This window comes from Cervus canadensis, chromosome 33 (genome assembly GCF_019320065.1).
Source record: "Cervus canadensis isolate Bull #8, Minnesota chromosome 33, ASM1932006v1, whole genome shotgun sequence".
NCBI classification, from domain to species: Eukaryota; Metazoa; Chordata; class Mammalia; order Artiodactyla; family Cervidae; genus Cervus; species Cervus canadensis.
The window spans coordinates 26453423-26904966 of NC_057418.1; the positions used below are offsets into that span (position 1 = coordinate 26453423).

At 42.5% G+C, this 451544-nt stretch overlaps 5 protein-coding genes and 2 non-coding genes across 14 annotated transcripts; 4 read left to right on the plus strand and 3 right to left on the minus strand.

Moving 5' to 3' along the window:
- Positions 1-3803: 3803 nt before the first annotated feature.
- On the plus strand, positions 3804-241252 carry TIAM2 (TIAM Rac1 associated GEF 2). 7 transcript variants are annotated; one of them, XM_043457336.1, is made up of 29 exons: positions 3804-4002; positions 77885-78031; positions 95259-95352; positions 124047-124157; positions 125511-126656; positions 132870-133305; positions 136443-136615; positions 137614-137838; positions 151169-151354; positions 152386-152532; positions 159900-159971; positions 169489-169650; positions 171053-171157; positions 171346-171424; positions 174997-175089; positions 175655-175918; positions 196228-196331; positions 224443-224622; positions 227148-227216; positions 228109-228234; positions 229324-229432; positions 232786-232965; positions 234873-234991; positions 235931-236039; positions 236640-236698; positions 237266-237371; positions 238289-238376; positions 238744-238898; positions 240139-241252. In XM_043457336.1, the coding sequence occupies exons 5-29, from the start codon at positions 125517-125519 to the stop codon at positions 240732-240734; spliced, it is 5082 nt and encodes a 1693-aa protein (XP_043313271.1). In that variant the 5' UTR covers positions 3804-4002; positions 77885-78031; positions 95259-95352; positions 124047-124157; positions 125511-125516; the 3' UTR covers positions 240735-241252. The 7 variants fall into 7 exon arrangements, with proteins under 7 accessions (XP_043313271.1, XP_043313269.1, XP_043313274.1 ...); XM_043457334.1 differs by lacking the exon at positions 77885-78031; XM_043457335.1 differs by lacking the exons at positions 3804-4002; positions 77885-78031 and adding an exon at positions 4219-4547.
- Positions 40820-40893, plus strand: TRNAC-GCA. Its single transcript has one exon. It is a non-coding gene; the product is annotated as a tRNA-Cys (tRNA).
- TFB1M (transcription factor B1, mitochondrial) lies at positions 239816-304187 on the minus strand. Its single transcript, XM_043457345.1, has 7 exons — positions 303993-304187; positions 300569-300720; positions 284110-284218; positions 282711-282862; positions 274282-274401; positions 246273-246400; positions 239816-241600 (listed from the first exon to the last, which is right to left on the minus strand). The coding sequence occupies exons 1-7, from the start codon at positions 304123-304125 to the stop codon at positions 241390-241392; spliced, it is 1005 nt and encodes a 334-aa protein (XP_043313280.1). The 5' UTR covers positions 304126-304187; the 3' UTR covers positions 239816-241389.
- Positions 255500-262126, plus strand: CLDN20 (claudin 20). Of its 2 annotated transcripts, none has more exons than XM_043457346.1 (2): positions 255500-255927; positions 259795-262126. In XM_043457346.1, exon 2 carries the CDS (start codon positions 259891-259893, stop codon positions 260548-260550), a length of 660 nt encoding a protein of 219 aa, XP_043313281.1. In that variant the 5' UTR covers positions 255500-255927; positions 259795-259890; the 3' UTR covers positions 260551-262126. The 2 variants fall into 2 exon arrangements, with proteins under 2 accessions (XP_043313281.1, XP_043313282.1); XM_043457347.1 differs by lacking the exon at positions 255500-255927 and adding an exon at positions 255938-256475.
- A 59774-nt stretch (positions 304188-363961) lies between the features above and the next one.
- TRNAY-AUA lies at positions 363962-364033 on the plus strand. The gene has a single exon. It is a non-coding gene; the product is annotated as a tRNA-Tyr (tRNA).
- A 2934-nt stretch (positions 364034-366967) lies between these two features.
- NOX3 (NADPH oxidase 3) lies at positions 366968-434556 on the minus strand. The gene is made up of 13 exons (XM_043457235.1): positions 434472-434556; positions 433745-433840; positions 433518-433628; positions 432421-432505; positions 423226-423371; positions 420586-420767; positions 415170-415293; positions 409613-409705; positions 407016-407269; positions 397528-397690; positions 383587-383733; positions 378574-378698; positions 366968-367125 (listed from the first exon to the last, which is right to left on the minus strand). Exons 1-13 carry the CDS (start codon positions 434517-434519, stop codon positions 366999-367001), a joined length of 1701 nt encoding a protein of 566 aa, XP_043313170.1. The 5' UTR covers positions 434520-434556; the 3' UTR covers positions 366968-366998.
- Positions 399917-402571, minus strand: LOC122434077 (glutamine synthetase-like). The gene has a single exon (XM_043457236.1). The coding sequence runs from the start codon at positions 402439-402441 to the stop codon at positions 401320-401322; it is 1122 nt and encodes a 373-aa protein (XP_043313171.1). The 5' UTR covers positions 402442-402571; the 3' UTR covers positions 399917-401319.
- Positions 434557-451544: the final 16988 nt, after the last annotated feature.

Consider the following 451544-nt stretch of genomic DNA (forward strand, 5'->3'; position numbering starts at 1 on the left):
GTTTGAATATATCTTTGGGAGTAGGTAGATTTGCTTTAATTGGGCCTTTGGTATTTCTAAAGAGAAGTGATCTTGCTTCTTATCGAAGATGATAACTTCCCGATGGTCTCCCAGGCCACTGGCTCTTTCCCCTCAGCTTTCTTTGCTGATTTGACTCCATCTGACCAGAGTCCTGTCTCTGCCTAGTCTTTCCCAGCGGAATCTCAGACAGGCCGTGGGTTAGACCTTATTTCTCCCGGCCAGTTATTTCTCTGTCTTGGTCTCCAGGTCCAAACTGTTCTGAACAGTTCTCCGCATGCCCTTCTCAAATAGAGCCTCTAGTTTATTCTCCACCCCCCCCCCACCCCCGCCCCATCCTCTACCCTCAAGCTACAACTGGTGCTTAAAACCTTCAGAAGGTTCTCATTGTTCTAAGGATAAAATCCAAAATTCTTAACGTGCCTACAAGAGCATGCCTGACTGGCTCTTCTGTGGCCTCCTCTCTGGCTGTTCTGTCCTTACTCCCTTCCTTTCTGACGGGCCCAGCTCTGTCGCACCTCAGAGCTTCAAATTAACCGCTCCCTTCACCTGGATCAATGGCGCTAACTCAGTCGTCCCTTAGAGCTGGATTAACTCATTATTATATGCTCTGCATCTTTAGCAGAGACACAAAAAGAACTGTTTGTAGAATGATTTATTTACTATGCACCTCCCTCACATTGTAACGATGACATTGATTATATACCCACGACCTGCTACAGGGCCAGGTGTTGAGTCCAGTCTCCATAAATGGATTAAAAGTCTCCACAAATGGATTAATAACTGAGCAAGTTTTAGTCCTGGAGGGTGAAATTTCTCTCCCTAACGATGTGAATGCTCACCTTTACTACAGACAGAGCGTCATCTCTGCAGATTGATTATTTTTTTACTGAATGGAGTGGGACCAAGATTGAGGCCTCTGTCACTAGGCCCTGATAGCATTGCAGCCTGGATTCTGCTGGGGGTCCTGTTGGGGAGCTTGGGCTCAGGAGAGAGATGTTCCGGATGGTTCCGCAACTTGGGGATCATTAGTTGGTTTCAGCTCTTTTATTTTCCCCTCCTGCAATTCCCTTTCTGTTGCCCCAAGATGCCTGTTCAATTTTGTTGATCCTCTCAACGTGGTCACAGCTGTGGTTTGAGAAGCTGGGCGAGGAAGCTGGCCTCTGCCTTGGAAAGCCATAGGAGAAAATGTGGAGACAACTTGCAGCGGAGGGAGTGGGAGTCAGGAACAGGCAGGCGGGGGGAAGGAAGGGTAGTAGGGTGAGATTCGGAGAGATAATCAACAGTGGTCACCTGGAACGTGCAGGCGTATTTGGGGAGGGGAAACCGGAGAATGCCTGGACTTTGCTGAGGTTACATAGTATGCCAGTCACGGACTCATGGCCTGTCAGCTCCAAATTCACCCTTTTTGCCTTCTTTGTAAAAAGGCGTCTGGGCCTTTTGCGTGATTTTCTCTGCCGGCTGGTTTGTGGTTTGGCCTTGTCAGTGCAGGGCGTTGGGGGTACCTTGTGGGAGGGCACAGCTTTGCTGCGGCTGCTGTGACCTTTCTCGACCAGTTCCTGCGCTGTTTGTTCAATACTGGGCTTCTGCAGTGCCAGGGGCATCCGGTGACCACCGGCTCCTTCTGGCGCCTCTTCTGGGTAGTTTTTGCAGGGAAGTGCTTTTCCATAAGACACTTCCTTTTGAACAGCTTCCCCACACCCAAGGGGGTCAATATTCAGGAAGTTTTAGGGGGTGGATTTCCAGCAAGTTCCACTGGCATGAGACCACAGTGATTCCCCTGCACTTTGGTGAGCCAGAGCCACCTTCTCCCCAACAGGGTCTGGTCTCAGGCTGGGATACGGGAAGGCTCTATCACAGCCCTATGGGTTGTGGCTGCTTAAAAAGAAAATATTTATATCTGCTGTCCCTATTCTCTTCTGAGTTCTCTTTACTTCTAACTAGTCAACACTTCATTGCTCCAAATCCTGTCATATAGTTAATTATTTGCTTTTCCTATTATTTACTTGCCTGCACGGAACCTTTAGTTGTGGCATGTGAATGCTTCGTTGTGGCATGTGGGGGATCCCCTGACGGGGGATCGAACCTGGGCCCCCTGCATTGAGAAGAGAGTCTTAGCCGCTGGACCACATGGAAGTCCCAATAATTCTTTATATTAAACTTTTACTGCTTCATTACCGTGTGGTTTCTCTTTCCTGATTAGACCCAGACTGGAACACATAGGTTGGGGCTCAGACTCTGATTATCCTGAGAAGGTGTCCCTTGAAGGGGGGCTGGGAGGGAGTTGGAGACATTTGGGTTACATGTACTTTCCCAAGTCTGCAATAGTCAGAAAAAAATTTTTGGGGGGGAAAAAGTATGAAAAAACATGACCCAGGAAGTCAGGGGGAAAAGCATGTAAAGATCCCAGGGTGGCAGGTCTGTGCTAAGGTGATGCTTGAGTTGGGAACTGGAGAGTGAGTGGGGTGGGAGACGTTTCCCCAGGCAGAGTCACGTGGAGACAGGACCAGGGAAGGTCTATGCAGGGAAGAGGGATGAGTGTGGGCGGAGCCTGTGGCAGCCGAAGATGGAGAGCCAGGTGTGTCTGAGCACAGCAAATCTTGGGACTTCATTTAAAAGTTGTAGCTGTGTGTGAGAAGGTTGCTTCCACGTGTCTTTTAGCCTGGCGCCAGCTGGGGGAAGCTTCCTTGAAGATCTCGGACCCTCTCCAGCTTTCTGGAGTTTAACTGAGGAAGGGCCCCGGCTGGTGTGTCCTGAAATTCATGTCTGGGTTTGCGCCCAAGGTCACACTTCTTGTCTGCCTGCTCCCAGCTAACCACGGGTGGAGACACGGGTGCTAAGGCAGGTGGGTGCCAAGGAGAACTGGGCCTCCTGGGATGGGTCACTTTAGACTTAGGACTCTCCCACTATCTTCCTGAGGCTGCCAGGAGGTCAGGACGGTTGCTTCTGTCTCCCTAACTGGGGTCAGACTTGCAGGACGCCTGCCTCTCTGGGATCCCTTCACATTTCATTCCACGACCATCTCCCCTAAGAAAATCCTTCCATATCTACTCCTGCCTTGGCGCCTGCTTTTTGAAGGACCCACACTAGCACACGGACTATATCTCCCTGCTTCCTTCTCTCACCGGGAGAGCCTTCGTAAAGGCAGAGACACCGATCACGGTAACACAGCCTTCACTCCTGGTTCTCCCGAGCGTCCTGCCCCGTCTCCATCACCCGGGCCCTCTGGATTCCTCAGGTTTCTCTAATAAACTCTACAGCGTTCACCCGGAAGGTCCGAATTCTCCTGAACCCCCGTCTCCTCCCTCTCGCTCTTCTGGGAAGGTTAGGGGACTAGCAGTCCCTCCTGTCTGCACGGGGCTTCAGATACCGCCTGCTTCTGCCCTCAGTGGTACCCAAGTCAACATCTTCTCTCTCTCCGCTCTTTGGGGAAGGAACTGGATCTTAGCGCTTCGCATCCTCGATGGCAGGCAGGGCGCAGAAGAGTTCACACGAAGGCGCTTACTCGAAGCTCGCGGAGTTCTCGCCGTTGGGTAGTTGGGGACGTCCTAGAAGGAAAGGGCAGTAGGCGATCGCGGGGTACGGGGTGGGAACGGGTGAGGGAGGGTCGGGGGGCTGGCTCGGTGGGCGCGGCTGCGGATGCGCGCCGGCCTGGGGCGGAGGTGGGGGCTTTTGGTGGTGGGGGGAGTGGAAGGATGGGGGATGGCGAGGGGTGGGCTGGGCTGGGCTGGGCTGGGCGGCGGGGCGGGGAGGAGGCGGGCCCAGCGGCCCGAGAGGAAGGTGCGGCTCCTCTCTCCACCAAAGGCGCTGCGCGCGGGGCGAGGGGCAGCCGCAGCCGCCGGAGGCTGAGCGCCCGCGCGTGGACGAAGTGACCCCGGGAACTTCTCCAACTCGGCGGGCGCCGCCCTGCGCGCACCCGGGACCCCGGGGGACCGGCCGTGTCGCCGATCGGGGGCCCGGGCGAGTGTTGGGCTCTCCACCCAGGTAAGGGGGGCGATGGAGGGTGTGGGGTGGGGGCGAGTTCAGACCACCTCGGCCCGGGGCTCGGGGAGGGCGGCCCACCTCCTCGGCTTTGTTCCCCGCGCCTTCCTCCGCCTGCCCCGGGCGGGGAGCCCAGGGTGGCGGCTGCGGTCGCCCAGCCGGCGGTGCCCGGAGCATCGGGAGCGGCGCCCTGGCGCGCCCGGGACCCCGCGCACGCTGGCGGCGCCGAGGAAACGCTTTCCCGAGCCCCGCGGTAGGGGCCTCGGGGGTGCGGCGGCCCAACGCCGGGAAGGTCCTGGGAGCGCGGCCCCCCGCGCCCGTGGGTCGGATCGCCCAACTCAGGGTCCCCCGAGCGCCGGGGCCGCCGGGCGGAAGAGCTGGAGTCCCGCCGCCGCGCCCCCGCCCGGCTCGGCTCCGAGGGGCCCAGGTGCCAAGTTTCTGGGAAAATCGACACGTCGTGTCGCAAACGGATCATATTTACCAAAAACAGTTTGGAAAGAAAAGAGGCCATTCTTCCAACAATTGACTGCCGGGCCGCCGCCGCAAAGGTGAGGGGGTTACGATTGCACCGGGGTCGTTTCTCTTTAAGACTCGGTGAAACTTAATATGTTGCGCTTCCCTGTGCCTCTTAACTTTTTAAAATAGCAAAATGGGGTAACTTTACTTAACTGGGGGGAGGGGAGTCGGCTTGGTCCTGGAGATCATTCCCTTCGCGTTGCCTCTGCGGGGCCCCCGGGAGAGGCCGCTTCGTGACAGTTGTAATCTACGCGGCCTTGGGTCGCGATAAGACCTTAACTCACCACGTGGCCATGGTTTTGGGGTTCTCTTCTCATGCTTATTTATCTCGTTCTACCTCCCCTTCCTCAAAGGCCGCTGACAAAATTATTTTAACCGACAGCACCTGGCTATCTCCAATGGCTCTCAGATAGATTTAAGCTGGAGGGTGGCTAATAAGTCTTTAAGTCTTCCTAGTCTTACAGGTGCAGACCATATGCTATAAATATTTCAGCCCTAGGCTCTAAATAAAGTTTCAATTTCTGGTCTTAGCATTTGAGCATAACCAATAGATCTTGTGTACTTACACACTTACAAAACATTGGTGTTCTTTGAGATTTTTTATGTTCTAAAAATGTAGTTTTAAGATTGGTGCAGTTTGAAAAGCAAACTTCTTTTCCATTGACTTTTACCTGTTTATAGGATGAAACCTCTTGCTTTGGAATCAGAGTCCCTAATTACCTTGTGATTGGTAAATGTTAAAACCAGGGCAACGTATAATTGAAGAGTTTATTATTTACAGTGGCAAAAGGAACCCCTAATGGTGTCAGAATCAAATTTCAGCACCTTAATTTGCCTATGTATAAAATGCTTCATCATCTGGCCCCTGCCTGCCTTTCCAGCTTCCTGTCTTGTCTCCCACAAGTTTCTCTCTACCCCCTTACACGCACGCACACACACACACACACATGCACGCACATCTCTCCCTCCCTCTCCCCTTACACCCACACACAGACTCATCAGACGCCTTCCAAGTTGTCATTTCCAGACCACTGTCTGGAATGAATGAACATTCTGTTTCTACTGTTCTTACTCCATTCATCCATCTGTTGATTACCCACACGTCCGTCATGTGTCAGTCACATCCCTTCTCAGGCAGGCTCTCCTCCTCATTATTGCTCGGTGGTTAAGCTCTTTCTTTTCTAGTAGTCATTATCTCTACTAGAACAGTTTGTTTTCGTAACACCTCTGGCCATGCATGTGTGCACGCATGTTAGCTGCTCCGTGGTGTCCGACTCTTTGCGGCCTCATTAACTGTAGCCTCCTAGGCTCTCCTCTGTCCGTGGAATTCTCCAGGCAAGAATACTGGAGTGGGTTGCCATTTCCTACTCTAGGGGATCTTCCTGACCCAGGGATCGAATCCAGGTCTCTTGCATTGCAGGCAGATTCTTTACCGTCTGAGCCAACAGGGAAGCCACCTTGTAAAATTGGGTGAACAGTTCACAATTTTACAGTGAGATGACCTCACTGTACAAGGTCATCCTGCCCAATGGGCAAGTGGAGGCTGAAATCCAATTTGTGCTCCACTTCCCAAGCCCCTGGTGCCCGCCTCTCCACTGGAAGGAGCCACTTTCTCTAATTTACCTGAAAGTCCAGTGTGGGCTAGTTGCGGCCCTGCTTCACCCTCTTCCCCCCCGCTAGACTCAGCACTCACCGTGGAGACTGACCGGCCAGAAGCTCAGTTAAGGCTCCTTAAATGAAGGAAAAGAAAGCATCATCTCTACAGACATCTAGGAAGCGGGAGTCTGGGGGCAGATTTCTCATATAAGGCAGGATATAGGAATGGGCTTTGGTTTGCTCTTATGTCTGACTGTTCAAGTGTTTCTTAAATGTCTTCTCCTTGATTACAGGGGAGAATCTGGGGGAATGAATTCACAGGTGGGCATCAAAGATGTGTGCCAAAACATGGTGGGCCTCCTCAGCTGGGTGCCTTTCAAGGTACTAAGGTTTATCCATCTAATCATGAGTGCTGAGAGAGAGCGTACAGGACTCTTAAAAGTAAGGCTATAAAGAGCTTTGCTCACACGAACATGTGTTACTACATCGGATAAAGTGCCATGTTGTACATATGCACTAAAGTCATCTTAAAGTAACATATCACAGAATTGAAAGATGGAAGAAAAAAGGCTTTGAATCAGATTTATTTAGACTCTCCAAATGAGATCAGCATTTAGGATTGCAATTTACACATGAAAAAATGCAGTTTTTATGTGGGGCAATTAGCAAACTCGGTTGTAAGATTCTTAAAAATGCTCCAAATTTGTATGTTGTTAAAAACTTCTAACCATTTGTGGGCAATCTGGAGATGTTTTTCAAGTTAAAGTCAATATGTGGATCATCTCACCAACATTTATAAAATTGTATAAAATCATATACCATTACATATCAAAAGAACTTGATAATCATATAGAATCCTGGAATCTCTAGAATTCATCGCGTAAAACTTTACAGATGATATGGACCAATTTCCCCATTTTATAGGTAAGGGAAGTTAGTACTAGGAACCTGTCCCAGGTCACACAGCTCAGCTAGGGGCACAGCCAAGACAGGAGCTCAGATTTTCTGGCTCTTAGTTCATTACTTGATTAATTCAAGTGCTCTTTGTATTTGAGCTTCTATATCTGCCAGTATTGACTTCAGTTGGGAAATCTTAAAGGCATAGACTAATTATAATATCTCAGGGAAAGGGAGGATTCCCATCCCCAAACACAATGTCTTGTTGAAGTAGGCAGGTGATAAATGTTTGCTGGATGATGAATGGACGAGCTAGTTGAAAGCTTACTTATTTAAAGTAATTATTTGATATAGCACAGACCAAAGTCCTTTGGAGTCCATTATAGTGGAATGTGGCCCACGTGTTTGTATTTCTTAAATTCAATAACAGTGTTGGGTAAACTTGGAGGAGATGGGTAGGAATTGCTTTCTATTAAAGAAGCCAGAATGACCCAAGAGGCATCAGTAGAAAAACTAAGGGTTTGAAATCAGTAGGTCTGTCTGCAAACTAGCCTTCTTTCTGGTAATCTTGAACATCACCAACCTCAGTTTCTTTCTGGAACCTCCTGAGTCTCAGGGTTGGTAGAAGTGGCAGGTGAGCTCACACATATGAAAGCAGTTTGCAGACTTTAGAACACTGAGGAGTAAGAAGAGTTAGAATCTATGGCAGGAAGCACTTCCCAGGCACTGTGCTGAGCTCCTCTGTACATCACCCAGTTTATTTCTCCGAGTAGAACAGCAAGACTCTTGTGGAATGATGAGGAAACCGAAGCCTAAACAGCTCTCCTACTACCCTTCCACATGGGATAAGTATCTGGTGACCTCCGAATCCTTCCCAGATGGCGCTGGTGGTAAAGAACCAGCCTGTCCATGCGGGAGCCATAAGAGGCGTGAGTTCGATCCCTGGGTTGGGAAGATCCCCTGGAGGAGGGCATGGCAACCCCGCCCAGTATTCTTGTCCAGAACTCCATGGAAAGAGGAGCCTGGTGGGCTACAGTCAATGGGGTTGCAAAGAGCCGAAAAGAGCTGAGAGACTTAGCACTCATGCACACAGTAATAGTTACTTTGAGTTTAGGATTTCCTGGTGGCTCAGACAGTCAAGAATCTGCCTGCAATGCAGGAGATCTGGGTTCAACCCCTGGGTCAGGAAGGTCCCCTGGAGAAGGGAATGGTGACCCACCCCAGTATTCTTGCCTGGAAAATTCCCTGGACAGAGGAGCCTGGTAGGCTAGAGTTTGTGGGGGTTGCAAAGAGTTGGACATGACTGAGCAGCTCACACAAGCACAACATGTGTTGAGTATTTTTAGTCTCTGAAGGTCAGTAAGAGAACTGCACGTAGAAAAGAAAGGCAAATGATGTAAAAGCAAGTGTGATGAGTGGGTTTAAGAAAACCGGACTGGCAGAAAAATGATCAGTCATAATTGGGCTTATGGTCACAGGCAGTGTGAATAAGGTGGTGGAAACACACAAGGGGACCGAATCCTGAGATGTGAAGGGGGTGGGATGGACTTGGCAGATAAGTGTTCAGGGGGCAGTGGATTCAGCCAAGAATGATCACAGACCTCAAATCACAACCTCAGCAATGCAGGAGGAGAAGGTTGGGGGTCTGTGGGGGCCCGTCACCCAGGTCCACACAGAAAGTCACACCGCTGAGATTCGAGCCTGTCTGTCTGACTGTGTGTTCCTTCCTCTCACCCGCCCTCTCACAACTGTTTCTCGTGCCTGTAATTGTAAGGGAATCGAGGGTTTTTAATAAAAAACAGTGTAGAATCTGAAAGCTTTTATGAGTTCAGAATTTGAAGAGAGAACAAAAAGTGCCCTATCTGAAGTCCTCCCAACAGACTGAGGCCAGTAGACGCAGGCTGGTGCCCGAGAAGGTTCCTTGCCAGGAGCGTCTAATGTATTTCCTATCTTGGACTTGGTCTGGTCTGGGATCCAGCCCACTCCTCTCTGGGCGTTCTGTCCAGCTGGAAGTGGGTCTGCTTTGTTTCCAGTTAGGAGGTTTGCAGATTGAGGAACAGAAACTGGGCTGCAACTTTGATTGTGTAGTCAGTGGTGTTTGGGTTATGTTTCTCTTAAATCCACCGGTTACATTTCTGAGTGTCTCTTGGACATGGCTCTTCAAGAGTTCCCATTACTAAGTGATTCCTTTGTGTTGGGAGTAGGGTGGAAAACTAGAATTTTGGATTTTGGCGTCAATAGTTTGGGAAATGGCATAGTAAATAAGCTTGGAAAGCTTCTCAAACTGGTAAAAGTTAAGGATTTCCAAAATCCTTTAGAGGGTCTTTATAGCGATGAATTTTTGTGCAACGTTTTGTTTTTAAATTCAAAGTAGCTTTTTGTCTTGTGAAGAGTGTTCTCTGTGTTAGGATTTTCATCTACAAGGAAGGCGACAGCAGCACTTTCTTCATAGAAGATTATTTGGAGAATTGAGAAATTAATAAAATAATTAACATAGGGTGCTTAGAACCCTGCCTGCCAGGATGAGAGTTCGGGAAGCATTAGTTCTTCCTTCCCTGTGGATGGGATCGGCTTTATCAAAATGTAAAACATGGATAGTGAGCATGGAGCTGTGAATTTGGCTGCAAAGTGGAGGCCACAGTCCACCCGTTTTCCATTGGTTTTCCTCTCTCTGTCCTTCCCTCTGATGGCTCTTTCCCATCTGGCCAACTCTTCCTCCTCATTCCCTGAGACTCAGCAAAGCCTTTTCTCCGAGCGTGATGTCCTGTCTTGTGCTTCCAGACAACTTGTCTGTCTGTGGTCTGTATCAGCTGTGGCGTTCATCATGGGCTGTTTAGTTGTGGGTAACTTCTCCATCACATGGGGAGGGCTTACTTTCTTTTTGTACCTCTTCCAGGGCCAACGTGGTTCCTTAAAGGCCGTTCTTAAATGGTGGTTGATAGAATGCATGAAGTGTCCATTAAAATTTCTTTCATATTTCTTCATGTTTGAGATTGTTCCATGATTATGAAGTTGAGTGATCCTTTGCCAAATATCTGACTCTTTAAGTGGACTTTATCAATAATAAAGTGCTAAAAAAATAGTAGTTTTCTCCATCTTAAGTGTGGAATAGTAGCAACATCATTATACTGTGTATTAATCTAGACTCTGGTCTGGAATACACTTTTCACTCATTTGGCAACTTGGTTAAACATCGGAGGCCCTTAGATTCTTCAAGGAGAAAATAAAATTGTTCTCTAATGATTGCCAGTGTCTTCTAGCAGCTGAGGTGTCAAATTCCTCTCATGAACTTTTCTCTTCAGGAGGAAGTGCTAGGATGATGGTTGATAGAATAATAGTCATATTTACTCTTACCACTGTGGATAGCCATGAGACTGATTTAAAATGGATTTTACTATGCTTTCAGAAGAGAGCATTTATGCATATGAACAGAAACCAAGGAGGACCATATCTGGAATACACTGAAATGAATTAAGTTATCAAATGTGTTAGTGGCATTTGAACTTGTGGAATCAGTACCTACCACATGAAGGCATGAAGCCTTGATGAATGTTAGCCAAACCGGAAACTGAAATATTTACTCATTAAATGGGTCCATTTTGAACTTTCCCTCTGGAAGATCCTAATTGTTCTATGGGACTATAGTCATCGGTTGTAATGCTCCCTTCATAACTGTCTGTTGAACTTCTCGTTGGGGAGTGCACTACGTGTCATATGGGGAAATAACTTCATTGTACATAAGATGTGGAAGATGAGGAATACCACAGAATGGATCCATTCATTATATATCCTTTCAACCCCTGAGAGCAGCTCACTTTAAAAGAAGTGTCTTCTGTATCAGAATTCTGTTGTTATAGCTAGAGGGCACCGGTTTCCTCCAGGCCCCGGGCTCCCCTCACATGCCATCCTCCTGAGGCTCTCCCTGGTCTTTTCCTAACACCTCATCTTTTCATGAAATGTTACCACTCCATCCTCACCGTTATTGGAACTCATCTTCTGAATGGCTGGGTTGCCCTCACAGTGGTTGTGTGTCTGCGTCCTTAATCCCTTCTCAGTTGGAGTCTTTATTAATAATGTAAAAGTGATCAATCCATAAGGTTTGCTTTTTGAAGTGTTCTGGAACATACATGACTTTTTATCAATGCCTTCACTTTTCTCCGCTCTGATAAGCAACAAGGAATGAACTATTTGAAAGATACTGGTATGTGTTTGTTTGAATGATTCTTGGTATTGTCCAGTCAGAGATAATAATCACGCTATACTGAAAAAAAAAAACAAAAAACAACTGGAGTTCTGGGTTTTGGATAGATTTAAGAGCTCTGCATTTTGGGTAGTTTTGCCAAAAGTAGCTGTGTGATCTTGAACAAAACAGGATATTCTCTCTGGGTTTCTGTTTCCTAATTTGCAAGTTTGGTGGCCAGGGAAGTCGCATTGGACTAAATGACTTTTTGAGATCCTTTCTGCTACAAAACTCAATGATTTGGTGCCATGATAGGATATAAGAAAGCAGAAGAAAAATGTATAAAAATTTTAGAATAGTACTTATGTTATGCTATTATGCTCCTAGCATTTGAGCCTTTCTAGATGACAGGTAACAATCACCTAGCACTAGTAAGGAAGGCAGGATCTGTGACCTGTTGGGTCTTGGTATATCCAGAATGTTTAATTCGACGTTGCTAGGAGGCAATTACCTGTGATCTTGGGGACTGTGGATAATATGGATTTCAAAGCCTCTGGAATTGGATGGCGGGGAATTCAGTGTTGAAGAATGAGTGCAAAATAAAGAGATCAGTGCTGTAAGGGAGGCATTGAAGATAAAGATATGGGGAGCAGGGCAGGCATAGAATATATGTAAACAGAGTGGCCATGTTGAATGTAGCACAGAATAGCCATGTAGAATATATATTAACAGAGTAGCTGTGTAGAATAAAGGCAGAACAAAGTAGCCATTTAGAATATATGTGGCGCAAAATAGCTGCATAGAATAAACAGAGTCGCCAGGTAGAATAGAGGTGAACAAAGTACCCGCATAGGATATATGTGGCACAGAGTAGCCATGTAGCATATATATATAAACAGAATAGCCATGTAGGATTGATGCAGAACAAAGTCGTCATTTAAAATACATGTGGAGCAGAATAGCAGCATAGAATAGATATAAACAGAGTAGCCATGTAGAATGGATGTAGCACAAAGTCCCCAGGTAGAATATATGTAGAAGGTATATGCATTGGGCCAAGGTAAAGCTATATGAGAAAGTTGATAAATGATGGCACTGCTGAGTCTTAATAGGACAGACTGTGAAGAGAAGCCAGAAGAGAGTTTAGAGAGAATGGGTCAAGTCTTGTTACCGTCTTTTCCAGATGGAGAAAGACAGTGATAGGAGTTCTCAAGCTTCAGTTCAGTTCAGTTCACTCAGTCGTGTCTGACTCTTTGTGACCCCATGAACCACAGCATGCCAGGCCTCCCTGTCCATCACCAACTCCCAGAGTCCACCCAAACCCATGTCCATCGAGTCGGTGATGTCATCCAACCATCTCATCCTCTGACGTCCCCTTCTCCTCCTGCCCTCAATCTTTCCCAGCCTCAGGGTCTTTTCCAATGAGTCAGCTCTTCGCATGAGGCGGCCAAAGTATTGGAGTTTCAGCTTCAGCTTCAGCATCAGTCCTTCCAATGAACACCCAGGACTGATCTCCTTTAGGATGGACTGGTTAGATCTCCTTGCTGTCCAAGGGACTCTCAAGAGTCTTCTCCAACAGCACAGTTCTCAAGCTTGAATCTGTATAAATATCCCTTTGGGAGTGTAGGTTCCTGAAAGTCGCTCTGAGATGATGTTTCTGGGGATCAAAGGTACAGTTATCGAAGCACATAGAGCTGTGGCTGGTGGCTCTTTGATTGGACCTCGACAGACTCTGCCCTGCAGGGGAGACTTGTACTGTTAGGACAGTTGACTTGGAAAGGGAACATGGAGAGCCGAACCCAGGTCTTCTTCACCTACATCTTTCTGCTGCAGGATTCTCATATGACATGACCTAACCATGTTGGTTAATTTTTGCCAAGGCTGGACAAGAGATTTGGAGGTTATCCACAGAGACACGCAGTACAGTTTCACTTATTTCAGACTGATCCACGATGTGTGGTTTGCCAGGCATTATGGTGGCCTAATGGTAAAGGACCCGCCTGCCAGTGCAGGAGTTGCAGGTTCGATCCCTGGGTCAGGAAGATGGATCCCCTGGAGGAGGAAATGGCATCCTACTCCAGTATTCTAGCCTGAAAAATCCCATGTAAAGGAGAAGCTTGGCGGGCTACAGTCCATAGGGTTGCAAAAGAGTTGGACATGACGTAGTGACTAAACAAAGGAAACAGATTTTTAGAAAGGAACTCAAGGGCTCTAAAGAAAAAATTTGTTAATATATTAATTATAAGCATATTACAGTAACTGTTAATTATAAGATATTAATAATGAAAGGTAGTAGGGAAAATTTCAGTCTACATAGACCCATCTAAATATTTTCTAATAACTATGAACAATGAAGCATTTTTACCTCTCAGTAAGCCATTTTCTAAGAAATACTAATAGGCAGTGTTTTGCTTACTTCCATTTCAGTTTTCTATGTAATTGGAATTTTTAGATGACCTGTCTTTAGAAATTTCAAGATGTCACTAAATCCAACTATAATAAGTTCTACCTTGGCCGTTAGTCTAAATGTGTGAGGAAATTGAGTCCAGAAGGATGTCAGTATTACTGGAGTTTTGGTGTGTGTTGAGAGGAGAATGTCATTGCAATATGGCATTTTCTGAAAATCTATCTGTCACAGAAGCTAAATTCTGATAGCTTGATAAATCTCATTAGTTAGAAAATGCACTAAAACTTGAATGATATATACAGAGCTGGCAGCCATCGCTTGGAATTTTCAGCAAATCAATTAATGAGTAATTCTGAAAATAGATGGGCACATTCATATTTTATTGTCAACATTAAATAACAACCCATACAATTTTCCTGTTATCTAAAGGAAAACCTTTAAACATTTATGTGCAAAGTCGCTTCAGTCATGTCTGACTTTTTGCATCCCCTTGGACTGTAGCCCACCAGTCTCCTCTGTCCATGGGATTCTTCGGGCAAGAATACTGGAGTGGATTGCTATTTCCTTCTCCATTAAACATTTATAGAGTGCATTAAAATTTCTTGAATAACTTCAAAATGTAAAAGTACATTTATATTTGTGTGGAATAGAACAGATGACAAACTTTAAAGGAATATGTAAATAGTAGTGATACAGACATGAGGATTATAGTTACCTATGCATATTCAGAATGTTGTGGTCCCATATCACAAATTCTGCTGTATTCCTTTAATAGTTATTATATATCAGTAACCATTCTAGAACAGAATAACCTTTAGAAATCTAATTCAACCCATGTTTCAGAAGAGAAACTTGTTGTTTTGGGAAAGTTAAATGACCTGGTTTAATTCCCCATCATAAGGAGTTAATGGCAAGCAGAGCAAGGTCTACCTCCCAGATTCTTTAGACCTTTTTCACTGTGCTTAAAAATTAGAAGGACCTACTAGGAAGACTGAATCAAAAAGCCAGGAAATGTTTTAGATTTTCCATGAGAAAGGAAACTAAACCTCTGAATTTTTGGAATTAGCAAAGGCAATAACAACTTCTTAGCTTGTGTAGTTTGTTGTAGTTGTTCAGTCGCTAATTCCTGTCCCACTCTGCGACCTCATGGGCTGCAGCACGCCAGCCTTCCCTATCCTGCACTATTTCCCGCAGTTTGCTCAAATTCTTGTCCATTGAGGCAGTGATGCTATCTAACCATCTCATCCTCTGTTGCCCTCTTCTCCTTTTGCCTTCAGTCTTTGCCTGCATCAGGATCTTCTTGAAAGAGTTGGTTCTTCACATCAGGTGGCCAGAGTACTGGAGCTTCAGCATCAGTCCTTCCAATGAATATTCAGGGTTGATTTTCCTTTAGGATTGACTGGTTTGATTTCCTTGCTGTCCAAGAGACTCCCAAGAGTCTCCTCCAGTACCACGGTTTGAAAGCATCAATTTGCTGGTGCCTAATCTTTTTTATGGTTCAACTCTCACATCCATACATGACAACTGGAAGAACCATAGCTTTGACCATATGGACCTTTGCTGGCAAAATGACATCTCTGTTTTTTATTACACTGTCTAGGTTTGTCATGGCTTTCCTCCCAAGGAGCAAGTGTCTTTTAATTTCATGGTTGCAGTCACCATCCATGGTGATTTTGGAGCCCAAGAAAATAAAATCTGTCATCGCTTCTATTTTTTCCCCATTTATTTGCCATTAAATGATGGAGCTGGATGCCATGATATTAGTTTTTGAATGTTGAGTTTTAATCCAGCATTTTCATTCTCCTCTTTCACCCTCATCGTGAGACTCTTCAGTTCCTCTTCACTTTTTGCCATTGGAGTGGTATCATCTGCATATCTGTGGTTCTTGATATTTCCCCTGACAGTCTAGAGCCTACTCAAAGGAATGTACAACTTTACATTGTACATGGAGAGAACAGCCTACAACTCAAGCTTATTTTGTGGTTTACAGCAGATTGTGTCATCTGCACAAGGATAAATAGGCCTTTTTCTAATGAAGGGTGAGTGGGAGATTTGAGGGTAGTACTATATACATTATTTGAGTTGAAAGGAATCTTAGCTTACTCCTTTATTTTCTATAAGGAGGAAACATAGCTTTGTCCTGCCCTCTATGTTATAAATAGTGAAGTGAAACTTGCTCAGTCATGTCTGACTCTTCACTATGGAATTTTCTAGGCTAGAATACTGGAGTGGGTAGCTGTTCCCTTCTCCTAGGGGATCTTCCCAAGCCAGGGATCAAACCCTCTATGAGTGCGGGCTTCAGTAGTTGTAGCGTGTGGGCTTAGTAGCCTGGCGACATGTGGAATCTTCCTAGACCATGGATTGAACCTGTGTCCCGTGTGTTGGCGGGCATCAGATTCTTCACTTCTGGAACACCAGGGGAGTCCAAAACTTACCGTTTGGTCAAATAGAAAGCACGCTTAAACTGTGGTCTGAAGTCTGGTTTTCAAGTCTGTGTCTTTCCTGAATTTGTATGTAAGCTTTGGCGAGTATGGATAGATTGATGTGAACAGGTAAGACCTTGGGTGGAGTGGGAGTAGGGAGATGCTGCTGAGAGATGAAGAAGGTTCTACATATTACAGCATCTTTATTCCAAGTGTGTGTGTGTTAGTCCCTTGGTCAAGTCCGACTCTTTGCGACCCCATGGACTGTAGCCCGCCAGGCTTCTCTGTCCATGGGATTCTCCAAGCAAGAATACTAGAGTGGATTGCCATTCCCTTCTCCAGAGGATCTTCCTGACCCAAGGATCAAACCCCAGTCTCCTGCATTACAGGCAGATTCTTTACCATTTGAATTATAGGAAAGTTATTGCAGGATATCCTGTTAATCCAAATGAATGAACAGAGGATGTGGCAACGTCTTTGTTCTTTTTTTTTAGCCAATCACACTATTCATATTATTCAAGAAATTAGCCAAAAAGCCCCTTCTCCCTCATGGACCACCCCTGTCCCCACCCTGCAAGCCTCTCCTCATTAGTGTATCCTTACTTTTCAAGATGAAGGTTCATCTCGTGAGTGCTTAGTAGGGTCTAGTTGAAAAGATTTTATGTCCTAAAAGGAAAAACAAGTAGCAGATTCAATAGGTTGATTCTCACAGTGTCTCAGTTTTTAATATTGAAACTTCATGTAGTTTCTTATTTGGGATCCTTGAAAATTGTTAAAATAGCATTAAATTGAGATTGGCTTATAATAATGTGACAGCTAGCCAGCGTGGTGCCTCTTCGCTGCTTGCTTTGTCGAAGGTCAGCGAGTTCACCCATGGAGGTGGCTGACCTGTGCCATGAGCCACACAGAGCATGAGGTGAAATCGGTTATCACAGGCTGGGGCCCCTGCACTGGCAGCTCATCTGAATCACTGGGCCATCAGGGAAGTCCTATGAGCAATAGGCTTGTTCCTGCTTATTTGAAGGTATCCAAACCAGGTTTTCCTGGAAAGAGCTGTCTCGTAGTTTAATAATCTTCCTATGTTTGGTCGTGTTGTCTCTTCAGTCCTCTTTTCAGTGGATATTGGCCGCTGTCAGCCCAGGGTCCCATGATCCTGGTTTTCTGGAAATAAGTTTCTTGACATTGCTCCATCCTTTTGAGGTTTAATTTCTGAAATACTGGTTCTTGAATTATTCTTTGAAAGCATTAAAACTTCTATTTGACTCTGGATGTGTGTCTTCTTATAGTGAGAAAAGAAAATGTATAGACTACACTCGCAGTGAGTAAATTCTTTCTCATAGTATCTTGGCTTTTCCAGTGGGTGACTCTCCAGTTAGATTCAGCGTTTCTGGGGCAGTGGCTGAATGTTTACTGCAGTAGGATGTTGGACTGGAATAAGAAGAGAAAGAGAAAAATGGAAAAATATTGAGACTGCTCCAGGGTTCTCAAACTCTAGGGCATCACTATAACCTGGAGGGCTTGTTAAAACACAGATTGCTCAGTACCCCCTCGTTGTTGCTGGTTCAGTAGATCTGGGATCAGCCGGAGAGTTTTCATTTCTAGGAAGTTCCCAGGGGATGATGCTTCTGTTGATCCTGGACCACGTTTGGAGAACAGCTGCCCTGGAGGTTCGGTGAGTGAGGATATAGCTCTCTGGACACCAGTCTGCTTCTCAGGGGCTCTGTTTTCCTGTATCTGAGAAATGGTACAATATTTGTGGTTTTTAAGTATTTGAAATCAGAGGAGTCTTTTGTTCCAAACTACATATTGTATGAAACTCCAAAATGCAAAAGAGAGAAACTGGAATTATGTTAATGACAGCAGAGGTAGAGAATAAAAGGATTTGTGTATTTTGTGTATCTTTTTGTCCTATTCCTCTGGAGTAGAGGGGGGACAGCCCTGGGCGCTGTCTCTGAAGAACCTAAAACAGTGATAAATCCAATGGTAGGAGATGATTTCTAGGGCTTCTGGCATTTGTCATTTTCCCTTTGATTCTGCATGCTCTTGAAACTGGAGACTATTACTTAAATAGTTGAACAGATCTGATCCAGATACTTAACTGGAAGGTTGTGCCTGTGAGACTATGTTTAGTCTGTATAAATAGGAGTTGAGTCTATATAAATAGGAATTTATATTACCACTCAATTCTCATGGTAATATAAAAAAAAATGAACAGTTCATTTCAGGCAAGAAATGGGGAAATTCTAATGAGAAAGGAAATGGGTGGAGGGTCAGGGGACATGTCTTCCTGCCTTTGGTTTCAGCAGGTGTATGTAATTGAGTTGAAAGGCTCTTCTGGTAAGCCTGATGGTCAAGCCAAAAATTGGATTTCCTAATCTTTACTGGAATCTTTCCTGGAAAGTAGATAAAAAGGAGAACAGCAGTACCCACTTTTTTAATAAAAGAAGGAAACATCTCAGACATCACAAATGTCCAGAGAAGATGTCTGCCTGTTGCTGTTGGGTTGTTTTGTCAGCCACTTTATGGAAGCCCTAAAACCAGCCTTAAGCGAAATAATGAATTAGTTTAAACTTGACTTTGGTACTCAATGAGTCCCTGTTCTGGGTTTCTTCAAACCTTTATTTTCTCTCTTCTTCTTGGGCTCATCCTCCTTATAAGAAAAGATCTAAATATTAATAAAAAGAAGCAAAATGTCCATAAGTATGGAACAATCTCCGTAGTTTATTAAATGAGAAATCCAGGTGCAGACACTGTAGAAGTGCTCTCAGCCTTATGAAGAAAAGTGTTTCTCAGACAATGAATCACAGGTAGTGACCTCCGTTTAAAGTGGTCGATTTGGTTTTAATTCTTGTGACAGACTTTTTAAAAGATTCCAATACTGTTCTGACTTTTTTTTTTTCTTTACTAAGACCCATATTCAGATACACATGAGATGGAATGACATAGCATAACAGGGAATAGAAAGTATCTAAATATATTGCATGTAGTAAGGATATTGTTTCTTGAAACTTTTGAGTTTAATATAGATCTGTGTATACATATACACTTGTATATAGGATGTGTATACAATATCATATATACTTAGGTAGAAAGATAGGAATATGTATGGTATATATTATATATATAGTACTAGTTAAACTTCTTCAGAAACACAAAATCAGTAGGAGGTGTATATATGCAGAAAGAGTTTTGTAGGAAGGAAGTGGCTCATGTGATTATCAGTTTAGTTCATTCGCTCAGTTGTGTCCGACTCTTTGCGACCCCATGAATCGCAGCATGCCAGGCCTCCCCGTCCATCACCAACTCCCGGAGTTTACTCAAACTCATATCCATCGAGTCGGTGATGCCATCCAGCCATCTCACCCTCTGTTGTCCCCTTCTCCTCCTGTCCCCAATCCCTCCCAGCTATGGAGGTCAGCAAATCCAAAATCTCACTGTAGGCAGACAGCCTGGAGACTCAGGACGGGTGATGGTTCAGACAAAGTCTGAAGGCAGTCTCGTGGAGAATTCCCTCTCGCTCTGACTGGTCTTTTTGTTCTAGTCAAGTCCTCAACTGATTGGATGAGGCCCACCCATATTATGGCGAGCAGTTTGTTTTATTCACGTTTCACTGATATAAATGTTAGTCTCATTCCCAAACACCTTCCAAGTTGGCAAAATTGACCATCACATAGATATAACTAAGTCACAAGGCAAAATATCTTACTTATCAAAGTTATACACACACACATGTGTCTGGATCTCTATAAACACATTTACACACACCCCACACAGGTGTGTGTGTGTGTGTGTGCACATACATGTATATCCATTCTAGGGATCTCTCTTCCTGTCTCTTGATATTCCTAGAAAGATTGGTAGATAAATTAGGTAGATAGATACAGATGGATGAATAGCTAGCTAGCTAGATACCCCTAGAATATCTCTGAAGCAGAGTTTTTGAGTCTGGGGCGGAGTCTTTTTCATACCTGGGGAGTTTTTCTATAATGAGTATATTTGTGCTGCTCCCTCTTCCTGCTTCTCCTTTAAGAATCAATTCTAAAATGGTGGAGGGGAGGGAAGATAGGACACAGCAAACTGTTTTTGAAAGTTTGGACTGAAGCAAAGAAAAGACTGGTGCTCTGAAAGTGGATTTCGAGGCATCAGCCAGCGGCTGGGAGGTGATAAGCTCTTAGGGGCTCTGGGCTGAGGTCGCTGAGATCTCAGGAGTTTGTATAGCCAGCCAGGGTACCTGATGATCCTGCTGACATTCGCTTTGCCCTTCGCCATAGAGAAACACGTGCTGCTTTACCAAGCCTCCACACTTGACCTACACGTTAATATTCCTACTAAGTGACTGAAAATACAGTTGACCCTTGAATAGCGTGGGTTTGAACTGCACAGGTCCATTTCTCTGCAGACTGTTTTTCAATCAGCGTGTACCGCAGTACTAACACTCTCCACAGTTGGTTGACTCTGTGGGTGTGGAACCACAGGCGGAGGGCTGACTGTAAAGTTACACGGGAAGTTTGACTGTGTTGGGTTTGGTACCCTTCACCCCCACACCGTCCAAGGCTCAACTGTGTATGTGATGATAATGCCTGAGGTTTCTGTAAGCCTGTGCTTACTTCTGGGAGACACACGACTCGCCTGAAAATTTTACTCTTGTGTTACTGTAACAAATCTTGTGAAATGCTATAGACATAACCTTTGCATCACAGGTGACCCGCTTTGTTCTAGATGGAGTTTCCCTAAGGATGGGGTCTGGGAGATCTGGGAGATACGGTTATATACATAAATCGACAGGTTTTTCATTTTCTTAAGTCTGGGAAGGAGGTTAAAAAATTAATTTGGGAGCAGTTCTTTTCAGGTCATGTTTCTGTTGGGAGAGCACTTCATGACATCCTTAGATAGTGCAGGAGCCTCTCGATCTGTAAGACATGGCTGTCGTCAAGGGACGAGAGTGTCCTTGTGGACCTGACGTTTGTTAGAAAACTTTTTGGACAGGTGATCATTTAGTCTGTGCTCTCTCCCTTGATCATAGATAAACCGATGCATTCTGAGTGTCAACTTGTAATTCAGAGGAACCGAATAGAGATTGTATGACTTTTCAGATGTTCTTGTAGTAAAATGACTGAGTATGAGATATTTATTTTGAAAAACGTGGATGGTTGTTAGTCTTTCCCAGGACTGGACTGAAATGGCCTATCTTTGGAGCAAACTTCCTTGGGTCACTTGATCTGTCTTTCTCCTCAGAGGTGTGTCTGACAATGGTTTGCCTTATGACAACTATATTATTTAAACATGTGCTAAGCATAAGCTTCATTCCTTTGGGATCACCCTTGGTTTTTAATACCTTATCTGGCTCTCAGAAATCCATTTAATTACAAGCTATTTTGATATTTGGCCAAGTTGCTAAAACCAGTGAACTCTCCTTGGGGAGACAGTAAATTTTTGATGGGCATACCAGTAAAAATGGAATTCTTCTGCAAACAGACATTTCTTCAGGATTAGGCTCATAAATTCATGGAGAAACTGGCAGCCTTGTGATATTTTCGGAGACGTTCTGGTGGGTACCAAATGGCGCATAGCTACCGTGTGCTTGGGAAATGTTAACAAGAGGCTCAGCTTTGCTGAATGTGTGTTTTGGCTTTTTGAGATAGCTTCTATGCAGGAAGAACCTTCTTTTAAAACCAAATGTAGACTCTGGACTTTCTCCAAGACGGATATTGTAAATATATCAAAGCTGATACTGTACTGAATTTCTTTATACAAAGAAAAAAAAGGAGTGGTTAATAAATAATGTATAGTGCTTGAATAGAGCCTGCAAATTCAAAGAGATCATCTTTTCTTCTGGCCAGTTTATTGCAAACGTTTTATGTTCAAGTCCTGTTTCTTCCTCCCCACATCCCCCCCACCCCAGTTTCACCCTGTTCAGTTCACAGTGTACAGATTTTGTCCTGGGGGCCTCACTTCTTACCCTGCTCTTTACTGTGAGAGTTCACTGATAAAGCGGAAGTTCACAGAACAGGAAGAAAAAGATAATTCTGTTTTGATTTTTCCCCCCTTTGAGATTTACACTGAATATAGACCTAACACACACACACACACACAAACGCACATTTTTTCTGCCCTATGTTAGGTGAGTATGAAGTGATATGAAGTCAAAGTCTCTCAGTCATGTCCTACTCTTTGCGACCCCATGGACTGTAGCCTGCCAGGCTCCTCTGTCCATGGGATTCTCCAGGCAAGAATACTGGAGTGGGTAGCTGTTCCCTTTTTCCAAGGGATCTTCCCAACCCAGGGGTTGAACCCAGGTCTCCTGCACTGCAAGCGGATTCTTTACTGTCTGAGCCACCAGGGCCGCCTGTGTTAGGTTAGTGGGGAATGTTAAAAACAAAAGCATACTCATCAACCAAAGGCTTCTAAGTTGTGATTCTATAATAATAATATGATACACATAATGGTATTTCACAGAATCCACCACAGGTCAGTTTGCAAAGCTGTCATAGAAATATATACAACCCCCCTCCCCCCACTTTAAAGAGCTTCCCTGGTGGCTCAGATAGTAGAGAATCTGCATGCAATGCAGGAGACCCAGGTTCAATCCCTGGATTGGGAAGATCCCCTGGAAAAGCGCATGGCAACCCATTCCAGTATTCTTGCCTGGAGAATCTCATGGACAGAGGAGCCTGGCGGGCTACAGTCCATGGGGTTGCAGAGTTGGATGCGACTGAGCAGCTAACACACACACACAACCCACCTTAAAATCTCACACCACAGCACTGGAGTCCCTGATCTGTTCAAATCTTAAAAATAACAGGAGAGATCTTGGGATGAGTTCTGATTCAGATAGAAGGAGAGGAGAGAGGTAAGCTCCTTGCCCAGCTTCTCCCACCAGGTGAGTGTGGACAGCCCTCTAGGACTTGAGTTGCACTCAGCCTTGGTGCGCTCCCCGTTTCGTGCTGGTGGCCACAGGCTTTCTTTGTGCAGAAGATACCTCTCCCATTCCCCTAGTGCAGCTGGGATTTGCTTGTCAGTAGACAGTTAAGATGGTTTTGAAATGGCTAGGTGGCTGGCATCCTAGAGAGGCTCTGAGGAGCTTCAGTCCTTTGTTTCTGTGCAGAAAAAATTTGGCAAGAGGCAAAAGGAGAGGTAAAAAGTGACTTACAGCACAGGACACTTGTGAGGCTTGTTGGTGGATGTGCGTGAGCCTACTGTTCTCTGAGAACTTTGGCTACAGTTTTGTCTTTTGAATACAAATTAAACATCCATCCAGGAGACATAGGAGATTTGGGTCTGATCCCTGGCGTTGGGGAGATCCCCTGGAGGGAGGGTATGGCAACCTACTCCAGTATTCTTGCCTGGAGAATCCTGTGGACAGAGGAGCCTGGTGGACTATGGTCCATAGGCTTGCAAAGAGCCAGACAGTACTGAAGTGACTTAGCGAGCACTCAGGCACGGCAGAATCACAGATATTTTGACATTACCATCGATCAGAAAGGACAGTGTCTTTGGATTATTTTTTTCTTAATGTATATATTTTATTGATGTATAGTTGACTTATGGGCTTCCCTGGTAGCTCAGCTGGTACAGAATCCACCCGTAATGCAGAAGACCCTGGTTCGATCCCTGGGGACGGGAAGTTCCCCTGAGGAAGGAACAGGCAACCCACTCCAGTATTCTTGCCTGGAGCATCCCCATGAACAGAGGAGCCTGGCGGCTACAGTCCATGAGGTTGTGAAGAGTTGGCCACGACTGAGCGCCTCAACACAGCATAGCTGACTTACAGTGCTTCAGATGCACAGCAAGGTGATTCAGTTATGGAAAAAAAAGGTTTTCTAATCAAAGGAAAAGTGGGGAGGGGGCAAGAGACCACCATCTTCCTCATTCTTGAGTAGACATCATGCTTCCATCATCCTTTCCTCCTCCACGTGGGGCGGGGGAGTTTTTGTCCCTACATGGTCAAGCTGGGATTGTCATAGTACAATAAAAATGAGCCCAAAGGGGGTAACACATGCTAAAAATGGTCAGTCATCTCAGGTTTTAGTATAATGTCCCCTTTCCTTATATTTTTGCTTTTAGTGTGTGCAGAGGAGTGTGTCCTAGAAACCATTCATTCACTGAGCAGGATGTGGGTCTCATGCCATCATTTGTTTCTTGTTGGGGGGCATGTCTCATCCTTCTGTTGCATGATTTTGTGATTCAGAAAACCTGCTTTCTTGAGTGACCATTAATTCACAGGGGTCTCCCGTACTTTTTATTTAGGATCCCCTGGTGGGATTAGCTATTTAATCACCTCCTTTTTCCCTTTGCTCTGTGTTGCTGAAGGTGTGTGTGTGCCGGAGGTAAGCCACAAATCAGGTCCTAAAAAAACCTCTACACATTCCCCACTGGCACAGAGTTTTCTCTCTTTTGCTTTAGAACGTGTGCCCAAGAGAGCTGTGTTCTGTACATGGCATGCCGAGAGAGGTGGGAGGAGCTAAGGGGCTAGAAGAAAGCCCTGGTTGCTAACATTTCCTGCATCTCTTGTGTTGAGCACTGTGCTCGGGCTTTTAAAAATTCGTGCTCCCCACGACTACGTGGAAAGGCTATTGGAAATCCATACTGTAGAGGAGAAGAAGGCACAGAGCTGGGAGTGGGTCCCAGGCTGCCTGACTTCATACCTTTCCTCCGGGTTCTTTCTTAGGAAGGGGGCAGGGTTGAGCGCACATGTGCGTTTTACAAGCCATATGGAATTCTGAAGCGCCGCTCGGATCTGACAGCTGTTTAAATTATCTGGGACACCGAATCCAGCATTAGCATGTATGATTGATTGTTGACAGTTCCCATCAGAAGAGGCTGGAGTCCTTGTTGCTGGAGCAGTGCTCACAGGATCTTTCCAAAGTGCTATAAGTATGATTGAAACTTGGATTCTAGTCATTTTCGCTGGGCTAGAAAACACTGAAGATTCTGTTAGGCAGACTTTTTTTTTTTTTTTAACAACTTAGGTGGAGCAGATCATTATTCTGTTCACTTTGACACAAAGAATGTGGGGATCTCTTTTCATGTGCCAGAGTTCAGGAAATCCATTTTCACTAATCTCATACTATTCATATTCATATTCCATTTGTATTGACTTTTTTGCCCTTGTAAATGTGTTTCTTCATCTCTTATCTCATTTCCTAGATGTATTAGTGTGTTTCATCTTTCTTTAGTATTTGTACTCTCTGAGGTCACTGAGCTTATCTCTCTCTTTTTAAAAATCCTTCCTCAATTATTTAGGACAAAATTTAACTCATAAGCATCAACTGAAGGTTTCTTAAGTAGTCATTATCATTGTTTTTCAAATGACTAGTTTAACGTGAATTATTATGCCAAATACTTTGAGTTTTGTCTCTTCAAGTTTCATTTAGTAAGTTTTATTTAGTTCAACCCTAGTGAATTTTTTTCTTCCATAGTGTAATATAATAGAACTCTGCTCTCTTGCTGAGTTTTATTGCCAGCCATTTATGAATATCAGATTCACGAAACTCTATCATGAGACAGATGTGATTGTAAAACGAATCTTATGGTATTAGGATAAATGTAGGATGCTCTTGACATGGTGGATGGTTTCCCTGTTCTGTCTTTGAAGTGAAAGTCGCTCAGTCGTGTCCAACTCTTTGCGACCCCATGGACTGTAGCCTGCTAGGCTCCACTGTCCATTGAATTCTCCAGACAAGAATCCTGGAGTGGGTAGCCATTCCCTTCTCCAGGGGATCTTCCCAACCCAGGGATTGAACCCAGGTCTTCCACTTTGCAGGCGGATTCTTCACTGTTTGAGCCACCAGAGGAGGCCTCTTCTGTCTTTAGTTTTGGGCGTTTTGGGGTGTACACATACATCTTATTATAATTTCTGTCAGTTTATGTTATGTTTCATTTACTTAGTTTCTTTTCCTAATATTTTTCCTCTTTAAAACTGAGAGAGACATTTCCTTGGCAGTGCCAGGGCAGCAGAGGGAATTCCAGTAAGCATCTGTTGACTGTTTCTGTTCTTCTCCACAAGTTCTTCTTCTATCAGAAAAAGATCTCCCTCGAGGCTACCGGACCTTGCTCCTGTTGAGTTTGGAGTGTAAGGGGTTGTCTGCAGAAAGGCTGGACAGTAGATTGGCACAGAGTTTAGAAGATCGTGAGAGTGTGGTAAGGTTGAGCTCGACTTAGCAGCTGGGCAGCTGTTGGCAGGGTTGGGGACCCCTGCTGGAACTGGGGTCCTGATGATTTGAGGAGAGTCTCCACCCACTGAATAAGAGAACAGAGAACTGCCCGAACTGGGCACCTGCCTGGACGTGAGGGCAAAGTGTCAGAAAGAGTTAAACTATGATGTCCAGGTCTAGGTACCTGTGATAAAGATGGTGCTGCTAAGAGCATGGGGAGACGGGGTGGGGGAAAGTTGGGAGCAAGTCAAGGAGAGTTTGGAGATGGTCTTCCTGATTTTTGAGGTGTCAGTAGGCACTGTGTCCCATGAATAGTTAGAAATATCCTCCGAAGAGTTAGAAATCTGGAGCTCCAGAGAGATGTCTTCGGTGGGTTTGTAGATCTGGATTCAGCTTCTAGGAATAATGGCTAAACCCTGTGCAAGAATGAGGTTGTCAAGCAAGCACGTGTGAAAAGAGAGGAGAAAATGACAGGGATGCAGCCTTGTTTGGGGTTTAATTTTTGGAGGGGAAAAGACTAGGAGACAGAGGTAGCTCAGAAACGCCATCAGAGAGGGGAGTTAATTTCCTGAATGCCATGGAGCAGGATGCGTGGTGAGGGAGAGTTTCTCAACTTTATGTATAGCAGATCGTCAGACTGGCAGTTTTAAAGTGACACTATCTCTTGCTGGCAGGCATGCTGGGGAAGGGCAGTGTTCCAGCGTGGCTGGTGGGAATAGCCACTATGGAAAGAGTCTGGCAGAGTCTCTTAAAATGTAAAATGCACACAGCCTTTGACCCAGCAATGCTTCCCCTGGGACTCCAACCCATAGAAGTAAAAGCAGCTGTATGTAATTTGTTTGTACAAGAATATTTATTACAGCATTGTTTGTAGTGGCAAAGAACTGGAAACTAAGTGGATGCTTTCAACAAGGGGTGGTTGGATAAAATGTGGCGCATCCATGCCTTGGGTTTCTGTACTACTTGGAAGGATTCCCACGAGAAAGATGAGGCAAAGCACCATGTATAATAGGATCCTGGTTGGGTCGGTTATGAAATAATTTTAAAAATCTTGTATATATGTTAACGCTGCTTGGGAAGAGAGAAGTTGATACTGTGGGAGGAGGTGTTCAGTTGCCTACTCGAGTCCAACTCTTTGCGATGCCAGGCTTCCCTGTCCTTCACTATCTCTCACAGTTTGCTCATCTCATGTCCATTGAGTTGATGGTGCCATCCAACCATCTCATCCTCTGTTGCCTCCTTCTCCTGCCCTCAATCTTTCCCAACATTAGGGTCTTTTCCATTGAGTCAGTTCTTTGCATCAGATGGCCAAAGTATTGGAGCTTCAGCATCAGTCTGATTTCCTTTAGGATTGACTGGTTTGATTTCTTTGCTTTCCAAGGGACTCTGAAGAGTCTTCTCCAGCACAGTTCAAAAGCATAAATTCTTTGGTTCTCAGCCATCTTTATGGTCCAACTCTCACATCCATACATGACTACTGGAAAAACCATAGCTTGGACTAGATGAACCTTTGTTGGCTAAATGATGTCTTTGCTTTTTAATATGCTATCTGGGTTTGTCATAGCTTTTTTCCCAAGGATCGAGTATCTTTTAATTTCATCGCTGCAGTTGTCATCCGCAGTGATTTTGAAGCCCAAGAAGATAAAGTCTGTCTCTGTTGCCAATTTTTCCTCGTCAATTTGCCATAAAGTGATGGGACTGGGATCCCTGCCACCTGGAGGTGGGTGAGAAGAAAATAAAGAACAGGATTACTTACAAAATATCTAAGATGAAATATCATGAAACATCACTTGTGTGTATGTATAGACAGGTAGGGGAAGGATGGTCACCAGGAAGTTGTAAGTGAGTATCTCAGGGTGTGGAGATTTTTTTGTTTTGGTTTTACTTTCATCCTTATAACTCTTCATGTTAGTTGCAAATCAATGAGAAAAGGCCATTGAATTTAGAGCTTAGAAATTGCTGGAAACTTTTCTGAGAGTAATTGGGAGTGGAAGCCCCATTTCTTGCTGTGAAGAGTAGTGACAAAGTAGGGATAGTAAAGGTGTGATTTTTTTTTAAAAGAAATTTTGAAGGGGAAAAAATCTTTGGTGGCAAAAGAGAAAACTGGCTGCTTGAGAGGTGACAGAGCTGAGAGAGGCTAGTCCAGTGCAGGGGAAATCCAGGCGAGCCTAGAAGCAGGTGCTGTGGAGATGGAGCGGCTGAACTGAAGATGCGCTCGGGCGTGGACAGTGGTTCACACGGGCCAGGAGCGCAGGCGGATGGCTGGGGGGCAGTGAGGACGTGGCTTCTGGGGCTGACTGGCAGGCAGGGCCAGGTGGAGAGAGAGGTTTGAAGGAAGGAGGTTGAGGGAAAGGGTTTCTAAAATACAGGAGACGGGGTTATTGGCTGAGCATCAGAAGCTTTTAGCGTGGTTTTGGATACTTTGATAGATGGAGAAGTTTGAAACAGCCTCTGTAGGAGATGCTAGAAAATTCATAACATGTCAATACAAAGAGTGGAAAGCTACAGGGAGTTTGTAGTAAAGTTAGAGAACTGGACTTCCTAGGTATTCCCCTCCCCGACCTCCAATGCAGTAACACTTAAGGCCGTCTGCAGGGGCTCTGGCCAGTCTAGGAGCGGGGGTTAAAAGTGTTTTTAAAAGCAGAGACATCACTTGGCTGACAAAAGTCCATCTAGTCAAAGCTATGATTTTTTCCAGTTGTCGTGTATGGATGTGAGTTGGACGATAAAAAAGGCTAAGCACCAGAGAATTGATGCTTTCAAATTGTGGTGCTGGAGAAGACTCTTGTGAGTCCCTGGGACTGCAAGGAGATCAAACCAGTCAATATGGAAGTAAATCAACCCTGACTATTCATTGGATGCTGAAGCTCCAATAATTTGGCCACCTGATGGGAAAAGCCAACTCATTGGAAAAAACCTTGATGCTGGAAAAGATTGAGGGCAAGAGGTGAAGGGGGTGGCAGAGGATGAGATGGTTGGATGGCATCACTGACTCATTGGGCATGCATTTGAACAAACTCCTGGAGACAGTGGAGGGCAGAGGAGCCTGGCATGCTACAGTCTGTGGGGTCACAAAGAGTCATACACAACTTAGTGACTGAACAGCTAAACAACAAGGAAAATTAAGGGGCTGACGGACTTCCAGTTTGTAATGACATCATCATAGCAATGACTGGGAATGAATAGTGTGCAAGTGATAGACAACAGGGGGTCAGCAGGGCCCCTCAGTAAGGGGCCGAGGGGAGAGAGGCCTTGTGAGAAAGGTGGGGGGGAACCCCGAGAGTCTGACGTCTTGGGCTTCAGTGTTCCGTACAAGACTTTACTTCATGTCCTCTGTTCTAGAATATCACCATCTTCCTTTCTCTCCTGGACAGATACAGTTCAAACCCAGTCTGACTGTTGAAGCCCTCTCTTTAGAATTTCTCCTGAAGTCCTTGCTTTGATGTCATTGGTCTCGTCACTGCCTTCCAAAAACAAAGAAACAAACAAAAAAACCCCCAAACCCACTCCTGGGTGATTTGCCTCTAGACTTGTGTGTCTTCTTGCATGTGACTCTTGAGCCCTGGATATGTGGCCAGTGCAACTAAGCTATGCTGTTAAGTGCAGAATCCACACCCACTGAGTTTTGAGACCTTTGCACAAACAAACCCAAATATAAACTCAGTAATAATTTTAATGTTGTTTTCATGTTACCGAGACAATAACGCGGGTATGTTGGATTCCAATACATTATTTAAATTAATCTCATCTGTATCTTGCTTTGGGCTTCCCTGGTGGCTCATAGTCACTGGAAGAGTTACTTAGACACATCAGTTCAGTTCAGTCGGTCAGTCGTCTCCGACTCTTTGCAACCCCATGGACTGCAGCACGCCAGGCGTCCCTGATCATCACCAACTCCTGGGGCCTATTCAAACACATGACCATTGCATTGCTGATGCCATCCAATCATCTCATTCTCTGTCGTCCCCTTCTCCTGCCTTCAATCTTTCCGAGCATCAGGGTCTTTTCCAATGAGTCAGTTCTTCACATCAGGTGGCCAGGGTATTGGAATTACAGCTTCAGCATCAGTCCTTCCAATGAATATTCAGGGCTGATTTCCTTTAGGGTGGACTGGTTGGATCTTCTTGCAGTCTAAGGGACTCTCAAGAGTCTTCTCCAACACCACAGTTCAAAAGCATCAATTCTTCAGTGCTTAGCTGTCTTTATAGTCCAACTCTCACATCCATACATGACCACTGGAAAAACCATAGCCTTGACTAGACGGACCTTTGTTGGCAAAGTAATGTCTCTGCTTTTTAATATGCTGTGTAGGTGGGTCATAACTTTTCTTCCAAGTAGCAAGTGTCTTTTAATTTCATGGCTGCATCATCAACAGTGATTTTGGAGCCCCCCAAAATAAAGTCTGACACTGTTTCCCCATCTATTTGCCATGAAGTGATGGGACCGGATGCCATGATCTTAGTTTTCTGAATGTTGAGCTTTAAGCCAACTTTTTCACTCTCCTCTTTCACTTGCATCAAGAGGCTCTTTAGTTCCTCTTCACTTTCTGCCAGAAGGGTGGTGTCATCTGTGTATCTGAAGTTATTGATATTTCTCCTGGCAATCTTGTTTCCCAGCTTGTGCTTCATCCAGTTCACCATTTCTCATGATGTACTACACACAGCTGACATCTGCATAGATGACTTACATGCATAGCTGACATTTTATTTCCATGAGTCACCCAGCTCTAGACTTGGGTGGGTGGGGTTACCCTGAAAAGTAAAAGTGAAGTCGCTCAGTCCTGTCCCATTCTTTGCGACCCCGTGGACTGTAGCCTACCAGCTCCTCCATCCATGGGATTTTCCAGGCCAGAATACTGGAGTGGGTTGCCATTTCCTTCTCCAGGAGATCTTCCCTGACCCAGGGATTGAAGCTGGGTCTCCTGCATTGTAGGCAGACTTTACCACCTGAGCCACCAGGGAAGTCCTAGGGTTACCCTGGGTTGAGGCTTTCCTGGTTGTCATCCACTTCTCCATATCTTCGTGTCTCAAGGGCAACTTCCGCCTCCTTTTTCATCTGTGACACTTGATGTCTTACCTCTTATCACTTATTTCCAGCTTAGGTTGGGAATGTCCCAGGTTTCCAGTTTTCTATCTTTATTTGAAATCTGCTTGCAAGCATCTCTTATCTAGAAGAGATGAAGATAGATTTCCTAGAAGATAAGATTGAAGATAAGATTGATATTGCCTTTGCTGGGTGGTAATCCCCTTACAAGCAGGACTGATAAAATAAGCATGGTTTTAAAATATGAGTAGTTTTTTCTTGCTTCTGGCTATGTTTCTATTTTTGGGCTCTGTCCCTGTAAGGATATAATGGTTATCTGAGGTAAATTCACCTATTCCACTCCATTTTAGTTCACTGATTTCCTAGAATGTCGACCTTTACTCTTGCCATCTCCTGTTTGACCACTTCCAATTTGCCTTGATTCACGAACCTAACATTCCAGGTCCCTATGCAATATTGCTCTTTACAGCATTGGACCTTGCTTCTATCACCAGTCACATCTACAACTGGGTGTTGTTTTTGCTTTGGTTCCATCCCTTCATTCTTTCTGGAGTTATTTCTCCACTGATCTCCAGTAGCATATTGGGCACCTACCGACCTGGGGAGTTCCTCTTTCAGTATCCTATCATTTTGCCTTCTCATACTGTTCATGGGGTTCTCAAGCCAAGCTGAAGTGGTTTGCCATTCCCTTCTCCAGTGGACCACATTCTGTCAGACCTCTCCACCATGACCCGTCTGTCTTGGGTGGCCCCACACGGCATGGCTTAGTTTCACTGAGTTAGACACGGCTGTGGTCCTGTGATCAGATTGGCTAGTTTTCTGTGATTATGGTTTCCGTGTGTCTGCCCTCTGATGCCCTCTCGCAACACCTGCCGTCTTACTTGGGTTTCTCTTACCTCGGACGTGGGGTATCTCTTCACGGCTGCTCCAGCAAAGCGCAGATGCTTCTCCTTACCTTGGACGAGGGGTATCTCCTCACGGCCGCCCCTCCCGACCTTGACCGTGGAGTAGCTCCTCTCAGCCCTCCTGCACCCCGCAGCAGCGGCTCCTTGGACGTGGGGCTGCTCCTCTCGGCCGCGCTTGTGCGCAGTCCATCCCAGCTGCCGCGCTTCTGGAATGCGTGAATTTAACTCAGATGACCATTATATCTACTACTGTGGGCAGGAATCCCTGAGAAGAAATGGAGTAGCCATCATGGTCAACAAAAGAGTCCGAAATGCAGTACTAGGATGCAATCTCAAAAACGACAGAAAGACCTCTGTTCGTTTCCAAGGCAAACCATTCAATATCATGGTAATCCAAGCCTATGCTCCAGCTAGTAACGCTGAAGAAGCTGAAGTTGAACGGTTCTATGAAGACCTACAAGACCTTTTAGAACTAACACCCAAAAAAGATGTCCTTTTCATTATAGGGGACTGGAATGCAAAAGTAGGAAGTCAAGAAACACCTGGAGTAACAGGCAAATTTGGCCTTGGAGTACGGAATGAAGCAGGGCAAAGGCTAATAGAGTTTTGCCAAGAGAATGCACTGGTCATAGCAAACACCCTCTTCCAACAACACAAGAGAAGACTCTACACATGGACATCACCAGATGGTCAACACCGAAATCAGATTGATTATATTCTTTGCAGCCAAAGATGGAGAAGCTCTATACAGTCAGCAAAAACAAAACTGGGAGCTGACTGCGGCTCAGATCATGAGCTCCTTGTTGCCAAATTCAGACTTAAATTGAAGAAAGTAGGGGAAACCACTAGACCATTCAGGTATGACCTAAATCAAATCCCTTATGACTATACAGTGGAAGTGAGAAATAGATTTAAGGGACTAGATCTGATAGACAGAGTGCCTGATAACTATGGACGGAGGTTCGTGACATTGTACAGGAGACAGGGATCAAGACCATCCCCATGGAAAAGAAATGCAAAAAAGCAAAATGGCTGTCTGAGGAGGCCTTACGAATAGCTGGGAAAAGAAGAGAAGTGAAAGCAAGGAGAAAAGGATAGATATTCCCATCTGAATGTGGAGTTCCAAAGAATAGCAAGGAGAGAGAAGCCTTCCTCAGCAATCAATGCAAAGAAATAGAGGAAAACAACAGAATGGGAAAGACTAGAGATCTCCTCAAGAAAATTAGAGATACCAAGGGAACATTTCAGGCAAAGATGGGTTCAATAAAGGACAGAAATGGTATGGACCTAACAGAAGCAGAAGATATTAAGAAGAGGTGGCAAGAATACACAGAAGAACTGTACAAAAGATGTTCACGACCCAGATAATCACGATGCTGTGATCACTCACCTAGAGCCAGACATCCTGGAATGTGAAGTCAAGTGGACCTTAGAAAGCATCACTATGAACAAAGTTAGTGAAGGTGATGGAATTCCAGTTGAACTATTTCAAATCCTGGAAGATGATGCTGTGGAAGTGCTGCACTCAATATGCCAGTAAATTTGGAAAACTCAGCAGTGGCCACAGGACTGGAAAAGGTCAATTTTCATTCCAATCCCAAAGAAAGACAATGCCAAAGAATGCTCAAACTACCACAAAATTGTACTCATCTCACACACTAGTAAAGTAATGCTCAAAGTTCTCCAAGCCAGGTTTCAGCAATGCGTGAACCATGAACTCCCAGATGTTCAAGCTCGATTTAGAAAAGGTAGAGGAACCAGAGATCAAATTACCAACATCTGCTGGATCATCAAAAAAGCAAGAGAATTCCAGAAAAACATCTATTTCTGCTTTATTGACTACACCAAAGCCTTTGATTGTGTGGATCCCAATAAACTGTGGAAAATTCAAGAGATGGGAATACCAGACCACCTGACCTGCCTCTTGAGAAACCTCTATGCAGGTCAGGAAGCAACAGTTAGAACTGGACATGGAACAACAGATTGGTTCCAAATAGGAAAAGGAGTACGTCCAGGCTGTATATTGTCACCCTGCTTATTTAACTTATATGCAGAGTACATCATGAGAAACGCTGGGCTGGAAGAAGCACAAGCTGGAATCAAGATTGCCAGGAGAAATACCAATAACCTCAGATATGCAGATGACACCACCCTTATGGCAGAAAGTGAAGAGGAACTAAAAAGGCTCTTGATGAAAGTGAAAGAGGAGAGTGAAAAAGGTGGCTTAAAACTCAACATTCAGAAAACTAAGATCATGGCATCTGGTCCCATCACTTCATGGGAAATAGATGAGGAAACAGTGGAAACAGTGGCTGATTTTATTTTTTGGAGCTCCAAAATCACTGCAGATGGTGATTGCAGCCATGAAATTAAAAGACGCTTACTCCTTGGAAGGAAAGTTATGACCAACCTAGACAGCATATTAAAAAGCAGAGACATTACTTTGCCAACAAAGACCTGTCTGGTCAAGGCTATGGTTTTTCCAGTGGTCATGTATGGATGTGAGAGTTGGACTATAAAGAAAGCTGAGCGCCAAAAAATTGCTGCTTTTGAACTGTGGTGCTGGAGTAGACTCTTGAGAGTCCCTTGGACTGCAAGGAGATCCAACCAGTCCTTCCTAGAGGAGCTCAGTCCTGGGTGTTCATTGGAAGGACTGATGCTGAAGCTGAAACTGCAGTACTTTGGCCACCTCATGCAAAGAGTTGACTCATTGGAAAAGACCCTGATGCTGGGAGGGATTGGGGGCAGGAGGAGAAGGGGACGACAGAGGATGAGATGGTTGGATGGCATCACCAACTTGATGGACATGAGTTTGAGTAAACTCTGGGAGTTGGTGGACAGGGAGGCCTAGTGTGCTGTGATTCATGGGGTCACAAAGAGTCGGACATGACAGAGCGACTGAAATGAACTGCCCCTGTAAGGAATTCAAAGTTTTGTCGAATGAGTAAATAGATAATATATCTGCATTTCCACTAGTCTTCACAAAATGCACTTGTTAAGTCCAAATGAGTCAGCTTTCCGTTTCCATCAGTTTTCTGTTTCTTAGGCATCACTGACTATCAGATAGACCTGTGATTGAATCTAGAATGGTCATTCTTGCTCTCTGACCTTCACAAGTTATTGAATTCTTTGTACCTTCGCATCCTTGGTAATCGAGGCACTGATTCTTATCTCATAGAGTTGCTTTGAGAAAAGTCCAAATGCTGTGTTGTGTAAATGCTCAGTGGTGCCCAGTCACTGTTACTGGGAAAGCTTGTTTGGAATGCTGAAATTGTGAGTGAAAGTTGCTGGTGAATTTACATGGACTTTCTCCGCTTGAGCTGGTAAAACTTGTCTGTGGTGCCCTGCATCATCTCTTGGCTGTGTTCTGATGGTGTTTTTGTTTGACTGCTTTGTGATAATTCTGAATAGTGGCAATGTTGAGGATCCTTCTGTCTCTGCTGGAAGCACATGTTAATAGCATCCAAATTAGTAGATGACTGAGTAAATATCTCTAACTGAGTAATGAATGGATTGTTTTAAGGGAGAATGTGTGTCCAGGTGAAATTTTTTTTTTTAAAGAAAAATTAAGTCCTTATAAATGATTTGTTGAATGAATGAGAAAATGAGAAAGCAAGTGATTTAAATGAAATTGAAAATTAAGTAAACAAAAGTAAGTGGAAAATAATGAAATGGAAGTCCTTCCTGGGGAGAAGGTTGAAAATGATGGAGGTGGACTGCCTTGGATATTGCCATGGGGCTCCAGAGGTACCTTTTCTCCCCAGATGTGGTTTTCTCTGATATACTGGAAAGAACACTAGACTGATAACTGGTTGGCCTGACTTTTTGCCTTGAGCCTCCTGGCCAGCCGTGGAATCTTGGGAAATTGACTTAACCTTTCTGAGCCCCTGCTTCCTCGATTGCAGAGCAAGGCAGGCAGAATAGAAAAAACAGCAAAGTGGATGGTGAGACATGGCTGGGAGTCGGCCTGGGTCTTCCTTGCTGGCTGTACCACCTCCCAGCTGAGCAGCCTTGCCCCGGTCCCTCAACTCCTTCCACACTTTGCGCATGAAAGAGTGTTTCCTGTTCCTGGCTGAAGAAGCCCATGGAAGTCAACTGCAGATCACTGATTGGTAAGCATTTGTTGACTTGAAGAAAATAGATCCATCTATATGTCTCACAACATTATTAGCTGGCTCTGGGGGTTCAGATGGTAAAGAATCTGTCTGCAGTGTAGGAGACCCAGATATGATCCCTGGGTTGGGAAGATCCCCTGGAGAAGGGAATGGCAACCCACTCCAGTATTCTTGCCTGGAGAATTCCATGGACAGAGGAACCTGGTGGGCTGTAAGTCCAAGGGGTCACAAAGAGTCTGACATAACTGAGTGACTAACACTTTTCTTTCTAGTCCAATATAAAATAAAACGTTTCAAAAAAAAAAAAAAGCAAAGAAAGCAGGAGAAACATAGGTGTTAAGAAAGAAAAAGAAAGTGAAGTCGCTCAGTCGTGTCTGACTCTTTGTGACCCCGTGGACTATAGCCTCTCAGGCTTCTCTGTCCATGGGATTTTCCAGGCAAGGGTACTGGAGTGGGTTGCCATTCCCTTCTCCAGGGGATCTTCCCAACCCAGGGATTGCACCCGGGTCTCCTGCATTGCAGGCAAAAGCTTTACCATCTGAGCCACCATGCTTTTTATTTTCTAGTTATGTTTATCATCTAAGAATGTATTTAAACAATTTCTACCAAAAAGAAAAAAAGACTGTACAGAGTTGGGCATGCTGTGTGATGCGTGTGCCTGGCCAGTTCTTGAAGAGCTCATTGACCTCGTTTCTGGAATCTTTAATGCTCAGGAGAGACATAAACAACCAGGAAGCCTGAGCTGAGTTAGTGCAGCTCCCCCTCGCAGGGAAAACCGCCTGGGGCTGTCTTGCAGAAGCAATACAATGTCTTTTGTTGTCAAATTCCTTGAGTTATGAGAAGTTAAAGCTTACTCTGATGGTAGAGTATGGTTACTGCTTAAGTATAAGCTCCCCTCAGTGACCTTGGAACTGAGCTGGTTTTTTCAGGCCTTATGGGCTTACTTGTGTCTTGTTCTGGGTTTGGTTTTGGCTCTGCAGCTGTGGATGTGTATAAAGTGAATTCATTTCCATATCCATCTTAGGTTTCTTTATTTCTGGCTTCTGTTTTGAAGGAGTGGTTTTGCAAACAAAGGGATTGAGAGAAAAAAAGGAATCCAGTTTTTGCTCCTCACCCCCCTCCCCCCGGCATATAAATTTATTCTGAGATCTGCATTCTTTTCCTCTTTGTTCAAGATGTCTGAATTTGACTTGGATTTACTTGCAGTTACTGCAGGAAATGGACTTTGGAGGAAAATCTGAGCCTGGGGGTGGATCTCAGCTAGAGATGCTGTCTGTACCTGGCACTCTTTAAGACAAATCTTAGCTTGGAATGAGATCCAAGGTGCCACCCTCTGCCAAGATGCAGAATGTTGAGGGGTCGGTGTGAGGGACCTTTATGATTAGAAGTGAAAGAATTCTTAGGAAAATTTGCAGTTGAGTATCTGAGAGTTGTCTTTCCATCACAAACCCATGTTCTTTTCAGCTCCTTCCGCCCAGGACTGCCTGGTCGGCGCGCGGGATCACGTGCAGGTGGAAATGGTACCACGTCTGCATGTCCTCTGTTGCTCTTGGAGTGTGATGTGTCGGTCGACCTCCTAGCCTGAAGGCAACTAGAAGTGAATGGTCATAAGCGGCCAAGCAAAGATGAAGAGATATTTGCAGTCAATAAAGGCAGGTGTTGGAGAGGGAAATGGCAACCCACTCCGGTATTCTCACCTGGAGAATCCCACGGACAGAGGAGCCTGGTGGACCACAGTCCATGGGGTCTCAAAGAGTCAGACACGACTGAGCGACTAAGCACAAAGGCAGGTGTTGCCCATCAGTCTTTAGAGGCCGCCTTTTGTGGGGAAAGTTCTTGTGTTGCTATACACTCGGCAGTAGTGAGATTCAGCCAGCCTTCCTGGGAGGCAGAGCTCCTTGTGAACGTGAATAGGTTTGTGCTTTTGTTCATCACATCGAAAAGTCCGAAGTGAAGCCTTAGACTGTCCTGCTCCATTAAACCACTTCCTGAGATGCAGATCGTTGGATTGTGTGGTAATTTCTCTGGTCCTCACTTACCTTCATCTGAGAAGTGAAAGGATAGGAGAAAATATTTCCATGATTCTTCATCATCAGCAACATCCCCATCTTGTTGACTTGTAGGAGTCTGCGATGCCATCAGCTCAGTCCTGCCAGGAGGACACGAGCTTGGAGATGGTGAGGAATTCAGCCGTGGGGCTGGGGTTTGACCCAGGCTGATAGCAGAGCACATGTTCTTTGGACCACGCCAAGCTTTTGTTTCCCAGGTAGCTCAGCTGGTAAAGAATTGCCTGCAATGCAGGACACCCTAGTTTGATTCCTGGGTGGGGAAATTCCCCTGGAGAAGGGATAGGATACCCACTCCAGTATTCTTGGGCTTCCCTGGTGCCTCGGATGGTAAAGAATCTGCCTGCAATGTGGGAGACCTGGTTCGATCCCTGGGTTGGGAAGATCCCCTGGAGAAGGGCATGGAAACCCACTCCAGTATTCTTGCCTAGAGAATCCCATGGACAGAGAAGCCTGGTGGCATACAGGCCATGGGATTGCAAAGAGTCGGACGTAACTGAATTGACTTAGCTTGCACATGGGCTTTTGTTACCTTCAGCTACATAGTTCTGGGGAGAGAACTTATTACTGTTTTCCTTTATTATGAGGTAAGTAATTGAAGAATAAAAAGTGAATTCTATATCTGTTTTCTGAGAGTTGATAGAAATCTAGAATAACTGCCTTTCTAGCTGTTAGATTTAAGTACCAATATCTGAACCAGAGAATATAAGAGCTCACAGACATAAAACAACATGATATAATTTTTTAATCTCAGATTTTTCAGACCACAAATTTCCTGGAAGAGACTGTATATATATATATATTTTTTCTTGAGAGTATCATAAAAGCTGGGTTTAGGAATTGTCTTTAGGTGGCAGATGGACATGTTATGTTTGATCACTTTAATGTTTTTGCTTTATAGGAAAAGAATCCTGCCCCTAACTTGCTGTTATATTTTGGTCTTCAGGGGTGGGATCTTATGAATTTGCTATTATAGTAGACCGAAATCTATATATAGGGACATTCAAATTAAATGTGGTGTAAATCCATGCCTTTAAAAAAAGAAAGCAATTACTACGTTGGAAAGCCAAGCTATAAAAAGTAAGTGAAATCATAGGAGAGCCAAGACAGGATTTCATTTTACTAAGCCAGTGGCCCTGACTTTCTTTTCCTTTTGGGTACTGCAGGGACAGAGTAGAGAATACAAATGTTTCAGAATTAGGATCTTAGACCTTTATAGGTGGTCGAACTTTGGAGGGCTTCCTTGCTGGCCCTCATCCTACAGATTGAGATGGATCTGGCAGGGTGAAGGGCTCAGATACTCAGCTTGTACTTTGTTAAATGTCCTTTTAGTTATTGAGCATCCCATAGAAACTGTTTTTTCTTTAAAAAGGTTATTTTTTATTTAATGTGTCTCAAACACATTGTAATACTTTTTCGTCAAATTAAAATTAATTTCCTGGACAGTGTATGCATCTTTAGCCCCTGAAGCTAGACTCCTCCCAGCCCATTTTATCAACCACATTTAAAAACCTATCTTCAGTGCAAGTACACAGATGCGTGTGGCCCCTTGCTCTTACCTGCTTCCACCTCCACCCCCAAAGAAAAAAAGGGAGGGAAAAGAAAGACTTTGGGGACCCAACTGAAAAGTACTTGGACCTTTCGCTGTTGGGTGGTTTGGAAGGCAGCCTCTTTGGCAGATGTGAGAACGAAGGACATTGAGCATTAACTGGTCTATGCATTCTCAGCGATCCTGTCTCAATATAATCGGCTTCTTTTATACGACTTTGCTCCACAGAGGCGCCTCGCAGCCCTATAGAGCTCTGATAACAATAGGTTGGATTTCCACCTGGGAACATAAAATAGCTCATATCCAGCATTTTGCTTTGTCCTCTGACGGTGCTCCATGGCTTTGGCTGGGTACTGGATAAAAAAGAGCCTCTAATGCGGGGAATACTTAAGACCGGGGGAAGCTGTCACATCACAAAAGTCTTTCCCTTGGGGACATGTTCCACATTTCAGATAATAAAAACCTTTATTCCAAATGCAGATGATCTTGGCATCCTTTCTGACCTGCTTTCCCCAAGCTCTTCCCAAGGTTCCCATTAAGAACCCTCATCTGTTTGTGATGGGAATCGAGTGTTTCTCACCATTCTCCGCCACCCACCCCACCCCTACCTCCTCTCCCGGAGTAGAATATGACTTTTCCTTGCAGAATTCACTGTGGTTAACTGTCACACCCAGGAGGGAACAGACGAGCGCTGAGAGAGGACTGGAAGTGTTTTTGTAACAAAGAGGCTGCCCGCTGGAGGTGGAGGCCTCCAGGCAGGGCTGGTAGCTTCACAGGACTGACTCAGCCATGACGCGGATGGCAGCCTCCGTGGTCCCTGGGCCCCGGTGCCAGTCTCTGCCCGTGGAGAGGCTGTATCTTGGCTGCTCCCGTGAGAACCTAGAGGTTAAAATGGATGACTGTTGATGCTGGCATGGTTTAAGTGTGGACTCGTCTCTCCTTAGGGACTTGGTGAGAAGCTCTTGGACTTCCCCTGTGGCTTAGATGGTAAAAGCATCTGCCTGCAATGCAGGAGACCCAGGTTCGATCCCTGGGTTGGGAAGATCCCCCCTGGAGAAGGAAATGGCAACCTACTCCAGTACTCTTGCCTTGGACAATCCCATGGACGGAAGAGCTTGGTAGGCTACAGTCCATGGGGTTGCAAAAAGTTGGACACAACTGAGTGACTTCACTTTTTCGCTTTCTAATAAGCTTACACGCACCTTTGGTACCATTTGTATTTGGGGAGAGACCAGTGTGCTGCTGGGTTTTCATGAGTGAAACTATATAATTCAGTAGATTTGGGAAGAAAACAACTTCCTTGTTCAAACATTGGTTGTTTTAGCACCTGTCTTTTCTTTGTTGCCTTGAAATGCCACCTCATGTTTCTAAATCACCATGCAAGTTTGTATCTATTTCAGGACTTTGAATGTTTCTGTTTGGTAGCAAGCTATTAAGATTATAGTAGATTTATATCAGTAGAATATGGTGCTGTCTGATAGGGCGAATACTCTCATTTTTTTCTCAAAATATTTTTCTGGGCTATTCTTTACAAAATTAGTCATCCAGATGAACTTTAGGATGAACTTTTAAAAATCTATTTGCAATTGCACTGCATATATTGTAATTTAAGTTTGAGCTCTTGTGATTTGAATCTTCCTACCAAGACTGTCAACTCAGCAGTGGCCAGAGGACTGGAAAAGGTCAGTTTTCATTCCAATCCCTAAGAAAGACAATGCCAAAGAATGCTCAAATCTACCTCACAATTGCACTCATTTCACATGCTAGTAAAGTAATGCTCAAAATTCTCCAAGCCAGGCTTCAGCAATACGTGAACCGAGAACTTCCAGATGTTCAAGCTGGTTTTAGAAAAGGCAGAGGAACCAGAGATTAAATTGCCAATATCCGCTGGATCATCAAAAAAACAAGAGAATTCCAGAAAAACATCTATTTCTGCTTTATTGACTACGCCAAAGCCTTCGACTGTGTGGATCCCAATAAACTGTGGAAAATTCTGAAAGAGATGGGAATACCAGACCACCTGACCTGCCTCTTGAGAAACCTCTATGCAGGTCAGGAAGCACCAGTTAGAACTGGACATGGAACAACAGACTGGTTCCAAATAGGAAAAGGAGTACATCAAGGCTGTATATTGTCACCCTGCTTATTTAACTTATATGCAGAGTACATCATGAGAAACGCTGGGCTGGAAGAAGCACAAGCTGGAATCAAGATTGCCAGGAGAAATACCAATAACCTCAGATATGCAGATGACACCACCCTTATGGCAGAGAGTGAAGAGGAACTAAAGAGCCTCTTGATGAAAGAGAAAGAGGAGAGTGAAAAAGCTGACTTAAAACTCAACATTCAGAAAACTAAGATCATGGCATCTGGTCCCATCACTTCATGGGAAATAGATGGGGAAACAGTGGAAACAGTGTCAGACTTTATTTTTTTTGGTCTCCAAAATCACTGCAGATGGTGATTGCAGCCATGAAATTAAAAGATGCTTACTCCTTGGAAGGAAAGCTATGACCAACCTAGACAGCATATTAAAAAGCAGAGACATTACTTTGCCAACAAAGGCCCATCTGGTCAAGGCTATGGTTTTTCCAGTGGTCATGTATGGATGTGAGAGTTGGACTGTGAAGAAAGCTGAGCACTGAAAAATTGATGCTTTTGAACTGTGGTGTTGGAGAAGACTCTTGAGAGTCCCTTGGACTGCAAGGAGATCCAACCAGTCCTTCGTAAAAGAGATCAGTCCTGGGTCTTCATTGGAAGGACTGATGCTGAAGCTGAAACTCCAGTACTTTTGTCACCTCATGTGAAGAGTTGACTCATTGGAAAAGACCCTGATGCTGGGAGGGATTGGGGGCAGGAGGAGAAGGGGACGACAGAGGATGAGATGGATGGATGACATCACCGATTCGATGGGCATGAGTTTCAGTAAACTCCGGGAGTTGTTAATGGACAGGGAGGCCTATTGTGCTGCGATTCATGTGGTCGCAAAGAGTTGGACACAACTGAGTGACTGAACTGAACTGAACTGACCAAGACTGTCAGAATTTTTCAGATCTTCTTTATGTCCTTTAGTAAGATTTTAATAGGTTTTTATTATAGATATTATGCATTCTCACTAACTTCCAATTATTTAGTAATTTTTGCTGGTGATGGAAAAAGGATTTTTCCCCTCACTTTTTTATTTAGTACCTAATGACTTTATTATTAGGTATTATTATTTTAAATGAATGAAAGTGAAAGTCACTCAGTCATGTCCAATTCTTTGTGACCCCATGGACTATATAGGCCATGGAATTCTCCAGGTCAGAATACTGGAGTGAGTAGCCTTTCCCTTCTCCAGGGGATGTTCCCAACCTGGGGATTGAACTCAGGTCTCCTGCAATGCAGTTGGATTCTTTACCAGCTGCTGCTGCTGCTGCTAAGTCACTTCAGTCGTGTCCGACTCTGTGTGACCCCATAGACGGCAGCCCACCAGGCTCCCCTGTCCCTGGGATTCTCCAGGCAAGAACACTGGAGTGGGTTGCCATTTCCTTCTCCTATGCGTGAAAGTGAAAAGTCAAAGTGAAGTCGCTCAGTCGTGTCTGACTCTTCGCGTCCCTATGGACTGCAGCCCACCAGGCTCCTCCGTCCCTGGGATTCTCCAGGCAAGAGGACTGGAGTGGGATGCCATTGCCTGCTCCCTTTACCAGCTGAGCCACAGTAATTTCTAAATCTCTTCAACTTTAAATTCCAAGAAGGTAAATGGCAAGACACGGAAACTCCTTGGGCCTTGGTTAATGACAAGGCCCTGGGTTTGGGATCCTCTTGCCTTTTAAGTGGTTATTACTCATATGTAGAAGCCTACTCATTTTGTCTACTCATGGTATGGTCCTCTTATTGAACTTGCTTAATAATTGCAACACATATTCATCTGACTATCTTTGATTTTCCAGGATATCATATCATCCATTAAAGTAGGAATAATAATCATTCCTCATTTCCCTGGTGGCTCAGGCAGCAAAGAGTCTGCTTCCAATGCAGAAGACCCAGATTTGATCCCTGGGTTGGGAAGATACCCTGGAGAAGGAAATAGCAACCCACTCTAGTATTCTTGCCTGGAAAAATCACATGGATGGAGGAACTTGGTGGGCTGCATTCATGTGATCTCAGAGGTGAACACGACTGAGTGAGTAACACTCATTTCTCAGTGGTTGCTTTAGGGTTCATGAAAGGAATTGGTAGCCTTTCTGTCTTTTTCTATACTCAGGAACTGGATGTAGCATAAAGATTTGCTGCTCTTTGAGAGTTTCATCCTTATTGCCCATTAGAAGCAAATGGGGTCAAAGTGATCTTTGTATTACTTTATAATAACTTTCTAAAGTTAGAGCTTGAGAAAAGGAAAGCGATGGGCTGGGAGCTGGAGAGGGATGATGAAAGATTGGGGATGGGATACGAGGCCGGTTCTGATCCAGAGGGAGAAGCTGATAAAATTGTTTCTAGGGAGCCTTTTGGAGACTGGTTGTAATATGCAAGTAGAGAGATGGTCCAGGCATAAGACCCCCTGCCCACCAGACCATCACCCTCTCCCCCAATTCCCACTGCTCACCCCCCACCCCCCTGTCTATCCCATACCCCTTCTGGCCCTCGAACTTCTTTGAATGTCATTTCACGTAGAGGAGCAAACCCACAACATCTACTTTATTCCTCAGTTGCTCACAGCCAGCTTGCAATGAATCTTACGGTGTTTTTCCTAGACAACAAGAAAGAACATGAGGGTGTGAAAGTTAGAACTGAACCTTCTTCTGTAGGTAAGAACTTGATTTTTCAAAAGTCTTGCGATGGCTGCTCACATTTTATTACTCTGACCCCTGAGGTTTCAGTTGGAGCAGGAGTGCTGACTAAGGCTCTGACCCTGGCCAGCTGTGAGAAGGATTTAGTTGATGATCTCTGCTTTTGTCCTGCCTGCACGCCCCAGGTCTCTTGGTACTGTCTGTCTACTGCTCAGAGGCTGTTGGTGGAGGCGCTGGGCGCCACTGGGAATGCTCGCCATGATTTCATCAGATTCATCACGTGCTTGTGGAAAAATCTGTTAGCTGACTTGCCCTCACTTCTGTGGAATAATGCTCATTTGTAAGTCTTGGAAGAAAGCTATGTTTCTATAAGGGGGGACGTTAGATTTTGGATCCCCCTGTTCACAATGAGTGTTTTTGTTAAGTGTGGCCTTGAGTTTAGGGCTCAACCAGGAAGAGTCCAAACTTCCAAATAATGAGATCAAACCTCTCATTTCAGCGTTTGGATTGAGATCCATGCTGTCTCTTGTTAAGAGACCTGGGAAATGAGTCATCTCTGGCCTGGTAATGATGTGCAGTAGACTGCCATAAGATTTAAAATTTGAGAATGCGTTCATGGTTTTAGTAAAGTGAGTTCCCATGAGGGTTTTGTCCTCCCCGATAGTTGTGCTTTCTTTCTCATATGTGGCTAAGAGTTTTCTTTATTTTTTTCTTTGCTACCTCTAAGGTCCTGTGTGTTTTTTTTTTTTAATTGGAGGATAATCGCTTTACAATGCTGTGTTGGTTTCTGCCTGGACAACGTGAATAAGCCATAGGTATACATATGTCCCCTCCCTCTTAAACTTTCCCTTCTACCCCCTACCCAAGTGGTTTTATTGAAATGTCAAACAATTGTATTCACAGGACACCTTCTTCTTACATATTTAACCCTTTGGCAGTGTGCTGGAAATTCTAGCGTGAAAATGCGCATTTATAAATACTTCCCCTTGTTAACTAAGTTAGCTGATTAAAGGTGGTACTTGATTGTTGTATTGATTTCTTTGTTTTCGAATGCATAGGTACATCTGCATGTGTTAGGTATATATTAGAATTAGTCAAGTCAAATCCAACTGCATCTTTATATGTAATCCAATCACTGCTGCTATGTTGAATTATTTTTTCTATCTTACAGTTTATCTCCAGTTTTTAATTTGTTGTCTCAAATTACAAAAGAGTTTTTGAAAATGAAGAGATGGTTCATCTGGATATGATTGTGACTCTCTGGCCTTTTAAAACTAAGAAGCTGCATAGCGTATATTTAAATAAAAAGAACTAAATGTTTCAGATTTCTGTCATAGACTTAAAAATTAAAACACAATATTATTAATTTGAATTCTCTCATTCACTTTTCTTTTGGTGAAGTTGAGAGAAGGAAAGTTCCTAGGAGTAAATATCAATACATATTTATTAATAATGTTAGTGATCTACAAAAATTTATTTTAACTCATATTTTGGAAGTATATGGGGGAGATCAGGGGCTATATTAATTCAGATAGAAGGTTCACTGCTCTTGTAAATCCTGGAAAAAACAGAAGAGTCTCTCAAAACATACAATATATTTTATAGAATATGAAATATACTTTATAGCCATAGAAGATCCATGGGATGGGGGAATGTGTGTCAGTGAAGTTTTGCTAATGTGAGAAAGGAAGTTATGTTCAGGTAGAACAATCTAAGCCATTTTGCCAAATTGTTTTCCTGTTCCTGTGTGTTTTTTCCTTGTACACATGTGTCTTAAACCTGCGTGAACCTGCTTTTCTGTGGACAGGAATTAAAGCTTGGAAAGATTACACTGTGATCCTTTCTTCACCACCCACTCACCATGCGGTCCATCAAATGGACCATTTAGTGGGTCGCCATCAGAAAAACACAGATGCTGACAGTAATCTATGTCATGAGTGGTGTTAGTCATTAAATCTTTGTTTACACACAAATGAGATAAAATGGGAGTATTGAGGCATTAGCCAAAATAATTTAGGGAGAATTCTTTGAGCGTGAGAATTTTTTCCTTTCATCTCGCACTTCTTTATCTCTTTGGGATGCAGGAGATTTTATTTTTAATATTAGTTATATATGGACTAAAGAAATTTTTGACATATAAGAGAATCATTTCCCCTAAAATTTTCTGTCTTTGCATTTAAGAAAGCTATGTGTTAAGTTATTGCCATTTGAAACTCCAGGACTGTAGTAGTTTATTTGCCTTTCCTCTTTGTGTTGGTCATGTTGGCTGTGGCTGTTACATTGTATCTTAAACACACATTTGGTCAAGCCAGTTTTGATTTTCCTGGTTCCCAGGTCTCTTGGTTCCCTTACTGGGAATAGGCTAGTACAACTGGGTCCCTTTTTGTGTACACGTGTATTCACGCCATTCTGGTGACCTCAGGATCTCTGGCACTGCCTCAGCCCTACTTGAATGTAGCCCCAAGAGACCAAATATTGTGTGGTTACGACTGTACCATTTCTGTGATCTTTCAGGAATTGTGGCTAAATTTTCTAATACTACTAATTCCCTCAGGGCAACTGGCTTCTCTCTTCCAGGCAATAGTTAAAAAGATAAAATGTAGCCTTATGTTTCTGAACAACCTTATCTGTGGCCTCTAGTATCTGTGGCTTAAAATATCCATTTTATTGTGCGATACTCCCTAATCCTGTAATTTCCATAGCCCCTTGGTTCTGAAATCCAAAATAGAAGCCCAGCAAGTGCTTCAAGTTTAAAGATAACAAGTTAAAGTGTAGAAAGCCTCAGCTTCTTATTTAAAACTGTGCCAGATATGAGTTATACTCAGAACAAGAAATTTCATGCAGAAGGTTGTTCTCATGCATCTTTCTCAGAGTAGCTCTGTCTACTTTGAATACTCGTATCTCTTTTCTGCTCCTTTTTTGTTTTTAATTTTATTTATTTTGTTTTTGAGCGTGCTGGGTCTTCATTGCATGCAGCTTTTTCTGTAGTTGCAGCGAGCGGGGGCCACTCTCCAGGAGGGCTTCTCATTGTGGTGACTTCCTTGTAGGGCGTGGGTTCTAGGATGCATAGGTTTCAATAGTTGCAGCTCCGGGGCTCTAGAGCACTGGCTCAGTAGTTTTGGCACACAGGCTTAGATGCTCTGTGTCTTGTTGGGTCTTTCCAGATGAGGGGTTGGACCTGTGTCTCCTGCACTGGCAGGCGGATTCTTTACCACTAAACCACCAGGGAAGCCACCTCTTCTCCTTGAAGCATCTTCTGCCATTGGCTTCAGAGTCAGCCCCTTTCTCCTGGCCGCCTTCTCTTTTTGCTCATCATTCCTTTCCAGCTGCCTTCAGTTTCTCCTTCCAGTTCTCACTGTCAAATTGATGTTCTCTGTAGGGAACCATCCCGGATCCTCTTCAGTGGATAATCATGTTTTTGCCGAACTTCACCCACCATTTATGCATATCATTACTGCCCGGTTAATACACCTCTAGTTAAGACTTCATTTCTGGATTCAGTGATTTTAGTTTCCAGCTTGATGTTGTTAATTTGAATGTTTGCCACACTCTTCCGCTTCCCTGATGGCTCAGACGGTAAAGAATCTGCCTGCAATGTGGGAGACCTGGGTTCGATCCCTGGGTCAGGAAGATCCCTTGGAAAAGGGAATGGCAACCCACTCCAGTATTCTTGTCTGGAGAATTCCATGGATAGAGGCTATCGTCCCTGGGGTCGCAAAGAGTCAGACAAGGCTGGACATGACTGAGCAACTAACACGTTCACTTTTCACTTTCTTTTACACTCCTACAACTCACTGCGTCAAAAGGAAAAAGCCTTTTTTCTCTCAGAGTTATTTCTTTTCATGGAGCTTCTGCTTCAGAGTGTCATGGAGTCTGAGAGTCCCATGTTTGAATTCTGGCTAAGTTACGTAACCAATTTTTCCTCTCTCATCATATTGGCCAGCACCCCCAAGAAGATAATGTTGCCTTGTTCCTGTTCTCGGGTAGAAAGCATTCAGTTTTCACCATTAAGTGTGATGTTATCTGTAAATGTTTTTGTATATGCTCATCATTATGAAGACTTTTTAAAAATAAATTTAAAAACATTTTTATTAGCTAATTATGAATCAATATTTTTAATATTTAGAGAATCTCCACTGACAACAACAAAGCCAAAATCCACTGTAAGGAAATTTAAGAAAGTTTAAAATTGTATTTCAGTGAAACTGGCAGGGGTCAAAGAAACTGTCACCGATGAAGGAAAAAAGATAGAGTATGGTTTGGAAGAAATGAGCCTATAATAGTAGGTACTGATTCTTCATTTGCTGAATGGGTGTGCCAAACGATGCAAATTTAATTTGGCTAACATTTTATTCTTGGCATTAAATCTTTCTGCTCATAATTTAAATAAATCAGGAAAGACAGAATAATTTTGGAATGTTGCAAATACTGTATTATTCCTGTGTGCATGTATAAAGAGCATCACTGGAATTGTAATATCTGAGAAATTTGAAGTTTAATTTAGTTCCCTTTTTTCATTATTAGGAAAATTAAACCGAATTTAGTTCCAAAAGAGGCCTCTGGAACAGCCTGAAAGTTCTTGTCCTCATCAGAATCATATGTTAAAGCATGAATCTTGTTAATACAAATGACCATTCAGTGGACCGTGGTTAATTCTGGGACAAGGTCTTATACACAAACCTTGCTTGATTGCTGTAGATGACCTTTGGAAGGCTATGCTGGTAGCAAGAATGTACTTTGTAAAAATAAGATTTTTGTAGTTGGAATTGTGATTTTCCTAGAACTTGGAGCTTATGTTCAGTGTTTCTTAAATTGTTGATTATTATTATTATTTTTGTAAATGTATCTGGGCAGGTGAAAGAAAGAATAACTGTCTACAGAGTGTGCATTATTTAGGTCTTTTAGGTGTGTGGTTGGCTGGGTCTTTTAGGTAGGTCTTTTAAGGGAGATGATTAATTAGAATTTTAAAGATACTCTAGAGTATACTATGTATTCAGCAAACTTTTGTTAACACAATGCTGAATGAAAAAAAGTGTTGGTGGGTGGGGAGGGAATGACTTATGTTGAAATATATAATTCTGTTCTTTTTTTTCCCCAGAAAAATGAGTTGGTCCCTCTTAGCCCTAAAATTCTTTGAGTTCTGAAATAAGAAATTATTAGTTGTTCAGGGCTTTATTCCAAGAGATTTGCTTTCATCCTTAAGCAAGACTCAGCTATAACTCTTTCCATTCCTTCTTGACCTAACTGTTATCTATAATTTTTCTCCATTAACTGTTCATTGTAAATATCGCTCACTTTTCTCATGTCTAAAACGGGGGCAATAAAACGCATACCTCAAGTATCATGAGCCTTAAATGATGAGCTTGGCACTATACGTGGCATATATTGGGTCCTAAGTAAACTGAATATTAACCATCTTTGCTTTCCCCTTAGTCAAATAACTGCAATTATCTTTTTCCAATGATTAAAACTATGATTTTTCTGGGTCTTTATTGTCCTAAAAAAAAAAGTTCAGCCCTCTTTTGTTACCCACAACTAAATATTCTTTCCCCCTGATGTGGTAGGTCAGCACGAAGGGATAGTTTCTCTGTATTCTTCAGGACTTGTTCCCGAGTCCTTACTTCTGTATCCATTACGGTTCTGCATCTTTATCTGAAGCTGTGGTTGGCTGGGTCTTTGTCGTCTATCCTGTTTTTTGGTGATACCTAGCTGGCCCAAAGGAATTCTTTGTTTTTCCATTTTTACTTTTAGGAACAAAAGAGGCAGTCTTTTTCTCCAGTCGTAGGAGAAAAGAGAAGCTTGGTTTGGAGAGTGTTCTCCCTTGCTGAATTACCAAGAAAGGGGCACTTAGAAAATTTTTTCTTCAAATGTAAAGGGCACACATCATAATGGGGAGCCTGGTGCATTTTCCTAAAGTGAACATGGCCGTGTAATAGGGATCCCGGTATGTTTCAGAGAAGTCTCGAACTGCCCTGAGCTGCATTAAGCCTTCCTCTCCTCCTCATCCTTCAGACTACCCACCTGTTGTGAGAAGCGTTTCAGCCCCCTGATGCCCTCTGACCCGCCATCTGCCAGCTGGTTCTGTGTGGACCGGGTTTGGCCTGCCCTGCCCTCTGCCCTTTGTCCCTAAGATGAGAAGTTTGGCGTTTAAGAGACAGGCTCTTTGTTCTTATTGCCGCCTGCCTTTGAGTAGATGGCCAAAAGGGAGAGACAGAATGCTGCATTTCCACTTTCCCTTAAACAGTCATCCCTTGTGGCCAACTGGAGATGTGATGAACAAGGCAGACAATGCCGAGTGAAACCCTGGCTGACTGCCTGTTTCCTTTGCTTTCTTCTCTGTCTGTTCAATACAGTATTGAAGATGAGTAACACAGCAGTGTGAAAGTAAGAAGCTAGTGTTAAAAAAAAAAAAAGAAAAACATGATTTTTATGAGTAAGATTAAAAAAGCCTAAACTTAGACTTTAGAAATGTAGAGTAAATGGAAGTGTTATAAATGGTGGGAGGAGGGTTATATGGTCAGAAGGAAATGGACTAAGGGCAGAGGGATATAGGTTATATTATGAGGAACTTCCTGGGAGAGGCTCTGAGATATTGAAATAAGGAGTCACTGAGATTTTTTTTGGCTCTCTCCTGGGTAGATGGGGGTGTGTGTTTATAGCAGCCACCAGCAAAGGTTGGAGTTGACCTTCTTCTAATTTTCATTCTTTCATTTTTAGGTGGTGTCCTACATATGATTACAGATACCAGTCCTTTTTTTTTTTTTTTTTTAAACTGCCATTCATTTAATGAGAAGAAATGGATTATTCGGGCATTCTGGTATGGATTGCAGATCCTTCAAAAGTGATGTGCTAAATATTTTCAGACTAGAGTAGTTTACATCCTAGCTTCCCTACTTAGCAGTTGCAGGCCTTCAAGAAGAGGACTGTTGAGAATATTTAAGAGATGTTATTTGTGAAGGACTTTATAAATTGCATAGTGCTGTTTGCTACAGTGGGCTCTTAGACTTCCGGGAGAATTTCCCTGTGAGTGTTGACCTCACATCTTCTCTGCCTTCTCTTTGACTTCCAGACCTCCTTGTCTGTAGTGTCGCTTGGGGCCACTGGCGGAGAAGGATCTTGTTTATATCCTCCTGTTTGTTCTAGTTTTCAGAGCTCCCCCCACCCCCGCCCTTCCCGAAGGTAGGGCTGGTTGAGGTGAAGGTGGGGAGGTGTGGGGAGGTTTTGCATTATTGGAGAGTAAAGTCAGTTTTGAGAAAGTATAGATTTAGAGAAGAAGGCTAGAGGTGGACAACAAAGCTGGGAAACATAAGCAGGCTGCCAGGATCGTGTAGGTGTGGGGTGCATCAAAAAATCTATTTCAAATTTAATGTATATCTGTACATCGTGTTCTGTGACTACTTAAAAATGTACCAGTGGTTCTTCCATCCATTCCTCTGTGTGAACTGTGTTTTCACAGCAGCAGAGCTTAGGGAAAGGCAGTTGCAAGTAGCTTCCTGGAAGGTGTTGAAGATAAAAATTTGGTCTGTTTTTCTCTTAATGTAAGTAATGAGAAGAAATGTAAGCCTTTTTGATTTGACTCATTACCTTTGTTAAATTACGTTTGTATGTTGCCTTTAGGGAAAAACCATGGATTCTCCAACTGCCTTGGTGGAGGGGAGTGGGTCAGGCTGAATGCTGTGCTACTTCTGCACCAAATACCGCCCTGACCCCCTTACAAACTCTTACCCCCTGACCTCCTTACTAACAGTGAGCAAGGCCCCCAGGCTCTCTGTGTCAGCCTGGCCAGGGCCCTGCCGTAGGCCCGGCCAGCTGCACGCTCGTCTCTGCCGCCAGGGTACTGACTTAGGAACCGGATGGCCAGCTGCGGCTCCCGTGACCCCGACTCACTTGCTGCGGTGAGTTGGGGGCACTGGTGCGGTCTCGGTGCCCGCCTCGGTCCGCCTGCAGGAGGCCTGACCCTGCTGCTGCCGGGCCTCCTTCAGCGGTTTGTCCCCGGGCCGCCTGGGTTGTGACCTTGGTCTCTATGCCAAACCAAGCTGCGTCTGCTTTGGCTAGATGATCACATCTGTTTTCAGTGACCTTATCACATTTTGTGTCCTAAAGTGTGGCCTATAAGAAGTCAATTTTGTTTTTGTTGTTGGTGGTGACAACATAAATATGTTTTCTCTCTGTTCTGGAGGCTGAAATTCTGAGATCAAGGAGCAGGCGGGGCCGGCTTCATCTGAGGCTCTCCACGGTTTGCTCCATCCTCACGTGGGCCTCCTCCTGGATGGGCACAGCCTGGTGTGTGTCTGTGTATCCTGATCTCTTTTCTTTTTTTTTTTTCCTTTGAATCAAATTTTATTAAATCCAGTTCTTTGTCTGCAACATTCACACAACATAAGTTAACTGTTCAGTTCCACAACATAAAGAATATTTCAAAATCAGAAATGGAAATTTGCACATTGAGAGAAACATAAGCATTGTATTTTGATAATTTTTTAAAAGGGTAACTAATATTGTTGTTCAGTCGCCAAGTCCTGTCCCACTGTTTGTGACCCCACAGACTGCAGGACGCAAGGCTTCCCTGTCCTTCACCATCTCCCAGAGTTTGCTTAAACTCATGTTTATTGAATCAGTGATACCACCCAACCATCTCATCCTCTGTTGTCCCCTTCTCCTCCTTCCTTCAATCTTTCCAAGCATCAGGATCTCTTCTAATGAGTTGGCTTCTTGCATCAGGTGGCCGAAGTATTAGAGCTCAGCATCAGTCCTTCCAATGAATATTCTGGACTGATTTCCTTTAGGATGGACTAGTTTGATCTCCTTGCAGTCCAAGGGACTCTCAAGAGTCTTCTCCAACACCATGATTCAAAAGCTTCCAGTTCTTTGGTGCTCAGCCTTCTTTATGGTCCAATTCTCGCATCTGTTCATGACTACTGGAAAAACCATAGCGCTGACTCTTCAGACCTTTGTCAGCAAAGTGATGTCTCTGCTTTTTAATACACTACATTTGTCATACTTTTTCTTCCAAGGAGCAAGGGTCTTTTAATTTCATGACTGCAGTCACCATCCTCAGTGGTTTTGGAGCCCAAGAAAATAAAGTCTGTCACTGTTTCTATTGCTTTCCCATCTATTTGCCATGAAGTGATGGGACCAGATGCCGTGATCTTCATTTTTTGAATGCTGAGTTTTGTTTTTTTTTTTGAATGTTGAGTTTTAAGCCAGCTTTTTCATTCTACTCTTTCACTTTCTTCAAGAGGCTCTTTAGTTCCTGTTCACTTTCTGCCACTGTTTTTAGGGTGGTACTATCTGCATATCTGAGGTTGTTGATATTTCTCCTGGCAATCTTGATTCCAGCCTGTGATTCATCCAGCCTGGCGTTTCACATGATGTAATCTGCATATAACTTAAATAAGCAGGTTGATAGTGTACAGTCTTGACGTACTCCTTTCCCAATTTAGAACCAGTCTGGTTCCATGCCTGATTCTAACTGTTGCTTCCTGACCTACACCTAGGTTTCGCAAGAGGCAGGTCGGGTGGTCTGGTAGTCCCATCTCTTGAAGAATTTTCCACAGTTTGTTTTGATTCACACAGTCCAAGGTATAAGGTAGTCAATGAAGCAGAAGTAGAAGTTTTTCTGGAATAATTCTCTTTCTTTTTCTATTATTATTTTTCTATTGCTGTGTAGCTAATTGCTAGTTATTCTCTCACAGTTTCTATGAGTCTGGTGTCATCTGGGAGGCTTTGGCTCAAGTCCTGTTGGCCAGAGATGCTGCCATCTCAGAGTTCAACTGGGAGAGGACCCATTTCCAAGTTTGCTTACATGGTTGATGGCAATTAGAATCATATTTTAAATGATGTAGGAAATCTGTCTCTATTTAGAAATCTTGATATGAAGTGGAGACTTATTTTGTGTAAAACTGCAATTTGATATTGGACCTTGCTCAAAGATGGCTGTACTTTAAAAGAACACACACACACACACAATTTTGAGGTATACTTTGCTGTTGTTGAGTAGCTAAGTTGTGTCCACCTCTTTTGCAAACCTATGGACTATAGACTGCCATGCTCCTATTTCCAAGAAATTTTACAGGCCAGGCAAGAATACCTGAGTGAGTTGCCATTTCCTTCTCCAAGGGGTCTTCCTGACTCAGGGATTGAACCCCTGTCTCCTGCTTGGCAGGTGGATTCTTTACCACAGAACCTCTAGGGTTTGAAGTGGATGGGTATACTTAAAAAATATGATTTTAATTCTGATCTTACTGAAGCCAATGAGAAGAAAAAACTGCTCCCAACTACTTCAGTTCAGTCACTCAGTCATGTCCGACCCTTTGCGACCCCGTGAATCACAGCACTCCAGGCCTCCCTGTCCATCACCAAGTCCCAGAGTTTACTCAGACTCATGTCCATCGAGTCGGTGATGCCATCCAGCCATCTCATCTTCTGTCATCCCCTTCTCCTCCTTACTCTCATGTGATTACAGCCTTTATTATACCATAGCATTCTTTACCTGAATAGAGTGTCTTGATTCCTAAGTATTTTGTATTTGTCATGTTAAGATTTGAAAAAATTGACTCATTTTGATAGGAAGAATTTAGAGCATGGATTCTCAAACTGTGCTTCTCTGGAAAGAAGGTGGCACTCATACCGGACCAGACTGTTTCTCCCTCTTTTCCTCATGTACTCATTACACAAGCTTCAGTTTCACATCCTGTCATAGTACACATTTACAGGTTCCACTTACAAAGATATATATATATATGGATTATATGCTGCTGCTGCTAAGTCGCTTCAGTTGTCTCTGACTCTGTGCGACCCCATAGACGGCAGCCCACCAGGCTCCCCCGTCCCTGGGATTCTCCAGGCAAGAACACTGGAGTGGGTTGCCATCACCTTCTCTGATAGGGATATATAATCTACTATGTATATAACATATATGATCGATTATAAGATGTAAAACTTTAATTATGTATAGACTACATATAATCCTGTTGCATATTACATATATGTAGTAGAAGTACAGTTAGTTGCTCCTTCGTGTCCAACTCTTTGTGACCCCATGGACTGTAGCCTGCCAGGCTCCTCTGTCCATGGAGGACAAGCATACTGGAGTGGGTTGCCATTCCCTTCTCCAGGGCATCTTCTCAACCCAGGGACTGAACTTTGGTCTCCGGCATCGCAGGCAGATTCTTTATGGTTTGAACCACTGCTGCTGCTGCTGCTAAGTCGCTTCAGTCATGTCCGACCCTGTGAGACCCAATAGAGGGCAGCCCACCAGGCTCCCCCGTCCCTGGGAGTCTCCAGGCAAGAACACTGGAGTGGGTTGCCATTTCCTTCTCCAATGCATGAAAGTGAAAAGTGAAAGTGAAGTTGCTCAGTTGTGTCCCACTCTTCGTGACCTCGTGGACTGCAGCCTACCAGGCTCCTCCGTCCATGGGATTTTCCAGGCAAGAGTACTGGAGTGGGTTGCCATTGCCTTCTCCGTTGAACCACTGGGGAAACCCCATTTTGCATATATAATTTTCTACAATTATCTAAATATATAATCTATTATATAATCTATTATCTAGTTCTCCTATATATGATGTGTGATCTATTCTATGTGATATAAAATCTATTATGTATAATCTTCTACTACAGATAATATCAATATATGTATAATCTTCCTATCTGAAATATAAGCTCATGGGAAGCAGATGTCATAAATCACTCTCATACCCTGTAGCACCCAGAACAGTTAGTTTTTTTTTTCTCAGCAAATACTTAGAAGTTTGATTGCAGCTGATTTGGGGATGAACACTGTTCTCGGCTATAGGTGACTGGGGGAAATTGGATGTAGATTCTCCTGGGCTTAGTGATGCCCAAAGGCAGCCAAGCCACCGTGCACCCCGGGTCACCCCATCTACGATTCAGGGGCACTGCTCACGTTTGCTTCTCCTGAACCCCCCGACTCCACGCGGAAGGATAAGAGAGCATGAAGTGGACATAAGGTGACGAGAAGGTTCCTGTCTGTTCTGTCACCTCCCTCTGCAGTTCCCTCCTGGGCTGGTCCTGGAGGTGAGGACCTCCTGCTGGGCTGTGTGTGGCGGCCTGCGCTTCACTAGGTGCCTCTGTCCCCGGACTGTGATGAGATGGGAACAGAGCCCCGTTACTGGTATTTCTGTACGTTGTGTAGTTACTTTCCCTTGATGAAAAAAAGCCTTGATTTTGATGCCTGAGCTGTCTTGCTTTATTAAAATTTCCCTTCTGTTTTCTGGAAAACCCTTCATGATGCTGCTTCTAAGTGGGTCTAATGGTCATTTCTTGGCTTTTTGTCTGTGAGCCCAAGTGGAGGTTGTCCAGGCTGGGCATGGAGCTTAGGGCAGTCCTTCATTGGAGAAAGGCTTGGGAAGAATGAGATGAAGAGCTATAGGGAGCAATAGTAGGTGATGTCTTAGTTTGGACTGTGACCAAAAGACCATAACTAGGTGACCTAAATAAACATTTATTTCATAAAGCTCCAAAGGCCTGGAGGTAGAAAATCAAAGCACTGGTAGATTCCGAGTCTGGTGAGAGCCTGCTTCCTGGTCCATAGACAGCTGTCTCCTCACTGTCCTCATGTGAGGGTGAGAGTTCTCTGGACTTTTATGAGTGTACTTATTCCATTTGTAAGGGTTCCATCCTCATCACCTATCCACATGTCAAAGGCCCAGCTTTCTAATACTGTCATCTTAAGGTTAGGATTTCAACATATGAGTTGGGGGGGCCCTCAAACATTCATTCATAAATTTGCCCTCCCCCTTCCCCCCAAAGTCATGTCCTTCTTGTCCACATAATATACTCATTCATCCCAACAGTTCCTGAAGTTTTCATTCTTTTCAGCATCAGCTTTAAAGTCTTAAGTCCAAAATCTCATCTAAACAGCATGTAAATCAGATACAAGTGAGACTCAAGGTACCATTTTATGCAGAGGCAAATTCTTCTTTAGCTGCGAGCCTGTGAAACCAAATGAATTATGTGTTTTTCAGACATAATGGTGGCACAGGCAAAGGGTAGACATTGCCGTTCTAAAGGAGAAATAGGAAAGAAGAAAAGGGTAACAAGTCCCATGTCATCATGTTATAACAACCTTCAGCCTGAAGGCTGGGGAGTAATCTGCTTTGACTTGATGCTCTACCTTCCAAGTCTGGCTTGGCAAGTTGGCTCTGCAGTGGCTGTCTGTTGCGGCCCCTCTCTTGTGGGATTCTCTGCCCCTGAGGTGGCTCTCTGCTGGGGACCTAAGGCTCTCCTGTGCTAGAGACTCATGCCCACAGCTCTTCTGGGCTGAGATAGCTGCCCCATGGCTCCAGTCAGCCCTGTCTCTGGATATATAGGTGGAGGTATATATGGTATCCATGTGTGCTCAGTCATGTCTGACTCTTTGTGACCCCATGGACTGCAGCCCATCTCTGTCTATGGGATTTCCCAGGCAAGAATACTGGAGTGGGTTGCCATTTCCTCCTCCAGGGGATCTTCCTGACACAGGGATTGAACTCATGTCTTTTGTATCTTCTGCATTGGCAGGCAAATTCTTTACCAAGGCATCTTCTGGGAAGCCCCCGTAGGTGGAGGAGACCATGTTTTCCTCTCCCACCCTGGGCCCCTGCTCGTAGGACCTGTGCCGATCACAGGTCCTGGTGATCTCTGAGCTGTGTTTGAGGTTGTCCTTCCACTGTCTTGATAGGGTCGATACTACAATCTCCTTATCAAAGGGTGACTTGACCCTCCCTCAGAGTTCTCACGTTTTGCCATATAGATAGACTGAGAGAGGCTTTGTTTGTGCCTTCCAAGAATCTGTTTCCCCCAGTCCTGTGGAAGTTCTGTAATCAAATCCTGCTGTCCTTCAAAGTCAGATTCCCTTGGGATTCCCAGTCCCTTTGCCGAATCCCCAGGTTGGGAAGTCTCATGTGGGGCCTAGAATGTTTGCAACAGTGTGAGAACTTCTTTGCTTTTCTTGTTCTCCCGTTTGTGGGTCACCCACCCAGCGGGTTTGGGATTTGATTTTAATGTGATCTTGCCTCTCCTGCCTCCTCGTTGTGGCTTCTGCTTTGTCCTTGGATGTGGGGTCTCTTTTTCTTGGTGGGTTCCAACATCCTCCTATTAATGGTTGTTCAGCAGCTAGTTGTGATTTTGGCATTCTTGCAGGAGAAGATGAGTGCATGTCCTTCCCTGATGGTCCAGTGGCTAAGATTCTGCCAATGTAGAAAGCCCAGGTTTTGATCACTGGTTAGGGAACTAGATCTCATACGCTGCAATAAGATGGTACAACCAGAAAAGGATTCTACATGCCTCAACTAAGACCTGGTGCAGTCAAATAAATGAATAATAAATAAAATACACTGATAGGCTGAGAATTTTCCAACTCTATAAGTTCTTCCTTTTTTTGCTTAACGATTCCATGGTAAACATGGAAGTCTTTTTTCCCTCTTGCATTTTACTGTAAACCATCAGGAGCAGTCAAGATGTACCTTCAATCATTTACTTAGAAATCACTCCAGCTAAATGTCCAATTTTGTTGCTCCCAAATTCAACCACAAAACACTGGAATAGGAGCACAGTTTATCCAAGTTCTTTGTCAATTTATGATAAGGATTGTCTTTTCCTCATCTCTGAGACCACATCAGAATGCCTTTTATTGTTCATATTTCTACCAGCATTCTGTTTGTGATAACTTAAGTCGTTTCTAGGAAGATGTAATCTATCTTGGTCTTGGTGGGGTGGTGGCAGTGGGATGGTGGGGAAGGGAGGCAAGAATGCTGGAGTGGTCCGCCATTCCCTCCTCCAGGAAAGATTGAAGACAAAAGGAAAAGAGGGGAGCAGAGGATGAGATGGTTAGATAGCATCACCACTCAGCGGACATGAATTTGAGCAAATTCAAGGAGAGACTGAAGGACAGGGAAACCTGGCGTGCTGCAGTCCGTGGGGTCGCAAAGAGTGCAACACGACTTAGTGACCGGACAACAACTGTACAGAGGACTCAAGGATGGGCCATGGCCATTAATCACATAAAAAGATGCTCGACATCACTAGTTATTAGGGAAATGCAAATCAAAGCCACAATGAGGTACCTCTTCACACCCATCAGGATAGCATTACCAAAAAAAATCCCCCCAAACCAAAACCGGAAAGCCAGAAAATAGCAAGTGTTGGCGAAGATGTGGAGAATTTGGTATCCTTGTACACTGTTGCTGGGAACGCAAAACGATGCAGTTGCTATAGAGCAGCTTTACTGTGGAGTAGAATTACTATATAATCCAGCAACTCCACTTCTCAGTATATGCCCAAAAGACTTGAAAGTAGGGATTCAGACTAGTATTTGTGTGTCCACATTCATCGCAGTGTTATTCACAACAGCTGAAAGGTAGAGGCAAACCAACTGTCCATGGGCAGGTAAATGAATAAACAACATGTGGTGTATGCAGGCAATGGGATTTTATTCCACCTTAAAAAAGAAGGAAATTCTGACATTTGCTACAACATGCATGCACCTTGAAAACATTATGCTCAGTGAAATAAACCAGTCACAAGAAGACGGACACTGTTTAATTTCACACACTTGCATGTCCGTGCATGCATACGTGCTAAGTCGCGCAGTCGTGACTCTCTGCAACCCCGTGGACTGTAGCCTGCTGGGCTCCTCTGTCCATGGGATTCTCCAGGCGAGAATGCTGGAGTGGGTTGCCATTTCCTTTCCCAGGGGATCTTCCCAACCAGGGATCAGATCTGTGTCTCCTGCCTTGGCAGTTGGATTCTTTACCACTGGGCCCCCTGGGAAGCCCCATGAGGTACCTAGAGTTGTCAGATTCATAGAGACAGAAAGTATTGGGTTGGCCCCAAAAGTTAGTAAGATGAAGTGAGTTTTGGAAACAGTTGGTGGTGATGATTGCTCAACAGGGTACATGTGCTTAATGCCATTAAGCTGTATTTTAATAATGGTTAAAATGGCAATTTTTATGTTGTGTATGATTTACCACCATTTAAAAAATTCATTAAAAAAAAAAGCCATGTCTCACTGTACACTGTTTACCATGGGGAGTTAAACTGACATATACTGAGTTTTCAATTTAAGAGTAATGTTCTGGTCAGTTCTATGAGAAAGTTGAGATCACCAGAATTTTGTTTTCATCTGCTTTAGCAATAACCAAGTGTCCCTCTTTTCTCTGCCCTCCTCCCTATCTGAGAAATAAGACTGTCTTTGAAGTCTTGCCTGGGCCATGTCTAGAAGGTGAAATCCTGACAGCCACAGTGGAGTCCTGAGTAGTGTGCTTTTTTTTTTGTCTCTGACATTTGCAGAAGCTGTTGGATAATGAGGTGAAGACTGAAGAGAGGGGTGTAGGTCTAGGAGAATCAAGGTTTTGTTGGATGTCAAGCTCATACAATTTGGGGTTCTCCTTAAAAAAGAAGATGAAAAGATCTTTCTTCCAAAACTTGTACAAGACTACTGGTAAACATGTGTTGGGGCCTGGCCCAGGGTTTTAGAAGGAGCCCTGAAGCTTAAGCATCATTAGTTTAATGTAACTTGTCTTTGTTGAGGAATAGAGTAGGGAGTGTCCAGAGCAAACCGCTTACCTCCTCTGACCTTTATCCTCGGAAGCAAAAAGATTTGGCTAGACACATCCAGAAGATGGACAAGTAATTAGGAAGCCCCTAGGGATGGAAAATGGTTTATTCCATTTAAACTCACTCTGGTCCACATTTACTTTAACCATCTTCCCAGATGATGGTTTCTACTGTAATTTAGCATGACAAAGTGACCTTTGACCAAAATCAATTAACTTTGAATTTCTCGCCTAGACTGTTGCCTGATAAAATTTTAGAGGCACTTTCCGAGGAATTGGATAAAATTTCCATGATAATTATGACCTTGAGGTAGTCTTGTGTCAAAAAAGATGCATACTCTTCTTTGGCTAATTACTTTCTCATCTCCATCCCCACTCTGATTAGTCTTCATATCTGTTTCAGACTTAGATAAATACTTCATCAATCAGAGATTAGAAGAATCTCATTACCTCTGGGAATTCCTCAGTGCCACTCAGGCCTTTAATGAAGCTGTTAGGAGCCTTTGTCATTGAAAGCAGGTCTTAAGTGACCAGATGGACTCCTTGGAAGCAACTTGTACAAATGTCAGGCGAGAAGACATTTAATGAGGCTTAACATGTGCAGCAGAAGGCAGAGTGGGTCCTGAGTTTCTTCTTGTTGAGTTGTATCACCTTCAGTAATAGCCTAATTTCTTCTTTTTGTAGGAGAAATGGACCTTTCAGAAGTAAAACGATATGAGTTTTTATTCCATATCAGGAAAGTGAAAATGAAGGCAAAAAAATCACAGCCTGCTTCACACTTTCTTTTGTGGCAGGACGCATTATCCTGAGGGAGTGCAGACCTTGTACTGCCAAACAAGGGTGAGGGCAACCGCCATTCAGGCTTCTCAACTTGGCCAGATCCCTGATTTTCAGATGTAGATTTCAGTGTCCAGATTGCTCATTGTCCCAATGCCAGTTGGGCACTGGGATGGATTTGCCAGATTCATTTGCACTTCTTAGACAAAGCTGGAATTTGAATCTGAAATTAAAGGTGAAAAACAAGGTCTCTAAATCAATCAAACCCCATTATCATTCAAGTGGGGCTTTTATACCGTTTCCGGCCTTTTGAATAATAGAAAACTGTTTGCAAAAAATTGTCCCTCCCCTTCCCCAGAGATTTCGGGGAAACTTTATAAAACTTCTTGTTAGTGGTGAATCAAAGGCTGCTTTGCTTATTTTGGTCTCAGAAAAGATGAACGGAGGAGGAGCTCCAAATCTGTTGAGAATAGCCATCCTTTCCGTGGGTTTGAATGTAGCCAGATTGTTTTTGGCTTTACCCTGGTATTCCAAAGAAAAGGGTGTGGTTGAAAAAAGTGGTATTGAGAATTTGTAAAACAAAGAGGAATTTTGTATTGTTCAGAGTGTTTTTGTTTGTTTGTTTTTTTGGTCATGCCTCGTGGCTTAGGGGAATCTTAGCTCCCTGACCAAAGACTAAACCCGGGCTCTTGGCAATGAAAGTACAGAGTCCTAACCACTGGACCACCAGGGAATTCCCTATTCTGAGTTTTAGTGTGATCAATGAAAAAAGGAAGAATTTTTTAAAAGAAATAATGCCAGCTAAAAAATAGTTTGCATGTTCATTTCACAGCTTTGGTCATGACTGTTTTCATATGCGTGCCTAAATTGTATAGGCTTCATTACTACCAAATAGTTGGTACGTAGGCATTCTCTTATCCAAATGATGCTGAAAACTCAGCTCCTTTGTATACCGGTGCCGAATCAAATAGTAGAGGTGGAGTTTTTGAGTGAATCAGAAAAGGGTGGCTTTATTACTTTGCCAAGCAAAGGGGGCCACAGTGGGCTATCCCCTCAAAACCACGTGTCCCGACATGGAGTCTTAGACAGCAAGAAGTTTTATGGTAATTGTTCAAAGAGAGGGTGATCAGCTGGTGGACATTCTTCTGCTGGGTTGGTGACGAGGTTAGGCCGGAGTCGGCATCATCAGCCTTCAGGTCCACCTGGTCTGGGGTCTCCATGCTTGTGGGCAGCTTACCATCATTAAGTTAATAGTTAACGTCTCCCACTTGGAGGGGGTTTCAGCATGTGCAAAACAGCTCAAAGATAAGGGCTGTTCTTGACTGTTTCACCCTCTTCTCACATTCCCTCCCTTCCCTAATTAACAACTGCTTGAATCTGCCCATTGGAACGCGGGGTAGGTCATGAAGGCTGTTCCCTATGATCAAAGAAATGAGGGACACAGGAAGGCTTTGTACCTAGGAGCCCCAGAGGGCCCCCTGCATGCTATCATAAATTCTTGTAACCCTTCAGTGAAAGTAAGAACAATAAGGTTGGTTTTAAAATTAACTTCACACTTTTCCCTTCTTCATCTGAGACAGATCCATGTTGCCTGTGTGATGTTAGTTCCAATTAGGGCAGTTTGGAAACTTTATTTTTAGCTTGAGAGGGAAAAAAAAAGTGGCTTGCTTTGAAACAAATTAACAAATAGACTGGGTTGAAACAGTTTTGTATGAGAATTAGTTCACTCACCCTGGCGGATTGGCCAGAAGCCAGCATTTACAGCTTTATTCTGTTTCTTTTTTTCCTAACTTTTTATCTGCAGCATTTGTTCATTGAGGGAGAGGAAAGCCTTTTCCTGTGGTTCCCCCACCCCTCCTGTTACAGGCAGTTGCCCGGCCCCCATCCCCTTGCCCTCCGGGGCTTGGTCCACTTGGCACTTGGGCCTCTCAGCTCCTTTATTAGCAATTGCCTCCTTAGCAGGGTTGAATGCAGGCGGGGTCCCACTTGTCATCCTATGTTAGTGGGGAACTTAAGGATGTAGGACTTCCCTGGTGGCTCAGATGGTAAAGAATCTGCAATGCAGGAGACCCGGCTTCCATCCCTGAATTGGGAAGATTCCCTGGAGGAGGGCATGGCAACCCACTCCGGTATTCTTGCCTGGAGAATCCCATGGTCAGAGGAGCCTGGTGGGCTACAGTCCATGGGGTCGCAAAGAGTCCGACATGACTAAGACTTAAGTGTGTCTCTGATGTTTTTAGCTCACTCATCCTCTAGTTACATTAAACACCAATGACTGTATTCAGGTTCTTCCCCTGCATGATTTTATTTCCACCTCATAACATTACGGGGGAAGCACTGTCATCTACATGATCAGGTGATGAAGGCATGACTCTGGCAGGAGAGAGAGAGACCCACCCAGAGTCACGTGGACAAGAAGGGACAGAAAGTGGGTTTAAAACCAGGTTCTGCTGACTGCTCTCCCCACGCCCTCTGCTGCCTTCGTAGAGCTGGAGGGGCTTTTAGAGACCTTCTCGTCCAGTGGTCTCATCACTGGCAGCACAAGAGAGCCACCTGGAGAATTTAAAATGAAGACACTATTGGGCTCGTCCCTGGCCGGCTAGATGGATCTCAAAGTTGCGGGGGGGGGGGCGGGGGGTGCGGGGATGATGGTGCTATGCAGGTCTCGCTGCTCTAGTCCAACTCCCTCAGCTTTCAGAGGAACCTGAAGCCCCTCAATTTCTCCTTGCTCTAGTCTGCAAGGAGGGAGAGCTCTTTGCCCTGTCTGCAGTCTAGAACTGCAAGGTAGACGGGCCTGGAGAATGTGAGTGCGAGGAATTGGCTCACACATTGTTCTCCAGGGTTTCTGCTCTTCTCAGAGCTTCCCCTGGGAACCCCATGTCTCTCTGGGGTGGAGGTGGGTGGATGTGTGGACTCTGACTCTTCAGGACAGTCCCCTCTTCTGTGCGGCAGTCCCCCCCCACCAGGCCTGCCTTCATTGCCACTGGCGTTTGGATTTGTTACTATGGCTTATTCTTGTTGGAAATGCAACATGAGCTGGTGATGGCTCTGGGACTTGTAGGGGGTCTATGAGATGGTTCTCGAGAGAGATTTTCTGGTCGGGCTTGTGAGGATGTGGGGTGAGCAGGGGAGATGGGGAGACTGGCGGGGATGCTGAGCTCCCGATTGGTCTGGGGTCGGGATACCCAGGTTCTTCTCTCCTTTGTCACCCATCCGCCCCCTCCCTATGCTGTTTGTCCTTCTCAGCGGTTCCTTGTCCCAGGTTCACCCAGGAGGCCGCAGTCAGTGGCTGTCCAGCCCCCAAAGGTCTTTCTGTGCCCCCCTCCAACCTGAGCTTCGTGAGGACAGGAGATCCCAACCACCTCACCTCATGCCGCTCCTCCTCTTCTATCTTTTCAGCCCGACCCCAGAGGCCCAGTGATTGAGAACACACGGGGTAAAGGGTGTGGACCGTGAAGGAAAGCACTTTGCCTTGTAAGGCAGAGAGGGATGTCAGGACACAGACGCTGTTGGTGCTTTCTCGTTCAGGCAGCGAGGGAAACAGAAGCGACCAACAGATGTACCAGTTGAGTCACATAGAACTGGACGGTAGACACTGGTATTAGGTGGGCTAAGCTGGCATGCTTGAAAAATTCTCACTGGGGGGACTTCCCTGGTGGTCCAGTGGTTAAGAATCAACCTTGCAGAGCAGAGGATGCAGGTTTGATCCCTGGTCGGGGAACTAAGATCCCACGTTGTGGAGAAGCAGCTAAGCTCAGCGCCTCAGTGAGAGAGTCCATGCTCTGCAAACGGAGATCCCAAGTGCTGCAACTGAGGCCCGACCCAGCCAAGTAAATAAAAAAAAAAAAAAATCTGATCTTTGTGGTTTGCTGCTGTCCGTTGTGATGAGAGAGATTGTTGGAGCAGATCACGCACAGAGAAGAAAAGAGCACATGAATGAACAAGGCTGCGAGGAAAAAAGTGGGACCCAGACGGGAGGAGGAAGAAGTAGGAGAAGGGAGGATGTGAGCACAGATGAGTTTGGGATAAGGGGGTCAGAAAACAGCACCGTGAGGCGGGGTCAGAGGCGGGAACCAGAGCCGCAAGGGAGCCTGGAAGGCCCGCACGTCTCTGGGAAGGTAGCGTGAGGGCTGTGGGAGACTTTGGCTGTATTGCTCCGGAGTATTTTTACAAGGTGATATAAATGGTGCAAACAAGCGTGGGGCATGCTTGAACAGAAGCGCTCTTGAAATGCTCCATCCACTCATTGAGAGAGCCCCCGGCGCCTTGTTTGCGCCCCAGACACACCTGTGAACTCCAGACGGGGTCTTTTATCACCTTGACCTCGGAGACCCTGGCCTTGGAGGCCAGGGGTGCTTTTCTGTTCGGGGAACCCAGAGAGAGGTTTCCAGGGTGGAGTCTGGGAAGGGAGTGCGTTTTCAGGAAGTTCATTTCATACCTAGATTTTGTCGAACTCTTAAAAAAGAAATCAAAAAGATAATGGGAAATGGCTTTGTTTAGTCTGTGTGTTTCTCTGATTTACACCTACTTCAGTTGCCAAGCTTGCTCATTAGCGACGAGTCATTAGTGCCATAATTACTGTTAGATTTGTCTGTGGCTGGAAAGTTCGTCTGACTTTACTTGCAGCTGAGTCTTGGCATGTCTGTTGTGTTGGCAGCAGCTAACCTGGTTCTGAGTGTACGTTTTAACCGCCTGTTCTAACCTTCAGTTTTATAATTGGTGCACTGATCAGAATAGTTCTCATTTGAAGCAATAATTGTCCTTAAAAAACAACATGAATTTAAAAAATCTGGTATAAACATATGTTTGGAAAGGAAGTTTAAAAGATTGATTTCAGGACAAACAAGATACTTTCATTTCAGCTTTTTTCATAAATTACAAAAAAGTCTGGTTTGTCAGAAAATTATGTGGTAGTTGTAGGAAAATATTTGTTTTATATATATATCATGATAAGAGAAATGACACTATGATGAGTGTTTGATTTAGGCAAAAGCTAAGTTGTTTTTTAAACTGTGGTGTTGGAGAAGACTCTTGAGAGTCCCTTGGACTGCAAGGAGATCCAACCAGTCCATCCTAAAGGAGATCAGTCCTGGGTGTTCAATGGTAGGACTGATGCTGAAGCTGAAACTCCAGTACTTTGGCCACCTGATTCAAAGAAGCGACTCAATTGGAAAAGACCCTGATGCTGGGAAAGATTGAAGGCTGGAGGAGAAGGGGACAACAGAGGATGAGATGGTTGGATGGCATCACCGATGTGATGGACATGAGTTTGAGCAAGCTCCGGGAGTTGGTGATAGACAGGGAAGCCTGGTGTGCTGCAGTCCATGGGGTCGCATAGATTTGGACACGATTGAGTGACTGAACTGAAGTTGTTTTTGGTAGTTTTAGTAATTTTACACTTTCTCAACATACTGCTTCATTCTCTGTAACTGAAGCAAATGGTCTCCAGTGGAGAATAAGAAAACTGGGGATTTTGGATTCAAAGACACAGCTTGGACGGAAGACCCCAGCGAGGGTACAAATACACAAGCAGAAGCGAGAGCTGTCTAGAGGCTCGGTGCCCCCTGGAGGAGACCTCGTCGGGACCCCTCTAATGGTCCTGATGATGGAGCACGTGTTATGTGCTGGTTTGCTATTTTTCATCTTTTTACCAATTCAAGTTAGGTTTTATTCTCCACATTTATTTTACTCGGGGAAGGAAAGCATCTCAGGAACTTGCCCAAGGGCAGAAATGCAGTGTTGGTAACCAGTAAGCCAGGAAGGAGACCAGAGTCCACTTGGTTCCAAAGCACATGCTCTTTCTACTAAACCACTGTTTCCTGGATGTCTCCTGGCAAGGTGTTCTTGGCCCAGAATGCCCTCTTTTCAGCGATGGGTCTTTTCGATCAGATGTTTTCTGAAATTTTACCTCTTTCAGAGACTTTCACAAAGCGATTTAAAATGAGGTGGCAGTTTCCCCCCTACTGTTCTATTTAAAGGTGTAGTTCTCACAGCTTATTTAGCAGTTGCCGCCATGGAAAGTGGATTTAGTTTTTTACCTTGTTACCTGTGGCTCCCGTGGGAGGAAGGAGAGATAGGTGGGACGAGGGGAGGAGGTGTGTGGGGGAAGATTAGTGCTCCTCTACATGAAAAACTAAGATGCACACAGATGCAGGATGTGGTTTAAACCCCTCTGTCTATTATGGTGACTTGTACCATTAAAAATAATACCGGTGATTGACTTATGTTACAAGACAATATTTCACATTAACATGCCATTTGCAGTGATACACAAGCTACTTGATTTATTGATTAGTCATGGATAGAACTTTTACATACTCTGTCTCCTGACTCCGCTAAACTCATTTAAACTTGCTAAACAGATTTTAAATTTTTGAAGGATTATGGAATTGATTGTGTGATATGCAACATGGGGCTGTCTCTATTCTCCATGATCTGCCTAGCCACAAATTCTATGACAAAAGTCAATCTTAGGAAAATAGTCTATAAGTTTAGTTAAGTGAAGGACTATGTTTGTTGGCTCTTATAAATTTAGTATCTGTCAGAATAGAGTCGAGACTATCCTGATATTACTTCAAATTCATTTCAATCTTCTGTACCTTTTATGGTATAATGAAAATGGGTTGTTACCATGACATTGGCATCCAAAGTACTGAAACTTTAAGGAGATACTGTTTACACTTAGAAAGTTCAGTTGATAAGAATACAGTATATTTATCAAGATACTACTCTGAAGCTTGCATTCAAAGAGGGAGAGAGAACACAAAAATGGTAAAATGATGGTACTTGGAGAAACTGGGTATCTGGATGAGGGGTGTGTGGGAGTTCTTTAACTATTCTTACAACTTTTTTTTGGTGTTTTTGGCCATGCTGGATCTTAGTTCTTCAATCAAGGATCGAATTTGCAAATTTGAGAAAAATCATTGTGTAAGGAGACAGAAAATTTTGGGTTGCTAATGAATGAACCCGTTAGAGAGAAAATGGTGGAGAATTGAGCTTGTATGGCTGTAAAAGTCAATCAGAATGAACTGTGTTCTTCCAGTGTCTTTATTTCACCAATTATTGAGTCAAACAATCTTTTGGATTTTCCCTGTATGCCCTGACTAGTTCTGATGGAGCTCCATGTTACTGCTTTCCTGGGTCCTGGGACTTCAGAGATTTTGTTCATACCTGCCTTTCCCTATATCTCAGTCCTGCCCTTTTCTGAAATTTTCATGACTCTTCCATTTCTTTGCACTTTAACGACAGTGTCAAGATACCATCCCCTCACCTCTTGATCGGCTTTCATTTTCTTTTAATATACTTTTTGTTATAGAACAGTTTTAGATTTACAGAATTGTTGCAAAGATGGTATAGAGAGTTCCTGTATATCTCACACCCATTTTCAACACTTTTCACTATTATGGTGTATTTTTTTTTTTTTATAACTAAAGAAACAATATTGATACATTGCTGACACCACTCCCCCCAGTCAGAGTTCCTATTTTTCCCTAATGTCCTTTTTCTATTTTAGGATCCCACACAGGATCCCACTTTACGTTTCTGTCATCACATCTCATTAGCCTCCTCTTAGCTGTGACAGTTTTTCTGACTTGACTTGTTTTCAATGGCCTTGACAGTTTTGAGGAGTACTAGTCAGATGCGTTATAAAATGGTTCTTAATTTTCTGATTAGATTGGGTTAATGTGTTTTGGAGAAGAAGATTACAGAGATAAGAGGCCATAATTATCACATGCTATTGTACGTACTATCAATATGACTTTTCACTGTTGTTGTTAACCTTGGCCATCTGGCTTGAAGGAGTATTTGGCAGGTTTCTCCACTGGAAAGTTACTCCTTTTCTCTCTCTCTTTTCAAACTATACTCTACGGAAGAAAGTCATTTTACACAGCCCTCCTTCAAGAGTGGGAGTTATGCTCCACTTCCTTGGGGTCAAAGGATCTACATAAATTCTTTTAATTCTGCATGGGAGAGTGTCTGTTTTCTTACATTTACTTATTCATTCAATCATTTATATCAGGATGGATTCATGGATATTTATTTCATACTTTGGGTTATAATCCAATACTACTTTATTTTGTTGCTTAAATTGTTCCAGATGTGGCCGTTGGAAACGCTTTTAGCAGGCTCTTATATCCCTATGGCACACCCTCATCATGGTGAATTTTCCTTGTACCAGATCTAGAATTGGCCATTTCTCTAAGAAGCCCTGGTTTCTTGGCATTAGAAATCAAGATCTGGATGCTAGGTGTACGTACAGCTACTGGGGTACTATTACTTCTTTGTATGTATTTTAAAGTATACGTTCTGTTCCTCCAACTGGATTAGTTTTTCAACTTGTCCCATTTCAGACCAGCTAAGATAGAATTTCTGAGTGTAGGACTTGGGTATTAATATATTGTTAAAATTCCCCAGGTGATTTTAATGTGTAGCCAGGGCTTCCCTGGTGGCTCAGAGGTTAAAGCGTCTGCCTCCAATGCGGGAGACCCGGGTTTGATCCCTGGGTTGGGAAGATCCCCTGGAGAAGGAAATGGTAACCCACTCCAGTATTCTTGCCTGGAGAATCCCATGGACAGAGGAGCCTGGTAGGCTACAGTCCATGGGGTCGCAAAGAGTCGGACACGACTGAGCGACTTCACTTTCACTTTTCACTTTTCAGAGAAGCAATTCTAGCCTGTAAAACCCTTGAAGATAAAGGCTGTTAATATGTGAAATAGATATTGCATAAATGTTTATTAGTGTTAATAAGTAATTATTAACTTTGGTTCAGTGCAGTCACTCAGTCGTGTCAACTCTTTGTGACCCCATGGACTGCAGCATGCTAGGCTTCCCTGTCCATCACCAACTCCCAGAGCTTGCTTAAACTCATGTCTATCGAGTCTGTGATGCCATCCAACCGTCTGATCCTCTGTTGTCCCCTTCTCCTCCTGCCTTCAGTCTTTCCCAGCATCAGGGTCTTTTCCAATGAGTCATTCCTTTGCATCAGGTGGTCAAAGTCTTGGAGTTTCAGCGTTAGCATCAGTCCTTCCAATGAATATTCAGGAGTGATTTCCTTTAGGATGGACTGGTTTGATTTCCTTGCAGTCCACAGGACTCTCAAGAGTCTCCTCCAACATCGTAGTTCAAAAGCATCGATTTTCGGCTTTCAGCTTTCTTTGTGGTTCAACTCTCACATCTATACATGACTACTGGAAAAACCATAACTTAGAAAATAATTAAATATATTCTAATTAATAAATAATCATGTGGGAAAAAAATCACCTAGGCACTATACAGATCCTTGAAATAAAAGTCTTAGTCATTGACATTGATAAAAGAGACAGCAGTTGATATTGTTATTGAAAACATACTATATGCAAGCACTAAGCTAATCACCGTATGTATACGATTTCATTAAGTCCTCAAACAATTTATTGTCCTAGTTCTATTTTACCAGTGTGCACAACCACTCCAATAGTTTTGCCTAGAGAATGGCTAACCACTCCAGTATTTTTGCCTGGAGAATCCATGGACAGATGATCCTGGATGGTTACAGTTCATGGGGTTGCAAAAAGTCAGACACAACTGAGCGACTTTTGTTTCCAAGTCCAAGCTCTCTCTTCTCGCCCCCAAAGAGGCCAATGAATCTGAGAGACAATGAGTTGAGTCAAGGAAGAGACTTCATTCGGGGAACTGGCTGACTGAGAAGATGATGGCAGGCGAACACCTCAAAATAACCATCTTCTCAGGGTCTGGATGCCAGGTTCCTTTACAGATCAGAGATGGGGGGCAGGGGAGGTGAAGAAGCTAAGGCTATTAATCTTGCAAACATCTCCTAGAATGGCAAGCCTCAGGTAGGGGATGTGTTAATTTCTTCCTGCCATCTACAGTGGACAGGTTTCTGAACAAAGGCGCTTTAGTTTAACAGTCGGGCAGAGGGGCAGGATTCTCTGAGGCTGGCCCTTGTGTATGATCATAATAGCAAAAGCAACGAAAAACAAGTCAAACAGTTCCAACATGGAGTCAGAACTGGCTTCTTCTCTGCAACACAAACTCACACACTCACATGCAAAAAGGAAAGGAAGAAGATATTTCAGGCAGCCATGCTCTGAAATTAACATTGATACAGTACTATAGTTAAACGAGAGACATTTTTCCACTGATACTTGTTTTCTGTTCCAAGATCCAGTTCCTGATTGCACCTTCCATTTAGTTGTCATGTTTCTTACTGTTCCCCAGTCTATGACTATTTCTTGGGTTTTCCTTGTTTTTTTGTGACCTTGACATTTTTGGTGAGTAATGCCCAGGAATCTCATGGAACCTCCCTCATTTTGTGTTGGCCTTATTTTTTTTTTTTCATATTAGACTGAGGTCATGGATTTGGGGCAGAATAGCATAAAGGTGATGCTCCCTTTTCTTTGCGTCATTTTAGGGACACATGATGTCAGTGTGACTTATACTTTGATCACTTGGTTAAAGCCATGTCAGCCAGCTTTCTCCTTAGCGTAATAACTACTTTTTACTTTCTGTATTCTGTTAGAAGCAAGTAATCATGTCCAGCTTCTGTCAAGGGGAGGGGATTTAGCTCCACCTTCTGGAGGGAGGAGCATCAAGTAATTTGTTGTCATATCTGAAACTTAGCACAGTGTTTAATAAATTTGGGGTGATATACTTTGAGGCATTGCAAAATACCTGTTTCTCTATAGCTTCCCTTACTGCCCACTGCTTTTAGTATTTGAGCGGTATGACTGTGCGGTACTGTTGATGATTTTCCGTATCCCTCATTCTTGCAATTCTTTTGTCAGGAAGATTTGTTCCTTCTCTGTTTGTTTATTCAGTTACTATATCAGTATGGACTCATAGTCATTTACTTTATTCTTTGGGTTTTAACTGAATACTGTCATTATTATACTGTTAAAATTGTTCCAGATATGGTGACTGAGAACTCTTTCAGCTTGGCTCCTGTTCCCTTTTGGCGTTCTGGCACTATAGGGTGTGGTAGGTTCATCTGCACCGTTCCCTACTCAGCTCAGAGTTAGCCTTTAGTTGAGAATGGCATTTGGAAACCAGTACCTGGGTACTAAGTGCGCTGGTTGCTACTGGAATGTCACTACTATTCTTAGGCATTCTCAATGAACAGAGCTAGGAAATAATTGCTTATGTACTAATCCATGTAGATATCTATATTTCTTTGTCTTAAACATGAGTTCATACTGATATCACAGAATCTATACACATCTGTATTTGTTTTCATATCTATTTACCTGTTTATGTATGTCTATAATCCAGAAATACAAGGTTCATTTTATTCTTTTCCCTTTTCTTCTTCCTAGTTTCTTTTTCTGACAGTGAAAATCCTGGCTTCCCTTATTCACAGTTTATTTGAGAATCTGTTCAGTCCTGGTGTATGTATAGTTGCAGAATTGCCAACTGGTGCTCCTGAGGGCAACAGATTTACCAATCACAATACAGTGTTTAGTGTTTGTGTATGTTTTAAAAATCTCTCCATTAGCTTATAATGTCAGGTGGAATACTAGGCTCCAAAGTTACTTAGATCAGCTCCTTTCCCACACCCACTGCTGTGAAGTTGTGTCGCCCATTGATTCCTTTCTTACAGTCTTCAAGTCATCCTGAGATCCACTGATACCCTGGTCGATTTTTTGTAAATATTGCATAAGAGTTTATTTCACTCTTTGTGGTATAGTTGTATGTGTGTATTTGAAGGTCATGCAGTCGTGTCCAACTCTTTGCGATGCCATGGACGGTAGCCTGCCAGGCTCCTCTGTCCATGGAGTTCTCCAGGCCAGAATATTCGAGTGGGTTGCCATTCCCTTTTCCAGGGGGTCTTCTCAACCCAGGGACTGAACCCGGGTCTCCTGCATTGGAGGCAGATTCTTTACCATCTGAGCCACCAGGGAAGCCCGGTGTAGTTGCCTGGGTTCTGACAAATGCATAGGGTCACATGTCCACCATCCCAGTGTCATAAAGAACAGTTCCATCATCCTAAAACTCTGTGTGGTCCCCTACTCCCTAGCAACATTTTATTCTCATTCCAGAATTTTCTGTTTTCTTGAATGTCATATAAATAGGGCTATAAAATATGCGGCTCTTTTCTTGGAGAGGGTCTGGCTTCTTTAACCACTGTTGAGTTTTCCAACTTTGCTGGCATATTGAATGCAGCACTTTAGCAGTATCATCTTTTAGGATTTGAAATAGCTTAGCTGGAATTCCATCACTTCCACTAGCCTTGTTTGTAGTAATGCTTCCTAAAGCCCATTTGACTTCACACTCCAAGGTGTCCAGATCTAGGTGAGTAACAACACTTACCTGGGTCATTAAGACTTTTTTGTATGGTTCTGTGTATTCTTGCCACTTCTTCTCTTCTGCTTCTGTTAGGTCCTTATCATTTCTGTCCTTTATTGTGCTCATCCTTGCATGAAATGTTCCCTTGATATCTCCAGTTTTGTTGAAGAGATGTCTAGTCTTTTCTATTGTTTTCCTCTGCTTCTTTCATTGTTCATTTAAGAAGGCCTGCTTACCTCTGCTCACTACTCTCTGAAACTCTGCCTTTGATTGGGTATATCTTTCCTTTTCTCCTTTGCCTTTCACCTCCCTTCTTTCCTCGGCTGTTTGTAAGGCCTCCTCAGACAACTACTTTGGTTTCTTTCATTTCTTTTTCTTTGGGATGGCTTTGGTCACCATATAAAGGGGATTATATGGCAGATATGTGTTTAGCTTTATAAGAAACTGTGAAACTGTTCCAAACTGACCACCACTTTGCATCCCTATGGCTCCGTACTCTCAACTAGCTTTTCTGTTATCAGTTAGTTTTACTTTTTGAAAATTTTAGCCACTTTCCTAGTATCCAGTGATATCTCCTGGTGGCTTTAATTTGCATCTCCTGAATGACTAATAGTGTTGAGCCTCTTCTCATGTGCTTATTTGCCATCTGCGTATCTTCTTTGGTGAGGTGTCTGTTCAGGTCTTTTTCTCATTTAAAAAACTGAACTGGGTTGTTTATTTTAGTGTTCGGTTTTGACAACTTTTTGTATATATTTTGGAGAAGAGTTCTTTATTGGATATGTGATCTGCAAATATTTCCTTCCACTCTGAGATTTGTAGCTATTTTTTTTCTTTTAAGAAAATAACTGGTTCAGATTTAGTGGCAAGGCAACATAATTTAATAAAGGGTAATGATTCAAGACTTAGAAATGTAGTAACAGGCTTTTTGCATCAAATTTAAGTGATACTTTGAATACTTTTTTTTTCTGCAGTCAACTAAAAAGCATTGTTTTAGCAGTTGATCATATTGTGGTTGACCTGTTTTCTGTTTGATTATACCACAGCTTTAATGTGATCCCGAGTATGGAGGGAGTGTGTGGGTGTGTGTGTGTGTATATGTGTATGGATGGGAACAATTGTATGTACATTTCTTGAAGTATTTCTTGATCTGGATGATAGTTACATGAGTATATACATATGTAAAATTGGTGGAAAGGTACACTTTTAAGATTTGTGCCCTTTATTGCATGCATGTTATAACTGAATAAAAATAAACAATATAGATGTGGATATAATGTGGAGAGGTCTTGGGTAAAAGGGATAAATGAAAGACAGTCAAAATCATGTAGAAACGGTGGCTTAAGACAGGCAGCAAAAATATTTATCTGGAATCCCACACAACTGTCCTTGGAAGATACAGAGAAGCTTAGAAGGAAAATAATAGACTAGCCTCATGTATAAAGGCTAGATATCCTACAGGTTGGAAGATGGATTGTTCTCTCTTGACACTGTGAATAAGTAGCTTAGTGTCCCGGGTGTAGGGTTTTAATAACGATCTAGAAATTTACCTGTACATTTTTTTTTTTTAATACTTCTTTTGTGTTGTGCCGATTTGGTAATTCTTAAGAGTTCCTTAAAAAAAAAAAAAAAGAGTTCCTTAGCCAGTGTGGGAATATTGATGACGTTGTGAGTGTTAGGATCACATAATGTGAGATATAGTCCCTTACTTTTAAGAACTAAACCTGAAACTTGTCTAGCTTTTATAGCCTTAAGACATGAAAATCACATAATTCAGAGGAAAGCATATCGTTTCACGAACATTGCTAAAACATTAAACCCAAAGTTTATGTATCTGGCTTGCCTATGTTCTAATTGTGAATTGTGACTATATTTTGGGCAGGGATTTGAAGAGCTGACCTCCTCAGAACTTTCCATTTGGCCTGGAACCAAATGTAGTATAAGAGCTGGCAGACACCACAGAGAAGCTCTGGTTCTGGAATTTTATTACTGAGTCGGGAGACTTTATTTCTTTGTTTCTCAATGGGGGCAAACTGCTTTTGAGTAACTCCAGGTGGAGGCTTGACAGGGTTCGAACATTAAAACTGAGTTCCATAATTATACTTCATGGCCAGTGTAATTAATAACTTGTGTGCTAGCGTATTGAAAGTAAACAAAACATTCTTCTTTTAGGTTCCTTACTTCTCCCCAGCTCTAGTTTCTATCATGGTGAAGATAAACATCTCATATTCCTTCCCTTCTCCCTCTTACACCCCCGACTTCTTCCCCTCTAACTCCTTTTCCTCCAACCCTCCCCTCTCCAGAGTCCAGTTCAGTTCGGTTCAGTTGTTCAGTCGTGTCTGACTCTTTGAGACCCCATGGACTGCAGCACGCTAGGCTTCCTGGTCCATTACCAACTCATGTCCATTGCCATGATGTGGCAGTGATGTTCCATGGCAGTGATGCCATCCAACCATCTCTACCTCTGTCATCCCCTTCTCCTCCTGCCTTCAGACTGGCAAAATTAATCTTGTTCATAGGCACACAATTGAACCATTTCTTTCTAATTCTTCTTATATTGCAACAATGCAAATTCTGCTACTACACATAACCCTGTGCAAATAATTGTTTATTTCCTTTCTCTTGCACTTTTGTAACCTTCTTATTTTCAAGGGAGAATAACCTTTGGGTTTTGTTTTTGTTTTTTTTTTTTTTTTGATAATACAAAAGCAGAACTTCCCTTTCACACGTTTAAGTGCAAATTTATATTTGAAGTTAAATAATGATCTAGTGCGAAGGAGGAACAGCTTCTTTCTTGGCGTGGTGACTCTGGCTTGAAATCTGGGCAGGAGCAGGCGCTAAGCGGATTTGGCAGCCGGTCAGGCTGCTAATTTGTGTTTATAACCTGGCCCCTAAGGCCAACCCAGTATGGGTGATTTGGAGACAAGTAACTGGATGTCTGTCTGACAGTCTTGCTGATCTCCTTTAGATGGGGGAGCATTGAACTTTGGAAACCCCAGCTGCTCTCTGAAGGGGTTCCAGAGTAATGAGCTATCTCATGCCATCCGTCATGGGTTCTGGGCTCTTCCCCTCGGGGCCCTTGGGAGGAGGTTGCCTCCCCCCTAACCTCAACCCCTGCCACCACTTTCAGCCTCACCGTGAAGATGCTACTCTGTCTCTAGTTGTGAGCTTCTCTGTCAGGCTCCTGTTTGCATCATGTTTTTTGGTATTTGTTGTTCATTGCTAACATCACATCAGACGTGAGACCATGAAGGCCTCGAACATGGGCAGACATCAAAGCTTTGCGGTGCTCCTAGTCCCTGCCAGGGCCTGGAGGTTTGCCTCCCCCGACGACGCCGTGTGCGCCTGTGCGGACTTAGAGGGGACGCACCAGGGATGCTCTGGGTGCACGGCCTTCAGTATTTGATGGGACTTCTGCATACTTCTGGTGTGTCTTTCCTGTTTGGCCCTGGGTTTCCTTTAGTTTTTATCCTTTGGAATAGACTTTGATTTCAGAAATGGGAAGCAAGCCCAGATTGTAACAATAGACTCAGAAAAAAATATTTGGTGAAAATCTTCTTTGCATACCTTCCTGAGGCCTAATGGTTACGCTGAAGTAGAACATTTTTTGGTTAGTTCTTTACCAGTATTTCCATTTATGATCTCCCCAGCCTGCTGGAGCTGCAGAGCTCTCAGAAAAGGACCCCCGCCATGTCTTAGGGTGCAGCTGCCACACCAGACGACTCCAGTTAGCCGGGCCAGTGGAAAACCCAGTTGGACTGTGGGAACTCACTGGAGGGTCTAGACTTGGCACAGAGGTTAGTTTCTGCCTTGTGTAACATCTTGATGTCAAAGTTCACATTGTCAGTTGTGCTTAGAGACCCCTGGCTGTCCCACGCTGGGATTTTAAAGCTCCCAGGCTCTTGCGGCTGGGGTGGATATCCTGTTGCCCACAGTGTTGACCTTGGTAACTCACCCTCCTTCACTGTTTCACCCTCCCTACTCCATCTCATTCCTTCCTCCTGAGTGACCTCCGTGATGACCCAGCTCTACCCAAGTCCTTCTCTTAGGCTCTGTTTCCGGAACACCAAACTAAGATAGTGGCAAGCCTTGTTAGTCCCTGCCTTCCTTTGAGTTTAGAGTGAAGTACAAGAGAGATACATTGATTAATCATGTAAGTAAAAATATACTATCTCAGCTGTGAAAACTTCTTTGAGGGACGAAGTACTTAATTCATTGCAAGGTGGGCCTGCCCTTAGCCTTGAGGATCAGGAAAGGTAGTAATTAGGCTGGGTGTGGAGTTGGGAATAGAAGAGATCCCTGCACTTCAAGCAAAAGAGTGGGGCGTGCAAAGGCCCTGAGGTAGGAGGCAGTGTGGCCGCAGTGTAAGGAGTGAGGACAGTGAGGCTGACGAGATGGGTGAGGGTCACCCTTGTAAGACTTTGCAGATCCTACTGAGGATCTTGGTCTTCATCCAAGAGCAGGGGGAAGGCTCCAAAGGGGTTTTAAAGGTAGATTCAGGGAAGCCAGTGGGGACGTTATTGCATTAGCCTAGAAGAGAGCTGGCATTGTGGACTGAATGGGAGCAGAGATGGAGGGAGGTGGATGCCCTGGGAAAATACTGAGGAGGAACCATCAGCAGGCCTTGGAGGGGAGCCGGAGGTGAAGGAGTATTGAGCTCTGATTGCCTCGTGGAGGTGGCGGGTAGGCTTTGTGGAGCCTGGAAGATAGGTCTGTGTTGGGTGCTTGATATACCCTGACCACCTAATCACCCCAGCCCTGTGAGGTAGGAGCTCTCAGTTCTGATTAAGAAGGTGGGGGAGGCAAGCTGTGAATCCAGGACTGCCCTTCCTTGGAGAGCACGTGTTCTCTTCTACTGACTTTGCAGTTGCAAGCTACTCTGTTTTGGTTCCATTTTCCCCTTTAGGAAATTTTGTGAGTGAGAAGAATCTGCCTAGTATCTTGCTATCCTTTATAGCCACTTTTAAGCTATTAGTAAACATTATAGCCTGATTTTCTATTGTTTGATTCAAGTTCAGAGAACTAGAGCTCCGTTCAGTTCAGTTGCTCAGTCATGTCAGACTCTTTGCAACCCCATGGACTGTAGCACTCCAGGCTTCCCTGTCCATCACCAACTCCTGGAGGTTACTCAAACTCATGTCCATTGAGTCAGTGATGCCATCCACCTATCTCATCCTCTGTTGTCCCCTTCTCTTCCTGCCTTCAATCTTTCCCATCATCAGGGTCTTTTCCAGTGGGTTAGCTCTTTGCATCAGGTGGCCAAAGTATTAGAGTTGCAGCTTCAGCATCAGTCCTTCCAATGAATATTCAGGTCTGATTTCCTTTAGCATTGACTGGTTGGATCTCCTTGCAGTTCAAGGGACGCTCAAGTCTTCTCCAACACCACAGTTCAAAAGCATCAATTCTTCAGCGTTCAGCTTTCTTGATAGTCCAACTCTCACATCCATACACGGCTATTGGAAAAACCATAGCTTTGACTAGACGGACCTTTGGTCGGCAAAGTAATGTCTCTGCTTTTAATATGCTGTCTAGGTTGGTCATGGCTTTTCTTCCAAGGGGCAAGCGTCTTTTAATTTCATGGCTGCAGTCACCATTTGTAGTGATTTTGGAGCCCAAGAAAATAAAGTCTCTCACTGTTTCCATTTTTTCCCCATCTATTTGCCATGAAATGATGAGACTGGATGCCATGATCTTAGTTTTCTGAATGTTGAATTTTAAGCTAACTTTTTCACTCTCCTTTTTAACTTTCATCAAGAGGCTCTTTAGTTCCTCTTCACTTTCTGCCATTAGGGTGGTACCATCTGCATATCTGAGGTTATTGATATTTCTCCTGGAAACCTTGATTCCAGCTTGAGCTTCATCCGGCCCAGCGTTTCTCATGATATACTCTGCATATGAGTTAAATAAGCAGGGTGATAGTATACAGCCTTGATGTACTCCTTTCCCAATTTGGAACCAGTCCATGTCTAGTTCTAACTGTTGCTTCTTGACCTGAATACAGATTTCTCAGGAGGCAGGTCAGATGGTCTGTTACACCCATCTCTTGAAGAATTTTCCACAGTTTGTTGTGATCCACACAGTCAAAGTCTTTGGCATAATCAATAAAGCAGAAGTAGATGCTCCATTCACTGGAAAATAATCATGGTGCAGTTTGGGGGAAATGGTTATCAACGATTCTGTAAATTAGCATATATTTGCATATAATCTTTGTAACCACCTGTGCCTGTTTGAAGTTTAGACACAAAAAGAAAATAAGAAATGTACATAACAAAGAATTACATTGTAAAAGCATAGAAAGTGATTGACTTGTGTAGTTGTACACAGTAATTTTAGCATAGAAGAGACACCCTATTTTACATTAATCTTGTGTATAGCAGCTAAAATACATTAGAAAAATAAAACAGGTGCAGATGATTTGCTTTGTTATTGCTTCCCACTATGATTTAAGTAAAGAAAATCGAAACAGCAGAGACATTGAAGAAATTGTCTTGCTGTTTTTTAACTGCCCTGTGAGTTTTGCCACCAAATGCATTGTCTGGAGTTTGCTGTTTGGACAGTTCTTTCTTAAGTTGAAATTTGGCTTACTGTAGTTCTTTAAAAAAAAAAAAAAAAAAAAGCCTATACTGTGTAGTCAGTATTCATTGAAACATGTTTCTGGTAAGCATATTCTTCCTGACTTGAAGGCAGTGTCTCAGGAATTTCTTTAAGATGAGTTAAACAGGGACATGATAAATAACAAAGCAAAAGGTCTTAAAAACACTAGGGCAAATTGATTGTCTTACTCTTTTAAAGGGAAATTTATATTGGGATGATGATGTCCTGAGGTGGGGGTGGAGACTCAGGTCCCAAGAAAGCACCTTTATTTATGTGTCTTCACTATGGAGCTTTGTGGTTCAGCGTGGCCTTTGAAACGTGTAAGAAATATTTTCTGAACATGAGTTTATGTGTTATCGAAATGAATTGGGATGCCCTGGCTTCTCAGATAACTTTAGGGCATATCTGCATGGAATCTTCAAAAAGATGGGGAGGCCCTTGAGTCAGAAATAACTGGATTTATGGATGATAGGAAGAAAGTGGAAGCAGCATTTCAGAATGGATTTATACCTTAGGACAACTATCTGCTGGAATTTGACTGTTTATTAGTTTGTTCATTCAGCAAATACTCTTGTGTTCATGTTGCTGTTTTTTTTTAAGTAAGTCAGAATCCATGATTCTTTTTGCATTTTAAAATTTATTTATTGTTGGTTGTGCTGGGTCTTCCTCGATGGTTTTCTCTAGTCGTAGTGAGTGGGGGCTACTTTTCATTGTGAGGCTGGGGCTTCTCACTGTGGTGCCTTCCCTTGTTGCAGAGCACAGACTCTCAGCACACGGGCTTCAGTACTTGCAGTGTGGGGGCTCAGTAGATGTGGTGGACGGGCTTAGTTGCCCTGCGGCATGTGGGATCTTCCCAGACTCAGGATCGAACCCATGACCCTTGCATTGGCAGGAGGATTCTCATCCACTGGCCCACCAGGGAACCCCTCGTGTAGTGTTTACCATGCCCTGTGTTAGGTGATGCTGTGGAAAGAACAGACAGCTCAGAGTTTGTGCCCTGGTAGAACAGATAGGCATACGAGCAAAGAATTTGTGTAGTGTGGTAAGTGCTTAAACAGAGATTTGTACAATATGCAGTGATGCATCTGAAAGGAAAGACTTATTAGCCCTTGTCTGTGACGTTAGGGAAGACATCTCAGAAGAACCACGTAGGCAGATTTTGAGAAATGTGCTGAACAGTCGCAGGAGAGGGAAGCACTCTGGTTGCAGGAAAGGTGCTTAGGCATGGAGAATATAGGATGTCATGGGCCCTGAGGAGTCTGCATTGGCGACTGGCAGGACAGAAGCTGGAAGCATCAGTTGAATTTCGTGTGCTCAAAGAAGTTTGGGATTTTTAATTGTGATGGATGAAGCGTCACAGAATCTGATTTCTGTTTTAGAGTTTTCTTTTGACCACTGGAGAAGAGACTTGTGGATGGAGGAGGACTGGAGTATTCCTGTAGGAAACAGGAGGGTCGTCTGTGGTATGTATGAATGCAGAACAGCAGAGGAGAGGAAACACACAGGAAAGAGACACCGAGGAAGCAGAGGGTTTGCTGACGCCTGCACCTGCAACCTGAGGGCAAGACTAGGGTAGCTGGTGGGTTGAATCTGGTGAGACTGGCCTGCTCGAGGGGCTGTTATCTCGGCTTGGGCTCTGAGAACCAAGTAACTCGGGTGCAGCGCAGGGCTGGAGTCGTGAATAACTTTAGTTTGGGTCATCCTGAGTTTGAAGAAGCACATCCAGTAAGTCCCTCAGTGTGTCTGGAGCTGAGACGAGCCATCTCTTCCACTTAAACTGGAGAAGGAGACTTGGTGTTGATCTGTGAGAGTGGAAGCCATGACTTCCATGAGTTTGGAAGTCACCAGAAAGAATATCAAAGGTAATGAGATGAAGACTCAGCCTGGGGCTGAAGAACATCCAGGGGGGTGGGTGGAGGTGGAAGAGCTCAAGAAAGAGGCAGAGAATTGAGAGCAGGGGAGTCAAAGAATACAGCGGAGGATGGGGGTCCAGCAGAGTGTTTCTTACAGATTCCGTGGTAGGTAAATGAACAAAATCCATATTCCCTATTAGGAACTAAACCTTTTTGATACCACTCATAAAGTGATATTTGTTATGCCTAAAATCTGTCACTAAAGTTTGGAAATTTAAGGACTTTAGAAAGACCCTGTATTAGATTGTATTGTTATCCGTTTTCAGTTCTACATGGTCCTTTTCTGATTTCTGATTGACTCCTTTTATAGAAGGGCCTGAGACTATAGCCAAGTCCCACTGTGTAATTGTGATACACAAATCTTTCCATTCCAGTTTGGTTTCTGTAGGCGCTCTGTGTACTTAACCTGGATTCCTAAGAGCAAGAGGGTAAGGCTCAAGGTTACACCCAGTATGGCACCTGAGGAAAAATGAGAATTGAAGGGTCGCTGGTCTCTGCTTGGTAGTGAGCAGCCCTACCTCCTGATGATTAAAAAAGTCCATCTTAATTTCTACCTCAAAGGTAACCTTTTCCCACCTGCAGTCAACACCCTTGGCAGGATTCTGAATCTCCCCGCAGGGCATGCGTGGGAGTGCTTCCCAGCAAGTACTCGTCAGCACCTTTCATCTCCAGAGATGAAAGATTTTCAGGCATCAGTAATCCCTGCCAAGTCCTTTGGGGCTGGTAGGTAGAAAACGCAAAGTGATTTTGGACAGAGGAAGAGACTTATGGGTGTTTTCCCCAAAGCAACTTGTTAGTTGATCCACCTACAACCAAAATACTAATTTAATAGTCTGAAAGAAGACCCACTGCCGGTGCCATCCTGTATTGAGGAAGCCATCAAGATGCCAGGTCCTACGCAGATCTTATTCCTTCATGCCCCATCAACAGCTGGTATTATTATTGACTCTCTGATGTGGATTGAAGGGTTCTAACCGGAAGACAATGCCTAATGATAAACTTAGTCTTGAGCTCCTCTCTATAACAGAGTTAACTTACTTATAAAGTTAGTCTTTCGTAAAATAGTTAATGTCCCATGACTGTATAACATCTGGAAAAGGTTTAAGCATATCTGACTCAGCAGACAAGAGTTTGAGCAAACTCTGGGAGATGGTGAAGGACAGGGAAGCCTGGCGTGCTGCAGTCTATGGGGTTGCAAAAAGTTGGACACGACTTAGTGACTGAACAACAAAAAAAATCTTAAAAGTTGAGTCTGTTGATAAGTTTATTTAATGTTTTTTTTTTTCAAATTATTACCAATACATCTTTTTAGAATTTTTACATTTTTATTGAAATATAGTCAATTTACAATGTTATGTTTCAGATGTACATCAAAATGATTCAGTTATACATATATATACACACATATCTATTTTTTTAGATTCTTTTCCATTATATGTTATTACGAGATTTTGAGTGTAGTTCCCTGTGCTACACCGTAGGCTCTTGTTGGTATGATACACCTTTTCTTGTATGTTAAGTTCTTCCGAAGGGACTAAGGAGTTGGTGATGGGAAGCCTGGCGTACTGCAGTCCATGGGATCGCAAACAATCAGGCACGACTGAGTGACTGAACTGAAGGGAGTAAGACTGTTACTTCCTAAACTGTGATTGATGTACTTTTCTGCCTTGAGGACTGATCCCAGGGCTGGTTAAAATGTTATTAGAATCTTAGAGGATTGTCAGTAGACCTGGAGATGGATCCCCAGTGTCTACCTCATGAGCAGGGCCTTGGGGAGTTGGAGGATGGAGTGGGCATCTGGTAAAATGACAGAGATGCTTTGGATCTCAGTAGTCTAGACAAGGATGCTAGAGCAGGTGCAATTCTGGATGAGGACAGCAGGGTGCTGGCGGGATATGGAGCAGAACACACAGGATCGGGGATGTGATTCCAGCTCTTCCCAGATTGCTGTCTGCTCCTACTGGGGGAGGGAAGGAGTGGAAGGTAGTAAGGCAAGACTGAGTTGATAATGAACCTTCTGGCTCATTCATACAAAAGATTTTCAAGAGCACGCTGATGCATTAGAACCTCATCAAGGCCTGGTATAACAAAAAGATGAAAGGTAAGCTAAATAGAATATTGGCTTTTTTTTTTTTTCAGCTTTCTTTTGAATATTGGCTTTTTTGTGTCACTACATTAGAACTAAAAAAAAAAAAATCCAGAGACCAGATGTTGAAGAAAACCTCCATCTTTGTCTTTTTATTTTTGTTTCCTTGGGAGTTGAGACTATAATGATTCTACCTCTTCTTTCCTTTCCTAATGTCAATTGGAGTCCCTGGGGTTTCACGTGAAGTGAGAACAAGACTTGATAAAGGAATTTAGCATAAAATGATGGTGAAGGAGAGAATACAGATAATAGTTAGTGGGGCCAGAACAGGCAGGACACCTGAGGTGTTAGAAGTGAGGTGGAGAGCAAGGCTGGGCAGCAGCCAGCAGTTTAGGTTCCAGCCAGGAGGAGGTATGTTTTAAAAACTTTATTTTGGACTGGGCCAAGTCTGTGTTGCTTTGTGTGGGTCATCTCTAGTTGTGGTGAGCACTCTCTAGTTGCAATGCTCAGGCTTCTCTTTGCAGTAACTTTTCTTGTTGCGGAGCCCAGGCTCCAAAGCTCGGGCTCAGTAGTTATAACACAGGGGCTTAGTTGCCCTGAGGCATGTGGGATCTTCCCGGACCAGGGATTGAACCCGTGTCCCCTGCGTTGGCAGGCAGATTCTTAGCCACTGGACCACCAGGGAAGTCTTGGAAGGAGTTATTCATAGTAGTTGGGTTGAGGTCTGAGGCCTGGGCAGTGCAGTTCCTGTGGGTGGTCCAGGAGGTAGAAGGGGAATGGAACATTCATTATGGGCCCTGAAACTTTGATTCAAATTATATTCCTAGACTGTGTCTCTGAAAATGCGTTTCACATGGTGAAAATCCGTAAATGTGTATGTCACTATCCTCTGCCCAACCCTGCCCATGTATAGTCCTCTTCTAATTGACATTTTGGTTGTTCATCCTCATGAGAGAACAGGTAATAAGATACCTGTGGGAAATAATGTTGCTGATTCTATGCTGAAGTAATTAAAATTAAATGTCTGCAGTACCTCCAGTCTAAGGAAATTCTGTGATTATAGTTGTTTAGGGAGGTACAGATCGTTTAGAGCCAGTAACTGTAATTTGATGCTAATTGGACTCTGATTCTGTCCCGGGAGAGAAGGTGGAGCTTGATTGCTGAATGGTTGGCCATAAGAAGAGCAAAATTAGGAGAATAGCGTAGCTACGCCCTCAGTCACATCCACCTGCTGAAAATTTGAAATTCATATCCTTTCCCCAAATCCTTTTTATCTTGCATACCCAGAATTCACATTTAATAAATTTGCCATAATTTATGATCATTTCTCAACAATCCCCATAGTTAATTGTACATTGGGCCCGAAGGACCAGAAGTTGATTATTCTACAAACTCCTAATGTGTGCTGAGCTCCTTTTGTGGTGATGGGTAATTATTTCTAAAGAAGAGAAGCCCTGTAGGGCTCAGTCTTGCGCTAAACTCGGACACAGATCTACAATTGCCTGCCTGTTCAGAGGCTGCCTTGCTGGTCTGGGATTGGAGAAGGCCTCCGTGCCCTGATTATTTACTCTTGATTTTAGAATATTGTGAAAATAGTTTCAGAATATTACTGTTGATATTGAAACACAATAATTGCCCAGTCAAATTGTGCCAGTTTCTTAATTGACATTTTCCTTTTGATTTTTAATTTACCCACTTACTCAGTTCCTGGAAAGACACTTCTTTTTAAATGTTTTACAGTATTTGTTAGTAACGGACATGGAGGCCTGGCCTTGGTATTACTGAGTCATCTCGCTAGCCTTGCGCTTGGTAAAAATAATTCAAAGTTTTTTTTTTATTCACGCTGTTCCCTTGGACAAGTCTACATTTCTTTCTGTATCCTAGAAACTGGGACAAGAATTAGCATCTAGTATTTAACATTTATTGACTTGGATTTAGCCCCGTGTCAGGTAATTGAAAGATATACTTTATTACTTTGCTTTCGCAACAGTCCTGGGAGGAGGGCATCATCACCTCCATCTTGCATGCAGGGGGATCCCGTGTAGAGAGGTCGATAGATGACCCCAAGTCAGGGATTATGGAGGGGTTTGCTCCTCACTCCTCACCACATGCTCCAGGCTTCTTGTGAATGAACACCCTTGTATTTGACAAACACTTCAGGATTTCCCTGTGAATTTTCATCATCATGTGCTACAGTTAGTGTTCATTCCATCCTGGTGGATGGTGCTGGGCTAGTGCCGCTGGGTTGCTGGCTTGTGATGCCTGCCGCTGTCTCCTGACTAAAGGGCAAGTGGCAGCCTGGGCTTGGAGGGGCTCCATCCTCACCTGCCTCTCTGCCCACCTTCACGCCACGCTGTGCTTCATCACACTGGATGCTTCTCTGTGTCTTGTGTCTCTGGCCTCCCCGTCTCTCTGTCCTTCATCTGTGCTATCCCCCTTATGACAGTGCAGGGCCCCCCCCTGGTTCCACATCCAAGTCAGACAGTCCTTCAAGGCCGGGTCCCTAGGCAAGGCTGTCTTGCTTTACGCAGCCTGGCATCATGTCCTTCTCGTCCGAGCTGCTCCCCAGTGGTGTCTGGCGATGCTCTGGCGGGGGGGGGTGTCACCCCTGAGTGGTCTTCCTTGATCCCCACCTGCTCTCATCTGGGGATTCAGGGTCTGCCATTATCTTTGCAAACAGATGCTCTGCAACCTCCAAGCTTTTTTTTTTTGGAAGATCTATAGTTTGTTCTGTTGTAGAGGTTAATGTTTTTGGTTTTTTTTGGTTTGGTTTTGTTTTTGCCGTGCTTGTTTTCTTCTCCTTTTAAGCTGGAGTCAAACTCTTATCTTCCTGTAGTTTGGCTTGCTGATCTGAGTGGTGTTGCTGTGGAGAATGCCTGTTTTGGATAGATTTAATGGATTTTGGTTTTCTTCGGTGATTTTTCTTTTACTTTTTAAACTCAGGGAAGTTTCTGGCATTCTTCACAGTGTCGTCTTGCTCCCATCCCAGATGGCCAGGTTATCCTGCCTCTTTATATAATGTGTGAGGTCTTTGCTGTCTTTTCTCCCCTACTAACTCTAGGCCCTTGGATGGTGAATGGTGCCGGGTCTGATTCATCTTTGGTTCATTCATGGCACCCTGAATCACATGTTGTGGCTATTGGAACTTAACTGTTACTGAGATGAGTTCTTTGTCAGCTATAGTCGGTCCAGCCACAGTCATCCAGACGGCCTCTGTTCCACACTGTGTTAAGTTCCTTTTGTACGAGGTGATTGCCTGATTGTCTCAGTTTTCCGCAGACACCTAGGGTTGTGTCATAAATGGGGTGCGAGCCCGCCCTGATGCTGAATGTAACTTGTGGTGCACAGATGCCGTGGTTTTGGAGGTGATTAGGGCTTCCCTGAGAGCTCAGTTGGTAAGAATCCGCCTGCAATGTGGGAGACCTGGGTTTGATCCCTGGGTTGGGAAGATCCCCTGGAGAAGGGAAAGACTACCCACTCCAGTATTCTGACCCAGAAAATTCCATGGACAGCCCATGGGGTCACAAAGAGTTGGACCTGACTGAGCAACTTTTTCACTTTCAGGGCCTGTTACCTTGCAGTTATCTCTTGAAGAAAGTCACTCTCCACGTGACCATCAGGCAACTGGATGGGGGTCATCTCTTCGTCTAGAAGTCAAAATCTAGTGGTGGCTTTAAGACATGGATGCTAAGTCAGTTTCTGTTGCCTTAGCAAGGAGTGGCTGGGATGCTTGGTAGTGTCTTCCCATGAGCCACCCCTGTGGGCTTCCATAGCATCTGCCCCTCTGGACCATAATCATCTCCACACGGAGCGATGGCTGATGGCCTACTTGTTCACAGGCTGGTGAGACTATCCACAGGCTTTTGATCACCATCATGCTCCCAATACTTAGCGTGGTACCTTGAATACAAGTGAGGTTCATCAGATACTTCCTGAATTGAATTAACTTAATAAAGATCCTGCACGTAGGCATTCAAGGTATAATGTGCCAACTTTTGCATCCTTGAATTTTGTCCCTGGAAACATGAACTTTGTGGGAATCCTGGGGAACACTTATTCTAACCAGGGGCCAGATTGGCCGACAGGATCACCACCCTGGGGAATACAGTGACCCCAGAGGGATATGCCTTGTATTTCTTTTAGCTGTTTTTTGGTTTTGTTTGTTTGTTTTTGGTGTTTTACATGAGCTGTTTTATAAATAACAAGGGACTTGTGGTGACTTGGTTCATGGTAAGCATAAACATTGTGCTCCGTGGGTACAGAAGTCTGCCATTTGAGGAAGACTGACTGAAACTTCCTGTTTTCATTGTAATCAGCCATCCCTTTGTCAGAAGGATGGATTTTCTAACAAGCTATAGCTTCCTGGGCGGCAGTACCTGCTTCTTTTGTTAAGGGCAGCATCTGATTCCATGAGTTCTCTGGGAACAGTGTTAGTGTGAGTGAGAAGCTGGTGAAGACTGTCATTTAATGAAGGCCTCCAGCACACCCCTCCTCCCGCCTCGGATTGGGAGTCACAGAGGGGTTTGTTCATCATGGCTCTGAAGTCTCTGCGGACCCAAGAGATGCAGGTTAGAAATAATTCCCCTGTGGACGGAGATGCTGGTGGGCCCAGCCAGGTACAGACCTGGGTCACACAAGGAGTTCACAGAGGCGGGAGTTCCCTTCACTCCAGGACCCGTTCTGCCTCCTGGAACACCTCCCACGTGTTGTATTGTTTTAGCACAAACACCAGGCGGAGACTGATTTGATAAGCTGCCTCGCTGATAGAGAGCAAGGCTAAAGGAAACCCAGAGACTTGCAGACGTGCCTATAGTCAGAGAGGTGGTGGTTACAAAGGGGATTTAATTTGAAGAAGGCATGAGTTTTGGAGAGAAATTTTTCAGCGGGGGACTTCCCTAGTGATCTAGTGGTTAAGAATCCACCTGCCAATTCAGGGACCACAGGTTTGATCAGTAGTCTGGAAAGATCCCACGTGCCGCAGAGCAACTAAGCCCTTGCACCAAAGCTGTTGAGCCCACGCTACACAACAAGAGAAGCTGCCGCAATGAGAAGCCCACACGCTGCAACAAGAGAGTAGCCCCCGATCGCTGCAACTAGAGAAAGATCTTGTGCAGCAACGAAGACCCAGCACAGCCAAACATAAATAAATAAATAAAATTATATATATATCATAAATATAAATATGCATGTATGCATGCTAAATTGCTTCAGTCATGTCCAACTCTGCGTGACCCCATAGATGGCAGCTCACCAGGCTCCTCTGTCCACGGGATTCTCCAGGCAAGAATACTGGAGTGGGTTGCCATTTCCTTCTCCAAATATAAATATAAATGGGAAATTTCTCAGCAGGAAATGCACTCTTCTTACCGAGCTGGGCAGCAGGCAGCCTATTTTCAGGGCGTGGTGAAGTAGTCATTTATCTCTCTCTTCCCCAGCACTTTCTCCTTGACCTGGTTGGCCCAGCAGTGAAAGTTTTATAAACACTGGGCACTGTGCACTTAGACCAGGGCTTGGCCACAGGCTTCTAGATTGATGAATGCTTTAGCCATTCTTTAGATGTGGGCCCCTCCCCCCTTTTTTTAAACTGATACAGCTGAAGGTTCAACTACAGTCAGCTTCTAGGGAAGGCATGGGGCCAGCTTTTTATCATAAACCTCAAGAGAGAGAAGTGTAAGCGCTATTCATTTAAATTAAAGTGATATCATGGTGGCAAGCAGGCAGCTCAGGGGCTCTAGGATGGCAGGATTTCATGCTGAAAGAGCGTGAGTGAATCTGCTGATGGACAGTTGTGTCCACACAGTCTGCCCACCTATGCTCATAGGTGATCAGCATACTCTGTGTAACTAATAATATAGAATCACTAGAGTTTTATGGCAGGTGTAGTCTACCCAGCACTGCCTCGAAACTCACAGACTTTACACACAGCACCTCTCAGACCTTTCTGGAGTTGCAGGAGATTGTAGCACCTGTCCCCTTGTTGACTCCTCTGAAAACATGACACTCACTGGCAGCTAAATCCAGTCTCCACTGTTGAGAGCTTATCCACTCATCGAAGGTGGCTGAGGTCCTCCCAGCTAGATGAGAGTGAACTGTTCATGTGGCTGCGGAATTCAGACAGAAAGGGGAAAAGGTCAGGCGGGGGACCCTGGGATCAGAGGAAGAGCGCTTTGGTGACCGCTCATTTGTCACTGAGACAAAACCAGTGTCATCTGCTCTGGGACCAGAACTGAGGTGGTGGTTTGGTGATCTGAGCTCTCGTCCAAGTTCCTTCTCATGCTCTGCGTGACAGGTCTGAGTTATCCTTTCTAGGCCTCTCTTTCTTCATCTGCAAAGTGAACAGAGTTTTAAACTGATATACTCTGAACTTAAACATCCTATAATCCTGCCTTAAGGCATTTCAATCCAAAATGATTAGTAATTATATCAGGATATTCAGAGAAACAGAACCAACAGGCTTCATTTACTGTGTGCGTGTTCAGTCGCTCAGTCGTGTCCGATTCTTTGCAACCCCATGGACTATAGCCCACCAGGCTCCTCTGTCCAAGGGAATTTTCAGGCAAGAACACTGAAGCAGGTTGCCATTTACTGCTCTGGGGGATCTTCCTGACACAGGGATCGAACCTGTGTCTCTTCAGGAGTGAAAAATCTGATCAAGAGATTCGAAATTCTATACTTCTGTTCCTCAGTCTGTCTGGATGTTACCAGATCACAGACCCTGGGCTCAGGGTTTTGAGTCTGGGAGAAGGGCTGTTTTGCTTGGAGCACTTTAGTCTCTCTGGTTGTCTTACTGTGACTGGTGCAGGCCTGTAGGGTTTGGTTTCAGTGTGTCCTTCTGTAAGTGATGAATACTGTTACTGCTGTGACAACGTTAATGGTTCTCACGCTGACACCACCAGTGGATGCTAGAATTCGCAGTGTGATTTTCGAGCCTGCTGCTGCTCTGATGAAACACCACATCTCTCTCTCTCATATATATATATATATAAATATATATATATATAAGTTCAGTTCAGTCGCTCAGTCACGTCCGACTCTTTGAAACCCCGTGGACTGTAGCATGCCAGGCCTCCCTGTCCATCACCAACTCCTGGAGCTTGCTCAAACTCATGTCCATTGAGTCGGTGATGCCATCCAACCATCTCATCCTCTGTCGTCCCCTTCTCCTCCTGCCCCCAAACCCTCCCAGCATCAGGGTCTTTTCCAATGAGGCAACTCTTCACATGAGGTGGCCAAAGTATTGGAGTTTCAGCTTCAGCATCAGTCCTTCCAATGAACACCCAGGACTGATCTCCTTTAGGATGGACTGGTTGGATATCCTTGCAGTCCAGGGGACTCTCAAGAGTCTTCTCCAACACCACAGTTCAAAAGCATCAATTCTTTGGTGCTCAGCTTTCTTTATAGTCCAACTCTCACATCCATAAATACACATACACACACACACACACACCCCTTTCTGTCAATTTTAAGGAATTGTTTCACCTGATTGGGAGAGTTGGCAACTCTGAAATCCACAGGGCAGGCCAACTGTCTGGAAGTTCAGGCAAAAATTGATGTTGCAGCAATGAGACCAAAGTTCAGCATGACAGGAGCCCGGAAACCCAGGCAGGGTTTTGATGTTGCAGTCTGGAGGCAAATTTCCTTCTTCAGGAAACCCCAGTCTTTGCTTCACCTTCAACTGATTGGCCGAGGCCCTTCCACCTTATGGAGGATAATCTGCTTTACTCAAAGTCTACTGATTTCAACGTTGCTTCCACCTAAAGAGTGACCTTTACAGCAACATCTAGACTGATATTTGAACAGACATCAGGGCACCATAGCCTCATTGAGCTGACCCATAATGTTAACTATTACAGTAGTCAAGGTGTAAACTTTTTATTTGTAATCTAAGTCATGGCAACGTACTGGAAAAGAAAGCTAGTCTGAAATTAAATCATGTTGTCTTAGTATAATGTGGCAATTCTTGCATTGAACCATTCATTGTGTGTTATCGAGCACCCATGTGTAAGGCACGGTGCTTGAGAGCAGGAAAACAAAGAAATACAAACCCTTTACTTTCAAAGCAGTCAACATCTACTCCAGAAGACAGACAAATGAAAAAAGAAATGATTGCAATGTGGTTGTCTATATTAGAGCAGTGAGGTGAAGTGGGGGGTGGTCTTGGTGAGAGAAAGGTAGATCAGGGAAGGCTCCGTGGAAGAGGAGACACTTAGACTCAATCTTGAGGGATAATTAGGAGTTCTCCAGGGAGACACTCCCAGCAGGACACAATGTATGCAAAGGTGTAGGCAATAAAAGACTATCACACTCATGAAATGGCAAAGTATTCAGAATGTTTGGAGACGTCCGTCACATAGTAGGTGCTTGTTATCTATTGTTATCATTGAAAAAAATTAAGTGTGGCAGGTGTTAGACTTTATAGTTCCCTGGGTAGGAAATAACCGTCAGTATCAGGCCATCAGTAAGGTATGATAATTCTTGGCCTTTAAAAAAATTATCAGTATAGTGTATTTAGGTGGAGTCTATTAAAACTTATTTAATTTTCCATTCTACCTAAAAATATTTTCTTGTCCATCCTGGATTAATTACAAAGAGAATTAGAAGTCTATGTCTCTTTAGGATTTATCTTATAAGGTAGGCACTCTAGACCAAGTCTATTTTTTATTTAGGTTTCTAAGATTTTTCTCTGAACCAATGATGTCACCTTGAGCAAATCAGTCTACTTCTTCAAGCTTTAAATTCTCTTTAGAGAAGGGAGTTGGGCTGGTTTTTAAAGGTCCACCATAGGCTATTCTATGATCTCTAAATGGAAATCGTTCTCTCTAATGTGCCCGGTTATATAGGTGTATTTCTGCAGCATGAATCATTGATAATCACACCTTTCTCAGTAGTTACTGGTTACAATGAAAGTATCACCACTTTGAGTATTACACTTTTTCAACCACTTTATTAAGTATTTTCTGTGTGCTATAGTCTGTGTGTGTATGTAGAATAACCCTGCAAAGTAGATATCATTTCCACTTTATGGTTGTAGAAACGAGAGGCTCAGACAACTTTAATAATGTCACTGAGGTGGTCATGGGGAAGTTAGGGGTTGAACTCTGACCCTTTGGCTCCGTAGTCTGTATTCTTTATCAAGGATTGTGAACTGTGAGCCGTGGTATACAATTATTATCATAAGATAGTGTCTTGTGTATATGGCAGGGGTGAAATAATGTTTTGTGAAAAGACAAGTCTCCACCTGAATCTAACACAATATTGTAAATCAACTATAGGTCATTAAAAAAAAAAAGTCTCATTCTCTGAAAGCCATCTGTGTAACACTTTAAATGGTGAAAGAAAAGAGAGGTACTTTTTGGTGTGTTGACCAACAGGGCCACGAGTTCTAATGTCACTGTGCCACATATCAAACATAGGAAGAAAATATTATTTCCATTGTAGGAGAGGACCCGGAAGCCGCCTGCTGAATAAGTAACAAAACTCTGATCCTTTGACTCCATGCCCTTGCATGCAGCTTCTGTCCATAGGCCATGATAATTGCTCTTGACGCCTGCTGCTTCTTGGGGTCTTGGCTGGTCCCTCTGCTGGGGGATCATTTCACTAACTTTGAAAAATTCAGGTCTCAACTTAGTTCCCATCTTGAAGGGCCATTTCTTGGTCTTCCAGTTTACATTAGACACTTGTCACTCACAAGCACATCACCCTGTTTTGTGTCTCTGCATTGCAAATGTTACCCTAGGATATTTTTACTTGTTTATTTACCTGTTTGCTTGACTACTCCCTCCAATCTGAATAAAGCTCAGTGAGAGCAGAGACTTTCACTCTCATTTACTGCTCTAGCCTCAGCATGTGGAATAGTGGCCCATCCTGTCTGTTTAACCATCCATCCAACCATCTCCTCTCATTTCTCTTCCTCCCTCCTTCCTTCCCCACTTTTCCCCTCCCTCCATATATCTATCTATAAAATGGTTTGGCTTTATAGTTATAGGATGAAGCAGTATAGCTGCTTCTCCAATTAAAATGTGGGAAGACCCTCACATTTCCTTTATAGTTAGCCACTTAATAGCTGGGGCTTCCCTGTGGCTCTGCAGTAAAGAATCAAGAATCTGCCTGAAATGCAGGAGACGTAGGTTCGATCCCTGGGTTGGGAAGATTCCCTGGAGGAGGGCATAGCAACCCACTCCAGTATTCTTGCTTGGAGAATCTCATGGACAGAGAAGCCTGGCGGGCTACAATAGGGTCACAAAGAGTTGGACACAGTTGAAGCAACGGAGCACGCACACAATTAATACTTGTTTTTTTTCTCAGATGCTCCCTTTTTGTATTAAGCCCAAGATAGGGCAGAATGCTGAGAAATTGAACTTTAGTTACAAAACTCTGATTTTTGAAAACTTGTTTCTCACCACCTATTTTTTTTTTTGTTTATCTTGCCAGGGTTCTGTGCCTGAATTACAAAGACAGCTCTTCAGCCAGCTCATTCCAGATGAATGAATGATTACGTGAAGTGTGGGCTACACTTCCTCTGAGGGTAAGTTCGAGGCCCTTGTACATCTCAAGAGCGATAAGGTCTGGTGGTTGGTGTTTATGTGCCTGTTTCCCATATCTCTCTATTAACTGCTCTTTGTGTTCAGACCTGAGCGGGGAAAGGTGGTGTAGATTCCTTTAGGGGCTGGTGGCCAAGGTTCTTGCAGGCAGTGGGCACCAAATCTGAGTGGCTTTTTACAAATGCCCCTTAATTTGTTGTGCTGGCTGATCCTGTCTCTGTGGAGAAGTGTATATCCATCTTTGCTGGGAGCTTAGGTAGAGAAGCTGAAGCCTGGGAAGTTTGAACTCCAAACCAACTAGGACCTCTTGCTGAAGAACAGATTGTGCATGCTAAGTAGCCTCAGTCGTGTCCGACTCTTTGCAATACTATAGGCTGTAGCCCGCCAGACTCCTCTGTCCATGGGATTCTCCAGGCAAGAATACTGAGTGGGTTGCCATGCCTTCCCAACCGAGGGATCACACCCATGTCTCTTACCTCTCCTGCGTTGGCAGGTGGGTTCTTTACCACCAGGGCCGCCTGGGAAGCCCTGAGAACAGACTAGAGAATATCATTTCTTGTGGCAGTTGTAAGATCAGAACAGCTCAGGGGACTTGGGCACTAGGAAACCACCGAGGAAAGGTCAGGTTTCACCTCTGGTGTTGAGGCTGTTTCCCTTCTGACTGGTGCATCTTACTAGTTGATGTGTTGGTTGCAGGGTAAGTGTTACAGTAGGAAATTTGAGCAGTTCCCAAAGCACTGTTTGGCATGATTGTGGGTAGTTCCTTGGAAAGGTGCTGCAGTGTCTGCAGTTCATGCTTGTTTTGCTAAAACACACACAGGCAAAGCTCCCCAGGCTGTAGTCTGTCTTATCTCTCCTGGGCCCCTCTGTGCCCTGTGGGTCTCAACTCAGGGTGCTGCCTCCAGAGTCTGTCCCCGAGCACCCAATATGTGGTGGCCACCCAGCCACCTGCTGTACTATCGCTCTTTTATTTACTTATATATTTATTGAAACATTTTTTACATTGAAGGGGGCTTCCCAGGTGGCTCAGTGGTAAAGAATCCGCCCGCCAAAGCAGGAGACACGGGTTCGATCTGTGGGTCAGGATGATCCTCTGAAGGAGGGTCCCCTGGAGGAGGAAATGGCAACCCACTCCTGTAGTCTTGCCTGGAAAATCCCATGGGCAGAGGAGCCTGGCAGGCTATAGTCTGTGGGGTCGCAAAGAGAGGCCTGAGCATGCATGCAAGTGTAGTTGACTTACGATGCTGTGTTTCAAGTGTACGATGGAGTGAGTCAGTTATTTGTGTATATACTTTTTAAGATTCTTTTTCAATATAGGTGATTATGAGAAATTGAATATGGTTCCATGTGCTATACCGTAGGACCTTGTTGGTTATCTGTTTATATAAAGTAGTATGTATCTGTTACTCACAAATTCCAAATTTATTCCTCCTCTCACTTTCCCTGTTGGTAACCATAAATTTGTTTTCTATTTCCGTGAGTCTGTTTTCTGTTTTGTAAATAAGTTTATTTACATCATTTTTTAAGATTCCACAAGTAAGGGATATCATATGACAATTGTCTTTCTTTGTCTGACTTCACTTAGTATAATAATCCCTAGGTCCATTCATGTTGCTGCAAATGGCATTATTTCATTCATTTTTAAGGTTGAGTAGTATTTCATTGTGTGTGTGTGTTTGTACACACACACACTGCCTGTGCTTTATCCATTCATCTATCAATACTTAGGTTGTTTCCATGTCTATTGTAAATAAACAGCACTGCTATGAACACTGGAGTGCGTGTATCTTTTTGAATTAGAGTTTTCACCTTTCCAGATATATGCCCCATAAGTGGGATTGCTGGATTATATGGTAGCTTTGTTTTTAGTTTTTGAAGGGATCTTCATACTGTTCTCCATAGTGGCTGCACCGACTTACATTCCACCCACAGACGTCACTTTGCTTTAATTCTCTGCAAAGTGCTTGCCCTTACCTGACAGTTTTCTGCTGCTTGTACTAATTTGTTGGCACGTTGCCCAGCCCGCGGTTACTGGAGCAGAAGTTCCGAGAGACTGGTGCGCGTGTCTGTTGTTCCTCCCGTGACCCCTCTGCCAGGACGGTGTCCGGGGCTCCACAGACACTGTTTGACCAGACACATAATGAGTTAAATGAAGCTCACTGTAAGCTGTCAGTGTCATGTGGTGAGGAATCTGTGCTCTGGAGGAGATTTTGAAGATTCAGTTTGCTTCTTACTGTTTTAAAAAATGTGAAATGTTCCTTCGCAGAATTGTCATGTTTTACACTAGGTTCCCTGTAAGCAGGAAGTTTTCTAACACTTCTGGGTTTATTTACAAATATAGTACACATTGAAGGTACACATTTTAATGGTAGCTGGTAACCTTTGTATTGACTGGCCTTTGTGTCATCTACATTAGAATATTCAGAAGGAATATCCACTTAGCCTCGGAGAGGTGTTTCACTTATGTTTCCACGAAGTTCAAAAGCTGGGACTCAGAGACACCTGTTTGAAAAGCCTAAAGTTTAGATTTTTGGGGAGTCACACTGCCTGAGTTTTTGAATCCTGCCTTTGACCTTTTCTGGGTCAGTTTCCTCTGTAAGACGGTAATAAGAAAAACATTTTTCTCGTGGAGTGATGGTGATTAAGTATATTCATACACATATGAATTTCTATTTTATTTAGTTTATGCTTGGACTTTTATATTTGAAGTACATTAACTAGGTTTTAAAAATAATGTATTTGGATACCGTTTGTCAAATGGTGACACAACTTTGAGAATTTGTTCTTGCCTTATGTGGATGAGATCAGCGATTCATTCCTGAGATCTCCAGGAAGAAGAGACTTGCTTACAATGATCGTTTCAGTAAGTTATAATAGTGAGAAAACATGGTAGATAAGCCATTTCCCATAAGTATAGCAATGCTGTTGTTCCTTTGGTATCAGACAGACTTAGTGTGAGGTTTTTTGGTTGCACCAGTTTTCTGACCTTCAGCAAATCCATTGACCCAGTTTCTTTATCTGCCAAGTAGTGAGGATAACACAAATCAAAGAAGATTTGCTATGAGAATCAAATATAAAATATTAAAAATATGGGTAATGCTCCTGAAGCAAGGCTGCCTAATCCCTGGTTTCCTTCATCCTTGCCTTCCAGACCTGAGATTTTAGAAGTCTGTTGACACTCAGAGGAGAGTAAGCATGGTTTGGAATGTCTGGGAATAGTGTCCTGTTGCTTATAATAGAGAAGAATATTTAGTGTCAAAGTAGGAAGCTTAGTAGGAACCATGCTACCCATCCTTGACATGTAAAGGGAGCAGGGAAATGGGTGCTCTTGATCAGCTTCTCAGGAAGCTCTAGGACCAGTGAAGAGCAGCAGCCGGAGGAAGCCACTGTGGGTTTCATAGGAAGGACTTTCTTCGGAGCTGTGGGAAATGGGAGGGGTGAGTGGTAATGAACTTCCGGGCAGATGTGGCGTTTGGAGGCTGGTTGGCTGCAAATCTAGAGCTCCATAGATCTGCAGGAATCGATAGAATTCCTCCACTCACCAGGAAGGTGGGTGCCATGGCCTGCATGGTCTTTTATGATGCTCCTTATTTTTTTTTTTTTTAAGAAAATTTTATGATACAGATTTTAATTTTAAAAAGTATTTGTATTTATTTATTTTTGGCTGTGCTGTGGGTCTTTGTTGCTGCGAGGACTTTTCTCTAGTTGCGATGCACGGGCTTCTGATTGCAGCAGCTTCTCTTGTTGCTGTGAATGGGCTTCAGTAATTGTAGCACGTGGGCTCTGTAGTTGCGGCTCCTGGGCTCTAGAGCACAGTCTCAATAGTCGTGGTGCCTGGGATCAGTTGCCCTGTGGCTTGTGGGATCTTCCTGGATCAAGGATTGAACCCGTGTCACCTGCATTGGCAGGAGGATTCTTAACCACTGAACCACCAGGGAAGCCCACGATGTCCCTTCTGCATACTTGCCCCCCCGCCAATCTCCAGAATCAGACCTGTGCCTCTGGTGTCCCAGGCAAGTTGGTCATGCAGATGGATGCCCCTCGAGACCTAGGATTTAGCCTTCCCAGGTCAGGGAGTCGGGACTGTTGCTTATTTGAAATTGTCCTCTTTGGGGTTTATCATTTACATCCAAGGTTGCAAAGTGGGAGGCTTCTGGCTGGTTCTGGGCTGTGGCTAAGCTCTGGTGGGCCTGCAAAATATGTCCCTGACAAGTATTTTCAGGTTATGTAAATTAGTTGCCTACCTGTAAAAAGTGGAAAAATTTACATGAAAGCAACATTTTCAGTGTTTCTTGAAAAGGAGTTTCAGCTGGCACATCCCCAGGGTTCTGCATTCCCGGGTGGCAGTGATGAGCTGGCCCGGGGCAGCCGCTGGCTCTTTGGGATGGGTTGTCATGGGCCAGATGGCCGTAGTCCCCATCGCTGTGCAGTCTCGTGACACTGTCACCTGCCACTTCTCATTGACTTAAGTAGTTTTGTTTCTAGTAGAATTGGGAGAAAAGTGAAAAAGGTGTGATCTACTTCTGTATCCGTAATGGAAAAATAGAAGATGCTTCTATAGAGTTCCTTTTTTTTTGGCCATGCCTTGTGACACGTGGGATGTTAGTTCCCCAACCAGAGATGGAACCCGTGCCCTCTGAATTGGAAGTGAAGTCTTAACCATTGGATGGCCAGGAAAGTTCCTAGAGCTTCTTCTTTTAAGAAAAATTTTCCTTATTATTTTATTTATTTATTATCATTTTTATTATTTATTTTTATTTTTAATATTTTATATTTTATAAATATATTTATATTATATATTCATATATATTTATATTATATTTATAATATATAAAATATATATATATTTATATTATTTTGTATTTATTTTTATTATTTTATTATTATTTATTATTTTATTTGTTTTATTTCTTAAATTTTCTTATTTTAAGAAAAATAGAACAGAGCATTTGTGTGTGTGTGCTGAAGGATACCTGTACGCATTTCATTTGTAGACAAATGGTTTCTGTTTCTTAAGAAGGTAGCACCCAGTCCTGCCTCATTCATACGTTTCAAGACTGATCCCTCCTCTGGACAGTAAACATTTCCTTCTGCGTTCAGACACCATTCTTTTGCTTTATTTTAGGTCCTTTCTTTCGGCAGCAAATTCTCCCTCGACGTCCTTAAGCTCGGTTCTTGGGTCTGGCTCAGTGGACTGGGAACCAGCTATACACGCGTGGGGACTCTGGAAGAAGGTTCCATCCTGCCTTTGCCACTCAGCCCCAACGTTTCCCAGGCTTTGTGGCGCCAGGGAGGGCCTGTGGCCTCTTTTACTCTGAGTGGGGTGATGCAGACTGAAGCCTTTAGGACTCTCTTCCACGTGCATTTGATTTTTAGTGAAAAACATAATCTGCTGTTGTCTGTCTGTTCTGTTTTACAAGGTGGCTCTGGCTTCATTGTGAAGATGGTCTAAAAGGGAGGGAGAGAGCCAGGAAGAACCGTGAACGCCGCTGCTGTTTGTAGGGCGATTCGGTAGAAAGGGCGTGTAAAATGTGTGTGCGGATAATGATGGAAAGGCTGAACTTAATTAGTGGAGGTTTTAGGATGACTCATCTGAAGTCTGGGGAAGGAGTTCTCATCTATCAATTGGTGACTTACCAGTGGAATGTGCTCCCTAATAGAGCTGGGAACTTCCCATCCCTCCATGTATTTAGGGAGAAGGGAGGAGTCCATCTATCAGGATACCGGAGATGGTTCTCACATTGGAAGCGGGACCAGGCTTGATAGATGGATGACCCGCAGGGTCTCTTCAAAAACTCAGATTCAATTATTCTGAGTTAAACTGATTAGAAACCTTTCAGCTAAAACAGTTTCACTTCAGTCCACAAAAAGAAAATATTGTGAGAGGCAGAACTGAACACTTCTTAATTACATTGAGTTCTGGGCAGATTACTTGTATTTTCTTTCTTTTTTTTTAACTTGTATTTTCTTAACTTCCAATATAACCCTTCAAAAATGTTGTAAACAGATGTGTCTGGTGGTTAGTATTTATAAGACAGGATTTTACAAGCATAGTTCCTATTAAATGATTTTTTCTACTAAAATTTTTTATTTTAATAATACCTTATCTGAAACTCATTTTGTAGTTTTATTTCCATTGGTAGCATGATTTTAATACACATTTTGTCATTTATATAAAATATTACCTATTACTTGGTAATAAAATTTTCTATTTAGTTTCAAAATTTAGGATTTGGGGGAATTCCCTGGCAGCCCAATGGTTAGGACTCCGTGCTGTCGCTACCGAGGGTCTGGGTTCAGTTCCTGGTCAGAGAACTAAGGTCTGGCAAGCTGAGCACTGCAACCAAAAAGAAAAATAAAAAAGATTTAACTCCCAAATTTAGAATTTTATACATTGTCAATAATTGTTAAACATCAAAGTGTTTTTAATTTGGATATTAGGACTTAGAGAAAAAAGTTCCTTTAAAGGAAAGCTTTAAAAAAAAAAATAAAATAAAGGAAAGCTTTTTTAAGAATTTGCTCTAAATCTTAATTTTTATGTCACTTAATATTTGCTCATTCTTAAAGTAATTAACTGCTCATTTGGATAAATTGTTAGGGCTTAATTGTATGAAATGTAAGGTACCACTTGGATTTCATAAATATTTACACTGTAAAATGTTTCATTTTCATGATAACTATCTCCATTAATTTTATTTATTTATTTTTTGCACATTTGATGCCTTCAAAACACTTAGAAACAGACTGTATTATAAAATTTAGATGTGCTGTGGTTTTAAAGCAACTACATACCATGTTAGTATTGCATCTTGATTATCTTAACATTGTAGATTTTGTAGGCACCTCCAGTTTGCTTTTGAAAAACTTGAAAGTTAATTTTGCTGTCTATTTTGTTCTCACTTTGTAAATACTAAGTTTTTCATTGATTTACAGGAGCAATGTTTTCTTCTTAATCCACATTTGTGAAGAGGTGGTTTTAAAGCAACACTTTACCACGCTAGCGTTGCATTTTGAATTGTCTTAGGGTTGACTGTTGACTTGAAAGGTGCGTGACCGTGGGCTGTTCACGCATCTCTGTGAGGCTAAAGCAGCCTGGAATGTGCAATGCTACAGGAGGACAGCTGGACAATTTCAAGCAGGAACTCTCTGGAAGATGTGCTTGATGGGCATTGATAATGTGTGAATGGCTTATTTTAAATGGGTTTTAGAGTCTTCTGACACAAATATGTAGACTGCACCGGAAGCTCCTTTTTAAAAAAAGTTTTTATTTTATCTGTTTGTTTATTTATTGGCCGTACTGTGCAGCTTGCAGGATCTTAGTTCCCTGACCTGGGATTGAATCCTGGGCCCTCAGCAGTGAAAGCGTGGAGTCCTAACCACTGGACTGCTGGGGAATTTCCCAGTGCTCTTTTCTTTGCCTGTTCATCACCACTGCCATCATCACCATCATCTCCCATTCACTCACTCATTCATTCACTGACTCAAGGGATATTTACTGATTTATTGGGTATTCACCATGTGCCAGGTACTTTTTAAAGCACTAGACGTAGCAGTAGACACATAACAAGATCTCTGCTTTGCATTCTTGGGCAGGCCTTGTGTTACACAATCTGCATGTATTATTTTACTTAATCCTGACAACAGCCCTGTGAGGTCAGGTCGGTTCAGTTCAGTTGCTCAGTCATGTCCGACTCTCTGCGTCCCTATGAATTGCAGCACGCCAGGCCTCCCTGTCTATCACCAACTCCTGGAGTTTACCCAAACTCATGTCCATCGAGTCGGTGATGCCATCCAGCCATCTCATCCTCTGTCGTCCCCTTCTCTTCCTGCCCCCAATCCCTCCCAGCATCAGGGTCTTTTCCAATGAGTCAACTCTTCACATGAGGTGGCCAAAGTATTGGAATTTCAGCCTCAGCATCAGTCCTTCCAAGGAACACCCAGGACCGAACTCCTTTAGGAAGGACTGTGAGGTAGGTAGTATTATCTCCCTTTCACAGACTGAGAAGCTGAAAAGTGATTGATCTAATGTCACACCACAGGGTCTGAGGTCAAGAAAGAGGGACCCTAATGTCTGGGGCCTGCGCTGTTTGCTGGCCCCTGGGAACAATGCCTGGGTGGCAGAGGAATTCCACGTGTCAGTCGTGTGGGTTTCCAGGGTCACACGTGGGAGGTGAAACTTTCAAACTGTGGGAGTTTGGATATGAAGGCCAGCCCCATACACGTTCACTCATCTCTGGGCTAATTCAGTTGCATTTGGTTTTAGAAACAGACTTGTTAGGATTTTTGCCTTTTGGTGAGATGGGGAGGAAGACCACCTCAGGTGATATTTATTTGGATTTTAGGGTTTTCACATGAATATTTTGCATGTTTCCTTTTCTTCTGGCATGGGCTTCATCTAGGACATTTTTGCAAAGGCATTGCTCAATTCCATATCTTTTCAGTCCATGTTATTTGAAATATTGCATTTCTATTATGACGAAGCAGCGGACTAAAAGCTCTTATAGCCCCTTAGAGTATTGTGGAGGTTTTCCTCATTTGTGTTATTTCCTCAAAGGTGGATGTTTATATTTGTGAGAGATTATTCTATCTTTTGAGATCCTGTTTGGATAAAAGTAATTTATGTTTTTAGTCTTTATTATTACTATTATATGTGTGTGTGTGTATACACATGTGTGCATAATTGTGTCTGACTCTTTGTGACCCTATGGACTGTAGCCCACCAGGCTCCTCTGTCCATTGAACTTTCCAGTCAAGAATACTGGAGTGGGTTGCCATAAGCCTGCATCTCTTAAGTCTCCTGCATTGGCAGGCAGATTCTTTATCAACTGCACCTCCTGGGAAGGCAGTATGTGTGTATGTGTATGTTTTTTTTTTTTTTTAACCAGATGAAGCCCTTAGACTTGACTGTAGATTATTAATAAAAAATGATGCTTGATGGGATATTCTTTCTGTATCATTGTGTGTCTGATGTCAGAAGTGAAGAATACGGTAGAAATTGAGTTTCTTGATTTTTAAATGGAGAGGTTATTTCTGAGAGTTCATATTCCTTTTTTTTGTTCCTGACTTTCTTTTATTGTTGTTATTATTATTTTAACTTATTGGGGGTATAGATACAATGTTGTGTTAATTTCTGTCACAGAACAAAGTGAATCAGTCATATGTTTTCATGTATCCCCTCTCTCCTGGATTGCCCCAACATACTCCTTTTAAAATTGTATTCTTAATGTCAGTTTTTCTGTAACTACTTATAGATTAACTACTTATATCTTTTTATATTTTTATTCTAGATAGACATTATTATCCACCCCATTTTATGGTGAGGGTAATGGGATTTCAGTTCAGTTCAGTCACTCAGTAGTGTTCAAATCTTTGCGACCCCATGGACTGCAGCATGCCAGGCTTCCCTGTCCATCACCAACTTCCGGAGCTTGCTTAGGCTTATGCCCATCGAGTTGGTGATGCCATCCAATCATCTCATCCTCTGTTGTCCCCTTCTCCTCCTGCCTTCAATCTTTCCTAGCATCAGGGTCTTTAGAAGGCTTCTAAGTCACTAGGAGATGAGTTTTTAACTCATGTCCCTTGTGAAATCTGAGATATTTCCACTACATTTTATGTTTATTAAACATTTCTTATTAGCTGAAAATTTGTTCCCTTTTACCAACCTCTTCTATTTCTCCCTCCTCCATCCTGGCAACCATTTTTCTACTTTGTGAGTGTGTTTGTGTCACTTCCTTCTAACCGTTTATTAAGAATATCTGTGAAAATACAGAAAAGTTCAAAGAATTGTATAGTGAATAGTAGACCTAGACAGCATATTAAAAAGCAGAGACATGAGACGTTACTTTGCTGACAAATGTCCGTCTAGTCAAACCTATGGTTTTTCCAGTAGTCATCTATGGATGTGAGAGTTGTACCATAAAAAAAGCTGAGCACTGAAAAATTGATGCTTTTGAACTGTAGTGTTGGAGAAGACTCTTGAGAGTCCTGTGGACTACAAGGAGATCCAACCAGTCCATCCTAAAGGAAATGGTCCTGAATATTCATTGGAAGGACTGATGCTGAAGCTGAAGCTCCAATACTTTGGCCACCTGATGTGAAGACTGACTCACTGGAAAAGACCCTGATGCTGGGAAGGATTAAAGGCAGGAAGAGAAAGGGATGACAGAGGATGAGATGGTTGGATGGTATCACCAATTCAATGGACATGAGTTTCAGCAAGCTCTGGGAGTTGGTGATGGACAGGGAAGCCTGGTGTGCTGCAGTTCATGGGATTGCAAAGAGTTGGACATGACTGAGAGACTGAACTTAATAGACCCATAACTTGAATTCTACTCTGTAATTGTTAACATTTTGCTATATTTGCTTTTACATGTGTCATTTTGCAGTATGTGTTTGAGGACAGACTATTTCTTTAGTAATTTACATAGTGCTCAGATCTTTGCCAAGGAATTCAGTTTTAGATGACTATTAATGCATGTATCCTGTTATATTATTATGTCAGAATGAAGCATTAGAAAGATAAAGTCTAGGTTTCATGGTGTGGAAATATGCTGGGTTTTGTAATTTTAGGATGAAGTACTAAGCTGAGAGTATTTTGCTGTAGTTGGACAAAGTCTAAAGACCTTGAAAAATCTAACATAGTTTGAAACCCCAAGTGACTCTAAATTCATAGAACTAAAGTTACTTGGGTGACCTCAGTGATAAAGAATGGAATCAGACAATGCAAACCCATTGGAAGTGTCTGAGGAATGTTGAAGATAAGTCAGTCTTTGGACAGTTCTGACTTAGAGTGATCTATGTGTATACAACATATCAAAAGGTCAGAATTGTCTTAATAACAGGGGTACAAAAATATTTCCTTGCAATTAATTGTTCTTCTGATACGTTTTCCACCCTCAGAAACATATTCGTTCTGATATAATTCCCTTTCTCTCCTTTGTATCAAGGAGTAGTTGTTCTGACTCAGGGTTGTTTGAAAGAAACATGCTTGTTTTCTGTTGGCTGATACTTTATTTTTTGGGTAACAGAAATGATGGTGCTAGAGCTAAAGGAACAGGAGCTCAGTGACTTAAATTGCACCCTTTCTTCTTTTGTATTTACTTAGACTTTTTTTTTAAAATACAGACACAGGTCAAATGAACATTTTGGGAATTCCCATGTTTTCTGTTGTGTGACGTGGCTTCCGTGGCAACCTTCTGACTTCGTCCCAGGGCTTGTGGTTACTTGGGTGGCAGGTCTTGGCTCTGCAGTGGTGTGGCCTGAAGCAAGTCACCTGAAGCCTCTGGGGATGGGAATTTTTTATTCTTCTTTCTCCACCAGCACTAAAAATTCCTTGGTTCTGTGTTTACTAATGTCAATTTTTGTGGAGGTTAGATGGCTTTTTATAACTATTGGGCTAATGACGTTTTGTGATGGCTCTTATGTGTCAACTAAGATTAGAAAGTATATCTTCAAACATGCATTAACTACATGGAAACTGTATGGAAACAAAATTCAGTTTGCATGTGTGTGAGTGTGTACCTGAGTGTGTTGATGTATGTATGTGTACATAAATACTCATTTTCTTATGCAAGATAAGAAATTAAAAGCTTATGTGTCTAAAGTAGAATCTTGTCTTTAGTATTACTTAAGAATCTTGTCTGTTGCATGTATGGATCCATTCATTTTTTTTTAAACAGGTCTTTAAAAATTTGTTTTTTGCTTTTTAAGAAGTATTAATTTGGCTGTACTGGGTCTTATTTGTGGCACACAGGATATTTGATCTTTGGTTGTGACATGTAGAATCTTATATGCGACTTGCAGGATCTGGTTGCCCAATCGAGGATCGAACCTGGGCCCCTTGCTTTGGGATGGTATAGTCTTAGCCGCTGGGTCACCGGTGAAGTCCATTCACATTTTTTATGAGAAGTGCTTTCTGAAAAAAACTGTTGTCATGTGTTTGTCCAGAATAACTTGGAAACCTCTGCTTAAACTGTTTTCTTCTATGGACTATAATTTCAAAAATTGAAACTTAAAATGGAAAATCTTACTGCAGAGATGGAATCCTGTTCTCTCATTCAGCATCCCCTCCCCAATACCTCACCTTATCTTTTGGGAATACTTGAAATGGGGGGTCTTTTTTCAAAAGCTACTGCAAGACTTCAAAACCTGTGAACCTCTGGTTTATCACTTTTTTTTTTTTTAAGGGCAATTAAATGCATCTTTTGGAGAAAATAGCCACCTTTTGGAATAACAGGGACTTCCAGTGTAAGGCTCTGTAGTTTTCAGCTCACTGGAAAAGGAAATAACTCCAGCAAGGCACAAAGAGTGCACACCCTCTATTTTGCAAATCACAAAATGATTTGGAAGGGCTGCTCTTGAGGCAGGGTTTTTATGGCCGACATTCCAGCTGTGGTTTTGGAGACAGAATGTTTACTACCGCTCAAACACCAGGATGGTAGGTGTGTATTCTTCCTGCCAAGGGGCTTAAAAAAGCAGCTGAGGCACCCTTCGAGTGAGTAAACCTTTATTCAGCAAACTGGGGAGCTGCGTTCCTATGGAACTTTGGTGGTAATTCTGGAATGCAGGGCCCACAGCAGCGCAGTCATGGGCGAGCCCGGCGGCTCCAGGCCTGATGGCAGGCTGTCCTGGCTAATCGCTGCCGGCAGTCCATGGAAAACCACTTTCTGGGTAAGCCTGCATCATACTCTTCCACCAATGGAAAAAATTGAACATGATGAGGGTGTGTAGCTAGCAGACAAAAATATATCCAGCATTGCACAGGATCTGTTTTTAGCTCTTAACAGCCAAGCATTTGAAGTGTTAGAACGTTGTTTCCTGTCCTACCGTGGGCAGAAAGAAGAGGGAGTCCGCGGATGTATAGAGAGACCCTAATTAAAAGAGCCTGAGAAGCACTGGTTACATCCAGAGTTCTGGCAAAGGTAAGGCGATAAACGTTCATTTCCCCGCTTTTGCAGTTGAGGCTTCATTTTGTGTGTGAGATCGGCGTTTCTCGAAATATTCCTTTTTATTTCACTGGGTGCTGACTTGTGTTTCACATGGTTTTGTACTTGGGCAGCCCACGTTTGGTGAGCACAAGGGAATGGGCCCTTTCAGGCTGGAGTGGGGGGATGCTTTCATAGACCTATTGGTGATTGATGGCAATTTCCCCATCCTGTTTTACTAATGAACTCTCCCAAAGTGCATGGGTATATGCTGTGGGGATTTCTTTTTTCTGATACGTCAAGGAAGTTCCATTTCTCAGTCTGGTCATGTTAAAGCATTAATGGCCATGACCTTATCTTTACCAGTTACTTCTTTCAGGGCCTGGAAAGAAATGAAAGTGTGATCAGAGATTATATTTTACAGTTTCCTGGTTATTACATAACTTTATCAGGGTTTACTTTGGAGCTGAGTAAGCTCTTTCATTGAAGAATTTCTTTTTGAACTTGTAATTGGACGTTCACTCTTTATTCATGTTTATCCTTAAGTTTCCTCAAACTTTCTGAAAAAGAAATAGAATCCCTTGTAATCTGTGTGTGTGTGTGTTGGGAGGGGAACCTAATTGTAAGTAGAAGACTGATTCATGTCATCATCCCTCCGAGGTGGCTCATTCATTGGGCATTTGTCTGAGCCCTGAATTTATCAGCAGGGCTAGAGGGATGGATTCGGCAGAGTCCTTCTCTCAGCTTTACGTTAATTTGGCCAAGCGTGTAATTCTCAGAAAATTGGTAGGTGGAGAGACAGAAATAGGAAGCTTTATTGAAGTCACTGTAAACTTGGAAGGTTATTTATAGAATTTCTGAAAAGTCAGTGTGCTACAGAACAGCTACTGGAGTTTTCCCTAACACGTTTGCAGCCTTTCACTGTGGCCCTCCATCTATCACCCTCGGGAATTCTGAAGTTTTATACTTTCAGTAGAGTGAGACTCTGAGTTATTTCAGGGCGGGCAATGTGTGGGCCTCTTCAGTGGGTGCCTTCCTTTATAGAGAAGTGTTCTGGGGCTGGAGGAATGTGAGTGTTGCCCAGGTAGGTTAGAATTAATAGGGATGTTGGTAGAGACGTAGTAATAAAGGTTTTATTTATTACGCTCCCTTTGCGTGTAGAAAGTGAAGCTTTGACCGGGCTGGCAACCATTCAGAGCAGGGAAGGGGGAAGCCCCAGCTACCTTCTTGTGCAGTCACGTTAACACTTGTCAGCCCCTTGATTTTCACCAGAGCTTGCAGACAGAAGCTGAAGTCTGTTGCAGAGCCTTCTGACTCTAATCCAGACCGACCTGGTGTTCGGAAGGCAAGCAGATAACACCTTCCTTTCGGAACTTTTAGTGCAGAGGGAGTGACTCGCAAAGCCTTCTTACCCCAGGCCTGGTCTGGAAGGCTTGGAAGTGCAAGATAAGGGCTGGGCTCCTTGCCAAGAGATTATCCTTCCGAAGTGGTCCTTCACTTAACCACTAAGTAGAATGGATGATGCTGTCTTGGTGGTCCAAGATTGTGTTTGAGAAGAGCCATGCTGCCCTTTCCCAGAAATCTGAAGTTGGTGCAGGGTCCCTACAGCCTCTCCCTTCAACAGCTATTGAATGGATGTGGGAACAACACAGAGAGGAACTCACGCTCCTTCAATACCTGGTGGGGCACTTTTCCATGTCTGTGTGCCTCCAGCTTTAGCCCACTTTGTAAGATTAATTTACGTAGGGAAAACAAATGAATCTGAGCTGAGATTCCTTAACTCAACTGTGAGATTAAAGAAAAAGCATTTTCTTTTGACGGAACATTCAGAACAAGATCTTTTTGAACACATTAAATTGGAAAAAAATTTCTATTAATCCCTTGAAAATTTATTTATTGGTTGCTCTGGGTCCTTGTTGCTGGGTGTGGGTATTCTCTAGTTGCGGCGAGCGGGGACTACTCTTCACCATGGTGCGTGGGCTTCTCATTTTGGTGACCCCTCTTGTTGCCGAGCACAAGCTCGGTAGCTGTGGTATACGGTCTTAGTTGCTCGAGACATGTGGAATCTTCCTGGACCAGGGATCAAATCCGTGTCCCCTCCATTGGCAAGTGGATTCTTATTCACTGTACTACCTGAAATGTCCTGGTTGTATTTTTTCATTTTTAGTGATAATTTGTGTTTGCCCTTTGCAACTGTGTACCTTAAATAAAGGCCAAGGTAAAAATGGCTTTACTAGAAAGACTTAAAAAAAAAAAAAAGGATAAAGGTATGGAATCAAAGGAACAGCAATAATATAAGAGACAGGGAAAATAAATAATAAAGTAGATAAACCTGAATTTTTGACTATTGATACACCTGGATTTTGACTCTTGAAAGGTACTAAACATTGTATTTATAGAGTTTGGGTTTAGTGATGGCATGTTGAGTGTCTTTTGATTATTCAGTTCCATGTTAGATGGACTCCCAAATGCTAGGAGGTGTTAATGTCAGTGTCTCAAGGACTATATCTCAGACTCTATTGTTAGCTATTTATAGTCTCTGGTACTGTGGGACTGAAAAGGACCTTAGGCAGTTTTTCAAATGGGAAAGCTGAAAACCTACAGAACTGAAATGGCTTGTCCAGAGTTACTGAGACGGTTAGTTGCTGAGCTGAGATGCGATACCAGTTGTCTTGTTGATCTTTATACTACCTGCTTATTTAATTGGGAATACTTTGGCTCATCCTAGTGGTGTGGTGGTAAAGAATCCACCTGCCAATGCAAGAGGTGCAAGAGACGACGATTCAGTCCTTGGGTTGGGAAAATCCCCTGGAGGAGGAAATGGCAATCCACTCCAGTATTCTTGCCTGAAAAACCCTGTGGACGGAGGAGCCCAGCAGACTACAGTCCACGGAGTCGCAAAAGAGTCAGACATGACTGAGCATGCAGCACACACATCCATAGCTCATCTTGATATATCTTTATAAATTGATAGAGACATGTATACATATATGTATGTACATGTACACATATCCATCTGTTTTCCCCCTTCACTCTCTTCCTGTCTCTCTTTGACTTACAGATCTATTTACTTACCTACTTACCAAACCGGACAAGCTTAAAGCTATAGTCAGAGACAAGACAAAGACTTGTTTTTCTTGGATCCTAATAAAGTTCAAAGCCATACACTCAGTCAATGGTCATCATTCCCATTAACTATTGCCAGAGAGAGTTTTTGGTGCCCATGTATTAACCTATGTGATAAGGCAGCTTTGGCTAGACTTTACCTGTCAGTCTGTTCCTGTTTTGGCCTTAGATAAAGATGTTTTTTTCCATGATCCCATTCTGGTATAAGATTGCTGTTTTCCTTAGTTCTGTGCTTGACAAGAGAGGCTCTTGGAGGGAACAGAAGACAGCAGATGGACTCTAGCTTTGGTGCCAAGGTAATGTAAGGCTGTTTCGGAAAAATAAACTTTACATGTGAAGTGATAGACTAGGTTATCATTTTGTTCTAGGAAAGGGATGTGGTAAGTGCTGCAGATAGTGTCAGGAAGAAGTCGGTCCAGGGCGTTCCTAAACCTTAAAGATAGGTTTAGAAATCCTGGGTATCTTTAGGACAACACTGGAAAGTGATAATGGTCCCCATCCTGTTTTTGTACTTGACCATGACACATCTCTCATTGCAGAATTGTTAGAGTAGGATTGCTGAGATGTAAAGAGCTCAAGAGATGTGTGGAGTGTAGGGGCAGGGAAGGACAAAAGCTAAAAATCCGTATCATTCGAGCCACTGAAAAGAAACTGAGTGGATAGACTTATTTTCAAGTCATCTGTGGCCACTTGTGGAAGGTGGAGTGACAAGTGAAAGGAAGCATTGTTCACAGGACAGTCATAAGCCAGGAAAACCCATGATATCAAGAGGTCATAGCGAGTAAAGAACTCCATGGAAGCAGACACACGTTCATGGAACACACACACACACACTGTCACATACGTGTATCTGCATATATATTCTGTTGACGGTTGATAGGATGATCACAAATGGATCAAAAGTTAAGTGCAAAACAGCAAACCCCCAAACTCAGCAGTAACTGCAACCTGGTGAAAACCTTCACGATAAATCATCAGAGTTCCTCACCAGAGTTGATGCCCTTTTGTCCTGGTGCCTTACCTCACGTGTGTATTATCAGTGGTTCTCAGATGCTCTCCTGAAGTCTCTCTAATAGTGGAGGGTCATGGCTCCAGGGTCCATTCCCCTTCTGGTGCCTGAGCAGTCCTGGGAGGAAGCCTCCTTCCCCTTTGGCTGATGAAGGACCGTGCAGGTCTCCCCTCTCTCCTGCCACAGCTGATTCTCTGCAGTCACCCCCATTCATGTGCTGGGATTTCTCCTGAAGACAGACAGACACGCACACCCACCTACCCACCCACCCATGCTCTTTTTGGATTCCTAGCAAGCATGGGATTCTCTGTTCTTCATGGCAGAACTCCTGGCCAAATTGTCTCTATTCACCATCTTTAATTTCATGGACCTCATCTTCAGATTCATGTCAACCCAGCTTTCTCCACCTGGACCTGCTTAGGTCAGGTTCACTGAGAGCCTCCACATTGCTAACTTCAGAATGGCTTGGTTCTCAGTCCTTATTACATGAACCATCAAATGCTCACATTCTCTTCCCTGAAAAGCCTTTTTTCAATGGGGCTTTGTGGGCAACATATTTTCTTGGTTTCCTCTTTTTTTTTTTTTAATTTTTTATTGGTGAACAATTGCTTTACAGTATTGGGCTGGTTTCTGCCACGTATCAACATGAATCAGCCATGGGCATACGTATGTCCCCTCTCTCTGGAGCCTCGCTCCCATCTCCCACCCCATCCCACTCGTCTAGGTTGTCCCAGAGCCCTGGTTTGAGTTCCCTGAGTTGTGCAACAAATTCCCACTGGCTATCTGTCTTACACATGGTCATGTGTGTTTCCATGCTTCTCTCTCAATTCGTCCCAGCTTCTCCTTGGTTTCCTCTTAATTGGATTCACTGACTGCTCCTCCTGTTGCTTCCAATTTCTTGGCCTTTTGGTCCTGGGCCTCTTTGGCTTCTTCTCTTCCCTTGGTTTACTTATTCCCTCAGGGAGCTCATCCACTGTGTGTTTATCACAGGTTTGTACCCAGGCCCATCTGTTCCTGGAACTCTGGGCTCCTAAAGCCCAGTGTCCACTCAGCATTGGCACTTTAATATCCAGTGGGCATCTCCTACCTGAGACACGCAGAACCCACCTCCTCGTCTCCCTCCTAACCCCACTGTGCTCTGCCTTCCCCATTCTCCCGGGAGCTTAGACTGAAGATCAGTTCGTGGTGGTGTTTCTGACCATACCGCCCTCTCCCATCCACCTGGGCCTCCCACTGGCTCTCCTTTCACCTGTCTCCAGACTCCCCACCGGAGTCTGACCCCCATCACCTCTCACCGGCAAGACCCTCCCAGCCCGACAGGCCCAGCTTCCCCCTTGCTGCCCGCGTCCAGATCAGCCTCTTGAAATATACCCCATGAGGAGGCACCTCTATTCACAGCCCTCCACCTCAGTGGGAAAGCCGGAGTCCTTACAGTGTCCCTTAGGGCTGGGCCCTGTGGCTCCTTGTCCCCTCTCTGACCCGTCCTCCGGCCATGCCCGCCTGCTGCGTGTCCTCCACTCTGGGCATTTGTACCTATGTTTTCTGTTTCCAGTGTTCTTTCTTTCCCCAGAATCTGCAGTCTCCCTCTCCTGCAAGTCCTTGCTTAAATGTCACAGTCAGGAGGTCTTTTCTGCTCCCCTTTCTGAACCTATAGCTCCCCTCCCCCCATGTTACCTGGTTCCTCCATCACCCTTTATTTTTTTGCCCTGAAGGAGGAAATGACAACCCACTCCAGTGTTCTTGCCTGGAGACTCCCACGGATAGGGGAACCTGGCGGGCTAGAGTCCATGGGGCCACAAAGAGTTGGACACGACTGAGCGACTGAATTGAACTGAGTGTCTGAGCGTGCACTTACTCACCTTCTAATTTATTTACTGTCATAGTTTATTGTTTAGTCTCCCCACTATAATATAAGCTCCATAAAAGGGATTTTTTCGGGGAGGAGGTGTATTTATTGCTATATTCCAGGGCGTAGAACAATTCTAGCATAGACTAGGTGCTCAGGAAACATTGATCACATTATTTAGTGGAAATGTTTCCTACTTAAGATACCTGATGATGTAACTAAAGCACCTGTATGCTAAATATCATGGAGCCCCTATATTTTATCTCAAAATGTAAATTTCATATTTTACTTCATGATCTATGTTTATATGGCAGCAATGTTTAAATTACTTAACATTGGATGAAATGGAAACGTCAGGAAGATTCCCCCTTGATTATTCTACGTACCATTCCCTCAACCCCGCCACCCAGCCAACACACATACATTGTCTGGGCTGTCATATCCCACCCCCACAGCCTTCAGGAGGTATATTCTAAGGTATGATTGATATTTAAAACAATGACCATGCAGCTTACACTATCAAGAAAACAAAATTCTCATTTGTGAAGTGTTCTTGTTAGGCTGTAGCACAGAATAAGTACATTTGAACCTTCTAGCTCCTTAGTTAACTTGGCATTTCAGTTCTTCATTTCATTCTTGTGTCCTGGTCCCCAACTGCAGAAGCCTTTGCTGCCTGGAGAAGGGGTACCCATAGGGACAGGTATTTATGAAAGGGACATGAGTCACAGCCCTTCTTCTTATAAGAGGAGCCTAAAAGTTAAGTTGGACGTTTTAAAAAAAGGTAAGGAGGGACTTCCCTGGTTGTCCAGTGGTTCAGACTCCATGCCCCCAAGGCAGGGGGCCTGGGTTTGATCCTACACATTGCAACTAAGAGCTGGCACAGCTAAATCAATAATAAGTAAGTATTGAAAGATATAGAATATTTTCAGATTTTAAAAGTACAGAAAAATTTAAAATTATATTGGTATAATATATATGTGTGACCCCATGGACTGTAGTCCCCCAGGCTCCTCTGTCCATGGAATTCTCCAGGCACGAATACTAGAGTGGGTTGCCATGCCCCACTCTAGGGGATCTTCCCTACCCAGGGATCTAACCCAGGTCTCCAGCATTGCAGGCGGATTCTTTACCATCTGAGCCACCAGGGAAGCAACAAAAATTAGAGAAATCCAGAATTTCCTACCTTTGGATACTTACCTTTGCTCCTTAGGGATCTTGGTCAAATTAATTAACACATGGAGGTTAACACTCCCTTTCCTGTAAATCAAGGATGGTTATGTCAGCTGTTGGGGGTCTTGTGCCTTGGGGAACCCTGGCATACAGCAGCTTAGGACATATAAATTCTTCCCCTTCTGTCTGCCCACCCATCTCCTTGAGGTGACAAACGTTCTCAATTCCTGTAAATTATGAAAGGTAAGCTATCAGTGCTAATACTAGTCCTTTTTTTCCCCTCCCCTGAAAGTTTCTGTAACGTTACTAGCTAAAATCTTACCAGGTTTGTTTTGAATAATACATGTCTTATGGAAAAGTTCAGCAGTGATTGGTTTAATTTTACCTTCAGGCCCAAGAACAACTTACATTGTGGCTTTCAGATACAGACTTACAGAAATGAGTGCTTCACTCAGGCTGTGAGCCGGATGGAAGTAAAATAGTTACACATTTATGAGGGTGAGAAAAGCCCCTGTTTAAATGAGGGGAAAACCGTGTGGTTTAAGCCTGTTCATTTTTTTAACTTAAATGGAACAGTAGTATAATGAAGAAATACTTTGCCAAGAATAACCTGGTACAATCACCAAGGTATATGTTGGTCACAGAACATCACTGAGGTTCAGGCGCACGATGCCTGCTTCTGATTTACAGAAGCACGTGCTGCACAGATAAGTCTCAGAGTCAGCGAGAGGCTGTGTGTTTACAGCCTGATTCTGATGCCTGCTTTTCTGTTTTCATCTTGGTGTGAATCTTGGGAGGTGCCTGCCCATGTCTGAACTCTCTGGTTGTAGAATGGCTCATGTTCCTTGCAGTTAAAACAGAGAGGTTATTTAAAAGTCATGCGAACAACTTTGAATCCCGTATTCATAAAAATTCCAAGAGAGGGTTATTTAAATGTCGTGTTAACCATTTTGAGCCTTGAGCATCTTTGTTTCCGGCTGTCACCAAAGCAGTACCAGGTCTATAGAGATCAGGCTGCTGGCTAAATTTTGGATGAGACTTGTACACTTGGGAGAAAAATGCAGAGTAGAATTCAACATTTGATACTGAAAAAGAAAACGAGAAATATCCATGCTACCGGGCTAGAAAGAGCATGGGTGGAAATGTGTGAGATGCATTTTGATAATTTCTGAAAGAAAAATAAGAAAAAAAGTTTATCTTTAGATGGATTATTTAGACTATATTATTATAGTCTGTATAATATGTAGACTATATTATTTTAGGCTATATTAGTTCTGTAAATTTTTATGGAAAAGGTGATTAAAAAAAAAGAAACCATGAAATATTTTCAGTTTCTGTGATGGCTTAGATGTAGCTGGGCCTCTCAATTCACTGACATTCCAGAAACATACCAGTAATATTTGTGGGACTGTTGGGCTCACCACATCTCTCAGAAACTCAATGCCATTAACGTTGCTGGGAACTTGCTTATTGATTCTGCAAATGTTTTCATATTAATTATTGCATCCCTTTCCTACACAAGCTAATAAGCCTTCTGGGGAAGGGTTCAGACCATAAGTCGCTGTTATTTCTCCCTAGTACCCAGTACATGGGGGGCACGGGGGGATGTATAGGTATGTCTGCAAAAATTCGTGCTGAACTGGTGAGTGGAACTCTTCTTTTACTTCAGTTCCCCTAGTTTCCATCAACACTAAGAACATTTTCTTTTTTTTTGCCAACGCTGCCTCCTACACGAATCTTTGAGCTATTGCTTGCTGGGGACTCCTTCCGAGGTGTGTCCCAAGGTGTCCCTAGGAGATAGCTCACATGTGATGCTGCTGGGGACGGGGTGGGGGGAGGGCGTGAAGGTGAAGGTGATGGGCAGTGACCAGCAAGATCTCCCCCAGCCTCCTCACTCTCATCCCACCCCCTCCTCTCATCTCTTGCTCCTCATCTCTCTCAACATTGTCCCCGACATTGTGCCCAGTCCCTGCTACCCGTCACCTTTCCTGAACAAGCTGGGGGCTTTCTCTACTCGGTCCACTTGTTGATTCGGTCACTTGTGGATTCAGTAGGTGGCCCTGGCGTGCCCGTGTCTTTGGATGTGCCCTTTTCTATTCCTTGGATCATCCTTCTCTTTCTTCATCCAGCAGAATCCCACACAGCCTCCAAACCCAGTTCTTCATCTGACTTTTTTAATGAGGTCATTTTTAACTTTCATAGGAAGGATTTGAATGTCCAGTGAAAGTTTGCCTTAATTTGTTGCCTGCAGAAAGGTGAAGACCTCACATGTGGCACATCCTTGATGGAGAGTCCTTTTCTCTTTTGATCTTCTTCTGTCAGGCTGAAGTGTTTCCCTTGGGTGATGATTTGTTGGATGCTTCGAGACTCTCTAGACCTGGGTTGCTTTTGGATCTTACTAGAATGGATGTGTCATTCTGATGAAATTACCACTTGGCAGTTTTATAAATCGTTGTTTTTGAGCTTTTTTTTGGACCATTACTCAAGGAGATGTAAATTTAATTCACAACCAGTGTATAGGCAAACATTAGTTAGTTCAGTCGCTCAGTCGTGTCCGACTCTTTGCTACCCCATAGGCAAACATATAAGCATGCAAAAAAAATTTAGTGTCATAGGACAATTTTTACCTTTATTGGGATGTAATCCTCTTTTTTTTCTTTTCTTTCATATCCCCTGCTCCATTTCCATCCTATTCATTTAAAAATACTGGTATCAAATCATTGCATAAATTTTATGACCCAACAATGGGTCATGAACCCTTGGACAAACACTTCTGTTAGCAATGCTGCAGATGTTAATTTTTTCTTTTTTTTTTTTTATAAAAACAGGTGTGAGCACTGAGACACTGCTTGTGATAAATTGGCTTACTAAGGTGATGAACTGTGCAAAAAGCTGGGCTATTGTCTCTGTGGAATTTATTGCTTTTCCTCTACTGAATACCAGCCATGCTTGTCTTCTGAGGTCCTATTCCAGGGCATCCCTTGCCGCAGATTGGCTTGTCTTTTCATCTGTTAATATGCATTTGGAAGGAGTCCCGTAGAATTGAAATAGACCCAGTGGGACTCCACAATGGATGCTTAGCTTTCGAGGCCTTAGGAGCCATCCGCATCCTGCCCACTTTATAAGAATTCCTCTCCCCAAGCACTATTCCTTTGGAGATAAGATGTTCCTTTTGCCTGCGTCTTCATACAAATTGGGGTTAAGTTTTCTTAAGATTAGAAATGAGTTCCTTCAGGTCCTGTTATCTGTTCATTCAGAGTGCAGCTCATGGACCCACGATGGCAGAAGCAAGTTTGGGCCATATTGACAGAGTTTGTTTAAGGACCTAAGTTTAGGTCCTTAGTTTCAGCGCTGTGGTTTTAGATGTTTAGGTATATTTGTTCTTCAGCTTCAGTGTTCTTAATGAGACAGGCAATAAAATTTTAAGGCAGGGTTTCTCAACCTCAGCACCAACGATGTATGGAGTCAACTAATTCTTTGTTGTGGAAAGTGTCCTGTGCATTGTAAGATGTTTAGCAGCATCTCTGAACACTGCCCAGTAGATGCCAGTGCCCCAATGTGACAACCGAAGATGTGCTTCTAGATTGCCAACTGTCCCCTGGGCGCCAAAATCACAGTGTTTGAGATCAGCTGGGTAAACATAATGCCAATTGTTCAGTGAGCACTTAGGTTATTTTCTTACATTTCCTAATATGTAATAATACAGGTACATGACTTGTGTCATTGTCTTTTTTGACATTTGACACGTCTGACAAATTAGTTTTATGTTCTGTAACTATTGGGGAATTGATCAAAATCAGATAAATACTAAGACTGGAACTTGAAAAATTCCAAGTTTATGTATGTGTGTGTGTATATATAGATACGTATATATCATGTATTAATAGTTAACAAAATGTTTGAAACAGCAGGCTGTTATAATATTGATATTATAATGCACCAAGTTAAATTTATAACTAAAAATTAATCATAGTACTGTATATTACTGTTTGCATTTCACAGTTTTTTTTGGTGGTTTCACATGTATTTCTACATTCGATTCTCAACTGGAGAAGTAGGTAGGACAGCTATTTTTATCCTTAAGTTGCAGATGGGGAAAATGAGATGCAGAAAGCACTAGTAATTCACCCTGAAACTCACATGCTGTTTAAGAACTGGAAGCAGGGCTTAAACTCAAGTTCTGTGACACGAACCAGTCTGGGATTCTGAGGCTTGTCTCCTTAATGATTGAAGCTCCCCCTGCCCTCACAGTCTCCCACCCCTAAATAAAGGGAACTAAGTAGATATTGTTAGGGTTAATGGTGCGTCCTTATCTTTTATTTTTCCAGCTCTTATCAGTATCTGAAATGTTTGCCTTGTCCAGTGATGGGGTTCCTCTTTCATTATAGAAATCTTTCTGAAATCATGTGAGAAGCCTTGTTGATATCTCATGGTTGGGAGAACTTGAGCTCCCCTTAACTGCCTCGCCCAGCCATAAATCTGACTTTTGTGCAGAGTCCCCACGCCTCTGTTCTGCTTGCTACATCAGTCAGCCCCCAGCCCTCCTCACAGCACCATCTGGTCCGCTGGGGTCGCCCTTGACTTCCCTGTGGTCGCTCCATCTGGGCAGTCGGAGGCAAAGCAGGGGTGGATGAGTTTCGTTTCCTTTGCTCTAAACTCTATACCGTGTAAAAGTGGAGACGCTGGTATTTCTGATACATCAAGTTCAAGACCAAGCTCAAGGCAAATGAAGAAAAGGTAAATCTTGAATTTCCTCCTAAAAGATGATTTACTGTGAGATTCAGTAGGTCACAGTGGTTGCTGGGATTCTGATGGACATAGTTGTGAAATTCCTCCACATTGCTAGGCGTTTCTGGGGTGGTAATGGATTGCAATTTTAAAAAAGTTAGTTTAAATTAGGAGTTTGGGGTTCATATATATGCACTATTATATATAAAATAGATAATCAACAAGGTACTGAATAGCAGAGGGAATTATACTCAATATTTTGTAATAACCTATAAGGGAAAAGAATCTGAAAAAGAATATGTGTGTATCATGTATATATATATATATGCATGTATCTATTCATGTATATATACATGAATTGTATATATATGAATCATATGTGAATCATGTATATGTATATATGAATCACATGTACTTTGATATACACCTGAAACTCACATAACATTGTAAATCAATTACACGTCAATTAAAAAGGAAAGAAATGAAAAAAAGTTCCATTCTTATTTGTGATTTTAGCTTAAAAAGCTACATAGCACATTCATAAGGTTGGGGATTGGAAGGGAATGCAGGCAACAAAATACAAGGGCTTTTTTTTTCAGGTTCAGGAGATTGTGATCAATTTTTTAAAATCCCAATATTTTATGATAATTATAAAAAAATAATTGTAGAAATAAATGTACACACAGCATAGGATATTTGTGTAGCATATGCAGCCTTAGCACTATTTCATTTATTCCTAAGTAACTTCACTTATATTTTCTCTTGCTCAGCTGTGGGCCTTGTGGTATGTTAGTATACATGATATGTATTTCTGCAGGTTATGTACGTAGTGTGCATGTTTTTATCTACAGGGGCCTTTTAACTATTTCTTTTCCTTTTAAAAAAATTTCACAGGAAATCTGTCATTTTGATATTGTCAGCCTGCTTCCTATCAATTAAAAAATTTTTTTAACTTGAATACCATAAAATGCTTGTAGTAAAGGATTTCAGAGACTCAGGGTTGCAGAAAATCTGACCTATTTATTCTCTTGCCTTCAGACAAAAGTCCCAGCTGAAACTTAACAGATAAATATCTGTTCAATTTGCCAAACTCCTCAGGGACAGTTCTAAAGTTTTCCTCAGAGATTACCATTCCCTGTCAATAAATTCCTTGTAAATATTAGATAAATTCTTCTAGGCACAGTTGAGGGCTGTTTTCTTTCTGCAGGAGTGATTGGCCGGGGATGTTGAACAGCTGGTCAGCACCACCCACATGTCACAATGCACATCATATCTGCCTTGGGGCTTTTCTCTGGGCAGGACTGTGTTCATTCTTGAGACATGGCCTCATGGGTTTATACATCAGTCTTTCAGCCAGTTCCTGTTAGGATGATTCCTGCTCATAATCTTTGCCCAAATCAGCCTTCTAACATGTGAAGCTGCTTTCATTCAACAGGTATTGATTAAATGCTTCTGTGAGCTCAAGATGCAGACTTTAGCAGATCAAGCCTTGGAGAGGACAGGGTCTGGGGCTGTGTGTTTTGAAATAGGACATGAAATTTTAAGCTAAGCTATGTAACTTTAGAAGGAGTCAGACAAGGTGAGGTTACAGTCTGCCGCAGGGGCATAAGCTTCCACCCCCAAGCCGTTCTGCACCATTGAACCCTTCCTTCCCAAGCCCCACCATCTCTGTGCATCGTTGAGGGGCCGACACAGCGGGCCCCTCTCCCGGTGGTGGCTCTGTGCCCATGGGTTGGGGGGCTTGAGTGGTGCTGTGTGTGCGTGTCTTTGGGCACGCGGCCCTCTGATCAGAAGGGCCTGACAAAGAGTAGCTGGGAGACCTTCACCTATGGGTCATCACCAGACCTTGGTGTTGAGGAAAGTAAGCAAGCACAAAGGCTCACGTCTCATCAGCTTGTTGTGGGAATGGCAGCTGGGAGCTTCTCTGGCCACTTTTAGCTTCTACTAAAATGTACTGAGAAAAGATGACTCAGGCATTGAACTTTCAAAAGGTAGGGTTCTGGTGTTCCAGCTTCCAAGTCACATGTGTCATGGGTAACTCACTCATGGGTAACTCACTCACTCAGTGGCTCTTCCGCCTTTTAGATGTTCAGGAGAGTTGCCCATGGAAAGAGGTAATCGGTAATGGGCTAGGTACCACTTCAGAACTCATTGGTTAGAGATGCTGGCTTCAGTCTTTATAGACTCACACGAGTGGTTAGATTTCCTGCTGATGCCTAAGTGGGAAATTTTTTTGACTTTTTTTTTTTAATTTAAATTGTGTGTGTGTGTATCATCCTAGATAGACTTGTGTCTTTGGCTTTATTGGGGATACTTAATGTCTTGTACCAGTGCTTTGTGAATTTTAAAAGTCACCATCAAACTGTCCAAAGAGGCTATACAAATAGCTAACAAGCCGTGAAAAGACGTTCAACATCACTAATCATCAGGGAACTTCAAATCAAAACCACAGTAAGATATCATCTCATACTATAGGATGGCCACATTAAAAAAAAAAGGAGAAGAAACCACAAGTGTTCATGAGGATGTAGAAAAAAATTGGAACTTAAACACTTTTGATAGGAATATAAAATGGTGTGGCTGCTATGGGAGAAAGTATGGTGGCTCCTCAAAAAAAAGAAAAATAGTAGAATCATATGATCAAGCAATTCCAGTTCTGAGTATACGCCCAAAAGAATTGAAAGCAGGGTCTCAAAGAGATATATGTATACCTGTGTTCATAGCAGCATTATTCACAATAGCCAAGAGGTGGAAAGCAGTTTCTAAGTGTCTATTTACAGATAAATGGATAAACAGAATGTGAATAATGGAATATTATGCAGCCTTAAAAAGGGAGGAAATTTTGACACATGCTACAGTAACACAGAGGAGCCTTGAAGACATTATGCTAAATGAAAAAAACCAGTGACAAATGGCAAATCCTGTATGATTCCACTTGTATGGTGTACCTAGAGAAGTCAAATTCGTAGAGACAGAAAAGAGAATGGTTGTTACCAGCGGCTGGGGAGATGGAGGAGAGAGTGAAGTAAGGAGTTTAATGCAAGGGTTTAGTTTTGCAAGATGAAAAGAGTTTGGGAGATGAATTGCTAACAATGTGAACGTACTTCACACTACTGTCTGACCACTTAAAAATGGTTCAGATGGTAAATGTTATGTTCATTGTACTGCAATTACAAATATAGTTTTGTTTTGTTTTGTTTTTTTAAGAGGAAAAAGGTCACTATTGAGCCCTCACTGCTTTGCTCTCTCTGTCTGCAGAGAAAATAAAGGCTTTGTGTCCCGGCCGTGAACACAGCCAGATGGCAGCACCCACATGTTCCCCTCAAAGGTGGGCTTCCTGCCTCTGGCCTCTTGCAGCGAGACCCACGCATCTGCTGGAGAAAACCTTTTTCATCTCATCTCTGGGGTCAGCGTCTCTGACACACGTTATTTTAGCCAAGGGCTATTTCTCTGTGATTCTACATTTTGGATCAGCTGGGGAACAGTGACCTGTTGTTGCCGTGTCGGGACGCTGCTCCTGTGATCTTGCCAGGGCGGCGGGTCTGGGAGTTGTTTTCCAAGCGGTGGTGATAGACGAGCTGTGACTCAGGGCCGCACGTTCACCTGCTCTCCCCCGAAACAAAGGCATGCGTTTGCCTGCGGACAGAGTGAAAGGCCTTTCGCAAGGTCGGTGGGGGCAGTCCTGGCTTGCTTCTCATCTTCCAGACAACCCTGATGAATCACGCAGCTCACAGACATGCCGTTTATTATTATTTTCACAGCGATTCTGGACACCCATTGTTTCTCCATGTAATTGGCGTTAAGACTTCCTTTTGACTTTTGGGGGGACCGGGTGTAAAATGCTTGACAGGGTTTTCTCCTGTTTCTGTTTTTCAGGATCATTTCATGGATCCACTGCCCGGACTTACTAACCACGCTGCCTTGCTCCCCGGACCCTGTCAAGTCAACTGACCATTAATCTCCCTCAGCGCACAAACCAGACTGCAGGTGAGTCCAGCCCGTGGGAACTGTGGTGCCTGGCCAGTGCCATGGCTGTATTCGTAAAGGTTTAATTATTTGTTCCCATTATTTGTGTTTTAAACTGAGTTTGATCATTGCCTCCAAAGAAATGTCAGCCCTTTTGACTTTTGTGGCTGTACATTCTTACATAGGAAAGAATGGAAATTAAGAACCAACTTCATATATTGGAAGTAGGTAACCCACTCCAGTATTCTTGCCTGGAGAATCCCATGGACAAGAGGAGGCTTGCGGGCTACAGTCCATGGGGTCGCAAGAGTCGGACACAACTGAGTGACTAAACCTAACCTCATATATTAGAAACGTAACTGGAAGCATCATTTCTGACTTGCTTCAAACAGTGATGCATTGGTTAGAATAAAAACAAAACAAAACAAAACAAAACTGAGGGGGTGGGGTGGTTTGGATCTTCCCCTGGAATTTGGCTTAACTAACAGACTCTTTAAACAAATTGGAGTTTTAAAGGAAATTGAAAGAATCTAAGTTTGGGTTTATTTTTTTGGATGCTCACATTCTTTTTTTTTTTAATTAAAAAAATTCAAAAATTTCTTTCTAGGATGCTCACATTCTAACAAGTCAGCTTCAGACTTTTCTCTTTTATCAGGTTCTAAAATGAGGACCCTTCAAGTCTTTAGAAAAGCACACAAGATTAGTTTCATTAATGATGTTTTTCTGTCCCAAAGGAGAGCTTTTATTTTCCTCCCCCCTTTTTTCATCTCAGCCTAGTTTCTGAGAACTTTTAGTCTTTATACTTTTAGGTATGCTATTCTGTGTGATATATGAAAGCTCCAACATAGTGCGGTACCCGGAGTCATATTACTACAATCGTGGTTGGTTTTCAGCAGTAACCACTTACATTGGGGTGCAATATGAGCTCTTCCAGTCGTTTATGTATAAAGGAAAGGTGTCTCTGTGGTCACTGAAAAATCAGTGTGTATTGCAGTCACAGAGTAAAGGGATTTTCTCATTTTGCTCTTTAGAATCATTGATTCAAAACCTCCCAACACCCAGTCTATAGGAGGTCTCTGTCTTAAGCTGATCGCTATGCCTGTTCAGTTTCTGAATTAACATCAGACAACAGATAATGTGCTTAAACTCACTAGCACAGGAGCGTGCAGTATTGTCTACCTGGCTGATGACCTGCAATGCAGAAGGAGAACCAGTTCCGTGAGTCATGCTTGTCCCTACGTCTCCGAGTTGTGTCTGGCCCAGAAAGAGGTTGCTTGGTTCCTCTGCCACCTGAACATAGCTTGCAGAAAGTTCTGTCCTGGTGGAATGTAGTTTAGGTTGTGATTCTTACCGACACTGCTGTTCTTTATTCAGGTGACGATGGGAAACTCCGAGAGTCAGTACACCCTACAAGGACCTAAAAATCAGAGCAATACTATTACTGGTGCCAAACAAAAACCTTGCTCCCTGAAAATCCGTGGCCTTCATGCCAAGGATGACAAGTCATTGCACGGATGGGGTCATGGAAGCAGCGGATCGGGGTACAAGTCCAGGTCGTTGGCCCGAAGCTGCCTTTCTCACTTTAAGAGCAATCAGCCTTACGCATCCCGACCAGGGGGCCCCACGTGCAAAGCCTCCAAAGGCGGTGCCCACGCCAAGCATAGGACAGGTGCCGCAGGGTCAGATTTCCAGGGCACCGAGGCCGCTTTCTCGCCCGAGAACGGCTTCCACTACGTCGGACGCCCGCCCGAGGAGAACCACTCGGCCTCGAGGGACTGCCGCAACGGGCACCTTCTCAACTGCTACGGCGGGAACGAGAGCATCGCGTCCACCCCGCCGGGCGAGGACCGCAAGAGCCCCCGGGTGCTCATCAAGACGCTGGGCAAGCTGGACGGGTGCCTGCGGGTGGAGTTCCACAGCGGCGCCGCGCCCCCGGGGGCCTCCCCACCGGGCGGCCCGGTGCAGCTGCTACGCTACTCGGCGGGGTCCCCGCCCAGCCCGCGCGCCTCCCCGGCCGCTGCGGCGCGCCCCCGCTCCAGCAAAGGCAGCTCTCTCAGCTCCGAGTCCTCCTGGTACGACTCGCCCTGGGGCCCGGCCGGCGAGGTCAGCGAGGCCGAGGGCTCCTTCGCGGCGCCCGACACGCCAGAGCCCGGCCTCCACGCTGGCTTCCCGACCAGGGATGCTCCAAAGCCTTTCAGCCAAAGCGCCTCCCTCTCGTCCCTCCGGGACCCCTACCCCAACGCCTCCCTGGGGAGCCTGGCCCCCGCGGCCCTGCGACTTTCCGATGACTACATGGGCACCCGCGCCAGCCTCAGCGCCCGCGTCTCCTTCGCCTCCGACATGGACGTGCCGGCCCGCGTGGAGCGCGGGGAGCCCGGGCAGTTCGCGTCCTTCACCCTCCCTTGCCGCAAGTCCAGGGCCCTGGCCGAGGAGCCCTCCAAGAAGGACACCCTGAAAGCCAGGATGCGCCGCATCAGCGACTGGACGGGAAGCCTCTCCAGAAAGAAAAGGAGACTCCAGGTGAGTCTGGCTGGGGCGCCGGGAGAGATGCTCTTCAGTTGGTTTTCTATCTGCAGAACGGGAAGGCTAGCAGAAGGTACTGCAGAGAGCGTCCTGAGCGTGGTTAGCCTAAGACTCGGCACGTCTTGTTTTCAGGGGTGTATGTGTGTGTCAGACGTGCATTTTCACTCTGAACCCTCCACTCCAGTCATTCCCATTTTGTCCAATCTTGCACCTCCTGTATTCTGGGGTGAAATCCACAGGCCTCATCCAAGACCTAGCCAAACTGTTCTTAGAAGGAACACTGTTGGGGAGACTCCCCAGTGAATTGGCTGAGTGCTCAGCTAAATCTCATTCTCAAAGCCTAGACAGAAAGGAAGAGAGAGACATTGTTGTCGTTTTGGGATTGAGTAGCCTTCCTGAGCTCGATGTTACTTTGGGGAAATTAAAATTCTTATTGTTCATTTGTTACATTGGGGAAAAAATGTGTATAACGTCAGCATCTTCTCATGGGGACAACTACAGTGTTGATAAACATCTTGACCTGAGCAAATGAATCGCAAAAATATGTTGATAAAATAATCATGATGGTGGCAGTAATACTTTTAATGTGCATATAAACTTTGAATGGGGGAAACAAAATGACTTAGATGCCAGCAAGGAAAGTAATAGTTTGCCTTCTTTGGTAATGAGAGGCAATTGCTAGGTTTTTTAATTTTTTTTTTTTTGCTTTTAATTATTTATAGAATGGAGAAAGTATATTTTACATATATATTTTTTAACTCACCATAAGTCATATTGTTGAAGGAAATTTAAGTGACTTTAGGAATTTGTCTCTAGTAGAATTGCATTTTGGCCATCCTAGATAAATACACAATTATAAAATTTTACAGAGTTTTAGAAGTAGAAAACTATACTGCTTCCCTGAGCAGATTGTTTCAGATCTATAAATTTTACCATTAGTTACTTCCTTCTTAGTTACAAGGCCCAATCCCCTGTCCCAATATTGTACTTTGTCCCTTTCTTCCTCCTCTCAGGAGGAGACTAAGAATAGATGATCAGTGTCCTGTTACAAAACTCTTCATATCCCTGAATGCAGTAATTTGCTTCCTCCTGACTCATTACTTGTTCAGGTCAAACCATTAAGTAGTAAAGATTTCTTTGGCCTTTCTCTCAGCTGTCAAGTACACTTGACAACTGACAGCAATCAGACGTAAGGGGAAAGATAGCTCCTACTTTCTGGGGACCTGAGTCCCACGCAGACAACTTTCTCATCTTCTTGATGCAAGTGTTGTGTTGTCGACTTGTGTTCAGCGCTCATCTCCCGGGACCCCGATCCTGTTCCTCCACATCTCTTATTTGCATGGAGCATGGTTCTCTTCTGTGTATGTGGCCTGGCTTATACCTGGTTGGTTCCCCTTCAGTTCGAAAGCAGACCCTTTGCCACTGTGGACTGACCACATTCCATCCTACGCAGACCCTTGCTGCCCAGCCACCCCTGGGAAGTGAACCTCCTTCAAGTCTGTATCATCCAAGACTTAACTGGATGATTGGTAAGCCCATGGAGTTAAGAACAGAATGGTTACAAAGTCAAAGAATCTGAATCTGAAAGGACTTTCCCTCATTTGGGCTTCCCAGGTGGCACTAGTGGTTAAGAATCCGCCTGCCAATGCAGAAGATGCAGGTTCGATCCCTGCGTCAGGAAGATCCCCTGGAGGAGGCATGGCAACCCATTCCAGTCTCCTTGCCTGGAGAATCCCATGGACAGAGGAGCCTGGTGGGCTACAGCCCACAGGGTTGCAAAAGAATCGATTTAGCATGCACACGCACCCTCTTATTTTAAAATTAAGAAACTAATGTTACAGGAGTTTGATGATTTATGGCTAGTTAGTGGAGAAGCTGGGGCCAATGCTGTTTCTGCTAAAGCTCAAATATGCGTCTTTTCCACTTGACTGCATGGCCAAGGTACTCTTGATAACCACTAGTAATTTTGTTGGGGTTATTGAACGTTAAGATAACAAATTATCTTGGATTTTTCAAAAATGGCCTGTGAAGGCAGCTTTTTGCGTTTTGCTTGTGTCAAATTTTGATAATTTATAAAGGTGAACAAAATGTACTCTTTTGGTAGGTATGCCGCTTCCATTGGCCTTGCCTTTGTTTTTCTTCTTCCTCTTTTTTTATTTTCTGGTTGGTTTTTGTTTTTGGCCACACTGTGTAGCTTGTGGGATCTTAGTTCCCTGACCAGGGATTGAACCTGGGCCACTGGGGAACTCCTGCCTTTGTTTTCCTTTTACAATTAAAGGTGAAGACAAAGGTTGGGTCCTTAAAAACACAGTCAGTGCATAGGAGCAACAAAGTTTGTGACAATGTACCGTAGTTAGGTACCAAATGTTTCTTCTCTTACACAGACTTCTGTATGTCAGTACAGCTAAGACTCAAAGTCTTCCCATGATGGGTAGACATATTTGACTTATAAAAAAAAAAGTGACGTGAAAAGAGCGATCCTTTCTTTAGAGGGGTTTCAACCACTCTGGGGAGTTACAGCCTGAAAGCAAATTCATCAATGAAGATACTTACGTAGCCAAAAAAGGATATTGAAGTATAGAGGGTGGGGGGATGGGTGTGCAGGAGGAGAGTGTGTGTTTGAAGCTGGTGAACTATTTGTAGTGATGCAGATGTTCTGAGACAGGTCCTTGGTAAACTTTCCATCCTGTGAGTCAGGTGGGCCAGGTTACACCGAGGCAACAAACAGCCCTTAGTTCTCCGAGGTTGAGCACAAATCAGTCGATGTCTTTCTCAAGCTGCGACTCTGGTCTGCATTGTTCCCCTCTGGGCCCCCAAGTCCATGGAGCAGTTTCCCTCTGGGACACCCCAAGCCTCCGGGCCAGAGAGGGAAGAAACCTAGTGATGGGTTTTGAAGCGCCCACTCAGAAGCCCCGCCTTTCACATCTGTTTTCATTTATTGGTCAAAGCGGGTCACGTGACCATGCCTGACTCCAAGGGAGGGGGGTTGGGAGCAGGGAATGGTCTTGCCAGGTACCCTAGGGGTGAGCCCTGACCACTGCTGCAGAGTTTCTTAAAGAGGAGAGTCAGGACACAGTGACCCTGGCTTTCTGACCCTTTTCATTTTAGACTTTTACTGCCCCTTGAGGGCCCCACAGTCCCAGGGAATTTCTGCAGAGGACCAGTGGCCATTACTGTGAAAAGAAAGACAGTGGCATGTGAAGAATGACACGGTGAATTTGGTGCTTTTTCTGATAAAGTGAGGAATGGTGATGAGAGTTTTCTTTCAGCTCCCAAGGAATTTAGTGACATCTCTTGAGTTCCTCTTCACTCTGCTGTAATGCGACAGTGTCATCAAGTTGTGTTACCTGTCATTTATGATTATCTGATGCAGATAAGAATGAAAACTAGACTTCTTTATGTACGTGACTAACATAGCACCTTAGTTCACACACAGCACAGTGGTCAGGAAATCCAGCTGAGACTATTCATGGACCTACCTTTCTCCCATATTCCTTCCTATTAACCTGAAAATGAGTCACTAGCTATTAGGATTCTAGATAGAAAGCTTTACACATTTGTTACAGACCAGGAAAATTCATACCTGTGTGTATGAATCAGTTATAAATGCTAAAATATGTGATCTTTTCTCCATTTTTCAAGGAGGAAAATTTGTCTTTTGCTCTGGATGAACATTTAAAAGTTAGCACTATGACTTGAGTCTACCTCTTATGAGAACCAATGTCAGGAGGGCTGACAAGTTACACTTCAGTTTGACACTTGATGCTTTTCTCTGGCAGGTCTCTGCTGGGTTTGAAACACCCCATCACAACTCCTGCTGGCTATCAGAAGCAATCCCAGTGTCCTGGGGCTGAGTCAGAGAGTCCTATTCATAGCTGAAATAATGTCAATATGAGCTAAATGAGACATATTCCTTCATCTCCGAGGAACGTTTGAAGAGCAACACAGTGACAATTGAGGGAAAAAAAAAAAAAAACCACCCTTAAACTATTTTGACAGTTTCCTGTCCAAGTGACTCACCATAGCTGGCTTATTTGCTCTGTTCTTGCATAAGCATCAGGGTATAAATAAATCTGACTCTGGGATATCATATAAACACAGTGGAAGATAATATTTTCATTAGTAATAGCTATGTTTGGGGTTCAGTTGTTTGTAGCCCTTGGGTATTTAGAAGCACTTGTCTAATTGATGATTTTCCTACAAAAGATAGCAGGTAATTGCCACTTGATTTCCGGACGAAATTCCTGGGAAAAAAAAAAAAAAAAACCTTTCCACACAGGGGAATATTCACCACAAGATCTTTAGTCAATGGTCCTTGACCCCATTTTCCCTCCTCTTTATTTTAATGGAGAAGGAAATCTAATTGAAAATTCACCAGCTCCTGAGTTAGAGTGTGTTAAGAGTCTCTGCAGAGTTACCTTAACCTAAGCTGTAAATTTGAAATGTCAGAGTCTTTTAAGTCATAAATCAAGCTTACTTTCTTTATTTTTTAAAATGTTTGTTTGTTTGTTTGCTTTTGGCTGCATCGGGTCTTAGTTGCTACACTCAGGATCTTGGTTACATGCGGGATCTTTCGTGGTGGGCTCCTCTTCAGCTGAGGCAGGTGAAATCTCTAGTTGGGGCTCTTGGGCTTAGTTGCCTCTTGACATGTGGGCTTTCCAGGTGATGCTAGTGGTAAAGAACCCTCCTGCCAATGCAGGACACATAAGAAAAGAAGATTTGATCCCTGGGTCAGGAAGATCCCCTGGAGGAGGGCACGGCAACCCACTCCAGTATTCTTGCCTGGGGCATCTCATGGACAGAGGAGCCTGGCGGACTATGGTCCATGGGGTCACAAAGAGTCGGACAGGACTGAGGTAACTTAGCATGCACATGTGGGATCTTACTTCCCCGGCCAGGGATTGAACCTGCATCCCTTGCATTGGAAGGCAGATTCTTAACCACTGGACCATCAGGGAAGTCCTCCTAAGCTCACTCTCTGCTGAGAAATTTACTTACTGCTATTGACCAATGAATGGCCTCTATGCAAGTTATTCTTATTAAATGACTAGACCTCTAGTCTAGGTGTTCGAGGAAACCTTCGTGTTTTCAGCTGTCTCCACGGCCAGTTCAATATTCAGTGTGTGTTGTCTTAAGAGGGGCAGTGGTTATTAGATAAACCTAATTTTATTTAGAAATGCTTATGCCTGATTTTGTGTCAGAATAAATATTAAAGAATCTTGCTTTGGTATTCTCAGTGCTTGGAATAAAATGAGTGCTCAAATAAAACAATGGGAATGAATAAATAGTATATTCTTTTCATGAAAAAATTCCCAAATTAAGTAAAATATATTAGTTATGAAATAACTACAGTTAAATAGCTATGGTTCTTAACAAGAACCCTTTGTGGATAAGGAGCCCAGGTGCATGGTTTTTACTATCCAAAGAGGGAAAATATTAATACGATGCTAACGATCTTCACGTCTAGACCTGAGCAGGGGTTCAGAAGCTGAAACTGTTCACTGTGGGGAGTGGAAGAAATGTTCATATATAACAACACCCCCCTTGACCCTGAAACTAGTGCTTCTCCTGTTTAGCTTAAAAATGATCCAGAAGGAAAACAAGACTGCAAGAACATGAATTCTCTCCTGGAAGATCCTGATTCACAGTTAGCCAAGAAATTAGCCAGAAATCTTCACTAGTATGTTATGAATATACTAACTCATTTTTTGGTGCCAAGTGTAGGTTAGATTTAGGATGTGTGCATGCTAAGTTGCTTCAGTTGTGACCAACTCTTTGCCACCCTATGGACTGTAGCCCACCAGGCTCCTCTGTCTAAGGGATTCTCCAGCTGAGAATACTGGAGTCGGTTGCCATTTCCTCCTCCAGGGGATCTACCCAACCCAGGGATCAAACCTGTGTCTCTTACGTCTCCTAGCAGGCGGGTTCCTTACCACTAGTGCCACCTGGGAAGCCCTAGATTTAGGATGCTCAGGGATGGTTGGTTTACATTTTTTAAGCATTGACTCCTCTGCCTTTACACTGGTTCGGGCCGTACTGTCTCTGATTCTTTCTGGTTTGCAGACTTGCTGCATTAAAAAAAAAAAAAAAAAGATTCTTGCTTGCAGCATTTCTATTAGCAAGCCACACTATTACATGCACACCGTGTTGGGAAAGAGGTGCTTTGGCTATACATAACCTCTGATGGGTGGTCATCTGTGTTGCTCACAGGAGCCGAGGTCCAAGGAGGGCAGTGACTACTTTGACAGCCGTTCGGATGGGCTGAACGTGGACACGCCGGGGCCCTCCCAGGGGTCTGCGTCCCTGTGGGCAGGGGGCTCCGCTCAGATCCTGTCCCACAGAAGCGAATCCGCTCATGCGATCGGCAGCGACCCCCTCCAGCAGAACATTTACGAGAATTTCATGCGAGAGCTGGAGATGAGCAGGACCAACACGGAGAACCTCGAGACGTCCACGGAGACGGCCGAGTCCAGCAGCGAGTCGCTCAGCTCTTTGGAGCAACTGGACCTGCTCTTTGAGAAGGAACAAGGGGTGGTGCGCAAAGCTGGGTGGCTCTTCTTCAAACCCCTCGTCACCCTGCAGAAGGAAAGGAAGCTGGAACTGGTGGCCCGGAGGAAATGGAAGCAGTACTGGGTGACACTCAAAGGTACGTGGTCTTCACCACCCAGGGGGCCCCAGGAGTTCTTTCCCCGGCTCTCCTCTTTCCTAGGAAATGTCAGCGAGTCCAGGCTGGACTGGAGTTCATGTGCAAGCATCTGATCCAGAACCTTCCAGCCTGCTTTCCTAAAATACCTTCTCAAGCCTGTATAATATGTTCACTTAACAGTCGTATGCATCCTTCATTCTATTGACTAATGATTGAATGTAACAACTATTGCTTATTATTTTATAGGGGTTTCTGTACCAATTCTTTAATACTTGTCCTGCTTTTGGGGGATGGGAGGGGAGCCCGGGATAAGTAACCAGGTGTAGTTGAGTTATTTGGAACATCAAGCATGGATTGTGCACATGTTCAGAAGCCCAGAGAGGCAGCCCTCCCCAGCTTGTACTGTGAAGCATTTCATCCACGTCATTTGGTTTGTGTCACACCACGTTTATGAGCTAAGAGCTTCTCATTGTCATCACAAACACATGCTTTGTTGTTGTTGTTGTTTTTGATGCAGAGGAAATAGGAGAAAGCCTTTGCTTTGTGAGGATGATAAGTTTTTCACAAGCCTTACCATTTAAAAATTATAATTGCCTCTCTCATTGTGGACGGATAGATTATTTGAAGCGATCTGAGGCTCTGAGTCAGCATCGCATTGATTTATACAGATGTGAACGCCGAGCACCCCCACAGCCTCGGGCATTTCTGCATAGCTGTCCTGAGACTCCTTGTCAGAGGAACCTGGTGTGGTTCCTCAATAGCAGCTGCCACCCTTCCTTGTCACGGGAGCAGGCAGAAACGGGGGTCACACTGCACACAGTGCAGGTGAAAGGCCCGGAGCTAGCCGCAGTGCTCCCCATATTTAGAAATTGTGAGCTCTGGGGGAGCTGGCATCAATTCATTACCCAGCACCCTCTGGGAAAGGGACACGGAGAAGCCATCTCATCTCTAGGTAACACCTTCCCCCAGCAAACTGGAGGTTTTATGCAAGCCGAGACCCGGCATCCCTCATGGATGCAGCCCTCTTTTCCAGTTCTCGATTGGATCCTCGTGATACCTTGTGGCGGCTGCGGAAGGCAAAGGGCTACCCACTGGGGGAGGCGGGGTCTTCTGCTGGATGATGGAAGAGATTTGGAAAACTGGAATAATGGATTGGATCCAGCAAGATAACTTTTTTAAGGGATAAATTGATGCTTTTAAGGTTTAATGATCAAAGAACCACCCAAGTGCAGGAGAGGGAGGTGTGGCTCTAGAGCCTGTCAGACACTTTTCTTCAACATGAAGTTTGTTTACTAAAATGGATGCTTTGGGATGCTGAAAGCAGGATGCTTTCCCTGCCTGCCTTGTGGCTTTGGAAACCCCCAGCGCACACCCCATGGTGTTAGGGGTGGTGGTGGTCTGTGTCCACGTGTCCACATCCTGCTTGGAGAAGCCCAGCCATCGGTGACCCCGAGGGGAGGTAGAGCTGTGCTGTAAGGAAGATGGCAACGATTTAGCAGCATTTAACCTGGAGGACTGAGAACTGGGGTGACCGTGAGTATAGCAGTCTTCGGGAAGAGATACTGAGTTTATTCTGGTTTATCAGACGTTGGGACAGGACTAATTAGGTAGAAGACAAGCTGATGGTGAATTAGTGTAAAAAATACACGAAGGGAAAAATAAAATAAAAACCTAGTGCTTTCCTGAGTTTGCGCTCCCGGAGTTGTTTGTAGTGGTGGGATGTTGGAGGTCCCTGGGGGAAGTGCAGGCAGGTGTCACCTAAGGTTGAAAGAGGACGCCTCTAGAACACTGTCTCCCATCCTGGCAGCTGTCCGGGGAGCCTCTGCTGCTGGCTTCAGGGGCACGGATGGTGCTGACTTGTCTCTGACCATTGTAAGATCCACGGTCCTGCCTGGGCCCTTGCTGGTTAAGCATTTGAAGCCCCGTGGATAAAGGATGCTCTCTAGGTGACAGTGTTATAAAGCACACATCCCTTTGTTTCCTTTGCAGTCCAGGAAAGGCTTGGGATGAAGATTTTTTTTTCTCCCCCAGCTTAACCTATCCCATGTGGTTTTCTATGCCTCTTTCTTCTAGGAATTCAATATGTTGAGTTCAGCTTTCTTGGCTTAGAATCCAAGCTGTAATATTTGGGCTTAACTGTTTGGTTTAATTGTAGTTAAAAGCATATATGTATATATATACACACACACACACACATATATATATACACACACACACACACGCACATACATTTCAGCAGAGTTTTAAAATTATCCTTGAAGTATCTATGTAAATAAAGTCGAAGCAGTGCTTTTTAGGAGCAGCTATCAGCCAACCATCTGGTTGCCCACCTACATTGAATGTATAGGTATGCTAAGGGCACACATGTTTTTTAGGGTTTGGAGGATGTAATAAAATTTTAACAAGGGTGATTCTGTTTCCCAGCAGTCTTTTCCAATGAGTGGATTTACGCGTGGTTCACAGGGGACTTCCCGGGCAGAATGTTGGCAGGGGGGATAAACTGTCCCTCAGAACGCACAATAGGTGGGGTGCTAGGGCTGGCAGCATCTTGGTATCTGCCCAAAATGACTTTTACTTCCTCTCGATAGAATGACTCAAGCCCCGACCACTGGGAGATCAGTGTTAAGGGAACCATTGGAAAGAATTTGGACTGGCGGGGAGCCGGCACCTCTACCCTGGTCCTCAGGTCCCCGGGTCATGGGATGTTGTATGTGCAGCGGTAGCATCAGTCAGACTTTTCCGGATGGAAAGTTGGGAGGGTTATTTCTAAGGACATCAGTGGCTAGAACAAGAGACTGGCTCAGACCTGCCGCAGCAGCTCAGGCCATAAACCTCATGCCCCTTCCCCTTGTTCTGGGAGGCTCTCGCAGCCTCTGCATTTGGATGCGTGTTGATTGTGGGAGGAGAGATTGCTCAGTGCTCCGCTCAGAGATCAGAGAGTACCATGCCTCCGGGATGCCGTTTCTGGGGGCAGAGCTGGGGTCGTGCACTTTTTTTTCTCCTGATTTCTATGCGGTGCTGGGTTCCATTGTAAACTTGTGTGACCATGTTTGCTTATCTCCCTTCTTCTCGTTCCTTTCCTACGTGGGTCCTCGGGACCTGTGACCGGGGCAGTACTGTGCTTTTCTCTCTCTCAGGATGCACGCTGCTCTTTTATGAGACCTACGGGAAGAATTCCATGGATCAGAGCAGCGCCCCGCGGTGTGCCCTGTTGGCAGAAGACAGCATCGTGCAGTCTGTCCCGGAACATCCCAAGAAGGAAAATGTCTTCTGCCTCAGCAACTCCTTCGGGGATGTCTACCTGTTCCAGGTACTGCTGACCTTTCCAAACGGAGGGTGGAGGCGAGATCTTATGTCCTGTTTGGATGAGAAGGATCGGAATTAAGAGGCATGACTTAGCAATGAAATAGAGTAAAAGCCGTTAGACTTTGGATTAAAGTTTAAGCAAGAGGACTGGCCTCTGCTGACTGCCAAGCACCATGGGGCTATCACCATTCAGTCGTTCACCCAGCAGGCATTTCTTGGGTGTCTGTGTGCCAGTGTGTGTGCTAAGTTGATTCAGTCGTGTCCGACTCTTAGCAACCCCATGGGGTGTATCCCGCCAGGCTCCTCTGTCCATGGGATTCTCCAGGCGAGAATACTGGAGTGGGTTGCCATGCCCTCCTCCAGGGGATCTTCCTGACCTAGGGATCAAACCCGTGTCTCTTACATCTCCTTCATTTGCAGGCAGGTTCTTTACCACTAATGCCATCTGAGAAGCCCTGTATTTCCAGTATTCCACTCAAATTCTCGATATTTACAGACAACTATTTTAATATTATTGCGCCCTCCCTGAAATGTTCTTTTATTTTTCATTTTTCATAATTGAGTCCACACCATGGACATAATTTCATATCCAGGTTTCAAAATGTAGCATTTTGCTCCTAATATTTCCTCATCTTATTAAAATTATGAAGGTAGCCTGCTTTTTTAGAGAGCAACGAGATGTACACTGCATGAATATACCCTGTTTTTTCTTTTTAAATTATTTTTGTTACTCTCCTGCTGCTGGCGAACAGCTTGATTCTAGTTTGTCTTCCCGTCCTATCTGGGGCCATGTGACATCCTTGATGCTCTCACAGGCCCTCTGGAATCATGGAAGCCTGCAGATCTGTATTGAATGTGTTTTTTAAACTTAAACAGTTTTTATGAAGTGGAGTTATTTGGGGATTTTACACATCCAAGCCCAGGCTGCCACTTTGGAGAAACACTTGTGTGGAGAAACAATTCCAAATCGCTTCCCTCTCCCCCCGCCCCCTCTGTGTTTAGGCCACGAGCCAGACTGACCTGGAGAACTGGGTCACCGCCATCCACTCGGCCTGCGCATCCCTCTTCGCCAAGAAACACGGCAAAGAGGACACAGTCCGGCTGCTGAAGAACCAGACCAGAAATCTCCTCCAGAAGATAGACATGGACAGCAAGATGAAGAAGATGGCAGAGTTGCAGCTGTCCGTGGTGAGCGACCCAAAGAACAGGAAGGCCATAGAGAACCAGGTACAGGTCATCTACCGTGTCTCCTCCCGTTACTCACCTTCCTCGTGGCAAACTCAGTTCCGGGAGCTGGTTCTTATGCCTCTGGTGGAAATAGCTTCTGTGGTCTCTCGGTTCAAGTACTTAAATTGCTGCACTTCTGTCATATGGGAAATATGATCTGCTTTGGTGGCTGTATACGTATAGTGGAACGTTTTATGGCCAAATCTTGTTTCCTAATATTGAGTAGCTCCTGCTTGCCTAGCTGATCCTCTCACATATTGTCACTTTTGGAACAAAATTTGTATAATAAAACTACTGGAAGATTAGGCAGGTATGATTCTGATATAGAGGATGGCTTCGAAAGCAGTGGTTTGGTTGTTGGTTTGGTTTGGTTGTTGTTCAGTTGCTTTGTCGTGTCTGATTCTTTGCGACCTCACGACCTGCAACATGTAGGCTTTCTTGTCCTTCACTATCTCCCGGAGTTTGCGCAAACTCATGTTCATTGAATGTGTTGGTGATGCCATCCAACTATCTCATCCTCTGTCACCCCCTTCTCTTCCTGCCCTCAATCTTTCCCAGCATCAGGGTCTTTTCCAAGGAGTTGGCTGTTTGCATCAGATGGCCAAAGTCAGCATCAGTCCTTCCAATGAGTATTCAATGTTGGTTTCCTTTAGGATTGACTGGTTTGCTGTCCTTGCTGTCCAAGGGACTCTCAAGGGTCTTCTCCAGCACCACAGTTCGAAAGCATTGGTTCTTTGGTGCTCAGCCTTCAGTGGTTTGGTGTAACACAGCTATTCCTGTATCTGCGGGTTTGGGGGAAAAACACTATTTTTTTGGCTTGTTTTTTTCCAACAGATGAGGTGCTAAAGAAAATGCTTTCTTTGGCCTGTTTCCACATTCATCTAGTAATTAAGCAGCTACTTTCTATGCGGCTTGCATTTTACAGGAAGGGAAGCAGCTTAGTGTCGTCTTTTCTTTGCTCAGACAACCAGAACACTTAGACGAGTGTCAGTGAAATTTCTAGCACCCCTCTCTTCACTCAGGTTCCCTGGGAAACAGACTGAGAGAGAGATTTGCATGTGAGGAGTTTTATTAGAGATGCTCTCAGGAGTGAGGGAGTGAAGGAGCAGGATTAAGGAGAGACTCTGGTTCTGAATTATGCTGAGCTGTTCCACAGGCGGCTCAGCAGCTGGGATGGCCATTCAGAGTTGCTTGCTCCTAGTGAGGCATGCCGTGTCAACTGGTCAAGGTAGCTGCCTTCAGAGGGGGTGGATTCCCAAAGAGAAACCCATTTGTGAGCCATGAGCGGCTAAGGGGAAGAATGCCTTTGTCTTCAAAGGGGAATCGGGTGGTGCACAACAGTATCCACTACAGTCCCTTCAAAATCAGTGTCCGATGATTTTGGACCTTGAAGAGGGATAGGGTGAAGATGGTTGGCATGTGCCTGAATCTTTCATCCTTTTCACTTTGTAAATTATTATAGAGAGCCTAGGTTTTTAAAAAAAAATTCCATGGCAACACAACAGTTTAGATTCCCCATAGAAATAATTTTGTCTGCAGCATTTGATTTAAATCACAAATTAAACGATACATTACCAGTCTTCTATTTTGTGTTTGAATATTTAACCTTGCTTAGAATTTTTTTCTGTCTGCATATACATGAACTTTGGAGAAGGGAATGGCAATCCCTTCCAGTATTCTTGCCTGGAGAATTCCATGGACAGAGGAGCCTGGTGGGCTACGGTCCATGGGTTTGCAAAAGAGTTGGACACGACTGAGCAACTAACACATATATGAACTTAGAATGTGTGGAAAGAAATTTCTGGCTGTAAGTAAGAAACTGATGAAAGGCTTGCATTCAAATGATATATTTCTGACACTCTAAGAGTTTGGAATCTATCAATTGGCGATAGTAAAATAACGAAATGATTCCCATCTCCTGCCCCCTCATCAAGTGTTTCTAAATGATGACTCAGTTGAATGGATTTTCTGGTGATACCTGGATCTGGCTTGCGTTGTCTTTCTCCCGATTCAATTCTTCCCTCTCGCTATTTGTCCATCTTTAGGTATTGACATACCTAATAGATGCCTATAGCTTCAACAAATAAAAATAATTTAAAAATACAAGTCCCATTTCTAAGAAATGTATCATTTAGTTAGAGAACAGGCCTTATAAGCATGAAACTAATGAATATTCTAGAATGATGTAAATCAGTACCAGTGGACATAGTCATCAGATGCTTTGAGGGATCAGGGGTTGAGCTTGTGCTGTGATTTTGAGGAGGTGGAGGAAACTTCCTGGAAGAATAGGGCCTTAAAAAATTGGCACGAGGTGTGTAAGTATGAAAGCTAAACCTGGTTGGGAAGAGTGTGTGGCACGTGGTAGGAGAATTTGGTAGTATAGTTGACCCTTGAGTAACACAAGGATTATGGGCTCTGACCCTCTGGCAGTCGAAAATCCACATATAACTTATAGTTGGCCCTTTGTATTAAACTAACCACAGTCATATAATACTGTAGTATTTACTTAAAATCTGTGTATAAGTGGACCCATGCAGTTCAAATCCTTATTGTTCAGGGGTCACATGTAGGAGTAACAGAGTGGTGGCTTGGGTCTCCTGAGCTGAGATGTGGGCTAGGAAGGGATGAAGAGCTGGAGGTTTGGTGGGACAGGTACTGGTGTAGCTTTTTCAGGGTCTGTGAAATAACACTGGGTTGTAAGGTTTATTATAGCCTCTAGAACCAAGGGAGGAACATGCGTTTTTAAATTGGGATGAAAGCATGATGAATGCATCCTCTTTGGAAGATGAATCTGGCAGTGGCTTGGATAGAGGTCAGAATGACCTTGGTCTGGATGTGCAGCTATGAAGGTCTGGACCAGAGTAACATGACAGAAGCTTAACAATTTGTATAGAAGATATTTCTCCAAGTGCATCATTTTCTATAATTTTATAGAATATTAGTTTCCTATGCACCTGAATTGAAATGTTCCTCAAACAGAAGATTTATTTATACTGTGGCATATGGGATCTTAGTTCCCTGATCAGGGATTGAACCTGTGCCCCCTGCAGTGGAAAGTCTTAACCACTGGACAGCCAAGGAAGTTCCAAAATATGCTCTTTATTTAAAGAGTGACAGCTAGCAAGCTACAATCTAGAACATATTGATAGTTTACCAAGGAACTGAAAAGGAAGTTGAAGCTGCCAAGAAGAATGGTGGGAGTGGAAGGTTTTGGGGGTTTTGACAAGGCCGCAGCTGCTGGGGATAGACACATCTCTGCCCTCGGCCTCCTCCTTCCCAGAGCCTGGCCTGGCTCATGTCTGGGAAGAGGTTTGATCCTGGGGCAGGCCCTGACCTCTCAGCTTTCTGTCTGGGGCAGGCAGGGATGTGATGCTGGGTCACAGTTCACACGACAAACGAAAAAGCCTGAGGAGGAGGAGAAAGGTTTTCTTCACGTTTTCTCCATACTGTGTCTCCCCTGTGGTCCTGAATTTCAGGATCCAAAAGCCACGATAGTCTGTCTGTCATCAGAGTCGCAGCTCATGGATTCAAGTGCCCCAGTTAGAATCTCATACTGATTGTAGTGGGAGAAGGTATGGTTCCAACTGGCTCGCTAACATTTAAAGCCATACTTTAGTCTCCTGGACGCCCAACTTAGTTTTCAGGTCCTTGTGTGTTGTCAAATGTTTAGGTCCAGGGAGAAAAAAGGGAAATTGGGCAACGTTGAGCTGGTCCTGGCTTTTTCTTTTTTTTTTGGCCTCTTTTTTTCTTTCTGTTTATGGCCACAAGAAGTCCAAGCAAACATTTTTTAAAAATTTAAATTCTCATTACTTTAAAAAATTCTTGTAATTTAAATTTTCATTAATTTTTTTCATTGTTGGTAAATGCTTAATTTCTGATGTCAAAATTGGTGCTGTTTTTTCTTGGGAGAGGGGAATTACTTTCATATGCCCCCCTACACAAATCCAAGGTTCTCTGGTGGTTGGATGGCCTGGAGAGGAGCTCTTTTAAAGAGTTAGGGTAATTATTACTTGTGACCCATATGCATTCTTTGGCAGAATCATTGCATGAGTATTTAAAGCACCGTGCTAATACTATTGATTTTTCATTTCAGTTTTCCCTTTTCCCACCCACCCCACCTTGCTCTCACCATTTTCCCTTGATCCCCTCCCCCGCACACAATCACCTTCTCATATTATGCTGCTGAATTTCTGGTAAGAAACAACTGGGTTGATCTCTAGACATTCCACCTGAAAATATTCTCCTTACCAAACCCGCAGTTTTTAAGGTTGTAATTTATTCGTGCTTTCCCAGAGGGCTTTGCGGCAGGTAATGTGAGCCACATTCACTGTGCCCACTCTTCTTAACTCACTTGTCAGATGGTTGGAAAGAAAGCTATTTTTCTCTATACTTGCAGGGGGAGGCAGGCACATGCTTAGGATTACTTTTATGAGATGGTTTTGGACTAGAGAATGTTCTATGACGTATAAAGGCAAAGGTATTTACAAATCAAATCAATAAGAACATGATCTCCTAAATATCCCAGAAGTATATAGTTTTCTCTAAAGTGCCTTTTAAAAACTTCTTTAAAAGAGCAGTGCTTTATCCAATTACCATTGAAAACTCTCCACCTCACTCTATTTTATTTTACGTACAGGGAAATAATTTATTTACGCAGCACTTTTCCCTAGAGATCCCAAGAACCCCAGATAAAGTCAGCTTGTTGCCTAATGAAAGCTGAACTGAGAGTGTACATTACAAGTCTCTGGAACAGGTTTTCTTTAAAGAGCTTTGGTTGGAGGAGCTCATTGTCAATTCCCTTTTCAGATAAAGTCGCTATTGCAATAATAACAGCCGAATTTCAAGCTGTCATATAGGGACATGCTTGACTTAGAAGAGACCATCATGTGCTCTTGTCCCCAGGCCTTCTGGGGACTCTGTGGGGCAGGATGACGCCCCACATTTGGGGCGTGTCCAATCAGGACATTTTGGGCATGCATTTGGGCATGTCCAATTGGGAGCAGGCCGTCCACATGGTGGTTCCTTTTGAAGTTCTAAGGGAGAAAGAGCTGTAAATTAAGTCCAGTTAATACTTGATTTTCCTTTCCATTTATTATTTTAAACAAGTGAACAAGAATGAAACCTCCCCACCCTTAGGCGATCTTGGCTTCCCCCCGGAAGGCTCCCTCTCTCCATCCTGACTCTCTCTGGGCCTTTCTCACCTCCGGCAGGGAGGTGATACCCTGGAAGGAGCAAACTGTCAGCGGGTGGGTTTGGGACTGCACTAGGTTTTGTGAACCATGGGCTTTGTTTTCAATATTTACTTAGTATTTTTAATTAGAAAAATTTTATGTATTTATTTATTTATGGCTGGGCTGGGTCTTCACTGCTGTGCAGACTTTGCCCTGGTTGCAGGGAGCAGGGCCTACTCTAGTTGTGGTGCGAGGCCTTCTCGTTGTGGTCGCTTCTCTGTTGCAGAGCACGTAGGCTCAGTAGTTGCGGCTCCCGACTCTAGAGCACACACTCAGTACTTGTGGCACATGGGCTTCGTTGCTCTGTGACTGTGGTATCTTCCCAGACCAGGGATCGAACCTGCGTCTCCTGCATTGGCAGGCAGACTTTTCACCACTAAGCCACTAGGCAAGCCCTTGTGTAAAGTTTTAAAATCAAAAAGAGGATGGATTGAGCTCAGACCACTGGAAACTGCAGTGAAGGGAGCAAAAGGACCAAAACCTTGAGGAAAATATGACCTAGGGGGTGTGGGTGGAAGCAATACGGGGAACAGAGCATTGGAGTGTATTTGTGAAGGGGATTTGAGGGAGACAAGGCCAGATTACCAGGGGCAAGGCCAGGACAAGGCTTCCTTCAGCAGGCCAGAGTGGATGGCACGTGGAGGAAGTGCTGAGGACAGGAAGTTAACACTCACTTAGTTCAGACTCTGGGCCAGGTGAGTGTTCAAACTGGGAATTTGAAGAAGGCGCGGTCTTTGCCCTCAGGGTGCTCCTAGTCAAGCAGGGTGATAGACAGCTAAGCACATAATTTTGGCATAATAGAATGAATTCAGAGCAGATTATATTCCAGAGTGTTGTGGAAGACACACGAGGAGTTAGCCTCCTATGTAGTCAGGGAGGACTTCCTGGAGGAGGGATGCCTGAATTGCTCCTCAAAGAATGGGGAGTTAATAAGGAGAGGAATAGCAAAGGAATTCAAGGCCAGGGGTTGGTGTGAGTCAAGGCAGAGTGCTCTGAAATGATGCGGTCATCCTGGCAGTCTGAATTTTCAGCACATGATGGGTAGGTGGTGAGAGGCGAGGTATAGTAGATCTGTCTTCTCTCTTCTCTCTAAGGCTGCAGAGGCTGCTGGTTTTGACCTTCCTCAGGTGCTAGGGCCACACAAGGCCGGAGTGGTTTGCATCTAACAAGAGAATCTGACCATCGGATTCCTGGGATTAAAAATCACTCAGTGGCTCCCTGTTGCTTACAAGAAAAAGTCCCTGATGACATCTCCCCTCCTTGACCTTTAGCTGCAACATCGAGCTTCTGGTGGGTTCCACTTCTTTCTTTGGATTTTCCCTCAGCCAGAGAGGACCCACGTGGACCACACACCTACTTGCAGACTGCCCTGTCCCCTCCCCCATCATCGGACTCATCCCTGCTTGTCTGTGATGAAGGGTTTAGCTCCTCCAAGGAGCCGCCCTTGACTGCCCTCCTCATCCCTCCATCAGGGACCCTTCTATGCTCTGATAATTTTCAGGGTCTCTCTTTATCTCACACACTGTTTTGTAATTATGCCTTTGAGTATAAGGTCACTCCTGGAATGAAATAAGAGCTCCTAAAGGATGGGTAACTGCCCCTCCCCCGCCATCTGTTTCCCTGGTACTTGGTTCCAGGTAGACCGTGGACACACCTGTGTCTCCTTCCCTCTTCCCTGGGCTGGTCCCCACCCCAGCCTCTCACCAGCTCCTGGCTCCTTTGCTTCAGGCTTCGCTCCTTCATTCACCAGTGAGCATCTCCTTTCATGCCTCACTCTTCATCCTCATGGTTTCCAAGGCTACAGCTCAGGACTCCTCAGGCCAGGATCCTGTGTGATTCTACAGTAACTCCACGTGGTCGAGTTGTCTGTATCACCCATCTGATGGATGAGTGTGTAGACACTGGGACAGATGTAGGAAACGGTCCAACGTCATCACACAGAGTTAAGTGTCCGAGCTTGAACACAAATCTGCACTTCTAATGGGATCCAACCTCACAAAAAGATTTGTGAATCAAATTGTGCTTTGCTTGCTAAGATACCAGGTGATGCAGAGTTTTGTGTCAAGTAGAAATTAATCTTTAATTTGCTTGTTTTCTTAACTTGAATGTTTCAGCTTGATATGATGGGAAATATATTTATTATGAATGCATTTGGCAAGTGAATTTGATGGCATGTGAATATCTCAAAGGGAAAAATAAAACATAACCAATATTGTAAACCAGTAGCTGGTTGCTCTACCTACCAGTTAACTTGAGTGTTTTCTGTGTTCCTAGCTGGGTTCTTCTGTGGAGGTCGGTTTTAGTGCTTGGAAAATATTGTATGGGAGTTTTTCAACTTACTCTGCCAAAAAGGAAAAACTAATTATCTTTTAGGACCAACTTAGAAATGGACAAATGACCAAATACTGTGATCAAATGACTAAACGGTAGAAAATATTTTTCTAGGAGTGTTGGGTGTGGCAGGAATGTACTTGTCATCTTTTTAATGCATCACTTATTCATCTGTTATTTTTAGCATTAGCCTTCATCTCCTTTCCTTCCCACTTTCTAGAGTGGATCATAGCCTTTCTGAGCTCATTAAATAAATATAGTATATTAGCCATAAAGAGGAAATTTTGGCATTGTGTTTGTGTCAGAGCTTAATAATGGGAGTTTTCCTCAATTTTTTGTTAACATTTTTCTTTTACAAATGAAAGATAGAACTTCCTTTGCATTCGTATTAATTTTGTGTTTTGCGCTAAGAAATGAAAGCTCACCTTTAGCTGCAACATCGAGCTTCTGGTGGGTTTCACTTCTTTCTTTGGATTTTCCCTCAGCCAGAGAGGACCCACGTGGACCACACACCTACTTGCAGACTGCCCTGTCCCCTCCCCCATCATCGGACTACATAACAATTGAGTTTTAATTTTCATATATGGATGAAATAAAAAGTCTAGGCACAATTATCAGTAGAATGTAGAAAGAAGGGGGAAACTGTCTTGGTTTAAGGGAACTGATTTGGGGCATTTTCATTTTTGGTCATATTAGGAAAAAATCTCTAGAAATTCCCTGATAAATGTGAGATTGGATAATATTGCTGTTTTTATAATGATGAAATTTTCTGAGGTAGCATGTATGATAGATTAAAAAACTGTCTCTGTTTCTCTCTCTTGTTTAAAAATAATGTATCTTTATCTCATCTTTTGAGGTATAAAGGGATAAAAAACATGTTTTTCTTTTAGTTAGTGTTACTTTGAATTTGGACCAAACCTGAATATCAAGGCTGGTAGGAAATTGAGAGGCAAGATGTTCACCCAAATGAGAGAGTAGATAGTCTTACAGCTTCTCTATAGAACACCTGGGGATTTGTGGGGAGAAATATAGTTGATGGTCAGATGAAAATTTAAATGAAAGTTGCAAAGTAATTACTAGACAGTGCATGACGCCAGCCTTATGAGCAAGAAGACCTGGGCTCAGGGGCTGTGTTCCAAGTGCTCTATGGAAGCCTGTTCCCACGTGTTGTTCCCGTTAGGATCAGCTTTGGGCCTTGGCCAGCCTGCAAGGGCAGCTTATGCTGTGACCCTAGTGAAGTCATCTGTCTCCTGAGCCTCAGTGTCCTCTGCTGAGATACGAAGGCCTGGTAACCCTCACTGCCTGTGTCCACTGGCATTCCCAGTATTACAAGATCCGTATTGAGCTCGTGGGTCTGGTGTTAGTACTTCTCTCTTCTCTCCAGTTAACCCAAGCACCTGAATCCATGTCCTCACCAGCCTTTTACCTGCATATTCTCCCATGTCCTTCTCTACAACTGCGGTGAGTCTACGGAAAGAAAAATCATTGTTACTTATCCAACCTCAGATCCTCATTTAACCTCTCTGACTGATTCTGTCCATAAAGAACCATGACCTTTAAAACAAGATAAATATTGTCTTTACACATGCACTAGATGTGTGACTAATGATGGCTTACTCTGCCACAGAGTGCTTTGGGAATGAAGGCGGTTATTAGTCAGGGTTCTCCAGAGAAACAGGACCAATACGATGTGTAAAAAATATATTCATAAAGAGAGGCATTATAAGGAATTGGCTCCTGTGAGTAAGGAGATGGGCAGGTCCCAAGATCTGCAGTGAGTCAGCCAGCTTCAGACCTAGGAGAGTGGACAGTGTGGTTCACATCTGAAGCCTGGCAGGCCTGAGACCCAGGATGAGCCAATATTTCAGTTCTAGTTGTCAGAAGCCAGGAAAGAAGCTGACATCCCAGTTTGGAGGCCCATCATGGAGAAGGAATTCTCCCTTGCTTGGGGAGGGTCAGACCTTTTGTCCTAGCCAGGCCTTCAACTGATTGGATGAGGCCCACCCACATGACAGAGTGCAGTCTGCTTTACTCAGTCTATCCACTTAAGTGTTAGACTCATCCCTAAACTTTCTCATAGAAACACCCAGATTAGTGCTTGACCACACATCTGGGCACCTTGTGGCCCAGTCAAGTGGATGCATAGAATGAACCTGTACAAAGGGTGAGATAGGAAACATCACTGAAATGGAAGTAAAGTCCCTTCTCATTTGCATTTTCTACTAAGTTCAGATTTAAAATGCTGTCTATAATGTGCAGTATTGGTTGAGATACTTGTTCTCTTGAAACAGTCACATATATTAACAAAATTTTTGATCTTTGTAGGATCTGCTTTGGGCTTTCCCAGCCCCTTCTTTCTTTCAACAAACCTAAGCATCAGAAATCCATATTCCTCCTATGAACTCACCTGCATTTTGTCCCAGGGTTTTGAGCAGAGAGGTCTGGTGTGCTGAAGATGACAAAATATTTCTGACAGAATTTGAAGATTCCCTGTGTATTGTTTAGGATGGAGCTGTCTTTTCTTTCCAGTGATGCTTTGATGTGTAGTCATTTAAATACATTCAATGATGCTTTTTTAAAAAAAAGCTTTGTAAACTGCAGAAGTCAATGATAATATGAGATTGTCACTTCTGTGATCTATAGTGTTCGGTCTTGACCTGTGTTTTATTTTATTTGCTATTTTGTCTTTTTGTTCCTCTGTGGATGTTATGGACTTCTGTGTTGTCTGGTACTCAATAACTCACTGGTTTTCTTTTCCTTTCATACCTCCACTCTCTCCAGAACCCCTAAAAAGTATCTCATTAGCTGTTTCACATGGAATTATAAATGAGAGATAGGCTTGAATACATTACCCAACCTAGAAATACCTGCATGTTATTAAAAGACAAAAGAATGCATCTACAATTGCAGATTTTCAGGTATTAGCTTGTAAAGATATTTGTGAGACAGAGCTGGGAGTATAGTTTTTGCTGGGTATTGTAGTTTCCAGTCGGTGAAGTTTGTGGTTACATAATACCCATCCACTACTGCTGGAATCTAGAATTCTCTAATATGGTAAGACTACAGAGAGATTTGCTGTTCAGTTTGATCTGCCATGTTAGTCTGAAACAGTGGTCCTCACTCAGGCTGGGCACCAGAATTGCTAGAGATGCTTTTAAATTAAATGTCTGCTTTCCTGGGCCTTATACCTAATGAGTAGGCTCCTCAGGTAAAAACCTGGGCATTTTCATTTTTAAAAGCCATCAGGTCATACTGGTATTGACTCAAGGCTAACGTTGGTGGGCTATTCCATCACTAGCAAGGGCATGCAGTGTCTTCAGTGAAGTTAGATTAGAGATTGAGATTTTTCAGTGCACTCTGGGAGATTTTGTTGTTTTGCTGACAAACTATGATAAATCAACAAATTACTTGTTTAGATCTTGTAGCCATTGTATTTCTTTCCTGTAGTGTGCAGTGGTCTTCCTAAGAAATAGATACAGAGAACTTGGACTCTAAAGAGCACCCAGAATTTGTTCTGCCTTTCTCTGGAGAGAGATGGAGGAAAACGGAGTGTTCATTGTCAGAGGTGCTTCAAAATACCATTTATCCAGGATCAGGGGTGGACCTGGAAAGTGTCCTGTGGAAGGTTAGGATCTGTTTGGGTGCAAAGCTTGGCAAAACTGGAGATGCAGTTGCTGCAAATGAAATGACACAGTTCTCATAGGAAATCGTTGTGAAGACTTCTCCACAGACCTTCTCTTGAATTTTGAGATTGCTCTGAACACTCTTTGAAGCCCAAATTCTTGTTCTGTTCTGAATCTCTGTGTTGGCAACTCCCTGGAGGCTTTCTTTGCCTATTCATTTATGTTTAAATGAAGGTAATGCTTACACATAACATACTTTGACATCATTGGAAGAAGTGAGAGCGGCCCCCAGAGTTTGCATTTCTTTACCAATTTATGAATTCAATTTTGAAGAATAGACAGAAAGTTTTGTATTGTAAATAATTATGTATGTCTTAAATTTTTTTTTTTTAATTTGTTTTTGGCTGTGCTGAGTCTTCACTGATGTACGGGCTTTTTTTTTTTTTTCTAGTTGTGGATATTGAGGGCCACTCTCTAGCTGGGATACATGAGCTTCTCATTGCAGTGACTTCTCTTGTTGCAGAGCACAGATTCCAGGGTGCTCAGGCTTTAGTAGTCATTCCCAGGCTCCAGAGCACAGGCTCAGTAGTTGTGGCACATGGGTTTTTGTTGCTCTGAGGCATATGTGATCTTTCCGGATCAGGGATGGAACCTGTGTCTCCTGAACTGGCAGGCAAATTCTTTACCACTGAGCCACCAGGGAAGCCCTGTATGATAGTCACTCAGTCGTGTCTGACTCTTTGAGACCCCATGGACTGTAGCCCGCCAGGTTCCTCTGTCCATGGAGATTCTCCAGGCAAGAATACTGGAGTGGGTTGCCATTTCCACCTCCAGGAGATCTTCCTGACCCAGGGATTGAACCTGAGTCTCCCGCATTGCAGTCAGTCTCTTTACCGACTGAGCCACCAGGGAAGACCTTGTCTCAGTTATATGCCACTATGTATGTGTATATACTGCAACTTCTTTATCCATTCCTCTGTTGATGGACATTTAAGTTGCTTCTATGTCTTGCCTCGGAGAAGGCAATGGCAACCCACTCCAGTACTCTTGCCTGGAAAATCCCATGGACGGAGGAGCCTGGTAGGCTGCAGTCCATAGGGTTGTGAAGAGTCGGATACAATTGAGCGACTTCACTTTCACTTTTCACCTTCATGTATTGGAGAAGGAAATGGCAACCCACTCCAGTGTTCTTGCCTGGAGAATCCCAGGGACGGGGGAGCCTGGTGGGCTGCCGTCTGTGGGGTGCACAGAGTCGGACACAACTGAAGCGACTTAGCAGCAGCCTGTCTTGGCTATTGTGAGCAGCGCTGCACTGAACATGAGGCTGCGTGTATCTTTAGGAACTGTGGTTGCCTTGGGAAGAAAATCCCCCAAAGAGATGACATATGCTTATACATGGATGATTCACTTTGTTGTACGGCAGAAACTAACACAGCATGAAGCAACTACGAAGTGAAGTGTTAATCACTCACTTGTGTCTGACTCTTTGCGACCCCATGGACTGTAGCCCGCCAGACTCCTCTGTCCATGGGGTTCTCCAGACAAGAACACTGGAGTGGGTTGCCATTTCCTCCTCCAGGGAAGTCCTATAAGTGTCTTAAAAAAGATGTATAGATGGTGATTCTTCCCCAGTATACTTAAAGTAGGAGTAAGAACTCTGTCATGCCTGAAGTTCACCTGCTCCTTCTTGTTTCACGAGTCATTCTGAGAATGTTCAGAAATGTGCAATCACTGCCTCCATTCATCCCGCATCTGTTTGTGTGCAATTCAGTTAATCTGGTTTAAGATCAGAGACTGTGAATGTAAATGTAACAAAGTGAAGTAACTGACTTAGAGTTGTGCATCCTGCCTTAAGCCAGCATGGTTTTCAGCAGTGGAGTTCTCCAAAGGTCATGCCATGGCACCATATTGGGACCACTGGTTTGGTTTTGTCTTGGCCATCCTGATGAAGGACAGTGCTGTCTGACCCCATTGGTTTTGGTGGGAGGGCTTGAGATGGGGCAAGCAGGGAAGGCTCATTTGAGCCATGCAACACCAGCTAAAATGATTTTTTTCCTTAAAGTTTGTGAAACGGGTCACATTTTCAATGTGACCTGTGAAAACGCCTCATTTTTATTTAAATTAATCCTATTCTTGCTTAAACAGATCCAGCAATGGGAGCAGAACCTGGAGAAGTTTCACATGGATCTGTTCAGGATGCGCTGCTATCTGGCCAGCCTGCAGGGCGGGGAGTTGCCGAACCCCAAGAGCCTCCTTGCTGCCGCCAGCCGCCCCTCCAAGCTGGCCCTGGGCCGGCTGGGCATCTTGTCAGTTTCCTCTTTCCACGCTCTGGTAAGTTCCCAAGGAAGGCGGTTCAGCGGCATGCAGGGAGCACTGCGGAAGCTCACCTTTCTCTCCAGCTGGTTGACACTAGGCTCTGCTGTGGCTTAACCCAGTAACTGACCAGGGCCACCCAGGGACCCGGTGCTGGGGGAGGGAGGGTTGGCGTCAGCTTCTCTGCTGCTCGTTCTTGGAATCCAGCTTCCCAGGTGGCGCAATGGCCAAGAATCTGCCTGTAAAACTGGAGACCCAGGAGATACAGGTTCAATCCCTGGGTCGAGAAGATCCCCTGGAGGAGGAAATGACAACCCACTCCAGTATTCTTGTCTGGGAAATCCCATGGACGGAGGGGCCAGGGCTAAAGTCCATGGGGTCACAAAGAGTCAGACACAACTGAACATGCAAGCAAGTACCCAGCTACTAAATATTCCCATCTGCGTCTGCCCTTCTGTCTGTTCCACCTCGTACAGTCAGGAAGGTGGAATCCCTGAGGAACAGCAAGAGTGGTGTGAAGAATCGAAGGGCTGATTGAAGGTGCTTTGATCTGTTCTGCCGAGAGTTCCACTGGGTTTTGTGAGATTGTTTCTGCGTGGGTGGCTTCCATGGATAGTATTGGTTCCGGGGGTCCGAAGGTTGTTCTGCCAACCCTACTGCCCACCCTGGAGAGATGTGACTGTGGTAGCTAGACTTAGGTTATCTGGATAAGAGATCTCTGGTGAATGGGCCTCTGGTATGTCAGACTTGGAGTAACTTCGGGGACTGGTCAGAACACCTAGTGGCTCAGATGGTGGAGAATCTGCCTGCAATGAGGGAGACCTGCGTTCGATCTCTGGGTTGGTAAGATCACCTGGAGGAGGAAATGGGAACCCACTCCAGTATTCTCGCCTGGACAATTCCATGGCCAGAGGAACCTGGTGGGCTACAATCCATGGGGTCACAAAGAGTCAGACACAGCTGAGCAACTAACATTTATAGCAAGCAGGGCTTATTCCTGTTAGGACATAATGCACTTTATGATGTTTCTAAACTGTGTTTTAAATCAGGTATGTTCTAGAGATGACTCTGCCCTTCGGAAAAGAACTCTCTCACTGACTCAGCGGGGAAGACACAAGAAGGGGTTGTTTTCTTCATTAAAAGGCCTGGACACACTTGCAAGAAAAGGGAAGGAGAAAAGACCGTCTATAACTCAGGTGAGTTGCTCAGCATGGGAGGGACAGTAGACCTAGTGGGAAATCCCTGATATGCTGTGAATCATAAATGTTCACCAGCCTTCAGAATGAGATCAAAGTTGCTTCAAAGAGATGCAGTCTCAGCATTAACGTTTCTTCCCCAAAAGAAAACGCTCAAGTTGCTCAGTCTCTTTTTGGCACTCCCAAAGAGGCATTCACACCTTACATCTGCAGTGCATGGGAACACAGAGGTAAGGCTCATCAGAAAAGCACCTGCACTTGTCATTGCCTTTGGGAGTAATTGTCATAGATTTTCTGTTATAACCAACATGTAAAATTAATAATAGAATAACAGCAACTGAATTCTGTTGATAGTGCCAGACGCTTTGCTGACTTCATCTGTATGACACGAAGTAGGCGTTTTGTCGTCACTTATTACAGATGAGGAGCCAGAGACAGGGAGAGGTGAAGTCACTTCCTTTCCTTATTCCTGAGGCAGCTGAGAGTCAAGGCTGGGGCTTGGTCTACCTGGATCCTACAACACTGGACCATTGTTGCTACCTCTTATCCTAGAAAGAGGATGAGTGGCTATTTAAACCTGCCAAGTAAAAATAGCCTGAGCACATATTGTTGAAAGGACAGTGAATTGTTTTTGGAATGTTTTGATTACTCATGTCTGAAATATTTCCCAATGCTGCTAATACAGTATGTGATGATGATTTTTACGTTGCTGAGCAGTATGTTTTAGGATTATTATTTTTTGTAAGTCTATTGGAAATATAAATTAACACAAAATGAGCTGCTCATTTAACTGAATGGGGAAAATGTGATGAAGTCCAAGGAAGTTCTTGTTTTTATTTCTGACAGCTGTTATTCTGAATATGCTGGCAGAGAAGGTCACATTTTCCGAACTTTATTTTCTAATTTTATATGGATATACACATTTAACTTGTGAAACAGTGTCATGAAACAGGTGAATAGCAGGGAAAGAATCAACGTCTATGACTTATCTATAACCCTAAAGCAATAAAGGTGGAAGTGGTAGGGAGTGGATTGATTGATTGAAAGATAGCAAAAATACATGCAACCCTTTACTTGGCCACTATTTTTGTATGCTCACAATCAGAAAGGATGTCATGTTTAAAAATTGTGATTCTATTTGTACTTCAATTGTGAAATTAATCATTTGTTGGTTGTAAATGGAAACATTTCTTCATTATAGATTATGGTTAACTATACACCATTGGCTAATGCTGGGCTCATCTTTTTGAATTCAACTTCTGTGAAGTTTAAATAATGTCTTTGAGGCTAATTCTCATTTTAATCAAGATAGCAAATTCTATATAATTAAGTGACAAGAATAAATATCTTGATAATTTGCTTATAAAATGTTGATATTTAGCTAATTCTATATGAGCCTAATATGGTCTTTACCCCATCATATATAGTAAATGTCCTTAATGTAGAATTTTATGAGAAGCAAAAGCATTTGGTTGAACATTTTTGTTTTAAAAAGATATGAAGCTAATTGTAGTGTTGGTATTTATATACTGCGGGATGTCTGGCTCTAGGTGAGTGATCACACCATCGTGGTTGTCTGGGTCAGTAAGACCTTTTTGTACAGTCCTTCTGTATAATTCTTGCCACCTCGTCTTAATATCTTCTGCTTCCGTTAGGTCCGTACCATTTCTGTCCTTTATTGTGCCCATCTTTACATGAGATATTCCCTTGGTATCTATAATTTTCCTGATAGTCTTTCCCATTCTATTGTTTTCCTCTGTTTCTTTGCATTGTTCACTTAAGAAGCCTTTCTTTTTTAAAAATTTATTTTAATTGGAGGAGAATTACTTTACAATATTGTGGTCGTTTTTGCCATGCATTGACCTGAGTCAGCCATGGGTGCACATGTGTCCCCCTCTCTTGAACCCCCCTCCCACCTCTCTCCCCACCCCATCCCTCTGGGTTGTCCCAAAGCACTGGCTTTGAGTGCCCTGCTTCATGCATTGAGCTTGCACTGGTCATCTATTTTGCATATGGTAATATGCATGTTTCAATGCTATTTTCTCAAATCTTTCTTATTTCTCCTTGCTGTGCTTTGGAACTCTGTATTCAGATGGGTATATCTTTCCTTTTCTCCTTTGCTTTTTGCTTCTCTTCCTTTCTCAGCTATTTGTCAGGCCTCTTCAGACAATCATTTTACCATTTTGCATTTCTTTTTCGTGGGGATGGTTTTGATCACTGTCTCCTGTGCAGTGTTAGGAACTGTACAATGTAAAGTCAAGTGGGCTGTAGAAACCGTTACTACAAACAAAGCTAGTGGAGGTGATGGAATTACAGCTGAGTTATTTCAAATCCTAAAAGATGATGCCATTAAAGTGCTGCATTCAATATGCCAGCAAATCTGGAAATTCAGCAGTGGCCACAAGACTGGAAAAGATCAGTTTTCATTCCAATTCCAAAGAAGGACAATGCCAAAGAATGTTCAAACTACCACACAATTGCATCATTTCACATGCTAGAAAGGTCATGCTCAAAATTCTCTAACAGGCTTCAATAGTACATGAACTAAAAACTTCCAGACGTAAAAGCTGGATTTAGAAAAGTCAGAGGAACCAGAGATCAAATTGCAAGCATCCGTTGGATCATAGAAAAAGCAAGGGAATTCCAGGAGAACATCTGCTTCTGCTTCATTGACTGTGCTAAAGCCTTTGACTATGTGGATCCCAACAGACTGTTGAAAACTCTTAAAGAGATGGGAGTACCAGACCACCTTAGCTACCTCTTGAGAAACCTGTATGCAGGTCAAGAATCAACAGTTAGAATGGACATGGAACAATGAACTGGTTCCAGATTGGGAAAGGAGTATGTCAAGACTATATATTGTCACCTTGCCTATTTAACTTAAATGCAGAGTACATCATGCGAAATGCAAAACTGGATGAAGCGCAAGCTAGAAACAAGATTGCTGGGGGAAATATCAATAACCTGAGACATGCCTATGACACCATCTTTATGGCAGAAAGTGAAGAGGGACTAAAGAGCCTCTTGATGAAGGTGAAAGAGGAGAGTGAAAAAACTGGCTTAAAACTCAACATTCAAATACTTAAATCATGGCAACCGGCCCCAGCACTTCATGGCAAATAGATGAGGAAACAGTGGAAACAGTGACAGACTTTATTTTCTTGGGCTCCAAAATCACTGCAGATGGTGACTACAGCCATGAAATTAAAAGACACTTGCTCCTTGGAAGAAAAGCTATGACAAATCTAGACAACGTATTAAAAAGCTGACAAAGGTCTGTATAGTCAAAGCTATGGTTTTTCTAGTAGTCATGTATGGATGTGAGAGTTGGACTGTAAAAAAAGCTGAGCTCCAAAGAACTGATGCTTTTGTACTGTGGTGCTGGAGAAGACTGTTAAGAGTCCCTTGGACTGCAAGGAGATCCAACCAGTCAATCCTAAAGGAAATTGACCCTGAATATTCATTGGAAGTACTGATGCTGAAGCTGAAGTTTCAATACTCGGACACCTGATGCAAAGAGCTGACTCATTTGAAAGACCCTGATGCTGGGAAATATTGAAGGCAAGAGGAGAAGGGGGTGACAAAGGATGAGATGGTTGGATGACATCACTGACTCACTGGACATGAATTTGAGCAGACTCTGGGAGATAGTGATGGGGAAGGGAGCCTGGTGTGCTGCAGTTTACCGCAAAGAGTTGGGCATGAACTGAGCAACTGAACAACGAATTTATATAACTGAATGCAGTTGATACTGTGTGTGCTAATTTGCTTCAGTTGTGTTCTACTCTTTGCAACGCTATGGACTGTGGCCTGCTAGGCTCCTCTGTCTATGGGATTCTCCAGGCAAGAATACTGAAGTGGGTTGACATGCCCACTTCTCTAGGGAATCTTTCTGACCCAGGGATCGAACTGAGCCTCGTGTGTCTCCTGCCTTGGCAGACAGGTTCTTTACCACTAGTACCACCTGGGCTGAGAGTTGATATACTAGGTATAATTGTTTAAATGGACTATTCCTTAATGTTTAGTTTTCTATTATAAAACCTAGAAGATAAAAATTGGAAAAAATAGAATACATTATTCTTAGTTCCTCTACCCAAACAAAGCCGCTTTTAATATTTAGCTTTATTTCTTCCTAATATTTATTCTGCGCACATTTCAAAAATAGTTATAAGCTTGATTTTGGTGGCTTTGCCAACTTTGATTTCTGCATCTTCCAAAATATGTACTTCTTGCTAAAAGCAACATCAAGAAGATCTAGGATGCTTAAACAATATATATCATCAGTATCAGTTCAGTCACACAGTTGTGTCCGACTCTTTGTGACCCCATGAACTGCAGCACGCCAGGCTACCCTGTCCATTACCAACTCCCGGAGTCCACCCAAACCCATGTCCATTGAGTCAGTGATGCCATCAAACCATCTCATCCTTTGTCGTCCCCTTCTCCTCCTGCCCTCAATCTTTCCCAGCATCAGGGTCTTTTCAAATGAGTCAACTCTTTGCATCAGGTGGCCAAAGTATTGGAGCTTCAGCTTCAACATCAGTCCTTCCTATGAACACCCAGGACTGATCTCCTTTAGAATGGACTGGTTGGATCTCCTTGCAGTCCAAGGGACTCTCAAGAGTCTTCTCCAACACCACAGTTCAAAAGCATCCATTCTTTGGCACTCAGCTTTCTTTATAGTCCAACTCTCACATCCATACATGACCACTGGAAAAGCCATAGCCTTGACTAGATGTACCTTTGTTGACAAAGTAATGTCTCTGCTTTTTAATATGCTGTCTAGGTTGGTCATAACTTTCCTTCCAAGGAGTAAGTGTCTTTTAATTTCATGGCTGCAGTCACCATCTGCAGTGATTTTGGAGCCCAGAAAAATAAAGTCAGCCACTGTTTCTGCTGTTTCCCCATCTGTTTGCCATGAAGTGATGGGACCAGATGCCATGAACTTAGTTTTCTGAATGTTGAGCTTTAAGCCAAGTTTTTCACTCTCCTCTTTCACTTTAATCAAGAGACCTTTTAGTTCTTCTTCAGGTTCTGCCATAAGGGTGGTGTCATCTGCATATCTGAGGTTATTGATATTTCTCCCAGCAATCTTGATTCCAGCTTGTGCTCCAGCCCAGCGTTTCTCATGATGTACTCTGCATATAAGTTAAATAAGCAGGGTAACAATATACAACCTTGATGTACTGCTTTTCCTATTTGGAACCAGTCTGTTGTTCCATGTCCAGTTCTAACTGTTGATTCCTGATCTGCATACAGTTTTCTCAAGAGGCAGGTCAGGTGGACTGGTATTCCCATCTCTTTCAGAATTTTCCACAGTTTATTGTGATCCACATAGTCAAAGGCTTTGGCATAGTCAATAAAGCAGAAATAGATGTTTTTCTGGAACTCTCTTGCTTTTTCGATGATCCAGCAGATGTTGGCAATTTGATCTCTGGCTCCTCTGCCTTTTGTAAAACCAGCTTGAACATCTGGAAGTTCTCGGTTCACGTATTGCTGAAGCCTGGCTTGGAGAATTTTGAGCATTTCTTTACTAGTGTGTGAGATGAGTGTAATTGTGCAGTAGTTTGAGCATTCTTTGGCATTGCCTTTCTTTAGGATTAGAATGAAAAGTGACCTTTTCCAGTCCTGTGGCCACTGCTGAGTTTTCCAAATTTGCTGGCATATTGAGTGCAGCACTTCCACAGCATCATCTTTCAGGATTTGAAATAGCTCAACTGGAATTCCATCACCTCCACTAGCTTTGCTCATAGTGATGCTTCCTAAGGCCCACTTGACTTCACATTCCAGCATGTCTGGCTCTAGGTGAGTGATCACACGATCGTGATTATCTGGGTCGTGAAGATCTTTTTTGTACAGTTCTGTGTATTCTTGCCACCATCTTAATATCTTCTGTTAGGTCCCTACCATTTCTGTCCTTTATTGAGCCCATCTTTGCATGAAATGTTCCCTTGGTATCTTTAATTTTCTTGAAGAGATCTCTAGTCTTTCCCATTCTATTGTTTTCCTCTATTTCTTTGCACTGATCGCTGAGAAAAGCTTTCTTATCTCTCCTGGTTATTCTTTGGAACTCTGCATTCAAATGGTAATATCTTTCCTTTTCTCCTTTGCTTTTTGATTCTCTTCTTTTCACAGCTTTTTGTAAAGCCTCCTCAGACTGCCATTTTGGTTTTTTGCATTTCTTTTTCTTGAGGATGGTCTTGATCCCTGTCTCCTGTACAATGTCACGAACCTCCATCCATAGTTCTTCAGGCACTCTGTCTATCAGATCAGTCCCTTAAATCTATTTCTCACTTCCACTGTATAATCATAAGGGATTTGACTTAGGTCATACCTGAATGGTGTAGTGATTTTCCCCACTTTCTTCAATATCAGTCTGAATTTGGCAATAAGGAGTTCATGATCTGAGCCACAGTCAGCTCCCGGTCTTGTTTTTGCTGACTGTATAGAGCTTCTCCATCTTTGGCTGCAAAGAATATAATCAATCTGATTTCAATGTTGACCATCTGGGGATGTCCATGTGTAGAGTCTTCTCTTGTGTTGTTGGAAGAGGGTGTTTGCTATGACCAGTGCATTTTTTTGGCAGAACTCTGTTAGCCTTTGCCCTGCTTCATCCCGTACTCCAAGGCCAAATTTGCCTGTTATTCCAGATGTTTCTTGACTTCCTACTTTTGCATTCCTGTCCCCTATAATGAAAAGGACATCTTTTTTGGGTATTAGTTCTAGAAGGTCTTGTAGGTCTTCATAGAACCATTCAACTTCAGCTTCTTCAGCATTACTGGTTGAGACATAGGCTTGGATTACCGTGATATTGCATGTTTTGCCTTAGAATTGAACAGAGATCATTCTCTTGTTTTTGAGATTGCCTCCAAGTATGGCGTTTCAGACTCTTTTGTTGACTGTGATGGCTACTCCATTTCTTCTAAGGGATTCCTGCCCACAGTAGTAGATATAATGGTCATCTGAGTTAAATTCACCCATTCCAGTCCACCTTAGTTCGCTGTTTCCTAGAATGTCGATGTTCACTCTTGCCATCTCCTGTTTGACCACTTCCAATTTGCCTTGATTCATGGACCTAACATTCCAGGTTCCTATGCAATATATCATATATCATAGAAAAGTAATATATATAACCATATGGGAAGGAAAAAAAAAACTTTTTCAAGGAAAAACTTTAAATGTAGTAGAGTCGTAAATTTGCAATTGCAAATTTGCAAATGTAAATTTGCAGTTGCAAATTTCAAATTGCAATATGAAGATCTTGTCAAATGTTATAGAACTTAAATTTTTAAATACTGAGAAAGTAACTGCTGAATGAATATTGCAGAGCCACTTCATTAGTCTTTTTTTCTCCTCCTGTCTATCAGATATTCGATTCAAGTGGCAGCCATGGATTTTCTGGAACTCAGCTACCTCAAAGCTCCAATAACTCCAGTGAGGTAAGGGTGGTTATAGACATCAGCCGTCTTATTTTCCTTGGATGACATAAATGCTAAGTTAAGTGGAGGATGCTGGTTCCGAATCTTTACCTGAACCTGTTGAAAATACATTTGGAACTCAAATGGTGCCACGTAGGTAAAAGGTGTTTTCAGAATGCCAATTATTTTTGAAGGTATCTTAAACTCATGATAACTCCATCTTCAAAGTGGTATCAGTCAGGTCAGTCAGTCAGTCGTGTCAGCTCTTTCAACCCCGTGGACTGCAACATGCCAGGCTTCCCTGTCCATCACCATCTCCCGGAGCTTACTCAAACTCCTGTCCGTCGAGTCAGTGATGCCATCCAACCATCTCATCCTCTGTCATCCCCTTTTCCTCCCGCCTTCAATCTTTCCCAGCATCAGGGTCTTTTCCAATGAGTCAGTTCTTTACATCAGGTGGCCAAAGTATTGGTGTTTCAGCTTTGGTATCAGTCCTTCCAATGAGTATAGCTAGACTGAAGTGGTATATAGCTAGACTGAAGTCAAAATAGCAACTTTCATTTGTTCATACCTATTCCTCGGGTAGTACTTACTGTCATTAGAGAATTTAGTGAATCCAAACTTGCGTTTTCCTCCCAGAGTGTCAGGGGCCTTCCCACACACAGTACTTCACGCTGTGAGTCAGCATCCTTTGGTGGTACCCTCAGCAGAGCTGAGCACAGGGGCTCCGTCTAGTCCCCAGGTCAGTTTCTGACTAAGCAAAGCCTCAGAGCCATTGCTGGGTGGAATTCTGGGGTAGGGTGAAGGTGGTTTGGGTGAGCTCAGGCCTCTTCTTTGGGTCTTTTTCAAATCCATGCCTTCCAATTAAAGCTGTCTTTTGTGTTACAATTTCTCTTATCTCCTTCTTCACTAAATCATTGTATCTTGGGGTTTATGTCCAATAAACCTCTAAACTATTTGTTGAGGCTAAACCTGATTTTAAGAGCTTGGACACAATTTAATGTGCTTTTACAGAAGTAGGCAATGTTATGTAATAAATTAATTGGGATAATTTGGTGAATTGGCGATAGTTTGAAAGGTCTGAGGAATGGCGGAGTGTTTAGACCCTGTGATGGGTCTGGAGGGAGGTAAATGAGGAAATTTCTGGTGATCTTAAAATATACGCCATAGACGCCATCCCTTCTGCCTCCATGGGAAGTGGACCCAGCTGTGAGTACTGAGCAGGGCCTCAGTTCCATGGTTATTGTTGAACCACCCCTGATGGTTAAGCCCTGCCCGAGGTGTCCTGAGGTATGGGCTAGAGAACCTCTGCTTAAAACCCTGCCCTCACCTCCCATACTCAGGGCAGGGGCTACCAGAGGGCAGTTCCGGTGAGCTGGGGTGGCTGTACCAGGAGGCCAGGTCGTGGGCACTGCTCCTGGCTGGCCTCCTTTTGCCATGTGTGTGCCAAGTCGCTTCAGTCACGTCTGACTTTTTGTGACCCTATGGACTGTAGCCCACCAGGCTTCTCTGTCCATGGGATTCTCCAGGCAAGAATTCTGGAGTGGGTTGCCATGCCCTCTTCCAGGGGATCTTCCCAATCCAGGGATCGAACCCGAAATCTCTTATGTCTCCTGCATTAGCAGATGGGTTCTTTTCCACTAGCGCCACCTGATTTGACTAAGAGGAACTCTGCGGAAGCCAAATCCCAACCTTCCTTTTTATAGATCATACCATCGAAATGGTAGACTTTTCATAATAAATAATTTCCATTCTCTGCCCTGTTTTTTCTATATTAACTGAGAGCTTTTTTCAAAATCCAGATCAAATTACACAGTCTACCAGAGATTTTACTTGATTAAAAAATTGTTTGCAAGAAGTTGGACCCGACTTAATGACTGAACAGCAACAGCAGCAAATTATATCATTATTGTTTGTTTGCTTCTTATTATCTTTGACTGTCAGTCATCCCACCAAGTATACATGTCATATCTCCCAGGCAAGTTTATAACTGGACCCTTGATTATGTGTTGGCCTTCCCTGGTGGCTTAGCTGGTAAAGAATTCCCCTGCAATGCGGAAGACCTAGGTTCGATCCCTGGGTTGGGAAGGTCCCCTGGAGAAGGAAAAGGCTACCCACTCCAGTATTCTTGGGCTTCCCTGTTGGCTCAGCTGGCAAAGAATCCACCTGCAATGCGGGAGACCTAGGTTCGATCCCTGAGTTGGGAAGATCCCCTGGAGAAGGGAAAGGCTACCCATTCCCGTATTCGGGCCTGGAGAATTACAAAGAGTCGGACACGACTGAGCTGCTTTCACTTTCACTTTTGTTTATGTGTATATTCTTAACCCATGACTCACTGCTAAGGATATAGTATTGCTTAATAAATTTGCTTATTATCTGTATTAGATGTAGCCCTTTAATGGTTGAGAAGAACTGTTTGATCTGCAATAAAAGCCACATGGTTTTAAGGTCATATATTTTCCAGCATTGTGATAATTTAAATTTCCTACTTTGAGAGTTTAGAAATTGTATCATCAAAACACTTTCTGTTAATTGAACTTACATTGGACATTGAAAATAAAATTTTTTTTCAATGCACTGGTGCACTGGGAAGACCCAGAGGAATTGGGTGGAGAGGGAGGTGGGGGGGGGGGGGATCGGGATGGGGAATACATGTAACTCCATGGCTGATTCATGTCAATGTATGACAAAACCCACTGAAATGTTGTGAAGTAATTAGCCTCCAACTAATAAAAAAAAAAAGGAAAAAAAAATAAATTTTGCTAGTCATTAATGATCAGAATTAAGCTTAGTGCTTATTTAAATTGGGTTCAAATGACCAAATCATCTTCTTGTGATTTAATTAACAAGCCCCATTGGTGCTATAACCAGTGAGAGGAAAGTATTATTGCATTTGCTGTTATTTTTTTTTAAAGCGTATATATTTAAACATTTATCCCTATTTGTTTTAACTAAACATTGCTTCTGGGTAGCAACACTGAAGAAATTCCTTTGACATAGAGGCCTATTTTAATGGCGTGTCGATCATTTCTGTCCTGTAGTACTCAGATAACTAAGTTTAAATTGAGTAGCATACAGAATGAAGGGTATTTGATTTTTTTTTATATCTCTGGGACTTAAGATTCTGCCTGTAGCTGGTTGAATAATTAGTATTTCATTCCACTAGTTTTTTGGTTTTTTTTGCTAATCATTCTTGGAGAATATTTATAACTTGCACAAGCCATCTATTTGTAAACGGTGTGTTATGTCCATCAGCGTAACACAGAAAGGCAGTCATTCCTGAGTGCTGGGAGGGAGGAGGGGTCACGGGTATTTAAAAATATTCCATTCTAATCGGTGCGTCGTGTAACAGTCCAACAGTGAGTCACCCTAATTTGAAATCTGTTAATGTTGGAATCCAGCCAGTCTTATTTGAGCGGGTTTTTTTTAAAGGACACTTTGACCAGCCAAAAAAGCGAAAGCTTTTCATAGGGTACTTCTTGGTGAGTAATAATACGTTTCAGTCAGAGTTTGAAGGGATGTGTTTGTTATGGAGATAGTGACAACAAGTCCCCCGCTGAGGCTCTGGAAGGGAGCTACCCCAGAAGCATCATTGCAGATCCCCTGGCGCCCTGAGCCTTGGCTCTCGCTCCTGGAAAATTGGCTTGGGGTGTCCCAACTTTGTGTGGCAGCGAGTGAATGAAGTATTGTCACACTAGTCCTTAGCTCCAAACTGGGGGGAAAAATGCTTTTTTTTTTTTTTTTTTAATGAAAACTATGAATGAAACTGCTTACTCTTGACCATCACTCTGGTCTGTGTAAATAGAACATTTAGTCTGGAACCCTACATAACAATCGTACGTGCACAGATGGATGGTACATAGATAGGTCTTTGTTTCCCTTTCATATTAACTGATGTTTGGGCATCCACCCAAGAAGGAAGTGAACACCTCCTCCTCGGTGACATTTTGCTGCTGTTAAGACAGCCAAGAGCACGGAACGCCTTTTGTGTTCTTCCCTCATCTCACTTGCTAATAGACCTTCCTTTTATCAGCAACTGTGGTGTGGGCCCGTTTTGTGACGGCCAGATTGTGATTTTGCCACTCACTTCCCTTCAGTGATCCAAGTAGTAATTACGAGCCATTTGATCCAAAAGCATCTGCTGTGAGAGCCCATGGAGTTTCAATGTTCTCTCCTTGAGGCGCACTGAGCAGACGTAACTTGACATGTGCTTTCAAGGCCATTAATGTGATGGTAATAAGAAATGCTTCCATAGAAGCTGCCCTACCTGGAAGGTGAAAGTGATTTGCACACCTTAACAGAAGTGGCTGTGGCTGCAGTTCAGTGATGTTACCGTTTGGTGGATGGCCACCCAGCCCTGGACCACATGGTGGTCTGGGCACCAGTAGTCACACGGTTCCTCTGGGTTTTGGAGCAAGGGCTGATTCTCATGCAGTTCTTTACAGTGGCCATTGTTGAATTACAGTGGTCAAGCCTTTGTTCAGTCGTGTCTGACTCTTTGCGACCCCGTGGACTGCAGCCTAGCTTGTCAGGCCTCTCTGTTGCTCATCATCTCCCAAAGTTTGCCCAAGTTCACGTCCATGGCATCAGTGATGCCATCCAGCCATGTTACCCTCTGTTGCCCTCTTCTCCTCCTGCCTTCAGTATTTCCCATCATCAGGGACTTCTCCAATGAGTCAACTCTTCGCATCAGGTGGCCACAGTATTGGAGCTTCAGCATCAGTCCTTCCAATGAGTGCTCAGAGTTGATTTCTCTTAAGATTGACTGGTTTGATCTCCTTGCAGTCCAAGGGACTTTCAGGAGTCTTCTTCAGCACCACAGTTCAAAGGCATCAATTCTTTGGTGCTGTCTTCTTTACTGTCCAACTCTCACAGCCGTACATGACCACTGGGAAGTCCATAGCTTTGACCATACAGACCTTTGTCAGCAGAATAACGTCTCTGCTTTTCAGCACACTGTCTAGGTTTGTCATCACTTTCATGTCTAGAAGCAATCGTCTTCTGACTTCATGGCTGCAGTCACCATCCGCAGTAATTTTATTTGACTTGATTTACTAGTCAAGCCTAGTATGGTGTAATTCCATAATCCACACCGAACTTCAAAAGCGATCTTTTACATAGTTGATGGCCCTTTACAGTTTATGTAGTCCCTTCAAATGCCCTTCCTTATGCCGGTCTCCTGATTTCTCTGTGGGACTGGTTTGCTTTGGCCCCTTGTAAAGGTGAAGCCCAGAGACATGAGCCGACCAGCCCTGACAAGGCTGGGATTTGACCCAGATTGTCTGTTTATTGTATTTTTGCTGGTTTATTTGTCTCCTCCAGGAACTGGAAACCTTGAACTGGCTGACTGGAAACTAATTTTGTGGGGAGGGAGGGATGGAGTGGGTGAAGGGGTATGTGATAGTCTTGACAGGGGTAGCCAGCCAAGGACTTCTGGGTGGGGGTTTAAAAGATTAACGTAGTGTCTTTAAGAGTAAGCAGAGAAAAGGGTTTTCCAGACACGTCAGCTTGCTGGGATTGTTTTCATGATTCTCTATTACTTTTATGAAAAAGAAGGTGAGAGAATATCTTATCTGACTCACTGAAAATGAAGCATGTGATTTCAGTGTAGATAACATTGACCCTTAAGAGGATCAATCCAGTTTGTTTTTTTTCTTCAAGTGGGCAAATCTTTCAACAGCCTAGGAGATATATAAGCACCATAATCACTTCTACATCCTTGGTACTCCTTTTGAATAGCCATATTTCACCTTTTTTTAACTGCTTATACTTCTAGGCTGTGTGTGTTTTATGCATAGGAGAAAAACTACAGGTAAATTTTCACTGAAGGATCTCTTGAGAGAATCTGAATCTTCCCTAGCCTTGGTGTTCATAGACCTCTTCTCGGTCATTCAGTTGACCTTAGGTCAACAGTGTAGACTCAGGAAATGTTTCCTCAGAGCACAAGTAGGCACAAAACCTTGTTTAATTGAATAGAATATGAATGTTTCTTTTGTCCTTTGTCGCATCTTCTCATTTGCCCGCATAGTTTTCTAGCCTAGAACTTCTTAGTTCTAAGAAGAAAACTTCATACTTTTCTCTAGCCTAGAACTTCTCCACAGTAATCCTCTTTTAGTTTTTCTTCTTGAAACTTGAGGGAGGATTAAGAACTTGACTGTGGAAGTAGATTCTGCATAAGATACTGAAAATGGGCAGCTCTTACCCTCCAAGCCCATACATGGCTGAATTTCTCATGGCATCCAGTTCAACACCCATGGATTGGGGGTGTTCTGGGTGCAGGATGCCCTGTGTGAAAGGCTGAAGGACTCACTGTGTGGAGGGCTGGAGGACAGTGAAGGGCTGATGGAGACTCTGTGTGAAGGGTTGGAGGACACTGTGAAGGGCTGAAGGAGACTCTGTGTGAAGGGCTGAAGGAGACTCTGTGTGAAGGGCTGGAGGAGATTCTGTGTGAAGGGCTGGAGGAGATTCTGGGTGAAGGGCTGGAGGAGACTCTGTGTGAAGGGCTGAAGGAGACTCTGTGTGAAGGGCTGGAGGAGATTCTGGGTGAAGGGCTGGAGGAGATTCTGGGTGAAGGGCTGATGGAGACTCTGTGTGAAGGGCTGGAGGACACTGTGAAGTGCTGAAGGAGACTCTGTGTGAAGGGCTGAAGGAGACTCTGTGTGAAGGGCTGAAGGACACTCTGTGTGAAGGGCTGAAGGACACTGAAGGGCTGGAGGACACTCTGTGTGAAGGGCCGAAGGACACTCTGTGTGAAGGGCCGAAGGACACCCTGTGTGAAGGGCCGAAGGAGACTCTGTGTGAAGGGCCGAAGGACACACCGTGTGAAGGGCCGAAGGACACTCTGTGTGAAGGGCTGAAGGACACTCTGTGTGAAGGGCTGAAGGACACTCTGTGTGAAGGGCTGAAGGACACTCTGTGTGAAGGGCTGAAGGACACTGTGAAGGGCTGAAGGACACACCGTGTGAAGGGCTGAAGGACACTGTGAAGGGCTGAAGGAGACACTGTGAAGGGCTGAAGGAGACTCCATGTGAAGGGCTGGAGGAGACTCCGTGTGAAGGGCTGGAGGACACTGAGAATGAGGAGGACAGCGCCTCTGCTGTCATTCATTCATCTCAGCACCTGGGGGGCCTGAGAACAGCCTGGAAATGACTCTCAAGCAGGCTGGACTTCGCTGCAGGGACATCGGAGTGTAGACACATCTAACTGAGTGGAGTTGGGGTTGGGGGTCGGGGGAGGGCAGGGGAGACTTCCTAAGAGAGAGGGTAGCACTTGAAATAAGGTTGAAAGATACATGTGAATGCGGGACAGGAGCTCTGGAGAGCGTAAAGCAGGTGAAATAAGCAGGGGTGACCGGGGTCTGGAGGCAGGAGGGTGCTCCTGTGGGGAGTCGGGAGAGTTGGAACATGGCGTGCCTCGTGCCGTAACCGAGAGGAGTAAGGCAGCTGGCCCGTGTCCCTTTTGCGAGAGGTGACTAACGGCCAGGCTGATGTTTCGATAGAGCAGTGGTAGGGAGCCCAGGCTCACACTGGGTTCTAGGGTTTAAATTCCCACAGTACGACAGTCACAGCTTCCTGTGGGAGCTGGGGCAAGTTTCTAGAATTTTCTGAGCCCCGTTCTTTTCACTGTTAATTAGAGAGTCGGGACCGCGCCTGCCTCTGAGTGCTGTGAGTGGAGTCGCGAGGTCTCTCTGGGATGAGGGGAGGGTAGTGGTGGATTTGTGTTCCCTGTGTCCCTCCCCCAGCTTGTCCATCCTCCGGCACGTTTTTCCCGCTCTGCTCTGAAAGTACAGCCCTGAATTGCTTTGCAGCAGCAGTCAGGATGGTCTGATATCCCCTGGTCCTGGCTCTTTGTGATTTCTTACTCCACAGTGACCTCTGCTGGGGTTTTGGTTTGATTCTGAGCGAGCGGAGTTTGAGAGGCGGGGCCTGTGCCTTTAAGCCCTTACCGGCTCGTTGCTGATGCCCTTGGCTGAAATTGCTGCTCAGGTGGACGGAAGTGCCTGAGGTTTAACCTGAGAAGCAAATGGGACCCACGTGGGATGGGACCCTGCAGGGGACACTAGGGTCCGTGCTGCTTGCCTGAGTCCTTGGCTTCAGGCCTCTGCTTCTCTCTCTCTCTCTTTTTCTTTGGCAAGTGTGGTTCATGTGCATTCTGGGCTGTGATCATCTTTCCAGGAAAATGGACAGGAAGTGACAGAGCCAGAAATGTCACTTCAAAGATGAGTACCACATTTAAGAAGACAACACAGGAAGATTGATTCTTCCCTTTCTTTGCCTAAACCTGTTTTTTTTTTTTTTTTAATTACTGTACATATTCTAGTATTTTAATCCTATGGTATAGGGGAAGGGCATGGTAACCCACTCCAGTATTCTTGCCTGGAGAATCCCCATGGACAGAGAAGCCTGGTGGGCTACACTCCATGGGGTCGTGAAGAGTCGCACACGACTGAAGCGACTTAGCACATAGGGGAATCTTGTGTGTGTGTGTGTGCGTTTTTTAAATGCATGAAATTCAAGGTAAAAAGCCTGTCAGTGACAGCTCTCATGGTGGATATACATGATGTGTTGATGATAAATCTGTGTGTAACATTTTCTGGTATGTGAGGTGTTTTCACATATAATCTCTTTTGTTCTCAAAATTTGTATTATTGATTGGTAAACTTAAGCAGTTGTGTTGTGGTAATAATATCCCCATTTACAAAACAGGAGGGAGGTTCAGCACAGGAAATGTCCTGCCCTATTGTTGATTAAGGGCTGTGACTTGAGTATCAGTCTTTTGATTTCAAATCCCCAAGTTTTGTCTTTACCACCAGACTAATATGAGAGCCTAACCAGAGGGGAACATTTCTGAGTTGATTAATATGTACACATGTTAATTGTTTTTATTTATAAATCATAGAAGAACATATTAGCATGAGGTCATGGAGTTACTGTGAGGGTGAAGTTTAGGAAACAAAACTTCCTTGGGAAAAGCTTCTGAAACATGGTATGTTTGGGGCTGCTTTCTGAACGAGTGTCTAGCTGAAGATGGAGAAACATTTAGTCCAGGATTAGGGGGTAATTTTTAAAAACAAGTAGAAATAAGAGAAGAGAAGCATGCTTGGATTAAGTTAAGTGCAGTTCATGGTTAGTATGCAAGCAGGCATCAGAGGCCATGGCCGAGAGTGTATCTGAAATTCACTGAGATCATGGCTTAGACATAGACTTCATGGAGTTCCTGGTCATCTGGACAATTCTAGAGCAGTAAGAGTGGATACTGAGCAGCGCTTCATTGACTGCATTGTGCTAACTTGGCCTAAGAGGCAAAGTGGCTAGAGCATGGGAGGAGGAGTTGATGGACTTCAGGCAGCCTCCCAGGGCGTCAGTTGCATGTGGGTTAAAGAAATGAGGAAACTCCAGGCTTGTCTGCCCCAGAGGGTCGTGAGAAGCCCTAGGTGTGAGGAGTGCAAAGATACTAACTCTGAATTCCGCGGGCGTTTTCCCATGGCTTCCCTCATTTGCTTGTCAAGCCCACCCTTTCTTTTGGGATCCCCAAACAGGTGGATGACCTGCTACACTTATACGGGTCAGCAGTGGATGGCGTTCCCCGAGACGGCACGTGGGAGAGCCAGGTTGATGTTCACTTTCAGGATCATCAAACCGTGACTGTGATGATCAAGCCGGAAACCAGAGTGGAAGATATTCTGACTCTGGCCTGCAAGGTAGTGGATTTTGCTGTAGAAATATACTTCTGAATGGGAATAATCATTAACGTTGCCCTCCTATGCCTGCTTAATTTGTGTGGTGTTTATGACCTTACTTTTTACAGGAAGGAGCAAATTTGTTAATTAACACATTAATTATAATATTCTCTTTCCCCATGTTTTAGAAGAATAGGTTTAGTCACGGCCCCATGCCTTCATGAAGAACTTGAGCTATCTTACTGAAATTCTGTATATATACCTTTGTATCTGGGATAATTATGAAGTCTCTTGTTATTTAAGGTACTTATAGATGGTATTTTGTGAGAAAGTGGCATAAACTTTGCAATGGTTTGATTTGATGCTAGTTTTATCAAGTTTCTCCGGATTAAATGAGTCACTCAGTATCACTCACAGTTGCTTCATGGAGATTGTTATGAGATGGTGTTTTATTCATTATTCAAACTGGGTTTTATTTCTGAAAAGGAAGTTTATGATATATTTTACAAGAGAGCCCTCTGAGATCCATGAAACAGACTCGGCTGCATCAGATAATATGCTTTCAGACCACCAGATGGCGCAGTAGAGCTGAAATATTTTTAAGTTTTCAGATAAAATGCAAACATATGAAATGGTTAAAAAAATGTCGAGTTTGGTAGCTCTTTACCACAAATGCTTATTAGATAATCTTTCATTTTAGTTCTCCTTTTTCACTTTGACTTACGCCTTAGGATTTCAGATATCTTTATACTCAGCTTATACTGTTAATGAATTTAATTTTCTTTTGCTCCATTATGTCAGGCAGTCAATAGTATTGTAATATCAAATTGGTAAATATTCTCATAGAGGAGATCAGACGTAGTGGGTGAATCAGATCCAGTTAGAACATAGGCTTGAGATAATTTCTCATTGTTGAAAATGTGTCTGAGACAGAATGTGTGGATGTGTATATATATGTGTGTGGATGTGTATATATGCACACACACATATACACAAACACCTTTTCCTTGTCAAAAATGGTTGGCATAGGAAATTCATAATTCTGAAGTCTGCAGAATATGAGATGGTTGACATTTCACAAATTACTTTAGTAACAGGAAGCAATTTAAATTTAGGTATTACCTGTCTGTTTAAAGAGAGCAGTTGCTGATGGTGAGGAATATTCTGTTATCAGATATCTACCACCATAACTGCTTCAAAATACATCTCTTGCTTTTAGTGATAAGTGGTATCATTTAGAGAAAGCCTTCTTAAAAATAATTTCTGTTTTTTTTTCCTCACACATTGAAACTTGAGCTCTTGTATATATTTAAACTCAGTAAATTATAGAAGATATTTTTAAAAGAAATTTCCACTTTTTAAGTGAACAATGGCACGTTTAGAAAGAAATTTAACACCTGAATAGCTGTCTTTTTCTCACTAGATGAGGCAGTTGGAGCCCAGCCATTATGGCCTACAACTCCGGAAGTTAGTGAATCAGAACGTTGAATACTGTATTCCTGCACCGTATGAATATATGCAGGAGCAGGTGAGTGTTCTTTGGCTTTGGTAAGGGACATCTGAAACCCATCCATGGCCCCTTAATTAAAAAAAAATTGTGTTGTTCGGGGGAAAAAATTCTGTTTAAATTGGCGTCTAGTTTGGAAACAGTGAAAATAAATTTCCAAGATACTATGACTTCAGATCCTCTGATTCTGTGGGTCTTCCCTTTTGTAGGTTTATGATGAAATAGAAGTCTTTCCACTAAGCGTGTATGATGTGCAGCTGACAAAGACCGGGGGTGTGTCTGACTTCGGTAAGGAGGAGGAACATGCTCATCAGAGAACCGTCTGGTCTATTCTTGCCGGGTTTGCCCCAGTATCTTTGGACCTAATATTCTTTTCTTCCCATTTTCAGAAACTATGACAAGAGAGTCTGAGCTTCCTTTCTCTTCCTTCTTTCCTATTAATTTATATTAGCAGAATAAAAAGATATGTATTATTATTAGGGGGAAATGCCAAAACACTTAAGAGGAATGGATGTAAAAACTGAAGAGAAATTTGAAGTGATGGTGATAATGACGACACAATGAGTTTATCGTGTGCTGGGCACAGTTCTTAGCTGATTAACGTATGATTCATGTAACAGTTTTTTCATCTCAGTGTCTGCTCTTAGAGCTTCACCTGCCTGAACTGCTCCCCACATCTCCCCGCCCCTATTCCCTTCTTTCTGAGTGTGTAAATCCAACTTGTCCTTCAAGAACTGACTAAAAGTCTCCCTTCCTTGAAGAAACCTTACTCAATTGCTTTACTTTCAGTTTAATAATTAGCGGTCAATATTATCCAAATCACTTCATAATATTTAATTCTTGTGTTTCTGTTTGTCTGTGTTTAAACTTGGCTCTTTATAGTCTGTGCTCATATCTTAAAGTTCCTTCCTGTCTGCTGCTTTGTCTTCTTCCAGAGAAACTTGATTAGATGGTGGTGGTTGTGGTTTAGTCCTAAGTCTTATCTGACTCTTGTGATCCCATGGACTGTAGCCTGCCAGCTAATGATCAACAGATATCTCCATAGAAAGATTATTTCTTGTGAGATATATTGATATAATTATTTTCCTTAAAATGACACAACCTGATTGTAATATGTTAAAATTTTCCTTTTTATGATTTGTTGGGGTTTTTGGTAAAATGATGTTCCTTGTTTCTAAATTCTATGACATCTTTCTGGCTCCAGAATTTTTTTTTTTCTTTTTTGTACTATCTCTATAACTTTTTTTTCCATTTATTTTTATTAGTTGGAGGCTAATTACTTTACAGTATTGTAGTGGTTTTTGCCATACATTGACATGAATCAGCCATGGATTTACATGTGTTCCCCAATCCTGATCCCCACTCCCACCTCCCTCCCCATCCCTTCCCTCGGGGTCTTCCCAGTGTACCAGCCCTGAGCACTTGTCTCATGCTTATCACAGCACTGTTTATAATATCCAGGACATGGGAGCAACCTAGATGCCCGTCAGCAGACGAATGGATAAGAAAGCTATGGTACATATGCACAATGGAATATTACTCAGCCATTAAAAAGAATACATTTGAATCAGTTCTAATGAGATGGATGAAACTGGAGCCCATTATACAGAGTGAAGTAAGCCAGAAAGATAAACACCAATACAGTATACTAATGCATATATATGGAATTTTAAAAGGTGGCCCCAGATGTTTTATTGGTTTTCCTCTCAAGGCCTCTGAGCATTTTGTCTATGTTTCTGTTGGTCTCACCCTGCTCTCCAAGGTCTCCTTTGGTCAATCTTTGTTGAATCTGAATGACTGATGGGAGATACTTGAAAAAATACTCTTTGGTGACCATGATCTCCCAGGCTCTGCGTGAGGCACAGAAGAAATAAGGGACATACCTTTCTTCCTGTTGTCAAAGAATTCCCAGTATTTATGGGACCAAGACATGGAAATGTGTGTTCCTACCAGGGAGTCACAGATGAGGGCACTTTTGGAGGATGGAGGGAGACATTTAGAGAAGGACCATCTCACTGGGGTGTCCCATGTAGTCCCATTTAGGGCAAGCAGTATCCATTCAAGTATTTCTCCACCTATTCAACGTGCCTAACCCCAAACAGAGTTGTTTCTTAACAAATACTGTATTGAAGTGAACTTAACTTATTTTAATAAGACTTTCTTGATCTCAATTTAAAAAAAAATTAAATTGTGGTAAAATACACATAATATAGTGCTTCCCTGGTGGCTCAGGTGATAAAGAATCTGCCTGCAATGCAGGAGACTCAGGTTTGATCCCTGGGTTGGGAAGATCCCCTGGGGAAAGGGAATGGAATGGCTGGCTACTCATTCACTTCATGGCAAATAGATGAGGAAATAATGGAAACAGTGACAGACTTAATTTTGGGGAGCTCCAAAATCACTGCAGATGGGGCCGCAGCCATGAAATTAAAAGACGCTTGCTCCTTGGAAGAAAAGGTTATAATAAACTTAGACAGTGTATTAAAAATCAGAGACATCACTTCACTGACAAAGGTCCATCTAGTCAAAGGTATGGTTTTTCCAGTTCAGTTCAGTTCAGTCGCTCAGTCGTGTCCGACTCTTTGCGACCCCATGAATCGCAGCACGCCAGGCCTCCCTGTCCGTCACCAACTCCTGGAGATTACCCAAACTCATGCCCATCAAGTCGGTGATGCCATCCAGCCATCTCATCCTCTGTCGTCCGCTTCTCCTCCTGCCCCCAATCCCTCCCAGCATCAGGGTCTTTTCCAGTGAGTCAACTCTTCGCATGAGGTGGCCAAAGTATTGGAGTTTCAGCTTCAACATCAGTCCTTCCAATGAACACCCAGGACTGATCTCCTTTAGGATGGACTGGTTGGATCTCCTTGCAGTCCAAGGGACTCTCAAGAGTCTTCTCCAACACCACAGTTCAAAAGCCTCATTTTTTCGGTGCTCAGCTATCTTCACAGTACTTTCCAGTAGTCACGTATAGAAGATGTGAGAGTTGGACCCTCAGGAAGGCTGAGCACCGAAGAGTTGATGCTTTCGATCCATGGTGCTGGAGAAGACTCTTGAGAGTCCCTTGGACTGCAAGGAGATTAAACCAGTAAATCCTAAAGGAAATCAGTCCTGAATATTCATTGAAAGAACTGATGCTGAAACTCCAATACTTTGGCCACTTGATGTGAAGAGTCTACTCATTGCAAAAGACCCTGATGCTGGGAAAGATTGAAGGCAGGAGAAGGGGTGACAGAGGATGAGATGGTTGGATGGCATCACTGAGTTTGAGCAAATCCCGGGAGATGGTGAAGGACAGGGAAGCCTGGCGTGCTGCAGTCCATGGAGTTGCAGAGTTGACACGACATAGTGACTGAAAAACAACAGATATCATAATTTCCCTTCATAGCAATTGTTAAGACAGGTTAAAATGACAACTCAGTGACATTAAATACATTCATGCTGTTGTGCAACCATTAACACCACCTGGGTTCCAGACTGTTTTTTATCTTGCAAAACCGGGACTCTTGTAAAATAGTAACTTCCCATTCTCTCCTCTTCCACAGGCTCTGGCAACCAGCCGTTTATTTTCTGTCTCTTTAAATCTGACTGCTCTAGTACCTCTAGAAGTGGAATCATGTAGTCCTTGTTCTATTGTGGCTGACTTTTTCATGTAGCATAATGTCCTAAACCTTTAGATCTGATACACTCCCCCTTCTCTGCCCCTCCTAGATAGCTGTGCTTTCAAAGTAGCTGTCATTTAGACTTTCTACATACCCTACTTATGTATAATGTCAGGAATACACAGATGGTCAAGGAAATACTGCCCATTGACTTAGTGTCAGGAACTTAGACTTGTTTTCTCCTTTTATTTTCCTTCCTAGGGTTTGCAGTGACCGCGCAGGTGGACGAACATCAGCGTCTCAGCCGCATCTTTATAAGCGATGTCCTTCCCGACGGCCTGGCCTATGGGGAAGGTCCGTGTGGCAGGCGGCATCTCTCTTCTCTCTTAATTCTGTGCAGTGCAGTCTGGCTAGTGAAATTTGCTCATGATTTTGTCAGAAAACAGTTTCTTCTAGAATTTTAAAGAAAATAATTTTGAATGCAAAGGCATATGCATGCACACACACATGTGTATATGGGTATATAGCAATAGAGTTTGTGTGTGTGGTTTTGGCAGAGACTATATATATACACAGGGTACCTGTGCGTATGTCCATGTAGACGGAGAAAGAGATGGTGAGAGCCAGCCAGCAGGCAGACACACCAAAGGTTATTTCCCAGCACATTGAACATCACTTAGAGCAGTAATTAATTTGAGTGACTCTTAAACTATTTCTTCTCATGCTAGTCTTCAGACAGCTGAAATTTGCTATCAGTGGAATCTGATTACTACACAGTTTGGCACTATCTTTGAAGGTAGCAACAGAAGAGCCCCTAAGAACACTAAGCAAGTTGAATTTGCAATCGTCTTTCATCTTAAAATATTCCTCTCGGTCATCTCTCTCTCTTCTTCCTCTGTGTCCCCTTCCTCCTTCTCAGGGCTGAGAAAGGGCAATGAAATCATGACCTTAAATGGGGAAGCTGTGTCTGATCTTGACCTCAAGCAGATGGAGGCTCTGTTTTCTGAGAAGAGTGTCGGGCTCACTCTGATTGCCAGGCCCCCGGACACAAAAGCGACTCTGTGTTCTTCCTGGTCAGACAGTGACCTGTTCTCTAGGGAACAGAAGGGTCTGCTGCCCCCTCCTAACCAGTCCCAACTTCTGGAGGAATTCCTGGATCACTTTAAAAAGGATACGGCAAATGGTAAGGTTCTGTTATTTCTCCCTTTCTTCACTGCTGGTATCACCAGATAATATTTTTAGGCTGTGTTTGCTTGCAAACTGAGATTATTTAGCTCTGTTCAAAGAATATTTTCTCATTTCTTAGGGGAAGAACACAGATGCCAAGTAAACTGATTTGATACAGAATTCCATGCGTTTTAGTAATTATAACTCTTTTAGTGAAAGTAGAAAATAATTGTTTTCACATAAAGTAATATTCCTTAAAATTACAGTCTTAAAAATAAAATCACCCATGATATTTAGTGTTGTAATTACTTGGTTATTCAGGGAGACAAAAGCCAACATAAATGCCAACGTTGATTTTTCTGTTTAGTTGAGTGTAAGGCAAAGCATTTTGCATCATTTATTGGGTTTTAAGAACAGTTGATGCCTTTCAGTTCTTTACCTCTTTTGTTGAGTACTACTTTTTCAATAAATGGCAAATTTTTTACATAGGTCATAAATTTTAAAATTTTGTAAAGGCCTGAAAATGAAAAATTGTATGCCAGTTTATTTTTTTAAATGTGAGATTTCCATTTGAGGCAGTCATTTGAAGGTCTGACTTTCCGGGCCTATTATTGGTGCACTTTCATATTTTTACAGTCTGGTAAATGAGAGACTCCAGCTCACACTGAAAACCTGTTGTTCCTTCTGTACCTGGGAAGGAGCCGGCCAAGCCCCGACAGGAGCCTGAGCCTGACAAGCACATGAAGTAATTTTTATTCTTAATTACAATCATAACAGATTTCTAATGGAAATCTCTGCATGATCACCAAAAATGAGTAAAAAGACACAGAAGTTGTTAAGATCGATTTAATTATAAAGCAGGTTTATTAGGTCACTTTGGTATTAAAACATCAGATGGTAAGATTTGTGATTCAATAAGGTATATACTGCCTTTTCCTCCTCTCTAGAGATTTCCCTCCAATTTAAAATGCCATTACATTGACGATTGGCATATAAAAGTCAGTGTCATAAAACCAAAAATATGATGGAACTAATTAATTACCTGGTTATATTGGCGATGCGATTCAAGTCACCCTGGGCTGCTTTACAGGCCTGAGTGTTCCACACAAGACATCATGTGTCCATTCGTTGGATTCATTATTCTTGAGGGATACATTCACTGCCTGTTATATCTCTATGTATTTTATCATAATAAGAAATCACTGCAGAGTCTGTAATACTTTTGGTAGTTGCAGGAATGAATTTCTACAGAAAGCAGCAAAAGAGGCCAAATTTGACTCCTTCCCCCCCCCGCCCCCACCCCCAGCAGTTGAAAATCAAACAGGTCAGTTAATCTTGTTTTTTACCTTTTGTTTTTTTTGGTGCAAGGAGCCAGCATGAGAGGAGGGCCTGGACACGTTAGGTGATCGTTAAGCACCTGTCCAAGGGGCCCATCCTTACAGGCTGCAGCTTTATGACTGAGGACACCCGTGTCTGTGTGTGCGGGTGCCTGAGCTTAGTCAGATAGTTGTTCAGTTGCTCAGTCGTGTCCGACTCTTTGCAACCCCGTGGACTGCAGCACGCCAGGCCTCCCTGTCCTTCACCAGCTCCCGGAGTTTGCTCAGACTCATGTCCATGGAGTCAGTGATGCCATCCAACCCTCTCATCCTCTGTGACCCCCCCTCCTCCTGCCCTCATCTTTCCCAGCATCAGGGTCTTTTCCAATGAGTCGGCGCTTCACATCAGGTACCAAAGTATTGAAGCTTCAGCATCAGTCCTTCCAATGAATGTCCAGACTGTGGCAGTGCTTTTCCACCCTGGTCTTGCCACAGGTGCCCCTTGGCTACAGTGTATACGGCTTCTCATCCTCCCTTGGATGGTCTATCACCACCCTGTTCTCCTGGTGAGACTGTGCTCTGTGGGGCTGAGACAGCGGCTCCCCAGGGATTCACTGTCTGTCCCCTCCCCTGCTCCACAGTAATGTGCTTGTGTTGGGAACAAAACGGCCATGAGGGACTGCTTTCCCAAAGGCTTGGCAAACATGGAATTTATGTACTCCCCCCATTAATTTCTGATTTTTTAAAAAAATTGAATCATAGTGGATTTACGATACCGTGTTGGTCTCAGGTATGCAGCAAGGTGACTCAGTTAGATACACACATACCTTCTTTTTTTTTTTTTTTTTTGGCTTTTGTTTATTTATTTATTTATTTTTTTCAGTGGGTTTTGTCATCCATTGACATGAATCAGCAATAGATTTACACATATTCCCCATCCCGATCCCCCCTCCCACCTCCCTCTCCACCCGATTCCTCTGGGTCTTCCCAGTGCACCAGGCCCGAGCACTTGTCTCATGCATCCCACCTGGGCTGGTGATCTGTTTCACCATAGATAATATACATGCTGTTCTTTCGAAACATCCCACCCTCACCTTCTCCCACAGAGTTCAAAGTCTGTTCTGTACTTCTGTGTCTCTTTTTCTGTTTTGCATAAAGGGTTGTCGTTACCATCTTTCTAAATTCCATATATATGTGTTAGTATGCTGTAATGTTCTTTATCTTTCTGGCTTACTTCACTCTGTATAATGGGCTCCAGTTTCATCCATCTCATTAGAACTGATTCAAATGAATTCTTTTTAACGGCTGAGTAATATTCCATGGTATATATGTACCACAGCTTCCTTATCCATTCATCTGCTGATGGGCATCTAGGTTGCTTCCATGTCCTGGCTATTATAAACAGTGCTGCGATGAACATTGGGGTGCACGTGTCTCTTTCTGATCTGGTTTCCTCAGTGTGTATGCCCAGAAGTGGGATTGCTGGGTCATATGGCAGTTCTATTTCCAGTTTTTTAAGGAATCTCCACACTGTTCTCCATAGCGGCTGTACTAGTTTGCATTCCCACCAACAGTGTAAGAGGGTTCCCTTTTCTCCACACCCTCTCCAGCATTTATTGCTACACATACCTTCTTTTTCATGTTCTTTTCCTTTGTGGTTTATCACAGGGTGTTGAGAATAGCTCCCTGAGCTATTTGTTGATTATCCATCCTATGTATGGTAGTTGGGGCACCTGCGAATCCCAGACTCCCGATCCATCCCTCCTCCACCACCCTTGGCCCTTGGTTTATTGTCTTTTTTGAAGTAGTTGTGTAGCCTGTGAAGGAAGTTAAATGCCTGGGGGTGAATGTCTCCAAGGGGAAGCCTGTCTGTTTTGAAGGTTGGGGGAGAAGAAATTAAGTGAGGGGAGAGAGGAAAAAGAGGGAATCTGTTAGCTGAGCCTGACATGAGAAGTCATGTTTGTGGAAGTGTAAGGTGGGGGTGGTGTGGTGGTGATGGGGGTGGGGTGTTGGTGGGGTGATGGGGATGGGTGGGAGTCATGGGGGTGGTGGGGTGGGGTGGTGATCAGGGTGGGGGTGGGGGGGTGTTAGTGGAGGGGGTGGGGTGATGGGGATGGGGTGGGGGTCATGGGAGTGGGGGTGGTGGGGTGGGGAGGTGATCGGGGTGGGGGTGGTGGGGGTCATGGGAGTGGTGGGGTGGGGTGGGGTGAGTGGCGAGGTGATAGGCACTCAGGCTTCAGGTCCCACCCCATCTGGGCTTGAGTTTGGGCCTGCCCTTTACAGGCTGTGTGACCTTGGGGGCAGCGCTCAGCCAGGGAGGGGTGGACGTCAGTGGATGACACCCCAGCCTCCCTGTGCCCTGCTGAGACAGTTCTGGGGTGTGCCCCACAGTTCTTCCAAGTACAAGGGAAGTTGGTTTCTCATTTTACGCCTTTCACACGCTTTCTGCCCTCTGGTCTCGCCGGCCACTGTCCCTCTCTTGGGCTTCCTGGGATCACCTTTAAGATAAACTTCTGTACCCACCACTTGGCATGGGCTCTGCGTCTGGGGGAGCTCAAATGAGGACTCTGAACCTGGGCTTCTCATTTGGAGGACAAGGCTTATCTCGGCCCAGGGGGCTGCCATGAGCTTGAGCCAGTCTGAGTCTCTGCACCTCCAGCCCGGCTCCTTGGGGGCAGGAAGTCTGAACACGGGGGTCTCCCATCCCCTTCCCGCATGAGCTCGCTGTCTTGTTACAGGTTACCTTGACTTGCCTTGGTGATGAATTAGGAAACAGTAGTCCCACTTTTTATGCTTAATTTTCTAAATTACACACAGAAAGTAATTTAAATGATTTTGAAAAACAATATTTCATACAACTTTGAGTGTTACCGAAGAGTGGTCATTTCAGAGTCTGCCTTTCCCTAAATTTCGCTTGCTCCCAGCATTGCCAGAGGCAGCCTGGCACTCAAAGGAAACTCTATTTTGTTTCCCCAAGAAACCAGTCTTTTGCTTGTTAATAAAAACCACACAGCGGGCTCTCTGCAAGGGAAGACCTGCCTTTGTTTTTGTTAATGGAAACTGAAAGAACATTGGAAAGTGGAGGAAGAAGACTCCCTAAGCAACTGTTCCAGGCATATTTTAACTGTCTGGGCTTAATATTCACTGAACCTTACTGGGTACTTGAAATACGGGAGGCCCTGGGGTAAGCAACATGAATTCAGAGCTTCCTGTCTACTCATGGTGTGATTCAGGTATCCAGAATCTATTTACTAAATTTAGCTTTAGTCTCTTGATCAGGTTTGAGCTGGGGGGAAAAAAAAACAACCTTCTTTACATATATATATATAGGCTTCCCAAGTGACGCTAATGGTAAAGAACCTGCCTGGCAATGCAGGACACGTATGAGATGTGGGTTTGATCCTTGGGTTGGAAATATTTCCTTGGAGGAGGGCATGGCAACCCAGTCCAGTATTCTTGCCTGGAGAATCCCATGGATAGAGGAGCCTGGTGGGCTACGGTCCATAGGGTTGCAAAGGTCGGACACAACTGAAGTGACTTAGCATGCATACATATATGAGACTGTCCCATGGAACTTGGGGAATAATAGTTTCTGTTCAGGTTTCTTGCTTTTCTAGAAAAGAAGCATCCTGGTGGCCTTCTTGAGACTCATGATGTGTGTAGTGTTTAGGGAAGTGGTTCTCAGACTTCACAGTGTTTAATAAGACTCACTTGAAGACGTTGTGGAAATTCAAATTCCTGGGTCCTGTGGCCAGAGAGCCCCCTTCAGGCAGTCTGGGGTAGTGCCGGCTTTGTCATGGACCAGGGTTCACTGCCAAGGCCAGTGGTCTGAAGGAGGTGGTCTGCTCCGCAGCAGTACGACTCACCCTTTCCGGAACCCTTCAGTGCCCAGGTCTTGAGGATTAAATGAGACAAATGTATATAAAGTTCCCAGCAAATGACTGCACTTGTACCTGTGTGTTGGTATTTTCTCATTCAGGGATCCCATGCCCCCAGCCCCGACCCGGTCCTCAGCACACTCAGGAGACAGCAGACTGGTTTGTTAGTTCCCCTTAGTGGGTCTCAGCCCACCCTTGGGAGACAGTCCCCAATCAGCGGATTGATACACTGATCTGTAGAGAACTTCTATCAGTCACCGGCTTGGCTGTGATATTCCCATGATTCTGTGAAGAGCGGAACGGGTAGGGATACCGCAAGAAGTGTTGGGTGCTCAGTACCAAGTTCCTGTGTATCCTTAGGGTTGAATGACCATTTGATTCCTGCCTGTAAGGATTTGAATTTTTGTTCTAGTTATCCACAGTAGAGGGAGAGAGAGAAGAAATGTCTAGAGGCTGTGTTTGACTTGAGCAGTAATATCATCTGGAAAGACTTCTTATACAGAGAATTAGTTTCACCGCTGGAATTCCCCGGAGAAGTCAGTGTTATTTTTGAGCCCACAAGGCCACCATTGAAGTCATCAGACGTGCCAGCCCTGTTGATACTGGGTTCCTGTTATTGCTGTTTTTGATTTATATTGAAAAGTCCCTTTTCCAGTGTATGCCATCTTTTGAAACATTTCAGTAGCTTTTAAGAGTGTCTCATTGGGCATAGACTTCCTGAACAAAGTCTTTATGTAAACATTGAACATGATGTGACATTCATGTATTCTCCATCTATAAACAACTGTTCATACGGCCTCGTTAGGGTTGGGGTATATTTAACAGGAGACAAAATAGAAAAGACCAATGTTTCTACTTCCATGTAGATAATGTCAACCCAGCCAATGCTTCTCACAGGATGATGAAGGTAATTGCAGCCTGAGGCTCTTTTTTTAATTCCCCACCCCACTTTGAATCAGTCTCTTTTTAAATTGCTATATAAATAGGGTAGACTGTCAAGCTACCAGAAGCCACTTAGATGCAAATTTGCTCTTTGGAATGAATTGCCCCTGGGAATGTATGTATCCGTTATACAGCTTTCTACCAGGGGAAGAATTACAGAGCCAGCTCTGATGTGGCAAACCCGCTTATTTCCTGTTTATGAGAGTGAGGGCATTTCGGCTTCCATAGCCTGGTTTAGGATGACTAACAACAGTGAGCTCAGAAAATCGCTGTTTGTGTGTGGAAATACTATTACCGAGTCTGTCTAGTTGACACCCCAGATCCCCAGATGTCAAAACATACTCAAGTTTCTAAAGATGGTGGGTACATGTAAAAAATTTTTTTAAAAATCTGAGTGGGAAATACTGATTTTACCAGGACACAGAGAACTTTGGTCTCTGAGTTCATAGTTTCTTCCAATGGTGCTGAAGACAGTTTTCAGTTTCATTAGCGGGAATGAGCAATATAGCTTTCTGTTAGCAGTAACTAGGGTCCTTGGGTGCTAATCCCCTTGTAAAACCTAGTGTTGTTGGGGAATTTGTTTTCCTTTTCCCATATTCATTCATTCATTTATCCACTTGTTTATTTAACAAATAAACAATAACATAAAGCATTGCAGGTATATAACAGTGAGTCAGACATTATTTTCTACCCTCAAGGCACTTATAGTTGAGTAGGAAAAGTAACACACTTGTAGATAATAACTCACATTTGGAAAAAAAAAAAAAAAAGGCTTTTCAATGAAGTGAATTAGAGGTCCAGTTCAGAGGTAGAATTCCCACTGATCTTCTGTTAATTTTGAGTAAAGGAGTCCAAAGAGAGAGCTGTGAGGACTGGAGGAAGGTGAGTGTGTGGTCTGAGTACCAAACTCAGATGGATCAGATGGGCATTTTGTGGACTGGGGGATGTGTGGTGGGAGTGGGGAGGGCCTTTCATAGAGAACGTGTAGCCTGGGACACTGGCCCGGAGCAGGGGCCACGTGGCTCTGTGTGAATGGGAAATAACATTGCAAAGTCTGTTGGGACCAGAGTGTATAAAACCCTGAATTCCTGGAATTTATAACAAATATATCATGGCAAGTAAGTGAAGAAAGGAGCAAGTATTGGCCTTACTTCTCCCTGCCCTACAGAAAATTCAGAGCATTTGTCTGGTCACTTAAGGAGCACCGAAGTGTGGCTTGAAATCCTTCCAGAGTAGATACTCTTACCTTCTGCATATTCGCTTTATTAGTTCACTCTTAGAACTTCATTCCTTTGGCTCTCACAGATTTGCTTTTAATGATCAGAAGTCCCTTGTAAAACAAAGACTCAAATAAATGTTTTGGGGGGAAAGAAGGAACAAGTGAATTACTGTCGGTGCCTATAAAAACAAAGCACTCCTCAGCACTGTAAGGCCATGTCCACTAATGGTGTGGTCCTCGTGGATGCCCTTTAGAGGCTTGACTAGCCTGGCATCAGGACAGCTGGGGGTGAGGAGGTGCCTGCAGCCCTGAGGATGAGGCAATGTTGGAGCTGAGGGAGAAGCTGGTAAATTAAATCTGCCAGCATTTTGAGTAAAACCAATCCTATTTTCTCTCTCCTAACATGACATGCAAATTCATTTTTCAGGTTAAAATCTACAGAATTTCTCTAAAGAACAGGGCATGTAATTTCTGTTAGCTAACATCACTTTTAAAATAGCCATTTGAGACTTTGGAATGACTGGATCAAATGCAGTCACCTGTGCGTGTAGAGTGAGGCAGATGCCTGTGAGGTAGTAGTTCTGTGAAACTGTTAGCTATTACCAGAAAGAGGAAACATTATGTAGCCGGTTACACACGAGGGGAAAAAAAGGTCTGACCCTTCCTGTGGATGTTACGAGTACTGATTGCCAAATGATGCTTGTCTGCATTTCCAGTTTTGTTCCCCTTCTTTGCGAATGAATTATGTTCCTGAGTTAATTCTTCCCTAGGAAGGAATTGGACTCAGGAAGAACCAAGTATGGACATCTCATTTTTAGCTCTCACTTCTAGAGACAGCTCTGTCATGGCTGTATCTTTAATTTCTTAGATCTTTAATATATGGGTGTGGTATAAAATTCCAGCAGGATAAAAGGTTAAACTGTGATAGGTAAGTCCCCATAAGCGGTATAGAAATGATAGTTAAGAGCAACTAGCCAGACAACCTGGGCTCGAGCCCTGACTCCAGGCTTACCCATTTATTAACTATGTGGATTTGGTTGTGCAAGTCACTTATGCTGTCTATGCTGAGTTTTTAACAAGTTAAAATAGTCCAGTCTGTTTTTCTGGGCTCGATGAACTAATAGCCGGAAATGAGACTGTGCCTGGCCGTGTCATGTAGACTGTGCCTACATAGTCATGGCCATGTAGATGTTAGTTAGATGTTAGTTAGATGTTAGTTAAACAAGTCAGAGAAATTTCTTCCACCCTGTCCTTGGCCACCCAGTTTCTCTCCCAAAGGTAATCACTGTCCTTTGTGTCTTTCTCATCCTGGCCTGGAGACTCTTAAATGTTGGGGGACATGGTGGGATATTTCTCTTCTTGGTTTTTTACTGCATTATCTTCATACATGTTGGGATAGACAGAATAATGGCCCCCTTGGACTGTCTACCTCCTGATCCTGTGAATATGGCAGAAGGAGTTTACCTGGCAAAAAGGGACTTCAGAGATGTGATTCAGTTAAGGGTCTGGAGATGGGGGGATTATCCTGGATTTTCTGGAGGGACCTGAAGTCATCACAGGGTCTTTGTAACAGAGCGGGTGGAGAGTGAGAATCAGAGATGTGAGGACATCAGCAGAGGTTGAAGTGATGCGAGCTTTTTTTGAGCCAAGGAATGCAGGAGGCTTCTGGAAGCTGGAAAAGCCTGGAAACAGACTCTCCCCTTAAACATCCCGGTGGAATACAGCCCTGCTGTGACCAAGTTTAGTTTCCTGACCTCCAGAACACTAAGATGATGCATTGTGTTTATGTGCCAAGCATTGTGTTCGATGGCAAAGAGACAAAAATAAAGAACCACAATCCCCATGGGGTGGGCAGCTCCAGCCCTCATGCTTGGCCCTGAGCATTTTATTCTAATTCCTCATCTTCTAATGCCTCTAAAAGTGAAGGATTGGATGAGACAGTTTAGCATTTTTTCAAATTCAGTTATTTAATATGATTAGAGTACCAAGTTAAACAACTATAGGAATGTGCATTTATTACACAAGCTTATGAAGCAAAAAAAGCAAAGTAATGGATCAAGCATTCCATTTGGTTTTGCAACAAATCTCATTAAATTATGTCTTTAAATAGAATCAGGTCTTGACTGCTGGAGAGAAGGTGTTTGTTAAGGCTTCGTCATAATAGCAGGCTGTCTCAAATATAAAGATCACCAAGAACCTTAAGAGCACTAATTACCCCTTACATCACCCTATGAAGCAGAGATGTGTTATTAGCATTTTACTTTCACAGCTGGGTAAGTCAAGGCACAGAGGCATATTAAGTTGCTGGTAACTTGGACAAGGTCACGGTCAATGACCTTGGGAGAGAACTGTTTCTTCTTGTTTTTTTCCTCCATGTAGGGGAACAGGCTTTTAACCACTCCCCCCGCCCCCGGCCTTTAAAATATGCCTCTATTAACACACATGGAGTAAAACTCAATAATAATGTGTCTTGCAGTAAAGCAAATTTAGATGTAACTGGATTGATAACAGCCCTTGCCTCCTTATCTGGGTTCTTATCTGGGGGCTGGGGCTTGCAATTAGGAATTAACTGCCCTGTGATCATTTGGGGCTTGTTCAGTGCAAGGAAAGCTCGATGGTTTCGTAATCATCTTACTAATCTTTATTCTTACGCTTTTCTTCCTTCCTTCCTATTTCTCCCCCTCCCTCTCTTTCTCTCTCTCTATAATTCACACTGATTTTCATTCACCTTGCAGCAATGCAATCGTATATTTCATGTGACTTAGTTCTTTGAAACCTACTTATGGTGGAGTTTTCCTGTAACTAATTTCTCTCCTGTAAAATCTGCACTGACATCTTTACCTTTTAAAAAAGTTAAGTATAATTCACATACCATAAAAGTCACCTCTGAAAGTGTACGAATCAGTGGTCTTTAGTATACTGACAAAGTTCTGCAACCGTCACCACTATCTAGATCCAGAATATTTTCATCACCACAATTAAAAAAAAAAAAAAGGAAAGAAGAAAAACCCTTGTGCCCATCAGCAGTCTCCCCTCCTTTCTGCTCCTCCCAGCCCCTGACAATTGCTCCTCTGCTTTCTGTTTCCGTGAACTTGCCTGTTCTGCTGTTTCACAGAAATGGAATTGTACAATATGTAGCCTGTTGTGTCTGCCTTTTGTTTAGCATGATGTTTCTAGCTTTATCCATGTTGTTGCATGAAGCAGTACTTCATTCATTCATCCTTTCTATGGCTGAATAATGCTCTTTTTAAACCCTCTTTAATCCCACAGTACAGTAGGAGGTGGTCTTCAGGTTTCCTTTTTCTTATAGCACATCCCCCAGTAGAAACTTGTGAGTAATTTGTTGTTAGGATTCTTCTTCAGGGTCTTTAGTTTTTAAATTATTTATTGTGGCTTTCCTGGGTCTTCACTGCTTCGCGTGGGCTTTTCTGGTCGCAGCAAGTGGGGGCTACTCTCCAGCTGCTCGGGCTCCTCACCGCGGTGGCATCTCTGGTCGCAGAGCACAGGCTCTAGGGCGCTCAGGCTTCGTAATTGTAGGGCACGTGGGCTTTGTTGCCCCATGGCATGTGGAATCTCCCTGGACTAGAGATCAGGTCCCTGTTACCTGCCTTGGCAGGTGACTTCTTAATCACTGGACCATCAGGGAAGTCCTCAGGGTCTTGAATAGAATTCTAGCTAAATAGCTTGTAAGGGCTTTGAATTTACTTACTTCTTTATCAAAGTTCTTTAAGTATCAGAAATGCAGTGGTGGCTGTTACATGCCCCTGAATATAACTGGAACATCTGGGGATGGTCCTCCCAGCTCTTCAGGGATCAGGTTCTGGTGGAACAAAAACTTGGGCTGAAGATCCTGTTGCCATGGACTTTGGACTTCCCATCAGGGACCCGGATAATGTACCATGGAAGCGTGGAAGCCACCCCCCGGCCAGCACAGCCATAGCCTCCTGGAGCACCAGAACATGGGTGCACCTGTGTTCCTTCCCCCTCCTCCGGGAAGGCCTCCGAAGCCACCCCATTGTAATGCGCATGGAGGTGGCCTGCAACACATGCATGCCTTGGAAACACCCGCCACGGTCCTGTTCCTCTAAATGTCCTTTCAGATGCTGAGAATATTTATCACAAAATAAGTGGATCAAATCATGGCAGCCTGCTATTAAGAAACATTTAGTACCAGTATTTACTTCTCTCTGTTTATCACCAGAGACCTTGCATTGTCAAGAACGTCACCAATTGGAATGACCTGAGGTCAAGTCCACTTGGAAGATTTGTGAAATTGCATCTTTCTGGATGGCATTTCTATAATGATAGCATTTGCTTCTCTACAAGCTTAATGATATTCAAACTGCTGCCTTGAATTTCCTTGACACAAGAATAATAACAATAAAGAAATGTAGAGTCCCAGATAACTTCTGAAAAGTAGATTAGTTTTTCTTTGTCAGAAGAACATAAAGTAATAGTGATCTGTTTGTTAATGGTGCAGATTAGGACTTGACCAGCTTTTGAATGTAGTCAACAAATATAGCTATTTTTTTCTCTTACGGAATAGTCCTTCTGTTTTTTCATTTAAATGGTTTGATTTCATTGTCTTTCACTGATCAATGATGATTAATATTTGCCCAGATGACAGTGCACAGCCAATATCATTAATGAAAGATGTCACAAACCATTGCATTTTTAAGTAAAAGCATGAGCAAAATGTAGGGAAGTCTGACTTAATTAAAAATGATCAATGGTATACAAAGCTTGCAAGTTGAAATTAAAAATTGAGAGATGTTAAGCTTTTCTGTGCAAATGAAGTCAATGCTCAATGTGTGTTGAAAACATTAGTTTAGAATTTTATATAGTGGGTGGAAGCTTGGAGATCTGAAAAAATATTGTAATTTTGAATTTACAAAATGCTCTTTCCTTCTACTGGCAGCCTTCATTTACCAAAATCTTTACCTTTTATTAAAATGGCAGGCACTCATGGTGTTTTAAATAACAAGATACAGGATAAGATGAAGGAATTGGATACTTTCTAAGATTCGTTTCAGATGTAAAATTCTTTGGTTCTTTATAAACTGTTCATTTATGAAATTACAGAGTAGAAATTCTGAGAAACTGAATAAACTGATTAAGAATATAATTTATCCAAGCTGTATATCTGACAAGAGTGAGCACATCATGGATAGTGTGACTGGAGACCAAATTGTGTTACCTGAACGTAACTACAGTTGGCCCTCTTTATTTGTAAGTTCTGCATCCTCGGCTTTAATCAACCATGGATGGAAAATACTATTCTGTGCTGAAAGGACTTGAACATCCTCGAATTTGATTTCCCTGAGGGTCCTAGAACTGGCCCCGCTCTGATACTGAGGGGTGAACGTAGAGATAAAACTGTTAAATGTTAAGGATGTACAGCTTTCATGCCACAGGAGATTATGTGGTTGAAAACTTGATTAAACCATTTATTATTTACTTGTAACTTCTTTGATATTATTTTTTAGACTTTTCTTTCCATCATCTTCATAGAAGCTTATCGTTCTGTAGTTTTCAACTCAGAGCAAGTCGAAGGGCTAATGATTAATCAGATAAGACATTTTTGATCCCAAGGTAAAAATCCCAGTTAAATAGTCTACACTATTGATCAGAGTGCTGTCCTTTAAATTGCTCTAGTGAGTGTGTTTCCTCTTTATTAAGGAAGTGAGGAGCTAGCATTGCTTTGCCCTGGCTGTGGACTGTGTGCTTTTTGGTATAGGTGGTATTCTCTGCTGTCACTGACCCTCCCAGAGGTGAAGTTGAAGTCCTGGCCACAGAGAGGCAGGGACAGTTCTCAGCCATCAAGGCACTGCCCATCAGTGACATTTTGCAAGCTTATGGGTCTGTTTTTGGTTTTCATATGAACTGGGGGAGGGTGGTTTTTGCTGCTTGGGGCCGTGGTACAGGATGTCCTGCCTGGTCAGATCCGTCCCTTCCTCTGCAGAGACGTGCTCCTGGACATCCACATGGTAAGAAGCACCCAAACCATGTCCATTTTACAAATGGACACAAATTATTTCTTCCCCACAGCTACAGGGTACTGTGGGTACTTTGAATTTTCTAGGGGTGCAACACCTCAGTACATCAAGGGAAGTTTGACCTTTGTTTTGTTCAGAACTTTGTCAAGAGTTTTTGCCCGCTTGGAAAAATCAGGTCCATGGGATTCTCCAGGCAAGAATACTGGAGTGGTTTGCCATGCCCTCCTGCAGGGGATCTTCCCGACCCAAGGATGGAACCTCCGTCTCTTATGTCTCCTGCATTGACAAGTGGGTTCTTTACCACTAGCACTGCCTAGGAAGCCCAAGGTCCTACGTGCCATGGGGCAACTAAACCTCCATGCCACAGCTAGGGGAATCTAGTTGGTAGTGCCCTATAGGCATTTAAACCTCCACCAAGACATGCCACCATCGATCTTTGATGAAGTGGAGATGTTCCCTGTGAATCTCTGTGGGCAGGCTTCTCACAGCTTCATCACAGCTGCTGGAATGGTTGTGTCCAAGCATTTACATATTGAGACATGTGTTTAAACAAAATTATGTTACTTTCCATTAATTTTTTTCCCTTGTGGTGGATTTTTTTTTTTTTTTTTTACTGCACTGGATGGCACAGGGGCTTAATTGCCCTATGGCATGTGGGACCTTGGGCTTCCCAGGTGTTGCTCGTGGTAAAGAACCCACTTGCCAATGCAGGAGACATAAGAGATGCAGGTTCCATCGCTGGATCGGGACGATCCCCTGGAGGAGGACATGGCAAAGCACTCTAGTATTCTTGCCTAGAGAATCCCATGGATAGAGGAGCCTGGTGGGCTGTAGTCCATGGGGTCACAAAGAGCTGGATGCAACTAAAGTGACTTAGCATGCATACACACACACACACAGGACTTAGCATGCGCGCGCACACACACACACACACACACACACACACACGACTTAGCATGCGCGCGCACACACACACACACAGGATATTAGTTTCCCAAGCAGCGATCGGACCTGCATTCCCTGCGTTGGAAGGAAGATTCTTAACCACTGGGCCACCAGGGAAGTTCCTTTGTTGTTGTTGTTATTATTGGCCTTGCTGAGTAGCTTCTGGGATCTTAGTCCCTGACCAGGAATTGAACCCACACCCTTGGGCAGTGAAAGCTCAGAGTCCTAACCCCTGAGCCACCAGGGAATTCCTTCTTATGTTACTGTTAAGGCATGTATTATTTTTTTTGTGAAATTAAGTGTGGGGGTAGCCTATGTTAGAGAATTTTATTTCAATATAGTAAAAGTATGTATTATCAAAAGGGGGCCTTGGGAGCTTGAGAAATGAGAATCAGTGTATAATAGGCTTTCAAGCACAAAAAGCGCAGTTTCGAAATAATTCCATTCTCATTGGTTATCCTTTCAATCTCCTTCAAATCACTCCTCTGCCCACAAACCGAAGCAGAGCTTGTCCTGATGCTATGACTACCATCGTTTCTTTTTTTTTTTTTAAAGTCTTACTGTATTAAACAGGGGAAAACAAATGTTCTCCCCTCATGTGAGTTTATTTTTGGCCTTGGGGTTGATATAATACTGAGTTTTTAACTTGATTCCTCTTAGAGTTGCTGTTCCTGAGTACGCAGGAGGCCTGCTCAGACTTTCTGGATCTCTCTTTTCTGGGAACCAGCTGAGGCCCGGGCAGAGCACCTCGCCCACCCTCCTATAGCCGGGAGCCGCCTGGTGTCTCTGGGCGCTGCTGACAGCCACCTGGGTGGGTGTCGGAGACTGGCAGGAACTTGTTGCCTGGTTGGGTGAGGAGGAGGCAGCCGGCAAGACCAGGCTGGTGGGGAGGCATCAGTCATATGAGCCGACATCCTGGTTGCCGGCTGAGCAGAGTGAAGGTTCCTAGGGAGGGGTAAGCAGCAGGCGAGATTGGCAGGGACCACCCCCCCAAGATTCCCAGGCCCCCCGTTTCCTGAGAGACCCCTTTGGCACATCAGAGTTAGTACCTGGATAGCCTGTTGCTTCTTATGGGCCCAGGGGAAATGAATGGCCAAGCGCACACTGCTGCATATTAACTGTGTTCAACTCGCTTTGGATGTGATGTAAGCATTAACTTGGAATTCACGTTACAAGCGGGGGCTTCTCATGGCTGTGTCTTCTCTTGTTGTGGAGCACAGGCTCGAGAGCGTTCAGGCTCCAGTAGCTGCAGATGTGGGCTCGGTCGTTGTGGTTCTCGGACTCCAGACCGCAGGCTCAGTAGTTGCGGTACATGGGCTTAGTTGCTCCGTGGCATGTGGAATCTTCCTGGACCAGGGATCAAACCCATGTCTCCTGCATTGGCAGGTGGACTTTTCACCATTGAGCCCCCCAGGGAAGCCCTAACATTTCTGATTTTAAGTTGATCCCCAGGATGTTATTGAGCACAGGTTTTTGCCCTTCATTATAAAGAGTTTGGGGTTGCCAGTTACTTGGCTGACTGGGATAGCTGTGGGGTCTGTACTGATGCTCAGAACTGGAAGACACTGAGTTTCCATGGGTCTCACACCTGGAGTCCCATGTTTCCCTCGGTCCCCCACAGAAACGATAGAGTGTGCAAGAAAGCAGGGGACAGTCAACTCCTAGTACAGCCTGCTCAGGATGTCATTACTCTCCAAAATCATTTGTTTTTAAAGGGGAGAGATGTCTGAGGCTGGTCTCGTGTGCCACACCTGACCTAGGACCTGGTACCCATGAGTGTGCACTGCTCAGTGCCCATCTGACCAGGGAATAAATAAATGGAACTCGTCCACATGGAGGAATGGAGCCTAAGACTTGAGACATCGCTGCTCACCGCTGAGCAGAAGCTCACGTCAGCCAGTTAGATGATGTTGTTTAGTCGCCAAGTCATGTCTTGACTCTTGGTGACCCCATGGACTGCAGCACGCCAAGCTTCTCTGTCCTTCACTATCTCCCAGAATTTGCACAAACTCACGTCCATTGAGTCAGTGATGCCATCCAACCATCTCATCCTCTGTCGTCCCCTTCTCCTCCTGCCCTCAATCTTTCCCAGCATCAGGGTCTTTTTCAATGAGTCGGCTCCTTCTCATCAGGTGGCCAAAGCATTGGAGCTTTAGCATCAGTCCTTCCAATGAATGGTCAGGGTCGATTTCCTTTAGGATTGACTGGTTTGATCTCCTTGCTGTCCAAGGGACTCTCAAGAGGGTTCTCCAGCACCAAATGTTAGATATTTCAAATTGTTAGACCTCACCCCAAATTGTTCATTTCCACAGGGAATAAGGTTATAAATAGATGTCTTGACTTAAATATGCAACTTGGTTATTTTTCATTATTTACAACTGCATTGGCTAAGGACTCTTATGCAGTGCGTCTGAACATCTTCTGCAGCGGCAGAGCCTGGGGTGGGCGGGAAGCACGTGCCTGGTGATCTGTGATAGGGATCCAGTGGCCCAACACGTGTCGAGGGGACAGGACCACACAGAGGCTCTCCCAAGGTGGGGAGCCCGTTTTTGGCTGGGAGGGGAAGGATATATATTTACTCACTTTAGCAGCTGGTGCTCAGGCCGTGGGCAGAGTGTAAGTGGGGCTCTACATAGGCGTTTGGCACCCAGGACAGGATGTCAGCGCGGCGCCTGTTTAAAACCGCTTTGTAAATAAGCGTTAGAATTGTGTCGGCCTACACTTCTTTTTAGCCAGTCTGCTCTTCTTCCAGAACCTGCTTTGTTCTCATTTCTCCTCTAGTCAGAACACCAAGGGCACGCTACTTTTTTACAGACAGGGACGCCGGTTCAGTTGAAATCTGAGGCTCCTGGACCCAGATCCAAGGTCGAGGACACTGTCAAACTGGGCTTCCTCATGCTTTGTCACCTCCAGGATAGAACAGGCGCGTTGTTGGGGGGCTGGAGAAGGAGTCAGTTATCCCAGAGATTCTGTGGATCCAGATACCAGTTACCCTCTTGCAATTTGGGCAGCGGAACAGCTCTGAGACTTCCTGTCTTGGCAGAACTGTGTCCTCCTCTTGGATCCCAGGGTCCAGCCTTGGTGGGAACTGGATCCTATGACCTCTCCTGTCCAGGTCCTGCCTCAGAGAGGATGCCAGCTGCACCCAGGGGCTCCATACAATTAAGCGGCACCTCTCTGATTCATAGTAAAGCCTTTCGTCCTGGGATGGGCAAGGTTTGGAGAGGAAGGGCATGAGATATGTGCCGTTAGCAGGTAAGCACTTTGCCTTTGTAAGAGATAAAAGGTGGTTCTGGGAGTTTCCAGCATCTAAGTTCCAAAATTTTGTGAATATATTGAAGAGATGACTCAGAACTCAAACTTGGCACCCGCTTTTGACATCAGCCATGTTATTTTCTCCAGCATCCATCTGGCGCCTCCGGGCTCCACGGCTCCTTGTGGCCATGATGTCTCTGAGATCTTCAGGGGACTTGAGGTCACCTTCATTTTTGTGTGCCCAGAACTTAGTGCATACCTGACACAAAGTAGGTGCCATAGAAATCGTCTTCACGGATAAATGCGTTGACTGCATGTCCTGTTTCTTGTATTTAATACAACTCTTTGGAAATATTGGAGCTTTTTCTTTTTAAAATAAAGGCAGATATAAAGCAAATTTGACTCTGTTGCCTAGGTAATGTACTTTTTTATCACATGGCATCTGTGACATTGCTCTTGATTCCCTTGTACTTCTCTGTGACTTCTCTCTAAAGAGAGTTCTCCTCTGCTGTGCACAGTCCCTTGACGGTTCCAGGGTTCTCTCCTTGGTCCTGTTCTTGTACCAGTCTGCACATTCTCCCTGGGGAGCACCGTCCATCCCCGTGGTTTCATGGCCAAGTGCATGATGTTGGCTCCAAAGCCATATTCCTGTGCAGACCTTTCTTTCACTACTGGACACCTGGATGTGTTGCATTGGATGGTCCCTGTGCATCTCAGATTCAGCTCTGGCAAAGCCAATGTTGGGATGCCCACTTCTGTCCCAACCACCCTGTCACCTGAGACATGAAAGCCACACTCTGCCTTCATGCCTGCCTTGTCTGCATCTCCTTATGTGAAATAGGTGGCGAAGAGGAGACCCGTGGAGTTGACCTGTGCAGACCCTCTGTGTTCACTTGACTTCCCTGTGTTCATGCTATTCTGCATTCATTTGGATCCTTCCTCCTCGTTCCGTCTCTGTTGCTGTGACTTTCTGGCCTGTTTTTCTGCCCAAGTCCTGCCTTCCATCAATTCCTCCACCCTTGGGCTACCTTCCCCTCCCCCGCCCCCACTATCCCCCACTTAAGACTTTGCTGAAGTACCTGCTTTGCTCTGAAGGCTGTTAGGGCCCCAGGGAGAATTAACTTCCTCCCAGAGTGGCCCTACTCAGCCCTGTGTGGCTTCTTCTCACGTCATCTCTGGTAGTTTGCTGTGCTTACGTTTCTGTCTCCCCCTCCCTCACCAGAAGCACATCCTGAGAGCAGGGACTGCGTCTCATCATCTTTGTGTCCCCAGCACCTTGCACAGTGCCTGGAAAAGAGCCCGTTTTCAAAAAGTGCGTGTTGAATGCATGGATGGAGAGGTGCGTTTGTGCTGAATACAGGAGGAATGTGGCCTGTTTTCTGTTGGTCGGTCTTCTTTATACAGAGGTGCATGTAGCAGCCTCAGTGGTGGAGGAACAGTGGTGCATCACTTTTGGTTTAGAGTCTGACCTTGCTTCTCATGTGGTCAGCTTGTTGGCGAGTGGACTGTTCTCTGGTGTGGTGTTAGGGGCCTGGAGAGGTGAGTTTGGTATCCCCATCTGTCGTTTCTTCCTGAAATTTGCCCAGGGATGTCTCATGCTTTTGTGATCAGCACTGTGTTATGGGGCTAACTTACTCTACAGCCAACAACAATGAAGTGTGGTTTAGACAATGTGGTCCTTTACTGGGTGGGGTCAGGGTGTTGGAAGAAGTAAAAGGAAGAAGAAATAAGAGCCCTAGAATTCTGTAGACCATTAAGACATTTTCTTTAGGTCTCCTCTTGTGCAGTGATCGGTAATATCAACCTGGATCATGGACCAGCATTTCTGTCCAAGAGGTCCATCAACCTCCTAGGGCTCCCATGGCTTCTAAAGGTCTACTAGCAACCACTGTCCTTGCCCCCTGCATGCTGGATGGTTTGCCACTGTCTATTGCTGTCTTTTCTGCCTAGATCAACTCAGACAGGTATGAGTTTGATGACTTGTTATAGTTGACTGGAATCAGAAACCATCTGGTTTGCCTACTTGAGGGGAAAGTCTACTAAATACAAAAATTAGAATGAAAACTTGTGTGTGGTTTTGGTAGAAGCTGGTCATTTCATCTTTCTTGAGTTTAATTTGAGGACCCCTGGAAAGAACTATTGAAAATAGTGTACATGTATAAATGAAGATTGGAAAACCACTTGCTCTACTTAACCTTTTATATCATTTCTTAACCCAACCTTTTATATTATTTCTTAACCCTAATTCTGGAAGTTAACAAGGTTTGCTGTTCCTCTTGGGACTTTCAATTTACATTGCAATTGTGGTTCACGCCAGAAAAAGAACAATTATGCTTGCAAATGAGCAAGTTGTGGGTTGTAATAAGAATCTATGGTGTTACATCCCTGGTTTGCCCAGTTATCCTTTATCATCACCTAGCCAAAAATAAAGAAAGGGAAGTAACCAACACTTTATATAAAGTACTTAGTGAAGTTTGCACAACAGTCGAGTTTGACAAAATCTGCCAGGCATTTGAGTTATTGTTTTGCTTGGTCACTGGCCTTCTCTGACCAGTCAGTCAGATGTTGCTGCTTCCATTAGCCAGGGCCCAGGTCTATTTCAGAAGCCCAGCTGTGCATATGCTAACTACTGTATCACTGAGGACCATGATATCCTGCCTTCTAGGTTTTACTTTTTTCCTTTACTCTCTTTCTCTGTCTGAGCCTTTAAGCTCATCACTACTATTCTGTACAGATGGCCAAACTCGCCTATGTTTTTGTCACTTTTCACGCAGATTTCAGCAACGTCCCTGATGTCACAACTGGCCTGAAAAGGAGTCAGACTGATGGCACACTGGATCAGGTTTCCCACAGGGAGAAGAAGGAGCAGACATTCAGGGTAAGACTCTGTCCCAAATCTTAAAGAAGGACATTAGCAGGCAAGTGTTAATTCCTGCCTGCACCTGAGGTGGGGGAAAAAAAGATGGAGTTATCCTACCCCTGGGTCCAATGGCCAACACATTTTTTTTTTTTTTTAAGAAAATAGTTTTCTTCTTTATTGAAAGTGCAGTTCTAGTAGGCACCCTTGACTCTGGCCCGACCTCCTGTATGACCTCTGACATCCCACTGAAGAGCTGGGCAAATGTGGCCGTTCATGCATTAGGGTGGTTTGACAAGGAGAATCTGTGTTCAGGCATTCTGAAGGTCACAAAAAATTACAAAAATTTTCTTTTACTACTTTTATTTTGCTGAAGATTATTTTAAGGGTGTTGTCTTTTCGTTGTGGTGAAATACACGAAACATACAGTTTCCCGTTGTCGCCATTTTGGAGTGTGTGTCAGTGGCATTAAGTGCATTCACAGTTTTGTGTAAGCCATCACCATTTCCAGGTCTTTTTCATCCTGCCTGGTAGAAACCCTCGACCTGTTAGACAATAACTACCTATTCATCCCACTCACTGGTCCCATGGTAACCCCCATTATACTTTCTCATTTGCCTATTCTGGTTACCACATAGAAGTGTGGTTGTAGAAGATTTGTCCTTTTGTTTCTGCGTGATGTTTTTGGGGTTCCTCTGTGTGGTAGCCCGTATCAGGACGTTACTCCTTTTATGGCCGATTGATGTTCCATTGTATGTATATACTACGTCTTGTTTATCCACTCATCTACTGATGGGAACGTGGCTTGTTTCGACTGTTTGGCTGTTGTGAGTAATGCTGCGGTGACACTGCCATACAAATGTCTGTCTCAAAGCTTGTTTTCACTTCTTTTGGGTCCACCACTCTGAGTGGAATTGCTGGGTCATGTGGTAATTCTGTGTTTAGCTTTCTGCAGAACAGTCTGACTGTCGTGCCCAGACCACTCTGTACCCGTTTCCCATTCCCACCAGCAATGTATAATGGCTCCGATTTCTGCACATCCTCACCAACGCTTGTCACATTCCTTTCCTGCATTTTTAACTGTTCTTAGTCAGCTCTCCTTTCAGGAATGGTCCGTCTGACATGATGTCTTTTAGTTCAGAGTCCAGTTTTAACCGACCTTGAGATTATTCATGGTTTCTCGCTCTTGCTTTCATCTTAAATACAAAGCAAGAATGGAGGAAATATAAACCATCACAGGCATTTGAATAAGACTTACAGCCTGGTTACACCCCAGTTGGGCTTAAACTAATGCTACCAGGAGCTGGTGCCTTGGTCATGGCCAGTGGTACAGCCTCAGGTGACTGGTGGCCTTCGGTTTGGGGCAGAGGGGATGGGGTTAGAGCTTGCCAGTTTCAGGGCCGATTCTAGTGGCTGCTGACACCTGGTCCTTACCTCTCTTCCCTGTTTTTGTTTCTCATCCCACCCCATTCCCTATCCACTTCCTCCAAAATCTCCCTTCTCTTTCTTCCCAATTCCTCATGCAAACCAATTACTCAGCTGCTTTCACTGGTCTGGTTATACCCAGGAGGCAATTTCTTTTACTAAACTGAAGTCATACGGATTTTTCGTCTTTCTGCTCTGTTCCAACTCTGGTTGGTTATTTACTTTTGGGAACCCAGTGTTATAGCTCAAATTCATTGTGTGTGTGTGTGTGAACGAAGCAGTGGATCCTACAGCATCAAATGGATGTGTTTGGACTGCATTGTCTTAAATTTAAAGAAAAGTTAATTTACACTTGGTTGTGCTGTGTCTTGGTTGCTGCACGTAGGCTTTCTCTAGTTGTGGCAAGTAGGGGCTACACTTTATTGTGGTGAGTGGGCTTATCCTTGCAGTGGCTTCTTGTTGCAGAGCCGGGGCTCTAGGCGCATGGGCTTAAGTAGTAGCAGCACAGGGGCTCAGTTTTCCATGGCATGTAGAATCTTCTCAGACCAGGGATCGAACCTGTGTCCCCTGCGTTGGCAGACAGATTCTCATCCGTTGTACCTCTAGGGAAATCTCTCTTAAATTTTTTAAACAAGGCAAATGCTAAGGAAACCCTCAAGAAGCTGGGCTGTCTAAGATCCTGTGCCTGGGGGCACTGGCATATGGTGGCAGCTTGGGGGTGGGGGAGGGTCATGAATGCCATCGGGGATAATGGTTTCCTCTCTGCCATGGTCTGTTTGAGTTCCAAGTCAAAGTTCTTAAGAAGGAAATGCTTTTCCAAGTTTTATGTTACGATTCAGTGAAATAAATCTGCAGAAAGTTACCATGTTGAGGCTATTTCCATTTCTGTTACTTAACAGTAGTTAGCATAACTAAGCAAAGGTTTATAAAATGAACATTGGGGCATCCGTTAGAAATTTAGAAGAGGAATGAAGGATGCAGTTGAGCTCAAAATTGGAGCCCTCTGAGCTCATTTTCACTGCTAAAATGATTAAAGGATAAAGCAAAGGAATGCCAAGGAATACAGAAGAAAGAAATATTAAAAAAGAATATTAGCATGTTAAGCACTTGCTGTCAAATTCCTCTCAAGTCTAGAGCAGTTATCATCTCATCTTTTTCAAATCTGAAGAGATCTACCAATAATAATGGATGTCAGTACATTTTAAAAACATTCAAGCAAATGCATTGCAGCTACTGAGTTTACATATTCTTTGTTCCTTGGCAAAGAAGAATCTGTGATCATCAGAAGTGATCACTGTGATGGATGGTAGTGAAAAGGAAGTGTTGAGCTGCAGAATTAAAAAATAAAATTTCTGTTCTTATTGTTAGCCGCCTAGGAAACAGTGGGTGACATCTAAAAGCGACGCTTGTCTGTTTTTCGAATGGTGATCTGGGAGTCTGATGGTGCGTGTCCAGTGTGTGCTGGCCCTGGAAATGTCCCCTGGTGCCCATAGGAGGTGGTCAGTCCCCAGAGGGGAGACCTCCCTGTTTCCTGGGCTTCCCACGCTGGCCCATCAGCCCTCTTGGGGATCATTAATTTCTGTTCAGATAAGATCCCGGTTGAACCTGGGCTGTTTGGGGTATTTCACTCACCGTATACTAGATTTGAGAATAAGGAATAATTTCCCTTGAAAATCAAACGCGGCCTGGCTTGATGAAGCACAGCTGTAAGCAGGGCTTTTGACAGCCCCGCAATTTCTGCAAATGGGTTATAATTGATCGCCTTCTTTCTCCTCAAGGGTGCCTATTACTGTCACGGCTCTTTGTGTGGTCTGTCACCCTCCCCTGTGTGGGGACCTTGTTTTTATTCTTTCCCCCAGTATTGTTAGCAATTAGCTCTCACTATTATAACAGTTGGGAGTTTGAAAGGAATAAACAGTTTCTCTGGGGGTGAGGGGGTTGAAGGAGTTTCTGATTTGTTTGGGAACTTGAGGTGTGTAAAGCGGTCCCCAGAAGGGTTGCTGGTGTGGTTTGCTGCCCCTGAGCTGGCTGGGAAGACGTAGCACTGGTGATTGGTGGTTCTAGCGTCTCCCTATGTGTCCTGACCTGGCACCTTTCCAGAGCCGGCGGGCTCAGGGCGTGAGGTGGAAATCCGCAGCCATCCCCACCCCCCGGGCTGCCTTGGAGGAAGAGCTTGGTGGCGCTAGGATGCCCTTGTGAATGTGACTTGAAAGAGCAGTTTGGGATTTTTTTTTCCCCCTCCGCCTGGGGATGAGAGTGAGAGCAAACGCATGTCATACTCACTTCCCAACAGCCGACTGTAGATGGAATCGTTGCTCCCAGAGGGAGCAGATTTCCCTGAACTTTTCCTGTCTATGTACGGCACGTAAGTAAACCGAGGGATCTGATTCTCAGGGATGTGGATTCCAGATCCAAACACAGGCGTGCGTGGTGCATGGTTTTCTTTTCTCTGTCTTGAAAGTTGATTTTTACTCTGAAATGTCTCAAGGCTGTTAGGCAGAGAAGATCAGCCTTTTTTTCCAGAAGGGATCCTGGCAGTAATCTTCAAGCACTCTATAGCTCAGGATAAGAGAATTCTCAGATAGTCGTTATTTGGTGGCGTTGTCAATTTGTCCTCTCTCTTGCCAGGGTTGCATAGGTCTCTAAATGGACATCTGATGTAATAGTTCTGTTGTTTTGAAATATAAAGATATCAGAAAGTCCTAGGGAAATTTTGAATATTTGCTCTGTAAAAGATGTTTGAAAAGAGAGAAGGAGAATTTGAAGACAGTAAATAATTTTAGGCTTTGTCAAATTTTCTTGGCGCGTTGTGCATACTTGTATTGGGCTTAAGGCTGTGAAAGAAAATCCACAAGGGTGAAACCTGTTTTCTACAAGGTAAGCAGCGTTTTTACTTTCGTTGTTCATGATTAAATCAGTTTTTTTTCAGCTTTTTAGAAGAATTTTATGTAATCACCTAGGGTAGCTTTGGCAGTGATTATTTTTGCAGTTTGTAGGCGTTGTTTTGGTAGAACAGCGAGCTTTGAGAATCTGGAGACAGAGAGCCTTGACAACTGTATGTTGTGCTCTTTGCAATTTAATCGCTTTAGGATATATTGTGCCTGTTTAGTTTTTCAAAGTAGAAAAAGGGCCATGCACTGATGATTAGGTTTTGGTACTCAGCATGATCTTAACTTGCATTTAGTATTTGATGCCTGCTCGCTCATTTAGCTTACTTAACCTTTTGAGTTTCTCACATGATTTGCTTTTAAGAGCTTACATCTCTAAGAAGCTAAAGGAAAAGGATTCGTGGGTCACGTTGTTTGTTTTCCAGCATTTTTAATTATATGTCTTGGTTACCTTTCTCTTGAGTATCCTGTGTTATTTCAGGATCTCTTGGTTGTAAGATGCTTTGGTTAAAAAGTCAAGCACAAATAGAACTTATTTATAAATAGTCTTTCTACATGGCTGCTATTCAATAGAGTGATATAATCATGATCCTTTTTCAGAAACTGAACACACTGATGTCTAAAATGCATGCCGTCTGACATAATTCCTGGAGGATGAACAGAGAGGTAGCATCTTTGAAGCAAACTGGTCCTTGAGAAATGACTTGGGGTCTGATTAGTGAGACAGTTATCTTTTGCAGAGATTCAGTTCTAGGTAGCCAGGCACTGGTACAATGGAAAGAACTCTTCATCTTATGGTAGGGAACTGGAATCTGTGTCCTGAGCCACCAGGCTTTACCCCTGCGTACCCAGAGGTAAGGCACCCAGCCTTTCTAATAAGCCTGTGTGTCTTCATCTGTAAGTAAAAATAATAGCAGTCCCAAACCTGTGTTGCAGAAAGGATCATGGATGACTGGAAGCCCAGACATGAGGGATTATTGGGCGAGCAGTCCTTCTCCCCGACTGGTTCACATATTTGCATGTTCTGAATGCTTTCCCACTCTACTCACCTAATGCAAGACTTAGTCACTCGGCTGCCTCCCGAGTCTTCTTGAAGTTAGTGTCTGTGGTCAAAGCCTGCTGAGCTGTCCCATGAGATGGAAAAGAATGGGGAACTAAGGGCCTCAGCCCTTGAGTCCTCTTAGCTCTTTGTCACCCACATGGAGACAGAACCTGCCCATCTTTAGCTTAATTTTCTTAGGTAGAGTGTTTTGAATTGATGACCTTTTCTGAAGGGTTGTTCAAGTGACTGAATAAAAATGGTTGTATGTTAGGTTTGCCTTTATCCTTAGCAGGAGTGAGCTGTGAGTGTGGAATGCTTAGAGGGTCTTGCCGACTCTTGGCCCTTTGCAAGAGAAGCATCGCTTCAGGGCAGAGGGAGGCGCCGAGGACACAGAGGACTCAGGCTGAGAAGGATCAAAGTTGAGTGGAGTTTCCCATCAGTCCTCAAGCACATCATTCTGCATTTCTAACACCTGCTTCCTTTCAGCAGGGACTTGGTGGCAAGTTGGTGAACTTGTTTGAAATGACGGGTTCATTTTCATTGGCTTGTGAAAGGTCGTTTGATCTCTTTGTAGTTTGTTGGGTTTTCTTTTTTTTTTTTTTTGGAATTTCCCATTTTCCTAGCATCAGGATATTAGCCCCCTACTCTTCTTGGTCTGTCTTTGATCATTCGGGCTGATACGCCCAGGAGATGCCAAGTCTCTGCTGGGAGTGGCCGGAAGGACATCACTGACCCCTTTGTGGCCGCGGATCATTCACACCCTCTGTCCCGCCGGGTTCGATGCCACCCACAGTGTCAAAGGAGAGAAGGCAAGGAAGAAAGGAAACCAGATCTTAGTGCCGGGGCGATGCTTGGGCACTGGTCATTGCCCAGTGATGATGCCCATGAGATCGGCAGCGTCGTGCCCAGAGCGGGCTGCTGCTTGGCCCAGTCTGGGACAGGAGGGTGTGTCCAGCGGGCAAAGAGATCTCACTGGTGGTGGCATCTCCCTTCACATCCCCGTGGCTGTGGGCTGGGGTCCTCAAGGGGTCTGCATCAGGAACACATCCCTGGACAGAGCCCCTTGGCCAGTGGCAGTCACTGCTGCTGAGCTGTGGGCCACCTGGAACTGCTCCCAGCTGGGGGATGCCCAACAAATGCCCAGCAGCCCGAACGCCCCTGCTGGGAACCTGGGCCAGAGTGGGGGCCCATCGGATGCTGCGAGCTGACTGGGGGGGGAACTTTGTGAGCCCGGGGCCCTGTGCTCACAAGGGAGGTGAGGCGCCACGTGCAGGCAGCAGGGCGTGTGGGGCCCCCAGAGATGGGGGTCTCAGCTCAGGGAGGCCTGGGGCCACCCCTGCTCTCCTGGTTCCATCTGTGAGGTGGGGACCCCGGCCCCTGAGCCCCAGCAGAGCTGCAGGTGCAGGGCTCCCCCAGCCGCTCCCCCTTGAGCCCTGGCGTTGTTGGGGGCATTCCTGTGGGCGCTCTGACTCAGTTTCCCTCTGGGCCTCCCTTCGCTCCTCTGCTGTCCCCCAGCCCCCACTTCCTCCCGCTTCTGTCCCCCGCTTTCTCCCTCCCCTCCAGGCTCTCCCGTTCCATCCTGTTTTTCTTTTTTTTCTGGAAAGAAGGAAAAGGTGTCACGGTGAGGCATCTGCAGAGTCGCACAAGGAAGAGGAGAGGAGAGGGGCCCGGGGCGGCGGCGGCTGAGTCACCCGCGGGCGGGCTGTGCCGTCGGGCCTGCTAGCAGGCTGTGGCTCTGGATCCACGGGCTGACGGGGTGGTGACACACGCGGCCTCACACTGCGGGCGATGACTCACAGGAGAGCAACTGGAAGACGCCCCAGGGCCCGGCCTCCCGGGGTTGACCCTGAGGACAGCGGCCGCAGGGATGGGCAGCCTGGTCTTGGGCCGATGACCAACCGGCCATCCTGGATTCTGGTCCAGGCACCTCCTTCCTTCTCCTCCCCTTTGGAACAGCAGGGCCGTGATATTGCTTCCGTCCTCTCCATGGGGAGATTGCAGAGGGCTCTGTTGGTCCTTCCGAGGCAGGCAGAGTAGCCCGCCGGCCACCCCCACCTCGGGGGCGGACAGGGCCCTCAGCCCGCTCCTCGAGGTCTCTCCCTTGATCCTGGCGCCTGGACGAGTCCAGGAGGGCTGCGGCAAGTTCCCGGTGTTGAGGAGGGGCCATGCGCTTTTGGATACGGCCGTGGGAGATGTTGTAGCAGTGGTAGCCTCCCTCTAGCTCCCAGCCTCGTCCTCTTTGGCGTTTAGCTACTTTTCTCCATCTTTACTTTCTTTCTCGGCCTCCCAGATTGGACAAGGAGTTATGGAGACTGTTTGGAGAGCAGAAGGGAGGGAGTCTGGGTTTCTCAGGCCAACCCCACACCTCCATAAACACCCCTGGGGGGCGCTCGTGCATTCTCAGCGGAAGCCTGCTGGGCGTGGGGTGGTCTCACACTGAAGTCCCTTTGGCCTCGGACCAGTCATCTCATGCCTGTGTCTGCGCAGCTGAGGGGCGGATCTGTCCACCTTGGCGGCCCATTCTGGCTCCGGGCGTCTGTAGTCCCTGACACCCATCCCGGTCTGTCTTTCTGTCCAAACATGTGATCTAAAGCGGTCTTCTGCTTGACAGCCTTTTCATCTCATGAAGACAGAAAGCTGCTTAAAAGAAAAATAAGTTTTAGAAGAACCCACTCAGACTGAATATTGGGGATTTATGGTCTTGCACACACTTATTGATGTTATTTAAGGTAATGGTAAGTGAAGGTGGGGGGATGGTCAGAGATTTTATTCCCTTATCCGCTCTAGGCTTTCCCTCTCTTACTTTGTTTAGGAAATTATTTAGAGCAGACCATTGGAGAATCTTCTGAAAGCTATAGGCCCTCAGAAAACTGCGCAGGTACGTATGTAAAAAGTCACCCATGATTCCAGGGAGCTCCTTGATCTTACCACGTTTATCTGTGGATTCTCCCCTTAGGAATTGATGAACTCTGGGTTTGTGATTCTATGTATTGATTTATTTGGTGTCTCCATGGCTGCTCGGGCTCTCCTCTAGTTACAGTAAGAGGGGCTACTGTTCGTTGTGGGGTGCGGGCTTCTTACTGCGGTGGCTTCTCTTGCTGTGGAGCACCGGCTCTAGGGCGCTCCGGCTTCACTAGTTGCGGCCCGTGGCCTTAATTGTCCCACAGCACGTGGAATCTTCCCAGACCAGGGATCGAACCTATATCTCCTGCATGGCAGACTGGTTCTTTACTGCTGAGCTACCAGGGAAGCCCTTGGAGTGAACATCTGAGTCATCTGGCTTCTGTCTTGACTTAATGCGGTGGACATTACAGAGTCAAGTATCAAGTACCCTAAGTAAGACAAGCTCTGTGTTTGTGTCAAGGTAGCACTTAAACTCTGTTTTCGTCTTCAAGCCTGATCGGTTGTGTGGGGCGGGCTCTCGGTGCGCTAGTCTTTGAGTGGGTTAAGAGACTGAGGAGCGTCGGATGAATGACCGCCCCTCTCTGGGTGGCACGCATCTCTAGGTTGAGACGAGGAGGCAACGTTGATGGTGGTGGGTGGACGTCCCTAGATGCCCACCAGCTGTAGCATCGTATGCTGGGTGTCGGAGCATTTCAAGAAGTTTTATTTTCTGTAATTAGTGGGGAAAAACAGTGATGTTGGGGGGTGGGGGAACATGCATTTAAATTTTGATTCCAAAGCAGAATTGTGTGAAACTCATTTTTGTAAAATGAACAGCTGTCTTGAGGGGCAAGGAGGCAGTGGTTTACATGCGTAGTTTGGGGGGGTCAGGCAACTCGTGTGTGTCTCTTTCGAGAACATCACCCCGGCAGCTTCCACATCAGCACGGGAGCTGGTCTCAACTGCTGCGTTCTCTTTCCCTTCCTTTTGAAGGAGTAGCAGCCGCAATTATCATCTAATTTTGACTTTAATATCTCCCAGGAATGGGGGTATCATCACATTGCTTTTTCATCCTTTTACTGAAATCTCCTTCACAAAGGTGCTCTTGGCTGTTAGCTCTTGTTGAGAGCTCTGAGCTAGTCCTTCACTTGTGTGTACGTGGAGATGGTGGTTGAATGAACACTCTGATTGTGCTGGGTCAGGGACAGTGTATTTGATTCTCAGTGCTTTTTGGTGCCTTTCATCACTCGTAGCAGATTTCTCACCTTTTGATAATGTCCCAGCCCCACGGTGTCACCGCTTTCACTTTAAAGAAAAAAAAAAAGGTTCTGAGAAATTGTTTCGACTCATTTGGCAATTTCCCCCATGCTCTCTTCTTTGAGAAGATTTCTTTGCCACGTCCTTGCGGCTGGGCAGCTTAAGGCGTGGAGGTCAGAGGCTGGGGAGGGACTCTGCCCGGGAGCCCTTCACACAAGCAGATGTTTGTGTCTTTGCCATCTTCCATCCCAGGTTCCTAACTGCTGCGAGCAAAGATGGGATTATTAATTTTGTGAATCAGTCTCCTGCTGTTCTTGATAATAGCATGAGGAACATGGCAGCAGAAAATATATGTGTCATATAAGATGTTAACATTACGGGAAACTGAATGAAAGTTTTACAGAAACTGTCGGTCCTTGACAACTCTTTTGTAAATCTCATGCTTGTTGTTTAGTCTCTAGTTGTATCTGACTTTTTGCAACCCCACGGACCTGTGTCCACGGGATTTCCCAGGCAAGTATACTGGAGTGGGTCACCATTTCCTTCTCCAGAGGATCTTCCCAGCCCAGGGATTGAACCTACATCTCCTAAATTGGCAGGTGGTTCTTTAGTACTGAGCCACCAGGGAAGCCCAAACCTCACGTTATTTCAAAGTAAAAATATATTAAATATCCAAAAAGCATGTATTTGTCACTAATATAGGAGCCAGGAGAAAACTGGAGGTATGTTTTTACAGGTGCCCTTGATTCTTTCCGCCTTTTCTCCCTCTCATTTTTTTGCACATTGCCACCTCCCTCTCCCTCTTCTTGTTCGTTCAGCCTCCAGTGCCTGCCTCGGTCCCATGACTCACTTTCCTTCACACCCTCGAATCCTTGGCCGTCACCTAAGTTCTCTAGTGTTTGCAGGAGACAGATGTCAGATGAGAAACTCTTTGTGCAATTGCTTAGGAAGTCCTGGCCTGGCATTGCACAGGCTGGGGGTTTCATGCCAACTGCTTAGAAGCCACAAGTGTCACATAGCTTGAGGAGCCCTGCTGTCTTCCTCCTCTCAAGCTGTTCTGAGCTCGCTTTGGAGACTAGACTCCATTTCCTTCTCAGTTCAGCAACCATAAGATAAAGGGCAGTCAGATGAGAAGCCTGCCTCCCCTCTACCCCCCACATGGCCTGGGGGCTCTGGGTATCAGGGTGGGGCCAGGCATCCTCTGCTTGCCTCTTAGTAGCCTCTCGAGATGCTGAATGTCATGAATTTATAGATGATTTTCTAAGATGGAAAGACTGATGATCAAACCAGTAATCGCAGGTGAGACTTAAAAACAATTTTCTATGCCTGAGGCTTTTAAAAAAAGTTTTGTTGTTGAAATGTAGTTGATTTACTGTGCTGTGTGAGTTTCACGTGTACAACAAAGTGCTTCAGTTATACAGAAATGTTCTATATTTACATTGAATAATAGTCACAGCATCTCTGATGTCTTTTGGATTTGTATGAGTGTCTGTACGCCCCTTCCCTATGTCCTCACCTGTTCTCCTCACCCCAGGGAAGCATGGCTTTGGTTACTTTGTATTTACCAGCTTGTATTTTCTAGAAGTTTGATTGGAATTGCTAAACCATTTGTTAACATGGACATCATCCCAGGTTATGTATTATTACTTCATTTCTGTTACTTAGGCTAGATTTTAGAGATGAAAGCGTAGTCGCTCAATCGTGTCCAACTCTTTTTGACTACATGGACTCTAGCCCACTAGGCTTCTCTGTCCATGGAATTCTCTAGGCAAGAATACTGAAGTGGATTGCCATGCCCTTCTCCAGGGTATCTTCCTGACCCAGGGATTGAACCTGGGTCTCCTGCACTGCAGGCAGATATTCTACCATCTGAGCTACAAGGGATTTTAGGGATAGGTTGGTGCTAAAGTCTCAGATAAATGTGTATGAGGTGGGCACTGTTCCATATGAGATGATTATTTTGAGACCCTGTTAATAAGAAGCAATCCAGAGTAAAGTAACAGACTGGATGATCACGTTGCTAAAATCCAGCAAAAATTTAAACTACAAGTAAAAGGCCACACAGGTATGTACCTGTGTGCACTCAAGACAGATGGTTCTATCATTACTTGTGCCCAATTAAGGTTCTCAGGATTTTAACAAATACTTTGATTTTTTTTTTTTTTACGTTTTTGTTATTTTTTTTCGCCCCAAGTGTACAACTTTTTGGAAACCAAATTCCAAGCGTTATTTTCAGGCAAATGTTAGAACTGAACATCTCGGCCTTTTTATGCACAAAGGGGATGCAGCAGGTTTCAGACAAATTCTAGCACCTGGCCCCTCTCTCCATAAGTCCGTAGCTGTGTTCATAAGTGAGTGCGGGGCATCCTGGTTGATGAAACCTTGTGGAGTCGCTGTCATTGGAAGTCAGTGTCAGAAGGCACCGACCTTCCAGGGGGCGGGTATATGGGGAGGGGGCGGGCTGCCCCCTCCTGAAGCTGCAGTGGGGACCACCTCGGTTTGCTCTGCATCTGTGTCAGCTCTGATGGACACAGCAAGATTGTCAGTGATGAGTGGAAATGTCCAGAGAAGGTCTTTAGGATTCATAATTTGCACCAAATTCAGGCAGGAAAGTGGTTCCTTCATTCCCCCAAATCAGCTCACGGGCCCGTCTGCCTGTCCCGATCGGGGCAGCCACGGCTGGGTTCCTCCTGGAGAAGGTTACGGGGCAGGGCCCAGCGTGCTTCGCGTCTTGGGCCCCCTTTCTCTGCCGCCGAGTGTTGCTCTCACCCTCAGTTGACTCTGATCATCCCCGTGGCCAAGGCTATTCTGAACCGCATGTTTGCAGTTCACATTATGAGGGTGGGATACATGAGAAAAATAAGAGGATTCCCTAGCAGGATTCCATCCCCTACTGAGCTCATTTGAAGAGCAGAGGTCGATCTCTTGACTTGCTCTTACTGGGCGAGGCAGGAGGTGGTTCTGAGTGCGGGAGACTGGCTCCATCTCCCTGGTCCGTGGGCTTTAGGAAAACCGCCTCACCCCGAGTCCTTATATCCTTATTCACTAAAAAAAAAAAAAAAAAAAGGATTATATTTCCATGACAGGTTCACGGAAGTGAAATGACTTTGCAAAGTGCTCTCGGCATGAGATAACTTGGCTCTTCATGCGCACTGTAAATTTTATACACAGCATCTCATTGAGACCCCTTTTCGCCACAGAGCCCTATTGGATAGGCATCATGAGCCCCTTTTACTCTGAGAGAACTGAGATGGGAGAAGTTAACTGAAGGTCCAGTTAGTGGGGGCCAGCATTCATACTCAGCTCTGTCATTTTCTAAAGCCTGTTCTTTCTGCCACACCCAGTAAGGGGAATGGTGCTGATTAGAGATGAAAGGGGAAAACCAGACAAATAACAGTGCCTTTAAATACAAGAGATTTAAAAGCAGAGCAGCTCTCTTTGTTCAGTTGCAGGTATGACATTAGAAATCCGGACACAACTTTTTAGTTCTTTGGCTTAATTTACAAGCATGGTTAAGTGGCGTAGATGTGTTATTTTTGATATTGTTTTTGGTTTTGACTTTTAAAGACTCTCTTTCATAGAGTTATAATGAAATTCCCATAGTTGTTAATGTCAGCAAATTTGAAATCTGTTGCAGAAGAGTTCTCAAGTCCCAGAATTCCGAGTACTAGTATCTGATATTTGCATCTGACTAGTAATTAGTCTGATGATTGGCTGTGCGGTTTTGTACTCAGGGCAGGCCACAGGTGAATATTTTTACCTCCAAAAATTATTTCAATAGATAAAATTCATGTTTTAAAATCTGCCACTGTATGATAACCTTAACATTGAAATCATACAGTATAAAAAGTAGCTATTGGTCTTTAGGAAAAAAATCTTTAAAAGTATATTGTGAAGGTACAAGTAAGTACAGTGAGAAGACCACTTATATCTAAACAGAAACCCTCTTCTCTCCCAGGGATGGTTCGGTGATTTCTTCCCGAATCTTCAGTGCCTTGATAGCTGAGAGTTCCTACCCTGGGTATATCTGCAAAAAGCAGAGGGTCTAGTAATAGTTATTTTCATCAGTAAAGCCTAGAGAACATTTCTCCAGTAATTTGCAACTTTGCTGATCTGAACATACCTTTTCATGTTGGATTTTTCCATTGGATTTTTCCATTGGCACTCCTTGTAGAGTTATGTAGACCCAAAGTAAAACCCATCCTCAAAGGGTTAAAAGAAACAGTTTATTTGTAAATAAACAATAAACACAATAAATTGCTTCTCCTTTATTTGCTATTTTTCCTGCTGTCTTTCTTTGGTGTTGGGAGAAGCACTGCAGGAAAAAATGGTGCCTTTTTAACAGCAATAAAGGTCCTAACAGTGTCTGTCTTGTGGATTCCTACAAAAATATTTCCTGAGATAAAATTATCATATGGCAACAATAATATTTAATAAAAGGACTAGTTGGGACATTGGCAGGATAACATGAATTAAAAGCAATGAAGTGCATGGAACTTCCCTTGTGGTCCAGTAGTTAAGAATGGTGGTCGATTCTTCCACTGCAGGGGCCACTGGTTTGATCCCTGGTCAGGGAACTAAGATTCCACATGCCACAGTGTGGTTAAAAAAAAAAAAAAATTAAAGAGCAGTGAAGGGCAGATTACAAGATGATGGTATTGGTCCTTGCTCTGTGAAGTCCCCCAGCACCCCCACTTCCCTACAGATAAGAGGGGTCTGTAAGAGTGTGGAGGCCCCAGGCTTATGTTCCACAAGAAGGTAGACCAGGCCAGCCAGTTAGAGCCAGCTGAGATGTAACACTGCGATAGGAAGCTGACCTAAGATGCCTAGGGAATGTCATCAGGGAATTGTAATAGGAGCAACTGAATTGTGGCTTCCTGACAATCTTAGAACAGCTCCTAGGCCTTGGTCTGCAGCTGGGGAGCAGGTATTGCCCTGCTTTTTGTTTTTCTAGGTGAGGCAGCCAGAGACCCATGTGGATTACAACTAGAAATCCACAGAGAGGGCTTGGCTGGGGGACAGTCCAGGCTGGATAGCTGGGCAGAGCTGTCCGCGGCAGTCAGACACAGTCTGAGCTGTTAACAGCAGTGTGCGGGGTCCCCTTCCAGATTCAACTGTGTCATCCTCAGACTTCTGTTTATAGTAGAGACCCTGCCTGCCCAGGAAACTAGAGGCTAACAAAGATTTGTCAAAGCTCTGGCCTGTCCAGAGTTGGATTACAACTGGTGTTGTTATTAACACATTTTCTCTTTAAATACAGCAACAAAGATCGAAAAATATCTCAGTACATTCTTGGACCATGTAGCACTTAAAGACCTTTGCTGCAAAAAATGCTCAGTAATATAGTATCAGTGGCCAGGAATAGTTAGAGACGCAACTCTTGAATAGAAATGTTGGGTTTGGAAAAATCATCGGTAAACAAAACCAACTAGAATAATAGTGTTCAATGAAAACATTAACCACTAGAGGGAGAGTTACTGTAAATATACAAGTTTAAATGAATTTATATGATTATCAGAACAAAAGTAGGCTGTGAGAGAAAATAAAGGGAAGAGAATTAAGAGGGAGCTAAGACCTGAGATAAATACATCTGGTTGGGAAAGTGGGCGAGGGTGGTATTGATGGATAAGTCATAGGCAAGTGTGTGTTTTCCCCAAAAATGAGTTGAAAGATAGGGGTTGAGAGACTTCTTGAGTTAGACAAACATATTTAGAATGAATGTTAAATGGTAAAATCATAGAAAGAAATGAAATACAGGCATTAATGCCCCAAGTCACAGGAAAAGCAGACTGAATTCTCCCATGCATCAAAAAGCCACACAAAAGAAAGCAAAAACTGTTAAAGAGAATCTGAGTCACTTTTCCAAGCCTGGATCTGAGCCAGGTGAGCGCGCAGGTGTTTCACTTGGTTTTTGACACAGTTGAAAGCATATTATACAAGACAGCTTATATCTTGTGAGAATTAAGGTGTTATTTGGAGTCTCTAGAAAATTGCCATGTAGAAGTCATTTTAAAAATATACATTTTAGTTTACTCACTGAAAATTTAGTATAAAGCTTGAGAGGATTTTTTCACGATTGAATTCAGACCTAATTTCAGAAGAGGAATCTTCCTTGATTGGACTCATCTCTCTATATCAGGGATTGGCAGACTTTTCCTGTCAAGGGCCAGGTAGTAAGTATTTTAGGCTCTGGCAGCCACTGACCTCTGCATTTCAGTGTGGAAGCAGCGATCGACCATAGGCAGATGAAGGAGCAAGGCTGAGTGCTATTAAAACTTTATCCTCAGCGGCAGCGGGCAGGCTGGGTTTGGCCTGAAGGTTTGCTGACCCCTGCACCTGTTTGTTTCTGAGTGAGGTTGTTGCAGTCTCTTGGCAGTCAAGCCCCTGACATATGAATGACTTTCATTCCAAGAGCATGTTCTTAAATCCAACAGAGTTAGTCTAGGTACCCAGCTAACACAGTTGGCTATATAGTACTGGACTATAATAAATGGCAAACCACTCCAGTAGTCTTGCCTGGAGAACCCCATGGACAGAGGAGCCTGGCAGGCTATAGTTCATAGGGTCGCAAAGAGTTGGACACGACTGAAGTGAAAGAGCATGCACGCACTGTACTATAATAGGCTTATAAGACCTTTCACCCAAATCATGCATAAAAAATCAAACACAAAAAGTAAAGCATTTTTAATCTTACAGCACAGTACCTTGAAAAGTTCAGCAATACAGTACAATGGCTGGTCAACAGGGGCTGGCATCGAGTGAACAGGCAAGAAGAGTTACTGACTGCCGGAGGGAGAGGAGGTGGGAGATGGCAGAGCTGAAGGATCGTCAGCAACAGGAGACGGAGGGCCAGCTGCAACGTCACTCACACAGGACGCTGATGGCACAGGCTCTGGTTCCTAGCTGGAACTAGATGCATATGCGCCTCTGAATGTCTCAACTGGGAGGTTCGTATGTAGGAGACTTTACCATCTTTGCACTCAGAAGTGAAGGAACATTTCTGGCCCCATGTGTCTTCCTTGATGGACAAGTTTAACTATGCATCAGAAGTAAGCCTTATCTCTGGGTGAGAAATGGGAACGAGAGAATGCAGTACTTGGCGTACAATCTATTGGATAGGATGAACCAGTTTTTTTTTTTGGTGAATTACTAGGTTGGCCAAAAAGTCCGTTTAGGCTTTCCAAAATTTTTTGGCCAACCCAATATGTCAGTGATATTGAAACACCCAATATTTTATGTGAAAGAAGTGCCTGGTTGTGTCGAAAAGCTGTCCTGGCCCTTGAAGCATCCTTGGCTGAGAGAACGTGCATCTTCTTCGTTCCTGAATTCAGATCAATCTCCAGTTTTAAATAAGGAAACCGAGCAGAAGGCAGGCAGCAGGCCTGTTTCACAGAGGCTCTGGATCAGCAGCTCCCTCCCCAAGGGGGTGACTCTGGCCTGGGAACCCCGAAGCCGCACATGGGGCACTTCCCCACCTCTGGGCACAGGGATCGGACCTGCTTTTCCTGGGGTGTGCTGCCTGAAGACAGGCCCTTACTGCTCCGTACACACGTGCCACGCAGACGCTCTCTACCTTCTCAAAGGCTGCTCTTCCCGCTGGTCGGCCACTCCCTGCCTCCCTCCAGTCTTTGAAGGTGAAGTTCATCTCCTCCTCCTGCCCACTTATTAAAGCGGCAGCCCAGCCCACTGACCCTCTGTAGCCTCCCTGGTTTGGTTTTCTCCAGGCTTCCCTGATGGCTCAGATGGTCAAGAATCTGCCTACCATGAGGGAGACCCAGGTTCGATCCCCGGGTTGGTAAGATCCCCTGGAGGAAGGCATGGTAACCCACCCCAGTATTCTTGCCTGGAGAATCCCATGGACAGAGGAGCCTGGCGGGCTATAGTCCATGGGGTCACAAAAGAGTCAGACATGGCTGAGTGACTAACACTTTCAGCTTTGGGTTTTCTGCAGGGCCCTCCGCCTCTGTCCAGACGCTGTGGGTTCCACTTTTTGTCATCTATCGAGTCCTTGTCACCTCTCTCTGCCCTTCCTCTTGTGTGAAGGTCAAGGTTTTCCTCTCTTGAGTTCAGGCTTTATCTCCAGCACCTAGAGCCGAGTGTGGCATGGAGGAGGAGCTCAGTAAAAAGTTAACAAATAAGCCATTTGATTTTTCTGGTCCTCCCTTCAGGGAACTCAGAGGATGTTTCTCCTCCTGCATTTGTAAAAATAACAGAACTTAGAAAGTTAAATTCCCTGCGCCTGTTAGAACTCTGCAGAGGCCCAGCCTCTGTGGATGCCTTGCGCTGTGCTTAGTATTTTTACAACCTTAAAATAACCTCACGGAATCCTCTCAACGATCCTGTGATACATGATTCCTGATTTACAGGTGAGCAAAACTGGGTCAGGGGGGAGTTAATCAGTGCTGGGGATGGCCGTGCCCATGGTGATCACCCAGGGCCTGTGGGTTTAAGGCTCCAGTCTCAGAAGAAGTAACTGTCTCAGAAAGCATCGCCCAGAGCATGTGTTGAGGCCTTGGTGGGAGCTTCGCACTCAGGTGGGACTGAGCTCAGGTGACCCTCTCTGATGCCATCAAGGCCCCTCACCTTGCTTCCTGCTGTAGGCTGTGTGCCCAGGAGGTGGCAGAGGTGGCCAAGTCAGGACCCCTTGCACACTCTCCAAGTGGGTCTCCTCTGCCCCCCGGTCCTCTGACAGCAAGGCCCCTGCCTCTGTCTCCTGCCATGTCTCCCCGCGTGACCTGACTTGGCCATAGGCCACGGCTGGACTGGCCTTCAGTTCCTGGCCCCCTCCCCAGCCCCGAACTTTGCTTAGCGTAGGTGACTTTGTTTCCCTTGAGGTTATCCTGGCTTCCACCTTGGCCTTCCCTGACCTTGCTCCGACCAGAGAAGGCTGCCCTGTTCTGTTCCCATAGACCCCATGCCGCGTTGGGTACCAATCGCCTTTGACTCACTCACTCCTAGATTGTCTTCCCAGCCGAACTCTGGGCACCCTGAGTTCAGGGACTGTGTCGGTCTTTCCATCACCGTGTCCTCCTAGAAACGGAACGCTTTTCAGCCCGTGTCTGCCTTAAATCACTTTTTTAAAGCATCAGGAAAGGATTCCATTTAAGAAGTTTCTTTAAAAAAATCAAACTACTTTTAGAAAATGAGAAAATATAGATAAGACAGAAATTAAAATAAGTTGAAATGCAGTGTTAACCACTGAATTTATGACCTGTGTGGGTGGTTAGTCACTCAGTCGTGTCTGACTCTTTGTGACCCCATGGATTGTAGCCCGCCAGGCTCCTCTGTCCATGGGATTCTCCAGGCAAGAGTACTGGAGTTGGTTGCCATTTTCTTCTCTATTATGACCTATATTTTTCCATTAAAAAAATCCACACACGTATGTTTATATGTGATGCTCAGTTGCTCAGTGATGTCTGATTCTGTGCCCCATGGACTGCAGCCCACAGGGTGCCTCTGTCCGTGGAATTTTCCAGAAGAATACTGGAGTGGGTTGCCATGTCGTAGATATACATAAAAGTTACTTTAAAAAATGCAGACTTAACCTTTTTCCCTTCCCAGTAAATCATGTCCTCTTTTGGTCAACAGATGCCAATCCCTCCCATCATTGGTAACTGCTGCATAGATTTCGTTGCGTTTTTGCACCGTCATTTATTTAGGTTAATTCTTTTACCTTTCAATATAAAACAAGAACACTCACCTAACACGTTTACATTTAATTTTATGTTTTTCATTTCCATTCTGCCTTTGAAAATAGAACTCTCTGGTCTAGAAAATAAAGATTGTGAGCATTTTCTTACCCTTTTTGTATCATTTTGAGAAGTAGAAGAAAATCGCAGGTCATTTCTCTAGAGTTTTTATTTTATTTTTTTCTCTAGAGTTTTTAATCCAAGGATTGTATCACTATAAAGTGAATGTGCTAAGTTGCTTCAGTCCTGTCTGACTTTTTGGGACCCCGTGGACCCTAGCCCACCAGGCTCCTCTGTCCATGGGATTCTCCAGGCAGGAATACTGGAGTGGCTTGCCATGCCCTCCTCCAGGGGATCGTCCAGATCCAGGGATCGAACCCGTGTCTTGTCTCCTGCTGTGGCAAGTGGGTATTTACCATTAATGCCACCTGGGAAGCCCCGTAAAGTGAATGATTGTCCCCAAATATAAAAATAATCATTTCACTTCACCCTGCCACAGTGCTGAATACAACCCTCCTCCTCCCCTTCCTCTCTCCGTCTCTGCTGAGACCCTCCCTAGGCTAGACTGGACTGGACTGCCCTCTCCCCGAGCCTGTGGGCCCTGCCAGCCGCCTCTGAGCATGGAGCAGAGTGTAGCCCTGGAATCCTGACCTGGAAGAGGTGGGGTGGGTGGCCCAGGGTGTCTGTGATTGGACCTACCCATGGGGGACTCAGCTCACCTGGGGTCCATCATCTGTCTCTGTCCATCAGCCTTTCCCGGGAAGCTGCTAACCCTCAGGGCTGCTTCTGGGTTCCCTCTGCTGAGAGCATTTGGGATTAATGTCAGATCTTTCTGTAAGTTAGAGACTTCAGTGGATTAAAGCATGAATTGAAAAGTCCTCTGTGCTATTTTTAGATTTTTTTTTTCCTCCAAGGGGAGCATTTCTGATTTAACTGGTTTGCTGGGCTGGGACAGTTGACTCCCTAGCTGCACTCAGATGATTTACTGATGCAACCACCCATGCTCCAGACAGTGAACGGGGACATCTGTATGAGTGCATTGAGCATGCACCGTGCAGCCACGCCTTTCCAGGTCCGGGCTGTCCCCGAGGACCACTGGTGATTTACCCAGGGCTGACCCCTTTTTATTTTTTCCAACATTCTTTCCAGGGACTGTAGAAGAACCTCTTCTTCTTAGTGTTCTGGTAGGATGAGACTCTCCCTGGAGGACGACATGGCAACCCACTCCAGTATTCTTGCCTGGAGAATCCCATGGACAGGGGAGCCTGGTGGGCTACAGTCCATAGAGTCACAAAGAGCTGGACACAACTGAAGCGACTTAGCAGGCAGGCAGGATGAGACTCTGCGGGCATGACCCAGATTAGGATTTAGGTCCACGTTAGTGGACCCCAGCATAGAGCTGATCTGTACGGTTGGAGGGAGAGGTGGACGTGCATGGCAGCTGGGGGCCTGCCAAATTGATCACGTTGTGTGTGACCAGTTAACCAAGCAGCATGAGGTGTCCTCCCATTTAGGAGCAGGTCTTGACTGTATTTGTTACTGACTTCCCCCTGAGGTTAACCTCCTTTTCCTCTGAACCAGGCCTTCAAAAGTGAAGCACACTGCAAGTGTTGTCATTCACCTTGGAGTACTTCCCTATGAACTATTCCCCAAATTACGTAGCACCTTTAGATCTTTCTTCTTCGGCTGGAAGTGTTTTTGAAGTCTAAGTCATACAAACAGATGCCTGTGACAAACGAGTTTGTGGTACCTGAAGCCTCTAAATGAGGACAGGATTGAAAACTGAGCCCCGAAAGGTGGGGCGGAGCTCAGCTGCTGGCAAGGCACAGGGCAGTGAAATTTCATGGATCCTAAAGGAAATCAGTCCTGAATATTCATTGGAAGGACTGATGCAGAAGCTGAAGCTCCAGTACTTAGGCCACCTGATGCAAACAGCCAACTCATTGAAGAATACCTTGATCTGGGAAAGATTGAAGGCAGGAGGAGAAGGGGACAACAGAGGATGAGATGGTTGGATGGCATCACCAACTTGATAGATGTGAGTTTGTGCAAACTCCGGGAGATAGTGAAGGAAAAGGAAGCCTGGCATGCTGCAGTCCATGGGGTCATAAAGAGTCGGACATGACTGACTTAGTGACTGAACAGCAAAATGAAACCACAGCCATTGTCCTGAAATAGTTCTGGATAATGTGATGTACTTATCCCATCTTAGGTTCCAAAACCCACAGGGAAATGGAAAAGCCTCAGGTAGTAATGTCTTCAAACAAGAGCGGAGCAGACATCAGAGTGGTTATGCTCGAGGGTTGGGGGGGTTGGGGGCAGGAGCTGATCTTAACTAATCCAGGCCAGGAGGAGCACTAATGCTTAGGATGAAAAGCATTGAGCTGGATCAAGGTTAAAAAGGGCGCCTATGGGATTCAAGCTTGCTTGAGAAAAGGGCTTGACCCTTGCCTTTCTCTAAAGAGAATCTAGGGGCAGGGCACTTGGTTACCCTGAGCAGTTTCATTGCTGCTCCCAAGAAAAGGGGCTTCTCAAAAACAAAAAACAAAAAACAAAAAAAAAACCACATCACAGAGCTAATCCAGGATAGCCAGTGTCCTTATTCACACATTGAAGACCCAAAACCAAGGATAACTGTTTCAGCTGTCTCCCCTCCCCAATTTTATCAAGGTATAGTTGACAATTAAAAATTATATGTATGTAAGGTATGCACCTGGATTTAACATATGTTGTGATTATCACAGCCAAGTTAACACACCCATCACCTCACAGAGTTACTCTTGTTTTTGTTGTGAACACAGAAGAGTGACTTAATTGAGAGGTCCTGACTGAGTGCTCCTTATCTACCTATGTGTGTGTGTTAGCACTCTGTCGTGTCTGACCCATGGACTGTAGCCCACCAGGCTGTTCTGTCCATGAAATTCTCCAGGCAAGAATACTGGAGTTGGGGTGCCATTCCCTTTTCCAGTTCCTTATTTATGTTTGCTGTTTAGTGCTCAGTCGTGTCTGACACTTTGTGACCTCCTAGTCTGTCCATGGAATTCTCTAGGCAAGAATACTGGAGTGGATTGCCATTTCCTTCTCCAGGGGATCTTCCAGACCCAGGGATTGAACCCCGGTCTCCCACATTGCAGGCAGACTCTTTACCATTTCTTTCAAGCAGGGATCAACTTAGTGAAACCTTAAAAACCTGAAAAGAAATTTTTTTGGGGGGTCAATATCACTACTTTTTAATACAACATAGTTTTGGGGGAACTTTGCATTAAATTTTAAAAGTGAATTCTTGAACAAAAGATCAATTTCATGCTCTCTTATAAAAGGCAAGGCCCCCGATGAACCCAAGGTTCTTAGCATTGATCCCTGTTGTTCAGTTGCTCAGTCATGTCTGACTGTTTTGCGATCCCATGGTCTGTAGCCCTCCAGGCTCCTCTGTCCATGGGATTTCCCAGCCAAGAGTACTGGAGTGGGGTGCCGTTTGCTACTCCAGGGGATCCTCCCAACCAAGTCTCCTGCATTGGCAGGCAGATTCTTTACCCCACCAGGGAAGTTCTTATTGGTCACTATGAAATGGAGAATACTAGTGAAGTGAAGTGAAAGTCGCTCAGTCGTGTCCGACTCTTTGTGACCCCATGGACTATACAGCCCATGGAATTCTCCAGGCCAGAATACTGGAGTGGGTAGCCTTTCCCTTTTCCAGGGGAATCTTCCCAATCCAGGGATTGAACCCAGGTCTCCCACATTGCAGGTGGCTTCTTTACCAGCTTAGCCACAAGGGAAGCCCAAGAATACTGGAGTGGGTAGCCTATCCCTTCTCCAGCAGATCTTCCCAGCCCAGGAATCAAACCAGGATCTCCTGCATTGCAGGTGGATTCTTTACCAACTGAACTATCAGGGAAGCCCCAGAGAATACTAGAGTGAGTTTCAAAGTCCAGTGTTTTTTTTTTGTTCTGAACAAGCACACACTGTCCAGCTTGCTGAATCCACATGCACACCCAGCCCTAATGTGTGAACATCTGTTTCTACTTTGGAGGCAGAATTCCTGGGGGTGGAGGGGAGTGGGGACTAACCTACCAGAAATCACAGCTGTGTGCAGATGTAGGGGAGCAGAGGTGACCTCCAGAGGGCCGTGGCTGCATCCTGGGCATGCCTGGGTTGTGTTCGGATTCTCCTGGGGCTGGGAGAGCCCTGACTGCATGGTGGGCAGAGGCCACCAGAGGAGCAAGTCTGTTTTGCCCATGATCTGCCTGATGCTCTGGGAGCGGTCAGCACCATGCAGACAGCTCCAGAGGATGCGGGTCCTGTGCCATCAAGGTCCTGTCCCCCACCCCACACCCTTCAGCTGTCGTCTCAGTGCGTCACATGGTGAAGACCCAATGCCTGTGAGTTCCGTGAGAACTCCTCACCCCCCTGCATACAGCAAGTGCTCAACAAATGTGAGTTCCCTTTCCTCCTTGGCCCGACTGGCAATTGGAGGGGTTACTTGATGGGCAAGGTAATGCTTCTTCTCTTTCATCATCAAGGAAATTGAAGACAGAAGTATCTTGCCCCCCCCCCCCCAACACTTGGAGGATTCAGGGCAGAGCCAGGGCTAGAACTTAACTCCTCTCCATCTTGTCTGAGCTTCCCACCTCCATCACCACTTGTACGTGTGAAAATATCTCAACCAAAGTAGTTGCTCTTTCTAGAAACTGCTCATCAAATTCACCCAAAATTCTACCTATTAACAGTTCAATTTTATAATTGTTGCTAAGTACAGCAGAAATGAAATATAACCAACTGGGAGACTCTTTCAGTTACGGTCTATGAACACAGTTATAGTGATCCTTCCCCCTTTAGTGGCTCAGCCTCCTTTTGATCCCAGAGAGTACTCCCAGCCTTCCCTTTGTTGTTCAGTTGCTAAGTTGTGTCCGACTCTTTATGCCCCAAGGACTGTAGCATGCTGGGCTTCCCTGTCCTTCACAATCTCCCAGTGTTTGCTCAAATCCATGTTCATTGAGTTGGTGATGCCATCCAACCATCTCATCCTCTGTCGTCCCCTTCTCCTCCTGCCCTCAGTCTTTCCCAGCATCAGGGTCTTTTCCAATGAGTCAGCTCTTCTCATCAGGTGACCAAAGTATTGAAGCTTCAGCATCAGTCCTTCCAATGAATATTCAGGACTGATTTCCCTTAGAATTGACTGATTTGATCTCCTGGCTGGCCAGGGAGCTCTCAAGAGTCTTCTTTAGCACCACAGTTCGAAAGCATCAGTTCTTTGGCGCTCAGCCTTCTTGATGGTCCAACTCACATCCGTACATGACTTCCCTAGACAATACCTGAGGTGACTTTGTAGCACTTCATTGTGGTATCTTCAGAAGTACATTTTCTATGAACATTCAGCTAACATTCACTTTTCCAACTTACACTTACCAGAAGTATTCTTAAAATGAATTCTGATTTTCTAAGATGGCAAGATACTTTATTTTTAAAATCTCGTTATTTTAACACTGCATTGTTAGGTGTGATTTTCGACATCCCAGCAGGGAAAGCTGTAGTCTCACCAGCTGCCATTTCACTTATGGTGCATTTTGTCAGATCTTATTTTACACGGTATATGCGAGCTATTAATGTGGATTCTACAGCCCCCAAAACTGTTATTTTTCAGGGTTGCAAAATTGTATTGTCAGAGCTTGTGGTGCAAATAGCAGTATAGACATTTCAAATAAGTGAACTTGAGAGTCTCAGTATTATTATCTCGGGCTGTTTAGCTGTTAGTGGAGCCAGACCCAGAACAGCAAGGTCACAGGTTTGCTCTTATCTCGTGAGCTCAGTCCACACACCCTTTACATGGCCATCCTTCAGTGCAGACCCTTGGGGCAGCGTGATCCTCCCAGGAACTGCAAGCAGAATGCTCGCTCTACTAATGGGTAGACCGGTAGTTCTCATGCGAGCCATATCAGCATCACTTTAGGAGCTTTTAAAAAAATCCTCCTACCTGGGGCCTCAAATATTCGGATTCGTCTGGTCCAGCCATGAGTATTTCTTATGTGCTGGGCTGCGCTAAGTCGATTCAGTCATGTCCAACTCTGTGCTACCCTATGGACTTTATAGCCCGCCAGGCTCCTCTGTGCATAGAATTCTCCAGGCAAGAATAATGGAGTGGGTTGCCACTTCCTTTTGAAAGCTGCCTTTTGGCTGCATTGCTCTGTTTGGCTTTTGCTGTGTCATGAGGCTTCTGGGGCATGACTGAACAGTTAGGAGTTATTCTTCATAACAGTTAGGTTGTTCTTCAATAAGCTTGAGATCTGTTTGTTTCAAACATGGTATGAGACATTTGGAGAGATCAAGTTGCATTCTAATCAGTGCCTTAAGATCCACGTCTGTTTTTTCTTTTAAAATTGATTTTGAACTGGAGGATAATTTCTTTACAATATTGTGTTGGTGTCTGCCATACAACAACATGAATCAGCCCTAAGCATACGTATGTCCCCATCTTCTTGAATCTCCCTCCCACCCCCCACTCTATCCTACCCCTCTAGGTCATCACAGAGTACCGGACTGGGCTGCCTGTGATATATAGCAGCTTCCCTTCAGCTATCTGTTTTATGTATGTTAATGTGTGTGTCTAAACGCTCCTCTCTGAGTTCATCCCACCCTCTCCTTCCCCCACTGTGCCCACCAGCCTGTTCCCTGTATCTGCATCTCTATTCCTGCTCTGCAAATAGGGTTATGAGTACCGTTTTGCTGGTCTGTTTTCTTGTTCTTTGAAAGTTTACCCTGAATGTGAACATCTTCTGACAGGTGTTGCCAGCAACATGCTTGTGTTATAGTCAGGAGAGAAACAAGGGGGTGCTGTGTATATCCAAGGAGAATCATTCATGCCTACACATGCGTGAACTGTTTTAGAAGTCAATGACTTCAGATGTGTCGATGTGTCTGGTTGGAGGCTTAGTGTCTGCTACTTGGTTCATTTAACTTTTGCACCAAGATTCATGTCAAAATACGAGAGAAGTGATTACTTGAAAGAGGCCAGCAGTCTGGGCGTTCTCCTCATCGACGTCTGAGGGGGCCTCGCCTTCACCCCCGCCTTGCGTTGGGCTCTGTACATTACTGGGCTTGTTCTTCCTTGTGCCTTTGGCTTGTTCTCTGGTTCTCCCTTGGAATGTGCTCCTTCCAGGATCATTTACAATCCACTCTTCACTGAAGCCTTCCAGACAACCTGTTTCAGAGTGGTACTCTCACGGATGTCACATTTCTCGTTTGTTCCACACAAGCTCATGTTGGTTTCCAGTCTGCCGTAGGCTGAGCTTCGGCACTTCTTACCTTGGCAAGTCCTGTCTTCTTGTGCAGGGGGCTCTGTTTCTCTGGAGACAGAGCAGGTCCTCGGTTGGTTCCCAGTGAATTTAGTTGAACGTCTAGCCAGAAGATCTGTGCTGTGTGTTGATGTTGATGGTCTATTTCCATCTTATAAAGACACTGTTTTGGGGGGAGGTGGGTGTAGAATAGGGAAGCAGAGAAGAAGGGAGGGCAGGTGTCCTGCTGCTACTTTGAGCCACTTCAGTGGGTCAGGTGACAGTTTTTATAACACATTGGCCACTGAGGTTGACCTGTATGCTTGTGTGAGTTGTTAGTGCTCTGAAATATCCAAGCAAAGAAAATGAACTCAGTGAGAATGAAGAGGTGCTTCCAACTGGTTCAGCTTTTTACCTGAGACAGTGATGAAGATCAGGCATGGAGACATCTAGCTGAAGAAAGGAGAGTTTTAGTTGAGCTATTAAGGATGGATGGATATTGACCATGCGTATTAGGACTAAGCTGCTTTGTTACTTAGTAATAACATCAGTGCCAACAGAGGTGGACTCAACACTGAGCCCTTGGCGGTGATGAGAAAGAAAGGCAGGCTCCTGCCCTTGACTAGTTGCCAGGCTGGCAGGTGGTAAGTTGGACTGGATCTTGTGTGTTGGAGGAATGAAAAGAAAGAGAAGTAAAAAAGATATTTTGCGTGTAATCTGATGATGCTCCAGGCAGGTGGTGGCATATAGGAGGAGACACATTTGAGACTTTAGACCACTAGCGTCTGGCCGGAATATACAAATGGATTCTCCCAGAGAAGGCTTTGCCTGCTGTGCTTAAACCCAAGCAGGAACTTTTATGGAAGGCTGTTCATCCTCATAGACATTCCAACTCCTCCTTGTCTTTTAATCAGTGTGATTCTCTTCCCATGTCCTGGAATGAGAAGCCTTTCTTCCCCCATGTCCTGGGTTCGGCACGTGGCTGCTTCCTGCTGAGAACCTGCTCAAGGTTCCCATGGACATCAGCGGGCTTTGCTGTATCGCTTGCTTCCCACCTGGGCCCTCTGGTGGGCTCTGTACCCCATCAGGGTGGGGAACCTTATATTTCCTACACGACCTGACCTCTACTTCCATTCCTAGCAGAGGCAGCAGCTCACACTTTAACTCCTCACACTGGGACTTGGCTCGAGGCTATATAACTCCAGGGGGGGACTTGGGGGAGCACTCCAAGCTCCCTGTGGTCCAGCCTTCCTGACTCTTCTGTCTGTTTCCTGGGTCTCCCAGGGCTGTTTAGTGTGGGTGACTGAGCTCCGTTCGGTCAACCATTGAGGGGAGAGAGTGAACCAAAGGAGTCTGTCTGCATGGTGCTCTCACAGAGCCTTGACCTTGATTGTAGAGCAGCCCTAAGTGTATTGCAGAGGCTTAGCTCTGCTTTATTCTCTAGTCTCAACACTAAAGAAGTGTCTGTCGCACAGCTTCTGTGAAAGTGGAAAAGTGTCATGGGTAAGTACTGAACAAATGTAAGTTCGTATCTTCATGACCGGAACCTTGAATGGTAGCCAGCAGGGTTTGAGATGATCGAAGCTGGATGCCCCCGATAAATGTCCCGTGAGACTCCCAAGAGGGCGGTGGGCGGCTGATAATGATGGAGAATGTTCTGTGCCTCTTGTTCCCTCCCAGAGTGCCGAGCAGATCACTGCGCTGTGTAGGAATTTTAACGACACCCAGACCAACGGCATGGAAGGACCAAGGGAGGGTCAGGACCCTCCTCCGAGGCCACTGGCTCGCCACCTCTCTGATGCAGATCGCCTCCGAAAAGTCATCCAGGAGCTCATGGACACAGAGAAGTCCTATGTGAAGGTAACGGAAGATGCCGTCGTGATTCCCCGCACCCTTCCTGTGACGGCCGGCTGTATGTTGGCAGGGGCTCCTGGTTGTATCTGCCGAGGACCCTGCCACTCACCAGGGAGATGCCTGCCCCTCGAAGTGGCACATTGCTGCCGGGGAGGGCGAGAGGGTTGCAGAATTTAGACTCCCCGCTCGTTTTGTTACCAAGGTAGCTTTCACTATGGAAACAGATGTTCTGGTTTGTCATTTGCAATCTGTGGGAAGGGAGCCTGCACCGGTTTAGGGAAAGGGGGACGGAGATCCCTTTAGGTGATGAGGAACCAGGGAGCAGCGAGTTCACAGGCGGCCGCTAGCACGGGCCCCAGAGTGCAGGCATCACCGTAAGGACAGAGCCCCACAGGGGAGGCACCGGGCATCACTTGGGCACCCCCAGCCACCACACAGAGCAGCGGCTGGGCCTTTCACAGCCCGGGGAGATCACTCATTTATCTCAGAGGCTCCAGTTAGTAGTTTGGGAAACATTTTACAAAAAAATGCAGGTGCCTCTGGGAAGACAGGGTTCTTTTGCTTGAAGTATTTGCTGAAGTGATTTTAAACTTGCTTCCTCGGCTACTTGCTGGCAGTGGAGAGGCGCAGAATCCAGGCCTGGCCTTGCCTCCACCTGCCGGCGTGGCCTTGGGTGACCCCCTCCGAGCCCCTCATAGGGTCTGAGACAGGGGGCGTTCTTGTCCCAGCTCTAACACGCTGAGTCCTGAATTAGGCTTTGGCACATGCGCCAGCGTGCACACACACGCTCTCACCTTTCTGCACAGACATATCTGAGCTTCCGCCATTTATTAACATCACTGTTGTTTTATCTGAACTTGGCCAGAGGCTCACCCAGGGCCTTTGGGAGAAAATGAGGCAGTCTGGGAGAACTACCCCAGCCCTTTCTTTTGGTCCCGCAGGGGACAAAGGAGAGCGGCAGAGATGGCAGTTTCATGGCCTTTCCCACCACGACTCATCCTGCTTCGCAGGTGGGGAGATAAAGTGCGTGTCCAGGGAGCTGACAGTGACCGTGCCCAGCAGGGTGGGCGCTGGCCACTTGATGATGTCTGAGGAGCCCCCACCCATAGTGTCGAGGGCACAGTTGTGAGCGTAATCCAAGCCCCTTTTTATTCCTGTTGTTGTCGGTATATTTACCTGTTAGACCACTTGATCCAGGAGGGTGGCTGCATTGTGACCCTGGTCTGGGACCAAAACGGATGCTGTGGGCCAAGTGGATACAAAGGGCGGCTCTCCTTTCTTTCTGCGAGAATCCTGCCTGTCGTCTCCTCAGGGCCCCCGTGTCACAGCTCAGGGCCGCCGGCCTCAGCGTGTCAGCTCGTGGGCAGGAGTGGCCACAGCCCACCACCGCCTCTGATGAAATAACCAGCATCTGGTACCTACTATGATTCGTGCGTGTGCACGCACACACAAATTTTTAAAAAATTTCTTTTTGTTGCTGACATTGAACACGTACTTCTACTTGTTCTATAACCTGGACCTCTGCACTTGACTTGGAGTTTGCAGGGCTCATTTGTTCCCTGAGACATGGCCCAGGAACTTCCCACCTCTCTCTGCTCTGAAGCAGCCGATGTGGGGTCCTGGGAGGCTGGTTAGACCAGAGCCATTTGATTGTGAAACCCTCAGGGTCACGAGCCTGTCCATTTGCTCCCAGGGCCTGCACCACAAGGTTCTGGAGGCTTCTAACCTTAGCAAGCTCTCCAGAACTGGATTTCTCGATTTTAAGAGGAGTCAGATGTAGGCACCTACTTCTAATACTCTGTGACTCAGAATTCTTCAGAATCAGTGAACAAGAAAAAGAAATCTTTCCTATCACTAAATTATATGCTGGTCTTGGCTTCAAATGATTAAAAACAAAACAAAATTTATCTAAAGAGTTTTGTAAATACATCAACTCTCACTATTCTGTGCTTTTGGAGCCCAGGTTTGGTGAAGACACAAAGATGGCCTAGATTGTAAACATCATGATGTTCATCTCTGGAAAATTTTTCTCGTGCTTGAGTGTGGGAGTTTGAAATTCTGCTAAGGCATCAGCCCTGAAGCTGAAGAGCTCCCCAGACCTCGTCCTGTCCCCCTCAGCTCAGTGGTCCAGGCTGGAGCCGTCGCCCGGCTCCCTGAGGCAGAGGAGGAAGCCAGGTTGGCCGGCAGATGTGGCCATGCCTGACAGAAATTCCTGGCCAAATCTCACTTCTCTGCAGGGAAAGGCGTGTTCCTGCTACAGCAGCTGAAAGATCCTGGCTCTGCCAGTAAGACAGTCAAATGCGCAGAGTAGGTGATCAAGCCATAAAGAGAAATGTGGAATGCAGACGCTGATTGTATTGTGCTGTTAACCTCTTTGAATTAGGTGAGCGAGGAACCACCACCTTCAGGGCCAAGTCTCTCAATCAGACACAAGCGTCATCGTTCTTAATGCCAGTCCGAGATGCGGCCAGAGCAATGCTTGGGAGTTTTGGAGACTCAGGGGTTAAAGACTGTTGTCTTTTGTCTTTCAGGATCTGAGCTGCCTCTTCGACTTATATTTGGAGCCACTTCAGAGTGAGACCTTTCTTACCCAAGATGAGGTAAATACTTCCCTCCCCAGTCCACTGACCCAGAGGTTAGTCTCTGCTTGCCCTTTAGTGAAGGGGTCACCTAACTCCTGGGCCATAGACTGGTCCCCGTCCACGGCCTGTTAGGAACTGGGCCACACAGCAGAAGGTGAGCAGCAGGTGAGCGAGTGAATTTTCATCTGTATTGACAGCCACTTCCCATCACTTGAATTACTGCCTGAGCTCCGCCTCCTGAAGGATCAGTGGCGGCATTAGATTCTCATAGACCCCTACTGTGAACTGCGCATGCAGAGACTGAGGATGTTCACTCCTTATGAGATTCATCCCAGAACCATCCCCTCCCTTCCACCCCTGGCTGTGCAAAAATGGTCTCCCATGAAATTGGTCCCCCAAAAGGTTGGGGACTGTAGTAGACCTCCTAGATTTTACCTATTGGTCCCAAAGGAACATAGAGACTTAGGGATCTTCAGAGAGACCTCCTCCAGAGCCATTTATGTGACTTCTGTCCCCTGAAGCGCAGTGGCAAGAGTTAAGAATGACTGCGCCCTTTTTGTAGTGGAAGGTGTGACCCAAATTACCTTTTAATATGTGACTTTTTAGTGTTAACTCACAGTTATTAATTCTTTCTTACTGACTTCCATTCCTCCCCCCCCCACCCCTCAGTTTGAATTCTGAAAACTTGACATCCCCTTAAAAACTTATTCTAGAATTCAGGGACCGGAGATGTATATAACCCTCTGTATATGAGCTCTATCCCCTCATGAATACTGTGTCTTTTTTAAAGGATTTACTTCTGTCTCCTTCTTGGTGAATGACTGTGATTCATTTATGCCTCTGGGAGTTCAGAGTGGTGTCTAGATCTTCATCGCTAACACCCTCTTTTCAAATCCTGGTCTTCACTCAGATGGAGTCGCTTTTTGGAAGTTTGCCAGAGATGCTTGAATTTCAAAAGGTGTTTCTCGAGACCCTGGAGGATGGGATTTCAGCATCGTCTGACTTTAACATACTTGAAACCCCCTCGCAATTCAGAGTAAGTATTTTAGACGTAGGTTTAAAGCGAATATAGGTGGGTACAGTGCAAAGTTCTCCCCTGGAAGAGAAAGCGTTGTCCCTCTACTGTTGAAAAGATAAGTTCAGTGCTGTCATTGCACGGTTTTCCTCTGGCAGGAGGTAAAAGAAGGCCCTGCTTCTCCCTCAGGTAAATGCTCTGGGAATCAGGGGTCTGGGCATGCCAGCTTTTATGGAGTCTGTCTGCTGTTGACATGTCCGTGCCCCCTACTCAGCTCTGCCCAAGGCTCTGTAGGGAGATTGCTTCTGAGGCAAGAGCGCCTCCTGCATCTGATTCTGCACCTCCGTGGTTGTGTGACCTTGGGAGGAAAGCAAAGGTTTTCACTTGTTCTGAGAGAGCCTCCTCTTCTATGGAGCCCTGTCTCCAAGTGGGAATTGGTGACTAGCAAGAGGACTCCCCGGTGGCTCAGACGGTGAAGAGTCTGCCTGCGATGCAGGAGACCCAGGTTTGATCCCTGGGTCGGGAAGATCCCCTGGAGGAGGAAATGGCAACCCACTCCAGTACTCTTGCTTGGGAAATCCCATGGACGGAGGAGCCTGGCGGGCTCCAGTCAGTCCCGGTCAGTCCATGGGGTCACAGAGAGTCGGACATGACTGGAGTGACTTCATTTGTTTTTTTTTTCATGAGGTCCTTCCAGAGAGGGACAGGCAGAAGGCAGTAGAAAGGGACTAAGGAAACACACGGCGAGCATCGTTCGCCCTGAGTGGGCAGGGCCGGCTTTATCAACAGCCTCTCGGGTTACTTATGTCCTGCCATGTCGGATGCATTTTTTTAGATAGAACTTTCTTTCTTGTTCTTGACCACACACTGCATCAAAAGGTTCTGCTGCCAGAAACTTTTCAGAAGATCTGCTAGAGGCATGCCCGGGCTGTACACTCCATCAGCTGGGCAAATGGCACTCCCTGGCTTCAGTCTATGCCTTCCTGAAGCACCAGGGCCCTGGTGTCTGAAAGACGAAGACCGTGGAGACAGCAAAGCGGTCAGATGCCAGGCCAGAGCCAGCAGACGTCGAATGAACCATGTCTGATGTAACTTTCCCTCTCTTTCTAGAAACTGCTGTTTTCCCTCGGAGGCTCTTTCCTTTACTATGCGGACCACTTTAAACTGTACAGCGGATTCTGTGCTAATCATATTAAAGTACAGAAGGTTCTAGAGCGAGGTAAGTGGCTCACGTTTTATAGCTTTACTTTCTAAATTGTTAATTAAATTTGTATTCATTGAGGAGAAGCGTGATTTTAATGGGTTGTGCTCCATTGTTGGCCTTGAAATGAACAAACATTAACGGGGGAGGTTCCAAACTTCTTTCAGTTTTCTGGTAACAGTGAATGTGTGTGCCTGAGAGCTGAGATGTTGCATGGCGATCACTTTGCTGTTAAATTACAGCTGGATTCTTTTTTCACCAATTCTTTTTTCCTTGCTCTAAAAACTTTCAACCAGAAATATATGCCCCTGGAGGGAGTAGAAAGCAATGTATGCCGTTTTCTTTCTTAACCTTTTTCTTAAACCTGAGGATCCACTGCAAAACACCACCACCAGGTAACTCCTACCAGACTCACAGGATGTGTGTTAACTAAAATGAAAACCTCTTTAGTGAAGCTGGTTTTTATCGCAGCCCCTAGCTTGTCACTGAAGTACCTTTGATCTTGCTGCGTTGTTATCCTCTTATTTGATTGACTTTAACTGAAGACTTTTACATTTCTGAAGTCCAAGTAGACAGGGGTAGCAAACCCGTCTCGCTCTTCTGCTTCATGTCAACAGCAAACATTACTCTGTGGAGCTGGAGAGATGCCCGAATTGTGGCCCCTGACTTGCAGTGGGTCAGCTTGGGCCAGGCAGTCAGTGCACTGATCCTCCTGGGTTTTCAGTGACCGGCCAGCCAGTCAACTCAGCCAGGGAAGTATGCCCAGAGATTTGATGGCCGCAGTGACCTTCTTCACGTGTAGGATATTGGAGGGAGTGTTTGTGTGACAGTCACCATCAGCATGTCAACAACCCTAGGTCCAAGCTATGCCTGTAATACCTGTTGATGAAAATAATCAATAAACAGACAATGACAGGAATAGGAGAAAGTTTTATTTGAGCCAAACTGAGTAGGGTCACAAACAGCCGGACACGACGGAGCACAAGGACCCTAGCTCAGAAGACAGCTTCTCTGATTACTCACAGGATTTGCTCCAGAGAAGCAGGGCTGTCAGCAGTTTCCTGTCTTGTCAGAACAAAGAATATCAAATAAGGCAGGAATACATTCCTTCAGGGTTTCAAGAACACCAGATCGGCATGTACACAGCCAGTCAGTATGGCCTTGGCACCTCGGAAGGGGGTTTTATCATGGAAGGACGACCAACATTGGTGTCCCAGGATGGGAGGCATTTAATCTTTATTTTTAACACAGATAGTCTTTACTTCTGGTCAGTGCACCCTTTTCTTTAAGAATTAAAGAAGAGGTACAATGTCTGTTTGGTAGTTGACAAATAGGCTGTTTTCATGAGCATAAAATTCAAGTTAACTCAAGTATAAGTCAGGATGACTTCCCCAGACCTCAGTACATAAACATTTCTTTTATTATGCCCTGAACCAGAAATGCTTAAATGAGGTTATGTTATTACCAAAAGCTTCTTTCAGTCATCACACAACTCGTTAGGTATGGGATTAGAATTCTCAAATTTGTCTCCCTCAGAAGGTAGGTTTTTAATCCTGTTCTTCAGAATTCTCATTTCTGGTGGCAGAGATGAGAGGACGCCTTTAAGCTCAAGGTCATGAGCAGCAGTAATTCAGTCTGCATGGAGACTGTCAAACAGATACAGGTCCCCAGGGGTTGCTCCCGTTCTGTGCTGGTCCTATAGTGGGAGGCATCTTATAAAAACATGTGTCATCCTAGTTAAGGCCATCTGAACTATTTCCAGGAAAGGTCACCAGGCTACCTACATTCTCTCAAGTGTACGTGCAAATAGGACCTGAACCCACTGAATCTTGAACTCTTAATATGAAATTCCCAGGAGAAAGAAATGATTCCCCCGAGAGGTGAATGCCCCCTTTGGAGTTAAGGTTGGCCTCGTGTACTTACTCTTGTGAAGATTTGCCACCTGTCTGGAAGCCAGTGAATCAGGGCTGTTTTCCGTGACAGTGGCACGTGTTTGAGAGGCTTTTGTACTGGAACTTTTTTAGTTGTGGCAACTGGTTAGTAGCAGCCAAGCTGCGTTTCAAGCCCCTTCTCTGTCTCATCAAATGCTTCCTAAAGGCATTGCCGTGAAGAATCTGGAGTTTGTGCTTCCATACGTCTATTTCAGAACTAGGGAACAATCTCTCTGTGGTATCATGAAGGTGTGGAGGGTTCCTCCAGACACTGACAGTGTTCAGTCACGTCCACTGATGCAGTTCTGCCCTTCCGTTTAAATCCAGAACCTCCTAGCATCTTAGAGTAGGCTCAAGTTGAAAAATGAAGTCTTAGAGTGCTACCCTCTAAATGAAGTGTTAGAGGTTAACAAGACCCAGCCCAAATCTATCTTCTCTAGTTGTTTAAACCAGAAAGAACTAATTTCCTCTGAGGAATAACTTCTTGAGAGTATAATAAACTAAAAGCATACTGATGGTTTCCTCGTTCCTTCTTTGTCACAGAGATGAAAGGTCATCTCACCATCTACGCTGTCTGGTAGCCACATTCAAAATGATACTGCACCTCCTACAAGTCCTATTTTGCCTTTTGTATAAAACCCCAAGTAAAGGTTTGTCTTCATTCAAACTGGCTGAATTCCAGCGGCTGGTGAACCAGTGCCAGCATGTGGAATCCAAAGCAACAGCTGAGGTGTCCACAAGCGCTCTGAAAACATTAAATGCACTTGGATTCACGAGTGTAATACCTTCATGACACCACAGAGAGGGGTGGTTTTCACTACCCAGTGGGGTCTGAATCTGGTGGAAGGTTTAGACTGCTTGGAGCTGTGGAGATGGAAACTGCAGTGCCTGTCAACTTATTTTTAAAGGAAAAGAAAAAAAAAAAAAGATCTTGCTTTAAAAACAGCCCTTAAGTGTATAGAATAATTAGCAATCTGTCCTAGGTCAGTGGGAAAAGAAATTACTGGTTTGTTTTGCTCTATGAATCTTGTGAGGGGTATGGTGTAGGTTTGGATAGTAGTTTTGTGACTTTATGAATTGTTTGGTATAGATGCTGAAAAAGTGAGTTTCAATGTCTCTCGTGGGTCTGCAGGTGAACATGCCTTTAAAGTCAGACCCCGCTGCATTTTGACTCCATGTTCTTCTTTGGTCCGTGCTGGGGCCCTTCTGGCAGCCGAGTAAGCACCCTTTGTTTGTAGGATTCGTCCCCGAGTGGTGATGCTGAATCCTTGTTGACAGCGGGTGCGTGACCCACTGGTGCAGTTGGTTTTTTTCTGGAAGGATGTCATCAGGAGGACTGTCGCAGCGGATCATCTGTAATTCCATTAAAACCTTAAGGAAGTAGAATTTACATCATCCTGCTGTGCTCTTCTAAGGGTCTTTTAATCCATCTGCTTGCAGCTAAAACTGATAAAGCCTTTAAGGCTTTTCTGGATGCCCGGAACCCCACCAAGCAGCACTCCTCCACGCTGGAGTCTTACCTCATCAAGCCAGTTCAGAGGGTGCTCAAGTACCCGCTGCTGCTCAAGGAGCTGGTGTCGCTGACGGACCACGAGAGTGAGGAGCACTATCACTTAACGGGTAAGAAGCGGGGGGACCCCAGGAGGTGACCTGACGGCCACCCCCAGGCCTGCGAGCTCCCCTCTTCCTCTGCTTGGTTTCACATTCGGAACGTTTCTCCGAATTGTGATTGTTCACCTTTAGATACCACTTAGTGTCTGCAAATAGCTAGGTATTATGGCCACCCCTGTAGATGGGCACAGCATTTGGGCAAAAAGTTTTCTCACTGGCATAGCCCTCTGGAGGGACAATTCCATTTTCATTTTTCAAAGAACGTAATTTAATCTCAGGGAGTTGAGATAAATTGCTTCAGGTCATGTGTCTTAACAAACAGTGCTGCCAGGACCCCAGAAGCCCAGGCCTGTTTGCCCACAACTCTGTGAGGTTCTGTGTTGTTTGCTGATCCATTCTGCTGTGTGAGGCTCCACCTTGTGGAGAGCCGCAAGCAGAGACTGAACTCCCAGGACCGATGACGCTTTACAGCTGATGCTGACGTGTCTTCTTCGTAACCTCAGAAATGATCAGCCCGAGTTTGTCAAATACACAGGGCCCCTCACTTTGATAGTAATTAGAGTGGAAGGACTGATGCTGAAGCTGAAGCTCCAATACTTTGACCACCTGATGCAAAGAGCTGACTCATTGGAAAAGACCCTGATGCTGGGAAAGATTGAAGGCAGGAGAAGTGGGGGGTGACAGAGGATGAGACGGTTTAGATGGCATCATCGACTCAACAGACATGAGCTTGAGCAAACTGCAGGAGACAGTGAAGGACAGGGAAGCCTAGCGTGCTGCAGTCCATGGGGTTTCAGGGTCCGATACGACTTAGTGACTGAACAGCAATGAGTGTCCCTTAAAGAGATGCTGCTTGGAGAGTAAGAGGGATTTGTTCTCCATGTGTCAGAGCTAGGAGATCCAGTCAAGCTGCACATAATAAGCACATGGAGAGGGAAGCAAACTTACTAATAAATATTAGTATTACTGAATAGCAAACAGTGCAAAGTGTAAATGAAACAGTTTTTCTGTGACAAGCATATTGTATCATAAGGATAAACTTTCTGGTATGAAAGTTAAAACTTACACATAAATGATACAAATTAGGATTAGGATTCAATTGCTGTGTGAATAGTTCACTTTGCATTGAGATGATCTTTAAAAGGGGTCTGTTAAAAAAATTGCCTTCTGAAAGTCCCTCCTCTAAAGATGGAATTAAAATCCTGAACCAGAACAAGATATGAAAAATAGTTGAGTTTGGAGATGACTTGAAATTTTGCTTTTTGACCTTGACAAAAATAATTTTGTCCCTCACATGCCCATGTAGAAAGTTCAAATTAACACCAAACATAAATGCAAACAGTTGCTCTGGAAAGGGGATATTTAGAGGCTTTTGTAAGTTCTTGTTAAAGAACTGTCATTGATCACTATTCCAGTTAAGTGGTCCAGGAGGAGGGCAAAATTTAAGAGCAGGTCAGCCTTGGGTTTGAATTCTGGCTCCTCCTCATGTCTGGCAAACCACCCCCCCATCCCGCCCCGCTTTGCACCTGAATTTTCTCATCTGTAAAATGGGATCAATAATAGGTCCTATTCTGATTGCATTGCTGTGGGGATTAAAGGAGATGCCTCATGTAAATCACCTAGGAGAATATGCCAGATAGAAAGTGCTCTATACATGGGAGCTGTTATTGTCAGTGATGTTTTTTACTTATACTCTGGCTCATTTCAAGGAGGATTTGAGGTGGAAGATAATTTTGCTGTTCTTCTTTATAAGTAGGTTATCATGGGCTATTCAAGCCCTACCTGAATGATGCTGCTGTTAGTTAAGAACTGGTCTCAAATTCTGGCTTGAACCTTAAGGTTTTTCATTATTGCTGTTGAGTAGGATTTCGAACAAACCAAAGTTGTAAAACAAATTATGACTGCGTATTTTGCAGAAGCACTAAAGGCAATGGAAAAAGTAGCCAGCCACATCAATGAGATGCAGAAGATATATGAAGATTACGGGACTGTATTTGACCAGCTTGTAGCAGAGCAGAGTGGAACAGAGAAGGAGGTCAGTAGGATTTTTGGATTCCGAGGGGCTGAAAGCCTGTGACCGTGGGTCTGGAGGTCACCTCCAGACCAGGCCACCCAGTTAGGGCCTTCCTGCAGGTGTAAATGTAACATAAAATTGACTGCATTGGTCTAAAGACGTAACCATCTGTTCTGTTAATAAATACTGTACCAGAAGTAGTAGTACTTAGCTCGTATCTGTACCTCTTCCTCCTTTTCCTGTGGAGCGTGAGGTCAAGACAAATCCCAGAGGCTAGAATATAAATGGAGAGCTGGGACTGTAGGAGGGGAGGGGCGGGATAAAGGCAGTGGGAGTCAGCATGTGGAAAGAGAATTGAAGGCCTTTCCTTTTCTAACCTCAAGTATTGGTGGCTACCTCCTTACTTATAAAAGCAGTTTAAGTGGAACTTGACAATTTTCCTACTTTACTTCTCTGGCTGGATTACCAAATTTAGCATCTTGAACTTTACAAAGTCTACACATAAGGAGCAATGTAGTTTAAGTAGAAAAAGGCAAGAATAGGAAACAGCTGGAATTTTTTTTTAAATTACAGTCAGTTTCAATGTTGGTACCTCTTGTTAGCAGGCCTCATGTGGTTTCAGGATTAGGGATGGTGAGTGTACTAGGTCCTGGATGAAATGTTAACAAAGGCATCTGGGATGAACCTTGACCCTGGGGTGGGAGGAATGTCATCCCACAGGTCACATACAGTGCGTGCCTTGGAGGTGAAGGCCTTCACCTTTATTTTTCAGTGTGGTGCTTAGCTCATATTTTAAAGCCTGCTGCTATTTAAGGCCCTGTGTTCATGGGAACCATAACAATGGAACATACTGGACTTTTAGCCATGACCGTATATGTGTGATCCCTCTCTCTCCTGAGACACCCCCTACCCACCCCCACCCCCGGATTTCCATATCTTGATCTCGTTTTTACCATTTAGGTCACAGAACTTTCAATGGGGGAGCTTCTGATGCACTCTACAGTGTCCTGGCTGAATCCATTTCTGTCTCTAGGAAAAGCCAGAAAGGACCTTGAACTCACAGTATTTGGTGAGTATTCCATTCACAAGAAGGTAAACTTGAGAGGCTGGCAGGAATGAAGAGCCTCCTAAATCTGCAAACTCCTGATTTCCAGAAGGATTTAGAATCACTGCGCTCATGGCTTTGACTTAACATGGGCAGCTTCCAGCTCTTTAGCAGCTTTGCCCTGTACACACATGACCTTCTTCTCCCTTCTGCTGCTTGGCTTGGCGGATCTGGCCAAGTGTTAAAGGAACAGAGCTCCTGGGTCTGTTTTTGAAACCTGCCATCTTCGTTTGCTGTACTTCAAAATGTCTTAATTCCCACCGAGAGCTGGGAGAGTGGGCATAGACTGTTTGTTCTCATTGAGATGAACCCCATGTCCTCAGCTTCTGATAAAATAAGAATTCAAAAACCAAAATGCCAGGATCTCCTTCAGACAATAGCTTTTAAATAATCAAGTACTTGTGCATGATTCAAATATGAACAGAAGGAAGTACTAATTATTCACCCGTGTGTCAGCGTTGTGGAATCTTGAAGAGCTTTGTTCTATTAAAATATTCAGCTGCAGTTCAACGTTAGGGGAGTTTGTATTAAATAATGACTTTTCTTTCTCTTCTCTTTCTTTAGTTTTTAAGAGAGCTGTCATATTGGTTTATAAAGAAAACTGCAAACTGAAAAAGAAATTGGTAAGACATGAATTAACTTTGATTAAAGCTAACTTTTTGAACTGTATCTTCCTGTTACTGAACTGGGAAGCCTGCTAAGGACCAAGGCCTGGCCGACAGATGTGGCTTATTCCTGGGGTAACTGAGCAAATCAGATACTTGGGGTATTTATTCTCCCCATGAAAGATGTCTGTTTGAAAAGATGTACACAAGTAACCCATGCTGGGGCCTAGCTAGAAAAGCAGCTTTTCTGTCCCTAAAAATGACCTATGTTTGCTCCATACAAGTCGTCTATGTAATTTTGGTTTCTTTTTAGAGGTGGTAACATGAGGTCACAGAAGGCTTGCTTGTCATTACTGCTTAGAAACCTAGAACTTCTGCCCCCCAAGCCACAACTCTGCCCTGGCCGCAGCCCGTCTGAGCGCTTCCTCAGCGCTGGGGCTCACCTGACCCGATTCCCGTCTGCACCCCGAGCCCCACACAGCAGCGGGTCTGCACCAGGGAGCGCGCCCAGTTCCTGTCATGCGCACACGTGCCCCGGGAGCCAGCTTGCTCTAACCCTGCTCCTGTGGGGCTTTCACCTTACAGCCCTCCAATTCCCGGCCTGCACACAGCAATGCTGACCTGGATCCGTTTAAGTTTCGCTGGCTGATCCCCATATCCGCGCTTCAAGTCAGACTGGGAAATACAGCAGGTAATTGTTGTTTTTTTTCTGGCATTTGTACGATACACATCTTCAGGGAATTTTCAAACTATGGAATGAAAAAGGAGGAGGAAAGAACCTGGGGATAATTTCTGGTATTTTACAGGCAAGGAAAATGAGGATGAGAGATTGTTGTGATGTTTCTTTACAGGATCTGGAGGAAGTAAATGCTAGAGGATGGCTTTTCTTTGCCAAATACTTCTCTTCATTGTTTCCTTATTTTCACTGTTTATGGTTTTCAACATTTTCCTAATATCCTAATATCTAACATTTCTAGTTATTCTAATAATTTTAGGGTAATATCTATCCCTAAAATTTGTTAAAGAAACACAGGTTCACAAATTTTTACAAAATTTGAAATACCAGAAATTCCTTAAGATTAAGCAGTGTTACAAGTGATACAGAAAAAAATCTCCCATGCAAAATGTTCAGAGATCCTTCTAGAATAACCCTGTTCTGGTGACAGAAAAGACCAACAGGCTGAGGCCTGCAGTGGGCCTGGGTCCCTGTTCAGTTGTTGCCTGAGGTGCTCACGTCTCCTGGACCGTGACTGGTGTGCTGCTGGCTGCCTTCACCTCAAGCGCCTGAGCACATCCTGTGGTTCCTTCCCAGGAAGGAGGGTGGAAAAGGGGGTCCACTTACCTCTTTCCCACAGACGAGATCCGGAGGTAAGGCAAAAGCACCAAGATGGACGGGAAATGTCCACAAAGTAACTAAAATGTATTTAACTTTTTGTAACTATTATGGAAGTCATACACAGAATTGAGCCTCAGAAGAAAATGAGAGTCAGGATTGGGAATACTGAACTCTTTTAAAAAAGTTACTCGATTGTGGGTTTCAAGTTTCACAAATGTTCTTTATCATAGCATCTTTGGCAGAGTTGCAGCCCCTGGTTTCTTTTTACACAGGGACAGAAAATAATTCCTTATGGGAGCTGATCCACACCAAGTCAGAAATAGAAGGACGGCCAGAGACCATCTTTCAGTTGTGCTGCAGGTATTACTGCTTTCCAAAAATGAAAGCCAATGGGAATAAGATAGAATTATGTTTTCTTAAAGATGGGTTTATTTTTGGTGCCCTCTTGAATTTTGATGACTTTAGGATCACACCCACCCTCTGCAAACTGGCAACTGCAGCTCTAGTAGAATAATACACTGATTAAATATACATCCAAATCTTAGTGCCTGCAGGAAGTTCAAGAACAATCAATTCTCACTTCTGTTCTAAGTGACAAGAGACCGAGGCATACTTGATGGGCAACTTGCTGTCCGTCTGTCCTCATGTACCACGGGAGGGCAGGAGACAAGGAATGGAAGCTGGGTGAGATAGCAGAAACAACCAGTGTTTTCTCTCTCCCCTCCAGTGACAATGAAAGCAAAACCAACATCGTCAAGGTGATTCGATCTATTCTGAGGGAAAATTTCAGGCGTCACATAAAGTGTGAATTACCCCTGGAGAAAACATGCAAGGATCGCCTGGTACCCCTTAAGAACCGCGTTCCTGTCTCAGCCAAATTAGGTGAGAACTCGTCTAGCCTTGGGTGTATTCAGGAAAACATGATGAGCTTCTCTGCAAGCATGTATGCTCTTAGAACAGGGCAGCCGGTCATCACTTTGCAAATGATCTGCAGTAGCTGTCTAAGCTGTAAACCAGACCCCAACACACAGGAAGGAATGAGGTGGTCACTGCCATTCTATTTCTTAAAAAACCTAAAGAATGCCTCTCCCCACCAGACCCTCTTTTATAACCACCCCCAACCCCAAATCCTTATTGCCACTGGCTGACAGTCTACACTCACCATCTTTTCTCTCCACTGAGATGGACCGGAGTCAAGGACTTGGTTCTGCTCATCGCCACGTTTCCAGTGCTCGCCACAGTGCAGCCTTTAGAGAATATCCATACTAAGTGAATAGAGGTCAAAAACCTAATATGCCCACTCTTAGTAAACCCACTCTATAGGTAAACATTCCAAATCCTGCTGCTCTTAAGCTTTCTGCCTGTTTGTAAACTTTCAGCTTTCTATATAACTATTTCATTAATATATCATCGATCTAGTTTTTAGTCTTGCAAAATGTATCTCTTATTTTTGGTAGTTTGACCTCTTCAGATTTACTATATATTTTCTATTTTTTTCCTCCACTGGCAAAATAAGCTACAGCCATCAAAAATATAGTATTGTCTGCAGAAACACAACTGAACTCCCCCTTTTTCCCTTCAACCCAAGAGAAAGGAGTTAAACACATGTGTACACAACTCAATATTCATGTTAAATCTCAAAGCTGATGAGAAATCCAACAAATGTTCTCATGAGAAAAAGAGCATTTTCCAATCTTTACCTGAGCAGCCAGGGAAATAAACAGGTGAGAAGGTGGGCAGAGAAATACCATGTAATCCTAGTTCTGAAACTGTAGTTCAGTAAAAGAAAGGAACCTAGATTTTATCAGCAACTAACTTTTAAATTTATTCATTAGCAAAATAGTCCAAGCCCTTATGACAGTTTATAGCTTCTTGTTCTATCTCAATAATTAAGTTCTGATAACTGATCATCCAAAAATGCCAAATTCCCCAACTTAAAATTTCAGCTGCATATTTGCAGTATCTACATTTTTTTTTCCTTGCTCAAGTCCCAGGATAGTTGGTAATTGAAGTGAAATGAAAAAATTTGAAGATGTTCACTCTCATAACCTCCAAGGCCAACATTACACATTGCGGCATCAGTTCTTCTGTCATAAGGGAATGTGTGCTTTTCTCATTGCAGCTTCATCCAGGTCCTTAAAAGTCCTCAAGAATTCCTCCAGCAGCGAGTGGCCGGGGGAGCCGGGCAAGGGCAGCTCCCTGGACTCGGACGAGGGCAGCCTGAGCAGCGGCACCCAGAGCAGCGGCTGCCCCCCTGCCGGGAGCAGGCAAGGCACCCAGCAGCACCCCCACGCGGGCCTGGCCGACTTCCCCGACAGTCTCATCAAGGAGAGCGACATTCTGAGCGACGACGAGGACGACTACCCCCAGGCTCGGAGGCAGGGCAGCCCCACCAAAGACATCCAGATCCAGTTCCAGAGACTGAGGATCTCCGAGGACGCCGACGCTCACCCGGCTGAAGAGCCGCCTGGCAAGGATGGGCAGCCCAAGCTGGTGCGGGGGCACTTCTGCGCCATCAAACGCAAGGCCAACAGCACCAAGCGGGACAGGGGCACCCTGCTGAAGGCGCAGACGCGTCACCAGTCCCTGGACAGTCATCCTGGAAGCGCCAACCTTGATCTCAGCTCTGTCCTCGAGCGAGAATTCAGTGTCCAGAGCTTAACGTCGGTTGTCAACGAAGAGTGCTTTTATGAAACAGAGAGCCATGGAAAGTCCTAGCACGGTCCAATCCAGATATGGGTTACAGTGCTGGTTTCACTTTTAAACTGGTGGCAAAATGAAAATCGCAGAAACACTATTCATTATTAGGTTTTGTGCAGGATACATTTTCCCACAAATAGTTGTAAAGACTTAAGTTATTTTAATTTATTGTGGCTCAGAAAACTAGCTTAACCTGGTCAGAATTTGTAAATTACTTAGTTTATATCCCTTTTGAGCAGGTATCAAAATGATTTAGAATCCTTAAGATAAATGCATTCTAATTTATGTAGAAAAAGGTGGGGAAGTTGTGATTAATAGCTTTTAAAAGGTCGTTTTCCCTCCAACCCTCTGGCTATTTTCTTTCAGCTATTAGGTTTCACTTTATTTAAAGCATATTTAAATTATTCTAATGTGGGCTGGGGGTACAATGTGCAGACACTTCATTTTTGTACGGTTGTAACAGATGCTGTTTATACTAAACCTGTCACATCTATGCAGTATATATATATGTATATTAAAAGAAAGTTTGTACTGTATCTTACTTGATGATATTTATTCTCTCTACCAAGCTGTAAAAGGGGAGTAAGTCACAGCCGTGAGCACACATGAGAAGTTCAACATCTGGCAGGCTGGCAGCCCCTGAAGTAGCAGCTACAGCCTGCCACTCTCCTTGTCATCCCCTTTTTTCTGACTTTTGCCTGAGTTCTTCTCTGAAATTGTAAGCAAAGAGGTGTGGGTCTTCATCACACATTTTCCGGTACACATCGCAGAGGCTCTTAAAATGTGAGACAGTGAGTTGGGCAGGTCGGAGAGTCGGGTCCACGTCTGCCAGCTCTAACAGTTCTCCAGTGCTTTCTAACCGCCGAGCTTCAGGGAATAACATTCTGAAAGGAAGAGGAAAAAACTCAGAATCTCACTTAAATCTACAAACGACGCTGCTTCCTTCTCCCCTGCTTTGAAAACGGCATGGTTCCGACACATTCGGGAGTGGAAGAGCAGCCTCTGCAGTGACCTGGGGGCCCCAAGCCCGTGGAGGAGGCTCTGCTCACACCACGGGCAACAGGTATGGACCCCCACTGAGGGCAGAGCTAATCTGACCACGTGAGAAGAGAGTTCTAAAGTTAAATCAGTACTTGCATCTTTGAGGGAAATTTATCATATGCTCAGCTGCATTCTCAGAGAAATACAGGTTTATGCCTCACATTTTAAATATAAAAATTACATATTATTCCTGGTGCAGTTTTCATTCTGTCACTTGAACTTGCCAGCCTTCACAAAGTTAGAAAACATGTGAAAATAGTATTTTCCTCTTTAAGATAACTGAAGCATCTTTAAAACTGACTCAAGTATAAATTGTAAATTTCATCTAACAATCAGATTATTGTTTTAAAATGTATAGTGAAACTGACTGAAATATTGCAAAGCTACACCTGGATTCTGTTTTCTTCTCTCAAGTCTCAGAGGCTCAACAGAACTTGTCTCAAAGGGCTTGGAAGACGTCGTGGCAAGAGGAGACCGAGTTTTCTTACAGGCTGATGGTCTTCTCAACCAGGAACGCCGTGACCCCACATTTTCAGGGTGAGTTGACTGCGTTCAGTTTCATGGCAAGCAGGGGTCTGATCATAGTTTCTATGATCTGGGACTGCTGTGTGGTGTGATGTGACTTAAGGTCACCAAAAGGTCAAAGAGGGTCACAAGACTTGGTCCATCTCTGCAAGGGGACGGCGTGTGAGACGTGAATGGAGCCCATTACTTAGCTGGGGTTGTCCTGGAAACACCAGGGCCAGCTCTGGGCTCAGGCCAGTTCCAGGACTGCTACAAGCAGGATGTACTTGCTGTGACTTTTTTTTCCCTCCCTGAATCAGGGCTGTCCCATGTAACTCTAAGGGTCACACCCTTTGTGACCTCCAGCTCATGTCCTACTTGGAGCAGTGCATGCTGGCGGGGGGTGGGTGGGGAGCTGCAGTGAACCAGAGGGGTGCCTTCACTCTAATTGTACCAGGATAGCCAGCGGCATCACCAACTAGAGAAGTAGTAACTGCCTGGTGAGCATGAACACCTGCCTAACTAGAGCCAACCAATGGCAGGCTGTCAGGTCCTCCAGGGGGAGTCTGTGGGTTCTAATGGTTTCAGGAGGCAGCTGTCCAGTTGGGCTAAAGTAATTTCATATGCTAAAGGGATTCTTCACAAAACCAGAAAGAGAGAACTGAAATGGAGCTAGCTATTCTTAGAAAATAATGCATTCTAAGTCACTTCAGTCATGTCTGACTCTTTGTGACCCCATGGACTGTAGCCCCGCCAGGCTCCCCTGTCCATGGGATTCTCTAGGCAAGAATACTGGAGTGGGCAGAACTAGAACAAATAATTTCACAATTTGTATGGAAATACAAAAAACCTCGAATAGCCAAAGCAATCTTAAGAAAGAAGAATGGAACTGGAGGAATCAACCTGCCTGACTTCAGGCTCTACTACAAAGCCACAGTCATCAAGACAGTACGGTACTGGCACAAAGACAGAAATATAGATCAATGGAACAAAATGGAACGCCCAGAGATAAATTCATGCACCTATGGACACCTAATCTTTGACAAAGGAGGCAAGAATATACAATGGAAAAAAGACAACCTCTTTAACAAGTGGTGCTGGGAAAACTGGTCAACCACTTGTAAAAGAATGAAACTAGAACACTTTCTAACACCATACACAGAAATAAACTCAAAATGGATGAAAGATCTAAATGTAAGACCAGAAAATATAAAACTCCTAGAGGAGAACATAGGCAAACATAGGCAAAACACTCTCTGACATAAACCACAGCAAGATCCTCTATGACCCACCTCCCAGAATATTGGAAATAAAAGCAAAAATAAACAAATGGGGCCTAATTAAACTTAAAAGCTTTTGCACAACAAAGGAAACTATAAGCAAGGTGAAAAGACAGCCCTCAGAATGGGAGAAAATAATAGCAAACGAAGAAACAGACAAAGGATTAATCTCAAAAATATACAAGCAACTCCTACAGCTCAATTCCAGAAAAATAAATGACCCAATCAAAAAATGGGCCAAAGAACTAAGCAGACATTTCTCCAAAGAAGACATACAGATGGCTAACAAACACATGAAAAGATGCTCAACATCACTCATTATCAGAGAAATGCGAATCAAAACCACAATAAGGCACCACTACACACCAGTCAGAAAGGCTGCTATCCAAAAGTCTACAAGCAATAAATGCTGGAGAGGGTGTGGAGAAAAGGGAACCCTCTTACACTGTTGGTGGGAATGCAAACTAGTACAGCCACTGTGGAAAACAGTGTGGAGATTCCTTAAAAAACTGGAAATAGAACTGCCATATGACCCAGCAATCCCACTCCTGGGCATACACACCAAGGAAACCAGATCTGAAAGAGACACATGTACCCCAATGTTCATCGCAGCACTGTTTATAATAGCCAGGACATGGAAGCAACCTAGATGCCCATCGGCAGACGAATGGATAAGAAAGCTATGGTACATATACACCATGGAATATTACTCAGCCATTAAAAAGAATACATTTGAATCAGTTCTAATGAGATGGATGAAACTGGAGTCCATTATAAAGAGTGAAGTAAGCCAGAAAGATAAACACCAATATAGTATACTAACACATATATATGGAATTTAAAAAGATGGTAACGATAACCCTATATGCAGAACAGAAAAAGAGACACCGGATGTATAGAACAGACTTTTGGAGTCTGTGGGAGAAGGCAAGGGTGGGATGATCGGAGAGAATAGCATTGAAACATGTATATTATCAAGTGTGAAACAGATCGCCAGCCCAGGTTGGATGCATGAGACAAGTGCTCAGGGCTGGTGCACTGGGATGACCCAGAGGGATAGGATGGGGAACACATGTAAATCCATGGCTGATTCATGTCAATATATGGCAAAAACCACTACAATATTGTAAAGTAATTAGCCTCCAACTTATAATAATAAATGGGAAAAAAAGAGAGTTATAAAAGAAAAAGAAAAAAAAAATACTGGAGTGGGCTGCCATGCCCTCCTCCAGGGGATCCTTTGGTCCAGGGCTTGAACCTGTTTCTCTCTACATCTCGTGCATTGGCAGGCAGGTTCTTTACCACTAGTGGCACCTGGGAAGCCCTAGAAAATAATATGTGCCTCTAAAGCTAAACTGATTTAAAGAACTACAGTTGACTATAGGTGGATATCTTAAAAACACACATGTGCTTTCCTGCCTTCTTAGACTATGTTGGGCCTAGTCACATGTTTTCCTGTCACTGGCTATCCAGCATCACTGGCGACCTTGAGGCCTCTCAGGCTCACACACAGGAGCTCTCTGTTAATAAAAACGAGCTCACACGGATACTCTAGACATTGTTCTGGCTACTCAGAAGTTATCTTTGCTTCCTAATTTTAAATATGTCCTTAAATATTCAAGATATAGCAACCTGATGGAAAGAGGGCATTAAAAAACCCACACACTTAGGAAATACACATATTTGGTTTCTGTCCAGGTTCCTGAGACAGAGCTTCTAAAATCTTTGAAATTTCCTGAGTAAGGGGTGACAGGAGCATCGTTTGTTATTCATAACAAGCCCCTTTCGACCATACCTGAGTTCTGTGCTAGTGAGGTGATTCTTGGTGGCCCCTGGAAAGCATCAGGCTAGGGGACTCAGTTATGTGACTGAAGGATGCACCTACCACTGCACGTGTGAGGACAGGAGAGCTGGAAAACTGAGCTCAATCGCCAGTGGCCAATGCTTTAATCAGTCCTGCTCAGGTAATGAACTTCATAAGCCCCCAAATAATAGGGTTAGGAGAGCCTGGAGGTTGCTGAACACAGAGAAGTAAGAAACCTCGAGAGGGCATCCCTCCCCCAAACCATGTCCGGGGCATCTCCTCCAACTTGGCAGTTCCTGAGTTATAGCCTTTAAAATCAACACATGAAAGTATGAGCCATTCTAGCAAATTATTGAAGCTGAAGATGGACGAGATGATGGAAACTGCCAATTTAGAGCCAGTCAGTCGTAAACACAAGCAGCAACCTGGGACTTGCCACTAGTGTCTGAAGTGGGGACAGCCTGGTGGCACTGGGCTGAGGGGCTGCATTAATGCCAGGCAGTGAGTTATCAGACCTGAATTAAACTGCAGGACACCCAGGTGGTGGTCAGAGACTTAGGGAGTTCGCTCATGTTGGAGAACACACCACACGTGCAGTGGCAGAAGTGTCAAGAGCAACAACAGCTCAGATGGTTTGAGTCTTGAGTGAAATCATGACCTCCCAGTACAGGCTCACTGTAAACTGTGTGATGTCAGTTTTAGTTTGTACTTAAGATCAAACCAAACAAAACCTCCCAGTGGCATCTGAGGTTAAGTCAACGTTTTGCTTTCTCCTCAGTGGCTGTCAAGGTTTGTTCATCGCAGGATCTGAACTAAGAGCAACATTTACAGGCAGTTTGAACAATCATAAAAACATTAGTTCTTAATCTTGGAAGGTGATTGAGGAGTTTGTAAAAAGTGCTACCGAGTAGGAAAAAACATTCTTACCCGAGCCCTCGATGGCAGTATTTCCTGCGGAACTGAAAGGCATTCTGAACCACCTTCTCCACCAGCTTGAAGGGCTGCTCGATCCTGGGCCGGGTCAGGGGGGTGAAGTGCACCACCGCCGAGTCCACCTTCATGTCAGAAACACACAGCATTTTACAGCCTGCTGTGGCACACTGAACGGCTTATCTTGTCGGCACAGGCGGACGGGTCAGCGGGAGCACGGTGGGTCTCCTCCAGGCACGTACAATGCCCCCCTCGCCTCTGCGCTGCCGCAGGGAACTCCCAGCTGGCTGCCTCTGTTCAGTGACAGCAGCCACTAGGCCTGTGCTTAATAGTCACCTAATTTTAGAATGTGGTTTTACAAAGGCCATTTGAGATTAATCCAAGTAATCTTTAAAGTCTGTAGGCAGGTAAGAAATAGCATTAGACTATTCAGCTTTTGAATGAGTGAAAAATAAGCTGCAGCAGCAGTTCCGACTATAAGGCTGGACTTCCAAAAGCCAGAGACGTGGCAGATGGGCCCCCAAGGACCACTCAGCACTAAACTCCCCAGAAAGGGAATCAATTAGGACACCACTTCTTTCGGATATAGACACTGATTAATCAGCTGGATTGAATTCATGCTCGTTGTCTGCATGGCCACATAACTTTCTGCTAACAACTTTAAGTGTCCCACGAGGCACAGGCAGGAACCAAATGGAATGGAAACCACCAAAAATACTACTGTTTAAGTGTTAAGCTACTACCAGCTGTTGAGATTCTTTATCAGAAAATAAAACTTCTCAGGCATATCCCTATTCTAAAAATGGACTCACAGTGGTTCACAAGGATATATTCAAAACAACACTGGAAAATGCTGCAAGTAAAGACTAGGAGAGGAAATGGAGTCAAAGCAGCTATGACACACACAAGAGCCTGATAGAGATGTGGTCTAGGAAAGGGGAAGTCTACTCGTAATTTACAAACCTTCAGTCTCTAAGGGATCACTGCTAAACCTGCTCTTTAGGACATCATACACTCTACAGAGGCTAAGAAAGTACAACAATTAATGAAGTGTGGGCCGTACCACTACTTGTCAAAAGGAATTCTATGCTTTAAAATTCACAGGGGTTATCGTGTTCTCTTGGGAGGACATGTTCCTAAATATCCTTGTGGCTACAAAATTATTCCTTCAACTGGGCCTGTAATATATAAGGATGGGGCAACTTTTGTTGTTTGTTTTTAGGTTGGAGGAAAAGTATTCGCACGTGATGTGAGGATGTGTGGATGAGAAAGACCCAAGAGGACCAACCTGGATGGGCTTTCAGAGGCACTAGGGGTGTCTCTCCTGATAGGTGGGGGCTGAGCCACCTGGAACCACCCTGCTGACCTCCCCGCCCCCACCCCCCACCCCATCACTGAGGCTGGCAAATGCTGAGAATGTTCTAAGCTGAAGAGTGAAAGCTGGCAATGGAGACCTTGCAGCTGAAAACGCTCCCTAAAATGTCCATCTTCAGACTGTTTTAGTGATGATTATACCCCTTGGGTGGAACAGTTATTCTTCCACTGCAGAGTGACTGACTATCTCAATGTTCTTATTAAATTTTAATCGTTTTTCAAATTGTGCTCTCTGTGTTTCTCCAAGTTCACTAACAAGCACTTTCTTTCCTATAGGAAACTAAGTGTTTCAGTTAAAAGGCCAGGACTCTCCTTAGAGCTTCACAAAAACACCACAGAAAAGGATCCAGGGGCCCCAGAGATGTTTGTGGTCAATACAGAGGAGAGAGGCACGGGAGAACAGACGGGACTGGGGATCAAGTGAACTCAACTGTTCTAGACCATTCTCTCAACTTCGCCCCAGCCCTTTCTACCACCTGCGTTCACTGGCCTTCCTGTCCTGACCGCTCATTCTGCCAACCCTCTGTGACTCGGCCCCTTGAGCCCTTTCAGTCCAATCCTTCCACATTAGTTCTGAAAGGATTCTTCCGGTCAGCAGCCTGCCAGTCTCCAGAGAAAATAATTTTTTAGTAAACTGAGATAAAATTAAACCCTACCCAACCCTAAACCCACAAATTATTATCAAAACTCTAATGTTCAAATACCATTAAGACCAAAGGCACGGAAACAGGGATAGATGCATTCTCCTTCCAGTAAGAAACTGCCACTCCTAGAATCCTTGGATTTAAAAATTTGGCCTCATCTTTATTTACCTGATTTTATTCCTTTGAGACATAGCTGGTATTTACAAATACAGGCAACGTCTGTTTTTCGTTTTTTAAAAAGTTTAAAACCCTGTATAAATATAGCAGCACCCCATATAAACTGTAGCAGTAGACTTCTAAAGTTTGAATATAACTTTGATACCCAGTTAAGTTGGCTAATAGTATGTTTCAGATAAAAGGAAATCTCCACTCACAATCAAATACAGTCACTGTTTAGCAGAGGATCACAGAAAACTCATGCAAAAAGGCTCTTCCAGTAACATGTCCTGCTTCTCTGGGAGACCTAAACTACCCTCTTTTCTATACCTGCCTCTAAACACACTTCTCAGAATCACGCTGTAGGATGGAGCCCATTTTCTGTAGAACCACAGGAAAGCTACTTGGTATCTATGGTAACAGATTCAAAAACGCTTTTTACTTATAAATGAATGCTTATTTAAAATTACAACCATTAAATTTCCTTGCCTGAGTTTCAAGTCTGTTAAAGGGTTTGATTCCAAAAAAGAAGTCAGTACATGGGCACTGGATGCAGTTAAAAATTCCGGTTTAAATGTTGCCAGTCCCTTTCCAAACTCAGCTGATCAGTATACTAAAATGACCTACTAAAATTTCAAATTAGAGCACTTACAACTTTAAATATTTGCCTCTCCAACCCACTGTTAAGGTCAATGCTGCACAAAGCGGAGGTCCTGCTTCTCAACATTAGCAGGCTGCAGGCGGTGTCCCACTTCCCAGGCCAGGGTGTCTAGGACATGACTAGTTATGAGCTCAGAGCAGCAGTTCGGCCTCATGGCAGAACTGGCGTAAGAAGCTATTAAATCTCAGATATTGCCAGCTCAGATCCTGAATCAACATGGTCCAGGGAACACTGAAGACTGTACAGCCCTGTTTCTGACTTTGAGATGATCATAACATGTCAAAGATCTCAATAACTACCCCATGGAAAGGTACAGAAACAATACTGGCCATTATCAAAGAAAAGGTCTTCAACAGCTCCCATGGTGTTCAGGACCATTAAAGGGTAAGCCAGTGGAGAGGAAAAACGCTTAGGAAGTTACAGTTCACTTAGCCAAGATACGACTACAACTGGGAGAGGACAGAGGAATGATTCGAACAAAGGACGACTACAGGGAATAATCAGACTCCAGAGACAACCCAAGGATTCGACCTTCAAGGTAGGACTGTCTCAGATTCGTGCAGAGGGCATGAAGGGTCCAGAGATCCTGAGGTAGGAGAGTCACGTTCGGCGTCAGGAGAAATGAGAGTCGGGTGAGCACCCTGGGGATGCTCGGTTCCCCCCTAACCAGTGCTGGCTCCCTCCCTCAGGGTTCCCACGCCCATGTCTCCGTCAGAACGTCCTAGGCCCTGCGGCTGCACCTTCCCCCGAGAAGGGTAGCGGTCAGTCACTACTGCCTATGGTATTATAGTTATGCAGCTTGTAGAACGCCTGAATGTTTTCCCTCTCTTTTCCTGCTTAGAATGATACAGAAAGAACAGATTTTCAACAGTCACAGTGTGTACTCAGAGCATAAGCATGTAAGAAAAGTGAGTGAGCTAAGGGCACGATAAGAAGTCTAAGAGAAAGCCAAAGTGAAGGCAGAGGATGGAGAGTGCTTTCTAAGGTGTATATTATGTAAATACATGTATGTATGTATGTATGTAAATTAGGCCAACTAGCAACAACAAGACATATGAGGGTTTCTTGGTCCCAAGGACGGGAACAATTTTGGGGAGGTGAACACTTAATTTTAAACAAATACAAGAGGGACAAGAACGCACAAATACTGGATTAGGATATTCTGTTATACTTGGAGGTACACCGAATGATCACAGGGAAAACACCTTTCTAAAACAACAACCTTTCCCACAAACCATGACTTTAGTGTTTGTGTAACAACATCCCCCGGAGGCACCTGGGGATGGAGGAGGTCCCTGCTAGGGGCTGGGCTGTGGCGGCAGAGGGCGCTGCAGCCAGGGCCTGACCTCTGGTTTTGTTTCATGGCTCCAGAGAAACTCCAGCACCTCTGAATCAGTCAGCTCCCTGGGGTGGCTTCAATGTATACAAACTCACCAGGTAGTCAGTAATTGCGGCTGCTATAAATATTACCATTACTATACTGAGAAGATGGATAAATGAACATGGATGCATATCTACTAATTCATAATGAGTCACAACTGTCAGAGAGACATGCAAGTTGACTCGTACATTCCCTTCCTAAAAAAATGGCCTAAAGTGCAAGCCCTTACGCTGCGAAGGCTTGCAGAGGCACAGAAGAGGAACAAGCTCATGCAGACGCTGTTGCCATGGTCACTGGTGCTCAGCCCGAGGGCCTGGCCACTCACGGGCACAAGGTAGAGGGCACCGGACTCTCCCAGTCCGTGTGCTCTCAGCACCCAGGCCTGCTCTCCTTTTGCGGGGGTGCCCTCTGGGCTCACGCTGTCCTGCTCTTCCTGTTTCTGACTTGAAAGACAGTCTGTCTTTTTAAAGATGAATTCCACAGCTACCAGATCTCTTCCTTCACATGCTCATTTTACTAGTTTAACTCACGGAGTTTTGGGGGACCTCCTATGTATGTAACCAGAGGTGTAACAATAAATAAAGAGAAATGATGGAAACTGATATAAGCTCCCTAGTTTGGCAATATCACAAAGTCCACACGAACCCACCCAGGACGGCAGAGCGTGCGCTAGGACGGAAACGCAGCAGACCAGTGGGCAGAGAGGGAGAAGCACAAGGCAGGCAGGCAAAGGGGAGGAGGAGGAGGGGCGGTGAGCTGAGAGCCAGGCCCAGACGAGGGGCGCTCAGGCCACGACCTGAGACACGACCGGCAAGTGAGGATGTTCTTGAAGAAAATGTCCTGGTTTTTAAAATAACATGCAAAGCCAACAACAAATACATACTTACAGGTTGATTTCCAGGTGTCACTGCAAAATCCAAAGACTGTCTTAATATTCTAAAATAATGTGATAAAGACATAGAAAGCCAATCCTCAAGATCCTTCCATATGAAGACAATAAAAAGGAGTAACAAAATGTTGGAAAGATAAGGTAGTAAATAACAGAGAAATGGCAATGTAAGCCACATCAGAAACACGTGTCTGAGTTGCACAGAGCCGCGGAGCCGGGATGGCCTCATTAGACATTCGGGAGCACACGGTAACCAGAGAACAGTCATCTTCATTTAAACACAGTCCTCACTGTAATCAACTAGTCTACAAACCACCAATTCTAAAGGATCAAGTGTTCAGGGCAGCCTAAAGCATTATTTTAAATAAAATGACCATAAAGGTGGAGGAAAAGAAAGCAGTGATTGTACTCATAGCTGATATTGTTAATATTCCAGGATGGAGTCAAGAAGAGAAACATTCTTTTAGGATTAAGTCAGTCACTTTAAATTTGTGGGACTGGAACAGGTAAACTCTCTTATTAATCTTAAATTATTTTTTAAGGTTGAAGAGAAAATAAATGAGAAGACACTTAAAAAAAAATCAGAACCTCAACTTTCCATTGGAATTAAGTGGGCAGTATTTTAAACACACACGGACTGGGCACCATCCCTGACAACACAACTGAGGGCCCCAAGGCTTTTCTGAAGCGGATGATGCGTGTGTGTGGGCAGGAGTGAGAGACGCAGGTCTGGAGAACCACCTCTCACAAAGGCTTGGTATTGCTATTTCTTCTCCAACATTCAGCCAAACTACTGATTCTTGAAACAAAAACTTGTCTGAATATCCAGAATACTGTCACTGAGAAAAATACACCACGGGAATCACATGTCATTTTTTCCTAAAAACAGATAAATGAAAACATTTTAAAGAAAACAGTTGGGACTGCTGAGTCACTGGCCAGCTACTCTGCAGAGTCACTTTTGGACTTGGCATGAGTGAGAAGCAAATGTTTATTATTTCAGGCTACAGAGGTGTCAGGGTTCATTTGTTTCCAGAGCTTAATCCAGACCACCACAGAAAGGAGTGACTCATATTATAATGAGACTTAAAAACATATTCTGTTCTAAATGGGACAGGGCAGGGCTGTGTGTACAGAGGTTCAAAAATCACAGTATTCCGGGCTTGAATCCCACATTCCCACTACTTATTTATTTTATGGACCTTATGTAACTTCTTAGGAGCTTAGTTTTCTCACCTCTAAAAATGAGACCATTTCTTCTATCTCATAGACTTCGTTTAAGAATTAAATAGCAGGACTTCCCTGGTGGTACAGATGGGAGCCTGCCTGCCAATCCAGGGGACACGGGTTTGATCCCTGGTCCGGGAAAATTTCACATGCCGCTGAGCAACTGGGCTCGTGGGCCACAACTACTGAAACTCACGCACGCAAAGCCTGTGCTCCACATCAAGAGAAGCCAACTCAATGAGAAGCTCCCCCGCTCACTGAAACTAGAGAAAGCCCACGCAGCAACAAAGACCCAGCGCAGCCAAATATAAAAAAAAATTAAATAAATACCGTTTTGCCTCAGATAGTACTAAAGAGTTGCAAAATTAATTAATAAAATGACAGTCTCATTTAAAAATTACACTTTTAATCATGTAAAGGTAATGTATTATTTTATATACTCAAAATCAGTTTCTGAACTCATTCAACAAATATATATCACACCCTGAAAATAAGCCAGGTACCATTCCTCGCACAGCACTGGCCATTAACAAGACAGCAGGAAATCCCTGCCCTTGTGAGGTTACATTCTAGAGGTCTTAAGCCAAGCGTAAGCAGGAGAGGGGCTCAGAGGTGGTAGGTTTCTGGATTTATTTTCAAGTTTTGGAACAAAAGAACTTGTTGATTGAATGGATATTGGGTATTGAAACAAAGGATGCTTTTAAGATCCGGGGATGCATTTGCTGTTAACGGACACTGGGAAACTGGGGAGAATCACTGTGGGGAAGATCAGGAGTTCAGTCCTGTCCCTGACAGATCTGAGACATCTATCAGTGAGTCACGTCGCCAGCTGGATATACAAAAGTTGGGTGTTCAGTGGGGAAGGGCTGGGAAGAGAGACATACTAAGTAAACAGAGGTAAGGTTTACCTAGCGAAGCCTCTGGACTTAAAAAGATTTCTCTGTCCTCTCTACAATGGTAGTGGATGATTATGTCGATGAATTACATTTCTCTGTGCACTTCTACTTTCTAGCTCCTTTTCCTTGGGCCTCACTGTGCGGCTTGTGGGATCTTAGTTCCCCCACCAGGGATCGAACCAGCCCAGGCCATGTCACTGAAAGCACCAAATCCTAACCTCTGGACCACCAGGGAAGTCCCTGTGGCTCCTTTATGCAAGGAATTCTGCCTTGTGTTAAAGGTCTATAGTTAAGGAAAGTTATTTACATTTCAGAAGTTTGCCTTTTAAACACAGGTGGTTAAGGGACTTCCCCGGTGGGCCAGTGGTTAAGATCTGTGCTTCCAGTGCAGGGGGTGAGGTTTTGATCGCTGGCTAGGGAATTAAGATCCCAAGACACTGAGGCGTGGCTGGGGGTGGGAGAACAGGCAGTTAATACATTATAGGGTAAGTATACTCATCAAGACAGAAAAAAATCAAAAAGTTCTTGAAAACACTAATGTGCAGGACCTCCCTGGTAGTCCAGGGGTTAAGAATCTGCCTGGTAGTGAAGGGGACACAGGCCTGATCCCTGGCCCGGGAATATCCCACATGCTGCGGAGCAGCTAAGCCCAAGGGCCACAACTACTGAAGCCTGCGTGCCCTGGAGCCCACGTGCTCCACAACAAGAGAGGCCACCGCGATGAGAAGCCCAAGCGCCACGATGAAGAGTAGCCCCCACCTGCCACAACTAGAGAAAGCCCACGCTCAGCAGCAAAGACCCACTGCAGCCAAAACTAAATAAATTACTTAATTGAAAAAAAAAAAAAAAAGCAATGTACATTAAAGCATGCTTAAGCCATTTATCCTCAGGAGGCTGTGTTATGCTGGAGGCCAGAGCAGGGAGCAGTCACCGGCCGCTCCTCCCACCGGCCCCCAGTCAGCCTCAGCACAGGTGAGTGCGCACAACCACCACGCAAGGAGCGGAACAAGCCAAGACCCTGAAGGCATCGGGTGGACTCGATACAGCAGTGACAGCAATGCTGTTAGTGCCTGAAACTCAGCTCTACTCCATCCAGCACTTACACAAAGAACTGCTTATATATCTCCATGAAACAAAAGAAGGAAGTTAGGTTTATCCATCAAAATTACAACACTATGGCTAAAAAACAAATGCACAGACATTCAACTTCTAAGTGGAGAAAACAATACGTATCTTGCTAGATGCCAGACTTAGAGAAGATTAAAGCCAACCAACAAAAAACTTAGAAAGATCCATATAACTGAAACATGCATTTTTATTAGTCACTGCTTTTTAAAGAAATGAGTAACATCTAACATGGCTATTAGCAGTAGTAAAAATTTAAACATCCAACCATACGTAAAATTATCTTCCGTTCTCATAGTGGTTATAAATGCATAACTTGTAGAATTAGAATTACTGAGGTAGAAAAAAATGAGAACCCAAAGTAGATGAAGATGAAATATGTCTGTACCATTATTCATGGTCTAGCACCTCAGTGTTTGCTTTTGGTTTCATCTAAAATGTTTCATCACATTATTTCGATGTAATTTCTTTACAACATTTTCTAAAATCTCTTTATTAAGTTATACTTTAGAAATCTTTCTCAGTGTAAAGGCTAACAGAAGAAAACTCAGGATACCCACCCCTCACTGCTCCTGAAAAAACACTTGCAGGTTTACTGATCAGGCTCTAGTCATCAGCTGGTACTGGGTTTTCTTTTTACTTTTATGAAAATATATATATTTATTTAAACCTGTCTTTTGAATGTTTAGTCTGAAAGCTACCAATTTTGTGAATCTTGATTTCACACAAGTCAGAAGCACCAGAATAAAAAGAAAGTCTCATTTAAGTATCATTTGCAAAGCGGAGTCTTGTTAAAAATATTTCAGGCCATATTCTTTAACTGGGGACATAAAGTAATAAACTGTATCTTCCAACATAGATAAAAATTCAAAAATAAATTATAACTATGGACTAAAATATAATATTAAAAGAAAAGAAAGTCTTTCTGTGAGCACCCAAATAATTCCTTCTCTGTATATTGTGACACAAGAGCATTTTCAGCTTTCGGGTTTCGACAAATCCTGTTGTAACAACAACTCCCTCCCTTCCCCGCCTCTCTCGTCTTAATTCTCCCACAGCTCAAAAAATGAGATGGAGAACCTGGTATTTATCTTCTAGCCCCATCAGCAGTTTTCACCTCTCAGATTTCTGTGCTGCTCGTTGCTATTTGCAAGTTAACTTGGTGGAGTTTTATCATTAATATTCAGAAGCTGTGAATTGAGCCTCATGTATGTGGTGTCTCTTCATCAGACCTTACTGGGGTTCAACTGAAGACGACTGACAGAAGAGAGTTAAGACACTGAAGGCTACTGACAAAAGGTATGGAAAATGAGAACCTTCCATAATGCTTGGGGATCTAAATATAGACCTTCCAGTATAACGTGGCTTGAATTATAAGTTGTAAAGCTGTTTTTAAATGCTAGATTTGATATAAATAAATCTTGTCTGGAAAACTGACTTTACATTTTCATGAAGTCCAGTTCAGAATTTCTTTGGGAAATAGCTCATAAATTTAACATTATAGGTTCTGTTCCATATGCAGCAGATTTTGGAAGCATGAGAGCACTATTTAGAACTAGGTTTTTACATGTGACCTCTCTGCTTTTGCCTACTCTCACAGTACTTCACCACCACAACCACTGAGACAAAGTATGCCTTTATTCTCTCTGAGACAGAAATCTGAGAGAACAGGCCACAAACTGTACCATGTTATGGCTGGAGACAGAGAGAGGAAAAAAAAAAGCTTTCACAGCACTAGCTAAGATGCCAGTACATTTTTATGACAGGAAAAGAGTGACCTTCATTTTGGAGAATGAATTCTAAATATTTTATGCAGAGGGAAGCACTTAAGAGTCCAACATTCACTAGTAAGTGAGCACTGTGCTAACTTAATGCAATGTCATATTGTTTACACTGATTTTGGCCGTCTGTAATTTATCACTGCCAGCACTTGTTAATTAAGATGAACAGGCTGTCTGCAAGTCTGAGTTACACTGTAATTTATAAAATGTATTGGTTAATGGGAAGAAAAGAGTTATAATTGGGAAGCTGAGCACAGACTGCACAGACTGATCAACATATAAAGGTTACTCAACCAAAGTGAAAAAAAAAGAAAAAGAAATGAGATGCTCATAGGGAACGCTAACAGCAGTCTCACTCTTAAAGAATCCCTTAAGCTGAGAGTGGTCTGAGAAGGCAGCATCTGAGTGAGCTGACTGGAGTCTGAAATGTTAAAACTCAAACCTGAAAACAGCTGTTATGAAACGACAAACATGTGCTTTATTATTTTTTTTCTAGAAACCTTAACTTCTATTTTGGTCTCAGATATGAAAAGAAATTTGGAAAACAAAAAGAATGAACTGTAGAATGGCAGGCAAAGCCGAGGTACTCTGATGCTACTGACTCTAGGAATTCAAAATCTCAGAGAAATCTCCTGAAAGGGTAGAATTTACATTTTAAGATTATGAACAAAAATAGAACAATCGAATTCAGACAGCCCAGGATTTAACCTCTTGGGGAATCAATGTTATTGTAACTATACTGAACTATACAATTATATTCAAGGTAACACAGGCATGGAGTCTTGCATTACTGTACATATTTCACAAAAGCCAAACATGATGGACCTCGGTGAGTCTCTGAAGCCAATCCATTTGCCTTATTAATTCCTTCTGGAGTCTCTCTCGGTGAGAAAGGCAGTGAGGGAAGTTGACTGTTAACAGTGTTTTTTTCCTCCAGATGTAGTAGCATTGTCCCTGCTTCCCACAGGAAGCATACACGAGGATTTCACCAGGAATTATTATGGTAGGTAGAGGGGGACAGGGTGAGGATGCTGAGAGGGGCAGAAGTGGGAAGTGGGCACTGCTGATCTGCTGCTGAGGCGATCTACCACCTAAGTGTCCTGATCTGAAACAATGGTGATAGCCAAGATTATAGAGCTATGGTTTCCTTCAGCTCTAAGAGTCTATGAAAATGAATGGAATCAGCCTGAGGGAGGAAGAGGGAAAAAAAACACCCAAATGCCATTAAATACCAACTGTCACATGACATAAAAATCTAAAAATACTAATAACAATGTCAGTTATAATTTACTGAGTACCTTCCACAGGTTAGATAACTTCACTACCATATTTACCTCCATGATACAGACACTATGATCCTCCCATTTTCCAGAAGAGAATATGAGGCACAGTGGGGTTCTGGAAAGCCAAGATTTGACCCAGGTATTTTATTAGATTCAGAGCTCATACTGCCTTGTGAGAAACAGACATGAATCATGATAGAGCCATTCTAATACATCGTTCAAAAATTAATTTGGAAATGCACAAAAGTCAGTTTTGCTGTATTTCAGAAACTATTATATTTTCCTCAAAGAAGGCAGTAAATATTGCCAGATTAAAACACAGCAAGCACTATCTTTTCCCTCTTATAAACAGAAAGGGAAGGAGGGAGCAAAGAAAAGCATGAATTATTTTTGTTCCTTTCTCAAATACAAATGATGTGGTTACTTCTGCTTTGTACTTTCAAGATCCTATGTCACTACTTCTGAATCGTTTAGAATAACCGGTTTTGCAGCAGACTTCATTTGGGTCAGGGAATGGTTCTGGTCCCCACTAGAAAGGATCTCACATTCTTATAAGCAAAAGACAGTAGGCTCAATTGTTTCAGTTTTGAGTAACTTATACCTGAAGGGAGGCAATGGCATGCCTTAGGTAAAGATTTTGCAAATTGGAAATCAGAGATATCATGCTAGTGAGTTTGAGTTCTTTCTATTACTTCCTTCTCCTTCTTTAACAGTTCACTTGGGCCATGTGAATGGCATAGAAAGTGTTTAATAGATTTTTTTTTACTTTTTTTTTTATTAGTTGGAGGCTAATTACAATATTGTAGTGGTTTTTGCCATATATTGACATGAATCAGCCATGGATTTACATGTATTCCCCATCCCGATCCCCTCTCCCACCTCCCTCTCCACCCGATCCCTCTGGGTCTTCCCAGTGCACCAGCCCCAAGCACTTGTCTCATGCATCCAACCTGGGCTGGTGATCTGGTTCACCCTTGATAGTATACATGTTTCGATGCTATTCTCTCAGAACATCCCACCCTCGCCTTCTGCCACAGAGTCCAAAAGTCTGTTCTGTACATCTGTGTCTCTTTTTCTGTTTTGCATATAGGGTTATCGTTACCATCTTTCTAAATTCCACATATACGTGTTAGTATACTATATTGGTGTTTATCTTTCTGGCTTACTTCACTCTGTATAATGGGCTCCAGTTTCATCCATCTCATTAGAACTGATTCAAATGAATTCTTTTTAATGGCTGAGTAATATTCCATGGTGTATATGTACCACAGCTTCCTTATCCATTCGTCTGCTGATGGGCATCTAGGTTGCTTCCAAGTCCTGGCAATTATAAACAGTGCTGTGATGAACCCTGGGGTGCACGTGTCTCTTTGAGATCTGGTTTCCTCAGTGTTTATGCCCAGAAGTGGGATTGCTGGGTGATTTTTAAAATAATCATTTTTCAAATACTGAAAACTTTTCTAATATATATTTAATAATCAATTTTAACAGATGGGTTTAAACTATTCTTCCTTATTACCAATAGGTATTTTAATTAGAAAAAAAGTTTTTAAAACCTGTAATACTATTAAATCCTTTATCACCTATCCAACAGCTGGAATTCAATGCCTAAATCTCCTAACAAGATACATGCCTACCCTACAGACAACTTCAGCAGAGTTTAAATTTTAAATAAAACTACTACATATAAAATAACTAACAAGAACCTACTGGATAGTGCAGGGAATGCTACTCAATACTCTGTAATGACTTACAGGGAACAGAATCCAAAAAAGGGTGGACACATGTACAACTGACTCACTTTGCTGTACAGCAGAAGCTGTAACAGCGTGTAAATCAATTATACTCCAATAAACACTCTTTAAAATGTTAAACCAAGAAACAAAGAGGACATCTCTTTCCTTGACGCCATGTACCAAGCACCATCCGAACACAATCACTCAGCAAGCAGCGGCCCGGGCCTGGTGTCAGCCTCCCTCCGGGGAAGCAGCGTCCTCCTGCCCTGCTCGTCAGGCCTCGTCAGGCGTGTTCTCAGCTTTCACCCTTCACAGCAGTCTCTGTTTGTCTTGTCTTTCAGTCCTGATCTCGTCTTCTTTCCGCAGCCTTTTGTTACCTGGTTCTCCGCCGTGCAGAAATAGCGACAGTTCTGACCGAGCGCCGTCAGGGTTTTCTAGGAGGACAGAGGTCGCAGTGACGTCATGGCCTCGGCGGGCGTCCAGCTCCTGGCTTTCGCCCTGGCCTTATCTGGGGTCTCTGGAGTCCTCGCGGCCACGCTGCTGCCCAACTGGAAGGTGAACGTGGATGCGGGCTCCAACATCATCACGGCCATCGAGCGGCTGGAAGGGCTGTGGATGGACTGCGCGTGGTACAGCACCGGCATGTTCAGCTGCACCCTGAAGTACTCCGTCCTGGCCCTCCCCAGCCACGAGCAGGCCGCGCGGGCCGCCATGATCCTGGCCTGCATCCTCTCTGCGGTGGGGATCTGCACTTCCACAGTGGGGATGGAATGCACTCGCTTAGGAGGGGACCCGGAAACCAAGAGGCATGCCTGTTTTGCTGGAGGAGTTTGTTTCCTGTCTGCAGGGACCTCTGGTTTAATACCGACTGTGTGGTACACAAAGGAGATCATAGCAAACTTTCTGGACTCGACGGTTCCACAAAGCAACAAACATGAGCCTGGAGGAGCCGTCTACCTTGGAATCATTTCGGCCGTGCTGCTGGTGATCTCCGGCATGATCTTCTGCACATCCTGTCTAAAGAAGAATTCGGGAGCTTTGCTCCACCCATGCAAGCAGCCGCCCGTCTCCACCACACAGCCAGAGGACAGTTCGGCATATAGCCTGAAGGACTATGTGTGAAAAACTGTGTGATGCACATGGAATTTTAGGTGCCTGCTGTGACTTTTGTCTTTATTTTAAATACCAGAATTGTGCTTAACTTTCTACAAAGAATGTAAAATACTTACATTCTACAATGTAACTTACTACAAAAAATGTAAAATACAAAGAATGTAAAAAAATTTAAAAATGATGTTTTTCAAAATGCCAAACATGTACAATTATATCTGTTTTACATTATTTTTCCATTATTGTCATGTTTTATCTAAAGACTTATAAAAGAAAGAGGTTCTGATTGTATTAATAAGGCAATTATTTCATGGCCTTTCCTTTTAAAGATCAACTGTTGATATATCTTACTAACTGGTACTTAACTGGACTTCATAAAAGAACTAAACTGCCTACTGTAAAAAGCACCTTGTCCTGGTGTTAATTCAGGATATCACCTGCTTTTGCTGTCTCTGCCTGACAACCCCACAGTAATTTACCTCTGTTTTCAGGTGCATTGTATGACTGCACCTGAAGCACAGAAGATGTCCACTTGTTTCAGAGGTTGCCCAAACCCCACGTCCCCATCCACTGTTGACCTCCCAGTAAAGGAGGACATTTTTTACATTTTAGGAAATATAATCTCCATACAGTATGGCATTCAAAGATTAGGTGGAAATAAAGGAAACTGGTAAATGCTACCACAGCAAAGCAAAATCAAATTAAACCCAAACTGAAATCTCTAGGACTTTTAAAGCATTATGTATAAGCTAAGTGAAAACAAGAAGAGTCTGCTTTAAAGTGCTTACAAACTGCCCTCTTCTGGCTGCTAACAAGAGGACTCGCCAGGTTAGGTTCATTTACCCATAGCATTTTTGATTTACCACTATCATTTAATATCACACTGATTAGTATTTGAATGCTAAAGATTACTTTTAAGTTGTTTTTTCTTCTCAAGTTTGATTCATGTTAAAAAATGTTTTTACAAATGAGCTGCTTCATAATATTAGTTAATGGTTATGAAAATGTTTTAAAGAATAATGGATGCTTTAAGTTAGATTATCTTATATGTAATTCAGATATTTTAAGAAAGTAAAAACTGGATTTCCCAATGTGCAAAAAAACACTGCACATAACTGTTTCTACTGATTTATTCATTTTAGCTTAGTTATTATTCATAATATAATGGTAAAAGGGGAAAGGCTACTTCATTATGCATTAATAACTCAGAAAGTGGGAAGTTATCTTTTATGTGAATAAATAATTGTGCATATGAAATACAGACTAAATATATTACACCTATTTTATTTGGTAGATCATTCTCTCCTGTATCATCATCAAAGAGCTAAAATAAAGATATGATTTCACAAGGGAATTAGGAATGCATTTATGTATATATTCCTTTTGAGTGGTCAAAATATCTTCTAAGCAAATGTTATCTATATTTTTAGCTATAGGACTTGAGAATATACTAACTTTACAGAATTTCGAGGATTTTCATCATAGCATATAATTTTGCAAAACTTGTTGCATATCTCTGTTTACCTCCAATAATATTGTTCATTTCATTGTGCTTTATACATAAAAAGTATCATCTGCAAAAAAGCAATTTTGTTTCTTTCTTGGATTTATATTTACTGCTTATTTTACTCTTGAGTACATATGAAAGCATAACTAATTAAACTGAATTATAATTAAGCATAATTAAAATGGATTATAATTGTAAATACTTTTATTTCTATTTAACACTTGTTTTATCTGATTTTTAAGGAGGACAACTCTGGTATTTTTCTAATTATAAAACTGACTTTTAATTTACATATTTTTCTTTTAGGCTCATCCACTTCCAAAAAGCATTTGAGGCAACTTAAAATAAAATTGCTGGGCCAATAAATACAAAAACCAAAAGATAAAGAAGCCAGGCTAAAATCACAAAGAAAAGGAAGACAGAAAGGATGCTGTTAAATAATCCTGGTTTATGGTTGTTAAAGCAATTAAATATGAACTTTAGTTTTGAACTTCCCAGGTAACCAGGTCAGAGAAGGCCACATAAGGAATGTGATAGCTTTGTCTATTGGCAGAAACCAGAGCTATGGTTGGTACCATACCCCAACCCCGCTCCCCGAGCTGCCGTGGGTGCTGGATGCTAATGGCTCGGGGATCAGGGGCTGCCTGTGCTGGAAGGTCAGGGCACCACTGCTTCCGGGAGGTGGAGTCAGACTGACTGACAGTGGTGCAAGGTGCTCCCCTGTAACCTTCCGTGGACTCGCCCACTGACTAAGCTTCAGATGATTTTACCAGAGGTTGAGGCCTCAAGAGCTGGGGGCAAGTGCAGCTGAAAGCTTCTAAAATGCTGTTATTCTCAAAGGTCACGTGTAGATGCCCCAAAGTGCTGACCTTTATGTCAGGGGTGTATCATCTTTAATTCATCTAAGATTGTACTGACACAATTTTACGCTTTCAGTCTGTACTATGTTAGGGTATTAGTTGCTCCATATACCATACTTCTAAATAGATAGAATAAGATATAAATTATATGTCTTAGAAGTTATAATCCACATTACTTTATTAGGATATTACAACTTAGCCCATAAATAATTGTTTATAACCATAACAGTAAGCCTCTTAATGAAAGTGAAAGAGGAGAGTTAAAAAGCTGGCTTAAAACTCAACATTCAGAAAACTAACATCATGGCTTCCGGTCTCATCACTTCATGGCAAACAGATGGGCAAACAATGGAAACAGTGACAGACTTTATTTTTCTGGGTTCCAAAATCACTGCAGATGGTGACTGCAGCCATGAAATTAAAAGATGCTTGCTCCTTGGAAGAAAAGCTATGACCAACCTAGACAGCATATTAAAAAGCAGAGGCATTACTTTGCCAACAAAGGTCCGTCTAGTCGAAACTCAGGTTTTTCCAGTAGTCATGTATGGATGCGAGAGTTGGACTATAAAGAAAGCTGAGCGCCAAATAATTGATGCATTTGAACTGCTGTGTTGGAGAAGACTCTTGAAGAGTCCCTTGGACTTCAAGTAGATCAAGCCAGTCCATCCTAAAGGAAATCAGTCCTGAACATTCATTGGAAGGCTGATGCTGAAGCTGAAACTCCAATACTTTGGCCACCTGAAGCAAAGAACTGACTCACTGGAAAAGACTCTGATGCTGGGAAAGACTGAGGGCAGGAGAAGGGGGCGAAAGAGGATGAGATGGTTGGATGGCATCAGACTCAATGGACATGAGTTTGAGCAAGCTCCAGGAGTTGGTGACGGACAGGGAGGCCTGGCGTGCTGCAGCTCATGGGGTCTCAAAGAGTCGGACACGACTGAGCGACTGAACTGATAACAGTAAGATCTACCTTTAACTGTCTCCTTGTGTGAGATACTCCTGTTAGGCATTGCATATTGATTATTTCTATTCCTCACCAACAACACTTCAAGGGTGGCATTATTACCCTATTTGATGTATTAAAACTCAGCCTATTAACATGACCAAGTTCTCAAAACGAGGATCGCTGGAATTCCAGGAGGACCAGCTGACTTCAAAGTACTTCTAGCTCTTCCACTAGTGTCTCTGTCACATCAATTAGAAGGGCCTGTTGCAATTCTCAGATTGTATCTAAGTGACTTTTCTACTATGCTGGAGTATAGGACAGTGATGTAGAAAGGATGTTAAAGCAGCAGATCCATGACCACAATTTATAACAGAAAAAAGGTGACATAAAATTTTGAGGGAATAGCTAATGGCTCAGGATTTCTCACACTTGAGTATGGCAGTCTCTCAGTATCTGTGGGGCACTGGTTCCAGGACCCCCACGGATTCCAAAATCAAAGGACACTCAAGTAAGTCCCTTACATAATGTGGCACAGCATTTGCAGATCCTACATACATCCTCCCAAATACTTTCAATCATCTCCAGATTACTTGTAATACCTAATACAAAGTAAATGGTATGTAAATAGATGACAATATGTGGCAAATCCAAGCTTTCCTTTTTGGAATGTTCTGGAATTTTTTTTCTATTTTTAATCTGGGTGTTGACTAAGTCTACCAATGTGGAACCATGGATAGGAGGACCGACTACAATGTGCAGTCTAGTTGAAAAAAATTACCGTGAAACCCCAGAAATGTATGGATTCTCAGGGGTTTTCAGATGCCAGCTTGAGAGACTTAAAACTAATCTTACATTCTCATGGAAGCATTTTTCAACTGTGAATCTGTACTGCAAACGAGTTTTGTCTTCTAATTGGTAAAATAATGTTATTAACTCAGTGAAATCAAAATACAAAATTACAAAAAATTCTAACTTAAAAATCCATTTACTACAAACTGTAAGAAACATTAGAATAGACAAATTAGTCTAATTTTAAGAACCTAAGAGATTGTGTTTTCTATAAATAGAAAAGAATTTGGGGTTCAAACTTTGGGAACTGTGCTAGAGAAGTTAATGAGAGGGACGAATCTGGCAAGAGTCCAAGTGAGCCAGGTGTAACTGTAATAGTTTTACAGCAGTGAGAGTTCTGTCATTAAAGCTTGATTAAGTTAGTTAAAGATGGATTGTTAGAAGGGTTAACTGATTCTTACAGGAAAAATCCTAAGATGGTTATAAGTAAGCCTTTCTTGTTATATCAAAGGAAATTCTCCAAATCTAATTCTTAGAATTTGATTAAGAACATGTACTGAATTTTAGTAAACTTCTTCTGAGCATCCATGGAGAATTAACCTCCCTCTCTCAGCTCTTTCAGGACGCTGCCTGCATCTCTGTTTTAGCACTGAGTGTATTTTGTCTGTGTTGTGCTCGAGACTTTCTCTTCTTGTGTTTAGAAGGATTTAGCTGGCAGGACAGCCTTGTACTGTTATTTTTTATCAATTCTGTAAAAAAAACTCTTCCCCTTTCTTATGAAAATGAATTCTTAAAGATTTGCTCAATGTTAACTAACAGTCAAATATTTTCGGGCTTTCCTCAGAGTATTCCTGATTTCCCCTAACATGGTAAAACTACTTCAGAGAAGTAGCGTATTCTTTTGCAACTAAAATGTAATCGTTTCCTTTATAATAATTCATTCTCTCTCTTCCTTGATAACTGTTTTCTTAGGTTAGAAACAAATCACCTACATGTATTATTTACAACACAATGAAAAGTAAGCAAAGAAAATTGCTGTATACTTAGTTTGCCAAAAAAGCAAATATCCTTAATGGGGGGGAAAAAAAAAAACACATAGCTAGCTATTTTACAAATAATAATTTCATAAGGCCTTAATCCTGAAGGGAAAGTACTTTTAGTTAACTACGTGCATGTTCAGTCACTCAGTTGTGTCTAACTCTTTGTGACCCCATGGACTGCGGCTTACCAGGCTCCTCTATGGAATTTTCCAGGCAAGAATACTCGAGTGAGCTGCCATTTCCTTCTCCAGGGGATTGTCCTGTGTCAGGGGTTGAACTCATGTCTTCTGCATTGGCAGGTGGATTCTTCACCACTAAGCCACCTGGGAAGTGCTTTAGTAAAGTACATGTGGATCTTATCCTTTTAAATAAAAGATAAAGTTGATAATAACCTCCAAACACCATCAATTATTCTCAACTAGGTAACTAAAACAAAGAGAAACCTAGTAAAAATACTCTAATACCCCCGTCCTAAGAAATCTCTGGTAAAAAGCCTGAAGATTCTGGATGACAATGATAACCACCAATATGAAAGCCTAAAAGTAGATTTTGACTTCTGATATAACTGGGTCTCATACTATTGAAAATCTTGTAAACACACATATATAAGAAGAGAGAAAGCTCTACGGTGACTTGGTCTTCATTACAGTGGCCACCTGTTCTAGGACAAAAAAATCCCTGAGAGCACCAATGTGTTACATCTGATAAGCTAAAAGGTATCTCCAAATATCAAATTCTGTCTAGGATTTAACAGGATCTATTATTTTGGAAGAAGTCATTTACAACGTCTGAAAGCTTGAGATGCTGAAGGAAGGTAATACTGAGTTTGATTAAGAAAAAGATGACAATTAAGTCTGCTATAAAAGTGGAAGACAGACTGAATTCCTAAAGGCCCCAGAAAGCTTGGTTAACTGTGACCGATGTGGCAGAGGAACTGGAAGGTGGCAGCAAAGGCCATGGAGATGCCTCAGATCACGGTCCAATATGTACAAACAGGTCGAATGCTATTGGTCAGGGGGCTCCATTCTAAACCTATAACGTACACCTACACCTAATCTAAAAACCACATAACACAATTTTTTCATGATATCTACTTATATCAGTGAATGTCAAAGAATCTAAGGGAAGCTTTGCAAGACTTTATACTGGAGTTTCAGCAAGAAAACTGCTCCTCACTAGCTATGAACTCCTGAAGGCAGATGTCTGACTTCTCATTCTTGTTACCATCTCCTCTCTGCCTAGCTTAGGGCTTTTCATGCGGCTGGAGCTCAGTGTACCTTCAATGAAGAAATAAGATTTTATAGTACATGTATGTCCTGTAGTAATTCATCCAGCAGTGGTTTGCTAAACTAGACACTGGCTTATTGATTTGTATTTCTGGCAGAGAAGCTTTGTTTCTGTAATTAGCTTTGTTCTTCTGTGATTAGCATATAATAAGTCAGAGCCTAGTTTAATATTCAACTATTTTTCCACAGATGACTGATCACAAGTAAAGCTGTCAAAACAAAGTTTCTCAAAAAAGTGGGGGAAATCATTATAAATAAAAAATATTTGGATTCTGAGAGTGACATCAGCATCTTGGTGGCATGAGTGGTTTCTTTCGGTCCTCTCCTTTACAATTCGTCATTCGTAACTGAACAGCGGTGCCTCTGCACATTACACCAGACCGACCAGCAGACTTCCTGTGCTGCAGAAAGTAGACAGAACCTTGGAGGGGGCTGTGGGCCCAAAGACGTTGGTAAGCCAGCCCTACCCCCAGTGACTTGATGGGGGCAGGGGTGGGGGAAGCAGAACTGGAGATTGAAAACCATGGCAGACACACAGGGCATGGAGAACTCGTGGAGGTCAGCCAGACAGAGGGAGAACCAGGCTCGCCACCGCCACCGGAGCAAAACAGAGACCAGCCTGGAGGCGAGAAGGAGGAACTCGAGGAGTCAGTCCCCCTCCCTCCCTAGGGCTGAGTTTTCATCACAACAGTGGCAACTTGCCTCACAGCAGCGGCGGAAAGAGAAAGGGGTATGTGGCTGACTGCCGGGCTGTACAGATCACAGCTGGAGGGACCCGATTCTCTCCAGCAGCACCTGGGTTTCTGAGGAGAAACCTCTATGACTGAAGGGAGAGGAGGGGGAAAGAGGCAGAGGAGAGTGACTGGGGTAGGGACGGTACTGTTACCTGCTGTCTGCCACGGACCCCTGGAAGCATCCCCACTTGAGAATGTCGTCACTGGGCTGTGAGCATGCAAAGCCTCCAGCACTAAGCCCAAACTCCCTCCACTCTGCCCCCAGCTTTCCCTATAGCACTTTTTTTTTTTAAACACTCCCCCCAACATCCCCTGACCAGGGTGTAGCCCCAAAACCAGATCAGGTAAAAAAACACCAAAAACCTGAGTTACAGCACCACTGTCTGGAAAACAAGGGTTTCGATTACGTTTACCAAAGTAAACAAGTAAGTGTATTACTTTAAATGCAACAGGAGAGGCGCAGTCCAGTCAAACACAATGAAAATCAGGGTAATATGGTATCACAAAAAGAAAATGATAGTTCTCCAGTAACTAAACTTAAAGGCACAGAATATCGTAATCTAATTTATAAAGAATTCAATATAGCTGTTATGATGGAATTCAATGGGCCACAAGTAAACTCAGAGTTTTCCCCTGGGGACTCAGATGGTAAAGAATCTGCCTGTAATGCAGGAGAACCAGGTTCGATCCCTGGGTTGGGAAGATCCCCTGGAGAAGGAAATGACAACCCATTCCAGTATTCTTGCCTGGAGAAGTCCATGGACAGAGGAGCCTGGTGGGGCGGGCTACATTTGATGGGGTCAAAACGAATCAGATACGACTGAGTGACTGACACTTTCACTTTCAAACTCAGAAAGGCAATTTGATGAACTCAAGAATAAAATTAATGAACAGAATGAGTTCTTTACCAGAGACTGAAATTTTAAAAAGAACCAAATTCTGGAGCTGAAAAATTCAATGAATGAGATGAAAAATACATTAGAAAGCTTAAGAAATAGGGCAGATCAGACAAAGAAACAATTAGTAACTTGAAAGATGGGAATTTAGGAATGACTCAGGAGTGAGATAAGATTTTTAAGAAGTGAAGAAACCCTAAGAGAGCTATCAGGTATGAGGAGAAAACCAAATATAAGAATAATTGATCTATGTAGAGGAGAAGAGAGCAGAAGGTATATTTAGAAAAATAACTGCTGACAGCTTCTCAAACCTGGGGAAAGAACTTAGCATACATGTCCAAGAAGCTAAAAGAACATCCTATCACCTCAATACAAAAGACCTTATCCAAAATACTTTATAATGAAACTGTCAAAAATCAATGATTGAGAAAGAATCTTAAAGGCATGGGGTGGGGGCGTGGGGAGGAAGTAACCTACAAAGAATCTCTCTGGGCTAACAGCAGATTTCTCAGCAGAAACATTACAGGCCAGGAGAGAGTGGAATGACATATTCAAAGTGTTAAACAATAAAAATCACCAGCCAATTATCTGTCAAAGTTATCCTTCAAATATGAAGAAGAAATAAAGGCTTTCCCAGCAAACAAAAACTGAGGGAGTTCACACCACTAGACCTCCTTTGAAAGAAATGGTGAAAGGAATTCTTCAAACTGAAATAAGAATACATTATTTACTGACAATAAAAGAAAAAGTTCACAATACCCTGGAAAAGGTGAAAAATAGTCAGAATTAGAAAACTTTAACCCTATTAGAATGGTATGTTAACCACTTAATTATAGCATAAAGGCTTAAGGAAAGCTATCACAGTTTCTCAATGAATTCACAGCACCAAAAGAGATAAATTGTGATAAAGGTATGTAAGTGGAAGAGTAAAAGGGTAGAACCTTTATAGACAAGTAAAGGTAAGGTGATATCAGCATAAGAAGAGCTATTTTATTTGTAAGATTTTTTTATGTAAGCCATATGTTAAACACAAAGCCAAACTCTAGAGTCATGAAAGACGGAAAAGGAAAGACTGAGTAAAAGACTGTGGAAATCCACCACATTAGATAGATAGACAGAAACAGAGAGGAAAAAACGATGATACAAAATAACCAGAAGGCCTAAGAAAGAGGGCAGTGGTAAATCCTCTGTCAATAATCACTCTAATATAAATGAACTGAATTCACCAATCAAAAGACACACAATGACTAGATGGATTAAAAAAAAACCAAACCCAACACTGCTCATGAAATACAAATCAGAACCACAATGAGGTATCATCTCACACCGGTCAGAATGGCCATCATCAAAAAGTCTACAAACAATAAATGCTGGAGAGGGTGAGGAGAAAAGGGAATCCTCTTACACTGTTGGTGGGAATGCAAACTGATAAAACCACTACGGAGAACTGTATGGACATTCCTAAAAAACCAGGAATAAAACTACAACCGAACCCAGCAATCCCACTACTGGGCATATACCCCGAGGAGACCAGAAATGAAGAAGATGCCCATCGTTAACTGCAGCACTATGTACAACAGCTAGGACATGGAAGCAACCTAGACGTCCATCCGCAGATGAATGGATAAGGAAGTTGTGGTACATATACCCAATGGAATACACTGAGCTATAAAAAAGAAATGCATCTGAGTCAGTTCAAATGAGGTGGATGAACCTAGAACTTATTACACAAAGTCAGAAAAAGACAAATATATTAATGCATACATATGGAATCTAGAAAGATGGTACCAAAAATCCTATGTGCAGGGCAGCAAAGGAGACACAGACATAAAGAACAGAAATCTGGACTCACTGGGAGAAGGAGAGTGGGATGATTTGAGAAAAAAGAAACACATATACATTATCACAGGTGAAACAGGTAACCAATGCGAGTTTGATGGATGCAGCAGGGCACCCAAAGTCAGTGCTCTGTGACAACGTGAAGGGATAGGGTGGGGACAGGGAGGGTTGGTTCACCTATACCCATGGCCAATTCATACTGACATATGGCAAAACCATCGCAGTACTGTAAAGTAATTATCTTCCAATTAAAATAAATTAAAAAAAAAAACCCAGCAACTATATGCTACCTACAAGAAGCTCATTTCAACTCTATAAAGACACACACAGGCTCAAAATGTAGGGCTGAAGTAGAAATCAAAAGAAAAGGGGCCGAGCCATTCTTGTATCAGATAAGAGAGACTTCAAGCCAAAAACTGATAACAAGAGACAAACAAGGTTGTTATATAATGATAAAAGGGTCAATACATCTTTAAAATACAACAATAGTAAATATATATATACTCCCAACATTGGAGTACTTTAATATATTAAGCAAATACTAAGGGAGAAATAGATGACAATGCAGTAAGAGTAACAGACTTTAATGTGCCACTGTCAGCAACAGATAGATCATCCAGACAGAAAATCAACAATGAAATGTTAGAATTAAATCGTACTCTAAAGTAAATGGACTTAAGCATATAAAGAACATTCCACACAACAGCAGAAGAATACACATTCTTCAAGTGCACACGGGACATGGGACATTTTCTAGTATAGATCATGATAAGGCACAAATCTCAGAAAATTAAAGATGGAAATCCCATCTATTATCTTTTCTGACCACAATGGTATTGAAAGTAGAAATCAACAAAAGGAAAGCTGGAAAATCTACAAATATGTGGAAAGTAAATAACAGACTTCTGAACAACCAATTGGTCAAAGAAGAAATCAAAAGAGAAATAAATCTCAAATAATAAATGAAAATACAACATATTGAAAACCTATGGAATGTAGCAAAAGCAGTTCTGAGATGTTTACAGCAACAAATATATATATTAAGAACTTAAAAAATTTCAAACCACCTAACTTTATACCTCAAGAAATTAGAAAAAGAACAAGGTTAGCAGAAGGAAATAAAGATCAGAGTAGAAATAAATGGAAAATAAAAAATGAAAAAACAAAACCAAAAGCTGGTTCTTTGAAAATTAAAATTGACAAACCTTTAACTAGACTAAGAAAAGAGAAAACTCAAAACTAGAAATGAAAAAGGAGACATTACAACTGAGACTGAAGAAACACACAGGAACAGACGAGACAACCATAACAAATCATGTGCCAAGAAATGAGACAACTTAGAGGAAATGGATACGTTCTTAGAAACACACAAACAACCAAGGCTGAATAAGGAAGAAACAGAAAATCTGAACAGACCAATAGCAAGCAGAGGTTGAATCAGTAATCAAAAGCCTCCCAACACAGAAAACCCCAGGACCAGATGGCTTAACTAAAAAATTCTTAACTAAAAAATCCATTCAAAGAAGAATTAACATCAATCCTTCTCAAACTCTTCCAAAAAACTGTGGAGGAGGGAATATTTCCAAACTCATTCTATGAAAACAGCATTCACCTGAAAAAAGGCCAGATAAGGCTACCACAAGAAAACTGTAGACCAATATCCCTAATGAATACAGTAGAAAAATTCTCACCAATATTAGCAAACCAAATTTGAGAACACAAAGAAGGATTATATACCATGACCAAGTGGGACTCATTCCTGGGATGTAAAGATGAGTCAACATAGGCAAATCAATCAATGTAACACATGACACATCAATTAAACGAAAGAAAATCATGTGATCATCTCACTAGATGCAGAAAAGGCATTGGACAAAATACAACTTCAAGATAAAAACATTTATAGTAATGATAATACCACCATGAGGGTAACGCAGATAAACCTAGACGTTTGGTCATTCCGTTTAAGGGGAAGAAAAATCAGATTAAGAGCTAACTATCCACTGAAGAAAATTAGAGATACCAAGGGAACATTTCATGCATTGGGCTCGATAAAGGACAGAAATGGTATGGACCTAACAGAAGCAAAAGATATTAAGAAGAGGTGGCAAGAATACACAGAAGAACTGTACAAAAAAGATCTTCATGACCTAGATAATCACGATGGTATGATCACTTACCTAGAGCCAGACATCCTAGAATGTGAAGTCAAGTGGGCCTTAGAAAGCATCACTACGAACAAAGCTAGTTGAGGTGATGGAATTCCAGTTGAGCTATTTCAAATCCTAAATGATTATGCTGTGAAAGTGCTGCACTCAATATGCCAGCAAATTTGGAAAACTCAGCAGTGGCCACAGGACTGGAAAAGGTCACTTTTCATTCCAATCCCAAAGAAAGACAGTGCCAAAGAATGCTCAAACTACCGCACAGTTGCCCTCATCTCACATGCTAGTAAAGTAACGCTCAAAATTCTCCAAGACAGGCTTCAACAGTATGTGAATCGTGAACTTCCAGATGTTCAAGCTGGTTTTAGAAAAGGCAGAAGAACCAGAGATCAAATTGCTAACATACGCTGCATCACCGAAAAAGCAAGAGAATTCCAGAAAAATATCTATTTCTACTTTACTGACGATGCCAAAGGCTTTGACTGTGTGGATCACAACAAACTGTGGAAAATTCTGAAAGAGATGGGAATACCAGACCACTTGACCTGCTTCCTGAGCAATCTATATGCAGATCAGAAAGCAACAGTTAGAACTGGACATGGAACAACAGACTGCTTCCAAATAGGAAAAGGAGTACGTCAAGGCTGTATATTGTCACCCTGCTTATTTAAGTTACATGCAGAGTACATCTTAAGAAATGCTGGGCTGGATGAAGCACAAGCTGGAATCAAGATTGCTGGGCGAAATATCAATAACATCAGATATGCAGATAATACCACCCTTATGGCAGAAAACAAAGAACTAAAGAGCCTCTTGAAGAAAGTGAAAGAGGAGAGTGAAAAAGTTGGCTTAAAGCTCAACATTCAGAAAATAAGATCATGGCATCTGGTCCCATCATTTCATGGCAAATAGATGTGAAAACAGTGGCTGACTTTATTTTGGGGGGCTCCAAAATCACTGCAGATGGTTGACCGCAGCCATGAAATTATAAGACGCTTACTCCTTGGAAGGGAAGTTATGACCAACCTAGACAGCATATTAAAAAGCAGAGACATTACTTTGCCAACAAAGGTCTGTCTAGTCAAGGCTATGGTTTTTCCAGTAGTCATGTATGGATGTGAGAACTGGACTATAAAGAAAGCTGAGTGCCGAAGAATTGATGCTTTTGAACTGTAGTTGTTGGCGAAGACTCTTGAGAGTCCCTTGGACTGCAAGGAGATCCAACCAGTCCATCTTAAAGGAAATCATCCCAAAGGAATATTCATTGGAAGGACTGATGTTGAAGCTGAAACTCCATTTGGCCACCTGATGTCAAGAGCTGACTCATTGGAAAAGACCCTGATGCTAGAAAAGATTGAAGGTGGGAGGAGAAGGGGACGACAGAGGATGAGATGGTTGGATGGTGTTATCAACTCGATGGACATGAGTTTGACTAAACCCTGGGAGTTGGTGATGGACAGGGAGGCCTTGCGTGCTACAGTCCATGGGGTCGCAAAGAGTTGGACGCAACTGAGAGACTGAACTGAACTTATCCACCACTGTGATTTTTATGGTTGTAGAAGAGGGAAGGAAAAACTTATGGTACAGTTTGCATAGAAGATCAGATTCTAGCGATAATTTTCTATGACACATCCTAGTCCTAGTATACTATATTGTTTAAAACAAATAATCAGAAACTCACCTCTGGTTTGGGGACAAAAGCCTGACCTGGAATTGTCAAGATGTGCTGAACATCACAGAGGTACTGGGCCATAATGGAGAGGCGACTTCGCTGTTTGCTTCCAGTAGTAGCTGTAAGTCTCTGCAGAAGGACAAAGAGGAATTTTGGCAAATAACTCATTCATCATCTATGGACACTAGGTGGATTCTTTGAGGTAAATTTTAAAAGCATAGGCTATTTAACATGATATATAGCCAACATGGGGAACATTTTCCTTTGACACTGAGGTACATCTATGAAGTGTGAGTTATACACGCAATGCACTTAAAAAAAAAAATCAAATTAGAAAATTTCCCTACCACTGGCTATTGGGATTTTCAAAGTATAAGATACTGTATGAAACAAGTAATCCATAATATAGATAGGTGAAAATAGCAAGAATAATGAACTCAAGATGCTTTAGTTTTATGAACTACCCCAATGTCTCAATGAACATTTCCAATGGTGTATCCTTCTTTATTTAAATGTAATAAAACCATGAATATTTAGAACTCTTGAACTGGCTGATTTTGAGAACTTTTTTTTTTTTTAAACAAAAAACTTACTTTCTTTTAAACACCCAAACATTTTTATTTTAAAATTAGGCATCTGTGAATTAACTCATAAATATATACAATTTAACAACATCCCCAAAGGATTTTTGAAAAGAACTTTAAATTCCATATAAATGTTATATGAAAAAGGGCCAAGAATACCCCAGGGCACTTCTAAAGAACATCAACAATGGGAGGCAGGGGACTGCTCTGTGGAGGTGACATGGGGGCACTCACCTTGCCAGATATCAAAATTAAGGCAGTATCATATTGTTAGAGGCACAAATATACCCATGGAACAAAAACCTCAGAGACTCAAGCACATGTGGACTTTTGAAATGTGACAGATGTGATGCAGCAACTGCTAGTGGGAGAAGGATGGATCATTTGGTGACTTCGGTATAAGCAGGAATTTACAAAGAGGACTGTGTGGTTCATATCTCATATCATAACCAAAAATAAATTCCAAGTGAATTAACAGTAAGTGAAAACTAAAATTTTAAAATTTTATGAGTAAATATCTATGACTCCCATGGCAGGGAAGACTTTCTTAATAATGCAAAAGCAGTAGTCAAAAAAGACTGATATATATTGTTCTATTTAAATTAAAAACTTTTGTATAATGAAAACTACTATAAAGATAGGTCACAGACTAAGAGAAGGTATTTGAAACTCTTATCTGACAAAGGATTAGTGCTCAGAATATAGAATAAACTCCTATAGATCAATAATCTAAAGATAGACAAATAGAAAATAAGACAAGAAACATTGTAGCATCCCAAACGAACTATAATCATAAACTATGCTCAAGTAAATTACAGATCACGGATATGCATATTAAAACCATCTGAGATACAATTTCGTACTTCATGAATAAACAAAATTTACACCACAGAAAAAGGACTTAACAGAACCTAGTATTGGCAAGTATATGGAGCAACAGGAATTCTCATATGCTGCTAGTAAGTGGGGACTGGTAAGCTAAAGTTGAGTAAACTGCTGTAATCCATCAGGTTTACTTTTATGAATATATTCTAGAGACCTGCTTTACAAGGAGATATTTATAAGGATATTCATTGCAATACTATATGTAGTATCCAAAAAACAAAGATCCATCAATATGTGAATGAATAATTAAACTGTGGTAATTTTGACAATGGATACTAAATAGTTACAATGAATAACAAGAGTTACCAACATAAATCCCCAAATAGAGCAAATAATTGACAGAAGATAGGTACAGTATGACTGCACTCATAGGAAAACTTCAAAAGATTATTTCTTATCGCTGATTCTCTATGGGCATGTGTATATCTATCTATATCTGCAGAGCAAGCAAAACATGTTCATGGGAATACTGAGTATCAATTTTTAGACAGTTCAATTCACAGGAGGGAAAAGGGGGAGATAGAAGAGGGCTCCAAACATATTTGTAATATCTTATTTCTTAAAAAAGGTATGAAAAATGTGGTATTATGTTGGACAAAGCTGAGTGATGGATGAAATAATTATACACTTATTTTTCTAAAATGTATCCTGTTCCTAGAGCTCCCTGGACCTCTTCAGAGTCAACATTTAAACCTCTTCTAAAGGATACAGAGTCAACATTGCAGACAGCAATGATTACTGGAACAGTCCTGGGTCAGGTGTGCCTCACTACTCAACAGTCAGAGATGGAGTGATTCTTTAAGTTCTATTTACTGGGCTGGGTGTTCCCTTTCCTGCTTCACTGTGTTAACCTCTAATGGTCCCTTTTACTTTGCTGCTTCTAACCAGCTGTGGCCATGAAAATCATGTAATTTGACTTGTAAAAGCTTTGCCTTTAGTAAGATTTAAACATAGGCTTTAATATGAGATGCTGAGAAAATTTCCTACAGGCAAAGTTAACTATAGATTTTTATAGTACATTTTGTTATTCAGAAGCCATACCTCATCTCAGCCCTTTTTACTTTAATTTACCTGGCTCCTGTCTATATTTGGACAGTTAAATTTATTGGGAAGTCAAGTTCAAGACAAGTGATGAGCTGCTACAGCATATACCACAAAATCAATTCTTTCTTAGTAAAACCTAGAATTGTATATATTCTCAAGCAAATAACAAAAACAACAGAAGTACAGATTTGTTAAATAATCATCTCATGGATCAAATGGTCAAAAATATTTCTAGTTCTTCATAAAGGAAAATAAGGAACTTAATTTTACCACTGCCGTTAAGATTCAAATTTTCTAAAATTCATTGTACAAACTGGCACAATTCAAAGCACCTGCACAAAACTAAAATCGAGCATGAACATAATCACAAAACTAGAAAATAAACCAAAAGAAATGCCCGGATACTTAAAAAATTTTTCAGCCTGGATTTTCTTCTAGTATTTTATTTTACATTTGAAAAGTATGTTCCCATTGATAAAAGGAAGAGAATTTAAAAATCACTTTAACCAAAAGCAAACCAGAGAGGCATGGAGGGAAAGCTAATTTGCTATAAAGACACATGAAAGTGTCTTTCATTTAAGAGTGCTATGTATCCACTTCTGCCAGGAGAAAGGTGTATCCTGACCCATGAATCTTAACCCTCCTATCTCTGGCTTCCCTGGTGGCCAGGGCAAGAGATGAGGGTTCCCTCCCTGGGTTGGGAAGATCCGCTGGAGGAGGGCATGACAAGTCACTCCGGTATTCTTGCCTGGGAAATTCCACGGACAGAGGAGCCTGGTGGGCTATAGTCCATGGACACAGACACGAACTCAGTGACTAAACAACAACAATCCCATCTTTGCAGCAAATACACACAGGCTTTGGAGATGAAAACACGTCAATCTCATAACCTGGAAGAAAGCAGCACAAATACCTGTCCCTCATTTATTAAGGAAGAATTCAATCCACAGACCAGAAAGCTCTGCAAAAGACTTCATTAAAAGCTACCCTAAGAGTTCAACGGTTGATTGATCCAACCACTCAAACATTTGATGTTTCTTTGATATATTACAGGTAAAGCTATGAAAATTCAAACTCCATTACAAGATATATTTGAAGAGCAAAAAGTTCAGGGAACCAAACCAGGTAATTTTTCAGTAAAAGGAAACCTCTAACCCTCGAGCTTTTAAAAAATTCTGATTGAGTGTAAGAAAAACAAGGGGTCAATGAATTCACAAGAACAGTTTTTCTATTCATGTAAAATAATTTTACGTAGAAAAATTAGGCTTATGCTTGAGAAACTGCAGAGCCAAATATCAGGGACAATGAGAACTAGATAATTTATGGAAAGGCCATTCCCTTCTCCAGCCATGGTCCTCTGGAGATGGTAGATAAAGAGGTTGATGCTGGACCCAGAAAGAAAAGACCATAGATCCAGTCACACAAAGCACTGGAACATCATGATTTCAGCAGAAAGCATATGGCCTGTGTTCAGGTTCAGCTCTCCCTGCAGCTAGCTCCATGACAGTTAAGCTACGCTGAGTCTCAGTTTCATCACCCGTAACATGCGGTTAGATGAGATTTGTTAAGGTCTCATTTACTGCTATACAGTCTGATTCTATTTTATGAGCTGCAACTTTAAAGTGTCTATAAGCCCCTTAATGTGTATGAGCTGAATTCTTACATTTACACCCTGTCGTCTTAGAGAGAAAGGAACAAGACAAACATGCTCGTTTCTGCTCTGTAACTCACAAAGCCAAGCCAAGCAAATAATTCTAAGTGCTTTCTGTGGCTAAAATTCAAAATGCAAATATGACAGTGTCAAGAACAAAGAGAGGGAAAATAGGAGAATGCTGCTATATAGTCTTCCACTGAAACTCTCACTTGCAAAAATGTGAAAATCAGTCAGAGGACCAGTGTTATCTATACTTTTAAAGCACTCCATTAATTATAGACTCAATATAAACTCTTCTTAATATTCAAACTAAAATTTAACTAAATCAACTTTTTGTTAAAGAAAAATAATTGCATATGGTAAAGTGGAAGCAACACTGTTATTAATAACAAGTGACACTGAGTCATTGAAAATGTTTCTCCACCTCTTCAGCCTGTTCCTTTACTCTTTCCCCCCAAAGAATGGGAGTATTTTTGCATTTCTATTGTGTTACTGAAGAGCAGAAATACCATAATCATCATATCAGCTGAGGAAAAAAATCCAAGGACAAATCCAAAAGTTGAAAAAAGCAACAAAGAGAACTATTAGCATGGCCTCGATTCAAACCAACAGAAGAGCACTGACAAGTCACAAGGGGATGACTCGGACCTCAGGAAAAAGAGGATGTCATCTTAAGAGTTTGTTACAAACACAAAAGGCTTCTACGCTTTTGTGATGGATTTTATGGTCCAATACTCTAAAACGAGAATTTTCAACTTTGGTGGCTTTGACATTTCGGGCTTGTTAATGCTGAGCAGACCTTCGCTGTGGGGCCTGTCCTCTGCCCTGGAGGACGTTCACCAGCTGGCCTGACCGGAAGTGTCCCTCGAGTGGGGGATGGGGCAAAACTCTGTAAGGGAACATGGGGAGAGAGGGATGGATGTAAGAAAACATTTCTTATAATACATGCATAAATTATTTGAGAGGAAGACACTGGAAGAGTTGAACTAAGTCATCCAGTGTCTACTCTCAAAGCAATTCTGATATTAAGCTGTCTTGCTTTTTTTTTTTATAGAAACAACCATTAAGCTGACTAAAATACACAGAACAACAGGTTTATAAAGTGGACATGGCGCAGTAAGGGGCCGTTATCAGTGCCAGAAGGGAAAGGAGGTGAGCCTCGGGCCTGTCCAGCTTATGGCTGGGAGGCCACCCTCACGCCACAGCACAGGGAGAGCCAAGACACAGGGGCCAGAGAAGACCTGGGCTTCGGGAGACAGAGGCTGATGTTCCGGGAGGCCGAGGCAGCGACAGTCTGTGCGGCAGGCTACCAGAGAAGTGCATCACGGAGCTGAGAGATCTTAGGAAGGAGGTAGAGACAGGAAGGGAGGGAGTGGAGACTCACTTTGAGCAGAGCAAGGATCTGCGAGGGGTGTATGAGGGTAACTCCTCAAGGCTAGGGAGGCTGGACAAAGTACTACTGGAAAGCTGTCAAGACAAAATGGAGCTCATACAGGGCTGGATATAGCCTGCATTCCCAACAGCTAAAGTAGAGAGCCCATGAAATACACAGGACACAGGGTGGCTTCCTCAGAAACACCATGGCTTAGTAGTAGGACTTAGCCCCTGGTCAAAGGCTGCTTTGGACCCATCATAACAAAGCTTGAAAGGCAAACCTCAAACCAATCTGCAAGTACTTTATCTATGAGCCAGAACAAAACCCACCACTCAACCCTATACAAGAAAATCTGACCCTCAACAACACTGGGGAAAAAAAAAAGGCCTCCCAATAGCCAGTATAGTAACAAAAATTACCAGGCTTGCAAAGCAGAAAAATGGGACCCAGAGCAAAGAGGGTGGGAAACATCAACTGGTAAAATAGTACAGAAATGACAGAGGTAATGGAATTAGTAGGCAAAGATCTTGAAATAGCTATTACAAATATTATATATATGCATAAGGATGCCAAGGACAGCATAAACATGAGAGAAAGGGAAGATATAATAAGACTCAAACGAAGCTTTTAGAGATAAAAGTACAGAATCTGAAATGGAAAATCAATTATCAACAGATTTGACACTGCAGAATAGGGTGGTAAATTTGAAGTTGCAAGCCTTATGACCCAGCATTGCCACCTTGAGGTTTGTACCCTAGAGTAATCTTGCCTATGTGTACTAGCTGAGATCAACATAAGAATGTTCATGACTGTTTGTAATAATGAAACACTGAAACTAATGCGGGGTCCCCAAACAGGAAAACAGACAGATAAGCCTGACAGATCAACAGTCAGTTGATAGTAAATAGTTGTATAAATAAGCTACAGCTATGGACATCATGAGCAGATAAGGATAAAAAGAATATACACTGTATGAACCCATTTGTATAAAGTTGAAAAATGGACAAAACTGAAATATATTATTATACAGGTAAGAATCTGATAAACTACGTAGGGAATAATAAATTGCAAACTCATGGTATAGATTATCCTGGTAATAAGTGGGGAACAGGTGATGCAATCAGAAAGAGGCATACAAGAGGGTGTCAGAGATGTTAGTAATCTAATTATTAACTTAACTTTAATTGGATTTAAAGTCTTTAATGGGATTAAAGACTTTAGTTGGATTAAAGATTTACTGAGCATGACCATGCCCACCAGAGCAAGACCCAGTTTTCCAAACCACACAGCTAGTCCCTCCCATTGGGAAGCTTCCACAAGCCTCTTACCCTCATCCATCAGAGGGCAGACAGAATGAAAACCACAATCACAGAAAACTTACCAAAATGATCACAGGGACCACAGCTTTGTGCAACTTAATGAAACTATGAGCCACCCTGTGTAGGGCCACCCAGATGGACGGGTCACAGTGGAGAGTTCTGACAAAACGTGGCCCACTGGAGAAGGAAATGGCAAACCACTTTGGCATTCTTGCCTTGAGCACCCCATGAAGAGTATGAAAAGGCAGAAATGTACGGCAGTGAAAGAAGAACCCCCTAGGTTAGCAGGTGTCCAATATGCTACTGGAGAAGAGCAGAGAAATAATTCCGGAAGGAATGAAGAGGCTGAGCCAAAGGGGAAATGACACCCAGCTGTGGATGTGGCTGGTGATGAACGTCCGGTGCTGTAAATGAGAGTACTGCATAGGAACCTGGAATGTTAGGTCCATGAATCAAGGTAAACTGGATGTCGTCAAACAAGAGATGGCAAGAGGGAACATCAACATTTTAGCCATCAGTGAACTAAAATGGATGGGAATGGGTGAATTTAATTCAGATGACCATTATATCTATCACTGTGGGCAAGAACCCCTTAGAAGAAATGGAGTAGCCCTCACAGTCAACAAAAGAATCTGAAATGCAGTACTTGAATGCAATCTCAGATATGACAGAATGATCTTTCATTTCCTTCATCAGAAGAATCAGAAATGATCCTTCATTTCCAAGGCAAACCATTCAATATAGTTATCAAGTCTATGCCCCAACTACTAATGCCAAAGAAGCTGAAGGGTTCTATGAAGACCTACAAGATCTTCTAGAACTAACACCAAAAAAAGATGTCATTTTTATCATAGGGGACTGGAACGCTAAAGTAGGAAGTCAAGGGATACCTGCAATAACAGGCAAGTTTGACTTTGGAGTACAAAATGAAGCAGGGCAAAGGCTAACAACTCTGCCAAGAGAACACACTGGTCATAGCAAATACCCTCTTTCAACAACACAAGAGACGACTCTATACGTGGACATCACTAGATGGTCAATACCACAGTGAAGAGGATGATGGAGGATGAGATGGTTGTATGGCATCACCGATTTGATGGGCATGAGTCTGAGCAAACTCCAGGACATTGTGAAGTACAGGAAAGCCTGGTGTGCTCCAGTCCATGGGGTTGTGAAGAGTCAGATGCAACTGAATAACAATTTGACTTGGGTGGTGGGGATTCAGCTGTTCTTTTGATTAAGCCATACACACACAAAGCTCTGAAAATACATGATACACTCTTATATTCATTTGTCATAAAAAAGAACTGCTGATAGCCTGCAGATTCCCTCCTTTAATCTCTTTGCTTCAAAAACTGCTTTCACTGCTCTGAGGGTTTACTTTTTAGAGACAAACTTGGAACATGCCAGTCATGGGAATACCTAGCAGGCTTATGCGAACCTAAGTCTATATATTGAATAATGAGGCACCCAACCAACCCTCTTACCTTTCTCAACTCCAAACTGATAATATTCTTTTTATTTTGTTCTGGTAATTTGATCATGTGATAAAACAACCAGAAAAAGTTAAAACTTACCTCTGCCACTTCCTTTTGAAAAGTCAACATCATCCGGGTTCTACCATATGCGAATGGTCCATTTCTTTGAGAAACATTTTCAAGCCACTTGATAATCAGTGGGGTTGATACACTAAAAGGCAGATTTCCAATAATGTGTACATTTGGAGGATCTGGTTGGCATAAGAAAAAACTTGGTTTGATTATTTCATCAATGTGTTATGAATACAATTTTAGTTAAGAGTAAAATCAAACTGGGTATTAATAGCATCAAACAAAAGCATACAAAAAGATAATGGCTGAGTATTTTTCAGTCCATTTATTATTCAGAAGTAATGTTTGCTCACAATCAGCTTTGAATTAAAGGGAAAAAACCCCACCTAACTACTATTCAGTTAAAGTCCCCAGGTTTTGGCTTAGGAAAACAAGAAAAAGAACTGGTTTGAGGGAAAAGATCATTTAGCCTTGGACCTGAGGTCAAAGTTCCTACGGGACACCAGAGAATCTGTCAGATACCCAGGAAAGGGATACAGGTTGGACATGAAGATTAAGTGTGTACAATATATATGTGGTAAGTGAAGTCATGGCAGGAGAAACAAGATTTAAGATGTGGGTGGAAAAATAAACCACCAGCAAAGTTAGAGAAAGCTCAAAACAAGGTGAAAGGAAGACTAGGTGGGCCTGGTATCAGGGAAAACAGAAGCAGGCAAATCTTCTAGATGAGAGGAACAGTTTAACACTGGGGAACTTAGAGAAGGTTGGCGGCAGGCAGTCAGGTGGGTCACTCCTGTTGTCTGTGACTGGCTGGGCAGGGCAGAAAACGGAAGGCGGTCACTGAGAAGAGCCGGTTGGAAGGGGGAGACGGGCAGAGCCAGTCACTCTGAAGGAGCCTGGTGTGGAGGCACCCCCAAGTCACACCTCCAGCTGCTCTGAGGGGTTTTATGGGCAAGAAACACATCTGTGTGTTCCAAGGAGCTGGCACATAGCAGGCACCCAATAAACTGTCTATGAATGAAGAGTGCCACAGAAGGTCACTGAACGTAAAAGACAGAGGAAATAAAGTCAAAAGAAAGGTGGGGTATGGCTTGGTTCACCAAAACACTTTTTTCCCCATTTGGAAAACACTTTCTAGTTCATTCCATCTTTATATGGTATCATAAGTTTATATGAACAGACCCCAAAATATTTGAAAAATATTAGTATCAGATAAATTTGGATGAAGAGAAAGCAATTTGATTTTTATTTTGGAAGAAAGTGTAAAAGCAGAAAAAATTGCAATGCACCTTACCTACTTGTTTATCTAATTTTAATATAAGTATATAATAAATATTTATAATGTATGACTAATAATACAAATATTTGTAATCTAAACAATTACAATTACAAAAGAAAATAAGAAAACCAACCCAAAGACACTTACCATCCTCCCACCGTCTTTTGAGACTTTCTGGAAAAGCCCTTTCTATCTTAAACGTCAAGACATCTCCATGGATGATTCTCAGTTTTCCAGGTGCTGCATCAGAAAGCATCTAGTTTACAAAAAGGTCAATAAAATGAGCTCATACATTTTGGAGAACAGTGGAATTAATTTTTTGTTCCAGCCAAATCTGTGCATCATTAAATCAATATGAAAAGTTAGAGATTAAGAATGATCATTAACGAACTAATAGCATGCTGCGTCCACTGCAACAGACAACTGTGGTGTTTGACTTTCAACACGTAAGAATGACTGGGAATGGTGGCAGATAATAGTATAACAGCCGCCTATAAGATCACAAATATTGACATAATTTTGACCCTCAGGATAGCTTATATTTAGGTATAGATTTAGCAAAAACTTAACTCCTGTATTTTTAAACTGGGGACTACTTAAGTCTCCCAAGGCAACAGAAATAAAAACAAAAATAAACAAATGGGATATAATCAAACTTACAACCTTTTGCACAGCAAAGGAAATCATAAACAAAACAAAAATACAACCTATAGAATGGGAGAAAATATTTGCAAACAATGCAACCGACAGGGCTTAATTTCCAAAATATACAAACAACTCATACAACTCAACAATAACAAAAAACCCAATCAAAAATGGGCAGAAGAACTAAATAGACATTTCTACAAACAGATGGCCAATAGGCACAAGAAAAGATGATCAATATTGCCAATTATTAGAGAAACACAAAACTACTTCACACTGATCAGAATAGCCATCATTAAAAAGTCTATAAATAACAAATGCTGGAGAGGGTGTGGAGAAAAGGGAACCCTTCTACACAGTTGGTGGGAACGTAAGTTGGTGCAGCCACTGTGGGAAACAGTATGGAGGTACCTTAGAAAATTAAAAACAGAATTACCAAATGATCCAGCAAACCCACTCCTGGACACATACCCAGACAAAACTGTAATTCAAAAAGATACAGGTCCCCTAATGTTTTTAGTGGCACTATTCACAGTACCAAGATGTGAAACAACCTGATGTCCATCGACAAATGAATGGATAAAGATGTGATACAGATGTACAATGGAATATCGTTGCTGTTCGGTCACTAAGTCCGACTCTGTGATCCCACTGACTGCAATCTGCAGGCTCCTCTGTCCATTGGGTTCTCCAGGCAACAATACCAGAGTAGGCTGCCATTTCCTTCTCTACAATGGAATATTACTCAGCTATTAAAAAAAGAAGGAAACAATGCCATTTGCAGTAACATGGATGCAACAAGAGATTATCAATGCTAAGTGAAATAAGTCAGAAACAGAAAGGCAAATATCATATCATATATATATGGAATCTAAAAAACAACACAAATGAATTTATCTATGAAACAGAAACAGAATCATGGACCAGTCAGTGAAGAGACTGGTGGCTGCCAGGGAGGAGGAAGTTTGGGAAGGATCAAGTAGGAGGTTGAGGACAGCAGATATAAGCTTGTATATATAGGATGAATAAACAAGATGCTACTATTTAGCACTAGAGAAGAAAATGGCAACCCACTCCAGTATTCTTGCCTGGGAAATCCCATGGACAGAGAAGTCTACCAGGCTATAGTTCATGGGGTCACAAAAGAGTCAGATGTGACTTGGTGACTAAACAACTATAAGGCACAGAGACCTATATTCAATATTCTATGAAAAACCATAATTGAATAGCAGAAATTGAAACAGTATAAGTCAACTATATGTCAATCAAAATACTGATTAACAAATAGAGACTAAAGACATTATAATGAAATACTGAGAATTAGGAAAAATCATATGAAAGATGAACTTAACTAAATCTTTATATCTTAAGTACATACAAAGGATTCTACATATTGTCAAGATCTTTAACCAAATCTGCAAGCAGAGTCAACCAAGCAGAAAAGTCATGTGTCACTGCCAAGCTTTACGTGGCACTCTGAGACACTCCCTTGACCAGAGTGCTCCTGAAGTAATTCTGATCCACAGGCACTTTCAACCTAGTGAATTATCCTGCATGTTTTAACAAAAGCTACTTCCTGGACAATTTCTACCTTCCACTCTTTGTTGTCCTTCCTTTCTTCAGTTTTTCTGAGTAAAAAACAGAAGCACTTCTTTCATCTTTTTTCCCTCTTTCTCATCCACCTTAGCATCACACCTTAAGAAATGCTCATAGTACTGAAGTGTTGGCACCTAACTAAAAGGAGCCTTACAGGTAAGCCATCTATAAACGTGCATTGTGTTAAATGCCCTAGACTCAAAACAAAACTTGATTCTTGAAGTCCTTAGTAAAGAAACAAACAACAGCCAGATGCAATCCATGAGCTTATAAAGTTAACATGCAAGAGAGAGTAAAATCAATGAAAACAAGTACATCTAAAGAACAGTGCAGGGAAGAGATAGTTAGGGAGTTGTGGTATCAATATGCATACACTGCAATATTTAAAGTGGATAGCTACAAGGTCCCCCTACTGTAAAGCACAGGGAACTCTGCCCAATGTTACTGGCAGTCTGGATGTGAGGGGAATTGGGGAAAATGGATACATGTATATATGTATGGCTGAGTCCCTTTGCTATCCATCTGAAACTATTACAACATTGTTACTGGCTATTTTACAATATAAAAGTCAAAAAAATAAAGTAGATTACAAAAGGAAAAGGTGACCCTCTTCCCACATTAAATCTCAGTTCAGGGAACTCAGAGAACCTTGGCTCCAACTCAGGAACTTTTGCCTTTAGCATCCCCTGGATCTTCTTCTCTAGTTCAATTAAAGCTGAATTCTCTATCCTAACTCTCCTCTAATTCAGGCAACTGAGGAAGGATGAAAGCACCATCTCGAAAGCCATGGAGGAGACATGGACCAAGGCACCTAGCTGTAGATCATTCACACCTCTGGGTCAACAATGTGCCTTGCACACACTTCTTTATAGCACTGTGTATTGTAATCATATATATACAGGTTTCTTTCCCCTATAACAACAGAGGCCCCTTAAGGGCACCTGCCTCTCATCTTCTTTAACATCCCCTGCGGCTGCAATAGTACACAGTAGGTGCTTTATATATGTATTTGACAAATGAATAAGTGAATGATCAAATGGCATTCAGTTTTCTATGAAGCTGGAAAACTCCTCTCCTAGCCTATGATATATGGGGGCCCATAGCATTTGAAAGGTCCAAAAACTTGCAGACATTTATTTCACTGATAAGTCAATTATACTTGTAATGTTGGAGAAACGCATAGCTGAAATGCATATGCTGATTAGAGGCTAACCATCTTAAGTTATGGGAATCATCTAGTTTGATCTGTTTAGCCACAGTAGTTTAGCAAAAATAATTGTGCACCTCTGATATTAATGTACTTATGGACTACTATAAGTTACCATAATTTGCTAAGACTTAATCTGATGAGTTCTGGACAAACTTAGAAAATATAGTAACTTAGACATACTACAAAAAAAGGGAGATCTCTCTTTCTATAGGACAGGCTTTTACCGTATAAAAATTGTTTCCATGATAGCATTTACCATTAATGAAGAACATTAAATTCTCTTCTGTAATTATCCTTCACATAATTAAAACAAAACAAATAATTGTACCAAAAACAAAGAGGCAGAATTAAAAGCTTATGTTTCACAATGTCAATATATAGGAAGTAATGAAGTAATTAGTAATTAAGGCTAAAACAAAACAATGTAAATTTGGCTCTGTGGCATTAATTTACATGCTCTGATAACTTCAACCATATTTGAAATGTTTTCCACCTTGATAAACACAGCTACATACGAGGAAACTGGTAAAAATACACATTTACCTTCCTTTCCCAAGTTTAAAGTTGCTATTTCGCTGGCTTATGTGTCAGTCAATGACACACCAAGTCCTCCTGTGCTTTCTCTAAGAGGTCTACATTTTCCAGGACGACTCTCTAGCTCGAGCTTTCCCTCTCCCACTCCCCACTGCAGAAGGAATGAATGCTACTGTTCACAACTTTATGTGAAGGCCCTGAGCAATTATGGAGGCAAAAAAAAAAAAATGTTGTACAAACAGAAATGACAGTATGATTAGGGACAGCAGCCATTTCAACAGCTAATGATAATCAGCAATGACACAGAAAGACCTTGTAACCAACCACTAATAGAGGAAAATGTCTGCACTATCATAATGATATTTGGGAAATGACAAAAGGGTGGGACAGATCACTATTACAGCCCTTCAGGAACAACACTGGTGCCTGTCACACCTCAGAACTCTGGGAGTGCTGCCTCGTATTGACCTCAAAGGCACACTGACTATCTATGATGGCACTTAACAACAGCCAAATGAGTAATTTTACAGACACTCAAATTGTTCTACCCTTTTCAATCCCATGTTTTTCCAAAACGAGACATAAGCAAGCTTTGAGTAAAAAGCATTCATTAAACAAGGTTGTAAAAGAAGAAAACCAAACTGCGATAAAGGAACCATACAAAGTATGTTGATTGTGAGAGCTGTACATAGTACCAACCCTAGAGATGTTAGATCCTGCAGCCAATGTACTGAAGTGTATCATTTTTACTCAGTGTTGGAAGTAATCACATACGCTTTTCTGGTATTAAGCTCTATAAAGGGTACAAGGAAGAAATAGAGAATGCCTTTGATAAAACTAAGAAAACAAATGCAGAAGTGTTCTTCTCAGTCACCTAAAAATCTCTCTCCTCTTACAAGTCGAGTACTTAGTGAATGCTGTCCTGCATGTATGTGTCAGGCGGGTGATGGTGGAGGCTAAGCTATGGTCTTAACTAGGTAGTTTGCTGGTGATCTAATTTGATGAGGAAACAATTTGTGCAATTTCTAGAACCTATGCCCATTTATAAATTCCTTCCGGGCAAAAAACTAACAGCCATTTTATGTTTTACGCCACCTTCTCAGGGTGAGGGGCTCAGGACAGCCAACACTGTACAGTGGGCTAAGCCTTAATTACACAGCCCAGTAATATTACCGTCTTTCTAACCTGCCACATACTGCCTTTTCATACTGTTCATGGGGTTCTCGAGGCAAGAATACTGAAGTGATTTGCCACCCCCTTCTCCAGTGGACCACGTTTTTTTAGAAATCTCCACCATGACCCGTCCATTTTGGGAGGCCCTGTATGGCATGGCTTATAGCTTCACTGAGTTACACAAGGCTATTATGATCCATGTGACCATTTTGGTTAGCTTTCTGTGACTGTGGTTTTCATTCTGGAGGCTGTGGGATTGTACTTCTTGCTTCTTCTGTCTGCCCTCTGATGGATGAGGATAGAAGGCCTGTACAAGCTTCCTGAAGGACTGCCTGTGGGGAAAACTGGGTCTTGCTCTGGCGGGCAGGGTCATGCTTGCTAAATCTTTTTCTGCTGATGGGTGGGGTTGTGCACCCTGCCTGTTAGAGGCAGTCCAGTTCTAGAGTCTATAGGCTCTATGGTAGGGCTAAAGGTGACCTCCAAAAGGACTTACGCCAATACGCACCCCCGAGGACAGCTTCTGCCAGTGCTCCTGCTGACCTGCGCCTCCACAGGAGGCCTTCACTCACTCACAGGCAGGCCTGGCTCAGTCTCTCATGGGGCTAACTGCTCCTTTCCCCTGGGACCTGGTGTGTACAAGGTTTTGAATGCATCCCCCAAGAGTCTGTTTTCCCTAGTCCTGTAGAAGTTCTATAATCAAATCCCATAGACCTGCAAAGTTAGATTCCCTGGGGATTCCCATTCCCTTTGCCAGATTTCCAGGTTGGGAAGCCTGATGTGGGGCCTAGGACATTCACAACAGTCTAAGAACTTCTTTGGTATTATTGTTCTCCAGTTTGTGGGCTGGAGGTTCATAAAAATGTAAGGAGGTGATAACAAAAACCATCCCCCCAAAAAAGAAATGCAAGAAGGCAAAAGTGGTTGTCCGAGATAGCTTTACAAATAGCTGAGAAGAGAAAGGCAAAGGAGAAAGGGAAAGATATATTCAACTGAATGCAGAGTTCCAGAGAATAACAAGGAGAGATAAGAAAGCCTTAAGTGAAAAATGCAAAGAAACAGAGGAAAATAGAATAGAAAAGCTAGAGATCTCTTCAAGAAAACTGGAGATACTAAGAAACGTTTCACAAAAAGATGGGCACAATGAAGGACAGAAACAGTACAGATCTAACAGAAGCAGAAGATATTAAAGACAAGGTGGCAAGAATACACAGAAGAACTATACAATAAAGGTCTTAATGACCCAGATAACCATGATGGTGTGATCATTTACCTAGAGTCAGATATCCTGGAGTGTGAAGTCAAGTAGCCCTTAGGAAGCATCACTACAAACAAAGCTAGTGGAAGTGACAGAATTCCAATTGACCTATTTTGAATCCTAAAATATGATGCTGTTTAAGTGCTGCACTCAATATGCCAGCAAATTGGGAAAACTCAGAGGTGGCCTTGGAGAAGAAAATGGCAACCCACTCCAGTCTTCTTGCCTGGAAAATCCCATGGAGAGAGGAGCCTGGTGAGCTACAGTCCACCATGGGGATGCAAAGCATTGACAGATTGATTGAGCACAGCAGTGGCCACAGGACTGGAAAAGGCCAGCTTCCATTCCAATCCCCAAAAGGCAATGCCAAAGAAAGTCCAAACTACCACACAACTGCACTCGTTTCACATGGCAGCAAGGTCATCCTCAAACTCCTTCAAGCTAGACTTCAGCAGTACATGAACCAAGACCTTCCAGATGTACAAGCTTGGTTTAGAAAAGGCAGAGGCGCCAGAGATCAAATTGCCAACACCCACTGGATCAAACAGAAAGCAAGGGAATTACATAAAAATATCTACTTCTGCTTCACTGACTACACTAAAGCCTTTGACTGTGTGGATCACAAAGTGTGGAAAATTCTTAAAGAGATGGGAATACCAGACCACCTTACCTGCCTCCTGAGACATCTGTAGGCACGTCAAGCAACAGTTAGAATCGGACATGGAACAATGGATTGATTCAAAATTAGGAAAGATGTACATCAAGGATGTCTATTGTCACCATGCTTATTTACCTTTTATGCAGAGTATATCATGTGAAATGTCAGGTGGATGAATCACAAGCTGGAATTCAGATTGCCTGGAAAAATATCAATAACCTCAGATATGCAGAACCACCCTTATGGCAGAAAGCAATGAGGAACTAAAGAGCTTCTTGATGAAAGTGTAAGAGAAGAATGAAAAAGCTGGCTTAAAACTCAATATTCAAAAAACAAAGATCATGGCATCCAGTCCCATCATTTCATGGCAAACAGATGGGGGAAAAAGAGGAAATGGGCAAATTTTATTTTTCTTGGCTCCAAAATGACTGTAGCCATGAAATTAAAAGATGCTTGCTCCCTGGAAGAAAAGCTATGACAAACCTAGAAAGCATATTAAAAAGCAGAGACATCATTTTGCTGACATAGGTCCCTATCGTCAAAGCTATGTCATTTTCCAGTAATCATGTACATATGAAAGAGTTGGACCATAAAGAAGACTGAGCACAGAATTGACTTTTTTTCCAAACTATGGTGCTGGAGAAGACTCTTGAGAGTCCCCTGGACAGCAACGATATCAAACCAGTCAATCCTAAAGGAACCTGAATTGCAAGGAACTGCAAGACTGATACTGAAGTGCCAATACTTTGGCCCTCTGATGCAAAGAGCTGACTCACTGGAAAAAACCCAATTGACCTATTTTGAATCCTAAAATATGATGCTGTTTAAGTGCTGCACTCAATATGCCAGCAAATTGGGAAAACTCAGAGGTGGCCTTGGAGAAGAAAATGGCAATGATGCTAGGAAAGACTGAGGGCAGAAGGAGAAGGGGACAACAGAGGATGGGATGGCTGGATGGCATCACTGTGTCAACAGACATGAGCTTGGGAGAACTCTGGGAGATAGTGAAGGACAAGGAAGCCTGGCGTGCTGTAGTTCATGGGGTCGCAAAGATTTAGACACAACTGAGTGACTAAACAACAAACAATAAGAACATGTACAGCAGAAACTCACTCAGACTCATCAAGGGATTAGATGTTTGATTTAACAAATTTCCTATTCAACCCGGGGCTTCCTTGGTGGCTCACATGTAAAGAATCTACCTGCAATGCAGGAGACCCAGGTTCAATCCCTGTGGGAAGATCCCATGGAGTAGGTCAATGGCAACCCACTCCAGAATTCCTGACTGGAGAACTCCATCAACAGAGGAGCCTAGTGGGCCATCTTCCACTGGTCACTTAGAGTCAGACACGACTGAGCAACCAAGACTTTTTCTATTCAACCAATGTAACTCCTTTAATTGTCAACATTTCTTAAAAATAAACTTACAGATATAAATCTTTCTAAACTATACTGCACAATTCTCTTCCTAAACTACAAACAATGAACCCAATTTCAGTCTTGTCTTGATGACTTGGGTCACTGTTGATTGTCGATCAACGGCCTCAATAGTTAGGGATCCTTCCCTACTGTGCTTTTGCTTTTTGTAGCTCTTCTGCCACAGTAATAACTGTTACTTCTTGTTGTAAGTCAAGTGGTTCTGTAAGCAGTCAGTGGGGCTGCTTCCAGCATTGGTCTCTGTACTTATTTGCAGTGGACTAGGAGATCACTTTGGCTGTGAGTCAGCTTTTCCTAATTGGTGGAGTGTTGTCTATGTTATGATTAACTGTGGTCATATCTGCATCAAGTAAGTTACATGTGGAAATATGCAGTCATCACAACAGGAAGTCCTATTTAAAATTTGCTAAAGAGCTTGTAGGGGGAGGAGCTAAGATGGCGGAGGAATAGGATGGGGAGACCACTTTCTCCCCTACAAATTCATCGAAAGAACATTTGAACGCTGAGCAAACTGCACAAACAACTTCTGATCGCTAGCAGAGGACATCTGGCGCCCAGAAAAGCAGCCCATTGTCTTCGAAAGGAGGTCCGGTCCCTGCTATCACTGGGGCACTGAAGAAAACAGGGCTGAGTCTTAAGGATATGGATTTGGTGGAAGTGAATGAAGCTTTTGCTCCTCAGTACCTGGCAGTTGAAGAGTCTGAATCTTGACCCAAGTAAGACCAATGTGAATGGAGGGGCCATTGCTCTGGGTCACCCATTAGCAGGATCTGGGTCACGAGTTACTGCACACCTGGTTCATGAATTAAGGCACCAGGGTGGAAAATACGCTGTAGGATCAGCCTGCACTGGAGGTGGCCAAGGAATTGCAGTCATCATGGAGAACACAGCCTGGAGAGACCAGGCAGCCTGCCCTGGTCCATGCTCACATGACTTGACCAGGCCACAGTAAACCAGGTGACCTTCAGAGTAGATGCAAAACCAGCCATGCTCTGCACTGAGAGTGACTGGGTTTGGGCAAGGGATGGTGAAGCAAAGACCCATTTATCATAAACAAGAGCCCATGCCAGAATAAATACTCTCAAATGTGTACCAAATATGCAGCATTTCTGAACTGAAATCCAACTAGTGTAGGCTTTAAAGGGAATTGTATTCTTGCCAAATAACCATCACTTATGCCTTAAATAATATGATTGCAAGGAAACTGAATAAATACTGCCTTAACTTCAAAAAAAATAATAAAATAAAATTTGCTAGAAAGAATTTCAAACATTTACTACCTCTGATTAAAAACAGGTCCTTTTGTTAGAATGACTAGATTACTTTATATCTCCCTTTGCAAGAGGATGGGGAAGGGGAATAATTGTAAGAACAGCCATTAATTGACTACAGGCAACAGACCAATCTCTTTACACGAATTTCTATCTATCCTTACAATAACCACAAATGAAAACTAACATTCCCATGCTGCAGATGAGAAAGCTGAAGCTAAAAAAGGTTCAAAGGCAAGCTCAGGGTCACAAAGCTAGTAAGTGCCATATATGATATCTGAACACCAATCTATTTGATTCTCAATCCCATGAAGTTCATGTTGCCTATCGAGTAGGAATAATCACCGTTTATCTTATAGAATTCCAGAGGCAATACTAACAATACTCAATGCCTTACAATCTCCAAAACTCCATGAAATAAATACCTTAATGGTTAAGAAAAATCCTAGAGCTTCTTACTTTGGTCAAGATGTAATACAGGAGACAGACCAGTTACACTCTTTCACTTTAAACATTAAAGAGCCAGAAATGCTGAGGCAGTATTCAGATGTTGGACAACAGGAAGTGCAGGAAAACCTGCAGATCCAGGAAGCTCTCGTTGGCCCATGGGCAAGAAACATGAAGAAAAGGACACCAAGGCACATCTTTAGGAAAACACTCAAAACCAATGATAAAAAATCATCAGCTATAAAAAGGGACACACATTTGAGTCAGTTCTAATGTGGTGGATGAACCTAGAGCCTACTATACAGAGTGAAGTCAGTCAGAAAGAGAAAAACAAGTATCATATAACAATGCATACATGAACGGACTCTAGAAAGACAGTACTGATGAACCTGTTTGTGGGGCAGCAAAGGAGACACAGACGTAAAAGAACACACTTACAGACACGGATGTGGGGATGGACGGAGAGGGTGGGGTGTGTGGAGAGAGTACCATGGAAACACACATCACCACGTGTAAAATACACAGCCGATGGGTATGTGCCATATGACGCAGCGAACTCAAACTGGGGCTCTGTGACAGCCTAGAGGCAGGATGGGAGGGGGGTGCACAAGGGAGGGGACATGTGTGCACCTGTGGCCGATTCATGCCGATGTTTGGCAGAAACCAACAGAATACTGTAAAGCAATTATCCTTCAACTAAAAATAAAATTATAAAAAAGAAAAAAATCATAAAAACAGCCCAAGAAAAAGACAGAAGCAAAGAAAGACAGATTTGTCAGAAACAACAGAAGTAATAAGATAGCAGAGCAACATCTTAAGAGCACTGGAGAAAAACCCCAAAACCTGACAGCATGTTTTTAAATACAAAGGCAAAATAAAACTTTTCCAGACATACGAATGCTGAAATGTATATTATAGAGATCCACACTATAAGAAGTGTTAAAGAAAGCCTTAAAAGTAGAAAGAAAATTAAACTAAATAGAAATATAGATGAAGAATACCCAAAATAGTAACCTCAAAAGGTAAATACATAAGCATTTATATTTGTAAAGTCTCTTTAACATAGATTTGACTTTTACAACAAAAATAATATTGTATTGTGAACTTTGTAACACATGAACAAAAATAACAACAGCACAAAAGCCTGGCAGGGAGAGATGCAAGTATATACTAGTTTAAGATTTGTGTATTGTACATGAAGTGGTATCATTACTTGAAGATAGGATGGGTATGTTAAAGATGTTTGTATACTATACAACTTCAATAAACCACTCCAATAATAAACAGTTACTGATAAACTGTGACAGACTGAATACTGGCCCCACAAAGACCCCTGTCCTAATTCCTGGAACCTGTGACTATGTTATGTCACACCGTAGTAGGGACTCAGTTGAGGTGATTAAAGATTCTGACACGAGATTAGTCTAGACTATCCGAGTGGGCCCAATATAATCACAAGGGTCCTTGCATGAGTGAGGCAGGAGGATTAGGATCAACAGCAGAGATGTAGAAGCAAGAGGTCCATAACTAATGATTGCAGATAGATTCTAGAAGCTGATAAAGGCAAGGAATCTAAAAATAATAAATGTGCAGAGGGCATGGAGAAAAAAGAACCTTCCCACACTGTTGGTGGGAATGTAAATCAGTACAGTCACTATGGACAAGAGTAAGGAGGTTCTTTAAAAACCTAAAAATAGAGCTACTATATGGCCCAGCAATCCCACTCCTGGGCATATACCTGGAGAATACCATAAGTCAAAAAGATACATGTACCCCAATTCATAGCAGCACTATTTACAAGAGCCAGGGCATATAAGCAAACTAAATGTCCATCAACAGAAAAACAGATAAAGATGTGGTATATATATGTGTGTATGTGTGTATATATACACACACATATATATAATAGAATATTACTCAGCCATAAAAAAGAACAAAATAATACCATTTGCCACAACCTGGATGGACCTACAAACTGTCATATGTAGTGAAGTAAGACAGACACAGGAAAACAAATATGAGATATTGCTTATATGTGGAACCTAAAAAAGAGAGGTACAAAAAAAAAACTTATTTTCAAAACAGAAGTACAGTCATGATGGGATCAACAGAAAACAAACTTAGATTCTACCAGAGGATAGACAGGAGGGATACAGTCTAACAGAGGAGAGAGAGGAGGGATGAATTGGGATTCTGGGATTGACATATACATACTACTTTATATAAAATAGGTAGCTGATAAGAACCTGCTATATATAGCACAGGGAACTCTAAATACTCCGTAACGACCTACATGGGAAAAGAATGAGGAAAAAAGAGTTGATATATGTATAACTGATTCACTTTGTTTTACATATGAAATGAACACAACATTGTAAATCAACTATACTTCAATAAAAAATTTTTTTAAAAGGCAAGGAAATAGCTTCTCCCCTGAAGCCTCCAAAGGATGCAGCCCTAACCTTGCTTTTAGACTTCTAACTCCTGAGAACGGTAACAGAATAAATGTATCATTTTAGGCTGCTGAATTTGTGGTAATTTGTTACAGCAGCAATAGAAAACTAATACATAAGGCAGAGATGACCAGATTGGTGGGGAAAGTGCAAGACCCACTATGCACTGGCTACAAGAAACACATTTTAAATATAAAAACACAATTAGGCAAAAAGTGGAGAAGATATACCACTCTAACACTTATCAAGAGAGAGCTGAAATGGCTATATTAATATCAGACAAAGTAGATTTCAAAGTAATGAATGTTACCAGGGGTAATGAAGATCATTTCAAAATGATAAAGAAGCCAATCATCACAGAGATACAACAATCCTAAATGTTTACGTACCCAGTAACAATGCTTCAAAACAGATGAAGCAAAACCTGATAGGATTATAAGGAGAGACAGCCAAAGCTGCAATTAACAGCTGAAGATTTCAATCCCTCTCCCTTTTGTGACGCTACAACACTAAGAGAAAGCAAGCCCAGACGCTCAGTGTTAGTTTGATGAGCGAGAGAACGTCTCAGTGTTCCCATGAAGTGAAAGTCGCTCAGTCGTGTCTGATTCTTTGTGACCCCATGGACTGTAGCCTGCCAGGCTCCTCTGTCCATGGAATTTTCCAGGCAAGGATACTGGAGTAGGTTGCCATTTCCTCCTCCAGGGGATCTTTCTGACCCAGGGACCGAACCTGAGTTTTGTGAGGCTCCTGCATCAGCATGTGGATTCTTTACCGCTGAGCCACCTGGGAAGCTCTGCTCAAGGCATGGAGATGGAAATTTCATTGATTACCTACATCAAAAACTGTACTGAGTGCCTACTAAGATGAGGCATTCATTTAAACTATAACAATCCTATGAGCAAACTGAGGCACAGTGAGAGTTACCTGCCCAAAGTCACATAAATAGTAAATGGTAGAGCCAGACATCAAACGTAGGTCATTTGAGGCTAAGAGTCTGTTCTTTACTACAAAAATCACACTACAATGCTTTCACGTATTAGACACATTTTCTTACAACATGCTAATAGTGAAAAACCTGTATGTTATCGCTATGTTCTTTTCCCTAGGCTGCCTCGTGATAATATTTTAAGAACTTGAATTAAGCTACAAATGACATACTTTCAGCTAGCAGACATTTTATAAATTATTACAATTTCTTTAAAAAGTAATTCTATTAGCTTAGATATCACTAAAATGGAATCCTTAAAATAGACCACTCTTTTTGCCTTTACTCAGTTTTATGATTAATTTAGCACCTCTAAAAGAAAGTGGTTTTACATATTGAAACATTCTTTACAAGAAAAAGAAGTCTATTTGATATTTTAGTACCCAACATTTCTTTTTAAGGCAAATTCCTTTCCTGCACATGCGACACTAAAAATTAATTTTGCTCCTTCTACAAAAACAGAAGTCAAATATATATTTCCTACACAGCAATTTACCTTGAAATCAACCTTCATATTTAGGGAAAAAAAGCACAAAACTTTGATAATCAATGATACACAATTATTTGGTCTCACCATTAAATAACACATTTAATCGGCTAATTAGATATCTACAAAGAGTCAACTTTTCTATCTCCATGTGAAACATTACCGAACCTGGTATGTGCCAGGCACTCTTACATGTTGTAGAGACATAGCAGGGAACAAAACAGACAAAAACACCTACCCTCATGGCACTTACACTCCAGAGGGGTGAAGAAGTGTTAAGTCGCTCAGCTGTGTCTGACTTTGCAACCCTGTGGACTGTAGCCAAACCAGGCTTCTCTGTCCACCGGGTTTCCAAGGCAAGAATTCTGGAGAGGGAAGCCATTCCCTTCCCCAGAGGATCTTTCCTACCCAGGGATCGAACCCCAGTCTGCTGCACTGGCAGGATTCTTTACTGTCAGACACTAGGGAAGACCTCAAAGATGTGAGACTGACAACAAATAAGAACATATGGTGTGTCAGATGATAATAAATCTCATGAGACAAATAAAACAAGGCAGAAGTTAGGAGTGCAGGGATACCGGAGGGGGCAGTGAAAAGAGTGTGGCAGTCTGTTGGTCTGTCTTCAAAAGATCTTTTGTTGAGATCAGAGAGGAGGATATGTAAATTAAGCTGGTGATGCGAAATGTGATTCACCTGCCTGCCTAATGAGAAAGAATTACACATAATAGAGTGTGAGATTTAGGGTTAAGACGTCCCTTTAAGGGGAAAAGAAGTTACAAGAGTCTTCTCTATGCCACAGAAGGACTAGATGAATAAACCTACAGGGAATTGTGTAATGTTATTCAGTTTCTTTTAATCATCTTATGCTCCCACTAAAAATAACACTGTTACAACTTCCACCTCCAACTGATACACCACTCTTGAAAGAAACTGGTTCAGAGCAGAAATCACTATTAAATTCCACATTTAATCAAGGAATATTGCACCATATAATAATCCCCAAATAAAGTCATAAATCTGAAACCAATTTTGTCAAGGCTGGCAAAATTAAGTGAAACTAAATACGTGATTTTTTTAAAGCATAAAGGCTGGATATAGCAAAACAATGAGAAGAAAACTCACTGGGTTTCTAAAAATATCCAGAGGCATAAACACAAGCACTAGATTTTCTCAAATTTTCTCAAACTGTTCTGGCAGAAATTAAACATTTATCCATTAATACACAAGTTTTAGAATGTACTAATTTTAAACCAATTTGTCCCCCTATATGAAAGTAACAATGTAGCTAATTTTATTATTCTATTGGACTCACTTAATAAATTGCTACTCTTATGAACCAAAGGCTAAGGGCTCTTTTCAAGTTTCCCAGTTGCAGAGGAATCAAACAAAGGCCCTTAAGCCATTAGGTGTAAGTGCTCCCCATAAAGAATCCCTTTATAAGATCCCTTATATAATCTGTTCCACTGTATTACACTGTTTCAAAAATTTAAGTTTCTCCTCATTTTTAAATCCACCTGCCTCCCTCAATTATCTGTTTTAGTTCTCTTCTAGAGAAGACCAAAAACAAGCTTATCTTCCCCACCACAGTTTTGGAGAGGCAGCTACGAATCCCCTCACTCAAGGTTTCTCTTCCACTGAAATACAACCAGTTTCTTCAAACACTTCTCATAGGACATCACCTACTGTTTTAAAGATACATTTATCATTTCATTCCGGCTCCCCAGGTGGCTCAGTGGGAAAGAATCTGCCTGTCAATGTAGGAGACTCAGGTTTGACCCCTGGGTCAGGAAGATCTCCTGAAGAAGGAAATGGCAACCCACTCCAGTATTCTTGCCTGGGAAATCTCATGGACAGAGGAGCCTGATGGGCTATAGTCCATGGGGTTGCAAAAAAGTTGGACATGACTTAGAGACTAAAGAACAACAATGATCATTTTACTCAAACCTCATTTTAAACCTATGGCACAACTTAATTTCTTCAATTAAAAAATCCTTATACAAATGCCTAAGCTTAACAATTACTTTCTCTCAATAAGGCATGTATCTTCTCTACCTTGTGCTTGTAGAAATGATTTTCTGAATTTAAGGGAGGTTCTCAGAAGCCATGCCAATAACTGAGACATTGTTAGCATTTCTTAGTTTTACTTATTTTTGAAGGAGTGGGGTGCCATGGCATGCACAGCTATTAGTAGCCAAAAAAGTCACACAATTAGCTTGCTTAGCATCAGTACATAAAGCTGGTTTATTCAAGCTCTGGCCAACAATTCATGTGAGGATGGTGGTTAGAAATGCAGATTCCTAGACCACTGTAATCAGAATCTCTAGAATGAGGCCTGGAGAACTGCAGTTTGAGTAGCAAACTATAGAAGTCTTATATACCCCGAGGTTTAAGAATTGTGGCCTGAAGACTTAAACTGGGTTTTTACCTCCTAAGTAAGATACTTTCAGCAACTCACCTGTAATCCAGGAATAAATCGACTATCCTTTTCAACCACCAGAAGTTCAGCAACACCGGCATTGAGAATGGATCTTGTGATTCCCCCAGGCCCAGGGCCCACTTCATATACATAAGCATTTGTCAGATTGCCAGCTTTCCTTACAATTTTATCTAGAGAAAAGAAAGTTTGAATCGATTTACCTTGGCAAATGTCAACATATGGAATTCAAAATGAAAATCTACACGAATTCTTATCAGCATTACTCAACCAATTAATCTTTTATATATAGTATTTATCAGATTTAACTCAGCCTAAACCAATGTACAGTAGCCATTCAATAGTCTACCATGTAACTGTTGAATTCTACCAGACCCTTAATAAAAATAGGATTACCATGACAAATTTCTTTAACTCAAATAAACATGGTATTTTCTGAGAGCTTCCCTGGTGGTGCAGTGGTAAAGAATCTGCCTGCCAATGCAGGAGATGCCAGAGACAAGGGTTCAATCTCTGGGTTGGAAAGATCCTCTGGAGAAGGAAATGGCAATCCATGCCAATATTCTTGCCTGGAAAATCCCATGGATAGTGGAGCCTGGCAGACTACAGTCCACAGGACTGCAGAGAGTCGGACATGACTGAGTGCACATGCACACAAGCATGCGCACACACGGTATTTTTCACCTATTTCTCTGCCAGACCAATCAATATAAGAAGAGGTGACGGAAAAACACAAACCACTTCTCTACAGTTGTTGAATATCAATTATGTGAATAAGCAAGGCTAGCTTCACATTCAGAATTTCCAATGTTTCGAGTTAGAAATTCAGAAGCAGAAAGTGCTGGCAGTGCTACTTTTATCTACAGACATCTAGCTGGTGGTCAACATGGCAATGGTACCAAGTTCCTAGCTAATAGGACTTACAGAAATTGAGATTCTTGGTTATTTTTAGGAAAAAGTTAAATTTAGCAGTGAAGGTTTGTTGAGCTTTGCAAACATGCAAGTTGATATGAGAAAATTAATTTTTTAATCAATTTATGTCAGCAGACCTTAAGAAAGCATGAAAAAGCACATTACTGAGGATTCATTGCAACCAACCTTCTGGAAAAACACAACAGACTAATCTTGTTGACTGAGATGTTAAAATCCAAGCAACTGGGCCTCTTGGGATGGTGGAAATTTAGCCACTGAAAACATACTAGCACTTTACACTGTTCACTGATAGTGTACAGTCTCATTTTTGCTTGTTACTGATAACCTACCTTTGTAGGTTTAGAGGCAAAAACAATCTCTCAGTTATCCAAGAATAGTTTTCTCTTCAATGGGTGCCAGGAGAAAACGAGCATACACTGACCACGTTACAGGTGTTTAACACGCTTTCTCACAGCAAATCCTTACAACACATGAACGAAGAACTGTGCTGTGTGTGCCGTGCCAAGGCCCTTCAGTAGCATCTGATTCTGTGATCCCATGGACTGTAGCCCGCCAGGCTCCCCTGACCATGGAATTTTCCAGGCAAGAATACTGGAGTGCGTTGCCATTCCTTTCTCCAGGGGGTCTTCCCGACACAGGGACTGAACCCATGACTCTTATAAAGTCTCCTGATCTGGCAGGCAGGTGCTTTACCAGTAACGCCACCTGTGAAGCCCTAACCTAAGAATTACTACCCCATTTTAACTTCTCTGAACTTTCTAGTTTCTTCATTTATTACTTTTTTTGAGTGAGGTTACCTGGAAAACAAATGGACGCCAGGTCAGGTATAACTCCTAAAGCCAACCCTTCCTCCACAAAAGACCACTACCTCTCAGAGGGAGCAGAGATGCTGCATTAAGCACAGGTATTACAGAGTGATTTTAAACAGTTTTTTTTTTTTTTTTTAAACGGAAAGCTACGACACTAGGTAGGACAATCTTTTCACTTTAAACTTTTCAGAAACATTCAAACACAAATGGATATCAAAGAGCACTGTCAATTGACTGCACCTGGGGTTCCATCTTGCTCTCTTCACACCTGAGTGTCTCACCTCACACAAGAACCTTAATTTGTCTTCACTTTGGTTCCTACAGAAGAGGAACAATAGTATCTAGATTCTGGAATTGATTCCTGAAGGTGAATAAAGACTCAACATGAGGAAGGGCACATGAAGGATTTTTTCTCAATATAAAGATCTCTATTTTCAGTCTTGGGAATGGTGCTTTATATCTAGAATGCAGCTAATGACTACCCGAAAAGGCTGGCTCTAGTTACTATTTAGTCAGTTCAGTCGTGTCCAGCTCTTTGTGACCCCATGGACTGCAGCACACCAGGCTTCCCTGTCCATCACCAAACTCCTGGAGCCTATTCAAACTCCATTGAGTTGGTGATGCCATCCAACCATCTCAGGACCAAAGAATTTTCCAGGTGGATGACCTTTTAAGGCTCTTGTGGTAGAGCTCTCACCCAATTAAATAAGAAAACTGAAAACAGGTTTTTTTTTTTTTTTTTACCGTGTTACATCACTGTTGGCCTGCCCACACTGCTACTCTACATTCAAGAAATAAAAACAACCCATTCCTGCTTTTGGACTGTACTACATAACTTTCGAAATGTGATTTACTTACTCAGTTTCTGAAGAGGAGCCAAACAGAATGAAATATCAAAACCTCAGAAATGCTATGTACTTCAACCATGAACAGACATATTTCTAATAATCTTTTTCTTGTAGTCTCATCTTTCAGAAAGACCAGGACGAAGAAAAGGTGGTAGAGGTTAAACGACTATATACATTTGTCAAAGTTTATCCACCTGTGAGCTTCAAACAGGTGAATTTTATTGTATCTAAATCCTACTTCATAAAACGTGACTTAGGGAGTGGGAAAGCAAACTGACTAAAATGTAAGCTTCTTGGGGACAGACTTGGCCTTGCTCACTCTCATATCCCACTTCAGCTCTAGCACAAAGGGGCTGGTTCCATGAGTGTTTACAGAATGAATATCTGCACCCTCGAGGGTGAGATTCAACAAGTAAACGTTTAAATATCGAACGCCATTGATAGTCTTCCAACTTATTACCGATAAAGTCCCTGCAAGTTTTAACGGCATAAAAAGCCAAACCAGTCAGCACGTGCATGTATTCCTTATTGGTAACACACCAAGATCCGAATTCCACAAGCGCCTTTCAGGAGACGCGAAGCCTTCCAAAGCTAGTGTTTGCTCGGCGTCCGCACAGCCTGCCTTCCAAAGCCTACTGCAAATGCCCCTGAGCAAACGACACACTCTACACACCCCATGGGCGGTGGGGCTCCGGAGTTCTCTCAGGGCAAAGCGGCAGAAGGGTCGGACCTACGGCCACCGCACACCTCTGTGCCTGAACCCTGTCGCCCGCCCGCAGGGTCCGCGCGAAACCCTCCCCGACCCCACTCCCCCAGGGACGCGAGGGAGACGCCGGGGGAACGCTGATAAACCACCTGTCAGCCTCAAGTCCAAAAGAAAATTCTGGGATAACTGCTTCACGGCTTGCAGTCTAAACAACTTAATGATTTCTCGAATCGTGGGCAACGGCGGGAGACGGAAAGTGCCGAGCGTCCTGGAGGAAGCCATGAACCCCGACCTGACTGTACAGGCCTCACGCCGGACTTTCCTCCAACACTCCTCAGGAGAAGGCAGGGGGAGGAGCCTGGGAGAACTATGGCCCTCCTCCGAGCCTACCTGATTGGTTAGACGTACCCCGCCGGAAGCGAAGGACGCGAACAGGAAATCCAGGCGCACACAAAGCGCATGCTCCCCGTCCTGCTAAGTGCGGTGCAGGCTGGGTACCCGCTCGGGTTTTGCACGTGAGGTGGGCGGTGGCCGGAGCGGTGGCGGGGCGGGGAGAGGCGGGGCCTGGGCAAGAGTGAGGAGGGGCGGACCCAAGGATTGGTGAATGAAGTTCACCTGTGCAGGATTTTTTTTGCGTTTGACTCCAAAGTGAAAGTCGCTTAGTCGTGTCCGACTCTTTGCGACCCGGTGGACTACACAGTCCATGAAATTCTCCAGGCCAGAATACTGGAGTGGGTAGCCGTTCCCTTCTCCAGGGGATCTTCCCAACCTAAAGATTGAACCCAGGTCTTCCGCACCGCGGGCGGATTCTTTACCAGCTGAGCCACAGGGAAGCCCCACCTGGCGGATGGGCGGTCCTAAAAGCGCCGCTGTGGAGGGTTGCGGGATAGCCCGTTGTTAGCGGCAAAACTGTTGATTGCTAACAATTCTCGTATGGTGGATGTTTTTAGAACCTCAGCACAGCAGGTGTGGTATGGCAGGTTTCTAACTTCTCTTAGCCTTATTGTTATTTTTAAAAAATCTGTTAAGTGAACGTAATGTTTGCTTTAAGATTGTGGCACTGAGAGAGGTCGTCTGGTGTGTAAACCCAGAACGTAGTTCAAGTGCATGGTATTTGGTAAAGCCGCTATCAAAGGTGGCCGTTACTGCTATAATTACTTGCAGGTGAATGCTGCCCAGGGGGTTAAACGATATCAGCATATTTGCTAGAGAGCCGGAGTAGAACCCAACTCCTGTTCCTTCAAAATGTAGTCAGTGAGAAAAGCCGCTTTGTTTAGCGCTTTAGGCTTTGGGAAGCGTTTTCTTGTATATATCAAATACTTGGTTATACCACCTTTCTAAAGATTTTGTTTCCTCCACCCTGAACAGAGGCTAGTAATATTTATCCTATTTTTGAAAGTCTAGACTCTTGACTCAGAACCCTTATTTTCTGCAATAAGAGATAGGTGTTCCTTCACAGGTTATATTCATTGTTTTATTTACTCCTCACAACAGTCCTATGTGGTGAGATTATCATCCTTAGCTTGTTGTTGTTTTAGTCTCTGAGGCATGTCCGATTCCTCTGTGACCCCATGGACTGTAACCCTCCAGGATCCTCTGTCCGTGAGATTCCCCAGGCAAGAGTACTGGAGTGGGTTGACATTTCCTTCTCCAGAGGATCTTCCTGACCCAGGGATCCAAACTACCTCTCCTGTATTGGCAGGTGGATTCTTTGTCACTGAGCCAACCCATCCTTATTATCCTTACTGTGAAGAAATAGAGGGAGATGAGGTCATTTGACTTAAAGGACTTTAACCTGAATTCTTTCTTTTCTGAGTCCCAATTTTGGCCACACCCCTCAAGTATTAGATTATTTTAAAGTTAATTATTTAATTAATGTATGTTCATTTTAATTTTTATAATGCTATTTAATATATAGATTCTGAATCTTGACTATAAACTTGTTTACCATTTTCATTAAAGCTAAAGTTAGTTGTTCAGTCGTGTTTGACTCTTTGTAACCCCATGGACTGTAGCCCACCAGGCTTCTCCGTCCATGGAATTTTCCAGGCAAGAACACTGGAGTGGGTTGCCAGTTCCTTCTCCAGGGGATCTTCCTGACCCAGGGATCGAACCCATGTCTCCCACATTATAGGCAGATGCTTTACCCTCTGAGCCACCAAGGAAGCCACCAAATCTTCATTCAGGATTTTTGCCATTGTGGCTTGCCTCTCTCTTGGGGTAACATGAAAGCAATACTTTAAGTCAGCCTGTGGCTGTTTTCATTAGCTTAGAAACAAAGGTCAAATTACTTGACAGTAATGCTGACATGTTTCATTGAATACACTAAATCCTTTGACTGTGTGGATCACAACAAACTGTGGAAAGTTCTTCAAGAGATGAGAATACCAGACACCTTACCTGTCTCTTGAGAAACCTGTATGCAGGGCAAGAAGCAGCAGTTAGAACCAAATATGAAATGACACACTGGTTCAAAATTGGGAAAGAAGTACGTCAAGGCTGTATATTGTCACTCTGTTTATTTAACTTGTGTGCAGAATACATCTTGAGAAATGCTGGGCTGAATGACTCACAAGCTGGGATCAAGATTTCTGGGAGAAGTATCAACAACCTCAGATATGCAGATGACACTACTCTGATGGCAGAAAGTGAAGAGGATGGTACCACCCTTATGGCAGAAGAGGAATTAAAGAGCCTCTTGGATGAAGGTGAAAGATAAAAGTGAAAAAGCTGGCTTAAAACTCAACATTCCAAAAACTAAGGTCATGACATCTGGTCCCATCACTCCATGGCAAATACATGGGAGAAAAGTGGAAGCGGTGACATACTTTATTTTCTCGAGTTCCAAAGTCACTGCAGACAGTAACTGTAGCCAGTATGTTAAAAGATGCTTGCTCCTTGAAAGAACAGCTATGACAAAGCTGGACAGCATATTGAAAAGCAGAGATATCACTTTGCTTACAAAGGTCCGTATAGTCAAAGCTATGGTTTTTTCAATAGTCATGTATGGGTGTGAGAATTGGACCATAAAGAAGTCTGTGCCCTGAAGAATTGATGCTTTCAAATTGTAGTGCTGGAGAAGACCCTTGAAAGTCCCTTGTACAGCAAGGGGATTAAACCAGTCAACTCTAAAGAAAACCCTGAATATTCACTGAAAGGACTGATGCTGAAGGTGAACCCTGAATATTTGCTGAAAGGACTGATGCTGAAACTGAAGCTCCATTACTTTGGTCACCTAATGTGAAAGCCGACTCATTGGAAGGGACCCTGATGCAGGGTAAGATTGAGGGCAAGAGGAGAAGAGGGCGACAGAGGATGAGATGGTTGGATGGCATGATTGACTCAATGGATATGAGTTTGAGCAAGCTCCAAGAGATAGTAAAGGACTGGGAAGCCTGGAGTGCTTCATGGGGTCGCAAAGAGTTGGACACCACCTAGCAACTGAACAATGACAACAATGCTGTCATGAGTATATATGTGTGTGTGTGCAGTTAGAAGGAGAGTATTCAGATGCTTCAGAATATGCTCACATGAACTTTTAAAAGAGTAACACCGACATTAAAAATAAAAACTCGAAAGCAAAAGCACAGTTACATGGAGAATTGGTGGGTTCTTAACAAATTGTCTCACATCTAAATATGAGAATTATCTTATGTCATGCTGTCTTCAGTAATCAGTATTTGGGAGTGGATGATCTTTTATTCTCAAAACAGTTAACTTCAGTTAATTTTGATTTCAATTCTGTGCTGGAAGTTTACAAAGATATTCAATATATACTGCTGCAGTGCCAGCAAGGGCAAGTCCCGAACTCCAATCTTCTGACTCTGCAAGTCTCTCAAGGGAATGGCTACCCACTCCAGTATTCTTGCCTGGAGAATCCCACGGACAGCAGAGCCTAGCAGGCTAAAGTCGTGAAGAGTTGGACATGACTGAAATGACTTAGCATGCATGCATACATGTGTTAAATAGTTGTTGAACTGAATTTTTAAAATTCCACCTTAGACTCTTCCAAGTTTTTAAAAGTTATTGAGATCTAATTTTTATCACCATAAATATCTGATCCTCAGTCTTTTAATTTTCAGAAAATTATGCATAACTCCCTGCAAAGCCTGTGAAATCAGCAGGGGGTGTTTTAGTAGTGTATTTCACATATTAATGCAAACAGTTTTATCCCTTAAAAGAGAAGTATGCAGTTTCATCAGTTTTGAAGCTTTGAAGTATCTGCTTCATCTAGATATAAATTTTAATATGCTAAAATATTATAATTAATACAGAAATTCTTAGCCCCACCTATCAGTGGAAATGAAGAACTGCAAGTGATTTGTACTAAAGTAAAATGCAGAATTCTAAACCTCATAAATCCCAGGATGGTTATATAGGAAAGCTACTTATTATTTTAGTATTTATTTTAATGAAAATACATAGGTGACTTTATTTGATATAAGTAATTTAGTGCTTATTTATGGATGAAGTGCTAATTCTAAAAGGTTGTCATTTTACACTTCCCCGAAAGAGACTTGAAAGCCACAAAGAGCAATATCTTCTCTGCCATGTGGGAATTTTCAGAGAAAATTAAATGTGGCTTGGAATTGCCAAACTGAACTTTACAAAATGACTATTATGGTATATAAAGTGCCGTTTTCTGGTAGTATTTTATAATTCCATGTAATATTACTCTATGCTCTAGAGAAATATTGAGACATATTTTGCTCTATTTAGTTTTTTTAGTGACTGTTTGATGCCCACTGTTCACAAAGGAATCTAGTGACCTACCTAGAGGGAAGAAAGAAATACATGATAATTCTGAGCAGAGAGACCAAATGCTTATTCTTTGGGGACGGAAGCAAAGCAACTAGTGGCAAGCAACACAGGCTAATTGCTTGAGGGAACCATGTAAGAGTTACACTATTTAAATATATATATTTATACATATATAAATTTTACACTATATAATTTATATAATATATGATATACAGATTAGATATATGATTATATAATATATGATATAGAAATATATATATTTTACATTATATATATTACACTATTTAAATATATATATATATATATATATATATATATATGTTTATCACCACTCCAGGCAGAGTCTGAGTGCTGACTGTCCCTAAAGATCTGTGAATTATTGTCAAGTTTCCTAATAAAGTGGTGAGAACAGGCAACCCTCACCACTCAGGATGACTCAGAATTGGGGGTAGAATTTTTTCCTGCAGAATAAAGCAAATCTTTTTGCAAATGAAGAAAAAGTCAACACATGCTAAAGGCATTGTAAAAATAATTAGCCTCCACCTGCAATGCAGGAGACACAGAAAATGAGAGTTCGATCCCTATGTTGGAAAGATCCCCTGGAGGAGAGCATGGCAACTCTTTCCAGTAATCTTGCTTGGAGGATCCCATGGACAGAGGAGCCTGGCAGGCTAGAGTCCATGGGCTCACAAAGAGTTGGACATGACTGAAGTGACTGAGCACAACACAGATTATATCAATGGTTTATTAGCTTAAAACCCCACATTCAATTGAAAAACAAAGGTTAAAAATAAATAAAACTGTGACTATGAATACTTTTATATCTAAGTCTTTCCCATGCATTTAAAAATCTACGTGGGAACAAACTGCTCTGTGAAGGGGGAGACTCTATTCAACAAGTAAATGGATCTCCCTGGGCCTCTTGGTGACAGCGCCCTGTCCCTCCTCAGCAAAGGGCCTATGAGGTGAACTAGATACTCATTCAAGCCATGTCTATGCCTTCTTTCTCTGTTCTAGGTCCCCTGCCTTGCCCACCTCTCGCCTAAGCCCCAAAGACCAAAGTGTATAGGGTGAGGCCATGGAGGGATGGCCGTGCCTGTGGGCACACACCCAAGCTGGGATTCGCATTCCTGCCAGTACAGGTTAGTGAGATGTAACTCATTCAGAGTGCCGGGCTGCCTGTTCTCTAGTTGAGAAGGGCTAGGTGAAGACAGCAGGGAGAAGGACAGGGAGACTTGGTCAGAAGAGGACGGCCAGTGCGGTTTGTTGGTGCCCTCTCTTTTCCCTGGGGGCCCACCTGCAGCCCAGTGCCTTCAGACTGCTGTTGGATCTACCATAGTCCTCTGTCATGCTCTCCTCTCCCTCCCCTAAATCGCCCAGCTGTGGATTATCTGGGTGAGCCCAATGTGACCCCAGAGGCCTTTAACAGTGGAAGAGGAAACTGAAAGAAAACCAGAGAGAAAGCAGCATGAGAAGGACTTAGTCAAATGTTGTTAACTTTGAAGATGGAGGAAGAATGTCAAGAGCTGAGGAGGTAAAACCTTCAAGGTGTGGGGAGCCTCTAGGAGATGGAAAAGCAAGGAACGGGGTGCTTCCCTAGAGGCCCTGGAAAGAAACATAGTCCTGGCAACATCTTGATTTTAGGCCAACCCGTTTCACCTTTCTGAACTACAGAAGCAGAAGACAAATTTATGTTCTGAGCCAACAAAGGTATGGTAAGTTGTTAACAACAGAGACAGAATAACAATAGTTCCTTTAACTGTAACATGAGAATAGTAATAGACAACATAGTGTTACAAAAATTTTTGTGATATTAAAATATAAAATGTTATGTATCATTATACCTCATAAAATAAGGCATGTATTGTGTGTGCTTAGTCGCTCAGTCATGTCTATCTCTTTGTGACCCCATGGACTGTAGCCCGCCAGGGTCCTCTGTCCATGGGATTCTCCAGGCAAGAATACTGGACTGGATAACCATTCCCTTCTCCAGAGGGTCTTCCTGACACAGGGATCAAACCCAGGTTTCCTATGTTGCAAGTGGATTCTTTACTGTCTGAGCCACCAGGGAAGCCCGAGATAAGGCATGTAATGGACCAAATACAGTGCCCAACTCTACTGACATTCATAAATGTTAATACTCTTCCCCTTCTCTCTCCCTGTCTGAATACACTCATAATATCTATATCCAGTTGTATATAATCAACATACATATTGTTAATATTCTTATGGTGTGTGCATATGAAGTCACTTCAGTCATGCTTGACTCTCAGTGACCCTGTGGACTGTAGCCTGCCAGGCTCTTCTGTCCATGGGATTCTTCAGGCAAGAATACTGGAGTAGGTTGCCATTTTCTTCTCCAGGGGATCTTCCGACCCAGGGATTGAACCTGTGTCTCTTAAGTCTCCTGCACAGGCAGGCGTGTTCCTTACCACTAGTGCCACCTGGGAAGCCCCTTGTGGTACTGAAGTCAAAAAAAAACCATTAGAATGTAGTTCCCTTATTATTGTGGTAACATATGACAAAGTAAGCTCAGAGGATTACCTGCCCATTTATTATTCTATGGTGCTCATGAAAGATGACTTTCCCTTCTGCAGATTTTTATTGAGCTTGGCTGTTGCATATTGACTTTTTATTCTGTCACTTCATTATTTAGAGACATTGACAGTGTTAACATCAGAGGATTGTCTTAAGGTTGGAATTACAAATGTTGCACCTGAAAACAAATGTGTCATTTAATCTTACTGTTGCCCAGTTTAAAAAAAGGTATTCCTTTTAGCCTATTCAGCACTCTATTGTTCTTTTAAGGGGAGGTGAAGGCAAAGAAGGGTGAGTGGTTCTAATTAGGCAGAAAGGTTTAGGTAACAGTTATGTTAAATCAAATCAAGTGGTAGTGCAAAGCAAAATATTAAATTATCATTACAGACTGATATTGTGTTTTGAAATGTATACACATAATATTGTGCCTGAAATCCTATAATTGTAGACTATCTAAAACCAGTTTGCTCGTGAGTCTTACAAATGAGAGACACAGTGGGGAGGAAAATGGGAGTGCTGGCTTAGGGCCATAATAACTACAATTGTTCATTTATGTTGTATTGTGTTCATTATATTATATCATGTCATTATGTTAACCATGCCATATTTTATCACATGGTATCATATCATACTATAATTTATATATTGTATTTTGAGTCAATAAGCTTTTGTGGTTTCACTCCAGAATCCAATCATGACTATTATTTCTGTTTAAAAAAATGCCTCCCCAGTTTTAGTGAATTTATAATCTGCCACAGATTTCCAAACTGAACTCTGCTGTTCCTGTCATTCTCTTGTGCTTGAATCTGCAACCACTCCATGTTCCTTATACATACTTTTCAAACTTTTTAGGCTGTGAGTCATAGCAAAAATTCCTTTTACACTTTAACCCTATACATACCCCTTCATACACAGATGCTTCATAGAACCCTTAATATAACTATGTGTGGTTCAATCTATTTTCTAAATCAGTCTATTCTTTTTAAATCATTTCTTTTTTCTCTAAAATAATCATTACAATATACTAGTTTCTACTGCTCACTAATGGATTCTGACCTGCAGGTTTTAACACTGTCTTATTTTCTTAATGGTCCCTAAGCCTAAGAAATGGAACAGGCTCCAGTTTTCCAAGGTCTCTGTCAGCTTTCTTTCACTCCCCTGTGATGACTGCCTCTGTAACTTATGTGACAGTTTTCTTTCTATGCTTTGGAAATGTCAGCAGGGTAGGTCACTGTCAAATATAATAGATGGGTAATACCTTTCTTGAGTAAATGTATATACTCCCAACTTTATTGTGAAATATAACGATCCATGACATATCGGAAAGATCATATACTGTTTTCCCACTCTCTTTACATGCATTGATTTGGGGAATCTCATGGCTCGTACCCATTCCTGGCATATTCAGCAGGTGATAGAGCATCTCGCTTCTTTTCCCTTGCAGGATTAAGGCCTGATGTATTACATTCAGGCTTCCCAGGTGGCACTAGTGGTAAAGAACTCGCCTGCCAATGCCGGAGACATAAGAGACACTAGCTGGATACCTCGGCTGGGGAAATCCCAGGAGGAGGGCATGGTAACCCACTCCAGTATTCTTGCCTGGAAAATTCCATGGACAGAGGAGCCTGGTGGGCTGCAGTCCATAGGGTCACAAAGAGTCGGACACAACTGAGTGACTTAGCACGAATGCATACCTCATTGTTAGAGGAAACTTTGGGAAGTTGTGGAAGCTTAAAGAATTTGGGAGTCTCTCCATAAGAAAAAGAATACAGAATTGGATATGAAAATCATTTGGAATAAGGAAAGAAATTATAAGTCATGACAAATGGCACAAACATCACAACATCTGGAAAATTAGTGTTTTTATTCGCTCCTTACAAACTCATTTGATAATTTTCCCCCAACATTTTGGGGAGCAAACTCCTTGGTTGTTTTTTCATATGAGAATGTTTTGAGAACATTTTCCACAGAGAGAACAGAAAGATAAATTTAGTGTTTCCTCTACTCTGATTGATTAAAATTTGGTTTTTATTTTTGCTAGTTTAGAAACATTTCTCTCAGCTTCAGACTCATGATTGGCACTGGCATGTAAGTTGTTAGGATGGTTGTAAAATCTGGAAGTTCTCTTTTAAGCTTTTGGTGTATATGATCTATATGTTTTTATTGCACTTCAGGGTTTTTTTTGTGCAGTGTCTAATTTTAGATACTTCAAATTGATAACACTCATTCACCAATTTGTCACAGGCATCCTCATTGTAGTGATGTATCATGACTTTATATTACAGTCATTGATGTCAGTATGTGGTGTGAAATAATCAAGATATTTACCTTTTTTACAGATTCACTTCTCTTTATTAATTAGGTTATCAAACAGTTCATGAACCTGTTCACTACTTCTACTCAATGTATTTATTCCTCTTAATAATTTACTGCATTTGATATGATGAATTTTTGGTTGCAATTCACTTCTTGATATAAGAATAATTTTATTGACTTTATTGCTCCATTGATCACTCTCCTGCTTTTGTTTCTTACCCCTTATTTTTTAGTCTAAATTTTCTTTATGTTCTTTAAATACCTAAATTTAAAGATAGCAGAAAGCATATTCCATATTCACACAAATCAGGAGTCTATAATTTTGCATTTATTTTACTGAAATATTCTAAATCATCTTTCCAAAGTTCAACTAAAATGTGTTCCTAGCTCAATTTCCACCTGCGTCAGACTCCCAAAGTGGTCTCTGCCACCAGATACCACCTGGACAGAGACAGTTGTCTTAACTGTGGTTAAAATGCCCTACTTTTGCAAATTTTACAAAAACATACAACCATGTGAGCATATTTCCAGGGACCCTCCCAGGGCCTTGCAAGAGGCTTGTTCAAGTGAAGGCCCATCACTTTAACTTCCCAAGCTTAATGGTTCATCTGCCCATGTGCAAGAGCGAGGGCCAGGCTGAACCACCTCCGGTGGACACGCTTATTAGAGGACCATGCTTGTTCTATCACCAAGGCAGAAACCTGGCTTGGGTACAGTGTCAGCATCGTGGCTTGTTTCACCTCAAGATCAGACCCTGAGGCAAAGCTCTGAATGCAGATAGTTTACCTGGGAGGTGATCCCAGGAGACACAGAGGAGGAAAGGGGAAACATGCAGTGGGAAATGGAGAAAATTCATTAAATGTGGTTAGAGAGTAGGTTAATGCTAGGGCTCTTGGACAACCAAGCCTAAATCTCCCTGAGGACCCACTGAAAAACTTGGTGAAATCCAACTCAGAGTTTTCCCACCAGAAGCTGAGGAGGCACCCCAAAGCCCTAAGAATGGAGAACAGAAGAGGGGGTAGGGAGGGGAAAGCCGTCAGTCCACTTGGCATCACAGCTGCAGGAAAACTCAGGAGGGCATGTGACCCAGGGTGGGGCAAGAATGCGTAGCACCTGCCGCCCTATGTGAATTCCTCTTCCCCTTGAGAACTGAGGAACTCAGATTACTCAGTGATGAGGAATCTTCAGTGCTGTGGACCTTTCTACTTTTGTTACAATGACTCTAAAGTTAGATGGAAGGGAATTCAAAGACAATGAGGAGTTACCTCAGTTTACCAAAGAAAGTTCTCTAATCCAGGCAGTCAAACCTTAGAATCAAGACATTCTGAACTAGAGATAAGTATTTTCCCCTAAGTCAAAAGAATATAGTTGGAACTGCTAATTACCTTCACTCAAATTCATCACCTCCTAAATATAAACAAAAGCGGTGAAATATGTTTTCTATCTGTTCACAAGGAACAGTTCCTTCACGAGAATGAAATTAGCCTTTTTCAAAAGGCTTCTCTGGGGTGGCTCCAAGGTACAGAGATGGCCTGCCAATGTGGGAGATACCGGTTTGATCCCTGGCCCGGGAAGATCCCACATGCCTCGGAGCAAACAAGCCCATGCGCCACAGCTACTGAGCCTGTGCTCTAGAGCCCGGGAACTGCAACTACTGAAGTCCACGCACCCTAGAGCCTGTGCTCCGCAACAAGAGGAACCACTGCAATGAGAAGCCCCTGCATTCAACTAGAGAGTGGCCCTGGCTCACCACAGCTAGAGAAAGCCCGTAAAGCAATAAAGACCCAGCACAGTCAAAAATACATAAAATTGTAAGAAAAAAAAAAGGGCTCCTCTGGTGTAGACTTATTCATCTCGAAGAAGGAAAAATTTGAGTACTTTATTTTCAGATACTGTGGCCACCTCTTAAGACTAGAGTTATAATTTATGGAGAAAAAAAAAAACATTTCAAATAGGGCTAGTCTAGTAGGAGGATGAACGCCAGGCTACGTGTGATTAAAGCTGGGTTCTTGTACAAATCTGATCAGCTCTCTGAACCTTGAGAAGGCATTTTCTTTCTCTATGTCTCAGTTTCCCCATCTATATGATGTGTTGTTTAGTTGCTAAGTCATGTCCAACACTTTTGTGACCCCATGGACTATAGTTTTCCAGGCTCTTCTGTCCATGGGATTTCCCAGGCAAGAATACTGGAGTGGGTTGCCATTGCCTTCTCCAGGGGATCTTCCTGACCCAGGGACCGAACCCTGTCTCCTGCATTGGTGGGCGTGTTCTTTACCACTGAGCCACCAGGGAATCCATCTCTCTACATGACAGAGGATTGGATTGGTTGACCCTGAAGCTCAATCCCAGTTTTGAGACGTTGTCGTTGAAAAAAATGCAGACTATAGCATGTTATGAGGCATCATGGCCTCGATCAAAGAAATTCATCTTTCTGACCTTCAGTTTTCTCATTTGAAGAGCATATGGGGTGGATTAGTTATCTTTGAGGACACTTCTGCTGTGTATAATATATCCAATGAAATAAAAATGTTGGGGGAAAAGCTGAAAGGATGCACAGAGGAAAGCCTACCCAGCCTGGCCACTTGGTGGTGATATTGTTCCACATTAAGAAAGATTTTCTAGCCTTTTCCAATCGTGCCAAAGTTTGAGTTAACTAAGCATAGTGAAGATAGATTTTCCAAAGGATACTGAAATAAAATCAGGTCAGCAAAAAAAAAAAAAAAAAGAAAAAAATCAACCCAGAATTATGGAGGAATGACAATAAACAGCAATGCCAAATAAGGGACATAAAATCTCTATAGTCAAGGCAGTAAAAAACATAGAGGGGGATGTGAGAGTTGTGTTTTGGGCATTATTTAAAGGAATAGAGGGAGAGGAGTACATTGTAAATTTATATAGTTTTTGAAAAACATAGTTTAAAAGTTAACTCTAACATTTAAAGATTTAACTTGTAAAATAACCCAATACCTTCTAACTGCACCAGAAGATAAAAATCTGAACCTACAAAATCTAAACCAAATAAATGAGTGTCTTATTTCTTCTGTCTAAATCTAAAAGAAACACATAAGGGAGTTGTAATCCTGTTCCAATATTTTAATATAAAATAAAAGGAATGAATCTATAAGTTTCGAGCTTTTCCACATTTTGTAGGAGAATGTGATTCTATCAGGCTACTGTTGTTTAATCACTAAGTCACGCCTGACTTTTTTGCAACCCCATGGACTGTAGCCCTTCAGCCTCCTCTGTCCATGGGATTTCCCAGGCAAGAACTGGAGTGGGTTGCCATTTCCTTCTCCAGGGGTCTTTCCCACCCAGGAATTAAACCTGCCTGTCCTGCATTTCAGGCAGATTATTTACCACTGAGCTGCCTGGGAAGCCCCATCAGGCTACTGAGCTTACCTTAAAAACCTTGGGGTGATTGCTCTGGGAGTTAATGAACTGCACTGGTATCTGCTGGGCTTCAAGTCAAGGTCCATTTCTGTGGAGATAAATGAGCATCGGTAGGAATTCAGGGAAGGATGAAGGCTTTCTGATCACAGCACTGCCCACCTCTATCTCTAGAAAAGGTTATATTCAAAAGAACAATCTCCCCAGTAAAGCATCAGTGAACGTGAAGGGACTTGTGGAAGAGGGCAACAAGGGAGAGATGGAGAAGCTTGACTCTTGCCTAAATCCTCCTCCCTCCCAAATAGCGCACATGGTGTCTTGCACCGTAAGCTGAGAGATGATGGAAGGAGGAGGTTCAGCCCTGGCCCGCCATTTTCCACCACCAACCCCTCTGCCTGCCTTCTCCTCTGGTTTTCTCCTTATTCTCCTGGTGAGGTGGACACCAGTTTCTTCTGAAGGCTGAAGCGTGGGCCTCGCGACTCTGGTTGCCATGGTGTCTCCTTTTCTCCCCCTTCCTTTGATACATTAGCTATTAGCTTACATAATCCTCTCACAGGAGGATGTCCCTATTCAAAAGAAAAAAAAAAAAGTTAAATTGCTAAGTAACCTTTAACAATGAATAGCATTCATTATGCATTTGCTTAATGATACAGAGGCATTGTTTGCTCTATTTCAGGTGATAACAGCAGATCAAAGGCATCGAGACCAGAATGTACTTTCGAAGAGCCAGCTGAGGCTGTGTGGAAATAATGGTTAGCATTTATGTCGCACTTTAGGCTCTCAAAGGATTCTACAATTATTAATTAATTATCCCACACAATAGCTCTAGGAGGAAGGTCAGTGTCATTAGCTCTATTTTTACAGATGAAGAATCAGATAGCAGTTAAGTGATTCTCCCTGCTCCCCAACATTTAAAGATCTCATGTCAAGGTAGACTCAGGGGTAGGGGGTGCAGGTAGATTATGAAGTGGCTGAAGGCTAAACATACCAAAGCTGCCCCTAATGGGGGTTTTGCTTCCTTTGATCTATCTTTCGAAAACCCTCTGAACAGAATTATGTTCTGGGCTTGTGCTCTGCTTCCTCATGGTTCCTCCTCTGTCCTTGTCTTTTCTATTGGGTTTGCTAAAAACATCTTACAGATGTAAAATGCATGGGAAAACAACAATCCATGTTGTTTTCTATATAATTTCCTTTCCTTTCATTCATGAACCTTAATTGGGTACTTAATGTAGTTGATATGGGCAGGAATAATGGAAATGGACAACAGCCGACTTTTCAAATGATTCCTGCTTTCACGCACACACACAGTTAGCTGACACTCGTTTCTGTTCATGAGGGCCGTGGAGACAAAAAATTCTTGCTATCTGGTCCTGTCCAAAATCTTTGGGCACAATGGGAAGGAATTCCCCTGAAAGGGTACATATGTATACATAGAGCTGATTCACTTTGCTGTACATTAGAAACTAACGCAACATTGTAAAGCAACTGTAATAAGAATTTAGAAAAATAAAATAAAATTTAAAAAAAAAATGCCTTTGGGCATGGACTAAATATGCTCAAGGATATTTTGGATAGGAAACAATGTCAAGGCCCTTTGGTGTGGACCAAATGTCTTATGGACATTTTGCATAGGAACACACACACACACACACACACACACACACACACGCACGCACACACGCACCCCACCCCACCCTACCCCACCCCAAGGGGACAATGGAGAAGGGAGTAGAGTCCCCCTTGTGTCCAGAGGAAGGACTGCACCGAGGAGGAGTGGAGAGGCCAGTCTTCTCCGTATCACCTCTTGTGTCCTTGTCTTTTCTGTTCCAGCAGTAGGGCTCCTGAGGGATCCCAGGGGAGAGGAGGTATAAATAAGGTGCCCTGGATATTGGTTGTTTCACCTTTTTTGCCTTGAGTGAGTGGTGAGTGTGTGCGTGTTCAATTGTGTCCAACTCTTTGCAACCCCATGGACTGTAGTCCACCAGGCTCCTCTGTCCATGGGATTTTCCAGACAAGAATACTGGAGTGGGAAGCCATTCCCTTCTTTAGGGAATCTTCATGACTCAGGGATTGAACTCGTGTCTTCTGTGTCTCCTGCATTGGCAGGTGGATTCTTTACCACTGAGCCACCTGGGAAATCCTTTTTGCCTTAGGCTAGGCCTTCTATTTGCAGCCATGAAATTAAAAGGCGCTTACTCCTTGGAAGGAAAGTTATGACCAACTTGGATAGCATATTAAAAAGCAGAGACATTACTTTGCCAACAGAGGTCGGTCTGGTCAAGGCTATGGTTTTTCCAGTGATCATGTATGGATGTGAGAGTTGGACTGTGAAGAAAGCTGAAAGCCAAAGAATTGATTCTTTTGAACTCTGGTGTTGGAGAAGACTCTTGAGAGTCCCTTGGACTGCAAGGAGATCCAACCAGTCCATCCTAAAGGTGATCAGTCCTGGGTGTTCATTGGAAGGACTGATGCTGAAGCTGAAACTCCAGTACTTTGGCTACCTCATACAAAGAGCTGACTCATTGGAAAAGACCCTGATGCTGGGAGGGATTGGGGGCAGGAGGAGGAGGGGACGACAGAGGATGAGATGACTGGATGGTATCACCAACTTAATGGGCATGAGTTTGAGTAAACTCCGAGAGTTGGTGATGGACAAGGAGGCCTGGCATGCTGCGATTCATGGGGTCGCAAAGAGTCAGACACAACTGAGCGACTGAACTGAACTGAACTGAGGCCTTCTATTGGCTAATCTGATAAGCTCATATTCTGCAGTGTTTTAATTATTTGTGTGAATGGCTTCCTTTTTTATTTTTTTGATAGGACTACAAGCAGTTTGAAAACAGAGACTAATTCTCATTGCTCGTGTTATTGCAGGAAATAATGCGCTGAGTGCTACGTGCTTTACAATGCTGCTTTTACTTCAGCCTCACAATGACTTTTGAGGTAGGTATTGTTTTTATCCTTTAACAGTTGAGGAAAGAGACTAAGAAAATTTAAGTAATCTGCTCAAAGCCATGTATTTCTTTCAGTCATTTTAAAGGAATTTAGTGAACTATGCTTTGTGCTAAGCACAAGAATCCAAATAGTGAGCAAAGCAGACATGGTCACTCCCTACTTTTGACTTTCTGTCCACTAGGGAAGGCAGGTGTTAATCAGCTGATAACTGTATGTGCATGTGTGCGTGCATGCTAAGTTTCTTCAGTCATGTCCGACTCTTTGTGACCCCATGAACTGCAGTCTGCCAGGCTCCTCTGTCCATGGGCTTCTCCAGGCAAGAATCCTGGAGTGGGTTGCCATTTCCTATTCCTCCAGCGGATCTTCCCAGGGACTGAACCCACACCTCCTGTGTCTCCTGCATTGACAGGCAGATTCTTTACCACTGAGCCACCTGGGAAGCTCTCCTGTGATAAAGACCATGAAAGAAAAACAGAAGGTTGAATATAGGAGAAACTAGCAGAGGGTAACTGATCTGATCAGCAGCCAGTGGGGGTAGGGACAGATAAGGGGGAAAGGTGAAGGTCAGGAAGGCACATCTGGAGACTCTGATGCTTGAAGTGAGTTTTGAAAGGTTAATAGGTGTTAAGGAGGCCAAAGTGAACAGCTTGTGCAAAGGCTTTCATGTGGGAGGGGGTTGAGAACCTCTGAGAATCTGAACCAGGTCTGCTGAGTAGAAGAGGCGGGGCGTGTCAAGCAGGAAAGTTGACTGGGGAAGGTGGTGGGACCTGACCTTGGATGACCTCTTAGGCTAGGGTAGAATTTGATGTTGAGGAACAATAGATATTCCGAAGTTGTAAGTAAATACCTGATTTTGATGAGATGAAAATGGGGAGAATAAATTGGAGAGGAGTCAGAATACAAAAAGGGAGCCTGGAGAAGAGGGGCTTACAGTAACTCTGGTGTGAGATGATGGTGAGACCAGGGTGACTGTGGTAGAGATGGTGAGGAAACAGGCTAGTTTGTGAGATAATTGGAAAATAATTTCATGGCTCTTAGGATGGTTGGGAAGAGGTGGGGTGCTGAGGGAAAGACTGATTCCCAGGGTCCTGGCTTGGACAAGTGAATGCCTGGAGAAGGATACTGGAGGGGACCAAGGGTTTGGGGGGTAGTTTTTGAGTTAAGCGGCAGAGGCAGAATTGGAATATAAATCTGCTTCTCAATAAACTGTGCTGTCTTCCCACACCAAGCGCATGATTTTGGAGATCCACTGTTTAATTGCACTTCTGGCTTGTTCCCCGTGGTCAGCTTCCATTGCCATTGCTGTCACCTTCTGGAAGAACACACTTCACCTTTGTGGTCTAGTCGGTGACAGTGAAAGAAGTGTCCAGCCAGGCAGGAACCCAAAGGAGGCCCTTTTTAAAGAGGGGAGACCTGCAATTTCCCAAACCCTGCAGTTCAGCAGTTAGGCAGGAAGGCTCTGTCTCAAAGTGTTAGAATTTGACTCTTGCCTTCATAACCTGCTATCTCTGACACTGAGCAAATTATTTAACATTTCTAAGCCTCTCTTTCCTCATGTGTGAAGAGGGAAAAATAATAGTATCTTCTCCATCATAGTGCTGGAGGAATCAGGGCTGCTGCTAACTGACAGGGCATCTTGGCATAAATTAGAGAAAGCTTTCCATTCTCAAGTAAAACATCTTTTTGAAGTTAGTATGTTATATATTTCTCATTAATTACAGTGATGCAAACATAAAATAATTGTGAATCAATAATAGAAATCAAATTATTAAACATAATACATGATTTGAATTTTTAATCACAATAATTAGAAAATTAAATTTAAAAATAAGAGATAGGTAACAAGCCCCAAATTTTAATAGCAGTTAATTATGAAATTTCCATAGCAACAAATAAACAAGTGCTATAATGTAATTAGCAGATCATTACGTAGTAATCTCTAATTTATGTCAATTTAGTACTTACTTTGTATATTATTAATGCTAAATTAATATTAGTTACTGCCTAGTTATTTGTATCATAATGAAAGTGCCTGTATATTTAAAATAGGAACTCTGCAATCCCACTTGGTAGGAAAAGCAAGGCAGAGTACATGAACTACAGTGTATTGCTGATGGTAGAAATTTTTTTTTTTGAGAATATATTTTGTCAGGTTTTTTTTTAATTTTTTTAATTGAACGATAACTGCTTTACAGAATTTTGTGGTTTTCTGTCATATACCAACAAGAATCAGCCATAGGTACACCCATGTCCCCTCCCTCCCATCTCCCTCTGCATTCTACCATTCTAGATTGTCACAGAGCCCCTTTTTGAGTTCCTTGAGTCATATAGCAATTCCCATTGGCTATCTATTTGATGTATGGTATTGTAAATTTCCATGTTACTCTCTCCATTCATGATGCTGATAGAAATTTTTTTCAAATATTAAGATTCTAATCAGTTCTTCAGTGAGAAAAGCAACTTCTTATTTAGAAATACAGGTTATTTTGAATGTTGTTATATTATCAAGATATTTTAATAATCAACATGTTTTTATTTCATAAGTTCAATCAGAAAGTGATAATATATCAATCTTATTGAAGAAAGACTTTTTATAGTCATTGGCCACAAAACTCATTCATCTCTGAAGTTAACAAAGTTATGATAAAATTACAAAAAAAAATTTACAGAATCTTAAGATGGCTATGATGTGATAGTTTCATTGAATGTGCCACTTTTGGCAGTGTGCAACCTAAACCACATAGGGAGTGCTTTGGGGCAGGCTTGCAAGAGATAATTTTAGAGAGTTTTTAGCATTCATAGGAACTATCCTACATAGAGTGGTCAGTGTTAGTTTTTAATTTTTAGTTATTTAACCTACCCAGTAGTAGAGGTGCTATGGGATTAAAATGCTCTTGCCCAAGTCTTAGTTCCCTTTATGACTAGTGAGTGAGTGAGTGAGTCAAAGTCGCTCAGTCATGTCCGATTCTTTGTGACCCCATGGACTATACAGTTCATGGAATTCTCTAGGCCAGAATACTGGAGTGGGTAGCCTTTCCCTTCTCCAGGAGATCTTCCCAACCCAGTGATCGAATCCAGGTCTCCCACATTGCAGGAAGATTCTTTATCAGCTTAGCCACAAGGGAAGCCCAAGAATACTGGAGTGGGTAGCCTATCCCTTCTCCAGGGGATCTTCCCGACTCAGGAATTGAACCAGGGTCTCCTGCATTGCAGGAAGATTCTTTACCAACTGAACTATTAGGGAAGCCCCTTGACTCGTAGTGAATGCAAATCATCAGTTTGGACACTGCCCTTTAAAGAGTGATGCTCAACTAAATTGCATGAAAGTTTGCTCAGCTGACTCCCTCTCTTCCCTGCACCAGCACTGCATTTCAGCAGGTCTAACTGTAATTATGGAAGGTGTGGTCTTTGTTATCAGTTGATCGCTTGGTCTCAGATTCACTACAGAGAAAATTCACATTGTGGTTTGTTTCAACATTCTGCTTTAGTTCTCCTAATGGCAGCAGGCTGGGAAAGGAACCCCAACGCTGACTGCTAGAATATAAATAACCCATAGCCCCAGTGGGTATTCTATATATACAGGGATAGTCAAGGGAAAGAAGTGGGAGTTCTTTAATGCTCAGAGGTAAGTATATTTAAAGAAAACATAAAAATAGAACCTTGTGATGTGATTTAAAATGATTTAGGAGAAAAAGGGAGCCAAAGGTATGGGAGAGATGTTTAGATAGAGAAGATTTAGCTAAAAAGCTTCCATTATGATCAGGAGACGATGAAAACGTGAAGGAAAGGAAGCAGCAGGAAGTGATGTGGGGAAGGTCAGGGGCGCGGGTTTGGGAAGCAGTGCAGCAGATAAAAATGAAAACTGAAAGCTGAAATTTAAGGTTGAAGGCGTGAGAATGAGGTGAAAGCAGAGAAACAAGTTGAAGTCAATCATGACATTTCTGCCCACTGAGGTGGGTGGTGTGGATCCGGGAGCTTCTGCAAGATGTTGAAAGAAAGAGAACTAGTTGAAGAGAGACAAAGTTCCTCCATTTTGGTTTTAATTGCTTTATTTTTAAAAAGCTACTTTGCTTTAAAGACAGTGTAGGTATTTTCAAAGGTCTTTGTATTTTTAAAGAAAAATATCATAGCAATTCAAAGCATCAGTAGTTATATAGGGTTAATTACAGGCATATTTACAAGAAAGATAGACTTGGGAGAGAAAACAGTAGACCCAAAGTGAAGCAATAGGAAGAGTCTTTTAAGAAAGGTAAGAGGTGATTGCCGTAATGGGTAACAACACTGCTAGAGAGAAGCAGAGAGAGAGAGAGACTGGGAAACAATGAGAAGCCTAAACTCTGAGAAAGCGAAATCACCAACAATAGGAACATTTTTTATATTGTAAATATGGATTTCCAAACTTGTGTATCTGTCGATATCGGTAAAATCAAGAATAATTAAATCAGGTAAGGGCAAACATTTTTCTGCAAAGTAGTAAATATTCTGTCACCTAAAAATATTTTAGGCTTTGTGCACCATAAAGGGTCTGTTGTAACTACTCACCTGCCATTGTAGATGGAAAGCAGTCATGGAAATATGTCAATAGCTAAGGGTGTCTATGTTCCAATAAAACTTTATTGACAAAAACAGAAGCTGGGCTGGATTTGGCCTTGGGTGAACTCCGGGAGTTGGTGATGGACAGGGGGTCTGGCGTGCTGCGGTTCATGGGGTTGCAAAGAGTCGGACACGACTGAACAAATGAACTGAACTGATAGTGTGTTGATCCCTGATCTAAGGAGTTTAATCCCCTCATTTCCAGATGAGATTTGGAAATCCAGAGCATTCAGGAAGCTACCCCAAGCATCACAACTCAGTAGTAGGGAGTTTAAATGGAAAATAAGAAGTATTTAGGTATATGCTAATTTTGCAGAGACCCTAATCTTTTAAAGCAAAATAATATTCAGTTGCACTGAAATCACAACTCTCAGACATGTTTAAGTGCTTTGCTCTGGATAACTGAAGCTTCTAAGTAGCTGGGAGGTCTTACTTTTGAAGCAAATTCTTTCCATGTTAATTATTTTGGACAGATCATCTTTCTAAGATCTATTATATATGGCCACACCTTTAAAAACAGCATATAATTTACCTTAAAAGAAGGTTAAAGTTTGACTTTTAAAACCAATTTTAGAAATAAGAAGCCCATTCCCTGGTGGCTTAGTGATGAAGAATCTGCCCATCAGTGCAGGAGACACTGGTTCAATCCCTGGTCTGGGAAGATCCTACCTGCCTTGAAGCCACTAGGCCCACGCACCACAACTCTTGAGCCTGTGCTCTAGAGCTCAATATCCACAACTACTGAAGCCTTCACACCCTAGAGGCCAGGCTCTGCAACAAGAGAATCCACCGCAGTGAGAAGCCCTCACATCGCAACTAGAGAGTAGCCCCCACTCTTGGCAACTAGAAAAAAGTCTGTGCCGCAATGAAGACCCAGCACAGTCAAAAGTAAAAAGAAAAATAAATAAATAAAAATATTATTAAAAAAAAAAAGAAATAAGAATCCCATTAAATACCATCTAACCAAGTGCCCTTGTGGCTCAGCTGGTAAAGAATTCACTGGCAATGTGGGAGACCTGGGTTTGATCCCTGGGTTGGGAAGATCGCTTGGCGAAGGGAACGGCTACCCACTCCAGTACTCTGGCCTGGAGAATTCCAGGACTATACAGTCCATGGGGTCGCAAAGAGTCTGACATGACTGAGCGAATTTCACTTTCACTTTCAACCAAGTGCCCTCATGAGCTGTTGGGACTCAGAATCCTACTTAACCCATTTGGGTCTCTGCTTACTCATTCAAGGGCATCTCCCTCTTCCCAGAAGTCAGCAGGTCTCTGACTGTGAGAGTGCCTGAGTCCAGCCGCATCTGATCCCCACCCTGTTCTTTAAAGAAAACATAAAAATAGATGTAACCAAGATGATCAGATGATGAACTGGTCAGAATTGGGGTTCCTTCCTATGAGACTCTGTTCTTCCCTTCTTCTTTCTGAAGATCTTCCCCTAGCTGCCAGCCTAGCAGAAAGTAGAAGCCTCATTCCTGGGTTTAGTGTTAGCATTCGAAATCTGACCTTGGTCCTCAGGTCCCTGCTCTGATGAATGTTCCCCGAGCCCTGGCTTCCTCTAAGCTCCCACCACACATGTCTGGTATGAATCCCTAATTGCTTTCTGCAGCTCGTGTTAAGCTCTGTTCCTCTCCATTGGGATTGGGGATTGCTTTGAACTTTACCTCTTTTTCCCAGACTTACCTTCTTGACTTTTGCTGTCTTTATCCTCATCGTTTCTTATTATCCCTCCTGAACAATCCCTGTAGCCCAAATACAGAGCAGTTGCTTACTGGAAATATTGGGGAGCAAAGCTCTGACATCAGGACTCTTCCATTGCCTGACTCAGAGTCTGAGCACTACGTTCAACCTTAGGACTGTTTGGACATTTGATTCAAATATCAGTCACAAGTTCATTAAGCGCCCTGGTGATTATGATTTGGTGTGTGTGTGTGTGTGTGTGTGTGTGTGTGTTAGTCACTCAGTCATGTCTGACCGTTTGTGACCACATGGGCTGCAGCCCGCCAGGCTCCTTTGTCCATAGAATTTTCCAGGCAATAACACTGGAGTGGGTAGCTATTTCCTTCACCAGGGGATCTTTCTGACCCAGGGATAGAACGTAGTTCTCCTGCACTGTGGGCTTCCCTGATAGCTCAGTTGGTAAAGGAGACCCTGGTTCGATTCCTGGGTCGGGAAGATCCCCTGGACAAGGGATAGGCTACCCACTCCAGCATTCTGGCCTGAAAATTCATGAACTGACTGTATAGTCCATGGGGTCGCAAAGTCAGACATGACTGAATGACTTTGACTTTCATTCCTGCATTGCAGACAGATTCTTTACCCTCTGAGCCACCAGGGAAGCTCTTATGTGACCATTGAATCCGGTCAACCCTGCCCTTCTAGGCTGAATCTGTATGCTTCATCTGTCAGCTGCAGGTAGCATCTTGCCTCTCAGGGGAGGCACGGCAGATACTACAGGGAGCAAATAAACTCTAAGAGAAGGACTGAGGAACTTGCCCACTTAAGGACATGGTTTTGTGCCATCATATTTCTAGGGTGACCGCATGTTCCAGTTTGCCTGGGATCATCCCAGTTTATGTTTGTTGTCCTGTCATCATATTAATAAGGCCCCAATCACTGTCCTGATTTGGACGAAATCTTATATGGTAACCCTTCATTTTTCATCTGAAAAATACGGATAATATTGCCAAGCCTTTCTTTCTTGCAATGTTGTTAAGAATAACCAAATGAGATTATATTTATGAAGGTATTTCAAAATGATTTAAAGAAAATCCTCTCTGGCAACATGAGGTGGTGGTATTATTTTTTGTTATCATTTGTTTTGTCTCTAATAGACTTATTAGTTCAATTTCATTTTCTTGGATATGTTTTAGATTGTTGAGGTCATGAAACAAGTTATCTCCTGATTAGAAAGGTGTTATTACATATACAGTTCCATTAACAGTAAAAAAAATCTCAGCTTTTCAAGTTAACACTTCATTTAAAAATACAATTGATTTTTTACAAAATAGAAACATGCCAGTGCTATAAATTTCCCCCACTATTCATGTTGGACTCTGATTTAAAAAGATATAGAAACAGAACTTTAAGCAAAGTATAAGCAATAAAGCACTCATTACTGCAATAATATAAATAAGAAAAAAAAAAAAACTCCTCAGAATACCTAATGCTATATATATTCTGTATGTGTGTGTATTTTTGGCTCAACTTAAGATATATGAACTTGAAAAGTCTGCATTTGCCAGCATCTGGTAGCTCAGATGGTAAAGAATCTGCCTGCAATGCAGGAGACCTGGGTTTGATCCCTGGGTTGGGAAGATTCCCCAGGAGGAGGGCATGGCAACCCACTCCAGTATCCTTGTCTAGAGAATCCCCATGGACAGAGGAGCCTGGTGGGCTACAGTCTATGGGGTTGCAAAGAGTAGGACATGATTGAGCAACTAAGCCCAGCACACTAGTACTGAAATAGACACATATTCTAAGCAAGAAAGGACAAAGTTTGGGGTTGAGTAACCAATAAAATGGTGAATCAGATCCTAAATACCTGAGAATTGACTGTCTTTTAAGTATTGACATTACTTCTTTTAGTTAAAACAGGCCAAAAACTCACCTGTAATTAAACTCTGGCCTGATTATGCTGTTCTAAGTTGCCTCTGGTGCAATAATGTGTTTTCTCAAATGGGATTGTTCTTCTATTGCTGTTGATTCCTAAATGACCTGATATTTCCTAAATAGGGAGAAAATGTGCTTATTTAAATGAAATAATCCTTTCTTTCAGAGTCCAACAGTATCATTTGGTATGTGATCTATTTGGGGGCTTCTGATGATGCCTCCAGGCGATGAAGGAGTTAATGTTCCTCAGATGGACACTGTGGGTTCCTTCAAAGGGAGGAAAGCATTTATGGATTTCACAGGAGGATCCTTGTTTGCTCCATTAGCGTCCTTTTTCCTGACTGCTCATAGCAATTTTGTTTGAAAGTGGAGAAATGTCATCTGTACTAGAATGCCTCTGAAGTTGAAAACTGGTTACCTATATGTTCTGCTTGACAGGTGGCATTAATTTTTTTTTTAAATATGAAACTCCATACAGAAATATGGAATTTTAGCTTCTCAAAAAATGTAATACTTCATGTCAATGAGTTGGCTGCAAGCTGAGTAGTAAGAAGCTGTTCTAATGCTGCCCTCAGTGGATGCCTGGCATATTTGACAACCCCCTCTCCTCTGAGACATTGATTTTTGAAGTCGTAATCTACATCTTCATTTATTAAACAAATTATAAAGACTTCAGTTCAGTTTAGTCGCTCAGTCGTGTCTGACTCTCTGCGACCCCTTGGACTACAGCACGCCCGGCCTCCCCGTCCATCGCCAACTCCCGGAGTTTACTCAAATTCATGTCCATTGAGTCGGTGATGCCGTCCAACCATCTCATCCTCCGTCATCCCCTTCTCCTCCCGCCTTCAATATTTCCCACCATCATGGTCTTTTCCAAGGAGTCAGTTCTTCGCATCAGGTGGCCAAAGTACTGGAGTTTCAGCTTCAGCATCAGTCCTTCCAATGAATATTCAGGACTAATTTCCTTTAGGATGGACTGGTTGGATCTCCTTGCAGTCCAAGGGACCCTCAAGAGTCTTCTCCAATACCACAGTTCAAAAACATCAGTTCTTCGGTGCTCAGCTTTCTTTATAGTCCAACACTCACATCCATACATGACTACTGGAAAAACCATAGCTTTGACTACACAGACCTTTGTTGGCAAAGTAATGTCTCTGCTTTGTAATATGCTGTCTAGGTTGGTCATAACTTTTCTTCCAAGGAACAAGCGTCTTTTAATTTCATGGCTGCAGTTACCATCTGCAGTGACTTTGGAGCCCCCAAAAATAAAGTCTGTCACTGTTTCCACTGTCTCCCCATCTATTTTCCATGAAGTGATGGGACTAGATGCCATGATCTTAGTTTTCTGAATGTTGAGCCTCAAGCCAACTTTTTCACTCTCCTTTTTCACTTTCATCAAGAGGCTCTTTAGTGCTTCTTCACTTTCTGCCATAAGGGTTTCATGCAAAACCCTGTTCAAAGAACTGAGTCAATATGTGTATGGTTCTTTACCCAAAGGTTCTTGTGGAATCCCTGAGATGCTCAGTGGAAGGCATTCCATGGACACATGAGATGGGATGTGTTACCTATTTCTGTCTTTGAAATTCATAATACATTTGTTGTTGTTGTTCAGTTGCTAAATCATGTCTGACTCTTTGTGACCCCATGGACTGCAGCATGCCAGGCTTCCCTGTCCCTCATCATCTCCCAGAATTCACCAAAGTTCATGCCCATTGAATTGGTGATGCCATCCAACTATCTCATCCTTCTGCTGCCCTCTTCTTTGCCTTCAATATTTTCATAATGCATATTGGCATATAAAAGGCTCTGAAAAGGCTTTCAGTAGAGAAACTTGTTGAATATTGCTTAATCATTGTTTATTTGCTAAAAAATTTATATTTAAAGTAAAAACTGGGCTTCCCTCATGGTTCAGTGGTTAAGAATCTGGGGATACAGGATTCTTGTGCAGTGCTGGGGACGCAAGCTCAATCCCTGGTCAGGGAAGATCCCACATCCCAAGCAACTAAGTCCTTGGACAACAATAAAGACCCAACACAGTCAAAAATAATTAAAAATAAATTACTTTATTTAAAAAAAGTAAGAGCTATTACTTCCACAACGGCTGATTCTGGGGAACACACTTTAAAAAAGAGTGATCTGTGGCTTGGCTTATAAATTGAAGGCTGTTAACATTTACATATTAATAAGTGTAGGGAATAAATTAGAAACATGGGAAGGTCTCTAGCAAAAATATTCAAAGGGGGAAAAATAACTGAACTAAAGACTATTTGTAACCCGAAATAAGGCTCATAAGATATAAAGACTCATGCCTTTTTTTCATAAAACACTAATATTGGATGTACTTTTCCCTTCTCTTTTTAAAAATTACCATTTGTATAGAGAATTTTTAAAAATTCAGTCACTGTGGCAAGTAGGAAGAGTAAATAAACGTGAACTATTTTGAGGACTGATTCATTAATACATTCATGTATTTGTTTAACAAAACCAATTCTTGTAGGTTTTACCTCCTGAATGTCTCCGGAATGCATACATTCTTCTCTAACTCACTGGTACCCTTATAGCAGCTACTCCTGTCACCTGTTTGAGGTCAACAGATCTGAAAGGCCTCCTCACTCTAATTCACTGTCCACAGGATGAACTATTAAAAATGTGACTCTGGAAAACTGACTGGCTTATAGTTGTTTTTGAAGATCAAACTTCTTAGGAGGTCTGCAAAGACACACATATGTTGGGTCCAGCTCCCTCCAGCCTCTGCTAATTCAACCCTGTCACTCTTTTTCTGTGTCACATTCTCTCAAGCCTTTCAGGTCTTCAATGTGCACTCTCTCTCTCTCTCTTGCCCCAGGGCCTTTGCACTTGTTTTTGTTTGCCTGTAACTTTCTCCTCTCCCTCTTGTCCCTCTCTCCCAAATTCTGCTGGGTTGGGAAGATCCCCTGAAAGGGAAATGGCAGCTCATATTTTTGCCTGGGAAACCCCATGGATAGAGGAGTCTGGTGGGTTACAGTCTATGGGGTCCCAAAAGAGTTGGACACTACTTAGCGACTAAACAACAACAATGATGTTCATTTACTAAACTCTCAGTTCAAATAGTGCTTCTTTCTTGACCCATCACCACCTCAGTCCTACGATTATATAAGATTCCCCTGTTTCATTCTTTCATGTAGCACCTTCTACAGCTATCAGGTTTTGTAATTCATGCTTTTTGTGATTATTTAATCAACATTTGTCACCTTTTGTTTACTAGTTTCCTAGCACCTGGCACAATGAGAAACATTCAGTAAATAAAAATGAAGAGGTATGTGACAGAAGATAGAATTTTCATGCTTATTGGCAAAAGAAGTGGCAGAATCTACCTTTTGGAGATTTAAAAATAAGCCAAGATTGTTCATGAGCTGGAACATTAATCCATATATTTTGACATAAACTTTTTTTCTTTTCTTTTTGTTGGTGGAGGGGAGGGAGGTAGGATGAAACTAATGCAGCAGCAAAGAAAAACAATTTTTTTTTTCTGGTGAAATAAGTAATGGTTTTCTGGTTGGATAATTCTATACACGGAAAATGATTGATTAAAACTTCCTGCAAGCTTGGGCTATGCAAATAAAGCAGGTGTCTATGTATATGCCAGGCTTGAACGCAGTCTTCAATTATATTTTGGAAAAATTGCCCTGGTTGAACTTTGAATCATACTTCCACATCTGTCAGTATGTTCCAGTCACTACCCAAACAGGAAGCAGACATGGCCAACTAGGCCAAAAATGATAAAATAATATAAATAAATATAGTTTGGCTTCTCAGTATGGGGTGACTGTTCCAACTTACTTATTTCTTTTTCAATGGAAAAAAAATGACAGAATGATCATGAAGATATAAGTATTGCCTAGCAAATCCCTTGGTGTCACCATAAATATGTGTTACATTAGCTGAAAGAATGAGTGAATGAGTGAATTTCAGCAGGGAAAGTGATCTGCGGACCTGTGGTACTTTTCACTCAATCCTATGGTCATCTATTATAACCAAAATCGCTTCTGAGAGTTAGCTTCTCACTTACAACCTTCTAGTACACCAGGGTTTCTTTGGCAAACACTTTTTATGTAGCATTAAAGAGTGCCATAAAGAAGGCTGAGTGCCAAAGAATTGATGCTTTTGAACTGTGGTGCTGGAGAAGACTCTTGAGAGTCCCTTGGACTGCAAGGAGATCAAACCAGTCAGTTCTAAAGGAAATCAGTCCTGAATATTCACTGGAAAGGCTGAACCTGAAGCTCCAATACTGTGGCCACCTAATTCAAAGAGCTGACTCATTGGAAAAGACCCTGATACTGGGAAGGATTGGAGGCAGCAGGAGAAGAGGGCAGTGACAGAGGATGAGCTAGTTGGATGACATCACCGACTCGTTGAACATGAGTTTGAGCAAACTCTGGGAGATAGTGAAGGACAAGGAAGCCTGGCGAGCTGCAGTCCACGGGGTCGCAAAGAGTCAGACACGACTGAGTGACTGAGAGACAACAAAAGACTGCCCAAGGAGCTCTTACACAGTTGATGAGAAAAGATCCACTTTGTTGCATGGGATGTTTTACTTTTCAGGTAGGTCAGTAGATCAGTGTTTCTGGCCCGTTTCAACCTGACTGCATTCCATTTGCAGAATCACTTTCTTATGATCATCTTCTGATCTTTTATCCTCATATGTCTCATTAAAAGTCTCCTCAAATCACTGAAGAGTGATTTCTAGCAATGGATTCAACAGCAAAAATTCACTCAGACGCTTGGTCACATTATCGCCTAGTCCCGCTTTATCTTATACAGCAAAACAACAACAACAACAAAAACCCAGTTTGACCATTTAGATAGGAATTGTTGAAAATAGCCACTGCTTAAGATGGATTCACATATAGCTGACGGTGTTTTTCAAAATTCATTTTTTTCATTATAAGTAACATTTTCCAATTGACATGTTTATTAAGCACCTTTGATGATTGCCAAGGTTCCTTCCGATTACAAGAACATTCTATTATTCTGTTCTTATATAAACTATCTTCACTTGTGATTCTGTGACCTTGATTTGTATGTGAATCTGAACTTAAACTCTGCTCGATTGAAGAGAATAATAATATCCATTTCCAGTAGCACAAGCTTAGAAAATGAGTCATACTACATAAACTAAATAATTGTATTCACTTTAGAAACTAATATTAATATTTTCACTTTTTAAAGTTAGGGTAGGAACAGTATACCACTAGCTCTCTCAACAACTGGAATTCTTCAGATCTGAAGAAAGCAGATGTGAAAGGAAATCCTTTATTCTCAAACAAAGAAGAAACTTGATAGTATACATGATACCTTCAATAATTAATTCCATTAGTATGAACAACTCTTTAAAATCCTATTTAAAATATTTCCCAATTTAATATTATGTATTTGTAAAAGGACAAGTCTATGGTACTTATCTAATGGATTTCTTGACCGTTTAAAATGAAGATAGACTGTGTGTGTACGTGTGTGCCAAGTCGCTTCAGTCGTGTCCGACTCTGTGCGACCCCGTGGACTGTAGCCCTCCAGGCTCCCCTGTCCATGGGATTTTCCAGTCAAGAAGACTGGATTGGGTTGCCATGCCCTTCTCCAGGGGATCTTCCCAACTCAGGGATTGAACTGGCATTTCTTACATCTCCTGCGTTAGAATGTGGATTCTTTACCACTAGCGCCACCTGGGAAGCCCCCAAAGACAGCTTACTATGCCATAATTTTATTTATTTACTTTTATTTTTCACTTTTTTTTAATTTTGGCTGCACTGTGTGGCATGTGAGGTTTTAGTTCCACGACCAGGGATTAAACCTGTACTCCCTGCTTTGGAAGCTCAGAGTCTTAACCACTGGACTGCCAGGGAAGTCCAACCATCTCATAATTTTAAATACATTTATTTAAAAATGCTATATTTAATATGCAACTTGAAAATATCTGGGCTGACATAAAAAACATATTTGTCTAGTTCTGATTTGCTTTTCTGAAGCCTGGCCATACTTCTTGGCCTTGTTTTTCTGGCTCTCAAGTAAATGACGAAAAATTCCCCAAGTCTTAGGATTACTTCCTGCAATACAAACTCTTATTTTTAACTATCCTTTGCAGTTGTATAATTTCAACTTTGAGACTGATATGCATCATTTTAAATTATTCCCTAGTGTCTTCCTAGGTTTATCAAATATTTGCCTTATAAAGGGTAGCCCTTAAAAGAAAAAAAGCCTTTAAATTTAGTAGTAGGCTTTGTTAGATAGGAAGTAGATTTTATTATGAAAATAGTTGAAATGAAAGGAGTTTTGGGGTCCTCATTCAAAAGGCCACTTAAGTGGCATTAGAATTCTGCTTTAAGTGTAATTGTGTGTGCACATGCATGTGTTTTCCATTCCCTAGTCTAATATCCTCAAGCCCTGTTTGTTTTTTTTTTCCCCCAAATTTTAAAACCCAACTAATGTCTTACTTTTTCAAAGACATCCTGAGTGAAGCTAAATTGTCTCCATCCACAGTGGTTCTGAAATCTCTCTCATTCAGGTGTCAGAAGACGTTATGATTTAACTCTTCTTATCAGGAAGCAGCAGTTAGAACTGGACATGGAACAACAGACTGGTTCCAAATAGGGAAAGGAGTACGTCAAGGCTGTATATTGTCATCGTGCTTATTTAACTTATATGCAGAGTACATCATGAGAAACGCTGGGTTGGAGGAAGTACAAGCTGGAATCAAGATTGCCGGGAGAAATATCAATAACCTCAGATATGCCGATGACACCACTCTTATGGCAGAAAGTGAAGAGGAACTAAAGAGCCTCTTGATAAAAGTGAAAAGAGGAGAGTGAAAAAGTTGGCTTAAAGCTCAACATTTAGAAAACTAAGATCTGGCATCCAGTCCCATCACTTCATGGGAAATAGATGGGCAACAGTGGAAACAGTGACAGACTTTATTTTTTTGGGCTCCAAAATCATTGCAGATGGTGACTGAAGCCATGAAATAAAAGATACTTACTCCTTGGAAGCAAAGTTATGACCAACCTAGACAGCATATTAAAAAGCAGAGACATTACTTTGCCAACAAAGGTCCATCTAGTCAAGGCTATGGTTTTTCCAGTGGTCATGTATGGATGTGAGAGTTGGACTGTAAAGAAAGCTGAGCGCAAGAATTTATGCTTTGAACTGTGGTGTTGGAGAAGACTCTTGAGAGTCCCTTGGACTGCAAGGAGATCCAACCAGTCCATCCTAAAGGAGATCAGTCCTGGGTGTTCCTTGGAAGGACTGATGTTGAAGCTGAAACTCCAATACTTTGGCCACCTGATGTGAAGAGCTGACTCGTTTGAAAAGACCCAGATGCTGGGAAAGATTGAGGGCAGGAGGAGAAGGGGACGACAGAGGATGAGATGCTTGGATGGCATTACTCACTCAATGGACATGAGTTTGGGTAAACTCCAGGAGTTGGCGATGGACAGGGAAGCCTGGCATGCTGCAGTCCATGGGGTCGCAGAGTCGAACACAACTGAGTGACTGAACTGAACTGAACTGATCTCATAACCTATATTGTTCTCTTTTTCTGGGGTCATTAAAATAACTACTAGACTTCTCAAAGTTGATGTTAATGAAAGATAATCATATTGTCTCACTAAACTGGCCAGGGTTAAAATGAGCTATTCTAGAAATGCTTTGCAAAGTTAAAAACTTTTACCATTTCCCTTCTCCCCTGCTAATGGGAAATAGGCCTGGGATGACCTCCTAAGGAGTAGACTGTGGATCACAGGCATCTTGTCATTTTTGCTGGTAGGACAGTGGAGGAAGAGGAGCTTCCACATTGGGGTGGGACAGACATTCGGGAGCAGAGAATGTGTCTGTGTCATCAGAAGCCATACACACAGGAAACTCCTGAAGCTCCATAGAGCCATCCATCCATTCATTCATTTATTCATTCAGTTCATTCATTCATTCCACAGAGACTTTTGGAATGCCTTCTCTGTGTCAGGTGACAGGATAAAAGACTGATTTGTGTGCTCTGGAGCTTTTACTCCAGGTTAACTACTCTTGTTTTCTGATTTGTCTTGCTTCTTCTTTAAAGAGTCTCTCTGTTCTCTCTACCTGTGTTTGCCAGGTTCAAAGTGATTTCAATACATGCTTTTTATTGAGGATGATGTTTGCAAAGGGCTTTTAACATAATTTAGCTGTTGAAAATTTCTTATCTAAGAGTCTTTCTTTTGCCAAAATCTTTTGTCTCCTTCCTTCCTTGGTCTCTTCTTTAATATCACTTAATTTCTTATATGACTGTTTGTCATTCCTTTTCTTATCTCCCTATCCTCTTGAATTCATTTTCTTCCTTGGCTAACTAAATAAAACTGCTTGGAGGATTTTTTTACCCCCATTTAAGAAACATCTCTTTTATCTCTACATGACACTTTCCCTTTCTGATAGCTCTTTCATTTTAGTGCTTTTTTCTTTTGCCTTTTGTTTGGCATTGCTTTTTATTCCTGTGTTCAGTAAAGTCAGTTTTTTTATATGTTCTTCCATTTCTTTTCAAGTTGGCCTGTATTTGCTCTCAGTTTCTCTTTTTTCTTCTCCTCAATAAATCTCTTTTTCTCTGTCTGATGTCTTCCTCTTTCCTCTTCTTATTCCTCCTTCCTCTTTTTCCAAATTTTCCAGTATATCTTCATCTTTTTATTTTCCTCAATTATTTCCTTCTTCCTTTTTTTCAGTTCTTTTATTCTCACTTAGTATTTTAAAGGGAAGAACAATTTGGAAACTTTCTTTTTTTTTTTTTTTTAACACTACTCTCAGGAAAGGGTACACTTTTCGGGCCTGCCTCTCTGAACACAGCAACAACACGGGGGAGGTGATGGGTTTGAGAACCTGCCCTCCCCAGTCCTGCAGTCAGAGCATCACAGAGCTGACGAGGCAGCCAGGAACCCACACTTCAGCCTTTATGCAAAAGTGCTCTTTCATCTCAAATATAGAGAGCTCTTTACTCCTTTCTGAGAAACTATAGTTTAATACCTTTCTCAACTTTTCAAAGTACCTGTGCCTCCTTTTTCCCAAGCTGAATGAAGCACAAGAGCCATCTCCATCGGATGAACAGGGCAGCTGAGGCACAGTGAGGAAGCGTGTGTTTCCTGAGATCTCCCAGTCCTGCAGCAGCTCCTTGGCACCTGGGGATGACCCAGAACGTGCTGTGGGCATAGGCCTTACCCTCTACCTCCCAGGGGGACCTTTCTAGTACTTCTTCCTGCCTCTCCCAGTAAGGCAGGCGGTGTTTGTGGCTCTGCTTTGCCTCCTGCCCCCAGGTGCCTATGCTTCTCTTCCTCTTCATCTTCTGAGAAAAAGGCTAATGATTCAGGTAGTTTTCCACCTGTACACGTGCATTGGGAGGCATTGCCCTGCAGCCTCACTCATCAAATTCCGGACTGTCATCCTCTCATCAGAAACGCCATAGAACGAATTCCTGACCCTTTGGCTGGAGGGAGGAGATGGGGTTTAGAACCGTGTGTTTTCCAAATCCCTTCTAGAGGATCATGTAATTCATTCATTTTTGCTGTTTAGTCACTCAGTCGTGTCTGACTGGTAATTCGGTGTTGTGCATGGAAATGCCTGTTGTTGGGATTTTAAAAAATGTACATCTCTCTTACTTCTACTAACATAGGAAATTCCTTTCATGTTTTCTTCCCCTGATTTCACTTTTTCTCTATTTCACAAATAACTATCCATAAATACATAGGTTGGATGTAGACTGTCGACAGGTCCCAGCCTTATCTTCCCTAGGTCCTAACCCCTACAGATTTCCAGTTAGAATGAGAAGGCGCCATTGATAGGTTCCAGACTGCTTTCACCTTGGAGACTGAATACAGTAATGTAGAGGTAGCAAGGATCTGTTTCCACCCTTAAAAGGGGGAATATTTACCAATGATAAATTGTATAGGCTATAAAAATGTAATTTTCAGCTCTTAATTGTATCGACTTAGCGTGTTAACACTGGTTGTCTCAAGGGAAAACTACATAGGATTGCCTAATGAAGGGGATTTGGCAGCCCAGTATTTTTGTGACATGACCCTAACGTGAGAAGGAGTGATAAATGTGGTCCTTTGTTTTCAAAAGCTGAGGGATGCCTCGCTGGAACTTATGCAGTGAGTGGTGGAGGGGGTTTTAGAACTCAGGGCTGTTGACTCTTAGGTGCTTCAGACTGAAAAACAGAGCGTGAATTTGTCCTCTCTTTCAACAAACATTGAATGAGTGCTTACTATAGGTCAGCTAGGTAGAAAATGGGGACACACAAGAACATATGGACACACTCAGCTGAGCAGGAAGACAGCCCTGAAACGCACCAGAAGGTGACCACAGTGGGTGACACCTCAGGGCTGCGTGCCCTGCCATCGTCGGCAGAGGGGCCAGTAACTCAAACCTTGTAGTTACTGCTTTTATTGACTACTTAGTCTGAGTGTTATGCATATAAAATGTGCCTATTACATGTTTATTTATGTCTGTTAACTTAGGGTATTAAATTTCTCGATGATCAGCCCAGTTACTACTTCTAAACCTCGTACCCACAGTCATATATTCCCTAGCTTGATGAGCACTCAGGTAATACTTCTTTGATAATAGGTGGTTTGTTCTTTGAGCTGACAATCTCATCAAAAATCCCTACTGAATCTCTGTTGAGATCTGTCCCCTTTTCCAGCTTGTGATCCTTATTAACTTTAACCAAGATCTGAGAGTTGTGGAACATCCCCTACAAATTTAATTAGCATCTTCTCAGTTCACTTATAAGAGTGTAAAATAGAACCCCACCCAAGGCCAACATGGAGCTCTGCCCTAGTTCGTGCTCACCAGCTGACTTTGTAATGAGGCTCAGCTCACTGTAAAGCTCCCTAGAAAATTTTTCTGAAGTCAAGGACAGCAAATAAAATTATTGTTAATTACATGTTTAATATCCATTATAGATACATTAACTTTTAGTCAAATTTATGCCAAGTTAGAGCTGTATTTTTATGTGATCAATGTTCTTAATAGCAGGTTAGGGTTCTTTCATAATCACTGTGCCTGTTCTATTTTTGCTCATTTTATAAGACCTGGGGCCAAATTTTACTATTTCAAATGACTATAAAATTTTATTGTTGTGTCTTTTCCTTTATGACTTATTGTTGGTCATATCTATGATTTATTGGATTTAAGTCCTTGATCAAGAACACAACCCCTAATTACAAACTTGTTTCTAGGGGACAATACAATCTGCTTGACAATTGTATGTTTTATGATGAAGTTTTTTTAGGAGTTATTTGTAGTGACAGTTGTGGATTTTTTACACTTAAAACTGCTTCCAGTTAAAATTCTCACCAAGGGCTTCTGACGTAAAAAAAATGATCATTACATTAAGTAAACCAACCTAACTTCATTTTAAGAGAGATGTAACTTATTTTTGTTTATATGCTTTTAGAACAGGGAGTCTAAAACCTTATTTTGTGTAGGAAATATTGAAGTGTTTTGATTTAATACAATGACCATTTAAAGGGAAAGGGAGAGGAATGATTTTAAAAGGGTGAGAGAAGGAAGGAAGTCCAAAGGAAAGAAAGAGTGTTTGCTAAAGGGGAAAAAAAAAAAACTGAAGAACTGCTTAGGCCAGGGAAAGAAAGATTAAGAAGAAGAGGCAGGCTGAGGAGCAGAATGAGGTAAACTAAACGCAAGACCCTGTTGGCCACTGATCCCATTTTTCTCATCTACTTTGACAAGAAAGTAGTGAACTAGTGATGAAAGTAGTGAACTAGCCCAGCGCTTTAAACTAGTGATGGCCAGGGACTGCCGTGCTCAGGCCTTCAGGGACACCTGAGGGTCTGCGTGGAACGACTCAAACCATCCTTCTTCCCAGTGTCACCCAGTGGCAGCTGGGTGAGACTGAGGTGGGACCAGGTTCTTGATCAGTGAGGTTCTCACCCACTTTTCTCTAGCAAGGAAGCCACTGGAAGGATATTTTTTTATAGGCACCAAACCCCTAACACTGTAACTTCTGGAAAGCTGTTGGAATCCAGAGTCAGACAGAGATAGTTTCTACAGAGCCAATCCCCTTCATGTAGCCTCCTGCAAGTCAAACTGCCCTCTTCCACAGACCCTGACCCCCCAAACATTGAGAAGAAGTCTTCCCAAATCACCCCACAACTGCCCAAGTGAGCGTACTCATTCCTATGTGAGCTGAGCTCAATCTCAGCATAAATAAATACATGCCACTGGTTGTAGAGAATTGCTAATAACTGCCATTGGCAAAAGACTAAAATTTTACAAAAATTTTTTAGCTGTGCTATCTTATGAATCTCTATAACAAACTTTGTAATGGATGCATTATAATTACTATTCACATTTTACTGAAATATGAATAGGCTCAGATGCTGGGAAAGATTGAGGGCAGGAGGAGAAGAGGACGACAGAGCATCGATGAGATGGTTGGATGACATCACCGACTCAGTGGACATGGGTTTGGGTGGACTCCGGGGGTTGGTGATAGACAGGGAGGCCTGGCATGCTGCGGTTCATGGGGTTGCAAAGAGTCAGACACCACTGAGCAAGTGAACTGAACTGAATAGGCTCAGAAGGTTTTGGAATAAAAAAAAGAAAAAACAAACAAAAAACAGGCTTAAAGAGGTTAAATAACTTGCTTCATACCACACAGCCAGGAAGTAGCAGAGAGACAATAAAACCCTCTGGTTCTAATTCTAGCAATGTTCCTATTACATCTTGAGAACTTTCCACTTACATTCAAAATAAATATTTGATGATAAGTCACAGCAGAGATGGTGCAAATAGTTCTTAGAAGTGAGAAATACAGGGATCTCATTCTTCAAAAGGTTAGTATTGAGTTGGCCAAAAAGTTTGTTTGGATTTTTCTGTTAGATATTCCACAAGATGGTTGTTCTACTGGAGATCCCTACAACTTTGTTCCTTTTCGTCTCAAACACACACATTCTTTCTTTCACTTTTGTCTCATGAGTGGAGTTCCATACCACTGTCTTCTGCCCTTACACTGATAGATCTGACTTTGCCCTCAGTGTGCAGAGTGAAGAACCATTTAGCTGTGACCGCTCTGTACTCCAACTATCCTGAGCATTCACTTTCAATCAGAGACTAACTTCAGGTCATGAGTAGCTGAGAACCATGGAGGGGAAAACTGAAGAACCTTCTTCCTAGATCACTGGAGCTGCCAGCAGTAACATTCTACCATGAACAAGTCGACAGGAAAGCCGAAGTCAGATTAAATTTATATCCTTAGGTATCTCTCTCTTTTCTATTACACACCTATTTCTATTTCTTTCCACATTTGTTCTTACTATTGTATTTGTGTCATAAAGGAATATCATTAGAAAAACCGGTTTAGCAAATGTTAGCATCAACTACATTGATAATATCATTTCTAACTCTGTGATTGAAAAAACGCTTTAGATTTGAGTGACATCAAGTTTTACAACCACTAAGACATATATGTTATAGTCTACCCTGCAGAAAAATACTCCATTATATTGATAATAATACATTAGCATATATGTTACATATATGTATGATACCAAAAGATACCCAAATTATATTCAGGGAAGCTCATTATTCTAACATAAAACACATGTGCTTGGTACTGAGCTCTGAATCTTGTCCTACTGGGATGCAGGAATATCTGGATAGGGACTTCCCTGGTGGTCCAGTGGCTAAGATGTCATGCTTCAGAAGCAGGGGGCCAGGGTTTGATCCCTCATCAGGGAACTAGATCCCATATGCTGCAATTAAGACCCAGCACAGCAAAAAATAAAAGAATATCTGGATAGTTCTTTTTCACTATGATATGTCTGATAACAAGATTAGAAGAGGAAAGACAAAAGAAAAAAAAATTTTTCTCTTGATAGTGAGTATTTTGGTACATTGTTCTTTAATTTACTATGTGGGTAGATGTATATATCCTCACCCGAAACTCTAGAACTATCTACCTGCCTCTGAGGATTGACAAAGTTGGATACTCTTGTGGCCCAAGAGATAACAGGGGTTGAACACAGGACCTGTGCAATTGCTCTTGATAAATGGTAGGAAAGAGAACTTAAACTTGTGACTTAAGTTACTCAAAGTTTCTGGGGAAGATTGGCAGTGAGCACAGCACAAAAAAATGACTCTTAGAAGCATGGGACCTTGGAAGGGACAGAGACAGATTTGGGAAAATGAAAATACAGTACAGCCAGATGAGACCCGCTGAGTCTACCTACATAGTCCAGGAAATCCCAGGTTGCCTGGAGTCAGTGTGCATTCAGAAGAGGATCTTCAACTAAGGGTCACATCCAATGGAAAGAGAAAGAAAGCTAGGAAAATGCAACTCAGCCAATCAGGGCAGATGAACACCCACCTGAAATTCATTTCTCGTGTCTCTGCTTATCTTCTCCAGCAGGCATGCACTTCGAAGGGGACTGGAGACACCTGAGATGAACAAAAAACTATTTAAAGCCAGAAACAAATGCTTGGTTCCGAGTAACCAGGTCACCTCAAGACTCAGCCCTCAGCCTTCCACTCCCCTGTACATGTCCTGTTTGCCCCCATCTGCTCCTTTGCTGAAATACTAATAACTTCAGAGAGTGTGCCTCCGGCCTCGCGTGCAGCTCGCACCAGGCGTGACTCCATGATATTTCTCTTGGATGGCTTCCGGCCGTCACAAACCCACATCGCAAGCGGACTCTGTTCAGTCCTGGCCGCGCTTCCTCTTCTAGAAAAAATATTTTCCTCTTTCTATTCACAGCGATACTGTGCTCCTAGCCACAAAAGCTTACGTCTTCCTTGAGTCATTTTGCTCATTTTCATATCCAGTCAATCTCCAAGTTCTGTCAAGTCTTCCTTAAACAACTTTTTTTTTTTTCTCTCCATTTCTACTGTTGATCCCTGCTGACTTGGATTACACTTCTGTCTCTTAACAGTTTTCTCTGCGACCTTGCCCACTCCATTTTGCCTGACCTACTGGAGAAGGAAATGGCAACCCACTCCAGTATCCTTGCCTGGAGAATCTCATGGATGGAGGAGCCTGGTGGGCTGCAGTCCATGGGGTCGCAGAGAGTCGGGCACGACTGAGTGACGAACACACTGATGCCAGACATTATTCTTTAAACACTTAAAAAGATTGTGTTGAAAAACTTCCAGAGACTTTATTTTGCCAATGGAATAATGACTGCATAAGACCACACAGTTCCTTAGGGACACAGTTATGGCTGGAGCCCAGGATTTTTTAACCTCAGTTCCAATACATTTTTTACTCGAGTATATACACTGAATCTTAAGAATTCCAGCCTAGAGATGCATAATCTGTCCTCTTTTCTCCCAAACTGTTTTAGTTTTTTTTTGTCCTTTGTTTTAATCTGTGATCTGTCTTAATTCTTTTTGGAAGTAGGAAGGATGTTAAAATTTAAGTAAAGCAAAACAAATATTGGTCAAAATAAAAGTCCTGTATTCACAGACAGCTAAAACTACGTCAAACAGGTGGAACCACCCCTTCTTTTTTTCAGAGACAAGTTATACTGAATTTGGTTTCACATGTCCATTCCAGATGATTTCTGGCTGGGGATTTTCTCTTCATTGACCCCTGCTTCCACAGAGAGCGTCTATTCTGAATGCTCAAGCCGGAGATAGCTCTTGGTGCTGAGCTCCAACTCTTGTCCTATTGGGATTCAAGAATATCTGAATGGTTCAATATCTCAACATTGTAGAAGAATGGAATTCCATCTATCCAGGGAAGGTTGGCTGAAATCCCATCTTAACAAATTTCAAATTGGAGTTGGAAACTTCTAACAAAAATATTTATAAATTCTTCACTTGGCCTTAAGAAACCTCCTGCAAGGAGCCTGGAGCAGGGGGATTGGCAAGCAAAAGCAGGGAGCTGCAGGGACAGGAGCTCCAGAGCTGGGACCTAACAGACACTTGGGGAAGATGCTCTCCCCAAATCCCAAAGCAGCGCTACGCTGGGTTCAGTCTTCTGAGAGCCAAAGACCTTCTATAGCCCATCGGGCATAATAGTTGTCTCAACTATTAGTGGACTTATTTCTTATGCCACTCACTCATAACAAATGAGAAACTGGTTCAATATACAAAGCCCTTATTTGGCAATTTTCATCTTCAGTGCACTTTCCAAATGTTAACCAATTAATCTGCTTGACAGTGCTCCACTTAACAGTGGTACATGTTTTATGTTCATAAACTCTTTGATATTTCATTTCTGGGTCTTTTTTTCCTGTCTTCTTCCAAGGCCAAAATAGTGAGGTTCTTTGCTAATGTGGTGCCCGTTCTCTTTTTACAGCCTAGATGCCCTCATGGTGGTAGATGATCAAGTGAGGAGATGAGATGAGGATGTGGGAAGGCAAGAAGGAGGGAAAGAGCCTCACCCTTATGAATATCAGAAATGCCACCCAGAGAAAGACCCTGCCTTCAGGGAGCCGCTGCCTCTGATGGCACCACCAGGATTCCCCTAGCTCCTGGGTGGTCAACAAGTATTTAGTGAGTGCCTACTATGTGCTAGGCCTCTGTTCTAAGGACTAGGCATAGAGCAGCAAACAAGATCTCAGTCTTTGCCCTCCTGGAGCCCCAATATGAGGAACTTAGAGATCTACCTTGCATATCTCCCTCAGGCAGTTTCATAAATTTGTCTTCTTCTTCTATGGCATTTCTCAGGGAAATGAACTCCTCACATTTATTTTTCATGGAGTAAGCACAACTTAATTCATTCTAAAGCTTTCTTTTGCAAGCCTCAAGATCTGCTCCCAGGAATTAGTGTCTGAATCTGCACCCTTACCCTCTAAATAACTAGTTCTTGTGATTTTAAGGTTATGAACACTGTTAAGAATCTGATGATAACTAAGCATCCAATCAACAGAAGGAACATATATGTATCATAAACATATACTCTCTATATACACACACAGAAATAGGTTTCCCTGATGGCTCAGTGGTAAAGAAGCTGCCTGCCAATGCAGGAGACACGGATTCAATCCTTAGGTCAGGAAGATCCCCTGGAGGAGGAAATGGCAACCCATGCCAGTATTCTTGCCAAGAAAATTCCATGGACAGAGGAGCCTCATGGGCTATAGTCCGTGGAGTCACAAAGAACTGTATACAACTGACTGACTGAGCATGCATGCATATACATACATACATACACATATACAAATGTGCATACCATGCTAAAGCCCATGCACTCCAGGTTAAGGAGCATGATCTAATCTAGCAATGTTACTATTGTAAAGGTTTCATTTTATTTCGATTTCAGCTACCACAATTAGATTTTACACTTTGGAGAATGCCAATTATAATCATCACGGATTCTCACAGGCAAGTGTCTTCACTTCTTTGACCTCTTAGAGCATTAAAAAAAAAATGAAATGTGGTTGATTTATAGTACTGTATCAGTTTTAGGTGTACAGCATAGTGATTCAAAAATTTTATAGATTATATTTCATTTACAGTTACTATAAAATAGCGGCTATTTTCCCGTGCTGTACAATACATCACTGTAACTTATTTATTTTATTCATAGTCTATACCTCTTAATTCCCTACCCCTATCTTGCTTTGATTATTTATTTGAATTATTTTAGCTTTTATTAGGGCAGGACTAAAAATGCACAGAGCAATCTAGCTGTGGATATACTGTTCTTTTTGAGAATGTAATATTGGCTTCTGCATCATTTTAAATCTTTTAGTTGAATCTGTACATTGTCTTTAAGGTATAGGCTATAATGATGGCATGCTCCATGTTCTAGACGGTGATTAAAACTGTGGAATCCATCATTTTTCTAGGATAATTGGTCTTACAGTCCCCTGAATGTATTCTCTTACACTTGCATATAAGGAATTTCATCTGCCAGTTTTATGCTCCCATATGCAGTCTTGTGAAAATTTCACAGTTTCTCCTGCATAAATGGTATAATATTTCATTATTAAAAAGAACTTAGTGTCAGGTGCAACCTGAGGATTTTATTGTCAACAGTCTTTTGTTAACGTCTTAGCATTCATTTGTGAGTTGGTACAATTGAAAAAATATTTTTCCTTTCCCTTTTCTCCTTTTTTGGGAGCCAGTGTCAGTTCTCTTCTAAGATAAAACAGTTAATTAAATTCTGTGTTCGGTCCCAAATAATATATGGCAGAATACCAACAGTGGACATTTCTGGTTAGCTGGATTATGGGTGATTTTAATTGAATTCATTTTGCTTCTCTATTTTCCACATTTTCTACAAAGAATATATATTGCTTTTGTAATTAGAAATATTAAATAGGCAGCTTTTCATGGAATTGTAACCCACCCGGGCTTACTGGGCGTTTAAATAGAGGACATTTACCACATGCTTCCTTCAAAATATTAGGCAGGTATAGTCTCGCTTTCATAAACTGTCTTGCCTTACTCTGTAGATTGTCTTATTCTTAAATGTACAGGGAATCGTATCCTGCAGTCTTTACTCGTAAATGCTTGTCACATTAGCGGTCCACCAGTCCTCCATTAAATTGACCTGTCTACACAAGTTTCAATGGATCCCAAATTTCACCCTTGAATGTCTTCTAAACTCTTGGGTAGAGCCCATTTATTTCCAGTGATTACTCAAGTTCAGGAAAGAAAATTGTGACAAAATGCATTATTGATTCAGCCACGACATCTAGTTTATTTATTGCTATTTGATTTTGTACTTGTGACTGATCTGCTTCAGAAGTTAATTTAGGAGTGAGACTGTCACTAATGCTTCCCTTTATAAGCTGATTCATTCTTCTATCTTCTTTTCAGACCTGCATGGACTTTTTATATTGTGATCATCAATCAATTGGTCTCATTGATTCTCTTGCTATCTCTCTGGCTCCTCTGTTTCTAACAAGTATTTTAATACTGGGTTTGATTCCTCAGATATGTGCCCTGGTTCTTTTTGAGCTTAAAAATTTTTTTCTGATATATATTATGCATATATATTGCATTTTCTTCTGCTATATATTATGTTGCTTATATTTTTCTATTCAGGCATGTTTATTTTCCATATGATGCCTTTAAAACAATATATTTTTATTTTTAAACTTCATTTGGGTTGCAGGTTATACAGAAATGAGCTGCGGGTTGGATTTGGCCCACAGGCTGTCATCTGACAAAGTCTGATCTAGATATTTAAGTATGATGTTTTCTACCCGCAGTGATTCTATCATATTTCCTTGGTCCATAAAGTTCTGCAACTTGTTTTCATTTAAGAGGCCCTAAAATACAAAGCCACATCCCCTCCAATGTGCCTGCACCATATCCTTCCTAGACAGAGTTTTTGTTTGGCAGCAGGAGGCTATCTGGTTCCTTATTTGCTAATTACATCATAGTTCTCATTTGCTGTCAACATATTTCCTTCTGGCCATTTGGTCTGATAAATCTTTATTGTTTATTTGAGACAGTTTTGCATGCTGAATTGATCTTTCACCACTTCTCCCATCCACTAGTTCTGAGATTACACCATCCTTTTTTTATTATCCTTATTTTTCTGAGATATGTTCTCTACTTCCTCCTTGATTGCTTTATTTGAATCTTGGATAATTCAAGTATGTTTTAAGCCATTTCCCTCTCCATTATTTAATTTTAAACTTTCTGAAATTTAAAAAGTATCCTTAACAGTCTGGTGCTATTTTACTTCAGATAGTAGCCCATTATTATTATTTTTTTTTTCGTATGTGGACTCTGACTTTCCAAAAGATACCTTGGTTCTTGTTGAATCTATAAATCTCTTTCTTATACCATTATTTTATCTATATGTTCTGGCTCTGGAAGTCTGCCCTCTTGAAAATTCATCATAGAATCTATCTTATTTCAGGATATTGGACTGAAGCTCTTTGTTTTGTAGCTTAAATTTGACTCAGATGTGATTTAAATTGAGTCCCTATAAGTATTATTATTAATTATTTATTGTTGCATCTTGTTTTATGAAGGTCACTGTAAGTGTTATAGTGGGTATTTTAGTACATGGATCATGGCCCACACAGTCTATTTTTGAGCCAGTGTCTAATCTACTAATGAAACTAGCTTCTGTCCATTCAGTTAGCATTCCTCATCCTGGAGAAGTTTGGTCAAGGCAAGATGACTCTGGAAATTTCTTAGGAATTGGATTCAAACTAAATATCAACTTCTTTTCTCATTATTTAGATATTTTTATTCGGTGTGATGAAAATAGCATTGAAATAAGATTCAAGAGGAATTTTTATTCTAGTTAGATGAACTTAATTGAGTGAAACCAGTGTGGACCTAAAGTTTCCTCAACTGAAAAATGAAGAATTTGTTGCAGTTGGCTTCCAAGTCTGTCTCCAACATTCTGAGGCTCTGTAACAAACTGTATATTACGCATAATGATGTGCCTAAGTGGTATAAGAACTGGCACATAGAGATACAACTTTCAGGACCATGACACTTTCATGTGAAGTAGAATCTTAAGTTTTAATTGTTGAATTCTTTGATGGAAGATTTTTTTCTATGAAAATGACTATGTCTGTCAGGACTGTAACTTTGAACTTGGAAACTTGAACTTTGAAAATTGCTCCCTTGACTAGGTATGTGATGAATCTGAGGCACTGAAAAGCAGAAAGCAGACTCTTCCCAAAATGAGAAATAATTAATTCTTCCAGGACCCAGAATTAATTACAAAGTTTTACTATGGTAATATCAGTTTAAAAAATACAGAATTATTAGTTTCTGAATACTGTTTCTAATTATGGTTTCATGATATTCAGTGTATGCCATTTCAATTCCAAAGTTCAAACTGGTTTTGACTTCTTATTCCCAGAGTCACATTTCATAAGAGAAACAACAATCCATCAGAAAAGATCTCTCTTTCCTCTGGGTCCTCAGACCCAGGATTTTGTTTCTTAATATAAAGCAAGGTGTTTATGTAGAAGAAATAAGGCTTGAATTAAGTAAGGTTTCATTCGGTTTTTGCATTTGCTATCTCTGTTGGTAGAAATGAGATGATTAAGAAATATGATTTCTAGTTTATTTTAATATTAATGTACTTAATAACCCCAAATTCTGCCCTTAATAAAAATAGAAAATATAGAATGTTTTCTTTATATGTCTCATACACTGGACACATTTTGCTGGTATCAGGCAGCCTCTGACATATGTGTCATCTCCATGTACACTAGCAGTGCTACTGAAAATGCACGGTGGGTCTTACTTCGGTTGAGACTTCTTTGTCTTGATGTTGCGTATTGATGTTCATCTTCTGTTGATGGTTTTGCCTCCAGACTCCTGACAGCTTACTTTTGTTCTCTGAGTCCAGCTTTGGTCCCTCTTTTTGGGGTCTGCTGCCTATGACCCAGGCCGACACCACATCCAGAGACTGGTGCAGACAAGCTGGAGAGTGTTCGGATGTTATAGATTTAACTTTGAACAAAGAAAACAGGTTATGACACAGAGGCTTTATCTGACATGGTGACTGCTAGATGCAAAAGTCAAGTAGAAAGAGGTGGTCTTCTGAATGTAAAATTGCTTGGCTTATGTGTGGGTACAATTGTTGGGTGAATCACTGGGCAAATACCCATTCAAGGCATATATAAGTGATGAGTGGAGGACAGGAAAGAAGCTACTTAATTGCCTTTCATCACAAAAATATAAATATGATTTCACCTACAGGAGGGGCCTAGATTAGTCAAATTTATAAAGACAGAAAATAAAATGGTGGTTGCAAGGGGGTGGGGAAGGGGAAGGAGTGAAGAACTATTTAATGGGGACAGAGTTTCAGTTTTACAAGATGAAAGCATTCTAAAGATGAATGATAGTGATGGTTGCACAATAATGTGAATTTGCTTAATAATCCTGAACTCTACCCTTAAAAATAGCTAAGATGATACAGTTTTTATATATCTCACCACAATGAAAAATGTAAATATTAAAAATCATTGTCTCTAGTTTATTTGGCTTTGGGTAGGTGATTTCTGCTCTTGTAAAAATCCATTCGTATAAAAATCCATTGTATCAATTCTTTTATGAACTTGGTGACTTACCCTTCTAGGAAATGGATCTCCTGATAGTTGAAATTATTAGGCAAGGAGAGGTGAGATGGCTACTGGAAGGGTGTCCAGTATGTCATAGACATTTCAACTTCAAGGTTAACTTTAGCATTTCGCCAAACCATAGAAAAAAATTAATTACTGAAGGACTTACTAATTCTATACTTGTAGCATATGGAACTTTGTTCTCTTTCTCTTTTTAATTTGAAATATTAAAATACCTGGGAAAACTAATAGCAATTTCAGATTTCATCAGCTTCATTCAAAATGTTCTCCAACTTAAAATTTCTTCTAACTCATAGAAAACCCATTTGCCCAGCTCTTTAAGTTTGATAGCTATTAATCACCAGTATAATGAGCTTATTTAAAACACATAGAACAGAAATCCCAAATCAACTGTATTTTCTCTAAATTCAGGTATGTCTGGGCATATCTGCATGACTCAGAGTGTAGACCGTGTACCTAGTTATTTCAAGGACCTGAGAAGGAACCTGCAAAATTAGAAGCTCAAGTTGTTTGGTCCAGGATGTTGGCGTTTGAGGAAGTAACACTCCTTTTCTCTTCCATCTGGTTTGAAACCAAATAATAAAGTGAAGTAAGGAGCTGGAGGAGAAAATAGCAGCTTGGGGGTGTTTTGTTGTTTTGTTTTTTGCTGCTGGAGAACATGGCTTAGGATCAGCAATGTGTACTTCCATCCTGAATCTCAGAATCAGACAAACACCCACCCAATCACAGGGAACATTGCAGGGTCCCTCTGTGGGCACAAAGATTTTGTGGCAAGCCTTAGCATGTTGAAGGCATACCATATGTGTTTCTTATCAGCAGAGGCTGTCCATGACTTGTGCCTACTCCCAAACTTGCCAGTAAGATAACACAAGCCTCCTTCTTAGAGAAGAGTGAGTGAGGAAGTAGGGTGTATCTAAACCCACCATTGTCCCTTCATGGGGAAGACAAAACTGGGGGAGGACCCTTCTCTCCTCCAGCACTTACCCCTGCAGCACAGGGGGCTCGTCAGTATCTTCAAAGCTGTTTCTGAATTGAGCCCAGTACCTGCCACACAGACTCTTCTCTGGTCCAGTTTCCAGTGACCAAACTCTAAAAATTGAGCCAAACAAAACAATGTGAGTTACTGAGAATACAGGCCTCAGCAACACTGGCTTTTGTGCTTAGGCAGGAACTGGTGGCCGCAGTCCACAATGACACCAGCAGTCTGGCCTTTGGGGGCAGCGGCCTTCCTGGTAATGTTGGCAGACACGTTAGCAGCAGCAGTGACATCTGGAAATAATAAAAAACAATAATCATTGTAAAAGCCAATATTCATAAGCCTATACTGTGTGCCAGGAATTCTGTTCAACAAGTCACATGCATTGTATCATCCTTTTATATTCTCTTTTTAATGAAAATTTATGTACTAAAAAGTAGAGTCTGAATAAGGATTATCCATAAGCCCATCATCTAATTTAATAGTTGTACTTTTCTGTATTTGCATCTGTTTTATTTTGGTGAACATAATTTAAGTTACAGATATCATGACACTACACTCCTAAGTACTTCAGTATGCACCTCCAAAATATAAGGACATTTTCTACATAGCTATAACATTATTATCATCCTTGACAATTCTCTAGTATCTAAAACTTAGTGTATATTCAGATTTCCCCAATTCTTCCCCATAAATATCTTTATAGCTCTTTTGTTTAAATCAGAATTAAATTGTCACATTTACTATGTTTCTTTAAATATCTCTTGATCTAGAAAAATCCTCCCATCCTCCATTTCATTTTATTTATTTATTTTTACAGTTCAACATTGCTTTTCTTTTTTTAACAATCATGACTCTGGCTTGAAGAGACCAGGTCCACTATCTTTAAAATGGCCCTCCTTCTGTATGTGTCTGATTGTTTTCTGTGGTGCCATCTAACCTATTCTCTATGCCCTGTATGGAAAGACCCAATCAGATTTAGGTTAAACATTCTGGCAAGAATACGTCATAGGTGTTGTCGTGTATTTCATTTTAATTACAATGGGTGGTATCTAATTTCTGGTTGGTGCACTGTGAGTGATACTAAAATTTATCACTGGGTTAAGGTGATAACAATCTGATCTTCCTATGGAGGCATTTATCATCTGAGCCTCACAACTGTGGTCATTTTACAAATTTAACTGGCATCTGAATGGCAGAATGGCACCCCAGATTCTATGCTTAAATCCCTCTTATCCTGCCTCCTATCAGTCATGTCTTTAACTCAGGTCAGAAGCATGGTTGATCTTTTACAAGTAATACATTGTCACCACAGTGAGCTGGCACAAGAAGGGAGGAAAATGGCTGAGAACTACTCTGGGTATTCCAGACCCATCTGATAGAAATTTATAAGTGCAAAATCAGAAGAAAAAAAAAGTGTACACTGGAATCAGAAATTTAAAGTTTTTGCTTACATTCTTACTCTTTTTGGCCTGGAAAAACATGGGTAGACAAAATCAAGTGTGCTAGTAAATACTTTCCTGCCCTTTATGGCACAGACGAGAGAGTGAGTGGGTTAGCAGCTACTGCCAGATAAAGGATGCTGGCACAGCCTGCCTCGGGCTGTTTGTTAAGTGTTGTTTCCCTGTCTGATGGTAAGCCCTCTGAGGTCAGGCTTAGGTCTTTTGCCTTTCAGCAACAGTATTTATGAGGAGAGAAGCTGGTCTTTGGAGTCAGACCTAATCAACCTTGAGTATGGGTAATCGTCTCGATGTGTTGTGTGACCAAGTGCAGATGGTTTAATTTTTGAGTTGAAGTTTCATCACCCACCAGAAAGATGGGGTAATGATACATGCTTCACAGATTTTGCTATAAAGATCCATCCATTCATTCATTGAACAGATGTTTACTGAGTGTGTTCTAGCTGCCAAGCCCAGAACTAGGAAGAGAGGATAGAGTATTGATTATAAGACAAGGTCCCTGCTCATGTGGAAATTCTGTGGTTGAGATGTGATAACAAGTGAAACATTTAGCATCATCCCATGGTTCTAGCACAGAGTGACGCTCAGAGCTGATTATTTTCTTTGCCCTCCTCTGAGCTGTACTCAACGCCCGGCACTAGCACTGGTCAATAGCGTGTGGGGCTAGGGGTGGGCTGCGGGGGGTCAATTATGACTTGAACTGACAAGGAAAACATCTAGAGGCTCCTCTACACTGCTGAGAGTGGGACTTGAAGGTAAATACCTCTACTAGCTCAGTTCTGTGGTCCAAAGTGTAGCTTTGATGTGGAGAAAGTTGTAGAAATAAGGAAATGGAGACTTCCTAATTGAGTGTGTTAGGAAAAAAAGGTGAAATGTATATCATCTATGTAAATAAAATGTTAATATAGAGATGAATACATATCCTCACAGGCATTCTGGAGAGAGTGGCTAAATTCCTAGAACATTTCCCATTAGACCCTAATAGCTCAGTTGGTCAAGAATCTGCCTACAATTCAGGAGACCCCAGTTTGATTCCTGGGTTGGGAAGATCCACTGGGGAAAGGACAGTCTATCCACTCCAGTATTCTTGGGCTTCCCTGTGGCTCAGCTGGTAACAAATCCGCCTGCAATGTGGGAGACCTGGGTTCGATCCCTGGGTGGGGAAAATCCCCTGGAGAAGGGAAAGGCTACCCACTCCAGTATTCTGGCCTGGAGAATTCCATGGACTGTATAGTCCACAGGGTCGCAAAGAGTCAGACACGACTGAGTGACTTTCACTTCATTTCACTTTCCATTAGAATCTGGATCATTGCAGCAACTCATTTGAAATCCACACCTTCTCCCTGCAATTCTAATTCTCTCTTTAGAAGTGTTTTTCCTGCCCAACTGGACTATAATCTCCTTGCAGACAGCACTGCTGTCTTACACATCATTTTGCCCAACTCAGCAGCTGTGGGCATAATTCATGCTCAGGGAGCACTTAGACCCATGTCATAATACAGGATTAATTGTTCCGAGGAGGCCAGGGTCTGGTCAGCATGTCACTTGTTTCAGATGGCTATGTGACTTTAACATAAGCCTGCATAGTTCTTTGAGACTCTGCATTTTGGCCACTGTTACTATTCCACACCTCCAAGCATTTTCTGCTAAAGAAGCTGACTGAGCAAATCCATGGAGATATTTTTCATCTCATTTGATGGAGCATAATGCCTTCGTATATAAACACAATAACACAGTCATCACATATGCACTTACATTATTGTAGTGGCTGTGTACTCAGCAACACTCCCGGCCAGGCAAGGAGCCCAGGCGTTTTATTTTCCATTCTGATCTAAATTATGTTCATAATAAAAGAGTTTTCAATCAAGGTAAATACAATTTCATCCTAGCCTAACATCTACATTCCTGCTCTCTTTCAGTCTCTCTCTCGTCCACCATATTTTCCCCCCTTTAATTCTAGGTCACTCACCCTGCCACGTGGGAGATTCTCCTCCGGTGGGGGATAACAGCCTGCCTCCTCAATGAACTATAACAACAGCTCTAAATGCATCTCCTGTAACATACCTCTGTGATTTGCAAAAGTGGGAATAAATCAAAGCTGGGAAGAGATGCCACGTTAAGCCAGAAGCTAAATGTTACATCATGTAGCGCAAGGCTAGGGGGAAGAGAGAACCTGCTTTTTCCTGGCAGCACAATATCTTTGTGCTTGTTACCTCCGCCACAGTCCCATTAAAACACTCATTTGGAATCTGTGGGAAATTGTCACCTCTTTCTTTCCTGCCACAGCAGCTGGTACTGGAGGTTGCAGACAAAGCTCATTCCCTTCAAGGTTCTTAACACACATGCGAAAAGAAAAATGAAGCTTAATTTGTTAAAAAAAGAAAAAAAAGTGTCAGTTTACCCTCAGGCTCAGCGCAGGCACCAGGGGGGAAAAAAAAGCAAAGATAAATGCCTCGAGGTGAACTGGCACCAACTCTAATTCTCCACTCATTCTGCTGCTCTTCTGTATGTATCACATTAATCATGCTGGATGGAGAGACATTTCCAAAACTTAAGCAATTTTCGAACCAAGATGCTCCATTAAAGAAAAATACAATAGCACGACTTTATTTTGGGATGCTTTCTTTGTACCAGCAATGAATCTCAAAAATGTGCTGCAGATGTTAGTACAAATAATGAATACCTGGGTGGGGATGGGAGGGAGAGGTGGGAGGAAACTGACAAATGTAAGAAGAGGAAAGGCAACTGCCTTCCCTTTTCTCTTCCTGTGACCTTCCCCAGGTCACAGGAGCTGGGCTGGGTCCTGCCATTCATTGAGATCTGCCCTGGTTCTTGGACCAAATCAGACAGCAGATGGGCAAGATTTAAACAGTTCCATTGCTTCATCCCATGGAAACTGAATAATCCAGCTTCCCAGAGCCCTGTGACGTCCCTGGGCTCCCACGTGCTTCACTGCTGAGACTTGAGCCCTGTTTCGGTTCTCGCCACCTTGCCATCCTCAAGTGAGTCCAGGCATCTCTGCTTCTGACACCCAGTCCTGCAGCTACTGCCTTGATTGCTAGGTTTGAAGTTCCCTGTTGATGACACTTGTCATCCTCAATCCAATGTGCTACCCATCTGGGTTTTCCACTACCTTGGTCTACTTTCCTTCCCAGGATGTGTCTATCCCTTGGCAGTCTTAATGTCCACCGTTGCCTGACCCATGGCCCTTCTTTGGGCATGACACTTGTCTTCTTGCCCAGCTGCTCTTGCACGTAGACTGGGCCTGCCTTCTAGCCTGCTATCTGCTGTAGTTTGAGAGGTTTGTGCCAGACCTTGTCTCATATTTTCTTTCCATATTGTGTTTTTGCCATACTCTGACCCTTACTTCAAAGTTTAAAGAGAGTAAGTGAACAGAAGATGAGAGGAAGGTCCTAGAACTCAATGTGACAGTAGCTATGTGATGGTGGCTAAGACAGCATTCGGAGCATTAGAAAAGGACATCCTTGTGAACCGGAGGTGTCATCTTAAAAATCCAAATCTCACATGACTGAGCAAGTGATCGTGTGTGTTGGGAGATGGCAGTGATGGGAGACGCTGAGGGTCTGGGTCTCTTTCATCACAGACTTTTGGAAAATTTCTAGACAGTTATTGTTGAGATGAAAGCCAAGCTTCCTTGACACAGGCACAATGATGAATTGAACATGCTTTCCTGGGTTCCAGAAAACCAAGTTTTTTCAAACCCTTACCTTTAATATATGGGACAAGTGTATAAACCCTGAAGAAGGATTAACCTGGGAACCTACTGTCCACCCATTGAGGACAATCCATATATCCCTTGATAACTTGAAGAGTCATCCCTTGCTTAGCAGAGAAAAAAAATCTACCAAGAAAGTTTCAATATTATGAAATATGTCAAATGCATGCAAAATTACAGTTTATGTAATACACATTAAAAATCCAATTTAAGAAATAAATATAACCAAGATTATTGAGGTCCTTCATTGTTTTCCTATTATCAGAAATAATTAGTGTTCTGAGTTTGGATGTGTAATTTAATTTCTGTACATTTACATCTATCTGATTATGTGTGTATATGAGTAAATAATATTGTTTTGTATGTTTTTTAATCTTGTTGAATAGTTCCACACTATATCTATTCTTCAATAACTTTTTTTCCCTCAATATGATTGTGAGGCTTATTCATGTTCTAATTCTGGCATCGACAAACTGTGGCCCATAGGCCAAATCTAGTTGGTACTTGTTTTTATACACCCCTTGAGATTATACTCCATTTAAAGTTATTTCAAAATAATGGATATATTTCCCTTTTCTGAATAATATAACCTTGTTGCTTGCGTATTTTATGCATAGTAGTTTGGATCTTTTAATATCATAACCCTATCTTGTGATCTTGTATTTTTTTAGATCAAACTCCAACACGAATCTCACAGAACTAAAATCAGGGTGTTGGCAAGGCTATGTTCCCTTCTGAAAGCTCCGAGGAGAATCTGTGTCCTTGTCTCTTCCAGCTTCTAGGGGTGGCCCACATCCTTTGGCTTGCAGCCCTTTCCTCCTTCAAAGCTATCCATCACATTCCAACTTCTGCTTCTTTACTCTGACCTTTCTGTCTCCCTCTTCTACTTTTAAAGCCCCTCTAATAATATGTGGCCCATCCAGGTAATCTAAGATGATCTTCCCATTTCAAGAGGATCATCTCAAGGCAACCATCATTTCACTCAGAATTTTAGTTGCCCTTTGCCAAAACACCTCATAAGTTCCAGGGATTAAGATGTGGACATTTTCAGGGCCTTATCTTAACTACCACAAGTCATCTAGTGAGCTTTTTCTTTCAGTTATTACATTTTTAAGTCCTGCAATTTGCATTAGGTTCTTTTTGTATCTTTTATGTCTTTGCTGAGATTATTTATTCTTCCATTTGTTTCAGAGTGATTGCAGTTGCCTGTTGGATCCTTTTGATGATAGCTGCTTTAAAATTCTTGTTAGATAATTCCAACATTTGTGTCGTCTTGGTGTTGGCATCTGTTGATTTTCTTTTCTCATTTGAGTTGAGATTTTCCTAGTTCTTCATATGACAAAAATTTTGGATTTTGTCCTGCACATTTTGAGTATAATGTTATGACACTCTGGTTCTTATTTAGATTTTCTATTTTAGCTGGCAGTTAACAGGTTTAGGTTCAGAACACACAGCCTGGCCCACTTCTGTGGTTTGTGGTTCCAATATCAATTTAGTTTTTAAAGCCTTTTTAATTCTATTCTGGTATGCTTCATGTGTGCGACCTAGAGGCTGATGTGAAACCTGGATGATATTCCTCACCAGAGTTCAAATCTCAAATCATCTGCTGTTGATTATGGTTGGTTTTACATATTGGCCTCTTGGGACTTTGCCCAGGACTTCATACATAGATTTTTTTTTTTTTTAAAGTGAACAGATCCCCATTTGAGAAAGGTCCTGACTTTAATTTTTTTTTATGTGGACCATTTCTAAAGTCTTTTTTGAATTTGTTATAATGTTGCTTCTATTGTTTTTATGTTTTTGAGCCATGAGGCATGTGGGATCTTAGCCCCTGACCAGGAATCAAACTTGTACCTTCTGCATTGGAAGATGAAGTCTTAACCACTGGTCCACCAGGCAAGTCACTTGTATATAGATTTACAAATCCTTTTCTTCAGCATTCTTAGTTCTATAATACTCTCCTTCCCACCCTCTTCCCAGACCCTTCCCCTCAACCTTTCCTAGATATTTGTTTAGGATAGGACAAGAACACTTGACAGGTCCCCACCACACAGTCTCAAGGTGGGGTGAGACAATAGAGAAGGAGCACCCCCAGTCATGTTAGTGTGAGGAGGAAGTGGTTGATGGAGTTCTGCGATTTTCTTTGTGAAGTTTTCATATATTTTGCTAGGATCATTTGTTGGCACCACATATTGTTGATTCTATCCCTACACTTCAAACATTTTTAAAAAATTGAATTTTGAGGTAAATTGGCTAGAGATTTGGAGGAAATGGCACAAGACTGTTGTATAAGAAATGTAATGGTGATGGTTCTTTCCTTAGTTGGCAGATTACTTAGTTAAATCAGTAAATTGAGACTGGATCATTATTGAGCTGTTTTCTTTAAGATCAATCAGGAAGTTTTGAAAGTGTTTGGAATTGATAAAGAATTCTTAAAATAACTTTTCTTTTGTTCAGTGTGAGGGACAGAACTGAGAAAAAGCAACTTAGAGATGCAGAATTCTTATAATAATTGACAGGGAGAACAATTTGAGAATTGAAGAAAAGAAAAAGAAAAGAGAAAAAAAATCCAGCATAATAATTACTGATAAGTGTCTAAGAAAACTTTCTATTATTTGGTAATGAGATGACCTATGTAGATGAAATGCATAACTAGGATGCCAACATCTCTCAGTGAAGGGAAAGACTAGTTAACCTGATAAGCAGTCTTTTGCTTGTGCCTATTTGTGGGTCATATTTGCTATACAGATTGTCTGAAGTTGGACTACCCATAAGCATTAACTTGGAAATTTCTATTGTACATATTCAATGTCACCAAAGCTTGGTATATGCTTTAGTGAAATGTTTATAGATAAAGGTAGAAGAAATAAGATGATGAAATAGTGGTTTGGGGTAGGGATTTGAGGGCACTGGTGAGAAAAAGAGAAGAATTAAAAAAATAAAAAAAAAAGAGAGAAAAATTAAAGATGACTCTGATGTATTCAGTGTTTTTAGTATAGGCATTTTGGTAGATGATGGTGACATTCAGTTCAGTCACTCAGTTGAATCTGACTCTTTGTGACCCCAAGGACTGTAGCATGCCAGGCTTCCCTGTCCGTCACCAACTCCTGGAGCTTACTCAAACTAATGTCCATCGAGTTGGTGATGCCACCCAACCACCTCATCCTCTGTCATCCCCTTCTCGTCCTGCCTTCAGTCTTTCCCAGCATCAGAGTCTTTTCCAATGAGGCATTTCTTTGAATCAGGTGGCCAAAGTATTGGAGTTTCAGCTTCAGCATCAGTCCGTCCAATGAATATTCAGGACTGATTTCCTTTAGGATAGACTGGTTGTATCTCTTTGCAGTTTAAGAGGCTCTCAAGAGTCTTCTCTAACACCACAGTTCAAAAGCATCCTTTCTTTGGTGCTCAGCTTTCTTTATAGTCCAACTCTCATATCCATACATGACTACTGGAAAAACCATAGCTTTGACTAAACGGACCTTTGTTGGCAAAGTAATGTCTCTGCTTTTTACTATGCTGTCTAGGTTGGTCATAGCTTTTCTTCCAAGGAGCAAGTGTCTTTTAATTTCATGGCTGCAGTCACCATCTGCAGTGATTTTGGAGTCCCCAAAAATAAAGTCTGTTACTGTTTCCGTTGTTTCCCCATCTATTTCCCATGAAGTGATGGGACTAGATGCCATGATCTTAGTTTTCTGAATGTTGAATTTTAAGCCAACTTTTTTACTCTCCTCTTTCACTTTCATCAGGAGGCTCTTTAGTTCTTCTCTTTCTGCCATAAGGGTGGTGTCATCTGCATATCTGAGATTATTGATATTTCTCCCAGCAATCTTGATTCCAGCTTGTGCTTCATCCAGCCAGGCATTTCTCATGATGTATTCTGCATATAAGTTAAACAAACAGGGTGACAGTATATAGCCTTGATGTACTCCTTTCCTGATTTGTAGCCAGTCTGTTGTTCCATGTCCAGTTCTAACTGTTGCTTCTTGACCTGCATACAGATTTCTCAGTACTGAAACAAGAAAATGGAGGGACAGCAGGATTATAAGGAGAAAAAGAGTCTGGTTGTGGATATGTAAAATTTGAGATGCTTATTACATTCCAATGGTGGAGTAAGCAGTTTATATATCAGACTGGAATCCAGAGGAGAAATATATGCTGGAGTTTTAGATCTGGAACTCATTGGTTCAAAACCATGGAAATGTGTGCTGTCAGTCAAGGGGAGAGGGTAGACATGAGAAGACAAGAACTGTGACCAAGTCCTAGGACACTCTGACATTTTAAAGTTGAACAGAGGAGCCTGAGAAGAAAACCAAGGGCCAGTATGACATCAGAGTCAAAAGAAGGGAGAAGCAGTCAACTGTTTCAGTTGCTGCTAACAATAAAAAGGAGTTGAATTTCACGTTTTGGAGATACACACTTTGAAAATAGTTACAGTTGTGGAGACAACAATAAATTGGAGTATGTTAAGAGAGACCATTGTGGACAATCAACCATGGAGAGTAGACTGATATTGCAATGGACACACAAACATTCGTCAATAGACAAAATAAAGGACAAACATCATCTAATAAGTTTTAAAAACCTGTGGACAAGAAAAGGCACTGGAACTTTTCCCCGTGGTACTGTGGATCAGAATTCTCCTGCCAATGCAGGGGACAGGAGTTTGATCCCCGGTCCAGGAAGATTTCCACATGCTGCGTTCCTCGCAAATACCGAGCCCACGCTCAGAGCCCGAGAGTAGCTGCAACTACTGAGTCTGTGCTGCTACTGTGAAGCCTGCCGCCGAGGGCCTGTGCCCTGCAGCAGGAGGAGCCGCCGCAACGAGACGCCCACACACCACAACTAGAGAGTAGCCCCCACCAGCCACAAGTAGAGACAGCCCACGTTCAGCAACGAAGGCCCAGCGCAGCGAAAAATAACACATAAGTGAAATTTTTTTTTATACATGTGAACAGTTTATTCAGATTCATAAATAATTCCAAAATCTTAAAAGGAGGAAATAACCATCTGGTCTGATGACTGAACAACTTTAAAGGCCATAAATACACATCCCAGGGTCATCAGCATGAGATTGTTTTCTGGGAAGATGGCTCTCTATCTGGAAAGTAATATACAAACAAGGTAGGGAATGAATGTGGCTTAATTTAGTCATGTTGCTGCATTCAACTCACCTGATGGAAGCATATTTATTGTTTAGTGGTTAGCAGAATGGCAGCAAGTTGATCTATTCTTTTGATTACATTCAGTTCTGTAACCATATAGAAGCTAAGCTAGTAGCCTATGGCTAAAATATGTCTTCTTGAGATTTAGATCAGCATTATTATTATTTTAAGATCTATCTACCTCTCTATTTCTCCATCTCTTTCTCTGTCAACTTTCTATCATCTACCTACTCATGTCTACTTTGTGTCACTCTTTTTTTTAAAAAAAATTTATTTGTTTTAATTGGAGGATAATTACTTTACAATACCGTGATGGCCTCTGCCATGTATCAACACGAAACAGCCATAGGCATACGTGACCCCTCCCTCCTGAACCCCCCTCCCATCTTCCTCCCCACCACTCCAGGTTGAAGCAGAGTACCTACGGCTTTGGGTTCCCTGCATCATACATCAAACTCCCACTGGCTATCTATTTTACATATGATAACATGTATGTTTCGATACTATTTTCTCAAATCATCCCACCTTCTTCTCCCACTGAGTCCAAAAGTCTGTTCTTTCTGTCTCTGTCTCCTTTGTTGCCCTGCATGTAGGATCATCAGTATGATCTTTCTAGATTCCATATATATGCATTAATACACGATATTTGTCTTTCCCTTTCTGACTTACTTCACTCTGTATAATAGGCTCTAGGCTCATTCACCTCACTAGAACTGACTTAAACGCACTCCTTTTTACAGCTGAGTAATATTCCATTGTGTATAGCTCCACAACTTCCTTATGTATTCATCTGCTGATGAACATATCTAGGCTGCTTCCATGTCCTAGCTATTGTAAATAGTGCTTCATTGAACATTGGGGTACAAGCATCTTTTTCAGTTATGATTTCCTCAGGGTATATGCCCAGTAGAAGGGTTGCTGGGTCATATGGTAGTTTTATTCCTAGTTTTTAAAGGAATCTCCATACTGTTCTCTAGAGTGGTCGTATCAGTCTGCATTCCCACCAAGAGTTTAAGAGGGCTCCCTTTTCTCTACACCCTCTCCAGCATTTACTGTTTGTAGACTCTTTGGTGATGGTCATTCTGACCGGTGTGAAATGATACTGACAGAGTTCATTCTTGGGTAGGTTGATAAGGAGTCAGGGGCCCTCAAGGAGGAAGGGGTCCAGGGCTCTCAAGGAGGAGAAAGGGACACACATTTTTTTCCTACATTCCTTCCTCTTAGTCACAGAAGACTTTTCTTTAAGCCCAGAGCTAATGATTACACCACAAAACAACTCTCTTGCGCAAGGGTGCGTTTTCCCTTAAGCTCTGTGCTAATGATTATCTGATAACAGTGCATCTTGCTTGAGGACATGTTTCTCCTTAACTGGAACCTTCTGACTAATCTTATTGTATTAAGATACATGTTGTGGGAGTGGGTCTGGTAAAAGTACAGAAGGCCTTGATAAAACTAGTGAGAGGGGCATTTTCCATCCCTCTTCTATGTCAGAAGTTTTCTCTGTCCTTCACTGGAATAAAACTTTTGCCACATAAAAGTTCTGAGTAATCAAGCCTGGTCCCTGATCCGGAAGCTAAATCTTCTTTGGAGATCATGAATCCTACATCGTTCACCATGAGCCATCAATACCTCATTGTAATTTTGATTTGCATTTCTCTGATAATGAGCGATGTTAAGCATCTTTTCATGTCTTTATCAGCCAACTGCATGACTGGTGAAATGTCTATTTAGGTCTTCTGTGCACTTTTTGATTGGGTTATCTGTCTTTCTGGTATTGAACTGCATGAGCTGCGTGTATATTTTGGAAATTAATCCTTTGGCAGTTGTTGGGTTTGCTATTATTTTCTCCCATTCTGAGGGTTGTCTTTTCACCTTGCTTATAGTTTGCTTCATTGTGCAAAACCTTTTAAGTTTAATTAGGTCCCATTTGCTTATTTTTGTTTTTATTTCCACTACTCTAGAAGGTGGGTCATAGAGAATCTGGCTGTGATTTATGTCAGAGAGTTTTCTGCCTATGCTTTCCTCTAAGAGTTTTATAGTTTCTGGTCTTACATTCAGGTCTTCAATCCACTTTGAGTTTATTTTGTATATGGTGTTAGGAAGTGTTCTAATTTCATTCTTTTACACGTAGTTGACCAGTTTTTCCAGCACAACTTCCTGAAGAGACTCTTTTCTCCACTGTATGTTTTTGCCTCTTTTGTCAAAGATAAGATGTCGATAGGTGTGTGGATTTATCTCCAGGATTTCTATCTTGTTCCATTAGTCTGTATTTCTATTTCTGTGCCAGTACCATACTGTATTCATCTTTACAGTAAAATAAAAATCTAAAAAAAAAAAAAAAAGGCACAGAGAATTCTGAAGCAGAAAGAGCAGTGGTTTGACTTGGATTCCACCTTGCTCTACTCCTCTGAAGCTCCATTCTGAGTCATTCTTTTGTTTGAAAATATCTGTTATTTTGCCTTCACTTTTTTTTTGGCCTTCACTTTTGCCCAATAATTTCATTGAGCACAAAAATCTCAATTTATAGTTATGTTCCTTCAGCATGTTGAAGATATTACTTCATAATCATTTGGTTTCTACTTACGCTTCTGAAGGACTTCCCTGGTGGCTCAGATGGTAAAGTGTCTGCCTATAATGCAGGAGACCCAGGTTTGATCCCTGGGTTGGGAAGACCCTCTGGAAAAGGAAATGGCAGCCCACTCCAGTAGTCTTGCCTGGAAAATCCCATGGACAGAGGAGCGTGGTAGGCTACAGCCCATGGGGTTGCAAAGAGTCGGACACGACTGAGCGACTTCACTTTCCTTTCCTTATGCTTCTGAGAAGACAGCTGTCAAATTTATTGTTGTTTATTTGTAAGTAATTTAGTTTTATCTTTCTGGTTACTTTACAATCTTATGTTTTACGATGATGCTTCTGGATGCTGAATTTTCTTTTCTCTTATCTTCCCTTCCTTTCTGTTCTGTTCTTCTTTCTCTCTTCTCCTTTTTTCTTTCTTTCTTATCTTTCTTTTCACTTTTTTTTTTTTTTGCTTCTCTCTTGCTTATATATTCTTCTAGGTAAACTTTAGCATATCTAGCATTTCAAAAAGTTTTAAAGAAAATTTAAATTTTGATTATAATTTTATTTAACCTATTAGTTAATTTAGAACAAATCAATATTTTTGGTATGCTTAATATTCCTATTTAGGAACATGCTATTTCTATCAAATTAAAAATATCTCTTTGTAAATGTTTGCTAATTATCAAATCACCTTACATAATTCTTGTTAAATAAGTTTATGTTTGCTATATTTTTGTTCCTATTTTGAAAAGACAATTTCCTTTAAAAAAAAAATCTGTATTTTCTATTTGATTATTTCTGCATTAAAGAAATCTACTGATTTTTTTGTATTTTTACTATCAAGATAGGTCAGATTCTACATGGTATTTAGAGAAATAACCTAAAGCTCAGAACTAAAAACATATGCAAACAGGAAAATTTTTTTTCAAATGCAGCAAAATCTTTTTTTTTTTAAGTTTTCTGTGTTTTGAACAATTTTAGATTTATAACAAAATTAAAAGAAATCTACAGAGACTGAAACCTATTTTTAATGACAAATATACTTATTAGACAAATTTAGTTGACCTGAGAGTACATTTTATTTACAAATAGACAGGAAAAAAAAGTAAGAATTGAATATAATCCAGAGAAAATAGTTTAATATATTTATTTTCCTATTAAAGGTTAGATAAACATATTTGACTACAGAAATGCCTAGTTGTAAAGGCTAATCAAATTTAAATGGGGAAATAAATAGACAGAAAGATTTGGTGTATTAAAATTAGTAGAATTTGGATGATATTCTCCAAGGATAATTAAAGATACTAATAAATTCCAATGCAGAGTTAGTAGAAATAATTTTTGAGACATCAGGATATACCTAATTTTTCCCCTAGAATATAGTTAAGTATATACCCTAGAAATTACAGAATCAGCATTAATATTTGAAGCTAAAGTAAAACAAATGATCAATTTATAATTTAGAAATACCTGGACAAGCCTAAGTGGCTGCTTAACTTTGTAAAAACAAATCAGGTCAGACCAATTAAATTCTGTTCCATGGAAGAATGGCCACCTACAAAGATATGAAGCATTTGTAAAACATAATTTGTTTTAATTTCAATAAATGTTTTTGTTTTATTGTGTATGATATCTTATTTTTAAGTTAAGACAGTATAGGGTGATGTGCCATTCTCCATGGTTAGTTATCTTTAATATGTCCCCAACTAGGTGCTCATATTAACAGGTAGTAACAAAAATTCATCATGGAATCCTTTGGATTTAATAACTTGAATCTAAAGAAAGGAGTCTAAGGTTGAACATCTGAGCAAAAGTTTTGAGATAAACTGAGCTAAATACTAGTATTATTATCTGGTGATAGACTTAAAAACAATATTGAAATATTAGAAAAAAAATTCTAAAAAAAATTGATACCAGTAGAGAAAACTATGCAATATGAAGAGTATTTTCTGAACATATTTGGGATAAAACAGTTGCATGGCATGGAAATACTGGCTCAATAAGAGTATAAAATTAAAAAAAAAATTCCAATATGTTTCTGGGGTAGAAGTTGAGCTGAGGTGTAAGTATCAAGATGATCATAGATCAAAATGTGATTGTAACAAAAAGTACTTATTAAAAGAGAGAAAGAAAGAAATGTGGAAGGAAGGAAAGAAAGAGATGCAAACAGAATTTAGTTGTATTGAAAAGCATATGGCATACAAGCTCTAAAAAAAAAATCACTCTTTTATACACTACTAGTCATGCTTAGATTAGAATGTTACATCTCATTTTAGTCAACACATTTTAAAAGGATGTGAAGAATGAAAATGGATTTGAAGAAGGGCAACAAGAATGATTGAAGTGCTAGGGTATATATCCTTGGATGAAAAGTTAAGAGTTCAGTATTGTTTGGACTAGAAAAGGGATAGGTAAAGAATGATTTTATTATCATTTTCAAGTATAGAAAGGATTTTTGTGAAAGATAACCCCCATTGGTGATTTCTCAGATCTATAGAGGATGAAAAAAGCACAAAGGAGCTTAAGTTTAAAGCAGAAAAGATCAGGTTTGGATACAAGGCAGATGTCTCTGCCGTCGGGGAGATGAAATTTGAAATGACTTCTAAAGGAGGCTATGAGCCAAGCAGCCATGCCGGTCTCCATTTGGACGTATTGTTAAGCATGAAAGCAAACTTGGGAAAGATGGCCTATATCAGGGCTCATCAAACTACTTCCCTACTAGTCAAATTTGGCCCACCACCCGTTTTCGGACAACCCACGAGCTAAGTGTCTTACATTTTTAAATTGTTGAGAATAAATCAAAAGAAGAATATTTTATGACAGAAGAAAATTATATGAAATTTGCTTTCAGTGTCCCTAAATAAAGTTTTGCTGGAACACAGCCACCTCCATTTGTTAAGATACAGGGGCTACTTTGGTGCTGGCAACAGCAGAGTTGAGTAGTTGCAAGTGAGACCATACGATCCACAAAATCTAAAATAATTATTATCTGGCACTTTATGGGAAAAGTTTCCTGACGCTTGACCTATATGATTGTAGCCACTTACACAACACGTGGATTTTTTTCCTCCAAAGTCTAGAAGCTTTCTCTGTTGTAATAAAAGTGAACCCCCCGGGGGTCAGCGGATGAATATAAGCGGCACATTCTTTGAAGTATCTTTGAGAGAGCTTTGGGTCCACAGAAGAACACGCCAATGTTGCTGCTGTGGTGGGGGTGAGACAAGAACAGAATGTGTTACACAGGGCAAGACCAGCCAGCAGCCAAGACAGAAGGATACAGTTAGCGAGTAGCTGTGGTTGTGACTTTATGTATTTTTCTCCACCCACTTTCTTCTTTCCTCAAAATATTTTTTTTAATTTTAATTGGAGGCTAATTACTTTACAATATTGTAGTGGTTTTGCCATACATTGACAGGAATCAGCCAAGTCCTCAAAATCTTTTCTCCTACTTTTAGCACCATATTCTCCCACAGGTTCCCAGAATCCTGTTAAGCTCTGTATCATAAGATGCTGTGTGATACAGATAGGTGATGTGAAGAAGATTGAGGTTGGCAGGTGCCATGATGACAGATGAAGGCGTTTCATTATAGAGGTGATATTGGGTGGAATTTTGGTCGTGACCTTGATTAGCATTCTCTTGCATTGGTGATTAGAATGTCACCTCCCCAAGAGCAAGAACCTGGTCTGTCTTACTCATTTCTGTAATCCTGGGTAGACAATATTTGTTTGCTGAGGATATGAACAAATGGCTCTGTTCCCTATTATCCGCATCCTCTTGAGCAAGACTATGAACCTCAATCTCCACATGAGAACTAAGATAATAATGACTACGTGGTATGCTTTATCCAAGGCAAAATGAGATAATACATTCCAAAAGGTTTTAAAAGTGTTAGTTATTACTATTATTCAACCCTGCCTTTTCATAGTTAAGATCATTTATATGAAAGTCCTAGCAACTTTTGCTACTTCTCCTGTTGGAATTACTTTAATTTTCAAAGAATGCCAAAAAGAAGAGTTGGAAAGGAAAATCACATGGCTGAAAATGAAGTCACCTCAAAGTTGTCCTCTCTAATTATGGAATTTCAGAAAACAGTGTTGAAGGGATGTTTTTGCATATAATGAATGTCCCAGGACTGCGCCAATCCCTTGAAAACACAACTGCTGACTCTCCTTATGTATAAATAATGAGTTAGCACCAGGATTCCTGTTGTCTCTGAAAAGCGGGAGTGACCAGTCTCTACAGGGACTTATAGAAACCATGATTTCCCTTATCTTGCATTGTGCTATTCCTTGTAGTATTTTTCTAATCTCTGGCACAAGCTTAATTCGTGGTTCGAGTCTGGGTCAGAAGTTCTCATACTTTGCTAGGCATAAAATTATCTAGGCAGATTATTAAAACAGAGTCTCAGGCTCGAATCCAAGGAATGCATTTTTAGCAAGCCTCCCAGGTGCTATTAAAGCACATGGCCCTATGAGCTATCCTCTGAGAAAGACTGTCTTAGAAAAATTCCTTGAACTTCAGGACCAGCCCTTCACAACACCTTTACCTCCTCATATCGTGTTTGTTGAGAAACACCTCTATAACCTCATTCTTCTTAGCTTGTGTGTTAACATGATTCTCTGCCATGTATTGAATCCACAATTAATTATGTGTTCCTGAACAATAATAGCCATGGTAGAAATTGATGGTTCAATTACATTTCAAACTCTAGCTTCAAAGGAACTTATCAAGTGGATTCGTTTGTAAATGACAATATGTTTAAAATGGTTAAGTATTATTTTTAAAGAGATTATTCCTATGGCTAAATTTGAGAAAACACTTTTTCAGGAAACATTTCCCACTGAAAAAAATATGAGTTTATGACTTAATGAAGTAATTTAAAGGTGTTTATGGGCTTCCCTAGTGGCTCAGACAGTAAAGACTCTACTTTCAATGCAGGAGACCCGAAGTTGATCCCTGGATTGGGACGATACCCTGGAGAAGGGAATGGCAACCCACTCCGGTATTTTTGCCTTAAGAATTTCATGGACAGGGAGCCTGGCGGGCTACAGTTCATGGGGTCGCAAAGAGTCGGACATGACTGAGGAGCTAACGCACATGGAACTATCAGCCGATGGTTGAGTGCTGTTGATTCATCACTTCATTGCTGGGCATGATAATTAGCTTCCCAAAGTCCCCCTTTGGGGACTTTGTCCACGGGGACAGTTCTATACCAAACTCTTAAGTGTCTCTGTGAGGGTTAGATCAGACTTAGCATGTAGTGAGCTGTCAAGAATGGTTAGCTTACATTACAACCTACATTATGTCTGCCTGCTGCAAGAAGCTGACCACAGGATGTGATGTGGACTGTTAACCCAGCAGAGATTACAGACTTCCTGGACCAGCACTCTTGCACTAGGAATTTTTGTTTTTTATCTGAAGTATTCATCTTTTTTTTTTTGTATTGGGGTATAGCTGGCTAACGATGTTGGGATAGTTCTAGGTGAACAGTGAAGGGGCTCAGCCATACATACACATGTGTCCATTCCCCCCATACTCTCCTCCCACACAGGCTTGTACTAGGTTTTTTGAGTTCTGGACTGTCGCATTTTGAATGATAGATGGGTCAGGCAAAAGCCTTCCCCGTGAGGAGTCTGATGCCCAGAGGCAACCTTGCATCTATGTTCAAAGACACTGATATGGGTGGTAATATTTTTCCATTAGTGTAGGTGTCACCAAAGAGATTGCCCACTGGTCCATTCCCAACAGGCTAAGATTGCCCTTTCGCTTGCAGCCACATGTGACTGTTTGCAGATCATGAAGATGCTCTTTGATGCTCTGCCTTTAAGACTCCATTTCAAAGGATTCTGACTGCTGGCTGCCAGGTGTACCCCTGGTGTCCCCAGCAGTTCACAGCTACCCTGCCTCCTTTGAAGGTGCGGCTATTACACTGCACAGCCGAGCACACATGTTTCTGTATTTATGTGACTGTCATGGTTGTGTCATCGCCAAAAAGTCTCACAAAGGCCCTTCATCATCTGCCTTCCACTAAGGCAGAAAGGCCAGTCCTTCCTTGGCTCTCTGTGCATTATGGTCCCCATACATGGCATGCTTCTGTGTGCCTTGCTTCCCTGCCTTGGCGTTTGTGATTTCAAGTATGGACCTTTCTCATCACAAAGCCTCACTGTGAAGCAAGGAGCCAAGAAGCCTCACAAAGTAGTGAAGGCACTGATGTGGCAGCTTTTTTTTTCTTTTATGAGGCAACGGACAAGTGCAACAGAACCCTAATGGGGTTGCTAAAGAAAAAACATTCTTCTATAAAGTTTAATTACCCACGAATGCTCAGAATGAAAAAAAAAAGATTCTCTGTAAAAGAAGTATAAAACCACAGGCATTATTCTTCAGTTTACAGCCTGCAAGTTGCAGAGTTTGCACACACGGGAGGCGTTGGATTGGGGACAGCATTAGCGGCATTGATCAGTTTGGGCATCTGACATTGATGGGGAAAGGACAAATTTTACACAAGTTGCAGAGATGGTTAACATTAACAGCATTTTTAGCTCTGATAAACAATAAAGAAAATTCTCTTGTTCCCCTCTTATTTGCTAAATGACTATTGTGCTCGTTTTTTTGTGGGCTTGATGCATTTGTCAAAACAGTTCGGTGATGCCATGTATGAAAGGCAGCCAAAATGTCACTTCCCGGGAGGTTTCCAGCCAGCAGATATATGGGAGAGTGAGTGTAATCCCACCACCTTACTGGCTTCCCAGGTTCTCCCATCTTGAGCCTTGCTCTCTTTAAATTGCATGTTTGTTTTTATGTGTTGGCTCTTATGCTTGGTAAGTTATAACCCTATAGGGGCAGACCCTAAACCCCATTTAAAAAAAAATCAAATTACTTTATGCCCCGAGTGCACTCTGCAAATAAAATCGATAAACAGAAGCTTCCCGTGGATTTATGGAGGCTTAGAAAGAAGACAATGAGAACTACAAGCTCCCTATCAGACAATGGACACAACTTCTATTTAATCTTCCCTAGAGAATGCTTTTCATTAGAGAAGCCTTCAAATAATTCATCTCATAATTATATTTTGAATAACACCTTCCTTTTCGTAACCAGAGATGATAACTGTGTTGGCCATTTTTTTTTTTAAAACCCACCTCCCAATTATTTATAGCAGCCTCCTCTGCTACTTTTTGCTGCGACCTAATTATTTGGGGGTTGATGAGGGGCTACAGGCATCCCTAACGGTGTTTGCTCATGGCTGACACACTTCTCTAGCTCTTCCCACCAACTCCATCTTCTCTGGTGCGTCAGCACTCTTGTCCCAGATTCCTCATCCTTCTCGTGGTACCTTCACTAGCTACAGCTGGTGACTGGACTTGGCTCTTAGGAGCACAAAGCTGCTGCCCCTGAGAGCATCATGGTTAAAAATGTGTGTTGTTGTGTGTTTGCTCAGTCGTGTTCAGCTCTTTGCGACCCCATGGACTGTAGCCCGCCAGGCTTCTCTGTCCATGGAATTTTCCAGGTAAGAATACTGGAGTAGGTTGCCATTTCCTACTCCAGGGGATCTTCCTGACCCAGGAATCGAACCCGCATTTCTTGGGTCTCCTGCATTGGCAGGCAGATTCTTTACCACTGCGCCACCTGGGAAGCCCCTCATGATTAAAATAGGGGAGAGAAATGAAAGCAGCTGACTTGTAGTATTGGATCCCCGTGGCAGAGCTATGTTTCTGCCAATTGTGTTCACTCCTTCCTCTGATAAAACTGAAAACATACATCTCATACAGAAATACATCACACAGAAATATCCTAATATTTTTGCTGTATCTAATGCTTCATAGATAATTCCCAAAGAGAATGCAGAATAATGATAAATCTACCTTGTGCTCACCGACCTTCCTAGTCCCACCTACCACAAATGGAATAATGCCAGCAATTTTCAGTGAATCTTCACTTGATCATAACAGGACTGGATGTCCTCTGATGGAAGGACACTGTTTATGTATGCTAACAATGCCCAGTCATAAGTTTATGGTGACTTTCTTTTTCTCTTGAAGCTATAATTTGTTTTTTGTGGAATTTCTACCAAAGTCTATTTCTTTGAGTATTCTGAGCAATTTAGTCATATAAGGAATGTTTAGGATATCTTTTTAGACAGACAGACTTGTGTGCTATAATCAGAATGTTAATTTCTTAAAAATATCATTTAAAAACATTTTGTGCATATGTACATACAAATGAGAATTGGACAATGTGCACACAAGCAAATGTGGCTCCAGGTGGACACATTTACTCAATTTAGTAGAAAGGTATTTTTACATTTCTGAAAACAATGGGTGGTCTAAAATACATTCATGTAGCATGGATCAGAAGTTCCCAGTCATATGGTAAGTCGGCATCTTTCTTCACTTTGGGGTTGTACTGTTCTAACAAATGGTAGTATTCTTCTATTCTTTATTTTTTCTTCCAGAGAAAAGAAACACTTCTACTGAAGCTATGAAAATAGTGTCCAGATCTTCTAAGTTTTTATGGTAATTAATTGCATAAAGTTTTACGCCTACAAGGCATGGTGAAGTTATTAGTAGATAAGTCAAAAGTGGCAAACTATAAATATTATGTGAAATATAAGATCAAGATTGAAGTCTTATGGAGTATCGTTTTATTCAATTAATTAAAGACAACAGACCTACAAATCCAGAAGGTTGAGCACACACATAACATGTGTTTATCAAAAAGTAGCTAGATGTGATAAAGATATATTTATTTTCATTCTGTCTACCTTCTTGGAAACAATTTCCTGATTTTCTGAACGTTTGCCTAAAGTTTGGAGTCATAATAACATCTACAAATGATGGTACGTAGCTGCCATTTTTGTATAAGACATGCATTTCTAAAGATTAATAAGACACAGATATCAATGTGTGTATTTAATTAACATTTGTATTTTAATTAAAAGAATAGTTTCCATTGTCTGTGAGTTTAGAGTAATTTTCTGTGCTTGTCTAACTTAAGCAATGTACAGCAACAGTTCCGTGCATGTCAGTTTGGCCATATCAATAAAAGACTTACTTTTTACACGTCCGCTTACTATTTGTTGATCTTCTTTTAAAATTATACTTGTGCTTTTGTTAAACAGCTGATGCAATTATGAAAATTAATTGCACATAAAAACAACAGCGTATACTTCCCTGTTTTCTACTCTCTGTCTTTGATCTCTTTAAAATTTTTTCTTTCCCTTTCCTTATTTGTATTCATTTTGAGGCCCATCAATTTGTGTCTCCATTACTGTTATTTTTGCAATTTTCTGCTTCCTTTATAGCTTGCACTGTTCTCTTTGATCTACTTCCCTTCAAGCTTTATTTTTGGTGCTGTTTTTCATGTTCTGTAAAAAAATATTTTTGCCCCTCTTCCCTTTATTCTTTTGATTTAACTCCTTCTTCTTAGAACAAGAACAGACTACTGCTTTAAATGAACAGGTAAATGTTTTTAAAAGAGTAAGCCCCAAGAATACTCTGCTTTACACTGATGAATAGAAATGGTTGAGAGCCTACTTCAAAGACCCTCAAGAACAAAGAACCTTTTCTGAGGCCATGAACAAATCCAACAATTCTTTCTGGCCCATCTTTGCTGAAAGATACGAGCTAATGACAGGACAGACCTGTCTTGTATGAGTAGCCAATGAAACTTGGGAACAAATATCTCCTTGACATAATCGGGGGGGGGAAAACATACTGTTTATCTCTTTAATAACCATCTTGAGGAAAATTAATGTGACTTTGTTCTTTGTGCAGAACAATAATTGAATTGTGTGTTTTATTTATAACCTGGCAAAGGCCAGGATATTGAAATACTTCTCAATATTAGATTTTCTTGTTTAAAAATTAGATTCTATTGGCATTCTCTTTCTGTGATGTCTTCATTAAAAGCTTCATTAAACATAAATCTTATTTTACACAGCAGAAAACAAAATTATTTTAAGGAGGTCATTTAAAAAGTCTTTTGGAAGAGTAGTGCTAAGCCTTCTACTGGTGACTTGTCTTTTCCCAGGAATCTGGCATTCCATGAATAAAAGGATAATTGAGCTTTCCTAACCAGTGAATCCCAAAGGAAATCAACCCTAAATATTCACTGTGGGGACTAATGCTGAATCTGAAGCTTTGGCCACTTGATGTGAAGAGCCAACTCATTGAAAAAGACCACGGTGCTGGGAAAGATTGAGGGCAGGAGGAGAAGGGGACGACAGAGAATGAGATGGATGGCATCACCAACTCAATGGGCGTGAATCTGAACAAACTCTAGGATCCAGTGAAGGACAAAGAAGCCTGGAGGGCTACGGTCCTTGTGGTGGCAAGGAGTGGGACATGACTTAGCCAGGGAGCAGCAACAATAGTAACACGTGTCTAACGTTAATTACATTGATAGTTAGGTTGTATAATAAGTTGCAGTGTTAGAGAGTCTAAGGTTGTTACAGATACACTACTTTTAGAATTTGGGACTAGGAAGTATGATATAGAGGTTTGATTCAGTGACATCCAAACCTTGGGTTTTTTTTGTTTGTTTGTTTGTTTTTTAACTCTGGAAGAGATGAAGTCTTCCATTGGGAAGAGAGAGTTTCCATAACTCTTGTACTGAAAAATTCAACTGGGCTTTAAGTACATGTATATACTATACTTCGATTATGGCTTTTGAAAAGGAATGAACACACACTTCACAAGGCAAAGGGAAAAGTGAGGGCTATATGATTTTCCCACTTTCAAACTGTTCGCTACTCCTCACTCCCTGCAAAATCAGACAGACTCAATTCTCAGCACAATGCAATGTAATTTTGGAGGTAGAGTTTGTGCAAACACAGTTCTACCCTCTGTCTCTTGATGCTGTGTTTCTGGTTTACACCTTTCTGAGGGAAGGGAGATAATTAAATGGTTTGGTCTGAAAGGTCTTACTGGGCTGTAAATGTCATATGTAACACAAATCAACAAATACAATGTGAAGCATCAATAAGGGACAATCAAAGCTATGGTTTTTCCAGTAATCATGTAAGGTTGTGAGAGTTGGACCATAAAGAAGACTGAGCACAGAAGAATGGATGCTTTTGAACTGTGGCATTGGAGAAGACTCTTGAGAGTCCCTTGGACAGCAAGGAGATCAAACCAGTCAATCCTAAAGGAAATCAACTCTGAATATTCTTTGGAAGGACTGAAGCTGAAGCTCCAATACTTTGCCACCTGATGCAAAGAGCCAATTTATTGGAAAAGACCCTGATGCCAGGAAAGACTGCAAGAAAAGTGGGCAGCAAGAGGAGAAGTGGGCATCAGAGGATGAGATGGTTAGAGAGCGTCACCCACTCAATGGACATGAATCTGAGCAAACTCTGGGAGATGGGGAGGACAGAAGAACCTAGTGTGCTACAGTCTGAGGAGTCACAAAGAGTCAAACATGACTTAATGACTGAACAACAGCAAAAACAGCATAGAAAAGAGCAGTCTTATCTATAAAAGCTTGAAGACCAAGATACATGTGTCCCTGTCAAAAGCCTGCAATGTGGGGACATTAGTCCCATGATCATTGAAAATTGAGTATAAAACATTTATCAGAGGAATAATTTTTTTCCAAAAAAAAGAACATAGCAACATGATCCATGGCCTCCTGGATTATGCCAGGAACAGTGTCTGCTGTCTCAGGGCCTTGGCACATGCTACCCTTTTGCTTTTTCCTAGTTGCCCACACGGCACACTTGCCAGGTCCTTATCCTTCAGGTCTTTCCTCAAAAGTGGAAACTATTCTTTAATCAAAGACAATATTAGGACATGCTGCTTCCAAGACCTGTAGATGATGTGGGTTCAGAACAATGACTGATTTAGACAATGTATACAAATAACAACAAAAGCTTTGCATTAGTGCTTTGTACTTCACCAAGTTTTTCAACATACTATGCATTTTTAAATTATGAAAATAACAATGTGAGTGTATGGAATCATGCATGTTTTACACTGGGGCCCAAAAGCTCAAACAAACTCCCTTGTTTGTCACATAGTCAGTATCTTCTAGAATCAGAAAATATAGCCTTCACTCTTGTCTTACGGTCCCAGAGCAAATGCTTTTCCTCTTCTACTCTGAAGTTTACCATATAGTAGTCATACTTAAGTTTTTTTAAAAACTCATCTCACACACTGGCAAAGTAATGCTCAAATTTCTCCAAGCCAGGCTTCAACAGTATGTGAACCGTGAACTTCCAGATGTTCAAGCTGGATTTAGAAAAAGCAGAGGAACCAGAGATCAAATTGCCAACATCCACTGGATCACTGAAAAAAACAAGAGAGTTCCAGAAAAACATCTACTTGTGCCTTATAGACTACGCCAAAACTTTGACTGTGTGGATCACAGCAAACTGTAAAATTCTTAAAGAGGTGGGAATATCAGACCACCTGACCTTGCCTCCTGAGGCCTGCCTCCTGAGACCACCTGACCTCCTTGTATTCAGGTCAAGAAGCAACAGTTAGAACTTGACATGGAACAAGAGACTGGTCCCAAATCGGGACAGGAGTACGTCAAGGCTGTATATTGTCACCCTACTTATTTAACTTATATGCAGAGTACATCATGTAAAATGCTGGGCTGGACAAAGCACAACCTGGAATCAAGATTGCCGGGAGAAATATCAGTAACCTCGCATACAAAGATGACACCACCTTTATGGCAGAAAGCAAAGAAGAACTAAAGAGCCTCTTGAAGGTGAAAGAGGATAGTGAAAAAGCTGAGACATTACTTTGCCAACAAAAGTCCATCTAGTCAAAGCTATGGTTTTTCCAGTAGTCATGTATGGATGTGAGAGTTGGACTATAAAGAAAGCTGAGCACCGAAGAATTGATACTTTTGAACTGTGGTGTTGGAGGAGACTCTTGAGAGTCCCTTGGACTGCAAGGAGAGCAAACCAGTCAATCCTAAAGGAAATCAGTCTTGAATATTCATTGGAAGGACTGATGCTGAGGCTGAAACTCCAATACTTTGGCCACCTGATGTGAAGAGCTGACTCACTGGAAAACAACCTGATGCTGTGAAAGGTTGAGGGCAGAAGGAGAAGGGGACGACAGAGGATGAGATGGCTGGACGGCATCATTGACTCGATGGACATGAGTTTGAGCAAGCTCTGGGAGTTGGTAATGGACAGGGATGCCTGGCGTGCTGCAGTCCATGGGGTTGTAGGGAGTCAGACATGACTGAGAGACTGCACTGAACTGAGCTAAACTAATAATTAAAATAATAATGAGAGCAGCTAACACTGAACTCAAAGCAGTGTTCTAGGTCCTTCAGAATTCACACAGTTAATCCTCACAGAAGCCTAGGAGGTAAACAGTTTTATTACTTGCAGTTTATAGACAAGGGGATGGTCACAGCCAAGTTAAATAACCTGTTCAAGGTAAATTGGTGGTAATGATGGAGCCAGGATTTACAACCAGGTTCTCGGACTCCTGAATTCCTGCTTGGTTTTAGAATATTTTTTTTCTGCTTTGCAAGATATGCTAGGTACAGTTTACAGTTTGGCTAAGTGAATTCTCCAGTTGAGTAATTACAGATCAATCGTGTTTACCCAAGATTTCTTGAAGGCATAGACAGTTTAAGAAATACCATCTTCTGGACCTAGAGATTATCATACTAGGCAAAGTAAGTCGGAAAGAGAAAGACAAATACCATATGCTATCACTTGTATGTGGAACCTAAAATACAACACAAATGAACATATCTATGAAACAGGAACAACTCACAGATGCCAAGAACAGATTTCTGGTTGCCAAAGAGTAGGAAGATAGGGAACGGAAGGTTTGCTAGTTTGGGATTAGCAGATGCAAACTAGTATATGTGTAGTATGAAATAAACCACAATGTCTGATTGTATGGCACAGGGAATTATATTCCATATCCTGTGATAAACCATAATGGAAAAGACTATGAAACAATATACACGTAACTGAGACACTTTGCGGTAGGCAGAAACTAACACGACATTGTGCATCAACTACACTCCAATAGAAATTAATTTTAAAAATAAAGATAAATATAATCACTAAAGTCTTTTTCAGCTCTATTTCTTTTGGCCCATAAGTAATCTATCCTAAAAATCTAATGCAAAGATATATTAGAGGCTGGTTCGATAAGTAAATAAATAAATAAAAATTAAAAAGGAATACCATCTTCAACTGAGTTTAAGTATGAAAAACGTTAGGGCTCCCATGGTAACTCAGTGGTAAAGAATCCACTTGCTAATGCAGGAGACGTGGGTTCAATCCCTGGGTCGGGAAGATCCCCTGGAGAAGGAAATGGCAACTCACTCCAGTATTCTTGCCTGGGAAATCCCATGGACAGAGGAGTCTGGGGAGCTACAATCTACGGGGTTGCAAAAGATTCAGACATGACTTAGTGACTAAACAACAACAATGAAAAATTTCAATGCAGTTGACACTTGTCAGATGTTGTAAGATGGTCATGCACAGGTCTGTGGTTCCTGAAATATCCCATGACTACTTTTTCTAAGGTTGATGTTTTATCTCTAAAGAAGAGGCCCACTGCTGTGGATTAGCTGGTTTGTGCCCGAGGCTTTCCATTCCCGCAGCGGTGGAGACTGTGTCTCTCCTGGAGGCTCCCAGAGGCAGAGGAGAGAGCGAGCTGCTCACCTGGGGTGACTGAAGGCAACCTGCTGGAACTCGTGATTCCAGTTGGGTCTTCCATAGAAGGTTTTCTGCCTTAATCCTGTAATCACATCAGCATTTTCATCCCAGTGTAAAGCTATGTGAAAGGCCTAAAGTAAAAATTGTGGTATCAGATGGGTGTTTAGAGAGGAAGAAAAAGTATCTCTAATAAATGAAGGATGATGTAATTATGCTCACTTGTAGATTTAAAACACAATTTTTTAATAGGAAATTCTTTGTATTCCACCTGGGCACTATTGAAACAAAGCTCCTTCTCTGTGGTTGACATGCAGAAACGTGAGCCTGGAAAGATTTTTCTTGAGAGGATGCGAGTAATACAGTGAAAAGGGGTAAGGGAAAGCAGACACTAAGCTACTTTTTTTCTGCCAAATTTCTCAAAAACTAATCTCTAGCTCTGCCCCTGTTCACTTCACAGTAAACCTTAGGGATCTGAGAGGAGCCCTGACAGATTAAAGTGATAGAAAATGCCTAGAGTGAAGCTGGATTTTACAGTTAGATCTGCTTTTTGGAGTGAAACAATCTATGTTCAAGTTCAAATGCTAGGAGGATGTGGAGTCTGGCAGGCAGAACAGGTTGCCAGATCTAGTAAAGGGCAGGATTAGAGCTCTGTGCCAACGATTTGCCTTCAAATTGCACAAAAGCACCCAGGCATCAGGTAGTTGATAAGTAAGAGCCTGGGGCATAGCCATGCCTAGTGATGAGTTTATAAGTTGCTATCATTTGTTTCAGCTCATGCTGAACTCTGATAGGTAAAGATTCTTGCTTCTTAACTCCTGAGATCTGTGTTTGCTGGGCTCAGGCCCCTCCAAAACTCTTGAGCTCATGGGTTTTACCCTTGGGTACTTCATTTGTTCAGTTCCTCTGACCAGTGTGAGTAGCAACACTGTGGGGCCCAACTCTTACCCCATGATCCTGCTGCAAGACTGGCTTCCCTGGCATGTTTCTCATCAGTCTAGAAAGCAGCCAGGAGTAAGGAGGTTGGGCCCTAACAAGCCAGTAGATGATGGAGACTTTGGTGGAGTCACAGAAATCCAGGCTGCAGGGAGTTGCCATTAGGCAAGCAAGTCTGAGCCCAGGTAGCAGGGCTACTGTAGGAATTGAGTTGGGAAGAGGACTTCAGGCAAGAGAGGGAAAACTGGCAAGAATCAGGCAGGACGCTCTTCTTAGGCAGGTTTGTCAACACAGAGAGTAAAGCAGAAAATAGGAGATAAGAGTTCAAGGCTAAGAACAGAAGTGGTAATTGAGGACTGAGTCTTGGAAACTGGCAGAAGCCCCATTATTAGAACTAGCACTCAAGGTCAGAGTTGTATTGGCCTCCAGATTAGAATGGAATTTTTGTCCCCACATCCCTTTTGCTAACTCTAGAGGAAACTGGTTCCAGCAGTGGGTGGAAGAAGCAGCCAGGGACAATTGACTCCCTTTTTGACTAAGTGCCAAATCTAATGAATAACTCAGGCCTTATTCTTCTTGGCTTCTCTATCATGTGGCTGAACACTGCTTCTTGATTCTATTTTCATTACAAAATCCTAGTTCTTGTACTCTCTCTGGTTCTTGTTCTGATTCAAGGAAGAAACAGCAGTTGTTATTTTGTTATCCTATTCCCCTGTCTCCATATGGGAAGACTGCCTTCCCAGTCTCTAGGTCAGCTCTCTGAGTCTCTTTCAGACCACTACTTCCCAGAGAACTTCCATTTTTGCAACCCGATTAGCATCACCTGCGTAGGTGAATCAAAGTTTCTCTCCCAAACCGTCATCTTCCTGAGTAGAGGACTGCATCCTAAACTCCCCGAACACATTACTGTGTAGAGTTCTTGTACCTTCAAATTGGCCATCCCAGCTAAAAGTGAATTATTAGGCTTTCCAAATAATTTGTGATGTCAAGTTACTTCTACCTACAATCGCTAAGTGATTGCCCTGGGCAGGCAGAATGTTATGAATCTCAGTACAAAGAAGAAAAAGAGAAGGTCTCCACTCTGTGAGGAACTGGTCATTGGAAGAAGAGACAGACCATGTGCACAACAGTCATTTCAGTAGTGTCCAACTCTTTGTGACCCCATGGAGTGTAGCCGCCTCCCCACTTCCTTAGGCTCCTCTGTTTATGGGGATTCTCCAAGTAAGAATATGGGAGTGGGTTGCCATGCCCTCCTCCAGGGGATCTCCCCAACCCAGGGAGGAACCCAGATCTCCTGCATTGCAGGCAGATTCTTTCCCATCTGAACCCCCAGGGAAGCCCATGTGTACAAATACTATGAGCTGAACCACCCAAAGTGAACTGGAGACCTAAGTTAACCTCGAATAGTTTTAACTAAGAGAACTGGGGAAGGCCTTTGTGGGAACTGGGCTTTAAAGTTCCAGGCAGCAGGCAACAGGAGGGACATACAGACGGCGCTAGTGGTAAAGAACCCACCTGCCAATTCAGGAGACGCAGGAGATGTGGTTTCCATCCCTGATGGGGGAAGATCCCCTAAAGAAGGGAATGGCAACCCACTCCAGTATTCTTGCCTGGAGAATCCCATGGACAGAGGAGCCTGGTGGGCTATAGTCCATGGGATCTCAAAGAGTCAGACATGACTGAGGTGCCTTAACATTGCATTGAAGGGAAAGGAAACAGTGTGAGGAGAGATGGAAGCGAGAAAGTCCTTGGTGTGGTTGGAGAACACACAGTTTGGTGGCTCTGGGGCCAGCAGCAAATGACAGGAATTGTATAGAACAAGGGGGCTGCTGTCAGGTCAGGGGGTGCCTGGAGGTATTTGCTAAGTTTGGGTATTGTTTAATAGAAAAAAGAGTTTTTCTCATTTCCGTCCATGATACTGTCCAGCTACCAATCACTGGTGTTTGAACATTTGGAATTATATTTGTTCCATATTTCTCTTCCCAATGTTCAATTAATCTCCAAACCCTGTTGATTTGCCCTTCATAATACCTTTTCCATCTGTCCCTTCTGTTCTTGTCATTCTGCCACTTTGAGGTTGTTGAATTCAGTTTAACAATTGGCTGTTTCTAAAACAGCCTCTTGATTCCTGACTGACAGCATGTACCAATTATTTTGTCCTGAAATTTAAGCGTCTCGAGAATTTCCAACATGTCATGGCAAAAATTTGAGAATGTGTCGATTTTAATTTACTGTTTTCAGAAGAAAAGTATCTCTTACAGTGTACTTTTGGAAGTGGCAGGGATGGGATGGGGCAGAGCTGTGTTGTCACAGAATCAAACAGAGCCTGCATCTTGCACCTTCCAAATGACTGGGATTGCCTAGGTGGACACTCAAAATCAATCCGTAGAAGCAGAAGAGCAAGCACTGGACCAGAAAGCAGAAGAAAAAGGCTGTGTTTGCACCTCACCAAATGGATCACTAGTCAAAAATCCCACTTGAAAGGAAAAGATGTTTTTCTGGAAAACATAATTAACACTATTTAATTCATGAAGGTGTTTCGAGTCTAGTTCCCAAGAAATCTCTATTTCAAAGTATTCCACAGGAATATTTAAGGCTGACTGCAAATAAGACCCTAAAAAAGCATTTAGCAACTGAATTTCAAGCAAAATCTTATTCATTTTCAGAAGCACAGAGTCAAATTACAGTGATATTCTATAGGGCCAAAGTGTGTACGTGTTGTGTGTGTGTGTGAGAGAGAGAGGGAGAGAGAGACAGAGAGAGAGAGAGACAGAGAGAGACTCAGGAGTGCATTCATTTGTAAATTTAGTGACTAATGCAAATCTCTGGCTCAAACACGCTTTCCTTAAATATCTACAGTAACTGTCACAGAAGTGCTGATTAGGACATAAATGTCATAACCTAGTAATCACTTCATCACTTCATTGTTAGCTTCCACATTAGAGAAGTTTCAGTGTTAATAGTATTGAATGATAACTGCTACATTTTAAATGTTTTCTAACTTCCCTCATAGCTCAGTTGGTAAAGAATCTGCCTGCAATGCAAGAGACCTGGGTTGGGAAGATCCTCTGGAAAAGGAAATGGCAAGCCACTCCAGTATTCTCGCCTGGAGAATCCCATGGACAGAGGAGCCTGGCAGGCTACAGTCCATGGGATCGCAAGAGTTGGACACGACTTAGAGACTAAACCACCACTACAGTAATCACTTCATCACTTCATTGATAGATTCCACATTAGAGAAGTTAGAAAACATTTAAAATGTAGCAGTTATCATTCAATACTATTAGCACTGAAACACTACCATGATGCAATATTTTGATATATAATACGTTATTTTTGGTAAACCTAAATTTGCTGCTGTTAAGTCTCTTCAGTCGTGTCTGACTCTGTGTGACCCCACAGACAGCAGCCCACCAGGCTCCGCCATCCCTGGGATTCTCCAGGCAAGAGTACTGGAGTGGGTTGCCTAACTTTAATATGGTGTTAATACATATTAATGGACAAGGCAGAACACCTGTTCTAACAGAAGATCATTTTGATCTTAGGTGTATAAACATATATGTAAGCAATTTCTAAGAATGCCTTAAGAAAAATAAATCTCTAGATAAATCATATATTCATATTTATTTTCTATAGAAACAATTATTTTTTGTAAGAACTCAAATGTTTTACAACACAAAATGCTGAATGTCAACATCTGCGGATTTTTTCTGTTTGAACAGCTCAAAGCAATGAATTAGAACCAATTGAGGGCTCAGGACAATAGAGCTAATCCACAACGTCTGCTTGACAATACTAAATTTCAAAGGCAATTTCCAATGACGTAATTTTTCTTGAGTTTCCAAACTTAGAATCTTCTCACCTTGATCAAGTTCTTTTCTAATCTCCTTTTCTATTCCTTTTATTGCTATAATGTGAATAGCTCTACGCTGGCTTTATTTTATTCTCCTCTTTTCTTTTAAAGAACATAAAAACATTTACTTTCAGGCTACCTGATAATCGTAGAGCTCACTATTGAAATTATTCCTCTTTGCTCTATCATAACACCAGTTAGATAATATTGCTCATTCTGAATCTTATCAATACCTGGTTTTCATCCCAGCCAGTAAGGAATATATGATAACTCAGAAAGTGAGCTTTCCCTTGCTCACTCATCTTTGTTTCCAGAGAGAGTAAGAGATCAGCAAACCACTCAAAGGCTCCTGGATCTCTGCAAATCCAGTAGAAATACACCTGTTAAGAGAGAGGGCAAGAAAGCAGATTGGTCCATCTTTTCACGATATGCCAATCATCGCACACTACTTAACCTCCATTAAATTATTTGAGCCCAAATGGGCACTTCTGCAAAATAACATGCTTCTCTCTGCCAGTCACACTGTTTTCCTTAAAGAACACTCACCTTGTGTTTGAAAAGGCCCAGAATGAATTCAGAGTCAGCGGCCTGTGGGTTGTTGCCAGTTTCTCTGGATGAGGATCAATTTACCCCATCCCTGGATGTGCTGTGTCTGAACGAGGTTAATAATCATAACTAGCTGTGCCTTTTCACTGCTTCCTAAAGGGGGATAAACCATTAGACCAATCCTGTTCATCTGTACTTATGGTCTAAGCTCTGGATTTGGACCTTCTTCTGCAGAGACCCAAAGGCTTGTTCACTAATCGACTTCACCAGTCATGACCTCTAGAGGGTGGAGATTATGGTAACTGCAGAATCAAACTTGCAGACCAGAAGTTTGCTCTCAACCAGACATATTAGTGTCCAAGGAGGCTGGTGGGTGGCGGCGGTGGTCTTGTGTCAACTGCTATAATGAAATGATGGCGAAGAACATTTCTTTCTTTCTTTGACTCTCTGTGTTTAGCAAAGGGCATGTGACAAGCAGCAGTTTGGGCTTGCTAAAACCAAGGCTCAACTTTGTACTTTGGATTTCAGATAATTATATCTAGAAGAAATTGTAGGAGATAGGTCTGTTAATTCTCCTATTTTTCTCACACTCCTACCCACTACTGCCTACTGCTCTTTCCTGTACCCCCTCCCCAAAGAGCTGCTGCTTAACAAGATAGAGGAGAGGGCCAGCCTGATCTCCACCAGGAAATACCGCCTCCAATAGCCTGTGTTCTTGCCCTCCCCTCCCCCGCCAGCCTGCATTTCACCATCATCACATAATGAAACTTCCAGACAAGATTTAATTAGCAGATCATATTCATGAGGGAAAAAAAAAATCACAGAATGTGTTTCAAGGCTAAGCATCTCGCCTATTCTCCCCAGGTTTGTGCAGGAATTTTTAAAATTAATAGTCAAGAACAAAAACTTAGAGCCTACCTATTTTTTGGACAGTTGCTGCTTGTAAGGGCACTTGGAATCTTAACCTCAGGACAAACAATAGCTTCCAAGGGTGTTACCCACTCCCAGCCCCAAACGAGCTTCCTTTCAGTCTCAGGCCATGGGCCCCTCTGGTGACTGTGTTCATCTACCAATGCCTACTCTATGTCAAGAGTGTTCTTGGCTCTGGAACTCGAAGAGCAGGCAAAAGAGCCAATAATTCCCTGTCCTCATGGAGTCTGCATTTTAGAGGGAGAAAAAAAGATGGTGATAAGTGAACACGTGAAATATAGGCCGCATCAGAGGGTGATGGTCCTACGGAGAAACGAAGACAGGCTGGAACGTCCTGCAGTATTAAGTCAAGGAAAGGGGACGTTTGAGCCCGGCCACGGAGAAAGTTGAAAGGTTGGGAGAAGAAAAGAGTATAGAGGTCCAGGGCAGGAGCTCTTGGGTGGGCAGGGGTGGGGGCAGAGTGAGGCTGCTGGCGGCAGCAAGAGGTGAGGTCTGAGGGGAAGGCAGGGGGTGCAGACGGGGGCTGTGGGGCCATCTTGACTTTTACTCTGAGTGACAGGGGAAGACACTGCAGGCTGCTCGGCGGGGAATGACGTCATCTGAGGAAGGACCCAGGGGAAGGACCACTCCCGCGGCATCTTGAGGACGGACTGGGGGGTGTACAGGGGATGGGGGAGAGGAAGGGAGGAAGAATGGAGGCCGGGAAGCTGACTTTATATCCTATGAGGGTGATATTGCTATCCTCTTTCCACTTTTGTGAGGTGCTTCATTTAAATCATTATTTCAAAACCTCAGCCCCCCAACCTTTGACTCACTGAGCTCCCCGTGGAAACGAAAACACTGACTGAATTTAATGCCATTCTCATCTATGATCCTTCTCCTTCCTGCCCCCAGTAGGTTGTTTTATCTGAGAACATTAATGGTGGCATTTGGTATAAAACAAACATCATTGACTTATTTTCTACTATTTTCACTCTTTAAGAAATATGCTAAAAATATACGCATCTAGGAAATTAACAAAAGTATCATTAAAAAAAAAGAACTTCTCATTTCAAATCCAGTTCCAATCACCCTTACTTGAAAAACAGTCACATCTCAGCTTCCTCCACTTACTGACCCTTATTCTTTCAAACAGAAATCATTCCTGTCCTTGCTTTCTTGTGGCTTAGCTGTGTGTCAGTGTTCTGAGGGTTTGCCAAGCCTTTTATACTTTTTTGCTTCCTTGTAATGGCTTTGTGTGTTTTTCCCTCTGTAATTGACTCGTAGGTGACACTGGGCAGCTTTGGTGCAGGAGGCAATGGAAGGGCACTGAATGGGCCCAGGAGAAGTGCTTCAGGCAGAAAAAGAAGAAAACGGACTTTGAACGGAGGCAAAGCGTATTTACTTTGCCTCCCTTTCATCTTTCTAATGTTGAGGGACGCTCACTGTGAAGGGACAAACGGTTCCACCTCTGCATTTCCTCCCGTAGGAAGGGTCTGGTCAATGCTAGAACAAATGTCCCAAACAATAGGCTGCACGTCTGTGATCTGTGCTTCCCAACCCTCACCCCGCCCCAGTCTCCAAAAATAAAACCACCCTAAAATCGGTTACCCGAATAAAGCATGGCTTTCAGGATTCTGGAGTGAATAACAGAGGCCTAAAATACCTCAGGTAAGTTTAAAAGCTTTTCTTACACAGAAAGTTGTCCTCAGTAAAAGGATGAAAGTTCTGAACTTTTGTAGTAATGCAGTTCTTTCTTTTCCAGGACTCAGCCCGCACATTTCTGTCGACCTAAGGGATCCCCAGATGTGATGGGGGACGGCTCCGGGAGGGTGTCATGGAGTTGGGGAACCCTGTGCGCGTGTGGCCGGTCACAGGCCTCCTCTTTCTCTTTGTTCCCGGCATGAACCACCGGACAAACTCAGTGGCAGCCAATCTTGGGGTGCCTGGGCCCCAGCTCCAGCCCACCCCCAGCCTCCCTGCAGCCTGGGCTTGAAGAGTGTTTGAACCAGGTCATCGGGACCCAGTGGGAAATGGCCCTGTGCAATTTTTGGATACACAATTCTAGAAAATGTATTAAGGAAAGCTACTTATCTATCTTACTACAGAGCTCCAGACTCTTCCATCAGAGGTTCTCGTGCCAGGCCTGGTTAGTTACTCACAAACACAGAACACAGCTGAGGACATACCCTCAGATACCACCTTTAGACCCAGATTGATTTCCTGAGCGTGGAGTGGGGCTAAAAATTATCTATCTACCTATGACCAAGGGTCCCTCCAAGGGGATTTTTCCTTTCCAAGAAAGGAAATTGCACATGAGGGTGCAGGTTGAAGATGTAGTACAACATGGTAACTAAACACTGCGAACCCGGGGGTCCTGCAACCTGGCCTAGTGTCCCGACTTCACTACCTTCAAGCTGTGTAACTGGGAGCAGATTATGTAATTTGAGCCTAGATGATCACATACTAAAATGGCACACACACACACAAAAAAACCCAAACAAAAACACTGAACAATAACTCACGAGATTATTTTGAAGATGAAAGGGTAGGTTTCATGGAAGCATTTAGCTCTAAGTCTAATGGATGCAGTAAGTGCTCTTCCACGTGAGATGTGAGCTGAGATATTGCTGCCACCTCAATGGCATCTGGCAGAGCTGACAGAATGAAAACTGCATGATGATATTAGACAGCAAAGGGGTCATCTGCTGTACTTAGGGGTCTGTGTCCCCACCGTCACTCTTGAATTATAAAGATGGTGGTCATCCACAGGAGGTGAAACCAAAATTTATCTGCAGCACCTGTCTCAAACCTCAGCAGTGCTCATAATTATGCAGTTCTGAAAGAGGAACCCATTCATCAGTGAAGGGTGCCCCAGGCTCCGTGTGCTCAATACGCAGTAAGGTGATTTATAGGGTGCTGGCTTGACCTCCCCCAGGAGGCCAGTGGAATTGCACTGTGACCTTGCCTCCTCCTGGGCAGCACCCTACGTTCCCCACTGTTGTGGACTGAATGTCTCTCTCCCAAATTCATGTGTTGAAAGCTTAACACCCAATGTGATAATTTGGAGATGGGGCCCTTGAGAGGTGGCTAGATTTAGATGAGGTCAGGAGGGTGGGCCCCCATGATGGAATTAGTGCCCTTATAGGAAGAAGAAGAGACCTGAGCTCCCTCTCTCTGTCATGTGAGGACACAGTAAGAGGGTGGTCATCTGCAAGCCAGGAAGAGTCCTCCCAGAACCCCATCATCCTGGACTCTGATTTCAGACTTCCAGCAAAATCCTGATCATCCTGGACTTTGATTTCAGGCTCCCAGCCTCCAGACCTATGAGAAATGTTTGTTGTTTTAAGCCACTTAGCCTTGGTAATCTTATAGCCTTATAGTAATCTGAGCTAACATTCCACACTTCGTGAAATATTAACAGAACTGATAGAAGCTCCAACCGAGGAGGGTGATGGAGACTTTCCATGGAGGGACTCATGATTGTTTTCCAAAAAGAGAACTATTGTCTCTGAAAAGATAAAGACTGAGACTGATCTTTAGAAAACATAATACCTCCTCAATAAATGGTAACTATTATTGTCCTGGTTTTTATTTTGTGGTTTCTTTCGCCAAGGTCATCCTAGATGAAGACAATAGCAAACAGTTTTTGAAGCAACTAGTTCTTATCAAGAAGCTTCCCTAATGTGACTTCCACATCAAGTTTTAAAGAAATAAAATTATTGTTTTTCCCATTATCCATTATAAGACCAGCCTTTGTTAATCATGTTAGCCCTTGAAAGTTAAAAGTGTTAGTTGCTCAGTTGTGTCCGACTCTGTGACCTCATGAACTGTAGCCCACCAGGCTCCTCTGTCTATGGGATTTTCCAGGCAAGAATACTGCAGTGGGTCATCATTCCCTGCTCCAGGGGCTCTTCCTGACCCAGGGATCAGACCCAGGTCTCCTGCACTGCAGGCAGATTCTTTACCATCTGAGTCACCAGGGAAGCCCATAAAAGTTTTTCTGAAAGCCATTGCTGTTATTGTTAACTGTTTCATGGCTATGCTGCTGCTTTTCCTTGTGAATGGGGACTGAACTTTATTGTGCCTCAGTTTGTTCTGATTCTAGTTAATAATACTTGTTAGACAACCAGAATGTCCATTAATACCAGAATGATTAAATCAATTGTGAGATAGTCATACTACAGAATTCACTGAAGGCGCTACATAAAATAAAATCAACAAATAGGCATTGACACTTGAAGGAGCTCCAGGCCATGTTAGGATGAAAAACAAAACATGAATTGCGCATCTTTCTCTCTCTCCCTCCTTCCCCACCCCCACATCCTTATTGTAAAACTATAAAATATAAACATGTGTGTGTAGGTGTGTATGTGTACATAAATGTACAGGAAAGGAATGGAAGAAAAGATGCTCGACTGTTTCAGGTGAGAACCCTGGAGAGTCAAGTGGTGGTAGTGGTTAGTTTGGGAAGGAAGGTGAATAAAGGGAGATTTTTGATTTTTTTCAAATTGCTAAACCAATTTATTTTTAAGCAGAAGTGAGTTTTTAAAAAACCAGCTAAATGAAGACGATGTGTTTCATCGCAAGGGTTCCCAGAACAGTGTACTTTCCACTCTTTAAAGCCATACAAGTGTAATTGATTTACCATGTTGTGTTAATTTCTTCTGTATAGTGCAAAATGATTCAGATATATATATGTACCCCTGGAGAAGGAAACAGCAACCCACTCCAGTATTCCAGTATTCTTGCCTGGAGAATCCCATGGACAGAAGAGTCTAACAGGCTACAGTTCATGGGGTCACAAAGAGTTGGACATAACTGAGCAACTAACACACACACGTACACACACACAAACACACACACAGATACATATGTATATATTCTTTTTTGGATTCTTTCCCATTATGGTTTATCTAAGGATATTGATTGAATATAGTTCTCTATGCTATACAGTAGGACTTTTTTTTTTTTTTTTTTTAATCCATTCTGTATGTAATAGTTTACATCTGCCAACCTCTCAAATCCCAGTCCAGCTCTCCCCCAACTCCCTGGGCAACCACTGATCTGTTCTGAAGGGGGAGTTTTTTTTTTTTTTTTGAAGGGAGATTTTTGAATGAGTATTTTATTTGAATCTTTTACAGGAACCCTGTAGTCATGTATAGCTTGTGTGGTTAATAAACCAAGATATTAAAAATATTAATACTGGTCACTTCCCCACAGGGCAATGGGGAGGCCTTATGGGAAACTGGACTCTTTTGAGGCCACTTAGTGAAAGATGAGATGCACGTGTGTCTCCTGGAGATGCAAGCTGGCTTCGTGCTCCCTGGTTCAATTTATCAGAACACTCTCAGCAGTTCTGAGAGATGATCAATTCCAGGAGTAGCCAGAACACCAGGGTGAGGGAAAGTGAAAGTAAATAATTTCTCAAGCTAAACAGATTAAATTAAATGCATTTTTCATTCATTAGAAAAGGAAGCAGGCCCTCCTTTGTTTTATTAATATATTTAAGGAGAGTATGGATTTTTGCCTTTCTTGGCCTCTTTGCTTTGTTCCACTGGCCCATGCTGTCTTTTTATTTGAATTATCTGTTTATTATATTAGGTTAAGAACCCAAAGGTCATTTTGCATGGGACACACTATAAATACCCATTATCACAGTTATGTATTATTGAGCTGATGAAGGAAGACAATTTATGAAGAGATTAGATTATCTCAGTTTTTCTAGAATCTATTTTATTATCATCTGAAGATTACATATGCACTTAAGAAAATGAACCACATCCTTCCGTTGGTCATCCTCTCCGTTCTGACTGCACGGATGTGATACCAGGAGAACCAAATGTAGAGGCCAATGCATTTATGTCAGCACTCTGCCCCCTCCCTCCCTGTTTGTACACACCTATTCCATTCATCATTTTGACAGTTTGTACAAGCAAACTGTCCTAATTTTTTTCAAGAGCTCTTTTCACAAATTGAGTGTGATGTAGAATTAATCATCCCAGTTGGGCAGGAGTTGGGAGACATCTACTGCCAAGGGGCATTTTTACCCTCAGCTTCCTCCATATTGTATCACAGAGACTTCCTAGCTTCTTACACCCCCTTCCCTTATTCTCTCATCCTAAAGGAGCACTGCATTCTCATCTGCCTCCAACTAAGTGAAGTTGGCTCTTACTGTTAGGTTGAAAATATTCCTTTAATATTTTACAACTTTTACTCATTTTCTTCACAGCAGAGCATCATTATATTTATTGCTATTTTGCTTCCTTGGGAAGTCACCTCCTAACCACTTCTCTCTCTTCCCCTGCCCGTTCACCCCACTATTTTTAATAAAAAACATAGCTGGAAAGAAATTTGAAAAATGCCAGCTTCAAACAAAGTGTTACCCATGACCAAAGAAGAGGCAGGAGTTCTATTGGCTATTCTCTCACATTTTTCTTAGAAGTGTTCTAGAATAGTGTGTCAGAGGAGAAGGATAAAGGGAAGGAGCTTGCAATGGTCACAACTAAAATAACACTGGTGCAAATTTTTGACTATAGACTTGCAACATAAGGCTTGTATGTAAAAAAAAGGCTGCTTTTATGTCAACAGGTGTTTTACACAAAAAAGAAGAAAGTCCCCCCCACTTAAGTTAAGCTTAAGTTTAACTATTTAAGCTTAAAATTTCAGCTTTACATCTCTATGTTGTTTTTTCCCCTTTCCTTGTTGCAGAACAAAACACTGAAAACTAGAGCCCAAATCTATAATTGTGAAGATGTAGTTAGATAAGAATGCTCTGCTATTGCTCTGCTGCACTCAAAAAATTATAGAGATGCTGACAGTTTAGTGGAAGGAGTAGTATTTATATCTCAAAGGCATGTGGGTGGCCCTGATGAATATTAGTTACATAAGCCTAATGATGGCTGTATTCAAACAAACACAGAATTGCTTTAAAACAAAGAAATTTCCTAAACTTTTCTCAAGCATGCAGATTTTGAGGAAGTAGATCTCAAGTGTTATTTTCAGTTTAAACTTTCAATAGCATGAAACCTCACTTCTTTCCTAAAAGAGCTTTGAAATCAGAAGCACAATCTCCTATCCTGACCAGTGGCTAGCCAGGTAGGGACTTTGGACCAGTCACTTGCCACTCTAAGTATTGTCAAATGCAAAACTGAGAGGCTGGGCCCTTCAGTTGCATTTGGCTTCTTCTCTCCCATATGCTACAACCTCTACATTGATTTTCAGCTGAGGGTTGTCGCAATATCATCCTCAACTTATAAGTCATGAAAACAGTTGTGTTTTATTTCCAATTCCATGGTTTCTATTTTTTGGAATAGAGATCACAGTCCCTGTTTTATGGTTTTGTGATCACTCCTTTGCCTTCTCCCTGACACAGCCTTAAGAAAACCCATAAACAAAACCCATAAACAGAGCCCATGAATAACGGAATGGTGAGTGAGGAGACAGTATTAAGATTTTGTGGGATCCTATAAGGACTTTAAGATTCTGTGGATTCTTAGAAGAATTTTTTCTATTTATGATAAAATAACTGGAATGCATTATTTTAATTATAAAGTTATTAAACATTTTGTTTAAATAAAAAAATTATTCTCAGTAACCTAAATTTTACAGAAAATTGTGAAGAAGCCATTTTTGGGGGGCATGTAGACACTTATTTACTCATTGGTTTATTTAAAATTTATAGTGTGTGTGCATGTATAAATATATATATGTGTATATATATATACACATATACACACATATCTAATTATGAAGATATCCAGAGAAGACACACTCAAGGACTTCAGAATCTGTTAAGGGAAATAAGGTAATTTGTGAACCTTAATACAAAAAAGAAAGATAAGTGATATAAAAGGGGAGCAGCACAGGGGTAGTGGATGTTGAGAGAAGGGTCTGGCATTGTGAGTCTGATACGAGGAGAGGGGAAGGCTTTTCATGTCAGTATGAGAGGGCCTGGTACATAGTTCCTGTTGTTCAATTGCTCAGTCATGTCCGACACTTTGCAACTCCATGGACTGCAGCACAACAGGCCTCACTGTCTTTCATCATCTCCCAGAACTTGCTCAAACTCATGTTCATTGATTTGGTGATGCCATCCAACCATCTTATCCTCTGCAGTCCCCTTCTCCTCCTGCCTTCAATCTTTCTCAGCATCAGGGTCTTTTCTAATGAGTCTCTGCATCAGGTGGCCAAAGTATTGGAACTTCAGCTTCAGTTCCAGTCCTTCCAATGAATATTCAGAGCTGATTCCCTTTAGGATTGACAGGTTTGATCTCTTTGCAGTCCAAGGGATTCTCAAAAGCCTTATCAAACACCACAGTTCAAAAGCATCAATTCTATGGCACCCAGCCTTCTTTATTGTCCAATGCTCACATTATACATGACTACTGGAAAAACCATAGCTTTGCCTATGGCACATAGTAGGTGCTGAATAAATATTCATTGAGTGAATAAGTGAATGAAAGTGAGACATACTATCCCATCACATTCTGCATGTGAAGCATAATGTGACCTTTAGTATGATGAGAACAATGAAGCAATGAGCCTTCTGGATAAATGGGTTTGACTTGGTAGACAGTAAGAGCTATGAGAAATCAACATAAACAATAGCAGAGCCTTGCAGTGGGGTTCACATGTGTAAACAGTGTCTGATTTGCTTGCTTTATGCCCTAGACTCTTTGTGCCCCTCCCCCAAATTCAAATGTTGAAACCTAACCCCACCCCCCCCCCCCATTTGGAGGTAAGGACTTTGGGAGGTGATTAGGTCAGGAGGGTGGAGTCCCCTTGAATGAGATTAGTGCCCATCAGTGTCCAAGAAACTCCCTTGCCCTCTTCTGCAGTAGAAAGTTAGAGCTAGAAGATGACCTTTCATAAACCAGGAACTGGCCTCTCGTCAGGCGCCGAGTCTGTCAATGTGTTAACTTTGGACTTCCCAGCCTCCAGAACTGTAAGAAATGCATTTCGGTTGCTTAAAGCCACCCCGCCTGTGGCATTTTGTTATAGCAGCTCAAACAGAGCAAGACACTTAGTTAAACTTAACTGTGGTATAAAGAAAAGAAGATGGGATTTGTTAATAGCTTAAGAAGAACCAGGATTCAAACTCTCATTCTGATATTGATGAGCTTTCTGTGCTTCTGCTTCCTCATTGTTAATCTGAGGACGCTACTCATCTGAAAGAGGTATTATAATTTTCTAATCTGTAAAATGGAATGAAAGTGTAAGTCTCTTAAAAAGATGATGTGAGATAGTATGTGGAAATGTGTTACTCCCTGCCTTCTAGAAGCAAGAGATTGCTGAATCTAGGCTATTAGTATTAGTAGTAGTACTAGTAATCTAGTCATGACCAACCTAGACAGCATATTAAAAAGCAGAGACATTCTTTGCCAACAAAGTTTCTGTATAGTCAAAGCTATGTTTTTTTCCAGTAGTTATGTATGGGGATTCTCTTGTGGCTCAGCTGGTAAACAATCCGCCTGCAATGTGGGAGACCTGGGTTGGATCCCTGGGTTGGGAAGATGCCTGGAGAAGGTAAAGGCTTCCCACTCCAGTATTCTGGCCTGGAGAATTCCATGGACTATAGGTATCACAAAAAGTCAGACACGGCTAATCGACTTTCACTTTCACGTATGGCTGTGAGAGTTGGACCATAAAGAAAGCTGAATACTAAAGAATTGATGCTTTTGAACTATGGTTTTGTAGGAGACTCTTGAGAGTCCCTTAGACTGCAAGGAGATCAAACCAGTCAATCCTAAAGGAAAGCAACTCTGAATATTCATTGGAAGGACTGATGCTGAAGCTGAAGGTACAATACTTTGGCCACCTGATGAGAAGAGTTGACTCACTGGAAAAGACCTTGATGCTGGGAAAGATTGAAGGCAGGAGGAGAAGGGGATGACAAAGGATAAGATGGTTGCTTGGCATCACTGATTCAATGGACATGAGTTTGAGCAAATTCTGGGAGATGGTGAAGGACAGAGAAGCCTGGCATGCTGCGGTCCATGGGGTCACAATGAGTCGGACACAACTGAGCAACTGAAATGAACTAGTGATCTTTTCATATCCCTGGCAGATATAGTGCACATTTAATATAATCTTATAGCTATTTGCAGGCTTCCCTGGTGGCTCAACTGGTAAAGAATCTGCCTACAATGTAGGAGATCCCAGTTTGATTCTTGGGTCAGGGAGATCCCCTGGAGAAGGGGTAGGCTACCCCACTCCAGTATTCTTGGGCTTCCCTGGTGTCCCAAACAGTAAAGAATCCACCTGCAATGCAGGAGACCTGGATTCAGTCCCTGGGTTGGGAAGATCCCCTGGAGAAGGGAACTGCTAGGCACGCCAGTATTCTAGCCTGTAGAATTCCATGGACAGAGGAGCCTGGTGGGCTACAGTCCATGGGGTCGCAAAGAGCTGGACATGACTGAGTGACTTTCACTTTCTTTTCATACACATTTACAATGAAATATTTCTACATCATTTATTTGTCTTATTTGTTATTAAAACTGACTGGTTGGATATGGAATCTTATTTCTCTGTTGTGTGGATCAGGAAACAGCTCAGAGAGGTGAACTGATGCATTGATGCTTCTGGTGGAATCAGGCTGAGGTAGATTCTCTGGCCAGGAATTCCACAGTCTTCCTACAATACAGAAGGTGGCAGTCATGCTTACCACGTGCTGCCTATGTCAAACCAGGGAGCCAGATGGACCTGAGTTTGAATGCTGGTTATTATCTTTTGTTAGCAGTGTGTTTTCAGGAAAGTTACTGTAGTCTCTTCAAAGCTTCCGAGTCCTTTGGAAAACAGAGATTGTGCTACCTACTTTCTAAGGTTGCTGGGACGATTATAAAAACAGAATGAGAAAGCATTTGTCAGGCACCTGACACTTGGAAACTCATGAAATGGTAGCTTATTTTACTCTAACTTCTTAGTTGAGAAATTGCCACATCTAGATATCTTCCAATCTGGCTTTGCCCCAGTGCTTCAGAGTGCCATTTCTTTCTTTTTTATTATTTTAATTGGAGGCTAATTACTTTACAATATTGTGGTGGTTTTTGCTATACATTGACATGAATCAGCCATGGGTGTACATGTGTTCCCCATCCTGACCCTCTCTCTCACCTCCCTCCCCATCCCATCCCTCAGGGTCATCCCAGTGAACCAGCCCTGAACATCCTGTCTCATGCATCGAACCTGGACTGGTGATGTATTTCACATAGGAGAATATACATGTTTCAATGCTATTTTCTCAAATCATCCCATCCTCGCCTTCTCCCACAGAGTCCTAAAGTCTGTTCTTTACATCTGTGCCTCTTTTGCTGTCTCACATATAGGGTCATAGTTACCATCTCTCTAAATTCCATTTATATGTGCTAATATACTGTATTGATGTTTTTCTTTCTGACTTACTTCACTCTGTATAGTAGACTCCAGTTTCATCCACCTCATTAGAACTGATTCAAATGCATTCTTTTTAATGGCTGAGTAATATTCCATTGTGTATATGTACCACAGCTTTCTTACCCATTCGTCTGCCGCTGGACATCTAGGTTGCTTCCGTGTCCTGGCTATTATAAACAGTGCTGTGATGAACACTGGGGTACACATGTCTCTTTCAATTCTGGTTTCCTCAGTGTGTATGCCCAGCAGTGGGATTGCTGGGTCGTATGGCAGTTCTATTTCCAGTTTTTATTTTACTTTATTTTTTTATTTCCAGTTTTTAAAGGAATCTCCACACTTTTCTCTATAGTGAGAGTGCCATTTCTTAAAGATGGGAAGTGAAAAAAATTTCCACGGCTAAATATGCTTGAGAAGGGTGGGTGAAACAAAACTGAATGATGTTCTTTTCTACAGAAATTATTTAATAGGCGAATAGAAGATGTGACTCTTCTAAAGGGTGCCTTATCATAACATTTCTGGGGTCATTTGACTACAGAATTCTCTTCAGTGGACCCCATTATATGAAGACATGGAGACATTCTGACCTAATCAAGCATCTTCCTTGGACAGATGAGCAAACTATTGCCAAAGTGTCAACCAGAGAAGTGGCAGGAGAAAGATCAGAAAGATCAGAACCAGGACCCAGGTGTCCTGGGTCCCCTGGAGTTGACACCATTCAACTTGACATCCCTTTTTCCTGTTGCTTTAGTGTCTGTTGCTAACCCTAAGAGGGTTCAGATAAGGAATGGAAAAAGGGAGAAGAGGAACTATGGAGGAAGCTAGTCTGAGAACATTCAAGAAATGACAAAAGAGAGATTTGGAGTTGGATGACAACAAGAAGCAAGCAGACAAGTGAATCCCAACTGTGGCATTTTTGTTTCTCAATTAAGACTCTGAGGCCCTGAGATGAAGATATTGAATCATACACTTAAACCACAGTAACAAGCTCAAGAGTCAAAGCCTGCCTGTTAATATTACTCACTGTAGCCCAGTCACATAGCCATTTGCAGCCTGTCCATATTTTACTGACGTGAGCAATTACATGTCCTGTAACGGCAATGAAGCAATAAAATTTATGTCTTGTCATCTTTAACAAGATTAGACATAACCCTTCTCATAAATGTAATACTGAAAGGAGATTTTTAAGAACATAAGTATAGTTAAGGATCCTTGAGTTTATCCCTCATAGTTAATTAAAACCCTCCCCAGGAATCAGCAGATGATAGATAGAAGGATGGTGAACCTTTGAATTCATGGAAGGGTGAGCTGATGACTTTTCTCCATACCTTGTTCAGCTTGCACTGGGTTTGTGCCTCACAACATTGGTACCAGATAGATTTCAGAAGAGCCGCAAAGGGAGTGACCCCTATTCCTGCAGCAATGCACATGCTCACTGGATAGTGAAACACATCAGTCAAAGCAGCTCCAAACGGCCCATCCACCGCCAGCCTGCAATCACAAAGTGCACGGTTTGACTTTCAGAACACTCTTAAAAACAAAACCATCCTAAACCAGTGCTTTGAATAGGATGTGTTGGCATAAGTGTGTGGGGAGGTTAACTCTGTGCTCGAGAACGCCCTGTTTGAACACAGAGTGGAGAGATCTGGTGGCCAGCCTCACAGCACAGCTCTTTTTACAGTTCTTAGAAGCTTGTTTTGCATCATGAAGACTGATAAAAGATGCCTTTTCTTTTCCTTTTCTTTCCCCAGCTGCCATCAGGGGAAAAAACAGAAGTATCAAGGTGGTTTACAAGGCCTACCTCTCCTTTTGTTAATGTAATTCCCCCCTGTTTTTATTTATTCCATCCCACTTCTTAGTATGTTTATATAATTTTAGTCTAATGGAAGCTATTCATTAGGAATAAATATAATTTTGGAATAATTTGTCAGTTATGTTGAACTTCTAAAACTCATTATTTTACCTTATGCGAACTTAAAAATCTGTGATAATCAGGCCAGGGGCAGGTGGTCTTTGCGTAGGCAAATTTTTTCTTTATAAGAATAATGCATGTTCATTGAATAAGTATAATTATCTTTGTGTGTGCTTGGTTGTTCAGTTGTGTCCAACTCTTTGTGACCCCACGGACTGTAGCCCACCAGGCTCTTCTGTCCATGGGATTCTCCAGGCAAGAATACTGGAGTGGGTAGCCATTCCCTTCTCCTGGGGATCTTCCTGTTTCAGGGATCAAATCCATATTTCTTGCACTGCAGGCAGATTCTTTACTATCTGAGCACTTGGGGAGCCCGTAACTGTCTTTAATAGGGTCCTAAATGGACTGAGCTTCCCTGGATTCTGCTTCATCTCTCATGACCAGTTCTCCACACTGATTTTTCTTTTGTTTCTTAGGGAACACAGAACCCTCTTTGGCCATGGGGCCTCTGCCCATGATAATCCAACTAATCACTTGTAAACCTCTGCCCCAAATTCTCCTCTATCTTCTTATATAGTTTATGGTTATCCTTCCATAATGTCTCAGTAATCATTTCCCTGGGGAAGTCTTCATGGATTTCTGAGACTAGGCTAAATTCTGTCTTAGATAATTTATAACACCATGTATCTATCCCCTGGTTCTATGATGACCTACAAGACCTTCTAGAACTAACACCCAAAAAAGATGTCCTTTTCATCATAGGGGACAGAAATGCAAAAGTAGGAAGTCAAGAGCTACCTGGAGTAACAGGAAAGTTTGGCCTTGGCGTACAGAATGAAGCAGGGAAAAGGTTATCAGAGTTTTGCCAAGAGAATGCACTGGTCATAGCAAATACCCTCTTCCAACAATACAAGAGATAACTCAACACATGGACATCACCAGATGGTCAATACTGAAATCAGAATGATTACATCCTTTGCAGCCAAAGATGGAGAAGCTCTATACAGTCAGCAAAAACAAGACCAGGAGCTGACTGTGGCTCAGATCACGAACTCCTTATTGCCAAATTCAGACCAAAATTGAAGAAAGTAGGGAAAACCACTAGACCATTCAGGTATGACCTAAATCAAATCCCTTACAATTTTACAGTGGAAGTGACAGATAGATTCAAGGAATTAGATCTGATAGACAGAGTGCCTGAAGAACTGGATGGAGGTTCGTGACATGGTATGGGACACAGTGATCAAGACCATCCCCAAGAAAAAGAAATGCAAAAAGGCAAAATGATTGTTGAGGAGGCCTTACAAATAGCAGGGAAAAGAAGAGAAGCTAAAGGCAAAGGAGAAAAGGAAAGATATATCCATCTGAATGCAGAGTTGCAAAGAATAGCAAGGAGAGATAAAATAGACTTCCTCAGTGATCAATGCAAAGAAATAGAGGAAAACAATAGAATGGGAAAGACTAGAGATCTCTTCAAGAAAATTAGAGATACCAAGGGAACAGTTCATGCAAAGATGGGCACAATAAAGGACAGAAATGGTATGGACCTAAGAGAAGCAGCAGAGATTAAGGAGAGGTGGAAAAATATACAGAAGAACTATACAAAAAAAGGTCTTAATGACCCAGATAACCACAATGGTGTGATCACTCACCTAGTGAGCCAGAAATCCTGGAATGCAAAGTCAAGTGGGCCTTAGGAAGCATCACTATGAGCAAAGCTAGTGGAGGTGATGGAATTCCAGTTGAGCTATTTCTTTTTTTTTTTTTTTAAGGACAAAAGTGGGGTTTGTTTTTATTATAAAAGAAAAAAAAATAGTAACTCCTCAGGAATCTTAACAAAGGAAGGGAATAATTTCACACTCAGAGAACAGACACCAAGATACAAAATTACAACTGTTTGGACTCCAGACTTGTCCCATCTCCTCCAGAGCAGAGACGGGGAGGAGACAGCTGAGGCAAACAAGCAATTCTGTAAAACAAAGACTTAGAAACCCTACAAATAGGATTAAAATCTAAAATTCTGTTTTGCTTAAAAAAAAAAATTCTTTTTTTAATATTATCAAAAGGCCTGCTTTAGTGACATGCTAGTCCCACCGGAAAATAACCCCAATACCCACTTGTCAGTAACATGCTCAAGTTAACCAGCCAACTCATATTTCCAAACCCCTGTGTGTACAAGTACATGTGTGTCTTTTAAACCTGGGGCTCAGGTGATGGCTACTGCTATCATGGGCTTCCACCTGTTAACCAACCAACATCAGCCTCCCCAGAAGTGCGAGCAGGGCAGAGAGAAGCCCTGAAGTGGTAGTGAGGGAATAACAGCCCCAAACAGCCAACTTTTCCAGCATAGCCTCCCCCATCCCCATGCCCACTCAAAAGGAGATCCTTATTTCTAACCAGACTACTTGTCTCAAATTTGGGTTCCCCGTAACCAGAATGGCTTTTTCTCCCTAAAGAGAAAACACACATTTATCTGCACACCCATATATATAATTTTTTTGTTTTTACATTTAAATAGAAAAATACTACTCTGCTTTGTGTTATAAATGGAGGACCACACAATGAGAACTTTTTCTTTTAAGGTAGGGCTATCCATCTATTTATGCAGAGCCTGTCAGGGCGTTGAGCCCCAGGCAAGGGAAGCACCACACCAGATCTAGGGTGTTTTCTTACCTGACTTCCCACCCTTCCTTCCCCCCTAATTCTCACTTTTGATAGAAAGTTGGTTACAACTTTGTAAGTAATAGAACTTCCCACCAAGAAGGGAAATCCTAACCTAACCAGAGAATCCAGCACCCCTGTCCCCCACTCAGTAACCACTCAGATAAAGTCCTCCCCATCTCTTCACTATGACTGGACTCTCTGTCCAGAGAGCTATGCCTATTGGACAAACACACCTGATTAAAATGGAAGCAGTGGTTATGTTTCCCCGCCCCCCCTCCCAACTAATGCACTAGGAAGCTTCAGTGATAGGAAAAAGAAAAGGGCAGGGGTAGGCAGGTGGTTGTGCAGTGATTAAGAACCTGACCCCTTCAATCCTGACCAAAGAAAGCAAGAAATATTAACTGGGTGTGAGGAATTAAAAAAAAAAAAAAAGAACCTTGATATTCCACCCTTTGAGTTATAGCTATTATGACATTGAGAGGGGTGAGAGTGGGAGTAAGATGTAGAATTAAGAGGGGTTTTGAGGGCTGCAAGTCTAGTCCACTTAGTTCTTGTACTGGAAGGGCTCGTCGCCGGTTTCATTCAGAAGACATGTGCGGATGAGGGCTTCTGTCACGGCGAAGGGGTCACAGTTGGCAGATGGGCGACGATCTTCAAAGTAGCCCTTCTTCTCCTGGCCAACAGTCCGGGGGATGCGGATGCTAGCACCACGGTTGGCCACGCCAGCAGAGAAGTCGTTGATGTTGGAGGTTTCGTGGAATCCAGTTAGGCGCCGGGCATTGTCCAGGCCCCCCTTGGGATCGTAGGCTCGGATGTGGTACTGGTGCCGCTTGCTTAGTTTCTCAATGGCCTCCTCAATGTACTTCAGACCATTCTCCTCTCGCATGGCCTTGGTGCTAAAGTTGGTGTGGCAGCCAGCACCATTCCAGTTCCCAGGAATGGGCTTAGGATCAAAGGTGGCGATCACTCCAAAGTCTTCACACACGCGATGGAAGATGAAACGGGCCACCCAGAGATGATCACCCATGTCAATTCCTTCACAGGGTCCTATCTGGAATTCCCACTGTGCAGGCATGACCTCGGTGTTCATGCCCCCGATCTTGATGCCGGCGTACAAGCAGGCCCGGTAGTGAGCCTCCACAATATCCCTGCCGTAGGCCTTATCTGCTCCCACACCACAGTAGTAGGGACCTTGGGGCCCAGGAAAGCCGTTGGAAGGCCAACCAAAGGGGTGCCCATCAGTGCCCATGAGGGTATATTCCTGCTCCATTCCAAACCAGGGGCGCTGGTTGCTCACCATGTCCATTATCCGTTTACAGGTGTGCCTTAAATTGGTCTCTGCAGGCTTTCGGTTGTACTTGAAGACTTCACAGAACACCAGCTTGTTGGGGTCCTTGCGGAAAGGGTCCCGAAACATGGCAGCAGGGACAAGATACATGTCACTGTTGGACCCTTCAGACTGAAAAGTGCTAGAGCCATCAAAATTCCACTCGGGCAACTCTTCTACACACTTGGGTTCAGAATCCAAGATTCGGGTCTTGCAGCGCAGTCCTTCTCCAGTACCGTCGATCCAGATGTACATAGCTTGGACTTTCTCGCCCTGAGGTAGGGCCATGTACACCTGCTTGATACCTTTGTTCAAGTGGGAGCTCGCCGAGGTGGCCATGGTGGAAGGTGTTCTGGGCGCCGAGCAAAGCGGCAGGGCGAGCAGGCGGCGAGAGCGAGGTGAGGAGAAGAGAGGCGAGGAGGACGGCGAGGGGCTGCTTACACAGCCTGCTCTTCTCCCATTCTCGGCTCTCCAGTTGAGCTATTTCAAATCCTAAAAGATGATGCTGTGAAAGTGTTGCACTCAATATGCCAGAAAATTGGAAAACTCAGCAGTGGCCACAGGACTGGAAAAGGTCACTTTTCATTCCAATCCCAAAGAAAGGTAATGCCAAATAATGTTCAAACTACTGCACAATTGCACTCATCTCACACACTAGCAAAGTAATGCTCTAAACTCTCTGGGCTAGGCTTCAACATTATGTGAACAGTGAACTTCCAGATGTTCAAGCTGGATTTAGAATAAGGCAGAGTAACTAGAGGTCAAATTGTCAGCACCTGTTGGATCATTGAAAAAGCAAGAGAGTTCCAGAAAAGCATCTACCTCTGCTTTATTGACTATGCTAAAGCCTTTGATTCTGTGGATCACAGCAAACTGGAAAATTCTTAAAGAGATGGGAATACCAGACCTGAGAAATCTGTATTCAGGTCAAGAAGCAACAGTTAGAACTGGACATGGAACAAAAGACTGGTTTCAAATCAGGAAAGGAGTATGACAAGGCTGTATATTGTCACTCTGCTGACTTAACTTACATGCAGAGTACATCATGTGAAATGTTGGGCTGGATGAAGCACAAGTTGGAATCATGATTGTTGAGAGAAATATCATTAACTCAGATATGCAGACGACACCACCCTTGTGGCAGAAAGCAGAGGAACTAAAGAGCCTCTTGATGAAAGTGAAAGAGGAGGGTGAAAAAGCTGACTTAAAACTCAATATTCAAAAAATGAAGATCATGGCATCTGGTCCCATCACTTCATGGCAAATAGATGGAGAAACAATGGAAACAGTGACAGATTTTATTTTCTTGGGCTCCAAAATCACTGCAGATGGTGACTGCAGCCATGAAATTAAAAGACGCTTGCTCCTTACAAGAAAAGCTATGACCAACGTAGATAGCATATTAAAAGCAGAGGCATTACTTTGCCAACAAAGGTCCGTCTAATCAACACTATGGCTTTTCCAGTACTCAAGTGTGGATGTGAGAGTTGGACCATAAAGAAAGCTGAGGGCTGAAGAATTGGTGCATTTGAACTGTGGTGTTGGAGAAGATTCTTGAGAATCCCTTGGACTGCAAGGAGATCAAATCAGTCCATCCTAAAGGAAATCAGTCCTGAATATTCATTGGAAGAACTGATGCTAAAGCTGAAGCTCCAATACTTTGCCCACCTGATGTGAATGACTGATGCATTGGAAAACATGCTGATGCTGGGAAAGATTGAAGGCAGGAAGAGAAGCGCATGACAGAGTGTGAGATGGTTGGATGGCATCACCAACTCGATGGACATGAGTTTGAGCAAGTTCTGGGGGAACACCAGGGAAACCTGGTGTGCTGCAGTCCATGGCATCGCGAATCGTCAGACATAACTGAGTGACTGAACTGAACTGATCTCCCCTCTGCAGTCCTCATCATTCATGTAATTTAATAGCTGTTTTGGGTGGTGTGTGTGTGTGTGTGTGTGTGTGTGTGTGTGTGTGTGTGTGTATGTGTTTGCAGCACCACGCAGCATGTGGGGTCTTTGTTCCCTATGTGTGTGTGCTTAGTCATGTCTGACTCTTTCTGACCCCATGGACTGTAGCTCTCCAGGCTCCTCTGTCCATAGGATTTCCTAGGCAAGAATAGTGAAGTGGGTTGCCATTTCCTCCTCCAGGGCATCTTCCTGACTCAGGGACTGAACCTGAGTCTCCTGCGTCTCCTGCATTTGCAGGCGGGTTTGGTGCATAAGTTCTCCTCAGACTGTAAGTTCTGAGGAGGGAGGGGGCGTTATCTGTCTTTGCCCACCACTGCAAGCCAGCACCTTACAAGGCGTGGATTGTTCAATAACAGTTTGTTGAATAGATTGTTGAATATTTAAAATATTTCAATCAACAGAATGTATTAAATAACCTCAACTATTCCAAAAGCATGCATTTACATATGAACAAAGATATGCTAATTAAAAAGCTTCTAAGTTATTCATAACCATTCCCTAAGGAATGTCTATTGAAGGCACCGGGGTTGGCCCATTTGGGCTTACTATGTGTTCATGAAAGTTCAATTGGGTTTATTTTAAAATAGTCCATATACCAAACCTCCTAATAATTCAATTTGATTCTCCTCAGATTAATATTAATTAATAAGGCTTTTATTACATATTGATGTATGGAAATAGAAGAATAAAAATAAAAGGGCCTTAATCAGAAAGGGTTTGTATCTCAGCCCATGGTAGATTTTTTTATAAATAGTTAGATAAAGGGAATTGAGAGAGAGAAGAACAGAAATTGTCCACAACTAAAACGTCTTATAGTTATTTTTATATTTCATTGTATTTGGGATTTATTTGATGATAAAAGATAACAATTAAACCCAAAGAAGGATTGTGTCATAATTCATAGAAATGCACAATAAACACATTTCTACATAAAACTGAGAATCTAAGCTGGAGCAGCAGGAGGAAATATTGGATCCCATCTCCCTGCTGATACAGTGATCCTTCCTTTCACATCCCTGATCACTGATCACTTTCCCACGTGAATTTGCAGAGCCCCGTGTTCCGTCAAGGGGCTGGTCCAGCTTTTCCTCCCGTCTCACTGGGATCTGCCTTCTGACAACTCGTGGCCTGTTACCTTCCTGAGAAACACAAACCAGGTCTTTTCCCTTCCCTGCCTCTCTAGCCTTTAACTAGCCGAATCCAGCCATCATGACACTCCGATGGTTCTTTTTGTGGACCAAAACACCTCTGTTTCTCTCAACGTTGAACTGGCTTCCTTTGCACAAATTCTTGTTTATCAAGTTCACTCAGGTACTTCCTGTCTGATGTAGATACAGCTTCTGATAACATATCTTAGAAACAAGTTCCCTCCGCAGCACTCACATCACTCTGTCCCTGCTGCTTCTCGTCAGCATTGCCCAGCAAACTTTGGTCTTGTCTCTCTGAACCCAAGACCTTTATTTATCTACATTGTCTTCCCTTTCTCATCAGCACGTTCATTGTCATCTCTGACCTTTCTTATTTTGCTAATAACAAGAATAGCTAACATTTTTTTTTATGCATTATGCAAAGAGCATCGTACTGACTATCATATTTAATCCTAAACAGAACCTATGTTCTTTTATTATCATTTTCATCTTACAGAGGAGGAAACCGAGGCAGGTGTTACATATATCCTCCAAGATCACATGCAAAATTGGGCTTTGAACCCAGGTTGTCAGATGCTGAGACCCATGGCTTTGGGTTGTAGATATAAATTGCTGAGAACTCTAGTACCAATGTCGAGAAATTCCTCCATTTGACCTCAGAAGGCAAAGTCTTTTTTTCATTTGTTTACTTTTATTGAAGTGTTGCGGACTTATATTGTTTCAGATGAACCACAAAGTGATTCTGTGATCCATACATGTGTTAGTGTTAGCGACTCAGTCACGTCCAACTCTACGACCTCATGGGCTGTCGCCCACCAGGCTCCTCTGTCCATGGGACTCTCCAGGCAAGAACACTGGAGTGGGTTGCCATCTCCTCCTCCAGGGGATCTTGCCAATCCAAGGACTGAATCCTGGTATCCCTCATTGTAGCAGATTCTTCACCATCTGAGCCATCTATCTATTGTTCTTCAGATTCTTTTCCATTATAGGTTATTGTAAATTACTGACTATAGTTCCCTGTGCTACACAGCAGACCCTTGTTACCTTTTTTATATATGGTAGTGTGTATCTGTTAATGTGAACTTTTTTAAAAAGAGGTCTTGTTCTCTCTTTTTCCTGAGTTTAGAGGAAGAGTTTTCTTTCTCTTCTCGAGGCTCTGCTTCTCCTCTTGGGCTCCTTAGTCACTGCTTGTCTCAGAGATTCCTGGGGCTGTATTAAATCCTTTCTGTGCCCAAAGCAGTGAAAAATAATGGTTCTCTCAAATTTCTTCACAATGTTTATCTCAACATTTTTTGTCTGTGTCCCTGTTTTTTTTGGAGCCCTAAACATAGACTTTGAATTCTTATTGGGTAATCCTGTAGCAAGAGTGGGAATCAATTTTAAGCCATTGATGACTAAAAGGAACCAAGGCATGGCGATTATACTAAACTTCTGTTGCATGCTGGGGCTTTTCTAAATAGGACGTTGTTTTGGATTGAATGGTCCAACAACAGACGATGACAACAAAAAGTGTACAGCGCTGTGTTAGGCATCACAAGTTGCTTGTAATTCGCCAAAGTGATGTTTTAGACCTGGGAAAGCAAAATGTTTCCTGTTCCTGGATCATGACCTGCCTTTGTTGATTATTTGATTTTTTAAAGAAATGTACTTGTTTGTACTCAAATTTTAAAAATGGTTTCAAATTTACCATCTAGAATTAAGATACTGCATAAGCTCTCAGCATGTTGATGCACTAAAGAACCTTGCTTTTTATCTTGTGCTAACTTTTATACATAAAAAAGAAATGGGCTCCCACCTTGGCAGGTTCCAGGGCTCCTTCAGGGGCTGTCCTTCTGCTCCAAAGGCCTTACACAGAGCTTCTGTCCAGTCTCCGGCTGCCCGGATGTGCACGCTGAAGAAGTCCTCCTGGGGAGCGGAGGTGAGGGTAAAGGGGTGCCACTCCAGTGTGGAGATGGATGGGCACTGGATCAACACATACTGCCCTGGTGCCATTTTAAAGTCTCGCTTTTTCATGCAAAGTTCTAGCACTCCAGATGGATGGCTCACCACCTAAATCACAGCAAGAGAGTCATTGGTTCTTTCACCTAGGTTAAATAATAAGACAATGGCCTTCATCCCATCAAAGCTTTTTCAATTTTTATATCAACTCTTTTGAGCTGTAATTGACATAGACCACTAATTATGAGTTTCCAAGGATCATTGCCACAACTTTCATGTCTGAGTTGGCAACTTCAGCCAGAATGACATTAATCTTCTTCAGGGGCTAAGGCCAGAAATTTGTGCAGCTGCATCAGGGGAGAAGTGGTGTCTAGCACATGACTTTTTGTCTCAGTGACCATGCTTTCGGTAGCACAGTTAATTTCAGGCTGGTTAATTTCAAGAGAATATAAGCCAGCATTTCATCCATAGCACTTAATTAGGCTTAAAGTTATTGAAATAGCCACAGAATTAACTTCATGTTGTTTTAAAATGTAGGTCTAGCTTGTTACCATTTTCAATGGCGTGTATCTTTTCTTCATCCTTTGTGAGCTAACCCTGGTATTTCTTCATTCTAAGTATGAAACAATCTTCAAACTCTGAAATGTTTTGTTGGTTTTGTTTGGTGTTATTCAAACCTTATACAATCTCCTACTTAGGCTTTGAGTTTTAGATGTAAGAAAGCATGATGCAAAATCTATTGCTTTTTAAAGTGCTCTATAACTTGCTACTTATCAGAGACAAAGAATTAATTTTCCTCCTTAGACATACCTCTTTTTTTCCAGGCTCACATGTCTTCTTTTGTGACAGGAGTTATATGGGAGCAAAATCTAGTGTCTGGATACTGTGACAGCATTTTTCCATTCAGAAGAGAATTTCACAGCATTTTAATCATTAGTTTCTCCTCTCCCTACTGATCTTGTTCTGATTCAGCTGTTAAATGGTCTCCCTAGTAACAGCTTGAGTAGATTTCCAGAAGTTTTACGGTCTGGCTTTTGATACAGCTTGATATTCTTTGGTGCTTAACTTAAAAACAGCAACACAGAAGCAGCTTAAAACAGAAATATGAAGCAATTTCTGTGCATCTGCTTTCATGAAGACAGTTAAAGAGATAGAGTATTCTGTTAATATTGTATTAGCAAAGCTGCATGGATTTGGTTAGCAGAGAATTTCTTCTAAGACATTAAAACATCTGAGGGGAGAGTTTGGGGTAAATTTTCAGTCTCCCAGGCACGTGTTCATTTTTTTCTTCATTCATTCATTTAGTCAACAAATGTTTTTTGAGTGTATATTCTATTCCAGACTTATTCTAGGACTGGAGATACAGTACAGAATATGAGGCCAAAAAAAGTCCTCACTCTCAAGTAGCATATATCTTAGCTGGGGTAGAGAAGATTTTATTTTATTGCAAATAATAACATATCCAAGAAATGTATTTGGAGATGACACATGCTATGAAGAAAGTAAAACAACACAATATGTTTCAGAATGACAGAGGGGTCCTACTCTTATTAATCAAAAGCAGAGTTATTATTACACTACTATTATTGCCTGGGCTTTCCTGGTGGCTCTGATGGTAAAGAGCCTGCCTGCAATGTAAGAGACCCAGGTTCCACCCCTGGGTTGGGAAGGAAATGGAGAAGGAAATGGCAACACGCTCCAGTATTCTTACCTGGAGAATTCTGTGGACAGAGGAGTCTGGAGGGCTATAGTCCATGGTGTCTCAGAGTCAGACATGACTGAGCGACTAACATTTTCACACTTCCACTTTTCCTGCTTGGGCATGTATTTTTGATCTATCTGCTGAGACCCTCCTCCAGCTCAAGGTAAAAATTGGGACGCAGTGACGAGATATGTCAAGATTGGAAAATACTACCTTCTTGCCTTCATTCACTAGGGCAGGGCCCCTTCCTCTCCATTTTGAACTCCCTCCCAGTGCTCTTTCTCCATTTAAACCTTAGGCCAACTGCTCCCCCATCTTCTGTTCAGCAGTTCCAAGTGTGAGCGTGTGTACTTGAAAATATATGTACATTATTTTTGTGTTTGCGACGTCCGTGTTTTTATGTGGTGGAGGAAGCGATTATACTCTAAGGCACTGTGATCCAGGTAAAGCATGCTCAGCCCTCCTGCCTTTTCCCCTAGAGGACACCAAAATAAAGGGAAATACAGGCGATTCCAGGGCTGTAGCATAACCTTTATCAGAATTCTGTGTACCAGTCAGGAGCCCTGATCCCTGTCTTCAGTAAAATTAGTCTCACTAAAAGATGCACAGGATACAAGCAATTATTAGAACAGAAGATGAGCCTCTAAATTACAGACGGTTCTGCAATAAAAATGGCAAATTAAAAACTTGGGCCAATAAAAAATTTTCATCTACACTCAGGTTTTTATTCAGACATAAACCTACATGCATACCTTGGTAATGATAACTTCTTGTTGAAATCGCCAGAACCTAATTATTCTTTCACACGCATACAAGACCACGGGGCCTAAAACCCATTTCCAAGCCTGCAGAGAGTGGCAAAGAGAGAGGAAAAGGAAATGAAAATGGAATCCAAATATTTTCAATTTGAACCAATCAATATATAACGCGATGGGGTTTAGACATTTTCCTTTAACTTTGGGCCAGTTATCAACAATAAAGATGTCTCCTTGTATTAAATACTACAACATTCAATTATGCCTTGAAGTCTACAAGCTTATTTAAGAGATTAAACTCTTCTGTATTGGTTTTTATGCTTACTTGATCAATGATGCCTTTATATAATTAGAAATAATTGAATTTGCAAAGAAATAGAAAGTAGATTGATGTTTATGTTATATATGATAGGGTCATAAATGCTCCCAAACTCAACCAAAGTCAAAGGCTTATAAACTACATTACTGAGTCAACATAGGACATAAGAAATTCAATAAAAAACATTTCAAATAGTAGTTTGGGGGCCAAGAATGCATCATAACTTTGCGGGTCTGCCTAAAACAACTCACACTCTCACACACGCATATACCCATGTACTCACACACCCACATACACACTTTCACACACATGGGCATAGTCAGTGTTATCTGAAATAAAACAAAGTTAGTTTCTCAATGTTGTAAATCTAGATCAACAGAATCAGGACAGAAGCCTCAATACTTGTCTGGAGAATTGTGACAGGGAACATTTCCATTCTGTGTTAGCCTTTTCTGAGTATAATCTGCCTTATTGAGCTTTAGTTTACTGGTAGGCTACCCTTGTATCAGGGGTTGGGTTATAACATAAGGTGTCTGCTTCCTTAAAAGGGAAGGAATAGGAACTTAAAAATTTTGAAGCTTTAATCTTCAAATTTAATCAAACAACCTTCTGAGGCATATGATATTCTCTTTATTTTGCAGAAGAGGGGACTGAGGCTCAACAAGATGACACAAATTTGTCCAGGGTCACAAAGGTGATAAACAAGGTTCACAGTGAAGATGTGAACCCAGATGGGCTTGACTACCCAGCCTGTGTTCTTCCCATGTAATCATGCTTCTTTCTGTTCAATGAAGAAGAGTTGCTTGCTTCACATTAGAGACTCATTAATTCATTGAATTGTAGGATGATCAAGGTTCTTGGAAATCTAGCCTAGTTCTTCTTTTAAAGAAGAAAAAACAACATTCCAAGAATGGGTATACATTGTCAGGGACATGGAGTGAGGTCGCAGAGAGCCAGGAGTAGAATCCAAGCCTTCTCCTAGTTTCCCTCAGTTCCCTCCTTGGAATTCTAAATCCACTGAACCTTACTCTTAGAATCCTATCTTAGTAGCAGGAAGGGCGTCCCTTTCTCTTGAACACAGATATTCACTAAACCTTCACCGACTGACTCATCATCTTCCTTGCTCATTACTCCCCTACTTATTATCCTTCTCTGTCTTGTCTGTTGGTGGGTCACAAGCCCTTCAGCATTATTTTTGCTTTTGTTATCTTTCTTGTTTCTTCGAAGCTCTTTTGTTTATTTCTAGGTCTGTTTGCATGGCACCTTTTCTCACCTACCTCAACCTTCTGTGCTTTTTCCCTGGGAGCCTCTTGTTTGCCTGATAAAGGCTCCATTTATGTAGGCAACACAAAGCAATTTGACCCACTTATTCTTTTCTGCCTCAGTGGGATTCAGCAACGTGTTCAGAATAGCTGAGAGAATAAAACCTTTTGTCCACCTATGCTGTGGGTGAGGTGGGCATGATGATCAGAGTAAGGGAAAAAGGCAGGAAGGGGTAGACATGAAGGATGGGGTTGGACCAAAGCAGTGAGTCCTTAGGTCTCTTATGCTTGAATGAACCAGAAAGTATTTTGAGAATAGGCTTGGATATTTACAGAAAAGATAGCAAGGATGCAATTCTTTCTGTATGAGCTAAGAGAGAGATTTGCAAAAAACACTCCCATAGTCTCTATGTATTTTTACAAATAATCTTCCATGCCCATTTTAGAAAGTTTTGAGACATCACACATTTCATTTTGTTGGTGTCAAGTCAGTCATGGTTTCTGTTTTTTCCATGTTGATAAAATGGAATGGATTATTTTTCTTTGTACGGTTACTCAAGAAGGTGAATGTAAGCTATTAATCCTTACCACTATCTCTGTCTAGTATATAAATTGCTCCAGGAGGAGAAAGCCCAGTTTAGTTATACTGTGATATTCCTGGAGCCCCTGGAAATTAGAGATGGAGGAGAAGATGGCCAGAGATGAATATTCAAAGATATATTTCCCAACAGGAATGACCAGGAAAGGCAAGAGCGAGTGAAAACAAGAAGGGACAGCCCAGAGCAGGAGGGACATGTGATGGGGTGAGTCTTGGAATGGGCCTCAGAAGACCTGGGTTCTGGTCTTGGGGTTGCCATCCCTTGTCCTATGCCTTTAGGAAAATCTTGGGTCCTTTTACGCTCAACTTTTCTGCCTTATAAAATGGGAGAGTTGAAGGAAGCTATTATTTGGGTTCCCTCCAAGCTTTTAAATGTTTCAACTTCGCTCACAGAGGTGAATACAATGTTGGGGGCATACACTTGTGGATAGCAGCAGAGAGCTGGCAAAATGAGGAGTGGGAAAAGGCCAGAGATTCAAAATGAATGCTGAAGAGCATAGAGGTGAAAGTTCATGGCCAGAGAGTTAGAAGCTCTGGCTCCTTGATGTGATTTTGCTTGGAATGCCCTCTGTGACCATAGGTAAGAAATGAAAACTCCTTGGACCTCAATTTTTCCATCTAATAAATAAAGGGCCAGGGCTATTTAGTATCTAAGTTTCTTTAATGTTAAAAGACTCTGTGGGTTTTTAGCTTTATATTTTCTTCTCTAAAAAATACTGAAAAAGTCACGGTACAGTGAGTATTTTATGGTAGAAATAAAACCATGTTGATTTAAAAGCTGCAGTAATGAAACTTGTTTCCTCTACTTTCACTCCTGGTTTTTCATTCCTACCAGAAAATAAGAACATGCTGGCTTTGATTTTATTTTATGTGTGTGTTTATGAATGGCCTCTTTTTCGAGACAATAGGATTTCCAGGGGGTGGGAACCACATCCCTGAATCTTGCATCTAGCGCAATGCCAAGTATATAACAGCCAGTTGGCAAGAGCTTGCTGAATTAACTCTACCTCAGCTAAAGCTTTTCCCTATACTGTTGGCATCATGCCTTAGTAATTAAAAAGTGCCAGTCATCATTATTATTATTATTGTTTGTTAAAGCTGCAGTTAAATGAAATAGGCTAAGGGAGACCAGACATCTTTTGAGAGGGATGGCATGAGGAATTCTAGTCTGGAGTCTTGCAGCGTGTGTCTGTGAGTTTGGGAAGAAAGAGGGAGTGAGACAACTAGGGGCAAAGGGGATTGCGAAATAATAATATAATTGGTTCCTTTGATCAGTTCAGCTTGTAGAGGTGATGCATGCAGCACTATCAGCTTTGGGAGGAGTAGGAGAGGAGGTGCGCCCCTAAAGGTGAACTGATAAATATTCTATTGGGGAAAGCACCATGAAAATGCACTGAGTCAAGAGAGGCAGAGAGGAAGAGACGGAGGCCTGCATAGACAGGGTAGGCGTGATGCAGGGAGGCGCAGGGACCCTTCTTGTCCTTGGGATGCCTTTTGGATTTGGTGTCTCTCAGACAACAGAAAGAATATTGTACAGCTCAGCCAAGCGGTAATTGCACAGCCCACACACGCTTTGAATCAGGATCCATTAAAAATAATGGGAAAGAGTGACAACACGAGTTTGGGTGTGCAAGGAGGTACAGCATGGGAGAGTGAGCAGAGAGGTGGGTACGTCCCCCCTTCTCATGGTAATTAATGTCAGCAAGCGCTGCTGGGAGCGGGCTCTAGTCTGTATTCATGAGGTGTGGGAGAGTATTGATTTTTTTATGGAGACACTGTAGCTGAACATTTGAGAGAGGCATTCATGTTCCTCATTAATATGCAGGCTGGGTAGTGGCTCCCGATAGTTGAGTTTAAGACAGAGACAATCTATACTGGCCATTAAAAGAACCACAGTCTAATGGGCACATCTATTCCACTTCTCTTGGTTTTAAACATTCCTTCTAGCAGTTTCCATCCTTAAAATCCAGTGTTTCATTGAATAGAGTTGAGGATTTTTGAAAGTGTCAGTCATTATATTCTTCATATGTTGATGACTTAATTTCCTGAATCCTCACCATTTATATCCTATTATCCCATTTTTAAATGATATATATCTTTTGGCTTCCCAGGTGGCTCAGTGGTGAAGAATCTGCCTGCTAATTCGGGAGATTCAAGGGATGTAGTTCGATCCCTGGGTGGGGAAGATCCCCTGGAGAAGAGAATAACAACCCACTCCAGTGTTCTTGCCTGGGAAATCCCACAGACAGAGGCGCCTGGTGGGTACCGCCCACAGAGGTGCAAAAGAGTCAGACATGACCGAGAGCAAATGTGCACCTTTTTGTCCCTTGTTTCCTCCTCATTTTAATCTGCTGGCTTCATTCGCTTTCTTTTATGCATTACCCAGCTGTCCCCAGGTTTGCATTGCTCTGAGACACATGAGGAGACCGAAGAAAATTATTATTTCTGTTTATCTATGCCATCAACTGGGAGAAGGAAATGGCAGCCCACTCCAGTATTCTTCCCTAGAGAATCCCGTGTATAGGGGAGCCTGGTGGGCTGCTGTCCATGGGGTCACACAGAGTCGGACATGACTGAAGCGACTTAGCATGCATGCGTGCATTTGAGAAGGAAATGGCAACCCGCTCCAGTGTTCTTGCCTGGAGAATCCCAGGGATGGAGGAGCCTGGTGGGCTGCCGTCTATCAGGTCAAACAGAATCAGACATGACTGAAGCGACTTAGCAGCAGCAGCAGCATGCCATCAACTGTCATCCTGACAGCATACCCAGGAAATCTTGCTTTTGAGATCTTGTGGACACTATTATCTACTCTAATTAAGTCTATTTTGGTCTAATATTGTCATTATTTCAGGAATAGAAGCTTAATTAGAAGAGGAAGTAAACGTATGTACTTTCAATTTCTTTCCGTCTCGTAAGTTGTGGAAAGAAAGAAGGCAAGCTTGCAAAGGTGGCCTGATTTTCACTTGGGTGCTGCCTGACGTTTGTTGAGAAGGGATGCTCTTAGTCCTCAAGATGGAGTGGGCAGTCGCCCAGGGCATCAGGTAGCTGATTGTGCAGAGAGCTGAGGGTGGCGAGCCCACCGCTTTCTGACTCCTCCAGAGTCAGGGCTGTGCATGCGGGGCTCTGAATCCCACGCTCTCAGACATCCATATTTAAATGTAAGTGGAAGAACACGTTTCAAAATGAACAGAGTGCTTTTGGCAGGAGATCTCTCTTGAAATTATCCATAACTCGAGTCCTCCATTAGCACTCTTAATAAAGAGTTGGCTTTGTCTTGTGGTGACATGGGCTGTTCTTTTTTTCAAGCATGTAAAAGCTCTAGCTATTTTAACTGTGGCAACAGCTATTTTTAAAAGCTCCTGGGCTCAGTCTTACCGAAGGTTCCTTGCCAGAAAATTGAGGCGCGGGGCACCGGGCCTGCCACTCCTCCAGGTGGTCTCTGCAGAAGCTGATGTTGTGCAGCAGGAGACTCTCGGGGGTTTGGCCTCGAACAATCCGGCTTGTTATTAAAAAAAAAATAATAATAATAAACCCCTCAGATTTGAAATTGATTTTGTGCCTTGTGATTGCCACGGATACATAGACTATGATGGACTCTACAATAACACTTCCACTGTCTTGCAATCTGGGCTGGGATGCATTTCCCTGAGCTTCTTTAAAAATAGGAATTTAAGATGCTTCGAGTAACTTTGAAGAGCCCAGAAAAGAAGTGCCCCTCGGTGGTATCCTGTGTTAAATTGAAAGTGTCTACATTAGAGAATTCATAATGAAGGAAATTGTTTGAACACATCCTTTTGTAGACTGTTGAATCTAATTAGGTTACATCTTGTCCTGATTGCTGATTCGGGCTAATTGGCTAACTGTACTATTTGGGTCTTTTGCAAATTTATTGTACTTCTTCCTTTCCTGGTTTGTTTCTGAGCACCTACAAGTTGTCAAGTGAAGAAGTCAAAAGAAGTGCCCTGAATAATGGTATATGTCCCCCCAATGACCCAGAGCAGGCTTAGTTTTTGATGGGGTCCAAATAGGTCGATGTAAAATGTGCCTTTCAAGACGATGTTGTTGAATTGGAGAGTGAAAAAAGAAGCTGGCCTTCATGAATGGAACACTGGATCAAGAGTCCTGTGATCCTGTTATATTAGATTTCTTACAGATGCTGTATCAACTGGCCCCAGACAATTTGCTTCGGGGCAAATTCCTCCCTTTATCTACTGGTACACAGGCTGTGATGCATGGGGTACTGAGGTCATACAACCTAGGTGTTGCTCACTTCCTAGGTGTTTATGAGTAAAATACATGGGTTTATTTTTTGAGGAACATGGTCTTTGCAGAGAAAGCTTAGCATCACATGAAGCATCACACTAGGCTACTCAGGCCCTGGGTCCTGTGGAGTAACACATCCCCTTTTGCCTGGGAGGAGGGTGCAGCAAAGCCCTTGGAAGTGGCCTGGAGAGCTGCCATCCTGGCCTTTGTCCTAGTCTGTTTTATGGAAGTCATCCAAACTTGATAACATCCCTTTGAGTTAGATGAGCAAAACTATCTGTGAATCTCCCATGAGTAAACGATGCCCAGACATAGGACGAGTGAATAAAATACAGGAGCCAGATGAAAAGCATCTGTAAATTTTAACACCTTCCTTCTCAGGCCTCAGACATTTCTTCTTGCATCCCAAGGGACCTCAGAACATTTCTCAAATGCAGCAAGCATCTTTTAAAAAATTTTTAAACTTTTTATGTCTTCATCTATGCCATCCCATAATAAGAAGATTAGTGGGCTTTAACACATTGCAATAATCCTACTTTACTTGGCATTTTTGTATAGAATTTGCAAATTACTTTTTGCTGTAAACAGTAGCTGTAGAATACTTCAAGCTGAGAAGATTAAATGAGGCCCTTATCCCAAAATAAGCCTTTCAACTAAGTTAAAATGACTAAAAAAAAAAAAAAAATTCATCTTGTGAAATGTTATTTGGATATTAAAAAATATCTCCAGTGAAACACTGCCCATTGAAATCCTCTTGTGCTCCTACAATGCACCACGGAGTGAATGCCGAGGAGGAAGGATCAGGGCAATGCATGCATAATTTTTGTGAAGAGGTCTTCTAGACACACATGAATTATGAAGAGCTCTCAAGTGAACTCCAGGGGTTAACACTCTGGCATCGGCAGAAGAACTCAGAGAGAAAGGAAGGCCTGACAGCCTTTGGGGTGGAAGGCTTGGGGACTACATACCACCCACCCCATCCCCCAAATACAAACAGTCGGGGTGAAGGATGACACATTCAGGAGAGTCAAGTGCAGGTATTTTAAAGTTGAAAGAGGCTAGAAAGCCCTCAGCCAAGCAGCAGGGTCAATGTGAACAGTGACTGACTAGGTTTCTAAAGATTAGCTGAGGGATGGCCAGTTAATTTAGAGTTGAATATGCTGCTAGGGGTAATTTTTCCTTCTGTGTTTGTGTGTTGGAAAAGCTAATGGATAATAAGGAAGCTCTTAACTGGGCAGAGCCAGTGGGAGGCACACAGACCCCCTTCAAGAAGGGGAGGCTAAGATTAGGGGTGCATCTAGGATTGGGTGGGAGGTTGGAGGAGGCAGCTGACTTGCTGGGAGGTGCAAACTGAGAAGAAATGCCCAGAGGGCCCCACATGGGGGCCACAGTCCCCACGAGGTGTGTGACTGTCTCTGCCCGCCATCCAGTCTCTGTCGCCGTGTGGTTGCCCTTCCAGACCTGGGCAGTAACAGAGCCCTCCTCTGAGACCAGCCCCTGCACTCAGCAGCTGCTAGGGTGGGAGAATGGGTGCAGGACGGAGTGTCCAGCGAGTGTGCGTAACAGAGGAGGAGCTGCTGGCAAGCCACGGAGGGCTTTGCAATATCACCATTCACATTCTCACAAGTGTTGAGGCATGTTTTATTCACGTAAGTAGGGACTGATCTCCAGGGCTTGTTACCACTAAAGGGTGGGTTGTCTGAAAGCCAGTGTCTTGCGTCTGACTCTGCTATTTACTTGTCCTTGGATTTTGAATCACTTAACCCTCTGAGCATCTATTTCCTCCTTATGAAATTGGAATAACAGCACCATCTTCATTGGACAGGACTGTTGGGGTCAAATTGATCATACACTATATGAACGTGCTTTAAAATTTTAACATGGGAAAAAGGCATCAATTTGAGAAATAATTACTATGTGACAAGCTAGTCTGTTGTCACTCAGTCATGTTTGACTCTTTGCAACCCTGTGGACTGCAGCACGCCAGGCTTCCCTGTCCATCACCATCTCCCAGAGCTTGCTCAAATTCATGTCCATTGAGTCAGTGACACCATCCAACCATCTCATCCTCTGTTGTCCTCTTCTCCTCCTGCCTTCAATCTTTCCCAGCATCAGGGTCTTTTCCAATGAGTCAGTTCTTTGCATCAGGTGGCCAAAGGATTGGTGCTTCAGCTTCAGCATCAGTCCTTCCAATGAATATTCAGGACTGATTTCCTTTAGGATGGGCTGGTTGGACCTCCTTGCAGTCCAAGGGACTCTCAAGAGTCTTCTCCAACACCACAGTTTAAAAGCATCAATTCTTCAGCGCTTAGCCTTCTTTATGGTCCAACACTCACCCTGGAGTGACCCTGGAAAAACCATAGACTTGACTAGATGGACCTTTGTTGGCAAAGTAATGTCTCTGCTTTTTAATATGCTGTCTAGGTTGGTCATAACTTTTCTTCCAAGGAGCAAGTGTCTTTTAATGTCATGGCTACAATCACTATCTGCAGTGACTTTGGAGCCCCCCAAAATAAAGTCTGTCACTGTTTCCACTGTTTCCCCATCTATTTGCCATGTAGTGATGGGACCAGATGCTATGATCTTAGTTTTCTGAATGTTGAGTTTTAAGCCAGCCTTTCCACTCTCCTCTTCCACTTTCATCAAGAGGCTCTTTAGTTCCTCTTCCCTTTCTGCCATAAGGATGGTGTCATCTGCATATCTGAGGTTACTGATATTTCTCTCAACAATCTTGATTCCAGCTTGTGCTTCATCCAGTCTGGCATTTTGCATGATGTACTCTGCATATAATTTAAATAAGCAAGGTGACAATACATAACCTTGATGTACTCCTTTCCCAATTTGGAACTGGTCTGTTGTTCCATGTCTGGTTCTAACTGTTGCTTCTTGACCTGCATACAGGTTTCTCAAGAGGCTGGTAAGAAGGATCCAGTATTCCAATCTCTTTCAGAATTTTCCACAGTTTGTTGTGACCCACACAGTCAAAGACTTTAGCATTCTCAATGAAGCAGAAGTCAATGTTTTTCTGGAATTCTCTTGATTTTCCTGTGATCCAACGGATATTGGCAATTTGATCTGTGGTTCATCTGCCTTTTCTAAATCCAACTTGAACATCTGGAAGCTCTCAGTTCACAAACTGTTGAAGCCTAGCTTGGAGGATTTTGAACATTACTTTGCTAGCATTCGAAATGAGTGCAATTGTGTGGTAGTTTGAGCATTCTTTGGCATTGCCCTTCTTTAGGATTAGAATGAAAACTGACATTTTCCCAGTCTTGTGGCCACTGCGGAGTTTTCCAAATTTACTGGCATATTGAGTGCAGCACTTTCGCAGCATCATCTTTTAGGATTTGAAATAGCTTAGGTGTAATTTCATCACCTCCACTAGCTTTGTTCGTGGTGATGCTTCGTAACGCCCTTTTGACTTTACATTCCAGGATGTTTGGCTGATGCTGAGTGATCACACCATTATGGCTATCCAGGTCATTAAGATCTTTTTTGTATAGTTCTATGTATTCTTGCCACCTCTTCTTAATCTATTCTTCTTCTGTTAGGTCCATACAGTTTCTGTCCTTTATTGTGCTGTCTTTGCGTGAAATGTTCCCTTGGTATCTCTAATTTTCTTGAAGAGATCTTTAGTCTTTCCCATTCTACTGCTTTCCTCTATTTCTTTGTACTGTTCACTTAGGAAGGCTTTCTTATCTGTCCTTGCTATTCTTTGGAACTCTTCATTCATATGGGTATAGCTTTCCTTTTCTCCTTTGCCTTTCACTTCTCTTCTTTTCTCAGCTATATGTACAGCTACTCAGACAGCCATCTTTCCTTTTTGCATTTATTTTTCTTGGGAATGGTTTTGATCACTGTCTCCTGCACAATTTTGGTAACATTTAAAGAATTAAAAACATTATCTTTGAAGGTCCTATACTTCAGATGCTGCTACTCTAGCTTCCTGATGAAGGAACTAAGAGTATCAGGTGGGTGTTGAATGCCAGAACAGCATTTTATGGGATGTTTGAGCAAAAAGGAATCCTAGATGCCAGATGGGGAAACTGAGGTTCAAAAAATTGAAAAGGCTCGCAAGTGGTCACGCTGGTGACCAGTGGCACAACCTAGATCGGGCTGGTCATCTCACACTCTGTCCCCTCTGCCACACTGGGTTTTCTAGTGGATAATTTTAGTCCAGCAAAAGTAAAATCTGAGTATCAAAAATATATTTCCCAATGATCCCCATATAAATTGGATTGTGGAAATAGATTCTAAATAAAATATAGATCTATTGTTATCCAGTAGTCATTAAAATTCTCATATACCTGTCAAGATTCCCCAACAGAATTAATTAGAGAAAATGAAGTCCTTAACCATCTATATTGCTTTTTTATCCACTATGTTTGGCATAGTGAATTAGCTTTTTCATACGTTCTCTGTGTCCATCTGTCCTGCATGTCATGCTCCTCCATCCAAAAGACTTGCTAAGACTATTCTGAGATTCACAGAGATAAAATCTGACTCACTGAGTGTCATAAGGACTCACCCTGCTCCGTGGATAGCCAGACCAATAAAGAAAATGATGAAAACATGGTGCGTGTACCAGAACAATTCATAGGACACCTGCCGGATGAACTCGGTGGAAGAGGTCATGATCAAGATCAAAGCCAGAGAGATCAATAGGCCAGTAATGCCTGCGATTGTAGTTAGCAACTCAGTGATTATGTTCTAAAAGAAACAAACACCATCACATTAATGTCTCAGTTCCATTTTTCCATTTTAGGATCAACATTTGAGAATCCAAACAGGGAGTAATTCAAAATGTATTAGTCAGAAGCACATTAACCTTAGAAAGGGTCCCCATACACTTCTAACAAGGGACTTATCCTTTCCTCTGCCACCTGAGGGTGGAATTCACTATGCTCAAATTTTGTCCAATGTCATTCTGTTAACTACTTTCTTTCCCATCTGTATAAATCAGCCATCATGCCAAAGTTGATGATGTTGAATTGAAATTAGGACAATATATGAAAATGCATTTTAAGATACAATACTGCCAAAAAACCCTGAGTTTCAAGTTTTTAATTTTTAAAATAAAAATGAGACTCACCATGCTTAATTGCATCTTAACATTAATAAACACTTTTCTGGAGAGGTCCCTCAGGGGCATCCCTAATAAAGCAGCTGCACATTCTGTTCCCCTGGCAGTTATTCCTTGCTCTCGATTTTTAATTGGAAGGACCATGACTTGCATTTCTTTCATGCCACCTCAGGAGGCTTGGAATACGGCTTTGTAAATCCTAGGTGATCAATAAAGATACAGCTATTCTTATCAGATAGACACAAGGCCAGAATTCTGACCTGTTAGTGTAGAGGGTGGTTAAATAGCTTTTCAGAATATGAATCATAAAACATTTTGCCTTATTGGGAGTTTCCCATATTCTGGTCAAGTCATTAGTATTCACACACTGTGTTACTATCTTTGAGACAACCATGAGCTCCATAAATGCACACTGTACTTTTTGTCAGTAAAATATCATTGATTTGGGCCGCTTTGAGATCTTGAGGTAACTTAAACCGGGACTTCTCTGTTGTTTATTTTTTTCTTTGTAGAGCAAACAGTGGAAATAAAATTGAAAGTGTTATGTCTAAAACATTTAAAAGACTTTTTTTCCCAGTGTACTCAGGCATTTTAGAAATCCATTGATATCACTTGGTGTGCTAATTTCAAATCATTCTTCTTTGCTTATTAAAGCAAATCCCCACTTCCCTCTTCTTGTGACATATTTATAGACTGGTTTGAGTTGCAAGGGATCATCTAAAACAATTCCTCTGTGTCTTGTTAGAAATGCTCTATAATGTACATGTTGTGTTATGGGTACCTATCTTTCTCTAAATATCCCAGATTAGAAGGTTTCTTGACCTTAATTAGTACTTACATTGTACATCGCCTTTAAAATTTTGAAATAGCCATATGGGGAGTAGCTTAATCATTTTTAATTTACTTCAAATTACTTTAAAAGTATTTGTAATAAATACAATTTATTGTTGTCTCTTCAAAAGAAATTTATTCTTGGGTATGTATAACAGCAGAGTTCCCAGAGCCTTAATGGGGGACAGAGTTAACCCCAGTAGGTGCCCAGATAAATCCTGCAGCTCCAATAAGTACACCAAAGGCATTCCATTCCCACAGGCTTAGGGCCTCTGTAGCTTCTAATTATTGTCAGCTAAGAAAATGTAGCTCTACTAGATCAATGGCCTGATTTTCAAAATCACTGTAGGATAATTAGAAGACGTGACATGGAAGAATTTCCCCAGAAAGAGACTTTGAATATTGCTTCTTCAAGTAAGGCTAAATGGGCAAAAGGGTCACTTAAAGAGATGGCCCAGACAGTATTGGAGGAATTTCCATTTTGGAGAGTATTGTGTTAGGCTCTTCTTGGGCAATACAGATTTTTGATCTTGGTCAACATGCAGGATACATTTTGCAATATGGTAGGTAGTACATGGCAAAAGTTTAGATCAACGAGGAAAACAGAGGTAGGGGGTGAATTAAAGGAGAGAAATGTCTTTTCAGGCAGATTTCTGTGGTAACACATTGGGTTTTCTTACATGTGCACACAACTAATTAGCATTAATGATGTCACTGGCCATGCAGGTCTCATTATGGAATTAGCTGCTCTGTCCAGCATCAGATTTGGCAAACTAGCTAGTCATTTGTGTGCCAAAAATGACACAGGAAAAGCAATCCAGAAAACAATTTGCAAACTGAAAATAAAGACATCCAATTCATCATCCCTGAATTTAGATGGTGGTGCTTCACATTCTTTATGATTCTAATGTTGGTAAAAAATATCTAATCATGAGCTACTTTAAAAACTTAAAGGTTAAAGTTTTAATAGGTTATTTCATTCCTTGTTTAGGTGTATTTATTTATTTCTTTTTGCTATAAACTAATTAAGTGGCATCAATTTTTCTTGGTCATAACCTCTTAGCAACGATGATGGCAGAAGAAAAGAACTTCTTTTAAAAGGTGAAATTGATGTTAGCATTTGGCAGAAACCAGCTCCCTAGCTTTTAAAAAATTATTATCAGAAGCTTTTGAAATAAAAGATTCCTTATAAAGGTATCATAAAAGGAAGGATTTAGGGGATGAGAAATGATGTGACGTGCAAGAAGAGCTCACTGTGTGGAAGGTCCGGATGGGGTTGAGGTAGGTCTCGTTTGGCGTGTCACCGAGTTTGGAAAGTGCAGCCACAAGTCCCTCTGCCTCTGGCGACTGGCTCCAGTGGTAATGCTCCAGATTAAACAAATGCGCCACGATGTGGATGGCTATGGGTGGGGGACGACACGGAACAGGCGCTGTGTTAATTTCTTCCTTTGTGGTTACTCCCCTGGCGGCTCAGACGGCAAAGCGTCTGGCTGCAATGCAGGAGACCTGGGTTCAATCCCTGGGTTGGGAAGGTCCCCTGGAGAAGGAGATGGCAACCCACTCTAGTACCCCTTGCCTGGAAAATTCCATGGACAGAGGAGCCTGCTGGGCTACAGTCCATGGGGCTGCAGAGTCGGACACGACTGAGCGACTTCATTCACTCATGGGTAGGGGACAACAAAGAACAAGCACCATGTTAGTTTCTCCCTTTGTAGTTACTCAAAAACTCAATGTCTCTCTGGTCAAGTTTCTCTGTTCTGGTTTTTGTAACCTCCAAGGAAGAGTGATTTGTGCATCTTTCCTAGTGTCTTGAATGAAATGAACTGAATACTTTTGAAGATACTGTATGATTCAGCACATTCTTTTTTTTTTTTAATTTGGCTGTGCAACCCATCACCATATTCATTTTAACTATATTAAGACATAAAGTAAATTTCAATTCACCATAATTTAATTATAAATGTATAATCATTCTGGATATAGAATAGACATTATGATATACAAGCTAATTATATATATATATTCTACCCTATACATATATATAAGAAGATACACATACACACACATCTCTTCTTTCCCAAGAAATCAGAAAGTATTTTTCTAGAATACTGTATATCAAACACACTTATATATATATGCATATGACATATGATATAGATACCAGAAGAGACAGTGTTTTGTTCTCTTTCAGACATTATATTTATTATTCTTACTTTGTACATATTAGTGAATATATATATACATATACATATATGTACACATACACACATATACTTACATATGTTATTCCCAGTGGACCAAAATAAGTATTTATGAAACTAAATCTCTCAGTATATTCTTAAGAAGAAAATTTAGTTTTCTAATTCTAGGAGTTGGTGATGTCTAAATTCCAAGTGAAGAGAACAAGCTCAGATCACAGCATCATCTGGCCTAAAGAGTCTATACCCAGTGCTACTTTCTTGTCTTCTGAAATCTATGGGGATGCCAGCAGCCACAGCATTCAGACAAGGACATCCTGAGGCTCTTCCTGCCAATGGGAGCCCTGCTGGGTGGCCAGATGATACTCGCCATTGAGATCAGATTCAAGTGTGAAATGAGAACTCATTACCCAGAGGATAGGTAATTTCCCAGCTGACATCTTCTTTTTTTTTTTTTTCCCCCTGCATCCCCAGTGAAAAGCTGCAGAGGTTTCTACTGTTAGAAGTCTCTACAGTGTGGGTGAATTCTGGGTCAGCCCTGGTTGTACACTGTGAGTTGAGGTATGGTTGTTGTTTAGTAGCTCAGTCGTGTCTGACTCTTTGTGACCCCATGGACTGTAGCCCACCCGGCTCCTCTTTCTATGGAATTTCCCAGGCAAGAATACTGGAGTGGGTGTGTGGGGTGAGGGAAAAGGAAAGAGCAGGAGTTTCTGTGCATGTCGGTGGCATTTGGTTCTAGTAGCAGATAAATTTAGAAATATATCTAAATACATCACCTCCTATTTGTCCTCTTCTCTCTGTCACCCGAGTTCCATTTAACAGAGCCATTCCCTTTTTTGCCCTGCAAAGCAATCCTCCTGTTTTAAGACCCAATCCAGAAGTTGTTTTCTCAAGCATTCTTCAGTTCCGCAGGCATGGATGATGCCTTGATGACATTTTCCAGATATTATGGTTCTGATTATTTTCACCTGCATTTCTTGATGGATTTTTGACCCCTCAAGACTGGATCATCTTGAAATCTCAACACCTGGCACATACTTAGCGCCAGCCTGAATTTAGTAAGGCTTCCCTGGTAGCTCAGTGGTAAAGAATATGCCTGCCAATAGGGGAGACTCAGGAGACTCGGGTTCAGTCCCTGGGTTAGGAAGATCCCCTGTAGGAGGGAATGGCAACCCACTCCAGTATTCTTGCCTGCAGAATCCCATGGACAGAGGAGCCTGGCGGGCTGCCGTCCATGGAGTAACAAAGTCAGACAAGACTGAAGCGACTGAGCGTGCCTGTCCTTAGCAATGATGTGCAGAGTGAGATTACAGAACGGGAGAAAGTCCAGAGCGACAGTCTATGTGCAGCATTGTTAGAGTAGCATTTTCTCTGCTAATATGTATTTTTGCACATTTTTCTACAGCCTTTAAGTTGGAAATCAATTCAAATATACTTTTGGTTGAAGCTTTTACTTAAGAATGCAAAGCACGAGACAGTGTTTCTGAGTCTATGATGTTGACTATCTCTTTATGGATTTAGTGAGGTGAGCACCCAAGAGGCAGTGTCTTTCCTCATATGTTCTATTTGTCAATATATATGGCCATGCCTCTGAAGGGGCTGTCTTGTTTGGTCCCAGCATCCATGGAGCTAGAAAAGCTTACCGAGCAGCAGTCTCTTGCAATATGCTGTATATAAAAAGGAAACTGTTTTCTTAGTTCAACATAAACATTGTCTAGTATTTTCTAATAGCTGTTTTCTGACAATTGTCTTAAAGTTTTTAAAAACAAGTAATCTTTTTCTTAGCTAACATACATTGAATACTTATTATTATATTTATATATATATAATATATATAATATTATTATATTATATCATTAATATATATTATTATATACTCCAAATGCTGCTACAAATTCTTTAGGCATATGATTTCATGTAATCCTCAAATATTAGTCTTATTCCCATTTTACAGATCAGTGTTTAATAAATTAAGAGGCCTGTAGTTCATTGATGGAAAAGGTAGGATAAAATTCTGTTTGCCTATGCCAGAGCCCAATCTTTTGACCTTTAAGTTATATTGCTTCTTTTCTCTAATCAATAATCACTATACTTTACTGAAGATGAATTTCTTCTAAGGGCTTAGCTAGACTCTTTGAATAGCTCGCTTGGTGTCTTTAATCTAGAGTCAAAGAGCTCCTAAGACTGATGACTGATCATTATCTTTGGAGTCCTCTTTGTGGGTGGGTATAAATCCTCTGTCTGCATTTTATCCCTTCACCCACACGCCTCTGCTCATACCTCCTTCAGTTCTCCCTCTGTGGACTAAAGCAGACCAGAGAGAGAGGAGTTATTCCCATTTTACAGAAATAGACACTGAGCTTCAAGCCCCAAATTAAGTGATGTATTTACCATTACATAACCTACATGTGATGGTCAGAAAAGGAACACAGGATAAAGTCTAGGTCTTTTATAGTCTACATTCTATAGCTTCTTTCTCCCATGTAATGAGCTGTTGGTCACAATCTACTTTCTATTAGGTTGATTTCCACATGAGCATTTGGCACTGATGAACTAAATTTATTTTTTTTTCTAAATTTAAGTACATTTATTCCATGAGCAAAGATATTGAGCTCTTCATCTATTCCTATTGCCAGGTTTCTCATAACAAATCTGAAGAAACTAACGAGGTAGAGTATGAAAACCCAAGATGCTTTTCACAAGGTAGCTCTTCAGGGAATATATTGAAAGCTATTCTTTCCATTTTTTTCTATGTACTTTAAAATTCATATCTTAAATGTTTCATTTCCGCAGCTACCTCCATCTTCTTTCTTTTCAGGTGGTACAGGGGTAAAGAATCCACCTGCCAATGTGGGAAATGCAAGAGACACAGGCTTGAACCCTGGAGAAGGAAATGGCAAGCCACTCCGGTGTTCTTGCCTGAATATACCATGGACAGAGTAGCCTGGGGGGCTAGAGTACACGTAGTCACAACGTGTCAGATACGACTGAGCCCAGCACAGGAGCAGTGCTGCCCGTGTGCACGCTCAGTTCCCCAGTCATGGCTGACTCTTTGTGACCCCAAGGACTGTAGCCCGCCAGGCTCTTCTGTCCATGGAATTTTCCAGGCCAGAATTCTGGAGCCGGTTGCAATTTCTCCAGGGGATCTTCCTGACCCAAGGATTGAACCTGCATCTCTTGCATCACCTGCATTGGCAAGTGGATCCTTTACCACTGAGCCATCTGGGAATCCATTTTCTCTTAGGTTGTACCCTGATTTTATTGCAATCTTGGCTTGGAACCAAAGGTATTCCAGCTACCAAATCCAGGGTTGCTGGAACTTGATAGATATCAGGGGAGAGATGGCTTTTGTTCTTTTAAAAACATTATATTTTCTATTCTTCCACTTATACGTTTTAGTTATTTTAATATGAATAGCTGTGCTATCTATGTTCACAGTGACATTGTTTCAAGTATATGATAAAATAGTGACAAGATTTTATTTTTTCTCTCTTAGTCATCAAAATCATGTTACTCGATTTGGTATGAGCATGTGGGAGAAAGAAAACTGGAGGATATGTCTCAGTTACTTAACTTCTTTTAGTCCCTGTTTTCTCATCTGTAAAAGGGGTGGGTTGAACTAAACTATGATATCTAGGCTCCCTTCCAGCTGTCTGGCTCCTATGTCTCCATTTGAAGTTAATTGGGAACATTTGTCATCTGAAAGGGAGCTGCAGTCCAATATGAGAGCAAACATGAAATTTAACTTTTTAAAACATTTTCAAAATCAACACTGTCTTAAAGAAGCTTCTTCAGTCTTATGGCAAATCCAGTGTCACCAGCTACACGGGTTCTCTCCTCATGGTGTCTCAGGGGACCGCCTACCGATCGCGTGGAAGATCCCAAGGTACACATTTCCAGAACCCATCCGAGTTCCATGTTAAAAAATGCTATGGCTCAGTCTTTCCACTATTTTTTCTTACCAAAATATTTTTTACAGTTAAAAGAAAGCTGCAGTCTTGGACACACTACAAATGCACATTTAATTGGTGTGTGAACTTTGGAGTTCAAATAAGGAGCTTTTATTGAAGAGTGAATAAAAAAAATTCATAAAGGCTACAATTAGAGCCAGTTGCCTTGAGAAAGTTCCTTTTCCTCCCTTCTTTCCTTCCTTTTCTTTTTCAGGAGATCAAAGGGAGCATAATTGAGGGAGAATCTTGGAAGTGTGGTCAGTTCTATGCTATCTTTCTGCCTGCCTGTCAGTGATAACAGTCATTTTGGAGTTAGTCACCTCCTAATTAAGCAGCCTTTAGAAAGAAGGACCCAGGGACAAATTCTGGCTGTGTTTCTTGCAGCCAGAATTTGGCCCCAAACTTTCAAATTTGTGGTCTTGTTTCTGCAAGAATACACATATTCTCTGGCATACTGTGCATGCCAATCATTTGAAAATCACATTAAATTGTGTGAGGCAGGACTGGGGAGACGCCTCCTTGGAACTCTACATGCCTCAAGCAGAACTAGATCAGTAGCCATCCCTTTGGGATCAGGTCTGAAAACGTTTGGGCCTCTGGGATTGTTCTCTGTGGTGGGGCCTCCAAATCACTTTTTCTCAGCATCCCGATTCTGAGGTCACTTCTCTCAACCTGTCTCTATTGTGTTTCTTGAGGTTTACAAACTAATCAGGAGGTGCCTGTGGGTCATTATCCACCCCTGGAACCTAGCAGATGCCAACTGCAGGGGCAGACAGAGCTGCCGGGGTCACCATTCACAGCCCCCTGGAAGGAAGCTCGGGCTTAAAGCACTACTATTCAATTGGAAGGGTCTTCAAGGTCTACTGTGGGCCAGAGTCCAGAAAGATCTGCATTAACAAGAACAGAGAGGCTGCAAAACTATGATTTTTATACCAGGGAAAATGGGGCTCTGAAAATGATTTATTAGTGGTTGAAGAAGGCTCCAGCAGCTCTTATCGTAGGCAAGCAAGCAGGGAGGCAGGAAGCCAAAAGAAGAGTTCCTGTCACTGCATTTTCGGTGATGCCCTTGATTATAGATACCATTGTTTGCCTCTTCCCTCCTCCTCCCCAGCCCACTTTCACCAGGCTGTAATTACCTCCTTTAATGATTTGACCAATTAAATCCTGCAGTTCAACTTATAGGGGAACGGATGAGAAATTAGAGTCTGGCACGCAAACTTCCACGTGGATGCACGTCTTCCAAGGTTACACACCTCTATTAAGCCAGTCGGCTATTTGAAAAGCAGCATAATGGGCAATGCTAATAAAGCAAGCACGGGGACATTTTCAGCAGCTCCCGAGTGAATCTACCAGAAGGACAAAATGTGAAAAGCAAAGGTATATCTATGAAACCAGGGCTTAGCATTTTTCTCCCCCTAAAAGCACAGTTGCCAGCCGCGTTTCTTCGTCAATGTGAAATGTAATAATTGCTTTGTCAGGGTTTGGGAGAAGCAGAGCGCTCTCTCTGCACCCTCCTGCCTCTGCCTGGAGTGGAAACAACAGCAGGGCTGCTGGTTGCCATGGCGGTGGGAGACGAGGAGCCTCTGCTCTTAAAAGCCGACAGACCCTGCTGGCACAGCCCCGGGAGACGTTTGGGAGCCTGGCAAACAGTGGGGATTCAAGGAGAAGAGGGCCGGGGAGAAGACTTGATTCTCTCCAGGGATTTGTGAGGGAAAGCGGGAGAACGGGCATCCTGCTTTGTCTTGTCAGAGCAGAATGTGAATTGATTATCTTGGATGACTGGCATCATTTTGAGTCTCTTCGCTGCCCACACTCTATCTTTCGTCCACCCCCAAAACGCTCCCGGTTCCCTGGCAACTCCTGAAAGCTTACAGAGCACCTTGTCCCAAGAAATCCCTTGATCTCTTTTTTCCTGCTGGTTAACTTTCCTACTCATCCTAAGGTTAGACCAGATTTGTTGAGGACCTATTATGTGCGGGGACCGGGAGAGGGAAGAGGCGTAACGCACAGTCTCACATTTTAAGGTGATCGGAGTCTGAGAAATTGTACTGTGCGCTAGGAGGGGTGGCTAGGGCCCAGAGATAAAGAAGCCCAGTAGCCCAGATCTGGCAGCTCAGGGGGAAGCTGGCTAAGCACGGAGCCCTGGATATGGTGACCATTTATCTAGTGAAGAGGAGAGGGCAAGCATTTCAGACAGAGGGAATAGCAAGGGCAAATGCACAGCCTGCTCGGGGACCACCAGTAGCGAGGAAAAAGCAAGGGGGTGTGGTGAGAGATGAGCTGGGGCACAGTGGGCGGGGCGTGGTGATGGGCGCCTGCTCACCAAGCTGATTCTCTTTGCAATAGCAGCAGTAAATGACCTGAAGTCTGTAGGTTTCCAAGAGGTCCACTCCTGACAGCTAGTCTGCACATCTCATAAGAATGGATACAGTGCATTATTGATTGTTTTTTTTTTTTTTTTAATTCCACAGAGTAGGACATAAGGAACTTATCTGAGATCACACAACCCATCAGTAGCAGGCGTATAAAAGAACTTGGTCATCTGATTCTAGTCAACTGCTGTCCCTGTGAATTATGCTCCATTCTGAAACCATTACTGACTGTACCAGTTTCAGGAAGTTATATATAGTTCCTATCATGGTATCTTGGGCACGGGAGGCAGATATTCAACATGCATCACTGATATATATATATATATATATGTACTATTGATATATGATTCTGCATGAAGAAATATGCATACCCAAAGGTTTAAGGAGAAAAAAATCATTGCATAACACATATTTTCTTTTATTCTTTGATTCCTTTTCTGACATGTTTTGATGCTCTGGGGTTTTTTTGTTCCTTCTCTCTATAATATCTTTATAACTTTCTCTTAGAGTCCAATTCTGCCTTAAAGCTATTGCAGAGTGAGCATTCTTCCTGCCATTGTAGTGTGTTTTATCCCCTCCTTTAAAACAGAATTAAAGGTTCTCAGGTTTTAAAGGAAGCCTAGAGTTTCCTTGAATTCCTTCTCTGAAGCACTTTCCAAGATGCAATCTGGATTCCACTAGAACAGCTCCCCCCACAGGGAACTCAGCCCTCTCAGGGGGCCCTTATTCTAATTTCAGATAATTTTCAAGGTCTGGCAAAGGCTTCCATTTCTGAGCTTAAATCTGCTTCCCTGAGTCTTCATTCCTTCCTGTGTTTACTCATTCATCAAAGATTATTGGCATCTATACATACTCTGCACCAATGCAGGCCTTGGAACACAAAGATGAATTAGCCCTGCTCTTTGTCCTCCAAACTTTCTCTGGTTTTCTCTGGGACATGCTGTAGTTTTACCCTTAATTCTTAACAAACACTGAAGGACTTTTCCAAACACTTCCTGGGTTGGCTTAATCTGGCTTTGAAGACAGCCAGTAGGGAGCTCTCCCCACTTGTCTCAGCACACACCCAAAGTTGTGCTAATTGGCACTGGGGCACCGTCTGTCATGTCTTGTTGCTTAATTAAATCTATATTTGTTTTGAATGTTCTTTTTACTCTGCTATTTTTTTTATGCATGAGAGGATAAAAACAAAAGAGAAAAACATTTTATAGTTAAATTAGTTTGAGGAAAACAGTCCTGAATCATAACTCTTTATTGTTCAGATAGCCTTTTATTTCAATGTCTTTGTTGTCCAACAAAACCACAAGCCAGTTGGTTGTTGCCCCTCTTCGTTTCTGTCTCACCAGAGTTTAACCTTGACCTTGGATGCTAATTTCTAGTGCTTTTATCTTGAACTCTCTTGTTTTCTAATTCAAGAAATAGTGATAACAATTTATATGCCTATAAAGCTTCAGATCTTTTCAAGATCCTTTTATATCCACTAGCTCAATACTATTCAAAACCTCGTTCACATGATCTTGCTTTTCTTCTTTTTATTGCCCATGATACCACTTGATAGTCATTTTCCCATGACTGAATGGGATTTTGAGTATAGGTCAATTTTATTTCTGATGTGAATTATATTGAACAACAAAGTGCTTATTTTTCAAGTGGATCTTTACCACGGTATTATCAACAAGCTTAATTATTCAGAAATGAAGATGAAGTTTCATAAACTTTTCCTTGACAAATTGAAGGCTTGGTAAAGAAGAGAAGGCATGAATGTAAATTAGAAATTTAAAAATCCATTTGTATAAGGTTTGTATGGTCAGATGGAAGACAAAGATTTCTTTCACCTAAGGGTGAGTCTTTGGCAGGGAGGAAATAAACAGAACTATTAAGTGAACGTGTGGTATTATAAAATTAATCAGACAATTAATAATAAGCACTTACTTGCATTAATGACTATCCCATAGGCAACCAGTTTGTGAAATTTGAGATTTTTGTCTAATTGCCTCCTCCATGGTCCTCTGAAGCACTAGAGTAACAAAAATTAGAAAGTCTTATTCAGGGAAAATCATAGCAATAACAGTGTCATGAGAGTTAAGAGAATAAGACTCAGGCTCTCCCTCTAAATTACTAAAGGTGGGCCTACCTGGACAAAAAATTAGTGGCCATTAATTAGTCAAACAGGCAAAATCAAATGGTTATTACTAGCTTTGCTGAAATTCCAACTCAATAAAAGTGATTGAGTTAGTAGCTCCCTGGCTAAAAGTCAAAACTCTAGAATAAACCTGCTAATAATCATGCATCAGCTAATTTAGAAAATGAAGATGATAACCATCATCCTCAGTGATGTGGTTTAAGTAGTCTATAAATTATTCCTTATTACACAAAGAAAGGCTCTATATTCATCTACATCTAAATATTCATAAAATTATGAAGATGATTATATGATAAATTATTAAGTCTAGAAGGGTTGTTGAAGGTCTCATTTTTCTGTACAGTGCATTATTCTGTTTGGCAGGAAACACAGGTAAGCACTCAACGCAGTGAAATCTACATAATTAGGAAATGCCCCATTGTGTCTGCTAGGGGTTAAAATTTACATACTAAAATCTATGTACACTAATTGTGTTTTCCTGGGCTGAAAACTCAGAGAGACGTTTCTTTAGTGGCATTTGACTCATCTACGTATCTGTTTCCTTTTAATCAGAAATGGTAATAGTTCAAGCTGTTTTAATGCTTCCATCTTCATGAGTCAGGTCAATCTTATTAGCCTTTCTTTTCTGATGAAGCAGATGCATCAGGGGAAGGTTGAGCAGTGAGTCCAATGTCATGTAAGGTGTCAATGGCAAAAGGAAAACACAAATCAAATGTACCAATTTCCGATTTTCAGCTTTAGCTGTTGTGTCCTCTCTACAAAGAAGCACATGTCAATCTAAACAGGATTATTGGGAATTTTGTAGTGAAGTACATCTTTGTTTTCAATAGCACTTATATTAATAGATCATAACAACGGAAATTATTTCAAATAACTTAGTACTTACGGTACTTGCCCCTCTCATGAATGAAATAAGGTTTCGACTGACGGGGAATAGGATTAGCATGCAGTTAAAATTCAGGCAGACTGCAGATGCGCGAGCCCAAGCCAGTGTTGACTGTCAGTATGTAAAGACATAAGAAAGAAATACAGTGAAACAGGGAAACTGGGGGGAATCGAATGCATTTTGTTTTCTGAAATGATAATTAATGCATAGTACCCAAATCTACTTACACCCAGAATAACTCGCGTATAAAGGAAAGACTCTTCCTCTTCATACCAATAGAATGTGTCGATAAACAGATATAAATTCACTCCCAGCCATGAGAGCTAGAGCAGAATGGAAAAAAGAGCCAATCAATACTGCCTTCAACCTTTCCTTCTTCTCAAAATCACTTGGGGTTCTTGGGGTCTTTTTTTTTTAAGTGAAATGAAAAGCTTTTCAATATCAATCAGAATCATTCCATATACTTATTTCTTATAGGTTAGTTTCATAACAGTTATCATCATGATAAGAAATTGTTAACTTTATTAAAAAAGATTTGAAACACATAGGGGTATACTTTAAGGAATTTAATGAAAAGTACAGAACCCTCCTAATCAACATTGCTATAATGTGTTAAGTCAATGATGTCAAGGAGGAAATCCTTAAAAATCAACTCAGAAAATACTTTAGAAAAATTCCAATGTCATAGCCTAATTCAAACACTTCCTTCAATTTACAGAAACATTCATACCCGATGCAAATGAAAACCACTTGACTTTAAAAATAATGATTTGCATGATTCTGCAAGAGTAAATTAAGATTTACCAAGGTGTATCTCCTGGATGTTTTCTAACAAGTTTTAGTCTTTTAAGCAGAGCAATACTTCACGTTACTTAGTGTTCCTATACAAGTTATCTGAAGAATCAGGGTATGCAATGTATATGTTTAGAGTTGAATAACAAAAATGATACTTACTACTAATATGATGGAGAGACTCTCATTCAAAATCCAGCATCCCATCATGACAGCTTTGCTCTTTTGCAGTTGGCAAATTATTTCTTTCATTCACCTCAGCCTGGATGTTGTATCCCTAGCAAGGGCTTTTTTGCTGTGTTATTTTATCTTTTTGTCTTAGGAAGGACCTACTGGGAGCAGCTCTTGAGGAATTTCTAATTAAGGACTTCTTGCCAAAGGCACATCTCCAAGTTGACATGTCTCATGACCTGGGTGAAAACAAGGCAAGTCTCTGTCTAATGATTCCTTTCTTCAAAGATTTCACAAGAAAAGAAAGCTCGTTTTATTAAATTAGCCTCATGTACTTTATACCCCATTCATTTTCTACATGATTGCAGTCAGGATGATAATAAGTCCTTATGTAAATTTGAAAAATAACCTAACTGCTGAAGGCTGGATACAGCAAAACATTTTAATAGAGTTTTTGCCACTTTGTTTATTTTCGTTTCCTCACTTCCTTTCTTCCTCTTTGAAAAAAGCTTTTTATAGAAAACATAGAATGATGGGTAAATAAATATAAGTAAATCTTTCAGAAGATGATGAAGAAAACCAGAGAAGAATCATTAAAAAAAAAAACACAGATGGAGGAACTTTCATAAATTTAAAATGTGGATGGGACTTCCCTGGTAGTCCAGTGGTTAAGACTCCATGCTTTCAATGCAGGGGACTCAGGTTTGATTCCTGGTTCAGGGAACTAGATCCTGCATGCCACATCTAAGACCTGATGCAGCCAAATAAATAAATATTCAAAAAATATGTAACTATAAGGAATGAAGGAGACAGTTTTGTGGGATTGCAAAATGAATTGTATTTTTTTCCCCCTAATCCCACTTGGTGTACCCAGGAGGTCAGTGAGAATATTCTTTCATGCTTTAGTGATCCAAAGAGTGGCTCTGTCTGGGTCTGGTCCAGTCTCTGATTTTGTGTAAGTTACAGTTATTAAATGGGGCTTCCCAGGAGGCGCAGTGGTAAAGAATCTGCTTGCCAGTGCAGGAGATGCAAGAGATGTGGGTTTGATCCCTGGGTTGGGAAGATCCCCTGGAGTAGGAAATGGCAATCCATTCCAGTGTTCTTGCCTGGAAAATTGCATGGACAGAGGAGCCTGGAGGGCTACAGTGCTTGGGGTTGCAAAGAATCGGACACAACTCAGTGATTGAGCACACACACACACAGAGTTATTAAATACAGTGACTATGACTTCTCTGGTGGGCAGAGTTGGCCCAATTTCAGCAATATGTTTTTTTGCTCAAATATTTCACTTAAAGTTTTCACATAATTAAGATGGAAATAGGAGGCTTGAATAATTGCTTAAGCTTTCTGCATCCTCATATGGTGAGTCTATTTAGTTATTCTAAAAATACTAAAATTTTAATATTAATTAAAATTAAAAGAAAATATTAAAATTAAAAAGAAAATTAAAATTGGCAATAATGATAATTATGACTATTCATTTACCTAAATAATAGGAAACAATGACAGATTTTATTTTTTTTGTCTCCAAAATCACTGTGAATGGTGACTACAACCATGAAACTAAGACACTTGCTCCTTGGAAGAAAAACTATGATGAACTTAGCATATTAAAAAGCAGAGACATCACTGCCAGCAAAGGTTCATATACTCAAAGCTATAGTTTTTCCAGTAGTCATGTAGGGATGTGAAAGCTGGACCATAAAGAAGGCTGAGCACTGAAGAATTGATACTTTTAACTGTGGTTCTGGAAAAGACTCTTAAGAGTCCCTTGGACAGCAAGGAGATCAAAATAGTCCATCCTAAAGGAAATCAACCCTGGATATTCATTGGAAGGACTGATGCTGAAGCTGAAGCTCCAATTCTTTGGCCACTTGATGCTAAGAACTGATTCACTGGAAAAGACCCTGATGCTGGGAAAGATTGAGGGCAGGAAGAGAAGGGGGTGACAAAGAATGAGATGGTTGAATGGCATCACCAACTCAATGGACATAAGTTTGCATTAAACTCCAGGAGATAGTGAAGGACAAGGAAACCTGGCGTGTTGTAGTCCATGGGGTTGCAAGGAGTTGGACGTGGCTTAGCAACTGATCAGCAACAAATAATAAGAGTAATTCTAAATCTTAAATAAAAGTAATTAGCCTCCAACTAATAAAAATAAATGAAAAAAAATCTTAGATAAATAATCCAAGTACCAGGTTAAAGACTTTCCCAATATTGTCCAATTAACTCATTGACTCTAAGAGGTAGGTATTCTAAGCCAAGTTACAATACAGAAACAAGCCTAATGAAGTAACTTGCACTAGAAGCAGCTGGAACCTCCGACTTTAGCTTCATTATTTTTAAACATGACCCTAAACATCTCCTTTTCTTTCATTCATAAATATACAATTTTATGTGATACTTTCAGGGCAAATTTAGGCATTCAAATGTAAGCTGATAAAATATAGATACCTAAGAAAGATAGTGAAGTACTGGGAAGCCTGGCATGCTACAGTGCATGGAGTCGCAAAGAGTCAGACAGAACTTAGCAACTGAGCAACAGAAAAAGTACAAAAGTTAAAAACATCCCCTTAGAATAAATTTCACTGAATTATGCCTTAATATCTTTTTTTTTTTTGCTTTAATATCTTAAAAAAAAGAATCCCACAAGTCTATGTATTAGACTTGCAGCAGGTCCCGACAGGCCAAGAAGGGGCTGCCCACATTGCAGGCTCCTCAGGGAGGATGGGTCACCAGGAGGAAAACTGCCTGATAGAAAGATTGTTATAAACGGGTGAGCCAGACATTTAGCACATAACAGAAACCTTACAGAAAAGGGGGAGGGAAGTCCTAGGTGCTGGAAAGCTTGGTTCCTCGGGTAATATTGGGAAAGGAGAAGAGGGCACAGGGGAGAAACTTCTAGAAGCATTTGGAGCTAGACTCGCCTAGAAGCCCAAAGTCAGGAAGCAGAGATGCCTCCTGCATCCCTGCAGGCTGACAGGCCCTGCGAAAAGTCAAGGAAGGTGGGTTTTCAAAGCTGTGGACAGTGGTTTTCAAAGGAATCTCAGTAGCTCCAATGTCATGCAGTTGGGGGTGAAGGTTGCACCCCCAGTGCCCCAGAAATGTCAGTGAGAGGCGCACAGTTACACCCAGAACTGGAGCGCCGGCGAAAGAGAGGCCTGTGAGGTGCTGAAAACGTTCAGTTTCTGATCCGGAGTCTTAGCTCCGGAAACCATGTGACCGAAACCAACCCCATGCGCACAGGGAAGCCAAACAACGTGGAAACATCGGAGTTTGGAGCGGAGAAAGGTGTGCTGGGGGCCCCTCAAGGCGACAGGGTGTCTCATGCCTTGAAAACCCCCAGTTCCCCCAAAGCTCTCAGCAAAGCCCTTTTCTCGGAAAGGGGAGGGTGGGGCGGGATGAACTGTTGCAAACATCTTGGTGTCAGAGCCTTTGGTCTTGAGGTCAGGTCACGGTCAGGTAGCCGTGTTGCTGTGAATCTCCACCAAACAAGGGTTAGTCTCTGTTCTGACAAGAAAGGGCCAGTTTCCCGTGTGGCTGAGGAGGCGGATCTCAGCTGGCAGTTCCCTCAGGGCCAGATCCCCAGACCCTATCCAGTGTCATCGCTGAGGCAGCCAGGACCCAGCCGACCCTCAGGCTCCTCAGGCCTCCCAAGCAGCGAGGTTGAGGGGGCAGGTCCTACAGACCACCTCTCATGCAGACTCAGCTGCCGTGAGGACACAGAGGTGGGGATGGGGAGAGATTCATGCTGCCTCAAGGCCTAGGCCCAGCCAGTGGGCAGCCTGACCAGGCTCTGGAGCCCTGCAGGAAACAGCACAAGCCTCTTTCCTGAGACCCCAGCTCACCTGCTGGCCTGAAGCCAGGTGAGCTGGAGGGCCCCAGGGACAAAGCTGAGATCCGCTTCTTAGCTCACTCTCCTCTTGACCATCACTTGTTTCAGTTTAGTTCAGTCACTCAGTCGTGTTCAACTCTTTGCAACCCCATGGACTGCAGCACGCCAGGCCTCCCTGTCCATCACCAAATCCTGGAGTTTACTCAAACTCACATTCATTGAGTCGGTGATGCCATCCAGCCATCTCATCCTGTGTTGCCCCTTCTCCTCCTGCCTTCAATCTTTCCCAGCATCAGGGTCTCTTCCAATGAGTCAGCTCTTTGCATCAGGTGGCTGCAGTACTGGAGTTTCAGCTTCAGCATCAGTCCTTCCAATGAACACCCAGGACTGATCTCCTTTAGGATGGACTGGTTGGATCTCCTTGCAGTCCAAGGGACTCTCAAGAGTCTTCTCCAACACCACAGTTCAAAACCACCAATTCTCTTTGGTGCTCAGCTTTTCTTTATAGTCCAACTCTCACATCCATACATGACCACTGGAAAACCCATAGCCTTGACCAGATGGACCTTTGTTGGTAAAGTGATGTCTCTGCTTTTTAATATGCTGTCTAGGTTGGTCATAACTTTTCTTCCAAGGAGCAAGTGTCTTTTAATTTCATGGCTGCAGTCACCACCTGCAGTGATTTTGGAGCCCCCCAAAATAAAGTCTGTCACTGTTTCCACTGTTTCCCCATCTATTTGCCATGTAGTGATGGGACCAGATGCTATGATCTTAGTTTTCTGAATGTTGAGTTTTAAGCCAACTTTTTCACTCTCCTTCACTTTCATCAAGAGGCTCTTTAGTTCTTCTTCACTTTCTGCCATAAGGGTGGTGTCACCTGCATATCTGAGGTTATTGATATTTCTCCTGGCAATCTTGATTCCAGCTTGTGCTTCCTCCAGTCCAGCATTTCTGATGATGTACTCTGCATAGAAGTTAAATAAGCAGGATGACAATATGTGTACAGCTTTGATGTACTCCTTTCCTGATTTGCAATCAGTCTGTTGTTCCATGTCCAGTTCTAACTGTTGCTTCTTGACCTGCATACAGATTTCTCAGGAGGCAGGTCAGGTGGTCTGGTATTCCCGTCTCTTGAAGAATTTTCCACAGTTTGTTGTGATCCACACAGTCAGAGGCTTTGGCATAGTCAATAAAGCAGAAGTAGATGTTTTTCTGGAACTCTCTCATTTTTTTGATGATCCAGTGGATATTGGCAATTTGATCTCTGGTTCCTCTGCCTTTTCTAAATCCAGCTTGAACACCTGGAAGTTCACAGTTCATGTACTGTTGAAGCATATGGCTTGGAGAATTTTGAGCATTACTTTGCTAGCGTGTGAGATGGGTACACTTGTGCAGTAGTTTGAACATTTTTGGTGTTGCCTTTCATTGGGATTGGAATGAAAACTGACCTTTTCTGGTCCTGTGGCCATTCTGAGTTTTCCAAATTTGTGGCATATTGAGTGCAGCACTTTCACAACATCATTTTTTAGGATTTGAAATAGCTCAATTAGAATTCCATCACCTCCACTAGCTTTGTTTGTAGTGATGCTTCCTAAGGCCCACTTGACTTCACATTCCAGGATGTCTGTTTCTAGGTGGGTGATCACACCATCATGATTATCTTGGTTGACCCTTGACTAAATGTCCCCACTAATGATTGCTCATTGACTATTGCTCACTTGGGGGCAGGGCCCACTGGTGTGCTGACCAATGGCTGAGTCGGACCTCCAAGGGTGACTCTAACCACCAGGCCTTAGAGATCTCCCCATAACCATTGCCTAGTAATGGGTTGTATGGTAACGGTGCCCAGCAACTGCCAGGGGCTAACGGCTGCTCACTGACCTGATCTGTCACACACAGACCCCCTGCCTAGACCTCCATCCTAGGTGAGACCAAGGCAAGGATGGATGCAAGCTCCCCTGATCCTGGGGTGGGTTGGATGAGGAAGTACCTGTACCTTCCTTTAAATGACTTAACTGATCAGCCTCAGAGACAAAGAAATTTTAGGCATTTCTAAGAAGTGAAAGCATTGGGTGGTCTATTCACACAGGTAAAGAAAGAATGCACAGGTTCTCTCACCAGGAAATGACAAATGGAGATGCCTTGACTGTTCCAAGTCGGGTCAGAAAGGAGATCCGGGAAGCAGTGAACACATGGAGGCCGGGAAAAACCAGCAACCAACCGATCCTGAGGCAGGGCAGACCCTTGCCCCAAAGACCAGGGCCTGAAGCTTCCTCTTTCACCGCTAGTCCCTCTAATCAAGGTACATACACCTTCGCAGTTATAAACACACTCACGATTATGTGAGATGATGACTCTTTGGGAGACATTTTAGATTTGCCAGCAAAAATGATCAAACTTGCTTCTCTTTAGAAAAAGATATTATTTCTAAGGAACTTTTCCCTCTAGAAATATATAAAAGTACAGGTATTTTGGCAGCATTAACCTGAGGTAAGAGTGCAGTTAGTGAAATATCCTCAGTAGCTTTTTTAACAGTGAGACATATAAAGATGTAAAGTCTTCATATTCATTTCTTTAAGCCAATAATCTTCCATGATGAAATGATTTGTTATTTCTGAAGTGTTCAGGATTTACATATCTTAGAGGCATTATTCAGGTGGGTTATAAAAATTAATTCAGAGCGACTACCTCCAGAATTTTATACTATCTTCTCTATTTTAGATTCAGTGAGTGTGAGACAGAGTTGGAGCTTTCTGGCTTTCTGTATTCTTCACACGGTGTACCAAATGAGAGGCATATATTGCTGAATAATAATGTGTGGTCACATTTTTGTTGTAGTTAATTGCCTGGACTATTTCTAGTGCTACAATAAAAATAAAATTTAAAGGTTTAGGTTTAAAAACAACACAGCATCTTTGCATGCTCCATTCTTATTTCTAAAATGTGATGTATTTGTTCCTCATCTTGAGCATGCAAAGACACTTTGTGTTAAATCTATTATTCATTCATAGTGTAAAAGATGGTTCATAGTTGTGTTATAAAAGTATAGATCATGACAGCTTCTGCATTTTTCTCTACAGATTTTATTTTTGTAGAACTTGCCATGTTTAGTTTACTCATATTAAAAAATATGTGACTTTCAAATTATATTCAGTTTATTCAGAGCTCAGCACTATTGTACAATTGATGGACATGCTTTTCCTTCTCATATTCTCTGTATTCATATATAAGGATAATCTGTTGACACCATTGGTTGGTTTACAATATTGGAATCAGATTTTATAAAAGACAAAGTATCATACCTTATATCACACACACACAAGTTCAACTCAGTCCAGCCACTGCACTCCCCAGAAGTCCTCAGTTTTGATAAATATGATACTGTGATTTCTCTCTTTATTTTTAATTTATCTGGGGAAGTTCAAGGATGCCTATCCAGCCCCCAGTGGCTGCCTTAGTTTTTACTGCAATGAAGAAATTTGTACAAATCAGAATTTAAATCAAAGTTATCTGAATCATTTCCTAAGAATTCAGGTCAACTGAATGAAGTTGCATCTAAGGAGAGGAAATTGTACAAAATCTACTAAAATGATATGAATGCTCAGCATTCAATCTAGCTTCACCTAATTGTTCTTTGTTGCTAATAAGTTGTGCTCATTTCATTTCTCAGGATTTTCTCAGAAAAAAATGAAGTGAAATTTGTTCTGTGTGTTTCTAAGGAGATATTGTCCTTCTAATTAAAATGGATACACCCATTGGTTCTTCCAGCTCAACACAAAAGATGTGGATTTTTTTTTCCCTTGTAGAGATTACCAGTAACAGACTTTCTGTAGTAGAGAAAGCAGGAAGGGAACCAAACAAATATGTTTACAAAGGCAGGTTAATTGCTTGTATATAAAACAGAAACTCCATACTGCCCACACTACATTTCTGGACTGGATTTGCTCCATTATATTTTTTGTTCTTTTTAGTTTCTTACTTGAACAGTTGACCCAACAAAAAAACACTTTGATCCTCAAGGGCAAGATTGATCATCCAGTAGCTTTTTTGCTGCTGCATACTAAAATCTAAGTTCCCTGTAGACATAGCAGAGTTCACAGTGCATAAAAATAGCATTGCCAAATCTTCTAAGCATTAGACATGTTTTTGCCCCTTTTCCTAAAAGCAAAAGTGAAAAGAGATGAAAAAAGTAAATTAAAAAGTACAGACACAAATAGTATCAGGTTTTTATATAGTTATTTTGAGGAGCATTTGTTGTAAAAATTATGAAACTCTGTTAGATGAATCATATGTTGAATGAATTCATTTTTTAAAGAAAAAGTAGAGCAAAAGAAAAGAGTTCAGAAAGGCCATGCATTGAAATACATCTGATTTTTAAAATAAAATAAAATTAAATATATCACCAACATCTTACTGTTTGCTGAATTAAGTATATTGTATTTTTGTTTTAGGAAAGGTTGTGCTCTCAATACTGTATAAAAATATCTTATTTCACAAACTTAGATTGGCATTAGTCAGTTTAAACCTTTTTTTCCCACTTAGGCATAATGTATTTGTCCAAGTTTCCCAATTTCAAATGAATAGTAACTGAGACCATAGCACTCATCACATGATGCTCGGCTCAGAGGGTGTTAGAGTTTGGATTCCACTACTTAGAGGCTTACAGGGTAGCAGGGAAGTGAAAGGACGTGTGTAGCAATGAAGTAATCATTTCAAGGTGAGCACATCCTGGAGTGGGCGAGACTCTCCACCTGGGGGCCACTGAAGCACAAGGAGATCTTGCTAAAGGATTTACTGTAGGGAGAATGCTCTCTACATGAGGATCAAACTGATTGTTGTCAAAAATTACATGACATGAAGAAGAGAAGGAGGAAAATAAATTTAAATTTCTGTGTCTCTCAAAGGGTCCATTGAATGAGCTCCCCAAACATCAAACAGCAAGGAAAAATGACTCCTGCTTCCAATCTTCCTGCAGGCACCTCTGATTCGGTCTGCTAAGCCCAGAAGTCTTTGTGCTTCCTTCAGTGTCCATTTGCCTGCCTTCATCTTTCTCATTGCCCACATGTTTGTAGCACGTTTCATCTTTACATTTATTGAGTCACCTAAAATCTTTGAGAGTCATTTAGAAAGCTACTTCATGGAGTGATTGGCCCCTGACGAATAAAAATAAATGAAAAAAAAAAAAAAAAAGAAAGCTACTTCTTACAGGGCTCCGATGCTGAATAGCCTCAGGACCACAGTTCAAAAGTGAGCAGAGAGACTAACTCATCATTTCTTATCCCCAAACTAAGTGTCACAGTTCAAAGTCTCCTGTTTTGCCAATTTTAACTTTTTGGTTTAGGAATCTGGTGGAAGTCAGAATTATCGTGCTTTTTATATTTTCTATCATGCCCAGCATACACTGAAACTTATTAAATATTAAATAATAAACACAGAGCTACATTCATTTCCCCGCTTCTTGAAACGTAAGACAGTTCTATACAAATCCGTACACAGATACATTTGCAGGATTTTCGAGCAGTGTTTTCCCTTTAAGTTTAAATCTGAGAGGAAAGTTTTCCTGTCTAGGTCGTGAATTATTTAACTTCTGAGTTTAGGAAAATTTAAAGTTTAAGAAGGCTAGTCTGGAAATCCCTTCTTTGCATATCCAAGCTGTTCATCTCTCAAAAGTCAAAGTGGATGCCAGAATTCCATAGATTTCATTTTTCAAGATGAACATTCATATTTGAACATATTTCAAAGCAGATGGTTTACAGTTCATGTATTTGTTGCTGTTTTCCTGCCACAACAACTAAATATTGAAGACACATATTTGTGATGAGGAGAGCACTTCCAAACCCTCTCTCCTGCTGCTCTTTCACACTGCGTGCTCTAACCCCTGCGTGCTGCAGGGAAAGGCTCTGAGGAATGAAGCGGTGAATTACATCCATTTGATTTAATAGACAGCGGAGGGGTGAAATAACATAAAACAAGCTTCCTAAAAATAAATGCATTTTTTTGGTAGCAGTCATGAATTTTCTGGTAGCAAATAAGAAAGCAAATGAACACGTATTGAAATATTCTGTTTTCATGATCCATTTAGATGAACTGGAAAGTTTACTTTTAAGCCCTCTACTACCTTATAAGGCAGTTTGCCAAACTCTGGGACTGTTTGATCACAGTTCAAGAAAAAAGAGGAAAATCAAACGAAGGTTTTTTGTTTTTTTTTTTTTAAGTAAAGCCATCAGATAAGAAAGTATCAGCTGGAGAAAGCATTGTACATTTGTACTGAAGGATGCCAATGTCCCTCAACAGGTTCAATGATATCTCTTTTCTAGGATGAAATGATTTGCTGCTCATTTGTCATCTCATGTGCAATTTGCTATTATCCTACTCAATTATCAATGTTTGCATTATTACAAGTCTGAAGATTCATTTTGTTAATAAAGGGTTCAGTTAGGAATTGGAACCAAAATAATACAAGCTTTTGAAAAATGGAAAATAGAAGAAAGAATTGTAAGCACAGAAAAGAGTAGGTTCATTTGCTAGTTTAACAAGATTTCTGTGAATATTCAATAACCACTAAATAAGAAACTGGCAAAAAGGGACAAACCTGTCCACAGTTATCATCATAACCATCATCCAGCAACATAAGACGTGCACACACAAAAAGACTTAGGAATACTTTTTTAGAAGATGGTTTGTAGAACTTCATACTAAGAATCAAAATTGCCTAGATTCACCTGGAGGCTAGCCCCACTACCTGCACCCCACAGCAGCTGTGGTCAAGTCCTGTGGGCTTTCTGGGGGTCAGCCACGTCCACTAGCATGCCATAGGAGCCATGGCTAGGTCCTGCAGCTGGTCCAGGGGCCAGCCTTGCCTAGGTATCATCAGAAGTATAAAATGTGATAGAGTGGGAGTAAAAAGATAAAGCTATGGAATTTAATTTTTTAAAAAATTTGTAAAAATGGCAGTAAATACAAATTGAAAATTACTTTAGAAGTACATAAACTAAATTTGGCGATCAAAAACAGAATGGCTGAATGGATTTTTCAAAAAAGATCAATCTATATGCTGCCCACAAGAGACTCACTTTAAAAAGAAGAACACACAGACAGGAAGTGAAGGGATAGAAAGAGATATTTCATGCAAAAGGTAACGAAAAGAGAGCTGGAGTAGTTATATTAGACAAAATAGACTTTGAGACAAAGACTCTAATAAAAGACAAAGAAGAGCATTACATAATGACAAAGGGGTCAATCTAGCAAGAAGATATAACATTTAAAATGTATATGCATCCAACAGATGAATACCAAGAAATACAAAACAAATATTAATGGGCTTAAAGGGAAAAAATTGAAAGCAATACAATGGTAGGGTACTGTTATATCCCACTTACAACGATGGATAGGTCATCCAGACAGAAAATCAATAAGAAAACATTGGACTTTAATACCACATTAGAGCAGATGAATTTATAATAGATTTATGCAGAACATTCCATCCAAAAGCAGCAGAATATACATTCTTGAATTCACATGGAATGTTCTACAGGATAGATAACATGTTAGTTCACAAAACAAGTCTCAGTAAATTCAAGAAGACTGAAATCATATCCAACATCTTTTCTCATTACAATGGCATGAAACTAGAAATTGATCACAAGAAAAAAAAGGGAAAAGCCACAAAAATACAGAGACTAACCAATGTGCTACTGAAAAAACACTGGGTCATCAAAGAAGGATTTTAAAAATATTTAGAGACAAATGAAAACAGAAACATAACATACCAAAAACTATGAGATGCAGCAAAAATGCTTCTAAGAAGGCAGCTAATGGCAGTATAAGCTTACCTCAAGAAACAAGAAAAATCTTAAATAAGAAATTTCATTTTATACCAAGAGGAAGTAGAAAACAAAGAACAAATGAAACCCTAAATTAGTATAAGGAAGGAAATACGATCAGAGCGAAATAGAGACTGAAAAAGCAATAGGAAAGAGCAATGAAACTAAGAGCTGGTTCTTTGAAAAGATAAATGAAGTAGAAAAACCTTTAGCTAGTCTAAGAAAAAAAAGAGAGAAGACTTAAATAAAATCAGAAATGAAAGAATAGACATTATGGCAGAAATCACAGAAATAGAAAGGATCATAAGAGACTATAAGAACAATTATACACCAACAAATTGTATAGCAAATAAAAGAAATGACTTAGTTCTTAGAGATATACACTCCCTAGACTGTATCAAGATGAAACAGAAAATTTGAATAGACAGTTACTAGTAAGGAGATTGAAACAGCAATCAAACATGTCCCAAGAAAGAAAAGCCCAGGGCCAAACAACTTCATTGGCAAATTCTACAAAATATTTGAAGTTTAATACCTATCTTTATCAAACTCTTCCAAAATATTGAAGAAGGGAGAAAACTTTCAAACACGTTTTACAAAATCAACGTTACCCTGATACCAAAACCAAATGAGGATATTATGAAAGAAGAAATTATAGTCCAATACCACTGCAGATGGTGACTGCAGCCGTGAAATTAAAAGACGCTTGCTCCTTGGAAGAAAAGCCATGACCAGTCTAGAGAGCATATTTAAAAGCAGAGACATTACTTTGGCAACAGAGGTCCTTCTAGTCAAAACTGTGGTTTTTCTAGTAGTCATGTATGGATGTGAGAGTTGGACTATAAAGAAAGCTGAGTCCAAAGGATTGATGCTTTTGAACTGTGGTGTTGGAGAAGACTCTTCAAAGTCTCTTGGACAGCAAGGAGATGAAACCAGTCAATCCTAAAGGAAATCAGTCCTGAATATTCATTGGAAGGACTGATGCTGAAGCTGAAACTCCAATACTTTGGTCACCTGATGCAAAGAACTGACTCATTGGAAAAGACCCTGATGCTGGGAAAGATTTAAGGCAGGAGGAGAAGGGGACAACAGAGGATGAGATGGTTGAATGGCATCACTGACTCATTGGACATGAGTCTGAGCAAGCCTCAGGAGTTGGTGATGGACAGGGAAGCCTGGTGTGCTGCAGTCCATGGGGTTGCAAAGAGTCGGACACGACCGAGCGACTGAACTGAACTGATTCTTGATAAATATACGTGCAAAAATCTTCAACAAAATATTAGCAAATCAGATCCAATAATATAGTAAGGAAATTATACACTATGAAATCCTGACATTAGTGACAACACGGATAAAAGTTAAAGATATTTGGCTAAGTCAAGTAAGTAAGACAAAGACAAATACTGTGATTTCATTCATACATGGAATCTAAAAATAAATGAACAAACAAAATAAAATGAAAACTCACAGAGAACAGATTCGTGGTTATCACAGGGGAAGGGTGTTGGGGGCAAGCTAATGGGTGGAGGGAGTCAGCTGTGAGGTAACTAGACTGTGGTGGTGATCATTTTGTAGTGCATACAGATATTTCATCATAATATTTCACAACCAAAATTCATGTACTCAAAATATTGCTTTAGATCATAATACTCAAGAACTGAGGGGACTCATAGGGATCAAATAGAGCAATATTCTCATTTTACGAAGGAGAAAACAGAAACAAGGAGCTTAAGCAGCTAATTTAAAGTAATACTGCAGGTTAGTAGAAAAACAGAGCTAGAGTCCAGATGTTCAAGTCCACAGGCTGTTTCATTACATTACTTATTACACTTGGGTTTTTGTATTTTTGCAGTCTACAGTAGAGAAAGGTGAAAGCATTAGCAAAAAGCTTCAAAGAGTTCATTGCAAGAGCCTGGATCCTAGACAATGCAGCCTGAAAGTGCTAACGCTGTTGCTGCTAATGGCTGAGTTGTGTCCAACTCTCTGCGACACAATGGACTGTGACCCAGTGGACTGTGGCCCGCCAAGCTCCTCTGTCCGAGGGATTTCCCAGGGAGTAATATTGGAGTGGGGTGTCACTTCCTACTCCAGGGGATCTTCCCAACCCAGATATCTGGGAAGCCTCGAAGTGCTAATAGGGAAGGTGTATTTACTCTCCAAAAGCCCCGAGAGTAGATATTATTTCCAGAGACCCTCCCAGGTGCCAGGCATTTCATACACTATGATACTTAATACTTCAGACACATGTAGTAAAGGCATTCTTTATGGAAAAGGAGGATATAGTGAGACAACGAGACTCAGAAAACATCCTAAGATCTCCTAGTTGGTAAACATAGCTGAGCTGCACATGCCCGAACCCAGTCCTGTGATCTACCTGTTAGACTATGTTACCTTGGAGACAAATGCACAGATGCACTTCTTAAACCACCAATGAAAACTTCCCCTATGTGCATGGATGCTTCTGTCTGATTGGTGTCCAGAGCTAGATGCATTTTACGATGGTCTGCCTAATTAAGTTGAACTGATGAAGAAAAAAAAATATTATTCGGAATGACCACAGCCATTAAGCTGTGTTTTGGGCACATGGAAAGATGGGGTCCGTCATCTAGTGCTCCTCTGACCCACCTCACTGATAACATAGCTCTTGAGAGAGCGTGAATTTCATGTCAAAGTTTAAAAGTTTATACTTAAAGCCTAAATTTTCCTGGGAAGAGTACAACCAAATAGGACAATATCCTAAAGTGCTTTGTTACTTGTAGATAATTTAAAAGTAAAATTTATTTTTTCCATTGTGATATTTTTAGCAATACTTTTGGCCATGTAGAGAAAACAAGATGGTTGCTCAGGGACTTTCCTGATGTTCCAGTGGTTAAGACTCCGTGCTTTCACTGCAGGGGGCACAGGTTTCATCCCTGGTCAGGGAACTAGGGCTCCACAGGCCGTGTGGGGTGGCCAAATAAAAATAATTTCTCAGAATCCACGTCAGAGTGCTTTTTAAAAGATGGATCTTCCGTAAGAACAATGAACTCTTTCGAGTATGTTGAAAATCAGTATATTGGTCCATTGTCACTTTTGATGTCTGGTTCTCTCCTTTCTCCGTGGCCTCAGTCATCCCAGCTGATTTCAGTGTCAACTGAAGCTGCAGGTGCCACAATGCTACAGTCGCTACTGTAACTGTTCCATTTCTCAGTTTAAAGTCCCTTCCAGGAGGTAAGACCAATGGATCCAGTATCCTGGCTGCACATCATTTGATGGATTGATGCTGGTTGTGAATACATCCATCTTTGCTTTGTACTTTATCCTTTTTATAACCCAATTCCTTACCCCTCCTGTGTTAGCAGTACAAACTTTCAGATACCTTCCTGCTATTTCCCCGGGGTGGAGCTGCCTCAGCCATAGATATTTCACCTGTAATTAACACTTACATAATTTGCAAGTGCTTTTCTTGGCATGATATTATTGTCCGAAGAAAGAGGATTTGTTGTCAAGGTGACCAAGAAGGGTGCAAAGTACAATATGGATTTTCTCAAAACTGCTTTGTTACGCTCCGACTCTGTTTAGAAGGTTTTGTCAGATGACTGCAAGATACTCGATGGTAGCTTGACATCTTCTGAATTTTCTGCCTCTTCACATTGCTTAGGTAGGCCTTGACCACCTATCCATTTCCCCTAGAGTTTACTAACACAGTATTTTTTCCAACCAACCTTGATTCCACTTCCACTAAATTCGATCTCCTCACTGGTAACACTCAGCAATCACATCTCATGCATTCCCGGCTCCAAAGGGTACAAAGGAAAACAGGAGGAAGGAAGAAGGGAGGGGATTAGAGGTAAGGCTCAAACAGGAGGAAGTTTCATGCAAAACTAAATCCACACTGTTCCTTATTATTTTTAGACCATACAGATTTTTGACAATAGATAAGAAGTAGAGAAATAGAGCTTTTAAAAGGTGCTGAAAGGAAAAAGAATAGATATTGTGATGTAGAGGCACCAGGGCTGTCTTTAAATCTTTCATCACTCTCCTCCTGCAATTCTTCCATTTATCCCCTTATTTGATAAGTTATCATGTGCTGTGTCCCAGGAGTGCTGGGTCCTGGGTGCCAAGAGGAATAAGAAAGAAGCTGACTTCAAGAAACTACAGTGCGGCAAACCAGCCATCAGCTCATGTCATTTGATTCTGGCTGTGATTCTTAATCTGCACCCCCCCCCACACCATCCCACTTCATTTCAGGTCCCTCACTACATGCCTTTATTATATTTTACTTGCATTTTTGCAAAAGTTTGCTTCCACCCCAGTGCTGCAACCAAAGTAGCTACTTTCAGAAAGCAGACAGAACAAGTCCCAACTCTGCTTATATGTCTGAAATGACCCCCACAAGAGGCTGGTCCCCAGCTCCCCTTCCAGCTTTGTCTCTTTCCATGTCTCAGTATACCCCATGATTCAGCCACGTCTGACTCTACCAGCACGTCTGTATTATTTTGTTTGTGCTTTCTGGAATGTTCTTCTTTCTCTTTTCTGTCTGGTAATAATCAGGTGTCTTCAGAGAAACAGAACCAATAGAATACACACACACACCAGCTATTTATTTATTTTAAGGAGTTGTCTCACACACTTATGGGAGCTGGCAAGTTTTCAATTGTGCTGTAGGCTGGGAAGTCAGGAGAGGGTTGTAGTCTGGAGTCCAAAGTACACAGGGGAGCAGACTGAACACCCAGGCAGGGTTTCCTAATTTTTACACTGACATCTTGAGGAGAATTTATTCTATTTTGGGAAACCTCAGCCTTTGCTCTCAATGCTTTCAGCTTATTGGACGAGGCCCACCCACATTGTGGAGGGTAATCTGCTTTACTTGAAGTCAACTGATTTAAATGTTCAGTTCAGTTCAGTCGCTCAGTCATGTCCGACTCTTTGTGACCCCATGAATCGCAGCACACCAGGCCTCCCTGTCCATCACCAACCCCCAGAGTTTACTCAAACTCATGTCCATTGAGTCGGTGATGCCATCCAGCCATCTCATCCTCTGTCGTCCCCTTCTCCTCCTGCTCTCAATCTTTTCCCACATCAGGGTCTTTTCCAATGAGTCAGCTCTTTGCATCAGGTGGCCAAAGTATTTGGAGTTTCAGCTTCAGCATCAGTCCTTCCAATGAACACCCAGGACTGATCTCCTTTAGGATGGACTGGTTGGATCTCCTTGCAGTCCAAGGGACTCTCAAGAGTCTTCTCCAACACCATAGTTCAAAAGTATCAATTTTTCAGCACTCAGCTTTCTTCATAGTCCAACTCTTACATCCGTACATGACCACTGAAAAACCATAGCCTTGACTAGGTGGACCTTTGTTGGCAAAGTAATTGCTCTGGTACGTTTAATATGCATATCTAGGTGGTCATCACTTTCCTTCCAAGGAG

Coding starts and splice junctions, on each gene's coding strand:
- TIAM2 (XM_043457336.1), top strand. CDS start 125,517: ATGGGAAACTCCGAGAGTCAGTACACCCTACAAGGACCTAAAAATCAG. Junction 136,616..137,613: donor GGGATGTCTACCTGTTCCAG/GTACTGCTGACC, acceptor CTCTGTGTTTAG/GCCACGAGCCAGACTGACCT. Junction 171,425..174,996: donor CGGGGGTGTGTCTGACTTCG/GTAAGGAGGAGG, acceptor TTTCCTTCCTAG/GGTTTGCAGTGACCGCGCAG.
- CLDN20 (XM_043457346.1), top strand. CDS start 259,891: ATGGCCTCGGCGGGCGTCCAGCTCCTGGCTTTCGCCCTGGCCTTATCT.
- TFB1M (XM_043457345.1), bottom strand. CDS start 304,125: ATGGCTTCCTCCAGGACGCTCGGCACTTTCCGTCTCCCGCCGTTGCCC. Junction 274,402..282,710: donor TTCAAAAGGAAGTGGCAGAG/GTAAGTTTTAAC, acceptor GTCCTTCTGCAG/AGACTTACAGCTACTACTGG. Junction 246,401..274,281: donor CTTTTGTCCCCAAACCAGAG/GTGAGTTTCTGA, acceptor TCTGACATGAAG/GTGGACTCGGCGGTGGTGCA.
- LOC122434077 (XM_043457236.1), bottom strand. CDS start 402,441: ATGGCCACCTCGGCGAGCTCCCACTTGAACAAAGGTATCAAGCAGGTG.
- NOX3 (XM_043457235.1), bottom strand. CDS start 434,519: ATGATGGGATGCTGGATTTTGAATGAGAGTCTCTCCATCATATTAGTA. Junction 433,841..434,471: donor GTCTCTCCATCATATTAGTA/GTAAGTATCATT, acceptor ATTCTGCTCTAG/CTCTCATGGCTGGGAGTGAA. Junction 433,629..433,744: donor ATACGCGAGTTATTCTGGGT/GTAAGTAGATTT, acceptor ACATACTGACAG/TCAACACTGGCTTGGGCTCG.